Source organism: Haliotis rubra, unplaced genomic scaffold (assembly GCF_003918875.1).
Source record: "Haliotis rubra isolate DU_JTF1 unplaced genomic scaffold, ASM391887v1 Scf115, whole genome shotgun sequence".
In the NCBI taxonomy this organism is placed as follows: domain Eukaryota; kingdom Metazoa; phylum Mollusca; class Gastropoda; order Lepetellida; family Haliotidae; genus Haliotis; species Haliotis rubra.
The window spans coordinates 1,238,507-1,815,222 of NW_025765059.1; the positions used below are offsets into that span (position 1 = coordinate 1,238,507).

The window sequence follows — 576,716 nt, forward strand, 5'->3', positions numbered from 1 at the left end:
TAAGGGCTATAATAATCATTAAGAAGCACAACTGTTACCTGACAAAGATTTCTTTAAGGACAGTAAATATTCCTTAATTTCCCCACGAAAATTAAAACTATACAGAGAGAATTTTACCCCAATTATGCAACATTTTACTTGGGTACCTTGTTTGCAATGGTAATACTGATTATCATTCTTCCAACTGGAGCTTACAATTCACATATGGCAAACCAAAAACTGAATACATGACAACTTTTTGCATACACATTGCAACATATATCCACTATGTTTGTTTGACAGCAGATGTGTCACTGTAACTGATTATTATGTGAAATAAACATGCAAAAACTACTCATAAACTTGCATATATTCTGACCAGCAGAACATTTCACACAACATTCAGTAGGCTTGGCACGTATTGTGATCTTTTATATGAAAGAGTTATGTATCAGAACTTCAGTGTTCATAAAAGCACATCCATCACCTGAAATAGCATCTTGTAAATGTCCAAATATAACTCCATACTGTCATGGGCTGACCATCTGATATTTTGAGAAGGGCTGGGGTTTTATCCCCTCTTTCTCCCAGAAAGTGAAACATATTGTCAATGTTGTTTACTTTTTAAATAATGAAAATAATAATGACCTCTCCTCACATACCTCTCAAGCACCTTCCCTTAGACAGGGTCTGTCCTAGTCTCTCACATACAGACCTCCCCTCCCATACCTCTCAATCACCTTCCCTAGACAGGGTCTGTCCTAGTCTCTCACATACAGACCTCCCCTGCCATACCTCTCAATCACCTTCCCATGATAGGGTCTGTCCTAGTCTCTCACATACAGACCTCCCCTGCCATACCTCTCAATCACCTTCCCCATGACAGGGTCTGTCCTAGTCTCTTGCATACAGACCTCCCCTCCCATACCTCTCAAGCACCTTCCCCAACACAGAGTCTGTCCTAGTCTCTCGCATACAGACCTCCCCTCCCATACCTCTCAATCACCTTCCCCTAGACAGGGTCTGTCCTAGTCTCTCACATACAGACCTCCCCTCCCATACCTCTCAATCACCTTCCCCTAGACAGGGTCTGTCCTAGTCTCTCACATACAGACCTCCCCTGCCATACCTCTCAATCACCTTCCCCATGATAGGGTCTGTCCTAGTCTCTCACATACAGACCTCCCCTGCCATACCTCTCAATCACCTTCCCCATGACAGGGTCTGTCCTAGTCTCTTGCATACAGACCTCCCCTCCCATACCTCTCAAGCACCTTCCCCAACACAGAGTCTGTCCTAGTCTCTCGCATACAGACCTCCCCTCCCATACCTCTCAATCACCTTCCCCTAGACAGGGTCTGTCCTAGTCTCTCACATACAGACCTCCCCTCCCATACTTGTCAATCACCTTCCCCTTGACAGAGTCTGTCCCATAGCATATATTATAACACTGGGTTGGAACATAATTGTCTACATCAAGTAAAGCATCACTCACATCATGACAATTTTACAAAATTACATATACTCATAACATGGCAACATTTTCCCTGCACTCCATCCTCAAGACTTTGTCTAAAACCAGGAACCCTGTCATCATGCCGTTACATATCACAGACATATTAATGTCCATATAATCAGTATCACTAGAGTTAAAACAGGAATGTAAGTACAAAGATCAAACATGGCTACCAAAATATGGAAAACAAACTTTGTACTTCTGTTAATACACAAAATACCCTCATTATATTTCAACATGTATATGGCTACATGCATAGATATATATGGAATGGTAAAATCATTTGAGAAATATATAGATCAACACAAGTGCTGAAACAGAACCCATGGGGTTGTGCGATTAACACACAGAAAAATCATGTCCCTCATTATGCTACAAACTTGGTTTGACTCAATAAAATATATAAAGTAATGTTTTGTGTTGTTTGTTATAATATTGATGATATATTCCAGACACACCAGAACAATGTCACCTTAGAGTAGCTAGGGTCCAGGTACTATACGTCCTCAACTAACCCAACAGCATCACAGGAAACAGAACCTGCTGACATGACAATAATCGCCCGAGGATAGATTATTAACTTTGGTACTGGGGAGGGATTCTTCCAATATATTTCACATTATAAATGATAAATGTAAGAAAATGTAACCATCATGGAGATCATAACATACAACTGATCCAAACAATAACAACTGTCCCAGTTCTGATGACAACCTCATCTGTGGCGCCATCATATCTGGCTCATCACAAAGCAATGCCTGCCAAGCTGTCACAACAGGACAAGAGCAGCATATATGGGAAAAGATATCCAAGAAATTATAATGCATATGCAGCGGAATTCTCCGTGATGACAAAATAGATTTAGCAATGGTACATCAGAAAAACCACTTCTTGTGTGATGTAAGGCTTGCAATGACTTGAAAATGCTACCTGTCACTATTGTGACATGTGAAGGGTTTACATGTTACCAGTACATTGCATGTTTCAGCAGTATTAACTAAGTCTGGCATTCTTGGTTTGTCTCTGTGACATGCTTTCATATGAAAGAAAATGTATGTACAAGGGTCCCGATACACAACACGTTTGCAGTGCTATGACATTCATAAGCCTACGAAAAATAATAGAGTTACAACAGGTTGCAATGTTAAGAATGCTTTGTGGATCGGGACCCTGTACTGTAACTGAACTACAACATAAACAGTGGAAGCCCTCTAAACCGGCAGCCCTCCAATCTGGCATGCACTCAATATCAGCACGAGAATTTGGTCCTGGAGGAAGCTAGTTCATTTATGATAATTTACACGCCCTCTAGTCCGGCTTCAGTCTATTCCGTATTTCGGCACAATAAAGACCGCCCAATTGACTGTTTGGACAGCAATTAATGCTCTCTAAATCGGCATCCAGTATCTCGGCTCTCCTGTTGATTGGCTGATTGGCTGAACATGTATTGACAACACAGTGGATTACCATCAGCATTAAGCTCATTGATGTTGCCTGATAAAAGGAGTATGGATAAGGACTATAAAAGCCTAAGTAGGCGAGGTAAATTGGTGAGTGACACGTGTCACTTGTATTATAAATTAATTGTCGGGTCACAATTTATCAGTCGCTCACTGATAAAAGATTTTGATGCAATTCCTCAGCCTACTCAAAAAGATCTTGCACTTAAGAACCAAATTGGCAGGCAAACAGTTTCAGACATTTTGAAAAAGCGTCAAGTGTATGAAACTAAATTCAAACAAAACATCAATAAAAAAAACAACAACGTGTGAATGAAAACAGTAAATTTGACAAAATTAACACACTGACGCATGATTGTTTTTTGATTGCCCGCTGTAAACACATGCCCATTTCTGGCCCTATTTTGAAAGAGAAATCTATTCAGTTTGCTTCAGAATTAAATGTCAACAAGTTTTACGGCACACAGAAAAGTTCTCTAAACCAGCACGCCATCTATACCGGCACTTTTCGCCGGTCCTAACGAATGCCGGTTTAGAGGGCTTCCACTGTATCTACATGTATATGACTGAATTGTACACACTGATCATGGCTATCAAGGCAACCATATCATCATGAGAACTACTATAAACTATAAACTTGGTATGGGCAGGGACACATCAAGTACAGTTAATGATAGGTAAACAAGAGGATTATGACAAAACCTGATAATACTCACATATCTGTAAAACTTTAACACAGGTCTCAATGCTGGTTGGTGAGTGACAATTTGCCATGATATTGATATTAATACTGACTTCGCTCCATATCCAATACATCCTACCCTTATGAAAGATGTGTACAAACTAAATATGGGCAACATCGTTCACTACTGCCCTGAAACATATCAAGTTATGAACCCATCTCTTACCATTAATGCTACAAAAGTGTTCTTGGCATCTAAAAGCAGACCCAATAGCGGGGACAAAAATTAGTATCATAACTTAGCCTATCTTCTGTGAAACAGGAGGCACCTACGAAGCAAGACTGTCTTTCTGTGTCAACTCCCTCTCCTCGTTGGAGATGCTTTTCCAAAAATTGGTGATATCATCCAGCCTTTTTCTTCCCATTGTCTCCCACACAGTCAGCACAGTTTGCAGAGACTCTCGCTTGGGATTCACCCGAACACTGGACACAACCATATTACCTGCTGTTGTCATCATATATACAGGTCCTCTTTTAATCTGTCCTTCCTCCAGCCTTGGGGTTGATGCATTCTCAAGTACTGACAGCTTGGGTCTTCGGTTATTAGGTAGGTTTTCATTGATACCAATAATAAATATCTTGCCATTGCTTGTTCCCACCCATAGTGTATCATGACCAACCTGCATGGATGATACAAGTGTCACAGGTGGTTTCCGGGACTTAAAGTTTGCTGGTATTGTGTTGTATTTAGTGGATAAACTGGGTGAAACTTCACCATGCCCAATGTCATGATGTTGAAGGCAGGGAGAAGAAGCACCTGTTTTCTTAGCAGTTGGGCTTCTTGGTGGTATAGTTGGGGGCATGGCAGATGATACATTTGAATGTGGGTCCAGCTTGTGTGATTGTCGTGGGGATCTAGATGCTGATCTTGTTGGTATATCAGGTGGACAGGGCACTATCAGAGTCAGTCTGCGTGGTGGAACTGGCGGTGGGTTGTCGTGACCTGACATATCCTTATTACACTTAGATCCCTCACCTTTGTCACTGGCTTTGTTGTTGATGTGCTCAGTGGATATAGATTTCCTTGGTGGTGGCACAGGTGGCACGGTCTCCTGTAATGATCTGGATAGTCTGGGTGGTCTGGGGGGAGGTGAAGTCTCCCCTGCTAGCATTGACACCGAACGTGGTCCGCGGGGACGAGGGGGAGGATCTGTCTCACTGCTCTGAGGTGGATCTGCTTTTATCAAAGTAGTTGTTTTCTTATTCCTGGGTGGCCTAACTGGAACTGAATCACTGAGTGGCTTATTACCTAAATCAGAGTTAGGCAATGCTGAGTGCCTGGGTGGTACATTAGGTGACTTTGATGGTGTCACTTTTCTAGGTGTTGCAGAGGAGAGAATCCTTGATTTGTCAGTTACTACTCCTGGTGACTCAATGTATTCATACAAGTTGGTGTCATCATCATCACTGGCTTCATCCACTACATGGCTGTCAGGTATCAATGTTATATAGTCATGTGGCTCAAAGGATCTATGCTTAGTTGTGACAGGCTGTTCTAGATCCACTTCATCATACACATTCTGGCTAGGCCTTGTTAGTTCACTTGCACCTGGCGTTGGGGCAGCTGGTCTCAAGTCGACCAAAGATGCTGATGGACAGGAAGTACTTAAATTGGACGATTTTGCTGCCAAGTTAGTGTCATGAAATTCATCATCATCAGAGCCCAAATCAGACTCTGTGTCACTTTCACTGTCTGTGGAACTGGCAAAGTGTTTATACTTGACATCACTGTTCCTCACATCCAGACAAAACAACAGCTGTCTCAGTTCCGCATCATACTCAAGAATCTTTGAGGACTTTCTGAAAGAGCACCAGACCTGGTTTTCATTAGAAACTAGTTGCTGAATAACAGGATGCTTTGCTAGTTTATTTGCCATACACTCTTGCTTTATGTCAATCTCTTCCTCTTTGAGAAGTGTCTGGGTGCTAACAATCACCACCATGTGTCCACAAGCTACCCACAGTTCTCTGCCCTGGTTGACCAAAGTCATACTACATACTGACTGGTCAACTGATAGTGTTAAAGTCTTCACTAGTCTCCATGTCTTGCTGGCTTTCCTCATGTTGGGCTGATGTGAGTAGATGACAACAGATCCATTGTCAAGTCCCACAAAGACGTGACCTATACTCTCCTCTCCATTATCACTCTGAAGCAGATGTATCAAACAAAATATTTAGTTGTAAAATAAATACATCAAAGCATTAATGAATGGATTAAAAAATATTCACATTAAAATAGAACTGAACGACCAAGATGCCAGCAATATTATGGAACAACAGATGAAAACAGCCACATCTCACAAACGCAGAAAATGAAAGTTTACTAGCTTGCAGATGTATGATGATACAGTACAACCAGAAATTATTGAAAATTTAATGATTGTAATTTTCTTTTAATTTTTTCACTTATTACTCACGTATTAAATTGGAATATTAGCAGAACATAACTCCAGATTCAAAGACAGGTGAACAGTTAGTATTTTCTCAAGTCACCATGGGCAGCAATGCAGGCTTCAATGCGGCGGGGCATACTACTGATCAAAGAAGTTAGAAAGTCGTGGTCCATGCTGTCCCAATATCGGACCACCTCTTCTTTCATTTCAGCAATATTTGTCAGATTTTTCTTATTGACACTTTCCTTCATAAGTCCCCAAACATTTTCTATTGGATTTAGGTCAGGGCTATAGCTTGGCCAATCTAATAATGTCACATTTTGGGTCCGAAACCAGGCCTGTGAATGCTTTGAACGATGTTTTGGGTCGTTGTCCTGCTGGAAAATCTAAACATTTCCATAGAATAAGTGAGCAGATGGAAGTAAATGTGCCTCGAGAATATCTGTGTATCACTCACTGTTCATATTCCCTTCAAATACACAGAGGGGCGTTGCCCCTAACACCGATATGCCACCCCACACGTTAAATTTCGGAGTGTACTTTGGGCGCTGATACAAAGGTTTTTCAGTTTGTTTGGTCCAGAATTTTAGTGTATTAGGAAACAGCCACACAGAACTTTCATCTGAGAAAATCACATTGTCCCAGTTCAGATTTCTAGGCTGTAAGTACCAGTTCAACCTTCGCTCCTTTTGTTCAGGTTTAATGATCAGTGATGGAATTCCTCGACTTTTCTGCCAACCCATTGTATGCAGCTCAGTTCTAATTGTCTCTTTACAGACAGCCACAGTTCCTCTATCAATCATATCCAGCCTTAAGTTTTCTAAACTCATTCATCTGTTTTTAGAAACAAGAATACCAAGCCGCCTCCTGTCACCAACAGTCAATTTTCTGGGCCTACCTGCGCCTCCCTGGTGCTCAATGCCATATCCATTTGCAATATTTTTCAAAACACGATAAACATTGGACAAAGGGTTGCCTGTTCTACTTGAAATCACTTTAGCTGATCTGATGTCCTTGTTATAATACTCTAACATCAACTTCCTCTTCTCTACATCATCCATACTGAGGATCACTGAAAATGCCGTCTGCTAGCAAGTAAACAAAGGGGGATGACTCTTCACAAACTAATGAAAAAGGATTAACAGAGTTGTCTCTCCTGAATGAAAGCACTTGATAGCTGGTCAAGGTTGTTTATACTAGAAATCCAATTAAACATATTCCTAAAATTCTCAATAATTTCTGGTCATACTATATAATTCTGTAAAAATTAATAATAAAATAGTCATGTTACATACCATTTTGTGAAAGATCATTGATGTTGGTATAGCAGCAAGTGAGAATTTTTCCTGACACTTTGGAACACCGATGCTCCCACAACCAAACAGTTCTATCACAGATGCCTGAAAGCGACAGATTTAGATCAAACAAATTTAAGTGTGAAACTGAAACTAACAGGTCTTTTTTCATTAAAATGATTCATATCATCACAGTTACAGTGTATTCTTTTTCCTCAATAAACACACAATGGCTGATGGTCCCTAAAGTATGACCTTACTGAAGTCAGTTGTTGAACATGTGCCTTTACCAGGCTTTAAAACTGAACTGGCTTTGAGCTGCTTCACATGGTGAAGGTACAGGTCTGTTATTCTAGCAGTCTCAGATGCACAGCCTGCTGTACCAAACATAGCTCATATATATGTCACTGACTCACTGTTCATATTACATGCCAACTCTTGAATTAGTTAATTTTCTTATACTCTAGTACTCATCTGAAGTATTTTAATATTCACAGTAATGAACAGAAGGGTCAGCTTTTGTGAACAGTACATTTGTCACTGTACTGAATTTCAATAACTGCAAAACACCTTACAACCAAACGATGCTAATACAGACAACACAGGCAAACCTATTCTATATATGACTTTCAAAGCAACCATTGCATGCAGATCAGTCTTGAAGAGGCCATGGCCTTGTTATAAGGATGATTAATCAACCAATGTATTTTTTTCATTACCATGTTGAAAAACTGTTTAAAAGATCTTCAGCCAGCAAAGGATTATAAGGAATGGGTATTAAATATACACTCCAAACAAGGGTGTATCCAAGACATTATATATGTCTTATAATACTTTTGGAGGGACATTACAGAGATCTACTATTGGCTTGGCAAGTTCATCATCACAAAGATGCACAATTTTGTCTATAAATATACGTGATCAAATTCAAACAAAACCAGAGAAAGTGATGTACAACAATAGAAAACAAACATCTGTATTTCCTCCAAGTTGTAAGTGGTGAGAGCTACCAGTAAGGTAGGGTATTTGTTAACACCTGGTGTCGTCATAGCGATCCACTCATATAATTTGCAGTAGAATATTTTAGGCAGATTACTGAGACTGGTTCATCTCTTGTGTTGATGTTATATGTTTACCTCAGTTCCAACAAACATTGACCTCCCAGCTTTAATCATGCAGCGGACATCAGCTCCTGGGCACTCCTTGCGGGCTACATGGAAACTGGATGTGTCCAGATTGAAGATAGAGTAGCACCGAACTTGTTCCTCTCCTGCCGCCTCCCATACCCACAGTTTGGTCTTTGTGTCAGCAGAGCGGGTCTGTGCATCACACATCACATCATTATTTAAACCATCATAACAGGGCCAAGCAGTCTTTGTGGTAAGACTATCATATTTCTGTTATAGCATTCTGTTAACACCGTGATCACTATGTGAAACAGGGCCTAGCTCTGTACCCAAACAACACAGCATGTTTGAAAGCGTTGTAATATGAATTCATAAATCATAAAATGCACAGATTCTATGATTTATGAAATCAGATTACAACTCTTCGTGTTGTGCTATTTGATGGGCTAAACAAGCAATGTTTAGTTTAAATCCAAAACAAACTTGGCCACATCTACTGTCCGACTTCTGTTTACCGAATCATAAAAAGGGCACTTAAGGCCACATAAAAAATAAAAAATTTTCCCTGTCACTTTTTAAAAAAAATATGGGTTTTATTTTTACATTTACTTTTATTTAGATTTATGTGGAAACATATAACTTTTATCCAATATAAAATCAAACCTTGGAAGTATGAAAAATTCACGCACATTTTGAGAGCAGGTGGTAATGAGAAATAAGAATATCTTTATGTATGGCCTAACTTGGATAAGAGAATGGGTGGAGCTTGTGCTGAATCATTGTGATGGATGGTGTGCATCAATTCATACTGCCTACATTATGTGTTAATTATAAAATGAGCTGTCAAGGAAGCTATTATTGTTTACATGCTCATTATTCCAAATTGATTTCAATTGTCTTTAAATTTATAGAAATATTAATTAAATACAAAGGTGTGCATACTTTAAGCAAATACAGAAGATTTTTTAGTACTCCCCAATAAAGCCAACAATAATGTAGGCAGTTCTCAAGTAATGTATACCCTCCATACCTCTGAGGTGACTGCTGTGCAGGTGACATCTCTGAACTTGGCACCAGGTCCGGCCTGTGTGAGATGGTCACACTGCCCCACAAACTGATGCTGCCGCATGAACGCAGTGATCTCCCTTGCTGATGGCCGCTGGCTGGCGTCATGGTTCCAGCATTCAGACATCAGATACTCCAGGTAAGGGAAATGGGACACAATGTTGAAATTCTGTAAAAGAGGAACATGATCTGCCTGGCTAAAACAATATTTATAAATGCAGCACATTACTTTAGCTAGGTCAATAATGATGTTCAAGAAATACCACTTTGAACATTCCTTTCAAATTCCTATAAAATGGATGGGTGATATTCCATATCTGCAATATTTCAACAATATTGAAATTTTGACTTACAATTCTGAGATTCAAGAAAACTTAATGTTGTAACAATAAATAAGTTGACACATTTGAAACCTGATGTCCATTATGTATCACTCACAGAGATATGTATCCATCGACAACCGTCCCAACAGGACTGTTTGTGATCTGGGGAAGTTTGCAACAAAATGTTCAGTAATACACCTTTGTCCTTCAAGAAGTAAACTTTAGAGCATGATACAGAACTAAATCTCAGAATCTGGGTAGAATTATTGTTTCAAATCAAGGTGATTAATTTGTTTCCATTGAATATTAAAATTAAGAGATTACTTTTATGTCTGGCCTCTTCCTGTCCTTGATAACTGCATGTATGATCTGTGAAAGGTTGACGCACTCGTCATAGGGAAGTCGTCCACTCAATATTTCGTACATGACCATGGAGAAGGAGAAGATGTCAACCTGAAATGAATACCAACCCTTCTGAATGTACATTGACCCATCTTAATGTACTCAACCCATTTGAATGCATACCAACCCTTCTGAATGTACATTGACCTATCTGAATCTACATTGTGAATGCATTGAACCCTTCTTAATGTACATCAACCCATATGAATGTATATCAACCCCCTTCTGATTGTACATTGACCCATCTTAATGTACATCAACCCATATGAATGCATACCAACCCTTCTGAATGTACCCTTCTGATTGTACATTGACCCATCTTAATGTACTTCTGATTGTACTTCAACCCATATGAATGCACACCAACCCTTCTGAATGTACATTGACCTATCTGAATGAACATCAACCCATATGAATGCATACCAACCCTTCTGAATGTACATTGACCCATCTTAATGTACATCAACCCATATGAATGCATACCAACCCTTCTGATTGTACATTGACCCATCTTAATGTACTTCAACCCATATGAATGCATACCAACCCTTCTGAATGTACATTGACCTATCTGAATGTAAATCAACCCATATGAATGCATACCAACCCTTCTGAACATACATTGACCCATCTTAATGTACTTCAACCCATATGAATGCATACCAACCCTTCTGAATGTACATTGACCTATCTGAATGTACATCAACCCATCTTAATGTACATCGACTCATATGAATGTATGTCAACCTATTCTAAATGTACATCATCAAATCGGAATGTTCATAAACCAATATAAATGTTCATCAACACATACGAATGTCTATCAACACACATGAACGTTCATCAACATATGTGAAAGAATTTCAACCCTTGTAAATGTACATTCACCTGTCAACATGTCCACCAGCATATCTGGGGTACATTTGAAATGTACATCAACCTGTCTGAATGTAGATCAACACACAAGAAAGTATCAAACTCCAGTTATCATGCAATATTACAAACAGGGACTACAGTCTTTCTAAAACAGTCTGTGTATATGATTTAATATACATAATGGCCAACTTTACGATTTCATAGATTATATTTTCCTCTCGCATGCTCTTCCATGAATATCTTTCATACACTACAAATCTAAGCATTTCACATGAAGCTATAAGATGTGTTCACGAAAGTGAGGGTTCATCTTCAGAAGGAGAAAAGAAGCAAGACCACAGGTTTTAAGGGCTTCGGGAATCATGTATAAAATTACGTGACCAAGTCTTTGATCCAAGATGTTGATAGTAAATGTTAAAGTTAAAAATGGAACAGACTGCTAGTAGTTAGATATCCTTCCGAAGTTATATAATCAACATTTCTATATTTCATAATTAGGATTGGACTTTCTAGAGCTTCATGCCTCCACATGTTTAAGAATCACAGCTGGATGCAGACACATTCATACAACTGAAATTTTCTGTGATACAGTATTCCCTTGAATCCACTCATATCCACTCACCTTCTCAGTATATATTTGTTTGTTCATGATTTCCGGTGCCATGTACCCTGGTGTGCCCACAAACCCGCTGAGTCCTTGTGATGTGGCAAACTTGGAGATGCCATAGTCAGATAGTTTGACATTGTGTGTGTCAGCAACATCAAGAGAACAGATCAGTACATTGTCAGATTTCAGGTCCCGGTAGGTGATGCTGTGCTGATGGAGATACTCCAGGCCTTTGGCCACCTATTGTACAGACATACAGTTGCAGAAACCGAAATGCATTTATTTAAACATCACTACTGTTACCATCTCTTGGAATGATGCAAGGTATTCCCAGTTCCTTGACATATGATCATGATGTGCAAGGATTATAGTAACAATGCCAGGAGGCATCAGTTCATTGATAATACAGGTGTACTCATGAAATACACATGCATATAAAGGACTCGTAACATTATGTATACTGAATTACTAACACTTTGATACCTGAAATCTGTCAGTGTAGTGAGACATACTTAATTTTTCACATTTACAACATAATAATTTTCATTAGGTTACCTTGTATACAAACAATATTTAAACAATGAACAAAATATGTTTTCAATATACCTTCCAGCTCATAATATTGGCAACACTAAGATACAACTGTTGGGACCATCTGTAAAGCCTTCACATTCAGGTGAGCTTACAATTAGCTAACTTGAGTGAACACATGTAATGGAATTGACAAAGTATTTACCTGATAGATGATCTTGTATGTGATATCCTTACTAAAAATTGAAGAGTATGTTTTGTTTTTGTCTTGGAACTTGTTGAAGTGTAGCTTTGCTACCTCCATGTCAAGGACATTTCTGAGGGAGCCAAGCTGAGCAAGTTCCATAGTGATGTACAAGTAAGGCTGTAAGGACAGGCCTAAAAACGACACGATGCATGGATGTTGAAGCTTGCTCAAAACTGCAACTTCTTTCCGGAACTCAGAAAAAGCCTTGTATGCCTGGAATGAAATCCTCAGTACTTCATCTGACGGCTGAATAATTTCAAAAGATTGAAACAATATTCTTCTTTATATACAGTAATATTAACATCACTCAAGAGTGCCCGACATTTCTGGTGTCCCCCGCCGTGATGTTGCTGGAATATTGCTAAAAGCGGCGTAAAACCAAACTCAGTCAGTCAGTCAGTCAAGAGTGCCCGAAATAACCTCACCTGTAATCTCGGATTCTGTATTTTTTCAACATATACTACTTTCACTTAAAAATGAAATAAAAGATGCTAAAAAACATAATCGATCAATGTGTTTTGTGAAGGTTGTTTTAGTTGGCTCAATCTGAGCAAAAAGCAACTGCAGAACTTCTGCACAATCTAAAACTTTATGATAATCCTCACCTTCAAACTATTTGCTTCTTCTACTGAACTCCTCTCCTGTGCAACATTTCCATAGATGCCAGCATCCTGGCTCCCTTGTGTGGACATGCTGGCAGAGCCACTGTCTAGACTACTCTGTGGGCTCTTTGCAGCAATGGAACAGTGGAACATCTTGATTGCAACATCAGTGTCCTTATACCGGCCCCGAAACACAGCCCCTGCTGCACCAGTTCCCAGGGACTTATCACTTATGTTCATCAGGGAATTATCCAGGAAGAATTTCTTTGGTAGTTCCTTCAAGAACATCTCAGGGACAAGATCCTCCAATTGAACTCTTTTTCCTCGAGGACAGATAATTTCACCTTGATTGAGAGTAGTCAGAGCACATGTCTGGATATCAAAATGGGTCATGCTGACCACAATGCCAGCATCATCCTTCACTGGGTCATAACAGTGTGGGCAGACTGTAAACACACTGGGAAGTTCATCCAAGAAATCTTGAAAACCTAGAATAAGCAAAATCTACATGTATCCTGCATGTCCACTTTATCCTCACACCCACACATAATGCATGCCAACCAACACTTTCAAATATCATTTCTTGAAAGAACAACACTATTTAAGAACCTCATTGAAACAGCTATGTTTCAGTCACCATTCACTGGACATAATTCTTGTAATGAATATGCTCCATAGAACCAAACCTTCCTGATTTAAGTAAAAGCTATCGTTTCAGAGTAGATGTATGTGCTTACTCTTTTATAATCACTCGAAGGAGGAGCAAACTTATACTCTGAAACAGTGTGTTCCTAACAAATAAAGATGTTGACATCAATATAATTCTCTCCCTTATGTTCATCATTTAGAAAAAGACTTGAAGCAAAACAAACAAATAATTCATATGAACAGAAATTACACACAAGAGATGCCCTGAACTCCTACTTCAAGCGCTACATAGTCAATAGTAAAACAAATCTACCTGGGAAATAGTCCCTCAGTATATCATCCAACTCATCCACGATGATACCCATTGCTGACAGACCGCGGCTGCTAGGGGCCACAATGGTGATGAGGATGCCAACTCCGAGGTCTTCTGGGGGTGGTTTCCGGTAGTTGACCGACTCAATCAGGAAGTAGCCAGCTTCTGGTGATGCCACCCGGATCCCTTCTCTCCAGTAGGTGATGTCCTTGTTCTTGATAACAAAACCTCGACTAGGATAGGTGAGAGAGTGTAACAATTAACTAGTTGTTTCACAACAGTTGGCAACCCATTGGTCTCCATTAGCCTATGCTTACTAATGGGATCATGTGGTCAGGCTTAGTAACATAGTTGCTGTCATAGATAGATCTATGCTCAGGATATCAATCATGGGATTGTATGGTCCAGACTCAATATTGCTCATGATTCAGTTTTATGCTGCTTCATCAACATCTCAGTAACTAATATTGAACTTCACACATTGCACCCATATAGCAAATAAACATGGTTCATTGACTTGGATTTTTATATCTATAAAGCAATATATAACACTGACCTTTGCTATCAGGAAATTGAAATGATGAAATTAATTATCAAAGTTATGTTTCAATACACCTCAACATGTTTATCAAATATATGTTCATTCAAAATGTTTGTACTTACTCGAACAGTATTGTTCAGATGTACATAAATATTTTAGATATTCACAAATTACTCGGGGTTTTATCATTTGTAAAAACATATCATACTGTAAACAGCAGGTACAGATACAGGTGAGTATTAACTTTATATAAACCCACATAAATTTATTTTGTTATTTATCTAGTAGAGTTGAACCAGACAAACAGAAAGGGGTCAATATGTAAACATTACAAACCAACTAACAAGATAAGATGTTACAGGAGATTTCCAAGTACCACTCCATCACAAAGCTTAGGTATATGTATACTTGTAAGGAGCATGAGATCTACTCACCTACTGCTTCTATGCTTTAGTTCACTGGACAGCCTCTTGGACGTTTCTGCTGCCTTCTGTGTGTTCAGAAACCAAGGAGTCTGAGAGAATCTCTCAGTAGCTTTCAGCAAGCGAATAATGAATCTGCTCCATAGTCTGGGAGGAATGTACGTCAGCTTGTACAGGCGGTAGATCTTCTTACAGCCATCACTCTGGCTGATGTCTGCTGTCATCATTGGCTTCTCCTTGGGTAGTTTGTATGGAACCAGCAAGCTACAGCATCAAATTGAAACAATAACATTTGATTTAAATTTTACAGAGAAACATATTTTTACAAAAGATGCCAGAGCAGTCCCCTTAGACCATTATTGGATCATATGTTGCCTTCAGCTTGCCTTTGGAGTAGTTGCCTTAGGTAGCTTTCTTTCCAGTTTTGGCTCTAGCCAATTTTCTAAACTGTATTAATACCAAGAGTTACAGGGTATGTAAACCACTGTGAGATGCCAGATGGAGGGGAAACAAACTGAAGAGGCTGAGGCTGGTCAAAGTTGCCTTATATGATGGAAGAACTCAGGAAGAGTGTGACTGATGCAAATGTGTAGCCGGCAGTCCTAAGGAACCAATACAACAAAGTACATAACACAGTAATTCTCTGCAAACAATGTAACAGTCTGTACAAAAACATTTTAGTCATGTCAATTTGAATAGATTAGTATCATTATATGAACTATTATCAGCTGAGAGTACTGGATCATCAGAATGTTACAAGACTTTGGATTAGTGACTAAAGCGTAGACTGTGCACATGGACAGAACGCATCATCTTACTTTTTGCCATCATCTGTTTCAACCACAATCTCTGACCGCTTCAGCAGCTGAACATATTGAAGAAACAGATCATCAGGAAACATCTTCTCCTTGAACCGCTGATACAGCTGTGTTACTGGAATCTTGGCAGTTGTTGATATTCTTTTCTGAAGATTCGTGTTAAAGAAAGTTTGTTATGACCTCATACTTATCAAAGAACGTTTATAATGATATATCACACTAAGTATATGTCAAATTACCAGGGATGATATGGTAGCTTAGTGGTTTAAGGGTTCATACTGAAGACTTGGGTACAGTTAGAAGAAAAAAAATTGTTGTCCCCCACCATGATATTGCTAGAATATTGCTAAAGACTGTGTAAAACCACACTCACTCATGCACTCACTCAACTTACTGTATCAATGGCAATTAGTGCTAGGAGTTCCTGCAGCCAGACTGGATCAAGGAAGTACAAGAAGTTTAGGCCTTGCAGCTGCTCATTGAAGTGAAGCAGAGCTCCAACCTCCAACAGGTACTTCAAAGCTGCACAACACAACACACAGCATACCAATAAGAATGAAATCTGATTTTAGAAACTTAAACACAAAGAGAGAGACTATCAATAATGAAGAGAGTTAATGTTGTTTTACAGCGATTATCACAGAGGCCAGTGAAGAATCAAGTCTATAGTCCAGGACTATGACTCCCAGATGACAATGGTCCATAACTATAATACATTTTGTCAGGGCATGATGACAGATAAGAGCAACATGCTGGCAATATGAATGCCTTTGCTTCAGGATGAGTGAGGGAGTTTGGTTTAACACCTTCAAAACAGTATTTCAGTTTTGTCACGGAATGTCAGCCAGCTGAGGGGGGCAAGTTCCGCTGTGATACAGGCCTTGGAAAACATGTCATTTTGGTGACATGTCTAGGATCATATTCAAGGCAAATCTGCTATATGATCCCTCAGGATTTTAACGTGTGGCTTCAACATATTTCCGAGTGTAAACCACCACCTTACCATTACTTGTGTCATCCAACACCAGGATGTCATTGTAAGGCAGTTCATCCAGCAGACTCTGAAAACCTTCTTCTGTGAGATATGGAGGCATCTTCATCTTCTCCAGCTCCTTCCTCTTCTTTCTGACCAAGTCCACTAACAAGCGATAGGACTGTGGAATCTTCATTCCAATTAAGCACTCATGACTTCGCCGTGCATGGGCCATATTAACACCTGTCTCATAGATTATTTTCTTGAGTTCATCCACACCTTCCTTGGTAGCACAGGACACTATTTTGAATTCCCTGAGAAGAGGATAGTGTTCTTTTACTGCAGTCCTGGAGAATGTACTGCATATTTTTTTAGCAAGATCCGTAACTTTTATGTTTCTGGTCACAGGGTCAAGTTTGTCATAGAAAGTACCAACCAAGAGGACAGTAGCTTTGTGTGCATTAGCCTGCAGAACAAATATGAAAGCTATGTTTATATCCATTAAACTGTACAAGTTATAAATTTGCAGTGAAAGTTCATGGCAAAGAGCAGCCTATGAAAACCAAGGCAACTAATGAAACAATTCTGAGTAATTTGTTTAGCTAGTGACAGGAAATGGCCTGAAGTGAAGTAAACTGCAGTGTGTCCTATAATATTCATGATCAAAGTTTTCATTATTTTAATACTTTTGCCCTTGAACATACAAAGGTATTTGATGCAAGTGATAACCTTCACATCAAAGATGGTAATTTGACACTATTTTCATGCTTCTGATTTCATGAAAAAGACTACACCATCCTGATGATGTCATGCAACTGTTTTTGCCATTGATTCTGAGTCATGTTTTCACTGGCTATTCTGAACCTGCATTTTGACAAGTAAAACTGATGTAGCTATACTTCATTATACAATATTATAGATAAATAACACATCACCCTTAGGCCAGACCAATTTTATTTCTTGTTTTACAGATTTTTGTCCTAAGAACCTAAATCAGGAGGGAAATAAATAAAAAATAAAAATCACCAGTCAAAGTAATATTCCTTTTGCATACTAAAAGTATTTTATTTTTGGCAAGTTATGAAGTGTATATGGGGCAAATAACAATAAAAAAATTTTGGGTAAGTTTACATTTTTTGCCAATAAAAACATGAGGATTTTATTTTTGGTGCGGGGAAAATTAATTACTTTCTTTTTTCTTATTCTTGAAAAAATACGACCGTCGGATCCGTAAAACAAGAAATATAATTGGTCTGGCCTTATCATAGTTTAAGTGTCTCAAATCTGTTGATTTTGAAAGGAGTCCCAAACATGTACCAGACAATGGAACTTGAGCATCTTCTTGTACACTGTGCTAAACAGGAGTAAAACATCTGATGTAAGGTTTCACTCACCTGAATCTGACAGAGCCATTCCTGCAGATGCTGATAGTCTTTCCGCAAGTCAAATACCAGCAAGTACAAAGCATTCTGGGTGAGGAAGCACTGATGGATGATGGTTAGGTCAGGGTTGCCTGGTAACTCCCACACATTGAACTTGATGTCTGGTTTCTTTTAGAATATTAAAAACATAAGAGCTACAAATGTTGTTAACAATTAAAAGTGTCTTGCCTGTCTGTTCTGCAGCTGGATACAACTCGTGTTTTTTTAATAGGACTTGCACACACTGCAGAAACTGTAAATATGTAATTAATCCTAATGGAAATTATTTTGAAAGTTTTGTAGAAAGGATTCTGTTAAAGAAAAAAACAACTACTTGGCAAAATCGAAACTATAAGGAACATTCTGTAGGCTGTTGTCTGGTGTTGAACATGTATCAAATGCTATTTCATTATTTGTCGAGAGAGAGAAACTTATGAGTTTATTTACTAAATGTGTAACAATTAACATTGATAATGGAGTAATATTACTGTCAAATTATTTCTCTATGACAAGATGAACTTGATAGTATATGGGACTACCCTTTGACAATCAGTCATTTTGACAGACATAATTATAACAATTAAAGTCATGTATAAACAATGTCCATCGTATTCACTCAACCACATGCCTTTCTACATCTACACTAGGAGTAGTTCTAGCAGTATAAGCAGATTGGGCAATCTGGCATCTACACCGAGTATACAGTAAGAGTTACCTCCCTTAAATTCCAGCGGAACAAGGAAAAGAGATAAGGAAAGTTGTGTTCACTTCTTATTGTATAAGGCAAATACTTAAAAACATAGATAACTAATAAACAGTATGTTTCTGTGAATAACATTAATCCTTCTATATGAAGTTAGTAAATGCTTGGGAGACTTCTGTTTGCAGCTATCAGAATGATGTATGATGAGAATGTAGTACTATTTGTGATATTCTTTTCAACAATGGAGCTCTTAATAACGTGACATCAACAAGAGAAATTAGCACGGCATTCAGATCTCTTGGTGTCATAGTTATTTGTGATGAAACGTGTATTTCAGTCCAACGTAATTAAATTCTACTTCAACAGGGACAAAATCACATATGAAATGTCTCACACTTGATGGCAGCAACATCTGGTAGACTCCCTTGGCTGTCAGTTTCCACTCAGTTGTGTTTATCTTGTCTCCATGCTGCTGTCCAGCTGTACCCTGGAGAAGGCTCAGCAGAGTTGTCTTCCCTTTGTCCTACAAACAATCAGACTCTTCCTAACTAACCAAACATATTTCTGACTCTGATACATTAGGACATGGCCAGAACCAAGCAAGCAGTAACTGTTCCCAGTTAGCCTTGGTTCAAAGGTTCCTACTTGACAGTGTTCTCAGTATTTGGAGGAGTTTGTCCTAAGGCACAATATTTCCGGAATCCAGTTGCTTATGTGTTTGATGCAGTTGTTCAGTTAGTGACAGTTTTCTCTAGTCAGACCCAAGATGAACTTTACATTAGGGTGTCTTTTCATATGTCATAGTAAGGTCAAGAAAGGACACAGTTATTTAGGATGTCTTTATTTGATATTTCCAGAACAGTTTCATTCTTACTTTCATGTGGCACATTTACATGTGTTTCCTGAATCTTTGAAATAGAATTGTTATACTAAGCTTGGAATTGGTTAAAATCTGTTCTAAGATGCCTAGCGGTTAGAACAATCGAAAAAAAAAACATTATCAGACAATAAAGGTATAGTTTTTTGATGACGTAACGATTGAATGACGTTATCCCGTCACTGCGCCATTCTAGTGTGCCCCCTCGTAATCGAACCATTTTACATTACGTCACAATGTAAGCGACGTCACGATGCATGTCAGTTGTCATCGCCTCGTACAGCCTCCTACAGTAAACTACTGCGTTGCATCCCGCTTCTTGGTTTGCAGTTGCTTCACTCACCTAACATCACTGGTGGAAACATTACGTTTATGTTTTCTGACTTTTTAAATGTCTCAATTCTACTCGCAAGTTTTCAGCGACACGGTAACGTTAAGCAATGTTTACATTCCCACAATGCAATCGTGGAATGTCACTAGACTACTCAGCTTCGTCTGGATGTACTGATCTAAACATACGTTGGTAGTAGAAATGCGACGTTCACATGGTTTATGTTAATCACAGATGTAATTAAAATACTTTAGAGAAGATATTTAATCCGAACGTAAACCGTCATGAAACTGTTTATCATTTGTTTTTCTGGTAACGTTCGTCTTAACGTAGGGGGGCAGACACATCAATAGAACAGAGCGCCAGTTAGCCCTGTGTGAGGATTCTTAATTTAGGTCACCGACACCGCCGTTTGTTTTCTGCCTTAAATTAATCGTAATTATCCTTAGAAAGTATTAAATTGGGCATCTTAGAAAAGAAATACAGTTCGCTCTACCACCATGTATAGTGTAATAAAACACACTTTCTCCCTGAACTATTATGACTTTAACTATAATAGTTCAGGGCAAAAGTGTGTTTTATTACACTATACATGGTGGTAGAGCGAACTGTATTTCTTAAATAATTGATGATTGGTCCATTACATCCAATCAACCATTGAAAATAATTGGTTAGCGACATTTATGAAATGTTCCTGTTATATTTGTTACTGCACAAAAAACTAAAGAAAAAATATGTAGTTCTTTGAGGGTTTTTTTTTCAAATTGCACAAAATGCATTTGCAAATGTCACATCTATAAAGGAGGACTAGTATGTTAGGAACATAATTTTCCTGAAGTCTTTTAGATAAATCCAATCATGACTTGGAATGAGCTGTAGAGCTCATGAAATGTAAATTTAATGACACAGACAAAACCAAAAAATATTGTTGATGCAAACAAGTGTTCCAAAATTGTTTGTGTTCGATTATGAGAAAACATGTTCAATTGCTTAGTCGTTTGGTCACTGCAACCGATCTTCGATTATTTCAATTAATCGGACCACCACTAATTGTCATGCACAAAAATACTTATACAGCCTCAATAGGCAACCAAATGCCTATTGCTGAAAACTAGTGTTGTTGCCTCACCTGGGGTCCAAGAACAACTAGTTTCAGTCGGTTGTTAGGTTCACTTTTTCTCAGGAGTTGCCTCAGATAGTCAATAAGTTCTGTTGTCTTTTTGTCTGTTACAACAGAAATATTTTACAGTATCTTCACATATGGACAAGAGGATTAAAACAGTAGGCTGCACCTACACAACATGAAATGGTCTGATATGATCTAATCATTACATCATCCATTTATCAGTTGGCACTGGTGATCTCAAATCACAAGGACATAGCCATTGTGTGCTTATTATGGAAAGAGAACTCTCAGTAAATGTGCAAAATATAAATCAGTATAATGCACACAAAAATAACTTCCTTGTGATATCTGTACTGTTTGGGCTGACAAACCACTAGATAAATACTTTTATTTGAAAAAGTGCAAGATAAAAAGGTTTACTTTCATGTAAACTTGTCCCCTTAAGGTTTGTTTGTTTAACACTCAGCAGTATTCCAGCTAAATGGCAACAGTCTGGAAATTGAGTCTGGAACAGACAATCCAGTGATCAACAGTATGAGCATTGATGTACACAATGGGGATACAACGTGTCAAACAAGTCAGCATGTCTGACCATCCCATCCCATGCCTCTTACAACAAGCATGGGTTATTGACGACCGATTCTAACCAGAATCTTCACGGGTTCATCCCTTCAAGGACGAATATCTTTCCAAATGTCACTGCACTTTATAATTTATACAAAGAATGGAGATGTATAAACAAACAATATATCTAAATGATACTGATGTCACCGTTAACTCGTACCATGGAACAGTAATAATTAAAGCTGGCTATCGCTCACAATATGCAGATCGATAATCGTTGCTGAGTAAAGAATCAATAATCAACTGTAATTGTAAACCTCTCCACCAAACTAATGTAGGCAATAACAGGACACAATCGTAACAATGTGCATACAAAACAGACATCGACTAATACTACAATAACAACTGAAGATACTTCCTGTTGAGACCAGGAGTGTGTTGTTTACATTGCAGTCTTAAGCGTCAAGAAACTGCATCAGTCATTATGTCTTGATTAGGGCTCTGACGGGTAGCAAAAAGCGGACTCGAGTACCTGGGGGATAAAACCCCACCCGGAATCGAGTACCCAAAAAATATAGTACAAATTTTAGTGAGAGATATGTGCATCTGTTTTAGGTAGTTTTCAATGGAATTTCACACAAGAATGCCGCACTTTTAAAGGTATAAGTTAACGTTTATATTGAATTGAAACCTTACACGAATTCTTTCCTTAAAACGCGTGGTTCTCAATTTGACCAACACAAACCTACTATCATTGACTTATTTGACTAGCATCGGTCTATGCAGGGCCACATTACTCAACTGAGCACTGGCGCAAACAGCCCATAGCAGAAACCAGTTCATGTGAAATATAGCATCACATGTCGCAACACGTGGTTATGAATACACAAAATCGAGAGTTTGAAAAGCTTTGACACTGGGGTAACAATGAGGTTCAACCCACAATGCAGACAACAAAACTCAGAAAAAACAAGCCATTGTCAAAATCAGAACATACATACTGAGTCAAAAAAGAAACTTCACAAAATGTCATTTGAAAAATAATGAATACGTGTAACATCTCTGATACGTGATGATACGTGTAACATCTATGAATCCGAAATGGGATCCCTATCTTTCGACTCTAGAAATACGTTAGCAAAACCCACTCAAACCCATCCATTCCTCGTGCAAATGATGTTAGTGCCAAATCAGGTTTTGCACGTGCAGTCGATCACGTGATCTTGCATCGAAGTTTTCTTCATATGCACGTGTTTGCATATGAAGAATTGAAAAAACACTTTTAAACAACAGTTCTAACGGTACTTGAAATGCCACGATTGTCAAATGTGCAACGTGAACGTGCCGTTGGCATGTTGCAAGTGGGAAGATCAGTTATTGACGTCGCAAGAGCAATGGGATGCAGCCGTCATACTGTGTATGACTTGCGAGGTCATCTACAACAAACTGGCACCACTTCTGATCGCCCAAGGTCGGGTCGTCCACGTGTGACGTCATGAGCAGAAGACCGTCAATCGTCCTCGTCACCGACGTGACAGATTTCTGCCGGCTACACGAACCAGGGCTGAGATGTTTAGAGGTCGACTGTCCTCACAGACCATTCGAAATCGGGTTGCGGGCTGCCAATCTCCATTCTCGACGTCCATATCGTTCTCGCCAATATTGATGCCGTTTCATCAACGTCAACGCCTCTGCTGTGGGCCCAACGTCACCTCTGATGGACCCAGAGACTGGAATCGAAGTCGCCTTTAGCGATGAATCCAGGTTTACCCTCAGATTCGCGGATGGCAGGCACAGAGTCTGGAGACGACGTCGTGAACGGTATGCCCAATGTTGTGTACAGGAAGTCGACAGATTCGGGGCGAAGTTGCATGGTGTGGGTGCTTTCTGTGGGAACAACCGTTCCTGACTTCTGGTCATCCGTGCAAACCTCACAGCTGCTGCTTACGCGACCAGGTGTTCACCCCTGAACTCGTTCCTTTCATGGCGGCTCATGGCCCAGGTCTACAGTTCCAGCATGATAATGCTCGGCGGCATACCGCGATGTTGACACGAAATTTCCTTCAAAACGCTGGAATCAACATCATGGACTGGCCATCGAGGTCCCCTGACCTCAATCCAATAGAGCACGTTTGGGATGCACTTGGGAGAAGGCTTCGTGGTCTTAGGAACCAACCTCAGAATTTGCAGGAACTTGGAGCTGCCTTGCAAGAGCAATGGCGCAGAATCCCCAACCACATGTTCACAAGCATCAGGTAGTCGATGAGGAGACAGTGTTTGGCAGTGGTAAATGCGCGGGGTGGCCATACACGATATTGAACTGAGAAATTTCGCATTTTTATTCTTGTGACTTGACATTCTGTATACCCATGTTTTGGAACGGCAGTGTAGCCTAATGGAACTGATTATGGCACTGTCAGTGTATCGAGTACATCACACAGATCTCAGCAATGAAATAATAACAATTTAACCATCTTACCATCTCTTGTTCTTTTATAGTGCCCTGAAGAAAGAATGTGAAGTTTCTTTTTTGACTCAGTATATTAAATCACATTTCGTTTAACCAATATCAAATGTGAATTTCTTTGAAAAGATTGCGCATTGTAACAAAGTGCATCATGGACGATCCTCCACCCGTCTAGTGGCAAGAATGCATGATTTTAGATCCCATCATCTGTGATGTAATTCCCTGTGACGGTGATGTAACCGTGGGTGGCACAGCTGGTCCACATATCTGTTGTCAAAGATACGCCAGGGGACTGCTTTAGAATATCCTTCAGCTGAGTTTTGGTGTCGGCATATTCCTTCATAAGGTACTATGGATGGTCTTTGGACATGGTACGATATAACTGGGATTCAGTGAGTGACAAAAATCACAAAAACCATTACCTTTAACAAGGTTCAAAGGTCTGAGGTCATTAACGCACATCATCATGGCCTTGTGTGTGAGTGTCTCGTATGGTTTTGAGTCATGCTTTTTTCGGTTGTAACCCCCAAATATCCCTACGTCAGCGTGGCTTGCTTTTTGACTGGATTTTGGGAAGAATTGTCCACACTTGTGTTTCATGTTAAGATATTTTTTCCTTGAGCTTGTTCAGTACCCGGCATAACTTATCATAATGCCGCAAAGGCGACACTTGGTTTTGTGTTTTGAAGTGTAAAGATCAAAATGGGCCCATACGTTCGACCTTTTATAATCCATGGCACGTGGTCACGTTTAGTTTAGAGTTATCTATCTTTGTCGGGTACTCGAGTCCTGGAATTTGGACTCGAGTCCTGCCTTACCGGCCCCTTTGCCGGGTACTCGAATACCCGTCAGAGCCCTAGTCTTGATTCATCAAACATAACAATAAGAAACATACTTTCATTTTATCTTTCATTTTTATGAATATCGATTAGTCTCCCGAGCCTATCGATAATCGCAAGCTAGATCAATCGCCTGACTGATTATTCAATCAATCGTTCCAACACTAGTTATAAGTAAGCAAACCGCTTCTTCACCAATCAAGATTTCACTTTTATGAAATATAACATGTTTCAGTTCCTACCAGTGAGAAGTTCTGGTGGTATGGACGGATCGGTGATCTTGTTTCCAGCCAACAACAAATCTTGACACTGCTTCAACAGACCTAACTCCAGTGGGAGAGTCTTCATCATTGGGTTTCTACACAGCAAGCACAAATATATATCAAGCTTCACATAACATGTATCATTTTGTTAATATGAACATAAAAACAAGTAATGAATTTCACCACCTAAATCAGTTGATTTACATAGTTCGCATAGTTTCAGTAACTGGTATATTTTTCCACCTGACAGCTTCAATGGGCAGATTATGATTTGTTGTTCTGAATTCTAGCAATACATGCCAAACACATTTATAGTAGATTTACATATTTTCAAATCTAAGGGAATCATTTTTAAAGACGCTGTACATAGTTCTTTGCAAAATTGTAAGTTGATATCAAAGGGTTTGTCTTTAAGTTGATTGTTATTTAGAACTTTGAGACATTTGTGATTGCCAAATACAATCATAAAAAATATTTTTAAGAAATGTCAACCAATTATATTTGTATCGTCCTAAAATCACAAATTCACTATGCAAGATAACAGTCATTAATCAATCAATGCATTTCTCTTGCTGCGCTGCCACGTGCATATTACATAACATATAATACATTCACACCATCAAACATTTTTAGGGGCGGTGGGGTAGTCTAGTGGTTAAGGCGTTCGCTCGTCACGCCGAAGACCCGGGTTCGATTCCCCACATGGGTACAATGTGTTAAGCCCATTTCTGGTGTCCCCGCCGTGATATTGCTGGAATATTGCTAAAAGCGGCGTAAAACCAAACTCACTCACTCAAACATTTTTATAACCCAATCTTAGATTGAATAATTACATGAGAAATGCCTATGTGAACCCCTGATTGCTGTATATCATTGCCAAAGGTATTAACTAAGCATCAAGTGAATGCTGACAACAACACAAGTGTAGGAGTTATACAATAAAACATAGGAGACAAGTAGGGAGTAGTAAGTGTTGTATTGTGTGCTTAACTGCAATGGTAAGAGTCGTCGCTGTTTTCAGTACATTAACCATACTTCAGTGATGTAAAATTAATGTGTAAATGTAACTACTGTGTACTGAAATACATAATGTAATTTTTAGAGTAAAATTGATATTTTATACTTATCCTGACTCATGCTCTTTTGCTTGTCTTCTTCTTCTTGCGAACATAGTGGAACACTTGTATCTCCTTATTTGAAGCTCCCTTCAAAATAAAATCACTAATTGGTACTCACCACGAGTTGCTCCCCTTTGCTTCCCCTGGCGGGAAAGGTGTCGCCACCCTCTGGCCATGTGCTCCACTCTCTCCTGATTTAGCGAACCCAACACTTGAATTTACAGGAAATCCAAAGTGTTATGTGGGGAGGATGGGAGGAGCTAACCTCATGAGTCAGGATAAGTATAAAATATCAATTTTACTCTAAAAATTACATATTTTCCTTATCCTGACTCATGCTCTTTTGTTTGTAGCATCCTACGGAACGGAGGTGGGTAACAGAATACTTTGGATTTATAATTAGTGATTTTGTATAGATATACTGTAATATCCCTACGGGAACTTCATGAAGGCTTAGATTTAGGATGTTTCCTGTATAAAGAAAACCATAGGTTATATAAAGCCATTAAAGGGAATTACATTATGAATATATTGAACAATACATATAAATTATATATATATATATAGGTGACTCTGATAGAGGCACTGAAATTGACTATACCAAAGTATATGCTTAAGGTTGAATACTTAAGCTGAACATATATACATAGCCCTAAAACTCGTAGAGTTATAAGCTAGATGAGTATGTATAAAATACATATTAATCTTGTGAGGATAATATTTTAACGCCCTCGAGGGACTGTCAGTTGCTGAGCGAGGACCAGTGGTCCGAAATGGTGAATGCCAGAGACATCTTCTGTAGTGATGTCTCTCAGGTAGTGATTAGCAAATACCATGTTAGATTTCCAATAGCATCCTTCCATAATCGTGTTCAAGGAACAGTTACCGTGTAGGGCGAGGTAGAGGCCAGTGCCCTGATCTCATGTGGATTTGATGCTGTTGGTGGGTCCAAGCCTGCTGCCTTGTAGGCACGAAGAATGACAGTCCTTATCCAAATAGATATTGTAGGTCCGTGACACTTCTGTTTGATTCGTAGGCGATAAGGGGATGAATAAACGTTTGAGAAATCTTCTCCTTGTTTTGGATCGTCGTAAAATAAACTTTGAGCTCTTACGGACACAGTGATAGGTCTTGTGTATCTTCTGATCCGAGAATAGAGGATAGCCGGGATGTGGAATAATCTGTCTGGTTGACCTGGCAGTTGATTTTTTTGCGATGAAATCCCATCTTAATCCGAGGTGCTTGTGTTATGATTGTCATCAAACTGTATCCTCTCGTAATCCAGAGCGTGAATTTCAGACATTCTTGCTGCTGTGGCTAGCGATAGCAGAAGCAGTGTTTTCTGTGAGAGAAATTCAAAGTTTGTCGATTCCAAAGGTTCATAGACCTCACTCGTGAGGTGTTGTAACACTACATTCAGATCCCAAGCTGGGGCGTGGAACTTCCGCTTTTGGTCCTCTAATCGAAAGCTCGTAGTAAGGCCAGTAACTCTGGAGATCTTGTCAATTTGACACCCGCTCTCATGGTGATTACCGAACTAAGCGCGCAAGATATGTTGATATCGTTGAACCTTTTAAATGTTTGTTTTGGCGTAGGTAACACAAATAGTCTGCCACTTGAGGCCGTGAAGCCTCTCTTGCTGTAAACCCTTTCTTTGTTGCATAATTTTCGAAACTGTGCCACTTGTCGTCGTATGCTTACGAGTTGAGTAACGTAAGGCAAGCGTGACTGCTTTTGCGCCCTGGCAGAATATCCTCTTGTTTAAACACATTTGTATACAGTCCATACGTGTAGTTGGAACATTGCTGGGTTTCCGTGCACTTGTTTGGTGTGAGGATGAATTAACAGGTTTGGCGCGCTTGGGTAGCTCCAGTGTTGGTTGACCGATTTCTTGAATTAGTATGGGAAACCACGTTCTGGCCGGCCAGTAGGGCGCACCAAAGTGAGTTGTAGGCTCTGTGTTTGTCTGATTTTCTGTAATACTTGAGGTATTATTGCTGGCGCGAAAACGCCAGACGCATTGAGGCCTTCCATGATAGACTTAGAGCGTCCGTTGCCCAAGCTTGGGGGTCTGGGACTCGCGACACGAATGTCGGTAGCTGATTGTTGAATCGCGTGGCTTAATAGGTCTATTAGCTGGCGCTCCTAATTGCTTGATTATCTGTGCAAAAATTTCCTGTTGATCATCCACTCTGTCCGGTGATGGTAGATGAGGCCGAGAGAGAGCGTCTGCTAGTATATTTCTGGCTCCGGGAATGTGCACTGCTCTGACATGTAGATTTAGATCTTGTATTAAATCGAACAGTTGAAAGCTTAGGTTCAAAAGGTTCATCGATCTCGTTGAGCCTTGCTTGTTTATGTAGAACGCCACTGTCGAATTGTCTGTATGGATCATTAGGCCGCATTTTGTAGAAATGTGCTCCAATGTAGAATGGCGCTTGATTACAGCTTTCATTTCTAGACTGTTTATATGGAGTTTGCATTCTTGCTGATTCCATAACCCTGATATCGTGTGGTTGGTGAGATGAGCTCCCCAACCTTGGAGTGACGCGTCTACATACAGATGGGTTTTGTATTCCTGCTCTGCTAAACAAATCCCTTCGCAGACATTCGATTTCTTGGTCCACCATAGTAGATGCGGTCTGAGATGTTTCGGTAGACTGAATGGTTGTACATCGTTGAGATGTGCGTTGATGAGGACCTGTAGGGGACGTAACTGTAATCTGCCTGTGACAGTCATGTCTTGGGCTGATGTGAGAAGATCTAGTAGGCTCTGCCATTGTCGCAGAGAGTAGAGCTGGTGGAATGGTCTGCTGTATCTTGAGCCAACGGTCTTCTGGTACCAAAATACGGTTGCGATTTGTGATGAATCGAATACCTAGGAACTGCAGGTCTTGCGATGGTACTAGGTCCGACTTGCGTAAGTTTACTAACCAACCTAGTTGTGTTAGTAGCTTTATGATGTAATTTAACTGTAGTTTGAGACGCAGTGGATCTTGATCTACTTGTATCCCGTCGTCGAGGTAAAACGCACTGCGTAGCCCTTGACGATGTAGAAATTTGATAATCGGTTTCGTTATCCTTGTGAATAGCCAGGGGCTGATGATATTCGAATGGGGAGTACTTTCCACTGGTAATGTAGCCCTTCTAGAGTAAATCGTAGGTATTTCCTGGAATCGGGATGAATGGGGATGTGCAGGTAGGCATCCTGTAGATCTATGCTGCCCATGTAGTCCATAGGGATCTAATCATCTGGCTTAACTGAGGTAAATGTATCATGCTAAACTTCGTGGTTTCGCGAGATAGTTCTTGTTGAAAAAGCTCATGTTGTAGATGAGTCTGTATTTCTCGTGGAGTTTTTCTTGGGAACTAGGAAAACTGGGGAGTAGAAACCTGGTTCGACGCTTGCTTGATCTATTACTTCTATGGCCTGTTTGGATAGGAGTGATGAAACAGCCTCTCTTATCTTTGGTAGTTGTTGCGCGCTTGTAAATCGAACTTGGGGGTTTGATTGTCAGCGGAGGCTTGGCCTGTAGAGGGATACTGAAACCGTGTTGAAGAATGTTGGAGACGTAAGGGTCTTGCAATATTCCCCAGTTTTCCCAGTGTAGTTGGAGGCGCCCACCCACTTGAGCTGGCTGTACTGGAACGGTTAGGGGTGGAAGACTCCAGTCGTTCCAACCTGTGTTTCAGCTGCCTATAATTGCGGGAACCTCTGGGTGTCCTGCCTCTTCCTGATCCTCCTCTATAGTTGCCATATGGGCTTTACGAAAAGAATCTTTACCTCTAGAGCTGGCTATCTTCCTGTCTCTTGCTCTTTGTAGGCCCGTGAACTTAGATCTGCCTGAGTATCTTTGTGAAGTCTGACGAATGACGCTGGCTAGTGTGTCCATCGATCTAATCATAAGGACTTCCCTGGAATCCTTAGAGACTTCCTTTGGCGACTTTGTCGATTTCTCCGCCAAAGATGGATGTTGTCGACCATTTCACGGGCTGTATAAAGTGGGCTGTAAAGTTCTCTCCCCAATTACAGGAGGCGAGGAGGCCTTGACGACGCAGCTAAGGTCAGTGCTGCTGAAACAGATGTAAGATGATCCGCTAAAACTGCTGATCTTTCTTTTGCATAAGTAAGGCAGAATAAATCATTCTATCATCTTCCGTCAGTGGAATCCGAATCTAGTAATAAGAGTCTCATTGATCGGCCCTAGATCTATTTAACCCAAAGAACATACGCCTCGCCATGGTTTCTATATGAGCCAACTTGCGATCATCCATCTTGTAAATCTTGTTCTTTACATCGCTGATGATCTTATAGTTCTCATCGATGTCCTGGGCCTTGTAGAAGGAGTCCATGTTATCGCGGAGAACTTCTTGGCTTGAAAGTTGGGCAGATGTGGTATCTGAACTTTCTCGAGCTTTCTGGAAAGCTGCATCTAGATTCTGTGGCACTGCCGCAATCGGGTCGATCGGGGGTAGAGTGATTGCATCTGGATCATCTTCCTTCATCAAATACGCCTGCGCTTGTATTGCCACTTTTAGATGGTGATGTGAGATCTAGGTTATTGACCATCCAATACCGTGATCTCTGCATCAGAAAATATGATTCCTCCATCATCCTCAAAACCATCATCATTAACAAATTGTAGATGCTCTTCGGGACTGCGTGTAGCTGTCTGTATATCTGATGAAGTTTGTATGCGATCTAGCTGACTTGTGCGCTCTATGTGGAGATCTGACGGGTGATCGACCTGGTGATGAACGGCGGAGATCGCCTATGGGATGATCTTCGGAGACTTGTGAGGTGAATGTTGATAGCTTCGCCAAGCTCTTCGGCAGTCCCTCGATGTTCTTCTAGATGATGAAGATCTGGAATCATATGTCCTTCGCTAATGCCTTCGCTTCAAGCTTCATTTGCGTCCGTCCGGGGATCGATGATATGACCTTCGGCGAAGGCTCCGCGATGTCTGATGGTCTGAGTCCATATCTAGAGATGAAATCGAAGATGGTGATGATCTCTCCCGCTGAAGGCCTTCGCTAAGGCTGTACATCTAGGTCCTTCGGCCAAGGTGGTGCGGGACTTCCTTCGCGAAGGTGACATCGCCTTGGCTGCTACGCTGACGGGGGGTGCCTCTGGGTGCTGTCTCACGCTGGAGCCTTCGCGGCGGTTGCTCGACTTCGCTTGCGCGAGTTTGTAGTGGTCCTCCATGATGTTCATAATCTGCTGCATCATGTCTTCTGGGATGATCTGTGACGAAGTCGCCGGGCGCCTTTTCTGCGATGGGGTTCACATCAATGACGCCTGACGCCGGGTGTAGAGGCATCAGGCTGCATGGTGATCTCTGCAGAAGTCACAGTCGCTGACACCGGTCGCTTCTTCTGCCGTAAGTCGGGATGATTATCGGCTGATCATCGTGAGAGGCCCAATTCTGCTGCTGGAACGATCTCGGCTGAGAAAGTTCTTGCTGTCTTCGTAGATTTCCCTTTGGAAGTCTGGCGCTGCCCTGGGTGTCCTCAATCTGCGCTGAGACGACGATGAGGCCCTCTTAGACTTGGTCTGCAATGACGGGATGTCTGGGGAAGCCGGTCGTTTCTTCGAGGTAACGGACTGCGCCCCACGCCCTCTGCCGCAGGGGTCTCTAGCAGAACACCAGACGGGAGAGGGTCGATCGCTAGCAGCTGACTGGATGGAATATCTGGACTCTCTGCCATGTTTTGCCCTTTGTTTTGCGTGGATCTATCTGCAGCACGCCTTAAGACGCAAAGATGATATTTATTAAATGCAGAATGAGATAAATTAATGCAGTAACTGCAACGTGAATTAAACGCACACGGCGTAGAACAACTAGGGCATATTACATGTGGATCGGAGGCAGAAAAACGTAATCTACAAATCGCATACAGATTTTCATCAACGAAAGCTAGCTGAACAATCACTTAATACACGGAATAAACAGTAGAAATACGATAATTAATCAATACAAATAGTAAAGGATACTAGCTATACCTCTATAGTAACCTATGAGAGGTAAAAACTAAGAGATTATCAAAGGATATGGTGTGTAAGGAGACACAAGGCGCTCTCACATCCTGCTCACTGGGCGAAGAAGGAGAGAGTGGAGCACATGGCCAGAGGGTGGCGACACCTTTCCCGCCAGGGGAAGCAAAGGGGAGCAACTCGTGGTGAGTACCAATTAGTGATTTTATTTTGAAGGGAGCTTCAAATAAGGAGATACAAGTGTTCCACTATGTTCGCAAGAAGAAGAAGACAAGCAAAAGAGCATGAGTCAGGATAAGGAAAAAATTTGTACATACGCATTTACACACATATACAATTTTGCAAGGTGACAGGTTTTCATAGGCATAATCTGATCAAATATGAGAATTCAAGGGGAATCCTCTGGTTTCACACGGGCACTCCCTTGCTGGTCCAAAGTTTGTTGTGAGGCTGACGCTGTGGCAACAGGCAATTACGTTGCCAAATTAAATGGCGGCGGCTGGACAGCTAAAAGTAGGTGTATTGTTTCGTGTTAAAGGCATTCAATCTTAAATGACTAAACAGAAGGTTAAAGAATATATTCAAAAGGAGATAACTCACTGGCTTAGGTCCAGCTTCATAAGGTTCTGCAGTTGACTGACACTGACAGGAGCCTGGATGAGGTTATTGTTTCTCAAAATCAGGTACTTGAGATTAAAGGACAGGATTTCTGGAAACACAACTTGTTTGGAAGTTGGCTGATCAATGCCACTCCAGCCCCGAAGGTAGTTCTTCAGTGTCTTTGGTGATGTGACAGCACTGTCATAAAGAATGTGGAATCCATAAACAAAACATCAATCATAGATCCCCATGTTCCTTAAGCAACTTCCCGGATGCGGTGGGGTAGCCTAGTGGTTAAAGCGTTCATCCCACAGAAGACCCGGGTTCGATTCCCCACATGGGGAAAATGTGTGAAGCCTATTTCAGGTGTCCCGCACCATGATATTGCTGGAATATTGTTAAAAGTGGTGTAAAACTAAACTCACTCACTCACTCTGGTGTTCCCCGCCGTGATATTGCTGGAATATTGCTAAAAGCGGCGTAAAACAGTACTTACTCACTTACGCAACTTCCCATAATTTAAAAACTAGTGAAAGTGACCAGCTCATTCTGTCCCAGCTGCAGACTCTGTCAAAGCTCAAAGTTTCTTTCATGTTCACAGCATTACCTTTCAGAGATATTTAAAAAAATTCTTCCATTATTCTGCTACATCCATCATATAACATTAAAAAGCAGTGTTTGAACCAAGAGGTCCTTCAGGGTTTCTGGTGTGCACCCAGAGCTAACATTTTAGGTATTTTTTACAGTAAATACTAATTTTAAATCCAAAGCATTCCAGCGATGACCATCTGATTTTACATGCTTGCAATTTTCAGTGCGATTGGTATTGCTTGTAGACAAATGTCATTTTCTGGTATGTATAGGTTAATCACCCTTACAAGGTAGTTATTTAAATAACTACCATAGTGAGGGTGATTAAACGGCTTACACCACGAGGGCATACTTATTTAATACGCATGTAATGTATTAGGCATGATGAAGATTATCAAAATAAGTACAATTTTATTGTTTTGAAATAGAAATAATTGCCCTTGGGCAGTTATTCAGTTATGCTAATAAAACACTTCCATGAACAACGGACATAACTTTCCCTAGTGGTTAAATGGATAAAATATACTCATGGAAACGAATAAGGGAACACATAAAAGTACAAGTGTTCCTTTATTCTTTTCCAGGTTTCTTCACAAGGTGTGTATTGCAATGTGAGTGAAATTCTGGAAATAAATAAAGGAACACTTGTACTTTCATGTGTTCCCTTATTCATTTCATTGAGTATAAGAGTAATTGTTCAAAGACTGTTTTGTGTTTTGCCAGGTTTTGAGGCAGACTTTGAGGCAATATTAATGAAAGGAACTCTATAATCCTGGACTGGCTACTCCTTGCAGCATGCATGACACTAACTTCTTGTTCATTTCATCCGGAGTGTACGCAGTCCCCAGGTAGTTGTTAGCCAAGTTGAGGGTTTCCAGGTAACGACAGTCCCACACGGACGGGTCAGGCAGGTGGTCAATCCTGTTGTTGGACACATCTAAGCTCCGCAACTCACCTTCAAGAAGGCTTTTATGTCACAACACATTCACATATGTCAGCTTCAAACTGTGGCAATGCATTTATTAGAGAATCATAAACTTTGTTAAGCATTCTTATCCAACGTGTTATAATATTCATTTTCTGTAACGTGAGATATTGCAATGACTAGACAGGAAGCAATACTGGTGTTATGAGTCAAACGTTAATATATTAGTGACTGAAATTTTATATTATGCATTGAGGGAATCAGATATTCTCTTACTTAAAACTATGAGCCCAAATATATTTCTTTTAAAAAAATCCAAGCTTGCAGCAATAAATTCTTTGAGTCTGACATTTTCTTTTTGTTCAACATTTCAGAAGCATGATTAGTTATTCAAGAATTTTCTGGTGCCATTATACTTTTTATTAAATCTCATTCACCAAAAGAATGTAAAATTGTCAGTCTCTCACACACACAAAAAATAATTAGTCATTTCTGTTAAAGTAGTAAACTGTACTGTATTATCAGAGTTGCTGATACTGGTATGAATTTATTACAGGTTCAGTAAGTGTCCCTCACGCTAGTGACACACAAGAGACAGTTTGTCAGAGACATGACACCCCAATCAACAGGACACATATATACCAGAACTCACTAAGTTTAACAATGCTCTCTCCAAGTTCCTCAAGGTTATTGTTTTGGAGGTCCAGGGTGACAAGAGATCCGCTCCAGAACTCCTCCACACTGACCGGGAAACGCTCCAGGCAGTTGTCACTTAGGTTCAGGTAGTGCTGGACAGAGAGGATCATTCTCAGACAACTCTCAGAGTCACAGGAATCAGATGTGATGAAACTCATGAAACACTATGCTTATCTTTCCTATAATATTTTACGTTCATACAAAAGAATAACTAATCGTAATGATTACAAAATAAAGTATTCCACTGGGCATAAAAGTCTTACAGCAGCGAATTAGTGGAGCAGCGAATTAGTGGATCAATGAAAGACAGATTGTTTGTATCATTCACCATCAAATAGAAATAAACAGGAAGGGACGTGCTATCCAGGGGTGGAAATAACTTTAAAATTGCTAGTGTACTCCGGTACAGTGGCACATGTAAAATCACTTTCCCTGATAATTTTTCCACTATACCAGCCGTTTTCTTGTTGATTTTGTAACTAAACAACATAATTAACATTGGAATATCAACTGGACACCGGTACAGTGTGATATACAAATTTGCTTGCCTGACAGAAAAAAACACTGGACTCGGGCATCAGGCAATGGGTTATTTCCACCCCTGCTATCAACCACCTACATGAAACATGCATAATGTGTACTATATACCAGTGGGCAGCTCCATGCTGAGATGAAGGCATACAGCTCATTGTCACTGGCATCGAGGTTTGTCAAAGCACTGCTCAAGCGAAGTTCATCTGGAATTTTCTTCAACATGTTGTGAGATATGTCCAGCTGGGTTAGGCATGGGAGGCCAAAATTTGCCTCTGGTCCTTCTGAAACATGTCAGAACACGGTGAGAAAGCAGGTCAGATGTCATAGCTGGTGATTTATGTTTGTCCGGGAAAGGTGAACTGAAGTGATCCATGCATTGTCTTGAGGGAAGGAAGTAAACTAACGACAAAATTCAGATTCCACCCTGACCAAACCAGGCTGGAATTTCGTAGCTCCACTTTCCGCCACTAGGGCCAAACCAAAAAAAGGTTACACCTCTTTAAAACTTAGGGTAGGTAGGTAGGAATTTGTTTTTTTACATATTCTTTTTAGAAGTAAAGTACAAACCAATAACTAATTTATCAATGTGTAATGTGTTTATTCAATCAGGCTTGCAGCCATCATATTGACTTTCTCTATCAGAATGACCAATGTCTGTTGGTGCTAGCAAAAAACATGGCATCTGAAAGCATATTTCATTCATTTTGCTTAAAAAGAATAGGGTTGGCACCAGAATTCAAGGGTCGGTCGGGTAATCAGAACCACAACATTTATTTTTTTAGGCCTAGTGGTTTTTGCAAGTTATGTTTGTTCTATGCCTGTCCTATTGACCAACCAAATTCAACATCTCATATCACTAGCATTTGCTTAAAACCAAATGCACAGTCCACTCAAGATGATCTGATTGATAATCAACATCTGTATCAAATTGAACATACATGTGAAGTGCATGAAATCACTTCATTGCATTAACTAAAGCATGAAAAATCAGGAAAATATTTCTTGAGGACCAGTTGATGGGTAAATCCTACACATGACCGAGGTCTGCTTGGTAATTGACATGTTGTTTATTGAACCTGATCAGTTTCTGTATGTGTTGATTATTTGACTAATTAGTCCATAACTCAGAAATTTCCTGTTTAGTTCAGCAAGGGTGGAACATGGATTCTTTAGTCAGTCAACTCCCTTGTCATGGACAGATGTCATCCATGACACAATGATTTAAACTCAGTCTGCTGGTACAGTGACTGATTAAAAATGAAACATACACACTATACTCAAATCACAAAGTCAACAATAGATCCCAAGAGGTTGTGTGAAGACAAACCTTAGAGAGGCTGTGTAAGCAAAATCTTAGAGGGCATGTACACAAAATTTAAGAGTGCTAATGCATCTCTATAAACAGTTACCAGTAACTTTGAATAAAATTATAGCACATGCAATATTTTTATGGTGTCAAACATTTTATTCGCCCCCCAAAAGGTTGAAGCTATTTTATTTAGATAATCTTCAACAATACACATCATTTCACACCATCAGCACTGGTCCAGGTGACTGAAAGATGTTTCTGATGGCTGCTATGTGCTTCATCATAACAGACATCAGTGAATTCCTCAAGACATAACATAAGTCCTGAATGTATGTACTGTCTACTAGATGCTTACCTGACTCTACAGGGGATGATGGTTTGTGCTTCCTGGACCAATGAAGCTCTGGTTGAACATGGGTTGGTTTGATGAGGTACTCAAGTCTGTTCTTTGACAAGTCAAGGTATTTCAGAGTGCCAATACAGAACAGTTCCACACACACTTCCTCCAGTTCATTATTGGACAGGTACACAGTTTCCAGGCTGGAAGAAAAGCACAAAGATATTCCTGAAGGCAGGAATCTCTGACATCAAGGCTGTCCTCTCAAGAATAAAGCACACTATGACATTTGAGGATAACCAAAATTGTTTTTCTGCTGTTTTATAACACACTGAGAATGTCCTAAATATATACTGAACTACTTTAGAAATGCATCACCAGGATAAAACATTTAATCTCTGTGATAAATGAAGAAAGCATTTTGTCCCTGAAATTGTCAATCAAGATGGAAACAAAAGAAAAAGCAGTCATTCATCATTTTATGCAACCATAAATTAATGATCACATTAATTAATGAGGGTCAAATTAAAATTTCACAGGCACTCAAAACTTTCACACAGTCAATGTCACTAATGGGTATGGCCATCATTTGTGTCAAGCCAAGGCAGGACAGGGAGGTTGCATTGCTGAAGAAAGTTCATGCTGTGTCTAGCAGTATGCCATTGTGCATTATTCTGTTGCAAAATGTGAAGACATTGATATGCTGCCATGTAGGAAATGACTACATGTAAAGTCAATAATATTGTGCTGTTCAAAATTTCAGTATGATTGTGGTACACAGTTGAATGATCTGTCAATGTGCTGTGAAACCACCATTTTTTTTGCATTTTCACGAGATTTGCAGGTGAAAAGGTGATTTTCAACATATGATGGGTCACATGATCACACAGGGATGCATGTGCTTCCCGCCGTGAATAATGTTTATCTGTCGTAGTCCGATTACTTCAAGAATAAAATGGGTCGAAATTTGTTTTGCATATTCCATGATCAATGATAATAGGGTGATGCATTTCTAAAGTAGTTCAGTATGTGATGGTCATCTATATACACATGAGTCTGAGAATGACTGACATCATAAGCATTGATCTACAACTGCAGCAGCCTAGTCAGCTAGCCTGAACACCCAATCTAGTAAGTCACCTCCAACAACAAGTAAAGGTTGCTGAAGACCAGTTATAACAGTTATAAGATCTGCAGAATATAATTTACATATGTTTATGGTATGAAAGGAAAATCTGTTTGCTGTAGTGGTGGTCCGATTAATTGAAATAATCGAAGATTGGTCGCAGTGACTAAACAACCAAGGAATCAGAAATGTTTTCTCATAATCGAACACAAACAATTATGGAGCACTTGTTTGCATTAACAATATTTTTTCACAAGGTTGGTTTGTCTGTGTCATTAAATTTACTACAGGCTCGTTCCAAGTCATGACTGAATTTATCTTAAAGATTCCAGGAAATTTATGTTCCTAACATACTAGCCATCCTTTAAATATGTGAAATATGAACATGCATTTTGTGCAATTTGCAAAAAAAACCAAAGAACTACATGTATTTTCGTTATTTATTTTGTGCATTAACAAAGATAACAGGAACATTTAATAAATGATGCTAACCAATTATTTTCGATGATTGATCGGTTGTAATGGACCAATCATCAATTATGAGATTTTAACCAATTCCCAACACTAGTTTGCTGCACAGAATGTGCAAATACATCAATTATAGATTGCACTTACTTCCAACATATGCCATCATCTGAGTCGGGTCCAGTAAAGTCTTTGAGTCTGTTCTTACAAACATTCAGCACCCTTATGTTAGGCATACTCCATGGAATTTCACAGGGTAAGGCCTTTAGTCTGTTATCTGACAGGTCCACTTCAGTCAGTTGTGTGAGGTGAGGTTCAAACCATAGTGGGTGGACCCTGCCCAGGTGTTGGTGACTCATTGAAGCGGAAAATGTCTGTTACAGGGATATAAGCATCAGCTGGTTGAAGCATACATTTCTGTTGCTTCAGCCACACATGGCAGCAATATTAACAAAGGATAAAAAAGATCAGACAATACTGAATCTGAATCACAGAGTAATTCAACAGCACAGAGCACTAGACATCGATGTCAATTATTCACATATACAAGCTCCATAATGTTGTGCTGCAACCTCATCAGTGACCTCCATTCAGATACTAAGTGAGTCTTCATTGACATCACTAAACATGTATTACACTTACTTATGAAAGCATTTATTTGAACCCAATGAGTGGGATGCAATTACAGCTATTCTGAATGTGAGAACCATTACTGAGCTAACAGTCTATAAACACTCATTCTTGGATGTGAATGGAAACATACATTGTGACTGATTTGCTTCAATAAATTCACATTTAATCAGAGTTCTTCATTGTCATCAGCGTGAACTTTTGAGACACATTACCCATACACCTTTGCTCTATAGTCAAGCAAATTTAGGAATTATTGTCTTAAGTTTCTGTCCATACCTGATCTTTCCCTTCTTTGAAACATCTACTCATGAGCTCTGCAGTCATCTTTGGAAAACACTGACAGATATTTTCTGAGATGATGGCTTGACTATCTATGAGGAACTCGGCGACATCCATGTGGTTACCTGGAAATGTGAAACAAATACCCTGTCATTTCAGCTTCAGGAAAACCCAGGTGAAGCTGGACAAAAAAACATTAGCATGTAATCAATGACCAGTTGGGGTGCATGGAACTTATATGTTATATGATATTATCTCCTGTACAAAAGGTGCCTCTTGTAACAGTGCTGAAAACCAGGTTTGGGATTCCATGTAAACCATATGCACAAATCATTGCCATTGTTCCCAGGCATACCGAACATTTTAAGAAACACTGAGTTAGGCTAATGTGCAGTGGTGTCTAAAATATGCAGTTCTTTTCTAATTTTGCACCTAATTTGATTTCTATTGCTCATAACAGAATTTTCACTTTTGTGACACCAAGTATCTTTTGTTTTCAGACAACATAGTTGCAATCCTCCATACAAAGTTTTGGTTCCAGAGGCTTTGCAGTTGCAGAGAAGTCAAAAGTTCATTAAAGGTCACATGCAACCAAAAAATCAAACATAATTAAAACACAATTATTACTTATTCATGACATATAATATACATTGCTGGTTATGAAAAAACATATAAACAAAATTATAAGCGAACAATCGCAAATCAAAAGTGCAATATTTTGTACTTGGGTTTACTTCCCTCGAAACGAAGCAGCCGGGATACCAAACCCAGTCAGAGCGGGTGGGTGTGCACTCAAGTGTAACGGCTGGTTCATTTGCAGATGCCCTCATTGCTCATTGTGTGTGTATATATAGAGATGTTGGGTTTTGTAAATACATGCTCATTTTTTGTGTATAACATTTTGCAATCAACAGACATCATAACATGTCATGTGTTCAAGTATCACACCTGCCTGTCTGTGTAATTACATAATGTGACAGAGACCGTACTCGGGCCATAAATCAATGCATTTTGTTTATGGTGTATAGCCTGATTGGTGTTAAGTTCAAATTGCATGTGGTCAGTGATAGCAGCTGTGTATTGAATATTGTCATTAGCAGACAGGCAGGCAGACACACAGGTGTCAATAAAACAAGACATTGAGTTTTGTCTGTGACAACGACATATCTATATCACAGTTAGAAATTGTGTCAACGCTAAATAATGACATCGCTTTTAAGTATCGAACTGAGAAAGTGACTCGGTAAGAAGAACGTGTGGTGAAATAGACAAATGAAATTATATAAACAGTTAATTTACTGTCATAACATATAAAAAGCTCACGCCTGTGAGATATCAACAAAACATTTGGAAAATAGCTCACACCAAAGCCTTCACCGAGTATTCACCGGACAGCCCGCTACCAAGCTGCGCGAACCTATTTCACTGCACACGCACTATGAGCGCAGCCCAGCTGTTGAAACCAGTTTTCCCCCGAAAAGTCGGGGGAAAATTGGTGAAACGTTTGAACTCCGATTTCGCGCTGGTTTTTTCATCGCGTTATTTTTCAACTTTATAAGTTGAATTTACATTTTTGACGATTTGTTTCGGTAAGTCCATACCGAAAGGTATCAGAATCTGCAAAGTTGTGTTTTACGTTGCATGTGACCTTTAACATTAGAAGATGAGGGCTGTGTGAAAAGCAAAGTTTGTAACTGGGTCAACATTAAGATGGATGGACCACTGGATGGATGAGCAATGGAAAACAAGCCATTACTTAACAGCAAAAGCCACAAGGCCTTAAGTTACCTGAAGAAATACTGAATCTAAACCAAACATAGTGGATGGACACAGCCTGCTTCTTCCTCTCCATCAAATTACATATGAAAAACCATTCAAGTTATTGGGCTTTCTACTTCCTAAGGAAAACATCAAAGGGTAAGGATTGAGAAAATATTTGAAAAACCAATCCTTCTTATACAAACAAGTCATTAACTGAGTAATTAAAAGATTGCACTTAAAAGTTGGATTATTGTTTGGCATACAGTTTTATATAGATTTTCTACAATTTTAACAATTTCCTACCTTGACAGGCTGCAAAAAGTGGCACCATATTCTCACAGTTCTCAAAAGATGATATCAGTTGGACTGGGTTGTTGAGGTCCATACCTGGCAGATACCAGAACTGGACAATGGACAGATTACCTCCCTTGCAAGCGGCATAAAACAAACTGCTCCTGCTTTCTGTGTCCTTCACATAAGCTATAACATAAAACAGTCCATGTGTTGAAAAAATCATTCATAATTATTAATACTTTGACACTTTTAATGGAAAATTATAACATGAAATTCACCATGGTACAAGTGCATTGTTATTTTTTTAATGAATCTTTAATACCAAAAAACCTTCTGATTTAGTGCCAGCTAGTCTGTCCACATCCAACTACTTCCATCACCCCCACCTCATCACCATTCAGTCTTCAACCATACTCTGCTGCCCCTCCCCTTTGCCCTCTAACTTTCACCCAACCTCATTACCCCTCACCTTTCACTCCTCCATCCGGGCGGTGGGGTAGCCTAGTGGTTAAAGCGTTCGCTCGTCATGCCGAAGACCCGGGTTCGATTCCCCATATGAGCACAATATGCAAAGCCCATTTCTGGTGTCCCCCACCGTGATATTGCTGGAATATTGCTAAAAGCGGCGTAAAACAATATTCACTCATTCACTCACACCTCCCCGCCAACTTTCACCAGTCAGCTTTCCCGTTTCCCTCCCCATTGCAGCTAAGCTAGTAAAAACATGGACCCCTTTCAAATCTCTGTGAAAGGAAATTCATTGCAATCAGGTAACTGGTACTTCAGTGTGGCTCACACATTCCTGTCTAATAAATATTCTGTTCTCAGATGAGACAACTCTCACATGGAAAGGCATCTGTGAGCTGGACAACTGTCTTGTAGTGTCCATATAGAGACGCCAGGTAGAATGGAGATGCCTCCTGCCATACGTCCCTGGACAAATTGGCATCCTTGGAGAGGAGGAACGCGACCACTTCGACATCCCCTGAAGCTGCTGCCACTTGCAGCGGGGTGAACTGCAACATGGCAGAAACATCTCTAATCAGGCATATAGATACTTTTTCTCATGAAAAATTGCAAAATAACTTTTACCAACAAAGTTAACGTAAGTTAAAAATTGTAGTAATACCACAGAGTTAGACATTCTACTATATTTCCTCATCATGTACAGTGATATTCTTTTCCTTTGCTGTGATGTCCAGACAACAGAACCATGTGACATGATAATGGCAAGTCATACTTGCGTGGACAAGGATAAAACAAGAATTGGGATTCATTGTTAAGAAACCTGACATGTACAGTGACAAATGTTGATTATCACGAAACCCTTCACTAGACCTTTCATAGTACTAGTATGTTTCACATTAGAATCAAGCAATACTTAACCACATCAACTTTTTTAGGGCTTTCAAACTTCACATTTTCAAGTTAACATTTTACAGTTATCAAATCTGTTTGAAATCTTGTAATTAAAACTCCCAAGAGATGACCAGCTTACAGTAAAAATTTAGAAAACTCATCATAATACCTACTCAGCAGAAAACAAACATTTTAATGTCCAGTCTGGTCCAGACTCGATTATTTACAGACCACCGCCATATGGCTGGAATATTGCTGAGTGTGGCGTAAAACTAAACTCACTCCTTCACTCACATGAATAACTGTAAAATATCTCATTAACTTATTCAAGATAAATTTATCAGAAAAAGAAGCCATTGTCCAGTTACTGGCATTGCCTGTGATTCCACAAATTTTGGTCCACAAACTGTCATCCAAGAACATATAATCCAACGAAACCTTGGAAGATTGGCAGATTATTTATATGAATTAAGGTACAAACAAATCCAAACATTGTCTTCAGTGCTTCACACAATTTCTAAACTTTAAAAAGATGGCAGCCAATGATACAGTAGCACATACCCCAGCCCACTCCAAGTCGACATCCACCCCATATTCTACCAGACAGTTGAGCACGTCCAGGAAGGTGACCTTGCAGAGCTCATGGAAGGCGTTGGGGTTGTCCGTCAAGTAAGTAACCACGTCGTATGGGTTGATGCAGTCAGTCAGTATGTGTAGTAAATCTTCCTTATCTCCTGTTGATGTTGCCCTTGCAATAGCATCAGAAAAATCTGAAAAAGACGATGAAAATAGTGTTATTGCTGTCCAGGTACTATCATGGAATAATAATTCAAACAATATTCGTTATTCATTATTACCACTACAAGCAATATGTTAGGATTCAGATATTAGGAAAATATAAATATAGAATACTAGTATTAGTGTCATCCTGAAAATCTTAATTCCAAGTTAGTAAGTCTGCAAGATTTACATTAAAAAAAATCAATTGTTAAGGGATTTAATTATATTAATAACAGCCATAATTTCCATATGAATCCTGAAAAAATCATAGATAAAATAATATCAAACACAAAAGAGATTGTAACAGTTCACAATGTGTTATTTGTGTTTATGTTAGTAAACTTTTTGTGCAATGTTTTGAAGACATTAAAGTGATGGTAATATGATTTTCAATAATTATTGTTGTTCATAAATAACATCTACAAAATAATATGCATAGAAAATTTAGAAACTGTAAATGTAGACAGGAAGAATGCAGTTGTTTGATAGTCATCTTTAGAAATTGAGTAATGACAAAGCAGAAGTTGAATGAATTACAACTCCTTTAATATCTACATGAGGTTATTTCAGTACAGACCCTTACACCGTTAGCTGGATTACACTAAAGGATCTGTTTTGAAATGTCCCCACATAGATATTAAAGAATTTGTTATCAATATATTTGCCTCTCTGTATGACGACTGCTTTCCCATCAGCAACAACTAAACTCCCGTTCTTGCTGATCTGTTTCATTATGCATAGGAGTCTACTTGGGTTGCCAAAATCAAAACAATGGAATTTGAACTATTATCAAGCTTCAGGTACAGGAGGTTTCTATTGGTTAGGCCAAAAAAACACAATATGTCCGTTTGCGGTAACCCGACCGACCCTATCCACACACACGCACGCACGCACGCACACACACACACACACACACACACACACACACAGAGTGCCTTTCAACTCATCATTTTCATCCATTAAAAGGTATTTTATAACTTTTTGTTCAACTTTGTTCTGCGCGTGATGTCGGTCCAAGTATCAGAACAGAGCTTTCTTTCCAGTCCTGGGGCTCCTTTCACGAAGCAACCTTTACTCATATGAAGGTTAACCTTAACTCCCATTCTTTAACATTGCACTAAGGTTAGTCACTTACGATCACCTTAGTGCTTTGTGAAAGGAGGCCCTGATTCCTGGCATGTTAAGGTTAATATCGTGACATACTTGTTTTAGATAGTGATTGACTACTTCACAATTTTCTTACAGTGACGTTGTAAAAGAAAGATTTTATATATAAACATGCATTTTTCTGAAATATGTAGACATGTATGAATTATAATAACATGCTTCTCACATAGAACTAAATAATGGGATTCATCATTAGTCAAATCATTGATCAGTAGGCATTGATGACACAAATATATGTACACTCCACTCAATTAGAGTTACCTCCCTTTGCTCATGGGAGGAGAAAAATTATCACATGACGCTGACAGCATCTGTAACTACTGTAACCGGTTATCAAATATTGGTGTCATCTAGCAATAATGTAGCAATAGAGACTGGGAGATATGAATATATTGCTTCTAATGAAAGATTTTGCTTATTTTGTAAATCAAAAGGTATTAATGTTGTTGAAGATGAGTGGCATATTTTGTATATCTGTGAAAGTTTTTCTGATGTTCGAGATAAATATATTATTTTAGTCAACCTCCTACGATAAACACCTTTATTAATATTAAGCAATCTGCCAATGTTGATGTGATTAAGAATGTTAGTATATTTCTATATTATGTACAAATCAAAAAATAAGAGCAGAACATTTTAATAAATCCATGTGTACCATATGTGATATGTGATCATGCATTTGACTGTATTATGGGCCAGCAGTCTTTCACTGAATAAAACTGTCTGCAAACGGTTTTCCTTTGAAAAGGTTTCTAAGAATATCTAATTATTGAAAAAAGAATTAAGAAATGCAAATGCAATCAAAATATTTTTCCTTTACATGAAACATAAACAAACTCAAAAGGACTATAATAGGACAAAAGATGTTGCTTTATTCTCCTGTCCTGTTCATTGTTCACTATTATTGGATTCGGTTAACTTTTCCTAAACATATATGTATGAATGGTATGAAAATATAAGATTAAAGAGAAGAACATCATAAGGAAGTTAGATTTGTTAATTTTGCCAAATTTAGATCACATCCTTTTTAAATCATGCTCATTCGTCAGACACGACACAAATGCTCCCAGAGACCATATCGTCTCTGTGTTCACGCAACTGACTTAAAATAGTCATGTGATCAGGAAGAAAGAGCACTCAGTATTTTGAAATGGGCTTTCCAGTTCTGACACACAAAGTCTGCTTCCTTGTTAATTAAGAACTGTTCCAATCCTTTAGCCAACATAGACCTCCTTCCATCTTTCAGCCCCTTTGTTCCATGATCATCAAATCCCAAATGGGCCGAACACTTAATCTTTCTCACAAACTCATGAAATTGACAAACTCTGATGGATATTAAGCATTATTGATGAAATATTACATTTACTTAAATAATTTGAACAACAAAGGTCATGAAGTCAAAATACAGGAAGACTCATCTAATTATGTGCTACATGGTATTAATTATCTTGATGCTGTTAATGCTAATCACCTACTTATCACAACACACTATCCATATATACACATATGTACATCTACAAATCTGCGAACATGCAATCATAGATGACCAGTTGAAACCAGCAGATGGTCTAATATAGACATAGAAAATACAATTTGTACAATTTGTAACCACCATGTTAATGGGGAAAATTTCATATTATCTTGTAATGTACAGTTCTTGATGATGTAAGAAACAGTACACTCCCTAGTTATTTTTGTAATAACACTCATATTGATAAGCTTCTTTCCCTTATGAAATCCAACTATCCTCCTTTGGTACAGAAACTGTCAAGTTTAAGATTATACAATGCCATTTAGAAAGTGGGACTCAACCCAAAAACGTATTAGAAGTTGTACTTTACTAAGAATGTGTAATCCCAAACATAACATATGTTACATGTCAAGTTTAACACAATATGTATTAGCCCTGTTTTAGTTATACATTCCTAACATATTTAAATGTATATAAGACATAATGGCACATTACATCAAAATATATGTATGTTTTTCATATCACTTTATGATTTAAGAGAATAAAATCCTGTTCTGTTCTGTTCCTCACTTAGCAGTAGTCACTTTTAGGAAGGTAAAAGTGTACGAATCTACACCAAAACAGTGCTCAAGAAGTTGCTATCCAGAAAGCTGTATGATTCGTTATTGACTCACCACTTTCTAGAATGCTGATCAAACAATTAACAATGAAATGTATCTACTTCACATCAATAAAATGGGAAAACAGCAAGGTATTTTATATCATGGTGGGTAGTCTTTTTTAGAATGTGTAGTGTACATTATTGCTTTTTAGTACCACTTATTAAAGGTCACATGCAACCAAAAAATCAAACATAATTAAAACACAATTATCACTTCTTCATGACATATAATATGCATTGCTGATTATGAAAAAACAAATAAACAAAATTATAAGCGTATAATCGCAAATCAAAAGTGCAATATTTTGTACTTGGGTTTACCTCCCTCGAAACGAAGCAGCCGGATACCGAACCCAGTCAGAGCGGGTGGGTGTGCACTCAAGTGTAACGGCTGGTTCATTAGCAGATGCCTCCTTCACGGCTCATTGTGTGTGTATATATAGAGATGTTGGGTTTTGTAAATACATGCTCATTTTTTGTGTATAACATTTTGCAATCAACAGACATCATAACATGTCATGTGTTCAAGTATCACACCTGCCTGTCTGTGTAATTACATAATGTGACAGAGACTGAACTCGGGCCATAAATCAATGCGTTTTGTTTATGGTGTATAGCCTGATTGGTGTTAAGTTCAAATTGCATGTGGTCAGTGATCGCAGTTGTGTATTGAATATTGTCATTAGCAGACAGGCAGGCAGACACACAGGTGTCAATAAAACAAGACATTGAGTTTTGTCTGTGACAGCGACATATCTATATCACAGTTAGAAATTGTGTCAACGCTAAATAATGACATTGCTTTTAAGTATAGAACTGAGAAAGTGACTTGGTAGGAAGAACGTGTGGTGAAATAGACAAATGAAATTAATTTAAACAGTTTATTTACTGTCATAATATAACATATAAAAAGCTCGCGCCTGTGAGATATCAACAAAACATTATGAAAATAGCTCACACCAAAGCCTTCACCGAGTATTCACCAGACAGCCCGCTTCCAAGTTGCGCGAACCTATTTCACGGCGCACGTGCTATCAGCGCAGTCCAGCTGTTGAAACCCGTATTCCCCAGAAAAGTCTGGGGAAAATTAGTGAAACGTTTGAACTCCGATTTCACGCGGGTTTTTTCATCGCTATTTTTCAACGCTATAAGTTGAATTTGCATTTTTGACGCTTTGTTTCGGTAAGTCCATACCGAAAGGTATCAGAATCTGCAAAGTTGTGTTTTACGTTGTATGTGACCTTTAATCAATCTGCATTTTACATTGTACATATAGTCTCTGCCTATAAAACCTTGTATTTCAGCTTTTTAACCTTCCTGAAAGCTCAGATGCAACCAACAAAATAAAATTTTGATTAATTCATAATTAAAACACAATTATCATAATAATAAATAATTATTTGATTGATTGACATATCAGGGTGAACTAGGCAAACAAACACCATGCACTTAAACTTAGTGTAACAAAGACTTTCACTGGCTGGTTCATTTTATCCAGCCTGGAACAGAATAACTTACAAAAATCTCAGTTGACTTTTCGTATGTAATAAATATTGAAACTCTCAAGGCTCTTTCATCAGTGTGTGAGCCAAAAGCTAGTGTTTATAGACATCAAGGTTTGTTGATGGTTATTTGGAAAAGATGAGTTTCATATTTAATTGCACACTGGTTCAAGATGTGCAAACCTATTCACACCAGTAAGTATCTCAGAAAAAGGAAATAGATCATGCCTTCTAGGATATGGTCTCAGATCTATAAAACAAAGATTATCATTGCACAGTGCACCACAGCTGTTGAAACATTCTACTTCAATGATTTTCACCCCAGATGTGTCTTTTCTGGAAGTGAATCCAGAGTGTATCTTTCTTCTTTGTGTTCTGGTGCTGTGACATACCTGTACATAAACGCTGGCATTTTCCAGTATTGTGGAAGTTTGTATGTAAATTAGATTCAATAACAAAGCATTCAGTGTCATTTTATCATGGTGTACAGATTTTGAAGAGAGAACTTTTTGCATTTTGAATATTTGCTTCTGGGTATATCCAGATAAAACATACTGTAATTGAAGACTTTCACAAATAAGGTGCATGGAAGTAGTAGACAGGAAATATCATTTACCATTCTCTTAATTCATTAAAAGATAGAAACTCTCAAGGCTCTTTGTGTGTGTATCTGCAACATGAACATCCTCCACGAAGTTTATAAAATTATAAATAAAACAACAAAATTCAGTTATGCTGCAAACGGAGGTGAATTCGCCAGATAGATTAATTGATTCGAAAAGAAATTACGCTCCAACAGTCTCAGCATAGTCGAGACGATTTTTCATCGGGCATGCTCATTTTCAGTGTTGCAACCACCAGCTGAATATATTTAAAATCACATACGATTTGCCTCATTCCCCGGCGATGTATCACAAGCAGAATTCATCAACAACGTGAATCGCTTGAGCGGTACGACCATTGTGATTTGCCATGGTTGTCCCCCCTAACGCCAAAATGCATTGGATTATTCTCAAGGCTCTTTGTTTGATATCCTGGTTCAAGATGCATTTATTCATAATTTGATAATGTAAGTACATACTGAAAAGGTATCAGAAACTGCAAAGTTGTGTTTTTTCATTTTATAAGTGAATTTGCATGCATGTAAGCTTTAATGGGTGACTCGTAAAGTATATTTTGTTTTATTGATTTGTTTATTGTTTGTATTGTAAATACAAGGTGGGACTTTAATAAACTCTCTCTCACAACACACACACACACACACACCAACTAGGTTTAAGGTCAAACATATTGTTCAGTCTATCTAGAGATGTACAGCTTTTTATATGAGCTCAGTTTTCCTTGTGTTCACATCTGTATACAAAGGGCAAATGTAGTGTAGTTACGACCCCACAATCAACAGCATCAGGAATCTAAAATCATTTGTCTTCCTTGTTGCTTAAATACACATTCAAGTGTTAAGAGAACAGAGTGTGTCAATAATGTACATATACAAAAACGTTGTGTATGTGTATGCCTGACTGCTGAGCTGCTGCTAACATGTCAATAGATTATATTGTTAAACATTTACGTGACCTAATGCCTTGATAAACTGATAGTAAATAGTGTGTTATCTGATACTGAGACATTGTTTGTAAGTAATAAAGGTGATCATTTCCTGATACTCATCACAAAAATTGTAGAAACAGACAAAATAAAATATGTTGAACACAGCATTCCCTTCAGCCTCACCACAGTCCCCATTCAAATGGACAGTCCATCTGTGATTCTGTGTGATTTTAGTCATACATGGAATACATTAGATATTCCAACACTAACATTCAATAATTTGAACAAAAATAGCATCATTAGAATGTTCAACTCATTCATGCTGGCAGTTTCATGGGAGAAGAAGTTTACAAAGCCAAATATGACATTTGAGATCAATTAAATAGCTTGATAAAAACATTGTCAGCATTTGAAACACTGTAAAATCCAGAAGCTTGCAAAGTTTACTATCAAAGTTTACTACATTTGAGATCAATTAAATAGCTTGGTAAAAACATTGTCAGCATTTGAAACACTGTAAAATCCAGAAGCTTTCAAAGTTTACTATCAAAGTTTACTACATTTTGAACCAAAAAGACACACATACAATTATCGATTGGTCAGATGACTGATGAGACTCAGACCTCATGAATGATGTCATCATTGATGGGAACAAGCATGTGAGGTGTCAGGACCACTAGCCCTACAGTTTTCTTCAGAGAACATGTTTACTACAGATGATGACTGACTGACTGACTGAGTTTGGTTTTACGCCGCTTTTAGCAATATTCCAGCAACATCACGGTGGGGGACACCAGAAATGGGCTTCACATATTGTACCCATGTGGGGATTCGAACCCGGGTCTTCGGAGTGACGAGCGGACGCTTTAACCATTAGGCTACCCCACCGCCCCACTACAGATGATGAACAAACAAACAAACAAACAACATAATTACAGTTGACTCTGAGTTTAGTGAGTTGAAAATGCAGGCCAGTTAAATAACTAAAACTAATAATAGGTTAAATGAAAAATAAGTCATGAATTCACACAAATCATAGTGATTGAGGAAGAAATATAGAACAATAGCAAGTGAACAAACTTGCTATAAGATAGCAAATTCCCTCATTTGTATTTTGGAGATATTCTAGACCAGATGCTTCCTCTTTCATTTGTTTGATGTCCAAAAACACTATATAACGTCAGGTCAGGGCTACAGATAACATTTTGGGTCATTGGTGAGTTATGTACTCGCTTGTGTTCATCTCAATTGGGTATCCTAATTTTCCTTTGAGTAACCAAACAAACTGTACCCACATCACTCAAACTCTATTGGGTATTTTGTCATTTTCCATTAATTGTAAATATATAATCAAGTTTAACTGTTAGTGTTTGTTATTTATATTTAATCTGTACTATGAGAAAAGATAAGAAAGACTGCAAGTTGCCAAGTTTATGTCCTGAAACAGAACCTCTCGGTATACCTCAGTTATTTTATCTATCCACCGGTATGCAAGCTAAGATTTGACATTTTATTGTGTACGCATGTAAGATCACATTTATTGAGTGTTTACAAAAATTCAAGCGTACTTGTATGCAATATACTTAATAGGTTCTGTGAGTGGCATTTTAGAACTTGGGAAGTACAATATAGAACAAACTTTATGGATAACAACAAGAAAGAGAAGTTGTTATCCAAAAAGTTTGTTCTATATTATACTTACTAGGAATTGAGTTTTCACATAAATATTTGTGTAATTTATGCAGATACACATCTTATCTGTACCTCTGGTCAGGTCTTTATGTGCTCAGCCTATGAAGGTTCACAAGGTGTTGTCAGATTCCCACAGGCTTAGATTAGTCATTTCACACTGCTAATAATTTCCCCAACCAAAAAAATATGAGCCACATCATATGACTATATGAGTGAAAATATGTACTCAATTCACATGAAAAGTGGACAGATTGACCCACTATCATGATGAGGTAAAGTGTACAAACACTTCCTGCTGCTATTGTTAATGTGATAAATGAAAGGTTGTAATTTATGATCTTCCTGGACATGACACTGAAATATCTAAAACAAAGTGGTGCTGATGTTTATTTGGAATATCACATGATTCTCTGTCATGATCCACACTAAGCAGTTATCACAACCTAATAATCCTCATATCAACTACTATGGTTTCAGACATGACAAGAAACGCTGTAATGGGTGATATTCCAGAGTAAATTGTCTGAGCCAGTGTCAGCAAGTAAGTATGGTCTCAGGCCACTTTCAGCAATATCATATCAGGGGAGACCAGGCTACTGTTACTGCCCCTGTGGGGAATCAAACCTGGACCTCCGGCGATGAGCGAACACTTTAAGGCCATCCACATTTTTTTTTATGTTTCTCATCTCCAAACTGGTGCTGATGAGGGGTGGGTGGGCGAAAAAAAAAGAAAAAAAGGAAAAAAAAAGAAACAGTTTGCCATCTTCTTTTCAAGCTGGTGACAAAAAATGACCCTCCTATAGTACCCAGACCATAAAAAGAGGCTTTTCTTATTATGAGAATCCTTGTTTTCAAGTTTAGACAGTTCATATATCATTAAACAGGAGGAAACTATATGGAATCCTGTGAGAATGCATGTATTGACCCATAATTAAATTAATTATGCTACAAACTTTTAATAGAGACCTTTAATGTAACCTTTAATTAGAAATATGAACAGTAGGTTTTGATGAGCAGTTCTTCACACATTTCATTTTGTTTTAAAATTCTGACACTATATTTCTGATGCATACTTAATGTACCATACACCTATTATCCAATTAGTCGGTTGCAGCATAAATACCAGTCATCATAGTTGAAATAAAAGATTTAGCCCTTATACAATGTGCCCATCAGTCAGTGCTGTGAGTCATTATATATATGTTAATTCATTGATCCATTCCTTACAAAATGAACACCATTCAACCTCTAAACATAAGTACTCATTTACAGAGATTTGTCTCAACAAACAACGGATCATTCTGACCACCCAAAAGGATGTGTGTGATAGAATTATATGTATCTAGAATGACATATGTATTTCTTGTTTTAGTAACATTATGTTGATAAAATATTTCACGTGACAGACCATATACTATCTAGCTATTGCTTTATATTCTGATTTTCATTCAACGGTTCTGAAGAAAACTTTAGTGTTATGTCTGTTTGTTAGGAATTAACATAGAAAATGTGTTTAAAATCAAATATGTTTTTTGATGACATAAAATCCATGCTGATATGTGTATGAATTATTCATACTTTTTACAAATTTAACAGATAATACTTAAGTACAATGACTGAATAAAGCCATGCATGTGTAATGTAATATCAAAGTACACACGCACCACCATACAAAAATATCAGATAAAATTCATGACAAAATTCACACGTTGCAAAACAATGTTTTCACATTTTGCGCACAATATCAGCTCCCGACCATACTGAATTACATGAATGTTGCCTACTCGGCGTAATACGATATACATCTGAGTACAAATGCAAAAATACACTGAATTACCGATTGCAAAACGTCCACAAATTCCACCACCTCACTTCGAATGGCCATCTTGCAATCATTAATGCAATATAAGCAGTCATGGCTATCCCCAGTGTATCATGGAATCACATAACAAATATTTCAGGATATCACACTTGATATATCATCGGTCAAGGGAAAAGATATACTGTACATATGCACCAGCGTGACCGTTAGCGGTGATGGTGAAGGCTGGACTTTCTTTAAGTGTTTAGTAACAAGTACAGCTCCCATTGCGCATAAGACATGCGCTGTCAGTTTAAGGTTGGACCATCCGGATCAGCGCTCCAAGGGAATTAGTGAAGGGAAGATAAATTCAAAAAGATCACCCATTTAGATGCTTGAGAGACTTTTGAAAATATTATATTTTTTTTCAAAGTTGACTTTTAAGAAAAACACCTTTTTCGTTCGATCGGGCTGAAATTATTGCTGTTGGCGACATTTTGTAAAATAAAATAAAAAATTGTTTGCTCCGTCGGAAGGAAAATTTGGGTCAGTCGGGAGATGAGAAACAGAAAAAAATATGGACGGCCTAATCACCAGTCTACCCCAACCCCTCAAGTGGTCTAGAGAATGAGCTCTAATATATCAGCCAGGTCAGACAGTAGAACATTCAAATCTGTTCTGTCAGTGGCATTTAGAAGTTGTTGTGATGACCAAAGGGAAGAGTTCTTTGTATATACAACTTCTTTATTTCTTTGAGTGGCATTTTTCAGAAGTTGGAAAGTCAGGTAAGGACAAACTTTATGGATGAACAACTTCCTAATTCAAGTGATACAATGTTTCAATACAGATTCTGGTATATTGTCAAGCAGGTATACAAGAATAACAATACAGTTACCTGTCTGCAGTTCATGTATGCCCTCTAATCTACCCATTTGGAAATAATACACAGTTTCATCTAATCTCTGTTAATATCTATGTATTGGTAAGTCACTTTTCTGTGTTCATGTTGTACTTGTACCACCTAAAATATGTCTCACATCTGTCTCAACATTTCTTTCAATGAACATGGAGTTCCATGTATATGTCTAAAGTCACGTAATCAGAAAACACTGACCCTCACTGTCAATCCTCAGAAGCATCGTGTTGTATGTTGACTGTCTGTCAACTTGAATGAGCTGTGCAACTTTGTCACTCATTAATTACTGTGTGTCATATTTATGACTAACTCCATGTCAGGTGACCAGGGCTAAGTATGCCATTAAACAGAGGAAGCCACACAAAAAACCCTGTCCCCATCCCTCAATACCTATATCCATAGCTGGTGTTCTGTGTTGCTGGTTGTTGTGAGGTGTTTTCTGTATCACCTTCACAAGTTTGCCTCCAGCACTTGCAGGTGCCCGTTCCACAAATCGATCATAGTGCCAAGGTGATCATAAGTCCCATACTGTAGCATTGCTTTAAGGCAGTTCTAGTGCTAAGATATTTGTGGATTGGGGCCTTGGCTGTTAGCAGACTGCAGCAACTGCATGGGGAGCAAAAGGGCATCCCCATGGGGCAAATATGGTGGAGATCGTACACAGAGGGGCGGGCCTCAGCAGTAGATTATCATTAACAATGACTGTCACTCCCATGAATACAGCTGATACATCGAGATGCCCTGCTGCTTTTTGTGACCTGTTTTTTATAAAATGGTTGGAAGAAATTGTATCAGAACCTATTATTTCAATACACTGTTAGTTTAGCTGCAGTGTTTGCTATCAATCTTAAACAATCATAAAAACTCAAAGTGTGGCGCCTGGATATACAGCAGGAAGTATAGTAAGTCTGGCACAGTTTGGTGGGTCACAGTTAGAGGTTTACTTAGGGTTTACTGTACATTCAATCACAAGAAGAATGTTGACACATGATACTCTAACTACAACAAATATCTTGTTTTGAGTGGCATTTGAGTGGGTGGCATTTCTCCATTCCTGCTTGACCATGGTACAAGAACCTGTATCGAAAGTTCGCACTTACAAAATAAAGAAGTTGTTGTCCATAAAGCTTGTTCTATATTACAACAAATATGACTTTTAACAAGTGAAATTATAGCATTCATGATACAAGTGTCCATTCTTCATCAAAGAATTTTCCATTCCAAATGCCAAAGGTAGTAAATTATATGCTGTGGTGTGATCTGCTTAACAGTTCACACACGACTTTGTCGAAATAAATGTAAACTGTAAGGAACAAACGTTTGAATAAAATCAATACTATCAATAAGGTGAACAGATACGTTACTGCTACTACGAATACTGTGTGTTTAAGAATCACGGATTGTTGGTAATGAAATCTTCTTTTCAAAGATGCTGAAGGCCTCAAGAATAGCATAACATACCATTTTGCTTACCCATGCTGTGTAAAAAACAATTGTTGTGTTTTCAGTTGGATCGTGCAAGGTTACGCAAGATTTTGAACAGATACGTCACCAGGGAACCTTGAATTAATCAAAATTTCTTCACTGACGTATAAAACACATGCAACACTCTGACCTTCAATCAATCTATATTTCTTTTGTAGTTGAGGCCATAGGCCCAGGCTACATTTCAGGATTATAGAGCAATACATATGTGCATATATAGTTCATAGGACCATAAGTTAATTTACAAAAGTATACAAATAGTAAATATGATATTATTGGCATAGGAGTGAATCTCTAAATTTCATTGCATTGTGTATATATATATAGCTAGGTTTTCTACAATATCTGGATTGACAATTGGCATGATCATATTGAACTTATGGAGAGTGAGACTTGAATAGAATTTATGTGGTAAATATAAACATCTGATATTTTTATAACATTTACATACCAACATTAAATGAAATTCATTTTCAATAGTTATCTTTACATACAAAACATAATCTATTTAGATCTGGGTTGATTAATATATCGACCAGTTTCAGCAGTTTGAAGAACAATCTAAGTAAACTTAGGCTCAGTATTATTCGTTACACTGCTATACTGAGTCTAACAAACCCTAGGTCGCGTCAGCTAACCTTTTTAATTGGGCAGTCAGAACACAGCTTACCAAATTGCAAAGTTAACATTTACCTTTTACCCTTTTACCAAATATTTGTGTTTTATGCAGATTTATGTTTGTTGAGAAATCAGTGTCAGCGACCAGGGAAGAGAAAATCCATTTTGTAAGTCCCGCCGAACCCTAAATAGTAGACGTTGTCTGATTGGTTAAATCCGTTCAGCCATCTTGCGTTTAATTGGACGGTCATAGGTTGCTCAAAGGTTATCTGACGCGACCTTCTACTAGGGTTTGTTACACTCAGTATAGCAGTGTAACGAATAATACTGAGCCTAAGCTTACTTGGACTCTGTGAAGAACATCTGAATTGAGAGCCGATTGGAATTTTAAAATTGACCTTACTTAGTTCATACAGCCAGAAAATTGATGATTACAGTTTACACCTGTCTAAAATGAACCCAGAAACGATTTTGCCAAACAAATACGTTACCAACAGATACATTACTGAGCATCTGTATATGTGCAAATTTTAGATTTCCTGCTGAAATTACAATTATATCGCACGTTATTTGCACAGTTGGTGTGAGTTCTGTCATTTGACATGTTACCAGCTAAAGAAGTACACAGAAATAAGATTTTTAAAAATTATCAAGATATTTGGGGGGAGGAATCTGATGAAAACAGGTAACAACATATTATGGCCATCACAGTTCCTTTCTGGCTTACTGGGTGCTCTTTGACTTGTAGGTTAGCAGGGATATTTGTAGATTAAATAGAAATGATTTAAAAAAATGTGTTCTGATCATTTTGTTGGTAAAGTATCTGATTTTCAAAGTAACATATCTGATTATTAACTCATTAAGGCAGAGAGCCGCATATATGGGGCAAATTAATCAGCTCCTCACAGCGAGTGACGTGTTTATGGGGCAGGTAACTGGCAGTTTCTCACAGCGAGAGCCACATATATTCGTCAACAGAAAGCACCTCTTATTCAGCGAGAGACGCACATGTGTGTTGTACTTTTAAAAATCGCACTGTACATATTATTTCAACCAATTTAGTAGTACTGAGCAAATATTAGCTTTTCTTATGAGATGCTACCTTTAGTGTCAATCAGAAGAAGTATTTAAAGTGTTTTGATAGCAATTGCTAATCATTATCATAGGCTTGTACAGCGTTTGGCAAATGAACATATGTCGGCGAGAAAGGGGATTATGATGTTTTTACAGAGGTAAGTGTCTGGTACTCATCATTGGGAATGGATACTAAAATACTTCGTATGCACATTGATTGAATTAGATGTAATGGTTTAGAGGTTACTGAAGATTAACTTCTTCAACTTCTTAATATATAGGAAACAATATACGAGATTTCAAGGACATACAAAGAATTCAAACACAATAGAAAAGTTTGAATTTACGTTTTAGGTATTATTACGTTGTCATGTTTCATATATAATGAAACATAAGATATAAACACAATTAATTATACATGCAAACTCGAATAGATTAGACATAATTTAACTTACTAATTTGAAGCTTACTGAATTGTAACTAGTTATTTTCCATAATCTAAAGTTGATAATGTTACCTAATCGAATATAAAGTGATAAGTCGCTTTGCATAGAATATATATACATGTCAGTGTTATTACAACAATGAAATCTTTTACTACGTTTGTTACAAAACACAGTAAGTTGGTAATTCAAAAAATTCTCACACATAGACAGAAGTAATATCATACGTTATTACATGTAAACCATACTATGGTATTTCAAGCATTTTTGTTCAAGCTGTTGAAAGTTTCATGTTGATTTGAACTGTCAGTTTTCTATGCAATTTACATGAGCATTGTGTAAAGCATTTGTATTTGATCTCTGTAATTATCAAATCCGGTGTAATCATCACGTGTATCAATGAACTCAGTCTCTATTGATCCATCGTCAATAATAGCTAGATAGTATACCAGCTACGGTATCGATACATATGCGTATAATCATTCAGATTACAGTATTGAGATAATTGAACACCTCTTTCGACCTTGAAATAACAGCCTCCGGTAGAATGCATATGTAGTAACATCCTTGTTGAAAGGTTTGTCCCGTGACAAGTGTAAAATAACCAGATGCGCTGTTATATCATTGGACAACTTACTTTATGGAGTCGCGCCCCTCTCTGTAATGTTTATGCATGCATGCACATCTGTAATCTTATGAACCTCGTTTGCATTCAGTATAAATATAGGCACGCCTACCTTCATAAATATTTGGAGGTGGGGGGTTAAACTGCAAGTTTATACACTATAATAATTCAGTATAGTGTCACTTCGTGAATTCTGTAATACGTGTACTTTAGTTTGGATATTCATTCGTATCAAGGTGAAGATTATATTTACATGTACAGCAAACCATTATGTTTTATGTACTAGTACTAGTAGTGTGCGTAAAATGTATATGAAAATAAATACTATCTCTACTCAATGGTTGGATTTCAATCGCTTTGTTTTACTTATCGAAAAACACTAAAATGAGGACAAATAAACTCACCAAAGTGTCTATCTACTCCTATTTGTCTTATGTGTATATTTCATACATTGTTACCAGTGTGTATGTTTACAATACAAAAACTGTTACATGATAGCTTGAGTTGATAAAGCCAAAACCCAGCATATTGACTGGTCAACGATATAGCCAATAATCAATCTCTATCCAAGCTGTTGAGTGACCAAACGTGCTCTTCAGAAATTTTGCCCACGCCCCATCAGCCGTCCTTTCCTCCGTGACAGGTATCTCATGATACGATTGGTCACAGATAACATATGACCAGCCACTATGTTGAACAGTTGAGATACCGAACGTTCTGTTCGGGAAATTCGATGATGCCCTATCACGTGACTCTTTGTTTTAGGTCTTTGCAAGGAATATGTAGTATACATTTTTTATATGTATGTTTGTATGGTCACGTATGTTTTCTGCATTATATCTAGATGAAACAAAGTGCCAAGCTATGAATGTGCTCTATGTTAGTCACAGACTAGCGTAATAGTACTTTCATGAAACTAATTCGTATACACTAGAAATGTATCCTCAAAAACGCTATTTTCGTCAAAGATTATAAAGTATGTAAGTAAATTCTTCTTTACAGTATGTCACTGTCATAGATGTTTTGTAAAATTAAACCTCACACAATGATATGAGAGAGAGAATTTGTTTAAGTGTGTCTCATCTCTTACATACAAAGAATACATGCATATTGTGATAAAATATAAATGTACAAGCCGCCAAAGGTCTACAAGAGAAACTTGCAATAAAATCACATAAAACTTTGCAATACATGATATGTATTCACACCTGCTTTCTTTCAACATATATCTTTACGACACAATTAAACAATCAGGACTTGTTTGTACAACTAGACAGTTTCCTGTCATCCCCGAAACCTGCCAGGGAAATCAGGTGTGATTAGCACTAATTAGTCTCGGCACAGCGAGTGGGCAATCAACGAGGGGTTCCAGGCGTTGAGTATTTAGGTGGCTCTCAGGCTTAATGAGTTAAGGTCACGTATCCAAATCATGTTGTTCTGTGCAACAATATACATCAACAAGGTACATCCAAATGATTTATCAATACATTCCTGGCTCAGCTTTGAAATGGTTAAACAAAACATGTCATCTGCAATGGTAATGTGCAAAACCAAAATGTGTTTCTCAAGGCTCGGGCTTTGGTGCAAGAAGCATCTGTAATCTTCAGCTCCTGGGGACATCACAGGATGCTCACTGTTCTTTAAATCCAGGACAGGTACCAGATGTAGAGTCATTCATTGCTGCAGTGTATGATGACTGGTGGTACATTGAACAAGATCTGGAGGTGGATGATGTGGATGGAGAAGCGTTTGTTTCCTTCATGGTCCAGGGCTCCAGATAATTTTTCGACATCAAGCGTACATACTCCTTATTTTTTCAATACAGGAGTACTGGAAAACCTTAGAGTACATTTAGAGTACTGAATGGAATTTAATGGAGTATAAGTAATCTTGTGTTTCGTTTCATATATGCACCACAACATTGCTACTCTTGTGTAAACAGGTCAATAAACAATAAAACAATACTTTTTCAGATAAATACGTCTGTAAATGATTCTAAGACTGTACACCATTGCTGTGATGCGTATTTGCTACGTTTTCTAAATTATTTCCTTCCGTATCGTGCATATTTTTATCCGTACATACGCCGATACGGCCCTTATCTGGAGCCCTGATGGTCAATCCACCAACGAAAGGTCAGAAACAGTTAAAATAGCCTGATGAACCTGATGAGATTTTGGTTCCATTTAAAGACATTCTCTGTTTAGTAGGAGCCAATCCAGTAGGTCATTTCAAAGTGAATAAATCAATAATAGAAACATCCTGTTCTCCAGCAAAAAGACTCTATTCTGTATGCGATTGTGGCTGTGTTTGGGCGTGATGTTCAGTCACTGGTTGTTTCTATCATTTTACGCAAGCTACTCTGAAAAAGAACAAGGCACATCTAGCTAAAAAAGAAACAAAGAAATCTGTGTTTGGACAGAGTGGTTGACCATAAGACTGTGACTCAAACTCTTCACGGCATTGGCTGGAACATTCGGTTAAATAAAATATGCTAGGACATCTGACTGGTGTAGTGCTGTTGCAGATGATCGTGTTATGATGATAGTGCATTTTATGATGTCATGTATTTTACTTGAATGATTACATTACTTTACTAAGCCAGGTTCAAATGTTCAATACTGAACTTTTTTTGAGTTTATGACTTTTTTTCCATGACTTTTTACAACCGCTTTAACCACTAGGCTACCCCACCGCCCCAGGTCGTTTCAAAAGGTACTACAGGTTATCAAGTGAGGATAGCATGAAGCTTGTTCAGTTGTTTTATGGTGAATTTGAAGTTACTCTGCTAATTCTAAAATTGTTAGATGTTTTGCTCCTTGCAGCTGTTTTAGTTTGTCATCATTTGTGATACACCAGGATTGAAACCTTGATTGTTTTTTGAAACCTTGATTGTTTTTTGGAACAGATATGTTCCTGCACATTTGTCCTGAGCAAAATGAGACATGTAATAATTTGTTTGTGTTAATGAAAAGTATTATTTGTTCAGTTACTTGACAACACCATATAGTATTTCAATGTTTGACTTTCTATCAAAGAACCAAACTAGTAACAGATACGTCAAAATGGAAGTAGCATTGTTCAGCGAAAATAGCCTCAAGTTAAAGGGCCACTGATCCAGAGCGATTATTGTTTCCAGCCAACAGTCTAATTACGAAACCTAGCTGCAAACTGGTCAGCCTCTGCTCCCTCGACCATGACGGACACGGGGACTGGGCTACTGTCCACCCTGGCAGAATTTCTTTAACCTAATCAGTGGGACATTAGGAAGGGTGGATGCCCATCAGATGCTGTGATTTGAAAATATCCCCGGTAGTTCTTGTCTGATTGTAATAAAGTATCCCAGCAAAGTAGGCTTTTTCAGATTTTCAAATGTTTGGATGGTATAGTGACTGATCCAATTTGATCCTATTTCTGTGTTTTTTATCTCAATATTTAATCATGTAAATATATGACGTCTATTACGTATGCTATGATATCAAAAACACATTTGATATATTTGAATCCATAAACTAAACAACCCCACTTTGCCATTGCAAAATAAATCTGAAATTTTACTTAGGTACATAGGTATATACAGTTTTTAACTAAGTACACAGCAAATGCTGATATATATTTCTTATGTAACAATGAAGTTCCGTTCATATCCTCAAAACAGTGTCTGCCCATAAGGGGTTTTTTTCAGGCATGCAATACAGTGATTACTTCTCTCTTGTTTGGTGGTAAACCTACCCTGAGGTCTGATGTGGCAAATGTATTACATATAATATGCGCATGGAAGTGCAGTAAGAGGAATTATCAGCTGAGTTACAAAACAAACATCGATCAAAGGATTACCCGATAACACGCTGATTGATTAATTGCTTTTATCCTGCACAGCGGATTTGCAAAAAAGGTAGTGTTTATGTATGTAGATTTGCTAATTAATACTGAATACACCCTGTCGTAAAGTCTCTTTGTAAATACAACGTCCTTCCTTCAAAGGATTAACCGCCAATACATTAATTGATTGCTCATTATTGGCTAACTAAAGTACTTTTTTAAAGAATGGCGGACATCATGCAATTTGTTGCCAGGTGTGCTAGCTTGGGTGACCGATGGGACTATACACCAATATGAAAAATCCTGAAACGATAGATCACTTTTTCGCATATTAGACCGTTAAAAGACACATGACATTGAACAGGATACTTTGTCAGCTGCAGATGAATGGCATCTCATTCCTTTATGTGGATATTGATGGATACATTCCCCCAACAAGGTAATAGCCTAATATTGTTGCTATAACTTTAGTCTGTTTAACTTTAATATTTGCATTTTGTTTTTATTTATTTGTTATGGCATTCAACAGAATCATTTTTTTTGCCGTGAAGTGCAATGAGACAGACAACATACACTAGGTCTCACTCAGGGCGTGTGTGTGAAATATGATACACGTTGGCAATTTATAAAATGTCTAGATATTACAATCATGTTATAAATTCACTAAGTATAAGCAGATCGTGTGCATTTTATTAAGTTTCAAAATGCATACAAATATGATAATAAACTAATTAGGATTATAAGACAAAATATAAAAACGTACATTGACTTCGTTATTTCAGTCCTAACATTTTTTACCACTGGCAGATTGTTAAACTTAAAATGTTTTCATTTGTTATCCAGATAATGCCATTTAATACAACATTCAGATTGACTAGTAGTGAACCCAAGCTCACTACTCTCCCCTAAGACTCCCCATGTACTTCGTTAGCCTTACTTTCAAAACAATGCTATTGTATCAGGCTTCAAATTCAAATTCAAGGTCAAACTATTTCTTAAATCAAATTCTACATCCATTTACGTTAACATTTTTATAAAGTCAACATAACTATGAAATCAAAATTTTACATCAAAATCAGCATTTTTATCAGAGTGAATACATGTATTCTTTTTATAAGAAACCAAATTATTCATCAAAGTCTACATAATTTTACAACAAAATCAACATAAGATTATCGTGTAAATAAGATTTCATCTTTGTTGATCAGTCTATACTTATACTATCAATTGCGCATGAGGGTGGTGCAGCAGTCAGGTAACAAACTAGTCATGAATTCTGGGATATCATCCGGGTACTCACTGGAGAAAAACAATAACAAAAGCAACAACCAGTCCACGGAAATTGCTCTGGATCAGTGGCCCTTTAATATTTGTCTGAAAACATTGACTGCTACGTTAAGTGGAGAAACATCGACTGCTATGTTAAACAGTATTTTGAGAAATATCAGGAAAAAGAAAAAAGAATATTTTGTAACACTAATGGTAAAGACCATTAAATAAATGCATGTCTCTTTTCCTAAGTATTTTGATACTCGAGCTTTAAAATGAACACATCACGAATTGCAAGAAAAATGTAATTGCATAAACATTTGACCCCAAACTGGCAATCAAGAGGTAATGTATCTGTCACATCACAAAATCTTTGGTCTGTTTTTGAGTGTCTGTATTAAAATATCTTGGACAGCTGAAGGGAAGCCATTTTAACATCACATCTAGACACTATCCAATTAAAATTTAAGACATAGCAGGGAAGGATAAAATAAGTTCATTTTTGAAAGTAAACAAAAGTGGATTGGCACCTGTTAGTGGAGAAAAAATGATCTGTCATTTAACTTAGAAAGTAGTTCCAACATTAAATTTTCACTTGTAATGGTCAATAGGTTGGGTTTTTTTATATCTGAAAAGAGCTATTAAAATACAGTCATCCCTCACCATAAGGTTTTGGTGTCCACGGATGACACCCCACATTTTAAGACACCCCATGTTTTTACTTAAAGGGCAAGTGTACACGCATTCTCTTCCCACAGAGGTTACTCCTGTCATATCTTCCTACATAACCTCTGTTCTAATACGACCCTTTCTTGGTGTCAGCGTTCAAGGCTCGTGATTGGAGACAAGCCGATTTAGTTGTGCAATCAGCGACATTGTTTCAAAAGTGATCATTCGCAAGGCCTCGGTAATTTCCGTATGCTTCGGGAAAACTAGAACCTCTTCCCGAGCGCGATGCACACGCGTTTCTTCTAGACAGAACTCAGTCATGTAATGGCGTATCAATGGCGTCTCCATAAGCCCTCGTTGACAACGGACAAGCTAGCCATTAAACGTCTTGTGTGTAACATCAACACAATTCCCCGACAGATGGGGGATATTTGTGGCCCCGCATTTGCTTGTGTTAGTCAAATTGAATCTAAGTCGATGTAACACGTGTTCTGATTGGATAGAAAGAAGGGAGATAATTCGTGTTGCGATCTTTTGCCGCTAGGGGATTTTACGAGGACCGGGAAATATGGCCGTATTAGAACAGAGGTTATGTAGGAAGATATGACAGGAGTAACCTCTGTGGGAAGAGAATGGTGTACACGAAACTAAACCTTTTTGTCTTGCACTTTTTCATCATGAAAAATGTTTGTCAAGTGGTTTTATATTCAAACCCGTACATATATCAGAAGTAACTAATTTATTTTTTGTGTTATATCAGTTCATATTTTCAACATTTACCGAGAGTTCTGTGTCCACAATAAACACACCATGGCTTATGTCCCTTGGAAATGACGTCATTGGTGCCCAAATGATAAACGAATGACGTCGTTGGACCTTATTAGACCCATTTCACGTGGTGCAGCTATAGGTGAGGTTCTTGTGTCTCGATGCGCAGGCTACTGTTTTAATCCACCTGTTGCCTGGCCGTCAGCTGGCTATGTCATCAGTTCTACACTGTAATGACGTTGCAGTTTGAAAAAACGTATACATTGTACTAAATGTATTACCACGTAACCAAATTGTATAACATTCAATCTGTGTCGGTCACCTTTTCAACGGTATCTTTTTTCACAAAAACTAAAATGTGCACTACATCTAGCTTGCTGACATGTGCCGGCATTCTACGTTTGTTACTAAAATTACAACATGTCCCTCCTCTTCCACCTTCACTTTGATATCGATACCATATCCATGTACATCACGAAAATAAATGCAATTTGCACTTTTGAACTCTGTTTGAAATTTGTTGTTCTATATCATCCGCTCATTGTAGATCAAATATACTGAAAATTACATGCATCGTAAATCTCGCCAGTTTTGACACATTACTACATCACCATTCACTGCGTTTTGCGTGTCTTAATTCAAATGTCATATTTTACTGGGAGAATTGAATTTAAAAGAAAAAGACCTATCTCTGTGATCAGCGGTAGTTTGGTTGTTGTATGATCAAATCACTAATGCTCGTTCTGAAACATTGTCGATGAACCGAGAATCGCTGAGAATGTTTTGGAAAATACGCTTGCAAACACAATTAACGTCAAAGTGAATTTTCAGCCATTTTACAGAGTGTTTATAAAATCACGTCACTTGTATGTCGGCTATATTTCGCCCATAAAATCAATTGTATATAGTTCAACACCATCTTCCTGACACGAATCCCTGAATTTCTCATACAGTTCAAAATAAACTGACAAATATACTTTGTCACCAATTCGAAGTGTTTCAGTGAAATCAACGAAATATATCAGATGCCGCGCTGGGAAAGGACCACTTGTTTGAAATGTAAACAAAGCTAATCTCAGATTTTACACTGTGTATCCGCTCGCCTACTTTTTGCATACATTTGCTCATTAGTTAAAGAACATGCATGGGAAAGGTATTGTAGCAAGCGATAGTTAAATAAAATAGGTGTTTTCCCATGATTCATCACAACATATTATAGTTTCTGAAAGCATGACGCCATGACTGACGCAAACTCACGCTCAACGATGACGGTACCTCTCTTAATTTCTGACTATTTCCCTTGGTCACAACGAAAACAAGAAGAAAATAACAACCAGCAGACTGACAGAATTTTCGGACTACTTACATGTCACATTTATGCATATACGTTGCTTGAAACAACGAAAATTTCTTCGACAACTCAGGCGTACTCGTGTCAGTGAACACGCCATTTTGAAAAAGTCGCTTCCCAATAGTGATGTCATACGGACGTCAACATTGTTATACATATTTGGTATTTTCATTGAGGTGAGGTTATGAATGAAAAACACACGATCAATCTGTCCTGCTGCTTACATTTTCTGTTCTTATGCTTCTTTCGAATTTTCACAAACTTTTTTCACGTGATTAATTTCAGTATTATTATCTTTTGATTTGGGACTAGACAGTAGACCAGTTTAAAATCAAGTGGCACCAATTACGTCATAATCAAAGGGCGGTAACTCTGGCCTGTTTAGCTTGGCAAACAAAGGCTTCATATTGGCATAACATTTCAGCACTTATTTTGAGGGTTATACTTACATTGTAAGAAAAATGAGTGTATATTTTCAAACATTGGTATTAACTAATTAAAACAGTTCACTTTGATTCACAGAAGAATAAATGTGATTTATTCGTGTACACTTCCCCTTTAACACGGATTAAAGGCCAAGTAATATCACTTTATGTGCATAACATAACTGCTATTTCATGTGCCCAGTCAAAACTATGTGGTGTCCTTGGAGTGAACAAACTTTATAAATGAAAATAGGAAACTTGTAATCAAACCTCACTAGGCATGATAATTCACAATTTCAATTGTAGTTTCTGTTATGCTAGGCATTGTTATATATCTACAGATAAAGATTACCTTGTGCAGTTGTATTATCAACAAAGTGAGGAATAGGCATCAGCCGTGTACACTTGTTTTGCCCCAACTACCGATGATTCAGTTAAAAGTGATCCAGTATTGTAACTATAAAGAATTTCTATTCCATGCTGGGGCGTTGGGGTAGCCTAGTGGTTAAAGCTTTGGCTCGTCACGCCGAAGACCCGGGTTCGAATCCCCACATGGGTACAATGTGTGAAACCCATTTCTGGTGTCCCCCGTCGTGATGTTGCTGGAATATTGCTAAAAGCAGCGTAAGGCCAAACTCAGCCAGTCAGTCTATTCCATGCTCAAAAGAATTTATATCTTAAAGGTCACATGCAACCAAAAAATCAAACATAATTAAAACACAATTATCACTTCTTCATGACATATAATATGCATTGCTGATTATGAAAAAACAAATAAACAAAATTATAAGCGTATAATCGCAAATCAAAAGTGCAATATTTTGTACTTGGGTTTACCTCCCTCGAAACGAAGCAGCCGGGATACCAAACCCAGTCAGAGCGGGTGGGTGTGCACTCAAGTGTAACGGCTGGTTCATTAGCAGATGCCCGCCTTCACGGCTCATTGTGTGCGATATATAGAGATGTTGGGTTTTGTAAATACATGCTCATTTTTTGTGTATAACATTTTGCAATCAACAGACATCATAACATGTCATGTGTTCAAAATTATCACACCTGCCTGTCTGTGTAATTACATAATGTGACAGAGACTGAACTTGGGCCATAAATCAATGTGTTTTGTTTATGGTGTATAGCCTGATTGGTGTTAAGTTCAAATTGCATGTGGTCAGTGATCGCAGTTGTGTATTGAATATTGTCATTAGCAGACAGGCAGGCAGACACACACAGGTGTCAATAAAACAAGACATTGAATTTTGTCTGTGACAGCGACATATCTATATCACAGTTAGAAATTGTGTCAACGCTAAATAATGACATTGCTTTTAAGCATCGAACTGAGAAAGTGACTCGGTAAGAAGAACGTGTGGTGAAATAGACAAATGAAATTATATAAATAGTTCATTTACTGTCATAACATATAAAAAGCTTCGCTACCTGTGAGATATCAACAAAACATTATGAAAATAGCTCACACCAAAGCCTTCACCGAGTATTCACCAGACAGCCCGCTTCCAAGTTGCGCGAACCTATTTCACTGTGCACGTGCTATCAGCGCAGCCCAGCTGTTGAAACCCGTATTCCCCAGAAAAGTCTGGGGAAAATTAGTGAAACGTTTGAACTCCGATTTCGCGCGGTTTTTTTCATCGCGTTATTTTTCAACTTTATAAGTTGAATTTGCATTTTTGACGCTTTGTTTCGGTAAGTCCATACCGAAAGATATCAGAATCTGCAAAGTTGTATTTTACGTTGCATGTGACCTTTAAGCAATTATATTAACAGGGATAATATATCCTGCTATTGTGTTATTATAATGCATTTATCACTTAGCACAAATTAATGGTCAAATCGCAAAATCCACTTTTAGTATTTTATAAGCATTTTCAACCGGAAAAAATGTTTGTTCAAGTGCAATGAAGCATGGTTGACAAAAAGTAACAATGTGATCATTTTTAGTGATACATTTTCATGGATGTATTTGACTAGGCAACTATACTATCACAGTGTCACTTCCGTAACATGCAATCTTTACCCTTTGCTTTCATGACAGGGACATCCGTCAGCAATTTTTTTTCCTATTACATATTCATTAAACATTATGAAATATCTGACTGACAAATTTCATTTAATTATCTTTTAAAGTAAACACATGAATCTGGCTATTTTTAAAAATGGCACTACCATGTTTGTGTCACTACCATAACAATCAATGCCAATGTCCATACCATAACATTATCAATTTCCTTATTTAATTAAAATTGATATATGTGTTTATGCCTGGATTTGGTAGTGCAGGTATGTTTGGTCGTAGAGCTTCAAGTAAGCATACTACAATTCATATTCTCATTTTGAACTTTTTGCTACATATTACTTTTTATTTGCAAATCAGAATTGAAAGGAATTGTATTGCAAAACTACTTATTTTAATATACATGTACATTAAATGTACGTTAGGCTAGCATAATTTATGTTTTGTATATTCAGAATACTCTGAATGTAATCAACAACATTTCAAGGTAAAACAAGACAACAAAATTTAAAATATTTGCCTACATGAAATATGCACGATATTTATATTATATGGGTCATTTTCAATATTGGTAGTATTTTCTGTCTGTTCCAAATAAAAAAACAATCTGTGAGTTTAAAAGGATTTTTTGGTTCTAGAAAAGATATTTAGATGTTTACTAGTCAGTAACTGTGGTATATCATTAGCCTTGTCATTTTGAAATTTATACTTAACCACATTTTGGGGTCAAAATTGGCAGATTTGCTCCATCCAGAGGTGAAGGTCCTAATATCAATGTTCACAAATAATGTAAATATAAATGCAAATAAACAAATTAATTCATATCATGCCAATTAGGATTGATCAAGCATACTCTGACTGCATTTAATTTTTTTTTAACTTAAAAAAGCTTTTTTTCTTCAAATTGTAACATGCTTGTCCTGTGATTCTGTGTCCTGACCGTTACCAGTTTATGAAATTCCTACAATAATTTCCCCCTGGAGCTGGATTGTAATACTACTTCCTGTGTCTGTTTGAGCTAGCCCCTGTGCTTTTGACAGCAGATGAAATAAAAAGATTCAATACATTTTGAAGAAAATTGACACAGTCAAATAAGTATAAATGTTATGTGTCGACCTTAATTGTCCAGACCATTACCAATGTATTTTGTGTCAAATATGTATTTCTTTTTTTATAAATTTCAATGGATATGGTGCCCAGAAATGGAAGAGGTGGAAGGCATGTCCTTTGAAATCTTTAAGGGATCATTCATTTTTATATTTAAGATTTACTTACAAATTGTCTTGACCGTTACTGTCCAAACCGTTACCATTCTGCAAAGTAACGGTTTGGACAGTCCTTGTAACGGTCAGGACAAAATGATTTGCATTTCAAAAAGTTATTCATTAATATTTGAAGTATAACAAATTTATAATTTCTTTAAGAGTTAAGATAGTTTAAGCATGGACTTGTACAGTTCAAAGGAGTTTTGATGTAGTAGCATAAAAAACACATTCTCTAGTAACGGTTTGGACAAATAATAGTAACGATCGGTACATTTCTTTAATAAATTTCAATTTTGAAGAATATGTTCTATGGTGTGATAATAAATTTCTATTTACTTATCTATCTGCTTTTAATAATAAAAACCAAAACTAATTTATCACATTAAGTTTCTATTTTCTATAAGATCTATAGTCTTTATGAATTAAAGGTAATGGTTAGGACATCTATGGTAACAGTTTGGACCAAATGTAGTAACGGTAAACAACTTAATTGTAATCCAACCTTTAAAGATTTTTTTGGTGTAGTCTGTTTTGATTTTGTGAGATATGGAAGACTACCATTTATATAGAATATTGATAGGTGCTAATATGTTGCCCTATGTATTTGATAAATATGTGTTACCATCTCACTATTAACAAAAACTAAAGGTATCCAAGTGAATGAAAGAAGTATATTTCGTGCAGACTAATATTGCACCATAATATCAACAGCAAAATGATATGTGTGCAGTGGCCTGTGTAGCATGACCATGTGTACAGTATCATAGTTGTTGCAGTACCTTTCAGAATTTCATCTTTTGCAACTTTTTAGGGGGATAACATTTGTTTGTTGCACTGATGACCTGACCGTTACCAATAATGTCACAACCGTTACTATTCATTCAATTTTCGTTCCCCAATTGCATTTTTCTTTAGATTATATGTGATTTTCAACCTAGACAGGTATGTTTTTCTATTCTTTAGAAGCTACAATTCGTTTTTATTCAAAAGCGTAAATTCATTCACAAGTTTTATATTACAAATATAACAAATGTCTAAACCCATACCACAGCATGGAAGAAAACATGTCATATTTGTTACGAGTTACAATTTCTATTACACATTTCACTGTCTGTCCAAAATAGGGTTAGCAGTTCAAGTAAGTGATGTCACTTTTCCTTTCATGTTACCTGTTTCTATGTTGAATTAAATTGTTTAAGGCTTATGTCCAGCCCGATACCATTCCTGTCCAAACCGTTACCACTATTGTCCTAACCGTTACTGGTGTTAATTGACTGCTCTAATTAATTCATGATAATACATGAAACACTCCTCTTTATGTTGGTGTCATCAAAAGATGTTCTGGGCTTAGTAGCAGATGTTTATTTTAGGCAATTTCACCTGTTGAAAGCTACATATACATAATAATGTTTTAGAAAAATGCTATCATTTTGTGGTAAATAAATGAAAGATACATAATAACACTTTCAAGATTCATGATGATAGTTTTTACCTTCAAGTTTGATTAAGTCTGTGTAAAAGCTGTGTCTGCCATCTTCAAAAGATTTTTCTGAATTATATTTCAAAATCCTTATTCTGATTAAGAAGTGGTAACGGTCAGGACAGTCTCCCACCCTTTTAATTACTGATGTATCAATTAAAAGGTTAATTAGTACATGTCAGTCTTCATGTTTGTATTTTTGAATAATTAAGTGTTTGAGGGGTGTTTTTAATAAAAATTAAATCAATTTTGAGGAGTTTGATTTTACTGTAATAAAGAATTGAAAATCCTACCAATTATAAAAATGACCCACATATATTTCAGATTTATTAACTAACTACTTTCTTCTCTACTAACATCTCTACCCTGCTAAGTCAGATGATGTATCATTATCTGTTGTTTCAGTTCAGTGCGCTTCCTGGGCTATCCTATTACCTAAAAAGGGTGATGAGGAGTTGTTGTTTTAACAATGTGTGGTAGTATTGGGATGTGGAGGTTTTGGGATATAACCGTAGCGGACAATAGATAAGTAGTGATTTCTGACAAGGTGCCATTTTCTTTTGGAACAGTGGGAAATTTATATTTTAATTCCCGGTTAGGAAATCCTGCCTTATATGTAGCGATATAACAATGAGCTCTGCAGGAGCATTGACTGACTTTATCTTATCATAGCTCTAACCAGCCACTCATACAAGGAAGTACCCAGTTTAAAGAAAGGATTTCACAGATTAATAATATACTAGTATGTGTTATGACACAATACTGTTACAAAATATATGTTAGATCATGGGAGAGGTAATTCGAATAGCTTCAAGACATGATGACGTAACTCAAAAAATGTACTTCATCACAGGATAATGTAAACTCAGTGGCTTTGACTTAAGAATGAAGGTTACAGGCGTAGCCTGATTGAAGATTCCGGTTCTGGTTCTATCCATGGGGAATGATACTGTAGACAGCAAAAACAGCTCAGTATTCCCACCACTGAACAATGTAAGGTTTCCATGACCTCTCTACTACTTGACACATTTCCTGTTTCCAACTCTCCAACAACGTACACACAAATGTGTTCACTGATTTTCAGACAGACAGAAAGACAGAAGTATAGATACACTTGCAAACATGCACATACACACCTATATGTACATACATCTTTAACCATAAGAGCAGAATTGTTAATGGCTTTACCAGGTTTAATGGGACAAAAACTGTTGCATCCTTTACATCATCCTACATGGATGAATTGATGACAACCATGTTCTGTTCTCATCAGAAATACAATCAATGTCCACAGAATCTGTGTCATATTTGTTTTCTTATCAATCATCGTTTCAGTTCAATCAATCAAGTTTATAGACTTTTCCTGTTATTACGCATTTCCTGCCTTTGTGGAAATAATTGCTTCTGAAACTAATTATTGATTGTATTGTATTATATTTTATGGAGTGGCACTCGATTTTTCAGTAAAGTACAGATTCTAGTACTTTTGCTGGGTTGAGCCCCATCCAGGATTCGAACCAACACCCTCAGAGTCAGGCACCTAATCACACAGAGTCAGCCGTCTAACATTGCACTTATATTGTACTTACATACACCCTTAGCATACATGGGGCGGTGGGGTAGCCTAGTGGTTAAAGCATTCGCTCGTCACGCTGAAGGCCCGGGTTCGATTCCCCACATGGGTATAATGCGTGAAGCCCATTTCTGGTGTTCCCCGCCATGATATTGCTGGAATATTACTAAAAGCGACGTAAACCCAACTCACTCACTCACTCACTTAGCATACATACTTTCAGTATAAAGTTTCTATGTAAGTATAGTAATGTTCTGAAAGAACAGATATCAGTTTTCAGAAACACTTGTGTCACAACAAAGTGTCAACTTGACCTCAGATATATACACTGTGAATGAGGACAGTAATGCTGTTCCCTTGTCTGCCAGTGGTAATGTTTCACATTTATAGCCCTTCTAACACTAGTTACCACTAGTTTTGTCCTGAAAGTTTTTTAAATGACCATTGAAACTCTTGTAAAAACAGGTGAAATCTGAAAATGAACTGTGCACCCCCCTTTCTCAAAAAGCTGTATCCGCCCTGCCTGGCTACAGATTTTAGTATCCCTCCTGACATGGTTTCCTTATGGAGACACCCATACATGCATGAGTACACACCCAACAATGTTTCAGTACTGGAAACACTGTACATTGTAAGTCACAACCAACACAAAAAGGAGGGGAAGGGTATTGCTAGTAGAATGCCCAAGACACTCAAATCTATATGCATAAAAAATGATTAAAAAGATACATTCACAATCAAAGACAGTTCATAATTTGTGGCTAGTGGGGTGATGATGATTTTAAGGGGGCTCACCCATTTTGTTCATCAATTTTGTACACATGTACTAAGGGGGGTCATCACTTTTGTACATAAAAAAATTAAATTTATGCTTAAAAAATATGGCCAGGGGAGGGGAGGTCATTGATTTTGTACATGGCATGCACTTACTTTATACTTCAATTTTAGGGGGGGTCAGTCACATTGTACATGCTTCTCCATACAAATCATCATCACCCCCCTAGCCATAAATTATGAATGGTCCCTTGTCCTCCAGATAAAATCTCAACCATGCAATGATGTCAACACTCTACCCAGTCATGGACTGATGCTCTCAATATTGCAAGAAATGACACACTGACCCTTTAAAGAACAAACATACTATTCAGCTTACATTGTTCCCAGTCTGTCATGTCTGCTGGAGACGGTGACCGGTCATCCTCAGGTAGAAACTGCTACACACTCCACACCTGCTGCAGAAAAAACAAGATATCACTCACATGACAGTCCACCTTTGAGCAGTACGTCAGCAATTAAAGGTACACAACAACCCTGATATTAGATATGGCCAAGGAATTTCATGTTGAGTAGTCTTTAAAGCACATCACATGACATTCTTCAAGTGAGTATTAAACAATGGGTTATTGTCACATAAGAACTGTATATATGAGATACTACCATTGTGTCATATATGGCCACTCTCTCTCTCAATAAGGGAATCGAAGTTTTAGACATCAATCAATCAACACTTGATCACATGATCACATTATTTTTTTAAATTCTATATCATCAGAAAGGGAAAGGCCATAGTTTTCTGCTTTTAGTGTCTTTCCAAATTTCCGCTAAATCCAGTAAGTCAACATGTTTTCTTAACCTAAAGGAACAATTTCCATGGGCACATGCTCAGTTCAGTTTGAGGGATATCTTCCACTGGGCAATGCTGATAAAGTTTAATAGCAAGGAACGATCTCACAATTTCCATGGTTTTCATATTTTGTAAACTGTGTTTACATTTTCATTTTTCTCAAAGAATTTGTCAACATTACAGTAACTGACTTGTACAAACCTTTTGCCTTGTCCGACATATCATTAGGACCATCCAGGAAATTGTCAGTCACTAAATCATCAAAAAATGATTCAGACTGAGGTTTATGTTAGCAAGTGAGGCAGCCAATGAATATACAGTTTTTGGAAGAACATGTTGCCGATAAGGAGATACTTGTTAGCTCACCTATCTCGGTTTTGTCAACAAACTATTCAATGGTTGTTTAATATTTACAGCTCGCCCAACCATACTGCCATCAATTTTGACTAAATCATTCAATTCTATGGGAGAGAAGAGCCATATGACTGTTTACATTCCTTTTACTATGACTACTTAGTAACAGACGATTATTTGAGTAAATATTATTTTTTTAAGAAATTTATTTATGGATAATACCAATGCAATTTAGGATAAACTGGAAATTCACAAATAGATATACATGTATCACAGAAAGTTTGAAGCTGTTAATGTGTGCATGTATTTGTTCAAGAGAAAGAAATGTACTTTAAGGATGAATGGGGAAAGTAGTTCTGCCAACCAATCAAATGGCAACAAAAACAAATCAGCTGTGAGTAAACACGGGAAATGTACTGACTTGTACCTCCCTTCCCACATTGGTAATAAAAGACTCAAAAGTTAGCTTAAACCAGTGTTGAAGAATACGTATTAGTCATGCATGAAAGTATTCAACTCAGTCATCATGACCTGTTTCCTTTAGTGTAGGAAGTAATACAATAGGAAGATTTCAACATATTGGGAAATGAACCAGTTTATCGGTAATTCCAGAAGACACCTCCGCAGATTTGGGGGATCAAAATTTGTTTGGGGTTCTTCAGATCTTCATGCATATAGGTACAAGTATATAATGCCTGCAAAGGATTATATTTTAATGTCATTGAAAATAGAACAAAATATCATTTTGGGCATCCAGACTAATTACATAACACCTCTGAAATCAATGCAAACAAGCTACTCCTATATATTGGTTGAATTAAAAATATAAATGTCTTGATGACTATTAGCTACACTGGGTATTCAGACAATTAGTGCTTTATACCAGTTTATCACATCTCATATCAGGGTATGAAACTCCCAAAAATTTCAGCCAGACCACAGGGCTGGTTAGATGTAAAACTTTACCTAGCCACAAAATATCCTCATTTTTACATGTCTAAATTTTAACACGACCGTCGGGCAGGTGAATTTGAGAATCTGGCAGTCCATGTTGAAAATAACCCCCCCCTGGCAGTCGGGCAGGCAAGTATTTCAAACGCTGCTCATATGCATATTTATAAACAAGTAGCTTTACAGTAGCATTCACTTGCAGTTTCAACTGTATGATCTTGCATCTTGCTCCAGAAAAACTCCTCACAAACATCCCAATAATATAGAAAGAACACAACTGATTTTAGAAAGATGAATACTGCTGATATCTGTCAATACTCAAATGGCTACCGAATGTCAAATTTGTAAATATTGTAACAGTTCCACGCTATCCCACATGATATCTTTGGATTTGATGACCTAGGTAGTATATTTTGAAAACTGCATTAATCTAAACATGTCACAGCCATATCAAACCTCATTTTGTTCTTGTGGGTAGTGATGCTGGGACTGAGTAATAGGCAAACTGGATAGAAAGAATTCTCTCTATATATATGAGGTTATCCTTTAGGAGAAGCAACACTAACACCTAGAGCAATCACTGTGGTTCTTGCCAGACTAACACAACCTTCCCCTTGATTCCATTTGACCAATCAATTGTTGCTGAACCACAGCCTACAGTGAACACAGACATGAACATATGAACATGAGACTGAATGTAAATAGAAAAATTAAACATTTCCTATAGCATACCAATGAAGCACATGGAAACAACTTTCAAAATACCTTTAGGCCAGACCAATTTTATTTCTTGTTTTAAGGATCCGCCTGTCATATTTTTTCAAGAATAAGAAAAAAAATATAAGTTAATTTTCCCTGCTCAAAAAATAAAATCCTAATATTTTTATTGGCCAAAATATTAAACAAGAAATTTTGTTTTTAGATTGTTTTTTGCCCGATACACACTTCATAAATTGCCTGAAGTAACATACTTTGAATATTTAGAAGGAATATTAGTTTTGACTAATGATTATATTTTTATTTTTTTTCCCTCCTGCCTTTAGGTTTTCTGAGGACAAAAATCTGTAAAACAAGAAATAAAATTGGTCTGGCCTACTGCGTGCAAGAGCAGGAATGATTCCAATCTCCTGTGTTTTCACATTAAAGTCACAAGGCACAGGGTTTGTTGTGCACTGGTGAAGCTATGGATTGGTATTCAAGATGGACGGTGTATGAAGACTGACCACTTATAGTGTGAAGGAAAACCAAGTTCTATGGATAGTCAACTTCTTCATTGAAAAAATCGTGATTGTTTCTCCATAGTGTGTGCTTGCCATTTTTTCAACACTAGGTATCTGCATTATCTCATACTGATTCATAAACACACCCCTCACTGATACACCAGGATTGTTGAATGGACTGTGGGTGATATGGACAGGGTTTTGTCACTTTTGTTTGCAACAGAAATATATACTAGTATATATGATTATGAAGGGGCAGATTTGTGTTATAGTGACTGATTCAAGACAAAGATTATCTGAATGAACATATTATTTCAATCAACTACAAAGGCTAATTACCTAGTAGCCATACCAAAAGACGTTAAAATATGGTACTTGTTGGTCCCTGTCTGGCGCTCGGCATTAATGGGTGCAACAAGGACTGGTCGGCTCAGAGTCAGTATAATTTGTCTGAGTGGGGTATTCATGCTTCACTGCGGCATGGTATCTCAGTGGGCTAGCACTATAAAACCAGCTTTAGTCTGGGCTAGTACAAGCAGCCGCACATACACATACACACGCATGCACGTCGTCATATGATCGAAATATTCTCAAGCACGACGTTAAACCCAATTTCACCTCACCTAGTAGCCATGACATGTCGGTATGACACTAACTATCCTACGTATCTTATCTTGATCAATTGATTAATGAAACAATTAATATTTATTAGTATTAACTTGAACTATTGTCGGTAGACATGAGTTCAATATGGCTGATCAATAACATAATCTGTTGGATAAAGGAAAGTATACACCTATGTTTGGAGACTGATAAAAGATGAAGCATACAAACAATGAATATTCAGTTGAGATGTACTTGACACGTGTATCATAGATATGCTTTGAAGCTTGAGAGTTTCAGCGATTGTTTTCAGCCTAGTACTGATCAGATAAACTTTCTGCTTGTGTTAAGCAATGAAAGGAATGCAGAGGCTGGTAGATAACATTAAAGATGAAGAATCATATCAATTTGAACATCCACTTGCTACTGCTAGAGAGGCACGACAAGACCTTCAGTTCCGCAATATTTTAGTGAGACCTCTGAACAGCATTTCGGCATCAACTAGATGTGGGAGGAAAGATCAAATCATGCACGGTGCTGACAAACCCAGGTACATAATCAGGTAAAACCTGATTCCACCATCAACGTATAGGTTGTAACTGTACCTAATCAGGTAAAACCTAGGATTCCACAATCAACCTATAGGTTGTAACTGTACATAATCAGGTAAAACCTAGGATTAACCACACATAATCATCAACCTATAGGTTGTAACTGTACATAATCAGGTAAAACCTGGGATTCCACCATCAACCTATAGGTTGTAACTGTACATAATCAGGTAAAACCTGGGATTCCACCATCAACCTATAGGTTGTAACTGTACATAATCAGGTAAAACCTGGGATTCCACCATCAACCTATAGGTTGTAACTGTACATAATCAGGTAAAACCTGGGATTCCACCATCAACCTATAGGTTGTAACTGTACATAATCAGGTAAAACCTGGGATTCCACAATCAACCTATAGGTTGTAACTGTACATAATCAGGTAAAACCTGGGATTCCACCATCAACCTATAGGTTGTAACTGTGTGCAACAAACTGATGTGCCTAAGTTGCCTAGTCCAGAATTAGTAGGTACCATATAGCAAGACGCAATCCCTGCCTCAAACTGGGGGATAAGCATTTCAGTGTGTTGTGTCAACTTAAAATTTCACATGACCTTACAGGGCTCGATTTAGTGCTTTGTAACTTTCACTGATGCTAGCCAATATTACAAAGTGCAACGTAGTTATTAGTCTAACTTGCACCAGGTGCAGGTCAATTTTTGAGTGGGTAAACTTCTGAATAAAACATCTAAATAATTCAATAGCATATTCCATTCATTACATATTGCCACAAAAGCAGTGCAACTGGAATTTGGCTGGTGCAACTAGGTTTTTATCTCAGGTTGCACCTGGTGCAAGTAGGTTAACATTACTTAAATCGAGCCCTGCCTTAAATATTCATGATAATTCTACAGACTTATCCTTACTCAGGTAAGTACACCTAAACCATGTCTCAGGCCATCAGTCCACACCTCTCTCGCAAGGAGCACACACCCTAAGTAGAACAGGTATGTTATGGGTCCTGTGTTCTATGAAGGAAATGTCATGTCATACATTACTTGAATACTAGGTACTAATGACATACAAGTACGTGGGTAGTTTTTCTTCCTTCATGCTCCTGACACACACTATATCCAAACATTACCCTTAAATGGGCCTGATCGTTAACATGAATGTTAACATACCATTGACACAAAAGTGGTTAAATGCAATATAAGGTATTTCTGGGATTAATTTTTCAACAAAAAAATACATATTCAAGTACTTTTGCAGAGTTAAGTCCACATTTATAATATATGTTGTACTGAAAAGAGGCCAAAGAACACATGATTTATGTTGAATGATTATGCCATGGTTGGCAGATTTTGCAGCACTTTGCTTTCTGACTGTTGCTAATCTTTGAGGTGAGGTAAAATGGGGTTTAACGTTGTACTTAAAAATATTTTGCTCATATGACCACGTGCATGCATGTGTACTAGCTTGTACTAGCCCAGACTTAAGCTGCTTTTATAGTGCTAGCTCACTGAGATACCTTGCCGGAGTGAAAGCATGAACAACATGTACCATATTTCAACGTCTTTTGGTATGACACAGCTGGGGATCGAACCCCGCAACCTTCCGCTCTCCAGGCAGATGCTCTAACCACTACACCACGGAGGCAGTCAGCTGATCCTTGACTTCTTTTGAGTAGTATGAACTAGTGGTGGTCCGATTACTTGAATTAATACAAGATTGGTCGCAATGACTAAACGACCAAGCAATCGGTCATGTTTTCTCATAATCGAACACAAACAATTTTGGAACACTTGTTTGCATCAACAATATATCACAAGGTTGGTTTTGTCTATTACATTTCATAAGCACTACTAGTTCAGTCCAAGTCATGATTGAAATTATCTTACAGACCTACAGGTAATTTATGTTCCTAACGTATCAGTCATCCTGTAAAGATGGGAAATTTGCAAATGCATTGTGTGCAATTTGCCAAGAAAAAACCGAAAGAACTACATGTGTTTTCTTTGTATTGTGCATTAAGAAACATAACCAGGAAAATTTGATAAATGACGCTAACCAATTATTTTCGATGATTGATCGGTTGTAATGAACCAATCATCAATTATGAGATTTTAACCAATTGCCAACACTAGTATATACAGCATCCCAACAATGCAGACAGAAGATTACAGGTGACATAAAAACGGGTATCATTAACCTTTATGACTATATGATTGATGTCGGGTCCTTCATCGGGTAATAAAGTTCAAGGGGAAATTATTATCGAGCAATTATCTTGTAATTGTAAATGCTTTTGTTGTACTGACACCAACATATACATTACACCTATGTAATGATATGACAAGATAACATATCAGACACTATCACAATGTGTATCACAGATATACCCGTGAAGATCCGGGTTAGAACTGATCTTCAGTAACCCATGCGTGTCGTAAGAGGCGACTAACGGGATCGGGTCGCTGACTTGGTTGACACATATCATCATGTCCTAATTGCATAGAATGATGCTCATGCTGCTGATCACTGGATTGTCTGGTCCTGACTCGATTATTTACAAACCGCCGCCATATAGCTGGAATACTGCTGAGTTCAGCGTAAAACTAAGCTCACTCACTCACTGTATCACAGATAAAATCATATATAAGGATAAAACACATTAATGCAGCACATGAAGTATAAGTATGATTAAGGTAAGATCCCGCCCACAGCACCCCACCCCCACTTAGAAGTTATAAGAACAATTTTGTATCAAGGGAACTTATTTAACCAGTTCTTCATCATACAGTCATGAAAGATTAACTCTACCAATATGAAAGGCATGGTGGTGGGCGTGGTGGGCAAGCAGGCTAAGGCGCCAGGCTAGTGATTCACCTTGAGGTGTCGGGATCGATCCCACCTGTGAGCAGGTGTAAAAACCTTGGAGTCAACTTTGTGTGCAGACTCTTTCAGTGTTGTCACAACCCCTAGTACAACCCTTAGTGTACAGTACACAACTCTGTGCACTTAAAAGAACCCACGAATCCGTTGGTATATGACCTGATGGTGGCCACATTAATATGTGCAAACACCTAGTTGCGGGTACAGCAATGGGCAGAAAACTTGGGACAAAGTACTGTGACTATGTGTCCCATTCCACCCAGCTGTGAATGGGTACCTCGTAAGGATGGGAAAGCCACATTAACTCGGTGCGCCTAGTGGCTGTAAGAGCTGCATGATCCCCAAGGAGTCGAGATTTATAATACGATGTGCCGTTGAGATTGACATCCAATGATCGAGGGAAAAACTACCAGCACCTTGAGCATGTACACGTTGCATGGATATTTGCGCTATATAAATATCCTATAATAATAATAATAATAGTAATGAAAGATCCTTAACAGCAAATAGAAATATGATGTTTCTAGATAAATCCTAGCCTAAGGTAACAAGGACTCATCTCTTAGACACACTGTTCAGTAAGACAAAATCTATGTCGACATTGTTTAATTACTTGCCTTGATTTATTTATAAAGGGGTGTCACCAAAACCATACTGGTGCCATAACCATGATAATGCACATGGACCATAATAGCAACTGCAGAGAATTATTACATCCTTGGAATATTAAGTTCTTATATATATATATTCTATAAAAACAGTGTAAAAAACATTCAGTAAAAAATGGCACACATTCATATTTCTATCTGGATGTTCTTTATATGCAGTTCCACCCAGGTATTTTCAAACAGGGTTTACAATGATCAAAGTAGGTCATTATTGGAAGGGAAATAACTCTCCTCTATCATCAGCACAAACACTGTATAATAAATATGGTATAACAAATATGGTATAACAAATATGGTATAACAAATATGGTATAACAAACATGTATATATTCTGACTGATGAGATTGCAAAACACAAATTCATAGTTTGCAGTAATAATAGTCATAATCACCATGTCACATAAGGTGCCAACTTATTACCAAGCCCGTCATCTATCATTTATCTTTCCGTGTACATAACACAGCTTCAGCATAGTTGTCACAGGTTTCTCCACCGTTGAAGGAGAAGAAATGTATTATTATATTACATATTACATTTGACCACTTTCTAAAGGCATTGTTTATTTGTGTTACACTGTGTTTAGTTCCAGTTAGTTCAAGTTACAATTTAGGAGGTGGATAGACATTCATTTCAAGTATAACTAAAATAGTACATTACAATATTATTGAATATCAGTAGATTCCACAAAGGACAACATTTAAACGAATCACACATGTATAATCCATCCATACACATATACACGTATAAAATAAAACAGTCTATTTATAGCCTCCAGGTCTGAGTAATCCAATCAGGTATCTATCCTAGAGCTAGCCCTTGTGAATGAGGCCATGTGACAGGCAGAAGGGGAGTACTGTATACTTAGTTCATGGGGAAAAGGAAATTCGTGGAAATGCTTAAGCTCACAGCACTTACTCATTGCAACATCGTTTCATCATACTGACCATGGGACAATGAGCTACATACAATGCATTTTACATCACAATGATAGCAGTCTTTGAGATAGTTTGTGACAGACTGCCTTTCTGTCCCCAAAAACCTACCCTGCCTCAACCCCTCCCAAACTCCTCCCTCCCTTCTTCCCAGGGTTATCACCCCCCTGAACCTTCTTCCTACGTGCCTCACAACTACCCTGCTTAAATATCACACTGAAACAAGACAACTTCATACAGTAACACCATGTCGTAACCTCATGGCAGCCTTTAAATATAAACTGGTACCCAAACGCTATTTGTTTATGTCTTCATGGTGATACATAGGTAAAGTTCGACTGCCCTTGTCACAGGATAGCATTCGAAGTTCCCTGTTGAGATGCTACAGGGGGATTGTGATACTAAATCTGTCGTATGTTCTGGACCGCTCGACTCACCAGCAAGACAAACAAATAATGAGTTTGGTGCTTTATAAGAATGCCTAACATTGTAAATATGAATGTACTCACCGCGGGATGTGTATACCACGTCAAGAAGTCAGCTTGTAAATAACGACACAGACTATCCTTGCCTGTGTGACCTGTTTACTTCCGGGTAGGTTTTACAAATGACCGACCTGTTTCGAGTATGCCGCCTGTTTCAATGACTGTCGGCGCTGCCACGAAAACATCATAAGTCAGTGAACCTTTCTTCTGAGAAAAGCACTTTCCCTTTGGATCTACTTCAATAGAATTAATTTATTTCCCGCGCTTTCGCGTACATGTGTGTCTGACGAAGGGAAGTGCAGATGGGTGGGGGCTTGGCCGTGGTTGGGGGGTGTGGGTGGGGAGGCGTACTTGTGAAGAATAGCTGTCATGATTTTCTTTCTCTTCACCTAAAACAACAACGTACCAATTGGTTGATATGTAGTGAATGAGTTTGATTTCACTTTGCTTCAGGGCGGTGGGGTAGCATAATGGTTATGGCGTTCGCCCGTCACGCCGATACCCGGGTTCGATTCCCCACTTGGGCACAAAGTGTGAAGCCGTGATATTGCTGGAATATTGCTAAAAGCGGCGTAAAACAAAACTCACTCACTCACTTTGCTTCAAGCCGAGGTAAGCCGGGATAATTACCTACTTCAGGGGCGTAGCTACCATTATAAAACAAGCCCGGGCTTACACATGATTTTTGCTTCAAAGGTTGAACAAGCCCTCAATACTATCTAAATATTAAGCTTTGCAACCTATCGGGCTTACACGAAACAATTGGCTTGCTACGCACCTTTACTTACTCGAAAACTATACTGGATATACAGCATTATATAGGTTTTTACGGGCTAGAATAGGTCTCCAGCACTCCATGTTGGTCGTAAGAGACGACTAAATAAGTTGCTGGTTGTCGTCACATTCCGTGATTTTGTTGGTTGCGCGTCATCGTACCAGGCTGTTGTGGATCGTTCGTCATAATAAATCACTGGTTTGTGTGGTACAGATTCGACCGTGAACAGCGCGCCACCAGACTGCTGGAATATTGATGAGTAAAGCTTTAAACAGGAAATATACAAATATGTGTGATGTTTTAGTCTGTCTCCCAAACCGTAGAGCATAAATAAATCATCTTTAGAATGATTGGGCAAGTCTAGATTGCCACAGATCTCTTTAATGAAGAACTGTTCGGGGCCCCTTTTGGGGATATTTTAAAAAAGAAATTGAGACGCCCGTCATAAAGAGGTTGTTCCGACCAGACTTGTAGAATGTTATACATATATTTTACGAGCGCTTCTATATCTATATTTTTCTATAACTGTACATATCGAAATCGTGAAATCGTGATATGATGTGTATTTCGTCACAGCAGGTTCTCACAGAAGTGTATTCGTCACATCCAACAGTCACATACCTCCGCTACCAGGAATGCAAGAGAGCGATGGATAGTCAGGGTGGGACTGTGTTCTAGAGAGTGACATTCATAGATATGAAAACGACCTTCATCGCGCTAAAATTAAGTAAAGGGTTTTGGCAGTATTATCTAAAACATTTTCCTTTGATAGTAAAAGGCAAAACATGTGCACGTCAGACAGCACTTCATATGCATCACATGCCAAATGAACCTGACGTTTCTGAGATAAAACGTGAATGTTTTTTGGAGTGAAAGATCAACCAAACAATGGAGAGTCAATATGCCGGTGTCTGTCCAGTGTCCATGCAGTTTAGAGTAATTTCTACACAAAAGGCAGTAATGACTCTTAGAAGTCAAAGTCAGTGTTTTAGGTGTGTAGTCGGACATTAAGGTTTCACGTACGGCGGGCAAAATGTTCGGGGCTTTCTATATCATTAGCTAAACATTGATAAAGTGTCTTCGAAAAATACGTACGCATCTTTTGTACCCAGCGTTTAAACAAGGGGACATAACTCTTGCAGTACTAATGTGCTGCGATTGTGTCTGTTGAACATGTACATGATTTTAAAGGTTTCAAACACGGTGAACATTGTGTCGGATCAATGGTCAATCAGTCAAGCGTGTTCTTCATGCAGCGATATTGCGGCGTAACATTTGATACTCAATATTGCAATTTAATCATGCTATTTAATATTTCGGAGAGAAAACCTTTTCACCTAAAATGTTTTGAAACAAAACTTCAGCGGCTCTACAATGATCAGTTATGGAATGATACAAGGATGTTGAGACTCTTGTGAATTACAACTAATATCACGGTTGGCAAAATAGTTTAGCTCCGGAAAGCATGGATCGTATGTAAGTATTATATACCTGTTCTTTAAAGAAAACAGTTAGATTATATGGGCAGTCTATACAGTTACGCTATGGGACGATTAGTTCAAGTTTGTAAAATGAGGGTCCACAAATGACATTGCTTCCTGTCGCCGCCGGACCTCCAAACTCACTAAAACTCTGTGCGATTCTGTAATCTGTACAAGTCTTACAGGTAGGTGTTGGCTGATTCTTGTACACCCAGCCTGCATCTCAGTTTATTTCTTGGGAAATACTTTCATTAACGAAATGTGTGTTTGACTGCGAAAACAGTACAGTAAATGTGAAAACATGAAAAAGATAATTTCAAGAAACATCATCAACGTTTTTGTGGCCACCGTGATTCAACATCAGCCTACATAGATATTGAACTCTCAAATTCAAATTTATGTATAAAACAGAAAACTACGCCTCAATAATATTCCAGATTGTGACGGCGTTATGTACAGACCCGTGCAAAAAGTATTTGGTCACCCGACGTAATTCCATAGACTTACATGTTATTTCAGTGTAGCATAAATAATTTCCATGAGGTGAGTTTAGGATAGATCTTTGTAAATTTTGACAGGCAAATTTTAAATCATCTCTGCTCTGCGAACATAATTTCAGTTCAGTTTACCGACCACTATTTAACTAATGACATCACATTTATCAACTTACGTATATCCACAATGCACAATCCCATAGGCCGCCATGTTAAAGGAATTCACGTCACTGTACCTATGTTGATTAAATTGTTTCCATTCGATTAATAAGCAACGGAAAATTAAACAGAAATTATGTGATTGAAGGTAAGAAGATTCCTCCAATGTGCAAATTTGACTTGGATCTTACGAAAATTAAATTCATGAAAATTGTTTATGCTACACTAAATTAACACGTAAGTCTATGGAAATTACGTCAAGTGTCCGAATACCTTTTGCACGACTCTGTATGTTTATAGTCTGGAACAAGCAAATTAGTAACTCTTTGAATCAGCACTATCGCGCGTCGGGTGGTGCGATGGCACCAGACAACCAAGTCACTGAGCCGGATCACCCGATCCACGTTTTACCCTTTAACGAAAAGTAATACGTCGGACCTATGCATGGATGTGTGTGTGAGTGCGTCTTGTCAGTAAATGTAAATTAATAATTACTTCTCATTCCCATATCTACTTTTAAACAATTTTCAAAGTCAAATTCAAATTCACAAGTAAGTACGTGAGTGGACGTAGCTGGACGCCGCAGTTCACGATGGCAGCTGTATCGAGGCGGTCTGTACACAGTCGAATCTGGGTGAGGCAAACACACGCCAGTCTATGTTATCGGGTTACAGTAGTCATGTGACGAACATAGAATACTGAGGTCCAGTAACTGCTGTTCTGCCCTAGAATCGCAGTGTAGTGACTAAAATATATAGGACTGGTGTAAGTGAGCATGGTTTTACGCCGTTTTTAGCAATATTTCAGCAATATCACAGCGGGGGACACCAGAAACGGGCATATACATTGTACCCGAGTGGGGAATCGACCCGAGTCTTCAGTGTGACGAGCGGACGCTTTAACCATTAGGCTACCACACCGCCCCTATAAAGGTGTGAACTGACTGTACATGTGGTATATGCAGTACATATTTGCTTAATAGATGCGGGTAATTTGTACACAAAGGTTTATCTGACATAATGTAGAACATTGACAAGTATGTCGAGGTACTGATATGTACGGTGATAATCAGATGTGTGTCTGTGTGTGTTTTCTGTAGGCAGTGTAAACTATTAAATTCAGCGAAGAACACAAATTGACAAATCAAATGCACGAAATATTCATAAATAGTTCTTGAAAAGGATTTAGGTTAACCATACCTTTTGTTCAGTATATAGGAATATTTATGAAGTTCAAGTGTGTCCCGTCAAAAAGCGTTCACATGGCGAGCAGACGATCACAAATGCACGCGCGTTCAAAAGTCCGTGCACCGGAAATATCATTTGATTGGTTCATCCATGTGTATAGCTACCACGTGACTGGCAATGTCAAAACTTCACCATTGTTTGTGTAAACAATCACATGTGGCAGAAGATGAGAAGAGTTCAGACGAAAGCAAGGGATATGGATGAATACAGGTGAAATTCAATTATTCAGTTTCACACAAACCTTTTTGTGACTGTAATGTGACAGGATTTGTCTAGAAATTATTCGTATAGGAATATCCTTTCTTCTCTAATTCACGCGCACCAAATACGAATCCACAATGCCATTTAGAAAAAATAATGACAATTATTATGGATATACAACTTCTTTTATTCTGTGGAGGCGACGTTTCGACATAGGTTCTAATGTCGTTGTCAAGCAAGTGATACATGAGTAACAAATTGAGAGAATATATACAGGAGTTGTTATTACGGTAGATAGGGAATGAGTTGTTTATACAATAATTGAGGTTGATACACTAATTAAAATGCCCATCAATGAAGCCATTTAGAAAGTATAGTCTAAGTATATGTTTCACTTGCACAGGTGTGTTGGTTTTCCGTGGGTAAAGCTAGCAAAATATAGAAAGTCACTGTATATACCATTCTGGGTATTACCTAGTAATAATCCTATCCCAACTGCGAAGATTGATGCTCAAGCTGTTGATCACTGGATTGCCTGGTCCAAACTCAGTTATTTACAGACCGCCACCATATAGCTGGACTATTGCTGAGTGCGGCAATAAACAACAAACAAACAAACAAACCTAGTAATTACAGATATAATGCCACATATGGGAGAAGTTATACTAAGTGAGTAGATGCGCTTAGCTCAGTTCCAGTTCCACTTCGATTTTGTATATTTCTCCCCAAAACAGCGGTGGTACAAGAGTACACATGCACTGTGTCCTGCTTTGTCACAACTGGGGGTTACCGATACGCACATCAACTCCTTAGAAATTTAGGATTTAGCGCACTTACGCATCTCCGTTAAACCGCAGGTTATTACATAGTTAAAACATTTTTAAACGAATACCTTCCTCGGATACTAATCTCCAAACACACATACCGTATTTCACCAAAAGCGAACTTGATAGAGTGATCGAACAAAGAATTGTACGGTTTTAGTGAAGATGGTGAAGATTTCTTTCGATCTGGAGTGAGTGAGTATGGTTTTACGCCGCCTTTAGTAATATTCTAGCAATATCACGGCGGGGGAAATGGGCTTCACACATTGTACCCATGTGTTGAATCGAACCCGGGTCATCGGCGTGACGAGCGAACGCTTTAACCACACCGCCTCTTTCGATCTGGAATTTCTTGTCAAAGTTCGCTTTCGAGTAAACAACGTATACAAATATGGAGCAAAGTTAGGGAAGAGTTTGGTAAATAGATTTGGTGTTGAGTTCATTTGTTTCATATATGTTTTAACACGTATGGTTCGTTAATGTATTCTGCTCATTACTTATGTACGAACATGGAGTTAATGTAATGGTGATTATTTATTTGATTGCTTTTTTACGATAACAAAATCGAAAGTCACTAAAAGTACTTTACATCGTCCACGTGTATTCTTATACTTGAAACAAATACATGTTCCCCAAAATTACTTCCCTGAAACTACATCCCCGTTTTAACGAATAATAATTTGCAGGGGCGGATACAGCTTTTTCAGAAAGGGGGTGCACACTATTGAGAAAAGGAGAGGTGCACACTTCATTTTTACACGAGTTTCAATGGTCATTTAACAAACCTTCAGCACAAAGTGGTGCGCACCTGCATCCCCTCTCTGGATCCGCCTATTAGCTTGTATAGGTCGACTTTATCTGAGATGACAAAACTTCATCTGACCCTGTTCAAAGGCCGATATTCAAACCGAGTCTGCTGCATATGGTAGTCAAAATTCTTAGAATTGAATATTAAATAGCTACTTTTGTGGCTTTGCGGTAACCCATATTTCACTGGTAACAGAACGAATATAAAGGAATAGGTTATAATGCTAAAATTGATGCATTTAATGCACTATAAAAGATATGTTAAAATATAGATTTGTTTGCCAGTGCGCCTGCTTGGGGAACCAAGTTTAATGTCCAGGATATATCCCTGGTGTACCTGTGTTTCGCGGGTACGAAGCACTGACTTATCCTATCTGTGTGTGTAATATCAATATATTTCGCGGGTACGAAGCACTGACTTATCCTATCTGTGTGTGTAATATCAATGTATTCCGCGGGTACGAAGCACTGACTTATCCTATCTGTGTGTGTAATATCAATGTATTCCGCGGGTACGAAGCACTGACTTATCCTACCTGTGTGTGTAATATCAATGTATTTCCGCGGATACGAAGCACTGACTTATCCTATCTTTGTGTGTAATATCAATGTATTTCGCCGGTACGAAGCACTGACTCCCTATCCTATCTGTATGTGTAATATCAATGTATTCCGCGGGTACGAAGCACTGACTTATCCTATCTGTGTGTGTGTAATATCAATGTATTCCGCGGGTACGAAGCACTGACTTATCCTATCTGTGTGTGTAATATCAATGTATTCCGCGGATACGAAGCACTGACTTATCCTATCTGTGTGTGTAATATCAATGTATTCCGCGGGTACGAAGCACTGACTTATCCTATCTGTGTGTGTAATATCAATGTATTCCGCGGGTACGAAGCACTGACTTATCCTATCTGTGTGTGTAATATCAATGTATTCCGCGGGTACGAAGCACTGACTTATCCTATCTGTGTGTGTGTAATATCAATGTATTCCGCGGGTACGAAGCACTGACTTATCCTATCTGTGTGTGTAATATCAATGTATTCCGCGGATACGAAGCACTGACTTATCCTATCTGTGTGTGTAATATCAATGTATTCCGCGGGTACGAAGCACTGACTTATCCTATCTGTGTGTGTAATATCAATGTATTCCGCATGGTACGAAGCACTGACTTATCCTATCTGTGTGTGTAATATCAATGTATTCCGCATGCACGAAGCACTGACTTATCCTATCTGTGTGTGTAATATCAATGTATTCCGCGTGTACGAAGCACTGACTTATCCTATCCTGTGTGTGTGTAATATCAATTATTCCGCATGTACGAAGCCACTGACTTATCCTATCTGTGTGTGTAATATCAATGTATTCCGCATGCACGAAGCACTGACTTACCCTATCTGTGTGTGTAATATCAATGTATTCCGCGGGTACGAAGCACTGACTTACCCTATCTGTGTGTGTAATACCAATGTATTTCGCATGCACGAAGCACTGACTTATCTTATCTGTGTGTGTATTATCAAAGTATTTCGCATGCACGTAACACTGACTTATCCTATCTGTGTGTGTAATATCAATGTGTTCCGTGGGTACGAAGCACTGACTTATCCTACCTGTGTGTGTGTAATATAAGTGTTTTCCGCGGATACGAAGCACAGACTTATCCTATCTGTGTGTGTAATATCAAAGTATTCCGCGGGTACGAAGCACTGACTTATCCTATCTGTATGTGTAATATCAATGTGTTCCGTGGGTACGAAGCACTGACTTATCCTATCTGTGTGTGTAATATCAATGTATTCCGCGGGTACGAAGCACTGACTTATCCTATCTGTGTGTGTGTAATATCAGTGTATTCCGCGGATACGAAGCACGGACTTATCCTATCTGTATGTGTAATATCAAAGTATTCCGCGGGTACGAAGCTACTGACTTATCCTATCTGTGTGTAGCAATATCAATGTGTTCCGCGGCATGCAAGCACTGACTTATCCTATCTGTGTGTGTAATATCAATGTGTTCCGTGGGTACGAAGCACTGACTTATCCTACCTGTGTGTGTAATATCAAAGTATTCCGCGGGTACGAAGCACTGACTTATCCTATCTGTATGTAATAATAATGTGTTCCGTGGGTACGAAGCACTGACTTATCCTATCTGTGTGTGTAATATCAAGATATTCCGCAGATACGTAACACTGACTTATCCTATCTGTGTGTGTAATATCAATATATTCCGCGGGTACGAAGCACTGACTTATCCTATCTGTGTGTGTAATATCAATGTGTTCCGTGGGTACGAAGCACTGACTTATCCTATCTGTGTGTGTAATACCAATGTATATCGCGGGTACGAAGCACTGACTTATCTTATCTGTGTGTGTAATATCAAAGTAATTCGCGGGTACGTAACACTGACTTATCCTATCTGTGTGTGTAATATCAATGTATTCCGCATGCACGAAGCACTGACTTACCCTATCTGTGTGTGTAATATCAATGTATTCCGCGGGTACGCAGCACTGACTTATCCTATCTGTGTGTGTGTAATATCAATGTATTTCGCGGATGCACGAAGCACTGACTTATCCTATCTGTGTGTGTAATATCAATATATTCCGCGGATGCACGAAGCACTGACTTATCCTATCTGTGTGTGTAATATCAATGTATTCCGTGGGTACGAAGCACTGACTTATCCTATCTGTGTGTGTAATATCAATGTTTTCCGCGGATACGAAGCACTGACTTATCCTATCTGTGTGTGTAATATCAATATATTCCGCGGGTACGAAGCACTGACTTATCCTATCTGTGTGTGTAATATCAATGTATTCCGTGGGTACGAAGCACTGACTTATCCTATCTGTGTGTGTGTAATATCAATGTATTCCGCGCGAAGCACTGACTTATCCTATCTGTGTTATTATTAATAAGCGCGGACTTATCCTATCTGTGTATTCAATATATTCGCGGATACGAAGCACTTGGACTTATCCTATCTGTGTGTGTAATATCAATATATTCCGCGGATACGAAGCACTGACTTATCCTATCTGTGTGTGTAATATCAATATATTCCGCGGATACGAAGCACTGACTTATCCTATCTGTGTGTGTAATATCAATATATTCCGCGGATACGAAGCACTGACTTATCCTATCTGTGTGACTTATCCTATCTGTATGTAATATCAATGTATTCCGCGGATACGAAGCACTGACTTATCCTATCTGTGTGTGTAATATCAATATATTCCGCGGATACGAAGCACTGACTTATCCTATCTGTGTGTGTAATATCAATATATTCCGCGGATACGAAGCACTGACTTATCCTATCTGTGTGTGTGTAATATCAGTGTATTCCGCGGATACGAAGCACTGACTTATCCTATCTGTGTGTGTAATATCAATATATTCCGCGGGTACGAAGCACTGACTTATCCTATCTGTGTGTGTAATATCAATGTATTCCGTGGGTACGAAGCACTGACTTATCCTATCTGTGTGTGTAATATCAATATATTCCGCGGATACGAAGCACTGACTTATCCTATCTGTGTGTGTGTAATATCAATGTATTCCGCGGGTACGAAGCACTGACTTATCCTATCTGTGTGTGTAATATCAATCTATTCCGCGGGTACGAAGCACTGACTTATCCTATCTGTGTGTGTAATATCAATGTATTCCGCGGGTACGAAGCACTGACTTATCCTATCTGTGTGAGTGATATCAATCTATTCCACTTGTACGAAGCACTGACTTATCCTATCTGTGTGTGTAATATCAATCTCAATGTATTCCACGTGTACGAAGCACTGACTTATCCTATCCGTGTGTGTAATCTCATTTATTCCGCATGTACTAACCACAAACTTATCCTACCTGTGTGTGTAATATCAATACAAGTAGAAGTTCCACCGTCAGCTTACCGTGTCGTTCATTTCGTCAGCGGTAGAAATAAGACAGGTAACGTTGAATTTCTCAGAAAGGGCACGCTTGAGCGTAGGTGTGTGTGTATGTGCATTTGTACGTGTAAAATGTTGTGGTTTTGTTTGCGTGCTTAACCCAAGCCTGTCTTGTCATTAACGTTATACTTACCAACTCGACACATATTTTCCTTATCCTTTAAACTGGATCTGTTTAGTCTGGCGTTCTGTGTTTATAGCGCAGAGGCACTTTAGAATCGCAGCACCGTCTGGAAACACATACAAACAAATACTGCTTGGTGTAAGCTTGTGATTACATCCAAGATAACATATCAAGATTATGATTTGTTGTTACATATCCGCTGAAATGTCCGATGTGGGTGAAACTAACACGTTGATATGTAAATGTAAGACAAAACTTCCTAACACATGTTCACTGCAATGACCTTCTGGTCTGCACTAATGGGTATATAAAAGGGCATTTGAAACATATTTTATTCAACTATCTGTTTGTATGTGATACGACGGATTTAAAGTATTACTTTATTGTGATATATGTTCACTAAAATGCAATTTGGACATGCTAAAGCCACGCCGAAACATTGTCAAAACAAAAAGTGAGTTTGAGATATTGGTGTTTTTCAAACCCTTTCAAGAGCTGTCTGATGCATGACCAGCGTCTTTGAACGAGGTGAAAACGAGCCTGTGTGAATGGCTGTATATACATGGACTACATGTATATAGAACAAAATGAAATCAAGCACATGATCCGTAGTCACTGAACGCAGTGCAGGACCTAGTCTGTCATGGAGACCCTGAAACAAATATATCCAAGAAAGCCCATCCAAGTCTAGATTATGTGGCTAGTCTAGATTTCCACAATTTCTGAAAATTAAGAAAGTCTCTGGTATCCTTTTTATTATATTTTATTATTATAATTTAGGAACTGTTTTTCTGTAAATTATGTTCATTTCAGAGACTAGATGTTAGTCTACCATGAACCCAACGGAGAATCGCTTAAAGAACAAATAAACTTTGGTTTTTTTCCACTCTTTTAACTATTACATATGAAAGATTTGTGGTTAGTCATATGCGGAACACCAAATTCTTTCTTATAAAACTTGTGGTTAATTAATACCGAGCGATTAAAAGTTGCCAAAATGTCGCCTGCTTCACCAATTAAGTAAGTCTGTCGCCAGAGCACTGCAGTGACGTCATATGAGGAAGGATTTTCAGTTAGTTGTATATAAAGTGTGTAGCAAGCTCGTCATTTTATTGATTTCTCGACATCAACGAAGACATGACGAATCGTTGCGTTGTCGTCAATTGCTCCTATCCTATAGGGGTCGGGCAATGGTGTCACCATCCACAGATTTCCACAGGACTCCGCAGTTCGTGCTAAATGGGTTATGTTTGTGAGTGCGAAGCGAGCGTTCTGGAAGCCTGAAAGGCTATCGTACTTGTGTTCAGATCGCTTCACTGGAAGTTAAAGAATCAAAATTACTTACTAGTTGTATTAAAATATGTATATGATTGATGACCAAAAGATGTTCCCAATCAAAGTTTTTGTACCACTTTCTTTCAAGAACTGGTGTCGTCAAATCGTCTTTACTTCTATTCATTCTGTGAATTTGTTGTTTCGGTCAGATATTTTGGAATCAGTGGCCATATTGCTTGATGTAGATTACGGGTCCGAATATTCTGCTTTCACAGTTCTCTGCTTGTCCAACGAAGGTGGAAATATGGCGGTCATACACAGTACTTGCGATCGATTTCAAAACCTGGACAACCGAGATAATCCTGTGTTCAGCTAGCCGAGAGTCGCGATGCGGTCCTATACCAGTCAAGACCATATACAGTCAAGACATGACCCTATTATCGCGGCACGCGAAAACATCGCATCGAGCGATGCAGGGTCAAGTCTTGACTGCATTCATCTTTTCAGTAAGTTCTAGAACATTTTGAAATCCTGCGACAACTATAAGGTCATTTGCATATTTTCCGTGCTAAAATATAACAGGAAGTGACGTATTATGCAACTTCACTCTACACAGCAGCAACTTGTATGGTGGTATGTTTTAAGGTGGAAAAACAATATTGTGTAACGTTATTGTTACCTTGTATCCAAATGAATAGAAGTTTCAGATGTTTGGGTTAAAAACATGATGTTATTACTAATGTGAATGAAATTCCTAAATATTTTTTAATGATCAAACTATTTAGATTCGTTACTTGTCTTAGTAAACGTTTCACAGTGTCATCTGCTTGTACAACGTGCCATAGTAAGAAAATAGCAATACCGCGATAATAGAGAGTTGCTTCAATTTCCTGGTCAAACGAGACAATCGGAATTGCCGCAATGGTATTAAACGAGTTGCGACTATGTGTCACATTATTTGTGACAGAAATGAAGATTAAACATCAGTCAACTGAAAATATATATAACATGCTAAATGTCAATGATATAAGACCGCATCGCGGCTCTCGGCTAGTGTTCACCAAGGTATAACCAACGAGGATGACTAGTGATAGCTCATGTTGACTGATTTGCTTTAGTTGGCTAGCGAGCAATTTGGTAACCTCGATTGACTTCATTAAGTTCTAATACTTCCGTTGCGACCTATTGCATGTCAAATGTCACTGTAGCACCGTCGCGTTCCGCAACGAACTTTACAGTTTTAGAATTTGAACATTGAGTGTCTTGACGTCTGTTGAGGCAGCAGTGTCGGAGATGCCGATGCAGCAGATGTGACAGTTGCTGGTGTTTTGGTCTGGACACTTCAGTCTTTAACATGCAGTTGCTTGTTCTCTTGTGATCTCCCTATTGGAGTACCACTGGTTAGGCTTAGGATACTTGGACGAAGGTAAAAGTCATCACAACCCACGGGCCTTCAATCAAAATGTAAATTTATTTCACACGTTTATTGTGGCCGTCGTCATGTTTTCGCAACACTATTGTTATAAAAGATAACATTTTCAATTTTAGTCATCAAGAGTTTATTTACAATGTTTATCACTCACCTCAATATGTTCCTCTCCACCTCGTAAACATACGTTAACACGGTTTAAAGCAATGTCTCCGGGGTTGTCACCCCAAAGCAACCACTTCCCCCACAACGCATCCTCTTTCTTGTGGCGTGATGACGTTAGCAGTGATTTCATCTTAGCGTCTAAAATGGTTCTCAAATGGTTCAGAAACTGAGGGAGGTTAGCCAAAACGATTGGTAGTTGATTGATCAATTTATTTTTCTATCTGCTGAGGAGCAAGCATCAGTTCATCATCTGCCACTGGTGAACTGTTTATTTGTTCAAATGCCCTTTCTAGTTTTAACGACACGTGCGGAAATTCCTCTTCCGAAGAAATATTTCCAATTGTATCTACATCAGTTTTGCAGAGTAATATCAAAATTGATACTTGAAATACTTCCATTAAAACGTTATTCAAAATCTGAATTAATGTCACTTTCATTAATATTTATAGCTTCGATCGCCAAAAGACTTCATTCGCCTGACATCATTTAAAACAACGGGTAGAATGGATGCAATTTTTTACCCTCCAATACACCGCTCCTGTCCTATAGACCGTGTTCATAACGTGCATATCGTGCTCCCAAGGTGTTGGACGCCAGTTCTAATATTGCTGTGCTCTGGTGCAGACGTACGAAATTAGGGCGCCAATATTCGAGTGGTTTGTGGGATCCGAGGACAAACTTCATGTAGATACAGTTCAAAGTAGTTCTTCGGAAATTTAGACTGCGGAGTGTATTCCTTACTTTTTACCAAAATGCATGCGCCTTAAAAAATGGACATTACTTTTAATGGGAAGATAGTTGCCATTATACACATTTTACGAGTGCTTCATAAACAAACTACAATTATATTTTCCATGTATCCAACACGAAGCTCGCGTTGCGCGGCGCCTGGTGCCTGTGCAGTGTAAGGGCCTCCCTCCCACCCCCGTGTTCCAGCTACTGTCGACATACCGTGCATGCGTGGTACCTACCCACTGAAACGTTCGCAAAAATAGCTGTATCAGATGAGCAATTCGTTTCCGCATCCTGCCTGGTTATTTATAAAAGGGCTCATAAAATGGCTATTTGTAACAACTGATTTAATGCGCGTATCTGCCATGATCTTCAAGATTGTAGCTACAATACGATGTAGTGGAAGATTGCTCAGATTGTAAACCTCTTGAGAATATAAACATGTATTCGGGGATAGTGCAAGTAGTACCAGAGGTAACACATGAGGTTAACATTGTCGCCAAGGCAACAGATTAACTATACAATGTATTCAGTTTTCAGGTTTATATTCCCTGTACCGCCATTGTTACAAGTATCATACTAATTTGAAAATTCCGTCCTCATGTATACCAGGTGCATGTCATTGTAACAATTGTATCAGAAGCATAATGTTTGGGATTGATCACCGCCTTCAAGGCAGCCGTTAAGATTATATAGACTTTAGTCTAAAATCCTTAAATCCTGCAACATTAAACTCGTCAATGACAGGAAGCGATTGTTAACGTAAAGTCACTGCAAAAAAAAACTGATTTCGTTCATCTTCCCTTAAACTGGCGCATCTTAGCAACTTTTCTAAAATGGCGCGATAATCTGGTATTTTCCCCTTGAAGATGTTGGTTTTTGTAAGATTCACCGGCAGAAACAACATGTCAGTGCTTTGAGTTTGTAAATGTTGTTTTAAGCCACAATCAGCATTGTTCAATCTATACCGCCCTGATCCTTATTGAAGTCGGAAGCTCTCCTAGCGCTAAGATAGTCGTAAGTTAATGTTATTGAATGGCACTTACGACTTTCTTAGCGCTAAGAGAGCTTCGAAAATCTAGGCCCTGATCAAATGACACTTTTTAATTTCCCCTCTAAAACTGAATAATATCTGACGCTATAGGAACCGACCGGGACATGGACTGGGATTTTGATCTGATCTAGTCTGTTAGTCCAGCTTCAGAACACACACAATATTCCCCAAATATTTTCACACACAACACAGTCTTTTTCCAAACACCCATTACAAACGATTTCGTTTTTGTTAAATTTTTTTTATCAAGAATTTAAACTTAATTGTTTTCTCCCCAGTTCCAGCTATTTTCGTAACCGTTAATTCTAAATGAGCTTCGGACCAATTGTATATGATCGATATTGCCCTCTGCTGTATTGAATATAGGGTTTATAATGCTCAATTTTGGAAAATGCTTCTGAATGGTCAGTCAGATGTTTCAAGTCATCATAACCACCACTGTTTGGAAAACTGATTAGATAGCCACGTGTAAACTATAGGTGATATATAATGCAGACTGTGTTTACATGCATATTCATAGAATATGTAACAAAACACTAGAAAAGGTCTAACAATCGGCTAAGCCAGTGTATTTCAAGATTTGGGTAATGTGCTGCTTTCCATGTCCGAGTGTGACTTTTTGTTTAACAATTGACGATGAGGCTTTTATTTTGGATGTAGAACTAAACCTTGCGTACGTGTCGACAAAGGTGCCACACACTTCCATACATGAGAGAGAAAAAATAGGACGTTTAAAAATTGCAGCATATGCAGCGCGATGCTTTAAAAAATCAATTTTGAATGTTTCCTCAGATCCTTGATCAACATCCGACACAACTCACATCAGTTCACCAATATATTTGTTAACACAAAAAATGAGCTTTAATTTTAACGTGCTTCGTTCAATTCAATTTAACACGGGTAAATTTACAGCTAACCAAGCTCTACTAATACGTTTTTCTCCTAAATATATCTAGTTAATGAAACAAATAATCACTAACCAACTTTGGCCAATATCACTTGTACTCAGCTGTCGGCAATTTAGGGCTATGTGTTTTGTGAACAAATTCAATGTTTTAAAGTATTGTAACTGAAGCTTAACACGCAATCACTTACTGACGCTCGCCGCTGGTCGTGAAGTCACTGTCACTCCGCGCAGCGATATTTCCTTCCCAACAGAGGGTGTAACAAATGTGTCACGCACTGTTATGGAGCCTCTTTGCACTGACTGGTTCTGCGCAATATATGCATTGTGTCACGTTGATGTGTTGAAAGTGATGGTTGTCACGATCTATTTGCATAAGTTATTTTTAGTCGACATGCAAAGGTAATAAATATTATTTGACGGATATGTCTCTCATATCATGTAAAACTCGATTTAAAATCTTGGAAATGTGACGTTACACCTGCGAAAGAATTATGGACATTTCGATTGCAATGCAGGTATCCTTGAGCAATTCCCACAATTATTAAATATCCTTTCCACTTTAAATTGTGTAATAGCCCTAGCCTGCTCACTGGACGATGTAATCACAAACTGATTATCATTACCCCGGATAACCCGGGTTAATAGTCACATGACTTATCTCACCGGGTACCCATTTCCAGCTGGGTGAACAGAGACAATCTTGAACAAACTCACTTGCCAAAGGTGAGACCACATGTGCTTCGTTGTGGGGCAGGACTGAAGTCCAAGAAACTCTCAGGAGTCAAGCTGCCAAACACAGTCACCCATCGAACGTTTTAACGTTCAACGTTGCTTAACTTCAACTGATTTGTGACCTGAGCTTTATGCACAGGGCCACACACCACCACGATTTATCAAGTCGTTACATCCAATAAATCCAGTGATTCTGATAACATTAATCACAGAGATACACCTGAAATACCGTCATGTATTCTCTTCAGTAAATCTCTGTAATATCCTACATTTCCATTTGATTGAAAATTAGCTCAGAAACGGGACAAATCGCCCTTGCAGTATAGAGCGATAGTCTTATTTCCATACTAGGTACGTTGTGGGAGAGAACAGTTTGGAAACATGTACACAACCATTTCACCGAATTTGTTCCATAACACTTTAATCTCTCACACATTACTTCATCAATTTCGAAACATGCATCCTATTATATTTGATTTGATTGGCTGTGATGCCTCTAAAGTGTTTTATATGTTTGGCACATATATGCTTGCTATATAAACTTACAAATATGTTAAAAATGGCACAATCTTACCATTTCGACAAGGTAACGGAAACAGACAGTAGCAGCCTATCCTCACTGAAATACACCGATGGTGTGCCGCAAGGTTCTGTGCTCAATCGCTTTTTATTCCCTACAAACGTAAACGATTTCGCTGATAATCTTGAATCGTGGTCTGTCTTACTCCTTTAATTGAGTATATAATTGGTTTGTAAAATTCACTTTCAATACACATTATTCGGTCTCAAACGGTATTGCCAAACCTAATTTGGTCTAAAATAATACATCACTTCAGTTTTTACATTATTCAATTACTCACACATATCCTTGTCTTATTTCATTTAAATGAAATAACCTGTCCAATTTGAATTTAGAGTAACTACATCTAAAGTGATCTTTTTTTCACTTAAACATAATATGTACTCAATAGATCAATATTATCTAAACACAACATCTCCCATCTCTAGTAGATATGAAATTTGCATGGAGAAACTATGTCCTTATATCACATTGTTGAACTTACGTCCAGCATACTAGGAATACGTTCTACTACCATGAGTAGCTTACGTTAGTCACCAGTAACTGGGGAACAGAAATAATATTAGTTTTCCACACGTTCGAACTGATACTTTAGCCAGTTATACCAGGCACACTCACATTAAAGAATATGGTTTTAAACTAAAGCTATAAAACTTTACCCCATCAGCTTTTTTATCGACGGATAAGAGCGAGTAACTGTACGTCAGATTCGTTAAAGACATTGTAGTTCCCTCGGGTTTAGTTAAGTCAGTTTGTCAGAACACTGAACATGCCTGCACGGAAATCCATGTAATAACGTATATCACATTTTCTCTGGGATGCTCCTAATTGAAACAGCATTAGAACCTATTTATATCTTACCACTTTGAGCTTAATTATCTATCCTTGTTTATAGTAATATATGATGCTCATTAATACTTCTATATATTCTATAGTATTGAAAATATTCGTGTTTCCAAGAGAAATTCGATTAACACTGTTATTACCTTTTTACGAAACCTTTTACCAAACAATTTGAACCCACGACCCAGTTAAAACTTGGTTTTTCGTAAAATATCCAATGGAACTCGTGGATGTATTTTATATGTGGAGTGTCCCACTTAAATGCAAGGAGTTCTTGTATGCACTGTGTTACAGGTATGATGGCTGACTTTGTGTAACCAACATTGCACTTTGCACTTTGTAACACCAATACAAAATAAACACTTATAAATAAAGGAACAATGATTATGTTGTTACACACATTCAACAACTACTCTGTAATCTAAGGGAGGGAAACAAGATGGGTGGGCAACTTCTTTGTTACAGCGGGAGCGACGTTTAGGTGTAGGTTCTAAACACCGTTATCAAGGAAATAATGAACCGAATAAGGATTGAGAGAACCTACACCGAAACGTCTCCAACTGAAACAATGAAGTTGTTCATCCATCTATTGGTGTCCTTCCAGATGCCTCTCGAAGAAGTTACCCTGTTATCAACCTAACAACAAAGGTGTGGGTCGGTACGAAGAGTACCTGGTTTATAATAATGCATAGAACATAAAATACAGAGTAAAACAAAATGGTATAAACATGTACAACAGTAGACTTGCACAAGTCTCTAAGGTAATAATTAATAGTTTAAATTATAATTTCTATAACAAAATATAACTAACAGACTGGGGTCCTCAGAACTGTCCGCATATGTAGACTGGCCTCTTTAAAGGATAGAATTACTATACATCCATGGATATCATGGGCGGATCCAGGAATTTTGAAAGGGGTGGGTGGGGTCTCCCCACCTCTTTGGCTCCGCCAACCCCCACCTATACAAAACCCAAGGTATACAAATACCTCGTTCCATGAAGGAACATTTTAATTTGTTGTATCTTACATGGAACACACGGTTAACGCTTCTCCACTAACGAGGGGCTTGCCCTTCGATCTAAGATTTCTTATCTACATTGAAAAAGTGGAAATGTGTCTATTTGTTCCTATAATCCTTTTAATGTACTTCGTTTTCCTCTTCTTGGTTAACGTGATGCATTTTTCGTGGAGAGATTTACTCCTTTTGTCAGATGGGGGATGCATTGTGTTGATATTTTTTTCTAACCGCAATTTACAACAAGGAAATAAACACAGCTCCAATGTCGTTTTCAATCACGCTTTTGTTGGGGTTGGTATTTGCAGAGTTGCACAGCTATTTATTTGTGTAAACTTCACATCTGTTTTGGTTGATTTCAATCTGAATTCAGATCCTTGATACGACTTTCCATTCAGCTTGACTATTTTGTTTCGAGATTAATGATTTTGCACCCAACTCCCAAGGAACGTTGGGCAAAAAATACAAAACATTTTGTTAGTAATAGAAATATTTTTTTCTCGCCATTTTGACCATTCATTTAATGGGAGATTGAAATAGGGTTTTTTCAGAAATTGTACTACAGCCAGTATTTATGAGGTTTATATAGTGTTTCTTGAAATTCATTTGGACAACATTCTTGTAACATCAAGCAGTGCGTGACTCAGGAGAATATCATTTCTGGCATCTGGTTTTAATCTGGTAGCGGGTGTTCTGATGTCTACAAATTCATTACTCCTAGGAACACGTTTCTTTTATATAAATACACGGAAACGGCTTTATATATTACCATTCTGGCAGTCCAAAGATGGCGTCCCTATTACCATTCTATAGGATAATAGCTTTGCCATATTTCATAGCTACCACCAACACACGGTCACCCTCAATCATCGCCTTGTTTGACAGTCTGCATATCCTGTTCCGATCTCAACCCTTGCGCTTGAAGGGAAAGATCAATTATATCTATCGCAGAAACAGTAAAGGAGAAAATATTCCATAGGTATTATCCTCATTATTTAGAGAGATGCTTGACTTGTGATGGATCATACTGCGGTTCGTTTAGCTCACACCATTTGTCTCCCTTTGTATGCAACACAAAAACTCGTGCTTTAACTGAAGCGCGTAATAAACAATAAATGGTTTGAGTTGGTGATGAACACGGGCCACGTGGTAAAAACCGCGATTTACACCAGTGCGTGATGTGAAATACATCCGATTGTGACGTCATAGTCAAATATTTCCATATGGAATGTGTCAATCAATAATCGTAAATTAAAGGTAATGCGCACGGCCGTGTAAGACACTTTGAGTGAGACTAGTAATGATTCACCCAAAGCGAGGCTTTTTGAAAACTGCCGGCATTTGCATAAACATGGGGACTAAATTGCTTTATCTAAGAACTTCGCTGTGAGTTAAGAAGCGAGCCCTTTTATTTCACGACCCATCTAGTGTGGCGTCATTCCTTTTGAAGTTTGCAGGAGATGTCGACTGTTGAATCAATTACACCATGCATTCGCCATCGTAAAATGACAATGATTAAGAGGAATAAACGACAGCAGTTGTAAGCCATCAACTGGACACTAATCGAGCCTTTAGTCTCAAGCAAAAACCATCCGCTGTGGACTTCTTCTTGTAAATATTAGCTGTAAAATAAAGATACATTTGCGGTTTTTTAGAACCCAAGGTTTTCAATTTTCCATAATTTCTTTAATGTTTTGGCAGTTTTTAGAAGTGACACACTCGTTGGAGAGTTGGGTTAACTAGCGAAAGCTAATCTACTGTGAAATTAACATAAGAAGTATAAATGGATGCGTTTGATGTTAAAATGTTTTTACATGTATCTTAAATGATTCAACTGAAAATCATAATGTGAGCATGAATGTATGTAACAGCTTACACGGAATTAATGGAAATGTTTTATATCGCACTTGAGCAAAAATAATGATTTATGAACAAGTAAATAGACAGAGAAACTAACCAAGAAAATGACTAGAATGATGGCAATATGTAGCAATATCTATGGCGTTTACAAAGTTGGTCCGGGCTAGCTGCTACTGATTGTGTGATATACACTAGATATATTACAACTAAACAACCAGGGATATTAATATGTTATAATAATGATCTTATATCAAGACGGTAAATGTATAATTGAATGTTCTTGAATTCTGCAAGTCTAACCGTAATGATTCAGTATCATAGGCAATAAAACCCTAACCCTGAAAAATGATAATGATCCACTGTTATTATTAATGTGTTCTTGTAAGAGTTTGATTGTTGTTGCAATACACATAAATAGATGAATACCAACAGATCACCATGCCATGAACTGTCTGTAGCAGCGTTTGGCGCAGGTGTAGTGTCAGATTCATCCTCGCTCTGTGAGATTAATATACAACGTACATACCTACCAGGAAGTAGTACATCGTTTATATAGATCTGCATGGGTAGTATAGTGTTGATATGTAGTTGAATTTACAGCTAAAACAGCGTACTCATAGGATCACAAATGGGCACAATGGCTTAATAGCAGGCATACACGATGTCGGAATGCAAGCATTCATTTGTAGTGTAAGAATTAGCTCCCTTGGACCGTACACCATCGGCGATTCCGCGCTCGGCGGGGTGCAGACTTGAAGATCGGCATGGCGATACTTGAAGGAGAACATATCAAAAGCAACTGCAAATTTTCAGGAATTTCTAGATGAGTTGGTACTTAGTATAAATTTAAACATTTTTCTGTGGACTGAACGGATCTTGACTTCTGGTTGCAACTATAATCTAGAAACTGACAGTCATTAAATTTATGTTCATCCATTATCCTAAGCTAGGATGTTATTAAAAATATATTTTTTCAGTTTTGCTAAGTGTCCGTTATTTATGTTCGCGATTTTTAAAGTATAGGTATGTTGAATACCTCTCTGTGCTTCAGGAAGAACTTCTGAGGGGATGACGTAAGTTTACAACATGTGCCTTACCGTAAGAGTCATTACTCACGCCGACACCATGCTGATTGCAAAGGAGAGAAGCTAACCAGGTTCTCCTACTTGAACCAATGTCAGATGTTGACGAGTGCCGCATAACCCACATCGAACTTTGTCAGACAGTCGAGATTAAGGAAACTGTTGTCGATATAAGAAATACACTGAGTTTGAGGAATTTGAAGCCGACGTTTAGCTTTCCCTAATGTTGCTATCTTATTTATTGGGTAGTCCAAATATATCTGCGTTATATTTTTATACATGATTTGGTAAGTAGGAGAATACTGGCATTTGACCAGTATTCTGTAGCGAGACTGATATTTCTGTTCCTACATGGTTTATCTACGGTAGATTCTGTGTATTCAGGACCAAGCGTGCTATGGAACCTTTTTGATTACCGGAAATGTCGACTTTTAAAGTTTGTAGGATACTTTCATTTCACAAACAACTACGTTTTTGTTTCCATTTTTGGACTTATCACGTGTTAAAGTCCTGAAGTAACGTTACAAAGACAAACATCAAGAGACAGCCTAACTATCCGTAAGCCCGTGACGCAAGATGGATATGCAGAATAAATACATACTGTTTTTCTCTTTCACATTTCGTCACATATTTACCTATGTTTAAATATGTTAAAAATGTGCCTATATCTTTTAAAGGTTGAAACCTTTTAACTGAAACTCCACAATTACCGCTGTTTCACTCCAACAAATAACCATATCTTGAACAAAGACTAACTTTCATTCATATGGACGATAGGTAAAGCGTCGTTTATCTATTTAGTGAAAGGGTGTTGGAACTTAAACCAAAGTAATGCCGCTCATGCAGTGACAATTACATGATAAATGTTAAAAATACATCTCCTAAGGGCTGATTTTACCATTCCGAATGGTATGCAAAAGTGTGGTCTTCATTAATCAAAGTACACCATATTGTCTGCAACATCATGAAGTTATAAATTACAATATGAACGTTACAACATCCAGGCACACAGCCCTAGATTACAACACCAGGATACAACCACATTACATGCGTCAAGACACAACCACATTATCCTGCAACAGTGTTACAACATTAAGAAATAACTCATGTTATCACACACGATTCTTTACTCATGCTAAACCACGGACGTACACCTAACTTGCTTTACTTTCATTGTAACGAAACGGAATGTTCACCATTCCTTCCACGCATGATAAAACCCACATCCAGCTTCATGTAACAGCATGACACGGCATAGGTTTCCATCTTTTCCCAGAGTAACCATATCATTAGCAGCGATCCCACCTCCATGCCAGAAAATCTAATGTTTATGAAGTTTCTGTGCTTTGCTGTCCTTTCTAATCGATAACCTTTGTTTACGTAAGATACAGCTTTCTGCCGTGCAGTGGCATTGAAATCAATGCACATGGCAGAGAGGATATATAAACAGTACGACCTGATCAGCGAAATCTTATCATCCGAGCGATATTCCTACACGATGTAGTGCTGTTATTGTTTTGTCTTGAAATTACCTCTCATCAATCTCTGTACAAAACTTGTCATGTTTGCCATGCCGAGAGAGCGTAAAATATCAACTTTTTTATTTAAAACAACATTGCACTCTATTTCCAACAACGCAATTAATTTCTCTCGTTGCTGCGAGATGTTGTGGTCTTGCTTATACTATTCATAAGCCTATTCGTATGTTCGTCTGAGTAGCCTTGCAATAGGTGGGCCATGCCAAGGAGATGCATTGTTGGAACTAAGCTGAATGTTTTAAACACTTCGTAACACTATAGGTTATTAAAACCTTGCTTGTGCTGGCATTCCCCTTTAGATATGTGCAATTAAATAGCTTTAACTAATGAGAAAAGGAACAGCGTTGCTCTTGGGAGCTTTTTATGTTTAAGTGTGGTTCACTTTTAAATATCTCACGTCTGGGTATATCAAACATATATTAAATAACAATAGGGGTGTATCACCTCATTCTGTGTATAGAGTATAGACATGTATTTTATATACTTTTTATTTGCTGATATTCGTAACCTTAAAACATTCTTTTCTTTCGTCGAGGGAAACTATTTTTCAGTGGCCCCACCAAGAAACGTTTAATTGTTCTTCACAATACTGGGCACACACACCTTGTACCGGCGGTGCCAGGTGCCACGCTTTGTGTGATGGTCCTGTCGTGTGTGGCCTCATCCACGTCATTAAAACACGCTCCAACCAATGTCTGCCATCGATTCAAGGTGTTTCAATGTGGTTCAGTTGCAATGAACCCGGAATGGGCAACATTATTCAGTGCAACCCATCACGTGTTACAGTCATCAACAGTATTACACATAAGGTATGAGACACGTGGTAATGTCATAGAAGGGTTGTGTCAGAACATGTCACGGTCAAGCACTGAGTGTGTGTAACGGGAAACTGTCACACACTAGATGTGTCAGAACATGTCACGGTCATGCACTGAGTGTGTGTAACGTGAAACTGTCACACACTTGATGTGTCTAACATGTCACGGTCATGCACTGAGTGTGTGTAACGTGAAACTGAAATGTGTGGGTGTCTAACTGTCACGGTCACACACTGATGTGTCTAACGGGAAACTGTCACGGTCAAGCATTGAGTGTGTGAAACGGGAACTGTCAGACACTTAGATGTGTCTAACATGTCACGGTCAAGCACTGAGTGGTATGTAACGGGAAACTGTCACACACTAGATGTGTCTTACATGTCACGGTCAAGCACTGAGTGTGTGTAACGGGACACACTAGATGTGTCTTACATGTCACGGTCATGCACTGAGTGTGTAACGGGAAACATGTGACGATGTCAAGCATGTCACGGTCAAGCACTGAGTGTGTAACGGGAAACTGTCACACACTAGATGTGTCTTACATGTCACGGTCAAGCACTGAGTGTGTGTAACGGGAAACTGAAACACTAGATGTGTCTAACATGTCACGGTCAAGCACTGAGTAGATGTGTAACGTCACGGTCAAGCACTGAGTGTGTGCGGTAACGGGAAACTGTCACACACTAGATGTGTCTTACATGTCACGGACAAGCACTGAGTGTGTCGGGACACACTAGATGTGTCTTAACATGTCACGGTCAAGCACTGAGTGTATATGTAACGGGAAACTGTCACACACTAGATGTGTCTTACATGTCACGGTCAAGCACTGAGTATATGAAACGGGGAACTGTCACACACTAGATGTGTCTTACATGTCACGGTCAAGCACTGAGTGTGTGTAACGGGAAACTGTCACACACTAGATGTGTCTTACATGTCACGGTCAAGCACTGAGTGTGTGTAACGGGAAACTGTCACACACTAGATGTGTCTTACATGTCACGGTCAAGCACTGAGTGTGTGTAACGGGAAACTGTCACACACTAGATGTGTCTTAACATGAGTCACGGTGTTTAACATGTCACGGTCAAGCATTGAGTATATGAAACGGGGAACTGTCAGACATGAGATGTGTCTTACATGTCACGGTCAAGCACTGAGTGTGTGTAACGGGAAACTGTCACACACTAGATGTGTCTAACATGTCACGGTCAAGCACTGAGTGTGTGTAACGGGAAACTGTCACACACTAGATGTGTCTAACATGTCACGGTCAAGCACTGAGTGTGTGTAACGGGAAACTGTCACACACTAGATGTGTCTTACATGTCACGGTCAAGCACTGAGTGTGTGTAACGGGAAACTGTCACACACTAGATGTGTCTAACATGTCACGGTCAAGCACTGAGTGTGTGTAACGGGAAACTGTCACACACTAGATGTGTCTAACATGTCACGGTCATGCACTGAGTGTGTGTAACGGGAAACTGTCACACACTAGATGTGTGTAACATGTCACGGTCATGCACTGAGTGTGTGTAACGGGAAACTGTCACACACTAGATGTGTCTTACATGTCACGGTCATGCACTAGATGTGTTAACATGTCACGGTCACACACTAGATGTGTCTTACATGTGTCAACGGTGTAACGGGAAACTGTCACACACTAGATGTGTCTAACATGTCACGGTCAAGCACTGAGTGGGTGTAACGGGAAACTGTCACACACTAGATGTGTCCAACATGTCACGGTCAAGCATTGAGTATGTAAAACTGGAAACTTCCACACGATGGTTGTATCGGTCACATTTTCGTTAATTGTTTAATGTCTCTGTATGCAATACTTGAGCCATATCCAGTTAGGTATGTCTCATTTTACACTTTAATGTATTAAGTGTGTCTAAGGTAACACTGCCGTATCATGTTTGTCTAACGTGACACTGTGTAATGTAAAACTGTTATGTATGAAGTGTGTCTAACGTAACACTGCAATGTATTATGTTTGCTAACATAACACTAAAACGTGTTGATTGACACACATTAAGAATGCATAACATTAAATATATGAAGCATGTATTATTTAACACTGCCACAAAATGGAGACGTCTAATGAAAATTATAAGACATCAAATGTTTAACGTGACACTGGCACCTATAGATATGCCTCACCCTACACTGGACCATATTCCGTATGTTAAGGAAGACACTGCCTGACACTGTCTTCACAAATCAGGAATACTCATCATTAACGTGAACGCTACAATGTCACTCTTCTCATGTTAAGCGAATAAAATTCATGTATAAAGTATGCTAAACGAAGGAGTGTCGTATATACATCGAGGGTAAGCGTGCTTACGAATGTATAAAAGTAACAACTTTGGGTTTCGGGCTTTAAAACCTTCATTCCCTACAGATCGGGGATTGCATCATATCATATCAACCTAACGTGGCGTATACATGTATCCGGGGTGAACATTGTAGTGTATCCACGAATCGGATACAAAAACCTGACGCATCCACGTATCGGGTACTAATACCTGACGCATCCACGTATCGGGTACTAAAACCTGACGCATCCACGTATACATCGGGTACTAAAACCTGACGCATCCACGTATCGGGCAAATTTAAACCTTACTTATCCTCGTATCGGGCATATTTAAACCTTACTTATCCACGTATCGAGCATATTAAATCCTTACTTATCCTCGTGTGGGGCATATTTAAGCCTTACTTATCAACAAATCGGGCATATTTAAGCCTTCCTTATCCACGTATCGGGCATATTTAAACGTTAATCATCCACGTATCGGGTATATTTAAACCTTACTTATCCACGTATCGAGCATATTTAAACCTTACTTATCCACGTATCGGGCATATTTAAACCTTAATGATCCACGTATCGGGTACATTTAAACCTTACTTATCCACGTATCGGGCATATTTAAACCTTACTTATCCACGTATCGGGCATATTACTATCCACCTATCCATTTTTAAACCTTAATACTTATCGGGCATATTTTAAACCTTAATCATCCACGTATCGGGCATATTTAAACCTTACTTATCCACGTATCGGGCATATTTAAACCTTACTTATCCACGTATCCAGCATATTTAAACCTTACTTATCCACGTATCGGGCATATTTAAACCTTACTTATCCACGTATCAAGCATATTTAGCCTTACTTATCCTCGTATCAGGCATATTTAAGCCTTACTTATCCACGTATCGGGCATATTTAAACCTTACTTATCCACGTATCGGGTATATTTAAACCTTACTTATCCACGTATCGAGCATATTTAAACCTTACTTATCCTCGTATCGGGGCATATTTAAGCTTTACTTATCCACGTATCGAGCATATTTAAGCCTTACTTATCCACGTATCGGGCATTTTTAAACCTTAATCATCCACTTATCAAGCATATTTAAACCTTACTTATCCACGTATCGGGCATATTTAAACCTTACTTATCCACGTATCGGACTTTAAACCTTGGCCGCGGTATTCATGTGTCGGGCATGTTGAAATGTGGTATGTCCTTCCACATGTCGGGAATTTAAACGCCATGGGTTGGACATTTCAACAAAATAACAGGCGATAACATAATGCATTAAATTAACAACAGTTAATGATTCAAGAAATTACCATTCAATATTCATCATTATTAAAACAAAAGTCCTTCAACTCAGGCGGTCACATGGCAGTACATTTGTAGATCTTATGGTTTCTGTTTTGTTGTGTTTCATGTGTTCCCAAGACTCCACCGATGTAAAGAGCAGATAAGATATGATTTAACTAGTTAATACATCACATTCAAGAGATTTTAATGTTGTTTTGCGAGAATGAGAAATATGTAATTGTTTCTTCTCTACATCACACGAAGGGCCGAGGAAAACACTTTCATCCCTTCTCCGTTATCGTTTCCTTCAGAGAGTGTTGACTTTGTTTCTACTTTACACAATAAAATGCCCAGGAACAACAAACATCATGTCGGTTTGGGTGCAGTGTTGCCATTAAGAAAGTATTTGGAAATGTTGGCTAGATCTCTTGTCATTACGTCTGGATGAAGACGAAAAAATGAAAGATGCGAAAGCCACATTAGAAACTCGTTAAGGACCGAAGACTGGATTGTATATAATCACAAGTTAAAATTGGTTAGTGTATGTATGAAAAGACCATCTCCTGTTAGATTGCATCCTTATAAAAAGCCAAAACATCAGTAAAGAAATCAGGTGTAAATATATTACATATACACCTTCAGGAAGATATCACCTGGCATTAGCTCTTTAGTGGGGAGAAATCATCATATATCAAGTCGATAAAGTTTTACTTTAGGAAACCATCTTCACCTCAGTGGCAGCTGCTGAAATGATTAGGATATTTAATGATTGCTAAATTCATGATTTTACTTTCCTGGGAAGTCTAATATTATATTCCAAGACTTTGGTTTCAGTACATGCCCATCAGGGAGCGGCTGACCACTTATTATTATCAAGTGGGGAGGAAGGTCAGAGGGACTAAGGACTGTGTAATATTTTGCCTACCACCCATTCTATGGGACATTTTCTAATAAACCTCATACACACTCCATCCACCCACTCACCCCAACGCACCCCCACGCGCACGCACGCACGCACACATTCCCTACACACAATATAAGCGACCATTCCTCCTCGGAGGTATACCTGACCACTGTAAAGATGTACTGGATTATAATGTTTGGTCAGAACTGATGGTAATGATTAGTCTCTCTGTTCGCAGTTGGTAGAGGATACTCCGGCAATGCTCATAAATACCTTCAGTTCTCTCACAATTGAATATTACTGTATAACATAAGTACTAATAGTTAGAATCTTTTCTGTACTGTTGTTTATCATACAAATGTAATCTTCATTTTATGGAGGAAATAAAGAATATCTATCTATCTATCATGTACAACATATTACTAATCCCCAGCAACTAGAATGGTCTACCCAGTACACAGACAACTAGTGTCTTACTTGCTGATTTGTAACACATGGTCTTTCTGTTATCAGACCCTATCTCACTGATGGTGGTTTACGAGGTAGACAACATGTTCAACAGCATGTTTACGTTGTTGTTTCCCTGGGAAGTCGAAATGTACTTCATTTTGCATATGTTCTAATGAAAACGTTTTAACTTTATTCTGTGCAAGTGCAAAATGTGACAAACAAACAAATAAATAACTATTTTTTCATGTAACCCGTCTTAGAGGATACAGAAAATACCCTTGTTTCTCATGACTGTTTCCAATTTGGGCCATTTCTGTTTGAATCATCATTATATTAATAATTATTCCTGGCCTATTTCGTCATGACATACTAGTGATTCAAGACGGGCAGTAGTCGCATATACACATGAGTGAGTGAGCTTAGTTTTACGCCTCACTCAGCAATATTCCAGCTAAATAGCGGCGGTCTGTAAATAATCGAGTCTGGACCAGACAATCCAGTGTTCAACAGCATGAGCATCGATCTGCGCAATTGGGTACCGATGACATGTGTCAACCAAGTCAGCGAACCTGACCATCCGATCCCGCTAGTCGCCTCTTACGACAAGCATGGGTTACTGAAGATCAATATTCTAACCCGGACCTTCACGGGTAGTATATATATATATATATATATATATATATTATATACACATGAACGACAACAAGTCATTTAGTTAAAGCTGTTCCATTTTTGATGTACATACCGACAGTAAGTGTCCGTCCGTCATACATTGCATAGTGAATGTTTGCCTTGAATCTAGAACACTCTCAGTACAAATACTCTCGACCAATACTAGTTACAAGACTGACGCCATCAATACTAATAAATAATAAATAATGAATTTCATCTATTATCTAGCATTTTAATGAATCACTGTCAAACAGTGATGCATTGTGTATTCGATGCTACCAGCTGTTCGCGTACATGTAAACGTGTCCTTTGCCGCCATTTGCATCCCTCACAAACACATGCACAGGCAAGGCAAGTGTCTGTCTGAACAAATGACAGGTCAAAATAACAAATTGCATCCCACATAAGTTTGGTCAGTGATGCGTCAGATTGGAGACGTCATCCACGTGTCTACCATAAACTTGTTAAAAGGTTTGTGAAGGCCTTGAATGCTGTAACCCTTATCAAACAACCATGGAGCAAGGGTTTGATGTCATGCTCCTTGAAATCGTCCTTGAAAGAGCTTTCTCGAATGTACCTCAAAACTTGCATATGTAAGTTATCTAAAATTCACTCCTATAACATATTACCCATCAAAGTTTAGACTCACTAGTGTAAATGTAGCCACTTACTTCAGTCAACTGTTCTAAGCTAGATTTTGCAAAATATTCCATGGTGTTTAAATGTACTGTGTACACATGAATTGATGTATTGTAAAACAAATTCGTAACACTGGAAAGATTATTGTCATGAGTTCAATAAATTATGAAACTCAGTGAAAATTGGCGAATTCTTAACAAAACTTTACACCAAAACGCAGCTGTTCACATGCACGATATTTGCGCATGTTTTTCAGCAATTTGATGCATGATCCTCGTTCAGTTCATCTGCTTAAGCTTCGCAGTTGGTTCCCACAAGTTAGTGGAGAAATACATCTTCGATGTAACCATATACATATACATAACATATAGTGAATGTTTTAAGTGAGTCTAAACTTTCGATGGGTACAGGATACTCTCCGATGTAATTATATGGAACAGCACCTCTTTGTGAATCCCGGCATATGCAGATGCGTAACAGTAATGTCAACAACATATTTGTACCTATCTTTGTTTGTCTATCATTCAATGTTAGACAGAACATAGTGTAATATATTATCATGTTATTCAACCAGGACCACTGGGTGGTAGTAGGTCTGTCAGTGAATGTAGGAAAAAAGGTGACAGGAAAAAAAGGTAACAGGAAAAAAAGTAACGGAAAAAAAGGTAACAGAAAAAAGGTAACAGTTTTTATAAAATTACTTATTTTATATAATTACTTTATATAATTACTTATATAAACACTTAATTGGGATTAGGATGAGCTTTGTTGTTGTTACTTTTGCTTTTGCAACTGCAGATGGACTAAATGAACTGAGTAATGCTACGGCCATCTTCATGGATGGGAACCTGGCTATGTCTCCAGCATTGTTCCAACAAATTTATGTGGTTAGGGCTAAGTTTCATAATACTTTCATGTCTGGTGTGTATGCCATCTTGCAGAGAAAAACTCGCACTTCCTATGAGATATTGTTTCAGGCCATGGCAGATAAGCTGAATCAGTTGAATGTTGATATGAATGTTGAGATTGTTGTCACAAGTTGGAACAAGTTCTATAACCTGGTAGGCCAACAGCATCCTTCCTTGTGGGAACAAGTTCTATAACCTGGTAGGCCAACAGCATCCTTCCTTGTGGGAACAAGTTCTATAACCTGGTAGGCCAACAGCATCCTTCCTTACAATCAACAATAACCTGGTAGAAGGTCCTTCCTTGGAACAAGTTCTATAACCTGGTAGGCCAACAGCATCCTTCCTTGTGGAAGACCATACAATCGTTAAAAAATGACCAAAGTCTCACAAAAACTATGAAACAACAAGCTGCCCTTGGGGTTATGCCCAAAACAAGGCATTTTTCCTGTTACTTTTTGCCGATCACCAAAACAAATACACAGGCGGATCCTTTGTCCTGAAGGTTTATTAAATGACCATTAACAACGGGTGAAAATGAAGTGTGCACCCACCCCCCTTTTCAAGAGTGTGCACCTCTCCCCACCAAAAAAAAATTTAAAAAATTAATAATAATAATAATTTTTTTTTATAAAAATATAAAAATATATAATATTTCCCGACTTTCTCAAACACTGTATCCGCCCCTGAAATATAGGGGTGACGTTCATTGTGATTCACATCATGGAACAGAAACAGAATCACTGAAGTTACAGTCTGCTGAATACAAGCCACGTTCCAAGTGTTGCTTCTATTAGTAAATGTCTAAAAGTGTAACGGAAGAAGTTGTTTCCCATATATTTATTTCTTTTGGAAACAAAATTCGCACAGAATGAATATATGTGATGATCAACTCCAGTGAAGTATTTAGAATATCTAACATCATTTGGTGAATGAAAGCGAGAAAACATTTCCGGTCTGTTGAGATGGCTGGATTGATCAGCATCAATGGAAATTGTTGACATATTTCCTGAAAGAGTGACCCCGGTTCTCATCCCCAGCACCAACTGACTTGTGGGCAGAGTGACGATTAATTGGCGCCAGATAGATGGTACTTGATTAGCGTCGACAGCTGAGGGCTCGGACAACGGTCATCGGGAACGCGGGGGTTCTCTGACGTCATCCTGGGATCATAGCCGAAAGGCCCTCCTCTTCCCGCGACATGCTATATACATATGTCAGAAGACGTTAATTGCTCATGTAGATTGCGGCCTGTCACTCAACATGTGACTACACATGCACATTCCACTATAACAACGCCCTGCCCGTGCGGCGCGCGTCTGTCAGCAGTGGCCGCTGATATTCACTAATTAACATTGACTGTTAATCATACATCATTTTCATAAGCTCCGGGGAAGCCAGCATTGTTGTTCCTATATGCTTTATATAAATTGAAACTTCCATGTTTAATGCATTAGCTCTGCTGTGAGTAAAATATTAAAAACATAAATGTGTTCATTATTTTCGGTAGGATTATGTAATGGCCTTTAAAACGAGATTTTACACTAAGAGGTACTGTACCATTGCGGGCATATTCCAGTAATAAATTACTCTCAGTGGATAAGCACAGATGACAAAGCTGTCATACAAAAACACTAATGTGTTTTATTATCATTTTCAATTTTTTAAAAGGTAACTTTATTTGTCTTGAATGACTTAGCAGCATATCATATATAGTGTAAACATATTTTATTCAAAATAAATTGAACTAGGATTGTTAAACAAGTCGTAATGGCTTATTTGAATACCTCTCCATTTCATTGATACATGAATAAAACAAATATTAAATAATATGCAGCATGATAGGAAAGCAAGCAACCTGTGTATTAAACATTATTAATCATTTATCATATATCCTTGCATGTATATACCCTCTTTTTGCATTTTGTGTGAAAGCTGTACATAATTTCACATATTACTAAAGTACCAGACACCATGTACATATGTGTTCACAATTGCGTGAAATCATCTTAGCTTATCAAGTTAACTTGATGTCTTTTGTATTCGGACCCTGACCACCTTCCATTGCAAGGAAATACAATTCCATATAGAACCAAATGTGCAGGCATGTGCTGAACCTTTCTTTCCAAGTTCGGCATTATATCAAAACAGAATCAGGTATTTAAGATACAAGAACATATCAAAGTAAGTAAAGAAATACCAAATTTGGCAGCATAGCCAGTCAGTGTTTTCAGGCTGGAAATAGAATCATTAGACCTTGGTGTTATGTCAAAAAAGTATTTATGTTCAGATAGGCGGAATGTACAGTTAATTACTGTAGTAATTTAGGTGTTCAGTATTAAGTCAGACAGCATTCAGAGAGTATTGTCATTATATGACTTCTTGACTATTGTCAGTTAGGTGTTATAGACCCTGCACATTACTGTTAGCTACAAATTGTCAGTTCAGCAATATAGATGGTAAAACATTTTAATCAGTTAGGTATCATAGACTAATTATTTACTAGAATAAGCCAATTATTCCTTCCTGCCAGAGAAAACAATCAGCCCCGTGGTATCTATATAAGTAAATGGCTTTACAATATCCCTTTAACTGCTTAGTTGTGTGTAGGGAGAAACTGAATGGAGAATGATAATACTGTTCAGACAAAATACTTGTCTGTCAGACACCGTGGAAATGGTTTTGAGGAAAACACTCCTCCTTCAGCCATCTGAAGACATCAAATGCTTGGTAACATTGATGTATGATACATCTACACACAAGGGCTCTAACAGTCCCTGTATACTTCACAGCTGTGAACTACTTACCCCCACTACCGATCACTACTTTCTCACAGACTGCTTATACAGCTTCTTTGGCCTCCAGTAATTCATTACAATCATACTACAAGTTGCTAAATTCTCTGAAAACCCATCAATGAATAACAAATGAGTGAGTGAGTGAGTTGGGTTTTATGCTGCACTTAGCAATATTCCAGCAATATCACAGCGGGGGACACCAGAAATGGGCTCCACACATTGTCCCAATGTGGGGAATCGAACCCGGGTCTTCAGCTTGACGAGCAGACACTTTAACCACTAGGCCACACCACCGCCCCAAATAACAAAAGATATGTTCACAGGCAATAATGATCACCAAATCACTATAATAATAATCATGACTTCTTTTTGGATTGCATGTAAACATATTTGTTATTCATTAATTTGTTGTGTAGAAGCCAAAGAAGCAGCTTAAGCATTAATTCTTCAGAAAATTATATTCTTTTTCATAAATTATATATTTCTTATTTAGCAAAAATATCAAAGCTATGTTTTAAATTGATATAATAATCATATAGTTATCGATCCACATATGCTGGCAAATAAAGTGCTTATGGACTGAGCGCAGAGAGCCCACCATTTTTTTATGTAACTGGAAATTTGATTATGTATATTTTACCATCACTCACAGCAGTTTGTAAAAGGTGACCTCAGATATGTTGCAAAAAAGAAATGGTTGAGTGAAAACTTGTTTAAGTAATGAATTTGGAATCACATGGAATCACATGTGGTTGAATTGTTGCAAATCTGCATCACATATGCAAATCTATTGATTTTCATAGATGAGATGTCAGGGAACTCATCAACCGTGGTGTATGATATGTTTTGTTTTTTTTAATGCTGACAGTTTAAATATCATTAAATTTAACCAATAAAACCACGTAAAACAACATTTGAGTGATGATTTAGCATCATTACAGTCAATATTTTGATATATCACTTACTTTTAACCTATAATAAAAACATGATAAACTCAACCGAGAGGTACAGTCTCTTTTTCTCCTTAGTTTATAATAAAAACAATATTTTACAATAAAATCAGGCGTAATCCCATTTCACAAATATCATTCTCCTTAATCTTGCTCAAACTTAGCATTTAACTTTTAGCAACTGAAGTAAAGTTACCACAGGGCAAGACTGTGGGTAGAGAGAGCAATGTATTGAGCGGTTGTCTCAAACTATACTATACTACCCATCAAAAGTTTAGACTCACTAGTGTAAATGTAGCCTCTTATTTCAGTCAACTGTTCTAAACTTGATTTTGCAAAATATTCAGTTCAGTTTAAGGGTACTGTTTACACATGAACTAATGCATTGTAAAACAAATTCATAACGTTGAACAGATTATTGTCATGAGTTCAGTAAATGATGAAAATCAGTGAAAATTGGCGAATTCTTAAGAAAACTTTACACCAAAACGCAGCTGTTCACATGAACGATATTTGCACATGCTTTTTAGCAATTTGATGCATGATCCTCTTACAATTCATCTGCATAAAGTTTGCAGTTGGCTCCCCCAAGTTAGTGGAGAAATTCATCTTCGATGTAACCATATGTATATGTATAACATATAGTGAGTCCTTTAGGTGAGTCTAAACTTTTGATGGGTAGTATATATTATACAAAACTAAAACATTCAAGGACCTACTGAAGCCAGGAGAAGTCCAGACTCATGACATTCTGGATTAGGGGATCTACCTGTATTAGTTCGATGATTGCTTCATTACCAACAAACAATCATCGAAAAAAATTGGATAGCGTCATTTCAGATTTTCCTATCCAGGTTGTTATTGCAGATATGTATAACATGATGCAACTTGCTACTTTTAAGTGATGACTAATATATCATGAACATAAACTTCCTGGAGTCTTCAAGAAATATTCAGTTATGGCTTTTCAGTTAGTGAAGTGAGTTTTCTAAGAATTAAACACGTTTTCAGGCCCTGACAACTTCTAAGATATGTTCCATTGTCAAGTATTTCAAAGACTAAAACATAGTTCCAAAATTGTATATGTTCGATTATGAGAAAATGTGATCGATTGCTTGGTCGTTTGGTCACTGCGACCAATCTTTGATTATTTCAATTACTTGGAAGACCACTAATCTGTATCCAGGCCAGCCTATACCTGCTTACATGGCATACATGTTTTACTGTTATCTCCAAAATACAGGATGGCTGGAGCACATATTTCAGGGGCAAACATAATTTATAATGGTAAATCTATTGTCATATTTTCTTCTTGTGAATTTTGAAGGTAAACAATACTGTCCTATTGCTTCAGGTAAAGTCTTTCTTGTAACGAGTAAGGAAGAACAGTTACATTTTAGATGCAAGGTTACATGATTATTATGCAGTACAGAAATCCATGTGGAAAATGACACAACAGTAACAAACGCACCTGCAGAACAAGTCATTATACTGGTCTGGCCTATCCAAGTTAATTTGTCAGATAAAATATCAAAAGATATAAAATGGCAAAAACGTCATGAAAGCCTTCAATTTTATGCCAAAAATGCTACTAAAGAGCTAAGGATGAGTTTGTTTACATACGGTACATCTCGTGGTTCAAAGATCATGCACTAAGAATTTGATTTAAGAGCCAGAGCTGATTCCTCTGTAAATGCCATCTTGGCACAACCATGCCCAAGTTCTAGTTTTGTTGGAGCAAGGCAGATGTATGGGTGCTAGATCAAACCAATTCTACCTAATACTTTGAAGAATCTTTTATTATGTTCATATGTATACCATTTGTGTAGGGGCTTGGGGTAGCACAGTGGTTAATGCATTTTCTTGTCACACAGGAGGATTGGGTTCCATTTCCCAATGAGTGTAATGTGTGAAGCCCATTTCTGGTGTCACCTGCCATGATATTGCTGCAATATTGCTAGAAGTGGCGTATTACCTTACACACTGACTTGTAGTTTGGTAAATGTCCATTTGTAGACTTCTTGACAACACATTACCTGACAACTTTGTCAACAACTTTCTATATTATCTTCATTCCTTATAATTACACTCAGCATCACTTAATTGTTTAATAAAAACATCATGGTTCCTTATGATAAGGAGGAAGTGGAATTACATTTGTACCCCTTCAGATAATATTTGTACCCCATGGGATAACATTTGTACTCCATTGGACAACATTTGTATGCCATGGGATAACATTTATACCCCATGGGATAACATTTGTACCCTGTGGGATAACACCCACAGGTTGTATCTCATGGGATAACATTTGTACCCCATGGGATAACATTTGTACCATCAGTGGGATAACATTTGTACCCCATGGGATAACTTCTGTAACCCATGGGATAACATTTGTACCTTGTGGGAAACATCATCATGGTTCCTTATAATAAGAAGGAAGTGGAACAACATTTGTATCCTGTGGGATAACATTTGTTCCCCATGGGATAACATTTGTACCGCATTGGACATTTGTATGCCATGTGATAACATTTGTACCCAATGGGATAACATTTGTACCATGTTGGATAACATTTGTATCCCATGGAATAACATTTGTACCTTGTGGAATAACTTTTGTACCTTGTGGGATAACATTTGTACCCCAAGGTATAACATTTGTACCCCATGGGTTAACATTTGTACCCTGTGGGATAACATTTGTACCCAATGGGATAGCATTTGTCCACCATGAGATAACATTTGTACCCTGTCGGATAACATTTGTAACCTGTGGGATAACATTTGTACAGTATGTTTAATATTCAGGCTGAAATTTAATATTGCTGTAAATAAGTGCCGTAAGACTCAATATATTCATGCATGCCCTAAGATCACCAAATCTGAATAAGTTTAAATTGATTTGGTTTTGCTCCAACCCCATATGTTTATATTTGTTAAAATATTATTATGAGATAAGATTAGACTAACAACTAGTCTCTGAAATGAACATATTTTACAGAAAAAAGCTCATAGTAAAAAACAAAACAAATATAATAAAAAGGAGCCCTGAGACTTTCTTCATTTTCAGAAACTGAAGCTGTGGAAATCTAGACTTGCCACATTTTCTAGACTTGCATGTGGGATTTCTTGGATATATTTGCTTCAGGGTCTGTATGACAGACTGAGATTAGATATACCAGGGAACATACTGTCAACAAAATTGTGACTGCAATTTCTGTTGATTTGGCTGTGACATTTTACTCCAACATGTCCCCAGCATCAGACCAGATCATATATAATAGCCAGAAGGAGTGAAAGAAAACCTGATTTGTTTCATATGTCTAAAGTTAATCTGTCATTCTATTGTCATTGTTTGCAGAAGTATATTTTGTAATGTTTGATATGATGCTGCAAAAGCTAGCACTGACAAGGCACTCCGTCCACTAAAGCATTATATTGCTGCTGAATAGTAAATGTGGAAGTCATTGCATTAGGAGCCTGACATCTGATAGCTTTAATCTTGTTTATGGTACTCTGGAAATTAATTGTCATTAGTAAAGAAATGTTGGACAATATATGATCCCCACTACATCATTATTCACAGGATAACCACTACATTTAGTCTAATCTTCATCTATCACATACTTGATGTCACATGTTCACTTTATCCTCTCAAAGGTCATCACTGATGCAAAATGCAAGTCAAATAATTCAGAGGCCAAAAAAAATAATCAACTGATAAATTTCTTCTTTTTTTAAATTCACTATGGCAACCAGACAATGTCTTTAAAAAGTAGCTTGAGGAACGAGAGCTTTCAACCTGAAATTGTAGTGTTTACTGGAAGCCAACCCAAGAAGTAGATTAGTTGGGGACAACATTATGTGCTAAAACACAATGTCTCTTGATTGTCATTAGTAAATCTGTTTCAGTATGGTAGTTGTTTCTAGATTACTTTCTACACACTTGGGGATAATATTTAACATTATTTATTTTTTACTTTTTTTCCAACATCAATATCTTAAGATGTTAGTTAATTGGTTAATTCATTTAATTGCAGAATAAGAACTTGAATCGTGATTGTTACATATCAATTTCAACTAAAAACATGTAAGTTAAATTGTTTGATTCAGAGTGTGTGAGTGAGTGAGTTAAGTTTTATGCCGCTTTTAGCAATATTCCAGCAATATCACGGCGGGGGAAATGGGCTTCACACATTGTACCCATGTGGGGACTCGAACCCGGGTCTTCGGCATGACGTGCGAACGCTTTAACCACTGGGCTATCCCACTGCCCCCGTTTGATTCAGAACACTGATGAAAATACATTACTGAAGAATGTGTGTTAACATGATTTTACTGTAAGAGCTTCTCAACATACATCTTTTAATGTATCTAAAAATAATGGTAGTATCTTCCACTTTTATTCTATTTATGTGTGTATTATTAAATGGTTTTAAGACTGACCAACATACCAGAAGTTAGAAATACATTTACTTTTTATCAAATCATGTTCACAGTTGGTAGGTGAAACAAAGATCTGGAAATTGAATTTTGTTTCAATAACCTCTGTCCAACACACACTGCATTTGAGGCTGAACATTAAGTTAACCAACTACTAAAGAATAATAGGCCTCAGATGCAACCAAAGGGGCTAAAAGAAGTACCTTGACAAGCAAATACTTGGCAATGATTGGGTGCAGGTTTTCAATTGCCCATTCACAAGTAGCTTGTCACTGTATAGAAAAACAGACTAATAGGATATGAACAGTTGTAAGAAAACTTGAGACCAATGAGCTTTTAGCATGAAACCTACTACAGTATCAACTGTTTCTTGTGATAAGACAATTATGATAGACAAGACAGTTGTGTGGGTGTCGTGAGGTAAACTTTCTTGTCAGAATAAATTGATTTGTTTTCCGAATAATATCATTTCTTTTCATAATAGTATCATTGTTGTCAGAATAAATTGATTTGTTGTCCGAATAAAATCACTCATTGTCAGAATAGTGTCGTAGTCAGAACATATTTGTTGTCAGAACAGTATCATTTGTTGTCAGAATAATTTCATTTGCTGCCACAATCATTTGTTTTCAGAACAGTATCACCTGTTGTTGGAATAGAATCATCTCTTGTTAAAATAGTATCATGTCTTGTCAGAATAGAATCACATGTTGTCAGGAAAGTATTTTCTGTGGTCAGAATGGTATCATTTGTGGTCATAATTATGTAATCTGTTGCCAGGACAGTATAATCAATTGTCAGAGACTTCATAGAATAGAACAATGATAGAAGAAAGAAAACAAACAAAAATAGGAGTTTCAATATTTTCAAATGTTTTTGTTTTTATTTAAATACTGGCAAATAATATAAATTGGGTCAAATTTCAATAATGAAAAAAGAAATGTACATACATGATTCAAATCTGTGAGCTGAATAGATAAGCATTGACATGAAGATGACAGACAGCTGAGAAAGAGGTGAAATGTACAAGACATGGCTATGGTACAATATACAGGTTGACAGAGGACATAGGCAAGTAAGTCAAACTGACATAAAACTGACAAATCAGAAAATAAAATGGAAAAACACAAAGAAAAAGGAAAACCTCAATGTTGTCTTTACTGTGAAATATATATCAATAAAAGGGTGATTTAAGGTTAGATCTGAAGATAAAAATTCTGCAAAATAACAGGTTATTTTTAGTCCAAGTTAGATCTAAACTAAGCTGACAGTTAATGAGCAGACAGAGATACAGATTTTACAATACTTTCAGAAAGATATTGAGATACTCATCCACTTGAATCCAATGGGGAGATGAAGGTAGCTAGAGATTAAAGTTTAAACAGATTGAAATGAAACAACATCACAATGGTTTGATAGTTCATCATAAGGATAACTGACTGTATGAAATAAAGCTCTGTGACATTTCAGTTCAGTACAAAGCTGTTCCAACAGCTCTCATAATCTTTGGTTTGCACAAGTCCCCTGAGTTGTAGATTTCAATCATAGGTTATGGTATTAAAGGTACCAAGACTAAAATAATATCACTGGTTTCTCAGGCCCTACTTATAAGGAAAACACCTTAAGAAGAAATTATTGTTTCACTTTTACTTCAAAAACACAAATCTTAATAGATAGTACACTTTCATCAAACTTCTAGAACAAAATTACCTACGTGTAGGTGCCGTTGTTATTTACTTGTACTTGAAAAAAGTATTTCCCATCAGAAGCTTATTGTAAAAATCACTAGGTCACCTTGTTATTCTTGTTTCATCTCAGTAGGATAAAAAGTAATTAGCAACAGTGTTGGAATAATTCTGACAAGGGCAGTTAGTGCTTCCATAACAAGACATTTTGACATTCGTAAATAATGTTGCCTTTTTTGTGTACCGACAAAACCAAGATGATGAGAAACATTTTTTACATTTTTTTTTCTAGTTTTTCTCTTGGAGCAGTTTTTATAGTTGAGCATGATATGTTGATTCCTTCCGCTAGTCTGTCTGTATTGTCAGGTATATTTGTGGACCCCTAGATACTTTTCTAACCTGCTCCAGGATGTGGATACTTAATAACTGAGATTAATAGGTGCTCCATGACAATTTGATGGATTTAGCCTTGAAACAATTGTGATAATTTTGCAAAAACAACGACAGTGATTGAATCTGACAAATGGTTTAATCTTTTCTAATTGATGAAGTGTTAAGTTTGGCAGTGTTATAATTTACATTGATGATGACGACAAGTGGCCACATGATGTTTTCATGTGAGAAGTAATAAAAATATCAACAACATAGACAATAGAGCTGGTAATCAGCTATGTATAATGACTGCAAGACTGTACTATCTTCCACAAAACTACATACAACTATCATGACACATAAATATCTGCTCATATAAAACCAAGAGAAAACATACAGCAAATCCAATCTCATGTCCATATCGAGTATTTTCATGTATGGTACTGACTGCTGTTTGCAGTACAAAACTTCAATTCTTAAAGCATTTGAGTATCACATATTGCTTCCATCCTAACGTTGGGTATGTCACTGGTGATTGAGGTGATTTCGAAGCACTTATGACAGCTGGCAAACTCAAAAGCCTAATTCTTCTTAGGAATATGGCTCAAATATATTTGTTAGAATGGTAGTCAGGTGTAAATAAATAATCTCCATACATATCTTCTTATCAAATATTATAAGCAGATAGAAAGAAAATAAACATCTGATAAAATATCTATCAATAAATTGAAAAATTGAAATAAATTTGGGGATTATATTAGGGAATGGGTGTATGTCAATGTTTATGTACAGGGATGGGTGATGGATTAAGAAAAATCTAAGTGTGTTAACCTTGGTGTATAAAAGAAACAATTGCCCAATGGCATACATTCACCGAGTGAATGTCTTTAATGTTCACATTTAATGTTGACATAAAACATCCGATTGTCTAGTGTTAATTTAAGTGATTTATTGTGAAGGAAATATCTTATTGCACTTTTTGAGCATCTGCCAAAGCTGACCAATGCTTAGCATTCATTCCGAGTGATTGTCGAACAATGAGTCTTTGAAACTTTGTAAATATACAAGTTCATATACATAATTCTAATGAAGTCCCTAGAACTCTGAATGCAACATACATCATGACTGAATGTTATGCATAAAACAAGGACATCAATGCATCATTATACATCCATACCACAAGAACAGGTATCCAGTAACAAAATACTACTAGTCTGACTGATAATTCTAGGACAAGACACCTTGACGATTTTCTCAAAAAGCATGTGTGCACTACTCACAAATGTATGACTGCATCATCTGAAGAGACATTACATTGCTGGATGACACACTGAAATCCTACAATGTACATATTTACACCAGTGTAACATGCAAACATTCTAACTATTATGGACATAAGTTTTGAGGAAATCTGTAAACTGTCGGTTCTGAAATTATCAGACAGACTTTAGTCAAGTAGCCATGACAACCATCTAGGACTCATCCTTACATGTGCACCATGAACATCAGCATGGTGCTACTTGGGTTCCATGCATCAGGACATACAAAGTGGATTACCTGTTGGATTTAACAAGGAAATATTCATATACATACCATAAATACTGTGACAATAATAGTGTTTGAGTCAAAATACATAATTTGTACACATTCTGGATGTTGCTACAGTCATCCAAAACAACAAACGTAACATTGTATGTTCAATTTTTATAGTATTGTCGATAATGTTACCTCGAAGGTATATGTTCACTATCTGTTTAAAGCCTTGAGTGGTTACAACTGTCCCTAGAATATCCAGGAATAAGCCTTTCTTGAAGTTTCTGACACATTAATATACTTGGGCCCTGGGCCTATCGAAGAAGAATGGTTTGTTTACTCACAACGGACTCAAGAAGGGGGGATTTGTGTATTGGCTGAAGCCTGCCTCAACCTTCAAAATGAAAAGTCGTTTACAACATATCTGGTATTTTTGTGTATTCAGAGAGGATATAAGGACACGCTGCCAGAAGACCAGTGGTAATCCTAAGGGTCTGAAAGTCTACCACATGAATTTTCTCTAGGCCTCAGGGAAGTCTACTGTAGGGAGAGTCAGAGGATTTCATGCAGCATAGAACCAATAGTGTTGTCATCCCTGAGAAGTAGTTTAAGAGCATAGAAAGAGGCACAAATATTAACATCAACATTTACAAATAACAACAAAATCTTGTGTCAAAAGAAAACAAGAAACAGACTGCAGCTTGCACATTAAGCTCCAATGGTCCATGTAATTGAGGTATCGAGTTCTGTACCTGCACCAGACACAATCTATAACAACAGCCTTCCACAGCTTGCAACAATGGTCTATTTTGGGGCCAACTTGGTGCAATGACTGTAAATCTTGTGACAATGAACTAAGTGTTATATGAAGTTGCTGATGTCTATCCATGTTTAGGACTGAGCAGTTTCAACCCTCAGCCCCAAACATGGATACACATTGTGATTCTGAGACTACCAATGTTTCTGTGTAGGAATCTTACATCCAGCTACCCTGAATGAGGCTCATGGCTAGCATCCCAGTAAGGATCTCCATCACCAAACTTAATATACCATTACTGAATGACAATCAAACATGATGTTGGTACTGCTGACAAAAATACATACTCTTCTCCAATAATATAAATGCCGAAATGAAATATCAAAGTTTGTTCACAACAATAAAAATCTTCAGATAAGGTCTGGGTGCCAATGACATTGTATATTGATCAGCAAGTTATTTTCCTTTTAATTGAATCTGTGATGCATGCTTAAACTGCATCCTTCCCAGGAAATAGCATCTTTGTAAAGGCAATGTACTTAAATTTTCCATGCGTGCATCATCTGGGTCTAATGAGATTCTTTGCACCCAAATGTGTCCCTACTAACCTTAGCTAATGGCCTGTCACTTATCAACTACACCCAATGTGTTTAGTCAACAATAGAGGTCATGATACTTGAACAATAATACTTAAGGGACTTCATAATACCTCACCATGGCAAAATGTTGTTTCACACTGATCAATACTCCATACAAAATTAATCATATGTAGACAAGTACACATACATTTGAAGATTATCAAATTCAGATTCGCATCCAGATTCTTGTTAAATTTGATCAGGAGGCAAAATATGAAGTTAAAAGTTCATCAAGTATTTGGTGCCTATCAATATTCAGGAACCCTGTGTATTTTATTAAGGTTTTCCCACAAAACAATTTTTTTTATGAAAAACAGGAATCATGTACGTACGCTTTAACCTCCATCCACTAGCTCATTCTGCTTGAAACAATGTATCTACTAAAGCTGATCTCCATCCTATATTACCAACTTTCAGCTCCACAGAGAGCAAGCAATTTATCTCATTAATATCCCACTAGTTGGAGATCAACAATAATTGTGGATGCTCTTTTGATGTGTTACTTATTAACTTGAACAAAGCCCAAACAATCAATCATTTCCTAAGAACATCTCTCACTGGGAGCGTGACTACCTTTTAATTGCTGAGAGGCAAGACCATTACCATGAAGACTTAATTGGTTATGTTGCTTTTAACTGTATGGATGGTTAACTTGTTCATGCCAAAGGCTGATTAATATGAATGATTAAAGATCCATATTGGTCACACATACAATTAACCAATGGGTAGGTATCATACCTGTAGCCCTTCCTCCATACGAAATTGCTACAAAGTTCCAAGAATCTTGTTCCTGAGGATTCTCGGATCCACATGCAAGTGATTTTAGTACTATGTTTTCTGATTGGCTGTAGTTCACTGTGGGATGAATGCTGTGTCTGTACTACAATTGTTAAAGACTCTCCATCAACAGGACTTGTTATAGATTGTGGCAGAGTAAAACAAATGTTATAGATTAGGCTGTTTGACCAGTAATTGTATTCGGTTGTGACAATATCAGGAACAATTGTTAGAGACTGTGACAGTGTTGGCAACAAACGTTACAGACTGTGACAGCACCAGGAACAATTGTTACAGGCTCTGACAATACCAGAAACCATTGTTACAGACTGACAATACCAGGAACAATTGTTAGAGACTGTGACTATATGAACAACAAGTGTTATAGACTGAGACAATATGAGCAACCATTGTTATAGATTGGGACACTATTGGCAACAATTGTTATAGATTGTGATGGTATTGGCAACAATTGTTATAGATTGTGATGGTATTGGCAACAATTTTTTATAGATTGTGATGGTATTGGCAACAATTGTTATAGATTGTGATGGTATTGGCAACAATTGTTATAGATTGTGATGGTATTGTCAACAATTGTTATAGATTGCGATGGTATTGGCAACAATTGTTATAGATTGTGCCGGTATAATATAGATTCATATATCTGGTGATAATGAAGTGAAACTATCAACCTGATAAGCAATATCTGATGACCAAGATGAGAATGTTAATTCCTGCAGAAGCCAGCATAGCAGTGAAGTAAAGCTGCTTCCTGTCCAGTACTTGTACACATACAACAAGGTCCAGTGCTCTGTTGTGTACAGCTACAAGTACACAGGCAACTATATGTGCACCTTTAAAGAATAAGGACCAACAATTTCTGGATTTATACCCCAAATCTCTTTCTTTCTGTTGTCCTTTGATTAAATGAGAGATAAGATTCTAGTTTTCTCGTCAAAATCTCAGAATGGTAAAACAAATGAGACAAATCAATGTCTGTGTATGACTTATGACAGAAGCAACAACAAAGAGCGATATCTCATATGACAGATTCTGATACAGAATGACATTGATAAAATCTCTCCAATAATAATCTCTGGGAAACCCCTACTACACATGCCCTTGTAGAATGTGCAAAATGCAAACCATTGTTTCCGCATGTGCCATACTGTGCCATCAATAACATTGGTTCTAGTAAGCCATATAGACTTGGAATCTGAACACATACAACAGATGTGGGCACATGTTGTGGGGTTGTCGCTGTATACTGGCAAGCACACTTCACCTGTTACTCTCTGTAACCCTAACAAACCTATCTAAGTATCAGCAAACTAAATCACAACGTACTAGTATTGTTCAATACCGAACCAGTTCCTTGTCGTACCCTGCAGATGATGATTGTCAGAATGAGGATCCAACAAGTGAAGAGTGCTGCACTAATCTCAATATGATTGTCACGACAGGCTGATTCAGTCAGTCAGTCCTCCCTTGGTAGGCCTGGCATTATCTTGTGACCTTCTGGAACCATGACATCACCAATTCCACACAATTCGCTTCACCAGACATCTGGGGTAGAGACTCATCAATAGTCCTCACATAAAATGAGCATACAATGTATCTGCAAAATTCAGTCTGCATTACTTCCATGTCTGTGCTAGCCATATGACCTGCCAGAGGATTATCAATCATGGAGACACGCAGATATTTATCCTGAATCCTTCTGTGTGGAGGCAGTAGGTCTTGGTAATGTCATACTGTCCTGCTTTCCTGGCCCCCTCACCCTGCTCGGCCTGGGGGTGGGAACGTGTGCACCTTGCCTGCTACTTTCAGAGACCAGTGACGTGGCCTCAGATATTATGCCGCCGTTGCCATCGTCCAGCGTGCACACAGCTCCTGATTGTCTTGTCTATACACACACCTGGTCACAGTTACACTCAGATTCGGCGTGGATGCTGCGCGAAGAGAACACCCTGATACATGATGCCGTTGATCTCCATGCTGACTACCAGAGAGTTGTCAATCTCCGAGCGGCCATCATCTGAAATACAGACTAGCAGTGCCAGGTGAAAATGTCACTGGATAGAGGTAAGCATGTCACAGATCACAGATTGGGACTATGTATGGGTAAGCATGTCACAGATTAGAGATCACAGACTGGGACTAAGTAAGGGGAAGCATGTCACAGATCACAGACTGGGACTATGTAAGGGGAAGCATGTCACAGATCACAGCTTGGGACTATGTAAGGGGAAGCATGTCACAGATAACAGCTTGGGACTATGTAAGGGGAAGCATGTCACAGATCACAGACTGGGACTACGTAAGGGTAAGCATGTCACAGATCACAGACTGGGACTATGTAAGGGGAAGCATGTCACAGATCACAGACTGGGACTATAAGAGTAAGCATGTCACAGATCACAGATTGGGACTATAAGGGTAAGCATGTCACCGATCACAGATTGGGACTATAAGGGTAAGCATGTCACAGATCACAGATTGAGACTATGTAAGGGGATCCATGTCACAGATCACAGATTGGGACTATAAGGGTGAGCATGTCACAGATCACAGATTGGGACTATGTAAGGGGAAGCATGTCACAGATCACAGACTGGGACTATAAGGGTAAGCATGTCACCACCGATCACAGGCTGGGACTATGTAAGGGTAAGCATGTCACAGATCACAGATATGTACTTTGTAAGGATAAGCTTTTCACAGATTTGGACATAGTAAGGGTATCTCGCATATGGAAAACATGAATAGGGGAAGAATGTCCCATCTGAGAATATTGTTTGGGTCACAGATGACAGATGACAACACAGTGACATAATGAATATGTTACATATATTAGGTTACGTAATCAACACAAGCATGCCACATACAGAGGGAAGTATACAATACTTATGGGCTCAAGAGATATAGAGGAATCTATAGCATGGTAATGGGTACAACAGGTATTTTGTAAGGTAATTATGTTCATGTTCATATGATATAGAAACATAACAATATGGTAAACATCTCACACATGTGAGACTGTTTATAAAAGCCCCCATCAATACATTAGGCTGAGTCTGAGTTTAGTTTTAGCTTTTAGCAATGCAATATCCCGGCGGGGGACACCAGAAATGGGCTTAACACAGAATACATTAGGATGAAAGCCCTTAGAATCAACAACTTGATCACTAATACTATTCAATGTGAATTGGATTTTTTTTATATTTGAATAATAAACATAAACTAAATGCAAAGTACTTTCTAAATCAACATCACAGATGGTAAACGACTATAATGAGGCCACCCGATAGGTTGATATGGTTGACTATACACTTACTAAGGACTCTATGAACTGCATATACAGCAAAAGCTCAAGAAGACATCATAAGGACTTAGATGATCGCAATGCTGTTTAATTTCACATGTATTCCCAACCTTATTTCAATGGACACATTTTTATACCTGCATCTCTTATCCCATTCCACGCTATATCAATACCTGGGGGACGCCCTGACAGTCAGCCCACCTAGTGTGTTGGGTATTGGAACACCTACGTTATGTTCATTAGATATTGCTATCCACCCCTGACTGTGGCCTGGTCCCCTGGGCGGCGTGTACCTAGAGGCACCTGGGTTGTAGGGGGCCTGTCATGTGTGACCCATCACCAGCTCATCACTAATTCAAATACATTCTATGCCCCATGATCTTGCTTTGGCAAAAAATCCTCTTGATTCCATCCTGATATCATGCTTGCATGGAACAACATATCTTTCCTCTATTTAAGGTCTGTGTGAATAATTAACATCTCTTTTTGATAAGCCTACTGTTGAATTAAGCCATTTCCACGGATGGCACATCACAATGATGGTGCCACAATTGTTCAATAAACATACAGATTTTTTATGGGGCAGGGTGCAGTTGTCTCACACTCTGTAATCATGTCATTAAAAATTATAATTATTTCTGACATTTTTTTCTGCTTTATTTTCCAACAAGCTATAGAACAATGCCTCTGCAGCAATAATTTATTTCAGAACAACGTCTCGGAAAGTAACTGAGCTTACTTCGACTTGTGATCTTGAGATGTGCACTGGGCATACCAGCATGGGCCAGTATTCTTTCTTCCTCTGACAGCATGCGCTTGCGTGGCGGACCTTCCTCAATGGGCGTGGTGCGTGATGCCGCCTCCATCTTGCGGGTAGCTTCTTCCATAGCCCGCGTTGCCACCTCCATGGCGATAGCATCGCGCTCTGTCAAACCACGACCATGAGGAAAATGCTGGGGGGTGGGAGGGAGGCTGTCTTCGTCATCTAAAAAACACATTACATAAAACACTGAATGTGAAATCATTATCCCTTCCTCAAACTATAACGCATATATCTATTTCATTATTCTTTATGCTTTAGGTCTAGGGGAGTCCAATTAAGTTCAGGATTTAATGGAAAGCTGTACAGTTATATGTCATGTTTTTCATTATGACTTAATTCTAATTTTTCAGTTTGCAATAACCCAGAGTGTGGAAAGAGTTGAAAGGTGAAAGGTCATGAACATTACATATAAAACATGATCACATATGGCAGATGGTAATACAGCAGAAACTGCTGACTGAAGTCGCCAGATGAAAATAACACGATCGTGATGAACAAAACACGTGAGAAAGGAACACATTTTGTAAATTAAATACTTTCTTTCGCGGTGCAGAGTCATGATACCATCAGTTCCTTGACAAATACAACCATTATTGTAAAGCATGTGAACTGTGATATTTCTGTTTTGTCCGTTTGATAAAAGTATATTTCCCAAGATTAAAGGCTGCTCCATTAGGCAGTGGAGGAAAAACTTGACAAGGCAAGAAAAAGGAGAGGGAAAAAAATTGGAGGAAACAGACACAAGCAGGTGTGGTGATTTAGCTCAACTCTGACTGGATGAAAAAAGCAGCCAGCATTTGACATGATATCTAGCTTGGTATCGCCTGATATAACTTAAATTGACTCTGAACATGATTACATTGAATGGATTGCTTGTGTGAGCAGATCAAAGAAAAGAAGACGCAGTCTAGTGTGATCTCGAGGCCAGGCTGCCTGTCTTTACCACAAACACAAGTTGTTGTCTCATGATAAAGTGATATATATTTATAAACCCAGGGAGGTGAGAGGTCAACAAAGTTCTGATATCACCACCGATAAAGCAGTAATCGGAGAATCCTCGCCATATCAATCCAACCGAGACAATCCTGGGACTAGAATCCCAGTGATCTCACAGCAGAAGCCTCAGCTCTTGCCCCTTCATTGAGCCCACTTTTCTGACAAGGTATCCATTTAAATGGCCTTCACAGCGATTAAATTACTTTGAAATTATAGTCTACAAATTACTTCTCATCTTAGTGTAGTTGACACAGACCAACATTTACATTGTTGATTTACGATGGTCTACATCTGATAAGCTGCTCACTCCTGACTAGGCTTCAACTACAATCATCAGGTTTATAATTTCATCTCAATCCTCCCAGGCTGAACAATACTGGCATTCGATATCAAAATTACACCTCCACGATTAATGCCCTCCACTGTACTGAAACAACCCGGCCCGTTTCAGGAGCAAGCTTTTGAAAAGGCTCCTCGAAAGCACACCAGAAATTTCAAGTTGAATAAATGCATATCAGATCAAATTACGATAAATCTGACAGTTTTATTGCACTACTTGTGTAATTTATGTCAAAAAGCACTTATAAAGGCTAGCAGTTGTGCTCATGAGAGTGTCATACAATCCCTAAACAAATGACAACATATAAACTGATATCAAACCAATCAATTGCAATATTCATCTATGACTAACAGATAATATCTTCCTAACAACATCAACTTGTGATAGGTGAACAAGTTCTGTTCCATTGTTGTCTCATAATTTATAGTCTACCTTATCAAGAGTATTTCTCATCTATGACTAAACCTTTGTTGATAAAATTCGTATTTTTCTACAGATAAGATCTCAGATAATAAATTTGATATCTCCTATCATCAAGTTTTTAAATGAAGAATTATAAAACACAGCATAATATACAAGAGTAATAAAATGGTGGATGTACATAGTTAAGTATATGAATGAAATGATGAAGACAAGATAATTTTCTATACACAAATTCAAAACCAACAATACACATTCTATTCACCAACGCAAAAATGCAGGAAATATTTGTAAAAAGCAAGTTATTACCATTTTACGCCAAAATAATACCCAGACAAGATTGCACGGAACAGTTTATCCTCCCTTGAAACTACACATGACTGTTATGAATGCCAATCTGGGTTGGGTAAACATTTTGAAAGGGATGTACGCATGTTTCATCTCTCTATCAAACTTCTAAACATAATCATCATCTACTTACTGTCCATGTCAGGCCAGAGTTTGCCTGGGGATCCACCTCCGAGTTTGCCATTAAGTAGAGTGCCGTTGAGATGATGGCTTGTGGGGACCAGCGTGGGTCCAGGGGACAGGTCGTAGCCATAGCTGGAGCGACGCCCTTCCCGACGGTTACCGTCAATAGCTGCTTGTAGTTCTTGAGGAGAACTCAGCTTCAGCTTCTCACATTCATAGGGATAAAGGTACTTCATATACCTGGAAAAATACAAAATTATTATTAGGTTTTACAGATTTAAAGAGGGTTGGGGTGATCCTGTCATAGTAATGATGGTAAGGCTCATCATCAGCTCATGTACCCTTGTCCCCTCTACACGCACCCTAGACAGCGAATGGGACTTCTCCATATTATAATTATTATTATCAAAATATTGATAAATACTTCATTTTTACAGATGGCAGTTTGACATAATCTAGGAGTGTAATGATACATATTTTTGACAATTGTAAAAAAATATATGTGAAAACTAAAGCTGACATTTAAAGGATAAAAAGTTTTTAATTCACAGGGTTTTGTTTAGCTTTATGAGCAAAGCACCACTTCTGTCAAAACTGAATGGCTTATTGGACTTGAAAATGTCAATTTATAAAAAACAAATAGAGTATGTTTGCTTTTTTAAGAGTCACACAAACATAACTTCCCAAGAAGACAAAAAACCTCAAAGGAAACATGTTTTTCAGTGAGAGACGGTAACTGTCTTGGTGCAATCAGTTTCTCTAAGTTCCCACCAATTTCCACATATTCCCCAATTATCAAATCATGATGTCAATCCAAGAGTGTTCCATTCAAATAAATACTGATGACAATGGCAAATTGGCGCTAATGATTTGTCTGTATCACCTGATAAACATCATCAGATCATTACAACTTGTATACTTGTAAACAGTTTCTGAAGTGTGAGAGTTACTGCCTGCTGGTCTAGACAGGGCTTTTTACGTGTTTGTTACACACAGGCACTCTGACATCAGGGAAGTAGTATTCTGGATATTTTCGCTGATAATTATCACTCTGCACTGATAGGCTCACCTACTCCCATTGTCTGATAGCATGCACACAACTTCTATATACCTTTTTATGCCTAAGGCATAAACATCTGTTTTAACTGCAGATATACAGAAAATTGTACATCTAATCATTTGTTTTAAAAACACCAAATTTTGTAAAGTTCTACCGAATAGAAATTGGCACTGAATTAACAAAATGATAAACCGATATGAATCATAAATGTTGATATAATTTACAAATTACATCGGAGACGGTCATGAGGAAACTGTTTCAGGACAATAGCACACAATGAAAACTGCACCAAACAGGAGGCAGAATATGACCTTTTGAGTGCAGGTATGGCCCAAGCCTTAAGATAGCCATCATTATTTCTGTTGAACAAGACCAATGTAAATATAATCCTAGCCTTCGATACATGATTAACACACAACATCAATGCGGTCGTAGACTTTAGGTGGGATTTTTATTGTAATTCAAACATAAGTTCATTGTACCGCCCCAACAGGTGTAGTGTCTCAACACGAATCCACCCAAAAGTCTTTACAGAAGAACAAACATTACACAATTAATTGGACTTGTGATTGTAAAAAAATCCTCCACTATATAAAATAGTTCAGTGCTGCTTTAAAAACATCCTGTGTGTGGCTGCCAAAAAACAGAGTAACAAAAGTTGGGTGTCGAGCTGGGTGTAACGTGATAAATGTAGTTATAGAATAATGTGAGATTGTTAGCGAATTGCACACTATCAAGTATCTCCAACATATGTTGGTATCTTTCAATATAGTCAGACGTTTTCTTAGATTCTCCTAAATTAATGGAAGGCATGAACATATCTGCCTCGAAAGCAGAGGTTGAAAGCTCTGGCGAATGTGGTTACTTTAGCTTGATATAGATGGCCATATGTGTATCAAGAAAGCCGGAAATTATAATAAGCGTGTTGACATATTTGGAAGGAATTAGCTGCAAGACTCCTGGCTGTGGAATTTACATCTGTTTGGACAGCTGGAAGAATCTTGGGAAATCAAATTCGGAATTTGGAAGGCAAAAAATTAACTGGTAAATAATACACAGTGTGATTATTAATGACATTGTACTTGGAATGGGAACATCCAGACTGAATCAAAATACAAGGGAAAAACTGTAGGAAGCTAGGTTAATCTCCACCAGACTGAAGCAATTATTAAAGGAGCACCTCCCAAGTGAAACTGTTTCATCTTTCATCTTGTCTTGTATTCATATCCTCATGAAATCTTGTAAGGATTGGAGGTGACCTACATCATTAAACAGGTTATCTGTGCTCAAAAAGAAATTCTCATACAAGAACATGTTTAATGCAAACCAAAAACTTGCATCTAATTGTAAATTCACACATTACTTTAACATCGGTCTTTAAGTACAAACATTTTCTTTTATTTTGGGCTTTGCATCATAGCCTAAAAAAGAAAATGAAATTGGTATGTCTAAACCTAATTGATAGAAATAATTCATGAAACAATTTTCTTACAAGAATTGAATTGTCCTTTCAAAGCATTACCTAATTTAATTTGAAAATCATTGAAATCAATTTGATAAAAACAAAACTTGACCAATACGATATAAACAAGTTTCTCTTGCCTATCCCACAAGGCCAAGTTCTACACCAAGAAACCTGTTACCATTGTATATTCCACAACGCCAAACCGATATCTACACTGGTGATAGATATGTGATATAATGTGAGGTATCTGGACAGGATACTATTACCGATCGTCTATGAATATCTATCTTGATAGAAGCAGCTATGTGGCGCATATGGAGAGTATTACATGTTTGACTTTTATCACCAGCAAGCAATCCTTGAGTCTGACACCGGGTCATCAACACTATTATAACCCCACATAAACCCAACCTCCTAGCGATGGGGGGCAAGTTATAGCCCCAAACAGACATATGCCAGTACCAGCAAATCCCTACAGAGGCCAAATATTTACATGTGTGTGTGCATAAAGAGGAATAAACATATGTCTGGGCTGGACCAGGAACAATGTTTGTGATGTATTTGACAATAATGATGATGACTATGCTGTATGTGTGGAGACTTGCTGTATCTGAGTCTCAGAGGTTGTGATGGAAACTGAGTGCCAACCCTTGGCGCTAGAACGGTACTAATGCCAGAACTTAATCTTCTTCACATCTGCTGGTTCAGGTAGCCTGCTGGAGTCATCACCACAATCTCACATTAAGAGGTCACTTTGATTCACCCATATATTACTTAATCCCCTCTAACCTTCAGATCTTTAATTAGTTCTGCAAGATCTTCACTAGGGAGCTATGTATTGGGGCCATTAACCTTTTGTGTCATCAAATAGGTTGTGTTGTGTTATTGCTTTACCAGCTTAATTCTAACTTAATTACAGGAAAGACATGTTCTCTAAAGAGAGACCCTCCAACTAAGTTTTACTTCAAAAATTTGGAAAAAAGCTAAATTGGAAATATCATGACTTACTTACATTGTTCAAGATTTAATTTTTTTTAATATATTGCTAATATAAGAAAACTGCCGGTTTAATTACCATTTGATAACTGCCATATTTACCAGCTTAAAACTCAGCCAAGTAAATGTATAGAACACACACGATAGACTAATACAGCACTTCAGATATGAATTCCTTTCACTTATTTATAGCCTACAAATAGCTTTCTTCATGTCTATATGATATCACATTCAATTAACATTGCCTGACACGAAATTGCCCAATAATCAAGGGAATTTGAACATTTCTTTGATCCTCCTAAATATAGATTCTTAATATCTGTCTTTCTCATTCCAAGTTGCAAAATGCTGTTTTTTCTGCTCTGTAGGTCACATTGTAGCACTTATTGGAAGGTAATATGCACTGGAATATTCCACCTTCAGGAACTATTCCCCTGACTGTTCCCTTCCCCCTCCCTGACCCCTCCCTGGTGCTGCCAGTTAACCATAGGTAAACACCACAATTACAGTTCTACCTTCCACCGACACCTCCATAACCAACCAATTGATCACATACGTGAGTTTGCAACTTCTCTTCATAAATATTTTACTTGAATTAAGAATTACATAATATTTCCTTGCCTGGGATAATTGGAATTTGGCCAGAGCAATTGATTGTTCTTCCGCATAATTGACTATGGTAACATTTGGTGGCAACAATGAATATTTCATTTTAACACATCTTCCAAATCATTTGGTATCAGAGTAGCAAATGAAAGTAATTCAATTTTGTTTGCAGCGTCGAGATCTGTAAGCCATCAGATAGATGGAGCTAGCTACAAATGGAGTATATCGCTGGTCGATAACTCGCTCATCTCCAGGTAGTATTTGCAGTGGGCTGCGATGTGCCAATGAGCAGTGGATAATTACTGATAACTTCAGTTTAATTCCCTACATCAATAGTGCTCAACACCAGTAACGGGAATAACCCCTGTTCATTAAATCCCACGTGATAAAACACTATCTAATTGTACCACTTTCATTTGCTATAGAAATGTGCCTGTGTTTGATTTGTCACATTACCTCTCATAGAGAGGATGATGCAAGATGCCCATCCCAAAGCATGGGACATAGATTGATTTGTTCCATATTATAAGGGACAGGGGGAAATACGACAATTAGGCTTAATTGTGTGAAGGAAAGGGAATTAACTCCAATAAACTGATGGGAGCCAGTCCTCTCTAATGCATTTCTATGGGCTGAGACAAGGGTATTCCCTGCTCTCCTAACTGCTGGTATTTTTGCAATTCGTAATCATCTTATTATGAAATTATACCCAGCCAATCAAGGACTTTTTCTGTCTTTAATATCATTACAACAAAAGGCTTGATAACAAGTCATTAAATTAGATTTCCCTCCAAAGTAAAGGCCCAAATTTTCAATCAGATTTTTTTCTTTGGGAAGTTCTAAGATGAAATTCACAACAAAAAGTTTCTAAAGTTTGTTGGATAAGATAGAATTGTCATTAATAATAAAAACTGCTTGATGTAATTCCTGCCAAGGGAAATCTGTTCAGTCTGTATTCATTGTTGAGAGATTAGAAGTCATGAGGCTCTTCCTGGATCTACAGGTACAGGGTCTGCAGATGATGTGTGTTCGTGAGTGAGTGGTGGGTGAGTGTTGTATGTGTTCTGTGGTTGAGTGTGTTCGTGAGTGTTGTGTGTGTTCTGTGGGTGAGTGTTGTATGTGTTCTGTGGGTGAGTGTTGTATGTGTTCTGTGGTTGAGTGTGTGTGTCTGTGGGTGTGTGTTCTGTGTGTGTGTGTGTGTTCTGTGGGTGAGTGTTGTGTGTGTTCTGTGGGTGAGTGTTGTGGGTGTTCTGTGGGTGAGTGTTGTGTGTGTTCTGTGGGTGAGTGTTGAGGTCTGAGTGTTTTATGTCATCAGTTGGAGAGTGTTCAGAATGATCTGTGGGTGAGTGTTGTGCATGATCTGTTGGTGAGTGTTCAGTGTGATCAGTGTGTTCTGTAGTTGATCGTTGTGTGTGTCCTGTGGGTGTGTGTTCTAGGGTCTGCAGATGTTCTGTGGTTGATTGTTGTGTGTGTTCCAGGGTGGATTGTTGTGTGTGTTCCAGGGTTGATTGTTGTGTGTGTTCTGTGGTTGATTGTTGTGTGTGTCTTGTGGCTGATTGCTGTGTGTGTCTTGTGGTTGATTGTTGTGTGTGTTCTGTGGTTGATTGTTGTGTGTGTCTTGTGGTTGATTGTTGTGTGTGTTCTGTGGGTGTTTTCTAGGGTCTGCAGATGTCCTGTGGTTGATTGCTCAGTGTTCATGTGTTCTGTATGTGAATGGTATAGTAATGTGCTCTGTAAGTGAATGCTGTATGATTGTGTTCTATATGTGCATGTTGTAGTAATGTGTTCTGTAAGTGAATGCTTGCTACATGCATGTGTTCTGTAAGTGAATGTTATATGCATGTGCTCTATAAGTGAATGCTTGCTGAATGCATGTGCTCTGTAAGTGAATGCTGTATGATTGTGTTCTGTATGTGCATGTTGTAGTAATGTGCTCTATAGGTGAATGCTTGCAAAATGCATGTGTTCTGCAAGTGAATGCTATATGAATGTGTTCTGTAAGTGAATGGTATATGCATGTGCTCTATAAGTGAATGCTTGCAAAATGCATGTGTTCTGCAAGTGAATGCTATATGAATGTGTTCTGTAAGTGAATGTTATATGCATGTGCTCTATAGGTGAATGCTTGCTGTATGCATGTGCTCTGAAAGTGAATGTGCTCTTCAACAGGCAACTACCCGTAAAGGTTAGAATGAACCTTCAGTAACCCATGCTTGTCGTAAGAGGCGACTAATGAGATCAGGTAGTCAGGCTCGCTGGCTTGGTTGACACATGTCATCGGTTCCAATTGTGCAGATCGATGCTCATGCTGTTGATCACTAGATTGTCTGGTCCAGACTCGATTATTTACAGGCAGCCGCCATATAGCTGGAATATTGCTGAGTACTGAAAACTAAACTCACTCACTCACTCACTCAACAGGCAACTAGTACCAACACCTACTGTGTTCTGAGTGTGAATGCTGCACTGGTGATGGAGGATGGGAGGTTGAGGCCCTTGGTGATCTCCCTCCACAGCTTCTTGTTGATGACCTCCACGAGGCCACCCTTGGACACCACGAGGCGGAACAACTCATACAGGTCCAGGGTCTGCTTGGCCATTATGGGGATCCGATTCACAGGAGTCCCTGCAACATAACAACCAGTGTCACACAAACTTGCAACATATTTAACAGATGCATGTTCACAAATACACCCATTAGTTCACACATGCAATACTCTCTCTAACACCATGAGACTGGAATTTGGTTCGAAGTGGTGTCAAACCTATCATTTGCTCAGTCACAGACCCATAGAATACATCTTTAATTATACAGTTAGACATATTCCATTCCCATCCCCTAGTTAAGTCATCCTTGATACTGAGGGTTCCTTTATGAATTATTGTTGTTAAGCTCATACTTTACTTTGTTTCTGAGACTTATATTTGTTGAATATCAGCAGTGTTCTCTAGGTAGGCACATAGTCAATGTGATTGTCCTAACACTTAACAAAATCAAAAACCAAAAAGAACTAATAGGCATTGGCTGTTTCAGTATTTTACCACCACCACCAAACTGTGGCACTGTCTACTCCTAACAGAGGGTTATCACACAGAAGCATTGATACAAAGAAAGTCACTGAATCAGGCTGCCTTAGACTGATATATAGTCTCGAAAATAAAACATTATTCTATAAAGGGAAACCATAAGTTTCTAAATTTCGGGGCTGAAAAAGTAATGTGTATAAATAAGAGTGATTGTTTTTTCAAATATATCGTCCACATTCTAATTCCCAAAAGAAGGACTTATCAAACCTGTCTTTGATAACACAAACTTCAATTTTACAGATCTTGAAAGGCATTAAAAGTTGGATGGACATGAATACATGACATGTTTTTATGGATTTTATTAACTTATTATTATTCTTTATACAATGTTTCAGAGCTAATTCTTTATCCTTGATCAGGTGAATTTTATATTTACAAAGATTTACATCAATCTTCAGACATAAAAGTTAATGATAATATTTTCAATTACGTCATTACTCCTACACAGTAAATACATGATGTGGAAAAACACAAAAACTGTCACAATCAGAAATCCTCAAAAATTAATCTAAACAGTAACTACCACAAGAAATCATGATGTATAATGTGAATTCTCTGTTAATGCTATCAAGCCTAAGTGAGCCAATCAGTGTGCTCCTCTGTAATGATAAGCTTGTATCTGCAGTATGGATGAATGCACTGTGGAAAATGTCATTATTACCGTGATACCAGCTTGATAAGGGTCAATAAATGTATTACATCATAAGTGACTTATCTGAACCCATGAAGGAGTTACCAAACTCCATCAAGCCCATACTAATGCACCATCCCTTATTCATTATAACAGCATTAGGGGAGGCAATGGGAAGCTCTTATCAACTCGATTACATTGCCCCTTTAATTGGCAGCTGGTATAAAACAATATCACACACAGTCTGCCTGCTGGCGCTGGGCTGCTGGAAGCAAGTCCCAGACTCTGGGTGGTAGCTGAGCATTAACTGTAATAGCCTCCCAAGCGGTTTGGAGGGTTAATGTATATAGCTGAATTATATTTATTGTTAACTTTTAAACATGACCTATTGTTGAACAATGTACAATGAACATAGTACCAAGGTGTAAATCTACCTGTTGGATTTGTAATATTTGTCAGATAAATGAGATTGATAGTGACTGTAAGTATTTCATAATTATTTGGACTTTTGATTAATGTGTGAATTGACTGTGGGTTATGTTTCATGCAATTGTGCTGTTACTTTGGTCTTTCTGTACTGTTTGCTTAAAGCATTCTGTTGGTAACTTAAACACACAGCCTTGGTATTATTAGAGCTATCACATTAAAAAAGAAGAAGTTCCTTTTGAACCACAGAATAATTAAATTAAAAATTATATTGATTGTTGTTCAACAATGAACTAATACAATAAAAACATTATGAAATTTATTATATGAGTCCAATATATTCTTACTTCAATCTAAAACATCTTTATTTTTGTACCTCAAAAAAAGTTCGCATATACCAAAGTTCATGCTCTTTCTCCCATAAACAAACCTCTATCAAGCACAAACCTATGTCTATGAAAACCCTCCTACTTGTTCAGCATGATGCCTGAACAATAGTAAGTGTTATTGCAGCATTCCTATTCAGTTCATGTTTCAAACTTCAGTGTTTTATGGCAACATAACTTGTTCCAGTAAATTCCCTTTACAAGCCGCCAGTGGTCCCTGCCCTCCCAAATGTACCCAGTATCACTGATACAGCTCATATACATTCACCCCCAGCAGGGCATGAAGGAGAGAAGTGGTCAGCTTCATGGTAAAGTCATCATCGGGGCTTTGTGGGCTGGGGTGGCGATATATCACACACAACAGCTCATCGACATGCACAATTGCAGCACATCAATGTGACCAGCTGTTCCAAGATAAATCAGTATAGAGAGTCGGTGGACCACAGCAGCTTTGTGGAGATTTACTGCTACTCCCATACACAAGGACATTCAAGCTACCATAAAAGTCTCTAATTTCACAGATATCAAGGGGTATCTTCATAAAACATGTCACAACTGAATAGCCTGATTTGTTCATCAGAAACAACTTGCCTGCCTCTCATTTCAATGACAATGAAATCAATGTATCAACATTTATTATTCAAGAAAACATGTTATTTAATATATACTTTACAAAAAAGAATAAAAAGCCATTTCAACTGGAACTGTGCATGGTATTAAGATTACAGTGATAATGAAGATGTGTTTATTTGGGTTTATAATGCATATGTGATATACAGAGGAACGGTGAGAAATATCCAGTGATGGCACCAAGGTGAGTGTATAAGCAGTGTTGAATGCTCTTCATGAGTACATGATTAATGTGATGTAAGACGGCTTATCTGGCGCCTGTTGACAAGGTTACAGCACCACAGCAGCTAGAGAGAGCAAGTCTATCTGCCATCCATCAGCACCAGCCAGCAATATCCCCTACCTCAACCTACCAACTTGATCCATGCCATATGGGCCAGGCTACACACAGAAAGACAAAGCTACAAATGTATCTAAGTCATAATTTACATGAGTTGAGGAACTGGAGCCTAATCTTCCTCACCAGGGGGTCAAACAGTAGTGACCTCTGGTGTTTATAAACTTCCGCCAACACTTCAAGCATTCATCACCCCCTTGAAATGATTGCCCCTTGATCCCCCTTAAAGTTAATGTCTCTTGATGTAAGTTGTCTCCTGCATATGCTGCTAATGCTAGGCCTTTTCTGAGATGTGCCTCTTATCTGGGGAGCTGTTGTTAATTCTTGATAAAATGATGCTAAATGATAAACACATGGTGTGGGGGTCGAGGGAAGCAAACAAAATTACTGAGCACTCCCTGTATACCACAAAGCTACCATAAAATCTTTCAATGCTTTCAGTTAATAATCCTTGATGGGCCATATTTTACGGAATATTTTGCAGTAATCACAAAAAGGAACAGTTGAAGGCTAAGCCGCTATTAACGTCAAAACATGATTCCCTCTTCGAGCGCTATAACGAGGCATCAGCACCAGCCCCCCACTTCTCCCAAGTCTTGATCCCTCTAATGTTTATACAGTTATCTGAGAGCGGTATTCTCTAATGTTTGAACAAACATCTTGATGTTACTTGGAAGTCTGTCGGAAATGAATCTAAATAAAATCAAATAATTGATGAGAGACATTTGTGCGGGGTATTTTTTCTGTATGGAGCGGCTTTTGTATTAATTACATTATGTTCTGCAGTACAGAGCTTCAAGTAGCTGGCTACAGAGCCAGGTAGGCTGTGTATCCATGCTCAAGTCTGGGCTTGGGTGTGAAGATGCCACAAAACACCACCAACAGGCTCGCACCTCAACAAACAGGAAAAGAGAGATTTCTGGTGGAATTAGAAGGAATACAATGTTGAAAATGGGAATTATTTTATCTCTGTCTCACTTCAATGCTTACGTCAACTGAAAGAGGGATGGGTTTTTAAGGAATGTATTTTAAAAATCCATTTTCTAAAAACAACAATCTAGTTGATTGATTTTAGAGCTGTTTTAATGCATAGTATATTTTTGAAACTTATATTTTTAGCAAAGAAAACATAATCACAATCTAATAAATAATTGATGCTAATATTTTTTTTTTAAATATGAAAATGTTTGTAAAATAATTACTTATGGATATGAAAAATGTATGTTTTAAATTAAAATATATTTGAACATCAGAAACAATTTCTAGAAGTTGGTAGTTGACCTCTGAATAGTAACAGTAAATGTAAAGGGTTGTTCCGATGAAAGTGAGTTGACACTTGCACTTAACTAAATGAAACCCCATGGAGAAAACCCACAAATGGCTTCCTCAAAGCTGACCTTCCCAACAAAGGCGCGCTCTAATTTGGGCAAAAGATTTCTGTCTAATCTCTGACAACAGGCAGTTGACTTTTGCCCTGCTTTAGAGCTACGACTGGTTGGTATATACCCGACACAGACAAATTCCAGAACAAATTCCAGATTTCTATGTTAGCCATAGCGTAGAAGAGACCATCCATGAGCCCTGCGCTGTGATCATGTGCTTATGAACTTTAACAACACTACTTAAAATTGTCTAAAGTGTTATACTGCAAAGCTGAGGAGAAATTCCACAGCTTTCCACTACTGTTTGATGTTTTACTTCATCAATGTCTTCCTCAATGGAGAAAGAGGAAGAAGTCACGGAAGGATGAAATCACCATAACACTTTTATTTACAGCTATTTAATTGTAATCATTAATGATCTAATCTCATTAAATTAATCTAATCATTTCCTCAACCTGGCACTAAAGGATTTATCCAATACCATGAAATTATGAATTCAATAAAATTAATTAACTATCATCAAACATTTTGTTTTGCTATGATTACCTTACCTCATGAATTATGAAATATTCAGGATTAGTTACATCTGTAGATTCTCATCATTAATGTTAATTGCCCGCTTGAGCACACTTGAATTGCAAAGTCATTGCTAAACACTAATACCAAATTATTAGGATCATCATTGATTAAAACTTCATTCTTTCTGAGCCAGGATTGAGTTTTACAAATATCAAGTGAATATTCAGTCGAAGAATTCAGTAACAGAGGCAATTTTGTTGACAAAATATATCAACAACCGCACTATCCATCTGAAATGTTGTCTTCATGTAAATTGATCTTCATTAAACTCAGACAGAAAAGAAGTGAGCGTAAGTGATGAAAAGTTGGCAACATTCTATCACAGGGCAGATGTTTTGGACCCATGGGAGGAACATCATTTCAGCAACGTCCTCATCTTTCAAAAAAAAAATTACAAAGAAAGATAATTGTCTTTTTTAGTAGCTATCATGACAAATAATCCAATTTCATGAAGCAAGTCCTTCCTAACTAGACTTACACCAGCAGCTGAAATGGGTGGGAGATAGCATATTCAAATACAACCCCAGAGGAGACTTGGCTAAATTTTAGTACCCCACCACAGGCCTTGTAGAATTAATCACTCTAATTGTTGAAAGATAATTTCATGGCAAATCCCAAACCCATCAACACTGATAAATGAAGTGTACCACTGTTAGCCAGGAACGCAGACATTAAGAAGGCCGTTCCTCTAACTTTCTGCTTCAGTGGTGGCGTTCACTGCAGCGACTTATAATAGATGAAATAAATGAGAGGTGAACACATAAAAATGGATATTTCGGTCGTTTTCATACGCTTTTACATACAGCAACTGAAACTGCTTATTGGAGTAAACAGTGAGGAATGCACAGCAGATAAACGGAGCAACTTCTGTGTTTTATGTTGTCAAACTACCATGGATCACAAATACATCAACCCTTGAAACTATTACAGTTCGTACATAAAATATCAACTACTAGAGAAACTCATTAAAGATTCTTTAAGTAATGGTTAAATACTTTTAAGAGACAGGTTAATTTGTATGTATATTTATGTATATCAACTCAAATATCAGAGTGTGTTAAAAATAAAGAGAAAACTATTCGGTGAAAGGGCTACAGTTATGTATTTTGATAGGTTACAAGCATACCTAAATTAAAACTGCTAATATTCATTCAAACTTCAAAAATTGTCAAAGGACTTCCGTTTCCGCAATCTTTTTCAAGTTATTCCAAATGCTTTAACAACCCTTGGCAAAAATAAATTAATTAAGATTAATTGGAATGAGATATACATATGAAGTCGGGGCTGGTAAGATTGTAATTCAAAATAAAATCTGCAATGGATCCTGGTAAATAATCGTTTATCAGACATGTTTCGTCCATATGGTGAACAAATAGTCTGAGATTAAACTGACATGAGAATATTACCACCAGCAAAAACTCATATCATGACTGCTTCAAGGCCCATTGGCCTTAAATTGCAAATGAAATTATACAAACTGACTTTTTATTATAAAATGTATATCGCAGTTAACATATGGTGAAGATGAATCACCATAAATCAAATTTCAAAATCTAGTCATCCTGATTTCATTCCGAGATATATTTATATCCAAATTGCAGAATTCTGTTTTTTATTTTACATTATGAGAAACATGTAAAGCCATTTAAAAAATGTATTTGGAATTAGATAATTCTTAAAACAGTTCATTGCTGAGACTATGAATCCCATTTCAACTTTTTAATACACCTTGAAGAAAATTATTTAACATGAAACCAGTTTGAGCATCCTCCTTGTCCACTTGTCAAGTACAGGAATCATATATGGCTATGGTTACATTGTAACAGACTTGTCAGTCACAGAAAATATGATGTATTTACTCCAACTTATTGGCCAATATTTGCTCCGCCCACTTCTGCTGACATCAGCTACAAAACTGCTCATCACAACAGCGTTAAATACTGTCTCGTCTCTAATTGTTACATCATCTTGGGCTCAATTTTCACTAGACATTTTGTAATTGCATGTTCTTTCTTGACAAGTTGATGGAATTTTCTTTCATTGAATGAATGAGATTATCTAATTATCAGATCAGAGTTATTTTTGTTGGTCCCTTGCTTGTAGAAAGTACTGGAAAATGATTTATTTCATCACTGTTTTAAGTACCGCCATGATCTCCAGTATTGCTGATGCACCTATAGGCTGGAAGTGGATGTTTTACAGGAAAAGGGAAATTTCAAGTGATCTGCTATTATAATCAGTAAAAACTTGCAGCATTCTTCACGGTAATTCCTAATGATAGATGGATCCACTGGGACCGAGTCCGTTTTTCCTGCCTTCAACATACTCCATAACTATCTGGCAAAAGTAGCATTAACTTGTAATTACCAACTTCCAAAATCAATACCTATAATTCAGGGACTTTTTCTTCTATCTAAAACAAATGCTAAAATATAGAGCAAGAATAATAAGACAAAACACCATGGCACACGCTTTTGTCCAGTGTACATTCTGTCACCAATACCTTTGAAGCTTTTGTTTGTAATGTCACAGAAAATTGATATAAATAACCTTCTTGTCATTCAGAAATCTTTTTGTTGAGAACATTCACTGAAAAGTATTCTTGACTGTAACCATTTAAATGTAGTTTTGTTTATCCATACAAGTCAAACTCTTTGCACTGGTGGGAATTCAAGACAATTTCCTCCACTGCATTGAAATGATTATGTTGAGATCATTGGACCATCATCTATTTGGAAATGATCAATGGTTCCTGCCTGTATAACTGACCTTACAATGTCTTACTGCAAACAAACTCTTTAAGTGCTCTCCTCTAAAGAGAATCAGCCTAGAGCTCATGATGTGATCGACGGCCGTTTACACTGATCGACTTTGATACGTGAAGACCAAGACCCTTCTAATCTATCCCTTGTCATTCCCCAAATTTACTTGGGACAATTAGCTCATAAAACTTAATTACACACAAAATAATTATGAGATTTCAATCAACTTAGAAAATCCAAAGTACATTTACAGAGCGTCTCCAGAGAAAGAGTTTGAGCAGAGGGAACTGTGAAGATCCAAGTTAGCCTGATGTGTGTCCCAACCCATCAAAGTGGGGAAATTGTTTCACACCTTGTACTGCCTCTCCCAGCTGAGGCCCTCCAGCTATGTCAGTGTTAATGCTAGCAAATTCATCACGCTATAAACTTACCATTGCAGACTATTTGAGATGGAGCTATTGAAATCCGGAGACGACTATTGTTACCTTATTAGAATAAACAGGCCCATGTATCAGGAGGCATCATCAAGCAAATGTGCTATCACGAATATTCCGTCCTCCTGCCCATCTAATTCCACTGATATAATGAGAACCCAGAGACTTCCAACACTAACAGCTCTCAACATGCAAACATTACTCAAGCCCTAAAATGAATTAGGGAGTCAGTCCTAACCAAGTTGTTTTTGTGGTGGTAGCTCATTCCTGTTTGTCTTCCAACTCCTTGTACATCTGACTTATGAAGCCTCATCCACAAAGTGCCTGATTGCATTACTTTCAACAGCTTCGGTTCAAAACATGATAAATTCAAATGAGATTAGTGTCATTATTCTTCCAAAAGTTCAAACAAGTAATATCAGTATCTCATATGGTTAGTTATATATTTTTTGGAGAATTTTCTAGAACAGGAAATGCAAATCATACTTTTCTTTCAGCTACTTTCTTGTTTAAGTTAAATGAGCTAGATTGAAGACTCAGATAAAGAGTATAGATTTCTCCTTAACATTCATGCTAAAGGATTTATTCTTCTATATTTGCATAATGCAAAGGGAAAGACAACAGAAAAGATACACCTCCTACATGAACTGAATTTTCATATTTCTCTGGATTACAGGTCACAAAAACCTCTTTGTCCTTATCACTATGAAACTCAGTGGTGTAACTAATGTTTGTAGCACATGGGCATTCTTATATTCACAAATAAATATTTCTTTATCAAATAAACAAAGACGATTACACAAATACAAGAAAATGGTAATAAAGATTACCTTGCTGAAAAAAGTAGTGAAAAGGTTTTTTTTCAATGTTGTAACTACATATATATGATAATCAAACATCCATGAAGGTAGCTGCTTCTTATAGTCCAATATTTAGGTAAGTGGCAAAGTTATGTTTCCAGAAGAAAAACTGTGTTTCCAGAGTGTAGAATTATGGAAATAAAATCATGCCATTTCCTTTCTGACATATTATGAGAGTGATATCAACATATCACACAAGTAAATCAAAAGACTGCAGAAAAAACAGCCCGCCTCATTATATTTTCATCAATAATCAGGAACCTCATCTACAGAAATATTTTGGTAAACTTCCTGCCCCGGTTTATGACTTGAAGCTGTCACTTGCCTTAACCCTGCCAATCTCTTGGCATCTAACAAAATTAAACTTGTTTTTGAAAAACAGTAACCTAATATCAACCTGGTGGTGCAAAAATTATTATCAAAGTGAAACCGTTTAGATCAGAATTCGCAAAATTAACAAAAAACCTGTCATACAAAACTTTGGTATCTCCGGAAGTTGTTTTCATTTTGAAACTTTACACTGATGTGTTTTAAATCAAAACAGATCATGGTTTAAGGTGGCCCACTTCGCCTCTTTAATCCAGAAAAATGCAAACTTGATATCCAATTTGAGAGCTCCAGGATTTGGGCTCTTATAACAAAACTTTCAAGTTTCCGTTTGCTCATGTTTTTCATATTACCAAGGATCAAAGGCAGTTTGGCAAATGATAGAAATGAAACAGTTTGAATAAATGCTGGTTGGGAATTAACATATACCAGATGATTGTTTGCTTAAGAAACGTTCTCAGACAAAGTTTCTTTTCTGATTTCTACAATTCACAATCTTATTTATTTATCTAATGTTACACACTTTCTGATGTCTGAAATTACAGACTTGGATGAAGACCAAGTACAGTAAACATAGCCTAGTAAAGAAATATTTAATTTATTCCCAGCAATGTGATGGCTGTGGTCAGGTTTGATTTCAACAGCCACCAGCATCTCGAAATATGAATTTCCACCTTATAGAATTTCTATTTTCAGTACTGTGTTGTCAAATATTTAGAAACTCCTCTGTCATTTCTGTCTGAAATTTTTAGACTTCTGTGCACAAATTAGCTATGAATTGTAAAATCTCACAAACATCCTCAAAATGTCCCAAAACAAGAAAATTCACATGGGCATATTGTCATCACTTATATGCCAAATGAAAACAAACATTTCTCTCCTATTTTGATACCAGCTGATATGAGAGCAAAAACGTTATGAATGTGACCCAATAAATGCTTCATCTTTGAATGGAGCCAAGAATTCGGGGCTGAATGCGACATTGTTCCCGGAGTAAACACAGCGCTGATATCCCAGAAGCTTATTGTCAAGAAGCTTTAAAGAGCATGCAAAGCTCCCCGCATAAAGGTACTTGTGTTTTATCAAACATACTTCTAAACACTTCTTTTAGTTTGTTTTGAAATACTGCAAAGTTTTGTACAAATCCTTTCTTTGTAATGAAAAGTCCAAGTTGATCCACGATGCTCTCATTTCACACCTTGGAAATAACTTATATTAACTTACCAAATATTCACATGTTGACAGTAAAAACAGTTCACTATGCAGCCTCCTCATTCTTAGGGAGTGTTCAGTTATGACATAAATGTAATAGAGATATAGTGGCAGTTTGGATAAAAGGTTTATGCAATAAAACCATGGATGGAAGATATGTAATTGGAATTAACCATTATTGACAACATTTCGTAGAGAATAATGAACAACTAAAGAATGAAGCAACCACAGCAGTTGGTGTTTTAAGGTGTTGGTATTTTTAAATATATAAATAAATTTCTAAAGAATGTTTTTTTATCACTTCCATATCATGGTGGTATATTGTAGGATTAGGAACATATTTAAGCATTGGTCCGGAATCTGAACTCACTGAATGCACCGATATTCAGATGCTCCAAACATCATCTAATAAAACAACATGGCAATATGATAGTTTGCAAAAACCATATAGCATAAGAATTTGTACACACACAAAATAATTACTTTTGCTTATGGATGGCTACAGCGACTTGCTGATGTTCTTGCACCGTGTCAAGCTAGATTTACCACACTGAAAAAGCAGAACATTTGTAAGGAACTGAATATCTTTGTACCAAGTATTTACATGAAGTTCTGCTCAAAGGTGAGAAATATTTCATTATGCACCAAGCCAGGTGATTGGTGTGAAGCTTCGTGATTAGTGACGTCTCCAGCCCAGCGGCAAGGACTGAAATGTCACGTAGTCTGGGGTATTTATATCAGTGCGAAGGAACAATTAATTCTCTGCATTTGTAATACCCATAATGAAGTAGAACCGGGACATTCTACATTGGAACATCAGAGTGGGGTATCTTAATATGATGAATAGGTTTGTATGATGTCTATCTCCTGGGTGTGATCTGCTAGGTCTGTAACATCCAGTCTGTGAGGGCAAGATTAAAGAAGAGTCAAGCTTTCCTTCTCTGAGGACAAATCTTAGTCATATGATCATAAGGCCTTATGATTTAGACTTTTCAGATTTTGAGATTTGTTCTAATAAAAATATGCCCTCATTTGATTTCCATTGAGAAGAATCATATTTTTCATGATCAACTGTATATAAACTTCAGTTCCTGGCTGGTATGTTTTTGATTGCAACAATTATAGTCTTTCAACTTGGACTTGTGAACCATATTTCCAACTCTACAGAATCTATGAATGTCTGCGAGACAATTCCCAAAGGACAAGGAACCAGGAACCTTTTATGTACCTCCAACTATGGAGCTGTAGATCTCAAGGACTACAAGCCATATTTCCTCAATGACTGTATTACCCTTTTTGCCGTTTTCCATACCATTCAGCTGTATCTCCTTGAGACAAGGGCTATACCTCATCAGTTTTGATGTGGAAATCTGATCCCCAGATGCTGCCACAATCATCCCGCTATTACACAATAAGCTGTGAGTGGGATGAGTTCCACCTGGCCTTATCATCTAGGAATCCAGTGTCAATCATCCTGAAGGAATCTCTCTGTCCCCAGCACACAGTCGCCATTGGAATATCTAACCCTGTTTTTATTCCAAACAAATTGCCTGATAAGATCTGGACATGCCCAGTCTGTAGACAGTAGATGTCACACTTGCTTCCTATCCCACACTCAATTAAAACAGATAATTCCTTCAACCATTCCTCTTCCACTCACTCCCCACCATAAAATTTGTCAGATAAAAGTAAGGGGCCTTGTCCAAGAATTGTCCTATCTGATGAGAAGCTGCTGAAACTGCAGAAGAACGTTCCCCTGTCATTAAAATCAAAGTTTATTTCCACTTCCTTGATAGAATGCCCCACCAAACTCACATTTGATGTTTGTCAGACTTTTTGAAGCATGAATAAATATGGGATTATAAGTTTGAACATATGCCTGGAACACTTTAGCTTCTATCTCAAATCTGGCTCTGAATAGGCAGATATAAAATAATCTCCAAAGTAACATTGGCGATAACCTACAATTTACTTAATAGCCCACACAGATTTTCTGATATTAGTTTAATCAAAGCAATACATGCTCATAATCAAATACATACTTACTCTTACATCATGAGATCATTTTGTCACAGATACAAGAACAGTGATGTAAAGAAGCTGGTGCTGAAGTGGTTTTGGGACTGGGGAGGGCCTGTTTACAGTGTGAGAGTCGGTTACATCTGCATTCAGTATATATACTGGACACAGGAAGTGATCTTGGGACTAAACTATGTCTCTAAGAATTCAGTACATGCTCTTGGGACTAGGGAAGGTCTGTGTAAAGGATATGGTCTTGGGACTGGGGAAGGTCTGTGTAAAGGATATGGTCTTTGGACTAGGGAAGATCTGTGTAAAGGATATGGACTTAGGACTAGGGAAGGTCTGTGTAAAGGATATGGACTTGGAACTAGGGAAGGTCTGTGTTCAAGATGAGTGGCCATGTGAGTGGGAAAGGTCTGAGTTTAAGATGTGTGGTTTGGGGCTAGGGAAGGTCTGTGTTCCAGGTGTGTGGTCTTGTGAGTGGGAAAGGTCTGAGTTTAAGATGTGTGATCTTGGGGCTAGGGAAGGTCTGTGTTCAAGATGAGTGGTCTTGTGAGTGGGAAAGGTCTGAGTTTAAGATGTGTGGTTTGGGGCTAGGGAAGGTCTGTGTTCCAGGTGTGTGGTCTTGTGAGTGGGAAAGGTCTGAGTTTAAGATGTGTGGTTTTGGGGCTAGGGAAGGTCTGTGTTCAAGGTGAGTGGTCTTGTGAGTGGGAAAAGGTCTGAGTGGTTTTGGGGAGATGGGAAAGGTCTTGGGGCTAGAGAGTTTAAGGTGTGTGTGATCTGAGTTTAAGATGTGTGATCTTGGGGTTAGGGAAGGTCTGTGTTCAAGATGAGTGGTCTTGTGAGTGGGAAAGGTCTGAGTTTAAGATGTGTGATCTTGGGGCTAGGGAAGGTCTGTGTTCAAGATGAGTGGTCTTGTGAGTGGGAAAGGTCTGAGTTTAAGATGTGTGATCTTGGGGCTAGGGAAGGTCTGTGTTCAAGGTGAGTGGTCTTGTGAGTGGGAAAGGTCTGAGTATGATGTGTGGTTTGGGGACTAGATAACCGTGTACAGAATGTGATCTTGGGACTAGGGAAGGTCTGTGTTCAAGGAGTGTTGTCTTGTGAGTGGGAAAGGTCTGAGTATGATGTGTGGTTTTGGGACTAGATAACTGTGTACAGAATGTGATCTTGGGACTAGGAAAGGTCTGTGTTCAAGACAAGACAAGGTAAGCTAATTCCACATTCAGTACATGGCCTTCGGGCAAGGAAAGTAAGAGTTCAGGATGTGATCTTGGCACAATGGATGTAGTTAGTTGGCAGAGAGTCAAGATTTAAGTAAATAATTATAAATGAAATGATACATGTATTTTACATGACTTTACACAGGAATGACAAGTGCTGTACATTTGGTGCAAGATATTTTTGATTCATATGTCTAAATAGGTAAATAACAAATTTATCTAATGTGATTAAATACAGCTGTTACATGTACTTAAAACATTATGCAGTGCAGCAAAACCTGTTTTCCATGTAATCTAACAGTGAAATGACACACATAATTTAAATGACTTGACAGTGAAATTATACATGGAATTTACATGAAACAGACACATGTATTTCATAGGATTTACCAGTTAAATGACACATATGGTTAAACAGCTAAATAAAACACTAGTTTATTAGCTTTCAATATGGCCAGAAAGAATGTAACATCAATAAAAAAGCACTATCGATTTAATCTTCTTTTCTTAAAAGGCATCTAGACAGCTGTTTTCTATTTTAATTTCATGCCTCTGCATCAAAATGTGAAGCTAATCCACGTTTTTGTTATAAAAGAAGCCAACACTGATGTAGGGATGTATGGGGGAATGATAATCTAACAACCAATTCTCTCCATGCTTGTAGTCCTAATTTATAACATAACCAATTGCACTCCTAAAAACCAAGGTATAAAACACTGAAATGCATGTAATGCATTTTATGACTAGGGTCTATAAAAAAGCCTTATGGATTTACTAGGTCCCAAAACATTTATGAGAACGATTTTGCACACAAGACAAAGTTTAAATGTTTTAACGGAAAGCGATCCTCATATGTACATATGTTCATTTATCTGAGGAAACCCTCGTAAAGATGGGTCGGAAACCCTACGCCTGCCACACGCAACCAAAACACCCCCCCTCCACTCTCCCTTCACACGTGACATTCTGATTATGAAAAGTAATAAAGCAGAATTTCTCTCAATACGTTCTCATCATTACCCTGCATTTTCCACAAACTTCTCCACGCAGAGAAATGAGTAGATAAGGCCCCATGAATTCATCTCTATGCTGTAATGTGTGACTACTATCGGAACTTCATACTTAATTTAAAGTTATAATTTGTGAGCCATTTCATGCATTCCCGAGAGCTCCAGGAAAAGTCATTATTACAGTGCTGGTAATCTGTTAATTCACTGCATACTGCATCTGTGCATCTTGCCAGCAAATCTAATGATTACCCAACACAGTGGGCTGGCAAGCTACTGGGAATGGGGCCCATGTTATAACTTTCATTATGTTCGCTTATTTCATCAATGTCTTACTTTATGCTTTTAAACAAAAAAAGTCTCTTTCATATGAATCATCATAAAACTCCTACTTTCTGCATTTCATTATCCAAAATGCAAAAATTTGCATTTACATGTTATTAACTGAAGAGTTTTTATCCAAACCTACCACGTTTGTTTTTGATGTATGTTTATAACCAATGTAGTGGTATCTATTAACAAGCTATCTGTCCAGCCCAAGTACAAGCCAGTCTCCTACTGCTCCTACAAACCAGAGCCTGATTAGTCAGGCCGAAGACATGAAAATTAGATCTGACAGTAGACTGCCTTCCACTGCTTAACAGATACATTTCAACACAGTAGGGTCGTATAGATGGACCAGATAGAGGAGCTACCAATGTAATACACTGACCCGACCACATATCAATATTACCATTGGCTGCCTACTGTTGTTCACATGACCATGTTGTAGATATCACACTGAGGTTACTCAATAAGCCCATAGGATAGAGGTGGCAAGCAACGCCTCACTGAAATCTCGATAAGGTCTGATTCGCTACCTGATAACTGGCTGTCATACACTAATACACTCACACATTCTCCAGATAAGTCATCAGCATGGTACTTTATATGTGTGTGTGTTTTCAAAACATTATAATTTCTTCTCGGTGCAATTTTATTGATATATTATCATTCTTTTCTGTGATAAAAAGTCGGGCTAACTTTTCTCTTGGGAAAACAGTCCTCCAAATATTGTTGTAAACGCTTTGATGCAAATCTGTCTTTGAAATCAATATTCAAGAATGTTGTTTCATTAGCATGTGATATGGGCAAATGGGAAAGAAGAATTTCCTCAGAAATATAATAGAACACAGACGGTTATTGCAAGCATAAAACATGCAAACTAAAAACACTTTTGAAATCTTGATATTTCCAATTTACACTAGAATTGCTTTTACTTTTGTTTTATGATTGAAACAAGTCTGCTAAATATTTAAAATCATGTTTCAAAAGCATTTGCAAAGATATATTCTGCAATATGCATGTCAAGCAGAATATTCTTAAATTGATGTAAATGAAATGACTACAATGTGACTTTTCTGTCATAAATAAGACAGAAATATGCATTTTTCACAGTGCAAAATTTGAATCCTCAAATTGATCCAAACACCGCATCATCACACTTATAACATCAGTTAAAATTCTTAACAACATAAATCCATAGCCCATAATATCAATCCAAAGCTTTATCCCTAACAACTATCATTATTTCAAGTTCACATTTCAGTTTCTTTTTTCATACATAGGTTTTCCAAATGATATTGAGTGAACAAGACCAGTTTCACAGTTTTGAAGGTGTATGAAAGTTTCTGACAGGTATAAAGCCGGCGTCATGTTACCCATGCTGGGGTGAGTGGGAGTCCCCGGGTTGAGACAGGGCGTGTCCGCATTGTCCACAGTCTGGGACCAAGGTGTAGGACACATATACCATGTCACTAATCGCTCAGTGCCATTGTTACATCTCAATACAGATCATCCAGCTCCCAATGCTCACACAAGGGAGACTGTAACTTGACATGTAACTTGACAAAACCAGTTTCAGGGGCAGGTTGTTGGAAAATTTCAAACATTTTCTACAAAAAATTGGTTGTCCTGCATTCCAGAAATAAAGATGTTCCTCCTACATGAAGCATCAACATTTTATACATGAATTCATATCACTCTGTACAGGAAACTTCAATATTTAATTTCCTTCATTCTTTAATTTCTGTGTATAGTATAATATGGTTTCCTAATATGTTTCAAACATCCTTCAAGAACTTAATACTTGACAAATTTCAGTGAATCAATAGATGTTCTGCTCCTTAATCACATTTTTCATCTGTTCTGAAAATGTTCCATACATCTAACACATTGGATGAATTAAGCCATAAAGTTTGTTTTTCAAAAATAGATATGCCTTAACAACTCTGTCAGTGAATCAACAAATATTAATGTATTTTTTTACCATAACCTTTCAGTACTTAATATCCTAGATCTGTTACCTACACAACTATATGCTTTAAACACTGGATGCATTAAAGCCATGAAGTATTGTTTTCAAATGTAAATATAATCAACATCTTTGTATTCAGCAAATGCCACTTAAGGAAATTATCTCTGTATTCAGTGTGCTGAAGTCTGTGATGGATGACATGGAAACCATCTGCTTCCAATGGATAGGAATACTTCGGACAATATTTTCACTTGTCCAATGTTTAATCCTTCAATGGCTGATGGAACTCGGGAGATCCTGTGTGTTGAGACCACATGATCAGCGTAATCAAGCATCAGAACAGACCAGCCACCATCGCAGATGAAAGAGAGGAAATCAGTGTTCACTGCAACTAGATATCCCAGCCTAAGTGAACAATTGCCAACAAAACCATAAAGGCCAAACTGGCACCATCTACATGAAATCTAATATGAAAAATTAACACTGCGCCCCACACCACATAGGCTTGTTTGTCCCCCATGACAGAGCCAGATAGTTGATCCGTCGGCTGACCAGAATCTAGACTCCATCCCATCATTGTCCGGGGGAACATTACAGAGGAGTAGTCATCTCAGGTCCAGTAATACACAAGGATATTGGTTGATTAGAATGTTCATCATCCTCCACCAATCTCTCTCCCCCTGGACACTCACAACACAGTCCCTCTGTCTTTCTACTGTCACAAGATATAAACATTGTGACTGTCTTCATAGAAACATACTGATGAGGCATATGGTGTTCAATACACCAAACCAGTTGCAAAGTGTTGAATACATTTACCTATATAGTGTTGAAAGCAAATATCCATATAATATGGAATACTACTTTGTATATGGTGTTGAATACAGCTATCTATGTTTGAATACAGCTATCTATATAGTATTGAATACAGCTATCCATATACCGGTAGTATTGAATACAGCTATCTGTTTTTTGAATACAGCTGTCCATATATTATAGAGTTGAGTTGAGTTTTATGTCGCATCAGCATTTTTCAGCGTAATAGCGACGAGACCAAGTCTGCATACATATAACCATACAGTATTGAATACAGCTAGCTATACTACTCCTTATACATTACAAAAGCTGTCTGGAAAGATAGATGAAAGCGTTGTCCATTAAAATACAGGAGTCAGCAACTTCTGTTGTTGATGAGCCAGCCCCCCCAAAACCAACTCCAGACACATTCCAGGTTTAGACTTCTGTACTGATTCCAAAAGTATTTATCCACAGTCAAACTGTCATTGTTAACATCAAATGTTTGGTCACACAATTAGAAAGGAAGTTAAAGGGGAGCCGAATTAAACCCCATCACAGGAGGGGGATTGCTATTCTCTATGGCAAAGACAATGTCAATACCAGGTGATCCCCACATTACAAAGGCACGCTTGATAATTCATGATATCCCATTAGAATCAAACATGAACAAATTTGACTGAGGTTTTGCCCCATTAACCACTAAATATTTGAAGGAAGTTGCATGTCAAACAGTGGTCAAGGCCTGTAAATGACCAGTTGAAGGAGAACCAGGATCTGGCTAGATTTATGCTACTCCAATTAACAAATCACAAAGGCCAATTTTTTCAACTGATTAAATCTGTTCAAACAAAATTTCTTCACCTTTGCATGAGTTGTAACCATAAAAACAGAAATTATGAAACTTGCTCATTCTGTCTGATATTGTTGCAGGTAAGTTAATGTTTTAGATTGTAGTTTATTGTCCAGTATTTGACTGTGAACTCGATCCCTGTCAGTCAGATGGTTCTGGATTATTAACCCTTAATAATCTTTCCACAAGTCGTATTGTGAGCGGCATTTCACTCTCTGGTGGGGAATTTCACATTTAAGGATTACTTTTCAGCCAGGGCAGATAATTTTCATCCAGTACACAGAGACACGCAATGACAGTATCACTTTAAGGGCAGGCTATTCTCTCGCCTTTTTCCAATTGTTTCCTGTTTTCATTTTAACAAGCAAAGCAAACACAAGTATAATATTACCCATAATTGCAAACTGTTTTCATCTTTGTGGATAGTTCTACATCTAATGTGTAGATCTGTTTGACTGCTGTAAACCTCAGAAATAAGACAGGTGTCAGTTTCTAAACTGAAGGATTTAGATTAACTCCACTTCAAGAAGGCATTACAGAATACTCATAAACCAGTTTATTCTGTCCCTACTTTCAATCTACATTGTACATTGAACATAAAGCATGCTGTTTGTAAAGCTATTTTGTTCATTATAGGGAAAGGTTTTAATTACACAAAGTCACAAGCAGATGAAATTGTGTCAAACAGCGTGCCATGCTTGTTATAACTTGAACAATGATTTACTGAATTAACATCAACATCTTAAGTTATATGTGAGCAGCGCATGCAAATCCCAGCTTACTATTGACCATTTTGTCCACACATATAACAAATGGTTACTTTATTGGGAAATTGTGTGGAAATATGATCATATCACTACAGTATTAGACGTGTAATGTGACCTTTAGTGTTGCTGCTTGAGACAATACAGATATCTACCAATGGAAACTGTGGCAGGTTCGATTGTTCTCAACAATGGGACTTGATGTGATTTTGCTTAATGATCAGTATAGTAATAATCCCACCTATTACCATCCGACATTGTACATTATGACGGCCTTGGGCATATTTCTAGCTTACTAAAGGAGAGATATTACATGGTCTGGTGTACTTACAACCCAAACTTGTGAACATTCATACAGTAAATGATATTTTTATGGTATAATTTACCGCAGATGAGGGTTGTTTATTTCTGTTAAATTTGAAAACAATATGAAAATGACATATGTCAAGAAAAGAACATGCTGGACACAGATACCATTGTCTGTATAAGTACATTGTACATAGACGTGTAGGTACACAAGACATATATACAACTCAGTGATATACGTCACAGAACATATCACTTTGTAGAGATGATTATCTATATTTCGTTTTTTACCTATCTTTTAAAAAAACAAGAGAATTGTTAAGAATTAAATTTTACAAATTATATTCATATTATATTTGTATGTCACAACATAGAGGATTATAACAAAGAGTTTACTATCCTGTGTACAATGTGTACCAGGTAATGATTGTTTGATTGTTCTGTGGTGACTTCTGCTGTATGTAATGAGTGAAATGTATGACTCCCCTAAATGACACTCCTGTCGTGTATAATGAGTGAAGTATGTGACTCTCATTGTGTGTAATTATTGACTCTCTATAAATTCAAAGATAAGACCATTGACATGGAATCAACCTATGAAAGTTATGCCTATGTCATGTACGCTTCACGCAATATACAACCTAACCTGATTGACAGATAACTGACAATGTTATTTGTATGTATCAAGACCGGGTGACAGACAAATCATTAACTTCCTGATGCATTGAAGAGCTATGGAGCGAGGCACACTGTGAAGGTTTTGTCAGCACACAAGTTGAATGGCTTGACAGACAGTCCTGAATTCTCTACGCTCACTGCTAACTCACTTGATATTTGTTTTGATTCAAATACGCGTTACAGCTAACTGATAAAACACATCTTCAAGGTAGCCTAGGATCAGGAAATATTGACTGACTTGTGGTGTATTTGGAGAAGCCAGTCTGTCTCAATCGCCAGCAGCAGGGACAGGCACACTAGCACTGACAATGATTGGCGTATACGTTCACTGTCACCGACTGTGGAATCATTCGTGATATATTAATGTTATTGACATAGAAATCTTTAACAAATGAGATTTTATCATGATCAAATGACTTGCGTTCTATTACTTGAGTACATACTGGTTAATCTTAGATCAGAATCTTGAAACTTCATTTCAATTAAAAGTCATGATTACAGGGTGTAAACAAATTGACAACGTAAACAGATTTCGTTTTCTGGCATTGTGTCAAAACAATGACACCAAGCCTCGACTTCAGTATGAGAGATAGATTAAGAAAATCTTCTCCAAATCAATCTTTTTATCTTTTAAAGACAAACAAACAACAAAACAAATGAGAAAGAACATTCATTGAAAAGTTAAATACAATCAACACAGCATCCACTTTGATATTTGGAAGTCTGATAGGGAAGTCAAACTTTGTTCCTCAGTAAAAACTGACAGTTTAAAAAATACAAAGAAATAGTTTAAATATATTTGCTTAAAAATGTATAATTATACAAAATATATGAGTGACACTTAACTCATTTTGTTTGGAATGTAAGTTTGGGTTTGAGAGATACTAAGATAGGCTGTAAATCCAAAAACACAAACCCAGAACCTGTGTTTTTATTTCTCAACCCTTCACAGAGATCTGATGTACCCACAGAACAACCATGTACACTATAGATTCCCTTATCCAAATTGACAAGTAATCACATCAGCAGATAAACCACGGTGACCTCAACAATGACTGACAACTTATGACAGACAGACATAAATTCAAATTAAGCTTTCATGATTCCATAAAGTTAACCATGATTTATACCCAGCTGTCAGCAGTTCTGGAAGTCTTGGAGGTACAACATGGGGGTGCTAACTCAGCTGACAGTGTGCCATATTTCAGTACACATTAAGTCTTGCATCACATATCAAACAGTTCTGTTATACAATATTGTTAAAAATATTTGTTTGGTGAATGCAATTTCAGAGAAACGTTTTAATCTGCTATTCAAGCTTAGTTTCCTTTAATTATATTTATGAATTGAGTTTTCATGGACAGATGCAAACTTATGTACTTATCACTTCTTGAAAGGTGTATTTTTACAGAAATCTATATTTCATGACCTGCACCACCAGCAAATATCAGTTCATCAGTTACAGAAAACTGATGTGCACTGCCACTGTGAAGGTCCCTTGCACTTCCCTGTCTACAAACTTAATTCACTACAACAAACTAGTGTTGTTTTTTGTCCTGTACATAAAGCACCTTTGAATGTGTATTCTGTAATTATATTATCAAAAACCTAATTTCATTAAGCTAATGAAAAGCTAAATTAGTAAAGTTAATGCTATAGTGGAAAGAATTGCTTTGAATAATTTAGATGAAGAAAAAATACAATTACAATAGTGAGCACCTAAGCATTGAGTGCTTATATAATGTATATATAGTGATAAATAAATCTATAGACACATCGCTGAATGGCTGACAATAATCTGCCCCAAATGAGATATCTCCAGTTTCCTTTTCTACATCAATCAGGATGAGATATTTATCTCAATAAAACACAAAGGTATGGCTTGGCGGTGATGATGCCACGATTCTGCATTACAAGGATGAAGGGATGAATGATCTCCGCAGCTACTCTACCGCTCCCTGTCTCAGTCCCTCCAAGTGCCTTAAATTTACTTTTCTAATGAAATTACTCCTCTCATGGAACAGATGCTAAGCTTACATCAACTTTTGACAAGTCGGTATGTTATAATAAGTACGAACACTATTGGCATTTATGGTGGGATTCTGAAGCCATTGCAAGTTGGAGACGTGAACATTTGGTTATGATTTCAATGCTCTTGCCTGCTGTCTGGTGAATACATTATCAAGCCATGGAGATGGTGAATACTTGTTGATAATGGGCTGATACTTAACTGTGTCCGTGATTATACACTCATGTGTCCATCAAGCCAGGAAGTTGCAAATTATATTGATTTTGTTTCATACTGCTTATTTAATTCACATAAATGTTCTTCAGTGCTTACCATGCATGTGTGGACACACTTTAAATTATATTGCTTGAATACCTTCACTGGATCCACATCTGATGTGAATTAAGTTCCTGGAGAGGTATCTTTATGATTAAGTTTTCTTTTGATTCTTAAATAGTGTATATTTTAATTTTTAAAAACCATTTTTTTCTTCACATTTATCATTTCTTGAAGACAGCGTTAATAGTTTTACTTCACAAAATATGCTGTGTCTATACAAAAACATCTTGAACGATAAGTTTGGCTGCAACAGAATAGGTGTGATTTCATAAAATTCAAGTTTGACTATTTAAAAATTCAGAGAAAAGTGAAACATTCACACTGAACCTACTCAAAATTTGTAATAAATTCCTTTTTTGTATAATTTATTCAAGAAAAGGGTAAAAAAATAAAATGCAGATGAGTCAGTTTTAACTGGTAATCCTTCAAGATTGTCGAAGTAGAAAGCGATCAGGAGAGCTTTCTAAAGTTTTTGTGACATATTTGTTACAAACTCAATCTTACTAATCAATGAGTGGGTGCCAAAGCTCTTTTGTATTCAGATATTAAGACGTTATTCCAAATCCATGAATAGTGAATTAAGTCTTTTATCATTGCAATCCTCCAACAAACAGCAAAATTGATGATCACAAATCCTTCGTCTCATCTAATTCTCTACTTGGCCAAGTCCCAGTGTTCATTACAGATTCATTGCTTGTGATGCCGTATATTACGCAATTATTAATACCAGAGTTACACACCCTTGGGGCCAACAGGATGCGCACACAAAACCGAGTCAACTCTCTGCTGAATAATGCCTTGACGACAGCTATAAAAAGGCCAATTGTCTTGATGAGATTATTGCCCGAATGATATCGTGTTAATTCAATAATTGTGGCCTCGATGACAATCTCGATAAATGTTATGGCAGGAATACAGGCAATCAGCCATGATGCATCAATAATGCAGCCAATAGTAGCGGGGATGTTGGGAGGATGTTATGAGGTGGGTAGTTGGGCTCGTGGATATCAGAGATCGCCTGCATATATTGTCATCTAATAGCCCCTGTGAGAGACCGCATGTCAATTACGTGTGGTCTTGTATAAACATAGTTTTAGATAATACTATTCTGATTTGTCCACTAGGAATTGGGAGGGGATGATGCATCCAGCGTTTCCTCCCGGATTAAATGGAATGATTCAGATGATGTCCTTTTCACTTTGCTAATGTGATGATGTAGTTGATAATGAAGTACAAATTACTCACTGAATAAATGCATAAATGATCAATATGAGTGATGATTAGCTGTACAAATGTTGAATTGACCCTATCATTTTACCAAATTCAAAGAGACCGCACAACAGAAAATGAGTTATGCGACTGCATCTGATCATATTAATGTGAAATGTCTCTTCAAAGAATAATTCTGTATGAATGGTAATGTACCTAACTTGTATAATGATAGGTATAAATCATTTAGGGAAGACACTATCATTCTCAAATTTATGTGTATATACTGATGGGGTAAAAAAGGGAACACTTGTTACAGAAAAGTGTTTACTGTTACATTCAATGAAATTTTCATCTGAACAAAACAAGTGTCTGAGTAAAATGTTTGTACCAACTGTTTCAGGGTAGGTACATGCAGTGTATGTGTTTGTACCTCGTGTGTACAGGTTTTGTATCTTGTGTGTACACGTTTGTACCATGTGTTTCTTTGAACCAGGTCTGTATGGGTTTGTACCTTGTGTTTCTTTGTACCAGGTCTGTATGGGTTTGTACCTTGTGTTTCTTTGTACCAGATCTGTATGGGTCTGTACCATGTGTTTCTTTGTACCAGGTCTGTATGGGTTTGTACCTTGTGTTTCTTTGTACCAGGTCTGTTTGGGTTTGTACCATGTGTTTCCTTGTACCAGGTCTGTATGGGTTTGTACCTTGTGTTTCTTTGTACCAGGTCTGTATGGGTTTGTACCATGTGTTTCCTTGTACCAGGTCTGTTTGGGTTTGTACCATGTGTTTCTTTGTACCAGGTCTGTATGGGTTTGTACAATGTGTTTCTTTGTACCAGGTCTGTATGGGTTTGTACCTTGTGTTTCTTTGTACCAGGTCTGTATGGGTTTGTACCTTGTGTTTCTTTGTACCAGGTCTGTATGGGTTTGTACCTTGTGTTTCTTTGTACCAGATCTGTATGGGTTTGTACCATGTGTTTCTTTGTACCAGGTCTGTATGGGTTTGTACCATGTGTTTCTTTGTACCAGGTCTGTATGGGTTTGTACCTTGTGTTTCTTTGTACCAGGTCTGTATGGGTTTGTACCTTGTGTTTCTTTGTACCAGGTCTGTATGGGTTTGTACCATGTGTTTCTTTGTACCAGGTCTGTATGGGTGTATGGGTTTGTACCAGGTCTGTATGGTGTGTATCTGTGTTTTCTTTGTACCAGGTGTGTATCTGTTTGTACCTGGTTTCTTTGCATGTCTGTTTGGGTTTGTACCTGGTGTGTATCTGTTTGTTTGTACCTAGGTGTGTATGGGTTTGTACCTGTTGTGTATCTGTTTGTACCTGGTGTGTATGGGTTTGTACCTGTTGTGTATCTGTTTGTACGTAGTGTGTATGGGTTTGTACCTGTTGTGTATCTGTTTGTACCTGGTGTGTATGGGTTTGTACCTGTTGTGTATCTGTTTGCACCTAGTGTGTATGGGTTTATACCTGGTTTGTACCTGTGAAATACACAATGCCATTTTAGAAAGTGGTTTACACTTTCTTCCTAAAGTACAGATTCTAGTACTTTTTGGGTTGAGTCCCATCCAGGATTCGAACCCACACCCTCAGAGTCAGGCACCAAATCACCAGCACACAAAGTGCTAGACCGCTCAGCCACCGCGGCTTCCACAAAAATGGAAGTCGGACAACTGGTAGTCTAGACTGTGGACTTTGTGTACCCCTCTGTGGTTTGTACCTGGTTTGTATGGGTCTATATCAATACAAATTGATACATTATCATCAGCAGCATCCCTGAAGTGTTTTACTCCCTGCACAAGTGACAGAACCCCCCTCCATTTCACCGTATTGTCCCTAACCCCTTCCTTCTGATTTCAAAGCAATATTGAAACTCTTCATTTTCTGAGCAACAACTAACAACTGTAACAAATGTCCCCAAGCAGCTGTCAGGGTTACATGTGTGAAGCCGATCATTTGCTCCAGTGGTCCAGCGGAATAATAAAGATGGGCCAGTCACAATGCCACTTACTGTGGATGCTATCTGGAACCCCTACTGGGCAATTTGTTGCTTGACCAGTGGTCAACACTAATGGCCACTCCAGTCCACCATAACTCCATGGGGTGATCATCGGCCCATACAACTTTATTTATGTAGTCTGATTATTTCAGTTCTTGTTTCAAGATGGAGGCGACAAACGCAGTCCTCCTGGCTTACATGTTTGTTCTTGTTCCTCTAATGACCTTTCTCACTGGCATTGCATAACTCTCACATCTTATCAACTTGGAGGAGAAATCTTCCCAAGATACTTCATGATAACAACCAACACCAATGAATATTCATTACATAATTAACATCACCAAACATTTTCCTTCATCATAATTATTTATATTAAAAAATTCTAAAAAGTACCGTAGAAATCAATTACCAGAAATCAAATGAACATGTGTTCACAAAGATTGATGACAAATGCTATGCAGAAAGCATTCAAAGGAATTCACTTTTGAAATTGACATGCTATGTATCATGAGCTGAGGATGTAATACCAGATTTCAGCTGTGTCCCTGTCCCTAACAGCAGCGTTTGAATGTGACCATACTGACTCTCCCCCACTGTGGTGGGACTTGCACAGTGATGAATATCGTGTCTATGTGGGTAAACAATTACATCACAAAAACACTACGACTTTCTTCCAATGATGTTCCATTTGACTCTTAATTGCTTTCCCAAACATCCTTTTTCATGAAACAGTTCACAAAGATTCGAGAGATGTTATTTTTAGACCTGAGATTTATTGTTTTTCACTGCTTCAACTAGTTTTAATCGGATGATCAAGACAGTACTAAAATTCAACTCAGAAGAAAATACTGCAGATGAAATTTACACTGGGCTCCTGGAATGTACTTTTTGTATGAGAATCTTTCAATTACAATTCCTGTCAGGAATTACTCATATCCAGCAAATGTTGATAAATAGTTCTAAATCATTACCCAGATGTCGTGTGGAAATAAAATGCATCATATGACTCAAATATGTGTTAATCATTCTGACTGTTTCAATTTCTGAAGACTTAAACTATGGACATGTCTAAAATTATTCATTACTGAAAAAGCAGGATTTCAGCGGCATCTGCCTCTTAAAATTGTGTAAATTATATGGAAAAGATGTTATCAACATATTCTCAATATAAGCATATCTGCCCTTCTCACCATAACCTTTCTTTCCGAACCACTTTTTTAGATTATTATCATCTTTCAGTCCCATCTTGCACTTTCACAGCAATACCCAACCTCTCTATTTCCCCTAAAAGAAGAACCGTTACATAACTCTACCTCTGATGCAGCAGCCTCGCCTTCAAACCAATATTCTAATCCTGAAACTAATTCACAATTGTAGAAATGTCAAGTTAAACCTTCTGTTCATACTCATAGCAATCCCAAACTTAATTAATGATACAATACTCTGATTCATACTGCACCAGACTCCCCTTCCATCCTTCCTCCATTTCATTCGCGTTCCTTCACATCTAAAATCGGCTTCTAAAAACCTCATTTCCATCAAACCCCACTGTCATCATACTCTGCTGCCATCAGATCACTCCAATCTAACCTTACTACCCCAAAACAACACTAAATCAAACCCTACCCCTGCTAAACCCCACTCCCATCAAACCTCAATGCCATAAAACCATACTCTCATCAAACATCACTCATTCAAAACAAACTCCTACCAAACCTCACTTCATAAAAACTTAACTCCCATCAAACATCACTTCATTGAAACCTCACTCCCATCAAACCTCACTCAATCAAAACAAACTCCCATTAAACCCAACTTCCATCAAACCTCACTTTCACAAAACCCCACTCCTACAAACCTCACTTCTACAAAACCCCACCAGGCAATATGGAGTTACAGAAAGTTTCCATGAGGGTGAAGGAGTGTTTGATGTGGGGGTTATTGTCAGTTATTGCTCTACCATCCAGAGACCTGTCTTTGTAATCGGCTCTGTTGCCAGCCAAAAATACTTCCCTATCCCTCTCGTCTCTCAGCAAATTGTCCAAATAAGCCAGATTAGAAAGGCAGACATACAGTTAGATCCACATAATTAATCTGCAACACAAGCCTGGGCTATGCTATATTGATGAGATCCCCCATCATCCATTACTTCATGACAGCTGCCTCCAATATATGCGGCCACTTTCCACCCAACCCCAAATCTTCCCCAACCCAGACTCAACTCAACGTCCTTCATGTACACCTTTCTCTACAATTATCTACCAGCACCGTTATTCAATATCATTCTACCATCATACCTGCTAAAGCTGAAACCTCTCTTTCTGTCAAGAGAATACAACAGAATTACCTCCCTTGAACTTTCCAAATTAATCTTGCTACAATTTTAAACATCAATTTTCCTTAAGAAGTTACATGTTTTGCCTTTTTATGATATGTAAATATAACTAGAATGTCAATTTCTTACTTTAAACATTAGGCTCCTTTACTAATAGCTAACCCTAATTGATAAACAGCATTGAGCAGTTTTCACAACATGTGAATTCTTCATCTCCAATATGCTACACATCATTCATCATCATAAAATGTCAAAAGTTTACCCCAAATTAACATTCTGACATGTTTCTTGTTTTTTACCCCAAGATGGTAAGAAATTCAAGACTCAAATATTAGTCTAACCAAACGATACAAAACAACATGACCATCATCCACGGCGCTGAACTCAAACATAACTGGAAATAGTTCAACCAATACAAAGTATATCCAGCGAATTCAACCTCTCTTTGTAATGGCAAAGAAATGTAAACAATGTGTCACCAGTATGCATGAAAATGTCACAATGATGTGAATAGTGAATTTGAGCACAATGAAAAGAAAGTCTCTGAATTTGTTCGCCTCTCTCCTGAGCGTAAATCAAAGGGAGTTTAATTACCCGTCATGAGTAGCTTCCCGCAGTTCTCGGACTAGTTGGGGAATTTATAACACTATCCCGTGTAATTCCACAAACACTTTTCTCTGGGGAATTTTTTCTCACCTATCTAATTTTGTCTTTTTCCTAAGTCATGCTGCCTGATGAGTGTCACGTCACTTTAAGCCGATACTATCACTTCAAATTAATGTACACCTCACAACACTTAAATGGCCATTTTTGTTGGTGAAATTTCAACTTTAACTTTTTAACTGATGAAAGAGTTAATCAATTTGGTCACTTGTCTAAAAACGATCAATTCACTTTGTTCTCGTGATAGAAATTCTTAATGTTAAGTGATGGGTAGACATAAGGCTTGTTTTATTTACATGATGTAATTATTTTAATTGAATTGTCATCGCCAGCTGGTGTTGGCACATACAGGTATTAGACGCTGCCTTAAGACGCTGACAAAACACAGGATCAATGTCACTTTACAAACATTAGACCCCTTTCTTATATCCCTGGTAAATTCTACAAAATGAAACCTACAAAAACATTTCACAGATTATTTCTGTAATGTCCCATTATTCAAATTAATATTTACTTTAACTTTTCAAGTTTTGTTATAAATGAGTTTAGTTAAGCTCCTTTCTTCCGTAGAGAAATTGTTTCACAATGTTGGCAGGACATATATATTCCCATGACCAACAATTCCATATGGACATGGGACATTTTGTATCCATAATAAAGGAATGGTTATCATTAATAGAGAATATATATATAACATTAATGCCAGAGGCTAACAGTGCCAAGGGCTAACAGCGCATGCAACAGATTCCTTTTGGCATACGAGGCCAAACAGCAGTGAAAACTGTATATAAGTAGATAACTATAAGTCAATGATAACACAAGGAGTTAGCAAAAATAAAATCCTCAATGAAGACATGCTGCAATAACAAACATGTATTGTACATGTACAAGATCACTATGTCCTCCATCGTTGTTTGTATCATGTAGTTACATTAACAGAAGATGGCTTTGGAGAACATGGGATACACGAATCATGCATTAACTGTTGTACTGACAACATCAACTGTATTACAGAGCTATCTGTTAACAGCTGATATATGGTATACATATTCATCCATGTTTCCCACACAATGTCATCTCAGTCTTGTCAGTAACCAACTTTGGTCACATTTGATAACATTTTCCATAAAACTTATCTTTACTTCAAATCATGCCAAACATGCTCTGTATGTCACATGATCTATAATTTATTACATATTTCTTTCCTCAAGCCAATTTCAAAGACAAGCATTCCAAGAAAGGCTTGGGAACTGATCTCAGATCATATTCAAGATAAATAATTCCACCGATGAGAGTTAACAATGAGCAGTTGTCCTGATGACAGCATTAATTCCAATCTTATCTGAAGGATTGACATAGAGAGATTGTTGGTTATAACTTATTTTTAATTCAGTGCCACACCTTGTATGTCACTGACTATTCTGGTGTATTGATGCATCAAGAGTTTTACATCATATCTTGGTAAACAAATTAACAGTTCATCTTGCATATTCCTGTAACTAATGACACATAAAAAGACCTCCAGCTAACAATATACATTATTAATTTTGCAAAACAAATACAATAAACTCAATTTGTTGTAATTTATTAATTAGGCAATTACATCTAGGAAATTGAATTAATGATTTTCCACCTGAGTTTGGAGGACAATATTTTAAGACAAAACAAACGAAAAGTAGTTGCATAATTCAGTTCGATGATGATAATATTCACTGCCTTGACATTTCTTTCCTCAGACTTCAGATCTAGATTCTTAATAACATATCTATTGTGTTTTAAGCATACTTGTTACAACTAAAATACGACTTTCTATGAAAACAGGCAATTATTCATTGTAATGAAATCACTATTATTTGGCTAATTGTTGGGACAGGAAATAAAGAGTAATAAAACATATGCACATGTAAATCTTGAGTGTAATTAATCAAACAATCAGATGGAATAACAATGAAATATAACCTGAATGAAATTACAAATTTCCCTAATAACAATAAGCTATTGTTGAAGCCTGATATACCAACAGAAAGAAATGTATATATCGGATATATACATGGCCGATCTGGTTCCATTAAAGCAGCAAAATCACTCTATGGTTGATAAATGGTTTTTATACAAATTTCCATTGTGTTTTTGACTAAAGTATCAGGTAATCAATTTGGTATTAATTATATCTTTTTATTTCACGGTCAGCAAGCCAATACATATTTCAATACTGATAGATTAGCAAGATATGAAACATGATGGATTTCATATTTTTGTGCTTGCAATTCAGAACAACTACATCTAACAACATAATCATTTGAAACAAAACATCAAACTGGTAGTCTGTCAATGTATAATCTCCATCATTTCACCTGTTATTTAGTACCATTATTCAAACCAACCAAAGCAGTATGCATTGATATTCCAAAAGGAATGTATGTTTTTCTTTGATTCTAAAAGAAAGACACGAGAAGACTTGTGACAGTGTATTAATGTACTAATGACAATGTATAAGGAATTATACATGGCATCCATTTCTTCAACTGATATCATTATTCTCCCAAATTACCTGTTGTGTAACAGTGAATTCTGAGTTTTGGCCACTAATTGGTCCTGTGTTATCTTGTCATTGCCGATTTACAGCCTTGTACAAAAATTACAAGTTGTAATGATAAATGTTCTGCAAAATACATCAATGAAAGATGATAAATATTCAGTCTTGTCCACAAGTGCTATTGTGATTAATATCACCAGACTCCATTGTCGTCTATTTCAGTCCATCATGTTTATTTCACTTGTGTATTGCAATCATCCCCAGCTGATTACACTCAAATAACCAACTAACAGGCTTGCAATAATTAGGCAGATTAGCAGCCCTCTTTATAGTGATGATTAGGTTATTTAATTACACAATATTCTTGTCATTAGATGATATTGTCTTCATTAAAGGATCATTAATTTTTTGAAATAGCAAAACAAGATTTATACTAGGAAGAGAAATACCTCTGTAGCATCTCCTCATTATTTACTGGACACTACCTTGGCTTCACTGCTAATTATAGTATTTTATTGAGAAAATAGCAAGCTCAATTCTAGAAATGCCTGAAACATTATTGAAGAATTTCAGTATGTTGCTCATTATGAGAAGCTTCTTATGGTCTTCAATCTCCCACAAAAACTCTTCCTATACAATAACAGTATATTTACAATGCATATATCCAGCCATTAACAAAATTATGCCTTTCTCAATATTCATGAAAAAACGGAATTTTGAAACAACCATGTACATTAAAATAATTAACTTTAAAAAATGTTCCAGAATTCAATGGAACTTACTTAGGTTAAGAGTGTTGTTTTCAAGCATAGATTCATGGATGATATGTTAGTCATTATGAGGTATTACATTAACATATTAAAATCTCTTATTTCTTCTTGTCTGTGTGAACACATTGTTGGCCAATGTTGACACGATATGACAAGATCTATGACCTCTCACATGTTCGTCAATATACAATTAGGAACACATGTTGGATATCTACACATGAAAGAGTTTCTTTACAGATAATTTTTTACCATAGGCAATGAAATGTACCAGTGGTCTTGATGTCATGAAATATATCGCCTGATATCACCAGCATGCAATGAAATGATATCCTAATTCATGGAGATAAGCTGTAATTGAACATAAAATTTGACTCAACGTGGGTATCTAGCTTCAATTATCTATGTGTAGGACAGAACCCTGTCTGGCATTGATGTCGCCCCAAACACTGAGGATTAGGACAATTGAACATCTAGCGTCTAGAGATGGCCCAGATAGGCCTTTAATTCCAAGTGAATCTATAAAGACTTTAATATGATATGTCTTCATGGCACTGTTCTTGGTGATTAATAGTACGTTAAGGCTTTGATTTCAGCCTTTCTTCAGCTCGGGAAACATCCATCGCTCTCGCGTGATCAAGTGAACGCAAATTATGTTGACATCGCTATAGCCACCAACAATAGAGGTTCACAAGCAAGCCTCTCATAGGACTTAATGGGGCTGAATTGTATCGTGATAAAGCGTAATCGGCACAGGTAAGAAATGTGGCGGGGCCTGGGGATCATCTGTCACCCGCCTTGTATCTATGTCGCTATCGGGGTGTGCATCTTATCTCTGCGACGATCAACTTGATCGCAAAGGATCAACTCTAACTTTTTGCAAGAGGGGTATGGAGAAAGGCCGTTTTCTTTGAATAAGAGGAGTATCAAATTAACACGATGTGTGCCTATTAAGAGAAGCTGTCTGGCAAGTTATGGTACTGAGACATGCCTATCTCTAATGACTGGCAATATTTATTTAATCCCATTCATTGAAGTCAGTGATCAGGAGCTCTCAAAAGAAATTCTTGCTGACCCTTATTGTGTTTGCGGGTGCCGTTTACAATTTGCACCCTAACACTTCACTCGGACTCAGGCAAGGCAGGGAAAGGTCGACTCAGTGTAAAATGAACTGTTTCTAACACTTAGTCATTGCAGGAAAACCTGACCCTGTCAACTTTCAAAATAACACATTTGAGGAGTATCATGTTTGTTAAGAAAATGTGTTTAAGAGACTCATGCATGTGTCAGCATTTTGCTAATATTATTATGTTTTGTTGAGATTAGGATTATATTAACAATTTAGATTTCTTTCTCATTTTATATGTAATTTGTCAAGAAAACACTAAACATCATTCTTCAACAGAAATGTAATTTGAGATACAGGTAATTCATCAGCCTATGAATAATTAAATGATTAATGTGTATGTATTTCTTGAATATAATAAAATCAATTTGTAAACGTTACCCCAATGTACATGATATTTTATTAATTTCCAGAATTGTTATTCACATTCCATTTGGAATAAGACATCTATGTTGCCCATACTTTTTTCAGTGATTTATTAACAACAACAATAACAATAATAATAATAATAATAATAATGCAGGAAATAATTTTTTCTAAATAATATCGCACATAAAAACAGCTGTAATAATATAAGCATACTTCACAAATTGTGTTTGGGATAAATATTAAGATGTAATATTTTCCACAAAATTATCACAAATTCACAAAATGAAAATATAAGATAAGTTCAACCAATATTGTGACAGGTAAGGATTTTCCACTGTTTTGATACTTTTATATGCATTTAATGTTGGTATTGTAAGAATATTGACTTAGTATTGTTCGTTCTTGCAACATGTATTAATTATCTTTATACATTGTGCAATCACTGCATTCCTTTACATTCAACCAAATCTAAAATTCATTAGGAAAACTGAAAAATATTTTATTCCGTTTTCCTTAAACCAAGACACAAAGAATAGTGAAAAAAGCATAATAACAGTCAAAACATGCTAAAATTGACGACCTGTACATATCATGAGGACATGTCACGTGTCCTTCGATTCAATTATCATTTCCATTGTCATGAACATTAAGTTGCCCTTTATAAACAGAAAAATGATAGCAAATAAATGTACAATGCTTTAGAAAAAAAAGACAGAATACTTAATAATTCATCCAAATCATGATTATGCTCCTGAAGGAAAACCCTTAAATGATCTGTGTGTATGAGATTGACTGATTGCCTCTGAAAACACTCATGTATGGAGTAGTTTTTTGCCTATTTTCATACATTGTGGAAACAATAGTAACATTTAGCATTTTATTGTCAAAGTACACCTTCTATTGATAGAAGCATTGTATATTCTACTGATCAGTTCAGCTCAATAAAATTCAGAACGGTATGCATATTTGGTATATATAATTTGGTTCCAATATGCAAAGACATATAGTTAGAATATAGTGAACATTTTATGCTCTCTCTGTTTCTCCAATACATAAGTTCAAAAGAATGACAGCATTTCATACTGGTTCAGTTTATGATAATTGTGATTATTTCTGTCTTAAGTATGAGTTGATAGACAGGATGTATTCCTACATTGCTGCAGGCTATTTAGATTGGTGAACAGTATGTTTCATAACTTATGATATTGATACAACACTTTTACATTAATTTCACTGTTCATGTCGTAAACACATTCAACCATATGTATATTTTCAATGCTGACAGTATCATGTCAGTATTACATCTGTATCAACTGTTGATTAAATGAAAGGCTGTGTGCTTGATGACAGTATTCCTGGCCAGGTTATTATCAAGACAAATATCACAACCGCAGGCCACTGAAGACAAAACAGGCGCTCCAGGTGACTTAATGATCTCAATACAGGTGATAACAGGTGTGATTCTACTTGTCCAGGTTACTACAGAGCGAAATAAGACACTTTAATGGCCATTTCAGTACAACACAAACAATACACATCTTGACAAGTGGAACAGAATTAGAGTCAATTTTCAGATTTAACTGAATGCAATATAGTAATGTCTTGGAGAAGTATGAACTAAATAGCCTTACATTAATTCCAGAATATAAAAGAAAGTTGAACATTAGATGAGATATTGTGCCCCTTAGTTCCTATTGAATTAAGACATGCTCTTTGATTTCTCAGAGGAAAGCGCCTTAGTCCCTAAATGACTGATTCATTAGTATTGCTTTGTACATTGCTTAGGTACATGTCAGAATACACTTACGTGTCGATTATGTGATAAAGATCTACTTAGATGAGTAATTCAGTTTGATTGCAATCTTTCAACACAGTACTATTGACAATCCCACATTCCAGAATGAAACGTGACATATTTCAAATCAAACCTAGCCTTCACCTGAATGTTTCTATGAAGAAATTAATTATACATTTCATTTTCATTTCAATGATGCATCTGATTAAACGGCTGGTGAACAGACTTTAAAACTATTCATATAGAAAGTATTTAATTTTGTTGATTGGCAAGCATTTCCAACACAGCAACTAATTACCTGAGCATGATTGGGTGCCTGAAATGGTGGTTATGATGAAGTGTCAGTTCCGGATTAATGGCATTAGAGAGGCTTGTGGTTGTACACAATCATAACATAAGAGAAAGGATTTAACTGTTAAAGGAATCACGTACCTCGCTTCTGCATAAAGGCAAACAAGTCATCAAGAAATTCTTTTCTCTTTGGGTCGTCACTGAGTTCATAAAGCTGAAAGAATAATCGTTTGTTTTAAAAGTTGCAAAGTGTTTAATCTGCATATGAACATATAAGTGTGGAATCAAACAGGTACAACTTCAAATGAAAGTTGTCTAGAAAGAGACAGTGCATATATTAAATCAGTGACAGTATATATAGCATATTCAATAGTGGTTCTTCAATCACTACATCTTTTCTTAAGCTATTATGTACATACAGAATGCTTTTTAATATTTTTTGTTTAAATTCCATTTAACTTTTTACAATGATCCTTTTGCACCTTCTCAACCCCATCAAGGCTAGTATCATGTTACAGACACTTAGCATCCTGTTTTGTTCGTGTTAAGTGTCTCAAGATTATTCCTACAAAACTTCAACATATACCTGTATGTCTGAATTCAAAATAATTAATGACATTTGTTGCCGTTTGTATTTCTGTGTTAAAGGACAATATCTTATTTTGGATCATTCCAAAGACAGCATACCAAACAGACTTATTTTCCCATCAAAATGGCTACTGGTATATCTATTAGGTCCTCTTATGTATACACAGATACTATGTTCCAAGATTAAAAAGGTTGGCATTTCTTCTAGGAATGAATATGAATGGGTCCGATATCTAATCCTGGCACTCCACTGTAAGACACAATAGATTATACCATTATGAAAAGCCAACATCAAATATATGTTAAAATGGTACAGTGAATAAAAAGGATAGCATTTCCAATTCACACATTATATTTCTTCAGTTGATCACATAGGCTGCAATAACTGCCTTAGAACATTTACTTGATAAATTGCATCTGTTAATCTCAAATTGAAACTTTATTCATATGATTTCTCAAATTTCGTAGGATATCAAATATTTATCATTTGAAGTTGATGTAGAAATGAATATAAAGGGAAATATAAATATAAATGCAATATCAGCTTGGCACTATGGATCAGATGCATGCTTCATGAAAGGGAGGCATAAAATATTCAATCAAAGTACATTGTATATAACAAAATCTCCTTAAATACACTACATTAATTATACATTGTACAAATATATTCCTGTGTTGAGAACTGAAATACGACAAAAGTTTACATTTCTGAGTGAGACTGTTCACTTATAAAATCTAAACGTTCGCATACCGTATTATCTGACTAGAACATAGATGATCCTGATAATGTTCAGTCCTAGAGTGTAGACTTGGAGTATATATGACCTGAGGCATTTCTACTTGTGTAATCGAACCCTTCAATTCCATGCTACTCGTTAGACGCATGGAGGATGTAAGAAATCACTTTGGGTCGAAATTCTTATTAGTTTCTGCAAGAGTTTGAACGGGGACATTGTCGTTCCCCTGACGCAAATCTTCATGTCATGGAAGAAATCTATACTTTCTTCTGGCCACTATTTGTCAGATATTGAAACTCTGGGAAAGGTATTTAATATCCTTTTCACAAATTCCATCTAAAGCATTGTGTTGATCAAGTATCACCTTTAATGAATATTCTTCTGGCAAGAGATATTGTTACACAGCAGACTGCTCTTCACATCCCGACTCTCATTGCATAATGTAAGCGTTACAATCTCGTTACAATACACAATATCACAATTTGGGTTCTTATATATGGTATCCTAATTTTATAAACGTTGCCATACCATCTTTATGGGTCAACCCCACAAAATATAAGCATTAGTTTTATGGTGAGCAGTATTACGAAGATCGCATCACGAAGATGGAAGTTGTATCGATATCAAAGAATGTGGGGGATAAATTCAATTTCATCCGCCAGTACCATAACTGATACTTGCCTTGACTATCGGCTCAAAAGAGGATCTCTTAAGATGTGTATTATGTTTCGCCAATTTATGCACTGTGGTGTTGAAACCGTACCAGAGTATACAGACACAATTCCCAAGGTGGTGAAATTTATGATTCCACATTTTCAAAACAGAAAAAAATCATTATTATTGCATGCTTTTCTACAAAAGAAGTATTTTGTTTTCGCCGATAAATCGGATCTTAATATTAGTGGATGACATTTTGAAAGGTAAACACAATCCGTTCTTTAATAATTTACGTCTCCCAAGTGTTCAGTGATATCGGAAATGAAATTCTGCTTTTTAAAATATATGAAATGCAGAAAAATCCGAGTTTGAGCCAAAAAAATATAATAAATTTCCCGGGGAGTATATTATACCAGCATCCAGTAAGGCCAGCCTTCAACAGCGCCAGTGACCGCCCACCGCTCCTCATTAGTCGACTGAGCTTGCCTACAGCCTCGGCGCTAGCCAATCATATGAATCGGCCACTAAATAATTACCCTCAGTATTACCTGTTTATCTTAAATCTAAAAACAATCAGATTTGTGTACTTGGGGTATTTTCGGTTTCTGTTAAATATTTCTAGGTAAGATCGTATCACTACCTTCATCCATCTATCGGTTACCAGTGACATCCTACACTTTGATATCTGACGATATTAATTTAAATGGGTTTTATTTATCACAAAGTAATATTTTCTAAATCGACGTCCTCTTGTATAGGTAGATATTTCTCATGTAATTCTTTTTCATGGTTTCAATATGAATTTACAAAGAACACGACATTGACAAATGATTCAGAAATTATATTTATGTAAAATACCTTTACCTTGTAGGAATTCAGAAAATATCAAACGGACAAGATACATGTTGTTGTGGCGGTAAGGAATACCTTTCTTCACTCATATTGAATTTGATATAAATGAGCAAACATTTGCATCATTTAGAGCAATGGGTTGTACAGGCTTCCCCTTAAGTGGTTGTTGACAGTGTGAATAAAGCTTTCTAAAGAAGGATTGCCTGTTCTATAGAGAACTTTCTGACCTATTCCACACAAGCAAATGTTTCACAATTCATCCCATAACGGCCTCTTATAGTGACAAAAGCACACGGAATTTATTCAGAATTAAATGAAAGTCACAAATAAATTCGTACCCAAGGATCACACAGAAAATCTTTATTAAATATATGAAAAAGATTAAAGAATCTCAGCGCTTCATAAATACTGTGAAAGGTAAATTAATGTTATATTTCATCCCATCAATATGTAAATCAAAAACGCGTGTATCACCACACATTGTTGACGATATAACCTACAAGGGGGAGACATACTCTTATATTGAAGAAATCAGAGAAGTGTGAAACACCTTTCCAACTAGCTGACAATACCATCAAAGGGAGCGCGCATCACTAAGTGTGATATTGCTAGTTGTGCGGGAAACATTCTTTCCTAAGACGTGGCTTCTGGTCACAAAGATTTAATCAAATTTCAACAAATATATAAATATTTGTCCTGGGAATAAACGCAGGCTTTGATAGTCGGCGTTGTGTGGCTCTGAACGTCTGGTGGGTCGGTTGGGGTAGGAAGATAAAGACCAATCAAAAGAAAATTTCCTCCAATTTCAAAGTCATCAACAGGTGTAGGATGATAGCATTTTTGTGATGATCAATTTCCTTTCATCAAAGAGATATCGTAGGTTGGTGTGAATCGTAGCTTTAATCCTTACTAGTCAAGGGAATCGTTTAATTTGGCGAAAATTGAGAAACAACTAGGGGTGTTGGCAACAATGATAGTGACCTCTCGGCCTTCCTCAGATGGATAACAATCAAAAATAACAAATAAGCCGGCCACGAGAAGTCTGTGATTTGAGCACTAACAGATATATTGGATGCGAAATCATAAGCTTCATTATTTGCCCCCCTCCGTAAACACGTGTCCAATAAAACGCATTCATGGGGGAATATAAAGCATCGCAACACAGAAAATGGACCCACTTTGAAGGACAATAAAAACTATAACAAATAAATTCCCAAGAGGACGATTGGGGTAAAGATTGCAAAGAAAGCCAGATTACCGCGTCAATGAAAGTGATCGAACCATAACAAGCACACAGAACACATGTTTACATTTCTGCTCACAAAAGACACTCCATAATACGATTAAACCTGCAACAAATCCGCCCCTCGGGCGGAAAGAGGGTAGCGCACCGCGGATAGAGGTCCCGTTCAGCTCTTACCAGAACCGTCAACGACCCGTGTTACGAGCGTTGAACAACGTCATGAGCCGTCGACGCTATTTACGTCAAATGACGTCAAGTCAACAAAAATGTCTCAAACGATCGGAATACCTTTTACACGGGTTGTTATCAAATAATAGTGTAAATTTTGCTTTAAAGATTTTCGTTATTTCGAATAGGTTTTCCAATCAAACATTGACCGGCAATACGTCAAAGAGCAATCAGTCTGTTAGCCCACCTAAAGATGTACCTTTGGTGTAAATACCTGTGAAGATTACATGGATGGATCGCTAAAACTGGCTATATCACCTGACACGGAATCTTCTTCAGTGTCAAATAGTGGTTCATGTTTTCCTTCATAAACCTCACTCTAATACTTATTAATTCAGGAAAATACTGTTAAAATCAGAAGAATTGGACAATATTGAAATGACTTATTTGCCTTCAATGAAAACAGTCATAATTTAAATGTGTCTTGAAGTGCTTATATATTTGGGCTGAAAAGTTAATGTAAGAAGTTGACCTGAAGAATAGTACCATATGAATATTTCTTATGTTCATGGTCCGAATAGGTCAGTGTAGGAAGCACCTGCCACTGAGATTGATCCAGCATTTGAGGAATATTTCACCATCATAAATATCGACGATGTAGCGACAGAAAGCAAGCAGGGTTGAGGGGACGGGTTAATTCTTTATTACTGCGAAGTTCAGTGAGCATAAGCTTAATCGTCACTCGACACACAATCATCAAAGCAGATCAAATGTACATCATGATTCCTTAAATGTGGTATGCGTCCATTCACATTCTTTTTCAAATATTCATTGTTCATTGATCACTTAATGAGAGCGATCCCCTGTCTAACTAATTCTTCGATGACGCCGTGTTCTGATTCCCAGAACGTGATCGGTTTCATTCGCTTGTCCTTATTTAGTGTTCCCGAGGTATTAAGAAAGCCATCCAACGTCTTCGCATTCCGATAATTTCATAGGACAATAGATTATCCGATATACATCTCCATGGCGAGTGTGGCTATAAGCAATCATTTGAAGTTTCATTAATGATTCACAACGTCTTTTGTTCTGCAGAAAAACCGTGGGAAACATGTACAACTTCAAATGAGACTCTCCCCTTCAATTCCTTGTCAGCCAGATGAGCGATGTACTCTCCGAATGAGTTCCACAAAGTGGGAGAATATTAATACAATAATAATAATAATAATAATAATAATAATAATAATAATAATAAGAAAAGAAAACGTTAGCATTAGCTATGAGATCATGTGTTTGACCAGTGGTCATTATTAAGATATTTCACACTTATGTAAATTTTCCAAATGCATTATCTCTTATTGTCGAAACGATTCAAGCTTCATACTAAATATATGACTTTCATATTATGACTCATCTAAACAAACTGTTTTTACTTGACTCGCTAGTCCCATCTGATCATGATAATGTACATTTATGTCATTATAATACATTACCGTTTTAGATTTTAGATATTTACAAAAAATATATATTTGGACAAGTAATGTCAATAGGAACTCTTTAAAGCAATATTTTCTATTGAGGCTTATAAGTATGCAGAACAGGTCCATAAGATACCCCTGCTAAGTTCCAATTGTGTCGGAGTATGTAATTGTAGACGCCTTTGTGACTAAGAAATTTGGTGGTGAGAAATGCCTTGACGAAATGTCTTGTGAAGCATTACGATTCTTTACATGAACAATTATCAGTAATTGTCGCGGTCGAGTGTCATTACAAGACATGTTAGGTCACTCTACGTCATTGAGGCTCCTCGAGTCCTCCTACTTTGAAGAGAATTAACTATCATTAGGAATGACTTAGGTAGGAAATAATTACGAAATTGTCCCTTTTTCAATGACATGCCCTTGATGGCCGTAGGATTCACAGCTCGCGATCTCTTATCGATAATTATACCGAACATAACCGGATTAAGTCGTAGTTGGAGCAATTTTCTAAAAGGTGTGTTCGTCGTGTATGACTCTACGGGGACCTCAGAGGGTGGGGTGAGCGGGTTGGGGCATGATTTAGGGCCAGCACTGGTCACTTTGTCGACATCGTGCTGCAAATTCACCCCCAAAGAACAAACGCCGGTCAATTAAGGTTAGAAGGAGACGAGGATTGTACTTTAATATTAAACTGGATTGTCACTGTCAAGGCGCATTTTCACACGGACCATTGTTCGACTCGGCCCTTGCTCGTTCCCCTTCACGTTGGTGGATTCATGCCTCCTGATAACTGTCCCTAATATTAACACTTGACTCTCCGGGGAAATTCCTCCACAATTAGTTTCCCCTTTCATTCTTCCCAAAGTCTCGTGTAACCTACAGATAAAGATGTCGTCTTGCGACCGCGAGCCGGGCGCTAATGCTATTGCACAAGTCTTGAAAAACGTCAAATGTCATCGCATTATTACAGACGAAATGTCTTTTCGCAGCAAGTCTTCAAAATCCATGGACGCGGTCGGAGCTAGCCAGAGATGATCGCAAAAGTTAGGAGCACGGCAAATATTTGCCGCAGATCAAGGCGAGATGTATACTTAAGCATTCTTGGCAAATCCGAGACTTTTCAATATAAGAATCTGCGCTAGTTAATGGAGAATTGAGCTAATCTACACCGCTTTCAAGTCCCACTTCCTTATCCTGCCCGAGATTAAGAGAACATCGCGGACCCTGAAACATTCTGCTTCCATGTTTGGAACACACCTGAAATGTCCCTTTATGATTGAGATGACAAGTAGGGTTCTCTCAAAGGGATCAGGCCCCCCGCTCATTCAGCCGTCCTCCCAAACTGTGCTCTTTTCACTTAGATACACTGTTGTTTGTTTAATTTTAACCTATCCTGAAATATTGGCATCGCTATCGGGGATGGAGTTTTCACGTGTCTTTGAAGTAGGGCGATATTCATTCATATGATCGTGGTATTGGCATCCCGCGATGAAAGATCCCGTATGATGCGGCGTCGGTCGGTGACAGCACCGCCGGTGACGTCACATGAATACCGACACGACGTCAACACGTTAAGAGTGTATCTCAGTTTGATGAAACGTGTTGGATGTGTCAACTATTTCTTATAATCATATCATTGACTGAATAGGCACAATTACGTCAGGCACACCATAGACGTCAAAGGTCGCTGAATACATGACCAGTACAAGGTTAAACCTATTTCAGCATGTATCGGTATTAGATCAACGCCGGGTTAGGACATCGTGGCGGACGGAAACTACACAAACCCGACTACTGTTTAATTAGCATGAAAATATGAAAACATTGTGGTTACATTATCCCAATGGAAGGGCAAGAATCATTCCTTCACTGCTATGAGTGCAATAAAGAAGTTTTCTTCCTCTTCATAATGGGCCGGGATAATTCTGTACCAGGACATAAATTATGAATTCTTAAGTGGTACACAGTATTCACATTTAGGCAGGCATTCTTGCTTAGTGGTCGCGTAGGTACCGTCTCGTATCAGCATTTTCTGTAGCCATTCCAATACTCGTTACATCCAGGAAAAGGTTAAAGGACATGGGTCTCAGATCAAAGGCTAAATCTGTAATGAAGTAGCACTCCGTAAATTACTCCGTCTCAGTTTGATACTTCCCGATTCTTTCCGTATACATAGCTCCGTATACTTCTTATACCCGTTTAATTTGAGATGGGATGGGGATGAAGGTAACACAAAATCAAGGGTGAACTTTACCTAATAACCGTGCTGGTTTAGCGCGATGGGTCTTGAGTTAGCTCTCGCCAACATCTGAAACCGTCACTGAAAGATGCTTATTAACGTTGTACTGGAGAAACAGAAACACTGATCTCTTCGGATTGAGAACCCAGTTGACAATATATTCCGAATATAAGTAATAAAATAGCATGCATATTCAATGTAATACCAGTCCGGGGACATCTAAAACAAACGAAAACACATCCCGAAAATGATTGAATATGAAAAGAGCCCTTTGAGGGTATTGTATATTGGGGAATTGACGATATACCAACGTGGAGTCGAATTTTGTATCATAAACTAGTCATTGGTGTAATTCATCATAGATGTCCGAGGAAATCTGAAATGCGCATGCATGCCCTCGTATAATGTGTCCATTAAAGATTCAGCATCGTGGCAGATCTAAAGACGCTGTGTACTTAAAACCACAAAATCATGTATTTGCTAATGTCGCGTGGAAAACTACAAGAGTGAAATTTATGACTGCGTTTTCGGCACGTGCACGTGTCATTAAAACGTCTCCCTCTGTCTGTGGAAAGGATTGGGCAGCTTTGTTTAAAACGAAACATAGGACACAAGAACTTGATGGATGTACATGTCATCCACTCTCATCATATTTAACAAATATAATTAAAACTTTTTTCTTAGTTATAGAATAACGCTTAAAACAGTCTGCTATGAAAGTTACCCCTAAGATCTCCGCTCTAAGCTATTGAAGTTTGTAACGCCATCTGTCCAATTATTCAGGAATTTTGTGAAAGTGAGAAAATATTTTTTGTAAAGTTTCCCTGTAAATGATGAACACATCAATCATTTGAAATTGTGTCCTTTGTAAATTTTGTAAAGATAAGTAATTTGTCAAATAAGCATTTCAAATAAAGTCATATTTCATTGATATTAACGTAGAACATGCAACACATGAAACAGATAATGAATAACACTCCCAGAGGTAACACACGTCATACATTCATGCATGTGAAATTATTTCTGTATTTTAACAGACAAATGAAACATAAAATTTGTCAAAATAACCTCTGAGTTGAAAGAAGTAAAAAAATTATTTGTAACAATTTTGAATCACTAAGGACAAAAACGAGGTTGGTATTGAGAAAAAAAAAAAGGGAAAATATGAGCATAACAAAGAAAATATGTGTTTAACAATTTGGCTCACAATGTGACAATTAGGGGCAATTAGTGTTCTATTTGCACTGTAAACAGTTCGAACGTGCGTTTTAGATGCTGTTCCGCATACAAGAACAGTGGAAATACCTGACACCGACGGAAGGGTACAGAGGGGGATATTCTTATCTTTTCGTCAACCCTCCAGGCCCCTCGTCTACCCCCTCCCCCCCCTTCCCCATCAACGGCCTGCGCATCCTTGACGATCAGAGACCAGAACTTCATACTCAAAATGGCTCTCAGTAATAGTCAATTATCATATCGATTCCGTCAAACGCATCCATTACAACGCTGTTGGTTGATTTCGTAGACGTCCCGGGTCTTACAAGGGCTGGAGGTACTTTAATCAGACTTAATGATGAATGTAAATACTGTATCCACTGCTATAGACCACACTCTATAAGTATATAATTTCTGAATTAACTGATAGCTTCATGCAGATATTAGGGCCCCATTGTTAAGTTGACTGTGGCTAACTCAAGCATTAGCACAGTGCATGTACACTTGACAATACTTGGTTCGATGAAAGAATACCCCACAAACAGTCTGTTGTGTAAGTGATTTTCACACCTACATAGTAGCTTCGGAAACAAATCTTGATGTTGACTTTACTAGGAGTTATTTTGACCCTATTCCATATCAAGAAAGGTGTTATAATAAAACCCTTACATTTACGTGAATCTACAGTGCTGCATGCATCCGTTGGTTGAGAGAGTTAGACGAATACATTACACATTCCACATAAAACGTGAAGACAATACCAACGACAAGACGCAAATAGATTGAGTGCAATGATATCCATATGTAAAACTGTCTGTTTTCTTAACCCACCGTGACGTTTACAAAGAAAGCGCGAAGCCGAAGAGCATTGATGTAGATCAGCGATAGCAAAGCGAAAATACATATCGCATATTGCACCGATTATATATTTATTCAGCTTAGAATATAACAAACGCTTATAATGTTACAACAAGTTTTTTCCCGTGAAAGTTACATATTTCTAACCGATTTGGGGGCATTTGTTGGCTGTTATGTGATCTGAGATTGTGATAAGATGCTGAAAACCTCAGAGGAAAGATGTAAAAAATAACATTTTAACTTTATTTTGTATCAAATTACATCATGAAAGTAAGAGTTTACTTAATGGGGCATTTAGAACGTATGACTGACTATATGTATACTCATTTTTCAGTGTTGTGTAGAGCGTGTATGATTTCTTCCGATACTGATTTCCATTACTTTTGGACGTTCATACCTATAGTCGCACTAATGATTCAACCTTTAAAGTCAAACTTCACCACCAATATGTACGAGAGTATATATACTAAGAACGATATGTTACCTTGTTGTGCATTAAAATACCAGTTGTAATTTGTTTTATAACACGGCGTTCTCAAATCTAAAAGTTTCAACTGTCGTGCCATGAAGTTAGAACTATGACATGGATGTAAAATATATTCAATCACTGTTTGTAGCTTTCTTAGTTTCCCTTTAAATGTTGTAGGTTTTATTAAAATGAGGATTTTGAGATACATCTTCTTTTCCGAGACTCGGATTGTGTGATCTAACAGAAAAAACCTTGTGTCAGCCTGGGATACAATACACCAGAACTCTTTTGTTTTTGTTAGTTAGATTATTTCTTGAATAAATGATACCGATATGTGATCGATGAATCGTTAGTCCTGAACACCCATCAACAAGTTTAATTCAGCTGTTACAATGTATAACATATTTGTCTGTCAGAAACATCGAGGGGAGGACGTCATGCTTAACGCATCAGTGGCTTTGTGCTCGTGCAACCACAAAATTAAAACATAATCAATAATCTGAAATAATACTAGACAAATAGTCGCTGCAAAATTGACAGCATTACATCTAATTAAATCGAAGCCTTTAGGAATGTAGAGAGCTGCGACACACGACTGAAGCCTTGGGTCAGATGTAAAATGTACGATTCACACATTTTTCATTGTCTGGGAACTTTCGGAGCAGATCCTTCATTAAAATTTCACGTTTTAATCAACCATTTTACTGATGTCATGTCTTTGAAGGAATAATATCACACATCAAGAGAACCAGCACAAGGGCTTTCGTCTCTGCTTCTTGCGGTAACCGTTGACTGATTCATTTCTCTAGACCTAGAGCGTATCAAAAACGGAACAATTGTCTCCGTACGATAAAGTGACTCACATATCGGTCACAAAGCGACTTTAACCGTATCGGGTGTATTCCACTTCTGAAATAAACATATGTCAATTTCTATCTTATCTTAACCGCGCTCTCCATAAATCAGGTATGCCGTTACTAAACCCAAATCTATTTCACTTATAACGCATCATCATCAAGAAGATTAAAGATCTATACAAAATGTATTTTATATCGATCACATGCATATTTGAAAGAGGCGAACATGTTAATGTACTGGTAACTGATAACGGTAGTGATATAAACTAAAACATAGAAATTATGAATATTGAGTTCTTTTCATGCATCATCTGCTGAGACAGATATGAAATTAATACATACGGATCATTTGTCAAATAAAACCTGTGCTGGGTTTCAAGATACCTAAGGGAGAGTTGGATCGTCGATATTAGTCGTTTTACCCACGGTATGAGTTGATCAAATCGACAATTTATCATAGAAAATCGCATAATGATAATTCAAGTTCTCTACCTCCGATTGCTGTCTTGATAAAATACAGGCCCGAGTGTAATATTAGCCATGACAAGGCTTAATGATTATGGGGGTAGGGCAGTTCTTGGAACGATGGGAAGTTGATACGATGGGGGTGGGGGATTATTTGAATGAGGTAGGTGGAGGGGGAGACGCATACACAATTGAGGGATGGGGATTGAATTTATCAAATAAGTGGTTTCTTGTTAAGTTGATATGAAAGATTTTTATTAAGTTTACATATAATTGAGAATAGTATAAAAACAGTTTTCCTGGCATCTTTGACGAGTGTACCCTTCAACAGATGGGAAATGGGGGTGTGGTAGAGGTTTTTGTTCCGTCGCTGTGACTGTAAATAACGCCTAGCATGCAGTAGATGTAGGACTGAATCAGTGATGGATACAGTGATGTTGGCAGGGGCATCGCGGGTTTGGTGATACCGATATCCAAACGGGATCTCTACAAACGTATTGTGCTTATTGTAAGTCTAATGTGTGTTATTCCTGATTCTGATTCCGTGATAGACCTTTTGTACATTTTATCCTATCAACAAATATCAGATGCGAAAGTTCTCAGAAATCAGACAAGGTCAATAAACGATTAAGCTAAAGGAATGACATATTGAGACTGTATGGCATATTGAAGTACGGGAGACTGTATGGCATATTGAAGTACATATATGCATATTGAAGTACGGGAGAGACTGTATGGCATATTGAGGTACATTGGGGAGACTGTATGGCATATTGAGGTACAGGGGAGACTGTATGGCATATTGAAGCATATTGAGTACAGGGAGACTGTATGGCATATTGAAGTACGGGGAGACTGTATGGCATATTGAAGTACGGGGAGACTGTATGGCATATTGAGGTACGGGGAGACTGTATGGCATATTGAGGTACGGGGAGACTGTATGGCATATTGAAGTACGGGGAGACTGTATGGCATATTGAGGTACGGGGAGATTGTATGGCATATTGAAGTACGGGGAGACTGTATGGCATATTGAAGTACGGGGAGACTGTATGGCATATTGAAGTACGGGGAGACTGTATGGCATATTGAGGTACGGGGAGACTGTATGGCATATTGAAGTACGGGGAGACTGTATGGCATATTGAAGTACGGGGAGACTGTATGGCATATTGAGGTACGGGGAGATTGTATGGCATATTGAGGTACGGGGAGATTGTATGGCATATTGAGGTACGGGGAGACTATGTGGCATATTGAGGTACGGGGAGATTGTATGTCATATTGAAGTACGGGGAGATTGTATGGCATATTGAGGTACGGGAGACTGTATGGCATATTGAGGTACAGGGGAGACTGTGGCATATTGAGGTACAGACTGTATGATTTGTACATGTCATATTAAGGTACGGGGAGATTGTATGTCATATTGAGGTGCTGGGAGACTGTATGGTATATTGAGGTACGGGGAGACTACATGGCATATTGAAGTACGGGTTTACAAACTAAATGGCATATTGATGTGCGGGGAGACTGTATGGCATATTGGGGTGCGGGGAGACTATATGGCATATTGGTGCCAAATTAAAGGATAGGTCCGCGATAGACCGAGGCGATCACGTGATATCAGAACCCTGGCCCCCTTGACCCTGCAATGAGATTGTGACTTGATTCTAGCAGAATAAGTTGGCGGGGAAACGCTGAATGGTGTCGGGGTTCCCGTCCCGGGGACTCCGGCGGGGGGTGAGGAGTCTAACGACACGTTCCTTCCAAGAAGGTAAACAGGCGCCTGCTTGCGGTGGCCCGTCGTGCCAGTTTAGCAGGCCTTCAAAACATAGGGCAAAAATCACAAACCGATTTGAATAGGATGACAGCCTATTTGTTCTCCTTATTCTTTGTTGATTTCTCACATTTTCAAGCAAAGCAAAAGGCCTGACAAATGGAATCAGATCACTATTACTGCCTATAAAGAACTTCAAATGACCGGGCACTTCGAGGACAAAGCCACGGCTCTTAAAGGCCGGCTACAGAGAAAAGGTCATTATAGGAAACACAGAGATGGTAATAAAGAAAGAATGCTTTTAGTTATTTGTAGATAGCGTGCAATTCCACTTGGGACCTGAGAAGGCTATGCCGAGATAAAAATATGAAATCGAGTATCAATTTAGCGATAAGCATACGATATAAAACCACGCATAAAGACACGACCAGATGGAAAGTTGCTTATGATGTAAAATGAGCCATAAAGTCTCCTTCGCTCGCGATATCAAAATTCGCAGCTATCCCAGAGCCGACGCAATGCATCCTGGGACCACAGGGACTCACTGCGGTCTTATGATTTGATTCCTAAATTAAGCAGGAAATCACATTATGTGCCCTCGTAATTGTCCCATCTGGCTTTAATATAGGGCGATTGAAGCAACATGTTTTGATTGATGTGTGATAGGAGGTAAGGGTCTGAGGTCATGGGGCTAATCTTTCACTTCTGACCCCTTTCAGGCCAAATCCGAGTCGAGTTTGTTAATTACAATTACACGTTGTGAAGCGAGGGATCCGTCTGTCTCAATGTGTCGGATTCCGTCAATTCCCGGCAAATTAATTCTTGTCAGCTGGTCGTGGAGCCAGGGAAGAAAGGCGTTTTGTTTCAACCCCTCCATATTAAACCACTATAAATATTTTAACCCACACAACTTCTCTCATTAAGTGTCTGCTACGTTCTATTCGCAGAACAGGATTAAACTGAAATTACATAAATTACTCCTTATGGTTTCGAGGAATCGCCCAACTGGTGTTACCAATAACTTGACAACAGCAAACGTGTTGTAATAACGCTTCAATATATGAAGTTCTTCAATAATGCCTTCGCCATGTATGTAACGCGAGTCCGGGGGGGATAAATTTGTTAAAATTAGCTATCCGGATTTCATCCCCGTCGTATCATCAAAGCGAAGCTCTTTTCAATTTAGCACAGATCCGTTATAAAAAAAAGATATCTGAATAAACAACATGATGCTGTCGATTAAAGTAACTGAAAAGATATCGTGCTTGCATTAAGTACGAGACATATCCGACAATGCCGGTCTACATAAGCAAGATCGCACAGCTGGAGAGGTCACTGGTGTCCACATAGCTATATTTCTTGATATAAATACATTCACAGAATCACAAATATTGACACAAGTTTTCTTTCAATACCGTTTTCCCAGCGATTATTTTGCGGCCCTGCTTGAAGGAAATCCAAAAGCCCTGGGTCAGCCCCTCGTATGTTATTTATAATTATAGTATTCATATCAAGTCGAATGTAGCAAGTGGACATGGAAACAGAATGTTTGCACGAGATTCGTATTAAATGTACATAGACAAGGTGTTAATATTGCATTCTGGTGTAAGATATGTCGATTAAACCCAATGCAGTTATACTCGAATTGCAAGCTTGGAGTTGGGTATATGTTGGTGCATGTATAAATGATAGCCCCAGGACACAACCTGTCAACATGGATTTGGTCAGGACCAATTGTCTGGCAATTATCACCCAAGTGAAAGGTGCGTTTTGATAGAATTTCTCACAATTTCAAAACATCAACCATTCAGAGCATCTCTGTCCATAAATAGGACAAATTAAAATATAACTAGACGGTCTTTTCAATCAATTAGCGCGAACGGCGCTTTCAGTAAAGATTGACTTCATTAATTAAACACCCTCGTCGTTGTTGGTATAGCTTTTATCCATCGTCGCTTGTGCCTGATTTATATCAACACAGAGAAAGTGACAAAGCCATGTTAATAGATCTGACTGTCTCCCACGGGGCTTCCACAGCAATTAACAAGGATATACTGTACTTTCATTACGTCACCACTCGCTCTCTTAATTACGATAAACAATATCATCCATGTTCACAATGGACGAAATGTGCAAAGAAAAACGGCACAATACACTCAACTGACGACGCGCGTCTTTTGTCGAACGATAAAACATTGTTAAGTAACGTAACGGTATAAGAAAAAACAGATGATCCATAGTTTCATCTTATGCATAATTAATAAGATTCTATCGCAGACCGGAGCCATGGCACTCAGCGATTGAGTTCAGTCCATTGGTTTATAACCGTTTATAGATCTTAAGTCTTTTTGTATGGATAATGCAAGACAACTGATGTCTCCCCCAACATGGGCCTTCATCAAACTTTCATCTTAATCTCACTTTTCTGCGCAAATTCTTATTGGAACATGAAATCAAATGAACAATGGACGAATGTGAAGCAAATAGTTTATTCTCTCAATCGCTTCACGAGGCTTGATTTCCCGCTCCCTGGGCACCGATATACAGAAATCAAGTGAATTTTTAATGAGCTCAAGAAGAACTAACTTTAAGGAGAACCAACCACTGGCTTTTAGAAATAAAAAGGAAAAGAGACAAAGTCTTTCTGGCGACATGAACCAAAGAGCCATTTAGTCGGTGATCGATAGTATTGTACGGATTGAGCTTCGACTTATTCACTGAAGTGATCAAGGCGAATACAATCACCGGAGATTCTCGTGGCTCTACCCATGCTACACAATTAATCGATATTATATACCTCGAGCGAAACGTAGATATGACAATCAAATGCCTGTAAATCGTGGATCAAACAACCACAGTAAAATGTAGGCATGTTCAACCTTTGATATATACGATTTCAAGACAAACTAATTTATGAGTGTATCAACTTTAATTTCCCCCGGAAGATAGGAACAATTTTAACTTACATATCTGGTTTTATTAATACAAATCACTTTCGTTGTTTATTAGTTTCACTATATTACTTCTGCGATAGAAAGAAGGGTTATCTTACAACTTGAAAGTACACAAATCTTTACGTCAACGCAACACGGCTTATTTACCTTATCAGCAAAAAGCGCAGCTGCATACGACTGTGTTTTTTTCTCTACCACTGAGACGATGCTATTCTAATTTCACGAGGTTGAACATGGTATATATTTTGAACTAATATTTTTTTGTTTATAACATTAAAATTCATAATCTGAAATATACATATGCGGCTATCGCTGTATGTATTTTGGGTACAATTATCATTTGACAACGTCTTTTTAGAGAATTACAACAGTGAATTTCTTCAACATGTAATATTGTAAAATGACCATGAGGATATATGTATATTTGTTTATTTATTGATAATACGTCTACTTACGGACACGTACAACTTTTCATTTAATTAATACAACTGATGACAGTTATATGAAGTTTGTTGATTTGAAGAGAGGATGCTGTTAAATTATCCATATATTGACATCAATAATTGCAATTTTGGGTGAAAATGTTCTTTGAAATGGATTTACTTTTATCGCGTTCACCTACACTTTTCACATGACTGACACAAATTGTAGGGAATTAAAACAGTGCGAAATACACATTTTAAAAGGCAGAAGCCCATATTATGATAACTTAAAGCCCTTTATCAAATGATTAAGAGGATTTATATGCGTGTCTAGTGTTTAACAAAAATGATATATTATATGATGATTGTGGTGTAATACTTGACCGAAACATCACCAATTATCATGAAAAGTAACCAATCATATGAGTTTATATTTCGATGTGTGATCAAATATATTGTATAAATATTTCGTGTAAAACGTTAGGCTGTATATACTGTGCAGCTATAAGCAAGCTATCTGGGTGGCTGACTTGATAGACATGGGAGATTACTGCGATTATGATAAGAAAAATAATTTTCTGATATCACAGCGATAAGAAATAATAATTCGTAATATAAAAGATATAGTTCGGTATAAGAAAATATGGAAAATGCAGGCGTACCGTGCAAATTGTAAATACCTGTCAACTTATTGAACATTGAAGTCGAACTTCTTTACTGTTAATGTGACAATTTGAGGTTTTAAAAGATTGACAATAAAAAGATCCGTACCGCACTGACCTGTTTGAACTGCTCTTCGAAGGTCCAGTGATGGGTCCGACCCTCACCCACATCGGGAGGGGTGTGCATCCCCCCAACAGAGGGAGGCTGGGTGTTCCTTGGGAATCTGTCGGGGGAGGTCTGGGCTGTGAACGGACTGTGATTCTGTGCATGTATGGAGTGGGTTTCCAGTTTGATGTCCCGTGGGGACGAGGCATGGGCCGGGTGGGGGTGATGAAGACTGTGATGAGGGTGTACTACTCGGAAATCATCAGTATGTTTGGTACGAAGTTCCTGCTCTCGCTGTCTCATGCGTTCCTGAGCCAAACGAAGTTCTTTTTCTCGTGCTCTCAACTCCTCCTGGTGCCTCGATAAAGCTTCTTCATGAGCTTTCAGTTCTCTTTCAATTTCTTCCCTTTCCTCTCTCTCTTGTTGCTTCAATTTTTCATATAATTCCCTGTCAGCAGGATCGAGTTTTTCAGCACTCAACTCATTTTCTTCACCATTCTCACTGAAGTTGTCGGACTCAGGATCAGTGCATGGGGTCTGCAAATCTTCAGTGGACTGAGAGAAACAAACACAAAATTAGTAAATTACAAGTGTTAACAAATAAACTGCAACAGACACAACTTAAGTTTTTACTAAAATACAATTACTAAAAGAAGGCATGGCCACTAAGTCATTTAATCTTTAAAAACAAAACAAAATCATTCAACGTTTATCAGTATATTCAAACATATACACATTTCTTAGATGACATATAACACCAATGGCAAAAAACAATATTAATTCTAATTAAAAAAATGTTTTTCTTATAAAACTTAAGTCCAAGTATAAGGTATTTAAAAAGAATAATAATGGCACAAACTTTCGTTGAAAGCAAGTAAAAAGTTATTAAAGTAATGCACAACTAAACTTTCCTTTCTTTTACAATATAGGTGTAACACAATGACATCCATACATTTAAAGAAACGCGACTTAATTGTGAGAAAAGTCCAAAAAGCGAATATCCTGACATAAAAACCTAGCAGACGAATTTTGACAGCGGCCTCAGAAGTCACGCTGTAACTTACCATGTTTTCTTCTGTGTTGTTCTCGGGCTGTGACATAACTGCTTGAGTCTGTTTTCCAACAGACAGTTTCTAACACGGCTAAGAGCGTCCTTTCACACACAACTCGTCGAAGGTGCTTGGGGCAATTTTGGTAGCGCACTTTATCAAATAATCCTATCCCGATAGCGAATTAATTTATGCAGAAGTTTAGTCACGTGAACCTCTCGACAAATGCCGACCAAGCAGCGAAGATTTCCGATTAGTCCATCGCCAACACTAGACTAGACGCCTGTCTAACGATATTTCTGAAATGCGCAGGGGAGGACGCGCGCTGTTATTCTGATACCAGTTTATCTCAAACCAAAAGAGGATATTACTGTTTAAAAACGTCGGTGACATAACCTACTATTTAATTGATATATAATGTTTCACATAAAATATATATGATGACAATATACTAATTAGGTATTTCCATTTGTGTTCAAATACTTTCCGTTTGAGAATACTCACATTCAGCAGTGGATCGAGATTATTCAAGATGGCGACCTCTTACAAGAAGACATCCATCAAAACATATCCACGTATTACTGAAAAAGAAACCTCTGATAACATATATTGGAAGCAGTTAGAGGTATTGATTTCCCACCAACCCCATTGAAACGATATATCCCGTTATTCACCCTTACAAGTGTTGTATGTCAGTAAAAACATATGTTTCAGCAGCCGGTCCCTGTACCCACGTGGTTTTGTTTACATGAAATTGACAATTTGTTTTCGTGTGTATCAACACGCAAACTTCAAAATATGTGTAAACAAAATCTTTTTCACCATCTTGTTATTTCTTTCACATTTCAGAACATGCTACATAACTTTTGAAGTACCTGTTATCATTTTGAAAAATAAAATCCATAGATCATTAATGAAATGAGTCTGCTATAAAATCATTGACGTGAAAGACTACTTTCAGTTGTTGTTTACTGTTCGGAGACGTTCGGCATCACTATTTCTTATCAAAATAACCATTTATACATTTAGATAGATGTTGCTTCTCGGAATATAACCACTGACAGTTCCAACTTAAGTTAATATGAAACTGACTAAACAAATTCATCATCATTTAGCATATAGATGTTTTTTAACTATAGACTTGTGTCAGCACCATTTCCCAGGTGACCTCTTAGCAAGGAAACTCCAGGTCATGTTTTATTCTAGTCCAGGAAATGCTTGTCAGTATGTATTGTGATAATATCATTAATTTATGTATGCCTGTTTCTGACACTGTTATAGAGATGTTTAGATGCAGTGTCTTAATGCCTTTACACACATCAGTTCAGGAGATATCATTTCTTACCATACTTATTTTTACAGTTTTTTTTTATAAACATACATGGAATATGTTTACACTCAACACATTGTCCTTAATGAACCAGTAGACCGCCTCTGTGGTGTAGTGGTTAGAGTGTCCGCCCAGAGAGCGGAAGGTCGCGGGTTTGATCCCCGACCGCGTCATACCAAAAGACGTTAAAATATGGTACTTGTTGGTCCCTGCCTGGCGCTCTGCATTAATGGGTACAAGAAGGACTGGTCGGCTCGGAGTCAGTATAATGTGTCTGAGTGGGGTATTCATGCTTCACTGCGGCATGGTATCTCAGAGGGCTAGCACTATAAAACCAGCTTCAGTCTGGGCTAGTACAAGCAGCCGCACATACACACGCATGCACATCGTCATATGAGCGAAATATTCTCAAGCACGATGTTAAACCCAATTTCACCTCACCTCACCTAATGAACCAGTACTGTTCAGTTATGGTTATCATAAAGTCATTTATTAAAAATGTAAACACTGAGCCTGATTCCTTTTGACTTCAATATTTACATGTCTTGCTCAAATTAATTGACCATTTTTGAACTAGCTACACATTTTTTTAGCCAAAACAAATGCTTTTTTTAAAAAACCGTTTGGTTTATAACTGTTGTTGTCTGACTAAATTAGTGTAAAGACGCTATATTTGACTATTTTGATAAGGTTTGTAACCAGAAGTAATATGCTAGAGTTCATGTAGTTTTGAAATTCCCTTCACATGTCCACCGACAGTGTATTGTTGTGGGGGCATGGATGACCATCTTAGGTGGTGGAATGTTGCTGCCCAGAGTTATGTCCCTTGCACTTCCCAGAATCCTATGATTTTGGGTTTGAATCATATTTTACCTGATTATGTTTCTTGGTTTGTCAGCATCATATCTGTCCTCGTAAGTTTAACCAAATTGGTGAAAGTCGGAGAAATGCACCACATTACTATTTCCTTATAATTACTTACATACTCATACTCTGAGACTGCATCAAGTGAATGCATCGCTGTTTTTTGTCAGTGAGGCTGATTTACTGACAATATGTCAATCAATAATACATTTACTTTAAGCTTCATCAACTAATAACCTTTACTGAAGCATGCATGATTACAGTTCAGTCAGGTTCAGTATGTGGAATGAAAGAAATGACCGTTAAATCTTTCTGGTTTGTTTTCTGATGGGAGTTAAAATTGATATTGATTTTATTTGTCACCAAAGAGTTACTCATTGCAGCACAACATTCCTCAAGTATAATTGTTTTGATGCTGTTGGGTAATTCTACCATGGCATTCCGGTCCTTCACATGGTTGTGTCATCACTGAAAATAATTAACATAAACCTTGTCAGTTTGAACGCCGAACTCTGTTTTTGGTGGTAGTTTGTTTGTTGCTCAGACTTGTCCCATCTATATGACAACTATATGTAGATGTTTGAGTTAGAAACAGAGAACTGTTGGGAACATGACTGATATGAGTAATGTGACATGTCATCGGGCAGGACGATGTGGCGCCAGAGTGACCATGCTGACCAGTCATCACATCTAGTTGCCTGTTGTGACAATACATAGGATGCCAGGGATGTATACAAACCCTAATTATGCAGATCTTTGTTGAAACGCTGAACACATGGTAATTGTCATTGAGCACTGTGTTCTCCGGTTAAGTCTAGTCCTAGGTTTAGGCGTAAAAAAAAAATGTTGTGGTTCCGATTGCCCAACTGACCCATGAATTCTGGTGCCGATCCTATTTTTTTTAAGCGGTATAAATAAAATAAGCATTCAGATACCATTATTTTTCCCAGCATTCATGGACATCAGTCATTCTGATAGAGAAAGTCGACATGATGGCGACAAGCTTGATTAAATAAACAATTACACATTGATAAATGTGTTATTAGTTTGTACTTTACTTCTAAAAAAATATGTACAAAAAATAAAATAAGCCTACCCTAAATTTTAAAGAGCTGTAATTGGAACCGCAACATATTTTAAAATTTGCCTTAACTGTGTTTTTCTGTTGGAACTGTGCACATCAACCCATGGATCTCCCATGGTGTGAGGATGCACAAGGGAAGATCAGCTGGCTGATTTAGTGACCTACAGCCAAAACAATGTAGGGCCGTTGTAGTTCGTGATGGAAGAACTTCATTGTTACCATATTTACAGAAGTAGCTGTAAAATGCAGTCAACTCAGTAATCCCCCCTTTCGACAATGGCTTAAATATCTTTTCAATCTGTGTTGGCCATCTACATTATGTTGAAAGTTGAATAATTTTGATATTACATGTATTAACATGGGTGATGGAGGATTTTCGTTTGTCTTGAACCAGCTGTAGATGAGAAAGCAATTGTTGGTTGTGCCACACTGTGACTTCATTTGTTTTCCTGGGAAAGGAAGACACTTCATTTGTTCTGTTTCATTATTTTTCATGCATTAACAAAAATCATAGTTTTATCAGTATTCACTCAGGATGCTTTTATTGTGACTGGTTCTGTTCTTAGGTTCCAGTGACCAAGAAGGAATATGGTGCCATCACGGACATTGATTTCAGCCCCACAGAGCCATACAACTACGCTGTCACCAACTCAACACGGGTGAGTCTATCGACACTGGTTACCAGTCCATGACTACTTGTGTGATCTCATGCTGATGGAGGGGCAGTGGGGTAGCCAAGTGGCTAAAGTGTTCGCTCGTCACGCTGAAGACCTGGGTTCGATTCCCCACATGGGTACAATGTGTGAAGCCCATTTCTGGTGTTCCCCGCCATGATATTGCTGGAATATTGCTAAAAGCGGCGTAAAATCAAACTCACTCACTCATGCTGATGGAGCTGTTTTAAGGTTTCCTTAGATGTATCTTCCTTCTGCAATGAGGTCAAGTGTATTAGGTCAAGGTCACTACTACACATTTATTTAGCTCACCTAAACCTTTGAGTCAGCAAGGACATGCTGAAGTTTAGGAGCTAATGTAGTGGCCTGTGTGTCTGGTATCTGCCATGAGTTTTGTGCCCTTCATCTGTGTTCTCCTTGGAAACTACAGAACCAGTGAAGCTGGTTCTGACCAATGAAGACATCGGTATTTTTCAAGGTCAATCTTACTTCCAATATGGCCAGCACAAAAGTAGGGCTCAACATATATATGTTTCCTTATATTGCATTAGCTACGATTGAGGAATTGATATTGTATTGATATTATTTGGTTTGGACCATGCTCTTAAATTCTCTTAAAATATATTTCACCATCACCTACTCATAAACCAAAGGACCAATGAAACAGAAGTGTTTCATGCTTGTTCCAACGAAAGATGATGCTCTTGCATTAACCAGATCCATCCATCCACATATCCATAAATTTGTAATAAACAAGTGTTTGAGTCACAGTATCTTTTTATATCATGCTCTGTTAACTGCAACACATGGAGCCATTTGTGTGTTGACATGGTGCAACATGGTGTCAGGTAAAAAACAGTTACAGTTCATTAAGACAGTCTATTTCCTGTAATTTAATCGTCAATTATCTGTTTCACATTACAAGGCTAAATTTCATCTAACAATGAAATGTTTATTCAACAGTGTTTGATACAGGCCTTTCCAACACTTGTTGATGTATGAAAACTCAGTGGGCATTGATTTCATGATCACCAGTTAGATATCGCATGTTAGGTCACATGCACAACTGATGTGGGATGTCTCAAGTATAATTTTATTATTGGTTACAGTTTTTTATCCCACCGTATGTAATGCGGTGGGATATAGTCGTCCGTCCGCCTGTCCATCAGCGGTGCCTTTTGCTATTTACAGATTATTGTCATTTTTATTTTTCTCGGTTTCCATGGAAACGTTTTGGACTTAGTCTTAAAGAAGGGTGGGCTTTGTTTCCGGAGCATAACTAAAAAAACGTTCAATATTTTTCAACAGGACTTGGTAGATATATCAAACAGAACCTTAAGTGGTGCCTTTTGCTATTTGCAGATTTTGGGCATTTTTATTTTTCTTGGTTTCCATGGAAACGATTCGGACTTAGTCCCAAAAGTGAGGGGTGGGTTTAGTTTCCGGAGCATAACTCAAGAACCGTTCAATATTTTTCAACAAGACTTGGTAGATATATCAAACAGAACCTTAAGTGTTGCCTTTTGCTATTTGCAGATTTTGGGCATTTTTATTTTTTCCGGTTTCCATGGAAACGATTCGGACTTAGTCCCAAAAGTGAGGGGTAGGTTTCGTTTCCGGAGCATAACTCAAGAACCGTTCAATATTTTTCAACAAGACTGGGGAGATATATCAAACAGAACCTTAAGTGGTGCCTTTTGCTATTTGCAGATTTTGGGCATTTTTATTTTTCCCGGTTTCCATGGAAACAATTCGGACTTAGTCCCAAATGGAGGGGTGGGTTTCGTTTCCGGAGCACAACTCAAAAACTTCTTAATATTTTTCAGCAAAACTTGGCAGATATGTGAGTCAGATCTTGAAGTGGTGCCTTTTGCTATTTGCAGATATTTGTCATTTATGTTTTCCATGATTTCCATAGAACGATTTGCACTTAGTCTAAAATAAAAGCTAGACTTTAAGTAACTGTCAGATGATTTGTTCTTTCAAAGATGTGGGGGCCGGGGGGATATGTCATCTTCCGATGACTCTTGTTATTACTTGGTTAAAGTAGTTTATTTCAGTACAAAAATATGAATATATACATATTTATAGAAATGCATTAATTATGTAATTTGTAAATGAAATACATGTAAATTTAACTGTTATGCCAGATTTTATTGTAATATTTTTCCATATCAGCTGACTGTGCAATTGTAATCACGGCAAGGCTCATTTGAACTATGTTTGCAGAATATCTGTAGTATGAACAAGGAACTCACAAACAATGGAGTTTTACATCCAGACATAGTTCTTGGAACAGTCACTGTGAATGAAATGTGAAGTTTTGCTGTCAAACTGTTAATCTCGTCCTTTGTTGATATGTGACCCTGTGTATAAAGCTTCAAACCCCACTAATTCTAGATGCGAAATACAGTATTTCTCCTCAATTTCAACATGTTGTTCAATGCACCATGACATATGCTTTGACGTTTGCCTCCCACAACACTACAGGCTTGCCTCCCACAACACTTCAGGCCTGCCTCCCACAACACTTCAGGCTTGCCTCCTACAACACTTCAGGCTTGCCTCCCTACAACACTTCAGGCTTGCCTCCCTCCACAACACTTCAGGCTTGCCTCCTCCAACACTTCAGGCTTGCCTCCCACAACACTTCAGGCTTGCCTTCCACAACACTTCAGGCTTGCCTCCCTACAACACTTCAGGCTTGCCTCCCTACAACACTTCAGGCTTGCCTCCCACAACACTTCACTTCAGGCTTGCCTCTGCAACCTACAACACTTCAGGCTTGCCTCCCTACAACACTTCAGGCTTGCCTTCCACAACACTTCAGGCTTGCCTCCCACAACACTTCAGGCTTGCCTCCACAACACTTCAGGCTTGCCTCCCTCCAACACTTCAGGCTTGCCTCCCTACAACACTTCAGGCTTGCCTCCCTACAACACTTCAGGCTTGCCTCCCACAACACTTCAGGCTTGCCTCCCACAACACTTCAGGCTTGCCTCCCTACAACACTTCAGGCTTGCCTCCCTACAACACTTCAGGCTTGCCTCCCACAACACTTCAGGCTTGCCTCCTCCAACACTTCAGGCTTGCCTACCTACAACACTTCAGGCTTGCCTACCTACAACACTTCAGGCTTGCCTCCCACAACACTTCAGGCCTGCCTCCCACAACACTTCAGGCCTGCCTCCCACAACACTTCAGGCTTGCCTCCCTCCAACACTTCAGGCTTGCCTTCCACAACACTTCAGGCTTGCCTCCCACAACACTTCAGGCTTGCCTCCCACAACACTTCAGGCTTGCCTCCCTACAACACTTCAGGCTTGCCTCCCTACAACACTTCAGGCTTGCCTCCCACAACACTTCAGGCTTGCCTCCCACAACACTTCAGGCTTGCCTCCCTACAACACTTCAGGCTTGCCTCCCTACAACACTTCAGGCTTGCCTCCCACAACACTTCAGGCTTGCCTCCCCACAACAACACTCAGGCTTGCCTCCCTACAACACTTCAGGCTTGCCTTCCACAACACTTCAGGCTTGCCTCCCTCCAACACTTCAGGCTTGCCTGCCTTACAACACTTCCAGGCTTGCCTCCTCCAACACTTCAGGCTTGCCTCCCTACAACACTTCAGGCTTCTCCTACAACACTTCAGGCTTGCCTCCCACAACACTTCAGGCTTGCCTCCCTCCAACACTTCAGGCTTGGCTTGCCTCCTCCAACACTCCAGGCTTGCCTCCCTCCAACACTTCAGGCTTGCCTCCCACAACACTTCAGGCTTGCCTCTCCCACAACACTTCAGGCTTGCCTTCCACTACAACACTTCAGGCTTGCCTCCCACAACACTTCAGGCTTGCCTCCCACAACACTTCAGGCTTGCCTCCCACAACACTTCAGGCTTGCCTCCCACAACACTTCAGGGCTTGCCTCCCACAACAACACTTCAGGCTTGCCTCCCACAACACTTCAGGCTTGCCTCCCACAACACTTCAGGCTTGCCTCCCTACAACACTTCAGGCTTGCCTCCCACAACACTTCAGGCTTGCCTCCCACAACACTTCAGGCTTGCCTCCCCACAACACTTCAGGCTTGCCTCCCACAACACTTCAGGCTTGCCTCCCTACAACACTTCAGGCTTGCCTCCCACAACACTTCAGGCTTGCCTCCCCTACAACACTTCAGGCTTGCCTCCCCACAACACTTCAGGCTTGCCTCCCACAACACTTCAGGCTTGCCTCCAACACAACACTTCAGGCTTGCCTCCCCACAACACTTCAGGCTTGCCTCCCACAACACTTCAGGCTTGCCTCCCACAACACTTCAGGCTTGCCTCCCCTTCCACAACACTTCAGGCTTGCCTCCCTACAACACTTCAGGCTTGCCTCCCACAACACTTCAGGCTTGCCTCCCACAACACTTCAGGCTTGCCTCCCACAACAACACTTCAGGCTTGCCTTCCACAACACTTCAGGCTTGCCTTCCACAACACTTCAGGCTTGCTTGGCTTGCCTCCCTACAACACTTCAGGCTTGCCTTCCACAACACTTCAGGCTTGCCTCCTTCAACACTTCAGGCTTGCCTTCCACAACACTTCAGGCTTGCCTCCCACAACACTTCAGGCTTGCCTTCCACAACACTTCAGGCTTGCCTGCCACAACAACACTTCAGGCTTGCCTTCCACAACACTTCAGGCTTGCCTTCCACAACACTTCAGGCTTGCCTACCTACAACACTTCAGGCTTGCCTCCTACAACACTTCAGGCTTGCCTCCCACAACACTTCAGGCTTGCCTCCCACAACACTTCAGGCTTGCCTCCCACAACACTTCAGGCTTGCCTCCTCACAACACTTCAGGCTTGCCTCCCACAACACTTCAGGCTTGCCTCCCACAACACACTTCAGGCTTGCCTTCCACAACACTTCAGGCTTGCCTTCCTACAACAACACTTCCACAACACTTCAGGCTTGCCTTCCACAACACTTCAGGCTTGCCTACCTACAACACTTCAGGCTTGCCTACCTACAACACTTCAGGCTTGCCTCCCACAACACTTCAGGCTTGCCTCCCACAACACTTCAGGCTTGCCTCCCACAACACTTCAGGCTTGCCTCCCACAACACTTCAGGCTTGCCTCCCTACAACACTTCAGGCTTGCCTCCCACAACACTTCAGGCTTGCCTCCCTACAACACTTCAGGCTTGCCTCCTTCAACACTTCAGGCTTGCCTTCCACAACACTTCAGGCTTGCCTTCCACAACACTTCAGGCTTTGCCTCCCACAACACTATGTTGTTGCTTGCTTCATTAGCGTACAACCAAACTCACTCACTTAGCCATGTTCTGTTTTAAGTTGCATCCAGTGGCTATGTGATTTCCAGCCATTGCTTTGATGCCAGCTTGTTCCCTGTAATGCAATAGGGACTTTGTCCTTGTCCATTCAAGTTAGGTCTAAGTGTGTGGGTAATGCTCTGAAGATGAAGTTCACATTCACAATAATTACAAGAAGACTGAAGAAACTTTGTCCATGTTGTCCAGAAGGTCGTCTAACTGTGTAGGTGATCTCATGAGGGTTGAGGTATTGCATAACACACACGTTGGGAGTATGTCTAACTACATGCAGGGCCCTTATTCTCGAAACGTTCGTAGCCCTAAAATTCTTAACTCTGATCGTAGCCAATGTGTTAAGAATGGGCTTAAGAAGTTCGTAGGGCTACGAACGTTTCGAGAATAGCTAGCCTGGTTCTTTCACTGAATGAGCTTTGTGTGGTAAAATGAGTGTGTGAACTTTGCACTGATAGAAACTCACTCCGATCTTATAGTCCAAACTGCCCAGTAGTAACAATGTCAGTGAAACTGTTACACCAGTTTAAGATGTTTTCAATATATTATCATAAGGACTAGAGGATTATAATGTTTGTTTCTGTCTCTATGACAAGGGCCTGCTTCTGTTTTTAAATCTATTGAATTTAGACACAGATGTTGTAGTATTTATTTTGGACTTATGAAAGAAATATCATCTAGAAAGGGTTCTTTTATTTGCCGTAGAAAGTGTGATTTCTTCAGAAAGGATTTTAAAACAATGACCATGGTTTGTGGGTCATTGTACCCCATCAGTGTAATTAAGTGTTCACACTGTTGACCACAGGTTTCTGTTGTCCAGGACACTTTATTGACATACTGACAGCCATTTGTAATAACTTTTTTGCCAGATGTGTAATATACAATTGATCAATGATCATTTTTGATTATTTAATTACCTTTGACTACAATCATTTGTTCCTTTGAATCTGTTCATCATGTGATGGGTTTGACACGTGATCTTACAAAACCTTTTATGTAATTGACATTATTGTAAGTATATTCTGAACTGGCTGCCATGGCAACCATAGTAACAGTGATTTGTCTCCTTATGGAGCCATGACAGCAACTGCTGATGTAGATGTGTATGAAGGACAGGTTTACAACAATGGTGACAGCATAACATAGATCAAATTTATGGAGTAGTCTAATGGTTAAAGCATCTGATCGTCACTCTAAAGACTTGAGTTTGATTCTCCGCCATACTGTGTGAAGCCCATTTCTGGTGTTCCCTGCTGGAATATTGCTGAAAGTGGCGTAAAACCATACTTAGTTGGTCAAACTAAATCTACTAAAGTTTCCAAAATGCCTCTTAAAGTATGGGTTTTCTATCTGTTTTATAAAGTATGGGTTTGGTAGCATACTGACATTCACAATACAGGTGTTCAGTTGCATTTTGCCTTTTATGAACACACCTTTCAGGTTTTCTGCATCAAGAATGTGCTGATTGCATTGTTGTTGGTTTTACTTGTAGTGCTGGTAGGATCGTTACAGAAAGTAGTTTCTGTGTTTTGTCACTGTTGTACATACATGTGTAACTAGTACAAGCCACAGAAGTTTAAAAAGGGGGCATGAATGTGATAAGTACCCTGCTTTCTTCACCCAGCCTGTCAAACAAAACCATTAGCTAACACAACTGGTTCCGGGAAGTGCCATCCAGAACACCCATTGTTGATGTAGACAAGGAAACGGTGGGGATGCTATCTCAACATAACTCTAATCATCAAACAATTGTGTTCGTTAGATGTGATATTTATGTTTGGTATATTTTTTTGTAAAAAAATCTTGAGAAATGTCTGCATATTAATAACACCATGCAATACATGGCGTCACTGAAACATGAAAAATAAGTGATGTTCCGTTGTAATGGCTAAAAAACATGTGATTAACATGATGTGCATCTTGAGTTTAATCTGTATGTCGTTTGTGTTGTTTTTTTGTCTGTGAAAATCTCTGTTGTCCAAATATTCTATGTACATATATTGTATGTAAACTATATCTTTTTCTGGCAGCCATGAAAAAATATGTGTTGATGCCTGTCTGCCTCATGTTTACCTTCCAAAAGCGTAGCGAATCTGTATTACAATCTCAAGCGACTTATAAGCAAATTACACTTTTCCATATGCTGACAGTCACATTTATTCACTAGCTATGTTGTTTTATAGCGTTCTACATCTCGTGTTATGATCCGGCATGAACATATAAACGTGTTTTTTTGCCTTTGAATTTGTTCTAGATGAGGATATGGTTGTAGGCTTCTGCAAGTCGAAATATCACAAAATGGCACATCAACATGGGCTGTGTATACACAGCATATTTTCATATCGTTTTCGCCAAAGTCTGTTTCGTATAAAATGTTTTTCTGGGATATTCTTGGAAATTTATAGTATCGCTCGCTCCACCATAATCTATAAAATCACGGAAATTACAAACATGCAAAACTGGATCAGCATTGCTGTCAATGATGTTTGAAATTATGGAAAAAGCAAAATTAATTTGCTTCTTCTCTTTGATGAAAATGATAGCTAGCTCCGCATCAGTGATGGAATCTGGCAAGAAGAATCTTCCTGTGATCAGATGATAGGTGGCATCTGGCTCCACACACAGACATTCCCTGGCTCCACACACAGACATTCCCTGGCTCCACGCACTGGGAGCACAGGTAGATGGGCTATTAATTACTGGGGCATGTATGTAATCACCAGACCAAATGTTCATCATTGCATTAGAATCCACTTGTTTAAATTTCCACTGATATTAATTATATGAGAATATATTTCTATTCTTACAATGTGTATTTCCTGCTAGTTGATGGAAACCCTGTGTTTAAACCTATCCTTACTTTATCTAACACATTAAGGAATTTATTCTGTATGGCTGAAAGCTTGGAAGGAAAATAAATAATTTAATGGTCTTGAGAAGTTTTCAGCAAGCTGACTGAACTTTCCATGTTGAGTGTATGCTGTGATTTGTAAACACTTGGTCCGTTTTCAGAATTTGATTATTTAAATACATTTAGCCATTGTAAACTTTGTTGTAGTGTTGAGATTTTGTTATATTTAAGAATTGACATTTACTTTTAATGAGTTAACTGGAGAATGAATCTCAGTAGAGCGAGGGTCAAACTATATTCACGTTAGTATTTGTGATATGTGTTTGTGAACATTCTTGAGCAGCTGATGAACCATGGGTGATTATATGGATGTGTTGAATAGGGATAGATGTAGTCATAGATAGCTGTAGAAAGGGGATGACAGTCTGGCTAGGAATGGAGGGGGTTCATAGCATCGGTTTACTTGGTTTCTTCATATACCATGGGGGCGGTGGGGTAGCCTAGTGGTTAAAGCATTGGCTCGTCACGCCGAAGACCCGGGTTCGATTCCCCACATGGGCACATTGTGTTAAGCCCTTTTCTGGTGTCCCCCGCCGTGATATTGCTGGAATATTGCTAAAAGCGGCGCAAAACTAAACTCAGTCAGTCAGTCATATACCATGGGCACATACATATAGTGAAATAACTGAACATTTCTTTTGTCTGAGTTAAGGATTAAAATGTTAAAATGGTCAGTAAGAACTCATCTGTATCAAAACACGAAGTCCTTAAAAAGTTGTCAAGTGCAACATGTGTTATGTACACTTTCTCAGTGAAACATAAATTCTAGTCCTTTTTGGGGGGTTGAGTCTCATGTGGGATTCAAACCCACACTCTCAGAGTTAGGCACCCAATCACCAGGACACAAAGTCAGCCGTCTAACCCACTCAGGAACAATAGATGGAAGTTAACTGGTAGTCAAGATTACATGCTTTGTGTACCCATCAGAAATTAAGATGAGGTAAAAATGAGAATAAGGTCTGTTTCTGGAGTTTAACTCATAGGCCATTCAGTTGGTCTAAGTCGTATGTTATGTTTCTCAATCTTACATACTTTAGCAATAAAGAATATGTGGAATTCATTGAGTTAATACAATTTTCTCAATTACCAAATCTTATGGAATGAAATGTCACTAGAGCATAGGTGGGTCATTGCTCTGTCTTGATGTTATTATCAACAATATCCTTGTTGATAGCTACACACCATCCCATGTAGCTGATGTTAAAAGCACTGTGTTGAAAGCTACACACATCCCATGTAGCTGATGTTGAAGCACTGTGTTGAAAGCTACACACCATCCCATGTAGCTGATGTTGAAGCACTGTGTTGAAAGCTACACACATCCCATGTAGCTGATGTTGAAGCACTGTGTTGAAAGCTACACACCATCCCATGTAGCTGATGTTGAAGCACTGTGTTGAAAGCTACACCATCCCATGTAGCTGATGTTGAAGCACTGTTGAAAGCTACTGTGTTGAAGCACTGTGTTGAAGCTACACACCATCCCATGTAGCTGATGTTGAAGCACTGTGTTGAAAGCTACACACCATCCCATGTAGCTGATGTTGAAAAACTGTTGATAGCTACACACCATCCCATGTAGCTGATGTTGAAGCACTGTGTTGAAAGCTACACACCATCCCATGTAGCTGATGTTGAAGCACTGTGTTGAAAGCTACACACATCCCATGTAGCTGATGTTGAAGCACTGTTGAAAGCTACACACCATCCCATGTAGCTGATGTTGAAGCACTGTGTTGAAAACTACACACCATCCCATGTAGCTGATGTTGAAGCACTGTGTTGAAAGCTACACCATTCCATGTAGCTGATGTTGAAAAACTGTTGATAGCTACACACCATCCCATGTAGCTAATGTTGAAGCACTGTGTTGATAGCTCCACAACATCCCATGTAGCTAATGTTGGAGCACTGTGTTGATAGCTACACACATCCAATATAGCTGATGTTGAAGCACTGTGTTGATAACTACACACCATCCCATGTAGCTGATGTTGAAAAACTGTTGATAGCTACACGCATCCCATGTAGCTGATGTTGAAGCACTGTGGTGAAAGCTACACCATCCCATGTAGCTGATGTTGAAGCACTGTTGAAAGCTACACACCATCCCATGTAACTGATGTTGGAGCACTGTGTTGAAAGCTACACCATCCCATGTAGCTGATGTTGAAGCACTGTGATGAAAGCTACACACCATCCCATGTAGCTGATGTTGGAGCACTTTGTTGATAGCTACACACCATCCCATGTAGCTGATGTTGAAGCACTGTTGAAGGTACACCATCCCATGTAGCTGGTGTTGAAGCACTGTGTTGAAAGCTACATACATCCCATGTAGCTGATGTTGGAGCACTGTGTTGAAAACTACACACCATCCCATGTAGCTGATGTTGAAGCACTGTGGTGAAAGCTACACCATCCCATGTAGCTGATGTTGAAGCACTGTGTTGAAGCTACATACATCCCATGTAGCTGATGTTGAAGCACTGTGTTGAAAGCTACACACCATCCCATGTAGCTGATGTTGAAGCACTGTGGTGAAAGCTACACACCATCCCATGTAGCTGATGTTGAAGCAGTGTTAAAAACTACACCCATCCCATGTAGCTAATGTTGAAGCACTGTGTTGAAAGCTACACACCATCCCATGTAGCTGATGTTGAAGCACTGTGATGAAGCTACATCCCATGTAGCTGATGTTGAAAAACTGTTGTTGAAGCATCCCATGTGTGTTGAAGCTACACACCATCCCATGTAGCTGATGTTGAAGCACTGTGTTGAAGCTACACACCATCCCATGTAGCTGATGTTGAAAAACTGTGTTGATAGCTACACACCATCCCATGTAGCTAATGTTGAAGCACTGTGTTGAAAGCTACACACCATCCCATGTAGCTGATGTTGGAGCACTGTGTTGAAAGCTACACACATCCCATGTAGCTGATGTTGAAGCACTGTTGTTGAAACTACACACCATCCCATGTAGCTGATGTTGAAGCACTGTGTTGAAAGCTACACACCATCCCATGTAGCTGATGTTGAAGCACTGTGTTGAAAGCTACACCATCCCATGTAGCTAATGTTGAAGCACTGTTGAAAGCTACACACCATCCCATGTAGCTAATGTTGAAGCACTGTGTTTGAAAGCTACACACCATCCCATGTAGCTGATGTTGAAGCACTGTGTTGAAAGCTACACCATCCCATGTAGCTAATGTTGAAGCACTGTTGAAAGCTACACACCATCCCATGTAGCTGATGTTGAAGCACTGTGTTGAAAGCTACACCATCCCATGTAGCTAATGTTGAAGCACTGTGTTGAAAGCTACACACCATCCCATGTAGCTGATGTTGAAGCACTGTGTTGAAAGCTACATACCATCCCATGTAGCTGATGTTGAAGCACTGTGTTGATAGCTACACACCATCCCATGTAGCTGATGTTGAAGCACTGTGTTGAAAGCTACACACCATCCCATATAGCTGATGTTGGAGCACTGTGTTGAAAGCTACACACATCCCATGTAGCTAATGTTGAAGCACTGTGTTGAAAGCTACACACCATCCCATGTAGCTGATGTTGAAGCACTGTGTTGAAAGCTACACACCATCCCATGTAGCTGATGTTGAAGCACTGTGTTAAAAAGCTACACCATCCCATGTAGCTGATGTTGAAGCACTGTGTTGAAAGCTACACACCATCCCATGTAGCTGATGTTGAAGCACTGTTGAAAGCTACACACCATCCCATGTAGCTGATGTTGAAGCACTGTGTTGAAAAGCTACACCATCCCATGTAGCTGATGTTGAAGCACTGTTGAAAGCTACACACCATCCCATGTAGCTGATGTTGAAGCACTGTGTTAAAAGCTACACCATCCCATGTAGCTGATGTTGAAGCACTGTGTTGAAAGCTACACACCATCCCATGTAGCTGATGTTGAAGCACTGTGTTGAAAGCTACACACCATCCCATGTAGCTGATGTTGAAGCACTGTGTTGAAAGCTACACACCATCCCATGTAGCTAATGTTGAAGCACTGTATTGAAAGCTACACACCATCCCATGTAGCTGATGTTGAAGCACTGTGTTGAAAGCTACACACCATCCCATGTAGCTGATGTTGAAGCACTGTGTTGAAAGCTACACACCATCCCATGTAGCTGATGTTGAAGCACTGTGTTGAAAGCTACACACCATCCCATGTAGCTGATGTTGAAGCACTGTGTTGAAAGCTACACACCATCCCATGTAGCTGATGTTGAAGCACTGTGTTGAAAGCTACACACCATCCCATGTAGCTGATGTTGAAGCACTGTGTTGAAAGCTACACACATCCCATGTAGCTGATGTTGAAGCACTGTGTTGAAAGCTACACCATCCCATGTAGCTGATGTTGAAGCACTGTGTTGAAAGCTACACACCATCCCATGTAGCTGATGTTGAAGCACTGTGTTAAAAGCTACACCATCCCATGTAGCTGATGTTGAAGCACTATTAAAAGCTACACACCATCCCATGATGAAGCACTGGCGGATGTTAAAGGCTAATGTAAACAAGTCATCACTCCGTGAATTGGTTCTTGGTGTTACTACTGGAGAGTACAAATGAAAAGTGGTTTTATGTACAACAGAAGAGAATGTACAGATATGTCCTTGTATCATGTACAACAGAGATGAATGTGTACAGTATTATATACACCAAATGATGTGTACAACCAATATGAACAAAAAAGAAAGAGTGTATATATACGTATTATGAATGGCACAGAAGAATGTGTACAACAAGGGTACAATTGGGAACATTTACTTACCATACAATCATAACATGGACAGATTTTAAGATGACAATGTCTTGATGACCAAGAGAACAAGCTATATAATTGTAATGCCCTCCACAATGGCAATGGTTGACAACTATGAGAACAAGTTATAAAATTGTAGGGCGTTCGGGGTAGCCTAGTGGTTAAAGCGTTGGCTCGTCATGCTGAAGACCGGGTTCGAATCTCCACATGGGTACAGTGTGTGAAGCCCATTTCTGGTGTCCCGTCATGATGTTGCTGGAATATTGCTAAAACGGCGTAAAACCAAACTCAGTCAGTCAGTATAAAATTGTAATGCCCTCCACAATGGCAATGGTTGACAACTGTGAGAACAAACTATAAAATTGTAATGCACTACAAAATGACAATAGCTTGACAACCCAGAGAAAAAGTTGTAAAATTATTATGCCCTCCACAATGGCCAATCTGTTATTACAACAGTCTGCCGAGAACTGGACAACATGCTAGGAAACATGCAAACAAACCAATAATATAGATAATCCATTTACAAAATAACTTATGCAAATAGCTGATGAACTTCCTATGTGGAATCAACAGATACAAGATTAAGCCCATTTCATGAAGATAGAGAACCAACCTTTCTGCTTTAAGCAATGAAAACTATCCATACAGAAGATATTAGCAGAGAGTGAAGCCTGTATTTTTTCATGAGTGATGTTTGTAGCAGCTAGTGAAGAAACATATAAGTCCTACTCACTAATCACAAGATGGGATATGTGGTGACATTGATGAGTGAGTTGCAAGACTGTGATAGAGAGTGTATCGTAATTCTACCACTGAAACTATATATATTTTAGCAGGAGGATTTATCTGTTACAACTCACTTTTATGCATGGTTTCAGATTGGTCAAGATCAATGATAAAACAGGGGCATTGTGATATTGAAATTTACCATAGTCTGACAGTGTGATAAAATCCTCACAGAGAGCAAGCAGGAGAGGTGCAGTATCTTTACATATCCAGGTCAATGGCCAGGAAAGTTTATTTAATCTTTGCCATGTTCACAAGTAATTGACAATGTTTTACGAGGTAGCAAAACCTCGGCAGGTTTACAGAAGTTTCCTTGCCTAGAACCACAGATGGTAATGGCTTTGAACAATGAGGCTTGTAAAGATAGGTAGAAGTTTCCTATCAAGGTCTTATCTGATGGCGATGTATTCCTCAACTTGTATCATTTGCCGCCTTATCGGCCCAAAGACCTGGCAGTCCATTTAGATTCTATCAGCAGATAATTCCTTCACAACACCAATTTAAATGAGGAAGGCATTGCCTAGAGTGCCAGCTTGGTGCTTTTTCTTTGATTGCTTGTAACCCGAAAAGGGGGACACGTTTTTTTGTTGGGAAAATGAGGACTATTGGCTGCGATACATTACAGATATTCAAGTTTGTGGTTGTTTGCCAGATGGGATATTTAATCTGAGGGGAGTTTGTTGGCCTCCATGTTGGTGAGCTTGGTTGTAGATGCCACGGTTCATGGAATGTAAATAATGAGTGATTAATTGAGGGGGCTTCTCTTCAATGATAGGTGGCCGCAGTCTGCAGATCCTTGTCCCATCCGGGAGTGATTTGTTCCCATCAGCCTGCTGCAAGGGGCAGGGACTGTATGTTAACACGGACCCATGTGTTTACACATGTTGGTCCACACTGCCTATCACACTCATGTATGCTGCTACTTCATCTGGGAGTAACTCTTTCAAGTCTACTCTCCTCACCATCAAAATCTCAGAAGTGCTGATTCACCATCAGTTTGAATTTCTATGATCCTTGAGGTTTGAAGTAAATAAAGACTCTTTTACCCATAGATTCACATAATTAATGCAAATGATCTAACACTAAAGGATATACCAAGAACACCAAATGATACATTGAAGTTAAGATAAATGATCTATGGGAGTTGACACAAATGATGTACCCAGGTTAATTCTAATGATCCACCCTGGTTAGCTCAAATGATCTACTCAACTTAATGCAAATGATCCATCCAGGTTAACAGAAATTATCTACCCAGGTTAACACAGATGTTGCATCCAAATTGACACAAATGATGTACCCAAGTTGACACAAATGATCCACCCAGGTTAACACAGATGATGCACCCAGGTTAACGGAAATAATGCGACCGCCTCCGTGGTGTAGTGGTTAGAACGTCCGCTGGAGAGCGGAAGGTCGCGGGTTCGATCCCCGACAGCGTCATACCAAAAGACGTTAAAATATGGTACTTGTTGGTCTCTGCCTGGCGCTCGGCATCAATGGGTACATCAAGGACTGGTCAGCTCGGAGTCAGTATAATGTGTCTGAGTGGGGTATTCATGCTTCACTGCGGCATGGTATCTCAGTGAGCTAGCACTATAAAACAAGCTTCAGTCTGTGCTAGTACAAGCAGCCGCATATATACATACATACACAAACATGCACGTCGTCATATGAGCGAAATATTCTCAAGCACGACGTTTAACCCAATTTCACCTCACCTCACCTCACAAATAATGCACCCTAGTTAACACAAATGATGCACCCGGGTTAAACACAAATGATGCACCTGGGTTAAACACAAATGATCTACCCAGGTTAACACAGATGATGCACCCGGGTTAAACACAAATGATCTACCCAGGTTAACACAAATGATGTACCCAGGTTAACACAGATGATGCACCCAGGTTAACACAAATGATGTACCCAGGTTAACACAAATGATGTACCCAGGTTAACACAGATGATGCACCCAGGTTAACACAGATGATGCACCCAAGTTAACACAAATGATGTACCCAGGTTAACACAGATGATGCACCCGGGTTAAACAAATGATGTACCCACGTTAACACATATGATCTACCCAGGTTAACACAGATGATGCACCCGGTTAAACACAGATGATGCACCCAAGTTAACACAAATGATGTACCCAGGTTAACACAGATGATGCACCGGGTTAAACACAGATGATGCACCCAAGTTAACACAAATGATGTACCCAGGTTAACACAGATGATGCACCCAGGTTAAACACAAATGATGTACCCACGTTAACACATGATCTACCCAGGTTAACACAGATGATGCACCCAAGTTAGCACAAATAATGCATCCCAGTGAACTCAAATGACCTCGCCAAATAGTCACTAATGGTCCTACCTTTTGAAAGATTTAGTTTTTTACACTGAATGATCTCCCACAGCTATAATCTTCTGATTTGTTTGAAGTCCTCAAAGATTTGTTTGAAGTACACAATTAGGCCAAATAAAAAAATGTTGTGGTTCTGATTACACCTCTTTAAAATTTAGGGTAGGTTGGTAGGATTTTTTTTTACATATTTTTTTTAAAAGGTAAGTACAAACTAATAACACATTTATCAATGTGTAATTGTTTATTCAATCAAGCTTGCGGCCATCATATTGACTTTCTCAATCAGTATGACCGATGTCTGTCGGTGCCGGGGAAAAACAATGGTATCTGAAAGCTTATTTTATTCATACTTCTTTCAGAAAATAGGGTCAGCACCAGAATTCGGACGGTCAGATAATCGTAACCACAACATGTTTCTTTTAGGCCTTACATATGTACACCTATTTTACGTTTATGTAAGTGAAAATTTCCTTCCTTAGCTTGCTTTTTTAGAACGTTATTTACCCAGTCAAGCATTTGCCGACCGCTGCTCATTGACCCATGTCCACCCTGAGTGTGTACCAAGTCTACTGAGTGATTAGGACGTTCCTGATGACAACACCCAGTGCTGTGACATGGCTCCATCTGCTGGCTATTGTGTAGGCATTGATCCCAGCACAGATACAATCCTATATCTCAGTAATAAGAAATACTTTGGGTTTATCTCTTCCCGGACTAAGTCATTCTTTAATTACATGGAGTTCGACTTAATTACTTTTCTCTTAGCACCAACAGACACCTATGTCTGTAATTTCTCGCTTTATTAATCCCTTGTGTAATAATAACATGAATATGACATGACATAAATAATGTCCCGTTCTGCAGCTTTAGTGTATTTGAAAGATTATTGAGTGAAAGCTTTTTGTGATGAGGGTGTCTTAGTGATGCTCGGCATGACCTGGACGGGGTCACGGTAGATAAAACAGTTCAGCTTCAGTCCCTGTTGTTCAGCAGTAGCAATGAAACTGAGTTCTCTTTCACACAATGAAATTTATTTCATTGGATCATGAATAAATAATGTCGCGACCATTCCTTGGTTGATTTCGACTTGGATTAGGCGGAGTTGTATCCATCAAGAGAATTGATGTGAAATCGTATTTTCAGGTTCACAAGTCTAATGATTCAGTAATTATTTTTTTATGCAATTTCATTCAATTTGTTTAATTGAATAGTTGAGTAAGCGTCGTTGTGAGTTCATAGGATGACATTTCTTGTCAGCCAGATCTGCACAATCAAGTTCCAAGTTGTCAGAATGGTTATCATTTTTGAATTATTCATTAGATCATTTTACGATGATATTGTGCAAGCTAATTTCTTGTAAAATTACAGCGACTTCTGAGGAAGTTGGGTTGTGAAACTGTGATATGATTTGATTGTTATATAGGATTGTGATTGTTATAGCATTTTGGTTGGTCGGTAATAAGCAAGTATGATGGTACATTAAGTACATTAAGTGATATATTTTGTATTATTAATGGTATGCCAGGCAGTCATTTATATTGATCAAATTTGTGTGTTAGTTTCTGTGTACTCAGACAACTGGTGATGTGTCTGTTGTGTCTGTCTGGAGGGTTGTAGCTCTCAGACAGCTGGTGATGTGTCTGTTGTGTCTGTCTGTAGGGTTGTAGCTCTCAGACAACTGGTGATGTGTCTGTTGTGTCTGTCTGTAGGGTTGTAGCTTTCAGACAACTGGTGATGTGTCTGTTGTGTCTGCCTCTGTAGGGTTGTAGCTCTCAGACAATTGATGTGTCTGCCTCTGTAGGGTTGTAGCTCTCAGACAATTGGTGATGTTGGTGATGTGTCTGTTGTGTCTGTCTGGAGGGTTGTAGCTCTCAGACAATTGGTGATGTGTTGTGTCTGTCTGTTGTCAGTGTGTGTGTCTGGAGGGTTGTAGCTCTCAGACAATTGGTGATGTGTCTGTTGTGTCTGTCTGGGGGTTGTAGCTCTCAGACAATTGGTGATGTGTCTGTTGTGTCTGTTTCTGGAGGGTTGTAGCTCTCAGACAATTGGTGATGTGTCTGTTGTGTCTCTGTCTGGGGGTTGTAGCTCTCAGACAGCTGGTGATGTGTCTGTTGTGTCTGTCTGGGGGTCTCAGACAGTGTGTCTGTTGTGTCTGTCTGGAGGGTTGTAGCTCTCAGACAGTTGGTGATGTGTCTGTTGTGTCTGTCTGTAGGGTTGTAGCTCTCAGACAGCTGGTGATGTGTCTGTTGTGTCTGCCTCTGTAGGGTTGTAGCTCTCAGACAATTGGTAATGTGTTTGTTGTGTCTGTAGCTTGTCGACAGCTGGCGATGTGAATACTGTGTCCGGCTGTGTAAGGCTGTAGCTCTCAGACAACTAATCATGTGTCTGTTGTGTCTGACAACAGCTGAATAAGCAAGTTTTATCCCACTTAATGAATATATATTTTTTTAGTTATTCATTGTTGATGCCATCTAATGATCTGGAGTGTCTTCACATATATGTGAAACGTTGTCAATAGCTAGTATTGTCTTTTCATGAATGTGGGTAGTTGTACCTATTGCATATTGTCATAGAACAGTAATCTGTTTATGATTTCACTGCATATGTTATGTCACCTATGTTACGCCAGCATCTGTATCTGTGTATCTGTATCTGTCGTACCTTTGTCCTTGACCACCGACATGGTTGGGGGGGAAACAAGGAAAGTCATCGGTTTTCCAAAAAGTGCATGTGTTTTTGTTGCTCTTCTCCAGGTACAAATTTACAGCTCACAGACCAATCAGATCACTCGTGACTTTGAATCGGTTCCGTGAAGTGGCACATTGTGGATCATTTCGAGATGATGGTCGTCTCCTTGTTGCTGGAAGTGATGAAGCCCAAGTGAAACTGTTTGACACAAGCAGTGGATCCATGCTCAGAGTATTCAAAGGACATGATGGGTGAGTTGGTAGGAGACAAACACGTTACAGGGGGCACAGTCTGTGACTTAGGTGGACAGTTAAAGGTCAGGGGACAAGACAGGCGGGTTAGGAGGACATCACAGTTGAGTTGAGGGAACACAGTCAGTGAGTTGGGTGGACATCACAGGTGAGTTGAGGGAACACAGTCGGTGAGTTGGGTGGACATCACAGGTGAGTTAAGGGCACAGTTGGTGAGTTGGGTGGACATCAGAGTTTAGTTGAGGGAACACAGTCAGTGAGTTGGGTGGACATCAGAGTTTAGTTGAGGGAACACAGTTGGTGATTTGGGTGGACATCACAGGTGAGGGAACACAGTCGATGAGTTGGGCGGACATCACAGTTGGGGAACACAGTCGGATATCATGGACATCACAGTTGAGGGAACACAGTTGGTGAGTTGGGTGGACATCACAGTTGAGTTGAGGGAACACGGTGAGTTGGGCACATCACATTTGAGTTGAGGGAATACGGTTGGTGAGTTGGGTGGACATCACAGTTGAGGGAACACAGATGGTGAGTTGGGTGGACATCACAGTTGAGTTGAGGGAACACAGTTGGTGAGTTGCATGGACATCACAGGTGAGTTGACGGAACACAGTTGGTGAGTTGGGTGGACATCACAGTTGAGGGAACACAGTTGGTGAGTTGGGTGGACATCACAGTTGAGTTGAGGGAACACAGTTGGTGAGTTGGGCGGACATCACAGTTGAGTTGAGGGAACACAGTTGGTGAGTTGGGTGGACATCACAGTTGAGTTGAGGGAACACAGTTGGTGAGTGGGCTGACATCACAGTTGAGGGAACACAGTCAGGTGAGTTTGGTGGACATCACAGTTGAGCTGAGGGAACACAGTTGGGTGGACATCACAGTTGAGTTGAGGGAACACGGTGTGAGTTGGGCGGACATCACAGTTGAATTGAGGGAACACGGAGTTGGGCGGACATCACAGTTGAGTTGAGGGAATACAGTTGGTGAGTTGGGTGGACATCACAGTTGAGGGAACACAGATGGTGAGTTGGGTGGACATCACAGTTGAGTTGAGGGAACACAGTTGGTGAGTTGCATGGACATCACAGGTGAGCGAACACAGTCGGAGTTTGGTGGACATCACAGGTGAGTTGAGGGAACACAGTTGGTGAGCTTGGTGGACATCACATTTGAGGGAACACAGTTGGTGAGTTGGGTGGACATCACAGGTGAGTTGAGGGAACAGATGGTGAGTTGGGTGGACATCACAGTTGAGTTGAGGGAACACAGTCAGTGAGTTGGGTGGACATCACAGGTGAGTTGAGGGAACAAAGTTGGTGAATTGGGCGACATCATCACATTTTGAGGGAACACAGTTGGTGAGTTGGGTGGACATCACAGTTGAATTGAGGGAACACAGTTGGTGAGTTGGGTGGATATCACAGTTGAGTTGAGGGAACACAGTTGGTGAGTTGGGTGGACATCACAGTTGAGTTGAGGGAACACAGTTGGTGAGTTGGGTGGACATCACAGTTGAGTTGAGGGAACACAGTTGGTGAGTTGGGCTGGACATCACAGTTGAATTGAGGGAACACAGTTGGTGAGTTGGGCGGATATCACATTTGAGTTGAGGGAATACAGTTGGTGAGTTGCATGGACACATCACAGGTGAGTTGAGGGAACACAGTTGGTGAGTTGGGCGGGATCACAGTTGAGTTGAGGGAACACAGTTGGTGAGTTGGGCAGATATCACAGTTGAGTTGAGGGAACACAGTTGGTGAGTTGGGTGGACATCACAGTTGAGTTGAGGGAACACAGTTGGTGAGTTGGGCGGATATCATAATTGAGTTGAGGGAACACAGTTGGTGAGTTGGGTGATTATAACGGTTGAAGATGTATTTTGAGTTTAGGTGACATGTGATGTCCAGGTATATGTAAGGAAGTTTGTACAATTGTGACTGTATCATAGGCATGTTTATTGAGTAAGTAATGAAAAAGTAGGTCTTATCTAAAACCAGGGAGAGTTCCGTTATATCAAAATGACATTGTTACCTGTGATTATTCACTGTATAGTTATGTTTATGGTTGATGTTTCTAGTATTGTATATGTAGTTTATGCAGTATTGTATATGTAGTTTATGCAGTATTGTATATGTTGTTTATGCAGTATTGTATATGTAGTTTATGCAGTATTGTATATAGAGCTGGTTATCGTTACATTTTGTCAGATCGATAATCGCTAGTGTCAGATCGATAATCGATCGATTATATATAATTGTTTGGACGGTTATTTCATAGTCAAATACCTACATTAGCGAACTAACTTCCGGGATGTTGTCAGCACGTGCCAATTGTTAACGCTGAGCAAGTTACTTACATTTGCAGCGTCTTTGGATCATCAAGTATCCTATCGTCTTACGTTTCCGAATGTTATGTGTTTTCGATCGGCCATTACAATTCCCGTTTATAGCGTGAAAATGCGAGAAAATCCATGAGAAGCATCCCAAATGACAACAAGGCAATCCCCGCTATCGTTCTGACATCGATATGCTACGAATCAAGTTTCCATGCGTAGGCAACAGTATTAAAACCCACAAAAGATTAATTTTAACTCGGGTATCCTTAATGCAATATCTACCTCATAATTAAATGCACAAAATCCTAAATCTTTACTCCAAAGATGCCATTAATGTTTCGTCTGCTCAGTTGACACCCCACCTTACAAGATCACGCTACTAGTCATGTGACCTCGCTGGTAGATTTATTTTCATGGCATGCCATTTTAAAAAAACCTTTTTGTTTATATTGAAGGGTGAACAAAGACATTTCCTTAAGGTTGAACACAAAATTTAATTTGTGAAGTATTATAATTTAGCGCAGTATCGAAAGTTCAAGAGAATTCATGAAACTGAAAATAGCTCTATTTTACCCGCCTTGCGTAAAGTCAAGTGTTTGTATGCAAATGCAACTCAAGGAATTCCCTCTTTCAGCCAATTAGAAAGTAGCTAACCTGTAATACCTGGATCGTATTGTGACGTTTTGTTGCATGATTGGACGAATGAGTTTGCACAGTTTTGCTCATGAATATTGATTAATTTCTATAAATCACTTTACAACTCGTAGTATTTTAATGACGAATTAGGATACCCCAATCTAAATATATCTAGCATTGCCATTGGCTGACAGGGGAGGCATGCGCACTTGTGTAGTACACAGCTTCCGTTTAAGAGGTAAACAAGCAATAGACGACCAGGGTGTTTGGTATAAGAAAACATGACAAGGTAGAATAAAACGTTTTAATGTATGTGAATCCAAATAATGATTATTTCCGATTATCGATCTGCAGTTTATTTGTAATCGACAATCGTTTATTTTGACTTAGATAGAACGATTAACCGACCCTACGATTAATCGCTCCAGCACTAATTGTATATGTTGTTTATGCAGTATTGTATATGTTGTTTATGCAGTATTGTATCAGTGTTGATCAGTGGATTATCTGGTCCAGACTTGTTTATTTACAGACTGCCACCATATACCTGGAATACTGCTGAGTATGGCTTTAACAACCAACCAAATCCAGTATTGTATAAGTTGTTTAGGCCAGACCAGTTTTATTTCTTGTTTTACACAGTTTTGTTCTCAGAAAACCTAATGGCAGGAGGGAATAAAAATAAAAATAAAATCACCAGTCAAAGTAATATTCCTTCTAAATGCTAAAAGTATTTTACTTTTGGCAATTTTTGAAGTGTATTTGGGGCAAAATACAATCTAAAAATATTTTTCTTGTAAGTTTACATTTTTGGCTAATAAAACCATTAGGATTTTAGTTTTTGAACAGGGAATTGTTTGTTTTTTAGTTATTCTTGAAAAAATACGACCAGCAAGAAATAGAATTGGTCTGGCCTTATGCAGTATTGTTTATGTTGTTTATGCAGTATTGTATATGTTGTTTATGCAGTACTATATCAGTATTGTATTTCCAGTATTGTATTTCCAGTATTGTATATGCTGCTACATTGTTATTTCAGCCCAGTGAATGTGACCAGGTTTCTGCAGGATCGGGTGAGAGTCATGTCTGGCTCCAATGACCGCTCAGTCCGAGTCTGGGATGTCCCAAGCGAGAAGCCTGTGATGATTTATGATGAGCATGAGGTATGTACTCACAAGCACATGTTTGTGTGATGTGTGTGAAGCTGCATGTTTGTGTGATGTGTGTGAAGCTGCATGTTTGTGTGATGTGTGTGAAGCTGCATGTTTGTGTGATGTGTGTGAAGCTGCATGTTTGTGTGATGTGTGAAGCTGATGCTGTGTGTGAAGGCCATGTTTGTGTGATGTGTGAAGCTGTGTTTGTGTGATGTGTGTGAAGCTGCATATGTTTGTGCTGATGTGTGTGAAGCTGCATGCATGTTTGTGTGATGAAGTGTGTGAAGGCGTGATGCTGCATTGTGTGTTGTGATGTGTGATGCTGCATGTTTGTGTGATGTGTGTGAAGCTGCATGTTTGTGTGATGTGTGTGAAGCTGCATGTTTGTGTGATGTGTGTGAAGCTGCATGTTTTAGCATGTGTGATGTGTTTGATGCTGCATGCTGCATGTTTGTGATGTGTGTTGCATGTTTGTGTGATGTGTGTGAAGCTGCATGTTTGTGTGATGTGTGTGAAGCTGCATGTTTGTGTGATGTGTGTGAAGCTGCATGTTTGTGTGATGTGTGTGAAGCTGCATGTTTGTGTGATGTGTGTGAAGCTGTATGTTTGTGTGATGTGTGTGAAGCTGCATGTTTGTGTGATGTGTGTGTAGCTGCATGTTTGTGTGATGTGTGACTGAAAGAAGTGTCACGGTGTGTGGTGGACACTTTCTGTGTGTGACAAAAAGCGGTCTGACGCAATTTGAAACACATTTGCACACACATGTTCACACACAAACATGCAGTCACTCACATACACACACATTTAAATGGCTAAGGTACACCATTAGTTAAAACAAGGATGTCAGTTTTTACTTTTACATGAATGGCAGCGAGACTTAGATGAAGTGACGCATTGATATGCACAAAATTTGCAAAGTGTGTCAAATAAACACTATATTTGAACAACAGTGCACAGTTTGCTAGGAAGCAGTCCCTTGAATTTGGATGAAACAAAGCCTTTCACATGTCATATGTATTAGAATATATGGTGGCATCAAGACCAGGCTTGATAAATACGGAATTGTAAATATTTGTAATAAATATGAAACAATTCACACTGTCTCCACACTGTCTAACTTAGATTGATCCATATGAGCACCGTATATTATAGTGAGCAGACATGTTATCACTATTGATGTTTCGGAGTTGATTATCTAGAATTCTCCTGTGTTGATGAAGAAGACAGATATGAGGGTTTGGAGATTGCAGACCCTCTGAAATGGACATTCTAAGCAGGAAAGGGAAGTCAAAGAATTTGTAAGAAAGAAATGAGGGAATATTTTTCATGCGTGGGCCTTAAACAGTGTCAATTGCTTCTGTTGACTGTGATGGGGATGAAATTGGAGATTTAGTTTGACAATTTCTTCCGTGAGATCCCAGATTCCCTTTCACAATGTGACATGATAAATTCTAACACAGCAAAATTTTGGCATGTTTTTTTGTGATGGGTTCCGCTTTCCCCTCATTCTGTTACAGTCAGCTGATGCTCAGTATTCTAAACATTTCACAGTATCATAGAGGCTAGAGATGGGGAAATGTTGTTTCACCCCTTAACAACATCTACAACATGGACCTGTCATGATGGTGTATGGGCACAGACAAATGATATGGCTGGAAGACACTGAAGTGTACAAGCCAAGTGGCGGGGAGGGCGAAATGTACCAGATCACATTTCAATATTCACCTGTCTCCTTGCAGGAGGATTAACCATTACCTCCACAGACCATTGTTCCAGGTGAAACCTATCTGGGAATGTTGACTTAATGACATGCAAACATCAAACTTGACATGACAAGTGGCTTTTTGTACAGGTCGCTTGAATTCAGTTTTGTCACATTGATTGTAAGATATGATGAAGGATAGTTTCCCCGGACTTTAACTTGCTGGTTTCAAGAATCTTAGGGGATTTTATTCAGGGAAATTTGGACAGGAAATCGGATTAAGTGAATATTTACTGGTAATTTGGAACTTACAGGAATAGTGTCATCTGTTGCTGTAGCACAGTTATGACTGAATGTGTTAGAACATACAGACTGGATGGTTTCAGAGAATGGCACTTCTGGAATCTGATAGGGGAGTGCAGGCGATGTGCACCTCACTACTTTTTCAGTTTTGTTTTTGTAAAATGAAACCTTAGCTCTGTGACAACAGAACTTCGGATGTTATTTGCACACATCTTTTCCTGATTCCTAGATCCACGATGGAAAAGACTGCCTCTGTGGTGTAGTGGTTAGAGCGTCCGCCTGGAGAGCGGATGGTCGCGGGTTCGATCCCTGACCGCGTCATACCAAAAGACGTTAAAATATGGTACTTGTTGGTCCCTGCCTGGCTCTCGGCATTAATGGGTACGAAAAGGACTGGTCGGCTCGGAGTCAGTATAATGTGTCTGAGTGGGGTATTCATGCTTCACTGCGGCATGGTATCTCAGTGGGCTAGCACTATAAAACCAGCTTCAGTCTGGGCTAGTACAAGCAGCCGCACATACACATACACACGCATGCACGTCGTCATATGATCGAAATATTCTCAAGCACAACGTAAAACCCAATTTCACGTCACCTCACGATGGAAAAAATATTTAGTTGATTATTGGGGATTAATCATTATAGAAACACTGTTCAAGAAATGTTTCTGCTTTCATCTCTTGAGTCAAAACTGATTCCTGTAATATTATTGTTTCCCTATGCTATATTAAAGAACCAGTGTTTCTTAATGGCATTGCAAGATGCAATGTGTTGTGCCCTTTTCTGGGATCCCCTTCCTCACATTAGTTGAATACCGCTAAAAGCAATACAAAACCCAACTCATTTTTAGAATAAACGCTTTTAGAATAGGAAAGAAGGCTGGCTGTGGGGTCCTTTAAGTTTTCTCCAAGCGTATTTGAATCTGAGGACCACATTAACTCTTTAACTTTTAACATTCGGACAGAGATAAGAAAATGTTTAATTTCCAACACTCATTGTAGTCTTTGGTGGTCTAGGATATGTTGTATGTATCTCACATTCTGGCCTCTTATGAGTATATTTTGTTATTTGTATGTTTCTTTCTTTAATGATATGGTTTAAACATCTGAAAGGGCTTATATGTCTGCGGAAGTGCTGATTTGGCAATGAGCTATAATTTCTGTCACTCACTGTTGGAATATCATAGTTGCTATATAAAAATAATCTGAACTACTATAAATGTGTGATTGACTCCAGTATATTTCTCCAAAACAAATCGTTGGATATTTTGTCTTTGATTATCTTATTTCTTTTTACAAATGCCAATTTGAACAGAAATTTACTCATTCATTTGAAACATTTGTTCATTACTGCATTCATAACCTGGTTAATGCCAGACTTACTGCATGTCTGTTTCTCATAGACTTATGTAAAAAAATGTATCTGTTTTACTTTGTTTTACTTTGTAGTCGTTATATTAAATGATCACACTTGAAACAACATGGAGCCCATGTAAATATTTCCTACATGAAATACGATCACTAATTTCATTAATGTGGGATTGACAAGGGTTGTAGATTTCCCCACCCATCAGCTTTGATCCCCCTCCGGTGATGCAAGCCCCCTGGGGTCGGGGAATGTTGGTGTTAACCAGGTTTGATCTGGAGACCTCGAGGTCAGATCCATGGCCCAGGGGATGATTAACAACATCTACTGCACAATTCTCAGAATTTCTGGCGTACTTGTAGAATTTGTCCAAATTCTCTAATGAAACCCGATATAACTTTCGATTCGTTTCCCATCTTATGTGGTTCATTTACACCGCCATACCATTGTGATGCCCGTCCTCCCTGGGAAATATTCTTCTTCTCCACCAATATAACTTTGGTAGTTTATGAAGGTAACATATCTATCCCATGATATTGTGATAGCGTGCTAACATATTCCCAACAAAGCCAGGCTTGGCAAACTCTGCATATCTCGTCAGATGGTTCCTTATTGACATAGATACTCTCAGCATAAACTCCTTACATTCAAATCCCCCTGTGGTTCATACAACTGAAATTCGCCAATTGGGAAAGCATTTCGCTAGACCTTTTTCCCTTTTAATTGCGACTTTAATTGGCAAAATTGATCAGTGAAAAAATGTGAGGGTTTTTCTCCTGAAAGATTATAGAAAGAAGTGTGGCAGACTCTCTGATGACAGAGCAGAACACTAGTCTAAAATTGTAGGTCCTTGGCAAATTAATTTGAAAAGGAAATATTTTTTGCACATTTTGTCTGCCTATTGCTCATGTGTGAAATTAATCTGGAAAATAGTTTCCCTTGTTACATACGGATTCCGGCTCCGACTCAAAACATTAATCGCAGAATGAAAATAGTTGCATATCTTGGAAGAAACGATATGCTTGTGCATTGCAGGAGGAATCAACGCTGAATGTAAATATCGGTTTTTGATAGCTGTTGTGTACAAGTTTGTGAATTTGATCGATCGTGTCTAGAGTAGTTTACATACCTACTGTGGGGTTGCCATGTCTTGCAACATGTGTCGAGCAGATTAATAGTCTTTTTATTATCAAATTTGCCATAAGAAATAGAACACTTTTGATGATGATTGCCAAATAATTGATGTTGATTTCCCCGGAAGTTGTATATTTCATGGACGTAGGTTTTTATTTCAACTAGTTTTTCCCCCCACATGTTTGATGATATTTTCATATTTGTAAGTGCTGGCCCCAACTTCTGACTTACATCAAACTGTAATTGTAGACCTAATATGATTTATTGATTAACAATTAAAATGTTTATTTATGTAAAATATGTTTGTGTCACCACTTCTTTTACTTGAGAGGAATTTGTCAAAAAAAACAAAAACAATTCTGGGTTTTTAACTTGTTTAAATTCTCTTTAAATTCAGAAGAATAAACAATCCTTGTTTTTGCATGTTTTCGGACTTATTTTTTGACTGGATTTGGATTTATTGAAATTAAATGTTTGTATTACTTTTTCTAATTGATAAGCATATAAATGAAATTAGTAAGTTTGGAACGGGTTTGTAAGTTGTAACCAGAACCCCTGGGGATGAAGTGATTCATCTACAAAGTGGTAATTTTAATTGGTAAATGGCTTCCCCATCCCTGATGTGGTATTGAGAGCATTCAGTTAATTTGCTTCTCTTTCAAGCAATAGCCATTCCTGATTTCTCTCGAATTTATCTCTGTCCCACATGTCCAATAAAGCCAGCCCCCCTGCTCCCTGAAAAATAAGCTTAGTGACATTTTAATGTGCAATGATGAAGAGATGCAACAAGCTTCATGTGGGTAGCACATGACAGGTCATGACCCCAAGGTCGGTGCTTGACCCAAAACACTCGACCTCCTCATTGACCTCTGAACCCAGCTGCATTGACCAACCAGAGATTGTTGTATGTTGATTGACAGATTGACGAGAAATTGACTTGCCCCTTGCAGTCAGGGTGTGTGTGAATGACAGGTGACATGGGGAAAGGTTATTAGCCAGTGTTGTAAATGATACTGATTGTCAGGTGATATTAACAAGCTATAACACTCAGCTGATGAGAGAGATGGCCACTTAGAAACATCCCTGGCTACATGTGTCATTTGATGCTCTGCTGCAGAGACTGTCACTGGTTATCTGTGTAACTGAAGACAAGGTGGATGGACATTAGGATGGTGTGTCCTGTGTACTGGGATGCACTGATATCTGTATACACGAAATGGACAAATAAACATAATGTCTTTAGTCATGCTACTTGAGTAAATGTGACTGACATTTTATTCTATTTCAGGTCAAACACAATCAATAAAGCAATTGATCTTGAAGTGAATTTCTTTCAGCACAAAACGTAACTTGTTTCTTAATTTAAGTATAACTCTACTTGCACATTTCTGCCAAAAATTAGGCAAGGCTTGTTTGTAAAACGTGAAAATACACTGTTAAGATCAGGTAATTTTATATGTAGTTTATAGAATATTGTCACTGTTTCTGTATGGAATGTTTGCACAATAAATATTTGATTGATTGATTGATATGGTCCGTATTATATGTAATAATATTATTCTTTATCATCCCAAATAGTTCATTTATGAGACTCTCTCTAAATATCATGAAATATGGAAAACAGTCAGATATCTGTTGTTATCCATATGGTTGGGTTTTATAATACTTTAAAAGGCAATCTATTTATTAGAACAGTGAAAGAAATTCAAGCCACATTATGACTCTTCACTGAGAAAACATATTGTAGATATTAATTCAAGAAGTGTCCTAGCTGTAGAAATTATTGATTATTAAAAGGCTGCCACAATATAGTTTACCAGAAGGTCTTAAATATCAAATTGATCAAACAGTGTTGAAAATAACTTTTAAATAATTAACAATTTTATGTATAAAATTAATATTTTTCAGAAAAATGCATAGCACATAATTATTACAGAAATGTATTTAGGTAATTAGTACACAAAACATATGTTTTTAGCAGAGTTAAATACTTGTTCATACCTAATCCAACCAAACACATTTTCACTAATGGTACTAAAAGATTTTTAAAATATTTATTTATGATTTTGCTAAGTTCAAAGAAGAATAAATTAATGCATTCTTACATTGTTTAAGAGAAACATGATTAATGCCCAGCCTACCAATGTTAACTGGGCAATATTTCTCCGTAAACATTTAAAACACTTTGATGGTTTGGTAATGAGATCTTTTCCTGAAGCAACTGATTCCAGATGTCTGTAGATTGACAGGAATCAATGGAAGATGCCAGATGAGGAAATCGTTTGGAATTCCTTCACTGTTGCAATCTGTGGAATGGTGAAAAGGAATGTTATGATTATCATAACAATTATTGTGTTATGAAAGACACATAGTCATTCATAAGTGGGAAACATGAGAAACCAAACAATTTATTTTTATCTTTATTTTCAACATTATTAATCACATTATATATTTATATTTTATTGGAAATTTGTTATTTTTTAAAAATATTTTGTGTTTATCAACTCAAATGTAAAATTTGACAAAAGGTATTACATGAGTTTATTAATTGTCTATTTTCAACAAAGAAACCCATTTCTGCATACATTTCAATGCTGAGGGTTGTACGTTTGGAAAATTAGTTTTCACAAAAAATGCTATGAAAGAAAGCCTTGTGCCTGAATGGTTTTATCTTTCATCACTGGTCAGGGAGTACAGGTGCATCATCTTTGGGGCGAACGTTTGTTTGTTTTCACACCTTGTTAATCTATTGTCCAGCATTATAGCGTCCTCGACCTGATTGAAGGGTTGAGAGTTACCTGTGTTGTGATCTCGGTTCACTGTGATGTATTGAGGTTGGGACGGTAAAGATCAGCAACAGTACCCAGCTCGGGGTTATCATTGTTTCCACAGAGAACCAACTTACTTTTTCATGTGTTTTGTAAACTCACAAAGGATGGGCAAAAAAGCAGGAAGTTTGAAATAGAAAACAATGGTGTGATTGGACTGTATTGTTTGATGGTAATCGTCAGTGTGATGCAGACAGACTGCAGGAAATCCCCAGGCCTATCTGTGGGAGTGAGATGAGCATTGTCAGCAACACTACCAATGATATCCGGGGTGAAAATCTAACTGACAGACATATACACCTTCATTAGCATGCAAATCTATATTAGTAATATCAGGTTTCCATGGAGATATAGTTTTGACCAGGCGAATGGTGATTGAGATACGTTGTTTGTTTGATGGGCTGAGAGTTGATGAGCATGTTTGGTTAAAAAACCATTTTTTGAGAGAAATCTCAGTTGTTTTTCAAATGAGGTATCCTTCAAGATGTATAACAGCAAACATTTTGAAAAATATACTTTTGACAAAGTTGGCAGTTAGAAATGTTCTGAGACTCCCCAGCATTTCACAGATGGGCTTCCAGGATGGAATGGTCCCGGGGGTCGCTCGCGTACTGCTTGTCAGGGGAGACTTGGGCAATGTATTTATAAACTAATTTAATCTTTAAAATACTGAAAAAATAATTTTGCTTCAGGATTTATAAAGAAAAAAAAATGTTTCCAGGACATGAGGGTAAAAGAAAATGAGAGTGGTGAAAATAAACTGAAAGTCCTTTCAGAATGTTCTGTTGTCAAGTATTGTCTAAAACAGAAACTAATATCAAACATCAATCACTACACCTAGTGGATAGTTTCCTGTGTTTGTTATTGACAGAATGTGTACATGTACAGCAAGGTTTGTTCAGAAGAATTTCATGACTACATGTTGTGTTTTACACAGTTACAATACAATTACGATAGTTATGATACCACCCTATTGGATGGTCTCTGTCTGTTGTAAATATTGTGTCAGTGTCCCCAGAATTGCTGTTCACAGGAGGTAGGGATCTGTTTTTTGCCATCTCCTCCAGATTTCTCATACTTTTAAAGACAAGGAAAGTTATAAACATATTTCTCATTTTCACTTAAAACATGGTTTTTAGGTTTTCAGTACATATGAGAAGTTTTGGTTAGTTATGTCTTGACTTGGGATGAGTTCTGTGATGTGAAGAGTTTAATGTAAGGAGGGGATAAAGAAATAAATGCTGTCTGTTCCACTGCTTACAGACGGAAAGAGGAACTAGAAGCTTGGGCTCTCTTGTACAGTCTATTGGAGTTACTATCACTTTGGTGCTGAACTGCAGTAAAGAATAATGCTCTTAACTTTTTGAAAATATATATTTTTTAGAATTTTTTTTAAAAGAAAAATATGCTTTCAACCCTGTTCTACAATTGCTTATCCATTTTTTTTTTCACTTCTGAAAAAACAATCAAAATCTTTTTAATTATGAAACAAGATTCACCTAGTCAACCATAAAATATGCCTCCACAATGATGTCGTTCTCTTCTATAGCCTGTCATGTTTTTTGTTATCACACACTGACTGCCTGGTGTCATTCTTCAGGACTACGTGAGGTGCGGCGTATCCAGCATGGCCAGTACAGATATCATCCTCACAGGTGAGACACAATGTCGGAATCATGGCTAGGTAGCAGAGGAGTTATCTCCCTTTATTGCCAAACTTGGTCTTGTTAAATGTTCAGGAAGTTACATTTAACCCTGTGAACCCACAGGCTCTGAACGATGAAAATAAGTTGATAAATATCATTGTATTCTTATCAGGGAGGACTGTGGATGTTTTAAAAGAATGTTTAATGGATAAATAGACAATCACATTGCAGGAATACCTGTATCTGCCAACTACTTTTGTTTCTCATGGTGTGAATGTCCAAGACTATTTTTGTTATGTGTGTAAAAGTATTCATTACTTATGAGACCTCTTTAACAGAAATAGTACCAGTAGGTAATATGAAATTGTGTGGAAAACAGTTCAGAATATATACAGGAAAAATCAGGGAAACACATTAGGACAAATAAAACAAGTTAGAGTCAAATTCCTTCGGAAAAGAAATATATTATATCTGTAGTCAGTATCTGCCATAGCTACTTTTTATGTCAAGTGTTCTGTCAGAGCCATGAATATGTGTTTAACAAAAATAATGATTTTCTCTTCCCACGTGAGTAGATCCTGGTACTAACAGTTCGGGTTTTGTGTAGGTTCTTATGATCACACTGTTCGGATGTTTGACACTCGGGTGAAGGGCAGCGCCATGATGGTCGACCATGGGTACCCGGTAGAGAGTCTCGTCATGTTCCCCCATGGCAGCATCTTCATGTCAGCAGGTGGGTTGTGAAAACTTCATGTGGTTGTCGGGAAGCAGAAATGAGGATTGGATGGATGCGTATGGCTGGTTGCTTGTGTTATTGTGTCTGAAAAACCCCCAACTCACTCATTATGAATGATATAAAATAATAAACAAAACAGATAGTTTACAGATACTTTTTTTGCCATGATGTCACTGAAAAGAGTGGGAATTTTCGCTTGTTTTTTGATAGAATGGAATATTCCTGGTTTTGAGATATTCAGGATGTGCTATCTCATGATTTAAGAACATCCAAAACAGAACAGTGGTAACAAACAAGACACAGCAGTTCTTTTCCTTCAAACCTGTATGGACATTATGCTATGTTTATGAGGTGAGAAATATGTCCTGCCCAACCCTACTGAGTGGCAGTCAGCTGATAGGTCCACCTAGATGGATCATCTCTTGTGTGTAATCACTGAATTCACTCACCAATCACACCTGGAATTCAGAACTGAACAAGGATGAGAATCTAGACAATCAGAGTCTCCATCACCACGGCTGAATGGAGTGCTTTCACAAAGGAGATGCAGATTGCCTTATTCTAAGTTTCATTTAGCAGTGGTGTTGAATGAAAAAGAGTTTATATATCGACCATGAAAGTGCACCATACATTTAATGAGTATAAGTCAGGTTTTTTAGAGCCACAAATTTGGTTAGATTGCTGTAAAGATAAGGGTGATGGGTCATACCAATTTGGTTCATGCACAGACATAATATCGTGGAAACATTTTTTGTATTTAAAAAACAATTGAATTGAAAAATATCCAGAATGGTGATAAGACTTGCATCCATGTTTCCTACCCCAATTTCTGTTCTCAGTCCACTGTCTGGACCTAAGTCTCTTCTGTCAAGTTGCCTCCCAAGTTACACTAACATGTATAACTCAAAGCGTTCCATCTAAGAGCTTACCGATGTATGTCTGGGTTGGAATTGTTTGTCAGGGCCTAGATTTTCGAAGCTATCTTAACGCTAAGATAGTCGTAAGTGCCATACTTTAACATTAACTTACGACTATCTTAGCGCTAAGAGAGCTTCGAAAATCTAGGCCCAGGATTCCATTCTTGCCATAAGAGGCCACTAACCTGATTAGGTGGTCAGACTAAAAGACTTGATTGATGCATCATCCAACCGGATGCTCATGCTATCAATCACTGGAATGTCTGGTCCAGACCCATTTATTTATGGACCACTGTCATAAAGCTTTAATATTCCTGAGTACCGCTGTAAACAAGAAAGAAACACACAAAAACATCTATAGGCTGACTTTAGTGACCAAAATGCTGTTGTGGCATTAAATCCCAACTTACTCTCTCAGAATGGTTCCCCAACAACTATTTCAGTGATATGAAACACTCTAGTGGTGAAAAACTTCCACCATACTTTTTACCCGCCTCCGGGAATGTTAAAAAGTGTTTAAATTCTGTGTTTAAGTTTGTTAACGCAAACAATTGAGAATATTGACATTTGAAACCTCTCTGGTATGGGTAATGAACTGCAGTGGGACTGATCGCTTGTGTAATATGGATAACAGGACATGTATTGATGCGTGGATGTATGCCACAATTTGCTCAGGCACAGTTGGCGATATTACAACCTCACACACTGATTTGTCTAACAGAAAGTTCCTTCATTGAAAATACATTTTTCCCAAAAACTCATAATACTCCTCTCAGATTAAACTTGGGAGCTTAATAGGGAGTGATTAAACTTTTTCCTACCATTTGACTTTGTAAGTTTACTTCATGAGGAAGCTTTGGCAAAGTCATCTGTTATAGATGAAAACTTTACAAAATTGTTTTTAACACGCACGTGTGCCGAAGCGTTGGTTTTGATTGTGTCACCAATGAGTTTAACACATTGGGCAGGGTCGGAGAGAGCACACCTCTTCCAACTTGAATGATTGTTGCAGAAAAAGTTGGCGAAGATTATCAATATATGACTATGACAAATGATGTGAAAATGAGACAGCCATATTGCGCTGTATGTAAATATTAATGTGCTAATGTGTCTTATGCAGCAAAACAGACAGATTAACCATGAGAAGAAGCGATGAAAGTGTTTTTTGATGATTTCCCTTGCACATAACATCAAAAAAGACATTTTAATTGGCCAGCTCCTGCCAGTAATGAAAACAAATAAACGAAGTTTGATTGCCGATCAGCCAGGTTATGAAAGTTGTCGATTTGAGAAGTTGTTTTTGAATTGGATTTCTTCTTTATTGTGTCAGAAAGCTAGAAAGCCTTGGGGAATTGGCGGTATGATTTAACATAACTGTGAGAGTGTGTTGATGATGTATTAACAGCCCTTAATGATAGTAGCAGGTAGTAGGATCGGGGCTGGAATAAACCTGTGATGCTCATCTGTATGCAGGGTAAGTGTTCATGGATGCACATATACTGACATATTGGCCAGGAGGCATCTTGATGGAACTGAAACATTCAGGGACTGGGAGAACTGAAACATTCAGGGACTGGAAGAACTGAAACATTCAGGGAGAACTGAAACATTCAGGGACTGGGAGAACTGAAACATTCAGGGAGAACTGAAACATTCAGGGACTGGGAGAACTGAAACATTCAGGGACTGGGAGAACTGAAACATTCAGGGAGAACTGAAACATTCAGGGAGAACTGAAACATTCAGGGACTGGGAGAACTGAAACATTCAGGGACTGGGAGAACTGAAACATTCAGGGAGAACTGAAACATTCAGGGACTGGGAGAACTGAAACATTCAGGGACTGGGAGAACTGAAACATTCAGGGAGAACTGAAACATTCAGGGAGAACTGAAACATTCAGGGAGAACTGAAACATTCAGGGTCTGGGAGAACTGAAACATTCAGGGAGAACTGAAACATTCAGGGTCTGGGAGAACTGAAACATTCAGGGACTGGGAGAACTGAAACATTCAGGGAGAACTGAAACATTCAGGGACTGGGAGAACTGAAACATTCAGGGAGAACTGAAACATTCAGGGTCTGGGAGAACTGAAACATTCAGGGACTGGGAGAACTGAAACATTCAGGGACTGGGAGAACTGAAACATTCAGGGAGAACTGAAACATTCAGGGACTGGGAGAACTGAAACATTCAGGGAGAACTGAAACATTCAGGGTCTGGGAGAACTGAAACATTCAGGGACTGGGAGAACTGAAACATTCAGGGACTGGAAGAACTGAAACATTCAGGGAGAACTGAAACATTCAGGGACTGGGAGAACTGAAACATTCAGGGAGAACTGAAACATTCAGGGAGAACTGAAACATTCAGGGACTGGGAGAACTGAAACATTCAGGGACTGGGAGAACTGAAACATTCAGGGACTGGGAGAACTGAAACATTCAGGGAGAACTGAAACATTCAGGGATAACTGAAACATTCAGGGACTGGGAACACTGAAACAATCAGGGACTGGGAGAACTGAAACATTCAGGGAGAACTGAAACATTCAGGGAGAACTGAAACATTCAGGGACTGGGAGAACTGAAACATTCAGGGACTGGGAGAACTGAAACATTCAGGGACTGGGAGAACTGAAACATTCAGGGAGAACTGAAACATTCAGGGAGAACTGAAACATTCAGGGACTGGGAGAACTGAAACATTCAGGGACTGGGAGAACTGAGAACTGAAACATTCAGGGACTGGGAGAACTGAAACATTCAGGGACTGGGAGAACTGAAACATTCAGGGACTGGGAGAACTGAAACATTCAGGGAGAACTGAAACATTCAGGGACTGGGAGAACTGAAACATTCAGGGACTGGGAGAACTGAAACATTCAGGGACTGGGAGAACTGAAACATTCAGGGAGAACTTCAGGGACTGAGAGAACTGAAACATTCAGGGACTGGGAGAACTGAAACATTCAGGGAAACATTCAGGGACTGGGAGAACTGAAACATTCAGGGACTGGGAGAGAAACATGGAAACAGAAACATTCAGGGACTGGGAGAACTGAAACATTCAGGGACTGGGAGAACTGAAACATTCAGGAGAGAACTGAAACATTCAGGAGAACTGAGAACATTCAGGGACTGGGAGAACTGAAACATTCAGGGACTGGGAGAACTGAAACATTCAGGGAGAACAGAAACATTCATGGACTGGGAGAACTGAAACATTTCCATAAAATTAATAAATATTTAAAAAAGATAATATACTGGGTGGAGAGATAATTTTACCTGAACTGACATGAATATGATCTACACATGGCAAAATTGTGATTGATTGTGTGTGTCAGTATGTGTTTGAACTGTGTCGAATGTGTGTGTGTGTGTGTGTGTGTGTGTGTGTGTGTGCTGGGGTGGTTGCTTCCGCAGGTGTTATAATGTGCAAGAAATACATTCATTCTTACGTGATTCCTGATGGGGAGGTGGGGTTGCACAGATGGCCTAGTTGGCCAGAACTTGGAGGTGGGGTTGCACAGATGGCCTAGTTGGCCAGAATGGGGAGGTGGGGTTGCACAGATGGCCTAGTTGGCCAGAATTTGTGCAGTTGTATCCCTCTGACATGTTTCGAACCAGGGATGATGGGTTTGAACCCAGTCTTGCCCTGATTATGTTTCCAGGTTTGTCTGCACCATGTCCATGCTGGTGTGTTTCACAACGGTTGTGAACGTCTACGCGCCCTACATCATTTCAGACATTTCCCTCACAGGAAGCTGATACGCAGGGATATGACTGAAATACTATTCAGAGCGGCGCTAAAACCAACCCTCTCCACAATTCTAGGACAGGATCCTGGTGTCTACTCCTTGTTTAAAGGCATTTACAGGTCCCACTGGTCAGTGAATATTAGGGATTTGTTGAAGGAAATGTTTGGTTGCTGTCGTTATGATGAAGAGGATGTGGATGGTCCAGTTGTCTAAGATGCAGCAGTTTGCTGTAGGGAGTTATCCCCCCTGGGCATGCACTGACCTTGCAGTCATGGGTTTGAAGCCCAGATCGGCCCTGATCATTGTCAGCAACAACCCCATGCAGTGGTTTCAGTAGTTGATATCTGTATCGCATCCCTTACCCCACAGCTGGGATATAACTGAAACATTGTACATAGCTAAGTAAAACTCACTCACTCTGTCACTGGCATGGTGTAATTGTGTTACTATACTAAAATAGTATATTACTTTCTGACAATATGCTTCCTGTGTGTTTTCAACCCTTGTTGTACCTCATACTTGTTGTTACTAGTGTCCATCAAATTGGGGATTGGGTGGTACAGGTCCTTGACCTTGCTCATTGCACGACTTTGTGCCCAATGGATTCACTGCTTTCAGTCACTGGTTTCCTTTTCCTAATCATATGCAAATGGCTGTGATACAGGACCTGCTACACCGTGTTTGTGTGGTGGTAGCCCAGTGGTTAAAGCGTTCACTCGTCACGCCTGAAGACCCGGTTTGATTCCACACATGGGTACAATGTGTGAAGCTCATTTCTGGTGTCCCCAGCCGTGATATTGCTGGAATATTGCTAAAAAAGGCTTAAAACCCAACTCCCACTCACTCACTACACCATGTTTGTAAGACAGGCCAGAGAAAAGACCCCTCGGGTTTGTGGATGAACTATTGTACTAGACTTCCTTATGGTCTCAACGTTAATTGAGCATCCTAAGGGTTTAGTTAATTCTGTGCAACTACCATAGTGCTGTGGCCACTTAGAGTAATACATGGGGAGTGATTCCTCAAACAATGAAACTAGGCCTTTACAGATAATTTGTGTAACAGTTATATACTCTGTTGTGTGTTTTTAAATACATACAACATAATGACTGTCATGTAACTTGTTGGGTTGAATATGGGGTAAGAATAAAGATTACTTACAGATAGGTCGTGAAGTCACTTAGCATGTGTTTGAGTGGGGAGCTTTATACGGTGAATACGGTATTATTTTACCTAGGAACCAGGGAATAAAGACTTAACTTGCTCATTATTAAGTACTTCTCTTGTCATAGGTTTCATACACCATCCTTGTTGCTGTAATGAAATGTTGTAATGGCGTTAAAGATAACAAGGTTGGGTGTATTTGTAACATTTATTTAATGTAACAGCAAGCTTTGCAATTATAAACACATTCTTGTGGTGTTTGAGGTGTTTTTGTAAATTATTGAAAAAAATATGTACATCATTTAACAAGTCCTCACATGGGAATCTTTAAACATAGAAACTGTGTATCATAAGTCATGCAGTATTTTACCCCAACAGAGTGTTAATCTTCCAAATGTTCTCACTGTTTTGTTATGAGATCATTAGTAAAGTATGTATTCACCATTAAGCTTCGCTCAAAAATAAAATAGCTATGCCAGCATTCTCACCTGCATACCGTTTCCCTAAAACAATTTTATTTTGGCAATTTTGTAGCAGTGAGGAGGAAGACTATGAGTATCCCATATGTGGTATTGGGTGGCCCTGGTAAGACAATAGTACCATGTAGACACAGACTTTATGGTAGCCATCAGTGTTTGCCAACAACAAATAGAAATAAACAGACTTGAAGGTAAACACACATGATAGAGTGTTGGATAAGTTATAGTGAGTGCTGATACTGCTCCAGATAAAACTGATGAAAGTGATACTCTGCCAGGGCTATCTGGAAATAATCTGCCTCTTCTAAATGTCTGTTGCCATTACACAAAGAATGCCATATGATATTTCTACATTAACTCTTCTCTGAGATGTACTATGATGAATGCTATTTGACCTCTGGGAACAGGAGGGGGGGTGGAGAGGAGGGAGTGTCTAGATGGGGATTACAACTAGGGGAAATATTTTTATGTTATCTGTATTGTAGATTCAATTATGTAGATTGCTGCTTAAGTACTGACAGGGAAGGAGGAACATGGGAAGAGGGACGATGTACTTCATTTTGGAATCAGGGACAGTTTCAGAAAGAATTTTTAGATTGACAAAAAGAGGGGTGGGCAAGGTATTTTACTTCTGTGTTTTGTGCAAGGACAGTGTAACATAGGAGGTCTTTCGTGAAACATTACTTGTGAAAGTACTGGAAAGGATAAGGTGTGATCTCATTGAAGGAGGCATTGTTTAGGCCAAGATCTTTCACTGAGGGTGACATTCTATGCTGAAGACTTCTGGTGTCCCCTGCCGTGATATTGCTGGTAGTTGCTTAAAGCGGCGTAAAACAAGACTCGCTCACTCAGTCACTCACTATGCTGAAGTCTTGCCATCATGGTTGCTGGATGAGATGATGGGGTTTAATCTCTACGGCAAGGAGGGGGGGTTGACATAATGGAGTTTATTCTCTGAGGCATGGGTGTTGGTGGAAAAATTGAGTTTATTCTCTGAGGCATGTATGTTGGTTAAAAAATGGAGTTTTTTCTCTGAGGCATGTATGTTGGTGGAGGGGCGGTGGGGTAGCCTAATGGTTAAAGCGTTGTCTCGTCACGCCGAAGACCCGGGTTCGAATCCCCACATGGGCACAATGTGTGAAGCCCATTTCTGGTGTCCCCCGCCGTGATGTTGCTGGAATATTGCTAAAAGCGGCGTAAAACCAAACTCAGTCAGTCAGTCAGTCAGTATGTTGGTGGAAAAATGGAGTTTAATCTCTTAGGCATGTATGTTGGTGGAGAAATGGAGTTTAATCTCTTAGGCAAGATAAGATAAGATAAGATAAGATATTTATTGCATAGCATAGCATTCCATGAAGAAACAGTGGCAATATTCTATAAGCTACAAATATTTACACAGTAGGTACAAGAAATATAGATACATTTCACACATAAATGATGTACATTATAACAATTTTTAGAAATCATGTGGTATAATGACATGGAAATAATATATGAGGAGACTATGGTAAGATATAGAATTCATGTAAAGTTGTAAAGATGGTGACATATTTTGGAAATTAATTCAGGACTTCTGTTCGTTAAAATTATTAGGAATTGTTCTTTTTTTGAGAGTGTAGTAAATTCTTGAAGGTGGTTGACATAATGGAGATTGTCAGTGATGGATATGACAATGGAAGCAGTTATAGATGTTGGTGGATTGGTAAAGACCAACCAACAACGGGAAACAGTTGAAGTTAAGGTTAGATAGAAGATTGTATGATTAGATTTAAGTGAGCAGAATGAAGAAGTATATGACAGGACAATATATCCCTTTGATATGACTGAAAGGGGTGTTATTTTTAAAAATAAAAATTATACTTTTGCCTTAGACACAAAAAAGGTTAACTTGTACCTGGCATGTAGGATGTCATGAAACATGCATTGTTTGGCTCTTACATAAAATATTGTTTGTCTGGAATCAGTGACCAAAACAGCACACATGAGTGTGGAAGTGTAGAGAAAGCTGACATGTGGATGAGGTGACAGAGTATGTGGGAGAATGGGGGATCCCTACGGGCCACAGAGACATCCACAACATGAAAGACCTTGTGTTGTAGATGCTGCTGAGATAATGCTTGACCAGGAGTCCATTGAATAGGGTATATCAAACACATGTGCTGTAGACTACATAGGTTATTGGGTCTAACTTGCCACGTCACATCTGGACATTGTCCCCAAATACAAGGGTCCCGTTACTCAAAGCGATCATAGCACTACGACTGTCATAAGTCTATGTTAAAGTATGGGAGTTACGATCACCTTAACACTACGACTGTCATAAGTCTATGTTAAAGTATGGGAGTTACGATCACCTTAGCACTACAACTGTCATAAGTCTATGTTAAAGTATGGGAGTTACGATCACCTTAGCACTACAACTGTCATAAGCCTGTGTTAAAGTATGGGAGTTACGATCACCTTAGCACTACAACTGTCATAAGTCTATGTTAAAGTACGGGAGTTACGATCATCTTAGCACTACAACTGTCATAAGTCTGTTAAAGTATGGGAGTTACGATCACCTTAGCACTACAACTGTCATAAGTCTGTTAAAAGTATGGGAGTTACGATCACCTTAGCACTACAACTGTCATAAGTCTGTGTTAAAGTATGGGAGTTACGATCACCTTAGCACTACAACTGTCATAAGTCTGTTTACGATCAAAGTATGGGAGTTACGATCACCTTAGCACTACAACTGTCATAAGTCTGTGTTAAAGTATGGGAGTTACGATCACCTTAGCACTACAACTGTCATAAGTCTATGTTAAAGTCATGGGAGTTAAAGTACGATCACCTTAGCACTACAACTGTCATAAGTCTATGTTAAAGTATGGGAGTTACGATCACCTTAGCACTACAACTGTCATAAGTCTATGTTAAAGTATGGGAGTTACGATCACCTTAGCACTACAACTGTCATAAGTCTATGTGAAAGTATGGGAGTTACGATCACCTTAGCACTACAACTGTCATAAGTCTGTTAAAGTATGGGAGTTACAACTGTCATAAGTCTGTTAAAGTATGGTAGTTACGATCACCTTAGCACTACAACTGTCATAAGTCTGTGAAAAGTATGGGAGTTACGATCACCTTAGCACTACAATCACTTTGTGAAATGATGCCCAGGTCCCTAGAACCTCATGTTTGTCGTGAGAGGCATCTGGAAGTAAACATTGGTTGTCTGGTTGGTTGTGAGGATTGTAATGTGGAGAGATCTGAGGGCCATGACTAGGTTGATATTCCTGACACTCCTACTGTGAGCCGCCAGTTTGCCAGAGAGGATCGCCTAATGCAGCAGGCGATGACAAGTTATATAAATATGCTTTCCATCATCCTGCAGAGTTCTCTGGGAACAAAGTTTTGTTGAGAAAGCAATTCAATAATGTTAGGTTTTGTTTGATATAAGAACCTTGTTTTTGTAAGCCCCATGAAGATCAACAGTTGTCCAGATTTGATTTAATAGAGCTCCATGAAGATCAACAGTTGTCCAGATTTGAAGAAGTTATCTTTCCTTGGCCACCATGATTGCCAGAGTGGTTTCATGTAGGTTTTTGCTAACTGCTAAAAGAAGAAAGAGTGAACAAAGTGACAGCAGCAGTCGGTTCACCTCCTCCCCCTCGCCATCTGAAAGGAAGGATAACTGCTGTGTATTGCAGAAACTTGTGATAGTGGGTTTGAATCCCGGTTTGTCTGATCATATTTCTGTCTGTCAGAACCATATCTGTACCTGTGGGTTTCACCACAGTGGTCAACACCTGAGACTAGAGTCACCTAAACTGACATGCTGTGTGCAGCTGTGGCATTAAACCCAACTCACCAACTCAGAGAGAGGTATCTGTAATCCTCAACATCCTTAAACTTGATACTAATCACAAGACTTGAAAATATAGTAAACATGTCAATCTCAGCTGCGGTGTATGGCTTGGGGTGTGAAGCAGATATTGCTGTGACAGTTACACAACTACCACAATGAGATATGGAAAAATACATGATCTGTCTCTACAAAGTCTTCTACTGCTTGCACTGTGATGAATGCTTCCTGACCCCAGGGGGGGGAGGAGGAGGTTGAGGGGGAGAGTGACATGGAATGTTGGAAGACAGACAATATAGATTATAGCACCAGATGTATCTGGAGAAATATGCATTCTTATCAATCTATTGCAATTGACGCTTCCTGAGGTGAAATATACAGGATCACATTTCAGGTTTGTTTCCGTATGGTATGCCTCATAAATTGGATTATCCCTGTTACTGCCTGGCTTGTTATGATCAGTTGTCTGCTGTAAATACATCCTTCTCCCACCATTGGACAGTTTCAGTAGTTATTTATGCGGGCACAATCTTAATGGAGCGGAGATCGTCCGATAAGTTCAAGCAATGTAAAATCAATTAGTTCCCAGACCAACGACATCCACTCAGATCTGATAAATCATAAAGCCAAGGCAGCGATGAAAGGAAGTTTTTGGCTTTTCAAATCTTAAAAATGTCAAGAGAAAAATTCCTCAATTTTACCATCCTTGAGACATGTCAATTGTGATGTAGAAGGAAAAAGTATAAATGACAAGGAAAGATACTACTTGGAGACTGTTTCTCCAGTTGCTAGGCTTCCAGAAATGTTGCCATGGTTTCTCCAATAGGTTTCTTTATATCCCTTGTTTGACAGAGTGTCATGGATACAATAATCTTGGGGAGAATAATGAATTTACCAGTTCATGAAATAACAACACAACATCTGAAAGCAATATTCAGAGTGAGCATTTGAGATATGTATTGGCAGTTCTTAGGTTTATCTAATTTCCAGCAAGATTTGTTTTTTCTGTGTCTATGCAAATACTGTTTAAAACAAGATTGCTTTGTTTGAAGAAATTGTGGAGGATATATTTGTTCAAATTTGTTCATTGAAATTTTGAATTAAAGATTTTCTTTTCCTTTTTTCTGATGTTTTGGTTTAAGGTTGAAATATTATTCAAATTGATTCTTATGATATTATCATGATTGTTTCTCAGTTAGAGTTTTTCTATATTTTTGAAATTAACATTATATTTGTCAGAGCATGAAAGAGAATATTTCCATTTTTGATATTTTTTCATTTGTTCTTTTTAAATAAAGTCCATTCTTTGCTTTTCAATCCTTAAGATTTGAATATTAGGCAAAAATATACTCAAACTCTAGATGTTCAATTATTTTTTAATTTACTGTCGTAGTTAATTTTCTATGTACATAGATATTCACAAATTATGAGCCTTGTTTGAGGTGACTATGCTTTTCCCAGATAAATCTAGAGCTGGAGATAGGTATCAATGCCAGTAGCAGTATGTCAGCTGTCACTCCCGTGTATTGAAGGCCCCTCCCACCTGTCAAATTCATAATCATACAAATAAAGTTATCATTATCAAAATCTCACTGGACGATTCAAGCAGAATAGTAAAGTTAATCCCAATTTAAGTCAAGACAATGATCTTCTGGATTCTGTTCTTTTCAAATATCTCATCAATTATTCCTTGTGAAGGAGGAAGTTCTTGGTAAATAATGGGCACTGTTTCATGCTTGTAGTGTTTTATCATTGTGTTTTTGTATGTGAGGAATTTAGAACTTGCCTGAATTTAAATATTGATAAATATATTGTGAAGGTGGCATGTGAAGGGGTGATGGTGGACAATGATCCCAGCGTCTCCCGTCCTCTTCTCATCAATACCATTTCTTGGCGTGGACGGACATAGAAAGTATGAAGTTTCCTATATTTTGAGTTAAATCATTGCACTAATGTGAATTTGACTGTTCTTTTAACTGACTTTTCTATGTAAAACAAGATTTTAGGAACATTGAAATATTGAAAACAGAAAATTCTGAAAGGTGGAGTTGGCAAGGACGTTTACTTCATCCTCAATTATTCCTCTTGTAATCAAGGAAATACATGTAATAAGAAAAAATGTTACTGACGAATTGGACTAAAACAATAAAATATTCCTCAGCATTAGCTCTTTCCAACAATTCCTTTGGTTAATGAATCTGATGATCAGACTCATATTGTTTGAAGGACGTATAAGGTCAGGATGTAGCTTGCTGAAAAACTGGTGGCCAAAAGTATAAACTGCTGAGACTTAGTAGTAAGAAAACCAAAGATGTTTTATTGATAAAGTGTAATTATTATTGATGTGTCATCTAATTCTATCTGCCTTTGGAAAACATAAATGTCACTCAAACGTAAATGGGGAAAAAAGTCAGACGAACAAATTAATATTTTGGTATGGCCCTATGAAACGTGTGTTTGTGTGAGAATTGAGATGCTTATATATTATAAATTTCACCCTTATTTGAAGTTTGACATTCTTGATTTATGATTGTCACAAGATCTTGATGTATGATTTTATTTTCATTTTGAATTAAAAGCAAACAACTTTGATGTTTAAAATGTTATGATTCAAATAACCCTGACCTTCGCTTTGAAAATGAAAGTGCCTATCAGCAAAACTTGAGATTGCTACAAGAAAATGTGAAGTTATGGGCGAACTTTGCTACCTGAAATGTAGTGGAAAATGCTTCTCTTTTATGAAAGTAATGAGATAGAGTTTTATGATGTCTTCTGATAGCATGTGTTTGTTCCATCGTGGGGTCTAGATTGCGCATATTCAGTGTATACTAAGTAGAAAGGCTATTTTATATTTACAAGGGACTAAAGGGTGATATTATTCATTTGCCATGCTTCCTCTCATCAATGTGTTTCACAGCCCATAAGATGTGGCCCATTGAGAAAAAGCATGATTATCGGACATAAAGCTTGGGCGAAAAAGTGTAGGGGATGAAATAGGCTTCCGTCAATATGCATCTATAGATAGAAGTAGTCTAAACAGCACAAAGGATTGGCTCTTGATATAGACTATCATCCAAGCAAATCAAAGTATCATGTTGCACCAGCCATGCCATTTTTGCTGCTCCTAGAAGTTTATAATAGGCAAATTTATATCACCTTTACAGCCAGATTCAACAAAGAGAAAGCGAGAGGCCCTGGAAAAGTATTTACTGTGAACTATCACAGATCATAAATCTAAATGAGACATGAAGGTCGGGCCTCTGCTGCAGCCTCTGACCTGATACACGGATGAGGGGGAGGGGGCCCACTGGGGGAGCAGGGAGCGCTACAGAAGGGAGGAGGGTCCAATCAGATTATAGGTGTGGGGAGGGGAGGAGGGTGTCATCTGTGTGGTGGGGAAACTGTTTATTATGTTATTAAAGAGTGGGGTCCACATAGGTGGCATTCACTCAGAACACAGTAACATGGTAAAGTAGGAGTTACAGGGTTCACTTTACAGTGATAGGGGCTGTCAGGAGTCAGATGGGGAGTCTTAGATGGTGAGGTCGGTTCACATAGATGGGTTAGAGCTGTCAGATGGGGAGTCTTAGATGGTGAGATCGGTTCACATAGATGGATTAGAGCTGTCAGATGGGGAGTCTTAGATGGTGAGATCGGTTCACATATATGGGTTAGAGCTGTCAGCTGGTGAGGCTTAAATGGTGAGATGAGTTCAGAGATGGGTTTAGATGGTGAGATCTTAGATGGTGAGATCAGTTTGCATAGATGGGTTAAAGCTGTCAGTCTTAGATGGTGAGATCAGTTTACATAGATGGGTTAAAGCTGTCAGATGGTGAGCCTTAGATGGTGAGATCAGTTTGCATAGATGGGTTAAAGCTGTCAGATGGTGAGATCAGTTTACATAGATGGGTTAAAGCTGTCAGATGGTGAGCCTTAGATGTTGAGATCAGTTTATATAGATGGGTTAAAGCTGTCAGATGGTGAAATCAGTTTACATAGATGGGTTAAAGCTGTCAGATGGTGAGCCTTAGATGGTGAGATCAGTTTGCATAGATGGGTTAAAGCTGTCAGATGGTGAGATCAGTTTACATAGATAAAGTTGTCAAATGGTGAGCCTTAGATGGTGAGATCAGTTTGCATAGATGGGTTAAAGCTGTCAGATGGTGAGATCAGTTTACATAGATGGGTTAAAGCTGTCAGATGGTGAGATCAGTTTGCATAGATGGGTTAAAGCTGTCAGATGGTGAGATCAGTTTATATAGATGGGTTAAAGCTGTCAGGTGGGGAGTCTTAGGTGGTGAGATCCGCTTATATAGGCCTGTGTTTGAGCTTACCCTAGTGGTAGGTGATGTACCCTTACCCTAGTGAGGATGTACCCTACTGCCCAATAGCGTGAAGAAAGCTGATGTGCTGGTCCTTCCATCACCACATGCAATTTAGCCAAACCTTGTTTGCTGGTAGCTTAGAGTTAACATTATAGAAGGGGCTAAGTATCAATTACTCCTCTAAAATATGATTTTATGATTGCCTCAAATATAAATTCGTTTTTTCAGGGTTATTTTAGCTGTTTCTCATTGCACTGATATTTCAGTAGGGTCTCTGAAATGTTGTTATACCAATAGTATTTCAGTGGGGTCTCTGATATGTTGTTATACTTATAGTATTTCAGTGAGGTCTCTGATATGTTGTTATACCAATAGTATTTCAGTGGGGTCACTGATATGTTGTTATACCAATAGTATTTCAGTGGGGTCTCTGATATGTTGTTATACTTATAGTATTTCAGTGGGGTCTCTGATATGTTGTTATACTTATAGTATTTCAGTGGGGTCTCTGATATGTTGTTATACCAATAGTATTTCAGTGGGGTTTCTGATATGTTGTCAAACTAATAGTATTTCAGTGGGGTCTCTGATGTGTTGTCAAACTACTAATATTGCAGTGGGGTCTCTGATGTGTTGTTATGCTAATAGTATTGCAGTGGGGTCTCTGATGTGTTGTCAAACTAATAGTATTGCAGTGGGGTTTCTGATATGTTGTTATACCAATAGTATTTCAGTGGGGTTTCTGATATGTTGTCAAACTAATAGTATTTCAGTGGCGTTTCTGATATGTTGTCATACTAATATCATGCAGTGGGGTCTCTGATGTGTTGTTATGCCAATAGTATTGCAGTGGGGTCTCTGATATGTTGTTATGCCAATAGTATTTCAGTGGGGTCTCTGATGTGTTGTTATGCCAATAGTATTGCAGGGACGTCTCTGATATGTTGTTATACCAATAGTATTTCAGTGGGGTTTCTGATATGTTGTCATACTAATATCATGCAGTGGGGTCTCAGATATGTTGTTATGCCAATAGTATTTCAGTGGGGTGTATGATGTGTTGTTATACCAATAGTATTTCAGTGGAGTCTCTGATGTGTTGTTAAACCAATAGTATTGCAGTGGGGTCTCTGATATGTTGTTATGCCAATAGTATTTCAGTGGGGTTTCTGATATGTTGTCATACTAATATCATGCAGTGGGGTCTCTGATGTGTTGTTATGCCAATAGTATTTCAGTGGGGTCTATGATGTGTTGTTATGCCAATAGTATTGCAGTGGGGTCTATGATGTGTTGTTATGCCAATAGTATTTCAGTGGGGTCTATGATGTTTTGTTATGCCAATAGTATTTCAGTATTTGAATGCAAGATGTTAATAGTTGTCATGGTGTTGTCACACTATAAAATCTCCCATTATCCATATCAAACATTGAGTTGTATATTTCATTCTTGTCAGCTCCATACCTTGTATTGATTACTTGCAACATGACTGAAACTAACTCACTCACCCCTGGATGTGAGGGTGGTGTTAGGAGCCCAGGAGTATTAGGCCAGCTGAGACTGGGCAAGGTGAGCTAAGGGCCCCTGGGATGGATTCACACAGAAGATGTCCTGCTTTGACCACTGAGTTCAAGAATCGACATGATGCCTCTACTCTGCATATCTTCAATATAACAGGGATTGAAATTGAATCTGACAGGTTCTGAATGGCCTGCAGTAATCATCTGAGTTATCTGGAATTATACCATGCTCTGCTGCCCGGAACACCGCAGCACCTTATGACAATGTCTGCTGTCATATTTAATCATTAGCACACCGCATGCAGCCTTTGCTGAAGGTATTTTGATACTCAACTTTAAACATCTTTTCCAGATAATCAAAGTGGATTTTGGTGTAAGACAGCCAAATGAATATTCACTCTATGTGGAAATGCAGAAATTTGTTCCCACCCTTTAAATCGGTGTGAGAATATGGTATCCCAGGTTTTGTAAGACTTTCTCATTTCACCGGAGACGTTTTTATGCAAGTCTGAATATCTGTGGCAAATGTTATTTGAAGATCAGTCAGAAATGGCTTGTCATCAGAAGAAAGACATTATTCCACAGTTTTTATTATTAGGCTCAGATCAGGGAAGATGAAGTATGACAATTGAGGAATTTGAGATTCTTCCTTTTAGTGATTGTGTCATAAACAATAAGTGAAAAGTTACAATATTTCTCGGAGGTTAAAAGTTCCTCTCACCACAGCTGTAAAACATTAAAGTTGAAAGATTTTTCTGAAGATGGAAACAATAACAGTGCAATGAAGCTGGGATCCTTCCCCCTTATCTTGCTTCTCTAGCCTGGCACCATGTTAAATAGCTTGATATGTCTTTATCCCACCTGGGGCTATCATACCCTTCCTGCCACCAGGGGGCACAACTAACTCAGAGGGGACCCCGAAAAAACTCTGATATTAGACTGCTTGTGATAAAACTGCTAACAGCACTGGGCCCAAATAGTTCTTTTTGATGACTGGTTTTAATAAAACTCAGGATGTCTGCATGAAGAATGTAATTTTGTTTTGCCATTTGATGAAATGATATTAACATTTGTGTGTGTTGAAACTGTGCCCATGGGACCCCAAGGGGGCTTATATCAAGTACATCGAGCTTAATTCCTTCCTCTCAAGATCATATAAAACGTAGGTTCATAATTGACACAGACTCTGCCGGCTATCATGTTTCGATTCTGTTTCAGAGAGTGTATATTGAAGCTGATGTTGTGTGTAATAGAACTATAATTGATTCAAGACTACACTCATGTAGGTAGAAGGCAGTGCTGGGGGCTATTTACATATCTAAATGAGATTTCCGTTGTTTGGATACTTAGGAAATGTTTTGCAATGGCTGATGTGACTTAAAGCCAAAGCTTTGAATAGTAGACAAAACATGGAAGACGAGTATCTATCTGGCTGAAGTTTGTCACACTTCCTCCTGCTTCTGCTGAATACTGCTTGCAGTGGTGGAAGACATTAGTTGTGTAGAGGTGATGTGGAACAGTAAGGCTGGGTTTCATGGAGGAGCTGTGATTAAAGCTTTCTTCTTCTGTGCCTGTTGTTGTCCTGATAAACATCATAACATACCTCTTGTGTTAAATGTGTTCCTTCAGTTGGCTTCTGTTGGGCTCTTCTGCAGGCTCCTCAATCTGTCAACCACCATCTCCCCCTTTCCCTTTCGCATCCCCCCCTACTGTGCATACCTCTTCTTACCTCCACCCACAGACTCAAGGCCATGTGGCCCCCTTGCTGGTGTGGCCTCTGGATATAGCTCCACCCACAGACCCAGGACCCTGTGACATCCACCCCGGACCTCCTGACATACCTCCACCCCCCTGACCCAGGGCCCTGTGACCTCCCACTACTGGTGTGTTCTCCTTACATACCTCCACCCCCTGACCCAGGGCCCTGTGACCTCCCACTACTGGTGTGTTCTCCTTACATGCCTCCACCCACAGACCCAGGAACTCTGTGACATCCAGACCCAGACCTCCTGACATACCTCCACCCACAGACCCCAGGGCCCTGTGACTACCTCCCACTACTGGGTGTGTTCTCCTGACATGTGTGTTCTCCACCCCTGACCCAGGGAACTGTGACATCCACTACTGGTGTGTCCTGACACATACCTCCACCCCTGACCCAGGGCCCTGGGCCTCTCCCACTGGTGTGTCCTCCTGACATACCTCCACCCCTGACCCACAGACCCAGGTGTGTTCTCCTGACATCCACCTCCACTACTGGTGTGTTCTCCTGAGACCTCCTGACATACTGTGTGTTCTCCACCCCACAGACCCAGGGCCCTGTGACATCCAACCCAGACCTCCTGACATACCTCCACCCCCCTGACCCAGGGCCCTGTGACCTCCCACTACTGGTGTGTTCTCCTGACATACCTCCACCCCCTGACCCAGGGAACTGTGACCTCCCACTACTGGTGTGTTCTCCTGACATACCTCCACCCCCCTGACCCAGGGACCTGTGACCTCCCACTACTGGTGTGTTCTCCTGACATACCTCCACCCCCTGACCCAGGGCCCTGTGACCTCCCACTACTGGTGTGTTCTCCTGACATACCTCCACCCCGACCCAGGGCCCTGTGACACCCACTACTGGTGTGTTCTCCTGACATACCTCCACCCCCTGACCCAGGGAATGTGACCTCCCCACTACTGGTGTGTGTCTCCTGACATACCTCCACCCCCCTGACCCAGGGCCCTGTGACCTCCCACTACTGGTGTGTTCTCCTGACATACCTCCACCCCTGACCCAGGGCCCTGTGACCTCCCACTACTGGTGTGTTCTCCTGACATACCTCCACCCCCTGACCCAGGGCCCTGTGACATCCAACTGGGTGTGACCTCCTGACATACCTCCACCCCTGACCCAGTGCCCTGTGACCTCCCACTACTGGTGTGTTCTCCTGACATACCTCCACCCCCTGACCCAGGGCCCTGTGACCTCCACTACTGGACCCTTCCCTGACATACCTCCACCCCCTGACCCAGGGCCCTGTGACCTCCCACTACTGGTGTGTTCTCCTGACATACCTCCACCCCCCTGACCCAGGGCCCTGTGACATCCAACCCAGACCTCCTGACATACCTCCACCCCCCTGACCCAGGGCCCTGTGACCTCCCACTACTGGTGTGTTCTCCTGACATACCTCCACCCCCTGACCCAGGGCCCTGTGACCTCCACCACTGGTGTGTTCTCCTGACATACCTCCACCCCCCTGACCCAGGGCCCTGTGACCTCCCACTACTGGTGTGTTCTCCTGACATACCTCCACCCCCCTGACCCAGGGCCCTGTGACCTCACCACTACTGGTGTGTGTTCTCCCTGACATACCTCCACCCCTGACCCAGGGCCCTGTGACCACCCACTACTGGTGTGTTCTCCTGACATACCTCCACCCCCTGACCCAGGGCCCTGTGACCTCCCACTACTGGTGTGTTCTCCTGACATACCTCCACCCCCCTGACCCAGGGCCCTGTGACCACCCACTACTGGTGTGTTCTCCTGACATACCTCCATCCACAGACCCAGGGAACTGTGACCTCCCACTATTGGCCATAGCTTCACTCACAGTCTCTCTGCCCTTAACTGCTGTGTCATGTGTCTTAGTTTATGTGTCATTTTGACCTTCTTGTTTAGAATGTCTTTGATCCGAGTAGAGTTTCAAACCAGTGTCATTTCAAATTTGTGTCTGTGTTGTCTACAGAAATGCATATTTGACATATGACAGTTTGAAAGCTGCAGTCACCGTCATTTTTCCTTCATCTATTCAAGACTCGCTTCAAAACCTGCCCAATGTGGTCTGAGTACATTCTCTTTCCATTCTACTGCAACAACTATTATCGTTCAGTTGCAAATCGATAACTGCCTTATTTGATTTGCATCAGTGCCCAGTCCTTTTCCAAAATACCTTTTTTTGGTCTAAAATGGCTCAGTTGTAGTAGGCATCAGTTTCAACTGTTACCTGGCCAGAGTCTGACAATAATTTCTTCCAATCTAAGATTTTGTCAGATTGTGAGAATTTCCTCCTGACTTATCTGAACTTGAATACTGTCACTGCCCCCTTACTAATTTTATGCTCAGCACTTACTTCACCTCCACACCACCCTCCATCCTTACTCTAACTTTATGCTCAGCACTTACTGTATTATCCACCATTCCAACCTATTACCATTTTGTGGCAGTTGAACAATCACAGTAACTCCAATTGTGTATTACAACACCATCCCAACTTCCCTCCACCCCTCTACCCTTCCACCCCTCCACCCTCCACCTCTTACCCCCACCCCACCCTTCTACCCTTCCCCTACACACATGCCCCACATTTCTACCCAATGGCTACTCTTCTCATAAACCCATCATCAGTCCTTGAAAACACCCTTTGTCTGCCCTGACAGTGCTTCTCCAAGTATTACATCAGAATGAAGATGCTTTTTCCCTTCATATCATCATACGTCCTCCGACAACCTGGCGCTATGGCGCCAACATTCAAGGAAAGCTGTTGGAGATTGCACGTTGATCTTCACCATATTTGTAGGGACAATAAAATCAGAAAAGTGCTGACATTTATTAATTCCACTAATCTGTGTGTACCAGAATAACATTGGGCCATGGTTATGGCATCTGCTGTAATCTGTTGCAATGTTGTATTATGTTGTGAATGTTGTAAATCAGTTGTATATGTCATTGTCATTGATGCTCGCCTATTACAGGAATGAATTGTTACAAGTGCATCACTAATTCCGTGTAGATTTCATCAGGACTTGTATGTGGCAGGAGAGAGCCAGGGGGATTTTCATTAAGGGATGTCATCAGGTTGGTACCAGGAGAATCTTGCCCTGATTTAATACACCATGTTTCTAGGATAATGTAGACAACTAGAAGCAGGTGTGCGAGTAGTTACTTCAATTTGTTGGAGAAATGGCATAAATGTAAGGATTTGTCATTGGCAACCGACGGCTTACATTTCCGGGAAATCTTTGATATCAAGTAACATTAGAATTAGCTTATTATCATCTGGGAGCCAGCTCGGGATAAGGAGTGAAATGCATGTTGTTTTGTGATTGACAGGTGTGCTTATTGCGAGTGTAATTACTCGTTAATTGTGAAATTGCCTGGTCATGCATCCTTGGCTATGATGCAACCTGAGGAATGAGGCTACATATCATCTGATTACTGATGCATTGTAACAGCACATATTGCCACACAAGCATGAACAGTGTTTGGCATACACGTGAAACACAAGGGCCATGATGTGAATACTATAGGTTCAATTGTCAATCAGTTGTCATCTTTCTGTGCAGCTCTGGTAACTGATGACTGGAGTGTTAAGCCATCTGGTAAGAACGGCCATTTGCCATGTGATGTAAACCTACTTCATGAAGCTCGAAGAAGGTGAAACATCCTCTGCTTCATTACCACGCAGGAACATCACTTTCTCCTCCAGCAGCAGCATCAGCAGCAGCAATGTGCATGTCAGATATCCAGGAGAGATGTGGGGCCATTCCAAACCGTAACAGCTTGGATATGAGAGACATGTATGATGAATCTCACACTGGAACAGCTTGGATATGAGAGACATGTCTGATGAATCTCACACTGGAACAGCTTGGATATGAGAGACATGTATGATGAATCTCACACTGGAACAGCTTGGATATGAGAGACATGTATGATGAATCTCACACTGGAACAGCTTGGATATGAGAGACATGTATGATGAATCTCACACTGGAACAGCTTGGATATGAGAGACATGTATGATGAATCTCACACTGGAACAGCTTGGATATGAGAGACATGTATCATGAATCTCACACTGGAACAGCTTGGATATGAGAGACATGTATCATGAATCTCACACTGAAACAGCTTGGATATGAGAGACATGTATGATGAATCTCACACTGGAACAGCTTTGATATGAGAGACATGTATGATGAATCTCACACTGGAACAGCTTGGATATGAGAGACATGTATGATGAATCTCACACTGGCTGGAACACTGAGCTTTAGATCAGCTTTAGCAATATTCCAGCAATATCACGGGCATGGGGACACTACAGAAATGGGCATATCATGAATCTCCATGTGGAACAACCCGGTGGACGAGCCAACGCTTTTAACCACTAGGATATGAGACACATATGATGAATCTCACACTGGAACAGCTTGGATATGAGAGACATGTATGATGAATCTCACACTGGAACAGCTTGGATATGAGAGACATGTATGATGAATCTCACACTGGAACAGCTTGGATATGAGAGACATATCATGAATCTCACACTGGAACAGCTTGGATATGAGAGACATATGATGAATCTCACACTGGAACAGCTTGGATATGAGAGACATATATCATGAATCTCACACTGGAACAGCTTGGATATGAGAGACATGTATGATGAATCTCACACTGAAACAGCTTGGATATGAGAGACGTATCATGAATCTCACACTGGAACAGCTTGGATATGAGAGACATGTATGATGAATCTCACACTGGAACAGCTTGGATATGAGAGACATGTATGATGAATCTCACACTGGAACAGCTTGGATATGAGAGACATATATCATGAATCTCACACTGGAACAGCTTGGATATGAGAGACATGTATGATGAATCTCACACTGAAACAGCTTGGATATGAGAGACATGTATGATGAATCTCACACTGAACAGCTTGGATATGAGAGACATGTATGATGAATCTCACACTGGAACAGCTTGGATATGAGAGACATGTATGATGAATCTCACACTGGAAACAGCTTGGATATGAGAGATGTATCAGTGTTCCCCGTTTCTCCGGTAATTTCACCGGATTTTACCCGATAAAAAATCTCCGGCATTTTCAACTGCCAGCCAGTAGCCGTCACGGGGTAAATTTTGTATTGCTTAAAGTTGCCATTTATCGGCAGATTTAATAAACTTGTAGATAACATCTTTGTTTATTCTTTGTTCTCTTCTAGATCATTATGCAAACGATATATTGAAAACTAGGGTGGCAATCCCACATCTAAATATATAGACTATATAGTTTTTCACAGTTGTAAGCTAGCGCATTTTATTGGATAAAGATTGGTTTCTAATGACGCTTTTCACAGTCTGCTATAAGGGTGAATTGGTCAAAATCTGACACGCGGACTCCTAAAGCAGCCAATCATATTACCGCAATGGATTCCGCTCCTCAGAACCAAAACTTTTCAGATTTAGACAGAAGTTTTGGGTAAAATAATGCTATTCTGAACATGAAGAAACTCTCACATAATGTGAATTATGGAACTTTTGACGCGACGGCTAGGTTAAGACCTGTGACAAATATGCTTCATGTATATATTTTAGCATTAAACATCGTGGTCCGAAAAGGAAGATTGAGGCGGCGAGAGCCGAGATGTCAGTTGTCAGTGACTTGACTTACATTACATGATCGCGACAAAACATGGAAAATAGTAATTTTATATGTACAACTTTTATGAATGTTGTTGATTTTATTCATTAGTTTATTCAATTTATTTAATGATTTCTAAACATGGTTACTTTGCTTGCTTTGACAATGTTATTGTGGACCCGCTGTCGAAGCATGTGTCCGAATCGCTGTGTTTCAACCTCGTGGAAATGCAGGTTGAAATTCACCACAGGTATATAAACACTAATTATTTGCACATTTCACAGTCATTTAGATAGCTTAATGACATTCTGAACACATTTATCGAATTTAGTTGGACCGCCATTTCCTGATTGTGACAAAATACTTGATCTAACGGGCTATATATGCCAAATGGCTTAATACTTTGTCAGGTCTAATGAGCATTCTCTAAAACAAGCAACTCGTGACGGGCAGACTTTTCAACACATTTACGCATACAGCATATCGCTACATTGTACATTACTGATTAATTTGTTCCTCCGATAAAAAACTAGTTCAGCCGAATTTTCAGACCTCTGGCCGGCTGATAAGCCGTAATTTTCAAAACCACCGAACACTGATGTATGATGAATCTCACACTGAAACAGCTTGGATATGAGAGACATGTATGATGAATCTCACACTGGAACAGCTTGGATATGAGAGACATGTATGATGAATCTCACACTGAAACAGCTTGGATATGAGAGACATGTATGATGAATCTCACACTGGAACAGCTTGGACTGAGAGACTGTCTGACTGAATCTCACACTGGAACAGCTTTTATAGATATGAGAGCAACACACTGGCAGCTGAATCTCACCAGAAATGGGCTGGACACATTGTACCCTTGGATATGGGATTCATGAACCCGGTCTTCAGAGGACATGCTCTGATGACATGTATCTCACACTGGAACAGCTTGGATATGAGAGACATGTATGATGAATCTCACACTGGAACAAGCTTGGATATGAGAGATATGCATGATGAATCACACACTGAGACAGTGTGGATATGAGAGACATGGATAATGAATCTCACACTGGAACATCATTGATATGAGAGACATGGATAAGGAATCTCACACTGGAACATCATTGATATGAGAGAATTTATAGGAGATACATTCATGTTTTTGCATGACCTACTGAGACAGCATGGCTGTGAGAGACATGAATTCATCTCAGGCCTTGAAATGTCTCCATGAGACCCAAGCCACATGACAATAACTTCTCTGTATAAGACCCAAGCCACATGACAATAACTCCTCTGCATGAGACCCAAGCCACATGACAATAACTCCTCTGTATGAGACCCAAGCCACATGACAATAACTCCTCTGTATGAGACCCAAGCCACATGACAATAACTCCTCTGCATGAGACCCAAGCCACATGACAATAACTCCTCTGCATGAGACCCAAGCCACATGACAATAACTCCTCTGCATGAGACCCAAGCCACATGACAATAACTCCCTGTTGTGATAACATTTTCCTCTGTATGAGACCCAAGCCACATGACAATGACTCCATTATATGAGACCCAAGCCAAATGACAGTAACTCCTCTGTATGAGACCCAAGCCACATGACAATAACTCCTCTGCATGAGATCAAAGACATTCGAGACATCGTCTCTTTGTGATAACATTTTAGATGTAAAGAAAACTGTAGAAGCCAACACACATGAGATATGTTGGATATAATCAGTAGTGTTTGACATTAACCTTCCACATATGTGTGATGGTAATGCCCACACTTACTCTGAGGAGGTTCATCAAGCTTGTTCCCCCAGAGGGGACCTACAGGCAGTAAATTCTCAACATGAGACAGTCTGAGTAAATGGAAATGGAGAATTCTTGTACGTACATGCTACTACTTATAATTACCAGATTGATACAAAGATCACAATGTAGCTGATGCTGCCCATGTTCAAGCAATGCTTTCAGATGCTTTCAGAGACCTGTATGAGGCCTTCTGTCGTAGCCTGTTGCATCAAACCTCATGTGAACTGAAATGTCCCTGATCATGTTTATAGCTTAAAGATTTCATCGTCTGCTTCAGCAGATCAGCCATCAGATGACTTTAGAACTGTTTTGTTCAGAATGTTTTAGTGTAGTGACTGGAGCGATGGTGGAAAGAGAAAATGTATATTCTTTCTGGCATATGTTACTTTTGCTAATGGATATTCTAGAATTGATGTGCCTACAAAAGTTTCATACTTGTGATTTGTTGCAGGGTATTCATCAACATTCTTGACACCTCCGTAGTAATTATGGTTTTTGAAGGAGATGAAACTCTTCTCTAACTCCGATAAATTCAGTTATAAATCATTAATACTGCTGGTATGATAATGAAATTATTCACTCAATTGGAACTTTAACAGAGTTTCCTTGAATTGACAAATCTCATTCCACAAAACTAACTTAAAGCCTTGAAATTGTCATTGTGCCCCAGCTGAAGTGTAACTGGATCGCTTGTGATTGCTGATTAAATCTTCTTCATTAGCCAATAATTGTTGAAGATAGTGTTTTTATTGAGCCCTGTGATGGCTGCAGCCTCCTCCCCAACTTCCTGCTATGTTAAGTATTCTGTGAAAGACTAATTTATATTGCTTCTTTTGCCAAACATCAGATTAATGCAGCGTTGATGAGGAACTACAAGTTAAAAAGTGCAATTTACGATGAAAGCCATGCATTCTTGACAACCATACTAGCTTATTTACGCCCCTGTGAAGCAACTCGGGATATTTGCCCCCTGTTTGATGAGGAAAATTGCATCTATCAGATTTTGCTAACAAATACATTCTTGTAGGCTGTCACTGCTGTACACATGTTCCAGACAAAGTTCTCTACTTTCCTGATTAGTGATTGGATGTCAGATAAGCCCCTCATCCCTAGGTTCCCTCACCCAGGGCTGGCCTCCCGCCTTTACCCCCTTCTCAACAAACTCCTATAATTTGTATTTTGCACAACATTTGGTGTAGAGTTCTTCCTTGACATGACAGAGATTGCTGGAGTCAGATTGGAGGCTAATTCTTCTCCTGCTTTTGTTTTCTGTCCAAACAAGCCTGGGTTTCCTGGGGCAAATGGTTCCTGGCATCCAATTCCTGCCAATGATTTGATATCAGAGGCATGCGGAGGGCCAGGGAGTTTACACTGTGTTGTACATGGGGGCTTCAATGTTTAGGAGAGGCAGTGAAAGATGATAGCACTAGTATGTACATAATTGCTACCAAGCGGGCTCTATGTACATCTCTCCTGCCTAATGCATACCGCAGACATTCTATCAAAATGCAGAGGTAATGGGCATTAGTAAGCTCTCTGCCTGTCCCGCAAGCCTTTTCTCTTTGTCTTTCCAATGACCCCCTTAAGTATTCCGACCCCTTTACCACCAAAATCCTTGTGGGTGCCTTGTGGGTCGATCCATGATCATTGGCTTCTTCAGACATGACAAGAGGCTTTGGATGCAACCACATTTCGTATAACTTTGTAACCATCTCACCCTTTCATACAACATCTCATCCAACACAGCCTTATGCAACCATCTCACCCTTTCATACCATGTCTCACCCAACACAGCCTTTTGTAACCATCTCACCTTTCATACAGCATCTCACCCAACACAGCCTTTTGTAACTATCTCACCTTTCATACAGCATCTCATCCAACACAGCCTTCTGTAACCATCTCACCCTTTCATACAGCATCTCACCCAACACAACCTTTTGTAACTATCTCACCTTTCATACAGCATCTCACCCAACACAGCCTTTTGTAACTATCTCACCTTTCATACAGCATCTCATCCAACACAGCCTTCTGTAACCATCTCACCCTTTCAAACAGCATGTCATCCAACACAGCCTTCCGTAACCATCTCACTTTCACACAGCATCTCATCCAACACAGCCTTCCGTAACCATCTCACCCTTTCACACAGCATGTCACCCAACACAGCCTTCTGTAACCATCTCACCCTTTCACCCAACACAGCCTTCTGTAACCATCTCACCCTTTCACACAGCATCTCATCCAACACAGCCTTCTGTAACCATCTCACCCTTTCACACAGCATCTCATCCAACACAGCCTTCTGTAACCATCTCACCCTTTCTCAACCTTTTTCACACAGCATCTCATCCAACACAGCCTTCTGTAACCATCTCACCCTTTCACAGCATCTCATCAGCACAGCCTTCTGTAACCATCTCACCCTTTCACACAGCACACCCAACACAGCCTTCTGTAACCATCTCACCCTTTCACACACAGCCTTCTGTGTAACTATCTCACCCACACAGCACACAGCCTTCTGTAACCATATCACCCTTTCACACAGCATCTCATCCAACACAGCCTTCTGTAACCATCTCACCCTTTCACACAGCATCTTATCCAACACAGCCTTCTGTAACTATCTCACCCTTTCACACAGCATCTCACCCAACACAGCCTTCTGTAACCATCTCACCTTTCTTTAACCATCTCACCCTTTCACATAGTATTTTATTTCAGCCTTAAAAAGCTCCTGCCTCTTGTTACCATCACTGCCAGCACTGAAGACATACAACTGAAACTGAAAGCCTAATAATTAATAAATGCCTAATGGCCCAACCAGGTAGTGAGATGTGATGGGACATTTAACATGCTGATATAGAAACAGTATGGCAGGATATCAAGTTAATCTCGATTTATGTTGATACTTATCCGAAAAAATAATTCTTTCTTGATGGAAATGGAAATGTTAGAAGGAACTTTTCATTTTGATATGTCTGTAGATTGCAGCCTTTCATTTAACATTAATGTCCTATCATCGTGTCCTGGGTGGTAGTTTAATGTAGAGGAAGTGATGATCATTCTGCTTAAGTAACAGATAGCTATTTCTGTTAGTTTGTCTTTCACTGCCAGGTTTGCAGGAAACTTAACTATGCTCCTGATAAGCCTCAGATGATAATATTTCTGTTTTTCTGGCTCATCTTTTTTTGGTACAGAAGGTACAGACAGCATTATGGTTGTACAGAGTCTTTTTTCATACTTTAATGTTCAATAAGGGCCATTAGTGGGACAATCTGTCATTATCAGGCAGAGTTATATTTCAGAATTATCAAATATACATGGACTTTAGTGCCATTATCTTAAATGTGTGTAACATGTATTTGAAATGTGAATCATTTTACGAGCTTGCATGCTGTTCTGTAATGCGTGTGGTTGTGTATATGGTATGGTGATTGCATTTTGATTTCAACATCAACTGAGGCTTTGAAAAAAACTTAATCTGGGATCTATTTCACATTTAATTGTTTATTTCTCAAGATGCAACAGCAGGGAGAATCCCCTCAAAACACATCACTTGCAAGGAGCAACATATTGGCCAACATTTACTCCAATAAAGAAGAGGGTGCTCTGGTAAAACAATATAACGTTTTATACAAGGGTGGTCCCTATCAGTGAGACTGCACACATGGCAATGAGGGTCACCTGTGTGCTGCCGCTGCTGCAGCATCTATGTAGGATGTCGTGGTGAACACGGGAGGGTGATAGGGAGGAGATCAGAGATGATTTCAGGTGCTTGTCTGTTGAATGTGGATTGAAGAAGACCCTGGGACAGTGGTGTAACATGATACTGTTATGGTGACAGTACTCACAGAGCAACAGTACACTAACAACTAGTCTCTGACATGAACATATTTTACAGAAAAAAAGTTCATAGTGAAAATAATAAAATATAATGAAAAGGAGCCCTGAGACTTTCTTAATTTTCAGTGGAAATCTAGACTTGCCACATTTTCTAGACTTGCCTGGGATTTCTTGGATATATTTGCTTCAGGGTCTGTATAACAGACTACAGATACAGAAGTGCTGTTCCGTTTGTTGTTTAGTGCTGTTTCCGTTTGTTGTTTAGTGCTGCTCCGTTTGTTGTTTAATGCTGCTCCATTTGTTGTTTGGTACCACTTCAAATTCTAGAAGACCCACAGTGTAAGTGAGCTGGAGTGGGAAGGATGGTATGGACGCAGTTGGAGGCAGAAGAGTGAGGCAGAAGGATAGTGTATGGAGGCAGAGGGATAGTGTAGATATAGTGGGTGATAGAAGGGTTGTGTAGAGTTAATGGAAGGCAGAAGGATAGTGTAGATATAGTGGGTGATAGAAGGGTTGTGTAGAGTTAGTGGAAGGCAGAGAGATAGTGTAGATACAGTGGGCGGTAGAAGGGTTGTGTAGAGTTAGTGGAAGGCAGAGGATAGTGTAGATATAGTGGGCTGATAGAAGGGTTGTGTAGAGTTAGTGGAAGGCAGAGAGATAGTGTAGATACAGTGGGCGATAGAAGGGTTGTGTAGAGTTAGTGGAAGGCAGAGAGATGTAGTGGAACAGTGGGCTATAGAAGGGTTGTGTAGAGTTAGTGGGAGGCAGAGAGATAGTGTAGATACAGTGGGCGATAGAAGGGTTGTGTAGAGTTAGTGGAAGGCAGAGAGATAGTGTAGATACAGTGGGCGATAGAAGGGTTGTGTAGAGTTAGTGGAAGGCAGAGGGATAGTGTAGATATAGTGGGCGATAGAAGGGTTGTGTAGAGTTAATGGAAGGCAGAGAGATAGTGTGTAGATATGGTAGATAGAAGAAGGGTTGTGTAGAGTTAGTGGAAGAGAATGATAGTGTAGATACAGTGGGCGATAGAAGGAGGGTTGTGTATGCAGAGTTAGTGGAAGGCAGAGAAGGATAGTGTAGATACAGTGGGTGGTAGAAGGGTAGAAGTTGGTGGGGGGCAGAGGGGGTAAGATATAGTGGGTCGGTAGAAGGATAGTTAGTGGAAGGCAGAGGGATAGTGTAGATATAGTGGGCGATAGAAGGGTTGTGTAGAGTTAGTGGAAGGCAGAGATAGATAGTGGTGTAGATACAGTGGGTGATAGAAGGGTTGTGTAGAGTTAGTGGAAGGCAGAGATGATGAGTGTAGATACAGTGGGAGATAGAAGGGTTGTTGTGTAATAGAGTTAGTGGAAGGCAGAAGGATAGTGCTAGATATAGTGGGGGCGATAGAAGGGTTAGTGTAGAGTTAATGGAAGAGCACAGGGGATAGTGTAGATATAGTGGGTGGTAGAAGGGTTGTGTAGAGTTAGTGGAAGGCAGAAGGATAGTGTAGATATAGTGAGGCGAGTAGAAGGGTTGTGTAGAGTTAGTGGAAGGCAGAAGGATAGTGTAGATATAGGTGGGGCCAGATAGGGTTGGAGTTGTGTAGGCAGTTAGTGGGAGGCAGAAGTGGGCGATAGAAGGGTGTAGATATAGTGGGGGCAGATAGAAGGGTTGTGTAGACTTAGTGGGAAGGCAGAGAAGGATAGTGTAGATATAGTGGGAGGTAGAAGGGTTGTGTAGAGTTAGTGGGAGGCAGAGAGGATAGTCTAGATATAGTGGGAGGTAGAAGGGTTGTGTAGAGTTAGTGGAAGGCAGAGGGATAGTGTAGATACAGTGGGTGGTAGAAGGGTTGTGTAGAGTTAGTGGAAGGCAGAAGGGATAGTGTAGATACAGTGGGAGGTAGAAGGGTTGTGTAGAGTTAGTGGAAGGCAGAAGGATAGTCTAGATATAGTGGGTGGATAGAAGGGTTGTGTAGAGTTAGTGGAAGGCACAGGGATAGTGTAGATATAGTGGGTGGTAGAAGGGTTGTGTAGAGTTAGTGGGAGGCAGAAGGATAGTCTAGATATAGTGGGAGTTAGAAGGGTTGTGTAGAGTTAGTGGGGGTCAGAAGGGTAGTGTAGATAGAGGGCAGAGTAGTGTAGAGCCTGTTGGGGGCAGAAGGGTAGAGATAGTTAGTGGGTGGGCAGGGTTGTATAGAGTTAGTGGAAGGCAGAAGGGTAGTGTAGACTTGGTGGGCAGTAGAAAGTGAGTGGAGCTTTTAGGATATGATATAGTGAATATAGACCCAGGTAGAAGGGTGTAGTGTGAGAGCTAATAGGCAGGGGGATAGATGGTAGATATAGAAGGTAGTAGTTAGTGGGAGGCAGAAAGGATAGTGTAGATATGAGTGGGTGGCAGAGGGATGAGGTAGATGTAGTGGAGGTAGAAGGGTGAGTGTAGAGTTAGTGGGAGGTACAGAGGGATAGTGTAGATAGTGGGTGGTAGAAGGCAGAGTGTAGATACAGTGGGTGGTAGAAGGGTAGTGTAGATACAGTGGGGGGCAGATGGGTGGTGTAGAGTTAGTGGGAGGCAGAAGGATAATGTAGATATAGTGGGCGATAGAAGGGTTGTGTAGATATAGTGGGCTGTAGAAGGGTAGGGGTTGTGTGGATGTTTAGGTAGAAGTAGTGTTGGTGGTTTGTAGTTGTGGATTTAGTGGTAGTGGTGAGTACATGTGGAAGTTGTGGTTCTAGTGGTAGTGGTTTTGGTGGTATTGATGGTGAGTGGTAGTGGTTTTGGTGGTAGTGATGATGGTGAGTGGTAGTGGTTTTGGTGGTAGTGATGATGGTGAGTGGTAGTGGTTTTGGTGGTAGGGATGATGGTGAGTGGTAGTGGTTTTGGTGGTAGTGATGATGGTGGAGTGGTAGTGGTTTTGGTGGTAGGGATGATGGTGAGTGGTAGTGAGTGGTTTTGTGATGATGGTAGTGATGAGTGAGTGGTGATGGTAGTAGATGATGGTGAGTGGTAGTGGTTTGGTGGTAGGGATGATGGTTAGTGAAAGGTGGTAGTGGTTTTTGGTGGTAGGGATGATGGTGAGTGGTAGTGGTTTTGGTGGTAGTGATGATGGTGAGTGGTGAGTGGTTTTGGTGGTAGTGATGATGGTAGTGATGATGGTGAGTGGTAGTGGTTTTGGTGGTAGTGATGATGGTGAGTGGTAGTGGTTTTGGTGGTAGGGATGATGGTGAGTGGTAGTGGTTTTGGTGGTAGGGATGATGGTGAGTGGTAGTGGTTTTGGTGGTAGGGATGATGGTGAGTGGTAGTGGTTTTGGTGGTAGTGATGATGGTGAGTGGTAGTGGTTTTGGTGGTAGGGATGATGGTGAGTGGTAGTGGTTTTGGTGGTAGGGATGATGGTGAGTGGTTTTGGTGGTAGGGATGATGGTGAGTGGTAGTGGTTTTGGTGGTAGGGATGATGGTGAGTGGTAGTGGCGGTCATGGTGTAAGTCGCAGCACCCACAGCTGTTAGGAGAGATATGCTTGTAATTGCGTGGAGTCATATATGCCTCTTTAGGAAATAACTGTCAGGAATGAATAAGAAAAATAAGAAAGGAGTCATCATAAAGGATAAATGATTGAGTAAATAGTCCTTGTGTCAGCTTTTATTGTCAGGCAATGGTTGGGAAATCTTCTCGCTGCCTGCACATGACTGCACACGACTGCACGCTGTTGTCTTGCTTTTTGCCTGCAGCACACATGTGCAATATGTCAGCTGGGTCTGGCTGCACAACACCATGAGGCAGCCACTCAAAAGACATGGCCTATTTGAGGTATTCTGAAATTTACAAGCTGCATGCTCCTGTCACCAAGTTTACACGTCTTTTTTCAGAAGTGAGAATTTTGGTAGCAAGGAGAGAATACTATCTATAACCGCTCCAAGAAAGTAAGGAGTGCCTGGCATGTCGAGAGACTACATGTTGATGTGTTTTGTGCTGCATAGATGTTGTATATAGATGTTATCAAGTGTTTGTTACTGCAATAGACATGATACTGAGAGGAAGAGGAGACATCTGACACACTGGTGAGATGTACGACTTGTCTATAGCCGCCCATCACTTGTACACTACACATACATTACAGACAGGGGTGTCAGGCAGCTCCCAGTGGCAGACAAAGCTGCTTTTAATAACAAACATGGGATCATTTCTTTGTGTGGCTCTTGTTTTGTGTAGATTTTTCTTTCTGATGATGTGAGAAATGAAGAGATGCAATCTGCAGTACTCTGGGTTTATCATAACATTGATGGGATCGTTTATGTCATGCTATATGTGCAGTATTCAATCAAATAAATTACTCTCCACGAGCTTCTTCTCATTTGTATTGGGACTATGCCACATTTTTCACTCATATACCTAAAATACAGCTTGAGATTGGGAGATAAGCAGGCCCATCTCACCACATTGTTGGGCTACATGTATGGTAACGTCATCGCCATATTTGATACCAGTTTTCTTGTATTACAGGGTGAATGTGCACTGAATGTGAAAAAAAGTTTTATTTTACACATGAACCTATCTGCAATTGTGCATGAGTGAAAAGGTGTAAGAAAGGAAATCTTGATGCAGTGTAGAATAAGTGAGCTTATTTCAAACATTTATTCATTTGTTGTCATTGTTATTCAAAAGACTATTTGAGGAAAATTAGACACTTGTTTTAGGGAAGTGAAAGTTACAATCAACACGTTTTTGATAGTCCTTGAGAAGTTGGAATAAATTTAAGTACTAAAACTTTTATTGGTGACAGATTATTGTTTGTAGTGCTTAGGGCTACATGAAACAAGACGTGAAATCAGTCTTTTTATTTCAAACAACAAGATTAGAGAGTGGCTGGATTAGAAAATGGTCACATGCATTTGGGATATTTCAACAACTATGAATTGTTTGAAATGATCATAAATATAAAACAAACTAAAACATTAATTAATGGTGAACAGATTGAATATGTTTACAATTATGAAATGCAGTGCTTTAACAAATTTCTTCTATTTTTTGATACGTTGAACGAATTTGTATTGTCTTAGTACAACAAAATTGTACTTTTTAATTGTATTATTTTTAGCTTGTGCTATTACTTGTTCAAGATGTTAGTTTCACATTTATTATTAAAGTAACATTCTATTCAGAACAAAGTGGATAAGTTTCAAGTTTTAATTCAAACAAACTTCAAGAGAACATTGTGATGTCAGTTAAGGTAAACAAAGTTTAGTTGTATGGAAATGTTTTATTTTTCTTCTACTCAAGCTAAAAATAAAACCTCACAGGGCAGGTTGTCATTCTTTACTATCACTCATTGTTTCACTGTAGCATACCAGTGGTAATGGCCACAGCGAGACTGATGCCCTCGTATTACCACAGGAGAATGCTATACTGTGACTGGTGGCAGGAGACCCCATCACTGGTGTGTCAGTTCAGGATTAGTGTAGGGCAGGCAACCCTAGGCCCCACTCCATCTCAAAGTCATGTTTTGATGATCACATATATTTTGAATTCCCTTTCCATACTAGTGGTTACTGCTTTGTTTCTCCAGGTCATGTGTTTTTCATCAAAGGTAACTTTATGAACATTCAGTCTGTCAAAATGCCTTCAGCTTGCAATCTTAAATCTTTTGATACCTTGTTTTTTTCGTGGAAAAATGATACACATTAAGACGCTTTTTTTCAGTGAGAATTCTCCTGTGTCTTAACAAAGGTACTTGTTTGCGAGTCGCATCTCGATAAATACTGGGTCCGTCTCCTGAAATAGCTTTCCCTCGAGATTCACATCTTGTAACAAAACAGATGTAAGATACCCAAACTTCACCAAGAAACAAAATTTTTCCGCCTCAATTAGGACTAGTTTGCAATTATCTGACGTGTTTGTCCATCAACGCTATACAAGATGTACGGCTAATAATTCTAGAGTTTCCCATCCTCTCTCTGCCGGATTCCTCAGGGGCCTAGGGGGCCCAGTCGTTTGCCCATTTGATGGGGTTGTAAGGGGCATCAACACCAGATAAAGTCGGCTGTATCTGAGCATCAGGGGACAAGTCTACTGACTCCAATAATGATTTTAAGTTTGTCAACTTCCACAGCTGACAAACTTGGCGTTTGCTGAGCTTTTTCTCTCATTCTTATTTATACCCGATCCCTTTTATTTGATTTAGGTTGTAACCTGGACCCTGAAGAAATTAGTGTCGGAGAGGGATTTTTTTCTTTTGCGTAGTGTCAAATTGCTGTGCATCTAGATTGTAGAAAGAAGTTTGGTTATTTGAGAAGATACCCAGAAAGGTGTGAACAAGGGATCTTGTCATGTCAAATCAAACAGATTGAATCGCTAGTTCTGAGACAATTTAATGTCTGTTTGGAGAGGGAACATTTGTCTCACCTAAAAACTACAGTTCACATAAAAAATGTCAGGAAAGTATTTTTGAAACAGAAAAAAACATGTGAAATGTTGCAACAATAATTGAAGAACAACAGAATGGTTTCCCGAGTTGGTAGTTTCTCGCTGACGGATAGGCCATGTGAAAATACTGTCAGTTTAATTTTATTTTTACAAAAAACATTGCTTAGATTTCTGTGATCCACAATGAAAACACTAATATAGGATCTGTCAGTGTTCCATGTAATAAAAAGATGTGAATTAGGTAATAATACCAATGAAATATATAGTTGGATAAATAGGGGTTGACTGAAGTGGATCATGTAGAGCTTAAGTGAAAATACATCGCCAGTTATTGCCTACCTGGTTCCCTATCACTTTGACCTTGACATATACTGCTCAAAACAACTTTAGGGACCACCCTATTCTTCCATGGTACTATAGTCAATCAGTCATGCCTTGGGCAGTAACATATTACCAGTAACCATGATAGTATGAAAGAATCAGTTCTTTTGAGTAGCGACCTGTGAAGATCTGGGTAAGAATTGGCCTTGAGCAACCCATGCTTGTCGTAAGAGTTGACGAACGGGGTCGGGTGGTGGGAATAATTTTGATGTAATAGTGTGAGAATTATGAACATTGATGTCTATTGTTCCATTATTTCTCAAAAAACTCTAACACATCATTTCGAGAAATTACTTGGTGTTCTCCAAGGTTAGTTGACAGTAGTGTTCCTTAGATTTTATTCTGAAAGAACACCCCTGAAGGAGTAAAAACATACTCAACCAGAAGAACTGTCATATTTACTAAAACCCTCAAACCATCATCTTCTCTATTTCTGGTGTTTGTGATGTCATTTCTGGTCTGTCATACATCCCATTATGACATCACATCAGGTTTTGACTCTTTGACATCACTGATAAAATCTGGCATTTCCTTTCATCTTTTCCTTATGAGTTTAATATCAAATGCATAGCATCTCACTTTTGTGGCGTCACTTGTGCTTAATGTTCAGGTTGTGGTGCCTTGGTGACTTGAGATGTGACAACACTTTGTGTCACTTACAGACCATTATGTTACATTGCCATCACTACCACTTCATCTCCTTCTTGGGGCAGTGGGGTAGCCTAGTGGTTAAAGTGTTCACCCGTCACGCTGAAGACCTGGGTTTGATTCCCCACATGGGCACAATGTTTGAAGCCCATTTCTGGTGTCCCCCAGCTGTGATATTGCTGGAATACTGCTAAAAGCGGTGTGAAACTAACCTCACTCACTCACTCACTGTGCTTTCCTCCCACTGTGATGTAACTGGAATACTGTTTCAAATATCCATAAACCCAAGTCACTCTGTCATTCCCTTGCACATTGTATCTTGTTCATCGAATCAAGTTTGTCGGTTAAAAATAATCAGCTGAATATTGTGGCTGTTGTCCTGACAGCTCCCTGGAGACAAACACTTAAAAAGTTTGATCCCAGAGAATTGATTAGTTTGTTACGCAGAGTTATATTTTCCTGCCAGCAATTAGAAAAGAAATGGCAGCCTAATGCATTTGTTTATGGCAGATCAACAGCTGAACTGTACCTGTACAAAGATGATTACACCTCAGTTTTGTACCTTTAACTTTCATCAGCCAATACCCTTGTGATACGCATGGATTACACCATGATGGTTATTTATGCTAATTGTGCTGTCATATGTAGTTCACTTGCTTGTAATGCTTCTGATTTTATTGACCAGTAGTTGTATTGTGTATGGATGTGCTAATTGACCGCTAAAGACGTCAATTATTGTCACTCATGCCTGTCATCACAGATATCACTTTTACTTCTCATATATATATATTGATTTAGTACCTCAGGATGGGGATGTTTATGATTTTTCTGACATATTATACTCAGTCCTGATATGTTGAAATAATAACAAAGTCTATTGGATATATGCATGTTTATCCTGCAATATTGTGGCAATTTTTAGTCCCTAGATCAATATGGATTCTGGATAAAGTTCCCCACCCCCTGTTCTTTTCCAGAGAGGCAACTGACTTGATTCATGACTTGGTGGATTGCACGTTGCACCAATTGTGTGGTAGATACTCAATATCGTTCACTGGATTGTCTGGTCTAGATTTGCTTATGTACAGTCTGCACCATATTGGTGGGATATCCTTGCGTGTGGCATCAGACAGCAAATATACATACAAACAAATAAAGTCTTCAGTTACAGTTTTACCTTTTATATCATATATTCACATTTGCTAATATTTAGGGAATTGTTGTGTAGTATGGGTCAATTATATCTGATTCATTTTAAGTTTCAATGTTAAAATATATAATTAGCTTTTTGATACTGAAAGTACTGGATAGGTAAAGGTATTTCTCGGTGTGAGGCAGCTTGCATGGTATCATGTGTATCAGCTAAAAGTTTGAATCAAAGTGTTTATTAATTGAAAGGTGTATTTGTTTCTTTCCTATAGAATCATTGTTAAAAGCATATGATATCAGCTTGTACAAATTTTTGAACAATGTGACATGACTTTGAGCCACTTTCAAGACGTGAAATCAACCCAGTGCCATATCATATAGTGAGCGGGAGTGCTACAGCTGACCAGAAGTTGCTACAATATGATCCGTATGACACAGTTGCTATAGTATGATCTGTGTTACACAGTTACCGTAATATGATCTGTGTTACACAGTTGCTACAATATAATCTGTTACACAGTTGCTACAATATGATCTGTGTTACACAGTTGCTACAATATGATCTGTTACACAATTGCCACAATATGATCTGTTACACAGTTGCTACAATATGATCTGTGTTACACAGTTGCTACAGTATGATCTGTGTTACACAGTTGCTGTGATATGATCTGTGTTACACAGTTACTACAATATGATCTGTGTTACACAGTTGCTGTGATATGATCTGTGTTACACAGTTGCTGTGATATGATCTGTGTTACACAGTTGCTACAATATGATCTGTGTTACACAGTTGCTACAGTATGATCTGTGTTACACAGTTGCTATAATATGATCTGTGTTACACAGTTGCTGTGATATGATCTGTGTTACACATGATCTGTGTGCTACTGTGATATGATCTGTGTTACACAGTTGCTGTGATATGATCTGTGTTACACAGTTGCTACAATATGATCTGTGTTACACAGTTGCTGTGATATGATCTGTGTTACACAGTTGCTATAATATGATCTGTTACACAGTTGCTACAATATGATCTGTGTTACACAGTTGCTGTGATATGATCTGTGTTACACAGTTGCTACAATATGATCTGTGTTACACAGTTGCTACAATATGATCTGTGTTACACAGTTGCTACAATATGATCTGTTACACAGTTGCTACAATATGATCTGTGTTACACAGTTGCTGTGATATGATCTGTGTTACACAGTTGCTACAATATGATCTGTGTTACACAGTTGCTACAATATGATCTGTGTTACACAGTTGCTACAATATGATCTGTGTTACACAGTTGCTACAATATGATCTGTGTTACACAGTTGCTACAATATGATCTGTGTTACACAGTTGCTACAATATGATCTGTGTTACACAGTTGCTACAATATGATCTGTGTTACACAGTTGCTACAATATGATCTGTGTTACACAGTTGCTGTGATATGATCTGTGTTACACAGTTGCTACAATATGATCTGTGTTACACAGTTGCTACAATATGATCTGCGTTACACAGTTGCTACAATATGATCTGTGTTACACAGTTGCTACAATATGATCTGTGTTACACAGTTGCTACAATATGATCTGTGTTACACAGTTGCTGTGATATGATCTGTGTTACACAGTTGCTGTGATATGATCTGTGTTACACAGTTGCTGTGATATGATCTGTGTTACTCAGTTGCTACAATATGATCTGTGTTACTCAGTTGCTACAATATGATCTGTGTTACACAGTTGCTACAATATGATCTGTGTTACACAGTTGCTACAATATGATCTGTGTTACACAGTTGCTGTGATATGATCTGTGTTACACAGTTGCTACAATATGATCTGTGTTACACAGTTGCTACAATATGATCTGTGTTACACAGTTGCTACAATATTATCTGTGTTACACAGTTACTATAATATGCCACTGTGAGAATGGCACAGTTGCTATAATATGATGAGAATGGCACAGTTGCTATAATATGCCACTGTGAGAATGACACAGTTGCTATAATATGATGAGAATGGCACAGTTGCTATAATATGATGAGAATGGCACAGTTGCTATAATATGCCACTGTGAGAATGGCACAGTTGCTATAATATGCCACTGTGAGAATGGCACAGTTGCTATAATATGATGAGAATGGCACAGTTGCTATAATATGATGAGAATGGCACAGTTGCTATAATATGATGAGAATGGCACAGTTGCTATAATATGATGAGAATGAGATGATATGATGAGAATGGCACAGTTGCTATAATATGATGAGAATGGCACAGTTGCTATAATATGATGAGAATGGCACAGTTGCTATAATATGATGAGAATGGCACAGTTGCTATAATATGATGAGAATGGCACAGTTGCTATAATATGATGAGAATGGCACAGTTGCTATAATATGATGAGAATGGCACAGTTGCTATAATATGATGAGAATGGCACAGTTGCTATAATATGATGAGAATGGCACAGTTGCTATAATATGATGAGAATGGCACAGTTGCTATAATATGATGAGAATGGCACAGTTGCTATAATATGATGAGAAATGGCACAGTTGCTATAATATGATGAGAATGGCACAGTTGCTATAATATGATGAGAATGGCACAGTTGCTATAATATGATGAGAATGGCACAGTTGCTATAATATGATGAGAATGGCACAGTTGCTATAATATGATGAGAATGGCACAGTTGCTATAATATGCCACTGTGAGAATGGCACAGTTGCTATAATATGATGAGAATGGCACAGTTGCTATAATATGATGAGAATGGCACAGTTGCTATAATATGATGAGAATGGCACAGTTGCTATAATATGATGAGAATGGCACAGTTGCTATAATATGATGAGAATGGCACAGTTGCTATAATATGATGAGAATGGCACAGTTGCTATAATATGATGAGAATGGCACAGTTGCTATAATATGATGAGAATGGCACAGTTGCTATAATATGATGAGAATGGCACAGCTGCTGTTGCTATAATATGATGAGAATGGCACAGTTGCTATAATATGATGAGAATGGCACAGTTGCTATAATATGATGAGAATGGCACAGTTGCTATAATATGATGAGAATGGCACAGTTGCTATAATATGATGAGAATGGCACAGTTGCTATAATATGATGAGAATGGCACAGTTGCTATAATATGATGAGAATGGCACAGTTGCTATAATATGATGAGAATGGCACAGTTGCTATAATATGATGAGAATGGCACAGTTGCTATAATATGATGAGAATGGCACAGTTGCTATAATATGATGAGAATGGCACAGTTGCTATAATATGCCACTGAGAATGGCACAGTTGCTATAATATGATGAGAATGGCACAGTTGCTATAATATGATGAGAGAATGGCACAGTTGCTATGATATGATGAGAATGGCACAGTTGCTATGATATGATGAGAATGGCACAGTTGCTATAATATGATGAGAATGGCACAGTTGCTATAATATGATGAGAATGGCACAGTTGCTATATGCCATGATGAGAATGGCACAGCTGCTATAATATGATGAGAATGGCACAGTTGCTATAATATGATGAGAATGGCACAGTTGCTATGATATGATGAGAATGGCACAGTTGCTATAATATGATGAGAATGGCACAGTTGCTATGATATGATGAGAATGGCACAGTTGCTATAATATGATGAGAATGGCACAGTTGCTATGATATGATGAGAATGGCACAGTTGCTATAATATGATGAGAATGGCACAGTTGCTATAATATGATGAGAATGGCACAGTTGCTATGATATGATGAGAATGGCACAGTTGCTATGATATGATGAGAATGGCACAGTTGCTATAATATGATGAGAATGGCACAGTTGCTATGATATGATGAGAATGGCACAGTTGCCATAATATGATGAGAATGGCACAGTTGCTATGATATGATGAGAATGCTAACGCGGTTGCTATAATATGATGAGAATGGCACAGTTGCTATGATATGATGAGAATGGCACAGTTGCTATAATATGATGAGAATGGCACAGTTGCTATGATATGATGAGAATGGCACAGTTGCTATAATATGATGAGAATGGCACAGTTGCTATAATATGATGAGAATGGCACAGTTGCTATAATATGATGAGAATGGCACAGTTGCTATAATATGACGAGAATGGCACAGTTGCTATAATATGATGAGAATGGCATGTTGCTATAATATGATGAGAATGGCAGTTGCTATAATATGATGAGAATGGCACAGTTGCTATAATATGCCTACTATGATGAGAATGGCACAGTTGCTATAATATGAGAATGAGAATTGCACAGAATTGCTATATATGATGAGAATGGCACAGTTGCTATAATATGATGAGAATGGCACAGTTGCTATAATATGATGAGAATGGCACAAGTTGCTATAATATGATGAGAATGGCACAGTTGCTATAATATGATGAGAATGGCACAGTTGCTATAATAATACTGTGAGAATGGCACAGTTGCTATAATATGATGAGAATGGCACAGTTGCTATAATATGCCACTGTGAGAATGGCACAGTTGCTATAATATGATGAGAATGGCACAGTTGCTATAATATGCCACTGTGAGAATGGCATCATTGCACAGTTGCTATATGATGAGAATGGCACAGTTGCTATAATATGATGAGAATGGCACAGTTGCTATGATATGGCACGGTTGATGAGAATGGCACAGTTGCTATAATATGATGAGAATGGCACAGTTGCTAAATATGATGAGAATGGCACAGTTGCTATAATATGATGAGAATGGCACAGTTGCTATAATATGATGAGAATGGCACAGTTGCTATGATATGATGAGAATGGCACAGTTGCTATAATATGATGAGAATGGCACAGTTGCTATGATATGATGAGAATGGCACAGTTGCTATGATATGATGAGAATGGCACAGTTGCTATGATATGATGAGAATAGCACAGTTGCTATAATATGCCACTGTGAGAATGGCACAGTTGCTACAATATGATGAGAATAGCACAGTTGCTATAATATGCCACTGTGAGAAAATCATTGGCACAGTTGCTATAATATGATGAGAATGGCACAGTTGCTATGATATGATGAGAGAGGCACAGTTGCTCTGTACAAGGAGTGAAATCCCCGTGATGTAATGGAATGAAGACACTTCCAGACAGTGTGAGATCCTCTCACAAGACTAGTGAAGACTGAAGGCAGCATGTGGCTGCCTTGTATCATGTAATGAGCTTTATTGTCTTGTGCCTATACTTATATCAGGAAGTGAGCACAGCTCAATTTCTTTGATTACAGACAGAGCTAAGATATAGTTGATAAAGAGACATAGGAGACAGACAGATATTTATTTCCAATGCTTCACTGGTATTCCTTTGAAATGTAACCTATTATCTCTGAAAAAAGCAGATTTGAAATTACCTCTTTGTGGTGTGTGTGTGATTGTTCTCTTTATTGTATGGTTTAAAGAGTTATCTTACAATAAATCAGTTAATACTATTTAAGGTTTATTGCATTATCTTTGAAACCAACCTTTTTGTCCTTTGAAATAATTTCAGTTCATTTTAAGTCTAATACATGTGTGTAGTGAGATAGTTATTTGGGTTTAGATCAGGACATGAAAAAATGTATTTTTGTAAATTACTTACATTAAAATATGGATGAGGAACAACACATTTTATACTTTTTTCCAACATTATTTTACATGATTTAGATTTCAGGACTGAGACGTAGTTTGTGCATGAAGACAGTTTCTAAGTAAATATTGTTCTTGTGATTAGGATCATGTCTCAGAAACCCATTGTTTTCATGTTTATAGCCTGACACATTTGATTTGTAAACAATGAAGCACTAATTGGTGTAGAAAGTGACTTAAATCAAATGGGCTCATGACAGTTCCACCGAATATATGTCTAGACTTTGTTTCCTCAGAGCCCTATTGGCCTTTAATTTGAGTTTGAAAGTTGGCAATGAAAAAACCGATGTAGACAGAGGGTTGTTATGCTTGTTTCAATTACACTTATTGCAAGTTGACAGGTAAAAAACGTGATAAATGTGTTGAATTGGTTACCCAGCTGTCTCCTGCGACTCAGGTAGACCCAGGAATGTTTGTGTGGAGGAAAAAGTAGCCAAATCATAATACTCAACAGTTGCAATCACATCCCTGGCTACAGTAGTATTGTTTTCGCTGTGCACTGGGCTATGCTAATGTAGCGGGTCACCGGCATTCCTTAATAGCGCCAGTTTTTTCCCCACTTTAATATTGCCCTTATCCACAAATCAGGGAAGCCGATAACGGCAAATATTTGTGTTGACAATTAAACCGATGCGTTTTGGGTTTATTTGTTGATTTTATCTGGACTTGGGGCTGGAAGTGAGGCATTTTTTGTACAAATGAAATTTGTTTGTGAATGAAATTTGGTATTGGATGTACAAATTTGTATCACATGGCATTCCTACTCAGTAGCTTAAAAAATGAGGGAAAACAGTTTTGGAGAGATAATTGTATTAGGCGGAGAGGTATTGTTCATTCATATATTTTGCTGTTCGTGGTTAGGTTTACATGTCCTTGGTCGTTCAAAAAGCAAAAAGCTTTTTTTTTTACAACCGGATGTGTTGGATTGCTTGATGCCATGTCTCCTGTAGCAGTTATTTGGGGTTAAAAACAACAGAAGGAAAAAGAGATTAGTTGAAAATGGTGAAGTTTATAATTGTAATTTTATGATGTTTGTTATTTCAAGTGTCAGATGCATGTTTAACTGTGTTAACATCCTTGGGTTTAGACTCTGACATGTTTTCTTACAGCTGCCACAAACTGACATGATATCACAGTTGCTGCTCATTGATATCATATCACAGTTGCTGCTTATTGACATGATATCACACGGTTGCAAGACACACAGTTGCTGGACATTGACGTCACCTGGTTGCTGGACATTGACATAAGACGGTTGCAAGACACTACGGTTGCAAGACAAACAGTTGCTGGACAGTGACATATGACATGGTTGCAAGACGCACAGTTGCTGGACATTGACATATCACATGTTTGCAAGACACACACAGTATCACGCACGGTTTGACGTATCACACGGTTGCAAGACACACAGTTGCTAGACATCGAGATATCACACAGTTGCAAGACACACAGTTGCTAGACATTGATGTATCACACGGTTGCAAGATGCACAGTTGCTAGACACATTTACAGTTGCTAGACACATTTACAGTTGCTAGACACAGTTGCTTGACACATTTACAGTTGCTAGACATTTGCAAGACAGTTGCTTGCTGGACATTGAGACACAGTTGCTTGACACAGTTACTGTTGGCAGACAGTTTCAGTTGCTAGACAGTTTCAGTTGCTAGACACAGTTGCTAGACAGTTACAGTTGTTACACATGTCACACAATGGCTAGACATAGTTACAGTTGCTAGACATGGTGTCCCACATGTGTCAGTCATGATACTTCTGTTTTGTGAAGCAAACATCTCCTATTATCCTCCAGTTCCAGTTGCGTATGGCTGGGAGACTGTTTTTGAGTACAGCAAGATGTGGATGTACCCAACTCCAGGAGTGTTTCAATCTGCCTGTTTTATTGTAGCCATAGTTACTTAGTATCCAGGTAAAAAGCAAGGATGAAGTAAAGATGTGAATGATCCTTCTGTGATGCTAGTTATGTCTGTACTTGTCATAGAAATTTCACTTCTTGCACATATAGGTTTTGCCAATCTGGTTTCCATTAATTAACTGATGAAAAACTTTATGGATTTCTCCGTGTTTTCTATTTCAACATGTCATGACTGTTATTGTTCATGTATTTGTTTATTTGTGACAATATTTGGCTGAGTCGCCGAAGTATACACGAGTACATGTTGTACAATGGGGAGGGAGAGTGGGGGTTGTGGGGGGGTCAGGATTGTCGACTTCATTCTTCCATGTCATGATATCCCAGTACCACAGATAGATGGCACTGATTTCAGTCACTGGAATGGCTGGTCTGGACTCCATAATGTAAATGACACCGTACTGCAGGCAAAAGACTGCTGAGTGCAGCGTTAACCAGAACTTGCAATCATGCAAAAGAGAATGGTATATTGGGTCTTATGACTGCTAAAAAGCTTTATACAAACTCAGCACTCCCCAGCTATTTTCAGCAACTTCACTCTTTGGAAGGCTGCATTGTGTGTGTGTTAACACACCAATCTAACAATATCATCTACATCTGTCAGACATATTTGCAGTCATCACTAATGCTCCCAAGAGCAGGAGTTGCTTCAGGGTGCCCTCCCACAACAAGCAGACCTGCGTAGGACTTGTGCCCAAACCAATGATGCATGTGTACATAAACATATCAGCATCTGCAGCAACATCATTTCCTTGTAATTGGATCAGTTGACAATGGGCTATAGACTTCCGTATATTACCTGAGCACAGGTAACTAGCAGCGCCACACCAAGCGTGGGGCTGTGTTTTTGTGAGTTGTGCAGTGACTAGCCTGACGACGCGATGCCTCATTAGTGGGAGATTGAGGGATTCCTCAAAATGAGCCTCCTGATCAAAGGGAAACTTTTCACAGCTGTTTGAAGGTGAGCTTGGAAAGAAAGGCCCTGTGAGAGAGAGCAAGCCGGGGATGTCAATAGAAGGGAGATGGTGTAGACTCCGTGAAATCCAAACCACCATACAATATGGTATTTAGATTAAATATTTAGATACAGGCAGCTGCATTTTTGCGAACATTAAAAAGAACATAATGGGGAAATCAGGCTGTCAGATTCTGGAGAAATCGCAATGTGAAGGAAATAAATGTTGATGATCTCGGAATGACCAGATAGATTTCGATGATCAATCACTCCCCCAGGCTCAGCTGTCGTCACTCGAGGAAGTCGCAACAAACTTCAAAATTTGTGTTCTTCTTTTGCTGTGATGAGAATTTATTTCATGATCCATGATGTAGTCAGCATCTGCTTTGAATTTCAGACCTCTGTACTATTTGTCAGAGTTGGAATCCGTCCATTTAATCACCCCTGTTTGGCAATATGCTGGGAAATAAATGGCAACCCTTTAGCCCCAGATGGGGCCTGTTTGCGATGATAGAGGGCTAGACAATAATACCAAATAACTTTATAAATCATGTTTTCGAGGGCAAAAATGGCTGGGTGAGGTTGGAAAGCATTTACCCATCTGAATTTAGCACTTCCATCTTTCATTTCAATCAGGCGGAAACAGTGGCATCAGATGGAAATGGATACTGTACAATAACATCTCTCTGTCATTAAAGAATGGTGGTGGATAGGCACTGGCATCTCTTCAGTTAAACCTACATTCCAACATGAGGTTCCATTAATCTGCCAAAAATTACTTTCTCATATCCCTACTTCACCTCATTCTAGAACTTCGTTCTCATTTTCAGTAGCAGTGTTGACTCGGCCATGGTGTACTTCACCCCCCTTGGCCCCCCCTATCCTCCTCCTCCTCTCCCCCTTCCCTATTGTTACCACCCACCCCAAATGTTTCCGTCCCCAACTGGTTCAGCTGTCTGTGTTCACATCGTAACATCCACTTTATGTATTTAATGAATTTGATTTCTCAATCAACATGTTTTCGTATGCTGTTTGTCTTTGCATTAGAATAGCTTCTGTTACACATTCTTGCAATGGTTGTAATGTTGTAAAAAGGAGGCAGCCAAAAATTGAAATTCTTACCATTATATGAATTTGTTATGTTTTAGTAGATCAAGTTTCCCCAGGGCATGTGGTTTTGTCATCAGTGCATGTACTGTACAACTAGTGGATGTCGTCTTATTGTGAAGAACTTGCTTGCATGCTGATTCACTGTGATATGACATCACTCACTCCTCACTCACTCACTCACTCACTCACTCGCTCACTCACTCACTCACTCACTCCTCCTCCTCACTCCTGCTCCCCACTCACTCACTCCCACTCACTCACTCACACTCACTCCTCCAAAACCCACTCACTCACATAAAGCCCACTCACGCACATAAAGCCCACTCACGCACATAAAGCCCACTCACCCAAAGCTCACTCACTCACTCTACAGTGGATAAAGTCAATTCAGCAACAACTGAGTTTAGGGGTGATCGGTCCAGTGGTTATTACTCTTGTTAGATGCATAGATTTCATTCAGATCTTACATTGGTTTGAATGTTCTTGGATAATAGCATAATTGAAAGTCTGCCGAAAATTGTCTGTCTGTCTATTTGAGATGCATTCAATTTCTTCTAAAGTTTGCGTATTTTTTATATGAAGCTTAAAATAAATGTGACTTCTGCTTGAACAAGAACTGTTTTTGAAGGACAATGTTATAATTTCTTACTGTGATTATTAGGGCTGCGCAATATAACCGGTTTACTGGTATTTACCAGTTCAGACATGAAAACGATATGTATTGCGATACGCTGATCAAAAAACAGTACTTCCACTTACATTCATAAAACTTCTTAACACTTGGAAATCTTCAGATATTTCCTTGTTTCATTTGTGCCAAATATTATTTACATTTTATTTTGTCATGATTAAAGGTTGTTGTTAAAGCTTAATCAAGCATAGTTATTTTGGTTATGGTTTTGCTTTATGAATCAAGCATAAACTGGATCACAAGTAGTTTTATGTTTAAAAATGCTTCTTGCAATATATTGCAATACATACTGCAATATCTGCTTTCGCATCGCAATATATCGCAATCTGAAAATTCTCTGCAATACCCACCCCTAGTGATTATATATATATACTACTGACAAGGGGTTAAGAACACCTGAATCCTTCACATTGCTACAGTTAATCTGTCAATGACATGATTTTGATGCTGTTTGAACACACAAAAACACAAATAAGCATACATTTTGCATCAAACATTCCCAACTTCCATGGTTTTGGTGAGTGAGGTGTTCTCATGTTATCCTTCAGTGTCCCTGACCAGAGCTGTACTCTCAATTAGACAAGGAATGATAGACATGAAATGAGGCATATGGCAGCCATATTGAAAATTCCACATTATGACTTATTGCTATAGATTCGTCAGCTTAAGTATGCGATGGTGCCAATTTTGTTTTCCTGGTACTGTTATAAGTAACATATTTACAGATATCATCAAGTCGTCATCAAGCTACTGTGGAGGATTTGCGAAAGCAACATTTGGCATGGATCCAGAATCCAAAATACATTATTATTGGGTCCATATGTCATTTCTCCAAATTGAAATAGTACCAAAATATTCAGTATCATAATGATGCTTTTTACTTCAATAATTAGACATAATACATTTTCACAAGTTGCTGTTAAGACCGCACTACGAGACAAGTACTTCCTCTTGACTGAAATTAACAAGTAATGAACAACTTTGTACTGTGAAATAAGCGTGGATTTATTTCACATTTTGCACACATGTTGCATTTTCTTTCCAAGTAGGTGAAGACTTGAATGTTGTCTTGTCTCGGAAGTATGGGAGTGAATGTTACCTAATATTGATTGAAATCTCCACAATCTATCATACTCATGGCGAGTGTAATCTACAACTTGCTTGATGTGGATATCAGCTGTTTTGCAGACTATGTCGCAGATTTAATGTTTTCATTTCACACTTTTTGCCAGGAGTAATTCTTTGAATGTACAAATGAGCTTCCTTTTGTTTGACAGTGTGCCAAAAATACACCACCACACATCACAAATACGATAGTTTGCATACCTTGGATACGCATCCCGAACTTGAAATTGGTGTAAAAATATCAATCGTGTAGGTTAAGATTTCAATAGACCAGAGTTTGTCAGGGTAATGCTGCACCAGGCTTGTGGCTGAAAGTCAGCTTTTTTATCTCTCAGAAATTTTGTTGAGTATGTAAGATAGGAATCTGTGATTCCACAAAAGAAGGCATGTAGTCAAAGATGGCTGATTTTGTACAATGTTCTCAATATGGTTTTCATCACATTTAGTCATAAAAATGAAAGCCTTAGAAGTAACTTGACAAGTGTTTTTTTTATTTTCACATCTACAAAAATGGAGTTGAAATGCATGAATCCTGATTTTCTCTTGTAATTGTGTATGGGCAACATTTATTTATGTATAGTTATGCCCAATTTTGCATTGCTGTGGTGAGTATAGCAAGTATGCATTTTAAACAAGGAAAACAAGGTGTTGTCCCCTTTGATTAGCAAGGAAACAGGAGTCTGTTAACTTGAACAGTGTGTCGTGATATATGTCAGCAAATATGAAACTGTCACATCAGAGAGTAACCAATGTCAATGACCTTCTGAAACAGATTCCCCTGGGTAAAGAACAACTCAGTGTGAGAGTTATGTGAATGGAAATCTGTAATGGAAAGATGTGTTTAGAGAAAAAGTGAAGTCTGGGTTTGATTCCTTACAGTTTTCAGAATTTGCTGAAATAGAAGGTAAACCAAACATCCTACAGACACAGGTGTGACTTCTGTTTGATTGTGTTGTAGGTGGTAATGTCATCAAGGTGTGGGACGCTCTGGCTGGAGGGAGGCTTCTGGCCACACTGACCAACCACCACAAGACAGTCACGGCACTCACCTTCTGCAGCAAGTACCAACGCCTCCTGTCAGCATCTCTGGACAGGTGAGTACATCAATGGCCTCCAACAGTGAGTTCGTCACATCACTGTCTAAACATATATGTTTTGGTACGAAAAAATGATTTGACAAGATTAGATCAGATCAGATTATTATTCATATGGAGCTCCCGATACCAGATCAGATTGTGGTCTCATGGAGCACCCAATCAGACTGTCTTCTAATGGAGTTCCAAATCCAGATCAAATTGTAGTCTTCTCATGGAACTGCCGACCCAGATCAGATTGTGGTCTTCTCATGGATCTCTCGACCCATATCAGATTGTGGTCTCATGAAGCACCCAATCAGACTGTCTTCTAATGGAGCTCCCGACCCAGATCAGATTGTGGTCTTCTCATGGATCTCTCGACCCAGATCAGATTGTGGTCTTCTCATGGATCTCTCGACCCAGATCAGATTGTGGTCTTCTCATGGATCTCTCGACCCATATCAGATTGTGGTCTTCTCATGGAGCTCCGACCCAGATCAGATTGTGGTCTTCTCATGGAGCTCTCGACCCAGATCAGATTGTGGCCTTCTCATGGATCTCTCGACCCAGATCGGCTTCTTGTCTTCTAATAGAGTTTCCAATCAAGATCAGATTGTCTTCTAATGGAGCTCCCTATCAAGATCAGATTGTCTTCTCATGGAGCTCCCTATCAAGATCAGATTGTCTTCTCATGGAGTTCCCAATCAAGATCAGATTGTCTTCTAATGGAGCTCCCTATCAAGATCAGATTGTCTTCTAATGGAGCTCCCTATCAAGATCAGATTGTCTTCTCATGGAGTTGCCTATCAAGATCAGATTGTCTTTAAGCACAGATCAAGATACGAGTGATTGTTGTCCTCTGGTTAACCTCAAAATCAAGATCATGTGTTTGTCATTTGTGAAACCCCCCAAACAAATCAGATTGTTGTTTTCTTGTAGAGTTCACAATCCAGATTTGATTGGAGTTTTTGTGTCAAGTTCCTAATCTAGTTCTTCCTTGATCTCTCATTCAAATATCCTATTGTTATTCTCGCGTCAAAAACAAAGTTTTCAGCACACAAAACCTCCCCAAGGTAAGACAGTTGCCTTCACATCCACCTGAGTTTTCAACCTGAGAGAGAACCTAATCAAGATTATATTGTTCTTATTTCATGAAAGAGATCCTCAGTCATGTGAGACTGTTGTATTCTCAGGATGGATGTTTTCTTTTTAATCTGACTCTCCTTGTCAGGACGCTTTTGGCCCCGGACCCATCTCTGATGTCATTATTGCCATCACAGCTCACACACACAGTGCCATGTGATACAAGTGTGTTCTACTTAGAGAAGTCAGTGTCCCAGCTGGTAGAACAAGATGTCATCTAATCTTGTAGCTTTTTCCATTGAAATTAGAACATACAGTAATTCAAGAACATCAGTACATTTTGAAAAGCCAAGTGTTCTTCTTGGAGAGATGTACAATACAGTGTAGTAGGTCCATCATGCAGGCTGTCATTACAAGAACTGAGGATTGTTTCAGTAACCACAGTAGTTCTTAATCTGAAGATTTGTTTCATTTTTGGTTACATTTTGGTACTAAATGTAATAAATGCCCAAATGGTAAATATTCCTGGTCAGATTCAACCAAGGATTTATTTGTGTGTGTTTGCAGTACCACCTCATACCTGGCCATGTTGAACCGTGCTTCCTCCATGGTGACATACTGGTGGGAAAGTCGGCCCAACAGATGTTGAATCAGAAATACAATCCTAATAATAAAAAGATGTAACAACAAAGCATGGGCCCTATCTGTAGATTAGGGAGGTAGGCCTTCCCTCCAGTGTCGGTGGGCTTGTCACTTTCAGCCTTGACTGACAGCCCCAAGTAGAAGAAAGCCATCTGGTAGTGTACATTTCAGCCTCAAATGATACCTACACTTACTTAGTTTATACACTTCTTGTCTCTTTACATCCACCAATGTGGGATATCAAAATATACTGGATGTTTTCTGAATTCTGTGTACACATAAAGTTTATTGGATGTACTCATGCTCAAAAATAATCATGTGGTGATGATACCACTTTGATTCATTTTGGTTATTTCTTTATAGGTGTATTTCTTTATGTTGTTCATGTTGAACACTTGGGAGGTTTTAGATGGAGGGAGTGTCAGTGGGCAGCATAGGCTGGAGGTGAAAGATACTGACGGGTTCTTACCAGCATTATTTCACATACCTGGTGGGCTGTGGGGTAGCCTTGTGGTTAAAGCGTTGGCTCGTCATGTTGAAGACCCGGGTTCGATTCCCCACATGGGCACAGTGTGTGAATACCATTTCCATGATATCGCTGGAATAAAAGTGACGTAAAACTAGAGTCAGTCACATATGTGGGTGAGTGAAGTAGCTGTACTGTAAGTGTTGATGCTGTGGAGGACCTGGTGATCAGGGCCCTGTCATCCCACTTGTGTTGCACTGACTGGATGACATCAGTGTTTGCTTGTCCATCGATATCATATTCCTGTATGGCAAGTCTAAATGTTCCCTGTGACATTCCTGGAGAGAAGAGATCCTCAGTACCCCATATCTCAGTTTTTTTGTTCCTTGTTTGACGCTGGATCAGAAAATGCAGTGATTGAAATTGTTAGCATTCTCTCTTCCAATTGTTAGGGACCTATGCCAGACCAGAATCTCCGTAGGCTCATGCTAGATGTATAAGCCAACTTGTGGGGAATCTCCATGCTGGTTGTGTTCATTGTACCCTTACAAGGGATGTCAAGATATGATAGTCTAGCCATGCACTGATTCAGGTTTTGGTATATAGTTGATGTTGGACAAAATGATATTTATAAAGATTTACAACCTAGCATGATAACTACTATTGCTTTACTGGCTTTCATTAAACAAAAGGCTGATACGATGTGTAAACAATTATTGTAACAAGCCTAATTTGACCATTCAGGAGAGCTGAATACTACGTCATTGATCAATAGTAGGTGACTTGAGAAGTAAATGTGTCATGAAGTAGGTGTTGAATTGTTCAAATGTAGAGATGGCACATTGTGAAGTAGGTCATTGAAGAGATGGCATATTGTGAAATAGGTCATTGAAGAGGTGGCATATTGTGAAGTATGTCACTGAAGAGATGGCACATTGTGAAGTCACTGAAGAGATGGCACATTGTGAAGTAGGTCACTGAAGAGATGGCATATTGTGAAGTAGGGTCATTGATTGAAGAGGTGGTGGCACATTGTGAAGTAGGTCATTGAAGAGGTGGCACACTGTGAAGTAGGTCATTGAAGAGGTGGCACATTGTGAAGTAGGTCACTGAAGAGATGGCACATTGTGAAGTAGGTCACTGAAGAGATGGCATATTGTGAAGTAGGTCATTGAAGAGGTGGCACATTGTGAAGTAGGTCACTGAAGAGATGGCACATTGTGAAGTAGGTCACTGAAGAGATGGCATATTGTGAAGTAGGTCATTGAAGAGGTGGCACATTGTGAAGTAGGTCATTGAAGTGGTGGCACATTGTGAAGTAGGTGACTGAAGAGATGGCACATTGTGAAGTGGGTGACTGAAGAGATGGCACATTGTGAAGTACCATATATGACTGCAGATGAAGACCAAAAAAGCTTATCTGTAGGTCACACTTTCATCAAACCTTTCTCCGTTGTTTAAAAACGACATCATATCATTTGTGCGAAATTGACTTTGTCAGTGAAGATGTCAAATTTGCAATTAAACATCACTTGACAATATGATTTACCCTTACAGTTTGTTTTTACGTGTTTCCCCTAGCTACTGGTGATTTAGTTAAAACATATCCCAAAATTTAGCAGAAATGAATTTTTATGCAGTAATAAAGAAAGTGATATCTGAATTTTTTATTTTTCCAAAAGAAATGTATTCTAGCATTGTGTTTTTTTAAGTGCAGGTTTTGCTCCTTAAATGTAAAATAATGATAATCATAACTAAGGTTATGCGGCAGCAATTTTGTGTATTGTTGGATGCTTTTCAGCTTCAACAAATGTGGCTTATAATGAAGCAAATAATATATATGTATCCATTTCCTGTCTACATTTCGTTTTCAAGGCATGAGTGGAGGCAATAGTATTCTGTTGCTGTGAACAAGGTAAACAACAGAAGTTTTTAGTTTTTGAGGAATGCACAGTTTCTCAACAATTAATATTAACATTAATGACATTTTGAGTAAAGTTAATAAACTAGATTATCACCTTTAGACCAGATATGCAAAGATGTTATATTACGATAGAGTGTAACCACAGGATAACTTGTGCAATTCAATATGGATCGATGATACACTTTCTGATGACTGATTCCGATGAGAAGATGTATGAAGGTGATCCAGATTTTGTACCGGACATACCATGTTTATTATGATTTTCAGGCTCAAGTTAGCACCTTGGCTTATCTATGAGCTTATCTACGCTCATATACAGTAGGTGCATTGTGAAGAAAGTGTATTCTGAAGTAGATTCCATGTGGAGAAGGTGTATTACGATGTAGATGCATTGTTAAGGAAGTTACTGTATTTCCTCTATTAGGCACCGGGTCTCAATTAAGCGCCGGGCCTCTAATAACCGCCGGGGATAAAGCAGTGCTTTAAGAAATAAGCACCGGGCCTCCAATAAGCACTGGGTCTCTAATAAGCTCCGGGTATAGACCTTTGCATTTCTTCGCAAATGTATTCTCCCTTGGTCTAAAAATAAATATATTAAGGAATGGTCCCTTAAATCATAACTTCATGTACTACAGGGTATTTTAATAAGCGCCAGGCCTCTAATAAGCGCCGGGTCTGGGGGTCCGTTGAAAAAGGGTGCTTATTAGAGGAAATATGGTAATTTAGAAGTTGGTACATTCAGCAGAATGTGTATCGTGAAGAAGGTTCATCAATGAACTGGGTGGTCAGTCTTTCCTACAAGAAACTGGTCCTCCAAATTACTAGTGATTCCTTACTTTTTCATTCTGTGTATAATTATGGCAAAAAAGTGGAAATCTGATGATGAAATAAGTTGATGAACCAAAAACTACTACTCATCAGATTTGACCTGGATTTGGAATGAAAACTAGCAGATGGTAAGACCTGTGAAACAGGAGACCATTACTGATGGCTCTTAATCAACATATGTAGGGATTAACAACCATTGGCATAACAAAAGAAAGTTTAGGTCCTCTTTTAATGTTGATGTTGCAACAGACTAGTATTCGCAGCTTGACACATGTGTTGATGTTTAGAAGACAAGACAGAAAACAAAGTGGAGATGTAGTGTGGTGTGGGAGATACATTTGTTGTGGGAGATAAACAAGTTGATCTGGTTTCTTCCATAGCCAGATGCTGCTGGTAAAGTGGCAGAGGATGTACATTTCGTGGCATCCATTTCTTGTACATTTCGCCAGCGTAGTTTTCGTTAACGTAGATTGCGATGTTCGTTTCGGTGGCGTAGATTTCAGTGGCGTACATTTTGCAGGATGAGCTGGATCACAATGCTGCTCTCACTACTTGCTTTCAATTCGTTAGCGGAGTATTCATTTCTCAACATTTGCTGTTAGAAATTCAAGATTGCTTCAAAGATTCGGCCAGCCATGTGTAGATCGCCGATTGATGATGTTGTACTCTGACTGGCTAATTGATATATCTTTGTTGAAATGTGCAACTGTTGGAATGCTCTGTTGAGGATTTCGACTGGGATTTCCTTCACTCGTGCCTGTTCTGCTTGCCATTGATGTTTGTCACTGCAATCCTTCTTAACTTTTTCCTTCTTAATTTGCAATCTGGAGACAAATGAAAAAGTGAGGCATTATTGTTAACAAGACTTCCAACTGCATTGCATCGTATCACTTTGCTCAAACACTGTTTGCAGAATGAAATAAACATGAGTACAAATAAAAAAACATTCAGTTTTTGTCCAGACGTTTGTGCATTCTCACTGCTTTATCAGGGTAACTGTAATTACAAATGAGTGGGAAACTGGAGATGAAAAATGACTTTGCCCTTGATGACACTGAGATATAGTGAGGATAGGTATTTCAAATATACCCTAAAATTTCATGTAAAGTTTACTTGTTAAATATATTTTTACAAAAACATTTACAGTTGGGTTGATTTTTTCTCTTTTGTGTCTAACTTTGTTTCTGTAAGTGGGAAGGGGATAATAATGGTCTTGATCAGAATCAAACCACGACTATAGGCATGATGAGCAATGCTTCACCCACAAGGCTAACCCCTTTACTTGTGTATGGTAGGGTTTGATTGGGCAACTATTGCACCCTGGACCAAAGGTGGCTCATTAGTGTGTCTTGAGGTTTGGTTGTCTATAATTGGTTTGGTTGCTCTGGCTGAGTTCATTAGAACTTAATGGGTGTTTGGCATGTTGCATTGTATTTTGTCAGCTGTTGTCAATAAACTTAGGATAAATTTGACTGTGTCTCTGTAACTCCATTCTCTTCCCACAGAGGTTACTTGTCATATCTTCCTACGAACCTCTGTTCTAATACGGCCATATTTCCCGGTTCTCGTACAATCCCCTAGCGGCAAAAGATCGCAACACCAATTATCTCCCTTCTTTCTATCCAATCAAAACACGTGTTACATCGACTTAGATTCAACTTGACTAACACAAGCAAATGTGGGGCCACAAATATCCCCCATCTGCCGGGGACTTGTGTTGATGTTACACACAAGACGTTTAATGGCTAGCTTGTCCGTTGTCAACGATGGCGGTGGAGACGCCACTGATCCGCCATAACATGACTGAGTTCTGTCTAGAAAAGCGTTTGCGCATCGCGGGGAGAAGTTTAGTTTTCTCGAAGCATCACGGAAATTACGAGGCCTTTAGAATGATCACTTTTGAAACAACGTCGCTGATTGCACAACTAAATCTGATTGCCTCCAATCACGAGTCTTGAACGCTCACACCATGAAAGGGGCGTATTAGAACAGAGATTACGTAGGAAGATATGACAGGAGTAACCTCTGTGGGAAGAGAATGCTGTAACTCTGCCTTGACAGATTCACGTAATGTGAAGGAATTTGGTGTTCTTTAACTTCTTGTGAGTAGTACAATTTTAGAGGACATCAATTCAGTTAAACAGGTATAGCTACTGCAGTGTTGTTATATGGTATATCTCCCACAGAGTACTGTCTGATGGAGCCTGTTGTATGGTATATCTCCCACAGAGTACTGTCTGATGGAGCCTGTTGCATGGTATATCTCCCACAGAGTACTGTCTGATGGAGCCTGTTGCATGGTATATCTCCCACAGAGTACTGTCTGATGGAGCCTGTTGTATGGTATATCTCCCACAGAGTACTGTCTGATGGAGCCTGTTGTATGGAGCTTACATTGAACCAGCGGGACCTATTGCTCTTGGAGTTAAGTTGTATTTAAGGAAAATAATCAGTGGAGAGTTATGGGTGGGGTGGGATGCACTGTGGTGGGGTGGGATGGGATGTACTGTGGTGGGGTGCACTGTGGTGGGATGTACTATGGCAGAGGTGGAGAGCTTAAGTGTTTGATATGCTCTGGTAGGGAGTGGAGCAAAAGGGTGTGGGTAGGGTGGGATGTACTGTGGTACAGGTAGGGGTGGGAACACAAGGGTGGGTGGGTAGGATGGGATGTACTGTGGTAGGGGTGGGGAACACAAGGGGTGGGTAGGGTGGGATGTACTATGGTAGGTGTGGGGAGCACAAGGGTGTGGGTAGGGGTGGGATGTACTGTGGTAGGGGTGGGAACACAAGGGGTGTGGGTAGGGTAGGGTATGGATGTACTATGGTAGGGGTGGGAACACAAGGGTGTGGGTCAGGGTGGGATGTACTGTGGTAGGGGTGGGAGCACAAGGGGTGTGGGTAGGGTGGGATGTACTGTGAGCAGGGGTGGGAACACAAGGGTGTGGGTGGGGTGGGATGTACTATGGTAGGGGTGGAGAACACAAGGGTGTAGGTAGTGTGAATGCTATGTGGTAGGGGTGGGGAGCAAAAGGGTGTGGGTAGGGTGGGATGTGTACTGTGGTAGGGGTGGGGAACACAAGGGTGTGGGTAGGGTGGGATGTACTGTGGTAGGGGTGGGGGGACACAAGGGTGTGTGGTAGGGTGGGATGTACTGTGGTAGGGGTGGGAGCACAAGGGTGTGGGTAGGGTGGGATGTGCTGTGGTAGGGGTGGGGAACACAAGGGTGTGAGTAGGGTGTGGAGTAGGATGTACTGTGGTAGGTGTGGGGTGGGGGTGGGAGCACAAGGGTGTGGGTAGGGTGGGATGTACTGTGGTAGGGGTGGGGAACACAAGGGTGTGGGTAGAGGGTGGGAGCACAGGATGTGGGATGTACTAGGGTGTGGATGTACTGTGGTAGGGGTGGGGAACACAAAGGGTGTGTGGTAGGGTGGGATGTACTGTGGGAACACAAGGGTGTGGGTAGGGTGGGGTGGTAGGGGTGGGGAACACAAAGGGTGTGGGTAGGGTGGGATGTGGGAACACTGTGGGGTAGGGGTGGGGAGCACAAGGGTGTGGGTAGGGTGGGATGTACTATGGGATGGTGGGAGCACAAGGGTGTGGTAGGGTGGGATGCACAAGGGTGTGGGGTGTGGGTGGAGTGGGATGTACTGTGGTAGGGGTGGGAACACAAAGGGTGTGGGTAGGGGGGATGTACTGTGGTAGGGGTTGGGAACACAAGGGTGTGAGTAGGGTAGGATGTACTGTGGTAGGGGTGGGGAGCACAAGGGTGTGGGTAGGGTGGGATGTACTGTGGTAGGGGTGGGGAACACAAGGGTGTGGGTAGGGTAGGATGTACTGTGGCAGTGGTGGGAGCACAAGGGTGTGGGTGGGGTGAGTTTTTCCATGTTTTGGAAGAACCAGGATTAGGGCTTTGTTGCATACCAAGGGGTATGGGAAGGGTGTGCAAGGAAGGCCACAGGTCGGAGTTCGGGTGGAAAGCATCGGTATATGGGTAAGTCAGGAAGCACCAGGGTCACTGTGCCCCTTCTCTCGGTCCCTCCTCCCTCCCTGGCATGACAGATGGTATCTACCCCAGCACAAAAACTCTGTCAGCACGTGGAATACATTATAAGGGCCCATGTTTATGTGTTGAAATAACCAGAAATCTTCAAATTTTCAAAAAGATACAAAAAGCATCAAAGATAAAATTCAACACCGGAAGTGAAATTTAAAAGCAGCGTTAAGTTACTGCTGTGCGTGAATGTCTCGTTGATTGCACGCATATCTACAACCCGGGGTCTATTATATCATTTTCTCTTGTCAGCACTCACGGAATTCCCCATTTCCCTCTATTTAGCTTTGTGCTCGCTTTTATCACCCTTTAATGAAAAGCACAAAAAAATCGTGGAGGGGGATGATAAATCTGCAACTGTCACTGACAGGCAATTTCTGTTTTGTTGTTGTATTTCAGCTGACGGTGGACACCGTGATTCATTGCTGTCAGTGTCAGATACGCTTGACATGGACGACCCTTGTCAATATCTGTCAAGTGTTGACTGTATATTGCCTGGTAGTCTCACCACCCTAACTTCTTGCCCTAATGGCTTAATCACTGTGTACCACTTTGTCATTATCACATGGCCTAGGACATGGCTGTGTTGATAGCATGTCAATATCGATCTGTTGTGTGCCTTTCACACAATGGGATTCTTTACCGGTGATCAGTGGTTGTGATTGGCCATGCTTTTTGTGTAAACCTTTCAAAGACATTTTATGTATGCTTCCATTCCATTTGACACTTGCCCTGACTCTTCACATCCAAGATAATCAATACTGTAAAGAATTAAGATACTTCTTGATTTAGTATTCCCTTAGTAAACAGTCACAGATGCTGAAAAGAAAATAGTTCTTTAAATTTCCCTCGAAATTAATTTGATATCTGTTTTTTTCATTGTATAAGGAAACCTGTGAAGGACCGGGTTAGAATGAGCCTTCAGTAACCCATGCTTGTAAGAGGCGACTAACGGGATCGGGTGACACATGTCATCAGTTCCCAATTGTGCAGATCGATGCTCATGCTGTTGATCACTGGATTGTCTGGTCCAGACTCGATTATTTACAGACCGCCGCTATATAGCTGGAATATTGCTGAGTATGGCGTAAAACTAAACTCACTCACTGCATGAGGGAAGTGGAGAACAGGAATGTTCAAAGCATTTGCTAAACTCTCAAGCTTGTTTTTGACTCCAACCATTGGTATTTATTGGAAAATCTATTCGTAATATATTTTAATGTCCTTGCTAGAATATTGGTGAATTTGGCATAGAACTCCTCACTCACTTATGTTTCTGTGAGGCAAGAGTTCCTCAGTCATGTAACTCTGCAATTAGCTGTGCACAGTAGCATCATTTGGGCATGCAGAAACCTTTGATTGTGGGTTGTAATCCCAAATTGACCTGACTGTGGTTCTAGGTCTGCCAGCATCATAGCCGTGTTTGTTGGTTTCACCAAAGTGGTAAAGGTCTGGAACCTGCATCGCTCTGTGCTTCGGTCACACCATTACACACGCGATTTGTGTTTGAAGTGGCAATAAACCCAACTCACTCACTTACTCTATTTCCAGATGAATGTGATGTAATGTGCAAGTAGGCTGTAGTTAGTATCACCAACCCAGCAACATTTTACATCAACAAGCTGCTTGTGTGTGTTGTTAGAGATACATGCTACACTTGGAAGCACGTGCTTAACCATCTGCTTGATAATTACCACTCACACTAATGAACATATTAGCTAATTGATGTTTGTGATTTTTTCCAGGCATGTGAAGATTTATGACGTGGCATCATATCAAGTCGTACACACACTCGACTATCCAGGAGCTATCCTCAGTCTGGCAGTTGCTGTATGTATCACCTACTTATACATTATCACCTCAATAGGGCAAGGTGTGAAAAACAGGTCAAATTAATGTCAACACTTTTTTTGTTAGCAGCAGTTTAAGCTGTAGTGTATTACATGTAGCTTGTGGGAATTCCACTATGTTTGTTTCAGTCAATCTGTGGGCTCACCTTGACACTGACGGAGTATGTATTATCGTGTGAATAGGTCCTGTCACAAGTGCACATTGAATCGTAATCTCACAACTTTCTCTTCATCAGTTGTATGGCTACGGTCATGTACATCTGTGCTGGATTTGTGTTGAGGAAATAGATTGATTAAAATATTTTTCTTTTTTTTAAAAATAGTTTATCATCAGTTTATTTGAGTGTTTATGAGGCAGTAGGGCAGTCCTCACTCACTCACTCACTCGCCAACTCACCTATTCACCCACCCATTTACTCACTCACTCACTCACTCATTCGCGCATTAAAGTATTTCTAATGGTACATTTATTTTAATTTCCTGTATTGCTTAGGATTGCAGTAACCTTGACTTGTAGAAGCAGGCTATATTGACCAGATTGTCAGGCCTAGTGTTGTGTTTGATTGAGTCCCTTGAGTTAATGTTAAGGTGTGGCACTTATGACTATCTTAGCAATAAGAGAGCTTTGTAAATCTAGGCCCTGGCTGCACCTCATAACATCAACCACTAGTTCGTGTGATACAGATTACATTATTTATTGGATGCTATAGCTGTAATATTCCGACTTCTCACTCTCTCACACACTCACTCACTCGCTTGATCTGTCTCTGGAACAATGTATTTCCGTTGTGGGAGTATAGGAAATATTTTTACAATGGATTAGTAATGTATAACTGACATGTCTTTTTCTAAATTCTGCATCAATCAAATGTTTAACCTTTGACAGATGATGATTAATGACCAAATTCTGACTGATGGTTTATGAGGCAGTTGTGCCATGAAGTTGGAGCTGCTGTTTTGCTGAATGTTTTCGGTTCCTCTGCGCCCTGGATGCTGACCTGGGAGTAATTAATCTGTCATCAGATCCATTTGATATATTGCTTATTAATAAATTTACAACTCAGGATGAAAGAAACATGTTTCAAGAAATCTGATAACATGCAATGCCATCCAAGTACATTATGAGAAATATATCCTATGAAGGCTCACCAGTATGTGTAATATCAAAAACATTCAGCAGTGAAATACACAATAAAATACTTATGTTTTTCATGCATTACAAGAACTTGCCTGCATGAAACATTTAAAAATCAAGCAAATTATCAGAATACTTTTGTGATGCCTTTGGTTGTGTCTAACAGATTGGTAGGAGAGCCTGTTTCAAGTGGTAACACATTATCTGATGGGAGTGAGATTTCTACATACAGCCATGCTTTGCTCATATCCATCGAGCTTCTAGACAGTCGTGGCAGTGATGACAGTCAGTTCCTGGAAGACACTGACAATCCTCACTTTGGTAATTCATGCCTCCAAGGAGACAAAAGGCTGATATTTGAACAAATATTTTCTGGCGTCTTTTGACACTCTGTTGTAGGCATTATTGGGATCACTGTTGTCCCATTTCAGGATATTGTTACCAGTTATATACATGGTAGTTTAAACAGCTGACTCAGAGTGACATTTCCTCAAGAATGTAATATGCTATGTTGATGCACAAATGTAGATGTAGAACACACAATTGTAAAATTTGCAAAAGTGGTCTAATAATTCAACACTTTGGGGGATGAACTTTCTTGACAGCTATTAAGAAATATTTAAAGTAAGGCTATACTTTCCTTAATGATGTTGATAGATTACCACCTGGTCATCCCATCTACAAGGTAGATACTTGCCCTCCCCAGTAACATCATGTCCCTCCCAGCTTGAAATGTTCACCTGTATTGGTCAAGTGCTAGATATTTATGTTTTTGTGGTAACTGAGCTCATCAATTTATTCAATTATTTGTCTTTCAGTTGTTGTGTATTTTTCAGTTGTCAGTTGGTCATATTAGAAAAAATGTAGACTGCCTTTTAAATGTCTACATTTTCAAATCTAACTGGAATGATCAACCAGTCCCCATTATATTCCACAGCAAAATCACCTCAAATACATATTTGTTTCATATATTATGTTTGGCATTAATCAAATCATTTGATTAATACAAAGCATAATATATGTTCCCTATTGTGAAATATTTCAAATTATGACTGTGATTTGAGCATTTGCACCCCAGGCTGTGTATGTTAACTTGTCAGTTTTCTTCAGAATGTCATGAACTATAGATTACCTGCAGTTAGTATCGAGTCTCAGCATAGTTTCCATTTTGGTTTTTTTAAAAGTATGTTTACCTTGTTTTGATGTTTGTGTTCTGTCCATGTTCTTACCAAATGATCATTTGGCTCTGTTGTCTTCTTGTCCTGAAGACGTTTTGGTCCAGTATTTATACAGAACAATTTGAATATCAGTGTTGCAGTCGTTAATATGTTTAACTGTTGATTGGGGTGGTGGGGTATCCTAGTGGTTAAAATGTTCGCTCGTCACGCTGAAGGCCAGTATTCGATTCCCCACATGAGTACAATGTGCTGAGCCCATTTCTGGTGTCCCCCCGTCATGATATTTCTGGGATATCCTGGTATAGCACAAAACTATACTCACTCACTAAACATTTGATTTTCGCAGATTGTCTGTACAGGGTCCGTGTACATCAGGTGTCTGTACAGGGTCTAATTTTTCTAAATCAGGTGTTTGTACAAGGTCCGTATGTGGTGTCAGGAACCCGTCATGTCAGGTGTTTGTACAGGGTTGTATATTTCTGGGATATCAGCTATATGTCAAGGTACAGTAAGTTAAGGATCATTACAGGCTATAGTTTGTCCTCACTTAACTATTGATGTATGTGTCTGTAGGGGTCCGTCATGTCAGGTATCTGTACAGGGTCTGTCATGTCAGGTGTTTGTACAGGTTCCATCATGTCAGGTGTCTCACTCACTAAGGTTTTGTCAGGTGTTTGTACAGGGTCATGTCAGATTACACATACCAAGTACATGTCATGTTTGTCAGGTATCAGTACAGGGTCCGGTGTCTGTACAGGTGTTTGTACAGTCAGGTCAGTGTTGTACAGGTACAGGTTCCAGTCATGTCAGGTGTTTGTACACAGGATCTGACATGTCAGGGTCCGTCATGTCAGGGTCTGTTTGTCAGGTGTCTGTACAGGGTCTGACATGTCAGGTCTGTAGGGTCCGTCATGTCAGGTGTTTGTACAGGGTCCGCATGTCAGGTGTCATGTCAGGTGTTGTGGTACAGGATCGTCAAGTCAGGTATCTCTGTTCAGGGTCCAGGGTCAGCGCCATGTCAGGTGTTTGTACAGGGTGCGTCATTTGTCAGGTATCTGTACAGGCTGTCAAAATACATCGTACAGGGTAGTTTGTCAGGTATCACAGGGTCCGTCATGTCAGGTGTTTGTACAGGGTCCGTCATGTCAGGTGTCTGTACAGGGTGCGTCATGTCAGGTGTTTGTACAGGATCAGTCAGGGTCCGTCGTGTCAGGTATCTGTACAGGCTGCGTCATGTCAGGTATCTGTACAGGGTGCGTCATGTCAGGTGTTTGTACAGGATCAGTCAGGGTGCGTCATGTCATGTGCTTGTACAGGATCAGTCAGGACCCGTAATGTCAGGTGTTTGTACAGGATCGATCAGGGTCCGTCATGTCAGGTGTCTGTCAAGGGGCAATCATTATGTCACATATTAGAACTGTCTTAAGTGCAGGTCCACAGTTTTCACTGGTGCAATCAGGTATGTGGCATGTGCCTATTTTCACTTTGTTCTATGATTTTATGGACATATTGGAATGAGAAGATGACATCATTGACTTTGGCTTGTTACAATAGACTGACTGACTTCATTCGTTTGCTTTAAAGAAGGAACATATAAGGTGTTGCGTTTTCATTCACCATTTAGTCATTTGCAACCAGGTTTTAAAGATACATATCTTATCGGTTAATTTTAGTTGTGATACATTAACCTTACCTCCAAGATGTGTAACTGTTCTCTAACTATCAAGATATATATCTTCATAGGATTTCAGAGCCTTCCAGTTGACTTACATACATATCTTATCACAACCCCTCTACTCTCCTATAGTTGGGGAGGATATGGTAATTATCATCACAAAAAACAGGAACAAGGAAATCAGATTCCTGGAGTACCGGTAAAGGCATAATATCCTATGTATCAGTCTTGCTTTCAGAAGTTATTGTTCAAACACAAAATGTTTAAAACACAAAGCCTATCCCCAGTGAATCAACAAGAAAAATCTTTTTGAAGGAACTGTTTGTGTATCTGAAAATGTTCATCTTTAAGATGTGAAGTAAATGAATGTTCCATAAACTGTTGCCATATTTATGTTTCTTTTGTTTGTTTGTATTGTGTTCATTGTTCCACACGAAATGGAACTATTTGCACGCGCCATGTGAAGCCATTGACGCTTTTTCCGTCCCCTTTATATATTAAACACCAACAAGATGGGGATCCTCGCGCCTTTGTGGTCGCAAATTTGATAGCAACATCCCAACACCAACTAAAATTACATTTGAAGATGTGTTTTTTCCATCGCCTCCATGAAATAACAGCCTAGTTTGTTTGTTTTTTAACCTCTCGGAAATTATATTTACAAAATCTCAGGGTTGACAAAGGCTTCCTGTGATCAATTTTCCATTTTGTTTGCATTTTCTCAAATAAACAAAAGAAATCTTGTCTTCTTTATGGTGTTAATGATGCGATCGCTGGGTCTAGATAATGGTTGATTTACTTTCTTTATGGAAGCCAGGATGGCTTTGTGACAATCCCTTTAACACTAATTGAGCCGCTCGCTGATACTTTAGGAATCATATATCTCTCGCTCATGCCTTCAATCCCTGTGGAAAAATCATTTGACTTCAAGGAAAAAAATCGCCAAATTTGCTCGCTTGGGTATATGGAAGGTGTTGGAGGCTATAAGTCATTTATAAAGATTTTACAGTCTGCTTGATATTACTGCTTATATGACGAGGGTAAAAATCGGGTCATTAACTCCGAAAATGAAATATTCGCGACTGACATTGAACAGAAATAGGGCCAGAAATCATACATCGGCATTTTTTTCACTACCCATAATACCTCTGTTAAAATCATTTGTACTTAAGATAAAAAGATGTTTTCATGAAAGAAAATGGCATATTAGTTAGAAGAGATGTAATTCATCCCTAAGCATTCTCACAGCTTGGGGTACGGTTTCAAGCTCATAAAGCAAGACTTGAGAATGAGTTTTTCCCTAGGGCTTACATTAATGGCTTTTATAATTGCTGGTAGTTTTCGTGGAAATAACTTAAACAGAATGTCCGATAGCCTAGATACTGTAAATATAGAACATTTTGTTGCAATTATGTTTATTATTTTTCCATCAAACCAAAAAGTAGCACACAGGGTATTACTTCAGCTTTCTTGATTATGTAATTAAAAGTTCCATTAAACTTTTAAACTGTTCTGCACTTCATCCTGAGAATGATTACAAATTTATTTTTGAAATAAACAGGGTGATTCGAATCTCGACATAGCTTTACGATTGAGAAAAAGCCATGGAGAATATGAGTGGAACATTTGCTGGTAATTAACCTGATGTGTGTTATGGAGAGTTTTGGCAGATATTATTAAAACAGAAAGTGTTGAAGAAATTGGGAAAAGTTTGAAAATAAGTCTGTATGTAAGCATAACAAACATTTTGGAGTGGCAAGAAGTGGCTGGGGTGGAAGAATGTGTTTAGGATACCAGTACTTGCTTTCCTCTCCAACTCGGCAGCTCTACATGTTTACTTTACACCAACTTCTAAACACAATTATTGAATAATTAATCACAAAGTTCTGCTTACTGCATTGGCAATGTTTTTGCGGTTTTCAACAAGCTATTTAGCAAATATTACACAGTTAACATCAGATTTACATTAGGGGTATCGGTGTGTGGGTGCCTTGATTGGGGTTTCATGGGATTTCTACTCTTGTTACACCAATTACCATAATGCTTTGCAATTAAAGTTAGGAAATTAGTTTCTGAAATGAGTTATTTATTATATAGGAAGAGATATGCTGACATGGGTGGCTAGCCACGCTACAGTCTGCTTCAGTCATTAGACATTGACCCTAAGCTGGGTATCTGGGAGGGTACACTTTATGTAGATATGTAGTGGTACAACTTGTGTAGATATGTAGTGGTACACTGTATGTAAATATGTAGTGGTACACCTTATGTAGATATGTAGTGGTACTCATGTAGATATGTAGTGGGTACAACTTGTGTAGATATGTAGTGGTACACTGTATGTAAATATGTAGTGGTACACCTTATGTAGATATGTAGTGGTACACTTTATGTAGATATGTAGTGGTACACTTTATGTAGATATGTAGTGGTACACTTTATGTAGATATGTAGTGGTACACTTTATGTAGATATGTAGTGGTACACTTTATGTAGATATGTAGTGGTATAGTGTATGTAGATATGTAGTGGTACACTTTATGTAGATATGTAGTGGTACAATTTGTGTAGATATGTAGTGGTATAGTGTATGTAGATATGTAGTGGTATAGTGGATGTAGATATGTAGGGGTATAGTGTATGTAGATATGTAGTGGTACAATTTGTGTAGATATGTAGTGGATGTAGATATGTAGTGGTACAATTTATGTAGATATTTAGTGGTATAGTGTATGTAGATATGTAGTGGTACACTTTATGTAGATATGTAGTGGTACACTTTATGTAGATATGTAGTGGTACAATTTGTGTAGATATGTAGTGGTATAGTGTATGTAGATATGTAGTGGTACACTTTATGTAGATATGTAGTGGTACAATTTATGTAGATATGTAGTGGTACACTTTATGTAGATATGTAGTGGTACACTTTATGTAGATATGTAGTGGTACACTTTATGTAGATATGTAGTGGTACAATTTGTGTAGATATGTAGTGGTATAGTGGATGTAGATATGTAGTGGTACACTTTATGTAGATATGTAGTGGTACAATTTGTGTAGATATTTAGTGGTATAGTGTATGTAGATATGTAGTGGTATAGTGTATGTAGATATGTAGTGGTACACTTTATGTAGATATGTAGTGGTATAGTGTATGTAGATATGTAGTGGTACAATTTGTGTAGATATGTAGTGGTATAGTGTATGTAGATATGTAGTGGTACACTTTATGTAGATATGTAGTGGTACACTTTATGTAGATATGTAGTGGTACAATTTGTGTAGATATGTAGTGGTATAGTGTATGTAGATATGTAGTGGTACACTTTATGTAGATATGTAGTGGTACAATTTGTGTAGATATGTAGTGGTATAGTGTATGTAGATATGTAGTGGTATAGTGTATGTAGATATGTAGTGGTACACTTTATGTAGATATGTAGTGGTATAGTGTATGTAGATATGTAGTGGTAACAATTTGTTGTAGATATGTAGTGGTATAGTGTATGTAGATATGTAGTGGTACACTTTATGTAGATATGTAGTGGTATAGTGTATGTAGATATGTAGTGGTACACTCTATGTAGATATGTAGTGGTATAGTGTATGTAGATATGTAGTGGGTACACTTTATGTAGATATGTAGTGGTATAGTGGATGTAGATATGTAGTTGTATAGTGTATGTAGATATGTAGTGGGTACAATTTGTGTAGATATGTAGTGTATGTAGATATGTAGTGGTACAATTTATGTAGATATTTAGTGGTATAGTGTATGTAGATATGTAGTGGTACACTCTATGTAGATATGTAGTGGTATAGTGTATGTAGATATGTAGTGGTACACTTTATGTAGATATGTAGTGGTATAGTGGATGTAGATATGTAGTTGTACACTTTATGTAAATATGTAGTGGTATAGTGGATGTAGATATGTAGTGGTACAATTTGTGTAGATATGTAGTGGTATAGTGTATGTAGATATGTAGTGGTACAATTTGTGTAGATATGTAGTGGGTATAGTGTATGTAGATATGTAGTGGTACAATTTATGTAGATATGTAGTGGTATAGTGGATGTAGATGTATGTAGTGGTACACTTTATGTAGATATGTAGTGGTATAGTGTATGTAGATATGTAGTGGTACACTTTATGTAGATATGTAGTGGTATAGTGTATGTAGATGTGTGGTGGTACACTTTTATGTAATAATACAGTAGATTTGTTATCGCCAAAACTCAGTCACTTGGTGTCTGCTCATGATGCTACACAAAATTAAAAACACTGCAGAGGGGTGCTATTTTCACTGGTATATCAATCTTTATAGAACTTTTGGAAGAGATGAGTCTTTATGCAGCTTTAAAGATTGTCAATGATGGGGATTTCTTTATTCCTATAGGAAGATCGCTCCACAGAGTTGGGGCCATGTAAGCAAAATGATCTCTGTCCATACTTTTGAGGGATTTGGGTACTTTAAAAGTAACTGATCAGCAGATCTTAGTGTCCGAGAAGGTTCATATTTCTCAATCAATTCTGTCAGATAGGCAGGAGCTGTTTGATTGACACATTTATGTGTCAATGTGAGAATCTTAATATTGGACTCGAGCTTGGACTGGGAGCCAGTGTAGTGAAGTTAGCACTGGTGTTATATGTGCAATACACTCCTCGATTAGGGTCACGATCCGCATTGCTGCAGTGTTTTGGACCCGTTGGAGTTTATGAAACTGTTCCTGGGTTAGATTTCCCAACAAGCTATTTGCATAATCAAGTCTTGTCAATACAAGTGTTCTTGCTAGCATATGTGCCATATCAGTAGAGAGAGATCTCTAATGGAACCAATATTCCTTAGATGAAAATAGTAAGAGTCACAGATTTTAGATATGCTGATCATCCATTGATAGACTGTTGTCAAAAAACCACACCAAGATTCTTGACATATGGTATAATGGATGTAGATATGTAGTGGTATAGTGTATGGAGATATGTAGTGGTATAGTGCATGTAGATAATGTAGTGGTGTAGTGTATGTAGATGGGTAGTGTTGATAGTACAAACGCCTCTTGAAACTTAGAATAAAGGAGTGTATGTTGTTTTATGCCACAATCCAAAATGTTCCAGATATATCTGTTGTCTGTATTGTCAAATGATGGGCCAGGCAGTTGAGTGGTTGATAGCGTTGTTCATGTACTACTATAAGCCATGTTTTTGTACAATAACATACAATCAGCCATGTTTTAGTACAAACACATACAATCAGCCATGTTGGAGTACAATCACATACAATTAGCCATGTTTTAGTACAATAACATACAATCAGCAATGTTTTAGTACAATCACATACAATCAGTCATGTTTTAGTACAATCACATACAATCAGCCATGTTTTAGTACAATAACATACAATCAGCCATGTTTTAGTACAAACACATACAATCAGCCATGTTTTAGTACAATCACATACAATCAGCCATGTTGGAGAACAATCACATACAATCAGCCATGTTTTAGTACAATAACATACAATCAGCCATGTTTTAGTACAATCATACAATCAGCCATGTTGGAGTACAATCACATACAATCAGCCAAGTTTTTAGTACAATAACATACAATCAGCCATATTGGAGTACAATCACATACAATCAGCCATGTTTTGAGTACAATAACATACAATCATCCATGATTTAGTACAATCTACATACAATCAGCCATGTTTGAGTACAATCACATACAATCAGCCATGTTGGAGTACAATAACATACAATCAGCCATGTTTTAGTACAATCACATACAATCAGCCATGATGGTGTACAGTCACATACAATCAGCCATGTTGAGTACAGTCACATACGATCAGCCATGTTGGAGTACAATCACATACAGTCATCCATGATGATGTACAGTCACATACAATCAACCATGTTAGAGTACAGTCACATGCAATCAGCCATGTTAGAGTACTATCACATACAGTCATCCATGTTGGAGTACTATCACATACAGTCAGCCATGATGGTGTACAGTCACATACAATCAGCCATGTTGGAGTACAGTCACATGCAATCAGCCATGTTGGAGTACAATCACATACAATCAGCCATGTTGGAGTAATAATCAATGCATTACAATCATCCGTGATGGTGTACAATCACATACAATCAGCCATGTTGGAGTACAATCACATACAAGCAGCCATATTGAGTACAATCACATACAATCAGCCATGTTGGAGTACAATCACATACAATCAGCCATGTTGGAGTACAGTCACATACAATCAGCCATGTTGGAGTACAATCACATGCAATCAGCCATGTTTTAATACAATCACATACAATCAGCCATGTTTTAATACAATCACATACAATCAGCCATGTTGGAGTACAATCTCATACAATCAGCCATGTTTTAATACAATCACATACAATCAGCCATGTTTTAATACAATCACATACAATCAGCTATGTTGGAGTACAGTCACATACAATCAGCCATGCTGGAGTACAACTCACATACAATCAGCCATGTTGGAGTACAATCACATACAATCATACATGTTGGAGTACAATCACATACAATCAGCCATGTTGATATTACAATAACATACAATCAGCCATGATTTAGTACAATCACATACAATCATCCATGTTGGAGTACAATCACATACAATCAGCCATGTTTTAGTACAATCACATACAGTCAGCCATGATGGTGTACAGTCACATACAATCAGCAATGTTGGAGTACAATCACATACAATCAGCCATGTTGGAGTACAATCACATACAATCAGCCATGTTGGAGTACAATCACATACAATTAGCCATGTTTTAGTACAATAACATACAATCAGCCATGTTGGAGTACAATCACATACAATCATACATGTTGAGTTACAATCACATACAATCAGCCATGATGGTGTACAGTCACATACAATCAGCCATGTTAGAGTACAGTCACATGCAATCAGCCATGTTGGAGTACTATCACATACAGTCATCCATGTTGGAGTACTATCACATACAATCATCCATGATGGTGTACAGTCACATACAATCAGCCATGTTGGAGTGCAATCACATACAATCAGCCATGTTGGAGTACAATCACATACAATCAGCCATGTTGGAGTACAATCACATACAATCATCCATGATGGTGTACAGTCACATGCAATAAGCCATGTTGGAGTACAATCACATACAATCAGCCATGTTGGAGTACAATCACATACAATCAGCCATGTTGGAGTACAATCACATACAATCAGCCATGTTGGAGTACAATCACATACAATCAGCCATGTTGGAGTAAAATCACATACAATCAGCCATGCTGGAGTACAATCACATACAATCAGCCATGTTGGAGTACAATCACATACAATCAGCCATGTTGGAGTACAATCACATACAATCAGCCATGTTGGAGTACAATCACATACAATCAGCCATGTTGGGGTACAATCTCATACAATCAGCCATGTTGGAGTACAATCACATACAATCAGCCATGTTGGAGTACAATCACATACAATCAGCCATGTTCTAGTGCAATCACATACAATCAGCCATGTTGACATACAATCACATACAATCAGCCATGTTGGAGTACAATCAGCCATGTTGGAGTACAATCACATACAATTAGCCATGTTGGAGTACAATCACATACAATAAGCCATGTTGAAGTACAATCACCTGCGTATTATTTGGGACAGCCGTTTCACATTCTTGCAGTTGGGGCTGTGAAATAAATAAATATAAATATACATGGCTGCCATCAGGGCCTACAGACTGTAGAAGCTACAGACTAAATTCTTCCGCGACACCAACACTAGTCCAAGTTGACGGAAACCTGTAATTTGGGTTCAGCAAGGTCATCTCTGATCTTTTGTTATTTCAGTTTTGTAGAGATCAACAGCCTGCTGGATTTCTTGATCCTGAAAACATATTCAATTTGTATTAAAAAGCAAGCTCCAAAACATTCATTGTGACAAGTATGTAGACATTAAAATTCTCTGCCTTCCATAAGGAAGGAAGTGAATGTTAACCTACAGTCCTGGCACAAGATGAACCTGCCATGGGGCTATGGGCAGATGCTTAACACTGGGTTTGGGGGCTTGGGATTTGATCAACAGAATAAATTCTCCAAGAAAATGATAGAAAAAAATCATTATACTTCAGGGTACTGAAAAAAAGAAATTGTCTGCCACATAAAATACATTGTTTTTAGATGTTTGTAATTTTTTATAATTTAGGGTCATAGTTTTGATTAAAAAAACATCTGGTTTTGCTGCTGTAACAGAAAAAATATCCTGTCTCCATCACTCAATCTTTCTCCTATTTTTTTAAATGAATGTCAAACTACGTGTGCAACCCACATTCAGTTGGTCAAACCTTTGACAAGTCGCATACTCTCAGTTGGGGATGCTCTTGTGGAATTCTTGGAATATATTCAGAAATATTTCTCTTTTCCCAGCAATATGTTTCATGAGTTTTATTTGTATGATTTATGTTCCAAATTAAGATAACTTACGTATTTTGTGAAGAAGGGTCAACACCCTGTGATTGAAGTAGTATACAGTTTTTCCAGAGGGATATATCTATTTATTTTGTGGGATCCTTGGAAGTTGTTTCTGTAATACTTACCATTATTATTTATCATCTGGAGATTTATTTGATGTTGGCAATTGGTTCTTTTTCTCAAAAATATTAAGGTTGAAAGCAGCTAATACTTCTCATACCTGTCAGGTCATTTTGAAACAAGAAGCTCTTGTTAATTTCAACGGGGATAACAAAGTTTGTTTATCAAGCAGTAATGCTGAAATCAAACTCAAATCACATACAGTAATATGCTTTAATAAATAACTTCTTCAATAGAGACTTTTAAATACCTTCTTGCCTATCCTTTCATTATACAGCCATGCATATTTAGACTTATCTTATTTAACTGTTTCTCTGAGAGTACAGTTTAGCATATATTTCTATATATATTTCCAGTGTCCAATATCACTGCATGTGTCATGTTTATATGGAGAGGTGGGTAATACTTCTGTCAAATATCAAGAAGCTTCCTTGTATATATGAACGTGAAGCCAGCTGTCTTTTGTTGTGTGTACAAGACACCTTGAGGAATTATTTGTGGGTAAATAGAGTCCTAGGGTAACTTGAAGTCTTGGCTCACTCCATCATGGTGGCAAAAGTCCGCATGTGCCACACCTCCAATGTCAAAACATACTTGTAGTTAAGCCATCATGCTTCCTTTGGAAAAGTTAATTTATGGTGGTGATGTTTCTTGCAGATCTTTTCATTATCTCCGTGCTTCAACTCAACTACTTGTGTGATATTGGGAAATAATTAGCTGTTTGTGCCTTCATAGTTCATTTACGCAGAATTTTATTCTTTTTTCAAAATGAAATACAAATTTTAGATTAGTTAAACAGAAGTTGATGTTTATTGCAGTGTGACAGAAATTAAGGAAGTGTTTTTTGCCATATAATTTTCTATCCATCATTAAGAAGTCTTTTTTTTTCTTGTTTTCAGTTAGTTTACATATTTTTGAAAAAATGATTCACAGTATTTGACAGATTGGGAAGCTTGAAAGAGATATTTGTGTGAAAGATGTCTCGTGAAGAGCAGGGTTTAGAACTAGATTCTTTGATGAGGATGTTGCACATACTTGAAGTTTGAGATGTGTGGGCATACAGACGTTCATCATAAACATAGATGGTGTTTTCGTCTATCAATGTATTCTGGAGTTTCTTTACAGCAGATATTCATTATCATATTGACATATTTTGTAGAGTTCATGATAAGAACATTTTGATATATGTCTACATGTCAGTCATAGAGAATGGAAATACTTTCACAAGTGTACTGTTTTTACTTTTCTCTGACTAGTTGAAACAAATCCAGTGATGACATATTTCTAGAATTATAGTAAACTAGAAGCTAAAACCTGAAGTAAAATCATGCCTTTAACTGTTTTACATTCACCATATCTCTTTACAGTTTTTAAACATTAACGAAACATTCATTTGTAACTTATTTAAGTGATTTTATCTGTTTGATTGGCATTCTAGAAGTTGGTGAGTAATAAGAAAGTAAGATTCTTTATGAATAACAGCTTCTTTATTATATATGATGCGATATATATATTACTTTATCCCTGTTGATGTACATAAGGGCTTAAGTACTTCAGTACTTCACGGGGCGGTGGGGTAGCCTAATGGTTAAGCGTTGGCTCGTCACACGGAAAACCCGGGTTCGAATCCCCACATGGGCACAATGTGTGAAGCCCATTTCTGGTGTCCCCAGCCGTGATGTTGCTGGAATATTGCTAAAAGCGGCGTAAAACCAAACTCAGTCAGTCAGTCAGTCAGTCAGTCAGTCAGTACTTCACTCGTGCTTGACAATAATATAAGAATCCATACCGAAAAGTGGCATCATATGTAATAAAGAAGTTGTTATCCATAAAGAATGTTACTTTCTTAAGTGATTTTAGTACTATAACTATTGTAATGGCATTTCAGATGTTGCATATATGATAGTCTGGTATTGCTGTTTAACTATTAAGGAATAATGTATGTAACTGAATGTGTTTCCAGAAGTTTGGAGGATTGTGAACAGAACATGATTTATTACTTGTGAGTGAGAGGAAACAGCGCTGTTATTTACACGTGGCAGGTGTGTCAACATACGCCAGGCAACAAGCATCTCAGTCTGTGGATCTACAGCATTGTTGTACCTCAAAATATCCTTATTTAAACCTTAAGGTGCTATCTGTGTACTCTTTAAATTATGTTCCTGATTTTTGAGACTTGTCAGCTACTGCATTTGTTAGGACTAAGCAAACCTGAATGGAAAATAGTTACAGTCAAAACAGATGTAGACATTGAGAAACCCGACCATCGGTTTGATATACCAATATCTGTATTTCTTAACACTGCACTCATCAGTGTTTCAGCTTTAAGGCAGCGGTGTGTAAACATTGTGTCGAGGATCACACAATCCAGTGCAAGATATTAAGTTTTTTCTTGTATAATGCACACTTGAGCGTAATATGTGCCCCTCGGTCTGGAAAAGATGTTATTTTTTTATGAGAGTCAAAAACTGCATTGTTTATTTTCATGGGGAAGACTTGACTCGAGCCTTTGGAAACAGAACTCATTGTGTGATTGTATAACATACCCATACCTATACTGATGTGTTTTGTATTGAACTGTACAATCTGTACAAATGAATATATTTGCTGTTGTGTACTACTCAAAACATGTAAGGGAACACCAGATTCTTTCATATGTTTATATTTGACAATATGAAATAATTGGCTGATCTCTGACTTCTAGTGCATATATAAATTTATCTTGCCTCACACATAAATGCCGTTTTCTGATTGGCTGGTTCTATTATTTTCAATGTACCCTGCTTACAAGCGAGTAACATTTTCTATGTACCCCGCTGGGAATGCCGAACTCTTTTGGTACTTCGTGGTAGTAATTCTTTATCTCGAATAACATTGAATCACATGTATGATGTACGGAAATTATCATTGTTTTTCGAATGCAAGTCGATGAAAGGGATATAATTCTAAATTTGTTTTTCTTGTTGTCTTGTCATCTGGTACTCCCTATTATGATCCGATACCCGTGCTTCAAACAGTTCAAAATTACCATTGAGGTGTTCGGTAAGATAAATACATTGTTCACTGGTCCTTCGGGGCACATGGGTTGATGTACCCTCGATGTTTCTTTATGTTCGGGCTCAGGGAACATACACAAACATCGAGGGTACATCAACCCATGTCCCCCTTGTGACCAGTGAACAACTTATAATGTTTGTGATTCTAGGTTTGGCTGGTTTGTGTAGAGATGAGAGTCTGCTGACTGTATGTATAACTGTGTGTGTGTTTCACTGCAGCCCGATGACAGTCTGGTGGTGGTTGGGATGGCTGATGGGCTTCTCTCTATCAAGAAGAGGAAGAAAGACGAAGGGGAAGTGTTGGTCAAGAAGAAGAAGAAAGCCTCCTTCCGCTACACACTGGCAGGGAAGACCCACATGCCACACCAGGTGAGCTACGCTCCTTTCTTGTCGTTGTGATCACATTGACCTCATTACATCATGTTCTTTCAGCAGACCTCACAGGTTCATGTTTTTCAGCAGACCTCACAGGTTCATGTTTTTTCAGCAGACCTCACAGGTTGAGGTCCTGTCAACTGACCTCTCAGGTTCAGGTCCTGTCAACAGACCTCTCAGGTTCAGGTCCTGTCAACTGACCTCTCAGGTTCAGGTCCTGTCAACTGACCTCTCAGGTTCAGGTCCTGTCAACAGACCTCTCAGGTTCAGGTCCTGTCAACTGACCTCTTAGGTTCATGTCCTGTCAACTGACCTCTCAGGTTCAGGGTCCTGTCCTGTCAACTGACATCACAGGTTGAGGTCCTGTCAACTGACCTCTCAGGTTCAGGTCCTGTCAACAGACCTCTCAGGTTCAGGTCCTGTCAACAGACCTCTCAGGTTCAGGTCCTGTCAACTGACCTCTCAGGTTCATGTCCTGTCAACTGACCTCTCAGGTTCAGGTCCTCTCAACAGATGTCACAGGTTCAGGTCCTGTCAACTGACCTCTCTGAGGTTGAGGTCCTGTCAACTGACCTCTCAGGTTCATGTCCTATCAACAGACCTCTCAGGTTGAGGTCCTGTCAACTGACCTCTCAGGTTCAGGTCCTGTCAACAGGACTCTCAGGTTCAGGTCCTGTCAACTGACCTCTCAGGTTCATGTCCTGTCAACAGGACTCTCAGGTTCAGGTCCTGTCAACTGACATCACAGGTTCAGGTCCCGTCAACTGACCTCAGGTTCAGGTCCTGTCAACTGACCTCTCAGGTTCAGGTCCCACAACTGACCTCTCAGGTTCATGTCCTGTCAACTGACATCACAGGTTGAGGTCCTGTCAACAGACCTCTCAGGTTCAGGTCCTGTCAACAGACCTCTCAGGTTCAGGTCCTGTCAACAGACCCTCTCAGGTTCATGTCCTGTCAACTGACCTCTCAGGTTCATGTCCTGTCAACTGACCTCTCAGGTTCAGGTCCTCTCAACAGATGTCACAGGTTCAGGTCCTGTCAACTGACCTCTCAGGTTGAGGTCCTGTCAACTGACCTCTCAGGTTCATGTCCTATCAACAGACCTCTCAGGTTGAGGTCCTGTCAACTGACCTCTCAGGTTCAGGTCCTGTCAACAGGACTCTCAGGTTCAGGTCCTGTCAACTGACCTCTCAGGTTCATGTCCTGTCAACAGGACTCTCAGGTTCAGGTCCTGTCAACTGACATCACAGGTTCAGGTCCCGTCAAACTGACCTCAGGTTCAGGTCCTGTCAACAGACCTCTCAGGTTCAGGCAGTGTCAGAGGTTAAAATAATTGCCTTTGGAAATAGGTATAATATGATGTCCAGAGCTGTTCCCGTTAGTCAAGCCAGAATCAGATGATCGCTGGTTTGAATCCCTCATTGTAATCCTTGTTTGGTCCCCATACGTTTGCTGGTGGTGCTCAAGTGGTATCAAGTGTATCACTTCTAGTTTTCAGCCCATTTGAAGTTGACATGCTGTGATGCAACTGAAATAATCTAATAAACCAGCGTCAGTCACATTCACTTAATTTCAAATTGTCACCATGGACAACCTTAATTTGTGTCTGATGTGCTTGAACTCTCTGGGTCAGGTGAGCTAAGTCCCATCATCCACACTGCCACTGATAATACAGTATGTGTCAACACTGTTTAAATTATATTACTCAGTGATGCTGTAGATTACATTATTAAAACCTTTCACCAGCAAATTACTCTGACATCAAACAAACTCTGTAAAGTACTTTGTTGTAATTTGTTAGGAAGGAGTTGAAAGTAACATGCCCAACATGTGCAGCATGTCATTAGCATCAGGGTGAAATTGTCATGGTGACAAGAGTGTGTAAGAGTATGTACTTTTGCTAATAGTGGTTTCATTAAACAGCCTGGTATTTCAGGTGCAGTTCATTTGGCTATCCCAAAAATCTTAAATGGTTCTACATGATTGATCATAACTCTAAAACAATTTTGAATGCCACTTCTTTCTAGTGTTTCTGTATATGGTGCAACATAGGCAGCATATTAAAGCTTATATGTTGGCTTTCTGCAAATACTCTGGAAATATTTCACGCTCATTTGTATTAAATAGTTGAACATTACTCATTAAGTGAGCATTCATTAAGTGTGTGCAGTACTTGAAACATTGTGCAGTACTGAACATTACTTACATTAAGGAGTATTGGTGCAGTACTTGAAACATGTGTTGAACATTACTCATTAAGGAGTATTGGTGCAGTAACTTGAAACATGTGCAGAACATTACTCATTAAGGAGTATTGGTGCAGTACTTGAAACATGTGTTGAACATTACTCATTAAGGAGTATTGGTGCAGTACTTGAAACACGTGTTGAACATTACTCATTAAGGAGTATTGGTGCAGTACTTGAAACACGTGTTGAACATTACTCATTAAGGAGTATTGGTGCAGTACTTGAAACATGTGTTGAACATTACTCATTAAGGAGTATTGGTGCAGTACTTGAAACATGTGTTGAACATTACTCATTAAGGAGTATTGGTGCAGTACTTGAAACACGTGTTGAACATTACTCATTAAGGAGTATTGGTGCAGTACTTGAAACACATGTTGAACATTACTCATTAAGGAGTATTGGTGCAGTACTTGAAACACGTGTTGAACATTACTCATTAAGGAGTATTGGTGCAGTACTTGAAACATGTGTTGAACATTACTCATCATTAAGTACTTTGAAACAGTATTGGTGCAGTACTTGAAACACGAAACAAGTGTTGAACATTACTCATTAAGGAGTATTGGTGCAGTACTTGAAACACGTGTTGAACATTACTCATTAAGGAGTATTGGTGCAGTACTTGAAACACGTGTTGAACATTACTATTAAGGAGTATTGGTGCAGTACTTGAAACATATTTACTCATTAAGGAGTATTGGTAAGTAAATAACATGTGTTGAACATTACTCATTAAGGAGTAAGGAGTACTGGTGCAGTACTTGAAACACATGCATGAACATTACTTGATTAACATTATTATTGTATTGGTGCAGTACTTGAAACACGTGTTGAACATTACTCATTAAGGAGTATTGGTGCAGTACTTGAAACATGTGTTGAACATTACTCATTAAGGAGTATTGGTGCAGTACTTGAAACATGTGTTGAACATTACTCATTAAGGAGTATTGGTGCAGTACTTGAAACATGTGTTGAACATTACTCATTAAGGAGTATTGGTGCAGTACTTGAAACACGTGTTGAACATTACTCATTAAGGAGTATTGGTGCAGTACTTGAAACACGTGTTGAACATTACTCATTAAGGAGTATTGGTGCAGTTTGAAACTTGAACATTACTCATTAAGGAGTATTGTTGAACATTACTCATTAAGGAGTATTGGTGCAGTACTTGAAACACGTGTTGAACATTACTCATTAAGGAGTATTGGTGCAGTACTTGAAGCACATGTTGAACATTACTCATTAAGGAGTATTGATGCAGTACTTGAAACATGTGTTGAACATTACTCATTAAGGTGTTGATTGAACATTATTGCAGTACTTGAAACACATGTTGAACATTACTCATTAAGGAGCATATTGGTGCAGTACTTGAAACATGTGTTGAACATTACTCATTAAGGAGTATTGATGCAGTACTTGAAACACATGTTGAACATTACTCATTAAGGAGTATTGGTGCAGTACTTGAAACATGTTGAACATTACTCATTAAGGAGTATTGATGCAGTACTTGAAACACGTGTTGAACATTACTCATTAAGGAGTATTGGTGCAGTACTTGAAGAACATGTTGAACATTCCTCATTAAGGAGTATCGATGCAGCACTTGAAACACGTGTTGAACATTACTCATTAAGGAGTATTGATGCAGTACTTGAAGCACATGTTGAACATTACTCATTAAGGAGTATCGATGCAGCCATTGAAGCACATGTTGAACATTCCTCATTAAGGAGTATTGATGCAGTACTTGAAATTTGTGTTGTACATTGCATGGGATCTGTCATGTACCGTTGAAACTTTCTTTTGGGGTCAGCATACAGTTCTTCGTACAGAATATAGTTGCTGTTGGATTTATGCTATCTTAGGCTTGGCTATTCATGCACTTGACATGCACAGTGGGAGCAGCCTTAGATGACACTGTATGGAGATGAACTTCATCTTCTTCCCGTGTTCAGTGTGACCAATACCCGGTACCCGGTACCTTTATGAAGCAAGTGATCAACAACTTGATAGAATGTAGTTATATTCCCAAGATTTACCTCCTAGAGATCAACACACATAGGTTACAGATGTAGGGATGAAGATCATGAAGTCTTTAATGACCCATTCCTACCCAGGTCTTGATCACTTGCTTAATAAAAGCACTCCCATCTCTAGCAAAACACTGAAAGTTTAGATTCAATATTTGAAATAAAATCTTCATTGATAGTATTACTTCTAAAATGGCAATTGTAGGAATTGTTTTTGTGGAATGCAGATAAATGGTACTGTGTTTAGTCTTGTGTAATGGGAAATGACATTATTGGAAGAAAGTCAATAATGATGGTTTAAATCACTGTCCTCACACAGTCAGTTGATGTGCACGTTGTTGCCGGGAGTATGGACAAGCATGCATGGTGTTGTAGTGTAGTTGAAACACAGTAGTTGATGTGCACGTTGTTGCCTGGAGTATGGACAAGCATGCATGGTGTTGTAGTGTAGTTGAAACACAGTAGTTGATGTGCACGCGTTGTTGCCTGAGTATGGACAAGCATGCATGGTGTTGTAGTGTAGTTGAAACACAGTAGTTGATGTGCACGTTGTTGCCTGGAGTATGGACAAGCATGCATGGTGTTGTAGTGTAGTTGAAACAGTAGTTGATGTGCACGTTGTTGCCTGGAGTATGGACAAGCATGTAGGGTGTTGTAGTGTAGTTGAAACACAGTAGTTGATGTGCACGTTGTTGCCTGGAGTATGGACAAGCATGTAGGGTGTTGTAGTGTAGTTGAAACACAGTAGTTGATGTGCACGTTGTTGCCTGGAGTATGGACAAGCATGCATGGTGTTGTAGTGTAGTTGAAACACAGTAGTTGATGTGCACGTTGTTGCCTGGAGTATGGACAAGCATGCAGGGCATGTGGTTGTCATGTATTTCATGTCTATGTGAGAGACAATGTTTAAGATAAAAGTGTAGTGATAGACTGCTACCAGTGTTGTCAAATTAATGTGGATGGGAACAGGGTATATAAAGGTTTGTAGGGGATGCATTCAGAGATTTCTGAAAGGAAAGAACAGTTTCATGTTTTGGAATCGAGGAGCAGCTGTTGAGAAACTGTTCTCAGATGGGTTTACGTTCATGGAGCCCTGTGCACAATGTCACGAGGGTTAATTGTTTGTCACTGAAGCGTTTCCTTGGCATTGGCTTGCTTCACACAAAACAAATAGAAAGGAAAACTGAAAACTGTATTTTTGTTATCATCTTCAGTGGTTGTATTTCTGCTCTCTTGGAATGCCATTTTTTCATGAACTACATCTTATCATTGAATTTTTCTTTACATTCTTTATGTGATTGTGTATAGGAAATGGTACAAGAGTTTACTGAACCACAGTGTGAGCATTCTTACTTGATCAGGATTGACAGGACAACTTAGTCCCTGGGGTTGATCACTGTTGCTCTGTCAACTTTCTAAAGTTTTCTTTGAAATGAAAAAAGTAAAACTGAAACTGATTATGGCATTAAATTATTTTTGTAAAAGTTAAATATATCCATCAATATTTAAGACTATTCATGTCATATGTACAAAATCAAGAAAGCTGAAAGAACACTTTAATGAGCATTAATTTTGTCGAAAAAGAAGGAATTAATTGTTTAAGATAGATGTGCCTGGGTAGATGAATGTGTGTTGGTAGATGAATGTGTGTGTTGGTAGATGAATGTGTGTGTTGGTAGATGGATGAATGTGTGTGTTGGTAGATGAATGTGTGTGTAGATGTCTGTGTGGGTAGATGGATGTGTGTGTAGATGAATGTGTGTGTTGGTAGATGTCTGTGTGTAGGTAGATGGATGTATGTGTGTAGATGTGTGTGTGTGTTGGTAGATGTCTGTGTGTAGGTAGATGGATGTGTGTGTAGATGTATGTGTGTGTTGGTAGATGGATGTGTGTGTGTAGATGTCTGTGTGTGTTGGTAGATGTGTGTGTGTAGGTAGCTGGATGTATGTGTGTAGATGTCCATGTGTAGGTAGATGGATGTGTGTGTGATGTCTGTGTGTGTTGGTAAGGGTTGGGGTGTAGGTAGATGGATGTGTGTGTGATAAGGGTTGGTGCTGGGCAGAAGTGGATGTTGGTGTTCTCGGTAAGCTTGACTACTGAGAGTCTCTGGCTGATGTTCTGCCTTCTACTGATACACAGGTTTTGTGAAACATGGTGTCTCCTTCGACAAGAATTGTTGTTGTCTGTGTGTTTCTGTTCATCCAGCAGCTTTCATTGCTGGATCAGAGTCAGGTGGAAGCAGAACCTTCTGATACTATAAACAGGCAGTTTGCTGTAAATACTCCCGAGTTGAGTGGAGAATGCAGGTTCCAACTGCACACTGGAACGTTGTGGCGGGCGGCGGCAGCTTTGAGAGAAGTTGCTCTGACACTTAGTTAAGTGACTCAGGATTATCAGCCCATTAAGTATATGTTTCACCCAGGAAAGCTCACTCTGTGTTATCTCCTCATTTTCAGGTTTTCTGTGTAGGTCAAATGAACAAACATTAATGTAGTCTTCTATGTATTTGTTGAAGTGGTTGTTAACAGCCTGGGTCTTGGACTGCATTACACTCCATTTAGTGTAAAACTATTTCCAGGATGTGACTGCACTTTCACATGAAAGCCATGGATGATGTTCATTGTAAATCTACTTAAATACCACACTTAGTAAAGCAGTATCTCCCCTTTCATGAACACATTAAGTTCTGGTTCTTGATGTCCAGTATTTGTCAATTAACAACACCCAGTGTGTGAACCTGACTGCAGCAGAAGACTTCTGGCTCTAAGTAGAGCTGAAGGGGTCGTTGTCGGCTCGGGTACTTCAGATGTGTACCCCAGGTACTTTCTGGATACAGAAATGTGCCCAAGTCAAAATCAGAATGCAGAACCGTAACCTTTGAGGATTCCATTCTGCACTCTTTCGCTTTCTTGATCGGAACTCTCATAATGTTGTATTAGACGCATATAATTTCATTATATAAGAAACGACCATACACTGTAACGAATATTTCTCAGGGCACAATACCACTCACGAATCAGTTGAAAGGGAACAACGACATCACGGTTTCTGTTTTGGATTACAGAATATGGTTTAGGGTTTACCAGGTAATGCGTTTCTGTATTTTGACTTTTGTTTAGGGTACATGTCTGTGTACAGAAGCGTACCTGGGGTACATATCAATAGTACCTGTGCCGACAACGACCCCTTCAGACTCAGTAGAGATGTCATGGGTTAGAGATGTTATTTCTATATGACAATACACTTCAGCTCATGTGGTGGTCAAGAAAGTTCTGACCTTTCCAGACAACTGAAGTAAAGGAAATGCTTGAGAAGAAAGAAGTAAATTCTGACTCGTGGAAATCAAAATGAGAATAATGTGTGGCTGAGGAAAAGAATATCAGCCATTTCATTTTCCCTTTGTCAATCACTTCTAGAAAATCCTTTGCATAACAAAGTTTGCTGAATCTGTTATATCTTGGATGTGTCTCCCCAGCAGTACCTGGACTCTGACAAACAAGAGGCAGTCAACGTGAGGCTGTAGTCCATGGGAGACAACTCTGTTCTTGCACTGCATGAGACCAATTACTGAAAAAGAGCTTTTATGAAGCTTGTCAGATATTTAACACATATTTGCCAGCAGCATCGCCTGACCAGGATCATTGATATTTGACTGTTATCATGCAAATTGGATTTGTGTTTGGCTTTTAGTAAGTGTGTAGATATTCCTTTGATGAAGCTGTTTCATACCTGTGTTGATAAACTGTACCAGATGTTGCTCCTGAATGACTGATTCTGATTGATACATTATGTTATGTAGTGTCTGATGAAGGGTAATAAAACCATTTATTACCTACCAGGGCTGGAAAACATCGGGTTCATATTTTTCATATGATGCCCTAGGGCAAAATATCACTTTGTCATGGTGACGTGATGTCATGAACAATGCTATGACGCTATCGTTTCTTCTATGATGTTATAGTTCTACAGGCGATGGCAGGTAGCCAGCCTATGTTTGAAAGTAGATTTGGGTTTATTTTCCTGAATTTGACAACTTCAGTAATAAAATAGAATATTATATTCATGCCCATATCATACTATGTTTTACGACACTCGTGCCCTAAATATCGGTATATCCCTTGCTCTCGCTCAGGAAATGTCAACATTTAGGCTCTTGTGTAAGTAAACATAGTATGACATGGTCACTCACAATATTCTCTATTTAATGTAATCAGCAGATTGTGGTTCCATTTTACGAGACTTTAATATCAAGATGGCTTCAAACATTTATATTCGATAATTTAGTTTTAGAAGTGTAGTAAAATCTGTGTGTGCTCTGGGGTTGGCATTACATTTCAAAATCCAGAACTGTAGTAGAATCCATGTTTGTCATACACATAAGGGGGATACCGATGTAGCTTCATAACAGGAGTTAAATCCTTGTATATGTCCTGTATGGAGGGGATACTAGTCTACCCCTGAACTGTTGGTCAATATGTGGATGTATCCTCTGTGACCATTCATGGTATGATTTATGGAGTGAATGTTGAGTATAAACAGAGACTGGTGTATGTAGAGAATCTTACATTGTGATAGTTTGTACATACAAAGCTATGCTGTGTGATGTTGTGTATGTACTGATCCTTACATTGTGATAGTTTGTACATACAAAGCTATGCTGTGTAGATGATGTTTGTTACAAAGTATGTATGTTGTGTATGAGAGAATCTTACATTGTGATAGTTTGTACATACAAAGCTATGCTGTGTGATGTTGTGTATGTCTTACATTGATAGTCTTACATTGCTGTGTGATGTTGTGTATGTAGAGAATCTTACATTGTGATAGTTTGTACCTATGCTACATTGTGATGTTGTGTATGTTCTTACATTGTGATAGTTTGTGTACAAAGCTATGCTGTGTGATGTTGTGTATGTAGAGAATCTTACATTGTGATAGTTTGTACATACAAAGCTATGCTGTGTGATGTTGTGTATGTAGAGAATCTTACATTGTGATAGTTTGTGCTATGCTGTGTGTGTGTGTACTGAATCTTACATTGTGATAGTTTGTACATACAAAGCTATGCTGTGTGATGTTGTGTATGTAGAGAATCTTACATTGTGATAGTTTGTACATACAAAGCTATGCTGTGTGATGTTGTGTATGTAGAGAATCTTTACATTGTGATAGTTTGTGTATGTATGTTGTGTAAGAGCTATAGCCTGTGATGTTGTGTATGTAGAGAATCTTACATTGTGATAGTTTGTACATACAAAGCTATGCTGTGTGATGTTGTGTATGTACAGAATCTTACATTGTGATAGTTTGTACATACAAAGCTATGCTGTGTGATGTTGTGTATGTACTGATCCTTACATTGTGATGTTTTGTACATACAAAGTATGCTGTGTGATATGTAGAGAATCTTACATGATAGTTTGTACATACAAAGCTATGCTGTGTGATGTTGTGTATGTAGAGAATCTTACATTGTGATAGTTTGTACATACAAAGCTATGCAATGTAACTATGCTGTAAAAAGATGTTGTGTATGTAGAGAATCTTACATTGTGATGTTGTGTATGTACTGATCCTTACATTGTGATAGTTACATACAAAGCTATGCTGTGTGATGTTGTGTATGTAGAGAATCTTACATTGTGATGTTCCTTACATTGTGATGTTGTTTGCAGGGCTGACCTGGTGGTGGAACACAAGAGGAGAGGGCAGCACCTTGCCAAGTATGATCTATACTTCAGGAAGTTCCAGTACTCTAAAGGCTGGATGCAGCTTTCAATGTGAGTACTGAACTGAAGGCCCATGCATACCTCTCAGCCTACTCTTTCCTTAACTTTGTTAATTTCACTCAGACCTGGTAGCCTTTGTTATAATGTGTCAACGAAATATAGCAGCTTGAAATTGTGAAAAAATCATTAAGGCTGTTATCTTTCTGATGTACAATAGAAGACTACGTTTTATTAATAAAATATTAGCTTTATTGAAAGAATGTATAATGAAAACAACAGCCATGAAAGGAATGGTAGTTTGTGCAAAACAAATTGCGGTTCTGGTATCATTTTGTCACAACTTCGCTTCATGTTTGTGATCTTCTTTTTCTAAATTCATTCATCCTTATAGTTCCTGTGATTATCATTACGTTATGATGAAGTATGGATGTTGATGTTTAGTGGTGTTGTTGCAGCCCAAGCTGGCTGTTTGACAAGCCCGGAGATCACAGTGAGTGTGATCCAGGAGCTGGTTAGGTCGTGGAGCACTCTTGGGCAGCACTGGCAGGAAGACCTCCGTCATACCTCAAGACTGTCATCAAATTCATCAGGAGGTAAAACCAATAGTGTGTTCAATAATTTAAAATGACCAAAAACATTAAATACTTAAAACAGGTTTTAAGGCAGTTTAGTTGTTGCATCCTGTGCATTTACCAACAATTGGGGAAGGTAACTATGCCAGGTGACAAAGATGGCTACAGAATAGTTCCATAAAATTCAACTTTGGGAATTTATGTTTATGTAAATGAGACTTGAGTGTATAGTTACTATAATATACACACAATCTCAGCCTAGACGGATGGCACTATTATTTTCATGTATAATTGTGCTTTGAGAGTTTCACCACCTACTGCTATTGATCTTCCAGAAACATCACAGATCAGAGGTTTGCTCACACCCTCACTGATGTGGCCAATCTCCTTATTGGTAAGACTTCACTCCCTCACTGTTTTTACAAACATTGGTACCCATGACTTTTGACACTCTAAACAACTGTTAGAAGTTGATTGGAGTGGGATTTGGGGAGCTGATATGTCCAGGTATTGGACTGCCAAGACTGTGGATAACAAATACAGGCGAAGTTAGAACAAGAGTGAGTGAGGTGCACATAAAGTCATAGTCTTAAAGTGCCAAAGATGCAGGTACTGTGTTAGGTATCTGATCAAAATGGTAGAGTGCATGCACCCCTGCTCCAGAATTCCGCAAGTGAAGAATCATAATTTTAAGTGAAGAAAAATGACTTTTGATGATTGGGTGTCTGCATTAGCTGTGTGACTTGGCTGAGTGTATGTCATGTTCCAATAGTTCCAGGGGCGGTGAGGTTGCCTAGTGGTGAAAGTGCTCTCTTGTCATGCTGAAGGCCCAGGTTTGATTCCCAAAATGGGTACAATATGTGAAGCCCATTTCTGATGTCCCCTGCCGTGATGTTGCTGGAATATTGCTAAAAGTGGCGTAAATCCATACTCACTCCCACTCCAATAGTCCCGGACGTTGCTCATGGAGTCAACCAATAGTATGGCCACCTGTGAATAATCTCTGACTGCAGTGTAAAACATCAGTTACTTCCAATGACCATTGATTCTCTAACCCATCACTTGTATGTATCCCCTGTGGTGTTGCAGACTTGTACTCGGACCAGATTGGACAAGGGACGGAGCTGGACAACCAGCTGGGGCAGCTGAAGGAGGTGCTGGGTAATGAGATGTTGTACATGAAGGACCTGCTGGAGCTGATGGGGGCCATGGACACACTGTTCTCAGCCGCCACCCCCCTCTCCACCCCCAGCAAAGACACGGCCACCACCCCGAACATCGCCCTCACACCATCCACCTCTGCTCAGACAGTTTGACGTCTGCTCTCATCACTAGTGTACATATGTAAATAAAAAATCTAAGAAGTAATACTGTTGTTTGTTATATTAATATTATGTTTTGTTGTATCCTCAAAGATTCTTATGTTAGTTACTATTAGTTAGTTTGTTGTTTAAAGCCACACTCAGCTGTTGTTTAAAGCCGTACTCCGCAATATTCCAGTCTTTAGATAATCAGTTACTATTGGATTATTCTTTGCTAATATTGGAGACCAGGATCTCGGGTCATCAGCAGGTGAGGCAATTCACTATGCAGAGTTGCGACGTTAAAACATGCCAAGAAGATAGTTCAAAATTCCCCTGGTTTTGACAAGTGTGTGAAGAAACCTATTTGTCTGACTCTCGGCCTTGCTCCTAAAAGACCTGACAATATCAGGCATGTAGCAAGCCATTTATTTCGTGTAAGCCCGATAGGTTGCAAAGCTTTATATTTAGATAGTATTGAGGGCTTGCCCAACCTTTTTAGCAAAAATCATGTGTAAGCCTGGGCTTTTTTTATAATGGTAGCTACACCCCTGAATATGTCATCAAAATGACTGTTGACACATCGTACTCAACTCACTGACTCTCAAACTCTTCTCCCAACCATCAATGATTCTTTGTTTCACTTCTTTTGATGGTCAGGGGCGGTGGGGTAGCCTAGTGGTTAAAGCGTTGGCTCGTCACGCCCAGGACCCGGGTTCGAATCCCCACATGGGTACAATGTGTGAAGCCCATTTCTGGTGTCCCCCGCCGTGATGTTGCTGGAATATTGCTAAAAGCGGCGTAAAACCAAACTCAGTCAGTCTTTTGATGGTCAATACCTGGTGTAGGGACCAGTCAACTGACAAGTTTAGACATGCTTCTGATTAAACGACAAATGTGCCATTATGGACAATGAGTTTTACTTTGCCAGTAAAAAGTCCATTTAGTTGGTTCATTGTCATTGGAATATTTTCAGTGTTTTGGGTGGCAGCCTATTTTTACAGAAACTGAGGCATCTGTCGTGAAGTGTGGATGAAACACTAAAGGTCCAGGGGAGATGTAATAGTAGTGAGCTTGTTTAGGAAGATGTTAGGTGTAGTGGTGAAAGTACCAGCTGGTCAGACTGAGAGTTTGAGTGCTCATATGGGTATAATGCATGGTGTCATCAACCCTGGCCTCGTTCCACAAAGCGTTTGTAACGCTAAGGTGATAGTAACTCCCATACTTTAACATAGACTTACAACTGTTGTAGCGCTAAGGTGATAGTAACTCCCATACTGTAACAGACTTACAACAGTCGTAGCGCTAAGGTGATAGTAACTCCCATACTGTAACATAGACTTACGACTGTCGTAGCGCTAAGGTGATAGTAACTCCCATACTGTAACATAGACTTACGACTGTCGTAGCGCTAAGGTGATAGTAACTCCCATACTGTAACATAGACTTACGACAGTCGTAGGGCTAAGGTGATAGTAACTCCCATACTGTAACATAGACTTACGACAGTCGTAGCGCTAAGGTGATAGTAACTCCCATACTGTAACAGACTTACGCCATAGTGCTGTAATGGTGCACTGATGTTTTGGAGTAGTTTCAGTAGACACAAAGAACTCATTATCAAGGATGGTGCCATTTCATTTTAGTTCCAGTTCTTTCCTCCATCATGAAGGTTCAAGGTCATGGTTGATTGTGTGACCTCAAAGGGTGTCAGAACAGATGCTGCTAGGGTCCTAGTCAAAATGGCCATAAAACATCCAAGTCAAAATGGCCACAATCCCCACAAACAAACAAAACAAAGTATGGCCATTTTGACTTTCTATGGCCATATTGACTTTTGGGTATGGAAATTTTGACTAGGGGTTGTGGCCATTTTGACTAGGGTCAGTGTTACCATTTTGACCAATCCTCATGAATGGCTTGATACTGGGTGATACAGCCAAAATCTTGTCACTGAGGTAATAACCAATCAATGAAGAGGATTCTATAAGAAAGATTGGTAGCAATTTTGCAAAAAGTGATCTTTTAGTTGTCTGTTTAGTCTCATTGACAGATTCACAACATGGTACTGTAGTAGTTTTAGCAAAAGATGTTTGATATATACAAAACAGTTAAGTTGAATTAATAAGACATACTTTGTTTACTCTTGCACAACCTATTAGCACACAATGAATTAACCTGTAAACTATTGAAATAAACACAGACTGTGTACTCGGTAGGTAAATTCTGTAGTATCCCAGGACTCTCAGTGAGTCAGTTACGTATGTAAGAAATGTACGCACCTGTACACACAGGTACCTAAATCATGTTCCAAGTCTGTTTACCCCAGTATTTAGTGCGAGAATCTGCAACACCTCTTACAATGTAAGGGGCGGTGGGGTAGTCTAGTGGTTAAAGCGTTGGCTCGTCACGCCGAAGACCCGGGTTTCGAATCCCCACATGGGTACAATGTGTGAAGCTCATTTCTGGTGTTCCCCGCTGTGATGTTGCTGATATATTGCTAAAAGCGGGGTAAAACCAAACTCAGTCAGTCAGTCTTACAATGTAAAGCTGAACTGAGAGATAAGAAGCTGAGACTTTCTTTAGTTGTTTGTTTTCTTTGCTATGTAGTCTGTGTTTACCAACATTTGAGGTACAGAAATGAGGGCACAGATTAGGTCCCCCTGCTGCCTTTATTTTAGTGCAAACACCACTGTGATAATTCTTCAAAGTGAGTGAGGTGTTTTTCAAGGATGGTATTGTAAAAGTAATCACATAGTGACATTTTTTTGTTCACAAAATCTCCTGAACTCTTGATCTTAAAAGTATCTTATCTATGTTACTTGCTCTACCACTACCCCTTTCTATCTTAGTACTTTGATCCCACCTATATGATATATGGATCTATAGAGGTGCGTAAAGATATCATACAAGTGAAAGGCACGAGGTACATCTTGTGTTGCCAGGCACATGTCACAGACACTAGATGAGTCTGGATACCAACACTAGAATGTCCTTGCAGTGCTGGCTTAACTACCTCATTCAGGATATCAGTTTGTCTTTAAGGAAAGTTTTACTGTCAGAAGGATTATTCGAAGTGACTGACCGGTTTTGTTTCATGAGGTCGATGTCTTTTGGTTGTGAAAGGAGAGTATTGTAACTGAACTTTTATATACTGGACAAAATAAGTTAGGGATATTGGTATTTTTATGATTGATATTTTATCGGTGTGTCAATGAGTAAATATATCATTATTCATAATTTCAAAATGTACATATATCCCTAACTATCTTTGCCCAGTATATTTCAAAATTCAGTCAAAACCAAAACTATGCTGAGAACTCCTGTTCAAATTTATTGTGACAGATTTATTGTGACAGATTTATTGCTGAAAATGCTTCAGCAGAACGTGTTATTACATTTAAAGACAAACGATCAAAAGTCCATACCAGTAGCATACCTGGCATATGCAAATGAGCCTCAACACAAGAGGGGGTTCACAAGCAAATTCTCACGGTCAGTAGCAAGTGTGTCCACCTTCGCCCCACTCCGGCCACCAGACTATAGACTACTAGGGGAAAACCATTTTTGCAACTTTGGTGGGGGATTCGGATGATGTCGTAAACGTAGGTCAATTTCATCAATGGGTATCATTTCGGGCCAGGGGAACACATTGACTTTGTTTGATTAAGATACCGTGGTGTACACTCGGGCGTGTGGCCTGGCGTAATCGTGCTGAAACCTCACTGAAGGGTCGTTCTGAAGCCAAAATGGTAAACTGACCATTTGCAAATCTCGTTTCGGTACCTCACAGCATTTCATTCTTTGCCTTAATCTCAATCACTGGTGCCCTTGCTGAAGCTGTTAACACACCCCGGACCAACTGTGAAACGATCCCCGTCCAGACTACATGGCCGGATGTAACGTTCACCTGTACCCCTGTATAGACATTTGTCCTCCCGTCAGCTCGGTGAAGAAGCAAACGTGTCTCATCCACGAAGAGAACTCTTCCCACTCACGTGCTCCCAAAGGCAAGTGTTGTCTGCTCCGCTGGAGACGTCGCGTCGATGTTCAGACGTCAGAACTGGCTGGGTGTTTTGCTTGGATGCCGTATACGCGTAGATGTCGTGGAATTGTTCTCGCAGTTGCCAGGTATGGTACGGGCTGTAACAGTTACTGGCTGGAACCTGAGTACGAGATGCGTGGGTTTGAATCCAACAGTCTTGACATTGGGTGGTTACTGGTGGGTTCTACGGGGACCACCTATAACTTGATTGATTTGCGGAAAACGTTGCCATAAGTGGACGTTCAACATCGATGAGCACCAGACAGAATCATACAGCTGCATAACAAAATTCCCAAATTTAAGCTCAATGTTCCACATATCATTCCATCGTTCGGGTATGTTTGTTGTAAACTTATCAATTAGTGTTGATATGATACACCTAACATACAAACATTATGTAGCCATTTGAAATAAAGTGAAAATGTATATTATAGTTACACATACATTGCTTTTATCTATCCTACCCATTTCAAGAGGATTTTCCATGCAGTACCAGGAATGGAAGTACTAGTAAGTGGACTCAAGCGCCATCTTGTACTTTTACCATGCTAACAATCATAATGTATTACTGTAATAAAACTAGTAACTAGTTTCCGTTATCAAAATGACAGTTTTATGAATTGCTCTAATCTAATTCGAGAATAATTTCCGAAATAGTAACAATTCATGCCTAACCATTAACATTTGGGCATAGATTCACTTTACACCAAATATTCCATGGAAATAAGACCGAGTTTTGTTCCAAATAATGAATATCTTGTTTTCAAGGCTTCTGTTAATTAGAAAGCATGGCCAGATGGCGATATTGAACAGTAGTTGAATGGGGTCATATAAATAATTGGCCTCAGAGAGTCGGGAATGGCTTGAAAGAATGTGCAACAGATCATGGCTTCAAAATTTAAATGTACTGCTTCCATTCATGGTATGATAAAGCTCTACCAGAAATACAAAGCAAATGGTAGTGTAACTGATCGTAAAAGGTCAGGTGGGCCCCGATGTACAACTAATCCTGAAGACAGAATGATACGAAGATTGTGCCTGAGAGACAGGTTTATGACTGGACATTTTAAGAGGTCGACTCCAAGGTATTTTAGGCCGACGCATCAGTCATATGTCTGTGTCAAGGGGTCCACATGAATTTGCCCTCAAATGCTACGTACCAAGCCGGAAACCATTTGTGAACAGACCTCAACGGAAAAGAGACTTATCTGGGCCAAAGCACATAAGCATTTTGGTGTGCAGGATTGGAACCATGTCATATTCTCAGACGAATCAATATTTAGATGCTTCAGTAATAGACGCCGAATGCAAGTTTGGCGTTTTTCAACTGAGAGGTATCGTCATTACTGCTCTCAGCGCACGTTAAAGCACCCACCCCATGTCCATGTGAGGGGCCTCATGTCACATAATGGCCTTGGTTTCCTGAAAAAGGTACCTGGTACCCTTAACAGTTTGAGGTACCAGCAAATACTCATAAATGATATCAAGCAACACTGTGAATGTCTCGTTTTCCCTCATTTGCGCAAGATACATAATTTGAAATCCACACAACGTGTTTGGGCTACCAAGGGGTACCACTGCTTGACTGGTCTGGGCATTCTCCTGACATGAGCCTAATTGAGTCCCTCTGGGATATCATTGGTAAAGAAAGTGGCCACATGCATGCCTACGTCAAGCTCAGAGCTTTGGGAATCGATTAAGAAACATTAGTACTCTCTGACAAATAACACCCTCCGAGCATTATACCAAAGTATGCCCCGACGAATAAAAGCTGGCATCAAGTCCAGGGGTGGAAATACTCCTTATTAACATGGTTATAGAATTCTGTAAACTGTACATCACTGATGTTTATTATAACTGCCAAAATATGTACCTGTTTGCCAGTAATAAAGCCTGATTAACGAATGTAACGGACTTTTGGTATGCAGCTGTACTTTTAGCTCTCCATCTGTTATATTTCCCCGCGGCGTAGCTTGTGGAGCTTGTTTCAGAACGATGAATGGAGATGTTTCCCCTCTACATTTTCTATGAATGCACTGAGTGGAAGTGATAGGCGTCTGGTTGTCTGGCCTTCTAAAGTGAACAAAATGGTGGCTATGTTGCTCGAATGTGTCATACTTCCTTCAAATTTCCTAGATTTTGATTCCCAGATTGAAACTAGAAGGTTAACCAGGAATCATTCTGTCAAAGAACAAGGTGTGAAACTAATGAACAACGCAGAAATGTGATGCAATCAGCAATTGTATTCTAAAATTAACTTAGTTCACATATCCATACAACTACAAGGCATCATTATTTCAGGACAGTACAAATTAGAGTGGCTGAACAAATTCAGAGGTAATGTAATACAAGACCAGTGATCGTAGCAATGAAGACAGTGACTCACCTGTCACCAACAGTAATCCAGCTTGCAAGAAAGTCACAGAATCCGGGGTATAGTGATCATCATATATTAATGCTGGGCTTTTGGTAACATAAGATGTAATGTGAGATAAGAGTTAACTCCCTTACATACTTTTGAAAACGACTCCGGATGATTCCCAACTTCCTGGGTCAACATATAGTGGGAAGCACCATAGACCTGTAGTATCCTGAAGTACCTTCCAGAACTAATATAGTACAAGTCTAAATATAGCACACCAATGTGTTATACTTGAAACAAATTTCATAGATACACAATGAAGTCACATCACACGTGCATTTCGAACATTTTAACAAACTCTTTCACTGGTACAAATCCCAAAAATCATTCACAGGGTTACCAATTAAAATATCCATGTCACAAAAACGTTTTCCGCTGAGTTAATTACAGACTGCACATACCACATTGTTGAATGCAGCGAAAAAACAAACAAACAATCAATAACGAGCATTGTCATACACTCGCCCCAGTAAAACATGTTCAGAATTCTATTCAAGTCTTGTCTTTTCAGTAACATAACGAAACATCAAGACAATTCAAAACGTATCAGAAAGCACTGCCTCGCTTCCGGGTCGATGTGTGGGCACATTTTCATTAGAGGTCACATGGCTGTATTTTAGACCCATTTCCCCACCAGTTGTATTCCAATTACCGTTATACACCAACTATGTGATATCCGAAACTACGGTCCATCAGTACCCAAATGGATCACAACACGATTAGATGAATATTTATATAACATAAGTCCAACAGAACAAGCGACGGATATGTATATCACCGTAAAACTCAGGGATAACAGAAACGTTATCTGTTAAACAGGTTAGAAGCTTTTGACAAGAACAAAAACCACAGCAGTATATCAAGGATAAAACATATATTGACACTTTCGAACCTAGGTGAATGATCGCCTGTTTGTGATATCAGATTGAAGAAGTGCAAAGTCTAGTTACATTTCCACTTTTAACATATGAGGTAACATACAACACAACAACAACACAACGATTTCAAGACAGTTCAGAGTCCTTCGTCTTGAGAGAAGGTCATCACAGAATTGTCACCCTGCTGCCTGTGGTACAAGTGTGTCTCCACAACAAGGCTATGTTTGAACTGCTCTGCGATGGGTAGACCTGCTGAGAGGAGATCGGGCCCTTAGGACAACTTCCCGATCAACGTTGCAATGCCTAAATCGTTGTGTACACATACTGAAAATACCTCTCATTCAAACAACAATCTGTCCGTAACAAAAAAGAGTTTCTTTTCGTTTGCGACAATGTGGTACGTGGAATTCAGTTAACATGCCCACAGCAGGGGGCAACAACCGAAGTGGTGGTGATACTGTTTAGCTTACACGCCCACAGCAGTGACAACGACCAGTGCAGTGATACTGTTTAGTTCAGGCATTGATAGGGACATCATCCACTGTGGGTTCCATGTTCATTTCCACTTTGATTGACAGAGTGTACCTAGCTACTGCAAATTTAGGATACATTTTGAATGCCCGAAAGGAAATTGCGTTTAGAAGAAGGCTGCCAATTTACACATGTAAGTATTTATACATGTATCTATGCTAACATGCATGCATGGATATGGAATTTGTTTTTGACAGGACGGATTATGTCAGTTTTATTTAAAACTTTATGCTATGTAACTACGTAATTGTCCCCGTCTGTTTTGACAATTTCACCATGAAACGATGATCAAGATGTTTTGGACAATATGTACAAATGAGTTGATACATAATTTACAATTGTGTTCAGCTTCAGGGGATACAGCATAGACTGTGATCAGGATGGGTTGTGGAGCCAGCCAGCAGGTGCTAACGGACGATCCGGACATAGACCCAGTAAGTAGCCTTACGGCAAGTGACATTGTGGCTCATCTACTCACTTGCATATATCACCTGTGAAGATCCGGGTTAGAATTGATCTTCAGCAACCCATGCTTGTCGTAAGAGGCGACTAACGGGATCGGTTGGCCAGGCTCGCTGACTTGGTTGACCACGTGTCATCAGTTCCCAATAGCGTAGATGGATGCTCATGTCATTGATCACTGGATTGTCTGGTCCAGACTCGATTATTTAGAGACCGCCGCCATATAGATGGAATATTGCTGAGTGCGGAGTAAAACAACTGCCAAACCAAACCAAACCACTTGCATATATCACACAACTGCAACCAAATCATGTAGCTTAGATGATATAGTATGACCAGAAATTATTGAGAATTTTAGGAATATGTTTAATTGGATTTCTAGTATAAACAACCTTGACCAGCTATCAAGTGCTTGGTTTCATTCAAGAGAGACAACTCCATTAATCCTTTTTCATTAGTTTGTGAAGAGTTATCCCCCTTTGTTTACTTGCTAGCAGACGACATTTTCAGTGATCCTCAGTATGGATGATTTAGAGAAGAGGAAGTTGATTTTAGAGTATTATTACAAGGGCATCAGATCAGCTAAAGTGATTTCAAGTAGAACAGGCATCCCTTTGTCCACTGTTTATCGTGTTTTGAAAAATATTGCAAATGGATATGGCATTGAGCACCAGGGAGGCGCAGGTAGGCCCAGAAAGTTGACTGTCGGTGACAGGAGGCGGCTTGGTATTCTTGTTTCTAAAAACAAACGAAGGAGTTTAGAAAACTTAAGGCTGGATATGATTGAAGAGGAACTGTGGCTGTCTGTAAGGGGACAATTAGAACTGAGCTGCATGCAATGGGTTGACAGAAAAGTCGAGGAATTCCATCACCGATCATGAAACCTGAACAAAAGGAGCGAAGGTTGAACTGGTGCTTACAGCATAGAAATTTTAACTGGGACAATGTGATTTTCTCAGATGAAAGTTCTGTGTGGCTGTTTCCCAATACACTGAAATTCTGGACCAAACAAACTGAAAAACCTTTGTATCAGCGCCCAAAGTACAGTCCGAAATTTAACGTGTGGGGTGGCATATCTGTGTTAGGGGCAACGCCCCTCTGTGTATTTGAAGGGAATATGAACAGTGAGCGGTACACTGATATTCTCGAGGGACATTTACTTCCATCTGCTCACGTGTTCTATGGAAATTTTTGGATTTTCCAGCAGGACAACGACCCAAAACATCGTTCAAAGCATTCACAGGCCTGGTTTCGGACCCAAAATATGACATTATTAGATTGGCCAAGCTATAGCCCTGACCTAAATCCAATAGAAAATGTTTGGGGACTTATGAAGGAAAGTGTCAATAAGAAAAATCTGACAAATATTGCTGAAATGAAAGAAGAGGTGGTCCGATATTGGGACAGCATGGACCACGACTTTCTAACTTCTTAGATCAGTAGTATGCCCCGCCGCATTGAAGCCTGCATTGCTGCCCATGGTGACTTGACAAAATACTAACTGTTCACCTGTCTTTGAATCTGGAGTTATGTTCTGCTAATATTCACATTTAATACGTGAGTAATGAGTGAAAAAAAAAAAAAAATTACAATCTTTAAATTCTCAATAATTTCTGGTTGTACTGTATCTTGCATGTTGGCATTACGTTTCATCACCTTGACTGACTTATATAAATATAAAGTATTATGAAAGTATGTTACTCATTAACGCTCTGCACTAAACCCTGTTATAGAATGCCGAAATACCAGCTATCTTTTATTGCTGACATGAGAGTGTAATGAGAGGGTAAGCACTGTAGGTACATCACAAGTGTTGATGCCAGCAGAACAGATAACTCTCCAACATTTATTGGTATCTCTAGAAGATATATTTGGAACATATTTCAATTGTTCCCTTAGATATTGTTTCGCTATATAGTTCCAACTGAACCTTTTATTTGCGACAGAGGCATAACTACCATGTATAGGCAAACACTGTTCGGAGATACGTTTTCAACCATGTCAGTGATTGCCTTTCACGTCGATCAGTCGCCCGCCTTACTCGAGTAATTGCCCTTCACGAAAGGAGGGTACTCTTGTCTATGGAACGTCTAGACTTGTGCGCCCTGTTGTTGCGACGAAGAGCGCAAGTAAATTAGTCAGTGTTTTATCTTTGTTAATAATTCACTTGCCTCTGCATGTGTTTCTGACGGGTGTCACCAGTGGGGCAGGATGTATAATGGGTCCTGCTTTCAGCATATATGTCTCATGAAAAGGTTGTGCCGCTTTATTTACGAGCGTGTCACACAACCATTGTATACCTGTATTCGCACGTAATACACAGTTATAAGCATTAAATCACAAGACGGACGTGTTATAGCCACATAATCTACAGGTCTTAGAATCGTTCAAAGATAATGTGAGACATACTGGCCAAATAGCACTTTAATTTGAGTTAAAGGCAATATAAGTTTTGTTTAAGAACATGTTGTTTACATTCTCCTTGCGTTGCCATTGACAGTTAGCCAGACCCGGAAGTGTTAGTATGAGAGAGCCTGACATCTCGATAACTCTCTACAAGCTTATCGTAAGGTTAGGTAACGACTTATCAACACGATTGCTGTTCGTGTTCAGCATTATCGGTCATGTCTCTTTCAGTGTTTATATTTAACAGTCAGAGATAGCAGGTTTGGGGAAGGTCTTATTGAGGAGGAGATTAACATACTGTGTATTCCATGTAGACCTGTAACTGTAGAATTAATTGAATTGGAAATCGAACGAGTAGAATATATTTACCCACCTCCACATGTCTGTTTAATGTGGGGGAAAAACCCGAAGTGATGCAGGACGTAAAAAACATGAGCGCGACCATGATGTTCACAAACCTAGAAACATAAGCGGGACTAACCAGGTTTCGAACCAACGATCAAAGATCTTGCATGACCAAGGGAGGCAACTCAAAGCGACTTATGGCGCTTTAGATGGCAGGACCATCCTTGAAACACCTTCGTCTGGTTCATATTCAGATACCTGTATAAATATTTTGATTCATTTTAGTTATTCATAACAAAACTATGTTTATGATGCATCTGAATCGAAGAACGAACTCTGAGTTTAAACTGATGTTTTCTTGCAAACGGAAAGAGTTAGTGTCAACATGACAGGCGATGATCGTACTACTATGTGGAACAGTATTCAGGATTCCTTCGCGGACATGAGTATAGGGAGACTTGGGCAAGATTGGTGTAGTTCCCCTACCCTTTTCACATGACCTAATATACGTTACTACATATATTAGAATACAGATGGCGAGGTTAGCTACAGAACCCATGACCTTTCCTGTTTAAAGATCGACGTCCCTGACTTTGTGAAAGGGTATAAATCTCCTTCACCTCCCAAGTGGAAGAAGAGAGATGTGTTCGACGTAACAAACAGCAAAAACCTTGACAGCCGAGCAAGTCAGGTATCGTTAAACTTCGATCATTGTGTAATCAGATTTTCACAGCCTTTTGTTCGTGTTTGTATTTAAAACTTTTTGTACTTAAATGCCGAAATGTAAAATGATACCACCAGATATGCTCGCCTGAGTGAAATATTATATATATGTTAATGATCCCTCATAAATACAGTGTTCTTATAAAATGGGTAGTTATATGGTATCGTTCTAATCGGTTTGTACATTCTCTATGATTATGTATTGTGTGTCGAAGACTGTGAACTAAATGTCATGCGATGATAAACGCATATCAAGAGTGTTTGACACGTTTCTTTTGCTGAAACTATCCACCAAAGTGTACATATAACGCCATGTTGGTCAGACAAATCCTTAGTTTGAAAACAAGCCTCGACTGAGAGAATCCATTTCCCTGATCTATTGACGGATGCTTTCAACTGACGTGCAGGTTACCGTCACGGACAACACCACATTTGAAGCACTAGCTTCTGACCTGACTAGTGGCCTGAGCACTGACCTGGAGAGAGTCCGAGCCCTGTTCATCTGGGTGGGCCACCAGGACTTCGACCAACAGTTCTACCCGGGAGTGACCGATGGTCGGACACCACGTGGATATATGAAACTGATGAAGCTGAAGAAAGGGTCATATGCCTCCTTCTTTGCCCTTTTGTGTCGGTACGTATTGTAGAGAATATTCAGAAAGGGCGAGTGAGAGAATATGTCTAAGTTACAATAGCTATAGAATAACAATGGATAAATAACAATGTATCGAACGTAATAAATTCACCAACATTGATATTCTAACTGCTTGTTCGCCATCGTGTTAAACAATCTACATGGTATGTACTTACTGTGAGACATTTAAAAAAGATATTCGTCAATGTGATTTTCCTCAGAGCTGCAAAACTACCATGTGTCATAGTCAAGGGTCATGTCAAAAGCCTGGGCTATGAGGTTGGCGATCAGGACGTCAGTAGATTGATGGCAACCTGGAACATCGTCTACGTTGACGGGTCGTGGCAAATTGTCCACCCAATGTGGGCCTTCACGGGAGTTATCGGTCATGACAGTGGGAAATGGGTCAAAATAGAGGCTGATGGCAAAGGGACAAGGGAGAGAGCTCAAGCCAGACAAGGAATAAACATAAGGAGGATAGGGGAAGATTTCTTTCTGCCACATCCCGACGAGTTTGTCTATACTTGTATGGCGGAGAAACGAGAATGGCAGCTTATCAAAGACACGTGGGACCTTCATAGATTTTGCAACGTGCCTCGTTTTCAGTTCAGGTACTTCACATCAGGCTACAAACTCATACGCGAACACAAATCTATTCTTCTGTCTGAAAATGGAAAATGCGAGCTGGAATTTGAGCAAACGAAAGACACGAAATCACATCTTGCATACGACCTGTATTTTGATGAAGAACAGTCAAAAGATAAATTGCCAGACGGAATTGAACTGCCACGATGTGTTTTCCTGGAAACTAACGGAAAACACGTTAGACTTGTTGTACGATTCCACGTGGCCGGCATATATAAACTGTCTATCAAGTACAACTTGCTGGGGATTATTGCTGTACCCATCGCGGCCTTCAAACTGGTGGTGAACGAAAGGGCGGAAAACAAAAACATGTTTCCAATAAATCCTCCCATTGGATTTGGTTTTGGTCAAACAGCCAAGGTTAATGGTTTAGAGGCTCCTTCACACAAATCCGGGGTGGTTGTGATGCAGAGGCGCACGATTAAGACATTCAGCTTCCAGATGACGACGAGGATGCAGGTTGTCGCCCGGCTGCGCCACAACAACTTGCAGTCAGAGGAACTGGATCAATATGTGGATCAGGAAGTCAAGGACAAGAACGTTAAGATCCATGTGACGATGCCAGAGGACGGAGACAATGAGGAGTATGCTCTTCAGATTTACACAGGGGAAGAGAAGAAAGACAACAACGTCGTCAACTACTTGCTGACGAGTCGGAAAGAGGATTTCGAGAAGATTCAAGAGGTAGGTGTTTTCATACTTTCTTTTTCAAAACTTTTTCAAATGAACAAGCCCAAATCTTATGGTGGTATCTGCGGAACCTGGGTCCGATCCACAAAAGTTTCGTAACGTTACGACCTGTCGTACTTCTATAGTTTACCATAGTCTTAAGAATGTCGTTGCCCTACGAACGCTTTGAGGACCGGGACCCTGGAAAACAAATCCATGTGATACTTGTCATGGTGATGTTATATACTATTCATAATATTCAAGAATTAAAGACATGGCCCTTACAGCATCATCCATCTAAACTCAATTCCTCTCACAAATAGAAGCGACAAAACCCTTTCCACATTTATAGCAAGTACCCCAACCATAGTGTTCTATTTGTGTACCAAGGACAAAGTTCGGAAGAACCTGCAGATCGCCCTTGGAGGCCACAAGATCAGCACCCTGCAGAAAGCAATCAAAGAGTTTGAAGTAGCTAAACTCAAAGACACAAGTGGGGATCTGAGGAAAGCAAAGCTTAAGTTGGACAAACTTAGGAAACAACGTGAGACAACCTCCTCAGCCTTAGGAAAAACATCTAAACGTCATTCATTCCAACACTGAAATGAATAGTTATTGTTTTCGCTTCAATCTGTTTCTACCGTTCTGAATACATCCATCCATCCATATCTACATACATACTTCTGAAAAAGAATGTTCACGTATTTTATAGGAATAAAGGAAGAGGAGATCAACTCACTTAAACGAAATTTGAAGAAGGCACTGAAACAACGCAGCCTGGCAGATTTGGAGAAGGCGATTGCCGCCGCGGACGGGTCAGGTTATCCCGACCTACAGGAACTGTTGTTGATAGCCAGGGCAATGGTGGCGGACTTGGAGCAGGAGGGTGAGTAAATGCTGGGACGGGTTAGAGTGGGGGTGATGATGATAGAGGTGTATGGGCTTACCGCTCAAACACCATACACGTGACGGGCAATGATATAACAAGATCTTTACTTGGAGATAATGCTGAAACATTACCTAAATAAATCTCTCAGCGATGGGTTTGTTTGTTGTTAACGACACAGCACTAATCGCGCTATGACGGCAGTTTATAAATACTCGAGTCTAGACCAGATAATCCAGTGATTGACATTATGAGCATTAATCTACGCCGCTTGGATACGATGACATGTGTCAGCCAAGTCAGCTATCCTGTATCTATATACATCATCAATAGTATCCCTATTGGCTTGTCTTCAGAGATCGATGGACAGATGGAATCTGACATCCGAGATCGACTAATTAGCGCCACCAAGGCCAGGAAGAGGAGGGTCTAGAAGCTGCAATAGTATGCTTTCAGGACGCCAACCTACAAGACAAGGGCGATTTGACCGAAGCCAGGATAGTTCTGCGTAGTCTTTATGAGGAAGGTATATACCGTTGTAATATAGTATGACCAGAAATTATTGAGAATTTTAAGAATATGTTTAATTGGTTTCTAGTATAAACAATATGAACAATATATATATGAAGCCTGCATTGCTGCCCATGGTGACTTGACAAAATACTAACTGTTCACCTGTCTTTGAATCTGGAGGTATATTCTGCTAATATTCACATTTAATACGTGAGTAATGAGTGAAAAAATTAAAAAATTTACAATCTTTAAATTCTCAGTAATTTCTGGTTGTACTGTAACAATTGAAATGATACATAAGAAAGAGCCCACGGGAACTAGACCCAGAACAGTAGACCTGAGAATTTACATTCGAAGTGACCAAGTAATGTTTCATTCAGATGTAATAAAATTCACAAAGCAGGATTCTACGAGGCCGGAAATGTTTTGCTTTTTTTGCCCAGTAATTTTACGCAACGCATCTTTGTATGTACGTCTCTCCAGACATAACTGTGACAAACTATTTATCAGTTTGGATGTGAGATTTGATATGCGTCGATTGTTGTCATCGTAAAAGTAATTTATTCCTACATTCCGCAGCTGTTGAGAAGGAAATGACCAAGAAGAACCTAAAGAGGCTAGAGTCTTCCCTGAATAGTATTGAAGCCAGCGCTATTGAAGACGAACTCCAGAACTCCCAGGTTATTCAGAAAGCTCACAGATTCCTCCAGCAACAGAAACGACTTGAACGGTTCCTGAGTCCAATCCTGGCCATGAAGAACGGAACTGTTGCTGAGATCCACGGCTACAAGGACACTAACCCACTGATCGTGGACGTAATGAAAGCCACGTTCATAACACTGGGACACCGTCAGAATGAACTGGAGGTACCGCAGAAACATCCAAATTGTAATCCATTCCTCGCAAGTTTAAGATATTCTACACATTTAACAATTTACCGTCAAATCTATGTTGTCGACTTCTGCTTACTATAAATTGGTTATTAAAATATAAATGACCCGCAGAAGCAGTTCACAGTGCTTGTAACCGTCCATTGTATTTGGTGTCTTCTCCAATACCTGCATTTAGTTTAAAATTGAAAGAACAAAAATGTCACAGGTATAGTCAGTGCTATTTATATTCATAGTACAGTAGTTGACGCTCTCCTGCACTCTTTCGCTGATTTCTAATTTGTTGTAGAGTTGGAGTGCGATTCAAAAGCAACTTATTCCAAGTTTCCAAATAATTACACGGATTAAATCCTTCAACCTGGACAAGCTGCATGTCCGGACAGCGGACAGAGCCAGGATGCTGCTTCAGAAGTATACGATGGATGACGTCAGAGAGGTCAGCGCGGGGCTGGCTACTTTCTACAAATGGGTGGGTATCCTGGTACATTAGAAACGTGACGATACTATTCATGAGAGACTAGAATACATGTTAATTCTGTATGACTTCATCATTGGTAGTTTATGTGTTCAGCATGCGTGTATGTCTGCCAGAGCATTGAAAAACATTTCGACTCATCAACCCTTGACCCCTGCCCAGAAAATAAAAGCAACAAATCCCTTTCCATGATAAACACCCAAACCGCCAATTTGTTGGCCTCGTTCTGTTTAACATTATTAGTTTCAATTATATTTGAATTCTTTGTCCTTTCTAACAACGTTAGTTGATCAAGTTTTGAGTTAGTGTTATACAAAACCTTTGCAAACGCCACTATGATCAAATGAAACCAAAGATGCAATACCGCCTACAGCACCAGTATTTTCATGGCAAGATACTGAGTCTGGGGTGTTAGTCTCTGCACCAACAGCGGCCTCAGTCATTGGATCTGTAATGTTATACTGGCACCCGGCATAAGGGACTGAAACAAAGACTGGTCGGCGTGTGGTTAGTATACTGTGTCGTAGTCTGGTACCAAGGTATGACAGAGGATGGTATCTCAGTGGGCTAGCACTATAAAACCGGGACTAGTACGGACTAGTACAATCACACGCGGCTGCAATGTTGAATGCATATGACTATCCATTTCAAATCATAGCTTCGTTGTGTGTTGTTTTGGGAAACAAGTTCTAGAACACCTGATGATGTAGTTTAATGTGATCGTTTCAGAGCAGCAACGTGCTTCAAGAAGCCACGGCGATCCACGACCATGACTAGATACCCAGATCGACGGGACATCATTTTCTCTCAACGCCAGGCCTCATATTCAGTCCCCAAAACACCTTAACACTAGGACCGACGTTACTCCCCAAAACACCTTAACACTAGGACCGACGTTACTCCCCAAAACACCTTAACACTAGGACCGACGTTACTCCCAAAACACACTTAACTTTACTCCCAAAAACACCTTAACACTAGGACCGACGTTACTCCCCAAAACACCTTAACACTAGGACCGACGTTACTCCCCAAAACACCTTAACACTAGGACCGACGTTACTCCCACAAACACCTTAACACTAGGACCGACGTTACTCCCCAAAACACCTTAACACTAGGACCGACGTTACTCCCACAAACACCTTAACACTAGGACACTCCCAAAAACACCTTAACACTAGGACCGACGTTACTCCCTGGGACAAAACCTTACTTTAACACACTAGGACCGACGTTACTCCCCACAAACACCTTAACACTAGGACGTTACTCCCAAAACACCTTAACACTAGGACCGACGTTACTCCCACAAACACCTTAACACTAGGACCGACGTTACTCCCACAAACACCTTAACACTAGGACCGACGTTACTCCCCAAAACACCTTAACACTAGGACCGACGTTACTCCCACAAACACCTTAACACTAGGACACGACGTTACTCCCACAAAACACCTTAACACTAGGACCGACGTTACTCCCACAAAACACTTTAGCACTGGGACACTTGTTACTCCCGAAAACACCTTAAAACTAGGACCGACGTTATTCCCACAAAACACTTTAGCACTGGGACACTTGTTACTCCCGAAAACACCTTAACACTAAAGTTTTTGAAAGGCATTTAGAAGTTGGATGAACATGAATACATGACACGTGTTATGGATAACAACTTCTTTTTATTCTTTACACGACGTTTCAGAGCTAATTCTTGCTCCTTCATCAGGTGAATGCTGAGTCAGTCCAAAGAGTGAATATATATTGACAGAAAAATATTTACACAATGCATGGAGGGAGAGTGTACAAAGGAGCGAGAATTAGCTCTGAAAAGTCGTGTAAAGAATAAAAATAAGTTGTTATCCATAAAACGTGCCATGTATTCACCTTAACACTAGGACACCCGTTACTCACAAAACATCTTAACACTAGGACCGACGTTACTCACAAAACATCTTAACACAAGGGCATCCTTACTCCCCCAAACACCTTAACACTAGGACACCCGTAACTCCCAAAACATCTTAACAATTGGACCGACGTTACTCACAAAACACCTTTACACAAGGGCATCCTTACTCCCCCAAACACCTTAATACTAGGACACCTCTTATTCCCCCAAAACTGTTTACTATCACGACAACATACACAACCAAGCCTCAGGTGTCGTGGATGTGGAGATTCCCACCGCAACAATGAACAACAGTACTAGATTTATAGTGAGATGGCGTGTTTTTATTAAAAAAAGACCAAATCCTTGACGGCCAGGTTATCGTTTTGAACCGCCGCTACGGTGTAGTGGACAGAGTATGTGCCCCGATAACAATGTTTGGTGAGTCTATCCCCTGACCGCGTCATACTGACCTACGTTATACTACTGTTTTTGTTACTGTGTCCGGCTCTCTTATTTAGGGGATAAACGGGTACTGGCCGGCCTGCAGTGAGTATACTGCATCTACTAGGGGGATCCAGGTTAGAACTGCGGCATGCTCATGAGGGTAACACTATGAAACCGGCGTTAATCATGACTACAGCAAGCATTCACACTAAGACAAAAGTTACAAAACACACGTGCATGTACGTCGTTATACAAGTACAATAATCTTGAAAGCTTAACACCTTTATCACCTTTAACACCCTTATCACCCGCCAAACACCTAACAAGGAAAACTGATAACCCAAGCAAATACACTGACTGTTTAAACATACGACAATGCATGCTAACAAAGATACAGGCTAATGCACGAATCTTGGATCTTGATTACTTCCTATGTGCACGTTGATAGGCAACACGGACCAATGGTTACCATTACTCTCCATTTGTACGTTGACACATAACACATTCCGCTGATTATCATTACTCCCTATTTGTGCATCTACGCGTAACACAAATTGTTGATTACCATTACTCCATATGTGTGTGTGTGTGTTTACATTTTACAAGAACCGGTGATTATCATGACTTTCTGTTTGTACGTTTACATTTTACACGAACGGGTGATTATCATTACGTCCCTTTTGGGCGTTTACATTTACACGAACCGGTGATTATCATTGGTTCCTATTTGTGGGTTTATATTTTAAACAAACCGGTAATTATCATTACTCACTATTTGTACTTTTATAGAGAGTAAAACGAACTGTTGATTGTCATTACTCCATATTTGTGCATTTACATGCGTTTGATTATCATTCCTTCTTATTTGTACATTTCTGTGTAACACGATATGTTGATTATCATTACTACCTATTGTACGTGTATATATAACACGATATGTTGATTATCATTACTACCTATTTGTACGTGTATATATAACACGATATGTTGATTATCATTACTACCTATTGTACGTGTATATATAACACGATATGTTGATTATCATTACTACCTATATGTACGTGTATATATAACACGATATGTTGATTATCATTACTACCTATTGTACGTGTATATATAACACGATATGTTGATTATCATTACTACCTATTGTACGTGTATATATAACACGATATGTTGATTATCATTACTACCTATTGTACGTGTATATATAACACGATATGTTGATTATCATTACTACCTATTGTACGTGTATATATAACACGATATGTTGATTATCATTACTACCTATTGTATGTGTATATATAACACGATATGTTGATTATCATTACTACCTATTTGTACGTGTATATATAACACGATATGTTGATTATCATTACTCCCATTTGTACGTGTACCACGATATGTTGATTATCATTACTACCTATTTGTACGTGTATATATAACACGATATGTTGATTATCATTACTACGTGTATATATAACACGATATGTTGATTATCATTACTACCTATTTGTACGTATATATAACACGATATGTTGATTATCATTACTACCTATTTGTACGTGTATATATAACACGATATGTTGATTATCATTACTACCTATTTGTACGTGTATATATAACACGATATGTTGATTATCATTACTACCTATTTGTACGTGTATATATAACACGATATGTTGATTATCATTACTACCTATTTGTACGTGTATATATAACACGATATGTTGATTATCATTACTACCTATTGTACGTGTATATATAACACGATATGTTGATTATCATTACTACCTATTTGTACGTGTATATATAACACGATATGTTGATTATCATTACTACCTATTTGTACGTGTATATATAACACAATATGTTGATTATCATTACTCACTATTTGTACGTTTACACTTACCTCAAATCGTTGATTATCATTACTCCCTGTCTACACGCACCTAAATAAGGCCCAACTCCATATGACGTCTTGTGCTCTGTACACAAACTCCTATCCTAGGTTGTATGTTCCTTATATTCGGAATATGTCCAAGAAAGAGGTTCTGTTACGACGTAAATTGTAATAAAAACGCAAATTGTAATACTTGCAGCAAATTGTAATAAACTTGACGTAAATTGTAATAAAAACGTAAATTGTAATAAAAATTGACGTAAATTGTAATACGCAAATTGTAATAAAAATTGACGTAAATTGTAATAATTTTCGTTGCGGTAAAATGTAATAAATATTTACGTAAATTGTAATAACAGTTTTAATCACTCGTAAATACGCGGGTGTATGTTTTTCGTTGCATTTCATACATCAAAATTTAATAAGCTTGTTAGGGCGAAAACTCAAGAAAGAAATGATGGATTTTGTTCAAATTTGGTACCAAGGTATATTGGCGAGATTCACCGACACAAGTGAAATGGAGTGACCTTGAGATAATTTTCAAGGTCACAGCAAAAATCTGAGGGTTTTGCCAATATAAAGATTGTTAGCGCGATACCCAAGAAAGAATTGACAAATCTTTGCCAAATGACAAAAATGATATTCGTCCTGATATATAATCGATATAAAATCTCTTACTGTCCTCTGTATCATGTCTTTTCGCAAATATATTTTGAGGTTTTGATATGTATAAATATAAAGTGGGGTGGGGGTGGGTTTCTAACGGGTATATCAAATCAAATCAAATCAAATCAAATTAGACATTTGTATAGCGCTACATATCCAGAGTCCTGCTCATGTGCACTTAGTCGAATGCTCCTTTGAAGAGGGTGGTTTTGGGACAAGATCGGAAACTGTTGATATTTTCCGATTTTCTGACATTTTCAAGTAATCAATTCCAGAGTACAGCACCCGGTCTGCTTAATGATCTGTCTCCGTATGTTGTGGTTCGGACAAATGGAATAGCCTAGCTGACTAGCAATGACATGCATCACAAATTAAACTTCATTAAACAATATATGCAAGAAACATTTTTGTATGTTTGAGATTGGTAGAGGTCGGCTAGAATCAAACGTAGATATTAAACTGCACAAAAAGGCAATTTGAAACTACAATCGCTTGTTCAAATGACTCCCCCTTCGGTTTACTGAAAGAACTCGAGAAAGAAATGATGGATTTTGTTCAAATTTGGTACCAAGGTTTATTGACGAGATTTACCGACACCACTTGAATTTAGTGACATTGAGGTCATTTTAAAGGTCACAGCGAAGGTGTAACAGTTTTGCACATGCCAAGCTTGGTAGCCGCGAACTTAGGAAAGAATTAATAGATTTTGATCCAATTTTATATCAAGGTGTATTGGCGGGAATCCCCCTACACCAATTGAAACAAAATATCCCGAGATGGGCACATTTGCGTAGTATCCTTGGACAAGATACTTAGATCTACACTGTCTCAGTTCACCCAGCTGTAAAATGGGAACCCGTGAGTATGTGCTGGCAATGTGAGTGTTAAGTTCCTTGCGCCTAACAGGCAGCATGGCTGTACAGTCCCCAGGGGGTTAAAAGTATCGGAAACTACGATAGTGTCCTATGATCGGGGATAGTAATGTACGTAGCGCCGTGAGCAGGCAATGTGCCTATTACTATTACTAGATACCAAATGGGAGATCGTTTTCCATTTTCTGCAAATTTGCAAGAAACATAATACCCCAATGTTGTGATGACTAATATCTCGCTAACCACATTACCCACATGCAATCATGGATATGACTTTGCTAATGATTCCTTCAAAATAAAATGGATGCTTTTTTTCAAACATTGGACATCGAGGATATAGTTAGTTTGACTACTTTTTCAACGCCCCTCGTAACATACTAAAAAGAAATGAGAACGTCTAAGGAAAAAAGCATTTCGATCTCTGAATACTTCTGAGCTATTTAAATACAAAAAGTAAAGGAATAAAGTAAATAATCTGAAAAGAATAGCCAAGGGAAACTTTTAATCTATTTTTGATAACTATTTATCACTTCAGTCTACTCAATCAGGTGGTTACTACTTCATCGGGACCCATTCCCCTTCTTGTCACTGATGATTCTGGGATACCTTCAGTTTTTACAGATTTGGATAAAGCTCAAACATTAAATGAATATTTTGTATCTGTTTCAAATGTTACTGATGGCGGCAAGACTTTGCCACCTGTTAGCCATCGCTGTGTTAACAGTATAACAAATGTCATTGTAACCGAAAAGGAGGTATCGGATAAGACCTTACCAGCAAACAAATCTAGTGGACCTGATGGCATTAACATGAGAGTGTTAAAACGAATTTGTACATCTATAGCTGAACCTCTTTGTTTGTTGTATCATATATCACTGAGTGACTGTATTTCGTACAATGTCTAAAACAGGTAATGTTACTCCTATTTTGAAAGAAGGAAATGCATCCCTCCCAACTAATTACAGACCTATTAGTTTAATACCTTTCCTTTGGAAAATCCTTGAAAGAATAATGGTAAAGCATGTGCACGACCATTTCCATGAACATAACATTTTAAGTAAATTCCAGTCAGGTTTTACTGCTAGTCATTCTACTACATCTCAACATAGGCATTTATCATAATATATGCTCAGTCCTAGATAATCACCACCTTTACTGTATGCTGTTTTGTGATATTTCAAAAGCTTTTTACAGGGCATGGCATAAAGGTTTATTGCACAAATTAGAAAATGATGGTGTTCGTGGAAACGTACTTAGTTGGTTAACTAACTATCTATCTGGGCCCGGTTGTTCAATACTCGGTTATCTTAACCGCCAGTTAACTCCTAACGGCCGGTTAAATCCTTAACCGGCCGTTAGGTAACCGAACGTTAAATATGCGTTGTTCAAAACATGGTTAGTCATGCCGTTAGCTAACGTCGCCGTCAAAGTTTAACAGTGTGGTTAACGTCACTGGTTAGTTTCCATATATCCCATAGCTCCGTTTTCTGTTTACTTCCGGTTTACCAAAAATGAAAACGCAAAATGTCGCCTGCACCCCAAGGAGAAAGAGAAGTCGAAATTTCTCTGCTGACGAAGAGAATGTAATCCAGTCAATGGTTGAGGACAACTCTATAGTTTATCATAGGCATGCGAAAGTCGTAGCGCTACGAACGTTTTGGATTGGAACACAAGGTTCCAGCCGTTTGCATAATTTATATTTCAAAGACAAATGATCCCAGCTCTGAGTGGGACCTACTTCAATTCCAACAACAGAAAAGACATTTTAATGAAAAACTATAGCACAGCTATAGATAAAATATGATGAATCCATGGAAATAATATTAATATTAGAAGCATGTGTTGTCCGTGGATAGAAAATGTATAAATATTACACACAGAGTTAAGCTTAGACGGCTACAGTCTTAATGAATCTTTGAATTCCCACAAGACCTATCGCTCACTTTTCACTCCTTAAATTGTCATGACTGTATGGCCAAGTCGTGAAGATGATATCAATATCATTTATTAGTTATTTGCCAAGTCTGTCAAAAAGTGTAATGTATGAACTCACATTGACAAATCTTTTAACATCAAACAATATAGATGTTGTGACTATAATACCATTAGCTTTTATCTGAAATATGCATTCAATGCCAATAGAAACTTAATATGTTACTAGCACCACGTGCAAGCAGATCAAACTGTAATTTTACTTTTGGCCTCAGGGCCAACACTGCTGAATAAAAAATTGATCTATTATCCGACCTTACTGTTGACAGGAATCTCGTGAATAATACTGTGCAATATCGTCATTATCTGAACGCCTTCACAGACGCATATTCCGGAAAGATGTCTTGAAAAACATGAAGCTGCGTCTAATTTATAGATGAACATAATTTCCTCGATACTCATTAATCAGATGGACCTTCATTTAGTTCAATTCACAAGTGACTGCAGAAAATGCATAATTCTTTTTAATGACTTCACGATCGGAAAACATGTATTATATACTCTCCCAAAAAAAGAAACGCATATAGGAATTTCAACTGTATTTTTATGTTTATTTTGAAACATCTTGTAGGCTTTATGAGTCAATGAAATATAGCGAAATTGCACACTGGGAATGCAGACTTATCCGTCTTTGGCACCAACTCGAGGGAAGTCAGTTTGAGTGTCACATGGAGACGTGTGGTGGCGCTGAAGTCAATACCTCGTGTGACCACCGTGGGCATCCAGAACTGCACGGCATCGCCTCGGCATCGAACGAATCAGTCTCAGAATCTCGTGTTGCCCAATCGCAGCCCACTCTGCCTGTAGTGCCTGTGCGAGTTGCTGAAGTGTCTGGGGCTGAGGGTTACGGCGTCGCACCCGTCTGTCCAGGGCATCCCACAGATGTTCGATCGAGTTTAAGTCCGGTGATCTTGAGGGCCAGGGGAGCACATTGATGTTGTGGTTCTGGAGGAAGTCTCTAGTGTGACGTGCTGTGTGGGGCCTGGCATTGTCCTGTTGAAACAACTCCCTCTGGCGATCAATGATTGGAAGGAGGTGTGGGCGTAGGATTTCGTCACAGTACCGTTGAGCTGTCAGATTGTCCTGGATCATCACCAAATCACTTCTCCTACGGCAGGTGATCCCACCCCACATCATAACACTGCCCCGGCCGAATCTGTCCACCTGGGGAACGCATGCCTCGGCGAAACGTCCACGTCGACGTCTGTACACCCGCATTCTTCCATCGCGTCGTTCCAATAGAAATCGTGATTCATCACTGAACCAGATTCTACGCCAATTCGGTAGGTTCCAGGCCTGAACGTTGGTGCACCATTGAACTCGATGTCGACGATGTTGTTGTCGAAGCACAGGGCCCAAATACGGTCTTCTGGCACGTTAACCTGTTCCTGACGGTCTGTGCAGAAAGCCTCCTCAATCCGGGTATTTGTCGAGCGGTACTGGTCGCCGTAGCTGTTCGATGACGCAGGTGATGTACCCGGATGTAGCGATCCTGCGCCGCAGTGGTCGCTCGAGGTCGCCCACTACGAGGGGCATCTGCTACCGCATTCTGCCGGCGATATCTCTCCCAGAGCCGTGAAATGGTACTTTGGTGAACATTCCTGCGTCGGGCAACTGCACGTTGAGACTGGCCAGCTTCAAGCAAACCAATGGCGATATGACGGTTGGCTTCACTTAGACGTGGCATTTTGCGTTCGTCAACAATATTCCAAATACAGTGAATAATCGACAGACAGCGATCAACCTTTTTATACCCATCATTGAGACTATCTGATCTCCAACTTTCACGTGCATTGCATGTGAATTGTGTATTCTGTGACACTACACGCCGAAATTGAAAATCATGCTGTTAAATACGGGTATTTTACGGATTGTGCGTTTTGTTGTGATGTTTCAAACCATAAACACCATAGGACTCATAAACAGAGCAAAACCTTTTGTAAAATGAATCACGTTTTAATTCATTGCTACATGAAATTGCTATTTTCTTGATGCGTTTCCTTTTTGGGAGAGTATATTTCATAAGTGTATTATAGAACGCTGTAGTAGATGAACATAATTTCCTCGATACCCATTAATCAGGTGAACCTCCATTTAATGCATAGATAGTTCTTTTCAATGTCTTCAAGGACGGAAAACATGTATTATATTTCATAAGTGTATTATAGAAAGCTGCAACGATTCGGCAGAGAAATACTATTGTGCCAGTGTATTCCTTATATGAACCTATCAGTGTATAACATTAGCATTCAGATATTGTTATAAAATAAGTTAAAAATTCCAAATATCATCGTGTAATATGACAAGAGATAGTGTTGTGTTCGCTGTGACAAAAAGGTTTCGATATTCAAATATAACATTTAATCAAAGTGACTACCAAGTAGGCCTGCATATCACTCACAACAGAAATAGATACATAATAATGTTTTGTTTCTTTTCCTACACATCAGTTGCGAGAGCAATGTGTATGCTAACTAAGTTTTCGTCAATTTATATAGCATTTTTAAAAGATGATTTGCTTCAATTAAAACATTCGAAGAATGAAAAAGAAATTAGGCCTATTGCTGAAATGATTAGGAAAAATATAATTAAAATCCATCTATGGGAAGGGATGCCAGACGGACATATCAAAACAAAATCGGATAATTACTTGGAGTATTGACTTTCAAAAATAGCATATTAATTAACAATGATATCAGTTTTTCATAAAATCACTAATAATTCTGAAACGTTGCCGATAAACCTGGAATCGTGTTCAGATGTTTTTATAAATACACTCACACGAACGCCCAAGTGCACTTTGCGCCCTATTGGATAGTGTTTACAAAATCACGTTTCGCGAAGGCCGGTATTGAAACGCCAATTACATCACTTATATTTCTTATTCAGCGGCGACAAATGAATCACTGCATTCTAAGGCTGGGACGGGTACTCGGGTACTCGAATCCGGGTCGGGTACAGCTGGAATCGAGTCCTATTTCTAGGAATCGAGTATCCGGAAAGGGAGAGAGCTCTGTAATGACAAGGGCAGACAATAGCTTGTCTTTTTGACTTTTGACATTTACATCAGTGAGTGAGTGAGTTTAGTTTTACGCCGCACTCAGCAATATTCCAGCTATATGGCGGCGGTCTGTACATAAACGAGTCTGGACCAGACAATCCAGTGATCAACAACATGAGCATCGATGTGCGCAATTGGAAACCGATGACATTTGTCAACCAAGTCAGCCGGGTCTGACCAACCGATCCCCTTAGTCGCCTCTTACGACAAGCATGGGTTACTGAAGATCCATATTCTAACCCGGAAATTCACGGGTTTTACATCATTGGTATTGTCCGATTAATGAAGCATAGTTTTAATGACTGTAATTTATCTGTGCATGTGCAGTGAGTAGTTAAGTTACAGTAGCAGCAGGAACAAAACGTTCGTTGTTATAACGAGGAATGTAAGTAATGGTGTTACTCTCTATGTTGGTTAAACAGACGTAAATTAAATAGCTTGAGGTCAGTTTTAATGTCTTATTACCAACTGTTCAAGTTTTCCACAATAATCTCTGTCAAATCGTGATTGAATATTCAGAAAGTTGACCCGAATGTATTTCTTACATTTCCGGGTACTCGACTCCGATTCGGGTACGTACATGCGGGTACTCGATTCCATTGTTTCCTACTCGTCCCAGCCCTACTGAATTCCTCATACATTTTAGAATCTAATTACAACTGGTCTTTTTGGCACCAATACCAAGTGTCTAGATAAAGTGAAACGAAAGATATTGGGGGTGCTCGAAAGACAACACCTGTTTGAAATGTAAACAAAGAAAATTTCAGACTTTACACTGTGTAGCATTTTCTCAAATTTTCAGACACCCATTTGCATGGAAAGAGCATAGTAGCAAGAAATGGGAAATTAAAAATAGATACAATACAGGAATGTGATGTGTTTACACGAAACTGTCAAGTTTCTGTGCTGCGTGACGCCATGACTGATGCAAGTGTTAAAAGATGAAACGTAGGCATCATGCATGTACTTATACAACATGTATTTTAGTTCCTATGATGTGCATAGATACAGTTTCGTATGTAACTCTTCGTCAGAATAATTTCCAATATCGAAGTCCAGTCCACGATACACCCTATCCTTTCTTTGCTGAACTGGCATCATGAAAGCAGTGTTAGCCATGAACGCCATTTGCGAGTTAACCACACTGTTAAAAAGTTAGCGGCGGTCCTTAGGTGTGTTAACTTAAAGTCACGTTAACAGCCTGTTAAAAGTTAACAGAGTTTTGAACAACAAGATAACCCTCTGTTATTAGGTAACAGTCGGTTAAATGTACTTAACGGCTGGTTAAAAGATAACCGAGTTTTGAACAACCGGGCCCTGATAGACGACAGTGTGTCTCTGTTAATGGAACATTATGAAAAACCAAATGTTACTGCAGGGGTTCCTCAAGGATCTGCCCTTGGTTAATTTGTGTTCCTTGTATATATCAATGATGTACCTGGAAATGTACAAAATATCACAATAATGTTGGCCGATGACACATCAATCGGTGTTGCGGGAAAATATGTAAAATCCATAGAAGCAACTCTCAACTATGATTTAGCCCAATTGAATAAATGGGCAGAAAAGTGGTGTGGTGTGTTCTAACGGTTATATCTAGCATACTTTAAGACAAAGAGGGGGTGGTGGTGGTTCTAACGGTTATATCTCTAATACATGTAGAGGCGGGAGGCCTAACGGGTATGAACAACAATAAAAACTTTCATGCATTTATAACCCACATTTTCGAACCCTTTTATCGGTCTCTAAAAGGGAGCTGGCAATAGATTTTAATGAGCTTCGTCCTTCAAGCCTGAAAACCTTGTAATATGGTTGATTAATCCTTTGTCATTTATCAAAAAAGTAGTGAGTTTGTGCTCTATTATTATAGATTTCTAAAATATATGGACACTATTGGGACGTTGGTAACTGTCATCAGACATTATTTGACGACATTTCTCATGGTTTGAATATAGCCGACTTTATAGAAGATAAATATCAGTTTACAACACAACTGCCTAAATCTTGGTATTTTCGGAACCAGAGAAGGGATATGCCGATATTTAGGTCGTTAACCTAGCATATTATGGTCACGAATATAATTTTCTATTTATTACCGAAGTCTTTAATTGCGGAAATTACGCGATAATCTACTTTCCATCAAAGTCAGGCTCCCCGCCATCCTTGTATTTAGAAGGCTGCTTCTTAGAAGCAACGTGACGTCATAACATTGTTCATGATGTCATGTCACCATGATAAATAGAGAATACTACACGAGGTCTCATTACATACGAATTATACGAAACGAGTGTCCTTCCTATGGTATCTGACCGAGCGAAAGCGAGGTCAGATAACATAGGAAGGTCACGAGTTTCGTATAATTCGTATGTAATGAGACCGAGTATGGTATTTTATTTATTACCCACGTCTTACATGCATTAAATTGACAAAATAGCGTATTTTTGTTAATATTTTGGTTTCAAACCGAAACCGGTTTCACAAAGAGGTTGCGGAAGAGTTTTGTACTGTAGTACAATATTTGCAAGACGTCTCTGTAATGACGTCACTGCCTTGGTAACCGACGTCACGATGCATGTCAGTTGTCATCGCCTCGTACAGCCTCCAGCAGTAAACTACTCAGTAGCACCCCGTTTCTTGGTTTGCAGTTGCTTCATTCGGCTAACATCACTGGTGGAAACATTGCGTTTACGTTTTTCGACGGATATAATGTCTCAGTTCGACTCACAATTAAACAGCGACACGGCAACGTTCGCGATGTTTACATTCCCACAATGCATTTAGTTGTAGAATGAATGGATACACGTGTTTTTTATGAATGAAAAAATAGTTACGTCAGAATGTGACCTAAATGAGAGGTCATCGGTTATCCAATCAAATCGTTAGAATCTCAGGTCAAGTCGTTACGACACAGGTCAACGCGATACGACACTCGTGTGACGTACGAGATTAGTATGAAACTACCAATACGTTGACCACGTGGGTAATTAAGTGATATTTTACCCGGTGCATATCGCATGAAAACAAATTATCCCCGATATGTTTGCCCTCGTAGGTTATAATCATTGCTATGATCATTCGTTGAGGTTAATGCCACCCGTTGAATTCTTTGTTGTATTTTGAGCGGTGAAACTAAATAAATGATTTCTTTGGTCTACCCATAACAATTAAGGTGTCAACTTCCACTGTATACCTTACAGAAAGAAGTTTGATAACGAGCACATCTGATCGATTCCTTGAAGCAAATGATGCAATTCAATATCATTTCTACATTTTATTTTAAATGCATCAATCAAATACAACAAATGAGTAGACAGATTGACTGCTATGTGGCAAGGAATAACCAGGCGCCAGCGATTTATGATATTCTTAGCAAATGTAACTTAAAATTCCCTCTCATAAAAATACAATAATATATAGTAATATGATGAAGAAAATGATACGAACCAGGTTAAACTATGACAACGCAATATAAGAATGTATGATCGAAACATAAATCATAATAAATCACATATGATTAAAACATTAAATTAACTTCAAATATGTCATTGCGTCAACATTGAAAATAATTCGAAAATGAATAAAAAGAAACTTACATTTCAAAGCGTAAACAAACAATATCCTGTTATTTTGGGATATGCTATGAAGAACTTCAAAATGTAATAGAAATAACATTAAATTATTGAAAGCTATTGCTCGTAAAATATGTCCTTGCGTCAACATCGAAAATAACTCCATAATAAAAAACAATTAACTTTAATTTTCGAAACATACACAAATAATCTCTGGCTTTTTTAAGACGTGTCACGAATAATTATCACAGCTGGTAGAATTAGCATGAAATTATAGAAACCATTTGCTAACAAAAACTTGAAAATTAGTAATCACAAAGCGTCACAAACATAGCTATTACCCCCGCCACATGTCGATATCTGAATGTCGCAATTATCCTCTGTCTGACCCTGAAAATTATGTAAACGTTACCGAAACTGTCATCTGATGCCTTGACTCAAAATGCGAACAAATTCCATCCATTAGGTTTGGAGATATCGCAAGAATACTCGCTGTGACCTTGAAAATAATCCGAAGGTCACTGAATTCGACTGGCGTTAGACGATACTCCCAACGCATCTTGGTACTACCTTTAAGCAAAACATATTAATTCTGTCTTGTATTTTCGCACTAAAAAGTTAGACATGTGCAAAACACTTTTCACTGTGAACTTAAAATGAGCACAAGTTTCCCAATCAATTGGTGTTGGGGGAATCCCGCCAATACACCTTGATATAAAATTGGATCAAAATCTATTAATTCTTTCCTGAGTTCGCGGCTACCAAGCTTGGCATGTGCAAAACTGTTACACCTTCGCTGTGACCTTTAAAATGACTTCAAGGTCACTAAATTCAAGTGGTGTCGGTAAATCTCCGATCTCCAGTCAATAAACCTTGGTACCAAATTTGAACAAAATCCATCATTTCTTTCTCGAGTTCTTTCAGTAAACAGAATGGGGAGTCATTTGAACAAGCGATTGTAGTTTTGAAATTGCCTTTTTGTGCAGTTTAATATCTACGTTTGATTCTAGCCGACATCTACCAATCTCAAACATAGCATATTTTGTTTCCTGAAGTTTGTGATGCATTTTATTGCAGGTTTTACGTTTTTGGGAGTACCAAGCCAAGATACAAAGTCTCACAAAATGGGGATCGTGAGGCTGCAACATAGCAAAACCAATTTGCTTGAGGCTGACAGATAATATGTAGAAAAATAAAACATAAAAACAGCTGCATTTGTATCATATTCTAGGTGAGGCTGACTACTATTTGAACGTCCCTCGTAGTTATACCCGTTAGAACACCCACCCACCTCTCCGACTCTACATGCATGCACGTGTGTTAGATATACCCGTTAGAAAGACACCCCTACCCCACCCCCACTTTATATGTATACATATCAAAACCTCAAAAGATATTTGCGAAAAGACATGATACAGAGGACAGATTATATCGATTATATATCAGGACGAATATAATTTTCGTCATTTAGCTAAGATTTGTCAATTCTTTCTTGGGTTATCGCGCTAACAATCTTTATGTTGGCAAAACCCTCAGATTTTTGCTGTGACCTTGAAAATTATCTCAAGGTCACTCCATTTCACTTGTGTCGGTGAATCTCGCCAATATACCTTTGGTACCAAATTTGAACAAAATCCATCAATGTTTTTCTTGAGTTATCGCCCTAACAAGCTTATTTGATGTATGAAATGCAACGAAAAACAAACACCCGCGTATTTACGAGTGATTAAAACTGTTATTACAATTTACGTAAATATTTATTACATTTTACCGCAACGAAAATTATTACAATTTACGTCAATTTTTATTACAATTTGCGTATTACAATTTACGTCAATTTTATTACAATTTACGTTGTTATTACAATTTACGTCAAGTTTATTACAATTTGCTGCAAGTATTACAATTTGCGTTTTTATTACAATTTACGTCGCAACAGGGTCGCTGGAAGATTGTTCCAGATCATATCGATATCTAACACTCATATTTTAATATTGGATATTTATGTCTGGTTCACATTTGGCCTGCGATGGGTCTACGGCGCCCGTAAACTACTTGTAGCTCTATTTCCGTGCGGTCACCGTGCGGCGGCAGTCGACGGCCGTGCGATAATTGCACGAGTCTACAAGCGCCGTAGCCTCTACGATTTTGTCAAACAGCGAAGTTTAACAAATTTGAAAAAATTAAAAAATCGTACGCCCGTAGCCTGTAGGTAGTATTTCGGTGCTGTATTCAGTCTGCATCCGTTAGCCCCTACATGTTGGTGGTATTTCGGTGCTGTATTTAGTCTGCATCCGTTAGCCCCTACATGTTGGTGGTATTTCGGTGCTGTATTTAGTCTGCATCCGTTAGCCCGTACATGTTGGTGGTATTTCGGTGCTGTATTTAGTCTGCATCCGTTAGCCCCTACATGTAGGTGGTATTTCGGTGCTGTATTCAGTCTGCATCCGTTAGCCCCTACATGTTGGTGGTATTTCGGTGCTGTATTTAGTCTGCATCCGTTAGCCCCTACATGTAGGTGGTATTTCGGTGCTGCATTCAGTCTGCATTCGTTAGCCCCTACATGTAGGTGGTATTTCGGTGCTGTATTCAGTCTGCATCCGTTAGCCCCTAACAAACGTCGAAACCCGCGGTCACCCACGATGCCTAAAAAATCGTACGGAAAATCGTAGACTACTTTATCGTAGGGCGCCCGTGTCAAATGTGATCCAGGTCTTAATGGGGACTTGATGGGGATGCGTTATGTCGTCAATAAACACGTTTTGGAGTGTAGCGTATAGAGGTATGTTGTATCTCAATTATAACGTTATATTATCCCCTGCTCAGTATTTGCAGAACCTGCGTCAACTCAGTCTGTACTGTGATACCACCATATGCTGTAACTGTGATATCTTTATCCGAACATTAAATACTGTCTGGAGGAAACAGTGGCTTGTGTTTCTTAATGTCTAAGCTGTGAGACAAACATCAAAGAAGGATAGGATCGAATACAGCACCGAAATAGGAGCAGAATGGGGAGAGTGAGTGAGTGAGTTTAGTTTTACGGCCTCTTTTAGCAATATTACAGCGGGGGACACGGCGGGGGACACCAGAAATGGGCTTCACACATTTTACCCATGTGGGGATCGAACCCGGGTCTTCGGCGTGATGAACGAACGCCCACATACATACATACATACATACATACATACATACATACATACATACATACATACATACATACATACATACATACATACATACATACATACATACATACACACACACACACATACATACATACATACATACATACACATACATACATACATACATACATACATACATACATACATACATACATACATACATACATACATACACACACACACACACACACATACATACATACATACATACATACATACATATAGATGGACAGACAGAGTTACATACATACACACATACAGATATACATACATACATACGCACATACACACACATGCACACATACATACACACACACTTACACACACACACACACACTTACACACACACACACACACACACACACACACACACACACACACACACACATTACACACACATACCCACACATACACATACATACACACACATAACCCCTTTGTGATAAATATGTAATAAATATGAATTGCCTCTAAGTAAGTTATGGCTGGAATCACTTGACAATGCCATTGATTTATTGATCCCAATCTACTCGATTGACAATTTGCACATTTTCTGCATTATAACGTCGCCAGACATAAATCACATAGCTACATAGCACTTAGGGTTTGTGAGAGTTACGGGCTGTGAGGGTGATTACTGGGCGTGTCTTTCACTGACACAACGGCGAACTCTGGTTATGGGCTGTTAAAAAGGAGTTGGTAATTGATTGTGTTCGGTCAGCAAGGCATAACACCCTAGCTACAGTAACACACAGTTATCTAAACATTGCCCATTCGGAAACAAGAATGTCAAACTTGCCTCTCCAGTTATGCGTGCGAGTATTATTGTTGCCTTTTGAATAAAACATGTAGTGCAGGCATTGACAAGAAACATAACTGTCTGAATAGACACGCCTTTGTACAGAGTGCATGTTACGAACCACGAGCAGTTTGTGCTGGCAAACTATCATAGTTGAGTAAGTGAGTAGATGGGTGAGTGAGTGAGTGAGACACTGAGTGAGTGAGCCTATGGGTGAGTGAGTGATAAGAGAGTGAGTGGATGAGAGGTTGGGTGAGTGTGGGGATGGACAGGTGAGTGGATGGCTGAGTGAGTGGATGAGATGATGAATGAGTGCATGGATGGGTGAGTGATAACATAGATGAGTGAGTGAGTTTAGTTTTACGCCTTACCCAGCAATATTCCAGCTATATGGCGGCGGTCTGTAAAAAATCGAGTCTGGATCAGACAATCCAGTGATTAACAGCATGAGCATCGACCTGCGCAATTGGGAACCGATGACATGTGTCAACCAAGTCAGCGAGCCTGACCACCCGATCCCGTTAGTCGCCTCTTACGACAAGCATGGGTTACTGAAGGTTCATTCTAACCCGGACCTTCACGGGTATGATGGGTGAGTCGGGAAGTGTGTGGATGTATGAGTGAGTGAGTGCGTGGAAGGGTGAGTGACTGATAGGATGGATGATTGAGGGAGTGAGTGAGTGAGGGAGGGAGCGAGAGCGTGGATGGGTGAGTGGTCGACATAACAGATGAGTGAGTGAGGAAGTGCGTGAACGGATGGGTCAAATAGCAACTATTTGGGATCTGTCGCATTGCTTTGCGTGTGGCCGTATGGGTCGTTTACCAATTACCAATTTATTAAGAGCATATCGTTTTAAGGATGCAATAAAAGATAAGAATACCATCGAATCGTACATGGATTTGAAACCAAGTACAAGGAGCTGTTCGAACGCTTTAGCCACTGAGCCACCCGAACACACATATAGAAACTTAAGTCGATACAAGTCGTGAAAGATCTACAGGCTCTTTGTCCAGTGAAATCAGAAAGCATTCAAAGTAGTTCCAGTTCGATGTGAAGCCAGTCAGTAAAGGGACTGGTAGTATGTTGTGAGCGTCAGTGTTGTACTGGTAGCTATGAGACGTAGCTATTCACATGGCTGGCGAGGTGTGGTGGCTCCTGTCTAATTGTCAGGAGCGTTAACTTACAAGGGTGTGTGTCGTTGTTATCTCCGGTAATAGGCTGGAAGTACCTGTTATAAGAAGGTAAGTCATACATTGTTTTTATTCTGTGAGATAAGATTCTAAAGGTTAAGTGAAGTGATAGATTAGTAGTGAAATAATAGTATTTTCACGGAAATACCGTTTGCAATGGGGTATTGGCAAAGTCTGACAGGATATTTCCACAAATACGTGGTGTATGAGTGAGTGTGTGAGTGAGTGAGTGAGTGAGTGAGGTTTTACTCCGCCTTAAGCAGCATTTCAGCAATATCCTATCTGGAAACAACAGCAGCTGGATTCATACACTGTTATGGGAATCAGTGTGACGAGTGAGCGCTTCAACAACAGGATATTCCACTTCACCTCCACCATCATAAACATCATGATGATCGTGACTATCATCACGATCATCAGGTACAGAATCACGTGATGACAGTGGTCATGCCCATAGTGAGTGAGTTTAGTTTTACGCCGCACTCAGCAATATTCCAGCTATATGGCGGCGGTCTGTAAATAATCGAGTCTGGATCAGACAATCCAGTGATTAACAGCATGAGCATCGATCTACGCAATTGGGAACCGATGACATGTGTCAACCAAGTCAGCGAGCCTGACCACCCGATCCCGTTAGTCGCCTCTTACGACAAGGATGGGTTACTGAAGATCAATATTCTAACCCGGACCTTCACGGGTTATCATGCCCATACCTGAGGACGATTGCCACAAGCTGGTGACTTTGTAGACATCAAAGATGTCTAATATTCAGGGAAATGCAAAGCAGTAGCTAGACCAGTGGGAATATCTACATGTGCAGTTATGTACCCCATAGAACAGCGTGCTAACATCTGATGTAATTATAAGCGAACACACATGAAGCCTTAAGAAATGAACATTTTACGGTAACATACATGTTTGTTACACTATTTTCAGGACAAATCGATGTCTGTTCGCCGAACATGTTGCTCGTAAACTTTCTGTATCAGAAGGATAAATAGAAGACAACAACAGCTCACGCTTCCTAGATCAGCTGTTGATTTAGATTATCGTTTAATCACAAATCGGGGATGTAGGGTAGCATAGTTGTTAAAGCGTTTGCTCGTCACGGGTTCGATTCCCCATGTGGGTACAATGTGTGAAGCCCCTCTATGTCCCCCGCCGTGATATTGCTGGAAGCGGCGTAATACCATACTCACTTTTATCACAAATCCGTTTTACATGCTTTTAGTTTAGATCGTTATCTGAATTTTAATGATTCTTTTGTAATTTTTATTATTATCATCTCAAGGGATTTTTTTCTGGTATGATATTCTTCGTTGTTTGATATTCAACCATTGCGAGTTGAATGCAAATGGTGGCATCTCTTTACTAAGAGGAACTGATGAATTATAGGTTCGAGTCAGCTGGAACTACAAACTGTTGCTTTGATACAACAGACAACGAAACGGTAGGCAAGGTGACGTTAACACACAATGTAAAGCCTTACCGCAAAGGTGAAGGAGGAATTAAACTTGAAATTGATGGCACTTGAAAATGATAGTGATTTATTGGGCCCACTTCAACTTCATTTCAGCAGTGACTGCTGTAAATTCGCACCTCAACCCTCACCCTCGTATCTAGGTGTAGAGTTGATATCAGTCATTTGTATCTCCTGGCCAGGGAGGAGTCTGTTTACTGGTTGCTACTCGTACGCAAAATCGCCCACACAACACATACGTAAAGACATCATAAACTAATATTTTTAGAAGACGTTTTTAACGTAACGGTAACTTGGGCGTTTATATCTATGACTTCCAGACGTGAAAACTCGTTAGCACACACGTCGGATGGGTTATAACAAGGAAATGACAATCTCATGCAACGGTCGTAATCTTGAACCGTGTTTTCCCCTATTCAACTCGGTTTACTGATGGCCTTGAGATATGTACACCACACTACACGTTTTCCATTGCCTGTTTTATGATGCTTCATACACATTATACCTTTAATGTCCCACTGGTGTATATCATACACATGTTCTTCTACGAGCCCGCCTAATGAAACCGCCATGTTTTGATGAGACCGGTCACGTCATCATTCATTACCAATAATTAGACTTATGTAATGGTATGTTATTTTAGCCCAGTATACATCATGTCGGAATTCAAAGTACAATTAACCAGTGCCAGTGAAAACGGCAATAGCGTCAGACTATACAAACACCATTTTCGGTCACAGGGACCCAAAATGGGAAGAGTAGATTTAGAAGATTGGTCGTAAATACTCTTGTTATTCCAAGTGGTTGTGAAGTGGGTGATCACTCCGCCCCTATCTGAAACATCCGACGTGAGTGAAGGCCGAGGCAGAAACGTTTAGAAATATCTGTATCATCTGACGAAACAAAATCGCGTTCTATGGTTGAAATAGGTTTAATAAAAGCTACCTTCCGCCGTGCAATTCATAAACATATACCGTTCAACATTTGGTAGGGATAGTGAGGCATTTCATGCTGTGATACTGCTGCATAGTAACAAATGATCAGCGTGTTTATGTAACCTACATGAAATGTTATCCATAGTGGTATGGAATACTGTTGGCTTGGAAACATGTACACGTAATCGACCTCGGTCAGTCTTGAGACTATCCCTGCCTACCTTTAAGTGGTACAATTATATATGTAAATTATATTCAAATTTGTATAACCAAGATTGAACCACTCCAAAAGGAACCCCTCGTATAGAGTTAAATTGCCGGATCAGAGTCATACATCCAATTGATAGCATTGATTCGTGTCTAAATCTATTCTAACATGCGTTCTTTTTTAATATACTTCATTACCTAGAATACTATCCAGCACTAAGATGACAAGACAACCCGTTTTAAGCTCTGTTTACACGGTAGACAGGCACCCCCTTCTGTTCTCACAGCAGTAACGTGTTCACGTTAGTAAAACATGCACTGGCAACAGAAACGACATTGTGTTGCGGGCTGGCTGCATGTATGAATCTATTGAATTGCTGCTGTTGATTCACGCAGAGTGTTTATAGTAACCTCTTAATACAGTCACCTGTATTTCAGAGGGCCCATGTAACGGCTTGAGGGTTGTGTGTTGGCCGCCATCATGGGTTGCGGATCCAGCAGCGCCGTGGCGGACGATTCGGATATAAAGGCGGTAGGTTCACATACGAAGACATCAGATACTGTCCGATTAAATAATTTCAAGGACTTGAGTCATCCTATTTACATACGTCGACCACACTGACAATCAACATACCTTTTGACGTCTTGCATTGACAGGTTATACATGGTTTGTAGGTAGTCTAAGTTAGTAGGTGTCAACAGACACTGAGGGCAGAAAGAGAGAAAGTATGCGCCAATGGTTCATGGCGGCTTAAATTAGACGACTAGAAAATAGTTATTGGATGGTGATGTATACGATACAATTCTGCTTTTAACCTCACGTGTCACGTGTTTCTGCAACTTTTGCTGCCAAGAAACGTTTCGATAACACCTCTAATGTTTTGGTCATATACAGTTTTTGAGTATGTACTTTCTGTTACTCGTCTGCTTACGTCTGGGTTTACATTTAAATTGGAGTAGGCCAAAATAGTGGCAGTTCTGTAACGCTGGATTCAAGTCGGTCAACACCAGTCTGTGTGTCTGCTTAATATATTGTTACTGTTGCTACACACTAAGACCAACTAAACCTCACAACCTACGCTGTGGAAATGACAGTGTAGCATTGGGACTTTCTAAGCATCTGATCCTGATGACTTTGTTACAGATCGAAGTTCCAGATTCCGAGGACGGATACCCGAAACCCCAACCACCCAAATCAAAGAAGAATGACATTTTCGTCCTGGAGGATTATAAGGAAATCGACCAAAATGCTTCCAAAGTAATCAAAATTATTATATATTTATTGCTATTGTCGATGTTTTGTCATAATTCTCTATCATAAAAGTTTAATATGTAATGGTTCTTTTCCCTTTGTAATCTGTGGTACATGATCTTCCCGCTGATGTAGATGCAGTGCGTCCATGCTTAATCACGTCTACAAACAGTTGTCTTATCCAAGTAAAAGGTCAGAAATGGCCAACTGGCAGTTTACTCTGTAGATTGGTTCCCCTCACTCACCCTGATTCGTACTAGTAATGATTCTTGATCTCTCTGCGCTGTGTCAATCCACGTGGGTAGCCAGCCCCCTGAGTTACGATGGGCTTTCGTCCCATAGAAATAGTGTTCAAAGCGCCGTTAAAACTATAACATTATCATTGCCATCGTGAGGTTCCTCGGCTTATATTGGAGAGACTCGCAAGTAGTGTGTGTCCACTATATTACTTTTACGAACATCCCTCAGAACTATGAACTGAAGTCTACTTGAACGTTACAGATTACTATCAAGGACGAAACAACCTATGAAGAGCTCGTGACGACGTTGACTAAAGATCTGAAGACAGATCTACAGAAACTCCGAGCCATCTTCTACCTTGTAGGGAGCCTGAATATCGAGAGACAACTCTACAAGGGCGTGACCGACCCCAACACGCCCCGCGGTCACATGAAACTCATCAAGTTGGGGAAGGGATGGTACACGGACTTTTTCGCTTTACTTTGCAGGTAAGTCAATGTTCAAATATCCTTTCATTTTGTGTCGATGTAGAGAGCAACCCACTTTTCCATGTTCGCATGCTGTTGCGTGTTAAGAAAACTGCAAGGACGAAAAATATTTTGTATTGCGCACTGTGTACTTTTTTTGTTATCGTCACATTAGTGTGGACTTCCAGAAAAACAGGTTCCAATATGCTCTGATACTTGGCAAAAGGTTTGGAACTACAGTGCGAAATTGAGTGAGGGCGTAGTATTTCCCTATTGTGTCCTTGAAAAACAAAGTGTAAAGTAAAGTGTACATAAATATAACACCTTCTGAAGTTTTGAATAGAAACTGATCTTATGAATGGCATTTTAGAAGTTGAGACGTACAATATAGAACACATTTAATGGATAACAACTTCTTTATTTCGTGAGTGGGACGTTTCGATACAGATTCTTGTGCAGGAAGGACAACTGCTTGACAACGGTACAAGAATCTGTATCGAAACGTCCCACTCATGAAATAAAGAAGTTGTTATCCATAAAATTTGTTCTATATTCTATATTGATCTTATGAAGACAACATTTATAGAACATTAAAATATTGTTCGAAAGAAATACTAGACCATGACTATATGTGAAGACAAAAATACTGAGACAACAGTCATTGGTAATTCAAATGTCTTTCAAGTAACAATTTTATGAACAATGTAACGAATCCTGTTTCCAGGGCTGCTGGTTTGCCATGTGTGATAGTCCACGGGAAGGGGAAGAGTGTGAACTATGAGGTGGGCAACAGGGACGCCAGTGACCTCTACAGCGACTGGAACGCCGTCTACGTGGACGGGGACTGGAGGCTGGTACATGCGCTGTGGTCCTACACAGGCATTATGGGGTATGATGCTGGACGCTGGATGAAGATAGAAGACCAAGGTCAACAAAAGCGAGAAAAACAAGCAGCATCGAAAGGGAAACACGTCACTGGAATTAAAGAGTTTTGGTTCTTGACAGACCCTGACCAGTTTGTGTACTTCTGTCTTGCTGACCGCCAGGAGTGGCAGCTGTTGGTCAAGCCCTGGACAGTTGACAAGTTCATGGATGTTCCGTACTTCCGGCAACCTTACTTTACCAGTTCTGACATGACTCTCACCAGTGTGGACAAGTCTGTTCTCGTTTCTCAAGGAGGTCGAACAGTAATTGCCTTCGAGCATGATGCCGAATGCAAATCTGACATTACTTACGAACTGTTCTTTGACGAAGAACGTTCTGAAGGAACATTACCGGACAGTGTTAAACTCCCCCGCTGTGTTTTATTTGAATCAACGGAAAAAGAAAAGAAACTTAATTACCGTTTCCATGTTGTTGGTATATATAAAACGGTTATATATATCGGAGGAAAATCAAAGTTACCAATTGTTGAATTCATGATTGACTGCAAGGAGGTGTCACAAAACAAAAACCTTTTCCCAATCACTCCTGATATCGGTTTCGGTTTTGGACACACTGCTAAAGACTTTGGACTAGAATCACCTTCTGAGCCCGAGGCAATTATTGAGACTGTTAAGAACAAACCAAACGAATTTCAGTTTAAGCTCAGTGAGGATCAACAGCTCGAGGCGCATCTCCGCCATAATGACCTTGAACTTGGGAAATTACGGGAATGTGTCGAGAAGGAGACAAAAGATGACAAGGTCATGTTCAAGGTCACCGTACCGGAAGACGTGGATAATGGCGAGTTTGCTCTTCAGATCTATGGTCAGGACAGCAAAGGAAAGGTCAATGTTGTCAACTATCTCCTGACTAACAATAAGGGGGATTTCGGGTCTGATGACGAGGTGAGTGTGCGTTCGATCTGTTATTGCGTTAATATAGCAACAATGTACTTATGTTCTTCTTCAGATTAGTTCTAATGGGTAACCTTTGGAACGACAGTTGTCTAGTTCTATTGGGTAACCTTTGGAACGACAGTTGTCTAGTTCTATTGGGTAACCTTTGGAACGACAGTTGTCTAGTTCTATTGGGTAACCCTTGGAACGACAGTTGTCTAGTTCTATTGGGTAACCTTTGGAACGACAGTTGTCTAGTTCTATTGGGTAACCTTTGGAACGACAGTTGTCTTTATCTCCCCATGGGATCATCTGCTCTCCATAACGGATACTTTTTACCAAATAAATCAGAATAATAATTGATATATGATACTATTAGCACTGTATATCAACTTATATATAGCTAACATATGTTATATTTGGGATTACACGTTCCATTTAACCACTTAGCAAAGGGCATTGTGTATACAGTATATAGCTATGAACTATTATATACCGACTATTACTGTATATATCCATCCCGATATCCTACGGTGACACCCGTCACAGACACATGCAACGTCAAGTCAACTGTTCACCTAACACACGGTAACATACAGTGCAAGTCAACATATTAAACTGCATCAGACACTTTATTTTCATCGAATTTGAAAATGTCATTTACATGTCTTCGTAAAACCTTTTAAACGCTTGTACAGTCCACAGTGAACTGGCTGAAGGATCTATGTATGTCTGTGAACTTTGGTAGACACAAATACCATCGCTTATAGGTTATAAACTGCGTAACATTGTAAATGTACGTAGTACTGGTTCACGTTGTTCTTATATATACTGTAGATATTCTTTCATATCCAGCAATATAACGTTATTTAAATCTCACCAGATCGATTCACATAGTTCACACTAACGCATGTTCTCAAGACATATGTATACTGTCCATGTATCTATGTCTAGTACAACAAACATGTTGGGTTGGTACTGTAGAAGCCTGTATGTACTAACACCAACACTGTTGATATGAACATATCACTACCTGTACAATACAATACACCGGTACAAGTCGGTAACACATGCCGGTTTGAAAGGAGAACATAACTTTTCATGAGAGGGTAAATGAATTGCAACGCCTCATACGCTATTGAGGAACGCAGATCATTTATGTGGAGACATAGAACTGAGACTGGTGCACTTAGCTAACACGACACACCTCAATGACACACATCAACCAGTGGTGGAGATGTTTGTATAGTTTAATAAAACCAATGTCGTTTTACTTGGAAGTGGGTAGGTGCTGGTATTTCTATTACCTAGATGATCGATCGATACAGACAATCATCTGGGCTATTGAAATCATATCATTGCCATTTTAATGTATGTAGCATAGATCAATAGGTGTCGCCGTTATCGTTGACCTGAAAACAGCCATGGCACACGCTCCAACTTAATGAGGCAGCTACTATTTGACATTCGTCTAATTGGCGTCTAGCTTCTAAGTGTTCGTTAAAATGGTCTTCTGATGATGAACGATATCCTGTAAAACACTTGTTCTTGTTCCCTAAAATATCAGGCCTCTCATTTCCGAAATGTTTGTGCTATACAATTGTCTGAATATATGATTTATCTGTATTACACTGACTGACTGAGTATGGTTTTACGCCGTTTTAGCAATATTCCAGCAATATCACTGCGGGGGACACCAGAAATGGGCTTCACACACTTTACCCATATGGGGAATCGAACCCGGGCCTTCGGCGTGACGAGCGAACGCTTTAACCACTAGGCTACCCCACAGCCCCTATCTGTATTACAAATCCAAGACCCACTTCAGAGCGGTCCCATCTTACACCAATGTGACAACGTCCACTCGGGATCTGGATCTTGTTTGAAGAGATTACTTGCGATTCTGAAAATGTTTTGTCGCATTTATTAATATATGTAAGTATTTGCTACGCGTTGATTCCCACGTTGAAACTGCAAATTAACCGGCAATCAGTTCGTAAAAGGAGTTGATGTGATACCGATGAAAAGCAAACAGATGGGATGCAATTAATAATCCTATTTAATCCTAATTATTTAATCCTAATTAATACAAGTCACTACAAAAGTATTCCAGTGACAGTACAAAATAGAGCGGCAGTACAAATACAAGGCAGTATGATACAAAGCAGTGATCATAACTATAAATACTGAAATGGGTATATTTACTTCTCTGTAGCAATAGTAAATTCCAAAATAGGCTGAGTATCAAGGGTAAGGATGATGTCTACACAATTGCTGGTCTTCTTGAGACGAGAGGCAAGAGTTATCTCCCCTTATATACCTAAGAGTAAAGACGCCAGAAGATTTTCCACCTCCATGGTTCAGAATATAGTGGGGAGGGTTGTAGTGCCATGTAGTACCTTACAGACCTGTCTAAATACAGCACATCTGTGCCTCTCACTGACTATCGACATATCCACTTATACGCTTAAAGCATTGTTACTCAACGAATAACACTGCCACTTAACAGATATAGAAAACTCTTACACGGCGCGAGGACACTTAAACACTCCATGTGAATAATATGTAATTGTCTTGCACCTTTTTGGCGTTATAGAATTAGTGCTATAAATTGGATATCTATTATCGACTATTTGTTGTATTCTATAGTGGCGTTGATTGTAAGGTTATGTTCCATAAAATCGGAAAATATTCAAAGTGATAAAATCGATTGTTTTAATCTCCGGATTGTTATTCAGGCAGATATGCAGGTGTTATCTGTCGACTGGCCCTGGAACACTTAGTGACATTACGAGTAGCAATGTGGCTGGTTGTCGTAAATTGCCATCAGTACAGCACTGTACAATGTCATTTATTAAACATGATGTGTTTAGCACCGTCATATGTTGCTGGGGACCTATATTCTAACCCGGAACCCAGACGATATGTCTGTATTTTAATAGTAATAGTAATAGTCAGCTTATATGGCGCTCATATCCAGGCACATTGCCTGCTCACGGCGCTAAGTACATTACTATCCCCGGTCATAGAACACTATCGCACTTTCCGATACTTTTTCAACTCCCTGGGGAGCATACAGCCATGCTGCCTGTTAGGCGCAATGAACTTAACACTCACATTGCCAGCACATCCTCACGGGTACCCATTTTACAGCTGGGTGAACTGAGACAATGTGGATCTAAGTATCTTGTCCAAGGATACTACGCAAATGTGCCCACCTCGGGACCCGAACCTAGGTGCTTCCACCGGGATTCGAACCCGGGCCTTCAGCGTGATAGGCAGACGCCTTACCACTGCACTACTGCGCTCCACATGATATCATGATATTAGATATGTTAGATGCAAGTCAGGAGGAAGGAGTGTCAGCTGTACAGCTGGCGCAGGTAGTGTTGGTGCAGGTACCGGGATCTGGGTACCTTGCTGGTTGTGAATGTCTGTGGTAGGTCGGATACCTTGACTGGATTCTTTGGTACGTTGCAGGTAACCGAGCTTAACATTTCACACATTCTTAACATTAAAGTGTCTTTCGATTCAGAAGCGAATTCGGAAACAGCTGAAAGAGGCATTAAAGCGAGAAGATGCCGAGGAGTTGGAGAAGGCAATTGAGGAGTTTGAAGAGGCGAATCTGTCTGATGATGACAACGATCTGGCCAACGCCAAGAGGAAGCTCAAACGACTGAGAAAAGGAAGTGATGGTAAGACTACCTGCTTACAGTAAGAATCACCTGGTGTTTCTATGATACAAGTTGGACGGAAATTTCATTGAGTCTCTGATACGATGCTTGTAGAAATGCTACTTCGCAACTGGTACTATGCTTACATGAGAACGATACAGGGATCAATATCTAGGCGGCATCAGTCATATTCAGTGACCGTCCTTGCTAGATTTTTTCAACATTTATTCTTTACATCTGAAACCGTCGAACAATAATTCATCATGTCGGTTTTACATATACTAGACTAAGTATAACTTTCAGGCTTTAGGTCGCCTAGGCCTTGTTCTAAGTATGATATCATCATTCACCAACAATGTTCCCGTTATATTAACGTAGACCAAGTGGGCCCCGACCAGCTGTTGGCCAACTTAAAGAAAGCCATGAGCGACAAGAATCTGGAAGAGTTGGAGAAAGCCATAGTTGAGTGTGAAGCAAACGGCCTCTCTGACCATGAAGACGTCATCAAGGCGAGGAAACTTCTTGTCAGACTTTATGAAAAGGGTATTCTTTTTATTGTTTTATGTTTTGATGGAACGGCGTATCGCTTTTCAAATTGAAGTTGTTCATCTCAGTCCTCATTTCAAATCAACGGCTGATCAAAATGTTTTTGGTGCACACGGATTTACGCCTTCTACTTAGAAGGGAATAACATATGATTCAATTTTCGAAAGATGCACATCCAAACTGACCCATAAAAAGAAGCTTTTGTGTGTTTTGATACATAATACATTTGACGTCTTTGAGTGGCATTTCAGAAGTTGGGAAGTACAAGGCTGAAAAATATTATTGACAACAACTTCATATATTTTGTGAGTGCGACTTTGAGTGAATATGTATCGAGTCGTAGCACTCGCAAAATATAGGAAGTTGTTGTTAATAACTAGGTCAGTATAAAAAATAATGACACGAGTTCGATCAAATGTTATGTATTGAAGTCAAAAGACACGAGGTCGAAGTTCTGTTTATCATCTAATAGCATTCTTCCAGCTTGTTAATAATAATGATAACCAGTGTCTTGTGTCTATATCGGAATTGGTTCAGTGGAAGGATGGGGATGTCATTTGATTGTGATGTCATGAAACAGATGACATAGTGATATATATGACCAAATATCCCGGGTCTTCCCTAAGCCATACCTCCTCTTAAAGTCACTTTAGTAGGACAATAGAATACTAGTATTATATTTGGTATGGGTAGTTAGAGTGAGTGAGTTAACATGTAACCTTGCCTCGGTATTATTACTAAGTGATACATTTTATAATGGATATGCTCAGAACAAGACGACTCTTGACATGCTATGAAATAACATGTACCTTACTGGTTAAGAAAATTAAAAGATTACATCATATATCGGTACTGTGTGACTGTGACCGGGGACATGTCATGCTTCAGTATTGCACGTTTCTTCCACAGCGGCAGAGAAGGCGATGAAGGAAAATGACGTGAAGGAGGTCGAGCACCTGCTGAATCGGTCCCGGAGGTCTCCTGTTGCCTCTGAGCTGGACAAGTCCGAGGTGATGAGGCGAGCAGAGCGCTACCTGTATCAGCAGAAGAGGCTTCAGAAGTACCTGAGTGTTGTGCTTGAGCTGAAGCCTTCCACTGTGTCGGAGATCCACCGGTATAACCACCCCTTGGTGCACAGCCACGAGAGTGTCATGGCTACCTACATATTGCTGGGCGAGCGCAAGGCAGATCTCCAGGTACGGCAAGCTGACCGTATTTGCATAAAACGATACTCACTCGCTCATAGCTAAGTACATTTCAGCCTTATCGTTCTTTTAAGAACAAAATTGATACGTTCAAACTACGATAACCAAATCGGCACGAAGGGTCTATAGGTATTGGGCACGTGTAACCAAACATATTTTCCATTGTAAATGAGGATGTATGTATTGTTTCAGATCTGGCAGCGAGTGCAGACGATGCTTCGTCTCCCGGGACGACGGGGTATCATCATCCGGATCAAGAACTTCAACGTTGGTGACCTCAGTACCTGGCGGGCCAAACAGGCCAAGCGGTTGTTGGATAAATATACCGTGGACGGTGTCCGAGTGGTCAGCGCAGGGGCAGCAGCCTTCTACGTGTGGGTATGTACCTCGTACACATTATCGTCACGGGTTTGGCTTTACCTGTCATCATTTTTGTATTTTTGGATTCCACAATTCAGTGCACATGAAGACAGAGTGTGTCAAGATAAATCAGTGTTATGTTTAAATGACATCTTCTCGATCCTTGAATTCATTTATTCCATTGAGTTAGTGTCAAGATTTTATTGATATTTAGGTGAGCAGTAAAGCAAACTTGTAATCTTTAAAAATAAAAATTGTTAATCGTTGAGAATAGAAAAATAGAAAGTATTTGCCATTTTGTGTCAACAAAGACATTACTGTCAGACTATGAAATACAACTTTCTTAAAGTACAGCTACAGAAAAACCTCTTCATATGCATAAGAGTGAGTGAGTGAGTTTAGTTTTACGCCCCACTCAGCAATGTTCCAGCTATATGGCGGCGGTCTGTAAATGAACGAGTCTGGACCAGACAATCCAGTGATCAACAACATGAGCATCGATCTGCGCAATTGGGAACTGAAGACATGTGTCAACCAAGTCAGCGAGCCTGACCACCCGATCCCGTTAGTCGCCTCTTATGACAAGCATGGGTTACTGAAGCCCGATATTCTAACCCGGATCTTCACGGGTCATATGCATAAGAATGATATGAGTCAGGTATGCGGTGACTGCATCATGGTCATAGAGGTGCAGGGTTAAGAGCCTGGGCCCCTTTCCACAAAGCGATCGTACCGCTAAGATGGTCGTAACTTCCATACCCTAAACTTACGACTGTCGTAGCGCTACGATCGCTTTGAGGAACGGGGCCCAGCTTCTCAAAGTGACGTCTTGCTTTATAACAGACACGAAGGTGTTGTTAAGTCGCCGCGCTACAGATGGAGTTAAACCGACATAGGTTCAACAGTATCGAGATGACATTGGTGGTCTTATGTTGGTTTAATTGGAAATAGTTGTGTGAGCTATATGGGCTTTCTGACGTCGTACAATTGTTTCAGAGCTCTAACATCGTGGTTGAGGCCTTGACTCCCCCGAAGGAAGAGGATGAAGATGATTATGATGATTACGAATGATGAAAGCAACAACAAAATATATTAGGTCGACACTGATATTAAACATGCAGGCAACTGTACATCAGCTGGGTTCGAACAGCGTCACAATGTAATGGCTACCACAGTTCACGAAATCAGTTTGTATGTAGCTGTATACTCCTCGGGGACCTGAAAGAGGTGAAATGGGGTTTAAAGTACCTTTAAAAGTTACTGCAATGTGCGACGTGTATGCCAGAGAGAGAGAGAGAGGGAGGGGGGGGAGGAAGAGAGAGAGAGAGAGAGAGAGAGAGAGAGAGAGAGAGAGAGAGAGAGAGAGAGAGAGCGAGAGAGAGAGAGAGAGAGAGAGAGAGAGAGAGAGAGAGAGAGAGAGAGAGAGAGAGTATGCGTATGCGTATGCGTATGCGTATGCTTGTACTTGGCTGCTGGACATATAATGCTTTTCCACAGCATCACTGCGGCGGACTGTCAGAGATGAACGAATGTTGAAATGCAAAATGACCATTAAAAGGTCGGATAGACTCATTTCCCGTCATGCTTGGTGGTGCTCACTGAAAGAATATTACGTAAAGTTCACTGATTCAGGCGGGAATAATATTTTTCTATATTTCTCTAAGTATTATGTATGTACGTTGTAACCCAACAAGTCTTTGATAAAAGTTTTTCTGATATTGGTACTGTTAACTCACTGGCAACTGTCGTACTTGTTTACTCACATTTGTACATTTCGTTACTTATGTTTTGTTGGTAAAATATATGCACAATTTGACGTGATTTGTGTTCTCTGTTGAAACTCAATATACAATCAACCGGATATGATCTGCTATTCCACGAATAGTTGGCTTCGAGTAATGGCCTCTGTACGAACGAAATCATTCTCAGTGAAATCAGCTGAGGTAACTTTCATAATTATTACTCAAGAGCTTATAAATGTTTGGCAGTAGCGTCCTAAACGTACACACGACGACCTCCCTGAAAGTAATTCCCCCGTGATGTCCGGAATAACAGGTTTCGGGTTAACGGGGTTTCACTGGATGAGACAGGGCGTGATCTGACCGCACTAAATAACCGGTTAACATAAAGGGTCGATTACTCTGTAATTATATAACTGGAATACTGTTCAATGCAACCTTTGGTGGTGGTGGGGTAGCCTAGTGGTTAAAGTGTTCGTTCGTCACGCTGAAGACCCGGGTTTGATTCCTCACATGGGTACAATGAGTGAAGCCCATTTCTGGTGTCCCCCGCCTTGATATTGTTGGAATATTGCTAAAAGCTGCGTAAATCCAAAGTCACTCACTCACTAATCGCGTGTCATCGTAAAGTGTTCATAATATCGTCCCCTGATTTGTCTGGTCCAAGCCAAAACACATAATCGGGGCGATTGTAAGATTCCTATGAAATTATAATTTATAAATATATCTGATGCAATGTGCTTTCTTAATCAGAAGAATACCACACATGGTCAAATATACATCTACTCGGATATGTAAGCACATAAAGAAACTGGCTATTAGATACGTCTACTAGATCTATATATGCTCCATAACGTTAAAAGAGAAAGACGACAGAGGACGTGACGTCCTGGCTAAGGTGTCATATCGTACCCGGGCACCATGTACCATGCCTTCTGTAGCAAATCACATTTCGCCATGGATTGCAACTAATGGGTGCAACTCGTACACAACTCGCTGTTACTCAGATCGACCCATGAAGATCAGGGCTAGAATTGGCCGTCAGCAACCCATGTTTGGGTTAGAGGCGACTAACGTGATCGGATGGTCAGATTCGCTGCCTTGGTTGACACATCTCATCGTTTGCCAGTTGCGTAGATCGATGCTGATGATGTTAATCACTGGATTGTCTGTTCCAGGCTCGATTATTTACAGACCGCCGCCGTACAGTTGAAATATTGTAGAGAGTCGCGTTAAACAACAAACAAACAAAACATAACTTAGATCGCAAACCGCCATTAACATAAGGTATAAGACATTATCAGTAAAATGTTGATTGGACGGAAAATCATGGGGAGGGGGGAGAAAAAAGTATTTGGGGGAGTTTGATAAAACACAAGATGTTGAACATGACATGACATCGTGTATATCGCAAAGTATGGCATGCATACAAAAGGTCTTTGAACGTCATTGACATACATCTGTATTGTACATTTTGCTGCTTAGACATGAGCAGGAAGCGGGTTGGCAGGAAACAGATTGATGTAATAATGTGTGAAGAAGAAACCATGACAGATACATTTTACAGCTCCATTTTCACAACAGATTTTACGGGAGCTTGGAACATATTTGTAGGTCGCAATTCCGCAGTACAAACCATCAACAATCTCTTCATGATATACTCATACGCGTTTGTGCTGTACCAAGTTCCCATCTTACAAAGCGATGACGCGGGTTCTGACCCCACAGTCACTCATGTATTAAGTCTGGCATAAACTGCAATGCAATATACTCATTTAACAAACTCAAGACAATACCTAAACGTTCACTGCAACACTCTTCCATACATCTCTACATCAATTCACTGGCACACCCAAACAATGTTGATTAGAATTTAATGTGAATAATGTTATATTTTCTACGTCATATATAGAAGCATGTACATGTGATTCTAATGTTGGAAGATATGCGTTATCTATTTTCTGTGTTGGTCGTGATGTTAAGATTCGGATAACATTTGCTTTTAGTGAGTGGTGTTTGCTACCGGTTGAGCAGGACATACTAGGATTTTATGCTCTTCCCATTTTCACGAAGCGATCTAATCTCAATGGTGATTTTAATCCCCATGCTCCAACATGGACGTAGATAGACCAGTGTGTCATTACCGTTTTTAATGCTCAATTGATTTCAGCGATCCAGTCATACCCTGATGTTCACCACTCTTTACCGTTTATGCCCAATCTCGTGAAAATCTGCGTCGAGGGGTGGTTGTACAGACTGACTCTCTAGGCACTGACCTTTGCTATTTATCGTAGTCAACTTCTTTGTGGATAAAATGTGATTTGATACTAGGTGACCAACTCTGTGTACATAGCTTACTAAAATCGCGTCAGCTGTATGGAAAGTGTGCACCACAGAATCTGAAAGTGTGCACCAGAGGAACCACATTGTCCCAGCCTTATATGAACCGGGGCGGGGGTTGCGGTGGTGGTATAGTTCAAGGTCGACTTGGACCGGGAATAGGGTCTGTTTGCGTGCGGTACATTAACTGAAGTTGAACTATTATAAATATAAGCAGGCATACTGGACCAAAATAATTTAAAATAAAAATGTATTCATTGTATTCAGATATTTTGATGAAGTGACAGGATCCTCATAAGAATTGATTCATTGTACAGAGTTGCATCCCTTAGGCATGCCAGGAACCAGTTCAACGATGATTTGAGCATCTCAGTAGTGGTTGTGGGTTTCATCAAAGGGTAAATATCTCAGAATGCATATAACACGCACAATTAATTCTGGACTCAGAAGAGTCGAGAAACTCTCCGCACTGTGGGCACTTTCTGACAAGGGATTTGACCAAATTAAACATGCAGTTGTTATGAATATATACCAAGGATGAATTTTTTTTTCCGAAAACTTTAAATTTAAACACGCTCGCCCATGGGCGAGAATGTTTAATTTCGATCAGAATTCATGTTTTGGAGGTTGTAAATGAATGAGTGTATGTTTATAAGCATCATGACACAAATTTCAACTCATTTTGACTTAAGTCGACTAATTTAGAACGATATTAAAAATTCATGGGCGAGAATATTTACTTTTACTCAAAATACATGTTTTCGCATGCTTTGGAGGTTGTAAGTGAATGAGTGTATACTTATGGGTATCATGAAACAGAATTCAACTCATTTTGACTTAATTCGCCTAATTTAGAGCGATATTAAAAAATCTCGCCCATGGGCGAGAATATTTACTTTTACTCAAAATACATGTTTTTCCATGTTATTATTAACATTTCGGAAGCGATGGTACAACAATCTCACTCAGTAGACTAGTTCATGATAACATCCAGTAATTAATATTACGATGACAAAATACACAACATGACATCCAAATATGACATTTTGTTTATTCTACAGCATTTTCACATCTTACTTGCGCTATTTGTTTCATGGCATACGAAATCCATTGTCGTTATGTTTATTCTCTTAGTCCAAGAAGATGTGTGTGTAAATATAATTACGTAACTGTATCATACGAAAACTAATTATATATGTTGATAGACGACCTTACTCTCTACCTGATAATGCGAGTTCTGGAAATGAAGTAAAAAAGCTGTTCTTCTTCCGGCCATCGGCATCCACGGGCAGATAACTCTCAATCACCATCACACCTTCTCCCGGACGTTTCGAATGTGACGTGTCAAGGATACTTAGCCATCTATAATGGCGGTTCTAGCCGTCGACCAGTTCGTTATGGGCGTACTTTGAGCCTTCCTTGGTGATTGCTAAGTTTTTGCCGTTGCTGTCGTCATCTTTGATGATTTTCATGAAGCCATCAACTGCCTGGTCTACGCTGAAATAACGCAAGTGAGTGAGTAAGTGAGTGTTGCGTCACGCTACGCTACAGTGTCTGGGCTTTGAACCCCTTGCATCAGGCATACCAGATCTTCCATTAAACCATGATTCTGAGTCTGAACATGCCCACGTGATCCACTGTTTTCAGCATACACGCAGCAAATACTAACTCCAACATTAGTTCATATTACAATAAAAATAAATTGTCAGTCAGTTTTCGAATGTATTTTTTTATGTTATCATATGAATGTTTATTTATGTTATCATGTTACAATAATAAAACATTTCCACAGTCATTGTAAATATCTAGAAAGAGGAATTCATTGTACGATTCCGACGATGTTATAAGCACACGTTTATGAATCAGTTATACCGAACAGTGATGATGCTAGATATTCTGAGGTGTTCTGAGATTAAACGTAACGAAACGATTCTGCATACCCCATAAGAGAAATAGCTTTGAGCATTTCCTTGAACTCGTCTGGATACAGTAACTGTTCGTCCTTGAACTTCTGGAAGGCTGTGTCTACTGCTGTGGGACACACTGTCCCAAACCGGAGTCCCATGTCCCCGAGGTAAGGGTTTTTCTGAAGAAAACAAGGACATTAAACAAGGTAATGTCATGTTAATGCTTAGTGAGAACTATTGTGTCCTTGCTCAACTCCTCGTTTACCCATGAAGATCAGGGTAGGGATTGTTGTCTCCAGCAACCCCTACAGAGGGCGATTAAGGCGATCAAGTGGCCTTAATACATGTCATCGTATCCCATTTGCATAGATCGATACCCGTGATATCAATCACTGGATTATCTGGTCCATACGCAATTATTTACAGAGAAATTGTTACTATTTTAACGCATACAAGACGTAACATATGTCATATTTGGGATTACACACACTCCCTATCTCTCAGTCTACAGTTCTGCAATTGTGCTGTGTATTTATACCATGTACAAATGCTCGTATTTGAAAATGTCTGGAAACACTGTATATTATGCATTTATTTTATATAAATTTTACATGTACAAATCCTTGCAACTCGTTAATAAACAATATACTGCACTACTTCATAACCTACCGCCCAACTGCTGGTGAAGCCGACCACAGCATGTTTAGAGGCCACGTAGACTGGAAACACGAACCTGGTGACAAGGCCTGGAATGCATCATGTGTTATTGTACAAGTACATGCTATATACTGTAACGTCGTGCTATGTTTCAAAATTACTGTAACTCAATCAAAATAAAATCACATGACAACCTTTTGCTGTCCACACGAAAGGCGTATTCTGGACATGAACTATAACGGCAATTGGAGAAGCTTTCAGTCTGGCACCGTCCCGTGGTGAGGGAGTTAAACTGGCTGTGGAAGTCCATTTCTACCCTTCCCTTTTTGGGCTTTATGGCTGCTGTGCAAATGTCGCTCGATTGGAAGATTTGCAAGACATGTGTACTGTAAACTAGTGGGATTAAAGATCAGTTCACCATGATTGAAATCAAATGCACGTGGCATGGTGTGCGGGATCCGATTTGTCAATAGGAGGGACGGAGCGTGGAAGGGACATAACTCGTCACAGTTACGAAAGAGCTAGCCACGAAATTCCAGCCTTGTCTGACTCTCGGAGGTACATATGTTTTGCAAATATTGCAATCGACAGAGGTCTTCACGGTATTCGCACCTGTGTTCGAACCGTGTTGATTTTGTTAAATATTTAATTCTTCTCTGCATAGTCTCCTCAGGCTAATAATGGTTAAAGCGTTGGCTAGTCACGCCGAAGACCCGGGTTCGAATCCCCACATGGGCACAATGTGTGAAGCCCATTTCTGGTGTCCCCCGCCGTGATGTTGCTGGAATATTGCTAAAAGCGGCGTAAAACCAAACTCAGTCAGTCAGTCAGTCCTCAGGCTAACCAAACTGAAACTTAGAAAATCCCAGCCTCCATTACACAAGGGTTGAAACTGGACTTCTTCAGTCGAGTTCACTCCCCTGCCTCAGGAGGATGTCAGACTTGATGTTGCCATGACATCCAGTGGGTGAAACTGCGATACCATGAGTATGGTCAGAATATTATAGCGTGTTCGTTAACACAATACACGTTTAACTACGAGACACTCAGACTGGCTTTTGGGAGACATACACAATTTTGAACCTGAAACGTCCGTAATTATTTCAATAGTTCACTTTCAGCATGGAGTATATACGGGAGTATATTATCCGACTGAATAGACATCGTCAGGTGAACGTTCAACTAGATCCCCGTGTAGCTGTTGTTTCCTTACCGACCATGGAGGCGGTGTTGATGATGACGCCACCGCGACCCCTCTTGTCTTTGCGCATGTGCTCCACGGCTAGCTGGGTTCCATTCACCACCCCGCTCTGGAGAACAAAACAATACATGCAGATATAATACAACATACAGACGACATTCACAGATACAAAATACAGATACCATAAAACATCCTGAAAACTATTACAAATTGTACTGAAAAAGTGAAAAAAAGAACTATATCTTGAGAGTTATTATGAAAATTATATCTAGACTTACACAAGTTACACTCGCTAGCAACATGAAAAATAAAAATACAGTAAGCCTTACAATATTGACCGAGCACATCATCTGCCATCTCTTCTCGTTCACCAAGCCAGCGTTGTTCAGCATAAGATCTATGTTGCCATATTTCGACACGGCGCTAGCAAAGGCATCTGCATTCAGAACAAATCGTTCACTTCATCTTTTTATTGATATCCAAATTCATTTTGACTTAATGGTACATTTAGTTCAGTTTAGACACCGCTCTGGAAAACAGTCCAGTTACAATCAGAAGTAATACTGGTGTCCATCAAATTACCACTTCAATGGTGAAACACACCACCGGGAATGGTGCTCACGAAGCAGGACACCTAATCGTTCGGAGCCAGAATCATATGGTTTTTTGACGTACCCAAGGGAGACAACTCTGCACATCAAACTGCGCCTCAGACAGCTGGGATAGCGTTCCCATCATCGGGGGTAACAGAAGATTGCTGAATGTCCTTTAACACTGGCAAAATGTGTGCCAAACATCGAGGTAGCAGAAGATTATCAAATGTCCGTCAACACTAGCCGAATGTGTGTCAAGCATCGGGGTAACAGAAGATTACTGAATTTCCGTCAACACAGGCAGAATGTGTGTCATACATCGGAGTAACAGAAGATAATTTAATGTCCGTCAACACTGACAAAATGTGTGTCAAACATCGGGGTAACAGAAGATTATTGAATTTCCGTCAACGCTAACAGAATATGTATCAAACATCGGGGTAACAGAAGATTATTGAATGAGTGAGTGCGTTTAGTTTTACGCCGCACTCAGCAATATTCCAACTATATGGCGGCGGTGAAGATTATTGAATGTCTGTCAACACTGACAGAATGTGTGTGTCAAACATCGCGATCGGAGTAACAGAAGATTATAGAATGTCTGCCAACACAGGCAGAATGTGTCAAACATCGGAGTAACAGAATATTATTTAATGTCCGTCAACACTGACAAAATGTGTGTCAAACATCGAGGTAACAGAAGATTATTGAATGTTCGTCAACACTGACAAAATGTGTGTCAAACATCGAGGGTAACAGAAGATTATTGAATGTCTGTCAACACAGGCAGAATGTGTCAAACAAAGGAGTAACAGAAGATTATTGAATGTCCGTCAACACTGGCAGAATGTGTGTCAAACATCGGGGGTAACATAAGATTATTGAATGTTCGTCAACACTGGCAGAATGAGAGTCAGTGTATGTGAGTGTTTTCGAAACTCAAACTGAGTGTGAAATAATTTTTACTCACTCACTCAAGAAACACGATGAACACACAGCAAATAATATACTATGCAAAATATAGTTACTTTTTATTGATTATGAAATCACTTTATTTTAAGGTATTGAGTGAGTGAGAAACCACTCAGCTTCTCGTGCATGTGTTTTAGTAACCAGAATAGTGCAATTTAGTAAGTATGCCAGAACATGTGACGCGTGACCCTCAACGTGACGAGACATCTCGCCACTTACGTATTATCGGTCTAGAGTTGGCCTTGTTATCAGCCCCGAGATTTGTCGTATGATGCTCCCACACAAATCAGATAATATGCTTGGCTTTACCGCATTCCCTCCAATAACGCAGGTATTAAATAACCATTATACACTTGTAACATGTCTGTGATATAATATTTGTCAGAATATATTCAAATCCAAACTCAACAAAGCATTTATCGGTTTCTGTTTTAAATCTGCTTGTTTTGATTGCCGGGGATGAAGGACAGGTGACGGGTTATATTTCGAATTTCTATACTGATCTAGTTCCTACGGGTTGGTTATGTAAGGAGTTTCTATGCTTGCCGAGCTAATCGGGGGTAAATGAGTGCATAAAGATTTAGAGTGACAGCAATCTATCCACAAGACTGTATGTGAAGAAGGGCGACTACAACTTTCCCATAATCAATTGTCCTTGAAATTGAGCAGTATTCCAGCAGCCAGTGTATTCTTTTCAGAGGTATTCATTACTGAGGTACAATCGGGGACGGTCTTTCTACAGGGGTAGTCACACGACACGTACTTTGTTTAATGAGCTGACATGCTGAGGACTTTGACCCATCAGCGACCAAAGATGATATTCGATATATTTCCCTATGTTGGCTTTAATCAAGTGACCATTTGGCATGTATGTGCATGTGTTCGTACGTATCTGCTTCTTAACCGTACACAGTACTCTGATTATGTAAAAGCTATGCCCTGTATATTGTATTGACAACTTGGCATGTCATGTGTTCGTCCGTATCTGCTTTTGAACCGTACAAAGTACTCTGATTATGTAAAAGCTATGCCCTGTATATTGTATTGACCACTTGGCATGTATGTGCATGTGTTCGTCCGTATCTGCTTTTGAACCGTACAAAGTACTCTGATTATGTAAAGGCTATGCCCTGTATATTGTATTGACCACTTGGCATGTATGTGCATGTGTTCGTCCGTATCTGCTTCGGAACCGTACACAGTACTCTGATTATGTAAAAAGCTATGCCCTGTATATTCATACTCTCGTGATGTCAAAATATGTGTGAGTATTGACTTATTTAACTACAGCTTAAAATTTCGTCACGCCGACCACAACCCTCAACGGTGCAGCCCTATTCTATCAAAATAAACACCGTGATAAAGACTGTGATAGCCTTTTGTTGGGAGATAGGTCAAATATACTACCCATCAAAAGTTTAGACTCACTGAAAGCATTCACTATATGTTATGTGTATATATATGGTTACATCGAAGATGAATTTCTCCACTAATTTGGGGGAACCAACTGCAAACCGTGTGCAGACGAATTGCACGAGGATCATCCATCAAATTGCTGAAAAGCATGTGCAAATATCGTGTATGTGAACAGCTGCGTTTTGGTGTAAAGTTTTGTTAAGAATTCGCCAATTGTCACTGAGTTTCATCATTCATTGAGCTCATGACAATAATCTTTTCAACGTTATGAATTTGTTTTACAATACATCAGTTCAGGTGTAAACAGAGGCTTCTTAACAGTATGGAATATTTTACAAAATCTAGCTTAGAACAGATGACTTAAGTAAGTGGCTACATTTACATAGTCTAAACTTTTGATGGGTAGTATAAATGAAACCGAATGCAACGAAGCCCTTGGGTGCAAGTAAACCTAGTGATGACCCACAAGTTGCAAGCAGTGTATGACCTAGCCGGCCGTCTGGGTTACCGTATGTCGGTCAAAGGTCCACCTTTGCCCTCTATAGCAGCCCGGGGACTTCATAGGGAAGGTGATCAGATATCGTCTTCAGCTTGACCGTATTCATCCCAATAATGCAGTACAGTGAGTGGTGGGTTTTGAAGTTGCTTTGAATATTATACCATTTACACATTGGCGTGTCCAGTGAGACGAACGCCCGGAGAGGTGCAGGTCCAGATGATACTCACACGCTCTGGAGATGGTTTTATAACCATTTTCCATTCCAAATATGGTCTTCGATACATACATTATCAGAAGGCGTCCTTAATCATTGTTATTGTTGGGTAGGAAGGCTGAACAAAGATAACTAAGTTCGAGCTCTCCTCTTTCACCACATTTCATATCTCGCTCACTTGAGCGTTGTGTCCAGTTATGCTTGCAAATGAACCCAGAGTATATGCATGTATTTATGTTTAACGCCGCACGAAGCAATTGTCCGGCTAAATAATCGAGTCTGGACAAGAAAATCCAGCGTCATGCACGTGCATGGATCTACGCGATTGGGAGATGATGACGGGCTTTACCCGAGTCAACCTTTTACGACCATTATGGGTTGCTGAAGACCATTTGTAACCCGGGTCTTCACGGGTTCCAGGGTATTTACCATGCTGGAATGAACTGTCATTTACAGAAAATTTGAGAACGACGTCACACAAGGAAAGGTAATTATGTAAGCCCTTACTATCTCATTACATAAAGATATGTAGCTATGGCTAACATTGAGGTGTATCATATATTAAGCAGCAAAAGAAACGTCAGTTTGGAATTTTCCTTCGCAGAAACGGATAACTGTAAACTCATTTAATGTTTTGATTGTATATTTTTGACAACATCTCCAACTTTACCTGAGCAAAGACATTCCTTCCCAAACTCAGAATGGAACCCAGGAAATGGTCACAAAAAAGGCAACCTCATCTCGGAGATGGTACGGTGTTCTCCATGTTTTTTTACATGCAACTCATGCTGAACGTGCTGTTCACAAGGACCAGCCCTATAAAATGCACCCCCAAACCTGGTTGAAACATTCACATTACAACGTCAGCAGGATCCCGCGACTCACGACAGCTCAGAGGAACCAGGCGCTAGGAAGACTTGAAGCTGGCCACACTGCACAAGCCGTTGCCAATCACTTCCAGGTCAACGTTCGGACCATCTACAAGCTGCAGCAAGGTTTCCGGGCCACCAACACCACAAATGATCGCCCCCGTACTGGCAGACCAATGGTGGCCACAAGACGACAAGACCGCCATGTTGTGCGACAGCATGTACAAAATCCTTTCATGCAGGCACCCGAAACAGCACGACAGACAGTGGGAACACATGGAAGACCAATCTGTACTGATACAGTACGCCGACGTCTTAACAGCGGAAACCTCCATTGCCGTAGACCTTACCGTGGACCTATCCTCACCCCTCGTCATCGGCGTGAATGTCTACAGTGTGCCCTACAACACCAAAACTGGCGATACAGGCAATGGAGAACTGTTCTGTTCACGATGAGAGTCGGTTATGCGTATCAACTGCAGATGGCAGAACAAGAATATGGCGACGACGTGGCCAGCGTTACTCAGACCAATGTGTTATGGAAAGAGACTCATGGGGTGGTGCAAACATCATGGTATGGGGTGGAATAGGCCTGAACCAGAGAGTGGGTCCTGTGGTGTTCCAGAACCTTGGTCCAGGGAGAGGAAGCGGCATCACAGCGGTGCGCTACATCGGCCAAGCTCTCAGACCCTACGTCATACCACATTTCGCACGTCACCGTAACAACATTTTCCAGCATGATAACGCCCGGGCCCATACTGCCAGAGCTACACGGGACTTCCTACAGCAGAACGGTGTCAACATTATGCAGTGGCCAGCCCTTAGTCCTGACTTAAACCCAGTTGAACATCTATGGGATGAAATTCAGAAGAGACTGAATAATGTCATACCAAGGCCGAATACAGCCGATTTATTGCGCCAGGCCTTTCTCAGCGTTTGGTTCAAGGTGCCAATGGGCTTCATCAATCGATTGGTGCACTCAATGCATAGACGCTGTGCTGCAGTTATTGCCGCTCGTGGTGGTCACACTAGATACTGAAGTGAAGAGTCTGAATGGACTGCAAACGTTCACGTCTTGGAATTGTGTCTTGGAGTTATTCATTGATGTGTCAAAATATTGTACACAAAAAATGTTTTTGATCCGCTTATTATGTCAATTTCTGTAATGATTTGATTACAGTTCCTATCTAATTTTGAATTCGTACTGACGTTGTTGTTTTTGCTGCTGAGTATACATTTAACTGAGCCTGTGACTATACGATATCCCTTACTTTAGGTGCAGTTAAACACGATACGTACCCTTAAAAGACTGTTCGTCACCAACGTCACATTTGACAAAAAAGGCCCTGTCTTCTCCATACGCCTTTCTGAAGTCACTCGCAGTTGCCTCCCCTTGCTCTGCGGCAATGTCCGCTAACGCCACCTGTTTGACGGTAGTTACATGTTGTATAAGAAATCCGTGAATTTAATATGTGCACACCTGTCATAAAAAGTATCATATGTTATGTCTGTTTATAACTACTAGTATGAACTATTGCAATATTGATGATTGCATTATATGTACTATTAATGTATCATTATGTCTATAAATGTTTCAGGGTGAATTATCGACTAATAAATGCTCCTTCGGGCAATATCCCACACCCGTAGCGTGTGTTTGAAGTTTTGTTACATTCACTTCCCTGCCACACAAATAAACTCGAGCTGAAAATATCGATGAAATTGTCTTTTTACTTCCTGATGTCCTTTTCTTCGAGTATTTACTTGTTTACAACTTTTACTATTACAGTGTCTAACAATTATGTTTAATACTTCGCGACAGTTTGTTGGGAATCAAAACTATACATGTATTGGGATGCTGTGAGGAAATTGTCATGGTTCCCTCAGAAGTATAAACTATCGATAACAGGCTCTAATTCCTGTGACAGTTTGTACGTGTAAGTCTCACTGTATTAGAAGATCTACAGAGGACACGGGACTTTCAATGCACCAGTTACCCCAGCTAGATTAGTCCGAATCCTAGGTGTTCGTTATGGGTCATGTTCGTCATATTCATTGTGATTCCTGGATCAACACCAGCACAACCATCATCAGCATTATTCTGTATCATTTCAGATACATTTGAAATAGTGTGGAAAGCTGTTTCAAAGGTCATTCTCACGTAGTTTTTAAAAGCTTACTGCACACTGTGTTTAATACAGCCCAAGAATTCAAATTCTAAATCTGGCACCACGAAGGGAACCAGCATCGTTAAGACCACTGGGCCAATTTCAAGGCTATTATAATTATAAATATATGCCTTAGCCTATGTGAATGTGATGATCACAATTCAACGTAAACGTCTTGATTGTCTCCATAAACACACACCGTGGTGCAAACACTACAAAGTAGTAGTTGAATAATACGATCACATGATAACGTCGATCTTTGTCTCGTACGAAGCATATGTAGATCGAGGTGTCGGTTATTTCAAATCCAATGTAATGATGAAATGAACTATGCCTGCATCATTAAAAATATTAACTATAATAAAGTTTTAACAAAGTGCCTTAACTGGAGGAAACTGATTAAAATTCTACAACACCAGTGGACAATACTTTAATCTACTTTAATTTTTCAAAACTAATTTACTTTGAATAAAAATTATTTTTTACCAAAAGGATTTACTTCATCGGAGAAAGTATTAATCACGCAAGAGAAGTGTATTGACCGAACCTTAGCTCCTTCTTTCAGTAGAGCTTCTGCCACGTTCTTCCCCACCCCCATGGCCCCTCCGGTGATAAACGCAACAGAGCCTTCGATCTTCATCTTGTGTTGCTGGTCGAGAGATGACTGATCCCACAATCTGTCCCCTTGTTGAACGTAAGTACTGGCGCTCAAACTCCACACACGTACACTCGTTATCAACCTTATGTAAATCTATATTTAGGTCAAGATACTTGCAAAGTGTAATGTGAAGTTTGTTTACTCGGGGACGTCTTATATATCCGAATAATTCATCATGGACAAGTTATAGGGACGGAATTTTCCCCTTCAAGAAATAGAAATGTTTTCAATACTATTTAGTACTATACAATAGCAAGCTTCTAAACGTTACCCTATTTCATTAATAATTAGGCAGGTGTTGAAATGAAGCTGTATTGTGGCCTAAAGTACGGTTATTAAACTCTGATATGTACATGTATCCTTACCACTGTTCACATTTGAAGAAAACATTAAAAACTAGTATTTTATTCAAAAAGAGTGCAGTGTCTTGAATTGAATCACCCAGACGTTAGACGACGTCTTCAAGTAAATCTAGTCAGACTGTTGGTGCTCCTTGCTAGGTTTTACAGAGTCTATCTCGCGGTCTGATAGTCACCTAAACCGCGATATTTCCACATCCGCTCAGCCCTTTCTGCATGGCTAAAGCTCTAAATGAAGCAAGTCTAGATTTCTTCAGGTTCAGGTGTCGGCCATCTCACTAGGCAGTAGGCTCCTTGCCATTTTAAAAGGAATTATTTGTTTCCATCACAATGATATGTTTTGGGAGACTGAGCGTTAGTCTAGGTATTACAGCGTAAGCCCACTGAGATACATTTTGACATGGATACTTCCTATCAGACACAGTATCCTGACTCCTACCGACCTTCTGCCCTACCACCTGACGTTCTGTCCACTTGGCTAGGGGTGAGCTCTATTGAAACGGACACCTACAGGCAAAACATTCAAAGTTAATCATTTAGTAATTACGGACAGAAGACACCCCAACACCCATAAGAATCATTGGTTCAGCTGTAGCAAGGACATACAAGCACACTGCAAGCTTCAACTGCTGTATGTCTAGCAGTTTTGATCGTTTTGAGATTTGACTCTGCGCAATGTCGTCATTAGCAGTACTGTAGACCACCGGGCAACGAACTGAATAACAGGAATATGCGTTAAGGATGCCCTGACACATTTTGTTGTTAGTGCTATCCAAAATGACAAAATCTGACCCAAAACGGTTTTTAGATCGGGGTAAGTGACAAATGCTCACTATCGAGCTGCCTCTCTTGGGTACGCCAAACATGGGTTGGTTGGTTGGTTTTATAGTTTTAGGGCGACGTGGGCCAGTAAGAGGCCTATTTGTGCCCAACACATTGACTTGATTTAATAAACAATCACAGGTAATTTCATTGCCAAAAGGAATCGTTTAGTTAAGGTAAAAGAAACGACAACACTATTAATTTGGATAGATGTATACGTATGTCGAATAACCTCTGCTTTGTGTTACGGATTAAAAATCTTAAGTAATCACTTCCATGTCTGAAACATGAAATACTCATTCAATAAAAAAGCAGTAGGTTCAGATGACAGAGTGTTAAAATGATTTAAAACCACAGAACTAAATCTGTCTAAGCCATTCGAGAGCCTGTCTAGATGACATAATATTTTCCAGATGACGAAACAAAATCTAAAACTGCCCGTTGCACAGACCCATACATGATATTGGGGCCCAAAACTGTTTCTAATGAAAATACATCATCAACCTCAAGTACAGCACTTCTGAGATTATGTCTTATGTTGTTATGCCCGGGGCATGTAATTAAATAATGTTCGATGTTTTCAGGCCAAACATGCTCACTATCGAGTTGCCTCCCTTGGGTACATCAAATACAAAATATACACTGTAAACACAAAATATACACTGTACACACAATATACACTGTATACACAATACACACTGTATACACAATATACACAAATATACACTGTACACACAATATACACTGTATACACACTATACACAATATACACTGAATACACAATATACACTGCATACACAATATACACTGAATACACAATATACACTGCATACACAATTATACACCGTAGACACAATATACACTGTACACACAATATACATTGTACACACAATAAACACTGTACACACAATATACACTGTACACACAATATACACTGTACACATAATATACACTGTACACACAATAAACACTGTAGACACAATATACAGTCTACACATAATATACACTGTATACAGAAATATACACTATATACACAATATACACTGTATAGACACATATACACTGTACACACAATAAACACTGTATACATAAATAAACACTGTATACACAAAAATACTATGTATACACAATACACATTGTACACACAATATACACTGTACACACAATATGCACTGTATACACAATATACACTGTATACACAATACACACTGTACACACAATATACACTGTACACACAATATACACAGTACAAATGAGTCTGTAAAAGTATAATTTATCCTTGGTTGCAGACCTTGAATTAAGGTACAAGGTTCATTCCGGTTATCATCACTATCTGACAGTGATTCATAAACACATGCGTACGATCTAGTCAATTACAACGTACGATTGACTGGCGTCACACAAGTGTGAGTATGGAAAGAGGTTTTACGGTTTTATTCAGCCATTTTCTTGGGCAACTATCAGTGCTGAAAGTTCACAAACACCGCATGGAGGGCACCCACAGACGTGCATGATTATAACATGGCGGTATACAGATTTCCTGACGAGGCATCTCATCTGCTCAGTACATTTCACCCGTCAGACCTTGACCCATGTTATGCATAGCAGGCCCTAAATAGGACAGCCACGCCCTGACAGCAAATATGACGGGTCAGGGATTGTTGGACACGGGTAACTTGTGGCCATACAGTAAACAGACCTCCGCGTATACACGGTAGTCGCTTCATATTATTTTCTTGTCCATTTGTGTTAAGTCTTTGTTAGTTGTATATATCCGTAGTTCCTTATTTACAAGTGTTTATGTTCAATGTACCAGAGCAAAGAACTTTTGCCATCAAAACCATATATGGACAAGAGGCCGCGATGGCTTTGCTGGTTAGACGGCTGACTTTGTGTGCTGGCGATTAGGTGCCTGAGGGTGTGGTTCGAATCCCGGATGGGACTCAACCCAACAAAAGTACAAGAATTTGTACCTTACTGAGAAAGTGTAATCCCAAATATAACACGTGGCAAGATGCTGTCCAGGGGCCTTATTCTCGAAACATTCGTAGCCCTAAGAATTCTTAACTTTGATCGTAGCCAATGTGTTAAGAATGGGCTTAAGAAGTTCGTAGGACTACGAACGTTTCGAGATAGCTAGCCAGGTGATTGACTTCAGTAAGCGACAGTCCCAGCAGGTGATGTCAGGATCAGCAGTGACACAAGCTAGCAAGTCTGACGACGTCATGAGACGACCCCTATTATGAAACATGGCTGCACTGTTACAGTGTCAACACATGTGATCTGTGGAAGTCCTCTCGGACTGAAAGTTGTCTGGGTTCACATGTCAGCCCACAGTATCGGATACAGCATTCCTTACAGTCTAAAATCTGTAAAGAACGGTGAATTGCAAGATAATTCAAAATCGAGAATAGCCCAATTCACTGTCAATTTAGTAATAACCTCTGCTTTGTGTTACGGATTAAAAACCTTAAGTAATCACTTCCATGTCTGAAACATGAAATACTCATTCAATAAAAAAGCAGTAGGTTCAGATGACAGAGTGTTAAAATGATTTAAAACCACAGAACTAAATCTGTCTAAGCCATTCGAGAGCCTGTCTAGATTACATCATATTTTCCAGATGACGAAACAAAATCTAAAACTGCCCGTTGCACAGACCCATACATGATATTGGGGCCCAAAACTGTTTCTAATGAAAATACATCATCAACCTCAAGTACAGCACTTCTGAGATTATGTCTTATGTTGTTATGCCCGGGGCATGTAATTAAATAATGTTCGATGTTTTTAGGCCAAACATGCTCACTATCGAGTTTTCTTCCCTTGGGTACATCAAATACAAAATATACACTGTAAACACAAAATATACACTGTACACACAATATACACTGTATACACAATATACACTGAATACACAATATACACTGTATACACAATATACACAAATATACACTGTACACACAATATACACTGTATACACAATATACACTGTACACACAATATACACTGTATACACAATATACACTGTATACACAATATACACTGTACACGCAAATATACACTGCATACACAATTATACACCGTAGACACAATATACACTGTACACACAATATACATTGTACACACAATATACACTGTATACACAACATACACTGTACACACAATATACACTGTATACACAACATACACTGTACACACAATATACACTCTACACACAATATACACTGTACACACAATAAACACTGTAGACACAATATACAGTCTACACATAATATACACTGTATACAGAAATATACACTATATACACAATATACACTGTATAGACACATATACACTGTACACACAATAAACACTGTATACATAAATATACACTGTATACACAAAAATACTATGTATACACAATAAACATTGTACACACAATATACACTGTACACACAATATGCACTGTATACACAATATACACTGTATACACAATACACACTGTACACACAATATACACTGTACACACAATATACACAGTACAAATGAGTCTGTAAAAGTATAATTTATCCTTGGTTGCAGACCTTGAATTAAGGTACAAGGTTCATTCCGGTTATCATCACTATCTGACAGTGATTCATAAACACATGCGTACGATCTAGTCAATTACAACGTACGATTGACTGGCGTCACACAAGTGTGAGTATGGAAAGAGGTTTTACGGTTTTATTCAGCCATTTTCTTGGGCAACTATCAGTGCTGAAAGTTCACAAACACCGCATGGAGGGCACCCACAGACGTGCATGATTATAACATGGCGGTATACAGATTTCCTGACGAGGCATCTCATCTGCTCAGTACATTTCACCCGTCAGACCTTGACCCATGTTATGCATAGCAGGCCCTAAATAGGACAGCCACGCCCCTGACAGCAAATATGACGGGTCAGGGATTGTTGGACACGGGTAACTTGTGGCCATACAGTAAACAGACCTCCGCGTATACACGGTAGTCGCTTCATATTATTTTCTTGTCCATTTGTGTTAAGTCTTTGTTAGTTGTATATATCCGTAGTTCCTTATTTACAAGTGTTTATGTTCAATGTACCAGAGCAAAGAACTTTTGCCATCAAAACCATATATGGACAAGAGGCCGCGATGGCTTTGCTGGTTAGACGGCTGACTTTGTGTGCTGGCGATTAGGTGCCTGAGGGTGTGGTTCGAATCCCGGATGGGACTCAACCCAACAAAAGTACAAGAATTTGTACCTTACTGAGAAAGTGTAATCCCAAATATAACACGTGGCAAGATGCTGTCCAGGGGCCTTATTCTCGAAACATTCGTAGCCCTAAGAATTCTTAACTTTGATCGTAGCCAATGTGTTAAGAATGGGCTTAAGAAGTTCGTAGGACTACGAACGTTTCGAGATAGCTAGCCAGGTGATTGACTTCAGTAAGCGACAGTCCCAGCAGGTGATGTCAGGATCAGCAGTGACACAAGCTAGCAAGTCTGACGACGTCATGAGACGACCCCTATTATGAAACATGGCTGCACTGTTACAGTGTCAACACATGTGATCTGTGGAAGTCCTCTCGGACTGAAAGTTGTCTGGGTTCACATGTCAGCCCACAGTATCGGATACAGCATTCCTTACAGTCTAAAATCTGTAAAGAACGGTGAATTGCAAGATAATTCAAAATCGAGAATAGCCCAATTCACTGTCAATTTAGTACGAGACAATGAGTACCCTGTTCCCAACAATATCTGCTGTTTGTTATTTTGATACTCATCACTGGAAAACAATTATGTGGAAACAACCATGCTGTTATGTGTACAAATTGGCATCTTTACTGAGGGGGTCACAACGATCGTGAGAACAGCGCAAACACTCACGTGATACACAACGCTACTTTATATGACAGCATAAGAGGGGTCTCATGATGATATTAGTCGCAATAGGACTCATCGTCAGGCTCGCTTGTGTCACTGCTGATGGTAAATATTTAATATTTGTGGGAGTCTGTTTATCATGTTATCACTACGTGCCGTTGATGGTTCGGGAAGCACAACCATGCCACCATTGTTACCCGTTCAAGGGATTTACGACATCCCGAAAGGTACACGATTTTTTAAAACGCCCAACGCGACCTTCAACTGCAGCCCATATCAACTCTACTGGGATGCGATCGAAAGGAGGGAAGTCGTAAGACGACATGACCTTGACCTTTAATCTAATTATCAACCATCTACACGGACTGACAATGTCATGATTCCATAGAGGTGTATACGTAGTTTTTAAGGAAACGTCATCGTCACGCGATTCAACCGCGTCACCATATCTCGTTTAATGCTATTAGAGGTCGGGCCCTGCTGATTGCGATGTTATGTATTTTCCATGAGGATAAGAGACTGGGCAGCTATATAACATATGTTATATTTTGGATTACACTTTCTTAGTACTGACTGACTGACTTTGGTTTTACGCCGCTTTTTAGCAATATTCCAGCAACATCACGGCGGGGGACACCAGAAATGGGCTTCACACATTGTACCCATGTGGGGATTCGAACCCGGGCGTGACGAGACAACCCTTTAACCACTAGGCTACCCCACCGCCCCACTTTCTTAGTAAAGTACAGATTCTAGTACTTTTGTTGGGTTGAGTCCCATCCGGGATTCGAACCCACACCCTCAGAGTCAGGCACCTAATCGCCAGCACACAAAGTCAGCCGCGGTATATAATATACTCATGCCAATAATGGTTGTTACCCCCCCCCCCCCCCACCACCACACACACCTCACACCCCCACCCCACACCCCCTCTCCAATTAAAAAAATTGAAGGGGGTGACAACCATTATTGGCATGAGTATATATGTTAAATTTGATAACTTTCTAAATGGCATTGTGTAATCATGGGCAGGTATAGCAGGGACAAAATTAGTTTTCACCCTTTCCAGAATAAATGTCTGTGAATGTCCCGGTTGTCCTTGGACTTGACTTTAAAGACGAGGTCACAGTTTGGGAGAAACCCCTTTACTAGAACAGCTAACGTGGAGAATGATATTTCTTTAACCATCTCCGACTGGTAACATTTTTCCAGACTCATTACTGCTCCCACTGGGTACCCACTGACTGACGGTTGTGTGAGAGGCATTCACACTCCTTCAAAATCAGCTGTTTTCTACATCAGCTGAGTTTGTCCTGTACTTGCGAGCTTGGCAATGGTGTCTCATTGACACCAGGTGGTTGAGAAAGGTTTGTGGTATTTCAGACCGGGGAGCGGTGGGTAGCCTAGTGGTTAAACCGTTGGCTCGTCACGCCGAATCCCCACATAGGTACAATGTGTGAAGCCCATTCCGGTGTCCCCCGCCGTGATGTTGCTGGAATATTGCTAAAAGCGGCGTAAAACCAAACTCAGTCAGTCAGTCAGACCAAGGTCTTTCGCAGCTGTACGAACATCATCTGTTGGTTTCGAAGTCGGGTAAACGATTTTAATTTTACCTCACAAAAGTTCAATGGGTGACCGATCTGGAGACAGCTGGCCACGGAATGTCGATGAAGACGTACAGCAGGAGACGCACACTTTCATATAGACGTGACAGAACGTGCACGAGGTATGGCATCTAACAAACATGCTTATCATAGTTCACGAACTTCATCAGTTTTCTCTGTAATAATTGCCTCGTTCCCATGTGTACTATGAGGCTGTGATGTCCTACTCACTGAATCTCACACATGAGACAACCGAGATGCACCTGCAATTTCAGCATCATCATGACAACTTGTGATAATTATGGATTTGAAAGCATTATGTTGAATTTTAATGGGAGTTTTGATACAGCCAACTGAAATTGGAATGGTTGGCTGTGTTACCTGACTGACTGCGGCGGCGATGGCTATTGAACATTGAACAGTATCGTGTCACCATGATACCATCACGTATCGCCATGGTCGTATCACCTGATTTGTCTGAACGTAGATACTGTCAAGTTAACCAGTTGTGTCGCTCATGATCAGGTGTCTAACCAACCATGTTAACGATTCGATATCCTGACTCCGAATTGTCTAAACTGTATAAGTCATGGTTGTTATTCACAGAACCTTGGCACGAAAAATATTTTATTTAAAACCCATTGTTCTGCTAAGCGTATTTAAGTAACTCAAGACATGCATGCTTCACTATGAGAAGAGTACGTGAGTGCTGGTAGCAGTCCGGTAAATGGTGATACGTATTTTACATATTCTATGTTAAATAGGGATGGAGTGGTAATATTCAGTCACTTGGTTGAATTCGTTTCATCGAAGCCGATAGTTCATCATGGTTGATGAAAACTGGAATATTGCTGATTGCGTGGTTAAAACAACATTCATTCATAGGTTATCATGTAAAGAAAGGGCAATAGCAAAACATTTAACAATGGCGCAACTCAAACAATTCTCAGGCTATGGCCTGTGTGGAGGCAATAACGTAGGTGTCACAGCTACATCGGGAATATGTAAAAGGCTCGCCTTTATTACTGCAGCAGAACATTGATAAATGTGCACGTCATATCAATAAGTGTCCCTGAGCACTGAGACAGGAAACTACTCTTTTACGAAAGCTTCAAACAATAACGCACTCAATTCGCATAATTGTTTCGATTTGATATCATTATGCATAACAGACATGTTTTAAGGTATAAATGAAATGTACATTTCATTATTGTAATTTTATTCATTAAAAGTTACAAACAAACATGCCTTTATAAGCAATATATGAGTTTTATTAAGGGCGCATAACAATGTCGAAACTGATATCATAATATACAGGGAACTATAATATACACGAAACTTCTATGTGTTTCAACCCATGAGGTGTCAGCCTATTACGTCAGTCACTACAGATGCAATGGTTTTCTGTAATGACGTCATCTAGGTAGGGCTCATAGGGATCAAACCTGGAAGAAGTCCCCATGATATTAATATGCAGAAAGACGTACCACGAAGGTGAGAAGACATGCAACAGGCAAGCATCTAGGCAGGGCTCATAGGGATCAAACCTGGAAGAAGTCCCCATGATATTAATATGCAGAAAGACGTACCACGAAGGTGAGAAGACATGCAACAGGCAAGCATCTAGGTAGGGCTCATAGGGATAAAACTTGGCAGAACTCACCATGATATTAATATGCAGACAGACGTACCACGAAGGTGAGAAGACATGCAACCAGGCAAGCATCTAGGCAGGGCTCATAGGGATCAAACCTGGAAGAAGTCACCATGATATTAATATGCAGAAAGACGTACCACGAAGGTGAGAAGACATGCAACCAGGCAAGCATCTAGGCAGGGCTCATAGGGATAAAACTTGGAAGAAGACACCATGATATTGATATGCAGAAAGACGTACCACGAAGGTGAGAAAACATGCAACCAGGCAAGCATCTAGGCAGGGCTCATAGGGATCAAACCTGGAAGAAGTCCCCATGATATTAATATGCAGAAAGACGTACCACGAAGGTGAGAAGACATGCAACAGGCAAGCATCTAGGCAGGGCTCATAGGGATAAAACCTGGAAGAAGTCACCATGATATTGATATGCAGAAAGACGTACCACGAAGGTGAGAAGACATGCAACCAGGCAAGCATCTAGGTAGGGCTCATAGGGATAAAACTTGGAAGAAGTCACCATGATATTGATATGCAGAAAGACGTACCAGGAAGGTGAGAAGACATGCAACCAGGCAAGCATCTAGGTAGGGGCTCATAGGGATAAAACTTGGAAGAAGTCACCATGATATTGATATGCAGAAAGACGTACCACGAAGGTGAGAAGACATGCAACAGGCAAGCATCTAGGCAGGGCTCATAGGGATCAAACCTGGAAGAAGTCACCATGATATTAATATGCAGAAAGACGTACCACGAAGGTGAGAAGACATGCAACAGGCAAGCATCTAGGCAGGGCTCATAGGGATCAAACCTGGAAGAAGTCACCATGATATTAATATGCAGAAAGACGTACCACGAAGGTGAGAAGACATGCAACCAGGCAAGCATCTAGGTAGGGCTCATAGGGATAAAACTTGGAAGAAGTCACCATGATATTAATATGCAGAAAGACGTACCACGAAGGTGAGAAGACATGCAACAGGCAAGCATCTAGGCAGGGCTCATAGGGATCAAACCTGGAAGAAGTCACCATGATATTAATATGCAGAAAGACGTACCACGAAGGTGAGAAGACATGCAACAGGCAAGCATCTAGGCAGGGCTCATAGGGATAAAACTTGGAAGAAGTCACCATGATATTAATATGCAGAAAGACGTACCACGAAGGTGAGAAGACATGCAACAGGCAAGCATCTAGGCAGGGCTCATAGGGATAAAACTTGGAAGAAGTCCCCATGATATTAATATGCAGAAAGACGTACCACGAAGGTGAAAAGACATGCAACAGGCAGTTTAGACACGTGAAGTTCTGGGGAACAAGAAAGTATTCACCCATGTTAACTGATGGCTAAGCATGAACCAAACCAGTACTGGTTGTTCGATGGTGACTATATCATTGCTGTATTTTACGCGTTAAGGTTGTTGTGTGCTGCCGACTATTTTCAGTCAGTTAACGTTAACAACTTTTCATAAAGCTCGTAATTGTTTGACTAATTTCGGTTTTCAGATGAAGTATTTTCTTCCGATAATTAACATATATCCATGCTCATTATGCATTAAGTATGAAAATAAGTATTTACAGTTTTTGTTATCTGAAATAGTTTCTTGGTTTTGTTTTTAGTCCGCATACGTCGGACCGAGATTGTGTATTTTTAAGGTATGTTGCACACAATGAAACATCTTTTTATTTGCACCCAAATAACAAGTGCAATATTGAAACACCGTATAGGCTATAAAATACTTGCTTTTCATTCAATTTGTGAAAACAAACTTTTCATTATTATATTTCTGCCTCAATGACACTATGTTTTTAGACACAGGCATTTAAATATAAAACGTAAACACTAGGGCTTGATTATCCACAGACACCGAATCCAAGGGGTGGAAATATGGTAGTGAAAAGTACTTGAATGGATGGTAACCGAATGGACCTCTTGACAATAAGTGATGATACATGGCTTTGGCGGAACGGGTGAGTGAGTGGTGACAATCAGTGATGATAGCCATATCGTGACTCGGAACGGGTGAGCAAGTCGCACACAATATGAAGTTTAAAAAGTAAGTGTAAGCCTTAATTCCCGTGGAAACATCCGGCTTCTGGATCATGTATACATGTTACTGGATAAACGATATCAGCTTCTTAAATTAAGAAACTCTACTGGCCGTTTGGTATCACTAAGGGACCACAGGACAGAAATCAAATCCTGAAACTATAATTTTCAACAAAATCTCAGAGTTTACTTTGGCAGAAAATTATTCATGCTTAAAACCAAAACAACAAATGTTTTCAGAGAACCGATCGGTAATATGTGGCATGGTTCGGTTTTGATAGTGAGCTGAGCGCCTTGCAGGCAGCACGCATACTTTGCTCTGCAGTATGTTGCATATTTCATCTGTTTATTCCCATTCTCTCTCTCTCTGATGTTTGGCATGCTGGTTCCTAACACAGTTGTGCATCTTTTCATATGAAATTTGCATATTTTCCAAATGTTGACTTATTTGACATTTGTATGGACAATTGGTATAGTTTTGGAGGCTATGCTCACCATGCCCAAACAGCACGGACAAAAGAGCTTGATTGAAGAACAATCACCGGTGAGCTACAGCAGAGGTTACATCACCATGCAGTCAAGCCCAGAAACAAAGGCTGAACTCTCAAGTCTATCAACATATCTGTGAACTTGGTATTCAAAGACATAAGCCCACAAGACGAGGCAAGCGAGCTGGGCACAGGAAACAAAATCAGACCCATGTAATACAAAATGAGCTCAGCAGGACAAAAACATGTAATGTAAATAACCTAATAAATGTTCACCCACCGAAGAGATCTTCTAAAGTTTAAGCCACCATGTGGAACGCACAGTCAGCCAGGAATAAAACTTTAGAAATTGCAGATTTCATTGTTGAAGAGAACTTGGATGTAATGTTTATCACAGAATCGTGGCTCCGAACAGTTGGTGATGACAGTTTGATGACAGATATAACACCCGGCGGTTACACGTTGCACAGTCTACCTCGACAAACTGGATCCGGTGGAGGGATTGCTGTAATACACAGGGAAAGCCTCACTGTGGATATGTGTTCTGTGTCTATCAATCTGCCGTCGTTGGAGCTGCTGGAATGTGTTATCACTGCTGGAAATAAGTCCGTACGAGTTGTACTTGTATACAGACCGCCACCATCCAAAGCAAATGGCCTGACTATATCCAAATTTGTAAGTGACTTTGTTCTGTTGCTTGAATGTTTCATTACAAAAAACGGCCCATTGCTAATACTAGGTGACTTTAATACCCACTTTGAAGACCTGACAAAGACTGATGTAGAAGCTTGCAGAAAAATCCTCCATGCAAATGGTGTCATTCAACATGTTAAGCATGCTACTCATAAAAGGGGACATACTATTGACTGGCTTATCACCAGGGAATCTGACTTACTACTAAGTGAGATGAAAGTGCAGGATCGTCAAATGTCGGACCACTTCATGATTTCATTTGAATTTGATCTTCAGAAACTCCCTCCGGTCAAAAAGTGTGTTGTGTGTAGAAACATTAAAGGTATTCCTCTGGATGTTTTCAGAGAGGATTTGTTGAGTTCCAAGCTTGTCTTGAATCCTACATCAGACATCGATGAACTAATGGACCTGTATGTCTCCACACTGGACGACCTGCTAGACAAGCACTCACCCTCTGTTACTCGAACAATCACAGTTCAGCCAAATGCACCTTGGTACAATTATGACATACAGACGGCAAAAGTACACAGGCGTAGAACAGAACGGAAGTGGAGCAAATCTGGTTTAGAAGTTGACAGGCAAATATATCAGCAAGCAAGAACCGATTTGAAGAAACTCATCCGGAATGCTAAGTTAACATACTGCCGTGAGATGATTCTCTCCAACTCAAACAACCCTAAAGTTCTTTGGAATCAACTGTCAAAACTCCTAGGAAAAGGAGATCCAAAGCCACTTCCGACAGAGGAAAGTGATGAGATTCTCTCTGAGAAGTTCAATTCTTACTTCATAACTAAAATTGACAATATCAGAGCAGTGTTAAGATCTTTGCAGTCTTCAACACCCAAGGATATCACGGCCCACGATCATATCTCAGGGGAAAGACTTGCACAGTTTGAACCTGTGTTGGAAAGTGAAGTGCTAACCCTCCTCAAGAAATCCAAGCAGACGACCTGTGAACTAGATCATATTCCCACGAGTCTGCTGATGAAGGTGAGCGATGTTCTGATTCCTGTCATCACACACATCGTCAACACCAGTTTACAGACTGGACGTGTTCCCAAAGCTTTCAAAGAAGCCGTGGTGAAGCCTCTCCTGAAAAAGCAGAACCTTGATGTGAACACTTTGAGCAATTACCGCCCGGTATCTAATCTTTCCTTTACCTCGAAGATACTAGAGAAAGCTGTTGCAAAACAGCTAACTCAACATCTGGATACCCACGGATTGTCTTGCAAATTTCAATCAGCATACAAAAGATCACACAGCACCAAGACGGCCCTGGTGCGAGTTGTGAACGATTTGCGCTCAGTGGTTGACCGTGGTGACTTAGGGATGCTTGTGCTGTTGGATTTATCCGCAGCTTTCCATACAATCGACCATGAGATCTTGAAGTAGACTTGAGATGCAGTATGGCCTGTCAGGATGTGTCCATGATTGGTTCTCCTCCTACCTGTCAGATCGGTGCCAGAGTGTCATCATCAAAAATACACAATCATCAAGGATCGATCTATGTTGTGGTGTGCCCCAGGGTTCTGTGTTGGGACCAGTACTGTTCACGCTATATGCTGAACCACTGGGAGAGCTTCTCAATAGCCATGAAGTACCTCATCATTTTTATGCAGACGACTCCCAGTTGATCAACAGTATTTCTCCTGGTGTTGAACATTCATCTCTTGCAAAAATGGCAACTTGCACAACCGATGCCAAAACATGGATGGCAGCGAACATGCTGAAGTTGAATGAGAGCAAAACGGAAGCCATGTTCATTGGACTAAGACGGACACTCCAGAAACTAGATGTGACTGACATCCCAATATGTGACATCACAGTCCCACATTCCAGATCCGTGAAGAATTTGGGAGTATATCTTCAATCAGATCTTTCGATGGACAGACAAGTCTCAGAGCCTTGTAGAGTCTGCAATTACCATCTGTGGAACATAGGAAGTATACGTCATCTTCTCACTCAAGACACTGCAGCAACTCTAGCGAGATCATTCATCCTGTCCCGGCTGGATTATTGCAACTGTCTCCTTGCTGAATCTACACAGTCAAACATTAACCGCCTCCAGAGAATCCAAAATAAAACTGCTCGTATGGTTACCAGGTTACCCCAGTCCGCTGACATAAACAACATCTTAAGATCGCTGCACTGGTTGCCCATCCGTGCTCGTGTTGTTTTTAAACTCCTGTGCCTAGCCTACCAGTGTGTTCACGGAACTGCTCCTGAGTATCTGTGTGAACTCCTGACACAGTACCAGCCAGCTAGAGGTCTCCGGTCCAGTTCAAAGCAACTCCTTGACATTCCCAGATTTCAGCTAAAAACATTCGGAGGCAGATCTTTCAGTGTGACAGCAGCTGTCAAATGGAATCAGCTCCCTGACTCTTTAAAACACTCTGACTCTCTTCCATCATTCAAAGCCCTCCTGAAGACCTATCTGTTCAACAACTATCTCTGACTCTGGACTTTCTTTGCTAAAGCGCTTTGAGCGTGCATTGGTGTGTGGAAAAGCGCTATACAAATGGAACTATTATTACATGGCGGTATTGGCAATATTGTCCACAACGATTGGGCAGACTGGATTCTTCTCAGCCAGTATCATTGCAGCCTTGCGGCGGTCATCCAGTGACTTGTGAGAGGCAATCTGAACATTGTACTCGAAGCGCCAACCATCAGATGCATGCGCCTCTTCAATATAAATGATCAGAAAATCGGCGATGTTGGCAAACTCTGACGCCACGGCGTTGTAGCGCTTGAATTTGCTCATGAACGGTCGTCAGGTACAGCTCCCAAAGTTGACCACCAGGGGGCGCCCTTGTTTCTGAAAGTCCAGCAATCGGTGGATCTGTGTTCCGTCAAGTGAGTGCAGTCGAGGATTGGGGGCAAGATGGTGGAGGAAGGCGTCCTTATACAAGTCTAGATACGCTGCACGGAATACACCTTTGAAGTGACTCAGCTTCAGAACAGAACGATCGTAGTCTCTGGCAAGGTCTTCACTGGTCGCCCCCTCTACTTTTGTTGTAGTTACAACAACAATGTGTTTCCCGAACACTCTTTTGAAGATGGTGGAGACGAGGTAGACCCAGAGACGGAGTATTATTCCCAGCAGGCGCCACAGCAGTACCGTCTGTCTTACCACGCCCATCGTACTGAAAGTTAAACAGCAAATTTGACTTAAGTGTGCATGTGTTCAATCGAAACATAGTAAAAGAATATCGGGGTTCTTAACCAATTTTACTGAACATGACAGCCAATACAAATCCGTGGTGTACTGGTTAGAGGTTCCGCTAGGAGAGCAGAAGGTCGCGGGTTCGATCCCCGGCTGCATCACACCAAAAGACGTTAAAATATGGTACTTGTTGGTCCCTGCCTGGCGCTCGGCATTAATGGGTACAACAAGGACTGGTCGGCTCGGAGTCAGTATAATGTGTCTGAGTGGGGTATTCATGCTTAACAGCGGCATGGTATCTCAGTGGGCTAGCACTATAAAACCAGGTAAGGTCTGGGCTAGTACAAGTAGCTACACATACACACGCATGCACGTTGTCATATGAGCGAAATAATGTTAAGCGCGACGTTAAACCCCATTTTACCCCACCTCACCTCAAATGCAAAGAGAGTTAGGTGTGTATTTACGCATGTCATTCTCGCCGTATTTTTCCGTGGTGTTCAATTTTCATTGACAAGCACTGCTACCTGCAAATAAGATCATATTTCACCAAGCAATGCCAACCAGAAACATGTATGTGGCATTATGCAGTGTGCGTTCTCAAACCTTTCTCGGTCAATAAGTCGCACATTGGACTATTCTTGGAGTCCTACTCTGTTACAAAGAGGGCGATATTGCGATTGTTCCTACACAATTGGCGGTAATTCATTTAATCAGGTGGACAATTTGACCGGTGAAAATTTACAGTGGACAGAATTTGTATTTGAACTGAACAGTTGCAATATAAAACGTATCAAAAGTGTGACTTTCATGTGTCATATGCATGAAACGGAAAAATGTCAATTCGTTGATTACACATGAAAATGTATAAGGGCTGATTGAGGAAATCTAGTATGCATTAAGAATGCAATGATATATGTATTTCGGATTTCGTACTGTATTTGCCAGAAATTCCCAGCATATTGCAGTTTACATGGATTAAGTATACGCCATCATCGTCTCTGTATAGCCCTTCATGTTGAGGGGATTACCTCCAGACAGCCACACAGGACACGTGGAGCTGCAGGTATGAATGCAAGCTATGTCGGTCAAGTCCAGTAATCTACAGTCCTTTGACAACCGTCTAAAGGATACACGACTTGACCCACATTCTACATTGCCTGGTTGTTGTTTAACGCTGCACTCAGCAATATCCAGGTTTATCACGTCGGTCATAAATAATCTGGGTTGGACAATTGAAAGAGGATGGTTATGACTATCGAGATACGCAAATGAGATATGATGACAAGGTCAGCGAGTCTGACCATCAGACACAGCTGGTCCCCTTTATGACAGGCATGGGTCGCTGAAGATATACTTCAGCCATAAGTTAGTTAAAGCGAATATCTTGGTTTTGTTTTGCCAACCTAAGCAGAAATTCCGAGTCACATGTGTAAACACAGAGTGCTGTGAAACGGAAAGCACATCCATGGCGATTCCTACATTTTGTCTAAAATGTCTAACCTCAAAGTTCCATGTGTTATCAGTGGGGAAGACCAGACTGTCCCATATTTCTCGGTAAACGTCAGATGACACTAAAAGTCTTGCTCAAAATGACAAATTGGGGTGTGAGAATGTCTTTGGTTACCACCATGTTATGTGACATCTCATTGATGATGGAACAGAGTCATTCCTGGGGTTTGTCATGTGGGGTAGTGGTGTACAAAGGTGAAAAGTCAAATCTTTTGATGTAATTGAACTTGATGTTTTCTGAGATTGCCAAAATTCTTGCAAATCCTTTGAAGATTTGCAAATCTACTTATTATTGATTCCACTTGTCTGCAATTCATTCTCAGAACATGGCAACTGGCTGGGATAAAATGGGTTTCAGAACGATTTCAACTTTCCAATCGTCACCTTTGTGTCGAGAAATATTTCAACAGCTGCGGCTACATTGCATACATTTCGAACCTTCGAGTACGGAGGTCTTTCTTGGGCGATTTCGAAGAACACCACATTGCTCAAACGTTGTTTGACCAAAGTTCCATCATACAAGGCCTAGGTAATACTTTCTAATGTGTTATTACCCGTGAAGATCCGGGGTAGAATAGGTCTTCAGTACCCCATGCTTGCCACAAAAGGCGACTATGCTTGTCGTAAGAGGCTCGCTGACTTGGTTGACACATGTCATCGGTTCCCAATTACGTAGATCGATGCTCATGCTGTTGATCACTGGATTGTCTGGTCCAGACTCGATTATTTACAGACCGCCGCCATATAGCTGGAATATTGCTGAGTGCGGCGTAAAACTAAACTCACTCACTCACTCTTATGTTTTGTGGAACACGTGTGGAGGTCATTATCAAATATGGCTCATCGGTGACAAACATGATATCCTTGTCTTTATTTATTGTAGATGAACAATTGACTTGCCTTTGCGTGTGTACGTGCCGGGTGTCCTCGGTGGACAGGATACGCTCACCTATTGCTAACATCTGGTGCCATCACCGTATCATGGCGATTCATGTATACATGCTAAGACATGATATAGTCGAAATCATGCAATCGCATTTGCTATTAGCAGGGACAATCATTATAGATACAGAGAAGGCGTGATCGTTTCTTTTTACTCCAACTCTGTTTTCTCTTTTTCAGTTTGACCACGTGATCAGTGATGCTATCGCGTACACGTTCAGATGGTTGATTTTCTCCTCTGGTTTAAAAAACCCCTGTAATACGATTCAATTATTTCCCAGTCACGTTAAATCTCACATTTGTCATAACCGTTTATTATTGGTTCATAGTAAATGCACAACTCTTCATGTTCAGCACAAATATTTTATTACAGATTAAAAACTGTGGTACATGTCTATACTGAGTAAAATGGACACATCATGAAAATACTATCATCGTTTTAACCCTTGTGACGTCAGCCTATAGCATCGGTCATTGTAGATGCACAGGTTTTCTGCAGTGACGTCATAGAGGGATGACTCACTGGGGTTAAACGGGGAACAATTTATCACGATGTTCCTTAAATTGTTGATATAAACCTGACATGGTAGTGTACCATCATTTGATACCCCAAGTGCTTCACCTAGGCCTTTAATGCTTTAATGAGAGGAGTTCCTAGTGAAACGACGTAACTGCACTTATATATCATGGTTTGAGTTCTGACCTTTGTATATAATGTTTCAAGTAAACCCCTCCTATATTCCGATCAATATCAGGACTGCCAAGAGTGTGTTCGGCAGGTAATGGTGAACCATTGAAATGTAAGTGTAATTTCTTGTTCGTTGGCCATTTGAGAGTTTTATTTCAACTGGGGTGGAGCACAAAGATTTACATCTTGGGTAGCGTATCTTGGGGAATTTCCCCTAGAATAGCGCATCAAGAACGATAAGAATGGTGAAAATGTTGACTTTCATTAATTGCAAGATTGTCTTGATTTCACTTAAATGTATGAAAAACACGTGATCAAAATGGCGTGAAAAACATACGGTCGTGGGAACCCGCCAAACAGACACCCCCAACCTTAGGAAGATCACTTTTGGAACGTTCACATGTACTTGCCCCTAAAACTACTACTACTACTACTGGTGAATTTCTAAAAAGTTAATATTCAGCGAGAAGTATACCGGCCGGCCTAACGGTATTTCACAAAATCAAAGGTAGGGTTGGACCTTTCAACACAAGGCGTTAACTGGTTATAATTCTCTAAATTCGGCTCCAGTCTGTCGGTCAGCTGTGCTTAAAAGTCTATATGCCTATATTCATTTCATTTTCAAACATACCTTCACATCTTGTGTACCTGTACCCGTCAATTTGTGGTTTTCTTAACGTGCATAGTAAGATTGCTTGCTTGGAGATGGTATAGGGTGAGTTACGTTACTTTAAAAGTTCAGCAAATGAAAATGTAATTGTTTAACTTCAGCAATGTTTGTCTGTAGAGCCCCTGTATGACGCCAACCACTGATGTACTTCGTCTAAATTGTAGAACTCAGGACCTCTTCCCCCCTCATATGCTATAACTCCATCTTTGATGATGTACAGTCGCTCAAAGTAGCCGCCATATTGGATGTTGGCGGTGTTGGCAATATTGTCCACAACTATTGGGCAGACTGGATTCTTCTCAGCCAATATCATTGCAGCTTTGCGGCGGTCATCAAGTGACTTATGAGAGGCAATCTGAACATTGTACTCGAAGCGCCAACCATCAGATGCATGCGCCTCTTCAATATAAATGATCAGAAAATCGGCGATGTTGGCAAACTCTGACGCCACGGCGTTGTAGCGCTTGAATTTGCTCATGAACGGTCGTCAGGTGCAGCTCCCAAAGTTGACCACCAGGGGGCGCCCTTGTTTCTGAAAGTCCAGCAATCGGTGGATCTGTGTTCCGTCAAGTGAGTGCAGTCGAGGATTGGGGGGCAAGATGGTGGAGGAAGGCGTCCTTATACAAGTCTAGATACGCTGCACGGAATATAGCTTTGAAGTGACTCAGCTTCAGAACAGAACGATCGTAGTCTCTGGCAAGGTCTTCACTGGTCGCCCCTCTACTTTTGTTGTAGTAACAACAACAATGTGTTTCCCGAATACTCTTTTGAAGATTGTGGAGACGAGGTAGACCCAGAGACGGAGTATTATTCCCAGCAGGCGCCACAGCAGTACCGTCTGTCTTACCACGCCCATCGTACTGAAAGTTAAACAGCGAATTTGACTTAATTGTGCATGTGTTCAATCGAAACATAGTAAAAGAATATCGGGGTTCTTAACCAATTTTACTGAACATGACAGCAAATACAAATCCGTGGTGTACTGGTTAGAGCGTCCGCCCGGAGACCGGAAGGTCGCGGGTTCGATCCCCGGCTGCATAACACCAAAAGACGTTAAAATATGGTACTTGTTGGTCCCTGCCTGGCGCTCGGCATTAATGGGTACAACAAGGTCTGGTCGGCTCGGAGTCAGTATAATGTGTCTGAGTGGGGTATTCATGCTTAACAGCGGCATGGTATCTCAGTGGGCTAGCACTATAAAACCAGGTAAAGTCTGGGCTAGTACAAGTAGCTACACATACACACGCATGCACGTTGTCATATGAGCGAAATAATGTTAAGCGCGACGTTAAACTCCATTTTACCCCACCTCACCTCAAATGCAAAGAGAGTTAGGTGTGTATTTACGCATGTCATTCTCACCGTATTTTGCCGTGGTGTTCAATTACGTTACGTTCTCTATCAGTATTTCTATAAACTCCTAAACTTAAACAAGAGTTCATATTTCACTGCTACCAAAATAAGATCATATTTCACCAAGCAATGCCAACCAGAAACAATTGTGCAGTGTGCGTTCTCAAACCTTTCTCGGTCAATAAGTCGCATATTGTATGACTGTACACGCACGTCACCAGAGTAATGTATCATTATCTGACAGTTGACATATGTGTGTCGGCCAGGTGAAATGTGTCACTATTCTTGGAGTCCTACTCTGTTACAAAGAGGGCGATATTGCGATTGTCCCTACACAATTGGTGGTAATTCATTTAATCAGGTGGACAATTTGACCGGTGAAAATTTACAATGGACAGAATTTGTATTTGAACTGAACAGTTGCAATATGAAAAGTGTGACTTTCATGTGTCATATGCATGAAACGGAAAAATGTCAATTCGTTGATTACACATGAAAATGTATAAGGAGGAAATCTAGTATGCATTAAGAATGCAATGATATATCTATTTCGGATTTCGTACTGTATTTGCCAGAAATTCCCAGCATATTGCAGTTTACATGGATTAAGTATATACGCCATCATCGTCTCTGTATAGCCCTTCATGTTGAGGGGATTACCTCCAGACAGCCACACAGGACACGTGGAGCTGCAGGTATGAATGCAAGCTATGTCGGTCAAGTCCAGTAATCTACAGTCCTTTGACAACCGTCTAAAGGATACACGACTTGACCCACATTCTACATTGCCTGGTTGTTGTTTAACGCTGCACTCAGCAATATCCAGGTTTACCACGTCGGTCATAAATAATCTGGGTTGGACAATTGAAAGAGGATGGTTATGACTATCGAGATACGCAAATGAGATATGATGACAAGGTCAGCGAGTCTGACCATCAGACACAGCTGGTCCCCTTTATGACAGGCATGGGTCGCTGAAGATATACTTCAGCCATAAGTTAGTTAAAGCGAATATCTTGGTTTTGTTTTGCCAACCTAAGCAGAAATTCCGAGTCACATGTGTAAACACAGAGTGCTGTGAAACGGAAAGCACATCCATGGCGATTCCTACATTTTGTCTAAAATGTCTAACCTCAAAGTTTCACGTGTTATCAGTGGGGAAGACCAGAATGTCCCATATTTCTCGGTAAACGTCAGATGACACTAAAAGTCTTGCTCATAATGACAAATTGGGGTGTGAGGATGTCTTTGGTCACCACCATGTTATGTGACATCTCATTGATGATGGAACAGAGTCATTCCTGGGGTTTGTCATGTGGGGTAGTGGTGTAACAAAGGTGAAAAGTCAAATCTTTTGATGTAATTGAACTTGATGTTTTCTGAGATTGCCAAAATTCTTGCAAATCCTTTGAAGATTTGCAAATCTACTTATTATTGATTCCACTTGTCTGTAATTCATTCTCAGAACATGGCAACTGGCTGGGATAGAATGGGTTTCAGAACGATTTCAACTTTCCAATCGTCACCTTTGTGTCGAGAAATATGTCAACAGCTTCGGCTACATTGCATACATTTCGAACCTTCGAGTACGGAGGTCTTTCTTGGGCGATTTCGAAGAACACCACATTGCTCAAACGTTGTTTGACCAAAGTTTCATCATGCAAGGCCTAGGTAATACTTTCTAATGTTTTATATTCCCCGTGAAGATCCGGGGTAGAATAGGTCTTCAGCAACCCATGCTTGCCACAAAAGGCGACTATGCTTGTCGTAAGAGGCTCGCTGACTTGGTTGGCACATGTCATCTGTTCCCAATTACGCAGATTGATGCTCATGCTGTTGATCACTGGATTGTCTGGTCCAGACTCGATTATTTACAGACTGCTGCAATATAGCTGGAATATTGCTGAGTGCGGCTTAAAACTAAACTCACTCACTCACTCTTATGTTTTGTGGAACACGTGTGGAGGTCATTATCAAATATGGCGCATCGGTGACAAACATGATATCCTTGTCTTTATTTATTGTAGATGAACAATTGACTTGCCTTTGCGTGTGTATGTGCCGGGTGTCCTCGGTGGACAGGATACGCTCATCTATTGCTAACATCTGGTGCCATCACCGTATCATGGCGATTCATGTATACATGCTAAGATATGATATAGTCGAAATCATACAATCGCATTTGCTATTAGCAGGGACAATCATTATAAATACAGAGAAGGCGTGATCGTTTCTTTTTACTCCAACTCTGTTTTCTCTTTTTCAGTTTGACCACGTGATCAATGATGCTATCGCGTACACGTTCAGATTGTTGATTTTCTCCTCTGGTACAAAAACCCCTGTAATACGATTTAATTATTTCCCAGTCACGTTAAATCTCACATTTGTCATAACCGGTTATTATTGGTTCATAGTAAATGCACAACTCTTCATGTTCAGCTCAAATATTTTATTACAGATTAATAACTGTGGTACATGTCTATACTGAGTAAAATGGACACATCATGAAAATACTATCATCGTTTTAACCCTTGTGACGTCAGCCTATAGCATCGGTCAATGTAGATGCACAGGTTTTCTGCAGTGACGTCATAGAGGGATGACTCACTGGGGTTAAACGGGAAACAATTTATCACGATGTTCCTTAAATTGTTGATATAAACCTGACATGGTAGTGTACCATCATTTGATACCCCAAGTGCTTCACCTAGGCCTTTAATGAGAGGAGTTCCTAGTGAAACGACGTAACTGCACTTATATATCATGGTTTGAGTTCTGACCTTTGTATATAATGTTTGAAGTAAACCCCTCCTATATTCCGATCAACATCAGGACTGCCAAGATTGTGTTCGGCAGGTAATGGTGAACCATTGAAATGTAAGTGTAATTTCTTGTTCGTTGGCCATTTGAGAGTTCTATTTCAACTACCCAAGATTTACATCTAGGGTAGCGTATCTTGGGGACTTTCCCCTAGAGTAGCGCATCAAAAACGATAACAATGGTGAAACACAATTATCAAAATGTATTTCACATGTACTTAAACGATCGCAAAAAACACGGTCGTGATAAGGTAACCCGCCAATCGAGCCAAACACACACCCCAACCTTAGGAAGATCACTTTTGGGAACGTTCACATGTACTTGCCCCTAAAACTACTACTACTACTACTACTGGTGAATTTCTAAAAAGTTAATATTCAGTGAGAAGTATACCGGCCGGCCTAACGGCATTTCACAATTCAAAGGTATCGGGTTGGACCTTTCAACACAAAGCGTTAACTGGTTATAATTCTCTAAATTCGGCTCCAGTCTGTCGGTCAGCTGTGCTTAAAAGTCTATATGCCTATATTCATTTCATTTTCAAACCTACCTTCACATCTTGTGTACCTGTACCCGTCAATTTGTGGTTTTCTTAACGTGCATAGTAAGATTGCTTGCTTGGAGATGGTATAGGGTGAGTTACGTTACTTTAAAAGTTCAGCAAATGAAAATGTAATTGTTTAACTTCAGCAATGTTTGTCTGTAGAGCCCCTGTATGACGCCAACCACTGATGTACTTCGTCTAAATTGTAGAACTCAGGACCTCTTCCCCCCTCATATGCTATAACTCCATCTTTGATGATGTACAGTCGCTCAAAGTAGCCGCCATATTGGATGTTGGCGGTGTTGGCAATATTGTCCACAACGATTGGGCAGACTGGATTCTTCTCAGCCAATATCATTGCAGCCTTGCGGCGGTCATCCAGTGACTTATGAGAGGCAATCTGAACATTGTACTCGAAGCGCCAACCATCAGATGCATGCGCCTCTTCAATATAAATGATCAGAAAATCGGCGATGTTGTCAAACTCAGACGCCACGGCGTTGTAGCGCTTGAATTTGCTCATGAACGGTCGTCAGGTGCAGCTCCCAAAGTTGACCACCAGGGGGCGCCCTTGTTTCTGAAAGTCCAGCAATCGGTGGATCTGTGTTCCGTCAAGTGAGTGCAGTCGAGGATTGGGGGCAAGATGGTGGAGGAAGGCGTCCTTATACAAGTCTAGATACGCTGCACGGAATATAGCTTTGAAGTGACTCAGCTTCAGAACAGAACGATCGTAGTCTCTGGCAAGGTCTTCACTGGTCGCCCCCTCTACTTTTGTTGTAGTAACAACAACAATGTGTTTCCCGAATACTCTTTTGAAGATTGTAGAGACGAGGTAGACCCAGAGACGGAGTATTATTCCCAGCAGGCGCCACAGCAGTACCGTCTGTCTTACCACGCCCATCGTACTGAAAGTTAAACAGCGAATTTGACTTAATTGTGCATGTGTTCAATCGAAACATAGTAAAAGAATATCGGGGTTCTTAACCAATTTTACTGAACATGACAGCCAATACAAATCCGTGGTGTACTGGTTAGAGCGTCCGCCCGGAGAGCGGAAGGTCGCGGGTTCGATCCCCGGCTGCATAACACCAAAAGACGTTAAAATATGGTACTTGTTGGTCCCTGCCTGGCGCTCGGCATTAATGGGTACAACAAGGACTGATCGGCCCGGAGTCAGTAAAATGTGTCTGAGTTGGGTATTCATGCTTAACAAGCGGCATGGTATCTCAGTGGGCTTGCACTATAAAACCAGGTAAATTCTGGGCTAGTACAAGTAGCTACACATACACACGCACGCACGTTGTCATATGAGCGAAATAATGTTAAGCACGACGTTAAACCCCATTTTACCCCACCTCACCTCAACTGAAAGAGAGTTAGGTGTGTATTTACGCATGTCATTCTCACCGTATTTTGCCGTAGTGTTCAAACGTACGTTAGGTGCTTTATCAGTATTTCTATAAACTCCTAAACTTAAACACTTCAAAGTTCAGTTTTCATTGACAAGCACTGCTACCTGCAAATAAGATCATATTTCACCAAGCAATGCCAACCAGAAACAAGTATGTGGCATTATGCAGTGTGCGTTCTCAAACCTTTCTCGGTCAATAAGTCGCATATTGTATGACTGTACACGCACGTCACCTCAGTAATGTATCATTATCTGACAGTTGACATATGTGTGTTGGCCAGGTGAAATGTATCACTATTCTTGGAGTCCTACTCTGTTACAAAGAGGGCGATATTGCAATTGTCCCCACACAATTGGTGGGAATTCATTTAATCAGGTGGACAATTTGACCGGTGAAAATTTACAGTGGACAGAATTTATATTTGAACTGAACAGTTGCAATATGAAACGTATGAAAAGTGTGACTTTCATGTGTCATATGCATGAAACGGAAAAATGTCAATTCGTTGATTACACATGAAAATGTATAAGGACTGATTGAGGAAATCTAGTATGCATTAAGAATACAATGATATATCTATTTCGGATTTCGTACTGTATTTGCCAGAAATTCCCAGCATATTGCAGTTGACATGGATTAAGTACTTATACGCCATCATCGTCTCTGTATAGCCCTTCATGTTGAGGGGATTACCTCCAGACAGCCACACACAACACGTGGAGCTGCAGGTATGAATGCAAGCTATGTCGGTCAAGTCCAGTAATCTACATTCCTTTGACAACCGTCCAAAGGATACACGACTTGACCCACATTCTACATTGCCTGGTTGTTGTTTAACGCTGCACTCAGCAATATCCAGGTTTACCACGTCGGTCATAAATAATCTGAGTTGGGCAATTGAAAGAGGGTGGTTATAACTATCGAGATACGCAAATGAGATATGATGACAAGGTCAGCGAGTCTGACCATCAGACACCGCTGGTCCCCTTTATGACATGCATGGGTGGCTGAAGATATACTTCAGCCATAAGTTAGTTAAAGCAATTTCTTGGTTTTGTTCCTTTGAAGATTTGCAAATCTACTTATTATTGATTCCACTTGTCTGCAATTCATTCTCAGAACATGGCAACTGGCTGGGATAGAATGGGTTTCAGAACGATTTCAACTTTCCAATCGTCACCTTTGTGTCAAGAAATATTTCAACAGCTGCGGCTACATTGCATACATTTCGAACCTTCGAGTACGGAGGTCTTTCTTGGGCGATTTCGAAGAACACCACATTGCTCAAACATTGTTTGACCAAAGTTTCATCATACAAGGCCTACGTAATACTTTCTAATGTTTTATTACCCGTGAAGATCCGGGGTAGAATAGGTCTTCAGCAACCCATGCTTGCCGCAAAAGGCGACTATGCTTGTCATAAGAGGTTCGCTGACTTGGTTGACACATGTCATCGGTTCCCAATTACGCAGATCGATGCTCATGCTGTTGATCACTAGATTGTCTGGTCCAGACTCGATTATTTACAGACCGCCGCCATAAAGCTGGAATATTGCTGAGTGCGGCGTAAAACTAAACTCACTTACTCACTCTTATGTTTTATGGAACACGTGTGGAGGTCATTATCAAATATGGCACATCGGTGACAAACCATTCTCTTCCCCACAGAGGTTACTTGTCATATCTTCCTACGAACCTCTGTTCTAATACGGCCATATTTCCCGGTTCTCGTAAAATCCCCTAGCGGCAAAAGATCGCAACACGAATTATCTCCCTTCTTTCTATCCAATCAGAACACGTGTTACATCGACTTAGATTCAACTTGACTAACACAAGCAAATGTGAGGGCACAAATATCCCCCCATCTGCCGGGGACTTGTGTTGATGTTACACACAAGACGTTTAATGGCTAGCTTGTCCGTTGTCAACGAGGGCGATGGAGACGCCACTGATCCGCCATAACATGACTGAGTTCTGTCTAGCAGAAACGTTTGCGCATCGCGCAGGGGAAGAGGTTTAGTTTTCTCGAAGTATACGGAAATTACCGAGGCCTTGCGAATGATCACTTTTGAAACAACGTCGCTGATTGCACAACTAAATCTGATTGCCTCCAATCACGAGTCTTGAACGCTCACACCATGAAAGGGCCGTATTAGAACAGAGGTTACGTAGGAAGATATGACAGGAGTAACCTCTGTGGGAAGAGAATGGTGACAAACATGATATCCTTGTGTTTATTTATTGTAGATGAACAATTGACTTGCCTTTGCGTGTGTATGTGCCGGGTGTCCTCGGTGGACAGGATACGCTCACCTATTGCTAACATCTGGTGCCATCACCGTATCATGGCGATTCATGTACACATGCTAAGATATGATATAGTCGAAATCATACAATCGCATTTGCTATTAGCAGGGACAATCATTATAGATACAGAGAAGGCGTGATCGTTTCTTTTTACTCCAACTCTGTTTTCTCTTTTTCAGTTTGACCACGTGATCAGTGATGCTATCGCGTACACGTTCGGATGGTTGATTTTCTCCTCTGGTAAAAAAAACCCTGTAATACGATTCAATTATTTCCCAGTCACGTTAAATCTCACATTTGTCATAACCGTTTATTATTGGTTCATAGTAAATGCACAACTCTTCATGTTCAGCACAAAAATATTTTATTACAGATTAAAAACTGTGGTACATGTCTATACTGAGTAAAATGGACACATCATGAAAATACTATCATCGTTTTAACCCTTGTGACGTCAGCCTATAGCATCGGTCATTGTAGATGCACAGGTTTTCTGCAGTGACGTCATAGAGGGACGACTCACTGGGGTTAAACGGGGAACAATTTATCACGATGTTCCTTAACTTGTTGATATAAACCTGACATGGTAGTGTACCATCATTTGATACCTCAAGTGCTTCACCTAGGCCTTTAATGAGAGGAGTTCCTAGTGAGACGACGTAACTGCACTTATATATCATGGTTTGAGTTCTGACCTTTGTATATAATGTTTCAAGTAAACCCCTCCTATATTCCGATCAATATCAGGACTGCCAAGAGTGTGTTCGGCAGGTAATAGTGAACCATTGAAATGTAAGTGTAATTTCTTGTTCGTTGGCCATTTGAGAGTTTTATTTCAACTGGGGTGGAGCATCCACAAAGATTTACATCTTGGGTATCGTATCTTGGGGAATTTCCGCTAGAGTAGCGCATCAAGAACGATAAGAATGGTCAGTGTAAAATGTTGACTTTCATTAATTGGAAGATTGTCTTGATTTCACCTTTTCTTACTTAAACGATCGCTATCTGAAAAAACACAATTATCAAAATGTATACACGTGATAAGGTAAAATACGGTCGTGGGCACCCCGCCAAACAGACACCCCCAACCTTAGGAAGATCACTTTTGGGAACGTTCACATGTACTTGCCCCTAAAACTACTACTACTACTACTTGTGAATTTCTAAAAAGTTAATATTCAGCGAGAAGTATACCGGCCGGCCTAACGGTATTTCATAAAATCAAAGGTAGGGTTGGACCTTTCAACACAAGGCGTTAACTGGTTATAATTCTCTAAATTCGGCTCCAGTCTGTCGGTCTGCTGTGCTTAAAAGTCTATATGCCTATGTTCATTTCATTTTCAAACATACTTTCACATCTTGTGTACCTGTTCCCGTCAATTTGTGGTTTTCTTAACGTGCATAGTAAGATTGCTTGCTTGGAGATGGTACAGGGTGAGTTACGTTACTTTAAAAGTTCAGCAAATGAAAATGTAATTGTTTAACTTCAGCAATGTTTGTCTGTAGAACCCCTGTATGACGCCAACCACTGATGTACTTCGTCTAAATTGTAGAACTCAGGACCTCTTCCCCCCTCATATGCTATAACTCCATCTTTGATGATGTACAGTCGCTCAAAGTAGCCGCCATATTGGATGTTGGCGGTATTGGCAATATTGTCCACAACGATTGGGCAGACTGGATTCTTCTCAGCCAATATCATTGCAGCCTTGCGGCGGTCATCCAGTGACTTGTGAGAGGCAATCTGAACATTGTACTCGAAGCGCCAACCATCAGATGCATGCGCCTCTTCAATATAAATGATCAGAAAATCGGCGATGTTTGCAAACTCTGACGCTATGGCGTTGTAGCGCTTGAATTTGCTCATGAACGGTCGTCAGGTGCAGCTCCCAAAGTTGACCACCAGGGGGCGCCCTTGTTTCTGAAAGTCCAGCAATCGGTGGATCTGTGTTCCGTCAAGAGAGTGCAGTCGAGGATTTGGGGCAAGATGGTGGAGGAAGGCGTCCTTATACAAGTCTAGATACGCTGCACGGAATATAGCTTTGAAGTGACTCAGCTTCAGAACAGAACGATCGTAGTCTCTGGCAAGGTCTTCACTGGTCGCCCCCTCTACTTTTGTTTTTGAGAGAACAGGGCTTCGTTTAGGTACCTTGAAAACTCTTGTGAAGATGGTGGAGACGAGGTAGACGCAGAGACGGAGTATTATCCCCAGCAGGCGCCACAGCAGCACCGCCTGTCTTCCCACGCCCATCTTACTGAAAGTGAAACAGCAAACATATCTGAAATGTGTGTAGGTATCCAAATGAAACCTAAAGCAGTGGACATAAATGGTCAATACACTGACTCCAGCAGAAATATTATTTTCACTATTTTGTTGGTACCCTTCCATCATTACATGTATTTCTATGAACTTTTAAAATGTGAAAATTATGACAATAATTATGAAAGTTAATGATATCGTTTTGCCGTAAAGGTTGGCAACTCTGCTCTTGAAATGATGTAACCTGCGGTAGATCCTCAAGCACCGTGTGAGTGTAGACTATCAACTAGTCTCTGACATGAACATATTTACTGAAAAAAGTTCATAGTAAAAAAAAATATAATATAATGAAAAGGAGCCCTGAGACTTTCTTCATTCCTGAAGCTGAGGAAATCTAGACTTGCCACATTTTGTAGACTTGCGTGGGCTTTCTTGGATATATTTGCTTCAGGGTCTGTACGACAGACTACGTGTGAGTGGTACAGGTATGTGTGGCACTTTGGAACGCCATTCTTGTGATATGTCATCATATGATTTACAACTGACTCTTCCCAAGTTTCTGTTGTTTGTTCTTTAAATCAGATTGTTTCCAAAATGCTGACGGAAACAGAAACACAAGAGTGAAACAGAAATTCAAATTGAAAAATGAAGCTAATATTCGGCGTCCGGACAGCTATCAGCTATCGGTCAGTCAATAAGAGTTCCGACTTCCTTCTGTGGTTGAAAACGCAATGTACCAGCGGATATTCGAAAAATGTAAGGGGCAGTTATTGTTGAAATAGGAATTACTGATATCACAAATTCAGTGTATGATAACTAAAATTCATAACAATTTTATATCACAAAATTAATTATTGATATCGCAAAATTTAATGTAGGACATAAAATACTTACGACTTTAAGACATCAAAAATTTGATACATTGATATGAACAAATACGTTACTGGATATCATAAAATTCATTTCCAGATGTTAAATTTTCATGTATGACATTTATTTATATCAATTACTCATTTTCTGATCGATAATTGAATTATTGCTATGGTAATTATTTCATGATATCAATAATCAATTCATGCTCTTCTTTATTCGAAATTGGTTCAGCAAAAACTCATTTTGTGATCTATAATTGAATTATTGGTATGATAATTATTTTATTACTTCAATAATTATTCATATCAATAATTATCTCTCACAACTTGTGAGAGAGTGACTTAGATTCAACGCCATTTTTAATGGTATTCCAATTTCAAAATCATCAGCAGCAGCAGCTTTATGTTGGATGAAAGGACGAAGAGATGCCGGTTTCAGACGTTTATCACTTTGGTGCAACCTACGAGGACGAATGACGTGCTTACAAACATGGAAACACAATCTGGTCTAACCTATACATCCACAATCACGGGGCTATTACTTGTACAGCGGCGCCTTGTCCCGTGCCCCGTGCCCCGTGCCCCGTGCCAACTGAGATGTTGGATGGACATAATAAGATAATAGTAACTGCTTGTTGTACAATGTTCAGCACATTACCTACTAAATACTTATTGCGACATAACTACAGATATGTGCATACAGAGAAGTATATGTCAGGTATGAAAGAGAGGAATGCAAACGTGGAGAAATAATACCGACCTCGACAACTAACACCTGGAATGACGATAGTTGTTCCCATCAGCAGTGGATTTCTGTGTCGTTCAAGAGGTCCTCCCCGATGTGACTCTAGGTCACAGACCGTTCTATTTTTAGGTCACCACAATTGATGTAAAGGGCGAAGTAATATGCTGGTCATATACATGCGTGATCGTGACCGATGAAGGTGAAGGTTGTACTGTATACGGATTTAAACTGTGTTACTACCTCTGACCTCTTGGTATACGTGTTAAAACGCGAGTGTTGGGGAATTAGCTCGCTTGGCAAGAGGTATGACAATACCAACCCACACACAACACAACACCTGAGTAAAATAAACAAGGAGTTTATTACACAGCAGTCACAGGATGATTTCACATAATCAGTCAATAATGGTATGGTTTATAATTAATTATTAGAACATGTTTACCATGTAATCAGCTATCAAAGTAAATAAACATTACATGTAGATTCGTTACACACGACACATACTACATTAATCCCGACACATTTTCCAATGTTCACAACAATAGTTCAGTACACTACACATCACCACAGTGGGGGTTGTAACTTATAGTTAATGTATTTACAATAGGTTAAAGTTAACATAGAATAGCAACAGTATGTCAAAGTAGAAGGAAGTAAAGTTTCTTACCTGAGTGAATTTACTAGACAGCCACCCCTTGATTTGTGACTGTCATCCGTAATATATATTTATTCTAGCTATCGCAAATAATCGCGTTTACAGATAAAACTTACGATAACGGTGTTATTGTGATCGTGAGATTGTGTCATTTAGTTGGACCGAAGCATCGATGGCCAGTCGCGAGTATGCCACAAAGGTATATGTGGCACGGACGTGATTTGACCAACGTGGAATACAAACAGCCGTAAAGACAGATAAACGTAATGCACCTTGGTTCTGTTAGCTTTAGAGATACTGGTCCCGGATTAAGTCCGATGCTCGTTATCAGTGTGACCCTTCGCAGGTTTAAGATTGAGGAACGTAGTCGGTTAGTCTGTAATATTTCCAGTTTTCAATAACGCATATCGTTATAAAATATTGGTAAAACTTTGTCTAGTTTTTCCGTGTTGATAGTATCCTCCTGTTCTTTTAAAATTTCGTCCCGAGATTTCAATAAACAAAAATGACATCATACAGTACATTACGAGTGATGACTAAATTGCGGTACGGAAACAAGTGGCACCGCGGATGCATGATGCCTGACGAGAACAGGTGTACAGACATTGATAAATAGTCAAATGATCGTAATGGTTTTAGATAAGATATACAGGAACGTACAAGTAAACACATAAGTCGACTTGCCAACATCGGCGTAGCAAAATATAACAATTACAAGTTCAACGTAATTTCTGACGTGTACACACAAAACACAAGTGAGCGGCTGTCCAGCTCGTACAGACAAAACACTGGACGTTTCCAACCGAGCGACAAAATCCTGCTCGCGGTTAACCATATAGTCGGAATACCTGACTGATAAGTACATATATGATATATAGAAACAAAAACATAATGTGCGCAATGCGTCGTCGTTTGCATATGAATGTAATATCTCACGGAAACAGTAAGATCCTTGAAATTGGGAGTCTTATATTGTGAGCCTAGACTCGGCAAGGCTAACAGATGTTGTGATCTGCTCTAAACAAAGTAAGGACATGGAGAGAAGGGAACCTAACCAACTTCAAAAGCCTAAACTGACATATAATGAAAAATTCATTCAAGTAAATATGGCTCGACGATATTTCTACGAATCGTTTATGTGAGCCAGGGACCCGAAGTTACTTACTTCCGCCAGTATCATAGTTAAGAGTAAACTCACAGAGGCGAAACGAAGTACATGTAGTACGATACAGACTGGGTATACAGTCTCCACTAAATAGCTCGGTTAATATGCCTAGCAATGGGTCTCCATAACATTGGTATTCTTGTACAGAAGCTGTTACGACAGGGAACGATATGTCATATCTTTCATAATGATTACTTATAAATTTGATGCTCACATGTTCAAAATGGATGACATGAAAATGTAAGCAGGAAATCATATTGTATTGAATAGCTTATGGAAAGCTATTATCTATAGTGCCGGTTATAGACCTACAAAGTATGAGAAAAATCCTGGAAACCGGGAGTCTGGTTTGTATGGCAAGACTCGGATCCCGCAGATCTGTAATATTTCCAGTTTTCAATAACGCATATCGTTATAAAATATTGGTAAAACTTTGTCTAGTTTTTCCGTGTTAATATACGTGTAAACAGAGTCGGTTGATAAACAAGATACCTGACAGGCATTATGTTCGATGACATACAAAACAACAACACGTACAAAATAGTTTTGCCCCTTCATTATCTTTTGTCACATAATACATATACGAGGGGTGTCCCAAACGTTTCCGGTCTTCCAAACTAAACGGCGACCTAGTTGTTGAACTGACTTTTCAACATAATCCCCCTTCAGTTCAATGCACTTGTTCGCCCGTTTCTCCAGCATATTCAACCCGTCTGAAAACCATCAGTGACCAAACAACTCTACAGAAGTGATGACCTCCTCATCTGTCTTAAATTTGCGGCCCCTGGTGACAGATTTGAATTGAGAGAAGCGAAAGAAATCAGAAGGGTCAAGATCTGGAGAATAGGCTGGGTGAGGGAGGATCTCGTAGCCACAGTTCTATGCAGCAATCACTGCAACTTGGGCCGTGTGAACTGGAGCATTGTCCTGGAGGAGCCAGACACCTCGGAGAAGTTTACCTCGACGCTTTTCTCTGATCTGAGAGACACAAAGTCTGCAGTCTAGACTACCAGTTGTCCGACTTCCATCGTGGAAGTTGCGTTGGCTGAGCGGGTTAGACGGCTGACTTTGTATGCTGGCGAGTAGGTGCCTGACTCTGAGGGTGTGGGTTCGAATCCCGCATGGGACTCAACCCAACCAAAGTACTAGAATCTGTACTTCACTAAGAAAGCGTAATCCCAAACATAACATATGTTACATTTGATGACTTTCTAAATGGCATTATGTAATCAACAACTTGATCTTAGCAATGTACAGGTTAAGTGTCTGCCCCCTAACACAACTTCAGTTCTCCAACCTCTAGATCAGGGTGCCATCAGTGCATTCATGGCAAGATATCGCAGATACCTATTAAAATCACTTATTTGCCGCATGGATGAAGTGCCAGTGAGTTGTGTAAGGCAATCACTGCGTTAATTCACTGGATCAACAACGCAACCTAAACTTATTCATGTAGACAATAGCAAAACGGCTAAGCCTAAACATTTTAATCTCGATAAAAACAGCAACGTTTCGCGCAAATGTTGACACAGATAAGGTAAATAAACTTACAAATCCTGTCCGTATCCAGCGGAGATTTATCGATTATCAACGCGAGCTCTGATAGCTTCGCGCACGTGCTTGCTAATTCTGCACGTGAAACATTCGGGACACGGAAAACACAAAATACACATCCCGTTATCGTAAGAGTGAGTGAGTATGGTTTTACGCCGCTGTTAGCAATATTCCAGCAATATCACGGCGGGGGACACCAGAAATGGGTTTCACATATTGTACCCATGTGGGGAATCGAACCCGGGTCTTCGGCGTGACGAGCAAACGCTTTAACCACTAGGCTACCCCACTGCCCCCGTTATCGTAAGAACAAGCCGTGGCTCGATACAAAACGTGGAAAATTCAGAACAAATCCATAAAGCAAAAAGGAATGTTAAGCAAAATAGATCCCAGTCTAATCTTCAAAAACTAAGTCACCGAATCGATAGCTAGCAAGAAATGGCTTGATGAACATATTAGAAAAATAAGATATCTCTTGAAAATATGTTCAGAGAAAAAATCACCGAAAGAATAAAGACAGCAATCCGCAAGACAACATTGCGATGCCTGATATGAATACTGTAAAAATCTAGATAAAGAAAACTATAGCGAACCTGAATTAAATTTCGAAGAAAGTATCCCTGATTTGGAATATGCTATGCATATCTGAATTTACCTTTGCATTGTTTATTATCGGCATTTGATGTGATGATAACGCCAGTTTTAAGATATGGATCGGAAGTGGGGGATTTGAAGAACTTGACCTAATAGAGAATATCTATCCAAAATTTCTGAAACGTGTATCTGGACTAAGAAAATCTACGCCGCATTTCATGGTCTACGGCAGAATTTGCAGAACTCCAATATATATATAAAATTACCAACGTATGTTATCGAGACGATGCCGAGCAGTAATTGCTGCCAATGGTGGCCATACAAAGTACTCACTTTGACGCCTCCTTGTGAACTCAAGTAAACAGAAACGCAACAATAATGGCTGCTGTTGTGTAGGGAATTCAAGACGTGTGAATTTGCACCTTTTTACCATTTAAATTACAGTACATGAAATAATTAAACTAACGCAATATATTTCATTTTTGAAGAGTGTGTGTGTATGTATATACATCGACAGATAGACGAATGTTTTTGATGATGATTTGGAGAGTTATATATGTTACAATTCTGAATGGGTTAACTCAGTTAGAGTCTGTCATTGTTTAATAGAGGATATGAAAAAAATCCAATCATTATCTGCATCTAAGGCCGCATATATACTCTTCAAAAAAAGAAACTTGACATGCTGTTTTGGAGTTTACTTACTAAGTGCATATAACTGATTCATTGCTCAGTAACAGCAAAATCATCACTTTACAAATTTCCAAAACATGATTATCCAGAAAGTGTTTGGTAAAACCACAGAGAGCTATTAAAGCCACTTGGTCAGGGTAAAATGTCAGTATCTGGCGTGACCACCATGAACATCGATAACAGCGTGGCAGCGGTGACCCATAGAAGAAAGAAGATGCCGAATGCTGTCTTGAGGAATGTTTTGATACACTTGCTGAAGTGCTGTGTGCAGTTCTTGTAGTGTCTGAGGCGGCGGATTACGCTGGCGCAAGCGTCGATCAAGAGTATCCCATAGATGTTCAATGGGGGACAAATCCGGTGATCGAGAAGGCCAAGGTAACAACTGAACATTGTTTCGCTGGAGGAAGACCTGTCAAACACGTGCAACGTGAGGTCGAGCATGGTCATGCTCCAAAGATCACGTTGATGTAGGGAACGACGTGACGTTGAACTGGTCTTCTGGCAAAAAAAGTCTGGCTTTCCATAGCCAATTGTGCACTGTCTGGTCGGAGATTCGGAGCAGTCCAGGAATTTGGATTGTTGTGGATGATGCGGCCGTGGTGTTTGAACGAAAATGTCTCAACCGGATGTAGCGATCCTGGGCGGCGGTGGTAACTCCAGGTCGACCTGACCCGGCTCTGACATTATCACTCCCAGTATTTTTGTATCGGGTCCATAGGTTTGAGAAGGTCTGTTTGGACACACTGAAGTGACTTGCCACATCATGCTGCGATGTCCGTCCTTGCAAACGGTTAATGGCGTTGTGTCGTTGAGCTTCTGTCAGTCTTTTCATTCTCTTGTCGTCTATAGTGGCTTAAATCAATGCATGTGGAGTACCACTGATGTGGCTTTTTTAAAGCCTACATTCATAGGCTTCAGCTCGGGGTGATACACAATTTCATGATGCTCGTGCATTTCATGTAGGGTGCGTTTTAGTGATTCACTACAGACGTGAGTGTAGCGTTACGTTTTTGTTAAACGTTTAATTTTGTCATCAGCAACCATTCCCCCACATGATGGGATTGAACATGTATTGATTTGTGTCAAATATTTTCCTAAAATTCAAATTTGTCCTATGTCAAGTTTCTTTTTTTGAAGAGTAATATTCCCTCATACCCCACAGCAACCAAGCTCAAAATAGCGAACAGATACCATCCAAACCACCTGTACTTCCACCCGTTTCCATCACTCCCGGCAAACTTCATTATCCAAATTCATTAAAAAAATTAGGATACAAATCTTACGCCCCGCTCTTTGGTCATGATCAACCATCTTTCGTCCAAACACGGCCTTGCGTGACTGTGCATCATGTCGGGAAGCGCACGTAAAATCCCCAATCCATCATCAAAACTATCGTCTATCTCTCCTCTATACACTTTGGAAGGCTTGGCAAAGCCCATGGAAAGTACTGCCATACATTCCCATCTGTTAGACATTCAAGACAGTTCATTTGTGGTTTTGTCAAATTTATGAATTTGACAAATGATTTTTCAAAGAGTAGTCTGCCGTGCAGCTGGAGAATGTTGCGAAAGCTCTGACACGGCCTGTAATGGGATGTCCTTTGACCTCTGGTTCGCAGTAGCGAGAACAAAAATCTGATCTCTATGCGACTGACATATACCCCAAGGGATGCTGCTACAGCGCCTTATCTTACCAACATGTGTCAAATAGCCGTTGTGAAAGAATTCAAACAGCTGTTCGATCGAGCTAACTGTATTGTATCACGTGACATTGATTCTTGTAGTTATTTGTTTCGTATCGGCTTATAAAGGTTCAGGGTCCTTCTCAGGAACCCACTCGCAGCCTGTTTTGTTTCGTGGCTTGGTATAAATGATATATTCCACAACTCAGAATATATACTTCCCACTAGGCTGATTTCATGGTATTTCATCAAGGTCACGTAAACCTGTCACATGTAAACACTCTGATGGATTACAAATATATATTTGTCGTGTGTTACGTGAAATGTCGATAAAAAGGTAAAAAGGAACATAATGAGGCTCACAAGTTAATCCGACGTGGTAGTTTCCTATATCAGCATGAGATGCCCATCGCTCCTGTAATACTACATCCTGCGTATGTCGCCTATGTAATCTCTGCAAGATAAAGTCCCGTCTCACCGGTACAATCTGTCCAAGTTGCATATCTGTCCTATCTTATGTTTTACTGTTGATCGAATTGTTTGTTGTTGTCGCCGAACTCAGCATATTCCGATATGACGGCGGTCTGTAATTATTCGTGCCTGGACCAGACAATCCAGTGACAGACATATACTTTCATATGGCGATAATTCAACACGTAGCGGATGGTACCCGTCAAGTGTCAAGTCCAATGTCAGATACCATCAGATGCTGGGGGCTAGAAATTGATACACAATATAATACATATTAATCTGCAAAGCCGTTTTCTATCAACAGGCAAACATTAAACACAGTGGTGTGAAACTATCTTTCGTGGACATTGAAATCTTGATTTATCTCTTCAATCCGAACGCAGTGTATGAGAGTGACATATTGTTTAGTCTGAACATATGACCAAAAGAAATACGCTCCATTCAATTCTTTAATCAGAAAGAGCATACATGTCGATGTAAACAATCACACCTAAAGCAGAAGACATGAATATAATTGTTGGACACGCAAAATACTCTAGAAGTTGACAAGAACTGCAATATTTAAGAACAAAAGAAGAAAAGTCGAGAAAATAATAATGAACAAATCAAGAACGACGAATATGACGAATACATTCCACAATGGACCCCCCCTGCACGTGCCGGCATGTCATTCTCCCCAGTAATGTGTATAGTCACTTCAGTCTCTGCAGCTGTGGTCAGTTTGCAACAGCGACGTCACACTCTATACAACATTCACCTGAGTGGAATAAGATGCAGGTTGCCGTGACCCAACCATTAGTGTCAGTACAATACACAGTATTTGTTAACTTTATCAGACATCTTAAAAAATGTATAAATTCTGATTACCTTTCTGCTATTGCAACAACAACTACCCTACGTCTAGGCATTGTATGAGACACAGCAGAATATCTTTGAACAGTATTATAATGGTTCCCCTATTGAGTGCCTCTGTATTTTGACAACCAGTCATACACCTCTTCTATTTTATACCCAACTGGTCCTCGCATGCCCTCATAAACAATCACTCCGTTTAGCACTATGTACAGACGCTCGAACAGACCGCCGTAGTGCTTGTTAGCTTCATCGTCCATGTTGTCCACCACAATCTCACAATCGCAGGGTTCCAGTTCACCCAGGCGCCGAGCTGCTGCGACCCTGTCTTCAAGGGTGTTGTGACGATGGATATCTATATTGTTTCTGAAGAACCACCCATCAGTAGGATGGGCTTCTTCAATGTACACAATCAGAAAATCCGCTAGGTTGGTAAAGTCAGCAACGATCTCTCTGAATCTCGCCATCTTTACCATAAACGGGGGTCAGGTGCAGCTACCGAAGTTCAACACCAGAGGGCGATCTTTCTTCCCGAAATCTAGAAGTTTCTTTCGTGTCTTTCCGTCCATTGGAATCACTTCCGGGTTGGGAGCCTTGCCGTTGAGAGAAGCTGTTTTTAGAAGATCCATGTATCTACATCGGAAGTGGGCACTCAGAAATGTGAAGCTGTGAATGCTTTGTGAGTAATCGTCCCTGCTGAGCCCAGAGCCGTCCATCACGGAGCCGATCCTGTCAACCAGTTCCTTGCGGTAGGACAGGAAGAGACGGGCCAATATTTGTTGCATGAAAAAGAACCCAACCATGTGGCAGCACAGGAAAAATACTCGGAGCATCAAGGTCAAGGATGCCGTTAGAGACGCCATCGTTTTGCCTTTTCTCTGAAAATGTGAAGTCTACGTGAAATAGTGCATGTATGATACACCCGGAAGTAGTTTCAGCATTTGTTAAAAGGCCTCGATATTGAATCTCACAATGTTTCAAAAAGGGAAGCGGCTTACTTTACTGTTATGTTGCGCATTTAATTTTAATTGTTAAAAACATGATAATGATGTGGTTGGAGGCGAGATGAATAGTGCCCACCTGCACAACATACAACGGATATTGACCTTAGATAGTGCTTCCACCCTCCAGAATATCCACCCACTCCCTTCCCACCGCGCCTCACCCTTCCCATCCCTTCTTATTGATTATTCTTTCTTAGAACAATCTGTGGTTCAAAGCAACACTCTTTTTTGCTTATTGACATTACTGTCTGTTCCAGGGGCTTATTTCATATTTCATTATATCATAGGATACATTCGTCGAATGTTTATATAGTTTATTACGTCTGAACACGTGTATACATAAACAATGCCCTTAGAAAGTGGTCAAATATAACATATGTTATATTTGGGATTACACTCACTTAGTAAAGTACAGATTCTAGGACTTTCTTTAATTTGTATTCTATTTTTTGTTGTTGTTGTTTTGTTTTTTTGGTGGGGGAGGTTGAGTCCCATCCGGGATTCGAACCCACACCCTCAGAGTCAAGCACCTCATCGACAGGACACAAAGTCAGCCGCCTAACCTGCTCAGCCACCGCAAATTACAGGACTCATCCCATGGAGTGGGACTCAACCCCCCAAAAAGTATTAGAATCTGTACATTACTAAGAAAGTGTAATCCCAAATATACCAACCATCAAAAGTTTAGACTCACTAATGTAAATGTAGCCACTCACTTCAGTCAACTGTTATGAACTATATTTTGTAAAATAATCCATACAGTTTAAAGGTACTGTTTATACATGAGCTGATGTAGTGTAAAACAAATTCGTGACGTTGAAAAGTTTATTGTCATGTGTTCAATAAATGATGAAACTCGGTGAAAAATGGCGATTCTTTTATCAAAACTTTGCACCCAAACGCAGCTGTTCACATGCATATTTGCACATTTTCAGCAATTTGATGCATGATCCTCGTGCAATTAATCTGCATAAGGTTTGCACGTTTCCCTCAAGTTAGTGGAGAAATTCATCTTCGTTGTAACCATATGTACATACATAACATATAGTGATTGATTTAAGCGAGTCTAAACTTTTGATGGGTAGTATAACATGTCTTACAACGTTTGTAATTTTTTTTATAAAGTTCAAATACTGAGATACGGGATACTGAGCCCCCTCGCCAGTGAGGTACGTACGTGGGATTTTATTTGAAAAAATGTGACAATATATGTAAATGCAGTTGTCTTACTTTACATGGTACACAGGACCTATAGTTTGCCTACCATCACCAAGCCCATCTACTGACACGCACACACAGGCTTGCATAGAGTATTCACACGTCATACACGGGGACACGTTGTCAACTAAAATACACGGCACATTTAATGCAGTGGAATTTGAACAGAAAGATATACTTTAAATACAGGCTGCAATACTACAATAAGGAGACCGGGGGTTAACGATATGTTGTTCCAACCGGCCACCAGTTGGGTTGCTATTTCAACATATGTAAGGTTGGTCATTCCCGATCTCACTCCAGATAATGGAGCGTGGATTTCGGGACATGACGATGAACATATGAAATGTTTAGGAGAAAAGATGAACTTCAACGCGTGCTTACGCTACTGATGACTGTACACATGATCTGGTATGTACTTACAATTTGAAATCTACTTTCAAAACATCAGATGCCCATCGCCCCTTGTAACTACAGCCTGTTGATCGTCACCCCAGGTAAATGTCATGACATGACATTTCTCCCTATGGCAATGACCTCATCCGGCTTAGTTTTATGACTCCTTCAGAAATAACGGTAAAAATCAGCCAGTCATGTGCATCTATACTACGGCCATATCAGCTGTACAACGTTGTGCGATTGTGTGTTCGTGGTTGTTATAAGTGATTACATCACGGTCATTTGTTTAACCTGGGAATATTTACCTGAACACATATAGATCACACCCACTAGCGGACTACTGGCTTCTGATTTGATAATGATACAATGGGCGTTTCGTTGTTGCTTTTGGTCGCTGATGAGGCAGTGTTATACGTGTGCTGTATTGATACTTACTACAAAGTTTATTCCAGGATCATCTGCCTTAGTTTAGACTTATCTTGTTAGAAGGCTAGCTGTTAGCTGTTACCTGTCATCTCACAGTATATCTGAAGTCAACAGAAGGCAAGCATCGCATGTGATGATCATACCTAGCCTATAGCTGCAAGCTGGAATATTACCATCATTGTATTAACACGGAAAAACTGGACAAAGTTTTACCAATATTTTATAACGGTATGTGTTATTGAAAACTGGGAATATTACAGACTAACTGACCACGTTCCTCAATCTTAAACCTGTCAAGGGTCACATTGATAACGAGCATCTGACATAATCCGGGACCAGTATCTATAAAGCTAACAGAACCAAGGTGCATTACGTTTATCTGTCTTTACGGCTGTTTGTATTCCACGCTGGTCAAATCACGTCCGTGCCACATATACCTTCGTGGCATACTCGCGACAGGCCATCGATGCTTTGGTCCAACTAAATGGCATAATCTCAAGTTCACAATAACACCGTTATCGTAAGTTTTATCTGTAAACGCGAATATCTGCGATAACTAGAACAGGTATATAATACGGGGGACAGTCACAAATCATTGGGTGGATGTCTGGTAAATTCACTAAAGTATGTCACCTTGCTTTCGTCAAGTTCGACAAATCTTGACCATTGCTATTCTATATTAACTTTAATCTATTGTAAATACCTTAACTATATGTTACCAGCCTTAGCACTTCTTTCAAGTTGATGTTGAACGACTGTCTCATATACAGTCAAGCACTGTTGTCTCGATATTCATGGGACCAATAAAAAATATCGAGTTATCCGAACTTCGAGACATCCGACCAGGGCATATCATCACATATCACTATGAAAGAAAACAAAACGCTTCTTAGTATGTTTTGATTCGAAACTTTAATCCATTATCAGTAGTGTTTAGTCGTAAACGTGAGTACAGTATATTCTTTATAACTGATTAGGAATGCTTATTAAATGCTGATTAACAGAAGGCTGTTTTGTGTCGACTGTTTAACTATAATGTACGTGAAGACTGCTGTTTTGGGACTGTTTTATAGAATTGTCGCGCATTTTTAACTGTGAAGACTATGCTGTTTTGTGACTGTCATATAATGTATAGAATGTGTCGCGTATTTTAACTATTGTATTACGTGTGAAGACTATGCTGTTTTGTGACTGTCATATAATGTATAGAATGTGTCGGGTATTTTAACTATTGTATTACGTGTGAATACTATGCTGTTTTGTGACTGTCGTATAATGTATAGAATGTGTCGGGTATTTTAACTATTGTATTAGGTGTGAATACTATGCTGTTTTGTGACTGTCATATAATGTATAGAATGTGTCGGGTATTTTAACTATTGTATTACGTGAATACTATGCTGTTTTGTGACTGTCGTATAATGTATAGAATGTGTCGGGTATTTTAACTATTGTATTAGGTGTGAATACTATGCTGTTTTGTGACTGTCGTATAATGTATAGAATGTGTCGGGTATTTTAACTATTGTATTACGTGTGAATACTATGCTGTTTTGTGACTGTCATATAATGTATAGAATGTGTCGCGTATTTTAACTATTGTATTAGGTGTGAATACTATGCTGTTTTGTGACTGTCATATAATGTATAGAATGTGTCGCGTATTTTAACTATTGTATTACGTGTGAATACTATGCTGTTTTGTGACTGTCGTATAATGTATAGAATGTGTCGGGTATTTTAACTATTGTATTACGTGTGAATACTATGCTGTTTTGTGACTGTCGTATAATGTATAGAATGTGTCGGGTATTTTAACTATTGTATTAGGTGTGAATACTATGCTGTTTTGTGACTGTCATATAATGTATAGAATGTGTCGGGTATTTTAACTATTGTATTAGGTGTGAATACTATGCTGTTTTGTGACTGTCATATAATGTATAGAATGTGTCGCGTAGAATGTGTCGGGTATTTTAACTATTGTATTAGGTGTGAATACTATGCTGTTTTGTGACTGTCGTATAATGTATAGAATGTGTCGGGTATTTTAACTATTGTATTAGGTGTGAATACTATGCTGTTTTGTGACTGTCATATAATGTATAGAATGTGTCGCGTATTTTAACTATTGTATTAGGTGTGAATACTATGCTGTTTTGTGACTGTCGTATAATGTATAGAATGTGTCGGGTATTTTAACTATTGTATTAGGTGTGAATACTATGCTGTTTTGTGACTGTCGTATAATGTATAGAATGTGTCGGGTATTTTAACTATTGTATTAGGTGTGAATACTATGCTGTTTTGTGACTGTCGTATAATGTATAGAATGTGTCGGGTATTTTAACTATTGTATTAGGTGTGAATACTATGCTGTTTTGTGACTGTCGTATAATGTATAGAATGTGTCGGGTATTTTAACTATTGTATTAGGTGTGAATACTATGCTGTTTTGTGACTGTCATATAATGTATAGAATGTGTCGGGTATTTTAACTATTGTATTACGTGTGAATACTATGCTGTTTTGTGACTGTCGTATAATGTATAGAATGTGTCGGGTATTTTAACTATTGTATTAGCTGTGTGAATACTATGCTGTTTTGTGACTGTCGTATAGAATGTGTCAATGTATAGAATGTGTCGCGTATTTTAACTATTGTATTACTATTGTATGAATACTATGCTGTTTTGTGACTGTCGTATAATGTATAGAATGTGTCGGGTATTTTAACTATTGTATTACGTGTGAATACTATGCTGTTTTGTGACTGTCGTATAATGTATAGAATGTGTCGGGTATTTTAACTATTGTTTTATTACGTGTGAATACTTTGCTGTTTTGTGACTGTCATATAATGTATAGAGTGTGTCTGGTATTTTAACTATTGTATTACGTGTGAATACTATGCTGTTTTGTGACTGTCGTATAATGTATAGAATGTGTCTGGTATTTTAACTATTGTATTACGTGTGAATACTATGCTGTTTTGTGACTTAGGAGATAAACATCATGTGTTGTATGCATTCGCCAACACATGATGTTTTACTCAGGTATTGACCCGTAAACTGCAGGTGTCCCGTAAACCGAAAGGTCCACACACGTTTTTTGTGTCAGCTCTCATTGACATCGAGTACGGGTACAGCAGTGAAATGTCATCAGCCGGCCGTTTCGGTTGTCTCCCACGGTAGCATCTGGAACTGCTCATTTGTGATCACGTTTGATCACGTTTTTCAACCAATCAGATTAAAGAACACAATGACTTTTGGTTTACAATGGAATATGTATCGTGATGAATTTAGTATGTGTCGTGTGTAACGAATCTACATGTGATGTTTATGTACTTTGATAGCTGATTGCATTGCTAACATGTTCTAATATTTTAATGTTCGTTTATTTACTCAGGTATTGTGTTGTGTGTCGGTTGGTATGCTTTGACTTCTTGCCAAGCGAGCTGATTCCCCAACTCTCGCGTTTTAATAATTATAATATCACGCTATTTGAGAACATTGTTGGATAATTTTAGTCACTGCTGCATTCTCAAGTCTTTCAGAGCTGGGAGGTGTTCTGAATGTTAAGTCAGCACTGTAGATTAGCATGCCGCTCGGCATTGGGTCTTTGGTAATTCACGATAGTCTGGTTATAATAGAAGCCGGCATATTATTCAACTAGCCGACTGAAATTCTATATCAAAATTGTAGTTTAAAATCAGTATGATACATTATTACAGAAAACACATATAAACTTTCCTCTTGATTGTATTTTACTGATTTTTTCGATTTAATGTGTGCTTTGGAAATCGTGGAATTTGAAAATGCAAACTTTATTGGAATATCCTGGTATACTTACTCCTACATAAACAACAAGCGCCGCTGATCGTGACGTGACCATCTGTATGTTAACCTTTCGCGATGCGTTCATATTGAGTCACATATAAACAGAGAGTAAACACAGTGTGGAGGTTTCTACGCCATCTAAAGTAGTAGAGATACGTCCATCACAGAGATATCTGGATGCTTTTCATATCTATACAATCTCTTATAATTTCTTCAGATCACAGATTTCTTTAAAAACAGGAATTGTGTGAAGAAAAACCAGCCTTAGCCTGTTTTCGAAGCTGGAGCAGGCGAGGTGAATACTGTCATCACGGATCATTATGGGTATAATCGTATAATCACTGCATGTTTGTTTTCTTGCCGTTGTACCTTTGAGGCCAAGGAATTTGTATATATTTAAACCGCTGTTGTAATTGGTTGTGTGTGTGTGTCTGTGTGTGTGTCTGTCTCTGTGTGTGTCTGTGTGTGTGTGTGTGTCTGTCTCTGTGTGTCTGTCTCTGTGTGTGTGTGTGTGTCTGTGTGTGTGTGTGTGTGTGTGTGTGTGTGTGTGTGCCTAGTGTGTTGTGTGTCTGTCTCTGTGTGTGTGTGTGTGTGTGTGTGTCTGTGTCTGTGTGTGTGTGTGTGTGTGTGCCTAGTCGATGCGTTCGCACGTCACGTCGATGACCCGGATTCGATTCTCCACATGGGTACAATGTGTGAAGTCTGTTCCTGGTGTCCCCGTACAAATTTCGGTTTATCTATTTGTTTATATATCTGTTTAAAATGTGTGATTCCAATCTGTCTGCACTCAATACTTGCTGTGCCTCTGTGTTTGTCTACGGTTTACCACTACCTAGACAGTTTGTTGACATATCGGGCCGACATACTGTTATATATTTAGTCTTACACGACTCATCATCTCTCTGCTCACCTGTTTAATCTTGATAATGAGGTCGTAAAGGCGACACGGAACTAGTTAGCTCCAGATGTCCAAATGATACATTAGATTACTGTTGTTGTATTACTACACCTGTCACCATTACATGCATAGTATGATGAATTAAAAACTGACACAGATTGGTTCAAATCTCGTGGAACAATAATTGACCATTAAACATCGTCTGTCATTACCAGTTGTTTGTTACGATATTCAAAACTTGTTTTATGAATGGAAAAAGAAGAACGAATTGTCATTATAATTCAATCGCCGATGTCTTGATGTCCTAAAACGAGAACACACGTAATGTCCTCAAACGAGAACACGCCTTTCAACTATCAACGTTGGTTACTGTAAACAAAACTTAGAATTTATTCTCAACACGACAAATGTCTTACCTCTTCAGCCACACTGCCGCAGTGGTTCTGTCTCAGCTAGGAGAGCTGGGACACTATTCTGGCATAACCTACTTCCTTTCATGAACAAGTCGGTTATGGACACGTAAGCTATGTTCGATAAGGTCATAGGTCCTCAGATGACTCCTCCCACCCACAAGGCACGGTGACCGGATGATGACGGCATGTTCCCAGACCCTGACGAGTGTATTATATGAGAGTCAAGCTGAAATCCAGAATGCCTCAAGACAGACATCGAAACTTGCTTTGGACGCCTTTTGAATTTTATTATTCATCCATGAATTGTTTGTAGATATATATCTCTAAATAATATTGTATTTCTGGGACTAAATGCCAGTCTAAAGTGATAGCAACAGTAACACAAATGGAGCCTATTAATGTATTGTTACAGTAGAACATCTCCACTAAAATATTTACGTCTCCAACAGAACAGTTATTTCTTGAAAAGCGCACCTTGTAATGTTGTCATCACTGTAAGCAGTGCTCCTTATCGCAGGGATGTGTTTTATCACATTGTAGGTAGCTGCTCACATGCAGTTGTCTGTTACATTGGCGGTTCCAGAGGGGGTTTCAGGGGGTTCGAACCCCCTGAACCCCCTCCCTTTCAAAATTCCTGGATCCGCCCATGTGTTATACCTCTAGGTCCCCGTTTGTGTAGATACTCAACATTAATGGTTATATTCATCATTAAAAGAAACATTTTGAACAATCGGTGTAAACAAACAACACTGGAAATTCACGAAAGAGACCGTCAAAGTGCGTATAGTATAGGTGACGCGAGTTGGTTAAAACCAGTAACAAGCATCTTACCTGTTCGATGGAAGCCAAAGCTCCACTTGTCTACAAGTAGAAACGGTTCCATGTTATGGTTGTTGCGAAATCTCTTACATAAATGTTGGACTTAAACGTGTCTTTAAACACATGACTGATATCGTTCGTAGTTGCCTGTATTTCACAGACTAATGTATGTACTTCAATGCAGGTATTTCACAATAGTTTGAATGGAAACTTCCCGACTGTTATCGCAGACAAAGAGATTCATTCAGAACAGATGATATACAATAGGGACAATTCAAAAGCATCCCTACTATATATTTTTGGAAAAAAGAAATGTTACATAATGTATGGCACTATTCAAGCATCGAGGGAATTGTGAAATCATTACACCGTACCTCTTTAGGGAACTGACAACAACCTGGTCCATGGAAATGCGAAATTTGAGGTGAAACATCTCTAGACCAGCTCTAGATTGTAAGTGCCATTAACTGTCCTGCTTAGCATTATTTGATATGCACAAAATAATATTACCGTGGGTATTTTTGTGTAAACAAGGCCAGAAATTGCAAACATCTGTTAACACCATATTACCCTAGCGTGACTACACTATAAGACATGATTGGAATTCAGTTCGCATTGGCCGGAACAAGTTGTGGATCAGAAACCATTTTATCAAGAATAATATATTCCAAGATCGTGTTATTCTGGTTGCAGCATTTACCATATATATTTGAAATATTGACAACCAGTATGTACGCATGTAAATGTAAACATTAATGTAGACAACACCGAATGATCTTTTTAAATATACTTGTGTAACAGATTACAAACATAAGTAAGTTAGACGGTGACCTATTCTGTATATTAAGTGTGTGTAATAACGTGAATACACAATGCCATTTTAAATGGGGTCAAATGTGAATGCTTCCCTTCACAAAGCCGTAGTGGCTGAGTGGGTTAGATCACTGACTTTGTGTGGTGGCGATTAGGCGCCTGATTCTGAGAGTGTGGGTTCGAATCCCAAAGAACTAGAATCAGTATTTACTGAGAAAGTGTAATCCCAGATATAACATGTTACCTGTGTAATAACATGATTGAATTGACAATGCCCGAATGAGATAACCGTCCCTTTTGTTCTAAGATCAAAAGGTTCCAGATCAGTGAAGCGATATAATCCCCAAGAACGAAAGGTCCACCTGTAATTTAGTTCCCTTTGAGATTTGGTCACCAGCAAAAAAGAAAATGAAGGTGTAAATTATCACCATTTTATTTATAATTTCATCGCATATTTACTGGATATTTTAATAAATACTTACTTACAAGTAGATTGACATATGATTTTTCACATTTACTAATGGAAAGATATCTATTATATTATTAATATACACTGATGGACTTTTATGGCCGATAAGGCACAAAACACGATCAACATAGTCGTGAATAGAAATGTTTCTTGTTTCAAGTTCATTCTTGAAAGTAAAGATACCTGAATGTATCTACGTTTTCTAGGTGGTGGCCTGGCACCGCCTTGCAGTTGAAGAATACAGGATTCGATCCAGACCGGTTCCTTCTTAAAACAAGTCTATGATTTTGTAGATGTTAGGGTGGCTCTCTGTCAACACATTCAGCTTTCTGTGCCGCCCCTCAGCATGGTTGGTCATTCGTGACTCTTCTGTTGCACAGTGGTTCCATGTTGCCGTGGTCACCCTCCACACAGTTGGTTGTCACGTAGTCGTCGGTGAAGCTGTTGATGTTGTTACCGGGTGGAGCATTTTCTAGGGCATGGAACCACACGTCACTGACAGTGTGCACGGGGACAAGTGGAAGGGACATAGTTCTCTTCACTAACATCCTTTTAGTTCGACGTCAGGAAAGATGGCGAGGAAGGCACTCTGGACGGCAGTTTCAAAGTCAGTAAGGAGCGTTCATAATTTATGGCTATGGTGGGGTAGGTAGGAGGGTGGGTGATGATTTTTATGGAGGAGCATGTACAATGTTTGCAGTACATAAAGTTCAGTTCAGACGGGAATTTTATAATTAAGTGGACCAAATATAACATGTTGCAAACAATTAAAAAAAAAGAATCACATGCACTTTGTATTATATTACTGATATATCCCATAAACAGTTCAGGGCCCCGTTCCTCAAAGCAATCGTAGCGCTAAGTTGATCGTAACTCCTATACTTTAACATAGATATACGACTGTCCGTAGCGCTACGATCGCTATCAGGAACGGGGCCCTGAACACTACTTAAAACATCATTGTTAATTTAGAATTATATTTCAAAAGTTACAATGACGAAAGCAGATGTTCAGAATGTTGTATCAAACTGGCGCTGGAAAAATATGTTTCGTTGGTTGAGGTCAGCTGTTGCATGCTAGGTACATGCAGCATTCAACACCTACACTTGTTCCAGTGCCTCCCCCTTGTTATTGGGACAAAGTTCATAACACTTGTTTAATGAATTTAGCGGTTTTATTATAAATATACCTGAACAACTGACAACATAACGTGAATGTGTAAAACACATACATGTATAGAAATTGAATTGGATGAACTTTCAGTGCAATTATCCGTAAACCTCTTTGTCCCCTCAGACTTAACATAACGTTTGCAAATGGACTAAATGAGACAGTTTCAGAATGTTACATTAGCATAAACACTTGGAAGAAAACCAGTTACTCGATAGTAATATCCGTTTACTAGTTCCACTATTATATGATTCACTATTGTTTCGCCTCATGTGCGGTTACCTACCGTGGCATAGTCCATTACTGAATAAACACAGCAAACTTATCAGGTTGTCCCTTTCACGAATTAAGGGGTTTGGTCGAAAGTATACTGAATATAACGATAATGTGTAAAATATACACAGCAAATTATGAACTGTCACAGACAACCACAGACCCAATTTGTAATGCATAAATACCCATAGCCCCGCATGTGCCATCAGACATGCTACAGGAATACTAGTAATGTACCATGGCGGCCATTGCCACCGCGGTATAATATATACTGCTTTCCTCGATGCCAGCCAACTACTGAAAATTGACGTAAACATAAGTAAGTAAACTAAAAATCTGCACATCTTGGAAAACCTCCCATGAGCTTTTTCTCAGCCTATAATTTCGGTAAAATATTCAATTTTTTATCACCACGAAGTAACCTCTTGCTCCGTCTGATACAGATACATTCAGTAAACATTGATAGTGTTGTATACTTGAAGTGTTGCCCCCAAGAGTTCAAAACCGATCATAACTTCTACAGGAAACAATGAACTCGTAAATCTAACGTAATCCTATTTAAAGCACAAAGGACAGCCCAGATGATAAATAGCCATCTCCGTGGAAAGAGCTCGCGCATAGAAAGCGAAAGCTCGGTTTGATTCCCTGGTTAAAAGTGAACTTTTTGTTACCCTGCCTGGCGCAGTGAGTCTGATCAACCTGACTGCTTATACTGCGTCTAAGTCGTGCATACATGTTACTCTGGGACATGATTATCAGTCTGAACCTATACTGCACACATACACGCACGCACACACGCACACGCACACACGCAAGCGCGACTCTGAATAGTTACACTGGTCATGAACGCTGCCTAAAACATAATTTAATCGAATTCAACATAAGCCAAACGTGTACAGAGTAACGCCCCTTCTCCAAAGTAAAATCCTGCTATTAGTGATTGAGTGAGTGAGTTTAGTTTTACGCCCCACTCAGCAATATTCCAGCTATATGGCGGCGGTCTGTAAATAATCGAGTCTGGACCCGACAATCCAGTGATCAACAGCATGAGCATCGATCTCCGCAATTGGGAACCGATGTGTCAACCAAGTCAGCGAGTCTGACCACGGCCCGATCCCGTTAGACGCCTCTTACGACAAGCATGGGTTACTGAAGATCAATATTCTAACCCGGACCTTCACGGGTATCCTGCTATCAAATACACCAAACTGTTTTGTGCTGAGCGGGGCATTTGTTATTTCAGTTTCTAGAACATGATGGAATATTTATGTCAACCACCGAATGTCCTTGGTGACTGAACTGTGGACAATGGCTACAGACATGGCCAAGGTTAACATACACAGTAGTGTTGGAGAGTGGGGATCTAGGGGTGACTGACGTCACCGATCCCCGAATGCTACACATTAAATGTATTCTACGCACGAATCAAAGGTCACCTAGATACCTGATTGTGTATGATGTTTCTCATCAACCATACCTCCAGGAACACAAAGAAGGTTTAAAATGCTGATATATTCAGTGCATGTGAACGTTAGACATCGTTACGTATTTCTGTACGTCAAACTGATAAAAACGTCTAAGTCGCACACACTAAACGGACTCAGCCACTTTGGAGTGATATCACTGTACTGTTATGTACGGAGCGTAATAATGAGTCTTTCAGTCTTCCAGGATGGTGAGGTGAGGTGAGGTGAGGTGAGGTGAGGTGAGGTGAAATTTGGTTTAACGTCGTGCTTGAGAATATTTCGCTCATATGACGACGTGCATGCGTGTGTATGTGTATGTGCGGCTGCTTGTACAAGCCCAGACTGAAGCTGGTTTTATAGTGCTAGCCCTCTGAGATACCATGCCGCAGTGAAGCATGAATACCCCACTCAGACACATTGTACTGACTCCGAGCCGACCAGTCCTTGTTGTACCCATTAATGCCGAGCGCCAGGCAGGGACCAACAAGTACCATATTTTAACGTCTTTTGGTATGACGCGGCCGGGGATCGAACCCGCGACCTTCTGCTCTCCGGGCGGACGCTCTAACTAAACCACAGAGGCGGTCCAATATTATAGGAAATGGTAGTGTTTGCAACATATACATCAAATCCAAGCACCTGCTAAACACTGGTACGTGTAACGGGGATGTTAAGGATGAGGAGGTGGACTAAAATATCCTAATTCAACATCATGCTCCATACATGTTAATCTGCATAATACAGCAGGCGAGGTGATGGTGGTAAATACAAGGTTACGAAAATATAGACAGTCACTACCCGTTAAATCATACTGAGACCATATTCTCCTTGTCCTGTCCCTTTCAATAACACTGAGGGCCATATTGGCCTTGTCCTGTCCCTTTCAATAACACTGAGGGCCATATTGGCCTTGTCATGTCCCTTTCAATAACACTGAGGGCCATATTGGCCTTGTCCTGTTGCTTTCAATAACACTGAGGGCCATATTGGCCTTGTCATGTCCCTTTCAATAACACTGAGGGCCATATTGGCCTTGTCCTGTTCCTTTCAATAACACTGAGGGCCATATTGGCCTTGTCCTGTCCCTTTCAATAACACTGAGGGCCATATTGGCCTTGTCCTGTTCCTTTCAATAACACTGCGGGCCATATTGGCCTTGTCCTGTCCCTTTCAATAACACTGAGGGCCATATTGGCCTTGTCCTGTTCCTTTCAATAACACTGAGGCCATATTGGTCGTGTCCTGTCCCTTTCAATAACACTTAGGGTCATATTGGCCTTGTCCTGTTCCTTTCAATAACACTGAGGCCATATTGGTCGTGTCCTGTCCCTTTCAATAACACTAAGGGCCATATTGGCCTTGTCCTGTCCCTTTCAATAACATTGAGGGCCATATTGGCCTTGTCCTGTTGCTTTCAATAACACTGAGGGCCATATTGGCCTTGTCCTGTTCCTTTCAATAACACTGAGGGACATATTGGCCTTGTCCTGTCCCTTTCAATAACACTGAGGGCCATATTGGCCTTGTCCTGTTCCTTTCAATAACACTGAGGCCATATTGGTCGTGTCCTGTCCCTTTCAATAACACTGAGGGCCATATTGGCCTTGTCCTGTCCCTTTCAATAACACTGCGGGCCATATTGGTCGTGTCCTGTCCCTTTCAATAACACTGAGGCCATATTGGCCTTGCCCTGTCTCGTTCAATAACAGTGAAGCCATATCGGCCTTGTCTTGTCTCGTTCAATAAGAGTGAAGCTATATTGGCTTTGTCCTATCTCGTTCAATAACAGCGATGCCATATTGGCCTTGTCCTGTCTCGTTCAATAACAGTGAAGCTATATTGGCCTTGTCCTGTCTCGTTCAATAACACAGAGGCCATATTGGCCTTGTCCTGTCTCGTTCAATAACAGTAACAGTGAAGCCATTGGCCTTGTCCTGTCCCGTTCAATACCACTGAGGCCATATTGGCTTTGTCCTGTCTCGTTCAATAACACTGAGGCCATATTGGCCTTGTCCTGTCTCGTTCAATAACACTGAGGCCATATTGGCCTTGTCCTGTCTCGTTCAATAACAGTGAAGCCATATTGGCCTTGTCCTGTTCCTTTCAATAACACTGAGGCCATATTGGCTGTGCCCTGTCTCGTTCAATAACAGTGAAGCCATATTGGCCTTGTCCTGTCTCGTTCAATAACAGTGAAGCCATATTGGCCTTGTCCTGTCTCGTTCAATAACAGTGAAGCCATATTGGCCTTGTCCTGTCTCGTTCAATAACACTGAGGCCATATTGGCTTTGTCCTGTCTCGTTCAATAACAGTGAAGCCCTATTGGCCTTGCCCTGTCCCGTTCAATAACACCGAGGCCATATTGGCTGTGCCCTGTCTCGTTCAATAACAGTGAAGCCATATTGGCCTTGTCCTGTCTCGTTCAATAACAGTGAAGCCATATTGGCCTTGTCCTATCTCGTTCAATAACAGTGAAGCCATATTGGCCTTGTCCTGTCCCGTTCAATAACACTGAGGCCATATTGGCTTTGTCCTATCCAGTTGAATAGGACTGAGGCAGTATTGGACACGTCATGTCCCATTAAAAAAACTCTGAGGCAATATCGGCCTTGTCCTGTTTGCAGTTCAGGTAAGCCTTTATCGCACATTCAAGTTATGTCGAGCAGTTTGCCCACTCAGGTTTTGCCGAGTCATTTGTCGCCATTGTCTCTGACCTACATAGGTGCGAGAATTAGACCTATTGACAGTGACTGGAGAAGGTTAGAATATATCTGTATTTACAACATAGGGCTCAAGCACGATAGAGTTTAGTTTTCTGACGTGTTGCAGACATCTAGGAAAATGCCCTTATTAAATGCATCTCGCTAAAGAACAAAGAAAACTCGTTATTAGAGGAGAATGCTAGAAAACTGCAATAAAATGACTGGGTGAAAGATAAAGTCATCAGAATCATGTACCCCAATTTTTAATTCAAAAGTATTATTTATTCATATTTTAATCGCGAAAACTGTTATCTGAGCTTCGGCCATTATGCACATTCCGCTGACAACTCACGTGACCTTTTCACTCGTGACGTCATATATGACAAAGGTCGGACATATTGCCTAAGGCCAAGCCCTACAGTAATGTAAACCGCATTTTTCTGTCGTTTTTGTAAATGGTAAGATGGTGTATTGTGTTGTCTGGGGATGCACGGCGTCCTGGAATAATGTAAAGATTATTTCTTCCGTTTTCCAAGTGAAAACACAGATTTAGGTTGGAGAAACATTTGGATTCACAGGTGTCAATAGGCACGGGACGTGACGGGAGTTGCAAAATGGCATAAAATAAAATCTGTAGTGGGTCCTAAATGTGCAGTTTGAAGATTAGTAGTATGTGTAGCAGGGATATGGATAACAGTCTGCTGAACCAGGGTGAAACATAATGATATGCATTGAAATGAAGCAAGTTAAAAGAATCTGCCTGTTATAACTTATATGTTTCCTGCAGACTAAGTGCTGATGGTGTAAAATCCTGAACAAATACAGTAATTCTCTGAAAGTTGTTATTAGTCCTCTACTGTTCTACTGTACTATATCATTGGAATATCCTGTCTTGTGAGGGGCATTAATTAGGGATCTACCCTGCACGTTTTGGGTGGACGACTAGCGAAGTGCCCCCAAATGGACGTTTTGGACACTTCCATGTTTTCAAGAGATTTCCATACTTGTTGAATAGTTTAATTCTATTTTCTGGTCCTTTTGGGACTCTGCTTGGGTTTACTTTTGCTTCAAACGGTTTGTTAAAGATTGAGATTTACCAGTCAATTAAATTTAACAACCGGTGCGGTTATCACTTAAAAATAGATTCATTTCGACTACCGATTATTCAAAACTACCGTAAACAGCTGGGTGAGATGAGGTGAAATGAGGTGAGGTGAGGAGAAGTGGGGTTTAACGTCGCACTTAAGAATATTTTGCTCATATGACGACGTGCATGCGTGTGTATGTGTGGATGCTTGCACTAGCCCAGACTTAAGTTGGTTTTAAAGTGTTAGCCCACTGAGATACCATGCCGCAGCTAAGCATACCCCACTCAAACATATTGTACTGACTCCGAGCCGACCAGTCCTTGTTGTACCCATTTATGCCGAGCGCCAGGCAGTGACCAACAAGTACCATGTCTTAACGTCTTTTGGTATGAAGCGGCCGGGGATCGAACCCGCGATCTTCCGCTCTCCGGGCGGACGCTTTAACCACTACACCACGCACGGAGGCGGTTCTCAAAGAGCTGGGAACAGACATAGAAGAAAAACGTTCCTGAGTTTAAACATCTGTCTGCATACATTGCAGACGTGTCTCGATACGATTCAATTGATATCGCGGCAAGGTGCTTGAAAACTGTTTGAAATTCTGATATAGAACGTCACGATTGCTGGTTTTCAGTTCCACGTTTCTCCCAGTCCTGTTTCTTTATCGAACACGTTAATTTGCAATTCAGAATTAGAAAACACACACAACGTTTCGATATAAATATATTTTTCCTCGACCCTGTTAAGCAACCAGATACAGACGTAGTACAAGGTATTTAACTTATATATAATCACTGGAAAAGAATATCCAGTCTCTACCGTCCTCAAAAAGGGTTCAGTTTGGTGGAAAAGACAAAATAGCTGTGAAAATGATATGAATAGACCACTGAAAATCAGTTATAATACAAGGTGTTCGCGAAAACCGGTAGCACAATTTGCCATCGACTCAATCTACTTAGTAGACAAGACATACCTTCCAGCAACTCTCACGTCTCGGTGCTCTCCTAGTGTGTGGATGCCGCCAAACAGCTGCTGCAACATATGCTGTCGCGTATGTTCTAGATACAATATATATCATTACCTTTCTACTAAAGTCCGAAAACCTATTATACTTACATCTATGAAAAGTGAAATATTACCAGTAATGTAATTAACAGGCGACAATAATCTGGTCCCGCATCCTGATAAACGGAATGCTGTGAAACCACGCTTACCAACGATCCATATCTTATGACGAGTCAATAAAGTATATCATTAATATTAATTCGGGTAATGCATCTTGCCATAACTTTCATTTTCAATTTGCACGGTGTCTCGGTGAAGCTGGTACTGTTCCTGGTAGTTTCTGGGGGCTTCCACCAGGCTCCAGGTGTCTCGGTGAAGCTGGTACTGTTCCTGGTAATTTCTGGAGGCTTCCACCAAGCTCCAGGTGACTCGGTGGTACTGTTCCTGGTAATTTCTGGGGACTTCCACCAAGCTCCAGGTGTCTCGGTGAAGCTGGTACTGTTCCTGGTAATTTCTGGGGACTTCCACCAAGCTCCAGGTGCCTGGGTGAAGCTGGTACTGTTCCTGGTAATTTCTGAGGACTTCCACCAGGCTCCAGGTGTCTGGGTGAAGCTGGTACTGTTCCTGGTAATTTCTGGGGACTTCCACCAGGCTACAGGTGTCTGGGTGAAGCTGGTACTGTTCCTGGTAATTTCTGGTTCCACCAGGCTTGTCTGGGTGAAGCTGGTACTGTTCCTGGTAATTTCTGGGGACTTCCACCAGGCTACAGGTGTCTGGGTGAAGCTGGTACTGTTCCTGGTAATTTCTGAGGACTTCCACCAGGCTACAGGTGTCTGGGTGAAGCTGGTACTGTTCCTGGTAATTTCTGAGGACTTCCACCAGGCTACAGGTGTCTTGGTGAAGCTGGTACTGTTCCTGGTACTTTCGGGGGGCTTCCACCAGGCTACAGGTGTCTGGGTGAAGCTGGTACTGATCCTGGTAATTTCTGGGGGCTTCAACCAAGCTCCAGGTGTCTAGGTGAAGCTGGTACTGTTCCTGGTACTTTCTGGGGCTTCCACCAGGCTACAGGTGTCTGGGTGAAGCTGGTACTGTTCCTGGTAATTTCTGGGGGCTTCCACCAGGCTACAGGTGTCTTGGTGAAGCTGGTACTGTTCCTGGTACTTTCGGGGGGCTTCCACCAGGCTACAGGTGTCTGGGTGAAGCTGGTACTGATCCTGGTAATTTCTGGGTGATTCCACCAGGCTACAGGTAACTAGGTGACCAACGGCCGACATCAACACATACAGGGCGTTCCAACTACACACCTCAGTTCATTCAGTCAGCACGTTAACACACACGCTTGGCTTCCGTGGCAGAGCCGCATGGGCCTTTGTTTGCCACATGAGCTTCCTGACCAAAACTAGCATGTCAAGTCCGGAACTGTGTACGTTAAACTATGTTTCGAATATATTCGGGAACTATAACGTCAAATATTTAACGTCATCTAACACGCTTTGCAAGATTGTTTCTTATTTGTCTTGGTTTTTTTGTTCGCTTCAGGCAGCATTCGGAACTATTCCAGCTATATAAAGGCGCTTTGAACAAACACGAGCCTCAACCTGACTACTTTGCGGCATCCGGCGTACCAAATGGGATGAGCACCCTCATGTTTGGTTGTGTTTAAGAAATACCAAAGGAACGTTAACACGCACGGTACCAAAACAAAGGTATTGTCCCCGTTACCCTGCACTCAGTGGATGTTATTATTCTAATCTGCTTATTGTTAACGTTCAATTTGGGATCTATAAGCAGGCTGATTTATCAGTTGACCAGTTTGTATCATTAAAGTCTGTATCTGCATATGCATCTGCATATTTTTAATAACGTGGGCCTCCCGTGAAGATCCGTGTTACAGCAACCCATGTTTGTCGCAAGTGGCAACTACCATCGTCGGGTGGTCAGGCTCGCTGACGTGGTTTATTAGTCTGTCTCACAGTCCCTGAACCACATTATTTTCCCTACTGCCAAGCCCTCTCGGCAGTGCTAAAGCTCTCAATAAAGCAAGTCTAGATTTCCTCAGGTTCTGAGTATCTGGTCTCCCTGGGGCTCCTTTTCAATTTAAATGGGCTTGTTTGTTACTATCAAAATTATATATATTCAGAGACTAAGCATTAGTCTAGTGGTTTATGTATGTCGTTGTATCCCTATTGCGTAGATCAATGTTCATGATGTCAGTGACTTTATCACCTGAGTTCATCATTTACAGACCGCCGTTATTGAGCTGGAACAATGCAGAGTGCAAAGTTTAGCAGCAAACAAACAGAGCATTAGCAGGTATGGATAAAACGATAATATATACTTTTTGAAGTTTTGTATATACCACAACTTCTTAAGTTTAAGTCTGCCCCTAGGCTGGACTGATTCTTGCAAGAAAATGTAAATATGCTTTATCCCACGCTATCATCCTGGATCCCCGAATCAGATAAACCGCTTGGATCCATCTACGAATCAGATAAACCGTATTGATCCATTCAGGATTCAGATAAACTGCTTGGATCAAGCTAACTGCTTGGATCCAGGAATCAGATAAACCGTTTGGATCCATGAATGAGATAAACCGCATGAATCCAGATACACCGCTTGGATCCAGGAATCAGATACCCTGCTTGGATCCAGGAATCAGATAAACTGCTTGGATCCAGGAATCAGATAAACAGCACGGAGCCATCCAGGAATCAGATAAACTGCTTGGATCCAGATACCCTGCTTGGATCCTGTAATTAGATAAACCGCTCGGATCCAGGAATCAGATACACCACTTGGATCCTGTTATTAGATAAACCGCTCGGATCCAGGAATCAGATACACCACTTGGATCCTGTAATTAGATAAACCGCTCGGATCCAGGAATCAGATACACCACTTGGATCCTGTAATTAGATAAACCGCTCGGATCCAGGAATCAGATACACCACTTGGATCCTGTAATTAGATAAACCGCTCGGATCCAGGAATCAGATACACCACTTGGATCCTGTAATTAGATAAACCTCTCGGATCCAGGAATCATATAAACTGCTTGCATCCATGAATTGGATAAACCTCTTGGATCCAGGAATCGGATACATCACTTGGATCCAGGAAACATATAAACTGCTTGCATCCTGGAATCAGACACACTGCTTGGATCCAGGAATCAGATATATTGCATGGATCCTGTAATCATATTAACAGATTGGACCCAGGAATCAGACACACTGCTTGGATCCACGAATCAGATAAGCTGTATGTATCCAGGAATCAAATAAACTGCTTGGATTTAGGTATGAGATACACCGCTTGGACCCAAGAATCAGATACACAACTTGGATCAGATAAACTGCTTGCATCCAGTGATCGGATAAACCGCATGGATCTAGGAATCAGATACACTGCTTGGATCCACTAATCAGATAAACTGTATGGATCGATATACATCGCATTGAAGTCTTAACCGGCAGACAAATGGATTGCACAGCTACAATAAATTTATAAAGCAGCCTTAAAATCCAACACGTCCAGGGTGCCGTTCCACTAACCGATCTTAGCCCTATGCCAGTCGTAAACCCCTAAAATCCCAATCTTAGTGTGACGTTACGATCGGCATACCGTTCCACTAACCAATCTTACCTAAGTCAATCGTAAAGTTATGATTCAAAGTCTAAGTTGCTCATGACCAACTTAGGATAGCTAAAATCAATCGTAGAGAAACCAAAATGGTGGCTTTCCTATTCTGTGTGAAAAATAAGAGCGAGCATTTCACCGTGAGCGTCCCCTAAAGTCCCCCATGAAATGAATTTGTATATTTCTGTGATGTAAACAAACACTGCGCTGAACAAGCCTTTACAAATGTCAGGCCAGTCTGACCACTGTCGTCATGGGAACACAACCGAGCGAGTCGGTGTAACACATTTGTACAACAATATTGCAACGTCATGGTTAAGAATAGGGACAGCCGTGAAGTGAACAATGTTCTGAAGCAAAAAGATACAAATATGCTTGATTTCACTGCGCATATTTGGTGGGGGATTCTAAAGGCAGGCCGCGTGTTATTCAAGACCACTAACAGATTCTACATACGTCATAGCCTCGTCACGCCTTGTTTATTCTGATTGACAAGGTTCAGGCACATATTAAAAGCTCTGACACAATTGACATTTTTAAAGTCCAGACTTAAAACCTGTTCTCAGTATATTACTTATAATCTCGGCTGTAAATATTCTCGTGTAAATTATCTGTACACAGCGCTTTGAGCATGCCCAAGGATGAGGAATAGGCGCACTATAATTATGCATTTATTATTATTATATTATGCTTGATATCCAGCGTTCTCATGCACTTGCACCTGAAACCAAGGTGCTCACTACCCTAATATTTTGCTCTAGGTTTTTTCTCCACGTTTACACTTGGTTGGAAAAATACCCATGAAGGACCGTGTTAGAATATTGAACTTCAATAACCCATGCCTGTCGTAAGAGGCCACTAACGGGATCGGGTGGTCAGGCTCGCTGACTTGGTTGACACATGTCATCGGTTCCCAACTGCGCAGATCGATGCGCATGCTGTTGATCACTGGATTGTCTGGTCTAGACGCTCATGTTAGTGAACGCTATGCATCTTAGCTAGATTATTTACAGACCGCCGCCATATAGCTGGACTATTGCTGAGTGCGGCGTAAATCTAAACTCACTTACTCACTCAGTTGGTTCGTAAACTACTTTCTATCATTTGCTAGACTATGCAAAGGGAGATAACGCGTGCCTCGCATTCCTCTATCTCTCGCACGAAAGAGTCTCGATCTAAGCTTGGATCGGATCGTAAGATCGGGACCGGCTACGATCGGCCCAAGAGCGGTTAGTGGAACGGGTGTAACTTTTAGCTAAGACGATTGTAAAATTGGCGTAACTTGCTAAGATTGATCTTAGATAAGATCGGTTAGTGGAACGGCACCCAGAACCCCATTATCGTGTGTCGCAAGTCAACGAAGATTCTGTAAAATCTACCCTGTGGCTCTGACAAGCATTTAAGAATGTGACGTCAAAATGAGATGAACAGTTGGTTATCCCTTAGACTAATGACTGACTGACTGAGTTTGGTTTTACGCCGTTTTTAGCAATATTCCAGCAACATCACGGCGGTTAGACTAATGCTTAGTCTCTGAATATATATAATTTTGATAGTAACAAACAAGCCCAATTAAATTTTAAAAGGAGCCCCAGGGAGACCAGAGATTCAGAACCTGAGGAAATCGAGATTTGCTTTAGTTAGGCTTTAGCACTGCAGAAAGGGCTTGGCAGTAGGCAAAATAATGTGGTTCAGTGACTGTGAGACAGACTAGTTATCCCAAACCCAGCTTGAGATCAGTGTATTATATCATATCTGTCACATCGAAACTTGAATCCTTTACCCATGATATCTGACCGAACTTGACATAGCGAGTCAACATTATATATGACACGGTGATAACTGGGACCTGAAGGTTTGCAGGTTCGCGATTCCATTCCTCATATCTTGAGGAAATGTTTCCGTAACAAACATCCTGTTGAGTTTAGTCATACGGGGTGTTATAAGATTCTTCGCTTTTGAAACATAATCACAAATTCCTCACGGTCCAGACAGCTTGACATTTTTCAGATTCAAAAGACTTTAAACACCTCATTAAAGACATATTTATTTCATTAGTATTTCCCCCCAAACCCAGGTTTTAGTAAATATTTCATTAAATTAACCCATGCTTGGTTTAAGAGGCGACTAACGGGATCGGATGGACAAATTCGTTGACTGGTTGAAGCATGTCATCGTACCAGAATAGCGTAGATCTATGCTCATGATGTTGGTCACTGGATTGACTGGTCCAGAATCGATCATTTGCAGATTGCAGTCTTACAGCTGGATTATACGGATTTCAACGGAAAAAGAAGATTCTGGGGTCAGTTCTGGACAATTGCACCATATACGAATCGACAAAATGGAGAGACTCAGTTCCCGTTAAGTCACTGTTGTGTTGGTGCAGCAACAAGCTCACCAGCTGTGATGTCTTCAGGGGCATAGGGTGTCCTCTCTCTTGTACAATCACTGAATGGTGGTTATGTTTTCGTCACTTGTATCAACAATTTACAGATTTTAGGGTATACGATGCCGGAGTTCTCGTGTTGATGCAGCGCATGTCAAGCCCAGAGTAGCTTTACATGCTCCAAACATAACTATAGACTACACCTGCAGTCCTTTGATCGTGGATTGGAAGAGTGCAAACAGTTAATAGCTGTATTGTATTAATACGCGTCACACCAAAGGCCCGGGGTACGATTCCCCACATGGGTACAATGTGTGAAGACCATTTCTGGTGTCCCCCGCCGTGATGTTGCTGGAGTATTGCTAAAAGCGGAGTTACTAAAACCAAACTCACTCACTGTTAGAAGGGACATGTCTTTATCGCCTTCATCATTACGGCCGTTATCGCTTTATCGTCTTGCGTTTTTGGTTTCTCGTCTCGTGTTACCGCTTCGAAAAAGCGATATCGCTTGCTGCTACCAAAGTGCCTATGAAATCAAACCATCTGTGTTGCCGCGTTAACTGAGTCCTTTTTGCTTTTAATAACCATTTAATCAGAATGACACGCCTAGTCAGTATAGTTCGTGTCAACTGATCAACTTCCTCATCTACGGTTAACTGTTACATCAAATGACCTATCATTGTTGGCTTATTGTTCGATAAACCCATGCTTGTCGTATGAGGCGACTAACGGGATTAAACCCAGATAGCATTCAGACGTTGACCCAACGTTGGCAATGGTTTTGCCAACATTGCCAACGTTGGGCCAACGTCCGAATGCTATCTGGGAAGTGGTCAGGCACGCTGACTTGGTTCACACGTGTCATCGTATCCCAATTGCATAGATCGATGCTCATGCTGTTGATCGCTGGGTTGTCTGGTCCAGACTCGATTATTTACAGACAGCCGACATAATACTGGAATATTGCTGAGTGCGGCGTTAAACAACAAACCAACCAACATTGTTCGATGTAGCGCTTGAATCCTGTCCACTGTACAACTGAGCGACTCCACCGCCCAGGCTATCTTGACTTCAATGCTATGTGACTGTGTGATATGTATTTGTTTGCATTAGAGGTTTGGGACCTGTCTACTACGGTTATGATTAATATTATCCGAGTAACCTCAAGATTATGGCATAAAGTCACGAAAGTTTAGCTACATGTGAGGTCATTTTTGTGATAATCTTTTTCACATTAATAACTTATATTCCTCAGATTGTAATCACACTGAAGTCTGTTGTTTGAAAACTTTATCAATATAACCTAACGAACTACCGGGCAAAAAAGGTTATCACTTTCAAAGTAATTGTATAAAAAACTAAAAAGCTGGAACAGGTTTGAACTCAAGCATTCGCCAAAACGCTACATGGTTTCAGTAACAACGCAACTGTCCAAAACCTCCGTACTAATCGTGCATTTTTCAAAACGTGAAAAACGTAATTGTGAGACTTTCGTCCAAATGCACGTGTATGATTGTGGCGCAAAAACCGATTTTGGACAGAGCGAGCATGCAGTAACCAAAACACCACCATGAATATGCCAAGCGCAACGAGACAGAGTGGTTGATATGGCCAAAATGGGGCTTCACAACATCTGCTGGCAAGAACCTACAACAGCAGATACCAGCAAATTGATAAACCGCTAGCAGCAAACAGGCCAGACCCAAGACAGGCTAAGATCGGGAAGACCAACAGTCACGACACCGGCCGAAGACCGCTCCATCCGGCAGATCCACCTCTAGGACAGATTCGTGAGGGCGACGTCAGCGTCGGCGACAGCACTAAGACACGCCATCAGCAGACGAAGTGTGCATGGTGTTACTATCATATTCTTTTCACGTAAATGTGTAACGGATTATTTTCGTAATATATATATACTCATAAATACGTCCCGGTGATACAACAAAACATATACTCTCAGTAACACTACTCTGCACAGCTGGATGTGCGTTTTGGGACATATATAAATGTAATTATTGTTCATATTTTACAGAGAGAGATTTGCAGTTTCAGTCGGAATACCCTTTGCATACAACATACGTCAGTGAATGCTATTGTGATATTAAGACAATTATGAAGTGGTTTTGAGCAAAAAAACCCCACCATCTCGCATGATATGGGTAAACAAACTAAGGTATAAGAAATAGAGACTTTGTTTATTTAAAGGTGACTGGTCTTCTTGATTTGATTTTGTTGTGGAGCGTTTTGTTAAAGGATGTGGAAAATGAACGTTGAGGGGAAAATTGCAGTTACCAGGCACCATGATAATAAGTACTACCGATACCAACAATTAAATCAGTTCGCCTGTTTTGTGCAATACCACCCCGACACCATGCCAATAGGGATACTACCGATCACGGTCAAGAGTTGTCATGGCATACCGCTCGCCACTACGTCGCCAACAAAGTGTTCTGCCATCTGTGAAGCATAGGTAAGAACTTCGTGTGTCCCAGGTGTTGGCAAGCTCACCTTAAAGGAGTTATACAGTAAAAGATAAATATGGGATTAAATCAGTCACAGAACATATCAAAACAAGTACCTTGAAGGAAACAACTATAATGGCAACACTTAAAAGCCTCCTCGTACCCCGGAAACTGCCGAGAGTTGATGAGTTGTCATCACGTGACCTGACGTAATAGTGGAGACTTGATTTTCAACGTTACCATGGGTTGTACATTACTATTGTTCGCGGTGGCATCACCAGTCAATGCCAACAATGACAACGTTGACTGTTTACTCAGTGACCTTACACATACTCCTCCGTAGCAGCATTGCCGGCCACGGTTAGTCAAGATACTCTTGAAAGCAACGAAGAAAACGAGGTAGAACGCGACAAGGAAGATAGATCGATTAAAGAATCAGTCTTTAGTCAGATGTAAGCAAAGAAAAACCAGAGAACCCAATGTAGTATTAAACGTTCTGGTGTCTTCTAAATAAAATTGATGTTGATCTTAAAAATGTAAAACAGTTATTGTAGACTGTGCAAAATGAACACGGTGCAGACAGGCGCTTATGTTTTCCACAACGTTGTTCGTTGTTTTGTCTTTATGCAAAGCAATTAGCAGGGGACTAACTCTTTTGTCAAGAAATAAATGTGTTGATTGTATTGTAGTGATGGTTCGTTCAGTTGATACTGCCGTTTGAACAACAGTTGGTTGTTAGTCTACTAAGCGTATGCTCACTACTTGTCTTGTAACCAAAACACCAATGTTTGTAACGTCATCTCCCACATAGTCATCGATATGCAATATTCCAGCAATATCACGGCTGGGGACACCAGAAATGGGCTTCACACATGTGGCACTGCATACAACACCATATACACCCTGATATTTCACAGGTCTAACTATGTTACATCCTGGTATGTTGGATATCTGATTATGTTCATGTATTTGTATATGTCATTATGTAACGTTCGTTTATAATGGAAGACTTTGGTTTCATGAAAAACAAACAAAAAAAACCCTGTATTTTTTTTATCTATGTATGCTGTTTGTTAAAAATACAAGCATATTGGTTCCTTAAATAAAGCATTTATGTTGTTGAAATGTTTTATTTTGTTCATTAGACTACCTGTCCCTCAACTGGACGATTCTAAGCGATTTCCATGAAACAGGCCGCTTCAGGCCTTGTGTTCTTGCGCACCAAAGAGTCCGGTATTAAAACGCTTATCAGTCGTGCTAGAATGAAGATAAAGCTACTCTGTTTTCAATTTTTCAATCACGCTAACCCGTTCGGTTTTTAAATTACATTTAGCGGTCTTAAATCAACGATAAAGGACCGCAAAAATTGAAAACAGAGTAGATTTATCTTCGAAATAATGTTATATTTTGCATGACGTCACACTGTATTGACGTCACTACGTCATTCTCGTCTGCCCGCTCGTTATCAAAGGTACCCTTGGTAACCGACGTCGCAATGTATGTCAGTTGTCATCGCCTCGTACAACCTCCTACAGTAAACTACTCTGTAGCACCCCGATTCTTGGTTTGCAGTTGCTTCACTCGGCTAACATCACTGGATAAATCTTTTAGACGTTTATGTCTTTCGACGGATATTGCTGGAATATTGCTAAAAGCGGCGTAAAACTAGACTCAGTCAGTCAGTCAGTCCTAATAACAAGACGTATGTATGTTTTAGGCCTGCCTCGAACGGGTCCAATCCCGTCCATTTTACGTTACTTATCACACAGTCCGCCTCCGTGGTGTAGTGGTTAGAGCGTCCGCCCGGAGAGCGGAAGGTCGCGGGTTCGATCCCCGACCGCGTCTTACCAAAAGACGTTAAAATATGGTACTTGTTGGTCCCTGCCTGGCGCTCGGCATTAATGGGTACAACAAGGACTGGTCGGCTCGGAGTCAGTATAATGTGTCTGATTGGGGTATTCATGCTTCACTGCGGCATGTTATCTCAGTGGGCTAGCACTATAAAACCAGCTTCAGTCTGGGCTAGTACAAGCAGCCGCACATACACATACACACGCATGCACGTCGTCATATGAGCGAAATATTCTCAAGCACGACGTTAAACCCAATTTCACCTCACCTCACCTACTTATCACACAGTCCAGAAATCACACTTTTTGAATTACCAGAAATTCAAGCAAATACGGCTATTGACGTCTACAACTCCATCAGCCCACTGTTTCTTGTCTTACCAACAATTCGCCATCTGCATATATAAACGTGTGGTTAGCGGCCCATTTGCATTAATCAGGTATTGTGAGTTCCCATATCGGCGTGCACATTGAGCGTCACGTGCTGATAATGCATGACATGAATGCATGATTAATGTATCGTTACTATGCAACGTCACGGCAGTGTAAATGTATTTCTCAACGACGGTAGCATTCAAATCATTTGTCCCGTTTCCGTCGGCAGTCTATCATATGGGTCATCACGACCTCTACCATCAGGTCACGGTGACATACAAACAGCCAGTTGCATATCACTGGCCCTCTGGTTATTGCGTTTCTTACAACTGATATATCTTACTGGTGATTTATTCGTGTTTTACGACAGATATGCCTTTCAGAGAATCTATTTGCGTCTAGATTTCTCCTGTGGTACCTACGCACTGCAATTATGCTAAATATTGGTCCACGTTCATGTAAGGAGTGTTAGTGTTAGAGTTGATCGGAAACTGGTCGCATATCGCTACGTCTGGGAGATGCTGGTATGGCAAACGAACGCTATACACCACTTCCGGCCTCTTGACATGATTTCCTTTGTTGGCCGATATTGGCGTACTAAAGGTACTGGAACAAAATGCGGACCATGGTCGGATCCAGGAATTTTGAAGGAGGGGGGGTGGGGGTGTCAGAATTTTGAATCCCCATTGGCTCCGCCAACGCAAAAAATCTTCAATGTGGTCTTAAGTCATTTTCAAAGGGGTCGAACCCTGAACACCCCACCCCACCCCTACTCCACACCCCACCCCACCCCTTCTGGATCTGCCAATGCGGACTGAAGTGCTTAAATGATAGCAAAAGGAAATCTCGCATATCTTTGCCAATTTACTCGTCGTTTACGTGGTAATTTCGACTGAATCAGGGTTCACGTCCTTTTCTGGATCGATAAACAACATCATAGGCCCAAAACAAACTTTTCACTTGTCTTTATACCCTGCGTACTCACACGTGTTTCGAGCGCGAGCCCAACTATCCGTTAAAAAACTCTGTCTTCGTTGTCATCAAATTCAAAATCAAGCATTTGACAATCTTCACTCCGCACAGCGCATCTCACCTCAAGGACAGCTACCCAGAAAGTCAATAAGAAGTGTCAAATATGCATATCCAGTGTTAATGTGCTAGCTTAGGCCCCCTTTACACAGGACGGCGATAGCTCTGCCTTCCCTTTGCGTTCTAACAATTTTCAGAACGCCACTGAACGCTTAAAGGAGGCACGACGAACGCAGAGAGAAGGCAGATCCATCGCCATGAAGGCAGAAAGAAGGCAGAGCCATCGCCATGAAGGCAAAAGAAGGCAGAGCGAAGGCAGAGCCATCGCCGAGGTTGCAGAGTGAAGGCACCACGGTTGGCGAAAGGACGCCACATAAAAACTTCGTAAACTGCTGCGTTGCTCCTGCTTTCTCTCTGCTTTATTGTGCGTCCGTCGAGCATCCATTGGCGTTCGTTGAGCATTCACTCTGCCTTCATTCAGCGACTAGCGCATCCCTTGGAACAACCACGGCGTTCGCTCTGCCTTTACTCTGCCTATACTGATTACATATAAATAGGTCTTGTAGTGCCGATACTGAGTAAAACAGTAACTAATTTCTTGGCATTGAGATTGCCTTATCCTATACGCTTTAAATCTAAAGGGTTTTTTTGTTCCCCTATCATATTTGTTCCCCGTTTGCATACTGATTTTATCATGTCAGTGTTCTTAGACCACGTTATTCAACATTTCAGGGCGGTGGGGTAGCCTAATGGTTAAAGCGTTGGCTCGTCACGCCGAAGATTCGGGTTCGAATCCCCACATGGGTACAATGTGTGAAGCCCATTCTGGTGTCCCCCGCCGTGATGTTGCTGGAATATTGCTATGTTGGGTGGATTCTGACACAGTAAAACAGTAATGAATGTCTACGCTGGGCACAAGTGCACCTGCAGATGGCTACAGCTCCTGCCATATGCGGGTATTACGATCACCTGACCTCAATCCCATTGACCACGTATCGGATGCTCTTGGAAGAGGTCTTCGTCAACCCCAGGAGCTGGGCTCCACGTTTAATACTTACAGCAATGTCGCAGTTTGCTTAATACTGTGTTCACGGGCGTCAGGCAGCAGTGAGACAACGTTGCCTTGGTGCTGTGAATGCAAGAAGGGGGACATACGTGGTACTGAACAAGCTCCAATATAGATAGCTGGTCCTTGTGGAATCAAACCGTGACACCACTGTTGACTGGAGCGTGCACCAAGCGCACCTTAATGACTAATCCAGTTTTAGTTTACGCTCATTACGTCCATGAACCAGATGTATCCACTAGCAACACACTTTGTTCTTATTGGCATTTTAGGGACATAAAGTAACACATGTGAAGTTTCTTTTTTTCCGTTTAATGTTGTTATTTGAAATTGCCTGAAATTGAAATTCGCGTGACTGATGGTATGGGGACTATTGTGGGTCTGCCAGTCACCAGATCAGGCGACTTCTCACTTGCAGCAAACTAAGATGTGACAATACTCCCCACAAGACCTTTGGGGGAATTCACCGCCCAGTTCACCCACAACCCAAGGTGAGGTGAGGTGAGGTGAAATGGGGTTTAACGTCGCCTTTAAGAATATTTCGATCATATGACGACGTGCATGCATGTGTATGCGTGGATGCTTGTACTAGCCCAGACTTAAGCTTGTTTTATAGTGCTAGCTCACCGAGATACCTTGCCGCAGTGAAGCATGAATACCCCACTCAGACACATTATACTGACTCCGAGCCGACCAGTCCTTGTTAATGCCGAGCGCCAGGCAGGGACCAACAAGTACCATATTTTACGTCTATTGGAATACCACGGAGGCGGTCCCCACAGCCCCAGGGGATGTATAAGATCTCACGCACCAGAAGAGAAGACCAGAACCAGATACGCCTAACTTCCATCTACCCTCTCCAAACATATCATATAAATCGTGACCACTGTACGTCCTGGCAAGATTCTCCATACCCACAGGTTTCCAGGACTTTCTTTCCGCACACCTTCCAGCACGCCCAAGGGACGCAACTCTGTTCAGATAATGGCTTCCACCACACCGCCGACACCCTTGTACCCAGATCGTAGTAAACACCAGCATCAATAGTCGATTGATCATGCCAAATGGAATGTTCATGTATGTATGTGTGTCTTTGCTGAAATATGTCAGACGAATTCCTACCCAAAGACAAGCTATTATATAAAGTCCGCCCTGGCTCGATGAAAGCGTGTATTCAGTAGGGTACACTCTGTAAAGGGAGTTACACCCATGGAGCTACGTGCTCCACTTACAGCAATGGACTGGTTCTGCCACAAGTGTTCGTATTGTACGTCGTTTGTGAAAGATACGTTTACCAAGGCATGACGCAGCTCAAAGTTTTGTATAGGCGAGGACAATAGACGACATCGTGAATATATAAAGGTCAATGTGTCTGTAGCTCCTGTCACGGGTTAGCGTTTACTTTCACAGGCATGCAAACAGAGGCGTACTCGGTGACACAATTAATGATGTATAGTTTTGGTGGATCTTCCCGTCTACTCGGCTCCTTTGTTTATAGATATGATGGAGCAATTGGGGCGTGATGATCGTGAAGCACACAAGGTGTTCTCTTGTGCCCCATAGAATAATTAATACCTGGGGTTCAAGTTAAGGCGGGATACTCCAGCAACGATCTAGACTTCCCTCTGTTCTGTTTTCTCAAGTATATATAAATTTGTACCAATCACCACAATCAACGCCATATTGTTTTGAAACGGTGATGAAACGATTATTTCTGTCGGTTTCCCGTGAAGATCAAGGATAGAATTGACACACAGCAAGCCACGAATCAGACTAGCTATTCTCGAAACGATCGTAGACCTACGAACTTCTTTAGCCCATTCTTATCACAGTAGCTACGATCAAAGTTAAGAATTATTAGGGCTACGAACGTTTTGAGAATATGGGCCCAGGATCATATTGCTCTTCAGCAGTAAATGCTTGCCGGAAGACGCGACTGAAGGGATCAGGTGATGAGGCTTGCTGACATCACATCCAAATTGCGTAGATCGATGTTCATGATGTCAGTCACTAGTTTGCTCAGACTCGATTATTAAAAAAACGCCGTCATATAGGAGGAAGAGGGCTGATTGTTACATGTCGATTCCAAAGTTGAAACTAAAACGTTAGCCATCAATCCATGAAAGAACTAGGTGTGAAAAAATATCAAGGAAATGCGCTGTAATTAACAATTGTATTCTAAAATTAACTAAGATCACAAATTAATGCAATTTCAGTACAAAGGTATCACCATGACAGTACAAATAGGTTGTCAGTACAAAATCAGATGCGGTGTAAGGCAATAGCAGTGATAAAAGCAATAAAAACCGTTATATAGTTACTATCCTGTAATATTCACCCCTCACCAACAGTAATCTAATATGCAGCTTGGCCTGGAGGGGTATCATCACGCACGACGCTGGTCTTCTGGTAACTGACCCGTCAAGGTCCGGGTTAGAATACTGATCTTCAGTAACCCATGCTTGCCGTAAGAGGCGACTAACGGGATCGGGTGGTCAGGCTCGCTGACTTGGTTGACAGGTGACAACGGTTCCCAGTTGCGCAGATCAATGCTCAAGCTGTTGATCACTGGATTGTCTGGTCCAGACTCGATTATTTACAGACCGCCGCCATATAGCTGGAATATTGCTGAGTGCGGCGTAAAACTAAACTCACTCACTCTGGTAACTGGAGATGTAATGTGAGAAGAGAGGCAATATACAGCCCCCTAATAAAATGCTGGCAATTTCTACATTAAGGCAAGTGATTCTGGAATAAGTATTCCAGATCATTCTATGATATTTACAGGATCACTGGAAATGACCATAATGTTGTAGCACGAGTCTATATATAACACACCGCTGCCCCTTACTGAATGTACAGGTACAATGTATAACATGTGAAACAATGTCTCTCAACGTACTACACTGTCCCTTACTGAATCTACAGGTACAGTGTATATAACAGGTGAAACAATGTCTCTCAACATATGGCGCTGCCCCTTACTGAATCTACAGGTACAGTGTATATAACAGGTGAAACAACGTCTCTCAACGTATGGAGCTGCCCTTACTGAATCTACAGGTACAGTGTATATAACAGGTGAAACAATGTCTCTCAACGTATGGAGCTGCCCCTTACTGAATCTACAGGTACAGTGTATATAACAGGTGAAACAATGTCTCTCAACGTATGGAGCTGCCCCTTACTGAATCTACAGGTACAGTGTATATAACAGGTGAAACAACGTCTCTCAACGTATGGCGCTGCCCCTTACTGAATCTACAGGTACAGTGTATATAACAAAACAATGTCTCTCAACGTATGACACTGAATCTACAGGTACAGTGAATATAACTGGTGAAACAATGTATCTCAACAGGTGAAACATTGTCGCACAACGTATGGAGCTGCCCCTTACTGAATCTACAGGTACAGTGTATATAACAGGTGAAACAATGTCTCTCAACGTATGGAGCTGCCCCTTACTGAATCTACAGGTACAGTGTATATAACTGGTGAAACAATGTCTCTCAACGTATGACACTGCCTTTACTGAATCTAGAGATACAATGTATAACAGGTGAAACATTGTCGCTCAACGTATGGAGCTGCCCCTTACTGAATCTACAGGTACAGTGTATATAACAGGTGAAACAATGTCTCTCAACGTATGGAGCTGCCCCTTACTGAATCTACAGGTACAGTGTATATAACTGGTGAAACAATGTCTCTCAACGTATGGTACAGTGTATATAACTGGTGAAACAATGTCTCTCAACGTATGACACTGCCTTTACTGAATCTAGAGATACAATGTATAACAGGTGAAACATTGTCGCACAACGTATGGAGCTGCTCCTTACTGAATCTACAGGTACAGTGTATATAACAGGTGAAACAATGTCTCTCAACGTCTCTCTATGGAGCTGCCCCTTACTGAATCTACAGGTACAGTGTATATAACAGGTGAAACAATGTCTCTCAACGTATGACACTGCCTTTACTGAATCTAGAGATACAATGTATAACTGGTGAAACATTGTCTCTCAACGTATGGAGCTGCCCTTACTGAATCTACAGGTACAGTGTATATAACAGGTGAAACAATGTCTCTCAACGTATGGAGCTGCCCCTTACTGAATCTACAGGTACAGTGTATATAACTGGTGAAACAATGTCTCTCAACGTATGACACTGCCTTTACTGAATCTAGAGATACAATGTATAACAGGTGAAACATTGTCGCACAACGTATGACACTGCCTCATAACAAAATAAGGCGAACAAAAATTAACAAGCAATTAATGTTGTCTGAAAATATATAAGATGTGAAAGTAAAATATTTTATTTTTATTTTTTTCATTTAAGTTTGTCTTCGATTTAAAAAAGAAAACCTAAACTGTTTGAAAATTACTTGATGTGCATCGATTACCTGATGTTAAATATTTTCTATAACTGATTTACCAACCTGAACTAGCAATATAGAAGACCATGGAGTGGAACCGCACCATCTGTATCTATACATAAAGATTTGGAGTAGAATCCAACTTTCCACAGGACTGTGTATTGAAATGGATCCCTTCAACTTTCCACAGGACTGTGTGTTGAGATGGATCCCTTCAACTTTCAGGACTGTGTGTTGAGATGGATCTCTTCAACTTTCCACAGGACTGTGTGTTGAGATGGATCTCTTCAACTTTCCACAGGACTGTGTGTTGAGATGGATCTCTTCAACTTTCCACAGGACTGTGTGTTGAGATGGATCTCTTCAACTTTCCACAGGACTGTGTGTTGAAATGGATCCACAGGACTGTGTGTTGAGATGGATCTTCAACTTTCCACAGGACTGTGTGTTGAGATGGATCCCTTCAACTTTCCACAGGACTGTGTGTTGAGATGGATCCCTTCAACTTTCCACAGGACTGTGTGTTGAGATGGATCCCTTCAACTTTCCACAGGACTGTGTGTTGAGATGGATCTCTTCAACTTTCCACAGGACTGTGTGTTGAGATGGATCCCTTCAACTTTCCACAGGACTGTGTGTTGAGATGGATCTCTTCAACTTTCCACTGGACTGTGTGTTGAAATGGATCCCTTCAACTTTCCACAGGACTGATTGTTGAGATGGATCCCTTCAACTTTCCACAGGACTGTGTGTTGAGATGGATCTCTTCAACTTTCCACAGGACTGTGTGTTGAGATGGATCCTTCAACTTTCCACAGGACTGTGTGTTGAGATGGATCTCTTCAACTTTCCACAGGACTGTATGTTGAGATGGATCTCTTCAACTTTCCAATCGTCAACTTCGTAATTCGTCAAAGGCATTTAGAAGTTGATGTAGTAGTACAAGACAAATCTTATGGATAACAGAAATAAATCAAGACGTTGTTATCCATACAATTTGTCTTGTGTCAACTTTGTAGAGCAATATTCCAACAGCTTCAGCTTTTGGTGCCTGCATTTCACCACCTGTCAAGTACATCCGAGAATGTTTTTTACCAATATTTCGCATGTCACATGTCTGTTTTTGCTTCGGGCTACAGAATTCAAGCCCTTTGTAAAGTTTTCTACGATTTTGATATTAGTCTTTTTTGTACATTATTTCCTTAAAAGCTATTGCGTTCGACTTGAACCACATGGTTCCTTTCCCTGTAGCAAGGGTCTTTTGACTTTTTTCAAAATGTTCTTGATTAGGAGCAGGATCTATATTAACTTTTTCAGAATATTTCTTTCGTTTGCTATGAAATACACTTTTATTGAGTCTTTGAAGGGCATTTAGAAGTTATACACATATAGGGAAGAATTATATCGATGTCAACTTCTTTATTGTGAAGGGTCACGACGATTCTTATTCCTTAGTCAATCATCAGCTATACATGTACATGTTAAAACAACAACAGTTATGAGATAACAAGGGAAGCCAGTAGTTAATTGGTAGATGGACAAGTGGAAGCCAGGGATTGTTAATCCAGTCATGATTGATGAGGTAACAATGGTGGCATTTTAACAAGGGATAAGAAAAACAAATAGAATTCTTGCCTTTACATTTTTATTTATAGACAAGACAAGATCTTATTAGGTCAAAAACCAAAATAATACATGTCATTGACAATATATTGATCTTCAGCACATGGCAGGATTATACATACAGTATAAATTGTTATCAATATGCAATGATTATGACACTGTCCAAGAGCAAGAGTATATATAGAATACACTTATAAGTATTCATGTTTATTTCTTTCATTCATAACTTAATAAATATACATTTCATCATTTTCACTTTTCAGGATAACGTTAAACAAGACAAGATATTAGGTCAAAAACCAAAATAATCATCATTGACAATATATTGATCTTCAGCTTTATACATACAGTATAAATTGTTATCAATATGCAATGATTATGACACTGTCCAAGAGCAAGAGTATATATAGAATACACTTATAAGTATTCATGTTTATTTCTTTCATTCATAACTTAATAAATACATTTGGTAACGTTAAACATAACTTCATTATTTTCACTTTTCAGAATTCCGATAAATTTAAACAGATTTGCATTTTCAAGGAGAGTAAAAGATAAATAATACTGACGTATTTCCTGATACTTTGGACAATAAGGAATACATGATACTCGTCTTCAATGTCATGTGGACAAAAAGGACATTTCCTGTCAATAAATGGAATTTTGGGTACACTCCATCTACCTTTATAGGCATAGACAATAGAGACCGATACAAAACGTCAGCAACTACTAGCCACATAAAGAAACTGTGCATTGTCAAAATATTATCCCAGTTGATAAGTACGATAACAATGTCAAAGGTACATATAAACTTTAATGGAGGGATCATGAGACCATAACAAGTCGGGAGAATTTCAATTGAAAAGTCAATCACAATGACGTCAAGAGTCCACAAGCGGGACAGGGGTCAAACGACCATGTCACAAGCTCAATAACGGGTATTGGCATTGAGAACAGCAGTGCATCGACGACGCATAGAGCCTATCAAACGTGCAAGGAAGGCTTGTGGGATGTCACGCCAGATTCTCTCAAGTTCTGTTGCAAGGTCAAGGGCGTTATCTGGCGGATGAGGAAGACGGCGTAGACGTCTATCCATCTCGTCCCAAACATGTTCTATCGGGGAGAGATCCGGTGACTTTGCAGGCCAAGGCAGTAAGTCAACGTTGTGGTGTTGCAAGAAATCCAAAGCAACCCTTGCCGTATGAGGGCGGGCATTGTCCTGTTGGAATGCTAACCCAGGGCCATGACGTTGCAGAAAAGGAATTGCCACAGGTCGAAGAATCTGATCCCTGTAGCCCACACCAGTTAAGTTGCCCTGAACAATCACCAAAGGAGTTCTTTGGCGTGCTGTTATTCCACTCCAAATCATCACGGAACCACCACCAAAGCGATTCCTCTCCAAGACACAGGCCTGTGCATAACGTTCTCCCACGCGTCTATAGGCACGTTGACTTCCATCACCATGTCCTGGACTCATCTGTAAAAACAACATTTCTTCACCAAAACAAGGGTCTGCGGACATGATTTCGGCACCACATTCGGCGAGCTTGTCGATGACGTTGTGTCAGGATAGGCCGTATCGCGGGACGTCGTGGTCTGATCCCGTGATGACGTAAACGTTGTCGAACTGTGATGGGGTGGATACGGCGAAGTCCTGGGATGGTTCGGGCAGTCATCACTGCAGTCTGAAACCTGTGGCGAAGATGGGTCACCCTTAACCATCTGTCCTGTCTTGGCGTTGTTACACGTGGACGTCCAGAACGTGGCCGATCGATGACGTCATTTGTGTTCTGGTAGCGTCTCACCAGTGCAGAAATGGTGTTCCGGTGGCAGTGGAAATGTGCAGCCACTTGTCGTTGAGACATTCGCCCACGGACCATCCCAATGGCCTCATGACGTTGTGCAGACGTGAGCCTTCGCATGCTATGCGTTTCAATAGCCGTTTAATTTTTTGAACGATCGCAAGGGCAGGGGTTGAGCTTTCCAAAGTGACAGTATTGTGTGGCATTCATTTGCTCTGTTTCTCTTTCCCGGCATGCACGTGCAACAACGTATTGCACGTCTCAAGGACGAACCCATGAGTTTAAATCCTTATGTGTCTACACAGGTTTGATAAATTTAGATTTTAAATTTTTGTATGCACAGTGTCTTTATGTGCCTAGTTTGTAATACAAAAGTATGGAGTGGATATGCAAACTGGAAACACAATGGTGCGTCTTATTTACTGACAACCTGCCTACTGTATTCACAAGTACCAGTGCTATTAACGCGGCATTCGGTGACATTTCACAGCGGCTTGTAAATAACGAGTCTACAACAAGCGATTACATACGATTATGAGGACAAGAAAAACACACTTGTCTCCTTTTCATCTCATTTATTAGAGCTATTCACGACACGTGGTATTTATTATGTGTAAACAGGGTTCACTGCAGGGGTGTCACAGACATTATAATGATGAATAGTTGCATCTGTATCTAGACTCATTAGGGATGGATGTACAGACTTCAAATTGCGGAAACCACCCCAGAACGCACATGTTCCCTCGATAGTACACTCTTATGGTTGAAGATTTCATGGCGCTCAGAAACGACAGGGACTCTGCACAAAACAGTCAACAGTATGATATCTCGGTTACACTAGATTTGTCGAGTATGAATGGTTGATCCAGATGAACATAAGACATGACGACGTCCTTGGATATAATATCACCCACCCACACGTGCAGGTGCCCCCCCCTATATATACATATATATGTGTGTTACTCTGGGAATTGATCCCCTCTGCTTGAACACACACGCGCACGCACGCGCGCACACACACACTCACTCACACACGTACACACATGATGCATATATAAATTATTATGTATTAATCATTGAGATTAGATTGTTTATATTGAATAAATTACACAGGTGCTTCGGCCAGGTCGGGCTTTTACAGTTGTTTTGTTACGGTTTAGTCTGGGCTGATTATATGACTCCATGTCATCCCGCCCCGGCACTGAATACTAAACTAAGTCAGTTGTAAATAGTTGCCCTGACGGGTGAGTTGCTATCGATATCACCTAAAAAACCAAACACACGTGACCCTTTCACTCCAGAAACCTGATAAGGGAGCTGCTTACACAACCTTGGATATTATTGTATCGAAGATCTCTCGACGACAGCAACAGCTGCACTTTAACCCCAATGACGAGGCACTCGAGCTGCATTCGTGTCGATCCTGGTGTGTCAGATCCGGTTTTCTTATATGCAGAGAGCCAACACTTGCACAGTGTAGTGGACTTTATGGGAGTTACCTAGCATTACTAACTCGTGAGCATTGTCGGACTAGCATTGTCACCAAGCTAGCGTTATACTCTGACTTGCATGTACAGAGCGTCGTAGATTAATGCTCACGATATCAATCATTGTTGATTTTCTGTTATTGGTCGACGTTGTGACAATTCGGCAGATTTGACAGATCTTCGAAAAGTTGATAATGCCGTGGTCTGTTTTCCATAGTTGCAAGACTGATAACTCCGCACTGATATTTTACTTGATATATTGCTATCATGTGATTACGTCTCTCGATATTATTAATAGCATGGCATAAACTATAACTATATATACTTTAACGGGTAGTATACATGTATTAACGTAAATAATTAAGACAATATTCTCTACAAGTATTGGAAATGGCAAATTTCACTTCACATATATAACTCGAATAGAAACGATGCTTTCGGTGCAATATATGCAATAACGAAACATGGCGAGGCATGACTGTAATATAATACAATATATCGCCATGGGATAAATCGATAGTTCGATAAATAGTTATAATCACACTTAACTCAAATTCAGGGTCAGTTGAAACTTGACGCGAAAATGTGAGGTTAAAAACTATTTTGAAATAGGAACTCAATAAAGGTTATGTGTACTGTGTGCATTAAGTTTGTATACGTGCTGTATTGGTTTGTCCATCGTGAACGCTTCAGTTAACAAGCCCTTGGGCAGTCATGGGAATAATTGATGGGTCTACCAGGGGTGGGTACATCTATAAAACTCCCGAACTTCACATTTAACTGTTGCAATGACCTATTTTCTTTATTTAACAACCTTGTTTTGTATACTCCCTGTCTGGCTGTTGTATTATGATGTATATTTGTCACCGTGTACAATATGGCTTGTACTGGCCATGACTTGCAATATCGACACCATTGATGGTTTGTATGGCTATATTCTCTCTTAAAGCACGAACTCTGGTGTATCGGAAGGCAGTTACACTTCTGTTAACAATATCCGGCGATGACAGAGCACTTTCGATAGATATAAATCCGGCCTGATGCAAGATCCGTGAAGTCACACTCTCCTACTCAAGCATATAGCTAGGTGTGCGTTATACAGGCAGGAGAACTGGTCGAACAGATCCTGGTTTATGCAACAAGCAGTTTGACCTCAATAGATATACTACAGTGGGGAGTGTGCAAAGACCTGCTCATTTCTTCAGTGCAGCAGCATCATGGCGAACAGGGACAAGGCAGCAGAACAGCTGAATGAATTCAGCACATCACAGAAGGTATGTTTTTATGTGTACTATTTTATGTCACAGAACGGTATACAAAAAACATGTATTTCAGTATCACATGTAAGTAATTCTACCAGGGACAGACTTTCATATGGGTCATAGACACCCGCTCTGACCACCCTCGCGAATTTGATGGCCTGTTACACAAGACTTAGTGTTAGGGGTCTATTTTACTCGAGTTTCTATGTTGAGGATGGGAGATGATGGTGGGCGTGCAGATCACCAAGCTATGTACGAACAATGTACACGTAGCATACAAAGTAATGTTCAAGTATAAAGCCTTGTATAACTGCTTGTGTAGTGAGGCGGTTTTGAAAAGCAGTGTCAGCATGGTGCAGGTCCCTGCTGGTCCTTGCGGGTCCATATCGACGCAGGTCCAAGACGGTTGCCTCTTTGGTGAAACCCACAAGTGCAGTATCGGGTTGTCACACCGTGGCCCATATTTCTGGAGATTCTAAGACTTCAAAACATGACCAGATCCATCCAAGGCAATTGGAAGAACCTTTGGACTTTGTCTTAGTTTACTGCGTCATTATATTGTCGAGGTGACTTTGTCGGTTTCGTCAGTTCTGAACCATATTGGCAATTATGCTTTGTTATTGTGTCGTGAGTTTAGATACTGTTACTTTTTTATTGGTACTGATGATGAAAACTGTCGGTTTGGTGCACTTCCTGTAGCCCGTAAACACGGAAGAACCTTGTCCACACAGCAAGAGCTATTGTGGGTAATTGCATCTGGCTGGTGTCTTAATGGCTGATAATATGAGTGGCTGATGGGTAACGATGTGTATAACCTATCGTAATCCAGTTTACGTAGTACACTCGATGAACAAGCTGCAGCAGAAATGCATTAAGGCAAACTGAGGGCAAATCGATACTTGTAAAATTGCTGAATTTGAATTTCACCAATTTAAGATTTTGAAAGCTATCAAAACAGAACCACCCGTGTATTGATGGTGAGACACATATGGCTGTATCTACAATATTAACAATGTGTAATGAAGGGCACCAGCGTCCAGACACCACCTGGTCATCTCGATGGATGACCTCTACTCGACTCCTATAGTATGGAGGGCAGTTTGGTAGCCTTGTGGTAAAAGCATCTTCTCATTACAGTGAAAGCCCAGGTTCGCTCTCCACTTGAATAATATGTGTTAAGCTCATATATGGTGCTCTCCGCCCTGCTATTTTAAAATATTGACAGAAGCCTTAAAAGCAATTCTCACTGCTGTCGCGTTTTGAGCGAAGACTGTTCGTTATAAAAGGGCCACATCTGTTGTTATCATTGAGGAACGTATATCCACCCCAATGGCGAATAACTCACTCAGATTAACATCTCAAAAAGCTATTAAATTCAGAGGATAGGCATTTATGTAGCAATCACAAGTATGTTATATAATCGGTATGAACTGGATGCTATCTAGCTGCAGAGCATCTAGAATATAGTAAGTCTTTATTCATAGCCTGTATACTCTGTACTCCATTGTAGAAACCGGATGTCCTCACCACGGGCACAGGCACCCCTGTGGGACGCAAGACAGCCACCATGACTGTGGGACCTCAAGGACCTGTGTTGCTGCAGGACTTTGTGTTCACGGACGAGATGGCTCATTTCAACAGAGAGCGGATCCCTGAGAGAGTGGTGCATGCGAAGGGGGCAGGTACTTGCGTTTTTCAGTCATAATACGGCAGCTGAATGAGAGATGAAGACCTAACGTGCTCCTAGTTACAGATGCCAACCACAAATGCAACTCTGGAAACCTGGATTGTTCCAACGAACCAAGGATCATAATCCGGGAAAATCTAAGGGACGCAACTCTGCACAGCATCTTGAACTTTAGAAATTTAAGAATAGATAAATCAATAATTTTTCAAAATTTAATCTCGTTTGTTGAAGGTGTTGTATTTACATATTCATTCACGTTGATAATAACAATTATTGAAAGGGTTACATTATTTTATCTCGACACAAACGAATACCCACAATTCTGATCACTTGTTCCCAGAAACTAATTCTATTTTAAATTTTTCAGGAGCGTTCGGCTATTTGGAGGTAACACACGACATTACCAAGTATTGTAAAGCAAAGATATTTGAACGTGTGGGCAAGAAGACGCCACTTGCGGTCAGGTTTTCAACTGTAGGTAAGCATGTCACGATGTTGTGGTAAGGTAAACAGAGGGAGCAGTACCATGTTGGTCCCAGGTATGCTCATGTCCCCACTTCAGGGCTAGCTACACATCACCAGGTATATGAAACAGCAGGTTTACTCCGGCTCTTGAATGTATTAACCACGATCTATTCAAGGGCGTAAATGGCAGACAGTAGGTCAACAATCCGTCGTTTTTTAGTCATGACTTTAATCCGTATGAAAGCACTCTGTACAGGTCTCAATGACACGATTACGTGCTCTACTGCAGAACAGAAGCGACAGTGTGAGTGGGTGAATGGGTATGTGAGTGAGTGAATAATCGTAGGTGCCTCGGCATAACATTTAATATGAATAACGCGTAATAGAAAGATGATTTCATTTAAGATTGGAGAGTGCTGACCTGGTCCTTCTTCACATCTGAAAATATGTTAAAGAACAAATAAACTTTTGTTTTTTTTACTTTTTTAACCATTACATATGAAAGACGTGTGGTTCGTCTTAAGCGGAACACCAAATTCGTTCTTAAAAAACTTGTGGTTAATTACGGGGTTTCATTTATAACGATGCCAATTAGTGATTTATGTATTTGTACCACCCTAGAGTATATGTGATCTGTCGTCATATCGTGCCTTTTAAATGTGCATGATAGTGACTGTGTATTCACGATGGATGTATTCATTATGACATGTATTCCTGATAGTGTATTTTATTATGGCATATCATAATAGTATTCACCATATCATGACATACGTATTCAAGATAGTGTTCAATCATGATAGTGTGTATTCGAAGTAGTGTATTTAAGATAGTGTGTATTCACGGTATTGTGTATTCATTATGTGTGTATTTAATAATAGGGTGTATTCCCAACAGTATATATTCATGATAGTGTGTATTCGAAGTAGTGTATTCATGATAGTGTGTATTCACGGTATTGTGTATTCCTTATGTGAGTATTTTATAATAGGGTGTATTCCCAACAGTATATATTCATGTTAGTGTGTATTCGAAGAAGTGTATTTATGATAGTGTGTATTCACGGTATTGTGTATTCATTATGTGTATATTGTATAATAGGGTGTATTCAAAACAGTATATATTCATGACAGTGTGAATCATGGTACTTTGCATTACATCTGTATATGCATCACCCTCCACGGAACAACTGGTTATATTGTAACATATGAATAAACTACTTGTAGGTGGAGAGAAGGGGTCGGCGGACACAGCGAGGGACCCCCGGGGGTTCGCCATCAAGTTCTACACTGATGACGGCAACTGGGACCTTGTGGGCAACAACACCCCCATCTTCTTCATCAGGGACCCTATGCTGGTGAGTCGACGACCAATTGTACAGCAATGACGTCTACAACAACAGTGGAACTAGTAGGACAATAGTTGGTTGTCCATAGACAATTCAGTAGACACTGAAGTAGAACAATAGTTGAATTGTTCCATAGACCATTTAGTGGACAATAGTTGAATTGTTCCATAGACCATTTAGTGGACAATAGTTGAATTGTTCCATAGACCATTTAGTGGACAATAGTTGAATTGTTCCATAGACCATTTAGTGGACAATAGTTGAATTGTTCCATAGACCATTTAGTAGACAATAGTTGAATTGTTCCATAGACCATTTAGTAGACAATAGTTGAATTGTTCCATAGACCATTTAGTAGACAGCAGTTGAATTGTTTTAGAGCTGACGCTCAATGAGAGGTACGCATGTAATCCGACATCAATAGTGTTATACACGGTGGCTGTTATGTTCATTTGTTTTCAGACAGAAGCCGTGGGCTTTATATTTCATTTTGATTGTACACACTTTTTCTAGCTGCTCAGGTTCATTCTTTGAGATGTGCATATTTGAAGGTGGTAGTAAATAACTTGCAAAGATCAAACTGATTTCCCTCGTGATATTTTTACTTCAAGTTGTGGATTCACATTTTAATGTTCCTAAATGCCTGTCAAGTGAACTTTGGCAGTGAACTTAGTCAGCATGTGTTTCTTCTCAGCAGGGAAAAGCATTTAACATTTTAGCACAAATTAATCCCACTGCCGTTCAAGACATTCTGATTCTAGAATGCCTTCATTGAGGATATCTTTGGGGAAACGCGGTCACATAGATTTCATCTTGAAGAACACGTCAACACTTTCACTGCCTCGCCCAAATTATGTTTAGCTCAGAGATAAGGGTGTTTATTGAAAGAATTCACACACGATTACGGCTTCTCAGTTGTAAACGTTTGGATCTATCTTCGTACATGTTTAGATATAATTTCCTTAACATTTAAATTTAATTTTTAGATGCTAATGTGTGAATTGCAGTGTATGGTTTACCCTGACACTTGTCCCTCTTGAGTTTGAGCTTTAAATACAGACAATTTTCTACGAGGTTACATATGTCATACAGTATTAAAATCCTGTGACGTAGATAAAACGATATCCAGCGACAATTGTTGAAATTGCTCTAACCTCCTTGACAAGGCATGTCTATGAAATTTGAAACGGTAATAGATGCAAGCCTTCGGATATCAGTTTCATAATTTGTGCACATTGCATTGTCTCTAAGGAATGTCTGTGTAGTCCACAAAGGACATGAAGAAAGTAGTTTTGCCTGGCGAAACACGTGGTTAAACACTAAATCATATGACACAAATTCATGCAATCAAAAAATCGCTCACATATCATTTCCGTTGCATATTTGGTAGAGATGGGTGATGACGACAGTATATATACCTAACTGGGCAAGTTTGGTAAAGGTGAACAGGTAATGGTAGAAGAATCCAGTATGAAAATACTCCAACAGCGTCAGAACAGATGTAAAATTATAGGCCCGAAGTACATTAGAACACTTGTAAAACAACACTAGGACATTATGGCGAAGAATAGTAAGGATGACAACATCTAACTTGTAAATGCCTCTATCACTTTGAAGAAGCGGAAACTCTCATACTTCGTGCATTTGTGACTTCATCGTCGTTTCTTACTTCCAGTTCCCCAGCTTCATCCACACCCAGAAGAGAAACCCTGTCACCAACCTGAAGGTACAACTCTTGCTTGAGGTTGACCCCACGAGTTCCGACTGCCTAATTGTCACTGGGTGTCATTTGTTCCCTTATCCAGCGTAGTATGGCTATATTCCGAGAAACTAAACGATGCTTATACAGACGAATGTAATTACACATCGAGATGTTGAAAACAACGAGGTTAGGGATGATAAATGTGGTGTTGTTTCCTTTTGTTAGACCACCTTTATTTAGCATAAATACATATGGTATACGTATTACTGATGTCTGGTCGCTACTCAACTTCAAAACGGAGGTCCCTAATGTCCGCAACATAAATATTTCAGCATCCCTATAAAATCAGGAGTAGTATAGAATTACCGTATTTCAGTGATGTAGATTGTTGACAGGATCCCGACATGTTCTGGGACTTCATTACGCTGCGTCCCGAGACCACCCACCAGGTGTCCTTCCTCTTCTCCAACCGCGGCACTCCAGACGGCTACCGCCACATGAACGGCTACGGCAGCCACACCTTCAAGTTGGTCAACGCCAAAGGAGAGTGTGTGTACTGCAAGTTTCACTTCAAGGTAAGCCTGTGTATGGTTGTATAGACTTACCCCTCCGAAGACGCGTTCGAAATGTTCTTCAGCGGCCCATGTTTGTAAGCGCGAGTAACGGGGTCAGGCTATCAGGCATGCTGAATCATTGATACATGTCAACAAATCGTAGATTGATGCTCATGATGTAAATCACTGGATTGTCGGGTCGATTAATTACATGCTGCCGTTATATAGCTTAAACATTGCTCCATCCAGTGTGGCCTCCAGGGGAGATAAGTCAGGTCACTGACGAGTATGGGATGGCTGAACGTCTATCTTCCCCTTAGATGTGACTAGATTAGGTAGATATAGGCAGTTCAAATTTTCTTACTGGTGTCTAACGATTACCTTACTCACTCACTCACTCATCCTACCGTATTTCAACAGACAGACCAAGGCATCAAAAACTTGACAGGAGCCCAGGCTGATAAGCTGGCTAGCGATGACCCCGACTACGCTACACGTGACCTGTACAACGCCATCGCATCCGGCAAGCCCCCAACCTGGTCTCTCTTTATCCAAGTGATGACCTTCAAGGAGGCTGGGAGTTTGAAATGGAACCCTTTCGACCTCACTAAGGTAGGAAGCGGGCAGTCCTCATAATCCTGTTGTTACTTCACCACGGAGACCCTTGACCTCATGTGTACCCTGTCAAGACCTCTCTGAGGTTGTGCACACATTGTCCTCATTGTCCTGTCATTATTCCATCACGGAGACCCTTGACCTCATGTGTACCCTGTCAAGACCTCTCTGAGGTTGTGCACACATTGTCCTCATTGTCCTGTCATTATTCCATCACGGAGACCCTTGACCTCATGTGTACCCTGTCAAGACCTCTCTGAGGTTGTGCACACATTGTCCTCATTGTCCTGTCATTATTCCATCACGGAGACCCTTGACCTCATGTGTACCCAGTCAAGATCTCACGAAGGTTGCGCACCCACTGTCCCCATAATCCTGCCGTTGCTTCATCACGGAGATCCTTGACCTCATTCATACCCTGTCAAGACCTCTCTGAGGTTGTGCACACATTGTCCCCATAATCCTGCCGTTGCTTCATCACGGAGATCCTTGACCTCATTTGTACCCTGTCAAGACCTCACGAAGGGTGTGCACCCACTGTCCCCATAATCCTGCCGTTGCACCATCACGGAGATCCTTGACCTCATTTATACCCTGTCAAGACCTCACGAAGGGTGTGCACCCACTGTCCTAATAATCCTGTCATTGCATCATCACGGAGACGTCTTTGAGAATACCACCTCGTCTCCGTCGGTCGCGTGGTCCTCCATATGACAATACAACTGATGTATGTTGTTGCCTGTTGTAGGTGTGGTCCCATAAGGACTATCCCCTCATCCCCGTCGGTCGCATGGTCCTCGACAGGAACCCCAAGAACTACTTCGCTGAGGTGGAGCAGATCGCATTCTCCCCTGCCCACATGGTGACGGGCATCGAGGCCAGTCCCGACAAGATGCTGCAGGTGAGCGGTGTCTGTCAGGTGTATACACCGTTAATATACTCACGTGTTACATGTCATGGTGTATGTCAGGTGTATGTACCGTTAATATATTCACGTGATACATGTCATGGTGCCAGGCAGGTGTATGTACGGTTGATATACTCACGTGTTACATGTCGTCAGATCAGGCAGGTGTATGTACCGTTAATATACTCACGTGTTACATGTCGTCAGATCAGGCAGGTGTATGTACGGTTAATATACTCACGTGTTACATGTCGTCAGATCAGTCAGGTGTATGTACCGTTAATATACTCACGTGTTACATGGCATGGTGTCTGTCAGGTGTATGTGCGGTTGATATACTCACGTGTTACATGTCGTCAGATCAGGCAGGTGTATGTTTCGTTAATATACTCACGTGTTACATGTCGTCAAATCAGGCAGGTGTATGTACCGTTAATATACTCACATGTTACCTGTCGTCAGATCAATCATGTGTATGTACCGTTAAGATACTCACATGTTACCTGTCGTCAGATCAGGCAGGTGTATGTACCGTCGATATACTCACGTGTTACATGCCATGGTGTCTGTCAGGTGTATGTACCGTTGATATACTCACGTGATACATGCCATGGTGCCAGGCAGGTCTTTGTACGGTTAATATACTCACGTGTTACATATCATCACATCAGGCAGGTGTTTGTACCGTTAATATCCTCAGGTGTTACATGTCGTCAGATCAGGCAGGTGTATGTACCGTTAAAATGCTCACATGTTACAAGTCGTCAAATCAGGCAGATGTATGTACCGTTGATATATTCACGTGTTACATGTCATGGTGTCTGTCAGGTGTATGTACGGTTAATATACTCACGTGTTACATGTCATGGCGTCTGTCAGGTGAATGTACCTTTAATATACTCACATGTTACATACCAGATCAGTCAGGTGTATGTACCGTTAATATACTCACGTGTTACATGTCATGATGTGTGTCAGGTGTATCTACCGTTGATATACGTACTCACGTGTTACATGTCAGATCAGGCAGGTGTATGTACCGTTAATATACTCACGTGTTACGTGTCATGGTGTCTGTCAGGTGTACGTACCGTTGATGTACTCACGTGTTACATGTCGTTAAATCAGGCAGGTGTATGCACCGTTAATATACTCACGTGTTACATGTCAGATCAGTCATGTGTATGTAGCGTCGATGTACTCACGTGATACATGACATGGTGTTTGCCAGATGTATGTACCGTTAATATACGCACGTGTTACATGTCAGATCAGGCAGGTGTATGTACCGTTGATGTACTCACGTGTTACATGTCATGGTGTTTGTCAGGTGTATGTACGGTTAATATACTCACGTGTCAGTCAACCCAGGTATTCTTGCTTCAAATATTGATATGATCGATGGCATTTGTTGTTATATTTTATTTAGATAATGACATACGGAATTCTATGTTTACTTTGATGAGAGAAATCGATTTTTTTCAGATTATTGATTTCTCACAGTAAAATATCCAATACAAATATGTTTTTAAAAACAGTCGCAAGAAAGATGTTTCAGACATTCCTGCTCGTTATGTTTTCAGGGCCGCCTCTACTCGTACTCTGACACCCACCGACATCGCCTCGGCAGCAACTACCTGCAACTCCCCGTCAACTGCCCTTACAACACCCGGCTCCGCAACTACCAACGCGACGGCCCTCAGTGTGTGGACGACAACCAAGGTTAGGAAGGGATGAGGTAGTGAGTGGATCAAAGGCTGAGTGAGCCAGTGAGTGAGTGAGTTTTGGGTGTGTGTTTGAGTGAGTGATTGAGTGGCTGGGTTGGTGAGTGAGTGAGTGGCTGTGTGGATGGGTGAGTGAGTGAGTGTTATTCAATGGTGCACACAGCAATATTCAGGCCATATGTGGCGGGTTGTACATGCCTAAATCTGGATCAGTTTCGTTGATATTACGAGATACGATCAATACGTTCGGGTCATCTTTACACACAGCCACGTGAATGAGTCTGACCACCGATTCATTAGTCGCCTCTTATACCAACAATATAATATGTTGTCAGGAAACAATTCTGACCCGAAACCAATTTTCAGCTGGCAATGAGGTGCGGAAGTTTCATATGGTATGGGTCAGTGTGAATGGTTTCACACTACTGTCAGTACTATTCCAGAAACTATGGAGGCAAGGAGAAATACCGGGCATCACACGTTACCAATGTTGGGAATCGAACTCAAGCTTAGCTTGCTGTGAAAAGACGCTTAACAACTAGCTCAAGGTGAAATATTGCACCATGCCATGCAGCAATAATGCTTTGTCGTCATTACAACGTTCTTTCTCTGTCATTTAACCCTCATCAAATTACAAAGACTTATTTAGGATTTCTTCCTATCTTTCCACCAGCTGGCGCTCCTAATTACTTCCCCAACAGCTTCTCCGGGCCACAAGAGGACCCTAAGGCCATGGAGTGCCCTTTCAAGATCACCGGAGACGTGGCCAGATACAGCACAGTGGATGAAGACAACTTCAGTCAAGTCGGCATCTTCTGGAATAAGGTAGACTCTCAGAATGACGTAACCAGTAGTGTTAAAACATGGCACTTAGCCCCATTCCCGCATGCTCATCACTCTCATACCCACACGGTCCTATTTGTTCCACCTTGAGTGAATACTTAAGTAACTAACATTGTTCCCTGTGTGGTCATACATTAACTTCGCACCGTGGCTGTAGTCTTTAATGAAACTCGTGTGAGTGGATGTGGTCATGGAAAGAGTAAGCCATGCTTACACTATTCGCAATCACCTGGTGGCCTCACCAAATCTACGTCATACTGATATCTACGGCAGATATTAGAAACTTATTATTCTTGGTGTGAAAAACGTGTCGTGTCTTCCTCATCCAGGTCCTGCCCCCTGCTGAGCGGGACCATCTGATCAAGAACCTGGCCGGGCATCTGATCAATGCCCAGGAGTTCATCCAGAAACGTGCTGTCAACAACTTCGGCAAGGCTGATGCTGAGTTTGGCCGCCGCCTCCAGGCTGCTCTCAATGCTTTGAAAGTGGAGCCATAGGTGAGAATACGGACTACAGTTGGTAGCGACAGTGTGAATGGTTGTCCCATGTAACTATGACAAGATCACATACAGTTGAATACGGTAGGTAGGTAAGGTTTTAGGGCGACCTTGGGCCTCAAAAGGCCTATATGCGCCCTGCATACGTTCCTTGTGGTGAATAGCGCCCCTCTGAAGCGTCAGGATCCGCTATGCATGAGCTGTAAAAACCAAGATTTCCCTGATCGAGTTTCTCGGCTTGTGTACAATATATCCGTACTGTTCGGATTATCCAGATTGGTCAGCAGCTGCAACCGGCCCAACTTGATTTGAAATGTCTCTCCAATACCGTTAAATGGTTTCAGAAATGGTAAAAATGTTCAAAGCACTAAGCAACATGTAGATTTTTTCTATGGGTATTTGTATTTACACTCGAAACAATGTAAGCTGGATCCACCTGGACATATATAACCATGGTGACAATTTGTGTATAAAAATCATCAGTAAATCGTTCGAGTGAAAATTGAGAAATGGATTATAAATGCAATGGTTACCTCGCTTCTCCACATTCCCTATTCTTACGTTTCGTTATTAACTAAATTAGTCATCAAACTGTTTAACTATATGTTAACCGTTTGGTCGTCGGATCCATACAAGATAGGTATACTGGAGGGACTTCCGCATTATAACCAGTTCCCATTGTGTGGTCCACGTGTCTGTGTCTCAGCCTGCCAGATCGTGAACCAGTGAAGATCCGGGTTAGAATATTGATCTTCAGTAACCCATGCTTGTCGTAAGAGGCGACTAACGGGTTCGGGTGGTCAGGCTCGCTGACTTGGTTGACACATGTCATCGGTTCCCAATTGCGTAGATCGATGCTCATGCTGTTGATCACTGGATTGTCTGGTCCAGACTCGATTATTTACAGACCGCCGCCATATAGCTGGAATATTGCTGAGTGCGGCGTAAAACTAAACTCACTCACTCACACTCACTGCCAGATCGTGGGTTTCGTGGGGTAGCCGTCTATTACTTGTACACTGTCATCTGTACGCTCCGTGAAATAACTGAGATACTGTTGAAAGTGGATTAAGTGGACATTTTCATTGAAGCCGTTTGACAAATACATACATTCAGTGGTCCTTCTATGTTGGTGATCGGTACACAAAAACAGGAATTTGGGGTTCGAATCCTAGTTCGTTGTGAATATAATTCTAGGTTTTGGAACACCATACGTTTACCACCTTGGGTGTCACAAATGTGGTGAACATCGAAGACATGCAACACCTCGGGATTCCCTCCCACGTCAAGCTGACACGCCCTGTTGTAACCGGAATACTGGCCTAAGTGACCACATTTAACTCACTCACTACATCTCTACCGTCCCCGCCAGCACTATGGTGTGGCCTTGATGTTTTTACAGTGAGTTTAGTTTGATGACGGTTTTAGCAATATTCCAGCAAATATAACGCACATTGTAACTATGTGGGGAAACGAACCCGGGTCTTCGGCGTGACGAGCGAACGCTTAAGCCACCAAGCTACCCCATCGCCCGCGATGTTTTTTACAATACAGGTATTTCTGAATGATTCTATTTGTTTGTTCCAGATGCTGACAAAGGCGAAGTACAGTCTCGCGATACAGGATGATCGGGCACAACAAATATATAACTGAATAGTGCTTACAGATGACACCTGGAATTTGTAACTCAGATCAGCTATATATCCTGCTTTGCGATATTTGCCGTGTTTCGAACACTTTAGTCCCTCAACTTGCGAAATAGTAACATTAGCAAGCATACAAAGTAATAAAAAAAAATACCAAAAAATTAAAATTAATCAATATTTGAAAACCTTTCAGTTTACAATTTTCTATTAATACAAGGTTGGTTTTTCCCACCCAGAGTGATCATGTGCGGTTGATGTACCATAATCCGGCGCGTACTCTCTGCTAAGCATGGAGCTTTGTCAATGAAGTATTAAAACTTTCCACTTCATGATCTGATTTGTAAGTGACTTGAACTAAGATCAGAAATGTAGACAGTTTTAATTACCGTTCACGTAAAATATAATTAAGCCCGTATCAACACTTTGCATACTTTGATCAAGTACATTTAATATAGTGGACATATAGTCGACTTGCTGAATGTATATGGATCATATTTGCTCGCCTAGCATTATTGTTGAAGCTGTACTTTGCGCTGAAAAGCATACATCACATTTCCCTTGTAGTGTCGAGACGTAACTAAAGAGTGACAATTAAGCCCAAACACTACACATCAAGGCACGATAGTTATTTTTCGAGATTTTACCTTGTTCAGATAGATTATATTTCCCGAATATTTCATGCAACATGCAAACTAGATATTTGACTTTTTTTTTCAAAAGCGCAGTGAATTTATACGCAAATAGAAATGTTTTCGTTTACAATAACTTTTCTTGCATGTTGACAATTACTTCTGCGTATTTCATGCAACATGCAAACTAAATATTTGATTTTTTTTTCAAAAGCGCAGTGAATTTATACGCAAATAGAAATGTTTTCGTTTACAATAACTTTTCTTGCATGTTGACAATTACTTCTGCGTATTTCATGCAACATGCAAACTAAATATTTGATTTTTTTTTTCAAAAGCGCAGTGAATTTATACGCAAATAGAAATGTTTTCGTTTACAATAACTTTTCTTGCATGTTGACAATTACTTCTGCGTTCTTAATAATAAATACATCATAGATACAGATGTAGATTGAGAATTTGACACATTAGTTAGTCAACATTTATACGGAATTACTGCATAGACGCGTATATTGTTCAGCTTATCGCATGTCTTTTACAGATGCAATGTACCTAATTGGAATGTATAATTATTAGTATATTCAATTCTGTATTTGTATCTAGAGAGGTGTTGCTAAGACTAGTGCTATACTTCTGTTCATCTTATATCCAATAAAATATTTTGAAATACACATTGTCAGTTCTTTATATGTTGACTAAACCAAATTGCACATAGTTAATTTTCATATTTCTTTTGCATGCATAACAACAGACGAGAAGTATTGTCTCACCCACTCTTCCCTCCATCAACTAGCCATTGTCTCACCCACTCCTCCCTCCATGAACTAGCCATTGTCTCACCCACTCTTCCCTCCATCAACTGGCCATTGTAGGCAGCCTGGGAAAAGATTTTTTGCCCTGTAGAATAATGGAACAGTCTGAGTATCAATGCAGAAGGAGTGCTTCGTTTGGAGTAAGGGATAATTAGGGGGATTATATTAGTATATATCTGTGCATCTACTTCTGTGTATAGTATGTTTTGAGTCTTCTCATCCAATAATTCTCATTGTTTTAATTTGTTTTGGGAAGCAGTTAGCATGCTTAAATTGTAACCTCCAAAGCAGGATTAACTTAACCCTATTTGATCCCAGAGTGGGAAGACACCATAGAATTAACCAGCTAACTAGTCAAGTTCATCTTAGCAGGGGTAGAACAGGTCAGATCGGTGTATTCACTTCCTGATCACTGGACCGTATCATGTTGTTTTAACCTGTAGGCAGTATGGGAATAAACGGGCCATTGTCTCACCCACTCTTCCCTCCCATCGACTAGCCGTTCTCTCACCTGCCATGCTCATTATCAACTAGCCATTGACTCATCCACACCTCCCTCCATCAACTAGCCGCTGTCTCTCCTGCCACTCTCATTATCAACTAGCCATTGTCTCACCCACACCTCCCTCTATCAACTAGCCATTCTCATCCACACCTCCTTCTATCAACGAGCCATTATCTCACCCACACCTCCCTCTATCAACTGGCCATTATCTCACCCACACCTCCCTCTATCAACTAGCCATTCTCATCCACACCTCCCTCTATCAACTAGCCATTATCTCACCCACACCTCCCTCTATCAACTAGCCATTGTCTCACCCACTCCTCAATCTATCAACTAGCCATTGTCTCACCCACTCCTCCATCTATCAACTACTGCACTAACCATTGTCTCACCCGCTCCTCCATCTATCAACTAGCCATTATCTCACCCACACCTCCCTCTATCAACTGGCCATTATCACCCACACCTCCCTCTATCAACTAGCCATTCTCTCACACCTCCTCTATCAACTAGCCATTATCTCACCCTCCATCAACTAGCCATTGTCTCACCCATCTTCCTCCATCAACTGTTCTCAACCTCTTCCTCTATCAACTAGCCATTATCTCATTGTCTCACCTATTCCTCCCTCTATCAACTAGTCCAGTCTCACCATTTTCCTCCATCAACTAGCCATCAACCACTGTATCAACTAGCCATTCTCACCATTCCTCCCTGTATCAACTAGCCATTGTCTCACCTATTCCTCCCTCAATCAACTAGTCATTGTCTCACCATTCCTCACAATATCAACTAGCCATTGTCTCACTCACTCTTCCCTCGACCATCTAGCCATTGTCTCACTCGCCTCTCCCACTATCAACTAGCCATTTTCTCACCTATTCCTCCCTCTATCAACTAGTCATTGTCTCACAAACATCTCCCTCTATCAACTAGCCATTGTCTCACCTGCCTCTCCCTCTATCAATTAGCCATTGTCTCACCTATTCCTCCCTCTATCAACTAGCCATTGTCTCACCCACTCCTCAATCTATCAACTAGCTATTGTTTCACTCACTCCTCCCTCTATCAACTAGCCATTGTCTCACCTGCCGCTCCCTCTATCAACTAGCCATTGTCTCACCCATTCCTCCCTCTATCAACTAGCCATTGTCTCACCCACTCCTCAATCTATCAACTAGCCATTGTCTCACCCACTCCTCCATCTATCAACTACTGAACTAACCATTGTCTCACCCGCTCCTCCATCTATCAACTAGCTATTGTCTCACCCGCTCCTCCATCTATCAACTAGCTATCGTCTCACCCACTCCTCCATCTATCAACTACTGGAATGTGGAGTGCAGTCATTCGCACAACAGTTTGCCTTTTTTCTTCATGTCATTTACATTTTCTCTCTTACTAAAGTCGGGCGGTAATAGATCTGTATCTCTCAGAACATTTTGAACTCGAGGGATATATAAAGTATAGTTCTCTCCACGACAGTTCAGTCCCTTTACGTTAATATTTGCATGTTGATAGAAATAAATATCAGTCAAGCATAACATCACGTGCTCCTGCCTTGATACAGAATTGAATGAACATACTCTTTTGCTGGATCAGCAATCATACACTAGCTCATTGTTGCCAGTAGATTGCAGATGAGACCTGAAGTGGGCCCTGAAGTGCGTCTGTGCGTGGTTTCCTTTCGCAGTTTTTTTTTATCAATAAACGATGACTTGCATTATCGCTACAACGTCTTTTCAAGTTTCCTGGAGTGAAAAACACATCGAATCCATTACAGCTGCTGACTCGACTTCAGTCTGTTTCAATGACATAGCAATTTCTGCATGTGTTATGTACACTAACGCTGAAACAACCCTTCTGGAAGTCTCCAATATTTGCTGAGTCATTTGGGTGCTTTCCAGTGAACATGCGCATTGCATTTCATCATTTGTCAACATGATAGTAGTGTAACAACTATTCCGAATAGTTTTAAGATCACTCCCCAACATCACATATTTGTTTTGTTTGCACACTCATTCGTTATTGTTTGAGGCACAGATACCTTTAGAGATCTCTTCTCATTAATGCTTTTTCGACAAATATAGTTTGCTTATGATTTAACAAGCTTTTTTGAACTTACAAGATACGCGTATCATATATATATGTCAGTAAATCTTAGTCAAAACGGCAAAACCACAAATCGTGAAAGTTATTTGAATTGTTCTGCAAAAAACAAAATAATGAAAAGGAAATATTATTTTCCAATTTAAACATTTTTACATGGTATTGTTTTGACTCTTTACATTTTCAATGAGCAACTTTCTAAAAAAAATCCTTTGACGCCCATCAACGTTTCACAGATTTAATATCTATGGTTTCAACAAAGCAAGCAAAGTACTTCTCTGTTAGGGTGAATTATTCAGTACGAAACGTCAAATGGGTAAATAATGATATTTGTCTTTTTGTTTTTATGATCAGCGGGCTATTCCACGTGTCATATGATGTTAGAAGCGTACAGATCTATACATAAAGATCACCTTGATATCAAATATATGTAATATCAGTGTAATATAATACTACTAAAAATATCATGCATCCTCTAAAGTGTTGTCAGATTAACCAACTGAACACAGAAATTAATAATTTGTTTTTTGCAATCAGGCAGACGACTACCAGATGCAGTATATGATATAACCAGTTACTAGGAAAATATTTGATGACATCAATTTAAGTGCAGGATATAAACATCACAACAGAACAGATCTGATCGCCTGTGAAGTGTATTATGTCAGCAGACATTTAGAGTCATTTTGCGTTTGTGTAACAATCCCAACTATATCAGCAATAGCATTTGCGCGGTGTATCTGTGCAGATCGCTCATCAAGTCCTGAGGAATGGGTTTGTTATCGGAAGGTTCGCCTTTGACTTGGGAAGAGACGAAGCGACACGCTGAGCATGTTCGTAAGCATGGCATCAAGCAGTTTATCACTCAGTACAAGAAATTAAAAGGACGAACCCGTGATGTTCTTTACTGGGGAGACGAGGTGAGGCTACTTTTGATACGTCATATTGAAAATATGCTCATATCTTGTTGTAATATATAGGTCATCACCACGGCCATTGGGGGGCCCAGTGGGACAGGTCGTTTTCTACCAGACACAATCGGGTTTTATTCTGTAAAAAATCATGGTTTGGAGTGATTGTCTTGCCAATATACTGTCATGAAGTATACTATATTTGAAACAACAGATTTGATACTAGGCGATCCGTCTCCATGTAGTTCGTACCCAACTAAAATACCTTAAACATACCTATTTTGTCCCAAACCAGATTGCCATTAATAGGTACAGAACTTCAGACAACACAGTACCATATGTCTCTAACTCAGTAACTGATTATTTAGCACTAAATTCAAATTCTTCCTGTCTTTCTTTTTAATACCAAGTTATTCACATCACTATTATGTTCACTATCTGCTTCCAACATTCGCATATTCCTTCATTTTATATTTCCATAATTCATTCATTGTACATTTGAAACATTCATTGAATTCCATGTCCGTGCTACTGATAATTCAAATCATATACATTGTATATTTTCGTTGGTCATAGATTTGCTTTAATGAGGACAAGTTCTCACTGTAACCAGTCAAATAAGCCGTTACAATTGAACTTGCCAGTGTCAACAAAGGTAGCAGCCGCTGCTGCGAAGGTTTACTTGCTGTGCGATTCAGATGTAGGGGGGGAATCATACAGCCAAACTGACAAGCCTGAAACCTTTAAAATATATATGCAAGAACTCCTTCTACCTCTTTCAAAGTACCTCTGCAACAATAGTATTGCCAAGTTTAATCGGTTAGGTAAAACAAGCGAAAGTGAGTTATGATAGAAACCTTGTGATTGGTACGCTCAACTTCCCAGCGTAGACACCTGACTGGATAAAAAGCCAACCAAGGGAGGTAATAAAATTATCGGGCCAAGCAGTAGATGCATCCAGGGTATAATGGAGATTTATTGGAACGTATACCCTGGAGATTATCGAGGATGGTGGGTATGGGGTTACCCAACATTTGGATAGGAGTCTGCGCAAAATATTTTAGTGGAGATTGCCATGATAAAGGATTGTCCAGGTCCCCTGGTGCAGTATTCTGTTATCTGAAATGGTTATTGTTGCATTGATGCCATTAACAACCTTACCACTGGTTAGGGTCTAGGTTATAATTTAGGCCCATTGTAGGGGAAGAGGGGTTGGGGGGAGTGTTCGTAAAGGGAGATAGGTCTTGAGACAATCATATTTTGGTTACTCCTCTCCTCTTTATGAGACATTTTTCCATGACATATGAGCCTGAGGGGGCAGTCATGTTTTTGTTAATCAAACATCTCAGATAAAAAATTTTTATCTCGACTTGTTGTTGAAATTCTTTAAAATATACATTTTATACATGATGTGTTCTTTTTTGAAAAGATGAATTCATGCATGGAATGTTATTTTTTTTTTGTATATTTTTTATTCACTTCAGCTGGATACAATCGTGCATGGAATGTTATTAATGTTTGACATTAAGAGTGACAAGATTGAAAACATAATCTTGATTTTGGACCTGTTTCCCCAGCAGCCATTTTTACCAAATTGGTTCAAAATTTCATAATCCAAATATGGTCACAGTGCCGGTTACTTGAACATGTCAGGTAAATTTATAGAGACTTTTTAAAATTGTTTTTATAAATAAATGTTATTAAAGTGAGTTTTACGCTGTACTTGGGAATATTCGGCTATATGATGGCACTTGGCAGTCTGAAAATAATCAAGTCTGGACCAGACAATCTGGTGATCAACATCACACGCAATTGGGATACGATGACATGTGTCAACCATGTCAGTGTGCCTGACCACCTGATCCCGTTAGTCGCCTCTTACAACAAGCATGGGTTACTGAAGACCCTAACCCTGATCTTCACAGGTCAAATGTTATTAAATGAGGTCATACGAAGTTGTAAGGGCATAAGATAAATATCACCCTTATGTTCATTGTAAACACCTGCATGAAAGGTTTGAGTTTTTGTGTAATGTTTTAGTTGTATGAACATGAATAAATGATGTTCTTATTTAAACTGATGTTTTACAAATTTCATATTAATGTGAATTAAAACTGTATGTGAATATTGTTTTCTTCGTCATTGAAGTATTCGATTACAAATATATTTGTGTATATTGAGTGTGTTCTTAATACATCAAGCATAAGCTGACGGAGATAAATACTGGGCACTTACATTGAGCCCATTTCTGCACTTGCTGCAAGCATTCATGCCTTAAGAAAGCAGTCAGGTATAACATATTTTATGTTAGAGACTATGCTTACTCTGTAAAATTCAAATTCTAGTACATTGTTTGGCCGAGACCACACTCTGAGAGTAGAACACATACCTATGTCAAATATATGTCATGCAGTATGTTGGCAAAGCACTTACAAAATTGTCTTAGTTCCATTCTGTGAATTGATTTCATAGAACGTTCTTTTACTTTATTTGTAAACAATCTGACTTTCATTTCTTCTGGTAGTAAATATTTCATAGAGTTTATTTTTGCTTTATTAGGCTCATCATTTATACCACAATCTAATCATTAATAACGTTATTCTGATCTCTGTTTGAAAAACAGTAACCATGGAAACCCATTTCCAGGTCATGTAGTTAATCATCACTTAAACGAAAAAAGTTTGAAAAGATTGTTTTCATAAATTTGACTGGAATCCAAGAATCCTGGTTGTGTTACCATGGTTCCTTGGGAATATTACTTACCAGTTGTGATCATGGTCTATTTCTTCATATTCTACCAAAAGTCAGGTCTTCCCAAAACACATATATAAAATATGTTCTGAGAACATTTTATAAGAATCCTTTTTATTCAGTATTATATCAATTATTTGAAGTACCTTCTTTCCTTCTCTTTCTGTATGAGTAAGGGATTGAGTGAGTTCAGTTTTTCTCCTCTAGTGTTGGCAATATTCCAGCAATATCATGGCTGGGGACACCAGAAACGGGCTTCACACATTGTATCCATTTGAGGAATTGAACCCTGGTCTTCAGCGTGACAGGCGAACGCTTTAACCACTAAGCTACACTGCCCCTCTGTATGATATATCACAATGTTCACATTTGAGTGAGTGAGTTTAGTTTTACGCCGCACTCAGCAATATTCCAGCTATATGGCGGCGGTCTGTGAATAATCGAGTCTGGACCAGACAATCCAGTGATCAACAGCATGAGCATCGATCTGCGCAAATGGGAACCGATGACATGTGTCAACCAAGTCAGCGAGCTTGACCACCCAATCCTGTTAGTCGCCTCTTACGACAAGTATAGTCGCCTTGTGTGGCAAACATGGGTTGTTGAAGACCTATTCTACCCCAGATCTTCACGGGTCTTCACATTTGAAGGTTCAGCCACTTTACCTGTGGTATTATTTTGTTCTAACTATATAGACATGATGAACATTGTCAGTAGGTGACAAGAAGTTACTATTTGAGTTGACATTCCCCACACATGTAAATATTTTGTTATATATATTTATCCGATATGTTCCTATTTCCTCAAAGTTTAGAGCTCAGATATTGCGATGGGGGGAAAAGAAATCTCTTACCCAAGGGAAAATTAAGAGGTCATAATGCATGCATTTCTCTTCAGGTTGAGTACATGTTGGTGAAGTTTGACCACAGCAAGAAGAAGACCCAGTTGTCTCTCAAAGCTCAGGATGTCCTTCAGGCCCTGGTCCAGAGGCAGACTAAGTACGTTTAGGTGGTGACCAGTTGGTTAGCAACAGGTGTTTGTTCAACAATCCTCGTTTCTTGACCAGATTTGTGGTCATTATGTATCTGTCTCTCAATACCTGGAAAGCCCCAATATCAAATTTGTATCATATATACACAAGCATTAATTATATACGTCCTAAATCCAAGGGCAATTTTTTAAAACTTGGTCCAAACAGGCGATCATGGTTTAGCGTACTGAAATGCACATGCAAAACATGTGCCTCTCATAATATCATGCAAACTGTAAAAATATTTATGAAGGTGTGTCAGGATCCAATATGATTCATGTGTCAGGTGCTGCAATTGGTTCGTCATTTTTTAAGCTTGAACCGTTTCGTTAGAAAAAATTACCGCCCGTAACCCTCATTTTTCATCATTCTATACCTAAGAAGGGTAGTAAGATGTATAGTAAGTATAGGTGGTTTTTAAAGAAAGCCTACCCTAACTCTAACCCTAAACCTAACATAATGCTAAATCTAAACCCTAAAACCCAAAACCCAAACCCTTGAAATAATAATAATAAGTAGAATACATTTCAAGCGGGGGTCATGGGCGGAACTCTTACAGTTTCGTTTTTGGCACTTGGCAAAAATTCAGCTATGTTAGTTTTTCAATGATCAAGTCTGGTCCAGACATTAGAGTGATTAACATCCAAATTGGTTGTCTTTGAGATGTGTCTGTGGAGGGTTCCATGTTAAACTGTGACATGGTAACACCACAGACACACATCATGCTTATATCGGAGGAAATTGTCTGGTTTAAGATTATTTATTTGAAATGTTTATGCTCACTTGTACTTGAATGTATGAAGTGAAGAATTAATGGTTGAATAGGACATTTCGAAAACTTTGTTCTCTGTACAGTTATATTCTTGTATTAGTTGTAATAACGATATTAAAAACAGCATCTAACTGACATGCTTCTGACAATGAGTTGTTTCTCCAGGGACTACCCAGCAACTTGGCACCCTGAGTATGCCGACTACATGGTAGAGGGCACTCCAGGCAAACCATATGGCTGTCTCATGGCTCACTTCAACCTGGTGGAAAGAAGCATGAAACTGAGGTATGCAGGAACATTGGAAATGAAAAATTGTAATATACTGACTGACTGACTGAGTTTAGTTTTACGCCGCTTTTAGCAATATTCCAGCAACATCACGGCGGGGGACACCAGAAATGGGCTTCACACATTGTGCCTATGTGGGGAATCGAACCCGGGTCTTCGGCGTGACGAGCCAACGCTTTAACCACTAGGCTACCCCACCGCCCCTGTAATATACAATCAGTGTATACCAGAACCAGTCTCTGCCTCTCTGACACCATCATTATTGGGCAAATGTCTTAATAACTAGGACATTCTCCTGAAACTGAAAGTATTCACTTTGTCAGGTCCAAGATGACACAAACATGTTAGTTGTCAAGAAAAGACAAAGTATCTTCTACACGTTTGTTGTTTTCTAGACGGGAGGAGATCCAATCGCTGCTTGAGCCAGATGAGGAAGCCATGTCCATCACAGTCTTTCCCAGGTAGGTTTACTTAAAAACTGACTTCAGTATAATTTCATTTTCAATTCATATGATATTGTGCAAACTAGAAATATGCATGTCACATTTAAGTACTGTATGCACATAATTTTTTATGTTAATGACTGAATAAATGCAAAACATATTGAAGTGAATTGTCATGAATACACAATGCCATTTAGAAAGTGGTCAAATGTAACATATGTTATATTTGGGATTACACTTTCTCAGTAAAGTACAGATTCTAGTTCTTTGTTAGCTTTGACTAGTTTGAGTCCTCACAGAGTGTGGAATCCGAGATGGGAGAATCCAAGAAAGTGTATTCCCAAATATAACATATGTAACAACTAAGTCAATTATAATTGTGATAATGTTCTCTGAAACTGTTTCTTTTATCATAAACACAGAAAAATGTGTTAAAAACTAACTGCATGAAATCAGTGATAGCACATGAAACAATATGCAAAACAAAGGTCACACATTTTACTAGCAGCCATTCTGGATGAGAAGGAAGAACTTCTATACTTCAATTTGGAGTAATGTTTCATATCCATACTCTGTACATCATTTGCATAATAATGGTGTTAGAAACTAGACCAAAACACCACACCTAAATGCAATGAAGAATTTGTTCTTATTCTTATTAAGTGCTCAAACTTCTAACCACCTCTCAAAGCAGTCAGAAAATGCTAGTCTGTTAGTGAATTGGCCTACATTTTTGTTGGTTTATGGCAGCATAAATGCAAACCAATGGCTTTGTAGCCTAAGTCCCTGAATAGCTTTGTGTTTATTTCTTCAGTTTGGCCGATACCAGAAGCAGGATGTTTTGATGTTGAGCATGTAACCAATACTTCTATCGTATTTATGACCCATGCCTCTGATCAGCCATATTCATTAACCAAATAGAAAAGTGTGGTACTACCATGTCCAGAGCATATCTTCGCAGCAAGACCTTAGATGGTACTAATTAGTTGAAGAGTGAGTTGATGTAGTTTCATTATGAATATATTATGCATTAAAGTGTCTTATTTGCAGATGGAGACTTGAGTATAGATAACATTGCTCATACAGAATGTCTGTTTTCAGACTTGGGTGTCCCAATTTCACTGTGCCAACATATGAGCCCACGCCAACATCTGGGGCTTCACGATCTCTCTTCTTCCCTGACGAAGCCATCAACAGTGGTCATCCACGCTTTAAGTACTGTCATGCTTACTTGACTTCACTTCAATTTGTTCATGTTCAGTGATATTGATTACATGATTAAAGGATTTTAAAATATTTTTGTTATGTCATCATAAAACATAAAATGATCCCATCATGGCTAAAGGTTTATCTGTGTATGATTTAGACCTATTCAAGACGAGATAAGATGAGTATATTCTGTGGTACAGCCTCATGGTTATGACTAAATATCATCTTCAAACTTGCTTTAGTCATGTAATCTTACATGGAAACTTTCTCTCCTGCTGGTTGTATTTTTCGTTTTGATGAATCAGGTTTTGTTTCTCTGTTGCTGTCCCACTCTGAAATAACTTGTCTTAAATATGATTGATAATCCAATGAAAGATGTACACATTGCATTGTCAAAAGTTTGATTGGCCATGTTTGCTTAACTACAGAGACAGCAGAGGTAGAAATAAGTGTTCCCATACCTTTTGATAATCTAATTAAACGTGGGGCAGTGAGGTAGTCTAGTGCTTAAAGTGTTGGCTCGTCGAGCCGAAGACCTGGGTTCGAATCCCCACATGGGTACAATGAGTGAAGCCCATTTCTGGTGTCCCCCGCCGTGATGTTGCCTGGAATATTGCTAAAAGCGGCGTAAAACTCAGTCAGTCAGTCTAATTAAACGTAATCACAACAATTATATCATTTCAATTTCTTGTTTAATGTATCAGTAAACACCATGTAAACCTAAAAATGTGACAGCTAGAACTCCTGAACACATTCATGACTGCAAGAATAGGTCATTTGTCATGGGCCCAATCCACCAATCATGTTACCATCCAAAACATGATTTCCTGTTTTGCACAATGGCATTCAAAATGGCCACTCCCATGTTAGGCTGTGAGATGGAAAGTGCCACCGATAAGCAGTTTGATGGGGTGCAAAAATAGATTTTGGATCATTTGAGTTTGTCAAATTTATTGCATTTTCCATGAAAAGAATCATGGTGACTATTACTTGATGTCGTGCCAAGGGGCACATTTCAATATTTGCTGTGCCATGGTACACAAATGAAGGACAATTTCGATCCCTCACAGGTTTGTCTGTTAAATGATTGACTGCATTGTACATATGCAAGGTGTCAGAAGCCTTAACTGAGATGAACCATATCCTCTTTCAGAACTTTAACAAGGAATATAAGGGAACGTCGTGGAGAGAAAGTAACCATCAATGTACCAGGTGAGGAGTAACTTTGATGACCTTGCTTCCTACCTTCTTATTGATACACTACTCATCATTCTTTTTGTGTCCTTTAAAACTTTTGAAACTGCAGAAAATCAGGCAAGAAATATACCTCACAACCATGTTGCCCGATGATTGACACATATGAGATCACAATATTTAACCATATCATACGAGTCTGTTTCACGAATTTGCAAAGGAAGAAAAATATGTTTCAGAAAGATTGATATTATTCTGTTTGTGGGCATCACATGAACAATGAATTTAACTAACTGATGTAACTGCAAGCTCATTCATAGTTGAGCGCATAAACAACATTATTACATACTGTTACCATGGTTACTAAACCCCGAAGTAATTATGTTGACATAATATCCACCACATTGTAGCAAGACATCATTTCTCCCTATTGTATCGTAGACACAACACTGCTACAAGATCACATTATGTATATCTGCACCTTCAGGGTGTTTCCAGAATGCATCATTTGCCTATCCATCAACTATACATGAATAAGGTCATCCCTCATGGTATTGTAGACATATCACTGATACCAAACATATATTTCATATATCTGTACATTTAGCATGATTGAAGAATTCTTTATTTGCCTATCCTTCAGTGTATAAGGACGTCAACACGGAAGATCCATTTATAGAAGACTTTTCTGTCCTGGGAGACGATGGCGAGGCTCAGAGAGCGGCCAAACCAGACAACATATACATGGACTGTATGGGCTTCGGCATGGGCAACTCATGTCTTCAAGTGACCTTCCAGGCTTGCAACATCGACGAGGCTCGACTACTGTATGATCAGCTGACTACACTGTGTCCCATGCTGGTAAGGACTTATTGCACTCTCAGAAACCTCACATCCTCTGGGTCACAGTGACAGAACACCGCAGAGTCCCTGCTTACACTGTCCTCTAGGTCACATTGACCATGTTGAAAAGAACTTTATTTTCAACAACGTGCCTAAAATTACAATATATATCTGATGTGAAAGTGTTCTTTGTTAGCTGTTTCTGTTTTTTTAACATTTCATTCAGTGCAATAATGTTAAGCTAAGCATTAATGTCTCTTCCTCTAAATTGATTTTGTCACCTGTGTACTACAAGTCACCTCAATGAAGCTGTTACATGAATTGTAACTATGTTAGGCTTGAGAAATATAAGAATTAGTTCTCAGGCAATGGCTTTTAATAAACTGGTAAACTCGAGGGGCATTTTTTGTTTTCTCACCCTTGGAAAGGGCCTCCGTACAGTTGTAATTCACACAATGCTCCTTGATGTTATCCAGTATGTACAGTATACAGTACAGTATCAAGATCACAAACAATATATTCGTGCCTAACAACCAGTTAAACAGATGTGTGGACTTAAATAGATGCACATATGTTTCTATGGTCACCTTTGTTTTCATATGAAGATATGCTTTTCTTCATGCTATTGTACAATGACAATAAAACATGAGAAAAAATAAAGAATGTATACATATATGTATTTATATACAGTACAACCAGGAATTATTGAGAATTTAAAGATTGTGATTTTTTATGTTTTTCACTCATTACTCACGTGTTAAATGTGAATATTAGCAGAACATAACTCCAGATTCAAAGACAGGTGAACAGTTAGTATTTTGTCAAGTCACCATGGGCAGCAATGCAGGCTTCAATGCGGCGGGGCATACTACTGATCAAAGAAGTTAGAAAGTCGTGGTCCATGCTGTCCCAATATCGGACCACCTCTTCTTTCATTTCAGCAATATTTGTCAGATTTTTCTTATTGACACTTTATTTAATAAGCCCCCAAACATTTTGTATTGGATTTAGGTCAGGGCGATATCTTGGCCAATCTAATAATGTCATATTTTGGGTCCGAAACCAGGCCTGTGAATGCTTTGAACGATGCTTTGGGTCATTGTCCTGCTGGAAAATCCAAAAATTTCCATAGAACATGTGAGCAGATGGAAGTAAATGTCCCTCGAGAATATCTGTGTACCGCTCACTCTTCATATTCCCTTCAAATACACAGAGGGGCGTTGTCTCTAACACAGATATGCCACCCCACATGTTAAATTTCGGACTGTACTTTGTGCGCTGATACAAAGGTTTTTCAGTTTGTTTAGTCCAGAATTTCAGAAACAGCCACACAGAACTTTCATCTGAGAAAATCACATTGTCCCAGTTAACATTTCTATGCTGTAAGCACCAGTTCAACCTTCGCTTCTTTTGTTCAGGTTTCATGATCGGTGATGGAATTCCTCGACTTTTCTGCCAACCCATTGCATGCAGCTCAGTTCTAATTGTCTCCTTACAGACAGCCACAGTTCCTCTATCAATGATATCCAACCTTAAGTTTTCTAAACTCCTTCGTTAATTTTAAGAAACAAGAATATCAAGCCACCTCCTGTCACCGAGAGTCAATTTTCTGGGCCTACCTGCGCCTCCCTGGTGCTCAATGCCATATCCATTTGTAAAACATGATAAACAGTGGACAAAGGGATGCCTGTTCTACTTGAAATCACTTTAGCTGATCTGATGTCCTTGGTATAATACTCTAAAATCAACTTCCTTTTCTCTAAATCATCCATACTGAGGATCACTGAAAATGTCATCTGCTAGCAAGTAAACAAAGGGGGATAACTCTTCACAAACTAATGAAAAAGGGTTAACGGAGTTGTCTCTCTTGAATGAAACCAAGCACTTGATAGCTGGTCAAGGTTGTTTATACTAGAAATCCAATTAAACATATTCCTAAAATTCTCAATAATTTCTGGTCATACTATATATATTACTGTTGAATATCCCACAAAATACATACATTGCTTTTAATATCACAGATTAACTATTTGCCCGTCATTCTAGAATACAGTATTTGGCTAAATTTGACTGTCAATGTTTACGTAACACATGTGTACAATGAGCTTTTATTTTGCTTCTCAACGCAAAAATCGTTATCAAAAGCACATAGACCCGGAAATAGCAAATGTATCTAGACATCCAAAACTAATGCATTGTGATAGTTTTATTTAAGATTTCAGTATCCTGATTTGCAATGTCCTGCTATTTCACAAGGCAAACACACCTGTAGTCTGGCACCATGTACACAAATACCATTTCATATGTAAATCGTCATGTCGAATGATGTTCCATACAAATTTCAAATTGTCATTGACCAAGTTAGCAAACAGCATAACTAGCTAAAAAGACTTGCTGCCTGAACACCATTACACAAGATTAAGCAGTGGGCATGCCAGGGACTCATCAAGTCCACTGTGAAGCCAGTGTGGTATGAGTTTGGGGTAATGAATACAATAACAAGTATGCAGCTGAAGTATCAATCATCATGTTCAGATAAACAATAACAAAATGTAATCTTTAACATGTTTTAACCATAGTGACAATGTATATTTATTATTATTATTATAGGATATTTATATTTATATCCACGCACTAGTGCTTGCTCAAGGTGCTGGTATTTTTTCCCTCGATCATTGGATGTCAATATATTTATCCTGACAATGAACAAATTACTGTCAGATCAAATATATATGAATGTTGATTTATATCCTGCTTGGCTTACATTTATTCCATTTTGCATATTTCACTTTGATAAATACCACCAAAATTCAAATAAAAACACTCCTTTTTTAAAAAAAAATCATGAATATTTGATTCAAGTGATTATAAATAATGAACTGATTTCATGAAAGTTGATGATACGATTCACTGAATATATGTAAAATCAGTGAAACATCACAGCCCTACTGTACGCTATATTGGATCAATTTGTTCATAGTATTGCAGAATTTCACTGCCAGGATTGTGTGTTTGAGATACAGCATATTCATCCAAAGTGGAAATAATAACGAAACGTGTGGCAGACCTGGTGATGGTGCGGCAATGCCTGAGAGCCAATACTACTTCTTTTAAGCCTTAATAGGAATTGGGAAATTTGTTATTCCAATGTGGGAATTTATGTTGACATTTGCCGCAGATTTGTGGCCATATATTAGCCTCTGAGCAGGTTTGATAAACCCTGATGTACCTCTCAAGTGTATCTGTCTGTAGTCAAGTAATTGTCTGGATAATAAATAACCCCAATCCATAAAGCCAACTTTGTAAGACTGGGTTGTGTTGCCCTAGACACAGAAGGATTTAATGATGGCCCTATGTTTTCCTATGTTGAGCAAGGACTTTGTGTTCTGTCAAAACATGCAACATTGATAAGGTAAATATCTGACGTAGCTTAGTTGCATTTTCATGTAGGAGGACATTGGCCCTTCGACTAAGATCCATGATTTGGAGACCTCACAACCTTCAGAACTGCATGCATGTTTTGCTCAATGGTAGCGACTGTGTGTGTGTGTAAACATGGCACTTTCTTCTGTATGCATTGATAGGAAACTTGTTTCATGATCTTGAACTCAATTGTTCAGGTGTTTTTGAACAATATGGCATTGAGACTGTTCTCTTTTTTCTTATTGATTTTAAGATGGAAGGATATATAGAAATTGTGAACTTTTCCCTGGACAGGTAAACTGTAAACATTCAGTTCTGTGTGCATGAACATGTTCATCCTTTCCATTCACCTCAGTGGTGCTTTGTATAACTACGTCAGTCTTTTGCCACCTGCAGCTTTTGCTTGGATGTTTATGAAAACTTTTGGTATCTCCATGGCTTTCCCAAGCTGAATTTCTCCAATGAAAGCAAGTAATATCTACCATGGTGTTTGCAATTTATATGCACAAGTGGATATATGGTACTCAGATGAACAAATCTGCGAGTGCATCTATAAATGTGATTGAATACAAACAGTACACTGTCATTGGTCATGCTCACAATCTAGACACTTTTTCAAGGGTTATTTAGTACTTGTTATATGATATATTGCTTACTTGATATATCGGTTCCAGATGTATAGTTACAAGTAGGGTACTTGCAGTATGGATTGGTATCATCGTGATGATTGAGAGCCCATACATTGGACTGGATGCTTGACTCGTATTAGATGAGCCTGCGCACTACATGCGTTTGTGACAAGTAGGCGGGGCAGGGAATCTAGACGAATACACTTGGTTGCTACAGGTAGATTGGCGATTAAGCAAGTGCAATACATGCTGACCGTGGCGTCCAAGTTAGGGAAGCATGGGAAAATTTTTCATTCTCAGGCAAGGGAGTTAGCCTACACTGTTATTATTTATGTGGAAAAGACGTGTGCAACCAAAGTAGAAGCAATGTCAAAAAGTAGCCTTGCAACGTGTCTTTCCAAGGCAACTTTAAAACGTATTAAAACATGATTCGCATGAGGAAATTGAACTTTTCAAGTTTTAGACGACAACCTGTTTCCCTCATTTTTCAAATAAAATGTTCTGGAGGGCGTTCCCATATCTGCAAATTGAGGTCATTTGTCAGGTCGTGGCTCATCTAACAGTAGTACATCAGTACAGGACTCTCCTTTCTCTATTCACACCAATTTTGCCATTTGTCTGTAATGTCTGCTGAGTCAAATCGGATGAATAATTTATATCAGTGGAGAAATCAATGCGTTATTACCTGTAGTGTTCACAAATTGCAAAATTATACGATCAAGTTGATGCGTTTCCTTGAGCCAGAACTGGTTTCTCATCTATCAGCAGCTGGTGTGTATAGAATTAGAAAGGATGTCTGTATTGTGTGTTTTCTCTGTCCAGGAAGACCTTTGAAAAAGTAATAATGCCACTTATTTCCGATCCCATTGGTTGTTAAACAGACAAATATCAAGATAAGGTTTTTGCATATTTATTTTATATGCAAATTTGTATGAAACATATTGGCAACCATCACAAGTTACAAAAAATACACAAAATCTATTTTGATTCATCATAATCAGTTCGACACATATTAACCGAAGTGACAATAAATGCTTACGTAGTCAGAATTTTACAAGGAAACCAGGAACATTGTTCGGTTGTTTTGACCAGACAGGTCAAGCTGGGAGATCAGTCTGTTGGTCATCTGAGCATGAGTGTAGTGCCCTGTTCCACAAAGCAAGTTTGGTGCTACAAGTGTCGTTACCAGATCAGTGATACCATGATTGGAACTCTATCACTGCTTTGTCGAATGGTGCCCAGTGGTTTATTTGAAGAAGATCTCTTCATATAGGAGGAAGAGAGTAAAGGCGTTGTAGTTGGCGTGGACCCAACTCTCTCCATACCCTCCATCAACCAGCATGACATACACCTGGTCACCAAACTCTAGTCGACTGATTGTCTGTATACTACTGGAAGGGTAAAACCCAGAATTCTTGCTGTCATCTGCCCAGAGTGCTGCAATTGGTCGACTATTGATAAAGATACGAGCATTTACCTTGGCGCCTGGATGAGACATGAGATACAGTGAAATGACGTATACACCAGGAATTGTGCAGATAAATACACCAGTTGTGTTGTCGTAGTTGTCTGCAAGGTCAATCAGTTTAAGATCAAAGGGCACAATGACATCCTTGTCTGGCCCGAAGTGTTCTGTGAGTACAGAGGATGAGGCAGCCTGCATGGACATTGATGTCTCTGCAGCTGGACCAGGCTCACCTTTGGCTCCCTTGGGCCCAGGAGGGCCGGCAGGACCCCTGTCCCCCTTCTTACCCTGTGACTTGTAGGCTTTCTTGGACCCTTTCTTCCCTTTCCCTGCGTTTTTCTTTTTATCTGGAAAATAGGTAATTTGACATTTACGTCTAATTGATAAATTGGGAACAAAAGCCATTTGATTTAGAAATAAGTATCGGGACGTCTATTCGACTACATCAAAGGTAGGAAATGAATGGATAGAGGTGGGAATTGTGAGCTTTATGTTTATTGCTACTAGTTATATCAGAACTTTTATTGTCTTACTTAAAAATACCATACATTACATCCCAAACAGAGCTTTATAAGAATGCCAATTTGGACCTACGGAAGATTCTTCTTACAATGCCAATATAGGCTTACTACTGAAGATCCTTTCTACAGAAGGTCCAACATTACATGCCCAACTGTAGATGGTCTCTTGCAAACAGGGCTTACTACAGAAGATCCTTCATGTACATCCTGTAGAACCTCTGATCATGTAGCTGGAATAATGGTTAGCATGGCATAAAACAAGAAAGAAAAGCCTACGTCATTCATTACATACCAGAGGCTGCAGCAAATGCTACAGGTTTGACATCAGTGTCTATGGTGTGGACTCTGATGGTGGCATCTGGTGACAATGGGGTGACTGTAGTTCTCGTATCACGCAGAGAAGTGGCAGTGACAGTAGGGCTGGGTGTCACAGGCTTCTTCTTAGACTGTGTGCCCTGGGAGGATTTCCGGGATGTTGATCTGGAGTTTTGATTTTGTTTGGTGGACTGCATCTTTCTTGGCTTTCGTTTCTTTTTGTTTGTCTTCTTGGTTGTAGGCTTGTCAGCAACTGTTGTTGTAGAGGCTGAGTTAGCTATATCTGCTAATGACAGTTTTTTCATCTTGCCTTTCATCTTAATGACATTGATTCCAGGGGCATTTGTTGTTGAAGGCGCGCTGTACTAGAATGTGTTGTGGCTGATGTAGTGGAAGGTGATTCAGTGGTTGAAGTTGATGTAGTTGTTGTAGTTGATTTTGGTGTTTCTGCTGTTGGTGTTGCTGAGGACATTTCATCTGTTTCTGCTGAAGATACGGCTGCATTAGCAGTGACAAAAGACTTGGTAGCTGGTGTCATCTTGGTCCCTGTAAGCTGGGTGTATCCTGATCTGCTGGTAATATCAGTCACATTCAGTGGTCTTGTCGGATGAATGCTGTGGTCTGCATCTGTTCTGGGTGATTGTGATGTAGATTGGGAACTAGCCAGTGTTGGCACGGAGGAGAGGGTGGTGTTGAGGTCAACACTGTTGCCGCTGAGAGTGACGCTGAGACATGTCAGGATAGCGGTGCGGAGACAGGTGACAGCCATACTCATGGTTGCTTGATGGCTCCTCACTCTTGCTTGGGTGCAAGTCTGTAGAAGTAACATCACCAGATATACATCCTTCATAACCAAAGGGATTTTGTTGAAAGAATAACATTTATCTCTTCAACAAATGTTATATGATTGGTCCAATCACCACCTTTCAGTAATTATCGAAAAACTAGAATATGCTATTTAACATCTTTCATACTTTTTGTATATTTTTGTCGCCATTCTTAATCTTGAAATTTTATGAGGTATCAATATGATTTCAAAAGCCTAGTTGTTCAGAAAGTAGCATTGTGGAAAATGATTCCATTATCATCATGATCCAGGACATTGAACATTTATGCTACTGAAAGTATCTATGTGACCAATGTTTCACACTGTGGTATGCTCCTCTGATAATTGTAATTCAAGTTTTTTGCTTTATTCTTTAATTATGCAGATTCTGTTGCCTATGATTGGCCTCTATATTACCTGTCCTTTAAGTCTGTTTGGCATTGGTTCTGATGGCTTATAAACTTGACCTCAAAACAGTTGACTGAGAAAATGTCTCTCATGTAAAATAATTACATTTTTTTGTTAAAGCCTGTGTTCTCATGTAACGGACAGACTTGGGGTTACATGTAACACTGTTCTAGCATGACTTGGAACACACTTTATGATCACCCATATCATATTATAGTAACATCTCTCTGATTGAGCTTGTCAACAGGAAACTTCACTGCATTTAAATACCTATCTCCATTTTATTCACCATCAGCCATACTTTGATGTTTGTTCAAGTACAAGACTGTAGGAGTCATTTTGCCCTGTGAATTGACTATGAGTTTCAGATATATAGCCTAGGCAAGGGATGAAATACTGTGCCATCCACGCACCCTCAACCCTGTTTCAGTTTGGGCTTTCTTTGATATTTTCCATCTGCAAATAATACCATGCTTTTTCTGAAGTATTCATATTGAGTACAGTAGTACTACAGTAAGTTATGTTATCACAAACCAACTTATAACCAAGTCACAGATGTAGTAACTGATTTGTGGGGTTTCTGATGGTTGTATATTTCAGTCAAAATTTGTTTAATGAACTAACTACATTGTATTATCATTACAAAGTAAAATCACTGGTCCCTTTGAGTTTGTTTTACCCATAGAGTAAAACCAGGTATAACATTTTACATTCTCTTTTAATCACATTGCAACTGGCACAAAGATGAGATTGTAGTTTAGTCTCAAATATGCCAGTTAGTATTCATCTCATTCTAAAATATGATTTGGTGAGATAATGTCTACACTAGTGCCCTTTACATCACAAAATCTATTACTATATGAAAAGTGTGAGTCCATGGCTTACCTACAAGTCCACTCTCCTTTAGAGCATTGTGAAAATCCTTAATGTTCCAATGCTGGGTCCTCTGTTTCATCCGTCATCTGAGCTGTTTCTCGATGGAGTATCATTTATAGGAGTAAACAAGCTGACTCTATTTCATCAGTAAACAATAAATATAAACAAATGTGTTTGTCACCTTGGCCGGTAAGCCTGTACAAATTTATCCAGTATCCTAGTTCATAAGATGAAATGTGTGGAATCAAATGTTGATATCGTCTCAGGAAACATTGCTTCACCTAATGCCACTCAGTAAATACAGGACACACATTCTTTATTGATATTTGCAACCTCTAGACTCTCAATTTTACTTCACTCTCAGTTTAAGATGAGGAGGACAGATTCAAGAGGCTGGTGTTGTCACCCCAACAATATTTGGCCTATGTGGGTGGGCCACGTTGGTTGTATTTAGAACATTCCCCTTAAAAATAACTTGGACATTGTAGCTCTTTAACCTTTCCGCCCGACATCCTTTTAAATGATTTGAATTAAATCTTTGGACTTCAGATGCTTGAAGGGTATTTTCATGAAGATGTAGAAAGTAGGGCTACTCGGAATATATCATGAGTTGCATATGATATGGGGGTCACAGTCTAGCCTGGAAAAGGTGTTATAAATATTCTCCAGAGATTGGGAAAGGCAGGGGCCACGGGCCATTTTGCACATTAGAATAAACAATGGCCCATTAACATTTTGACATTTTAAATTCAAACTAAAGAAGATAATTTGAGTTTGGTGGATAGATTACTTAAGTTTTTTGGCTTTTTTTATTTAAAAAATGCAGTTGAGTTAAAAATTCAGCTGTTTCAAATTGTCAAACTCAGTTTGAAATTTGAGTAAAAACTTAAGTTTACTTCGAGAAATCGGGGCCTGGACAGGTAAATTGAGTATCAGAAGAAATGATGGAGTGACTAATGTTTCAGTTAGTACAGTTTTCATGGTACATTTATGTTGTTTACTTCTCACACTGACATCGAGTGGTTATAAAATGTGTGTCATCAATTAACAGACATATAAGATGCCTGGAGCTTGGCATTAAGGGGATGAAACAATGGACTCCGACAGGGTATCCATTAGAGCTGTGACGATATATCATAGTATCGATAATCGTGATCCTTTATCTGGCGATAAATACATCAATACGTCTTTTTGTATCGTGATATGTATAGTTGACCTTAAAATTGTTAATTTTCATTAGATATTGACAGTTATGTCAAAATTTCTTGCTATTAAAATACGATTTTTTAAAGAAAATAACTAAAGAAAGCATATCATGTTATGCATCGAATCGAGTCGTATCGTTCCAAGATATCACGATACGTATCGTGAAATTTCTGTATCGTCACACCTCCAGTATCCATGTTATACTGCTGGATGGTTTGGAGGACAGTGACTGTAAAATGAGCACTAGTCTGGACTTGTATATGTAACCCAACACAGACATGACCATGCATGTCACATTGTAAGTGAAAGAATTTTAAGCAAGACGTTAAACCTCATATCAACTCTACTGACCTCACCTCGAATTGTTCAGTAACTGTATTCACATTCAAACTGTTAAAGGCAACTTGTCAGGAACAAACTCTCAACAAATATATTAATGTAGTGAGTTAATGTTAGCTGCGGATGATTAGGGGAATAGTTTCATCTAATGACTTAAAGTGAGGGTATGAAAGGCCTGTATAGTACACTGGGCTCTAGATAAGTGTTAAAGCTGTTGTTTTTAGGCTTCCATGTTCTCAGACATTGGGTATTGGTCCTGTTGCTTGTGTCCTTTGGGTATTCAATATATTTTTCTTCTTTGGGTACAGTCAGCAGGGTTTCTCTGCTGATCCAGGTGTACACAAGTGCACATATCACTTTTGCCTAGCAACCATTGTTCTCTATTTCGTCGTCTGTTGAAAACAATTGAACGTGACGTCAATGAACAGGACAGTCACACTTGCTTATCTAGTTTTACTGCACAAATGTACATGAATAGAATGGATAAAAAAGAAATTATTACACGAGCAAGAGTGCCACACAACTTATACGAAACTCGTGCAAAATTGTGTATTGCCCTTGCTCTCGCTCGGGCAATACAAAATTTCACACTCGTTTTTTATAAGTCGTATGACACACTTGCTCGTGTAATAATCTCTATGTATATCATGTGTGGTATATGAAAGCTGAAAAAAATGTTAGATAACTGTGTTTTTGTGATATTGGAATTTTTATTTCCTTCATGCTCATTTATATGCAAACCACTTAAGATTAGTTGGGTGTATTGTGATTTGTGTATATGTGTTCAGCACTGATTAACTGTATATGATATATAGTCATCATCATCATCATCATCATCATTAGATATTTGTTGTTAGTGTTTTTGGTGATTGTATAGGGAAAAATGCCCCATCATGATCCATCATAGGCCCTCTCTATGACTTTTGCTAGCAATTTATAAGGAAACTACCTTCAGAATTCTTGGACACAATTACGTCACTTGTAACAGAATGGGCATTATAGTTCTGCTTTTCCAAACAACTGTATGCAAAAAGGAGCAAAATATATTCAATCCACACGAAAATATTATAAATGATTTATCAAGCTATCCATGCATATTTGTAAATACAAACTGAAAAGCCATTATGAAAATAATTTTCAATTAACTTCATTTAAAAAAATATCAAAAAGCATATCTGCCTTGTGTTTGTTTATTAATCCAGCTCACTGCACTTAGTCACATTCTGTATGAGGATACTGAGGGACATGCTGGGACAAGGACCAACTCTTGTACTCTTAAGACACAAAATCCTCTGATATGATGGGATACATCTGAGTGAAGATGAATGTTTTATACACCTAATCAAAGTTGAGGCATCTAAACATCAGAGCAGAGATCTTTACGTTTTTCATTGTTTCTGAGTTCGCGTGGCATCTATGTTCTGTGAGTTTTCGTTAGTTAGTACTGAATGTTTGTTATCAAGTTTATAAATCAAATGGAGGTGAAAGTTTTGACGCCTGAGTCACTAACCAAGTCATATTGTCAGTGTTTGCTAAGGGTTCGCACTATCCCACATTTTCTTGTTTGTTGTTTATACCTGGGTTCAGCAATATTAAAGCAATACTATTGTATCGATTACTACATTTGGAGATGTCTGTCAACTAGACTTTTGTGATCTGGGAGGTCACTCCTGGTCACTACATACTAATGTTGACCTGGTGAAGGTCAAGCAGTAAACACAACGGCTGTCTCATGGCAACAGTTTTGTTTAAAGAATCGAATCACACTGTCATTAAATATTTGAGTTTGAGAGAACTCACCCAAGGAATTTATCAATATCTCTACAGATTGAAACACCTGGCATGTATGTGTCCCTTTTTAGGAAAGAACCATTTGCATCGTGCATTATATACAGCTGCTCATTGGGGTGTGTTTGAAAGGATGAGGGGGAAAAATAGAGAGCAAAACAAATAGTATTTTGGCAGATGCACACCTTCCATTTGGAGCTTTGCACACTGGAATTTGAAACTATTTTCATGAGCTGTTGGTTGTTTTTCCTGCTTCAGACTACTGAATCTGTATCATACGGAATCCTTGATCATACTGAATCTGGATTATTGTGGATCATCAGGGATTTACATGGAGTCCTGTATTTGAGGGTCCCTGGGACTCATACTCTTAATTTTCAGGGGTCCTGGACAACAAAATGGGGGTCCCAGACACTTAAATATTATTATTAATACTGTTATTGTATTGTGTGTCATGATCATCACATTGTTAAAGTAATTAAATTGCAAATAATACCATAACCCTGCTAGTAGCAAACTCAGTGATAACTTATTGTCACTTGATTTTTGCAACAAGTATTTGGACTTTTCTGAGTCCCTGTGGACACGCTAATAAATTTGCGTCCTGTAAATCCCAGGATCATGACTTGGATCATCTGCTCTGTAGAAACCCTTGACAAATATACAAGACAACTTTATGTTATAGTGTGTAGTGAACATATATAGATATCCCAGGGGTCCTTATACAACTATGTGTTATATTGTGTAGTGAATATACATCCATATCCCAGAGGTACTGAAACAACTTTGTGTTATGTTGGATAGTGAATATACATCTATATCCCAGAGGTACTGAAACAACTTTGTGTTATGTTGGATAGTGAATATACATCTATATCCCAGGGGTACTGAAACAACTATGTGTTATATTGTATAGTGAATATACATCTATATCCCAGGGGTACTGAAACAACTATGTGTTATATTGTATAGTGAATATACATCTATATCCCAGGGGTACTGAAACAACTATGTGTTATATTGTATAGTGAATATACATCTATATCCCAGGGGTACTGAAACAACTATGTGTTATATTGTATAGTGAATATACATCTATATCCCAGGGTACTGAAACAACTATGTGTTATATTGTATAGTGAATATACATCTATATCCCAGGGGTACTGAAACAACTATGTGTTATATTGTATAGTGAATATACATCTATATCCCAGGGGTACTGAAACAACTATGGGTTGGATATATGTTATATTGTATAGTGAATATACATCTATATACCAGGGGTACTGAAACAACTATGTGTTATATTGTATAGTGAATATACATCTATATCCCAGGGGTACTGAAACAACTATTTGTTATCATGGTTATATTGTGTAGTGGATGTACATCCTTATCCCTTATCCCTTATCCCAGGGATAATAAGACATGTCTGTGTTACTTGGGAAGGGAATTTCTCATCCATATTTTAAGCTTTAATAACAAGCACATAACTTTGCATCTCAATTTGTAAATCTAGAAAATATACTTCAAGTTATGTGCAGACTGTTTCCCAGTTATGCATGTCATTATGGGATAGCTGATGGTACATCCACACTGCTGAACCTCCGGAACATATCTAAGGTATTTGAAATAAAGTTGTTGTGTTCACTGTTACTAATTATCTTCCCTTCATCTACAGTTGGCTCTGAGTGCTGCTTCACCCATTTTCCGGGGCCATCTTGCAGACATTGAGGCACGGTGGACTGTCATCGCCCAGGGCGTGGATGATCGTACCAGGGAGGAGCTTGGCCTTGAAGTGAGTGTCTGTCATGCATGGGACTTTACCACTTTCAGTTACCTCGTTAGGATGAGAAAGCCACTATAACATGGTGCGCCTAGTGGCTGCAAGAGTTGTATACTCCCCAGGGAGTTAAGATTGATAATACGATGTGCCGTTGAGATTGACATCCAATGATTGAGGGAAAATAATACCAGCACCTTGAGCATGCACTAGTTGCATGGATATGAGTGCTATATAAATATAAATATCCTATAATTTCTGCATGTGTGATTTAGTGAAATATTTTCAAGTTTACCAAACGTATTGTCAGCATGGCCTGTGTTCATGGTAGTTTTCACTAGTTGTGTCCTGTTACTTGTCACTTGTGTCAGCATGTGATGCAAAGATTTACATATTTCTAGGCTTTAGGATGATACAGTGCACTGCAAAAGATCATTTATTTTTATCAAGAACATAGCATCACTTATGTTAATGATAACTATTAATATTTGGGGAAAATATTGATCTTCCCTTATATCCCGCTTGTTCCCTCGTTTTTGAGTGAGTGGTATCTGTATTCTGTGTGAGTTTTCCTTATTACTACTGAATTTTCTGAATTAAGTTGGTAAATGAAGTGAGTGAGTGAGTTTAGTTTTATGTCACTTTTAACAATATTCCAGCAATATCATGGCAGGGGACACCAGAAATAGGCTTCACACATTGTACCCCTATATGGGGAATCGAACGTGACGAGTGAACGCTTTAACCACTAGGCTATCCCACCACCTGTAAATGAAATGGAGTTTTGACATCTGACTGACTCACTTAACCAAACCATCATGTCAGTGAAAGTTGGCTAAGGGTTCACAACAACCCTCATTTGCTCATTTGGTGATGCATTAAAACTAAATTAGCTCCAAGGTATAACAGTTATTTGTTTGAGTTGTGTAATGTATCCAGACTTAGATCTGATATTTATTGGTTCTGATCCCCAGACTGTTGGGAAAGGTTGGTCGATAGATACCTATCACGTCAAACCAAGAGATGATACTCGTTGCTGCCCAGCCCATGGTATAGTCCGTTTGGCCCAAAAGCGGACATCAGACCAACTGTGAGGTTTTTGCAGAATTTTGTTCCTAAGATTCAAAAAGTTGTTTAACAAACTATCATTAAAATATTGACACAGTTCACTATTTGTTACGAGGGAGGAGTACAGAGAAAGGGACAGCCAGGTGTTAGAGAAGCACGTGCACAAGTGCCGACAAAGTTATTGATTCATTAACCTGTGCTGTGCCGTCTCCATCCTTTCTCGAACACCTGGCTGTCCCTTTCTCTGCACTCCTCCCTCGTAACAAATAGTGAACTGTGTCAATATTTTAATGATAGATTGTTAAACAACTTTTTTATTTTTAGGACAAAAATTCTGCAAAAAACCTCACAGAGTGGGTATGATGTTTTGATTATGATCAGCGTTTCATTGAGTATGTTATGTTTATTAGTTTTCGAGTTAGATTGCAATTCATCGGTCCGCTTTTGAGCCAAACGGACTGTAGTAGCAACACAGTGAACCTCTAGTAGCAAAATCTCCCTGTACTTCATTCTTCGGTATGCTGACATGCTCTGATATAACTGAAGAACAGCTTTCAGTGGCATCAAATAAGTATGAAAGCAATTTCACAATTTAATGATTTATGCGCTGTTAAGTGTCTCCTACATACCATTGTAAGAAATAGTAACTTGAGAAAGCGGCCTTGAAGCAAATCTTTTTTGAGGTGAATTAAATGTGCTTCTTAAACTCAATTAAAGAGTGTGATGGTTTGTTTTCGTAGGATATATTGTAGATACCCTGTCACAGGAGATGAGTAATTGAGAAGTCTGCACAATTTCAGCACGTAGTTTTGTGTGTAATTTGACAAAGATTCAACATGATTTCTTCTTGGTTTCTTAGGAGTTACCTGACCTTGAACTTAATAGATGAATAGATTTTTAGCTTAATTTTGCTAAGGAAGGAATACAATAGAAGCTCAATAAAAAATTACAACTTTGAATGCCCTTGAATTGTCGGTGCACCCATCCCATTTGTTGACACTGGAAGATTTATTGAAGACATCCTCTTCACCTATTTACAGCTAACAAATAACATGCACATCATTGTGTCAACAAGACATTTCTATCAGTCCTGTAGATGTAGAAGTTCTGTAGAATGTGCTGTAAATGTAAAATGTTCTGTGGAATGTGCTATAGATGCAGAAAGTACTGCAGAATGTGCAGTAAATGTCAAATGTTCTGTAGAATGTACTGCAGATGCAGAAAGTCCACTATAAAGCCCTAAGCATGTACATTATCCCGTACTTGTAGAGTGTCTTATACTTGTAGAATGTCTGACCAAGACAAGACAGAGAATCTCCTATCATCCTCCCCTAATGACTGTACATGTAGAATTCAGTGTCTGGAGGTTTGTTGCTATTGTTCTAGCCTTTGAAAGAAAACAAGTTCTGTATCAACAAGTCTCGCTATGACTCGATTGACAGCTACCTGTCGCCAGGAAGTGCCTGTTACAATGACATCGACATGGTGTACGACAAGGATCTCTACCAACAGCTTCGCGATGGAGGTACGTACACACACACTCAGTGAAGTTCTCATTTTTCTAAATTCTTAGATATTTTGTAAGACTAAGCATTAATGCCCCCCTTTTTTGTTTGACTTACCAGTGATATGCAATCTAATGCTACAAAGCCATAAAGTTAGCTGTAACTATGTCCACATGCAAGTGATGATGATTTTAAGTGGGGTCACCCATTTTGTTCGGGGTGGGGGTGGGGGATGGGTGGGGGTGGTTTGTCATCAATTTTGTACACATGTACTAGGAGTGGTCAGCAACTTTGTACATAAAAATGTTTTTAAAAATATGTTTAAAAAATATGTGGTGGAGGGTGGGGGCATTGATTTTGTACATGACATGCAGGGGGGTCACTTACTTTGTACATACATTTTAAGGGGGTCACTTACATTGTACATGCCTCTCCATAAAAATCATCATCACCCCTCCTAGCCATAAATTATGTTAATTTAGTTGGAGAGGCTGATGACCATTTCTTTACATTGTAGTACCTCTCTGTGTCCTTGTTTAGGTGTTGATGAACTGTTGTCACGCCATCTTGCCCACCTGTTTATACGAGACCCAATCTCCCTGTTCAGTGAAAAGATTGACCAGAATGACGACGAGGACACTGACCATTTTGAGGTAGTTCAAAAGGAAGTTTACATGATCATATATTGCTGGCATGGTAACGTGTTGTTTCAAGCCTAAAACTAAAAACCAGGTAAAATATTTCACTTTTGAGACTTCTCATTTGTGTGGGGGTAGTAGAGTTTTGGGGTAAACACTTTTGTACAATGACCAGACAGACTTTGTATTTTGATATGCTTGTTTTATGTACCACCCAGAACATCCAATCCACCAACTGGCAGACCATGAGGTTCAAGCCGCCCCCACCCAACTCAGACATAGGATGGAGGGTGGAGTTCAGACCCATGGAGGTAGGGACATCACAGCTTGTGTTGGTTATAACGCACTGAATGTATGGGTCAGTAGATGGGTAAAACAAGCACCTGTGTTTGTGTTGACGTGTACATAACAATATAGGAAAGCAGGTGCGAAAATGGTTTGATTTTGAAAAACACCTGATATTCCTATGATATAACTTTGCTGTGTTCAGGGCTAGTTGCCAGTTTGGCTACAGTGGCAGTGTTGATGATGAGTCCTGTTCCCGGTTCTAGGTCCAGCTGACAGACTTTGAGAATGCAGCCTATGTAGTGTTCATCGTGCTCCTCACTCGAGTCATCCTCACATTCAAACTCAACTTCCTCATCCCCATCTCAAAGGTAGGTCCTGTCTGGAATCAGTGAGGGACATCTCTACTGTCACTGAATTATCCACTGTCTTGTGTTGCCATGCTTTGATGACATGAAATCTGGAGCCATTTCTCACACAGCTTCTTTGTCAGTCTGGTTTCAGTGGCAGTGGTAGAAACAGACATCCAATTAAATCGCTGTTATTTCATGCAAGGAACAATGTTACCAATATTCAAATGTTCAGTAGACTTTATCCCTCTCTGTTGATATTCAGAACTTTTTACCTCTATTTGGTATTAGTGATGGAGATGTTGATGTCACTATTACTGCCAGTTGGACCCAGGTTACTTACCCTGCATAAATCAAGAGATACTATTATCATGATTATGGTTAATTAAAGGTGAAACTCTGTTTTCAGTGATTGTTATCCTCCACACATTTTCCAGAGCATTTCTGTGTGCAAGGCATGCCCCCCATCTTAAATAAGTGTGTGGTTTAATGCTGTTTTGTATGTGTCAGTTACTTGTCAGCTTCTGGTAGGAGGGAAGTCCAAAGTAATGCTGATTGCAGACATTTATCGCTTTGTTGAAGCCCACAAGCGAGTGTGTGAGTGAGTAAGTTTAGTTTTACGCCACACGCAGCAATATTCCAGCTATATGACGGCGGTCTGTAAATAATTGAGCTGGACCAGACAATCCAGTGATCAACAGCATGAGCATTTATCTACAGAATTGACATGTCTGAACCAAGTCAGCGAGCCTGACCACCTGATCCTGTTAGTATCCTCTTACTACAATTATGGGTTACTGAAGATCAGTTCTAACCTGGATACAGAGTGTAAGGGGAGATAATGACAGTAGTGTTCAAAGCATCTGTGCCAGTGCAGTGCATTAGTTGCCACGGAGGCAAAGAGAGAATAAACTACAAGTGAATTACAGTTTATCTGTCCAGTTTACTAATGAAGATAATCTACATGCTGTGTAATTCCTTGTTGCTCATAGATAAGTGTGCATCCTGTTGCTGTTGGGATCAGCAGTAATGATCATTCCCTTTTCTGTGCCCTGACATTTGATATTGTATGGAATCTAGTGTATGGTATACCTGTTGATGTTCAGCAGAGACATACTGGCTTTAGACCAGACAGAGTTGTGTCCCTTAGTTTCCTGGCTCTGTCTTGGTTCTGTGTCATACCCGGTTTGTTGGTTTCACCAAACTGGTAGACATCTTCAGTTTGCATCTAGTTTGCTTGCCTCCCACTTTTAGCTGATAAGTAGTAATGCAAATGAAATGCTGTTTCAGTGGTTTTACACTCAATTTGAAAAGGCCATTTCATGAATTTGTGAGTGGTTAAAATAAAGGGTTAAGTGTCTGGGTCTATTTATTTATTGCTACTACAATAATTTATCATGCTGTCACTGTACCACTATTGTGTGGAAGAATGCCTACATTTTTCGATATTGTTGACACTTCAGCAAGGCTTATGTACAGTCCCCTGAAGGTGATTTCAGGTTACAACCAGGCTGGTCATAGGAGGCGAGAAGATGGATCCTGTGGTCAGACTCCAGTGACTTGGTTGATTCATGTCATCATACCTTGACAGTGACCACCACTGCTTGTAATTTCAGTTACTGGGTTATCTGGTCCTGGGAATATACCTAGAATAGAGTGCAGTATTGAATAGCACACAAACTGACAAACACGACAACTACCTGAAAGGAATTGTTCCTTGATCTGTTAAATACTGTCTCTCCAGGTTGATGAAAACATGAAGACTGCCTCCAAGAGGGATGCAGTGAGACAGGGCCGGTTCTACTTCAGGAAAGATGTTGTCACAGGTGGGAAACACACAATCATTGCTGTACTATTGATAATCACTGAAGTCAATGACTGACTGCCAAGTATAGACCATATGTGGAATGTATAGAATAATCTTTAAGTAACATCTGTCTGTGAAGTATTGTTGATGATGACCATATGTGGAATGTATAGAATAAAATCAAAGTAACATCTGTCTGTGAATTATTGTTGATTGTCACCCACCAAGGGTTAGTGAGTGAGTTAAACCTTGTTCAGCATTATCTCAGCCTGATAACAAGCCCACCAAGGGTTAGTGAGTGAGTTAAACCTTGTTCAGCATTATCTCAGCCTGATAACAAGCCCACCAAGGGTTAGTGAGTGAGTTAAACCTTGTTCAGCATTATCTCAGCCTGATAACAAGCCCACCAAGGGTTAGTGAGTGAGTTAAACCTTGTTCAGCATTATCTCATCCTGATAACAAGCCCACCAAGGGTTAGTGAGTGAGTTAAACCTTGTTCAGCACTATCTCAGCCTGATAACAAGCCCACCAAGAGTCCAATAATTACTGTATTTCGTCAATGTTCCTATGTTATTCTGTGGTGCTGTGTTGACAGATTGCTCCCCACCGGAGGCTGCAGAGTGCATGGTGAACTGTGAGAAGGCTCCCTGTAAATGTATTGCCGATGAATACACGTTGATGAGCATTGATGAAATCATCAATGGCAAGGTGGGTGGCCCAGCAGAAACACAGTGTTAACCTGTTGGTGGAATCGGTTGTAATGTTATTGCTATTGATAGAAGGTTTGTTCTAACAGAACAAGTGTTCATTGTTGAGGGTTTCTCATATTTAGTGTTGATGTCCCTCTTTTTGTAATGATTTGCCATTTTGGGGGGCTATTTTAACACCTAGTTGGCCACAAAATATGTAAGCATGTTTTGTGAAAATGGGTGGAAGTCATTAGTGGTTGATGAGTGGAATTATGAGAGCTTGTGACTATTCTTGTATTGGGATGACCTGTCACTCGTTGAGTAAACCTAATCATTGGAACATCATGCTATCTACACAGTTTTGTACCTCTTCAGGAGAATTCTTCTTTGCCTGAATTTAGCTGTACATTGACATAGTACTAGAAGCCATTTAGGAGTATATTTATATAGTACTAGGAAGCCATTTATCAGTACATTGACATAAAACTAGAAGCCATTTAGGAGTATATTTATATAGTATATTTATAGTACATTGACATAATACTAGAAGCCATTTAGGAGTATATTTATATAGTACTAGGAAGCCATTTATCAGTACATTGACATAATACTAGAAACCATTTAGGAGTATATTTATATAGTACTAGGAAGCCATTTATCAGTACATTGACATAATACTAGAAGCCATTCAGGAGTATATTTATATAGTACTAGGAAGCCATTTAGCTGTACATTGACATAGTACTAGAAGCCATTTAGGAGTACAGTCAGCTCTCGTTAATCCGACACTCATTAATCCGACAGTCACGTTAATCCGACAAAAAATTAGGGGACCATTTAAAACAGTGATAATTACTCTCGTTAATCCGACATTCTCACATTCCGACTCCGACACACCAATCTAGCAGCTGATTATTGTAAATACATTGTAAAAACATTCGTTAATCCGACAATCAACACAGCCGGTCGGATGATCCGACCGTATACAAACAATCACAACCGACATGAGTTTTCATCACAAGATGTTTGTCACGAGTACACCACCTGCTAAGCGACCCCTTGTAGAAGTTACGCCATTGATCAAGAAAGAAATCTCCTTTTGAAGAAAGACAAACCCCAGACAACACAACAAGAAGTTATCACTTTTGCTGAGCAGAAGTTTGATGTGAAGATTGGAAGATCAACCGTATCTGACATCCTGAAGCAGTCTGCTCAGTGGTTGAACGTCTCTACGACTGATTCCAATGCTTCAAGCTATCTGAGGCCAAAACATCGATGAACACTTTGCAAACATTTCTGACACACCACTTAGACGTGTTTGATGTTAATGACCATCAAAGACTTTTTCAAGTTATAAATTATATATGTTATGATACACGCCTGATTGTACATTAGACGTCCACATGTTATTATGGAATTAGTTGTATGGAAACTGTAACATAATCAACATCCGGGTCATAATGGCAGCTGATATGCGGTAAAAACAAACATGAGTTTTGTGCCAATGTGGTCATGAAATAGATATGAAACTGTTCGCTTATGTGATTACATATGTATGTTATGCCATCTATGAATGTTAATAAATGAAAACAAGTATGTATTGTTAGTATTTTATTTTTCTGTGAATATTTTTACATACGATGAAGATAACAAGATCTACCATTTCTGATATGCATGCAACAGTATGGTGATCATGACATTTAGTAAACATTGATATTTTCACACAAATACACTAATCCGACATTTTCATTAATCCGACATTTTAGTTAATCCGACATATTTCTCTGCAACCACAAGTGTCGGATTAACGAGAGTTGACTGTATATTTATATAGTACTAGGAAGCCATTTATCAGTACATTGACATAATACTAGAAGCCATTTAAGAGTATATTTATATAGTACTAGCAAGCCATTTAGCAGTACATTGATGTAATACTTGGAACCCATTTAGCAGTACATTGATTAAATACTTGAAATTCCGTTTACAGTACCTTGATATAGAAAAGTTGAGTCTGTGTACCAGTACGTTGATATCGTAATTGAAAGTACATAACTGGGTTTGATAGTGTGCGTTATGAGATTGTACACAGGGTTCCTGTCCTGAAAGCCTTGGGCCTGATATTTGTTGTGATTGTTTCAGGGAGATTTTGTTGGCTTGTTGTCCTTGATGAACAAGTACATGGACAGTGTGGAGACCGATGTGGACACTCGCTGTACTGTCCTCCAGTATCTGCAGCTCATCTCCAAAAGAGCCTCAGGTAATTATTTCACAACAGTTTTCAGGTAGTCAAGTGAGCTTATGTCATAGTGAATTGTCTGTCCAGTTGTATCTCTCCCTCTTATACTGTCTACATCTCTGAAACCCCTAGGCCTGTGAAGCTAGAGTGAGTGAGTGAGTGAGTGAGTTTAGTTTTACGTCGCACTCAGCAATATTCCAGCTATATGGTGGCGGTCTGTTAATAATCGAGTCTGGACCAGACAAACCAGTGATCAACAGCATGAGCATCGATCTACGCAATTGGGATATCATGGCATGTGTCAACCAAGTCAGCGAAATGGTAGGACTTGCTGAACGCAATTCGGAGCTAAACGTTCACCTACTCCTCTGTAAAAACGAGCTCGGCCATCATTACTGTACAGGCAAAACCTACTGTCGTTGGTGAGACAGTGAATGAGTTTAGTTTTACGCCGCACTCAGCAATATTCCAGCTATATGGCAGCGGTCTGTAAATAATCGAGTCTGGACCAAACAATCCAGTGATCAACAGCATGAGCATCGATCTACGCAATTGGGATATCATGGCATGTGTCAACCAAGTCAGCGAGCCTGACCACCCGATCCCGTTAGTGGCCTCTTACGACAAGCATGGGTTACTGAAGGTTCATTCTAACCCGGATCTTCACGGGTTTGTGAAGGTAGAACTTATTATATGAATGATCCCAGCCCTCTGAAGCCTGCCATTTTAAAGATGGCTGCCATTATTTCTTCATCGTTGAGGTTGGCTTCGGAGACTTGTGACTTGTGGGTCTATATTTTGTGATTTTTGTGGATACTTCAACCACTTCGAACTGTTTGGAGGATTGTATACATGATAGTGCTAGATTTATTAAATTTATGGTGAAATATCAGAAGCAAGGCCTTATGACAGATAGTATGATATATATGTGCTTTCAACTCCCACAGCCTTTGATCATATGATGTATGTGCAATTTGTTGTTTTAGGTGAGTTGATGACAACGGCACGATGGGTTCGTGAGTTGGTCAACAACCATCCAGATTACAAACATGACTCCGTCGTGTCCGACAGCATTGCCTATGACATTCTGTCCAAATGTGCTGCCTTTTCACGAGAAAGTACCGATGTGCCAGAACTTTTATTTTCCTATTCAACTAAATCTGCTGATACCATTCCATTGGCTGTGTCCAAGGCACAGCAGTACTACCAGGAGAAGAGTAAGAAGAAGTAGAAACAGGAAGTTAAGAAGTATTTCCCCTTTTGGTTTCAAGCGATGGTGCTATGGTTTGGCCACATTAGCATACAACGGTTCAATCAGGAAGCCTGCTTTTATAGATATATGAAAACAGTTTCAGTTCATCAATTGTTGCATTGCTCATGATGGACTTTCAAATCAAAATAAAAAATATTTGTAACTGATGAAGATATGTTTATGTAAACATGTAGGATATTAATTTTAGATGGCATTATAGTTAGATTATTTACAATCATTAAATTAATATGAGTTTGAAATTAATGCAAATGATGTCATTTTCCTATGTTGACATTATTAAAGTGGGCCACTATTGGTGGTATGAAGGAGTTAAATGAACCACCTTGATGCCATGGTATACATAGCAACAGACCCAGTGGGTGGATGTTGTCCGGCAGTAATTGCAGTGTTTCTCACCTGGTGTGACCAGTTGTAGCTGTTCATCAAGTGGCTACAACAGATGCAATTCTTGTATGGTGGCATCTTGGTTTTGAGAAACCTTGTCAAATAATCTCACAGTTGCAAAATGGTGCTCAGCCACAAAGTGAAAATGTCCAGGAACAGCCATTGTGGTGAATATCTAACACTATTAGGCCAGACCATTCTTTTTCAGAAGAAGTCCTCCTTGGGGTACATATAAGCATTTTTTTTTTAAATGTCCATTTTAAATCCTACGACAGTTGTAACTAATAATAAAATATTTACAAAACAAAAAACTCGTTTTGTCTTGTGAGACCACCCCTACAGGGCCCCACCGGACCCCATACAGCCAAGAGCAGGTAACTCTCGTCCTAAAAATAATAAAGTTGTTTAACAAACTATCATTAAAATATTGACACAGTTCACTGTTTGTTACGAGGGAGGGGTGCAGAGAAAGGGACAGCCAGGTGTTCGAGAAGCATGTTCACAGACAAAGTTATTTATTCATTAACCTGTGCTGTGCCGTCTCCATCCGTTCTCGAACACCTGGCTGTCCCTTTCTGTAGCTTGTAGCATTTAAATATCGCCCGTGCGTTTTATTTATTGCTATTTACTTGTGTTTATATGTTTGCTGCTTCACAGTTCCTGCTAGTAACACTGGCATGGTTCTGTTTGTTGCAGTTTACGCCCTGTGCGTTGTGCTGTGTACACTACCGCCACAGGATGGTCATAAAGTGTGCCTCCGGTGTTTAGCCGAGGACGCTTACGACGGTCAAGGATGTTCATAATAAACGCCCTTGCGTCAATATTCCTGTTACATTATGTTGTGTTATGTTACACATATACATATTTCATACATTTACACACAACGTGCCTCATAGTGGCCGAGGTTGTTGTTTTGCCTGGGTTTCTGCGCCTCACGCGCATTCTTCCAGGCATGCAGATTTTATGTTTTTCACTAATCTGCATCAGGCGCTGTACGAATCTGTGATGATAGCTCAGGTCTATCGACGCCCAGGCCAGGAGGCTGTTGAGTGTGACAGAGCTACCGAGCTGCCGATCACCTCGACGCTCCTAGGTCTACCCGTGTACACCAGGGGAACCCTGCATTGCCAGGCTACTCCCATGTGTCTCGGGACAGTGGATCGGACTAGCACCGACCTGGGCTTCAGCCCCGGTACGGAGCAGATCCCCGGCGCTGTTAGCTCAGGTCTCGGCCTGATGTCTATCGATGCCCTGGCCAAGAGGCCATTGAGTGTCATGGAGCTACCGATCACCTCGACGCACCGAGGTCTACCCATGTACACCAGGGGAACCCTGCATTGTCAGGCTACTCCCAGGTGTTTCGGGATCGGGGCTTGAACTCGAACCGCCGACCCGAGCACTTATATATATATATTTATGGGTATTTATATAGCGCTATAGGCTATGTTTGACTATATGCTCAGTGCGCTTTTGGAGAGTACTGGGGGAACCCTGATTTATCAGGCTACTCCTACGTGTCTTGGGATCGAGGTTCGGTCTAGAACCGCCGAGGCTTCGGCTCCGTGAATGCTCTGAACCCCGTGAGTAGCACCGACCCGGGCTTTGGCACTAGTAGGGCGCAGATTCCCGGCACCGGTAGTTCAGGTTTCGGCCTGATGTCTATCGACGTCTTGACCAAGAAGCTATCGAGTGTGCCGGGTGTGTCGGTCACCTCGACGCTCCGAGGTCTGTCTGAGTGCTTGGGAAACCTTGATTTGTCAGGCTTCTCACATGTGCCTCAGAACCGGGGTTCAGGCTCGATTTGAGCTTCGGCTCATTTCACTACTTTGAACTTACCACCGAGTAGGTTCGTCCCTGAGGCAAGTGCGAGATAGAATCGAGGCTGTGTTGCCTCAGGTGTTGTCCACGTCGAATACCCGAACCGTTGGAGTTCGCCTCCCAGAGGGAAGCCTGCTTCCAGCAAGGCATCCGGGACAAGGCCTCACAATCTACCGTCAGTCTGCCGTTCTTTCCCCTTAACAGCTCAACGCTGTATGCTCCACTTGGCGCATCTCTCAGCTCTGCTGAGGGAGCTGGTGGAAAGGGGAAAGAGCGCCGGTGGTTTTTTCTGTGGCGCCAGGGACTGTTTCGAGGAATACGGAAGTCTGTCGAGCTTCTCGTTAATTCCTCTGGTGCCCAGGCACCGGCAAACGTTATGTTGCCGACTGCAGGGGTTTACTGTATTCTGCCACAAACCCCGGTTTGTTTCCAATGGTCAGGTTTCCAATGGTCAGGAAAATGTGGGGTTTGACTCCATTTATTTCCTCGTTGCCATTAAGAACGGAATGTTCAGACCCATTCTCATCTGAGAGCTGAACAAGTTAATAGAGGTACTGTCCTTCAAGATGCAGACACCGCACTCGGTGGATTGGCGCACGTCAATCGACCTCGAGGTCACGTACCTCCTTGTTCCATTGCACCCTGATTTCAAGATTTACCTTCGGTTCTTGGTTGACGTGACGTGCTACCAGTTTCATGTGCTCCCCTAAGGCTACATTACGGTCCCAAGGGTGTTCACCAAATTGAGGTTTATTACAGCCCAGATAGCCAGATCGCAGTGCCGGGATTCGAATTACCTTTTCGGCCAGACATTCTCACTCTGAACGGGTGGCTTGGCCTCTGTCGGGTCTAACCCCTAGACACGCGGAATTCCTGCAACCGTTGCAGACACAATTCTGGCTTCGAGGCGGGATTCGAGACCCGTTCAGTGTGTTGATAGGTTGGGCGCGCTGGTGTGCAGATAGGGGGATTTCATAATCCCTATTCTGCGGATTTAATTCGGATATTGGAGTTACTATAACCTCGTTTTGGTTGAGAGCCTTATGACCTCCACCATTCCCAGGTACTCCATGGCCTAGGCAGCACCCTCTCGTTCAGCGCTTCGTAGCTGGCATGAACAGGGTTCGACCGCCGCGGCGGCGACCCAGCCCACCTGTCTGGCCCTGACTTTTCAAGTATATTGTCTCTCTCACTTCACTTGTTGACGTGGAAGACGGCTTTACTTGTTGTGGTGAGCTCTGGTAGAAGGGTCGGGGTACATCCATGCGATACCCACTGACCCGACACTGACAGTATTTTATACTGATCATGTCCGTATTTGCCTCCCGGATACCTACCACTCTCAGTTCGATATTGCTTTCCACGTGACTGCTCATATCGAACTTCCACCCCTTACCCAGCCTTCCACACTGGGGACCAATCTTTCGATTGCTCACCCGTGACTGTGACGTACGAACGAACAAAAGGGATCCGTACGGGTACCAATTTGTTCTGTTTGGTTGCGGGAAGACTGGGGAGTCTTCTAGCAAGCTGACTTTATCTCGTTGGCTTGTTTCCGTAATTGTTAGGTTACAATGCTTAAGGTTTACCTTCCCCCGAGGGGTTGAAGGCAGACTGGGTAGGGCAGATACCGCTTTGTTGGCAATACACAGCGGCACTGCTCGATGAAGAGATCGGCTCTGTCGCTCTTTGGAGCGGCAGAACGCCTTCATTCGCCATTACCGACTTGACATGCATTCTAAGGATCATGCTCGGTTCGGTCTTTCAGTTCTCTCCAGTGGAGAGTGTCCTGCCACCCTGACCAAGTTAGTAACTGCTCATTGGTATCGGTTCTGTGTTCAATGTCGATATGGTTCATATCACTACATCGTATAAGCCTTACCACCCTTTCGGGTTGGGTCAGGTTTGGGTGTACATACGTCCCTTACGTCCTCTTCACTTAAAGGCAAGAGGGCGGGGTCAATATTGAACGCTTTAACCAGTCATATGCTATTAACCCGTCTTGCGACGGAATTGGCTACGAACCCCCCACGGGTCACTGTTTGGTATGCCTCTCTTCGAGCCGCATGTCACATGACCAGGTTAGTGTAATAGTGAGCCAACACATGTTCAGCTACGCTTTTCGCTATTCAGGGGATTTTTGTACGCTTAGTTTTTTCCCTCTTCCCGAGACTTCGGTATTTGGGAGTCTGTGTTGATCAGCTTTGTGGGATGGTGGTCTACACTTACCCTCCTCATGCCAAGAGTGTTTGGTGGGGGTGTTTTATCCTGTTTTTCACTCGTACAATGCATGGCGTTTGTACTCGTTCGATTTCCCCAGAAAGTTTTTAGCGAGGCTAATAATTTCTCTGGGTTTTATCGAGGTCCCGGCAAGCCCTCTTCCAAACAGGAGGGGTGCATTCGAGCATTAGTTTGCTGTTCTTATTAGCTCGACTTCTGGGTTATTGGCTTTTTAGCGTTTAAATTTTTACGCTTTCTCTACCCTTATACCTCTCGCCACGCTTCTCTGGCTGGGGCTATATTAGTGGTTGGGAGTTGTTTCGGCATGTCCCCATACATTCCTTTCCATTGTAATGGTTGGGATGGGGTTTTATGTCCCAATTGATTTGAGCCAATTGACATATAAGCTTGGGCTCTCTAGTTCACGTCCCCGTCTGATTGACATCAGCGGTCAGGTGGCTCGGTAAGTGTTTTTTCTGTTTCCGTATCGGTTGTAGATTTCACTCCACCACGGGTTTAGTTGTTGCCAGACAGAATGCCACTCCCGTCTCAAATATCTTTGGGAGTCTGTCATATGCTTATATGTACCCCAAGGAGGACTTCTTCTGAAAAAGAATTATACAAACCTGTAGAGGTTATGAATTATTTGAAGAAAGTCCTCCTTGGGGTACGGCCACCCGCCTCCCCTCATTCTGTCTGACACGTTCAGCATGAAAAGTGAGGTACGAGGTAGACGGCAAGAGTTACCTGCTCTTGGCTGTAGGGGTTCCGGTGGGGCCCTGTAGGGGTGGTCTCACAAGACAAAACGAGTTTTTTGTTTTGTAAATATTTTATTAAAAAATATAGTTACAACTGTCGTAGGATTTGAAATGGACATTTAAATGCTTATATGTACCCCAAGGCGGACTTTCTTCAAAGAATTCATAACTTCTACAGGTTTGTAGAAATTTCATTTCTTGTTTTACAGATTTTTGTCCTAAGAAAACCTAAAGGCAGGAGGGAATAATATAAAATATAAAAATGACCAGTCAAAGTAATATTCCTTTTAAATACTAAAAGAATTTTATTTTTGGCTATTTATGAAGTGTATATGGAGCAAAAAACAATCAAAAAATTTTTTTTGTGAAAGTTTACATTTTTGGCCAATAAAAACATGAGGATATTATTTTTTGAGCGGAGAAAAATTAATATTTTTTTTTTCTTATTCTTGAAAAAAATATGACCAGCGGATCCGTAAGACAAGAAATAAAATTAGTCTGGCCTTATTATAACATGCAATGGGATTGTGCCAATTTGTGTACCAGTAACAACATTTGAACTTTTTACAGTCTTTGTCTGTGACCTGACCCATCTCATTTGATATGCCAAATTTGACATATCTTGCAACAGATTTCATGGAAGTAAGGTCACAAGTCAAGGAGAAGTTCACATTGTGAAGTATTCCATTTTGGTAGGGGTGCATTTCATGATGAATTGTAGGCCAGATGTGGACACTTGCATTAATTTAAAGACTCAAAAATTTCATGATTTACAGTAAGTTACGATATACTGTTGGTTGGAAGGCATATTTTGCTTTTACCACTGGAGCTTCTTTCATTCTATGTTCTTTGTGTAATCATTTCCTTTTTTTTTTAAAGATAATTCAAATAGATAATTGTTTCCAAGCTTGTTGATTTGCTGATGTTGCCAACAGTCTCTTGTTTTACAAGGCGATCAGGGTTAATTTATGGATATTTATGTGTTCAGTTATTTCTTGGGATGACATGTGAGACTTTCTGATATAATCTGTCACAAGATAACTTGTTGCATGGTAATTGATTTGTACTGTGTTGGTGTATGTCTTTCTGTCCATTTGTGTGTCAGCTTTTGATTATCTGCCATGTAGCAACTTAGCTTGCCTATTGTTTATCTTGGAATATTGGCCCGCCCTGGGATTATAGGCTAACTCCCATTAGTCCAAGAGATAAGGTCCATTTATTTACCCCGAGAGGTCCAAAAGTTTTGAACATTGGTTCCTATTTTGAATTTTCAGAATATGTAAGTATTATGAGTCAAAGCTTGACCAAATTTTCGCTAAAGGGCGCTGAAGTCATGACTCAGCTGTTTTTTTACATGGTCAACCCTTGAAATCACTTCGTAAGTTTTATTAAAGATGTATAATTATAATCTTTTATATCTATCTTTTATAATCTATACAACAACAGACTGCTAACATAGTAAGTGATATATTTCTGTTGATCCTCTTTGTAAACAAGTGTCCCTGCAAAATATATTTTAAAAAAGTAAGTTTTTGGTATCAGTTTGACATCCATTTTCATGCTTTGGATTTCGGCCAGGAAACTTGGCCTGTGTTCTGTGACTTCTTTGATGGGCATTTTAGAAGTTGAGTTGATAAAGAATAATGACAATTATTATGGATATACAACTTCTTTTATTCTGTGGAGGCCACTTTTAGACATAGGTTCTAATGTCGTTGTCAAGCAAGCAAGTCACTTGCTTGACAACGACATTAGAACCTGTGTCGAAACGTCGCCTCCACAGAATAAAAGAAGTTGTATATCCATAATAATTGTCATTATTCTTCTGTGTTCTGTGGTATGTCAAGCTGCAAAGAGACTTAAAATGTTGCAGTGTGAAGTGATGCACTAGCAGATGATCTCCCTGCATGGGTCAAATGTGGAATGTCCTTAATTTCTGATATAATTTATACATGTTTATCATTTTAGCATATATCAGTCTTAAGCCTGAATTTCACTGTTAAGCAGGGCGGTGGGGTAACCCAGTGGTTAAAGTGTTCGCTCGTCACGCCGCAGACCCGGTTCGATTCCCCACATGGGTACAATTTGTGAAGCCCATTTTTCTGTTGTCACCCGACGTGATATTGCTGGAATATTGCTAAAAACGGTGTAAAACCATATTCAGTGAGTCAGTCACTGTTAAGCATTAAGCACACTTGCATAATGATACATGTTCTGAAATATGAAAGGATGTCAGCTAGATTATATTAAGAGTACTTAAATCTTTCTGCGATATTTCAATTATGAATGTTCATGATGTATTCTCACTTTGAAACATGAAAGGATGTTGGGTAGTTTATATTTACCACCACACTTTGTAGAGACACAATCAGTCACTGTTTAACATTGTGTCCAAAATGGGTAAATGTTCAATCTGTTGGAACACATTATTATAATTTAATGTAATAATTATTTATCAAATCTTTAAAAACATGTACACATTTCAGTCAATTTGTGAAAGCAGGAAGAATCCCTTAACCTTTAGCTTGCTGAATTTATTTCAGCATAAGGCGTTGTAAGAATGAATGATGTTACAGTGTGGTAGGACATCATACAACAAACTAAACATGGAGGACACTTTTGTTGATTGTTGGGAATATTTCAATCTTTGCTTTGTTAAATGATGCAGTAGTGTTCATGATTACACTTTGTGACTTTGATCCTCAGCATCATGACTTTTTGGCAATAAATTGATAATACATGTGTCATTAAGTGACTCAATTCACAGGGAGTTATGCAGTCGCTAAAACATCCTTCATGCAGACATCCTTAAAGCTATCCATTGCTCAGTTATACTCCTATATATGTATTTCATATGGATACTTTTATCCTTCATAATGCACAAAAATGATTCTCATAATATTTAGCAGAATCAAGTATCTAATATCCCTATGTAAAGTTGTGTAGAGTATATTTGTTGTGTAGGGTGTCTTACATTGTGTTCCAATGAAGTGTTGTCTCAGTAGAAGCTATGATGTGATATATCTACGGCATGATCTGTATTTCATAATAGAATGTCCAGACATTGTGTAACTGGTTTGATAATAACCCATCTATTGTTCCTGTGATTCCAGCTGTTATTGAGATGTATAACATTGTTAGCCAGGATTCTGGACTTGGTACAGGTGCTGCTGAGGAGAGCCTTCTCCAGTTTTCCATGATACTCAAAAATTCTCATAATGTGTCTAGTGTATAGTTAAATAAAATGACACATCTGACAATCCCAATCAAAAGTAATTTAAATCTTTTGACACTAGATATTTGAATGAATAGTCTTCATGTGAGAAAATGTTTGAAAGTTTCTTTTCAACATTCCAACACAGAGCGCTATAACTTGGTGATAGTTTACTGCAAAATTATGTAAATGTGCCATAAGTCATCTTAAAATAAAATAAGTTGTCAGTTGATTTCAGACTCAGTTGATAACAAACATGTTAAAAAAAAGGATATTTTCAGTTACACTTTATTATTTTGTAAAATTATGGTCGAATCATCCAGTAAGATAGTAAAGTCAGTTTGAAATTGCGGTATATTAATTTCCTTTTTATGAACCCTAGTAAAAGTGTTAATATGAAATATTTTGTGCTACTGAAAAAATAGTTGGAAGAAGAGCATTACTTGACTTTGCAAGTGCAAGGTTTATGTCTGTCTGTGGTACATGCACATCTGATGAAGGGATCGGAAGCAGCCTGCCTGGAACATTGTTGCAAATAATAAAGAAGTTGTTTCCTTACAGGTTTCATGTCTCATGTTCTTCCAAATTGTAAATGCCGACCAAAGTCTTGTACAAGTGATGCATTGATGAGTTAGGATGAAACACTGGGAACTCGAATGATGATGAGTGGAAGTGTTCATTTTGAAATAGTTTACTTTTTAATTTGATGTTGAATTTTATAAATGATGTCTCTTAAATTGATTTGATCTGAAGGGAAAAATGTTCACTGAAAATATTTCTCTTGTCAGGTAACTTGCATACTATATGACCCCAACAGATACTCTTTTTGCCTTTTTACAGTTATGGTAAATATCCTATTTTAGGAAATATTTTGTATTGAGTGAGATTAAAACTAAAACTCCCTGCCTTGTGTCCTTGATATAGTATTTTAAATGATATCTCCAGTTTTCCAGCCTTGTAAAAATAGTTCATCTACGTCCCAGTGAGAGAATTATACCAGTGATATATCGAGATTCCGATAGGCAGTTCTGACTTGATCATTGTTAGACGAGTGCAGTGCCAAGTTTGTGTACAAGTAAACATTGCAAGTAGTTCCTACCTGACTATCTGTTTGGCTATAGATATATCTGTATATGACCCAAACATATCCAGAAACGTACCAATTATATGATAAATAATTTTATATTACAACAATGTTGATTTTTTAAATGTCTCACCCTCAAGGCATACTATTGTCTAGTTTTGTTAGTATTTGAGTCTGTTTTTTACGAGTGTTAATTACACTAAAAACTATATTAGAATATTTTATTACCTTGACATTTGTTACGTAGCTTGTTAAACAATCTACACATGCACAGTTATTCATTTTTGTTACTTTTACAAAACATCTAAGTTTACTGAATCATCTTGCTCTTTCCACAAAGAGTGATGTGTGTGCACAGAGTGACTCATTTCTTGTTATACACATGTTCATCTGCAAAGGGCCTTAACATGTGGACTGCACACTCCCATGGGGTTTGCAGAGCTCAGAACTCCCAGAAGTCTGAGTGTGCTGGAGTGAGAGTGCATAATATTACATAATGCTTGATATTTGCCGGAACTGAAGATACACTTGGGAGAAGATTAAAGAATGAACCAGGGTATAATTTTAACACATGCTGTGTTATATATCTGTGTTCGATCACTTTGTACTTTATCACTTAGGGAATAATAGTTCCATAGAATTAACTTGGTTATTGTTGAGAAGGAGGTACTAACACCCAAGTGTTTCCGGGATACAGGAAATGTTGTAAAGGACCAATCATCTACTCTACATACACATGTTGACAGTAGCATCCTCAGTCATCCGACCCTGATTATCCTGGTTTCTGTGACTGCTGGAAACTGTCAAGCCTGCTTACAAACCTGAATAAGTCCATTTGTCAACTTCCCTTCCCAGCATGAAAACTGGGTCCATTCTTAATGATGTGTATAATTTTATACAAAACTTTGAAATAACATGACTATGAGTAGATATCTCTTTAGTTCAGAAACATTTGTTAGTGCGGCTTTGACTCAAACTAAATGTTAATAAAATCCCACTTGCTTTCAGGATATGCTGTTGAGAAACTATTCACTGAAGTTCAAATTCTGCTATGCCCATTTGCTTTTACATAAAAAACTGTTGCTACCTGTCTAGAGGGTCATGAGTCCCTTACTGGCTTGTTCTGGAATGGTGTCCTGGAATAACACGAATGGTCACAGATGGTTGATGATTATGTACAGAGAATCAAGCTTGTGCTATATACATTTTGTACACTCACATAGTATGTGGAAATCTTGGTGTTGGGTAGTGTATATTTAAGGGAAGTCTGGTTTAGGCATAAAGTTGTGATTGCTTGTCACTGAAAATGGCCTGGGTTTGACTTCCAGCTTGCAGAAATGTTATTGGGTGTCATATTCACCTTGTGTTCATGGTTTATGTGAAATGTTATGATGTCATGTGGAAACAAACTACATTCAGTGACCAATTTCAATATATTGCCTGGATATTCAAAGCTATCTTTTTCATATGATTTTATGTTGATGAAAGTAACATCGGTTATTTGTTGAGAATCATAAAACCATTGAGAGTAAACTTATTGCTGTGTTTGCTTTTGTTTTGTTGTGTTTTTCAGACCAAGCTATTTTGCTCAGTTCAACCAGAGACCATATATTGATAGATGTTCAACCTTTCAAGTCATTGAATGTGTGAAGTCCAAACATGTACCCCACTGTTATATTTCAGGAATATTGCTAAAGCAAAACACCTTACTGACACACTCACTCACTCATGACTGTAGCACAAGCTCTTGCTCAGATGGACCGACTCTGATCTAGTGGTAGGGCATTTGTCCAGGGAGCAGAACGTTGGGGGTTGATGCCCATGCAGCCATATCATTACCAATGAATGCTAAAGGTTGAGGGTTGATGCCTAGCTACACCATTACCAACGAAATCTAAAGGTTGAGGGTTGATGCCTAGCTACATCATTACCAACGAAAGCTAAAGGTTGGGGGTTTATGCCTAGCTACATCATTACAAAAGAAAGCTAAAGGTTGAGGGTTTATGCCTAGCTACATCATTACCAAAGAATGCTAAAGGTTGGGGGTTGATGCCTAGCTACATCGTTACCAAAGAAAGCTAAAGGTTGGGGGTTGATGCCTAGCTACATCGTTACCAAAGAAAGCTAAAGGTTGGGGGTTGATGCCTAGCTACATCATTACAAAAGAAAGCTAAAGGTTGAGGGTTGATGCCTAGCTACATCGTTACCAAAGAAAGCTAAAGGTTGGGGGTTGATGCCTAGCCACATCATTACAAAAGAAAGCTAAAGGTCGGAGGTTTATGCCTAGCTACATCATTACAAAAGAAAGCTAAAGGTTGAGGGTTGATGCCTAGCTACATCGTTACCAAGGAAAGCTAAAGGTTGAGGGTTAATGCCTAGCTACATCGTTACCAAAGAATGCTACACTACAGTACTTCTTGTTACCTGATGTTCAGCATGAAGGGGATAAACAAGTACGTGTTTGCTACAATTTAGGGCATGTATGAATACCCAGTGGTGTGTGGATAGGTTGCTGGTGACTTGGATTGAAATCCCAAAGGGCAGTCTTCTAATAACCTTTATTTGAGGTATGCTCCCTATGTGTCTATTAGTCATCACTTTTTGATTTGCAGTATTTTGGTGACCAATTACCTTTGCTGGTTGAAATACAGATATATTTGTGTAGGTCCAATTTTAGCTCACTAACCTAATCATTAGGAAACTGATTTTTTTATCGCAAAACCCCATGCATCATTATCTTAAAATTAGTGATGAGAGGTTGCTTAGGGTCAACGTAATGAGATCTTCCATGGACAGGTTGTCTGAACTTTCTTAAACTATTTAAGAAACAGTGTTATTATGTAATGTAATCTTGAATTATAGAATAGAAGTGTAAAATGAGCATGTGGGGGGTCACCAAATTGCTTGTGTTCTTTGTATAGTGTGTACTTTGTGAATATGAATCTCGGAGAATAAAATGCTTCCAGTCTTCGGTGCCTAAATAGCCCAGCTTTTCCAGCTTGGGAATACTCCTGGGTCTGCATCTACTAGGCTTTCAGTATCCCACATCAAGATGGTCTCTGGTTGCTATGGTTTCGTAGTTATCGCCACCACCTTAGTAAACTCGTACGGAACCTTCTAATTTAATAGGCCTGTGTGTAGATTTGAAATACAGTCAACCTTGCTATTCTGTTTCTATCAATGAATCGGCTACAACGCGTAACCCTGTGAACTCTGACACGCACTGGCTCACATCAATGGGAGGTTGTCAGGGGCAACACCACAACAACCAACGTTCCCGTGCAAGACTAAACAGGCAATGCACGATATCGGGAGCACCGTGGTGTTGTCTGCTGTGACACAGGACTAAAATCTAACGAAATATCCCCTGGTGCAGGTAAGAATTAATGCGTTTCTTGTAATCACGGGTCGCATGTTCATTGTTGGATCGATCGCCGAATCGTTAATGGTGGACCAGTTCTAAATTTTGTGTGGAATCGGGCGTTTCTTATTTCATTCACTTATCTCATTTTCAAAACATAATACAAATTCCGATTAAAGATTAATACATCATTGACGAAATGTCTGTTGCTAAGATCGCGAAATGTATCTTAGGATACCGCTATACTGAAGACATATTTCCCTGTTTGAGCGTCGGTGCGAGGGCTACAAGAGTTAATTCCCCTGAACGTACTCTGCGACTTGGGCTGTTTGATGGCAGATAACCGATGTTAAAATATGAGTAGTTATAATCAATTTTGTACACATGTACTAGGGGGTCAGAAATTTTGTACATAAAAATATTACAAAAATACACTTAGAAATTATGGGAATGGGGAGAAAATGGGGGGAGGGGATTCAAATTGTACATGTTTCTCCATAACAATCATCATCATCCCCCTAGCCATAAATTATGAACGGTCCTTAACAGTTGCATGTTTATAAAATTTTAACGTAATAAAACAAGTGAGATAATTACGAGAGATTCTGTTTACCTTTGAGTACAACAACATATTACCCTGCAGGGTATATATAATTTATGTCATTATTGGTAATGCATATGCAGATAGTTTGTTAGTTACTACGATCTACGTGTAATATCGTTATAAGTTAACAGTAAATGTACGGTCCATTCCTTTCAAACAGTTCACATTACAGTTAACCAACGTCAGCAGCTGAAGGATTAGTGTTGTCATCAGTGACGTCACAAACGTATGCAATGCATTGTGATGTAATTCCATTGCAGTGATATCTCCTGTAGAAGCGAGCTTTGGGCGATCATGCGATAGTGTTTTGGGTAGAAATCATAACAGTGTATATATGAGTATAAACAATGAGTGTATAATAGGCTTGGTCTGTCATGACGATATTACCTTCAGTTTGATGTGTCACGCAGTGACAATACGACAGAAAGTTGAAACATCTCGGCCAACGCCAACTGTTAAATTTGGGGGATAACGCCCAAGCGAAGTATACAAGTACAGCCCAGGGACGTAGCTACCATTATCAAATAAAGCCCGGGCTTACACATGATTTTGCTAAAGATCACCATGAAATACTATCTAAATATATTAGTTTTACAACCTCACGGGCTAACACACAAAAAATGGCTTCGTTCGCGCTTGCAGGCCTGGCCACTGATCCCACTTTATAGCAGTCTCGCCGACATTGCTTAACAATTTATGCCCACAAATTGCGTACACTTGTGAGGGCCTAATAGTCTAAGATTTTCGATATCATAAATCCTTTTTGTTATTCACATAACAATGTCCCCAGCAATGTGTCCAGATCCACGACAGTCAATTTCCAATCGATCGGCTACCATAAGGGCGACGCCATGTTTGTTTGTGATCACCTGCCCGACCTTTCATATTTGCATATTGATCCGTAAATGACCCCGTGGCTACCGTCTTTCATCCATTCTCTATATTCTACTGAGAAATCTGCCCATCATGTGATAAAACAGATTTTTCACTCGAATGACACATCCGATGTATATTTTTTCGATAAATGCATCACCACTAATAATAAGTCACTGTATGTGAATGTTGAAAGATGGATTTTAATAGGTTCCGATATTTATTTGCGTGTGGTTTGTTTGTTGTTTTACGAGGCACTGAGCAATGTTCCAGCTATTTGGTGACGGTCTGTAAATAATCAAGTTTCGATCAGACAGTCCAGTGATTGACGTCATGCACATAGATCTGCGGAATTGGGATACGATGGCATGAATCCAGCAAGTCAGCGATCCCGACGGTCGCCTCTTACAACAAACATCGGTTGCTGAAGATAGATCCTAACCTGAACCTTTAGGGGTCCTTGTCAAGCGCAAGATAGATCCTAACCTGAACCTTTAGGGGTCCTTGTAAAGCGTAAGATAGATCCTAACCTGAACCTTTAGGGGTCCTTGTAAAGCGTAAGATAGATCCTAACCTGAAACTCTTTAGGGGTCCTTGTAAAGCGTAAGATAGATCCTAACCTGAAACTTTAGGGGTCCTTGTAAAGCGTAAGATAGATCCTAACCTGAAACTTTAGGGGTCCTTGTAAAGCGTAAGATAGATCCTAACCTGAACCTTTAGGGGTCCTTGTAAAGCGCAAGATAGATCCTAACCTGAACCTTTAGGGGTCCTTGTAAAGCGTAAGATAGATCCTAACCTGAAACTCTAGTGGTCCTTGTAAAGCGTAAGATAGATCCTAACCTGAAACTTTAGGGGTCCTTGTAAAGCGTAAGATAGATCCTAACCTGAAACTCTAGGGGTCCTTGTAAAGCGTAAGATAGATCCTAACCTGAAACTTTAGGGGTCCTTGTAAAGCGTAAGATAGATCTTAACCTGAAACTTTAGGGGTCCTTGTAAAGCGTAAGATAGATCCTAACCTGAACCTTTAGGGGTCCTTGTATAGCGTAAGATAGATCCTAACCTGAACCTTTAGGGGTCCTTGTAAAGCGCAAGTGAGATATTCTCATAGCTGATCTGTCAAAGGTACAAGAAGAAAGTGAGGGAGGGCTCCTTTTACGATTGGTCATGGCCCCCAAATTTGTACTTCATTTTGTACTCAGTTGCTTAGTTGGGTGGTAGGGTAGCCTAGTGGTCACGCCGAAGACTCGGGTTCGATTCCCCACATGGAAAAATATGTGAAGCCCATTTTTGGTATCCCCCGCCGTAATATAGCTGGAATATTGCTAAAAGCTGCGTAAAACCATACTCACTCACAAGTTGGGTTAGTATTTGTGTTTGGTCATTCACCCCACCATGCACCCTCGCCCACCCCCCAGCAAACTATCTTTGTCTTAGGAGGCGATCAAGTGGATCGGATAACCAGACTCGGTGACTTCATGGGTTGATGTGTACCCACATGGGTGCAATGTGTGCAGCCCATTTCTGGTGTCCCTGCCGTGATATTGCTTGAATATTGCTAAAAGCGGCGTAAAACCATATTCGCTCACTCACTGATTGATGTGTCTTCGTACCCCAGTGGCTATGGGTGTTTTTCAGCGGTGTCAGACAAACTAAACTTTCTCATTCCCACGACGACATTAACATGAATCTCAACAAAACATTATGCACACCTGTACTATTCATCCTTTATGTCTGTGGCATCCGATAGAAAGCTGTCGATATCACTCGGAGTCTGATGTGGCGTAACTGAATCTGCAGTGATATGACGTGTAACCTACTACGATTCGTCTTAAGCAACCCATTCTTGTATTAGGAGCGACTACGGATGGGTCGTGTGATCATAGTCACGGACCTTGTTGATGCATGTTATCGTATCGGTACATATTGCGTGGATCAACTCTCATGATGTTAATCACTGGATTGCCTTGTCCAGTCCATTCTCTTCCCACAGAGGTTACTTGTCATATCTTCCTACGAACCTCTGTTCTAATACGGCCCTTTTATGGTGTGAGTATTCAGGATTCGTGATTGGTTGCAATCTGATTTAGTTGTGCAATCAGCGACGTTGTTTCAAAAGTGATCATTCGCAAGGCCTCGGTAATTTCGTATGCTTCGGGAAAACTCGAACCTCTTCACCTGTGCGATGCGCAAACGTTTCTTCTAGACAGAACTCAGTCATGTAATGGCGGATCGATGGCGTCTCAATTTTTTATATTTGTGGCCCCACATTTGCTTGTATTAGTCAGGTTGGAGCTAAGTCGATGTAACACGTATTCTGATTGGATAGAAAGAAGGGAGATAATTCGTGTTGCGATTTTTGGCCGATAGGGGATTTTACGAGAACCAGGAAATATGGTCGTATTAGAACAGAGGTTCGTAGGAAGATATGTCAAGTAACCTCTGTGGGAAGAGAATGTGTCCAGTCTACATCATTCACAGATCGCCGTCATTTAGAGCAGAGGTGTTGCTAAGTGTGGTGTTAAACACCCAACAAACACAGATCTGCAGATGTATCCGAGATGTATTAGTGTTCATTACACTTGTTATTACATGTGCTGTATTAACGCTATCTGTCTAAGATGATTGACTCTCCATTAATAGTTCAGGATTCAGGATTCAGTCCTTTTACTTTTTCGTTCACTGTTTTATATGCAAAAGAATTAAAATATTCTCCATTTTTCATTTCTCCCACAGACGAATAGTCCAAATGCCTCACGTAATGCAGGCGTCACATCGAGTTACCATAGAAACAGACTCAAACAGGACACTCAGCTTCAAGGAGAGGGTACGACGCCATTTTGCCAAAGGACACCCTAAAGATGACAAAGTGAAATACCTGACCCGAGCAATGTTTGCTTTTCAAGCCATAACTCAACTTTACGTATCTCTCAAGTACCTCGTCCCCCACATATTTCAAGATTATGACCCCTGGACCCAGTATTACATCAAGGTGGGCGTCTGTTACCTCTGCATTAACGCCGTGGTCAACTGGCTCTGCGTCATGTTGTACGACACGTCGTTTCGAAGGACAAAAGATCGTCCCGAATACAACGTGGAGGCAGTGTGCGAGAACAACCCGGATCATTTTGTAGGAAGAATCGCAAATCAGGACAAAAATGGCAATATACCCAACAGTTCCCAAACGGATGACTGGTCGTCCTGGGTGTATTGTATTACGTGCCAAATGAACATTCCGCCACGGGCCCACCACTGTGACTACTGCAAGAAGTGTATTATCAAACGAGACCACCACTGTTTCATGGTGGGGACCTGTATTGGGTTTAAAAACCAGCGTTATTTTATAATCCTTGCGTTCTACTCAACCATTATAGGCCTTTTGGCAGGTTATTTTACAGGAAAGTATTTGTACGACGTATTTGTACCTACTTCCTGTGTCTCTGACTTCTTTCTTCCTGTGACGTTTTACAGAATGCTCTTTGGTAATATTGACCTTCAGACCTTTCTGCTCATCTACCATTCCCATCTATTAGTTCCAATGGGTTGTATTGCGTCCATTTATTTCGTAAGTCAAATGATAATTGTTTCTCAAGGTGTTACGCTTTATGAAATCGCTAAAAAGGTGGATGTCAAGTGCACTCGGCCCGTCAATGAAAACTTTCGAAGCGTTTTCGGAGACTTTTGGGGACTAAATTTCCTATTTCCTGCGCAGATCATTTTTCGTCAGAGAGAAGATGGGAAATCCTGGGATGGCATAAAAATCATGAAAAGAAGAAAGGTGGCGAAATCTTGATTTTATAGTGCTGAGAGAGAGAGAGAGAGAGAGAGAGAGAGAGAGAGAGAGAGAGAGAGAGAGAGAGAGAGAGAGATTTAAATGTGCCATATTGTGTTAAGTTATTAAGTTCCTAATACTTGTAATAAAGAGAGAAAAAGTCTTTCTGAAAACGGATTTGGCTTTTCCTATCGAGCATGGTGGATCAGTAAGGTCGTTTTAATTTCAAGTTGTGGTGGGTATCTGTGTCTCTCAATTGGATATATGCAGAGTTGCTTGCCTTGGTTGCGCCAGAACCCACTTAATACTTGGTTCGAATATGCTTTTTTAGAACTGCCAGGTTTTGATACTACTGAAAAATCTGTGTAAATCATACTTCTTCCATGAACGTGTCACTGTGGGCAGCTTTATATTATTGTCATCTACATTCCTCATGCCAAACAGCATTGACTTCACTTTAGTTTCATATATATATATCTTTGAATAAATAGTCTCACCCCCTTGTTTGTTCAGTCTCTCTATTTTCGTTATGTGTGGAACGTTAACAAAGAACCTGATAAGTCAATACGGTTAATCAGTGCGTATCTCGCACGCACGCACGCACGCACGCACGCACGCACGCACGCACGCACACACGGCTCTTGTGTAGGACATGATTTCTCTCAGACCAACTGTTCAGGCGACCACTGATCTCTGTAGATTCACAATATATTAAAGGGAGTATATTTATATACCGAATATGGTATTTACACAACATGGAGGTTTGTGTGGTTTCCCACAGACTTATCTGTATCTAATCCTATTTTATACCTATATACCATCCGTTGTTGTACAAATAGTTGGACCACAGACGGTCCAGTTGTACAAGGCGCAGTATTTTGCTATGTGACCGTTAGGCGTGATTGTGATCGTGAGCTCGAATTCCTGATTAATCTTGATTACGTTTTGTGAGTACAATGTATATACAAGCTCGTTTGTTTTGCCAAGTGGTGAACGTCTGATACCCACACAATGCACGGCAGCAGTACGGCGGTGACCTGTCCACTGTGTCTGTGATTCTGCAGGTGTATGGCGGTGACCTGTGCACTGTGTCAGTGATTCAGCAGCTGTATGGTGGTGACCTGTACACAGTGTCTGTGATTCTGTAGCTGTATGGCGGCGACCTGTACATCGTGTCTGCGCTTCAGCAGCTGTATGGCGGTGACCTGTACATCGTGTCTGTGCTTCAGCAGCTGTATGGTGGCGACCTGTACATCGTGTCTGTGCTTCAGCAGCTGTATGGCGGTGTCCTGTGCACTGTGTCTGTGATTCTGCAGCTGTATGGCAGTGACCTGTACACTGTGTCTGTGATTCAGCAGCTGTATGGTGGCGACCTGTACATCGTGTCTGTGCTTCAGCAGCTGTATGGCGGTGACCTGTACACTGTGTCTGTGATTCAGCAGCTGTATGGCGGTGACCTGTACACCGTGTCTGTGATTCAGCAGCTGTATGGCGGTGTCCTGTGCACTGTGTCTGTGATTCTGTAGCTGTATGGCAGTGACCTGTACACCGTGTCTGTGATTCTGCAGCTGTATGGCGGTGACCTGTGGCGACCTGGCGACCTGTACATCGTGTCTGTGCTTCAGCAGCTGTATGGCGGTGTCCTGTGCACTGTGTCTGTGATTCTGTAGCTGTATGGCAGTGACCTGTACACTGTGTCTGTGATTCAGCAGCTGTATGGCGGTGACCTGTACACTGTGTCTGTGATTCAGCAGCTGTATGGCGGTGACCTGTACACAGTGTCTGTGATTCAGCAGCTGTATGGCAGTGACCTGTACACAGTGTCTGTGATTCAGCAGCTGTATGGCGGTGACCTGTACACTGTGTCTGTGATTCAGCAGCTGTATGGCAGTGACCTGTACACTGTGTCTGTGATTCAGCAGCTGTATGGCAGTGACCTGTACACAGTGTCTGTGATTCTGCAGCTGTATGGCAGTGACCTGTACATCGTGTCTGTGATTCAGCAGCAGTGCTCTTTGTCTTTAACGGCCCGTGGCGTGGAGGGCTACAGGAAAAATCCAACACGAGACATGTCGGTGAGGTTGATCACGTTAAGGAACCACCTGGCACGCAAGGGCGGATACAGCTTTTTGAGAAAGGTGGATGCACACCCTTGAGAAAGGGGGTGGGGTGGGGTTGCACACTTCATTTTCGCCCGTTTTCAGTGGTCATTTAATAAATGTTCAGGACAAAAAGGACACGCGCACACACACACACAGTGCTGGAAAGTCAAGGTTCCAGGTATGTTCCATCTTAGTTCACGAGAATTCGAACCCATATTCAGCACATTCTGGCGTGGCAAAGGAATGTAATCCTTCACCCTGTGCAGGACTTCGTCAAACGAACCAGCCGTTGCATATGAACGCAAAGGTTAGTTTGTCTTCCTGTTGGGAGACACTCGTGTGAAATTGAGGGTTATTTCCAGCCCGGAATGACGACAATTACTTCACACACTTTGACCGTGTTCATGCAGTTTGATCTCTGCCTGAAACGAAGCACATGTAGCACATATGGCGTCTCGTTAGGCAAGTGACATAAAATAGCTCTAAATTTGATTTAAAACGAACGGTACTAAGCGTTTGGTTTCATATAATGGTCTCTGGTTTTAAATCAAATTTAGAGCTATTAGAGTTTCGTTTTATACCTCTGATTTTCCAACACAGTAAGTTTATCGCCATTCTAAAAAAAAAAAATACATACTGTGTTGGAAAATCAGAGATATATAACGTGATTATATGTGTAGAGTAATCGAGACGAACCAACGGTTGCATATGAACGCAAAGGTTAGTTATCAGCTGGACAAAGGCCTTCCTGTTGGGAGACATTCGAGTGGTGACGGGTTTTTAATTTTTTTAAAATAGACCTATTATAATTTCGTGGAATTCCATCACCGATCATGAAACCTGAACAAAAGGAGCGAAGGTTGAACTGGTGCTTACAGCATAGAAATTTTAACTGGGACAATGATGAAAGTTCTGTGTGGCTGTTTCCTAATACACTGAATTCTGGACCAAACAGTCTGAAAAACCTTTGTATCAGCGCCCAAAGTAAAGTCCGAAATTTAATGTGTGGGGTGGCATATCTGTGTTAGGGGCAACGCCCCTCTGTGTATTTGAAGGGAATATGAACAGTGAGCGGTACACAGATATTCTCGAGGCACATTTACTTCCATCTGCTCATGTGTTCTATGGAAATTTTTGGATTTTCCAGCAGGACAACGACCCAAAACATCGTTCAAAGCATTCACAGGCCTGGTTTCGGACCTAAAATATGACATTATTAGATTGGCCAAGCTATAGCCCTGACCTAAATCCAATAGAAAATGTTTGGGGACTTATGAAGGAAAGTGTCAATAAGAAAAATCTGACAAATATTGCTGAAATGAAAGAAGAGGTGGTCCGATATTGGGACAGCATGGACCGCGACTTTCTAAGTTCTTTGATCAGTAGTATGCCCCGCCGCATTGAAGCCTGCATTGCTGCCCATGGTGACTTGACAAAATACTAACTGTTCACCTGTCTTTGAATCTGGAGTTATGTTCTGCTAATATTCACATTTAATACGTGAGTAATAAGTGAAAAAAAAGAAACTTACAATCTTTAAATTGTCAATAATTTCTGGTTGTACTGTACCTCTGATTTTCCAACATAGTATGTTTATCTCCATTCTACCATAACCGCGTCATTAATAGGAGTAGGAATCATTACGTACTTTGGACTCTTTTTATCTGAAACCCCATTGGCAGTAACGTGTAAATGGTGAGCACACACACGCGCGTACCGAGGTCCTGTTCAACCTCGGATCCCCGCTGCTGTCACACGCACGTCACAAGGTCCTTCCACTATCTGTCTCGAGATGCCTTTATCTGTCACGTGGGTTGACAAGTTCAGATGGATAACCTGTGACAGTGCTAATTGTGGCCGAAACAATGATGCTGTTTGTCAGGAATGACATTACACAACTTGGGTAGTTTCGATCTTTGTGTCTTTCAACATGGAGGATGAACGGGCGCCTCTTCTTCAGAGACAAATATCTTCAGATAAAACAGAATCGGGTAAGGGCAAGCTGTAATATCAAATATGGCACGTATTGTAGTTAACTTACAGCCAAGGACTGGTGTGTGTTACAGTGTGTACTAACGGGTGACTGGTGTGTGTTACAGTGTATACTAACGGATGACTGGTGTGTGTTACAGTGTATACTAACGGGTGACTGGTGTGTGTTACAGTGTATACTAACGGGTGACTGGTGTGTGTTACAGTGTATACTAACGGGTGACTGGTGTGTGTTACAGTGTATACTAACGGATGACTGGTGTGTGTTATAGTGTGTACTAACGGGTGACTGGTGTGTGTTACAGTGTATACTAACGGGTGACTGGTGTGTGATACAGTGTATACTAACGGATGACTGGTGTGTGTTACAGTGTATACTAACGGATGACTGGTGTGTGTTACAGTGTATACTAACGGGTGACTGGTGTGTGTTACAGTGTATACTAACGGATGACTGGTGTGTGTTACAGTGTATACTAACGGGTGACTGGTGTGTGTTACAGTGTGTACTAACGGGTGACTGGTGTGTGATACAGTGTATACTAACGGATGACTGGTGTGTGTTACAGTGTGTACTAACGGGTGACTGGTGTGTGTTACAGTGTATACTAACGGATGACTGGTGTGTGATACAGTGTATACTAACGGATGACTGGTGTGTGTTACAGTGTATACTAACGGATGACTGGTGTGTGTTACAGTGTATACTAACGGATGACTGGTGGTGTGTGTTACAGTGTATACTAACGGGACTGACTGGTGTGTGATACAGTGTATACTAACGGATGAATGATGTGTGTTACAGTGTATACTAACGGATGGCTGGTGTGTGTTACAGTGTGTAGTAACGGGTGACTGGTGTGTGTTACAGTGTCTACTAACGGATGACTGGTGTGTGATACAGTGTATACTAACGGATGACTGGTGTGTGATACAGTGTATACTAACGGATGACTGGTGTGTGTTACAGTGTCTACTAACGGGTGACTGGTGTGTGTTACAGTGTGGGTGACTGGTGTGTGTTACAGTGTAACGGATGACTGGTGTGTGTTACAGTGTATACTAACGGATGACTGGTGTGTGTTACAGTGTATACTAACGGGTGACTGGTGTGTGATACAGTGTATACTAACGGATGACTGGTGTGTGTTACAGTGTATACTAACGGATGACTGGTGTGTGTTACAGTGTATACTAACGGATGACTGGTGTGTGTTACAGTGTATACTAACGGGTGACTGGTGTGTGTTACAGTGTATACTAACGGATGACTGGTGTGTGTTACAGTGTATACTAACGGATGACTGGTGTGTGATACAGTGTATACTAACGGATGACTGGTGTGTGATACAGTGTATACTAACGGATGAATGATGTGTGTTACAGTGTATACTAACGGGTGACTGGTGTGTGTTACAGTGTGTACTAACGGATGACTGATGTGTGTTACAGTGTATACTAACGGATGACTGGTGTGTGTTACAGTGTATACTAACGGATGACTGATGTGTGTTACAGTGTATACTAACGGGTGACTGGTGTGTGATACAGTGTATACTACAGTGTATACTAACGGATGACTGATGTGTGTTACAGTGTATACTAACGGATGACTGGTGTGGTGTGTTACAGTGTATACTAACGGATGACTGGTGTGTGTTACAGTGTATACTAACGGATGACTGGTGTGTGTTACAGTGTATAACGGGTGACTGGTGTGTGTTATGACTATACTGACGGGTGGTGTTACAGTGTATACTAACGGATGACTGGTGTGTGTTACAGTGTATACTAACGGATGACTGGTGTGTGTTACAGTGTATACTAACGGATGACTGGTGTGTGTTACAGTGTGTACTAACGGATGACTGGTGTGTGTTACAGTGTATACTAACGGATGACTGATGTGTGTTACAGTGTATACTAACGGATGACTGGTGTGTGTTACAGTGTATACTAACAAGTGAATGATGTGTGTTACAGTGTTACATTTTGCAAAATCGGATCACAGTCGGATTAATGGTTGATATCCAAAGACAGTTTTAAGTTTCATGACAATTTGCACTCATCCATTTTTTTTAATACTCATCAGTACCTCGTTCATTTATGTACAAATTACACACATCCGTTAAACAAATGTGTATATTCCACAGTCATTTCATACATATATATTTCAGTCACTACATTGCGATTCTGGGGTAGACCTGGTCCTCAGTACCCAATGTTCGTCACAAGGCGATTGTATCCAAATAACATGAACTAGTATGGGTTTGCCTCATTCAGACTCCACTGCATAAAGACGCCATGATTCTGCTGCCATCGTGCACACGCTAACAACATACACTCAGTTTCTTATATTTCAAACCAACTAAGAAAGTTATATAAATCATCTTAAAAATTCAATTTTATGCATTTACTTAACTCCATGAATTTGACTTAGATAATGTTCTGTATTTATGAGTAGATGTAGGTTAACGCGAAGTAATAATTATTGTACATTAAATTTATACAAGTATGACACATAGAATGGGGAATACCAGCAAGCAAGCACGGTTATATATATAAACATGTGTTGTTGAGTTGGTCGCAACCAGTTACTCATGGACAGCTTAACCGAATGCGGATATGACCTCATCAAGTTGTCCAAGTTTAAAGTGTAGCCCTTTTCGCTATATCATGCCACATATTGAAACTATAACACAGTGACAGGGGGTCTCGCACAAATGTATCTCGTGTATTATTTAGGGAATGTTCAGTTAACATGTTACCGTGTCAGCTACATATCATACTGTCCCCAGATCAGTCCCACTGGTATCCCATCCAGACAGGAAGAGCTCTTTAATACAAGTTCGTGGCCTTTTGAGAACAGGCAAAATCACAGGCGTATGTAAACTAGTGCTCAAAAGAAACCATACACCGCAAACTATCACTTAAAACTTCACAAAAATATAAATGCAGTGATATGTCACACACGTACAGACCCATTCTTTCCGGGGACAAACGGCGAAACAAGTTAACGAATCGTCTAAACGTCTAAAAAAATCCAAAACGACTTTTTCTGATGTAACACGGAATGCACGTGCATACTGACGGTATAGAACAGCCTATGCGACACGTGAGCAACACAAAAGTAAAAAGAACACAAAACATATGCCACGTTTGAGGCAAATCTGAAGAGAGAGAGAGCTGTCGGAATGGTCCAACAAGGAGCTAACCACACCGTTATTGCCAGAACCTCCGACTGCACCCGAGCAACTGTCATCACACTGATGCAACGACTAAGACAAACAGGCAATACGTCAGACAGTCCTAGAACTGGTGTGTCAACGCCACATACGGACAATTAATAGGAGAATTGTATTTGTAACATTGACGTCAGCGGCAGCGACGGCACTAGGACTGACTGACTGAGTGAGTTTGGTTTTACGCCGCTTTTAGCAATATTCCAGGCAACATCACGGCGGGGGACACCAGAAATGGGCTTCACACATTGTACCCATGTGGGGATTCGAACCCGGGTCTTCGGCGTGATGAGCCAACGCTTTAACCACTAGGCTACCCCACGGCCCCGACGGCACTAAGACACCGTATCAGTCGACATACAGTGGTATTCGAGTGTACAGTGGTATTCGAGCGCGCCGACCTTACCGAGGAGTGCATCTGACTCTTCAAAGCCGGTCGTCGATTGGCATGGGCCAGGCGAGTTCGACGTTGGCAGATGCGTGATTGGCGATGTGTGATGTTCACTGACGAGAGACCCGTGAAGATCCGGGTTAGAATATTAGAATCTTCAGTAACCCATGCTTGTCGTAAAAGGCGACTAACGGGATCGGGTGGTCAGGCTCGCTGACTTGGTTGACACATGCCATGATATCCCAATTGCGTAGATCGATGCTCATGCTGTTGATCACTGGATTGTTTGGTCCAGACTCGATTATTTACAGACCGCTGCCATATAGCTGGAATATTGCTGAGTGCGGCGTAAAACTAAACTCATTCACTGTCTCACCAACGACAGTAGGTTTTGCCTGTACAGTAATGATGGCCGAGCTCGTGTTTACAGAGGAGTAGGTGAACGTTTAGCTCCGAATTGCGTTCAGCAAGTCCTACCATTTGGACCCGATAGTGTGATGCTGTGGGGAGGGACTTACGGCGATCTCAGTACGAGACTTGTGATTATTCCTGACAACCTGAATGCTCGAAGATACAGGGATGACGGTTTGCGACCACTTGTGTTGCCATTTATCCAGCAACAACCATGTGACATTGTCTACCAACACGATACCGCAAGGCCTCATACAGCAAGACGGACAAACCACTTTCTGCATAACGCTAACATCGTTGTTTGCCGTGACCGGCATGTTCTCCTGACATGAATCCGATAGAACACTTATAGGACTACCTGGATAGACATATCAGAAGAGTACTTGCGCCTACTGTCACCGCTCAACAACCGGAACAATGTCTCCTACAGGAACGGCGACGGATCACGCCTAACGTCATTCGTCGTCTCACGTCATCAATGCGTTGACGAGTTTGGGCGTGTATTTAAGCCAATGGTGGTCACACTCACTATTGATTCAACATTTGATGACATTGTCCAGAAAAACCCGCCTGTGTTGATTTGTGTAAAAGTTCAGAAAGTGACACTACGTGTCTCTCACTGTCAGTCAAACCGTAGTTTCGGCTTTGTATGAAATGAAATTGTGAACATTTGCTTTAGAATTGAATACTTTATTGAAATTAAACAGATGTTCATTTATATTATGCTTAAATTTCTTTTCTTTTCAAGTTTGGTCAAACACACTGTATACTTTCTTTTGAGCACTAGTTTAGTTCTTGGTCAAACATGACGAAACACGGAAATATTTTCAATTTAAAACCACAGATAATCTGGTTGATGCACCATGCGTTTGGAGATTTTGATTTTGCGTTATTCATAATTTGAAATTTCAAGTAAGTCACATCGGTGTAGAAGTTTAGACAAAAGCGATAACACTGTCTTACAGCTACTTTATTCACTGCTATAAGGAATTAGGAAACTGACATACAGCGAGAAGTATTCTTTCCATGACGTTGCTCCCAGATGTTGATATTTTGAGCCAATATCGCCTCGACAGGATGAAATAAGTGAAAGTGCTCCTCGAATTCTGTCTTCGTTAAATGAAATGTTGGCCGTCTGTCACTTGTTACCAAAACAATTAGACATGCTACATGTGCTAGTTATTTCACACTGTAAAAATGTTCAGATCCTGAATACAAACCTGATCCCGTTCCTTGTCCGACAGGTTTGACGAGCTTGGAGTCGAAACAGGTTAACGGCTACATGGGTTAACGTTCTAACATTCTAAATATGGAAAGGACCCGTATCAAAGTATCATGCCCCAACCACCACGATATTCATTGCTGGCCATCGCTTTGCATAATGTTCATATAGCGTCTAATAGATATGATAAGTCTGTGTAGTAACTTAAAGATGTTGGGGCTAATCGTCATAGTCAGACATGTTTTCACTGTCAACTTCGGTTTTCTATGGAATCCGAGAAGGGACATTGTCGCGTTGTCGCCCTCTCAAAAAACCAGCAAAATGAAGCAAATTTAACCAAAGCCCGACAATGCGACAAATGGCCGAAATGTCGCGTTGTCGCATTGATGCATGTCGTGTTTTGAATAATAATTTTCTATACCTCCAAAGGGTGACATTGCGACATAGCGATAATTTTAAGGGTCAAAATATGTCGCGTTGTTGCATTGTCGCCCCATTTAAGATGTGTGAAAAAAGCCCAAAAATGCGCGACAATGCGACAACGCGACATATTGAATATGTCGCATTGTCGACCTTTTCGATTACCGGTGCGCATGCGTAGAAAGTCAATTAGACTACGCATGCGCAGGAAAAGTTATACTCTATTTCAGACTTCACTGGTCTTTTGTTACCTCCAATGGTTTTTAAAATGAAGTAGTACTCGTAATAGCAATGGGGGCTGCTTTTCCTGAACTTAATGCAAATCTTTCATTGTTGCTTTGAAAATTATTTTATATATTGTTAATGTATTTAGCCAGTCAAGTGTGTTTTAGCAGCAAGACAATTATCAGATGTACTATTCATTGTAATGACGGCACACGATGGCCCTGTCATTCAAGGCGGGGCAATTTGCTGTGCAGAGTTGTGTCTCTTAGTCGCACCAGAAAACTATGATCATAGGTTCGGATCCCAGCACCATACACATTCATCACTTTGGACATTTCACTAATATCAAGCTGACAGGTTGTGAAAAACTGAAATATTGTTAAAATTCAGGCCACATCGGCATAAACATCAGGTGAAGTCCTCGAATGGGTTACTATGTTCGACAGTTTGGCTCCTGGCAGATTTTCTTGGGACAGTCCTGTCCGACGCTGATGAATTTGTCCGAGATCTGCCTCTGTTCAGCCAGCAGTGGATGGATACCTGGTAGGATGAGATGGTGATATTACTTAACCATCCAGCCCCTCAAAGGCAGTTAAGTTCGGCTTTGAACGTGATATTCTTCTTGGGAAAACGCCATACAAATGGACTGTTATCATTATGATATTAAAAACGATGAAATCGCTTGGCAGAGTTGCGTACCCTTGGAGTGCCAGAAACCAACCCTCCCTCCCCTCCACTCCGCTCCACTCACTCAAGGTTTAGGGAGCTTGGTAAATTAGCAAGGTATTTCTTTACAATAATGTGTTGTGATGTCTATTTTTCAATTCTATTTGAATCCTATATAATTAATCCTGGACATGCCATTATTCACAATATATCGATAATTTTCTCATACGATACTATACCCAGCGATACACATGTACTTGTATCGTTTCAAACATACACCTACTCAATCATAATAATTTTCAGCAAATTGGCCAGTTTGAATACATCCATTCCATTAACCAACGACTCTTAACCCACAGACTTCACGGCCACATGTACGTTCATTTATTATTGTTCTGAGTTCGATCCCTGGATATCTCAGCCCTTTAAAAACATCGAAAAATAATCATGCTTGTGATAGTTTTTAAATTCCGACGTAACTAATAAAACGCCACACGCGACATCAAAATGTCGCGTTGTCGCATTGTCGCGATGTCGCGCTTTCAAACGACGGTGTCGGTGACCTAAATTAAGAATCCTCGCACAGGGCTAACTGGCGCGCTGTTCTATTGATGTGTCTGCCCCCCTACGTTAAGACGAACGTTACCAGAAAAACAAATGATAAACAGTTTCATGGCGGTTTACGTTCGGATTAAATATCTTCTATAAAGTATTTTAATTACATCTGTGATTAACGTAAACCATGTGAACGTCGCATTTCTACTACCAACGTATGTTTAGATCAGTACATCCAGACGAAGCTGAGTAGTCTAGCGACATTCCACGATTGCATTGTGGGAATGTAAACATTGCGAACGTTACCGTGTCGCTGAAAACTTGCGAGTCGAATTGAGAAATTTAAAATGTCAGAAAACATAAACGTAATGTTTCCACCAGTGATGTTAGGTGAGTGAAGCAACTGCAAACCAAGAAACGGGATGCAACGCAGTAGTTTACTGTAGGAGGCTGTACGAGGCGATGACAACTGACATGCATCGTGACGTCGCTTACATTGTGACGTAATGTAAAATGGTTCGATTACGAGGGGGCACACTAGAATGGCGCAGTGACGGGATAACGTCATTCAATTGTTACGTCATCAAAACTATACCTTTATTGTCTGATAATGTATTTTTTGTTCGATAATTCTAAGCGCTAAGCATCTTAGAATAATATATAAGTGTAGTATGCATTATAACGTATAGGCTACAAACGCGACAATGCGACAACGCGGCATTTCATCAAAATGTCGCGTTGTCGCATTGTCGCGTGTCACGCTTTGTTAAAATATTGACTATAGTTAGGAGATAATCCTATTGTGTTTACATTTTGGATGTGATTATAGTTGGTTGAACGCTGCTAAATGAAACACAGGGTTTCGAATCACTGTTTGGCCTCTCTTCGATAAACATCGACAGTTTCCGGTTTTTTTTAATGACTCGGAAACAGAAAACGGCTCAGCCTGGTTCCCAGGGTCAGCTGCGCTAACGCTTGGACACTGAAAAAGCCATTTATTATCTAATTCTTTTCTAATGTATTATGAGGAAATAATTGATAAAGTTCAAACCATTGTTTTTTAACTGCGGGTGTGCTTGTAAAATTGTCGGCTCTCAGTAACATAATACAGAAAAATATATTCCTTATCTTGAGTTACTTTGTACTACATATAATTTGTAATAATATTAAACAGATCCACCCATGTACATGTACACACCTTTTTTCGAAGAATGTTGTCTGAATAAACATGGGGAATCAAATGATCTGTATATAAAAATACACACAATTATACTGCTGAATACAATGGATTTGACACACTATTTTACTAAAATGAATATATAAAAATACACAGTATGATCAGTATGCTAATACACTACCATAAAAATACATGCATTGCCTTAAAAGTACATATATTTGAAGATAAACTTTTAAGACAGATGCACAGTCCACTATTTTTGGTTTTTTTTCAAATGAAACTTGTCCCGAGTACTGTAGTTTTTATGGCTTGAAGCCAGTATCAGAGTATACATTTGCTATACATGTATATTGATCATTTTGATCATGATAACCCTGGTGATATTAGAATAGATATACTTTAGGGCTGTGCATACAAACATAGTTCAACACATAATCAGTGATGTTATTTATTATACTTTAGGGCTTATACAAACATAGTTCTGTTACTTTATTATACTTTAGGGCTGTGCATACAAACATAGTTCAACACATAATCAATCAGTGATGTTACTTTATTATACTTTAGGGCTGTGCATACAAACATAGTTCAACACATAATCAGTGATGTTAGTTTATTATACTTTAGGGCTGTGCATACAAACATAGTTGAACACATAATCAGTGACTTTACATTGAGAAAAACGTAAGTTGTGATTGAACCGCACGTTAGAATAGTCGGGCTGTCCGGTTTTCGATCAGGTTTTGAGCATCGCGAGTGTCACCCCTTGTGTATTTTATGTAATGAATGTAGCAGTAGAATCCATTTCTTCACTGATCTCGTTCAAATTTGAAATATACGTTAATCATAACATATAAAAACAATATAAGATTGCAAAGGTCTAGATTTAGATTGTTTAAAATTAATGTCCAAACAGTGATTCGAACTCCTGTGGTTATAATGAGAGTCAATATTTTAACGAAGCGCGACACACGACAATGCGACAACGTGACATGTCATCAAAATGTCGCATTGTCGCGTTTTATTAGTTACGGCGAAATTTGAAAACTGTCACAAGCATGATTACTTTTGGATGGTTTGAAAGGCTGAGAAACCCAGGGATCGCACTCAGAACAATAATAAATGAACGCACATGTGGCTGTGAAATCTGTGGGTTAAGAGTCGTTGGTTAATGGAATGGATGTATTCAAATTGGCAATTTTGCTGAAAATTATTATGATTGTTTGAAACGATGCATGTACATGTGTATCGCTGGGTATAGTATCATTATCGATATATTGTGAATCATGGCAATCATGGCCTGGTTATCCATCCAATAGGATTGAACAGAGGCAGATCTCGGACAAATTCATCACAGGACGTCGTAATGAAACAGGACTCCCCAAACTTGAAGTGAGCTCTGTCAGGGAGCCAAACTGTCCCAAACAGTGAGTGAGTGAGTGAGTGAGGGTTGGTTTTGGCACAGGGGTACGCAACTCTGCCAAGCGATGTTTATGTTGATGTGGCCTGAACTGTAACAATATTTCAGTTTTTCACAACCTGTCAGCTTGATATTGGTGAAATGTCCAAAGTGATGAATGTGTATGGTACTGGGATTCGAACCTATGATCCTAATTTTCTGGTGTGACAAAGAGACACAACTCTGCACAGCAAATTGCCCCGCCTTGAATGACAGGGCCATCGTGTGCTCCTGAAAATGAAACACACTGTCTTGCTGCTAAAACACACTTGACTGGCTAAATACATTAACAATATATAAAATAATTTTCAAAGCAACAATGAAAGATTTGCATTAAGTTCAAGAAAAGCATCTCCTATTGCCATTACGAGTACTACTTCATTTTAAAACCATTGGAGGTAACGGAAGACCAGCGAAGACTGAAATAGAGTATAACATTCTCTGCGCATGCGTAGTCTAATTGACTTTCTACGCATGCGCACCGGTAATCGAAAAGGGCGACAATGCGACATATTCAATATGTCGCGTTGTCGCGCATTTTTAGGCTTTTATCACACATCTTAGATAGGGCGACAATGCGACAACGGGACATATTTTGACCTTGAAAATTGTCGCTATGTCGCATTATCGCCCTTTGGAGGAATAGAAAAATATTATTCAAAACGCGACATGCGACATTGCGACAATGCGACAAATGGCCGAAATGTCGCGTTGTCGCATTGTCGCGCTTTGGTTAATTTTGCCTCATTTTGCTGTTTTTTGAGAGGGCGACAACGCCACAATGTCCCTTCTCGGATTCCATAGTTTTCTACCATTATGAAAGAAATAGTATTAGACAACGCGATGCAATGTCCCACGTAAAACAGGAATAAATCAAACGTTCCCAAAATACATGGTTGAATATGTGAATTTAGTGCTGTGTATGAATTATTGATGATATATACATTGGGGTCTTTTTTAACGATCTTTTATGCATGGTTAACGCGATGTATGGCTGAATATGTGAATATTGTTGTGCGTACATTATCAATAATAGACTCCGGGGTCCTTTTAACTGTCAGTAACACAAGGGGACGCGATCCAGACTCACCTTCTCTAAATACAGACTCCTCACAGATGCAACACATTTGAGAAAAATGGCTATAGTTCTCTAAAGTCCTTAAGATGATCTTACATTTTTCTCGCGTTTGTCCGTTGGCAATGAAGACATAAGTTTATACGCAAATTAGAATACATGTCAACTCTTCATTGATCTGTGGGTATGGATCGTCTAGTATCTTTCAAAGATTTATGTTCTGTTTTCCTCGCGTTCGTGGGTAATAGATACATAAGTTTAAAAAAAATTGATCAGACCGCCTCCGTGGTATAGTGGTTAGAGCGTCCGCCCGGAGAGCGGAAGGTCGCGGGTTCGATCCCCGGCCGCGTCATACCAAAAGACGTTAAAATATGGTACTTGTTGATCTGGTACAACAAGGACTGTTCGGCTTAAAGTCAGTATAATGTATCTCAGTGGGCTAGCACTATAAAACCAGCTTAAGTCTGGGCTAGTACAAGCAGCCGCACATACACATACACACACATGCACGTCGTGATATGAGCGAAATATTCTCAAGCACGACGTTAAACCCAATTTCACCTCACCTCACCTCCAATTGATCAGGCAGTTGGTCTAGAAACTGCCGAAAATAAAATAAAATTTGTTTAAATTAGATTGAATGTAAAATCATCCCCGCGACTGTTGTTAGTGGAAACAATACATCCTGTCTCTCAGCTGGTTCAGTACGCAGTAACAATGCAGTCATGTGACCCAGTCTGAGTAGCTTCGGTCATTAGTTTATAATTCCTTCACATATTGGACATACTGGCGAATAAGTTCATCATCATAATTAAACTATTAATTAAACGATCAATATAAAATTGACAATGCAATAGGGCGCTTAAATTTTGTCGCGGTCTTGACTGGTTTGGGCGATTGACATCATGTCGAGTTAGCTTGATTTTACGAACGATTTTCACAATATTGTGGGTTAAAGCGAAAGGGGTGAGGAATTGCTGGAAGATATTTTTGATGTGCAGTTAGGAATCAGTTTTCGATGCTCGGAATGTAGTTGACTAATCGAATATTTGGTATGAGAGTTCGAGTGACGGATAGTATGATCTGAACGATGCCGGGTGGACGAGTCACAAACAATGCTGCACAGCATCAACAAGCACGTGGAAGTTCGTTGCTATTCACAGGTCTCCCTAGCTTTACCATAAATATTTATATCTAATATATTGACATTGAATTTTGATTTTTAAGAAGTGGTTATATGCAATAAAACATCATCTTTCATTAATATCATGTAAAACGTCTTTCGCTGCAATAATTTCATGCTGTCTTGCTTTCAAGTAGTTAAAATATTGTAGAAACCATATTGTGTTATAATCATCTAAGTACCTTTACTTATGTTATTTGTAAATATCTTGAATTGTTTGACACATTTGTTTAAATTTTTGAGTGATATATTTTGAAATTAACTAGACAATGTTGCAAGGTCTCTTTTTAGTCTGTCATTGTAAGTGGGTGTAAAATCTCACTCACTATATATATGCAATGTCATATGCTTGAGAACACGTCACATATCCCTCCCTACCCAGCATCCTTGGTAGCATTTCATATCTTGTTTGCCGTTCTTTTAACGCGATTCGAGGGCTCCAAACATGTGGCTTCATTACTTTCGCCTATTGTAAGAAGGTAACAGGAGCTACAAGCGTGTGGCTGTTCCCAACACGAATGCCCGCACATCAATGCCCACGTGCACCGTAGCACATGCAAACGAGTTTTGGACCAAAAGTGTGTCCACGTGACCAAACAGTGTGTCAAACCAGGTGAAAACCAGGAAAACAAGTTCAACAAGAATTGATACTGTCAATTTCAATGCCACGACTGTCTAATGTTCAGCGTGAACGTACCGTTGGCATGCTGCACACGAGTACGTCCGTAGCTGAGGTTGCGAGGGTGATGGGATGCAGTCTCCGGACAATCCATAATCTACGGACACTGCAATGAACGCGCTTCACAGCTGACCGTCCCCGACCGGGTAGACCACGTGTGACGTCACAAGCAGAAGACCGCTATATTGTGTTACGTCACCTTCGCAGTCGATTTGTCACTGCAACATCCACCAGAAATGAACTGTACCAGGGTCGTGTGTCTGCGAAAACCATACGTAATCGCTTGCGAACCGCTCACCCTCATGTACGGCGACCATATCGTGGACCCGTTTTGACACTCTTACACCGACGTCAAAGGCAGCTGTGAGCACAACGGCCCTTGGAAGATGGACCAGATTCTCTCTACGATTCGCTGATGGCAGGATCAGAGTATGGACGTGGTGAACGCCACGCCCAGTGTTGTGTACAGGACGTGGACCGATTCTGAAGCGGAAGTGTTATGGTTTGGGGTGCCTTTTGTGGACATGTCTTTTCGCGACTGCTTGTTGTTATCCAGGGAAACCTTAATGCTGCAGGATATCGTGATCAAGTGCTAACTCCGGAGCTTCTACCCTTCATGGCAGCTCCCCAAAGCGATTGTAACACTACAATAGTTGTAAATCACTACAATCCAATTGTAACGTTAACTTACAATCACTCCACCGTTCCTCAAAGCAATTGTACGTTACAATAGTTGTAAGTTACAATCAATTCCGTACGTTGCTCATGACCGTCTGTTGTGTATGAACAAGATGGCGGTGTTTGTTGTAATTCATAAACAAAGGAGACAGAAATTTGGCCCTGAGAGGATATTTCGAAACCGTAGTCGTGTTCTTGATGTTTACAATGACGCTGAAATATTTTGAAGGTACATAATGACGAGAGCTCCATTCTGAAACTGGTAAGCATGCTAGAACCTGGGTTGTCCTCGGAGTTTTAATTACTTTGTGTTATCTTGCTAAGGGTGGATTTTTCTCCGAGCTTGGAGATATCCATTGCACCGCTGCTTGAAAGGGGAAACAACTCTCACCAACCGGAAGTAATGTAAATGCATTATTTCTAACTTTCGCGCAGAAGATCACGATTGTAATTTACGATCGAATGATTTACAATCGCGATACTTACAATTCCCTTACAATAGCTTTGAGGAACGACAACAAATTGTATTTTACGATAATTGTGAAGTTGATCGTAGGGTTTACAACTGATTGAAGCTACGGTCGCTTTCAGGAACGGGGCCCATGTAGAGTTGGCGCGGTGTTTTTCATTATGTGCCCGAGTTACCATACTTACTGCTGTGGACAAGTGTGAGCATAGGTTTGTGCACATTCCAGGAAGCGATTAATTTTTACAACCACTTCTGTCGTCTGAGGGATTATCCGAGTGCGCGTGCACCTTGTGGCAAGGGAGATTACTCTAAGGCAAACTTAGGGAAATACGCATCTTCATTGCAAAAGAGTTCCAATTCAGTCCTAAGGGTTGTCGCAGGGAAGATATCCCTTACGATGGCCCTAAAGGCGCGTTGTGAAACAAGTGTAAATATTTTTAAAGCCCACCCTTACCTCGTAGCTGCTAAGTGTGGCCTTGGCAACGGGAGCTTTGTGCAACCGGGCCGAGATGGTCAGGCTGAAGATAGTCTAGCGACGTCGACTGATTCAGTGTCGTGGGGAGCGACCGTGCATGGTGATGTGAGGAGCGATATCCCACGCTCGGAGATCAGGCTTGGGGATGGTTCAAGAGAATATGACAGCAACATCGTCCAAATTCTTCAGTTTCACCTTTTTCCGATCATCAACCGACAGAGGGAGTTGTTTCAAATTACAAAACTACACCACACAGCTGGTATCACTGTGACTTCTTTCATAATTCAAACATCCATGTCTTGCCATGACCTTTCGGATCTCCGGGTCTAAACCCGATATACGTGTACGTCAACGCACTTTAACTTGCATAATTTGCCAGAAATGGAGGAGGATCTCACAGGACAGAATCTGTACTGTACACTTACTCCCTCGGCTCCAAACAGGAGAAGAGCTGTGATAACAGGACAGGCTGTTACACTAGGTACAGATTGGAACGCCACCATCGTGGACGTACGTATCTTGTGATACGACAATCAATATTGTCATTTACATATCATGTGACTATCGCCATGCTATGTTTCATCGTATCGAAAAATCAAATAAAATATGCACATTCAGTTGAACGACTTTTATCATTCGGTTTTTACAATTTTAGATTTTAACCTCGGTTTCGTTTATTGCTCAATAATGAACGCTAGACCATCAGTGCCTTTCGGAGTCCTATGTTTAGAACTTCTTACGGATACAGATATGTCAATCATTCAAAATGCAGTCAGGGAGCGCTGAAGTAGCCATGTCATATCTACAATAAGCCTACTTGTATAAGATAACCGCCACTACTGAGTAGATGTGGTACTGACAGATATCATCGATACCCCACAGTCGTGTTTACACTACGCTCCTCCAACGCGAGACTGTACACTGAGTATGAGTGGAAGCGGATTTGCCCAACAAGCTTGCTTTTGGAGCACGGTGAAAATGCTTAAAAGTCTGTATCATATTCTACTAACCCCATCCTCGGTAACAATTTCTATCCACCAGCCTCGACATGTAATAATTGACCATTGTATAGATAATGTCAGTTTACATAAATCTATCTTTTTTGTCGAAATAGGATTCGCTTTTACATGCCTACCACTCAAAACCCCATTCACCTGTTAGTTTTCATAGATTTGGGCAACAACATCCCTCGCTGTCATTTTTCATGATTCAAAGTCACAACCACCACCCTTCCCCATATTAAATGTCAAGTTCCGTATTTTGTTATTTTTCGTTATCCACTTTTCTACATTTGTGTAATTCATCCCTTTCTATTGCAAGTGTGTTCTATCTCAGCTTATGTACAGATGTGTCATGATATGGCCGAAATAATGCCACAGTGACTATAAATTTTAACTCACTCACTCACTATATACAGATGTGAAGTCCTGTTTCCCAAGCGAGCGAGTTTGGTTTTGCGCCGCTTTTAGCAATATTCCAGCAACATCACGGCGGGGACACCAGAAATGGGCTTCACATCTGGGGGAATCGAACCCGGGTCTTCGGCGTGACGAGCCAACGCTTTACCCACTTGGCTACTCCACCGCCCCTGTTTCCCAAGAGAATTGTTCTATCATCATTAGGTTGAGGATCAGTGTCCTTGAAATAGTAACTCATTTCTTCACTCAGGCGATCATGATAACAAATTACAACAACAACCTGTTATCTGTAGGGTGGTCATTAACAGAGTACTTGTCCTGTTGACAATGATTATCATGCCCTAAACAACTATTCTCCTTTAACTTTAAATGGTTTTTGTTTATTTCGTTTCTGTCAAAATTATACTTTTTCAGAGAGCAAGCTTTAGTTGAGAAAATAATGTGCGCCTAGAAATTAGCATACTCCGCTAACTATATATTTCCATATAAAAGTCAGTTTTTTATATATCGGATACATTATTACTGTTTGATACACAGCCCTTATTGTTGTAACCAATGTGATATACATATGTATCAGCATAGACACCGAAATCCATATGTAATGAAGTGTTGTTATGGTAACACTGCCTTTCCACGGTTACTTCCCCTGGATATCACAGGATGCAGTTATTACATTCATCTGGAGAACCCTATAGTGTTTTTATGCTTACCTTTAATCTTCGACATTTATACACGGGAACATCTGGGTTTGAATTGATCTTCAGCAGAATATACTTGTCGTATGAGGTGACTGACTGGATCAGGCGGGCAGATATGGTTGATGCATGCCATTATAACCCAATATGAGTATATCGAGGGTTATAATGGAAATCAGTGGATTGTCTGGTCCATTTACTTAGAGCCGCCATATAGCTTGTATATTGCCGAGTGCCTCATTACACAATAAACTTCTTAGAAAATTATCAGAATTAGCGTCATGTGCGTCAGTGTTTCTACTACATCTCTGCTTAAATGTGCTTATACCCTGGGTTACATTATTACCCCGTTCAATGAGCTCGACTTTATTCTCAGTACACCCTAAGCTGTCTGTCAGGTGCAGGAAGGTTCACGGACACAGTAGTATCACATCCTACCGCACACCGTTTCGCTGATTAAAGAGAGGCATATTTCAATATAAGTCATTTGCCTGAATGTGCCTTATAGTGGGGCAGACCTGGAAAGGCTAAGGAGTCAATAAGCCGAACTCGGTCACCCATGCCGCTCGTCACGGCAAACGTCGCTTGGGATCACCTGATTCTTTTTTATCTATAGGTTGTAAACTGTACACCGTGCCACCACCATAGCGACCTATATCATGTGATGCTACGGAGTATGAATGCTTCTGGGTATTGATATACACAGATTAGTAGCAGATAGTAGTGTCATATAAATCTACATTTGCTTCATCAAATTTATAATAGTTTTCACGATACGGACTATATTGCCCTACAGACTGATACATATTGTATTGGTATGTTAAACAGACATATGGTTAACCGTACAGCAGGCTAGTGTGGCTCGACGGGGGTGAAAGAAAACATGTTATTTTTTGCAAACATTATTGTTTTACTATGTATTACCTTTCAATATACAAAGCCCACAGCTCATGCTCACTCCATGCTGCATATCCATCTGCATTTATTTTAACGAGAAAGCAAGTTTATAGAGTATGTGTGAAAGTGGAGGGCTTGTGTTGTTTGTTTTTTAAAGCTCAAATATGCTGGTCACGGGTTCGAATCTCAGATTCACACCGATTGTGGTTTGTGTAAACCATGTTATGAACGGCACTGACCTGTCTCAGCTTCGCCTTCTCCTCACATACACCCTTACACACTGAAATATAGTCAAAAGGGGACTTAAACCAAAGTCACTCAATCACTCACTCATGCAATGAATCTTTCACGCTATCTCCCAGTTAAAAGGTGCACTGTTTGATGTTTTAGCTCGCTAAGATACCATGTTCTAGTTTAACATGTATACCCCACTCAAACACGGGACAGCATACTGACTGAGCCCACCAATCCTCGTGTTGCCCTCTTAATTCCGAATGCCAGGCGCGGTGACAACAAGTGCCAGCTTTTAACGTTTGTGGGTATAAAACTTCAAACCAATATTTCCACTTGCAGGTTCGTTGGTATGCAAGAATGTGGCCGCCCGCCATGTTTTAGCAATATGGTCCTTCCTGGGGTTTATCAACCTGTTCGCTATTCGAGTCAATCTGAGTGTGGCACTGGTTGCCATGGTGAACGCATCAAGCGAACTTCGACAGAACAGTTCCTTTGATGACGAATGTCCTGGCAGTTCTAACAGAAATACGTCCAACACCCCAGCGCCAGAGGTAACACATGTTTATTACTACGGAATAAAGAGACAGGTGGTTGGCCTTTATAGCATAACCTTAAAACCGGAATGTGGACCACATATCCGTTTATTAAAAATAACAAGGCCTTTCGAGATTAGACCAGATAAGGTCGTCATCATTTATATTGGTTGTCTCCTACAGACATTTATGTGGACTACGTTCATGTACTATGTTAACTATAGATAGATCACGGATTCATGTGAAAGGTTATATGAAGTACATTTTGACCATTACCAATAATCAGGTTTCGGTTTCACACAGTGAACCAATGCGATTTAGTGGGAGACCGTGTGGGGTGTTTGAGTTAGTGAGTGAGTTTGGCTTAGCCCTAAAATAATGTGAACTGTATATGAACTGTATAACTCGGTATATATATACTTCCCACCAAAGGTTTAGACTCACTAGAGTAAATATAGCCACTTACTTCAGGCAACTGTTCTAAACTAAAGTTTGCAAAATATTCCATACCGGTTAAAGGTACTGTTTACACATGAACTAATGTATTGTAAAACAAATTCGTAACGTTGAAAAGATTATTGTCATGAGTTTAATATATATAAAGAAATCAGTGAAATTGGCGAATTCTTAACAAAACTTTACACCAAGACGCAGCTGTTCACATGCACGATATTTGCACATGCTTTTCAGCAATTTGATGCATGATCCACGTGCAATTCATCTGCATAAAGTGTGCAGTTGGTTCCCCAAGTTAGTGGAGAAATCAATCTTCGATGTAACCATGCATATATACATAACATAATTATAGTGAGTGTTTTAAGTGAGTCTTAACTTCTGATGGGTAGTATACATTAACCGGAAAAAGACAGAACTGGTACAGTGAATGAAACCAACAAGCACTGGTGCTGACAGACAAACGGCCATCATCGAACCCTTATCAGCGAATCCTGCAACGCCTAAGGGACACAAGATCGCACGGCGTCACTAGAGCCGCTTGCACAATCTAAGGACTTCTGAACTACATACATACATACATACATACATACATACATACATACATACATACATACATACATACATACATACATACATACATACATACATACAAATACTTGTATAGCGCCTATATCCGTAAACCGCTCAAAGGCGCTTTGGCTCTAAGATGGTCTAGATATCACATTGAGTTCAAGTGCTTCAGCAAAGGACATGTCTTTAGATTTGATTTAAAAACAGCTAAATCTGGTTGTGTTCTGAGGTGAGATGGAAGATTGTTCCAGAGATGAGGGCCAGTCGTCTCGAGTGACCTGTCACCAAATGTTTTTGTCCTAGTCACAGGAATTGTCAAAAGACACTGGTCATTTGATCTACATGCACCTCTTTCTGCCAGTGCTTATAATACTACACTGATATTGAGCCATGTCCACTTGTTCCAGCGTGGGGAGTTCCTGTGGGATGAGCAGACCCAGGGCTACATTCTGGGGGCCTTCTACTACGGCTACTGCCTCACGCAGCTCCCGGGGGGATGGCTGGCGGAGAGGTTTGGAGGAAAGTTGTTATTCGGAGCTGGAATACTCGTCCCCTCCCTCCTTTCGCTCCTCATCCCCATCGCCGTCAGGTTCCACATCACATGGCTTCTCGCCATCAGAGTTGTGCAGGGCATATTCCAGGTAGGTGCAGGGCCTGTTTCTTGTATTTTGAAGGCATATTCCAGGTGGTTACATGACCTGTTTCTTGTACGTTGAAGGCATATTCCAGGTGGTATAGGACCTGTTTCTTGTACGTAAAAGGCATATTCCAGGTGGTTACAGGACCTGTTTCTTGTACGTAAAAGGCATATTCCAGGTGGTTTAGGACCTGTTTCTTGTACGTAAAAGGCATATTCCAGGTGGTATAGGACCTGTTTCTTGTACGTAAAAGGCATATTCCAGGTGGTATAGGACCTGTTTCTTGTACGTAAAAGGCATATTCCAGGTGGTATAGGACCTGTTTCTTTTAATTAAGAGGCATTTTCCAGGTTGGCACATGGCCTGTTTCTTGAATACTTAGCGAGGGCGATTCAATGTGTGTACAGGGTAGGTATGTAGAAGGCATATAACAATAGTGTCAGATAATATTGCACATATGCACAGTGCAATGTACTATCAGCACATGACAAGTATTCATGGTACATAGGTCACCTAGATACTTGATACTTACAGGGTGTGGCGTACCCAGCGATGCACTCTCTGTGGGGGAAGTGGGCGCCCGCTATGGAGAGGAGTAAACTCATCACTAATACCTACGCAGGTATGTGGCGCAAATAAGAAACATTCAAAGAGTAATGGTCCTGTGTGTAACAATCAAGTGTATACTTATATGAGAAGCACCATTGGCAGTGTATGAAATAAGCCAAAAATCCAGCCAGACATCAGGGCTGGTAACTTTAAAATGTTACCAGCCCAAAATGGATTTAACCAGACCAACTATGGTGAATTTACTCAGATGTATGGAACATCTAAAAATTTACCAGACCATCGTGCTGGCTAGCTTCTGTTGCTTGTGTGGTGACGCCCACGACGGATATCGCACAGATCACGAAAAGTGATTGAGTTAAGTTTTACGCCGCACTCAGCAATATTCCAGCTATATGGCGGCGGTCTGTAAATAATCGAATCTGGACCAGACAATCCAGTGATCAACAGCATGAGCATCGATCTACGCAATTGGGATATGATGTATCAACAAAGTCAGCGAGTCTGAACCCGTTAGTCGCCTCTTACGACAAGCATGGGTTACTGAAGTCTAATTGGAACCAGGGTCTTCACGGGTCCCACAAAAAGTAACAATTGGAGTTTATCTGAAACTAGAATACAGTGTCTATGAGACTATGAAGTACTCGAATACACAATGTCTTTTAGATAGTGGACAAATGCAGCGTATGGTACATCTTGAATTACACTTTCTTAGTAAAGTACAGATTCTAGTGCTATCCGAGATTTGGGCCCTCACTTTCAGAGTGAGAAGCCCACAAAGTCAGCGATCTAACCCACTCAGCCACCGCAGCTTCCACAAAATAGAAGTGTGACAACTGGTGGTCAAGATCACGTACTTAGTGTAGCACTCTGACAAGTGTAAAGTGGCTCGGCACCCATTGTCAAAGGTATGAATACACAATGCCTGTGAGTGAGTGAGTAGTGTGTTTTTAGCAATATTCCAGCAGTATCACGGCGGGGGACATCAGAAATGGGCTTCACACATTGTACCCATCTGGGTAATCGAACCCGGGTCTTCGGCGTGACGAGCGGACGCTTCAACCATTAAAGTGATGGAGGCTGCATATGCTTTATTTGAGCTTACAATGTTACTCCATATATGTCCCTATGAAGATCTTTCTTATAATTGGTCTTTAGCAACCCATGGTCTTTAGACGCGACAAACGGGAGGGGTAGTGGGGATTGTGTGCCTAATCGATGTTTTGAAATAAGGATTGCCTAAATGTGAAGACTTTCTCGTCATTACAGTTCTTAATGTCAATAGTTTTTAGTTTTCGGATTATGATAATCATCATGATAATCGTTATTTTCAGGTGCACAGATAGGTACGGTTGTTGCGATGCTGGGCACGGGTTACCTGTGCAAGTACGGGTTTGCCGGTGGTTGGCCGTCCGTATTCTACGTTTTCGGTGGTTTTGGGTGTCTGTGGTCAATAATGTGGTTCATCCTCGTGCACGACTCACCTGCACAGCACCCACGCATCGTTTTAGCAGAGAGAGTTTACATTGAGAACTCCATTGGGAAGAAACACAAAGTAAGCCTACAATATTACATTCCGTCTATGACAGACACCTGGTATTGTTGAAGTAATTCTGACTGCGGCAGAAACAAATTAATTGCAACAATCTGTCACTTTTTTATTCTTGTTCTAAGGTCCATTTTGTAATATTCCAAACATGACAGCGGTCTGTAAATAATTAGGCTAGCTATTCTCGAAACGTTCGTAGCCCTACGAACTTCTTAAGCCCATTCTTAACACATTGGCTACTATCAAAGTTAAGAATTCTTAGGGCTACGAACGTTTCGAAAATAAGGGCCCAGGGCTTAGATTTTCCATAGCGCTAAGATAGTCGTAAGTTAATGAATGTATAGCGCTTACGACTATCTTAGCGCTGAACGTCTGATCTCAATCACTGATTGACGTCGTGAACGTCGATCTCTTCAGTCGGGATACCATGACTTGCATCGGCTCTTACGACAAGCATGGGTTTCTGAAGAACATTTCTATGCCGGATCTTTAATGGTCCCTGTAACACGTTTTTGCTCAAGTGAAATGTGGTCAACTGTTGTTAACCTGACAGACGGTTCTATTAAAGGCGTGTCAGCCCGCAGAGTGATTTGTACAGGTGTATACATGTATAGTCTCGCTTTAATGATGCCAGTTGTGAGACACATTCTGTTGTCGACATATCGCGGTAAAGGCGTTCGGGAGATTTTACTGTCGTCAACCATGTCCATTCCTCAGAAAATATCTCCACCCTGGAGGGACATATTCTCGTCGAAGGCTGTGTGGGCTATCGTGGCTGCCCACTTCGCCCAGGACTGGGGCTCCTTCACCATCATGACCTGCCTCCCGCAGTACATGAAGCAGGTACTCAGGTTTAATATTGAACAGGTGGGTACAACAATCACCACGCATGCGTGTTCTATGCTGCAATTTGGTTTTTCTGAAAGAATATTTTACTGTGTATCTAGAATATAAAGATGACGGAATTATGAAATGGTTACGGGAATTTTTGTTAATTATTAATATATACTGACGTACATTAGAAAGTACACACTGGTGTTTTGGGACTATTTCCATTAAAACCATAAACATTTGCTAGCAATGTTGTAATTGGGTACAATATCTGTGATGTTTTGGAAACACTTGCACAATATTTGTGACACGGCAGAATTAAAACACTTTTTAAATATTAATGCTGTTTTAAAGAAAATATTTTACCAAAGAATCAGGTGTGTACTTTCTTTTGAACGCCAGTTTATTTGTTGTTCTTGTTGATTTGTTTCTACGCCGCAATCACACGAATGACGAAGAAATATTGTTTTGTTCTATTTCTTCTTTTTGGGGGACGGAGGGAGGAATATTGAGCTGGCTAAATTTCCAATATGGATTCCAAACTGTTATTCAGTAATTTAGTTTCTAAACACATTCAGTCCTGAGAAAAACAAATTTTATTTTGTGAAAATAATCCAAAATTCGATAAGATTGACCAATGGTTGTTCCGTGTTTGTTATGGTCAGCAGGCGGAATAAAAAAAACTCCTGGATAAAACCATTCCTCCATGTTTGAAGGGACTATCAATGAATTCATTCATTCATTCAATCTCAGGAAAATGATATTCGATGGTGGTGTATTTCATCACCTTAAGTGTGCAGTATTTCCTCGACTTTTTACCGCCTCGTACCATTCTGATAATGTCTGCCCGTCCTGCCTGATTGTCAGTTTTCAAGTGTGTATACTTTCTGGTTTTCGAAAGTGTATAATATCACTAATTGAGGGAATCGTGGCGTTTTCAAAACATCGAGTGATGAACAACGTGTTGTTTCCTCATTTTAAGAAACAATTATCATGTATTTTAACTCTGTGTAAGACAGTTTTTCGTTGATGGCAGAATGGTCTGTTGTCGTCATTGCCTTACGTGACGCTGTGGCTCATCAACACCATCTGTGGACAAGTAGCAGATGTCATAAGGCGAAAGGGATTCCTGTCCACTAAAAACACACGGAAACTGATGAATTCCATAGGTGAGACAGTAACGGCTGTATGTTTGATGATGTGACTTGGTACGGGTATCTTACGCTATATGCGTAAATGTGAGGCAGTAACAGCTGTATGTTTGATGATGTGACTTGGCACGGTATCTTACGCTATATGCGTTAATGTGAGGCAGTAACGGCTGTATGTGTGATGATGTGACTTGGCACGAGTATCTTACGCTATATGCGTAAATGTGAGGCAGTAACGGCTGTATGTGTGATGATGTGACTTGGCACGAGTATCTTACGCTATATGCGTAAATGTGAGAGGCAGTAACGGCTGTATGTGTGATGATGTGACTTGGCACGAGTATCTTACGCTATATGCGTAAATGTGAGGCAGTAACGGCTGTATGTGTGATGATGTGACTTGGCACGAGTATCTTACGCTATATGCGTTAATGTGAGGCGGCAGTAACGGCTGTATGTGTGATGATGTGACTTGGCACGAGTATCTTACGCTATATGCGTTAATGTGAGAGGCAGTAACGGCTGTATGTGTGATGATGTGACTTGGCACGAGTATCTTACGCTATATGCGTAAATGTGAGGGCAGTAACGGCTGTATGTGTGATGATGTGACTTGGCACGAGTATCTTACGCTATATGCGTAAATGTGAGGCAGTAACGGCTGTATATGTGATGATGTGACTTGGCACGAGTATCTTACGCTATATGCGTAAATGTGAGGCAGTAACGGCTGTATGTGTGATGATGTGACTTGGCACGAGTATCTTACGCTATATGCGTTAATGTGAGGCAGTAACGGCTGTATGTGTGATGATGTGACTTGGCACGAGTATCTTACGCTATATGCGTAAATGTGAGGCAGTAACGGCTGTATGTGTGATGATGTGACTTGGCACGAGTATCTTACGCTATATGCGTAAATGTGAGGCAGTAACGGCTGTATGTGTGATGATGTGACTTGGCACGAGTATCTTACGCTATATGCGTAAATGTGGAGGCAGTAACGGCTGTATGTGTGATGATGTGACTTGGTATGAGTATCTTACGCTATATGCGTTAATGTGAGGCAGTAACGGCTGTATGTGTGATGATGTGACTTGGCACGAGTATCTTACGCTATATGCGTTAATGTGAGGCAGTAACGGCTGTATGTGTGATGATGTGACTTGGCACGAGTATCTTACGCTATATGCGTTAATGTAGAGGCAGTAACAGCTGTATGTGTGATGATGTGACTTGGCACGAGTATCTTACGCTATATGCGTTAATGTGAGGCAGTAACAGCTGTATGTGTGATGATGTGACTTGGCACGAGTATCTTACGCTATATGCGTAAATGTGAGGCAGTAACGGCTGTATGTGTGATGATGTGACTTGGCACGAGTATCTTACGCTATATGCGTAAAATGTGAGGCAGTAACGGCTGTATGTGTGATGATGTGACTTGGTATGAGTATCTTACGCTATATGCGTTAATGTGAGGCAGTAACGGCTGTATGTGTGATGATGTGACTTGGCACGAGTATCTTACGCTATATGCGTTAATGTGGAGGCAGTAACGGCTGTATGTGTGATGATGTGACTTGGCACGAGTATCTTACGCTATATGCGTTAATGTAGAGGCAAGTAACGGCTGTATGTGTGATGATGTGACTTGGTACGGGTATCTTACGCTATATGCGTAAATGTGAGGCATGCGCATAGCTTTGGTACTATGTCAAACATGTGGGTACGAATTAATCCCAGATACAGTCAAATATCGTTGTGTCGAACTTACGGTTGTCTGGAAGGAAAAGCTTGACCAATGGCTGAGTCATTCTTTAGTCATCATGTTGCAGTTGTGTCGAAGCTCGGATGACTCGATGTATCTCCCACGTTCCTTCCTACTTAAAAGGCTTGTTTATGCGGCGAAAATATACACATGTGCAAATTTGCATACATGAGTAAATTTACATAGGGAGTGTAATTTGCTAGGGTGAGCAATTTGCTATGCGTTCATACGGACTTTAGGCAAAGCGGTAGTAAATCTTGATAATAGTTCATTTCTGCACTAGCAATGGATGGAGTAAGACGTGCGATAAGAAGAAGGTATAGGCATTTCCCATATTACATCAGTGTTGGTCTGATACTGGGATGTTCCAATGATCGAACTTCTAGAAGAAAGCCAAGATCAAGTCATTGGTATACGGAAGTTGTTGGTAAACATTTCACTGATGCCGAATGGTTAGAAAATTTTAGAATGCGAAGAGAAACGTATGAATTGATCTGCACTCGACTAAACGATGAGCTCTCTCCCTCTGAACATACAGTTGAGGAACCACTGGATGTGAAGAAAAAGGTTGCTATAACAATCTACTGGATGGCTTCCTCCGCAGAATATAGAACTGTGGCCAACCTTTTGGTGTCGGGAAGGCAAACCGTATGTATCTGCGTCCATCAAGTGTGTGAAGCCATCATGAAGCTTCTCCTGACTGAATAGGTCAGGTTCCCCAGGGAGACGCATTGAAGGATGTTATCAGGGGCTATGAGGAGCGTTGGGGATTTCCAAACTGTGTAGGATCTATAGATGGCAGTCACATCCCTATCATAGCTCCTAAATATTCACACGGTGACTACCTGAACAGGAAAGGTTTCTATTCTCTTATCCTTCAAGGGGTATGTGACCACAACCAGATGTTTACAAACATCAATATTGGCTAGCCAGGCAGAGTGCATGACGCCCCGTGTCTTTGTGAACTCAGACATTTATTTCCTTGGTGATGATGGTTCTCTCTTACCAAACTGGTCGAAGAACGTCGGAAATACACAGATGCCCTTGGTGATGCAGCATACCCCTTAAAGTCATGGTTATTGAAGCCCTACACTGGTAGAGCTAACCTCACTCCAGCTCAGAGTACCTTCAACTATCGACTCAGCCGAGCCAGGATGACGATTGAAAACGCGTTTGGTCGCTTGAAGGGACGCTGGCGGTGTTTGCAGAAGAGGATGGACGTTGACGTCGAATTTGCCTGCACGGTAATTACATGCTGTGTTGTCCTCCACAACATTTGCGAGAGTGTACGTGACCTCTACAGGGAGGATTGGGACACCGAAGAAGACGAAGAAGAAAATGACTACCAACTGGATGTACAGGATGGGGGCGACGAAGGGATCCAATGTGCGAAAGCTCTGCGTGATGAAATCGCGCTGGCTTTCTGCAACAATGTGTTTTAAAGACATTATTCATTTGTGAAGACATTTACTTTGAGTAAACCATGTATAGTTCATATTGGTGATTATTGTAAACATTTAAACTTGTACATGCACGTGTTTCAAAAATTCAAATTAAAGTATTTTGTGAAGATGTAAGCAATCCTTTTCTTTTATGTCAACACACCAATACAATATTGCAACACATTGACCATAACCTCAGAGAACAATTTGAGATGACGTTTTGCATTAGCTATAATACACACTTTCGATAGCCTCAAAACCAGAATCATGATTTTCGAAACGGTAAGATACGCAAACATTTGACGTTATTAGTGAATGACAAGTCATGGTTTCAACAGCATTATCCTCAAAGCTGTAAGGATAATTACGAGAGCTTTCAGTAATTATTCAAAGCTGGTAACAGAGGGTGAAACCATCCTTTTCTTCTTTTCGGAAAAAGTGAAATGTGCACTAAATCTAAAAATCCTTTATTCATAAAGAGAACATGAATTATTACAAGGCTTATATCTAGATGCTGTCTAGATTGCTCAAATGAACATTGTGATTACAGCAGCACTAAGAATATGGCTGGACAAACACCAGAACGGAAACGTCTCAAGACACACACTGGAACTAACTCGAAGGATGAAATGGAAACCAAACGCCAATGAACTTCATGGCGGTTCATGAAAAAACAGAATTGAGCAATAGTTAAAATAATCATGAATGTATCATTTTATAGTCTTGTGTCATTCATGAAGTCTACAAATTGTAGAAACTTGTTCCGTCTTCAGTATCAGTTATCCAGAATCGTCATTTTGAAGATTGTTGGTTGACTGTCGAGGAATAGCGTGATGAAGGGCCCGGACCTCTTACCGATTCACCTCCATCATACTAGAGCTGTACGACCCGTGCTGTATGGGACAGGTGGGGGCTGTTGTCCTGTCCCCATTACAGCTCTCATAATCATATTCATCATGGTGAACTGGTGCTGTCTCTCTTCCCTTTACGCTTCTGTCTTTCATCTGATTCGATCTTGGCTTTCTCGACATCAAACTTTTTGGCGTTCAAGTTCTATTTTCTGGCGTTCCAGGTCAAGAACCTTATCATCATCAGCTCTCTCGTTTGCTGCACTAAATCCATCCATCGCAGATTTCAGTGCTACTTCATCCTCGTCTTCCGAGCTCTTTTCTTCTCGCTTTTTCACCTTTTCATTTCCCCTTCAGTGGATTCCTTTCTTTTATTCTTTCTGCTTTCCGTGTCAGATGCATCCTTTTCATCCCTTTCAATTTCATTATCAGCAAGAGGTGTAATGTCAGCACAACTGTCACCAACAGCCTGTGTGTTTTGCCTGTGCTGTATCATCAGGTTCACAAGAATCCCCTCCTTCATCTTCGACTTTCTTGGTCAATGTATCTATAACCTTCAGAGGCGACGAGCTGGTCTGGTACCAGAATGGCGTCCAGTTCTTCAAAAACTTACAAAGTTTCCTTCCTTTTCCACTTTTCTTCAGGTTTGATTTACACTCTCTGTATGTCCTCTTTAAGGTATGGATTCTCACTTTACATTGGTCTGTTTGAATCCTTTTGTACCCATTTCCGTCGCGACAGTATTGTACACCGAAACATTGTTGCTTTGGGGTTTTCAGTAATTCCTCTATACTGTTATCTTCCCATATTGCCAATAGGCATTTTGTTTCCTCGTCATTCCAAGCGGAACCGCGTCTTTTGGCACCGCCGAGTTTCTTTCCGGTTCGCCATTGTCGTGTGTCTGTTTTTAATGGAAGCCAGACATCAACTGAGCAGATATGTCACCAATAAGGCGCGTAAAAGTATAGGCGGGAAAACTACCAAAATAGCCATTATGAAATCGAGCGGGAAAAATACTCACCCCTGAGTAAATTTGCTATGCGTTTATACGACCAGATTTGCTTAGGGTAGCAAAAATAAGCATTTACTCACCGGTAGTAAAACATTTGCACCCTGGCCTAGGCCAGGAGTATTTAATTGCGTTTATACGACCACGACGGTGATTATATGTGTGGTATATCAGGCCTTTAGACACGATATTATATGAGGAAATATGAGATAATGTTAAGGAATATATATATATCATATAATGTGAGGAGATTTGAGTATATGTGAGTTAATATGATTAAATATGAGTATTTGTGAGGAAATGTGAGATATGTGAATACATGTGAGATAATTCTATTATTGAAAAGCTCTTTATGTAACCGTTGGTGAGTTGGGTTTAACGTCGCAGTGAAGATTATCGATTTTATGTGATGTGCGCGTCATGAATCTTAGAAATAAGAAACAAGAATATGTTATGGATGATGATCTGTCGATGAAATATTTAGGAAAAATATGTCCAAAAGCTCCTTATATGGTCATATTTTACGCATCTGATACAGCGATTGTAAACAATGACCGAACCCCTCCCCACGTGTTGACAGGTTTGATGCTCCCGGCGGTTGTCATGGTTGGCATCGGGTACTCTGGTTGCCACCCGATGTTGACGGTGGCGCTGTTGTGTCTCGGGGTCGGGATTACAGGGTTCACCATGGCGGGATACAGCGTCAACCATCTCGATATTGCTCCACATTTTGCAGGTAAAGTAGAACGGTTTATAAACAACTTTCATAACAACGTATGGGGAAACATATTGTAACTGAGATCAACAATGTGGGTGTTCTTCTGTTAGGGATGAAACAAGCGTATTAGACATATGAATAAGGACTCGAGTAAGTGAGTGAGTGAGTGAGTGTATAACCATGAAGGGATAGGGCGTAGGGAGGACAGAGGGGTGTGTGTGAGTAGGAGAGTATCGTTTCATGATTCTTAACTGTTCTCTGCAAAACATGCCTTCTTTCTAAAACAGGCAATGGGCTAGAAATGGTACGGGATGAAGGAGAGTAATTCAAATTCTACATCTTGTAAGCACGGCTTTCAGCATCCCTTGAATATCGGTAAAACGTCATCAACCACCATTGAGTGTCATCACCATTTTAACGTCAATCTAACGTTATCATAAGGGTAAGGGAGACAACTCATTTTACTTAGACCATGGGACTGCCGAAATGGCGTTAGCAATGCCAATCCAACATTGAGGCTGGTTTGTAATTCGCCTTCCGATTTGTTTTTTGTGGAACAATAAAAGAAAACGTTAGCGGATGTTCTTTGTCAATAACATTTGCTGCGCCTTTAAAGGGTCAACCCTTTTCTATCATAGGTATTCTCATGGGCATCACCAATTCTTTTGGTACAACCACTGGTTTTATTGGCCCGAGTATAGTCGGCGCTCTCACCAACAACAATGTAAGTATATGAATACGTGCATCATGTCTTATGTGACAGTCACCAAGTGTGTTACAGCTACATCACAGCGACAAGTAACCGGGCAAGCAAGGGGTTGACAGCATGAACACAGATATGTCAACTTGATAATCCATGGAGTCAAAATAGACACCAAGGTTTTTTACCCGGGATGAGAAATCTATAACATAGTTACCAATCACTAGTTTTAAGTTCATGTCAGTTGACATCTGAAGCTATTGCTTAGAGCCAACCAACATAGCCTCAGTTTTTCCATTGTTAACTGCGATCTGAAAGCAGATTCTTTTTGAAAACTCCTTCTTATAGACTGGCCTCTTATGGAAAGCGTTCTTTCAGTGTTTGTGCTCCATCGCTGTGGAATGAACAACCCCTCGCCTTAAAACTGTCCCCATCAGTTGCTGTGTTCAAATCACATCTTAAAACGCATCTCTTTTCACTGCACTATTAACTCTATTCAAACATTATTATTATTTTGTTGCGCTTTGAGCACCCACTTAGTGGTTGGATTTAGCGCTATATAAATTTCCATTATTATTATTATTATTAGATATGAGCAGGCGGGGCACTGTTCACCATACTTTCCACCTAATCCTCTTACGTCAACCGTGCGGACTTGGAGACTCCACATGGAATTAGAAGTTTCGAAATGAAAGTTTAAAAAAAAAAAATAAATAAAAAACAGTATTGAACTTTATAGAAACTTTATTTAAAACTGAGGATTTGATGGGCTAGACTTGGCACTGAAATTGGGAAATGTGTGTGATCGGTACGTGACTGCAGAGCCTTCAGTGCCAGGTAGTCAGCTTGGGGTTTATAACACATGTTATATATACTCATGCCAATAATGGTTGCCGACCGCCTCCGTGGTGTAGTGGTTAGAGCGTCCGCCCGGAGAGCGGAAGGTCGCGGGTTCGATCCCCGACCGCATCATACCAAAAGACGTTAAAATATGGTACTTGTTGGTCCCTGCCTGGCGCTCGGCATTAATGGGTACAACAAGGACTGGTCGGCTCGGAGTCAGTATACTGTGTCTGAGTGGGGTATTCATGCTTCACTGCGGCATGGTATCTCAGTGGGCTAGCACTATAAAACCAGCTTAAGTCTGGGCTAGTACAAGCAGCCGCACATACACATACACACGCATGCACGTCGTTATATGAGCGAAATATTCTCAAGCACGACGTTAAACCCAATTTCACCTCACCCAATAATGGTTGTCACCCCCTTCAATTTTTTTTATTGGAGAGGGTGTGTGGGATGGGGGTTTGGGGTGTGTGTGGGGTTGGGGTGGGGAGAGGGGTGACAACCATTAATGGCATGAGTATATGAGGTTATACTTTCTCACTACAGTTTCTAGAACTATTGTTGGGTTGAGTCTAATCCAGAATTCGAGACCACAGTCTCAGAGTGAGGCACCTAGTCGCCAGCACACAAGGTCAGCCATCTAACCCACTCAGCCACCGCAAGTGTGTGTGTGTACTCCTGGTCGGATGAGGGTGTTAAATCATTTTTGTTAACATGCATTGACTGGAATTAGCGCAATAATTTATTATTTTTGTTATTTATATTAGGTCGTCAATAATAATGGTGAGTCGTTAAACAACGAACACGCTGATAAAGTAAACACAGAAATAACAATCATTTTCATCTACCCTGACTGTATTGCATTCCAGGCAACAGCATCACAATGGCGGATCGTGTTCTTCATCACGGCAGCATTGTTCCTCATCGGAGGGGTGCTGTTCGCGATTTTTGCCCAGGGTGAGGAACAGCTGTGGTCGATAATGGCGACAAAAGGGGTGCACCTACCTCGTGTGCTGAATCTAGAAAAAGGTGATGATGACAGAGACTCTGGTATCGAGGAAAGCATGGACAGGGGTGGAACAGTGCGCTGACCGCTTGACCCACCCGAGATGTGTAATTGTACTGTGATGGACTTCGGTCAGTGTTGATCATCGGCGTTCCCACAAAACCCGTCGCCAGGAACGGTTTTGAGCGCCTTTGAACTCAGATTGCTATGCATGTGGCCATAATAGTGCAGTGTCGAGTGGGAACAGGACATACTTTGTGGATATTATAGATGTTCGTATGGCCACGGAATATTGGTCAGATACAACCTGGATTACGTTGTGGCTTGTGGTCCTGTATACTTCACGTAGGTTACTGATGAGGCGTGGTTTAGAAATGTTGTTCGCGGAAAATAGTTTGATGGATGACTGTGGTGTGTTTCTCATCGCCTTACTGCCGACCCCACCCAAAAACTTTTTTCATTCCAACACCGCCGACTCGAACCTAAAACGTACCGCCTCGAGATGCTTGAAATGTCTTCGCCGATGCTGATGAACACGCTCCTTGGTAGCACTTTCCCGATTTTTCTATTTAAATCTAGTATAAGTCAAAATGCAACACTCCACTGCCCGTCACTGAATGTACAAGGCCTTACACTTGGAATATTGTTTGAAAATAAAAATCACTGCCACATAACACAAGAAAAGATGGAGGACATGGTGATGACCGTTTGTTCTGAATGTCTGTCTGTCACATATAAGAGCCAAATGACGCTTTTTGAAATCGTTTCTGAATGGACAGATTGTCCCTCAAACGTTGTGACATGTAAAGCCGGGAGGCTACTAGAATATTGTTCTACATGAAGGTAAAGTGGACATGGACGGTCGCTGTCATCTCTCTTGTCATTAACAGCGTCCCTGTCGTCAATGGGGCGTAGCTACCATTGTTAAAACAAGCCCGGGCTTACACATGATTGTTGCTAAAAGAGTTGGGCAACCTCTCAATACTAGCTAATATAAAGCTTTGCAACCTATCGGGCTTACACGAAAAAATTGGCTTGCTACGCACCAGGTCAAAGAAGACGTAATTTGTTGTTGAGAGTTGCAGCCCTTAGGCATGCCATGATCCTATCATCAGGGGTTGGACTAACATATTATCATGGGTTTGTCAGCGGCTTATCTGTTTTCGTTTCGTCAAAGTTTTTGAGTGTCCGATTACTGAGTGACAAACATTTCACTGTTGTAAGCTTCATTGTGATGAAACTGAAAATAGGTTGCGCAAAAGACAGCTCATTTTGTCAAAGAAACTGTATGCGCAGCCCATTTCGCCTCAAATATGTTGATTGTATAACTAATCATACATCTTAGAAAGGTCAGCGGATCTGTCAAAATGAGACAGTTGATTGTTAGCATATAGAGACTATTAACCTCATGTGTTTCCGTATCATTAATATCATATATTTGGAATAAAAATTGTATTATGTTTTTTATTTCTAATATACGATATTAATGATATGGAAACACGCGAGGTTAATAATTTCCTTGTCATATCATGTCATTCTTAAAATAACTCTAAAAGAAGAAGCAAATCGTACGTCAATTTATAGAGAATCGAGCATTCGCGTAAGAATACTTGGCGGTACACCAAGGTGAAGGTCGTTCATAACGGCGGCATATTCTTGTGCATTCGTGACCAACTCGTGTTATTCCGGGACAAGCCGAATAGCGACTCTTGCTCCTCTGGAAGGTTTTCATATTGGCGCATGAACATCAGAACTACTTTAAACAAGAACGATAACTCTATTCCTGTTTGATACCACTGGTTCTTAATATCACCGAAGCACTCGTACATTGTATTTTATTGCTGTTTTGGTTTTTACCTATTTATTTTAAGGAATTAAACGTCTTTGATACAACTAAAAGGAGAAAATACAGATTTGTTAAAGGCATATTCTAACGTAATTATTACCAGCTGTTCACAAATGATATTTGTTTTACTGAATGTGCAAATAAGAGTTTTAAAAACTCAGCTAAATTAAATCCCAAAGCAGATACTCAAAAATGACTTTTAAATATTTCTCACACTGAACATTCGTGTAACTTTGTTGTCATACCCATGGCCAAGTGGAATTTTAAATGAATTCGCTGAAAATATATGAATGACCAAAACAAGTCAGACCAAAATATTCCCAGAGATGTGAAATATATGCCCAATTGTAAAGATTAATGTTGATTAGTTACACACAGAGATAATATAATTGTTTTGAAACTCTAGGCTACTCGTAGCGATTTATGATTACATTTTCTAAAACTGTTGGAAGCGTACAATCTCCACAACAAGCCCGCAAGATCGTCAGAAATACACTCAATTGGACCCATGAGAGCCGTTATGTAAACAAACGCACGTGCGTGGATTTGAATCTCTCACCTTCCATGGTAATATCTTTTCTAAAAAATACACACGAGCCGAAACAATTATGTTTACCTACATTCCTTGTACTTTCAATATGATGATACATATATTTCAAGACTTTTTAAACAATGACATAATGCCATAAACGATTTAAGTATTCGGGATTATATTTATCAAAGCACCGCCTTCATTACGCGCGTTCTGATTGGTTTGTCGTAGACCGGGACGAGTCTTCTTGGAGTTTACGGAAAGGGGCGAGTGGTGATGAATGATGCTTGTGCAAACAAGTCGCTAATGCTGTGCTAACTCATGCTTAAAATGAGATCTTTCTGTCTAAAAAGAACAACAAAATCGGGCAGGCTTTTCTTGCTAGTGTTTCTATTTTCATTGCGGTTAATCACCTCATCAGTATCAGTTTCTGATACCTGACGGAATCGATTCGTCGTCTGTAATGTGATCGATAGATTTATAATCCGTACCTTAAATTTGAACGAAGTACTCCGTTTCATGTTTTCCAAATGTTACGGATAAATAATTGCCGTGACAAAAGGTTTTAGAGTCCCCCTTTGAACCAGCAAAATATAACACAGACAAGTCTAAAATATTCAATAATATATTGAGCAAACAATGAGCAAGGTACAATGAATGACAATACAGATATTTAGTACAATGCAATTGAGTCACAAATCTATAATACTGGGTCACAAAATATAATATATTATCTCACCAGAGTCTTGACATTTACAGATATACTGATGAAGGTTGTATACAATGAGAGTAGACGAATAGGTAGGGACAGTAAGTCTTGACGATGTTGATCAACGATGGCAGAGATGTACAGAACTCCAGTAATATGAAAAGTCCGTGTGTGTGTGATTCCCGGTGTGGCGTCGCACAACACAACAAACAGCCTTTATATAGCTCTTACACAGTTCTCGAGCATTCTAGTAAAGATAGACTGCATCTTTATCCACTCAGAACATTAAAGAAATTCGTCGAACATGCGACATAACAAAATATACAAGCCAAGGGAAGCAACTCTGCAGCGCTATCAAAAAGGCCTGCCGCTAAATATACTACTGCCATAGAACTGTGGCGTGGCTGCCACGTACCCCAAAAAGGGTTATTAGTGTCGCAATGACAGGAAAGAACATACCAGACGATCTTCTTTAGACGCCATTTTATTTAAGTCCTCCAAAAACTCCTTCACACAAGGGAGGTAATAAGAATACAAGTGACGTTAAATAAAGAGTTGTCTCCCTTAGACTACTAAACTATCTAACTTAGAAATATGTTTGAAATATGATAAATATCTCTACGCCACATCACCCTCTACTTTTTAAAAGTGAGAACCACTCGAACAATAAAACTTTTATATAATTTTTATAATGATAAAGAATTAGTTTTACCATATCAACAGAATGTTTCACTTTTAAGTAAAAATCTTAATTTTCAAAAAGATAACTAGAGTGAGAAGTGATAGAAATGTTTAACGTCATGTCGTGGTGTTCTGGGCGCGAAACAGAACACCATAACATCATTAATGACAGTACCATGTCATACATTTAATACAATAAGATTGGCAATTTGTTTTCTCTAAAACCAACAAACATTAATACTTTGAAACATGAAAGTTTAAACTTATCAATTGTAATACCAACATTATTCAAACAGGATTATGGGGTATGTGCTCACATTAAAGGTTTAGGCTAATACTTTGTTGGTACTTGAGCAAATATATCAGCGTAAGTACAACAAAATATTCCTGTGAATATCCTTAAAATGCTTACACTCTTAAAACAAAGTCTGAAACATACAAAACACCAAGTTTTACCATAACATGATGGGTATATGATTACAAAATGTGTATTTTCATTAAATCGTTTAGGCAAATACATTGCTGGTACTTGGGCAAATCTGGATAAAATCACAGTTTAAGTACAACAAACATATTCCTGTGAATACCCTTAAAATGCTTACACATTACAAACAGATGATAATCTCTTAAAGTTACACTTCAAATATAAATTATGTCTGTTCCATTTGACATGTACTTCACTCAGTTATCAGTGTTTCTTCATTACTTATCACTGAAACAAATGCAAATGCAAACACTAAATTAACTGTAATAACCTTAAAGTGTTTAAGTAGAATTATAACATGACTTGTAAACAACTTGTAAATTAACTCTATTATTTCATTCACAAGAAACCTGTTTTCTAACAGTTCAAGATTTTCTCTGACTTTGACTGTCAGTGGGGATTTTTGAATGTGTTTCTTCAACAAAAGTGTTGACAGGTTGCAATAAAGTCTTCAAAAGCAACCCATGAACTTTGATTGCTGTCAAAATCCAACCATTTCACCCTGTAAAACCATTTGTTTTGACAATATTTCTTCCTCAGAATTTTCTCTATAGTATAATATTGAGAAGAGAGTTCATCCTGAGACTCTGGTTGGCTAGAATTATCTCCAATTAAAGACTCCTTTTGCGGTTTATGTTCATCAGTTGAGTCTTTTTGAGGGCTGTCTGCCACTTCATCTTCATGGAGGATGCAGGGTTCTAAACTGTCCTCATTCGGGGGTGATGTTGGGTCATCAGGCTCGGTTATCCGCAAATAACCACGTTTTAAACGGTTAACATGAACTCTGTTCCGAACTAAACGACCATCACTTTTTCTTCTCAATTTCACATGAATGTCAAATAATTTCTCAACAATGTAATATGGACCAGCCCAAGGTCTTGCAAGTTTCCTCGACTGACCCGAGACTAACACAGGTCTGTATAAGAACACAGTGTCACCGACATAGAAATCAACTTGATGTTCATGTGCTTTTGATTTCTCACTCATGGATTCCTTCCTATCTGACAGAGTTTGAATGGCAACTTTTGAGACACATCCACAACCTCCATTAAAGGGATCACATATGAAGCTCCGGTTTTGGGCACTTCAAGATTTGGAAGGTCAGTCTCCATGAATGTTCTTGGATGGCGACCATGAACTAGAAAGAAAGGGGTGTATTCAGTACTATCTAACTGACTGACTGAGTTTGGTTTTACGCCGCTTTTAGCAATACTCCAGCAATATCACGGCGGGGGACACCAGAAATGGGCTTAACACATTGTGCCCATGTGGGGAATCGAACCCGGTCTTCGGCGTGACGAGCCAACGCTTTAACCACTAGGCTACCCCACCGCCCCAAGTACTATCTAAACATGGAGTGGTGTTGTATGCAAACTGTATGTAAGGGAT

General features: G+C 39.7%; 16 protein-coding genes and 2 long non-coding RNA genes across 21 annotated transcripts; 10 read left to right on the top strand and 8 right to left on the bottom strand.

Moving 5' to 3' along the window:
- Positions 1-1,061: 1,061 nt before the first annotated feature.
- LOC124254498 (leucine-rich repeat serine/threonine-protein kinase 1-like) lies at positions 1,062-84,460 on the bottom strand. Of its 4 annotated transcripts, none has more exons than XR_006892481.1 (30): positions 84,237-84,460; positions 75,081-75,159; positions 44,055-44,263; positions 42,979-43,150; positions 42,144-42,320; positions 40,077-40,204; positions 39,318-39,541; positions 37,595-37,779; positions 36,045-36,211; positions 35,353-35,488; positions 34,586-34,730; positions 33,185-33,382; positions 25,451-25,566; positions 21,342-21,436; positions 19,399-19,527; positions 18,275-18,430; positions 16,911-17,346; positions 16,302-16,429; positions 15,908-16,053; positions 15,102-15,353; positions 14,127-14,359; positions 13,169-13,653; positions 12,522-12,776; positions 11,801-12,025; positions 10,225-10,353; positions 9,543-9,746; positions 8,522-8,704; positions 7,386-7,490; positions 1,321-5,844; positions 1,062-1,119 (listed from the first exon to the last, which is right to left on the bottom strand). XR_006892481.1 is itself a non-coding variant. In XM_046688321.1 (29 exons), exons 2-29 carry the CDS (start codon positions 75,097-75,099, stop codon positions 3,967-3,969), a joined length of 6,915 nt encoding a protein of 2,304 aa, XP_046544277.1. In that variant the 5' UTR covers positions 75,100-75,156; positions 84,237-84,460; the 3' UTR covers positions 1,062-3,966. The 4 variants fall into 4 exon arrangements, 2 of the variants coding, with proteins under 2 accessions (XP_046544277.1, XP_046544268.1); XR_006892479.1 differs by having other exon boundaries at positions 1,062-1,186; XM_046688321.1 differs by having other exon boundaries at positions 1,062-5,844; positions 75,081-75,156.
- A 40,149-nt stretch (positions 84,461-124,609) lies between these two features.
- LOC124254516 (AT-rich interactive domain-containing protein 3C-like) lies at positions 124,610-197,423 on the bottom strand. The gene is made up of 8 exons (XM_046688337.1): positions 197,281-197,423; positions 196,229-196,771; positions 178,602-178,674; positions 142,468-142,651; positions 135,909-136,138; positions 133,588-133,833; positions 129,950-131,561; positions 124,610-129,884 (listed from the first exon to the last, which is right to left on the bottom strand). The coding sequence occupies exons 1-7, from the start codon at positions 197,314-197,316 to the stop codon at positions 131,458-131,460; spliced, it is 1,416 nt and encodes a 471-aa protein (XP_046544293.1). The 5' UTR covers positions 197,317-197,423; the 3' UTR covers positions 124,610-129,884; positions 129,950-131,457.
- A 366-nt stretch (positions 197,424-197,789) lies between these two features.
- On the top strand, positions 197,790-323,431 carry LOC124254528 (U3 small nucleolar RNA-associated protein 15 homolog). Its single transcript, XM_046688346.1, is given in 17 exon segments — positions 197,790-197,890; positions 201,110-201,202; positions 220,196-220,234; positions 220,236-220,381; positions 224,401-224,524; positions 233,448-233,502; positions 234,101-234,226; positions 284,435-284,570; positions 295,292-295,376; positions 311,313-311,471; positions 315,333-315,344; positions 321,463-321,520; positions 321,523-321,546; positions 321,953-322,011; positions 322,014-322,084; positions 322,399-322,457; positions 323,153-323,431. Coding segments are annotated over 17 exon segments (1,566 nt in total). The 5' UTR covers positions 197,790-197,797; the 3' UTR covers positions 323,380-323,431.
- Positions 323,432-331,620: 8,189 nt separating this feature from the next.
- On the top strand, positions 331,621-340,665 carry LOC124254745 (hillarin-like). The gene is made up of 9 exons (XM_046688590.1): positions 331,621-331,674; positions 335,031-335,144; positions 335,584-335,810; positions 336,032-337,139; positions 337,515-337,668; positions 337,837-338,010; positions 339,103-339,389; positions 339,703-339,882; positions 340,618-340,665. Exons 1-9 carry the CDS (start codon positions 331,621-331,623, stop codon positions 340,663-340,665), a joined length of 2,346 nt encoding a protein of 781 aa, XP_046544546.1.
- A 21,908-nt stretch (positions 340,666-362,573) lies between these two features.
- Positions 362,574-372,910, top strand: LOC124254752 (lim and transglutaminase domain protein ltd-1-like). Its single transcript, XM_046688602.1, has 9 exons — positions 362,574-362,624; positions 363,237-363,350; positions 363,846-364,072; positions 364,776-365,880; positions 369,407-369,566; positions 369,924-370,088; positions 371,001-371,287; positions 371,489-371,674; positions 372,653-372,910. Exons 1-9 carry the CDS (start codon positions 362,574-362,576, stop codon positions 372,725-372,727), a joined length of 2,370 nt encoding a protein of 789 aa, XP_046544558.1. The 3' UTR covers positions 372,728-372,910.
- A 3,856-nt stretch (positions 372,911-376,766) lies between these two features.
- Positions 376,767-386,934, bottom strand: LOC124254539 (15-hydroxyprostaglandin dehydrogenase [NAD(+)]-like). The gene is made up of 7 exons (XM_046688356.1): positions 386,779-386,934; positions 385,363-385,486; positions 379,830-379,936; positions 379,513-379,609; positions 378,312-378,388; positions 377,676-377,821; positions 376,767-377,232 (listed from the first exon to the last, which is right to left on the bottom strand). Exons 1-7 carry the CDS (start codon positions 386,869-386,871, stop codon positions 377,112-377,114), a joined length of 765 nt encoding a protein of 254 aa, XP_046544312.1. The 5' UTR covers positions 386,872-386,934; the 3' UTR covers positions 376,767-377,111.
- Positions 386,935-399,671: 12,737 nt separating this feature from the next.
- Positions 399,672-400,829, top strand: LOC124254759. Its single transcript, XM_046688615.1, has one exon. It carries the CDS (start codon positions 399,672-399,674, stop codon positions 400,827-400,829), a length of 1,158 nt encoding a protein of 385 aa, XP_046544571.1.
- Positions 400,830-402,210: 1,381 nt separating this feature from the next.
- Positions 402,211-402,579, bottom strand: LOC124254777 (thyroxine 5-deiodinase-like). The gene has a single exon (XM_046688632.1). The coding sequence runs from the start codon at positions 402,577-402,579 to the stop codon at positions 402,211-402,213; it is 369 nt and encodes a 122-aa protein (XP_046544588.1).
- An 8,695-nt stretch (positions 402,580-411,274) lies between these two features.
- LOC124254788 (thyroxine 5-deiodinase-like) lies at positions 411,275-411,655 on the bottom strand. Its single transcript, XM_046688642.1, has one exon. It carries the CDS (start codon positions 411,653-411,655, stop codon positions 411,275-411,277), a length of 381 nt encoding a protein of 126 aa, XP_046544598.1.
- Positions 411,656-411,664: 9 nt separating this feature from the next.
- On the bottom strand, positions 411,665-412,033 carry LOC124254800 (thyroxine 5-deiodinase-like). The gene has a single exon (XM_046688654.1). It carries the CDS (start codon positions 412,031-412,033, stop codon positions 411,665-411,667), a length of 369 nt encoding a protein of 122 aa, XP_046544610.1.
- Positions 412,034-415,657: 3,624 nt separating this feature from the next.
- Positions 415,658-418,980, bottom strand: LOC124254549 (thyroxine 5-deiodinase-like). The gene is made up of 2 exons (XM_046688369.1): positions 418,744-418,980; positions 415,658-417,106 (listed from the first exon to the last, which is right to left on the bottom strand). The coding sequence occupies exon 2, from the start codon at positions 417,100-417,102 to the stop codon at positions 416,338-416,340; it is 765 nt and encodes a 254-aa protein (XP_046544325.1). The 5' UTR covers positions 417,103-417,106; positions 418,744-418,980; the 3' UTR covers positions 415,658-416,337.
- A 6,996-nt stretch (positions 418,981-425,976) lies between these two features.
- LOC124254846 (thyroxine 5-deiodinase-like) lies at positions 425,977-429,259 on the bottom strand. The gene is made up of 2 exons (XM_046688700.1): positions 429,039-429,259; positions 425,977-427,271 (listed from the first exon to the last, which is right to left on the bottom strand). The coding sequence occupies exon 2, from the start codon at positions 427,254-427,256 to the stop codon at positions 426,498-426,500; it is 759 nt and encodes a 252-aa protein (XP_046544656.1). The 5' UTR covers positions 427,257-427,271; positions 429,039-429,259; the 3' UTR covers positions 425,977-426,497.
- A 16,155-nt stretch (positions 429,260-445,414) lies between these two features.
- Positions 445,415-447,113, top strand: LOC124254851. The gene is made up of 2 exons (XR_006892572.1): positions 445,415-446,102; positions 446,642-447,113. It is a non-coding gene; the product is annotated as an uncharacterized LOC124254851 (long non-coding RNA).
- Positions 447,114-467,591: 20,478 nt separating this feature from the next.
- On the top strand, positions 467,592-481,055 carry LOC124254553 (catalase-like). Its single transcript, XM_046688382.1, has 12 exons — positions 467,592-467,782; positions 469,281-469,452; positions 469,825-469,935; positions 471,146-471,276; positions 472,943-472,993; positions 473,365-473,544; positions 473,944-474,135; positions 474,887-475,039; positions 476,629-476,767; positions 477,443-477,594; positions 477,942-478,109; positions 479,697-481,055. Exons 1-11 carry the CDS (start codon positions 467,726-467,728, stop codon positions 478,107-478,109), a joined length of 1,506 nt encoding a protein of 501 aa, XP_046544338.1. The 5' UTR covers positions 467,592-467,725; the 3' UTR covers positions 479,697-481,055.
- On the top strand, positions 475,052-476,184 carry LOC124254565. Its single transcript, XR_006892487.1, has 4 exons — positions 475,052-475,363; positions 475,568-475,643; positions 475,746-475,972; positions 476,127-476,184. It is a non-coding gene; the product is annotated as an uncharacterized LOC124254565 (long non-coding RNA).
- A 3,365-nt stretch (positions 481,056-484,420) lies between the features above and the next one.
- On the top strand, positions 484,421-517,265 carry LOC124254571 (glutamate--cysteine ligase catalytic subunit-like). The gene is made up of 16 exons (XM_046688400.1): positions 484,421-484,733; positions 488,373-488,473; positions 489,443-489,562; positions 489,961-490,026; positions 491,110-491,223; positions 492,371-492,429; positions 493,055-493,272; positions 506,735-506,851; positions 509,291-509,429; positions 509,950-510,062; positions 510,266-510,358; positions 510,599-510,703; positions 512,427-512,508; positions 513,085-513,197; positions 515,321-515,438; positions 516,404-517,265. Exons 1-16 carry the CDS (start codon positions 484,584-484,586, stop codon positions 516,646-516,648), a joined length of 1,953 nt encoding a protein of 650 aa, XP_046544356.1. The 5' UTR covers positions 484,421-484,583; the 3' UTR covers positions 516,649-517,265.
- A 12,171-nt stretch (positions 517,266-529,436) lies between these two features.
- Positions 529,437-534,867, top strand: LOC124254860 (probable protein S-acyltransferase 13). The gene is made up of 2 exons (XM_046688717.1): positions 529,437-529,544; positions 533,740-534,867. The coding sequence occupies exon 2, from the start codon at positions 533,753-533,755 to the stop codon at positions 534,794-534,796; it is 1,044 nt and encodes a 347-aa protein (XP_046544673.1). The 5' UTR covers positions 529,437-529,544; positions 533,740-533,752; the 3' UTR covers positions 534,797-534,867.
- A 3,774-nt stretch (positions 534,868-538,641) lies between these two features.
- LOC124254575 (sialin-like) lies at positions 538,642-571,788 on the top strand. The gene is made up of 10 exons (XM_046688412.1): positions 538,642-538,868; positions 556,780-556,991; positions 558,407-558,640; positions 559,172-559,259; positions 560,539-560,759; positions 561,471-561,620; positions 562,621-562,753; positions 568,386-568,541; positions 569,162-569,247; positions 570,939-571,788. The coding sequence occupies exons 1-10, from the start codon at positions 538,808-538,810 to the stop codon at positions 571,158-571,160; spliced, it is 1,563 nt and encodes a 520-aa protein (XP_046544368.1). The 5' UTR covers positions 538,642-538,807; the 3' UTR covers positions 571,161-571,788.
- The last annotated feature ends 4,928 nt before the right edge of the window (positions 571,789-576,716 follow it).

What these genes read in the sequence shown, in the direction of transcription:
- LOC124254745 (XM_046688590.1), top strand. Translation starts at nt 331,621, where the DNA reads ATGGGTTGTGGAGCCAGCCAGCAGGTGCTAACGGACGATCCGGACATA. An exon ending in ACGATCCGGACATAGACCCA is followed by an intron (nt 331,675 to 335,030) that starts GTAAGTAGCCTT and finishes TCCTGTTTAAAG; the next exon opens with ATCGACGTCCCTGACTTTGT. An exon ending in GGACAAACTTAGGAAACAAC is followed by an intron (nt 337,669 to 337,836) that starts GTGAGACAACCT and finishes CGTATTTTATAG; the next exon opens with GAATAAAGGAAGAGGAGATC.
- LOC124254800 (XM_046688654.1), bottom strand. Translation starts at nt 412,033, where the DNA reads ATGGGCGTGGTAAGACAGACGGTACTGCTGTGGCGCCTGCTGGGAATA.
- LOC124254516 (XM_046688337.1), bottom strand. Translation starts at nt 197,316, where the DNA reads ATGTCACAGCCCGAGAACAACACAGAAGAAAACATG. An exon ending in ACAACACAGAAGAAAACATG is followed by an intron (nt 196,772 to 197,280) that starts GTAAGTTACAGC and finishes TGTTTCTCTCAG; the next exon opens with TCCACTGAAGATTTGCAGAC. An exon ending in TCGAAGAGCAGTTCAAACAG is followed by an intron (nt 178,675 to 196,228) that starts GTCAGTGCGGTA and finishes TTATTCTTTCAG; the next exon opens with CTTTATGAACTCAGTGACGA.
- LOC124254498 (XM_046688321.1), bottom strand. An exon ending in AGAGAGCATTGTTAAACTTA is followed by an intron (nt 34,731 to 35,352) that starts GTGAGTTCTGGT and finishes GCCTTCTTGAAG; the next exon opens with GTGAGTTGCGGAGCTTAGAT. An exon ending in GTTGGATGACACAAGTAATG is followed by an intron (nt 16,430 to 16,910) that starts GTAAGGTGGTGG and finishes TGTGTTGTGCAG; the next exon opens with CTTTGAAGTACCTGTTGGAG.
- LOC124254752 (XM_046688602.1), top strand. Translation starts at nt 362,574, where the DNA reads ATGGGTTGCGGATCCAGCAGCGCCGTGGCGGACGATTCGGATATAAAG. An exon ending in ACGATTCGGATATAAAGGCG is followed by an intron (nt 362,625 to 363,236) that starts GTAGGTTCACAT and finishes ACTTTGTTACAG; the next exon opens with ATCGAAGTTCCAGATTCCGA. An exon ending in ATTTCGGGTCTGATGACGAG is followed by an intron (nt 365,881 to 369,406) that starts GTGAGTGTGCGT and finishes CTTTCGATTCAG; the next exon opens with AAGCGAATTCGGAAACAGCT.
- LOC124254759 (XM_046688615.1), top strand. Translation starts at nt 399,672, where the DNA reads ATGTCGGACCACTTCATGATTTCATTTGAATTTGATCTTCAGAAACTC.
- LOC124254553 (XM_046688382.1), top strand. Translation starts at nt 467,726, where the DNA reads ATGGCGAACAGGGACAAGGCAGCAGAACAGCTGAATGAATTCAGCACA. An exon ending in AATTCAGCACATCACAGAAG is followed by an intron (nt 467,783 to 469,280) that starts GTATGTTTTTAT and finishes ACTCCATTGTAG; the next exon opens with AAACCGGATGTCCTCACCAC. An exon ending in GTCCCGACAAGATGCTGCAG is followed by an intron (nt 475,040 to 476,628) that starts GTGAGCGGTGTC and finishes TTATGTTTTCAG; the next exon opens with GGCCGCCTCTACTCGTACTC.
- LOC124254788 (XM_046688642.1), bottom strand. Translation starts at nt 411,655, where the DNA reads ATGAGCAAATTCAAGCGCTACAACGCCGTGGCGTCTGAGTTTGACAAC.
- LOC124254860 (XM_046688717.1), top strand. Translation starts at nt 533,753, where the DNA reads ATGCCTCACGTAATGCAGGCGTCACATCGAGTTACCATAGAAACAGAC.
- LOC124254777 (XM_046688632.1), bottom strand. Translation starts at nt 402,579, where the DNA reads ATGGGCGTGGTAAGACAGACGGTACTGCTGTGGCGCCTGCTGGGAATA.
- LOC124254575 (XM_046688412.1), top strand. Translation starts at nt 538,808, where the DNA reads ATGGAGGATGAACGGGCGCCTCTTCTTCAGAGACAAATATCTTCAGAT. An exon ending in TTCAGATAAAACAGAATCGG is followed by an intron (nt 538,869 to 556,779) that starts GTAAGGGCAAGC and finishes TTCCACTTGCAG; the next exon opens with GTTCGTTGGTATGCAAGAAT. An exon ending in CCAACACCCCAGCGCCAGAG is followed by an intron (nt 556,992 to 558,406) that starts GTAACACATGTT and finishes CACTTGTTCCAG; the next exon opens with CGTGGGGAGTTCCTGTGGGA.
- LOC124254539 (XM_046688356.1), bottom strand. Translation starts at nt 386,871, where the DNA reads ATGAAGATCGAAGGCTCTGTTGCGTTTATCACCGGAGGGGCCATGGGG. An exon ending in TGACGAACAGTCTTTTAAGG is followed by an intron (nt 379,937 to 385,362) that starts GTACGTATCGTG and finishes TTCTGAATGCAG; the next exon opens with ATGCCTTTGCTAGCGCCGTG. An exon ending in GCTTCACCAGCAGTTGGGCG is followed by an intron (nt 377,822 to 378,311) that starts GTAGGTTATGAA and finishes TGTTTTCTTCAG; the next exon opens with AAAAACCCTTACCTCGGGGA.
- LOC124254571 (XM_046688400.1), top strand. Translation starts at nt 484,584, where the DNA reads ATGGGTTTGTTATCGGAAGGTTCGCCTTTGACTTGGGAAGAGACGAAG. An exon ending in GAAAGAAGCATGAAACTGAG is followed by an intron (nt 489,563 to 489,960) that starts GTATGCAGGAAC and finishes GTTGTTTTCTAG; the next exon opens with ACGGGAGGAGATCCAATCGC. An exon ending in CTACACTGTGTCCCATGCTG is followed by an intron (nt 493,273 to 506,734) that starts GTAAGGACTTAT and finishes CTTCATCTACAG; the next exon opens with TTGGCTCTGAGTGCTGCTTC.